Source organism: Esox lucius, chromosome 24 (genome assembly GCF_011004845.1).
Source record: "Esox lucius isolate fEsoLuc1 chromosome 24, fEsoLuc1.pri, whole genome shotgun sequence".
Classification (NCBI taxonomy): Eukaryota; Metazoa; Chordata; class Actinopteri; order Esociformes; family Esocidae; genus Esox; species Esox lucius.
In genome coordinates, this window is record NC_047592.1 from 25,453,684 (window position 1) to 26,030,399 (window position 576,716).

Below are 576,716 nucleotides of genomic sequence, written 5' to 3' on the forward strand. Positions count from 1 at the left end.
GTTCTCCCGGGTCATGCTGCTCCAGTAGAGGTATCAGCATCCCTGGTGGCGATCCTGGAGCCTTCTCAATGGCTGTAGAGATCACTCTCATGGCAAGCCCTCATATGCATGGGATACAACAACACCCAAGTAACCATTATAGCACCAAATGTAGCAAGCGATAAAAGAACAGACATTATCAAACCTTTCCACTGGCCGAACATCGAGGTCAGCCATTCCTCCAGCGGATTATCTACCCCAGAATGCTCGTATGCGATCCCTTGACTTAGTCCAATTCAATCCCCCAAATTTCCTCAAACAGGTGTCCTCAGGTGGGGTCGCAAACCTCTTTGCTGGGGGAATGAAGACCCGATGCCAACCTGGGAAACCTGTAACAACATACAACACACATCATTATTCCACCAATGCCCATGTACCACTTCATTCTATTCTCATCTTCTCAGACCTTTCTCTGTGACCCTGTCATCTTGGTGCGAGTGTTAGGAGCCACTCGGTGTCCTATACCCCCTTTTGTTACAGTATTCCTCAGTTCCATCCCCTAAGAGTCTATTCCCCTGACGCCGTCCTTTGTGTCCTTCACTCGCAGTCCCGCCGTGTCCTGGGGTCCGCTCCTGGCACCGGTCTGGCTGGTGCTGGTCCTCCTTCCGTCCACACTGGGGAAAGCTCCTCCTTCCCGGTTTGGATGAGGTCCGTTAGCGACCTCCCTGGCTCCTGTGCTGGTGTACACTGGCTCCAATGGTACCACGTCTCTCCTTTGTCCCTCAGGCAGAACGCATGACTCGTTCTCTCCACCACCTGATGAGGACCCGTCCACCTTGGCTCCGACCACTTTCGCTTGATGACCTTCAGCAACACCCACTCCGCCTGGGGCAGGTTCTGGTCCAGAGGGTGCAGGTCCCTCAGTTCTCCGACTCTATTGGTGAATTCTGAAACGAGAGCTCGCAATTCATCAAAATATACTTTATGGTCTTTGGGCCACTTTTCCCCTTCCGGGACCGCAGTCCCCGCGGCAGGTCCTGGAAACTGTCTCCCCGTCAGCAGCTCGTATGGGGTGAACCCAGTGGTCTGATTTAACGAGCATCGAATCGTCATGAGTGCCAGTGCATTCACCCAGTTCAATTTAGTCTGTGCACATATCTTAGCCAACTTGTTTTTTAAGTTTTGGTTCATCCTTTCTACCTTTCCCTGGGACTGTGGATGGTACACAGTGCCAAAAGTATGTTTTAGGCCCAATAAGCTCTCTACCTTCTGTAAATCACTGTTCTTAAAGTGAGTCCCATTGTCTGACCTGATTTTCTCTGGGAAGCCGTGTCTGGGAATGTACTGGTTCACTAAACACACAGGGTGGCCAGAAGCCGGCCAGGGTTCTGGCCACCCTGTGAACATGTCCACACACACTAACATGTAGCGGCACCCCCGTACAGTTTCCCCCATGTCCGTGTAGTCTATCACTATCTCTTGTCCAGGTCTCGTCGTCATAGGGGAACGCCCCCATCTCAGGTTTGATCGTCGGTTTTGGATTGTGGTGTGTGCAGATGGTGCATGTCCTAGTGTAGTTACGTACCATGTCTACCATAAACGGGTGCCACCAATGGCACAACGCCACTACATCTGTGCTGGCCCTACATGGCCCAACCCGTGGGCTTCTGCAAATGTATCTCCCCGCATGGCTGGTGAAAGTATTACTCTACCGTCTGGCCCTCTCCAGAGCCCGCTCGTCTCTGTTGCTCCTCTCTGTTGCCAAATTGTTTTCTCTTGTGGGGAAGCCCCCTTTTGATGTCTCACTAGCTCGTCTCTCTCAAGGCCTTCTCCCCCTTTTTTCTGAAACAGGACCCGGTTCATGACTTGACCTGTTTCAGAAACATCTAGAAAAAAAGGGTTGTGTGTAGTCGGGTATGGCCAGATCAGCTGCGGTGGCTAGTTGTTGTTTCAGCAAAATGAAGGCCTGGTCGGCCGGGCAAGTCCAATTGAGAGTGGCTTTAAGTTTACGCATTCCCTGCTCCTTAACTAGCGCTCTAAGTGGCTCTGTGAGCCCTGAATAGTTTGGGATGTAATTGCAGCTGTACCCCGTAAGCCCCAGGAATGATAGCATTTCCTGAACAGTAGTGGGTTTAGGATGGTGGAGGATGGTTGTGCGGTGAGCTGGGGAAAGCCCCACTCCTTTCTGCGATATTACTCTGCCCAGAAAGGAGACCTGCGTCCTTACCAGCTGTAGCTTTTCTTTTGACACCTTGAACCCTTTCTCAGCCAGTCTGGTGAGGACCGTCATTGTAGCTTGGATGCAGGCGGCCACCGTCGGGGCCGCCAGCAGCAGGTCGTCTACGTACTGGACCAAAGTTACCCCCGTCGGCAGGCAGCATAGTCTCGTGTATCGCCATTGCCAACCCCTATGTGTGAAAGAAAAAATATCACGAAGTTCCTCTGCTAGTGGGAGACAGAAAAAACATTAGCCAGGTCAATGCACTACCCGGCAAGTCAGGATTTGCCATCATTGCCTCTTTTATTTTCTCTGGAGGTCCCTCTAAGGCAGCCCTTCTAAACCACTCCTGCTGCAGACCTCCCTTCCCCGGGTGGTGCCCTGTGTGTTTAGCCCATGTTTCTTTGCATTCTTCCAGATTCTAGGGTGTCTAGGGTGTTGATCTTTTTCCCAGGGTAACTTAGGTACCGGGGCCCCAGCCAGCAAGGGTTCCCTCAAGGCTGCGTCTATCCGTCCGACTACCTGACCGAAAGGGGTGTCGTCGGGGTTCCGCCTAGTGTCGGCCCCTTTTTCTATCTCAATCATATCCTGGGCGGACATGGCTCGGGTGGCTACTGCCCTCCAGTCCCCCAGTGCCAACATTTGACCGGCTGTGAGTTTATCAAATTGTGACAACCATAGTCCACCTCCCTCTCCCATCAGGGGTAATTTATCTACCAGTGCCTGTACGTCTCCCAGCCCCAATGGTTTATATTGCGATTCGCCGCCTCCCACTCTAAAGAGAGGCAGCTGAAACCCAGCACAACTAGCTTCCCCTGCTTGTGACCGTGTATACATTTTATTTTGAGTCTTTTGAATTGATTCTACTGCGTCATGGTGTAGTTTATGTTCTGGTGGGGGCGTATGCGGCAGAGGGTATACGTCTGAGTCTCCCTTACTCCCATCTCCACTAATGTCTGCGTCAGGGTCTTCGTCCGAGTCAGTCCATCTCCCTACTGCTTGCCCCGTGAGTAACACCCGTCCTCTATGTGAATTTCCTTTTTTCTGCCTAGTTTTTGTCCTTCTCACTGTGTCACTATCGTCCGACCCCGACCCCGACTTTGAGTCCTCACCTAACCTGCCTTTAGTACGGCCTGACCTTTTCTTTCTGGCCCCTGTAATCTCATCCTGTTTATTCTCTCCTAGTTGTCTCCCCTTCTTGCTCTTCTCCTCGTATATCCCGTACTCTCTCTCTGCCCTTGCCTTGAACGGTTTCACCTCCCCCTCAGTGTCTGTCTCGCTCTCTGACTCCGCCTTCCTACTCAACTTTCTCTTATCTTGCTTTCCTGTGACTTGAGTTACGGGCTTGCTGTTCTGTGTGTCTAAAGACAATAAACCACTCTCTAAACGTAACACTGGATATAATGGTGCACGCTCTGTACCAAGCACCAAGTCATCTTCATATGCTGGGGGTTCTATCTCTCCTCCCTTTTTCTCCTCCTTAATTTTCTGTCCCTTTTTCTCTTTGTTCAAATGGTCTACGCCCTGACACCACACTGCTAATTTACACCATTCTTTTCTGTGCTTTTCTCTATATCTCCCTCTCTTGACCAAATTTGCTGTTTCCTTCTTGTCTCTAACTCTATCTCGATTTTTGGAACAATCTTTCTCCTTATTCCACAAAATAACATGTAATGGTCTCCTTTCCTCCATCCTTAATCCTGCCTCACTCACCAATTTCTCTTCTATCCCTTCTTTTTCTTTCTGAATTGGGTCCATCCTGCCTACAACCGTCATTACAATTGCCACCTGTATCCCCAATTGTTTCCACTTTCCCGTACCTGGACCCCACCCATCGTCATCAACTTCTCTCTCAAACTCTCCGTCCATTTCTCCCTGACTTATGTTACTGTGAGTCCCAGACTCAGAATGATTTACAAATGATTAACGGGTCCCTGACCCAACACTTTTGGGACTTGAACCCAGTACTCTTATAAAACATTCGGGGAGTTCCAAACTCCTCGGGCCTCTTACCCGACTGGTTGCCAAGACTCTAACTCGCAACTCTCCACCGTCCCCGTCGGGAAGTGGCGTAGGGTAGTCAACCCCAGAACCAATACCAATCGCCTCGCCCTCTTGAATTTAAACCAGTCCCACTACATTGTCCACAGGTTCACAATTTAGTTCATAGCCAATATGCAAATTTAAATATAACAGGCTGTGCTTACCTTTTTTATGATGCACCAGTGCTGGAACCTGTGAGTTCCGTATAGGTAAACTGGACCGAGTCGAATTCCTTCTCCTTTTTCCAATCCCGGACGAGCCCCCAAAATTGTTGAAGTTTAACACTTTCCCGAGTTGGTTTGTTGGAAAGGAGAATAAGAGTCAGGTCAATTATCATACCGCATATTCCGTTTATTACAAAAGCTTTTGGAGACAAGTGTCGCCGCACAATGTCTAAGGATCAACAATCAACACATCATTTTATACTTCCACTACGCCCAAAAGATAGAGGCGTTAAGTTACAAAGCAAGTGTGCCATTGGCCCAATCCCAGTTCTATTCCTTATAGGATAACTGCAAGTATCCCCTTGCCCCCCTTGTGGTTTCTGTGTTGTCTGTCCGACTATGTGTGTGTGTCTCTGACCTGTGACCTGTTTCTCACAAGACAGACATACTAAATCTTTCTCTCCCCGGCAACCGCTTGAACAGGGTTTCCTATTCTCCTACTTGCTCCTTCAGTTTCAGCTCATATTACAAACAATTAATATTTTGTTTCATTGGTTACAACAGCTTACAACAGTTCACTATCTTATACAATCAATACATCTACATTGGTTACAACAGCTTACAACAGTTCACTAACTTATACAATCAATACATAGAATGACACGTAACAGTTATTTAACGTTAGCGATATATCTTGTGTCCTAAAGAGTAATGTTACTCACCTTAGCATTTGTTGTAACGTTAGAAGCATTATCTACATATTTATCTGTCATGTGACTGCCATGTAACTCTAAAGTGTACTGCATATCACATCAGCATACTGAAAACTACAGGTGCTGGTCATATAATTAGAATATCATCAAAAAGTTGATTTATGTCAGTAATTCCATTCAAAAAGTGAAACTTGTATATTATATTCATTCATTACACACAGACTGATATATTTCAAATGTTTATTTATTTTAATTGTGATGATCATAACTGACAACTAATGAAAATCCCAAATTCAGTATCTCTGAAAATTAGAATATTACTGAAGACCAATACAAAAAAAGGATTTTCAGAAATGTTGGCCAACTGAAAAGTATAAACATGAAATGTATGAGCATGTACAGCACTCAATACTTAGTTGGGGCTCCTTTTCCCTGAATTACTGCAGCAACGCGGCATGGCATGGAGTCCATCAGTCTGTGGCACTGCTCAGGTGTTATGAGAGCCCAGGTTGCTCTGATAGTGGCCTTCAGCTCTTCTACATTGTTGGGTCTGGCGTATGGCATCTTCCTCTTCACAATACCCCATAGATTTTCTATAGGGTTAAGGTCAGGCGAGTTTGCTGGCCAATTAAGAACAGGGATACCATGGTCCTTAAAACAAGTACTGGTAGCTTCGGCACTGTGTGCAGGTGCCAAATCCTGTTGGAAAATTACATCTGCATCTCCATAAAGTTGGTCAGCAGCAGGAAGCATGAAGTGCTCTAAAACTTCCTGGTAGACGGCTGCGTTGACCTTGGACATCAGAAAACACAGTGGACCAACACCAGCAGATGACATGGCCCCCCAAACCATCACTGACTGTGGAAACTTTACACTAGACTTCAAGCACCGTGGATTCTGTGCCTCACCTCTCTTCCTCCAGACACTGGGACCTTGATTTCCAAAGGAAATGCAATATTTACTTACTTCAGAGAACATAACTCAGCAGCAGTCCAGTCCTTTTTGTCTTTAGCCCAGGCGAGACGCTTCTGACGCTGTGTCTTGTTCAAGAGTGGCTTGACACAAGAAATGCGACAGCTGAAACCCATGTCTTGCATACGTCTGTGCGTGGTGGTTCTTGAAGCACTGACTGCAGCTGCAGTCCACTCTTTGTGAATCTCCCCCACATTTTTGAATGGGTTTTGTTTCACAATCCTCTCCAGGGTGCGGTTATCCCTATTGCTTGTACACTTTTTTCTACCACATCTTTTCCTTCTCTTCGCCTCTCTATTAATGTGCTTGGGACAGAGCTCTGTGAACAGCCAGCCTTTTTAGCTATGACCTTTTGTCTTGCCCTCCTTGTGCAAGGTGTCAATGGTCGTCTTTTGGACAGCTGTGTAGCCTACAGAACTAGACTGAGAGACCATTTAAAGGCCTTTGCAGGTATTTTGAGTTAATTAGCTGATTAGAGTGTGGCATTAGGTGTCTTCAATATTGAACCTTTTCACAATATTCAAATTTTCTGAGATACTTAATTTGGGTTTTCATTAGTTGTCAGTTCTAATAATCAAAATTAAAATAAATAAACAATTTAAATATATCAGTCTGTGTGGAATGAATGTATATATTATACAAGTTTAACTTTTTGAATGGAATTACTGAAATAAATCAACTTTTTGACAATATTCTCATTATATGACCATCACCTGTAGTTGTTTTTAGTGATAATGAACCTTCAGGTCTGTTTACTGACTGATCTACCTGTCTATAGGATGCCTAATGACGGAGGTTTTCGTTTAGGAGTTTCGTTGTGCATGATTTTTTTTAAATATGAAACTGTTACTTGTAGGTGTGTATGGCATTGTTGCTTATCTCTCACTTCTTGGCTAGACAAAGTTGACACAAGTAGCCCCTAAGCCATATAATAAATATCTCCAGAGATGCATTGAAGTCTCTCCTTCACAATTAGGATTCTGAATGCACAGATGAAGGTGGAGTGGTCCCTCAGCAAATATATGATGAATTGCTCCAAGGGTACTATCAATTAAAGAAAAAAAAACAACAACTGTCAGTGGATCTCAGAGATCTTCAACAGAAGTAAGTACTTGGAACCAAAATAGAGTCAGTACAGTAGTAGTTATATAGTGATATTTTTGTTATTTCCAGTGATAATTGTACAAAATATTATAGTTTCCTCATCTCTAGAATTCTGGACATGTAGTTATTGTATTAGTCTTCTTTAGTATTATAGTATAAACTAAAGATGAACACTTATTTTGTCTTTTTTCCATTTTCATGTAACCATAGATATGCAGAATTGGAAAAAGTAAAAAAAGAAATACAAATTGAGCGTGACCGGTACAAAAGCTACCTACGCTCCATCCAGGGCAACGTCTGTACACTGCTCTAAGGGGAGGTGTTAGAGGGTGAGTAAACATTTTAGTTAAGTAATAAAATTGATATAAAACTACCATATTATTGTTAATCTCACTACAACCTTGTTGTTTTTGTAAACTCAACATAGTACACGTTTCACCACACAACATGCATTACCACGTGGGTAAATGTGAAATATTTCTTTTGGTTCAATTGCCTGCACCACAAAAAAAAATCTGACAATTTGACTATAGCTAATTACAACACAAACATTTTAAAAAGTTTACATTTTTTTTCAGTATCGGGCAGTGCACCTTTTCATCCCAGCACCTCACAGGCCAGTCAGGAAACAATCTTTCCCTGCCCAGATGGAAAGGTACATTTTATTATTCTGTAGTTATCAGCTTTGTTCTTCAGTATTATTGTAGGATGTTAATATTCTCTAAATAATTGTGATTGTATGAAGTTATATTGCAAATGGGATAAAGGCAATGACACCGATGTTTTTGCCTTATGTCACCTGTAGTGATGTCACTCATGCTGTTTGGTGAACAAATGATGGAGTGGCTTGGGTTGAGATTGAACTAGTGACTAACAAACAGCCAACCTCCTTAGTAACTGTAGACATGAAAGAAAAATAATGTTTTATCGTTTTGGTAAAAATTACTAGTAGGCTGCACTCAAGGCAAATAGTACTGTTTTACAGATATTTTGGGCACTCTGCTTTGAGTCATGCCAACAGCTCCAGTAGCAGTTGTATATTTGCCTCTCTCGTACGACTGCTTAATTTTCCTAGCAATTTTCCTTTACTCTTGTCTTAGATCCATATCGGGGGTGGAGCATACATATCAGCAGGGATCTGGAGCTGGATCAGAGGAGCCAAAAATGACTCCCGGTTCTGCAAGGACCTTGCTGTAGCCATCTGGGAGTCAGAGGTCCTGCGGAACTGATCCACTGAGAGGAAGGTATGCAACAGGCTCAAAGGCCAAGGAGCTGTTGCCAAACCTCCCCTTACGCCTGAAAAATATCAAGCAGTTAAAGGTTGGTATTTTATTTCTGTGCCCAAACCTTTGTATACAACTCTATTTACCTGTTCAATTTATACATATTGAGTCCAGTGCTACTATGTCCAACTGTCTTATGTGACATTGTTTCTCTATGTTCTGTATCTTTTCAACGACAGACTCATTCAAGAGATGGCTGCAGGAAAAAGGTGTCCCGGAACCAGAGGTGGCTTTTCGCGTTGCTGCAGTAAAATTGGGAAGCAGGTTTCAGAGAAGATCATGGGCATTAACAAGTAAATAAAAAAAAAATCTAATTTAATACATTTACTTGTTGCTTCTATTTCAATATTATGTTACATTTCTATAATGAAGTTGTAGGTTCCAGTATACAAAGATGTGTGGGTCTTAGGTCAGTGTGATGGATAAACAGTTAGAACATAAATCAAATGCAGTTATATTAAACATGTAATCACTATTATTCCACATTCCACAAATTTAAATGAGTGTTTCAGGCACGATTATGAACAAAATAACCAATTTCCCCAGATAAAATTTTCTACTGGATTTCAACTGGAAATTCCACTAGGGAAAGCTTTTCTTGATATCACAGTTGAAAGCTACATATCAGCTCCCTTAACTTCCATTTCTGATACCGTATAGAAAAGCACCGCACAAGTTGGAAAAATGTAACTCATGCGACACACCTGCCGAACCGCATCCAGTTCTGGCAGTGTGCTAGATTAACAGCAGTGGTGTGGATTGCTTTCAATTGAAATGAATGGACTTCTGCCGGAACGTTTGTTGCTAAATACAGGTTGCCTGTCTTCTTGCTACAGTGTGTACTGTATTTCATCATGACAGTAGCTTACTCCAAAAAGGCAATTTTTCCTCACGTAATTGAAGAGGCACTTTCTCCTTGCTGGTCAAAAGCAGTTATATTTTGCCAAATAAATACATACACTGAACAAAATTATAAACGCAACACTTTCGTTTTTGTCCCCATTTATCATGAGCTGAACTCAAAGATCTAAGACTTTCTCTATGTACACAAAAGGCCTATTTCTCATTTTTCACAAATCTGTCTAAATCTGTGTTAGTGAACACTTTTTTTTGCAGAGATAATCCATTCCCCTCACAGGTGAGGCATATAAAGATGCTGATTAGACAGCATGATTATTGCACAGGTGTGCCTTAGGCTGGCCACAATAAAAGGCCACTCTAAAATTGGGGGGGTCAGAAAACCAGTCAGTATCTGGTGTGACCACCATTTGCCTCACGCAGTGCAAAACTTTTGTGAACAATATTTGAGAGAAATAGGCCTTTTGTGTACATAGAGGAAGTCTTAGTTCTTTGAGTTCAGCTCATGATAAATGGAAGCAAAAACAAGTGTTGCGTTTATAATTTTGTTCAATGTAATTATGAACAAACTGATTAGGATATTGAACAGCCTGGGATTTTATTTGAATATTGATATGCTATTGTCTAACTTCGGAATGGGTGAGATACATCCCTCCTCTACTCTAGAAATTGTAGACATTCCATCAAAGTCTGTCATATTAGCAAGTGGTAGATTTATTTTAAATTCGGATCACAATTAGTGAAATTGTTTGATTTATTTAGTCAACATCTGAACTACATCCTCATCTGTGCCAGCAAAGGTTTTACTTTCACTCATCCAGTCTAGCATGCCTGAACACCACTTGGTTACAACCATCGCCTATTCGTGGAGAACATGGTGAGAGACTTAGTCATTTTGTCATTTGTGAAAAGATTGGTATGTACTGTGGCGCAAATGCTCCCACACCCCACTTATCAGGGTCTCTCCAGTGCCCCCAACAGAAACAGCTGGTACTTTCTGGAAGATTCCGGAAGCTACCAGCTGGGCCAGCCCCGCCTGTACACATCTGCATACCCTTGGGATCTCGTCAGAGCAGGCATTTAAGAGCTCCCAGGGAACAGTTAGGGGGGAAGGCCAGTAGCAGAAAAGGAGATGACAAGGCAGAAAGTTGGAGGAAGGAAATGGCCAGCTGATGGAGGGTGCTGGAGTAGCCGCCAAAGCTACAACCCCCAGCACCCATTCCTCCCAAACCACCACCGGGAGGCCGCCCGCAGACCATGCATTCTTAACACATAAACATCATTAGTTTACAATTTTTTTAAAACCCTCTTCTTAGACATTTGTGCTACAGAACATTTTAGTGGATGAGATTAGAAAGAATTGAGGGGAAAATGCTAATTCTAAATTGAACAAAAAGAGGTGGTGAGGCAGTCTCAACCCCCAGATGTATCATAAGATTTTCGCCTAGGGAAATTTATTGTCGTCCGCCTCGTATTGACCTGTGTATGCTGCTGCGATTCCTTTTGTGTTCAGAACACGAACCTGATCCTGGATTATTGAAATCAGAGGAGTAACCACTAGTATCATTCACCTGTCTGTTTTCAATTTCAATAAAATGCAGACTGTCGGCCATGGTTGATATATTAAACTTTAACCATAGCCTGTAGGAAGACACGCCAAAACATCTTATATTCAGAAGAGCATTTATGCAGAGAAGTTGTAATGGCTTTATTGTCTCAATCTTAGGAATAGAGCACAGTTCTTCCAAAACAGAATCCTGTTTTTCCTTTTTTTCTGATATGTTGCAACCTAAGTAGGAATTCAAAAACAGGAAATGTGTTCTATCCAGTAAAAAAATAAAAGTGAAATCATGCTTAGCCCGACTTCGAAAAGCCTGTCAGTGGATTTTTATTTGAAAACTAACATCCAGTAGAAATCTTGCTGAAGAGAATCAGCTGCAACTTCTTTAATAGGCAAGTTTCCAGACATCCAAGGCGGCCAGACAAAAGTACCTACAACCGCGTTTCCAAAAATGTGAGACGATGCATAAAATGCAAATAAAAACTGATTTCAATGATGTGCAAATGATTTATCCCTATAATTAATTGAAAATAGTAAGAAGACTACACATTTCTGAACAAGCACCTGTCACAACTTTTTTTAAATGTGTTGATGGCATCAAATTCAAAATGGGCATGTATTTTTCAAAAAACAATAACATTTCTCAGTTTCAACATTTGGTATAAATGTTGAAACTATATTATAGGGATAGCCTTGAAAAAGATTGATCTCCAGTGGGCCTTCATCATACCAATAGACTTCTCCATGATGCACCTGGCTTTGGAATGATGGTTGTTGTAGTGGGCCTGGACAGGTAGCAAGAGGTTCATGGTTGAGTGTCATGATGCAGATGGAGGCTGTCAGGCAAGGGTACTTTCAATCTTCTAGGATTCACCTGCCCTCAAGTGGGTAGAGCTGCTTTTTGTAGACTACACTGTTGTAATTTGTGGGTTATTTTTGTGGTGGATGAATAACTCTATAAGTCTACAAACTGGAATGGAGACTTATTACTCTAACTGTTTATTCAACCACCTCTAAAACTTTCCTTTCACTTCCACCAATCATAAAAATACCTAAGTGGCTGCTAGGTGAAACTCAATGACTGTTTTCTTCTCCAGAACAACTGATTCCACATTTTGTTACCCAACGGGGAAATCAAAAATAACAGTTCAAATAATATATTCCTATATTCCCCCCATCCCCTTACAGTAATGTCTCTGTTTCAACACTCAATAAGAAAATTAAGTTATTGTGAAGGCCCATAATATGCTCAATACATAACAGTCTTGTAGGCGACTGGGAAGTCTAACTTAATAGCTACCAGGGTGCTCGGAGGAACTATGCTGCAGGACTCCAGGTCAGAGGGCAGACATCTAGACAACAGATGGGTCAGGTGGAACAACGTCCATCAGCTTGGATCAGGCAGAGGAGTTCCGACAAGAGTCGCTTCTGGGGCATCACAAGGTGATCCAGAAGCGACTCTGGTAAATAATGAACCCATGTCTCACTGGAAGGCTTGAACGTTAAAGGCACCGGATAAGGCAGTTAATTTTTTGAGGTGGGTGAAGTGTTCCACCGTCAGGCACAGTTTACATTTATGGTTTCAAACGGTTGTAGTGGATCACTTTTCTTGACAGGTTAACAGGTACCAAATCCTGTTGGTTACGCAAGGAGTCATTTCCGTAGATTTAAGGCACTCCATCACTCCATCACCGCAAAGGGACCCTTCCAGTGACATGACAGATTGTAATGTGCTGTTGTAGGGTCATGTAGGCATACAAGGTCCCCCGGTTTGTAGGTAACATGTTTGACATTGTTATCATTGACCATGTGTCAATATGAATGGGATAAAAACTTTTAAAGTGGGTGCTGCTGTTGTAGGCCAGAGTAACTTAATTAAGACAATCTTCCCACTTGGCTGTTGGAGCAGTATATTGGCCAGGTGATTAATGAGTGTCCTATTAAATTGGTCCACCATCCTATCACCGTAATGCGGTGCAGGAATAAGGGAACCAGGCGCAGGCAGAGGTAGTCGGTGTTGATCTTTTAATGAAACAAACACCGAGCACAAACAAAACACAACGAAAGAAAAGGGCTGACTTTAGCAGCAAAACAAACGTAGGCAACAGGTATAGTGAACTTACATGGGACTGACCATGTAATGTAATAACAACAACATCTCATCTTCATTCACTTATCCGGTATCGGGTCGCGGGGACAGCAGCTCCAGCAGGGGACCCCAAACTTCCCTTTCCCGAGCCACATTTGCCAGCTCTGACTGGGGGATCCAGAGGCGTTCCCAGGCCAGTGTCGAAATATAATCTCTCCACCTAGTCCTGGGCCTACCCTGAGGTCTCTTCCCAGCTGGACGTGCCTGGAACACCTCCCTAGGGAGACGTCCTGGGGGCATCCTTACCAGATGCCCGAACCACCTCAACTGGCTCCTTTGGACACCGTTTCGGCTCTACTCTGAGTTCCTCACGGATGGCTGAGCTTCTCACCCTATCCCTAAGGGAGAAGCCTGCCATCCTTCTAAGAAAACTAATTACAGCCGCTTGTACTGGCGATCTTGTTCTTTCGGTCATGACCCAGCCTTCATGACCATATGTGAGGGTAGGAACGAAAATTGATCGGTATATCGAGAGTTTTGCCTTCCGGCTCAGCTCTCTTTTCGTCACAACGGTGCGGTAAAACTAATGCAATACCGCCCCCGCTGCTCCGATTCTCCGGCCAATCTCCCGCTCCATTGTCCCCTCACTCGCAAACAAGACCCAGAGATACTTGAACTCCTTTACTTGGGGTAACGCCTCATTCCCTACCCGGAGGAGGCACCCCATCGGTTTCCTGCTGAGAACCATGGCCTCAGATTTAGAGGTGCTAATCCTCATCCCAACCGCTTCTCACTCGGTTACGAACTGGTCCAGTGAGTGCTGAAGGTCACAGACCGATGATGCCATCAGGACCACATCATCCGCAAAAAGCAGCGATGAGATCCCCAGCCCACCGAACTGCAACCCCTCCCCACCCTGACTACGCCTCGATATCCTGTCCATAAAAGTTACAAACAAGATTGGTGACAAAGCGCAGCCCTGGCGGAGGCCAACCCCCACCTGGAACGACAACAATAACAACAACAATGATCCACAAATGCGGGGAGCAGAGGGGAAACATTTAAACACTTACAAAGTAGATGATAGGATCCTGGTGTGCATGATAAAAGACATGTGACAGAAAACAAGTCTGGGATGCGTTCACAAGTGATGGGAACTGAGGGTGCACAGAACGGTGGCGCTGCTGCTCACCGTACCATGACAATCACACTGTGGATGGTGGAGACTGGTCCTTCTTAATTGTGGACATTGTAGAACTGTCAAAGATCACAGACAATGTCGGCCTGAAACTGGTGTTCTTGGTTGATGTGCAAAGTCTCTGGGATACCATGTTATGTAACAGAATTCTCAAAGAGCCACTTGGCCACAGTTGTAGAATGCTGATCCTTAATGGCATAGAGGTTGACATACATATGCCACATTTCTACTGTGGCAACTATAGGAGGCCCTGACAAAACATATCTCAAATAGATGAATGCGTTTTGGCATGCCGAGGTCCACTGGAATGGAACATACTTTTCGGTCAGCTCATGTAGCAGAACACCATGGTGTTCAAAGTTCTAGATAAACTTCAGGTAAGATCCACAGAGCTCTCACTTCTGTGGGTGCACACGGCTGAATTCCATCTTAATGTGTCTTAAGAACTGTACATGATGTGCCCTAGGTACAGTACCTGGTCATGGGCGAGACAGCACTCGGCAGGGTTCAGCTTCAGGCCACTGACTTGCAACCTGGAGAGGATGCTCCTCGATGGTGCAGCTGTAGATGAGAACATCATCCAGGTATATCAAGCAGATTTTCCACTGGAGGCCCCACATCACTATCTCCGCTAGCCTCTGAAATGTTGTTTGTGCATTGGTGAATCCCATTGGCATCGCTTTGAAATGATACAGCCTTATTTCGTGAATGCTGTCTTTTTGCGATCCTGCTCCTCCACCTCCTAGATCCATTGTTGAAAACCAAGCAGAACCAGCCAGTGCATCCAAGGCATTGTCGACTCTTGGCAGAGGGTGAGAGTCCTTAATGGTTAGAGCACTGAGTTTCCTGTCATTCTAAAGGAAATGCCAGGATCTGTCCTTCTTGCTGACAAAAACTACTGGTGGGGCACCAAGGACTCAAGTTTTCTTAAATGCTGTTAAGAGTTTGTGAACTTGGTTCTATATTTCCTCCTGTTGATATGGTGTCACTCAGTAGTCACACTGTTTGATGGGCATTGCATCGCCAGTGCAAATACAGTGCAAATACAAATACAATGGCCCTCACGTTCCCCAGAATCCAATTGAGAACATCTGGTGCATTATTTATTGGTGCATCTGATGCCGCCAAGTAGCGCCACAGACTATCCAGGAGCTCGCTGATGCCCTTATCCAGGTCTGGGAGGAGATCCCCCAGGACACCATCCGCATCTCATCAGGAACATGCCCAGACGTTGTCAGGAGGGCATACAGGTACGTGGGGGCCATACACACTATTGAGTCACATGATGAGTTCCCGTGATGAAATTCACACAAATTGGAACAGACTGGGTTTTCAATTGTTTACTTTGATTTCCAATGTGTGTGATTTATGTGTTCCCCAAATTTTTTGGAGCAGTGTAGTTGGAGCACTTCACCTGTACTTTCACAGTGACTTGTGATGAGCAGGGCATCAATAATGTCCACTGATCCAGTTTCACGAATCTATGCCTATAAGACAGGGTCCAACCCAGCCACAAAATGGTGAAACTTCTCTCCCTCATGTGCTTTGCCGTCATAGTCTGGGAAGGCCTCCAGAACCAGATAAGGGATCAATCAATCAAATCAAATGTGCATGTATTTATAAAGCCCTTTTTACATCAGCAGTTGTCACAAAGTGCTTTTACAAAACACTTGGCCTTAAACCCCAAAGGGGCAAACAACAGTAGTGTTGAATTTCAACACTGTACACATCAAAACTCTCATCAGGCAGCCTAAGACGAGCATTCACATGAGTCTGGAAGAACAGAAGAGAGAGCTTGGGGCCAAAGACTTCGTTCAGTTTGGTCTTGACAACAGAGTATGTGTTTAGTACAACCACATCCATGAGGCATGTGGGCAACATTGAGGCTAGCACAGGGTCCAACTCCACTTCCAGCAGTTTGTACAAAGCCTGTACAGCCACTTCAAAGTGACGATATCAGCCAGTAAAGGATTCAGTGTTGTCAGCCCGAAAAGCAGGTGGTAGGTCAATTTTCAGGCACCCCTGAAGAGTTTTATGGGGATACAGAGTCTGTAGGTATGAATTCAGAATCCGACATGTTTGTCCCAGAGAATATTTACTTAAATTTTTAATAGAAAATGTATCAAAACAAACAAGAGCTACAGTAATCTACACATCCTTACAGAAAAAGCAATTAACCAGCTTCACCTGCTGTCCGGAGTAATCCCAATGCTAGTGTAGCACCTCTGATGCTAATTTAGAACAGATTATGGCTAGACATCCAAACCTGGGTTCTAAGCAGTAGAATGAATTGGCTCACTACAAGAGACTTGTATAAGAAAAGGTAAAACAGCTGGCACATTTAATACAAAATTCACCTTACTTAATTTTCACAACTATGAATTGTATTCCAAGAATATTTAAAAGAAAAGTGCTCCTTTTGGGGAAAAATACCAAAATAAAATATTTGTCCTTCAGGTTCTCTCGGCCCGGGTAGTATGAAACAAAACAGTTCAATCTTGTCTGAATCTGTGGTCTTTCATCCAAAAGTTCAGTTGCTCCGTGTTAAAAGGAATCCAAAGCGTTGGCCACACCGCTTCCAAACGTTCCCTCTCTGCAGAGTACTCAGAAGGACTAGCTCGCCATCAAAATCGAGCTCAACCATAGAATAGAATCCCATCTAAAACCAATCTGCACATAGCAATACATAATCAGTACTAATTACTATTATTGCATTATACATATATCTAATTAGTCAGTTTTCCAAAACCAACAATATTTTCCTTTTCACTAGAACCACAAAATGGCGACAGTAGGAAAGAATTGTGTGTTACACATACTTATAACACGTTACATGGGTGTTGGATTTTATCAATGGTTTATCATAGCAAATCAAATACTTACTAATTTACCTTTAGTAATGAAATTATACATATTCATCCTTCTGACAAATAGTTATAAATATTATTTATACTGCCTTCACTTCAGTAATATGAATTGAAACTTTACCTCAACTACCATACAATATCACTCGAGCAATTACCAAAGGACAAATAACAAATTATAAAAATGAATAACATATGCACCAAATGCAAAGAACAAACATTTCAAAATACTTATTTCACTCTGATTGGTTTTATGAACATCATTACACTCTAACTCCATTGTACTGGAATATTCTTATCCTAGCAGCTAACAAGACGCTATGCTAAAAGGCATGCTCGTGCATATAACTTACCAAAGTTCTATGTAGAAAAATAACAAAAGAAAAAAATCTAATGACCCGCTGAAATCGAACTGTAGCTCAAAAGTTAACAAAATGCATACACCAAGTGCATTAATTAAATTCGGAACTCTCCGTCAGCAATTGTACATAGTGGTGATCTTCTTAATCTAGCAAAAGTTGTGGTGCGAAGAACCCATTCAACCCATGTAACCCATGCATTACCCTCCCCATTCTGATAAGTTACTGCAGAAGCTGCACTGATCCGTCTGTCAATCTCCCGTTCCATCCTTCCCTCACTCGTGAACAAGACCCCTAGATACTTAAACTCCTCCACTTGAGGCAAGCACTCTTCACCAACCTGAAGTGGGCAAGCCACCCTTTTCTGACTGAGGACCATGGCCTCGGATTTGGAGGTACTGATTCTCATCCCCACCACTTCACACTCGGCTGCAAACCGTCCCAGCGCATGCTGAAGGTCCTGGTTTGAAGGGGCCAACACGACAACATCATCCGCAAAGAGCAAAGACGAAATCGTGTGGTCCCCAAACCTGACACCCTCCGGCCCCTGGCTGCGCCTAGAAATTCTGTCCATAAAAATTATGAACAGAACCAGTGACAAAAGCAGCCCTGCCGGAGTCCAACATGCACTGGGAACAAGTCTGACTTACTGCCGGCAATGCGGACCATGCTCCTACTTCGGTCGTATAGGGACCTGACAGCCCTTAGCAAAGGACCCAGGACCCCATATTCCCGAAGCACCCTCCACAGGACGCCGCGAGGGGCACAGTCGAATGCCTTCTCCAAATCCACAAAACACATGTGGACTGGTTGGGCAAACTCCCATGAACCCTCCAACACCCCGTAGAGGGTATAGAGCTGGTCCAGTGTTCCACGGCCCGGACGAAAACCACACTGTTCCTCCTGAATCCGAGGTTCTACTATCGGCCGTATTCTCCTCTCCAGAACCCTGGCATAGACTTTCCCGTGACGTGACGTCGCCCGGTATGGCGCAGCCGGGGCCCCACCCTGGAGCCAGGCCCGGGGTTGGGGCTCGTACGCGAGCGCCTGGTGGCCGGGCCTTTCCCCATGGGGCCCGGCCGGGCTCAGCCCGAACGAGCGACGTGGGTCCGCCTTCCCGTGGGCTCACCACCCACAGGAGGGACCATAAGGGGTCGGTGCAGAGAGAGCTATGCCGATGATACTCAAATATATATGGCTCTCAAACTGTATGACAACGGCACAATAGACTCTCTGTGTCACTGTATAGAGCACATAAATACCTGGATGGACCAAAATTGTCTACAATTAAACCAAGATAAAACTGATATTATTTTGTTTGGCAACAAAAATATAAGAACAAGTATTAGTAAAGAGCTGGATTCTCTGGCCCTTATAACCAGGGATCAAGTGTGTAATCTTGGTGTTCTAATAGACTCAGACCTCAAATTTAACAGTCATATCAAAGTGGTCACCAAAACAGCATTCTATCATCTAAAAAATATAGCCAGAATCAAAGGCTTGGTGTCCCAAAAAGACCAAGAGAAGCTCATCCATGCTTTTGTCTCTAGTATCATTGACTACTGTAATGGGCTCTTAACTGGACTCCGTGACAGTTAGGTGGGGTTAAAACATAAAGAGCTCCAATCCAGTGTCGTGCAAGTGTTCTCTCCTTCAGTGTGTAGAAAGTTGAATTGGAATGGTTACTGCTATTTTAATGCAACCTTATACCTACTTAATAGTTTAATCCAGAATATGAACCATCCCACAACAAATATAATTTGACCATAAAGGTTTATTCACTGTTTGTGTTATTATATTTCATCTGTAAAACACAGTGGCCTACAGTCCACATATACTGAGCAGCACTAGTAAATTATTGAAAAAAATATGTCCTAATACTTTACCACCACAGGGGCAGTATGTACTTGCAATAAGTATTACAAGTATGTAAATTGAGAAGGACCTGGGAGGTTTCTGGGAAGGGGCTCCCTAAAAACAGAACATTTTACACAAGGGCAGAACCTTATGTCTTACATCAATGTTCATCAGTATTGCATTTCGAAAGTATTCATTCCCCTTCACTTTTTCCACATTTTGTTACGTGACAGCAAGGATACTCAATACCTACCCAATGAGGTCAGGAGCCTGCTGGTTTTCTGTTCTACCTCATTATTGTTGGCACCATAGACTGTAAAAAAAAATGGACGACGCCCCTTCGCTCTTTTCCATTGGTGAAAACTGAAGCCACCAGTGTCCCGATATGGCGCTGACATCTTGGATTTGCGTCTGTGCAGATAGCGATCTTGGGACCAGTTCTGCACAGTAGTTATGCGCAGTAGCGAGCAGGAAGTAAAGCCGTAAAGCCGCGAAATCAACGGCCCCACCCCTGTGCCCCGCCCTCACTCTCCCTCGCAGAATGCGCATACCGTAATCAATCGCAAGCACACGCTGCACTGTTTTGGAAGTGGAGTCCTGCTCCTGTGAACTCTGTCTGCTCCGTTCCACTCCAACCTCATTAAAATAAGGTAAATACAAGTAGCCTACTAACCACACATTTAAACAGAGTTCAATCAAGTCCAAGTACAGTACAACCTTTGCTTGTTAAACTTAGACAATATGTTATAGCCTAACTTACATCATGTTTAACCTTAATTTAGAATAGGCCTAATACAAAAATAATTGGTAACTTCTAGCTAACAATCACCTGCTAGCTATTGACATGGCTATTAATGAGGCTTGTTGTCTTTTAGCTAACGTTAGCTAGCCCATTACATTTATTTACTAATTAAATAGCTTGTAAATTTAACTTACCGAAAAAAATTCAAAGATCGATTGGAAATGCCAGGTTAGCACAATGTACTGCAGAACAACCCATTATGTCCATGTGAAATTATATCAATTATAGAAATTTAGAGATTCAATTTAAAGCTCCAATCTCCTTAGTCCTCCGAAGATCAAGAAAAAAGCCTGTTGGCGCTTCAGTGGCTCCTCAGCTCAGATAGCTGTCAATCACAGCTGTCAATCACGACGTCACACCACCGTTTTTAGAGCATTAAATAACTAACTAAAAACCAACTTATTTTAAAAACAAACTCTTGAATTTACATTAGCGTGATACAAACTACAGTAAATGACAGAAAAACAGCTTCAGAAAAAAGATATTTGAAGGGTAATTTAATTGTTTAGTTGGTCTCGCGTCCCATTGAATAACATGGGGAGGCTGGGTTTATGACCTATACTAGGACCACTCACCAGGGGGCGATTGAGACGTTTTGGCTTCACTTTTCAGGGCTTGTGCGGCACGCTTGGTTGGCACCCCACTTGGGTCCTAGGTCTAAATCAGTCCCTGAATTGAGTGTTGCAGTAAAATAAATGGAGTGGAACGAACTAGCTTTGAGGTCCAAAGTAGAAATTGCAGACTGTTTGGGGAGTTTCTCCCATTCTTCTCTACAGATTGTCTCAAACGCTGTCACATTGAATCTGGAACATTCACAACTTGCTTAGGGTTGTTGATCTTTTGGACGGTGAACCTTCGCCCCAGTCTGGGGTCTTGAGTTCTCTGGAGATCTGTCTGTTCTTTGCTCTGTTCTATCCCTTGATCCTGACTAGTCTCCCAGCCCCTGCCACTGAGAAATATCCCCACAGCATCATGCTGCCACCATGCTTCACCATTTGAAGCTTTTTACAGTATGTACATTTTCTAGCCAGGCTGGTAAAAATCAAGTAACTGGAAGAACACCTTTACATGAACACACATCAAGCACTGATTAGATTAGATTCAACATTATTGTCATTGAACAGTGCAAGTACAGTACAAAGAAATGCTGTTTGCGTTTAACTACAAGTGCAAATAGAGTGCAGAAAAATTTAGTACAAGAATTAAGTACAAGAATATGTATATACAAGTGGAATGAATAATCAATCAAATTTATTTATAAAACCCTTTTTACCACAGAAGTTACAGAGACACCCGGCCTTAAACCCCAAGGAGCAAACAAAAGTAGTGTTGAATTTCAGTGGCTAGGAAAAACTCCCTAAGAAGGTCGAATTTTAGGAAGAAACCTAGAGAGGACCCAGGCTCACAGGGGTGACCAGTCCTCTTCTGGCTGTGCCGGGTGAGATATTAAGAGTCCAATTGGAATAATAAATACATTTCTCTGGGCTAAATCCAGAGTCTACTAGGTCAGAAGTATGACCAGGTGGACAAGGACAGGGACAGCAATGGGCCCCCCAAACCAGGTAATCCGCAGGTGTGGACCAGGACCTCATCTCCTCCTAAAATTTAAAACTGGAGGAGACTGAGAAAAGTTAGTAGTGCATTCCTCAGTATAAGTGTGCAATTAATGCAAATGCATTAAATATGGCAATTCTAAATGTGCAGTGGAAAGTTCACAAATTTACAGAAACTGTACAGATATTGTAATGAACACTTGGACCAAGGGGTTGAGGTTCCAATTGCGGAACCCAACTGTCGGATTTATTATCATGGCACAAAAGGGCTGAGGCAAGAATCACAATGAGAGGGACGAGCAGGAGTTCAGTAACCGGTTGACAACTAGAGAAGGCGACAGTACAGGTATGGGCAGGCTGGCAGAATAGTCCACAGGGCAGGCAGGTCAGAAGGCAGGCTACTATATACGGAGACAAACGGGAACAGGGCAAGGGAAGAAAACCACAACAGGTAGGGACAAATTGGTTAGCTCGATCAATAGGCACGTTCACAACAAACAATACCTCACAAACGAGTGGTGGTGAAGGACTGGCTTAAATAAGGGGAGACAATGAGATGCAGGTGTTAGTATTCTGGTGATTGTGATCTTGAATGAGAGCTGAGTTCAGGTGGAGCTGGAGTCGGGACGCTGCGAGAACCCAACAGATAAAGTATAATGTATGTACAAGTGAGGTAAATAGTTTCTAAATGGCATTCTGAATTTGTAATCTAGGCAAATTGAAGGAGTAAATTAGCATGTACAACTGAAATGCAGGGATAGCAGCAATGAGCTTCCCGAGGTAGACGTGTAACAATTGAAAATGCAAGTACAGTGGCAGTTCTAAATGTGCAATGTGCAGTGAGGGCAGGGTTAAGGTGCAAGTTTAAGGTGCAAGTCGGCATGTGCAAATGAAATACAGGAATAGCAGCAATGACATGGGAACTGAAAAAATTATTAGCAGACTAGTCCAGTAGTGCAGGGGGTGGGAATAGTTAGTGATGGGAAGTCACAGTTCAACAGGGTTACAGCAGATGGAAAGAAACTTCCTGAGCCTGTTGGTGTGAGAACGGAGAGTCCTGTGCCGAAACCTGTTTTCCCTGGGACAGTCCCTTATTTCAGTCTGTTTTCAGGTGTCCCGACTTATTTAGAAAAAAACATGTTTTGTCCCATATTTTCACTTGGTCCTGTTTTTTGATTGGTCTGACCTACTAACCATTCAACTTTGACAGTTTATCATGATTTTCCATGCCTGTCAGTCTTAAATTAACTTATTTTGTACAGTCTAAAAGTCTTTGTCCCTTGCGGCCATGACACCATTACATTTTTCCATAAGGGATTTTTAGATCCATCTCAAATAAGGTCTGTGTTTCATGTAGGCTTTTATCACCTTGCACAACTGTGTAAATATATATAAAACAAGGTGACTTTTATTAGCCAAAAAACATTGGAAAGCTAATTAGCTGCTGTGGCCATCTTACTGAAATACACTTTACGTTGACGTCATCATCAAGTGCAGTGTGTTGTAGCTGAATTCTTTTTTTTTTTTCTCCAAACAAAATCCAATCAGTAAGTAACATAGCAAGAATAAAGTGTATATTCAGTACCATGCACTGACCTTCAGAGGGGCATGTGCTGAATCTGAAAAAGTGGGCGGAGTTGTCGGCTCACACGGTTGGAGTGGCGTGCGTAAAAAAGATTGATGACGCATGCCCGTCGGTTTGCGCGATGTATGACGCCAGGGCGGACGGGCACATGTCAAATGGAAAGGGCACTAGGTAGCAAAGGGACATGTGCTCTGCACAGGTTGAGCCTTACCTGTGCACATGCCTGTATATATTACATACGTAAGGATAGAATATGATTACTTTTTTCCCAAATGTAGTTTCTCCATTTAATAACTTATAAGCTAATCACAAATGTTTGTTTTATAATTTTCCTACCTCGGTGACAGAGAGGCATAATTGGAGCCATGTGTTGAGGTACAGTACTATAAAACATGTACATGTTAGCTGCAAATAGCATTTTTTATGATTTGTACATAATATTATGTACCATAGATAATGAGATCCCCAAACTCTTTGAAATGTTATGCTGAAAAACTTTGTTCTTAAGTTTTTTGCACTATTTGTCTTTCACAGAGTGGTGAACCCATTCCCCTCCTCACTTCTGACAGACCCATCCTCTCTGGAAGAATATTTTAATACACAATCATGTTACTTACCTGTTGACAATTTACCTAATTTGTTGTGGGTTATTCTGCCAGGTTTAGTTTTTTAGCATTAACCACATTTTCCAGTCTTTTGTTGCCTCTGTCCCAACTTTTTTGAAACGTGTTGCTGGCATCAAATTCGAAGTGAGCATCTATTTATCAAGAGTCTATAAAATGTTTCAGTTTCAACATTTTATATGTTGTCTTTCTAACCATTTTCTACAGATTAACGGATTTGCACATTGAATTCTGTTTTTATTAATATTTGATGCTGCATACCAATATTTTTGAAAACGGGGTTGCATATCAACTTGCCATCCTGAGCACTATTAATCTTCTATCATCATGGTTACCACGCATCATGGTTACAACTCTTTCAAAAGTTTTGGTTTAAAAAAATGTAAGGTAAAGTGGTCTCATACAGTAGCCTACTTTTTATGTTTTTGGCCGTACGCAACGTCCCTTCGGTGCAGCCTTCACCACCATTATTTTAGTTGCTGTGTCTTGTGTAGACCCAACTAATCGAGTGACATTCGTTGCCAGCAATTTTGATTATCGATGTTATCGATTAGTTGATTATTGACGTTTAATCGATTAGTTGTTGTAGCCCTTGTACCAGTTGTTTTGGCTCAGCTTCAAGACGCAAAGTAAACCTGCCTACAGAGTTCATCAACCACTGAAGATCCTCCTCTGTGGGTTCTCTGGACAAAAGGTTATAGTCATCAGCCATGTACATCTCCACAGACTAAACATTGTTAGAGGCTAATGGCATTTTTCACTTCCCACTCCATGTCTGTATCACAGGCTGGGGTGCTCAAAAATAATATGTTGTCCTGTCTGCCTGTTTGTTTACCTTCTGTGTTATCCCCACAACAAAAGAGCGTCCGATTGGAAGGGTCGGCAGGATAGAGTAAGGCCAATGGTGGGACCCCATACTATGTGTGAAACCCTTGATTTTGTTGTGTTTCCCCTTTATGCTTGGTGAAGACTGTACAGTATTGTTTGTGTCATTTGCATGCCTTTTTAGCAGATGGGAGGGTGGCGGTGGGTGGAAATCGCTGAGGTGCCCACATGGACCGGGGAATGTAAAAGGAAGGCAGTTCTGGGAGGTGGAACATTATTAATTCGTTATGAACATTATGAATTCTTGTACATTCTGGTCAGGGACCCTTTGGATTGAACAAATTCTTTTTTTAATGACGTAATCTGTGTGGTGAAGTCAAGGTTCATCCTAAGGGAGCGCTTTTGACATCTGTACCTAAAAAATAGCCAACTAAGCTGCATGGTTACATTAATGAATATGTTAATTTAACACCTGACCTCAGTCTGATGTGGAAATTTCTTTAACCAATGTATTCTCGCTGATTAAAGGTACCCTTGTTCAAATTAGAAAAGGAATGTGGGGGGATCTGGTATTTGCCTAGGGGGCATCATTAGACTGGTGAAATGGTAACTAGGGGGCATCAGCAGATGAAATGGTTGCTCTTTATCTGCGCATCTGTATGACTCATCAGGGCATCTATTGTCTGTCCAGATGCTGTAAGAGCTCTTTAGAGTTCAATAGGATACCCATTTGGGGGGAGGACAGCTTGCCCCTTGTGTGAAGACTAGGTAGTAATAGAACAAAGGGAATGTGTTCTGTTGAGTTAAGACAGCATCTTGCCACACCCCTTTTTCCTCTATAAATACAAACTGTTCATATATTAAGTTAGAGACTTCTGGGATGATTATGTTTGTAAGCATGTGACGCGTCTCTCTATTTGCAAATAAATAAATGGTTAAATTGTGCCAAGAGAATTGTGTCTCTGTACTTCCTCCTTTATGAGTTCTGATTGATGGAATTGGCATCACAAATCAAATAAGGGTCAAAGTCAAGACTGAATACCTACAACTAATACAATCTGGTCATACATATATTATCCAGGATACTACCTTGGACACCGTTATAATTTCTAATGATTTCATTAAAAATGTATTTACATTCTGAATATTATTAGCTAGATTTTTAAACAGAAAATAAATGTAAATACATTTTTAATGAAATCATTAGAAATTATAATGGTGTCCAAGGTAGTATCCTGGATAATATATGTATTGATTATACCGTATATCAATTCTATGGATGATTCCTTATGCAAATCTAATCTTGCCATCTACACACAACACAGGATAAACCTCTATCCTTCATGCTGGCCCTAACCAAACTGGTAAGTTGACCCTCACTATTGCTGCACTACTGCACATGGTCACACTTGTGGTCTTCTCCCCTTTTAATTCTCATCCATAAAAATGTCATATTGTTTGAAATTTACACTAATGTTTACGTACTGTAGAAACTAAGCTATTTGTGACAAGTAAAACAAAAAAATGTATTCGTTACTGCACTACTAACTCACTTGCTCAAGGAACTGATTAGCTAAGACAGAGAAAGAGGATGGGCGAAATGCAACAATATTCAATTAATTTCAACACAACAGCACATGGATTCAAATGACCATGCTGGTCAATGTTAGCTTCTTTGTGTCGGTTAGAATTATGTTGGGAAGTATTATTGTAGTCTTAAATGAGGTATTCTATGTTGCTAATTAGCATGTACACTATTATAGAGTTAATTGAAGCAAATATGCTGACATTTGTCAACTTGTTCTGGGGAGACTTAAACGATTATCAAAATGGTGAGGTTGTGTAAACCTACACGAAACACAGACCTTATTTGAAGCGATTCTAAAATCCCTTAAGGCAAAAATGAATGGTGAAATGCGTAACAAACCAGTATCGCATTTCGCTGCTAGGTTTTTGGGGATTATGACACGTTGACTATTTCACTCAATTACAATGTAAGTCGGGTGAAATGCTATGTTTTTATGGAGCCCTCTGTGGCTCCCAAAAATATCACATACTAGCTGAAGGGGTGTCTAAAAAGATTGTTACAAAAAAAAATACATTCAAGTAAACACAGCTCATAACCACAAACTACAACACATTTTTGACCTTATGCAAAAATAATGAGAGCATAGATTATACTTAACCAATATAAACGCAGAATAGAACAATGCCCAGGGGAAAAACTCATATGTTACATCTGTATTTCAGTGTAGATTTATCAAGTCCCACGTGTGGTCTTTGACAGAGGAGTTTTGGGATCCAGACTGTTGCTTGAGTGCATTCACTGGCAGTCCAGAGTCCATGCGTCACCCAAAAATTATTTTAAATTTGTAAACAACCACAATCAGTTAGGCAGAAATAGTAGAGAAAGCAGCACAGTAATTCCAAATCCTTGTATATATAAGGTCAAGTGTTCACAAGTGTTTTGCTCCTGGGGTTTTGATTGTGCTTTTGTTAGAATTTGCTTTGATGTCCAACAAGAACCATTGTACATTACATTGTATAAGAAATTTTTTTTTCTTACAAGCTACATAATGTTAGCCTCACATGGAGATTGAGTTTTCCAGACGGTTTTCATCAAACCAGGTATGGTTAAAACACTGAACCTTTTGTAATTACTATGAAAAGAAAACGACTCCTCACATACAATATGGCAGTCTGTCTATTGGAATATTAGAAAAAAAAATCATTTAATATGGAGTATTTTTAGGAATGCAAAGTGTAGCATTTTAAGAATGTAACTTGATAGATAAAAGTACTATCTTGGAGTTACAAAGATTGCCATAGATATGGAGCAAGTATGGTAGATATATCCAAGATGAAGACTCAATCTGTTTACCACTGTGGATAGCTCTCAAATAGATACGTGATAGAAGCTATGAATAGGAGTCTACCTGGAAAAGGAATTGGGACTTATGTCTTCCATCTCTTGACGTGCTGTACGCTCACTGCTGTTACATACCTGGCTACCTGCCAAACTTTAATCTAATTTACTCTATATAAACTAATTGGTCAAATTCTACTTTAGGAGTTTACCAACGCCATATTTTTCATCTGTTGACCTCTTACCCAGCTTTACTACACCGGGACTCTTTTTGGACATAATTAACGGAACTACTCACCCCTGAACACCCAACGCTAAGTATCATTAAAATCCCTTATCACTGTAAATGTTGTAGCTACAACATGGAGGAGAACTATCGTCTTCAGATAAAAATAGCAGAGTTAGAGGCTTGGCTTCTGACGCAAATGTCAGGCAAGGAATATGCTAATGTAGAAATAGAAAAAACTGCGTCAGTGCCACCAGGAAGAAAAGATAGTCTTGTTAGCCCCCCGGCACAGCTCCTGCAGCCGGGCAAGAACTTTCTCTTGGTCACTGGGAAGAAATGCCGTCGACCAGTTAAACCTGAGTCGTTGCTAAATCCAAATGAGACTTTCAACAGGTTTTCCCTACTGGAGTCAGAGTCAAGGCCCGAGCCGTCTTCGAAGGGGAATGATCGGCAGGCATGTTCTATCGGTGGCCTTGAAAAACTAATAACTTTAGTCATCGGCGATTCCATTACACGCAGTATTCGACTAAAGAATCAGCCGGTGATCGTACACTGTTTACCGAGGGGCAGAGCCACAGACTTGGCCGCAAATCTGGGGCTGGTGCTAGCGAAATCTAAAACTGGCAAGTATAGAGAGTACAGAGATATTGTTATTCACGTTGGCACCAACGACGTTAGGATGAAACAGTCAGAGGTTACGAAGCAGAACATATCATCAGCGTGTAAACTAGCTAGAAAGATGTGTCGGCATCGAGTAATTGTCTCTGGCCCCCTCCCAGCTAGGGGTGATGATGAGCTCTACAGCAGACTTGCGCAACTCAATCGCTGGCTGAAAACTGAGTTCTGCCTGTCACAGGAGGTAGAGTTTGTAGATAACTGGCTCTCTTTTTGGGATTCTCCCAGAAATAGGGCCAGGCCTGATCTGCTGAGGAGCGACGGACTCCATCCCAGCTGGAGTGGTGTCTTCTTTTATCTTGGAACATTGACAGGAGTCTCACTCCTATATCACCTCGCATCTCAAAATGGGAATTGTTGGTGCCAGACGGGCCGGTCTGAATATTTCACAATCTGCTCAGTTACTGGGATTTTCACACACAACCATTTCTAGGGTTTACAAAGAATGGTGTGAAAGGGGAAAAACATCCAGTATGCGGCAGTCCTGTGGGCGAAAATGCCTTGTTGATGCTAGAGGTATTCAAGCTGACAGAAGAGCAACTTTGACTGAAATAATCACTCGTTACAACCGAGGTATGCAGCAAAGCATTTGTGAAGCCACAACACGCACAACCTTGAGGTGGTTGGGCTACAACAGCAGAAGACCCCACCAGGTACCACTCGTCTCCACTACAAATAGGAAAAAGAGGCTACAATTTGCACGACCTCACCAAAATTGGACAGTTGAAGACTGGAAGAATGTTGCCTGGTCTGATGAGTCACGATTTCTGTTGAGACATTCAGATGGTAGAGTCAGAATTTGGCGTAAACAGAATGAGAACATGGATCCATCATGCCTTGTTACCACTGTGCAGGCTGGTGGTGGTGGTGTAATGGTGTGGGGGATGTTTTCTTGGCACACTTTAGGCCCCTTAGTGCCAATTGGGCATGGTTTAAATGCCACGGCCTACCTGAGCATTGTTTCTGACCATGTCCATCCCTTTATGACCACCATGTACCCATCCTCTGATTGCTACTTCCAGCAGGATAATGCACCATGTCGCAAAGCTCAAATCATTTCAAATTGGTTTCTTGAACATGACAATGAGTTCACTGTACTTAAATGGCCCCCACAGTCACCAGATCTCAACCCAATAGAGCATCTTTGGGATGTGGTGGAACAGGAGCTTCGTGCCCTGGATGTGCATCCCACAAATCTCCATCAACTGCAAGATGCTATCCTATCAATATGGGCCAACATTTCTAAAGAATGCTTTCAGCACCTTGTTGAATCAATGCCACGTAGAATTAAGGCAGTTCTGAAGGCGAAAGGGGGTCAAACACAGTATTAGTATGGTGTTCCTAATAATCCTTTAGGTTAGTGTATAATTCTGTATTGTAAATCTTTTTATTCTAATATTTTGAGATACTGGATTTTTTATTTCCATGAGCTGTAAGCCGTTATCATCAAGATTGAAACAAAAAAAGCTTGAAATATTTCACTTTGTGTAATGAATCTAGAATATATGAAGTTGTAGTTTTTTATTTGAATTATGGAAAAAATGAACTTTTCCTAGACATTTTCAAGTATGAGACAGGCGCTTTTAATTATAAAAAATCATCAATGATCAGTATCTATTTAAAATGGTTTAAACTAATTTAATTGAAAATATTTCATTTAAAATAATATATTGTAATTTATTAGGTTATTTTATACATCTCAACATTGAGACCACTGTTGTGGGACATGAACAAAAGTGTTTGGACCCATAAAATGCTTCATAAATGTTATTAAATCACATTGTCATAATTATTATTGTCATGGTACGGTGAGCAGCAGCGCCACCGTGCCATACATCTTCAGTTTCCCATCACTCACGAACACATCCCGGACTGTCAGGTTTTCAGTCTTTCACACCAGGTCCCAATTGATATCGTTTGTATGTGTTTAAATGTTTCCCCTCTGCTCCCCACATTGTGGATCATTGTTATTGTTGTGTTTGGATGTGCTGGTATATGTAAGTACTTTATACCCATTGCCTGCTTTTGTTTTTGCTGTGTTATTCAGCCCATTTCTTTCATTGTGTTTTTTGTGCTCTGTGTTACTTTTGTTTATTAAAAGAAACCACACCGACTACTCCTGCCTGCACCTGGTTCCTTGCTCTTGCAACACCACACCACCATTTGTTACAGTTACGTCAAGATATATTAAACAAGCATCAAATCGCAAATGTTAACATAAATCCAAAATTTCACTGCTGATATTTAAAAATGTAGAAACACAGACCTACAAAAAACCTCTCCCTATCCTACAGTCTCATGTTCATCATCTTTATTCGTCCCTAATTGTTCATCCCTCTCCTCCCTAAATGGCAAATCTTGAAGCCTTCTATGGGACACTGGATTTTTCATATTTTCTTAAAATACATTTTACTTGCCATTTATGGATATTCTCAAGCAAGCAGCTAGATTCCCTGGAGCCTGTTCCTCATGTTGGTTTTCACCTGCAAAAAAATCACATTATTAGAAATATTTGGGAGGGACAGGTATATATGATATAATGACTTGAGGTCCAGCTCACAGTTAACACTATCGTTATTGTGCTGGGGGATATGAGGAATGCACTACTAACTTTTCTCAGTCTCCTCCAGTTTTAAATTTTAGGAGGAGATGAGGTCCTGGTCCACACCTGCGGATTACCTGGTTTGGGGGGCCCATTGCTGTCCCTGTCCTTGTCCACCTGGTCATACTTCTGACCTAGTCTAAAATCAAATAGACTCTGGATTTAGCCCAGAGAAATGTATTTATTATTCCAATTGGACTCTTAATATCTCACCTGGCACAGCCAGAAGAGGACTGGTCACCCCTCTGAGCCTGGGTCCTCTCTAGGTTTCTTCCTAAAATTCGACCTTCTTAGGGAGTTTTTCCTAGCCAATGAAATTCAACACTACTTTTGTTTGCTCCTTGGGGTTTAAGGCTGGGTATCTCTGTAAAGCACTTTGTGACAACTGCTGTTGTAAAAAGGGCTTTATAAATAAATTTGATTGATTTGATTGATTGATTGATCATTAACTGGTATTGGTGGCCAGTAGCAAAGTCAACCCCGCTGGTGACCGAGATAACCCCCGACTCGTTTCCCTCTCTGGACCTTTATGTTGAAAACGTGGTAATGCAGTGGGCCGTCTGGAAGCCATTTTGCTCCACTTTGGAAGTGTTGAGAGAGTCTATGCGGGTCAAGAAAAGGTCCAAAAGGGGGGAGCAGTACACACTAGATCCGTAATCTCTGTTGGCCCGGCAGGTGTTTGCAGCGGCTAAGACCAAAGAAGACTGCAGACCCGGGGTTGAGGAAGAGACTATGGTAACTGCTACGTTTAAAGTTATGAAGCTACCACTAGACATTTGACTGGACATTGGATTTGGGAAGATACCTGTGGGAATCAAGAAAACGGCTGTTTAGATTTAGTGTTCCCACAAAAATAGAGACAGTTCTGGCTGCCTAAACGGGAGCGTGCAGGAATGCTAAACCGCCCAAGGGAGGGGTGTTTTCCGTGTCCTCTGATGGTCCAGGGCGCATCAATCCCTAACATAACCCTGATTTTTCTCTGACGTATTTAGAGTATACAGGATTTATACCTTTTCATAGGGTTTAGTAAACTAAGTGGTTGGTTTCCGAAAGTTTTAGAGTAAGTGTGGTTTTAAGATAGTGACAGTGATTTTTGGACGGGTGAATGTATACTGGTCTTCAGAAGGTTTTTGTGCATGGTCTGTGCGAAATGTGAGAGTGGTGTCTCGGTTTTTCGAAGTGGAGGGGTTAGACCCCCATGTCTCCCCCGCTAAACCTGTGTTTGATACGTGGGGTAATGCTTGGGTCCTTGTGTGTGTGTGAGGTGCTATGAAGTAGTGGACTGGGTCCCTTGTCATATGGTGGGAGTGGAATTTTCCAAAGCAGCTCAAGCCAAAATTTGGGTGCACCGTTTTGGGTAAACGGGAAGTACATCTTATGCCACATGACGACTGGGTCCATCAGGTCTGTGCAGTCCAGGTGGCTGCTAGAAATCCTAGGTTAGCGAAAGTTCCACTCTCCCTGTGGTCACAGCATAACTATGATGTTGGGCTAATAAACAATGCACAGAAAAACTAACAGGTCTGTGAGAGATGGAATTCTTACTGGTTGGTAGGTGATCAAATACTTATGTCATGCAATAAAATGCTAATTAATTACTTAAAAATCATACAATGTGATTTTCTGGATGTTTGTTTTAGATTCCGTCACTCAGTTGAAGTGTACCTATGATAAATTACAGACTTCTACATGCTTTGTAAGTGTGAAAACCTGCAAAATCGGCAGTGTATCAAATACTTGTTCTCCCTACTGTATATGGTTTTGAAACACACTTGTAGTGGGGGTAGTTTGGCCATTGCCTGTGACAATGCTAATTTTGGTTACGGTTCCTATGCAAATTGAAGGGTTGTTTAAGACAACTTTGTCTATGGGTTTTATGGTTTATAATTCCCTCACACTAGCAAACATGTTACCTATTTCTTGTTTTTTTTATTTTGTTTGTGAATATTGTGTTTTTGTCATTTACAATTTAGTTTTTGATGGATATTCAGTTTACGAGTCTTTACTGAATGCATGTTAGATTAATCCCTAATATCGATTTTTTTCTTTTTTCATGTCCGTCCTGTAATGGATCTGCTTTCGCGCATGGAATCGTTTTCCGTTGACTCTGTAGTGAAAGCAAGGGGGGAATCTATGAAATTAACTTAAAAAGTTACATGAAGAATTCAGTTTTCCTGTTTGCATAGTTATAACAGGAAATTGGCATCTGTTAAAATCAGCATCCCTTATTGTCCGTTCACAGTGTTTGTCTAAATTTTGAAATCTAACATAGTTATGGTTGAGTAGAATACATCGTACCATTTGGTTTAGCGAAGAAATAACTAATTTGATGGGATGAATAGTGACTGAGATTGGAATGTGTTCCTAATTGATAATGGATCTACTCTTCAAGACAAGGGTTCGTTATCCTTAGGTCAGTAAACCAGCCCCCATACTCCAGGGTGAGCTCTGGGGAGATAAGAGGGGGGGGGGTCATCATTTATGACAGGATTAGAGTGTATCATATTTTTGATTGTGTACTGTGCAGTTGCAACTAATCTTCTCAAGGAGAATTCACTGACATGTACTTGAAAGCGATTCAGCGATAGAGGACTGGTTAGAGCCCAGAAAGACAGAGTTGGCTAAAAGGACGATTGTGAGGTGAGCTGAGATAAGATGGATCTCACACTCCCACAGCTACAAGCAGATTCTACTCCCTGGGGCGCCGCACATCTACATTAATGCCTGGTTCCTGACAGCTGGACTAATTCTAGTCCTGATGATTCTGCCATGAGATGAAGAAGGCAACCTCCAAACGACGGGGGGAGGCGAAGGAAAGCTCCGGTTCTGCACAACATCATGCCATGCTGGTTGGGTCCATACCAGGTACATCTCATCTGGTGTCCAGGTAGCTGAGAGAGGAACCAGGGGACGACAACACGCTACAGGAGGGCTTCAGTGTTTAAAGATTAGGCACAGTGAATTGAAGTCACTGAGGGTTTTTTGGTACTAGTAACCATCACTTCAGAGCGGGCCTGTAGCTATAGAGATCTTAGATAAAACTGATCATCTTGGCATTCACAAAGGAGAGCACACCCCTGACCTGGCTGATAAAGCAGCTAGAATGGATACAACTAGAGCTGTGTCATGATAACCTGCATTTGAGCTATGAAGGACAACATCTTGGAATATACATTTGACTTTTGCATTCTGTTACAATGGTCTGCCAAGAAATGGTTCACAACTGACTGTTGGACGTTTGGAGGAGCAGAACATTTGTGATGATGGAAGTACATCTTATTGGAACCACGAGAGAACTTTTCAGTGATTGGTGTACCAGTGATCAACTGAAGGATGTATTCAGTGATAGGTGTTTACACACCCACGTGTCAATGCAACTTGCCCCATACTGTCAGTATATGTGTCACGTGAATTCCTTTCCTTTAACCAGTGATTTTAACATTAAAGGTTTTGCTGTACTATGATATAGTTCTGTGTAATGAAAATGTGTGGTCTTGGAGTTAATACGCATGTAAATGAGGATGCAGACATTTTAGATTTGTTCCGTTCTCTAAGTATTAGTGTAATGATATCGACAGGGTCATTTTGTAAAGAGTACTGTTTTGTTGCAGTCTACATCCTAATGAGTAAACTGTTTAAGGATTGATACCAAGGGTTCATTTGGTATCAAGAGGATGGACTGTTATGGAAATTTGGAACTAAGGTACAAATCTGGTACTCTGACCATGTTTTATCTGCTTAAACCAAGAAGGGTATCAGTCCTTTGTTCCTTAGAAATGTGTTCCTAGGGAGGAAGTAAGGTCAGTTGGCCTGTTTAGTTAAACACAACAGTAAACATTACGGCATTTTCTCCTCGTCCTTGTTGGTCATTGTTGTATTGTGGCGTTTTATGTTTCAGTGTTTAGGTTATCTTGTATCTGTAGTGCACTTGACTCAGTTTTGTTTTCCCTTTTGTTCAGATTAAAAGCTCCTTATTCGACCCTGCATTTGTCTATGTCTCCGTGAAACGTTACATAGGGCGGTAATCAGAGATGGGGACAAGTCACACATGGTCAAGTCCAAGCAAGTCTCAAGTCTTAACCATCAAGTCTCGAGTCAAGTCTCAAGTCACAGTTCAGATAAATCAAGCAAGTCAAGTCAAGTCAAGGGTTCACCCTAAGCAAGTCAAGTCGAGTCCTTATAAGTTTCAAGTCAAGTCAAGTCACAGTACTAAAGAGATGAACACACACACACACTGTCCTCTGTTTCTGAGGTGCGCTCGGTGCGAAGCTCAATTTCAAAATCAAATATTTTTGGGGGGGACGAAGCAGAGGGATCTTGAATCAGCCTGAAGGGGTTGTATTCGCTATAACAACCGCCTCGCTATACCTTATCCCGCTTATTACATGGCTACCTACCAAATAAATCTATAATTTGACACAAAATATTGATTTCAAAAGGAATTTATTGATTTCAAAACGATTGTATTGATTCCTCTAAAGAAAATAGTCCGTTCCGTCTCTGGTAAGAATCCTGCTGCGTCCATAGCAACGCGCTGTTTTTCATGGCAATGGTCTTTTATCAAGAAATAACACGCATTCTGCACTGGAATTCAGCCAATCCATGTAATTAGGGCTAATAATAACAACCTTATAAACTAATTATTGTGACTGAAAGACTGCCAAATATGTAATTACGCTGTAATTATTCTTGTCTGTATGAGTAAAAAAAATAACTATTCGAAATGTTTAGGTGCTAGTAATCACATCGGCACCTCCATGTTAGCCTTTCATGCAGTAAAGTTAACTGTTATGGTGTAAGCACAATGCTTTTTAGTTTCCACACGCAGTCCACAAACACTTGAAAATGCCCACATTTAATACAGACATTATAGCCTACGTGTAATAATATACATGGCCGCTCATTTTAAGATGCCCATCAACATTAAAATTCAGGCTATGCCACTGTTATAGTCAAATTCCCTTACATCTATTTACCAGACGTATTCAGTAATGATAATGGTCACATTTCTAACAAGAAAAAAAACCCAAACATAATATGTAACATAAGGCCAAATTATGACAAACAAAAGTTTAATTCATTACATTAGTAACTTAATCGTTATAGATCTTATGAAACTGAATATAAAGAGATTACTTTCTTACCTTTCCTTGTGGTTCTTAAAATAACGAATGAAATTGACGTTGTTGCATATTTTGCATCTGGCAAATCTTTTTTTATTCACACGGTCCGGTTCAAAGTTACGTTACTGTCTGCCATATTTGGCGCGGTTTGAATTGTGCTGATGTCACAACATATAAAATTGTATTGCTGTTTGTTTATTTTAAGTTCAAGTCATTGTCGAGTCTTCCACTTCAAGTCAAGTCAAGTCTCAAGTAAATTGTTCTTAAGTCAAAGTCAAGTCAAGTCATTTTCATACTTTAATCAAGCAAGTCACAAGTCCTGAAAATTGTAACTCGAGTCAAGTCATGTGACCTAGCAGCAATTGACAGAGTTATTGAAATACAACTACATAGTAAGAATTAAGAAGAAAATGTGCACACAGCTTTAAATATATTAAGAGGATAATGCGATCGTATACATAACACTGTACATAGCAGCAGTTTAACAAGAAACCAGGCAAGCCCAGTTCAGCTGGCCTGCAATAAAAACAGTCATAGTATTTTTGCTGCCCTCCCTGGATTCAAACCCAGGTCTCCCACATCAGAGTCTGTCTTTAAACACTACACCACAGAGCTATATGGTTGAATGTGTCGCTAGACACCATTAAGCATTGTGTTAAACTGAGTAACGTTTCTCAAGTTTACCTCCGCCACACATAGCATCTATGAACGGTATGGCTTTTGCCACTGGCCATTTTAACAGCTTATTAGCCATTCATGAATGACATTGCTACTGTATCTGTCAATAGGTGACGATTACTGACTTTTTCGTCAAGTGAAAAGACCAGAATCATGTAGCCAGTGAAGTGTTTGTCTATCCTGAACAAATCCTAATACATAATTCGAAAATCTACCAGAAATAGTCACAACATAGCAGTAAACAGTTTTGTTTTAGGCTTCCTATAACATAGCTACTGAAAAATTTTATTAAAGGCCCTTTTGTGAAGGCCTGCCAAAATCTAACTATTAGTAAAATTTATGAATAATAATTTATTTGTAAATAAAATGAACCACATAATGACCTTTCACCTGACGACCTCATCCAGACCGGGACGATTTGCCGCACGTGCGTATTTCAATATCGCGCACGCGCACTACTACCAGAAGGAGAGGAACTTCAGTACCGCGGCTGCTGGTAAGTGCTGTTCTCAGCGAAGCGGTGTGTGTACTGTATGAAACGGGCCACGTTGATTTTGAATAATGACGATGTCCTAGACAGAGTTTACTATAACAGCTATTCTTTACTATTCTGTATAACAGAGAAGAAAAAGCCTTCAGATTGGGACAACTTAAGACACTTTTGTAATTAGTTATTAATAGGTGTAATTCCAGTTTGTAATTCCAGAGTTATTAATAGGTGCAAAGAAAATAGTTTTTTAAACTTTTGACCTTAAAATGGTCTTTTCTATTCTGATTCTTTTTCAAAACTGCATAACAACATTTGCTGCCATATTAATACAGAAGCATCCGTATCGATACACGTATCAGAAAGGAATGTGTCACAATATATTGATGTATTGATATTTTGAGCAAAGCCCTATTTAAAGCCTTGTTCCAAGTGCCCCTTTTATACTTTGAGCACTGCCCCTCCAAAGGTCTCTGCATGGCCCTGTTCTGCAGTGACCGGCGTGGAGGTCTGTATGACCTCGCAGACTTTGCGCTATCGACGCGAAGGTATGTTCGTGTAGGAACTTGGATGTCTGTCATTTTAGATTCGGTGCTGGATGTTGTTGTAATGACTGACATTAGTTTAATTAGTGGCCGAGTCATGCTCCATAGTTTTTGCATTTGGATACATGTGTAATTGGTGTGCTTTTAGTGATTTAGCGTTAATGGTAAATTATTAATGCTTTTATTTTCAGTTGTTCTGCAGGCATTCTGTATTACCTTACTGTTAATGTACGGTACTAGCATTCTGGGGTGCTGTATGTTATGTACATTCTGGTTATCTGTTCATGCACTGGGTTGCTGTCTGCAGATTGTCCTGCTACTGGCCTGAAGTCTGTTGATGTGGGATCAGTGGGCCCCGAACACCCTGGTTACTCCAAAGAAACCTAACCTAACGCCCAGACATCGTACAGTACAGGCCAAAAGATTGGACACACCTTCTCATTCAGTGCATTTCCTTTATTTTCATGACTATTTACATTGTAGATTCTCACTGAAGGTATCAAAACTGTGATTGAACACATGTGAAATTATGTACTTAACAAAAAAGTGTGAAATAACTGAAAACATGTCTTATATTCTAGTTTCTTCAAAGTAGCCACCCTTTGCTCTGATTACTGCTTTGCACACTCTTGGCATTCTCTTGATGAGCTTCAAGAGGTAGTCACCTGAAATGGTTTTCCAGCAGTCTTGAAGGAGTTCCCAGAGATGCTTAGCACTTGTTGGCCCTTTTGCATTCACTCTGCGGTCCAGCTTACGCCAAACCATCTCAATTGGGTTCAGGTCCGGTGACTGTGGAGGTCAGGTCATGTGGTGCAGCACTCCATCACTCTCCTTCTTGGTCAGATATCCCTTACACAGCCTGGAGGTGTGTTTGGGGTCATTTTCCTTGTGAAAAATAAATGATGGTCCAACTAAACGCAAACCGGATGGGATGGCATGTCGCTGCAGGATGCTGTGGTAGCCATGCTGGTTCAGTATGCCTTCAATTTTGAATAAATCCCCAACAGTGTCACCAGCAAAGCACCCCCACATCATCACACCTCCTCCTCCATGCTTTCTTTCTTTCTTTTATTTTGGATAGCCCCTTGAGATGTACCATCTCATTTTAAAAGGGGTCCTTTCAATCACTGATTGAAAATAACAACCAGAGCCACACATGCTCAAAACATGACATCACACAATAATAAAAAAATAAATAAACATATACCAGTGATGCCTTCTTCTTTCTTTAGGTTGGAGCCAGTCCAATTTTTCATAGAGCGTACAGAGATGTGTCAAATGGATACCTTAAAACAAATCTACATATGGAATTAAATAAAAGATCTAAAGCTTTAAGAGAAGTAACACTTGATGTGTGATTAACAATATCTGCATAATCAATTAGCAATAATAGAAGTTGCTGTGCAATACGCTTTCTTGTATCAAATGTAAAGCAATCAATTGAACGGTACAACTGACACAAACATTGTTTGACTTTCTTGACTGTAACTTCAATATGAGCATTGAATGATAGCTCAGTATCTAACCACAGACCCAGATACTTCAATGCATTTACATTTACAAGAGATCTTCCATCAATCATACAGATTTGTAATTCATTCATGGTAACTTTAGATGGTCTCAACATAGCGCAATTTTTTTTCTCGTTAAGAAAAAGGTTGTGCTCTCTGAGCCACTTTTGTACAATAATAAAATCTGATTGCAATGCATTTTGTACCTGATCCTTCTGGTTATACGATGTATATAGAACTGTATCATCAGCATAAAGATGAACATTACAGGATAAACAAATACTGGGCATATCATTAATATAAACAGAAAAGAGAAGTGGCCCCAGTACAGAGCCTTGGGGCACACCTTTACCTGTAATTAAACTAGTGGAGCATGTATTTTGTAATGCAACATATTGACGCCTACCATGTAAATAGGCATTAAACCATAAAAACAAACTTTGACTTAAGCCAATCGAATACAATTTATCTAGGAGTAAATAATGATCAACTGTATCAAACACTTTCGAAAAATCAATAAAAATGGCTCCAGTATATTTTCCTTCATCAAATGCTGTATATACATCATTTGTAAAGTTGAGAAGAGCTGTGGTAGTAGAGTGATTAGGTCGGAATCCAGATTGTGCTGATGATAAGATACCATGTTCTTCAATAAATTCACATAATTGCATGAAAATTAATATTTCAAATATTTTTTGGACTGTACATATAATAGAAATAGGTCTGTAGTTATTCAAGTCATCTGGTTTTCCACCTTTGAAAACAGGCAATACCCTAGCCATCTTACAAATAGGTGGGAGTGAGTTTGTATTTATAGATAAATTATATCATTTTGCCAGGGGACACATTTTGCTTCACGGTGTACACAAAAGGCCTATTTCACTCAAATATTCTTCACAAATCTGTCTAAATCTGTTTTAGTGAGCACTTCTCTTTTGCTGAGATAATCCATCCACCTCACAAGTGTGGCATATCAAGATGCTGACTAGACAGTATGATAATTGCACAGGTGTGCCTTAGGCTGACCACAATAAAAGGCCACTCTAAAATGTGCAGTTTCACTGTATTGGGTCCGAAAACCAGTCAGTATCTGGTGTGACCACCATTTGCCTCACGCAGTGCAACACATCTCCTTCGCATAGAGTTGATCAGGTTGTTGATTGTGGCCTCTTCAATGGCTGTGCGAAGTTGCTGGATATTGGCAGGACCTGGAACACGATGTCGTAGGCCTTTTGTGTACATAGAGAAAATCTTAGATCTTTGAGTTCAGCTCATGATAAATGGTGGCAAAAACTAAAGTGTTGCGTTTATAATTTTGTTCAGTGTATAAACTATGGACATTGCTTGATTTTAAATTAAATAAGTGCAGGAGATGTCTTTTTCCTAATTGGTCCAATAGAATAGGATATGTGACCCTTAAATGTCTCCCCTCAAATGATCATAATGACTGTCAGTATCTATTGGTATCCCATGTTAATCTAAATGTTAATCTATGATCCACTAGTTCTACCATCTTCTACCATTGTGGTCTTTATCAAGGCCCCAAGTTCAATAACCATTGTTAGGATTCTGTTTAAAACACTCAATAGCCCTTCTCCCTGGAAATCTGCAGGCATGTTATCCAACACTGAATCACACCAATGCTTTTTGAGGTATTGTACTTTGATTATTAGGCTAAAATGTGGTTAGAATGGGGTTCAGGTCAGGGCCTGCAAACAAGTATATTTTTTTATAGGCCTCAGCCAAATACGTGTCTTTATTAAATGATTTCCAAAGGCCATAAGGTAGAAAACTTAAATAGGCAAAGGCATAAGGTAGGCAAGGTAGCCAGATATGTTTATCCACAAACATTAATCAGAACCAGATATGTAATTTATTTATGGTCAGCATAGAAGTTGTTAGTTATGTGATTATGTTTTAGTGGAAATGCGACTGGTGATGAAATGTATGTCTTGTTTAGGCTAGCTACAAACATAAAATAATGCTTAAAGCAAGGTTAGCAGGTGTATTCGTGCACACAAATCTTCTAGGGATCAGTTTCAGAAAAGGGCCAAAGAGGCACAACTTTTTATCTTCAACTTATTTTCTACTTGGAACAGTACAGACTGTGTTCTGATGTATGAGTAGCCTACTAACCTGCCGTTACACCCCGTTCACACAAAAGGCATGTCCTAGTTGAAAGCGTATGCGTTCCATTTGATAGCACAGTTCACAGACAAGTGGCAAGTATATATGATTCATGACATTAATGTGTAGGCTACTCTGCATTGTTATACCACTCCAGCACAAGTCAAGTGACAAATACCTGTATACTGTTGCCAATAAAGAAGTGACAGCTCCCGCTCCCGCTCCCGCTCAAATCAAGCAGTGACTATGGTTCTGAGGCTCAAAAAAAGAAAAAAGCGTTAATGGCGACAAACATTTTTACGGCATTAAGCATTTTTTATCATATTCGTTTATGCTTTTATTTTTAACAGCCCTAATAATAAATACATGTTTTTTCATAAACATGATCAAACCAACATAATCTCAGCCTTTTTAAACTGCACCAAACCAAATGAAATGCATTCAGGCAGCAGGAAACCTAGCGGCTATGACATCTATCTGGTATCTAGTATCCACATTGAATCCCAAGTTAGCAATGGGGTACATTTGTTTTTTGTCCCTGAACATAGTTGGTACCTATAATGACTACATCTCTATGACTGAGACGGTCTTATAAATGTTTAAAATATTCATGTAAAAGATGATATATTTAAGCAAATTATACAACTTTGCATAGCTAGCTGCATATTAGCTGCCTATTTTAGGGTTAATGTTAGGGTTATGGTCACACGTTTTGTATTTTAATTCATGATGCAGAAGAGTTAGTTAGGCAGCAGTGTCTTCCAGAGGCAAATATGAGGGTACCTTTGTCATGTGGGCAAAACAAACAAAAACACACACATTCCCATGTATTCCAGTTATACGCTGTGATTCATATAAGCGTGTGTGTGTGTGTGTGTGTGTGTGCTTTGACATACATCATTCAAAGTTAAATATAGTCTGGTGGTACTATTTGACAGGAATTGCTCTTCCATAGATTCATACACAATAGCCACTGCAGAGGCACTGCACTGCTGAAAGGCATGTGATTCAGGTAGAGAGGATCTCTATTCAGGTAAAAATAGGGAGGGGAGGAGAGTGAGCACTCAGGAGGGAATGGACAGGAGTGGAAAAAAGGAGAGGGGGATGACAGAGCAATGTGTGGGCCGAGGAATTTCCTGCACGAACGTTGTGATGTAATTGTGTTCATGAGAGTGAGCAAGCAAGAGTTATATATGAGGGACCATAGTTATTGCATCCTCATAAGCCTTGACAAGACACAGACCTTAATAGTCAAGAATCTCGCCATGGTTACCTATGCAGTTAATATACAACTAATTAATCATTGCCCAGTAACTAATGCAATATTTCAAAGAAGGACAATTAAAACCATTTGAATACTTAGCTATCACATGGATTAATATCCTTTTCATAGAATACATTATATGCATATACAATGAATGGAGGGGTTATAACATTTGTAAATTAGTGGGGATTCTTGGGATATGAAGACCAATATTTAAATGAGTCTCTCTCACACACACACACACACACACACACACACACAAATGCACCTTTCATATTATATCTGTCATATTACAAAAATAGTGCAAAATAGTTCACTATATATTATAAGGTAGTAAATTGCAGGCAGAAATTATGGGTTTGTAAATGATGCAGTATGCGGGATTTTTGCACGAGCTGCTGGAGAGGGATTGCGTGACACCAACCACAAAGTGCCGACTCTTAATGACAGAGAAAATGCAGAAATAGGATGCAGCATCGTTTTGACGTTTTTCTTGACGTAGATACGTTTTTGATAGCAATTAAACAGGATACTGTTTACAAATTCATGTTTTTATTTTTTGTAATTTAGAGATCTTTTCAATGGATTGGTGTCTTTGTGGCTGTTTTCAGCACGGTTGCGCACTTGATCATGACTGCGTTGGTATGAGAGAAATAGAAAAAGCAGGCCTATGCAGCGCAGTAAAAGTCTGTCTGTCTGTTTGACTGTCTGCACATCCGAACGCACCACATCGACCTTGAAGTGTGCGTGTGTCTGTTTGTGTGAGCTTAAGTGAGTGTGTGTTTGTGTGCGCGCCCCCTGTATGCGTGCGTACCAAAGCCGGAGATCGAAGGACGATTTCGCAGTGATATCCCCACGTTCTATCCCCCTACCTGGCACCGTTCTACCCATCTTAGGGAGTCGTGTTGTTTATTGAAATAGGAGAAACCGGATTTCATTATCAATATTTTTTCCGTGATTCACAGAACCCAGCGACACAGCATGATCGTATAGTGGGCTTCTGACGTCAACAGGGGAGAATCATCGAATTGTCAGAGCGACCAATGAGCGGTGCGCATAGGCTTTGGCCGGAGGAGAGCGGCAAGCGGCAGAGGCGGTGAAACTGCCGACAGTGTTGAAGGCATGCTAAAGAAGGAATAGCGGCTGAGGACCCCACCGCACTCCTCAAGGACTATTCTACAAAAAAAATAATACAGATTTGTATTTCTTAGTCCAGCTGCGTAAAAGAAGGATAAGGACACAAGTATCAGGTAATTACTTTTTAAAATTTCTCTCGTCTATCTCTGTCTTTGACGTTGCCTTTCGCTCCTCTCTCCACCCCCCCCCTCCCCACCTCTTGCTCGCTCTACAGTCACGGACTGCGCTGGGGAAAAGGCGATGCAGTCTAATGAAACTGGGATATTGTTTGTTGTGGGTAGGTGCGCCAATGGGCTGATGCAGTGTCTTTAGCGTATCGATGCGTTTGTTGTTGTGTTGACTGATTGTTGGCAACAAACAGCAACAAAAAACTATAGACTTGAATGGAAACCATCAAAAAGAAATTGCTTGCGGGTTTAATGACCTTCTCAGTCCTTTACAGTGTGTTTGTGTGTGTGTCGTGTGTGTGTGTCGTGTGTGTGTCTGCGCGCGTGTGCATGCGTGCGTGCATGGGAGACTGGGAGGGGAAGGAGGGAGGGAGGAGAGGATAAATTTGTGAATGGAGCTTGCTGGCTTGGCGCGCGCTGGCGGAGTTAAAATTAGCTCGGTGATTTCTGTCTGCGCAGCGCGTCAGACTCTAGAATCAGAACGATCTCGCGGATTTTAAGCGCTGCACGCCGGTCCATCTTTTGGATATTTTGAGATGATAACCATTGTGCAGATTTTGCATTGACTGGAAACAAAAATAATAATAATAAAAATGAGCGTTCTTTCTAAAAATAAAAACTGCAAGGTGATGGCACCAAGCCTAAGAGGACTACTCTTATTCTGTCACATATTTCTGGTAAAAATATAATATATATTTTTCCATTTCATATGCAGTTTTCATGCTTACAATTTTGTATTTGGGTTATGCTATTTATTGTAGTGAGTTGGAAAAAAAGAAGCAATTTCAAGGTGATTCAATGCAGTATGAAGAAATGCCATACGTGTTTGTGTCTTGCCTCAATACATTAAACTAGCAGTTAACATTGTGTTATTCTCGACATATTGTTTTCTGCATTGTAACCTATCCATATTGTGGTTGTATTGGGTCTTTACATTGTCAAATGAAACCAATGAGTGTGAATAATGTATAGACCTACAGATTGAGCAAATAGGATATGTATGCAGGCTACATGAAGGAGACATTACAAGAGAGTTAACCTACATTTTGTTTGCTTCTCCAGCATTTATGGTATGGAAATAAAAATGTTGACAGGTTTCCATCTAAATAAGACCAGTAAGTAATACAAATGTTTTCCATTACCATGTTATAGGGGATATCGGCCAGGACCCAAACCACCCAGTTTATAAAACTGTTTTGCATCTGTATTACGGCTTCATGATGGTTCCCAAACAGGGAAAACCTGGTTGCCAAAAGCTGCATTTTCAATAAGGGTGTGTAGACTTTCCATATCTATGGTAGATATAAGTATGACAGTATGTACATAGTATTACAAAATATACATGTATTATAATTACTGAATGTATTACAGTACAGGTGCTGGTCATAAAATTAGAATATAATCAAAAAGTTGATTTATTTCAGTAATTCCATTCAAAAGGTGAAACTTGTATATTACATTAATTCATTACACACATATTGATATATTTCAAATGTTTATTCCTTTTAATTGTGATGATTATAACTGACAACTAATGAAAATCCCAAATTCAGTATCTCTGAAAATTTGAATAATACTTAAGACAAATATAAAAAAAAGATTTTTTGAAAAGGTTGGCCAACTGAAAAGTATGAACATGAAAAGTATGAGCATGTACAGCAGTGGCTCCCAACCTTTTTCAGTTACTGTACCCCCAAAAATAATTTGTACTGCTTGGAGTACCCCTGAAGTACCCCCTCATGTTCATTTCACTAGTAAGTCTATGGTGTCATGAGTGTTTTCAAGTACCCCCTGTGGAAAGGCCAAGTACCCCCAGGGGTCCTAGTACCCCTGGTTGGGAACCACAGCACTCAATACTTAGTTGGGGATCTTTTTGCCTGAAGTACTGCAGCAATGTGGCGTGGCATGGAGTCAATCAGTCTGTGGCACTGCTCAGGTGTTATGAGAGCCCAGGTTGCTCTGATTGTGGCCTTCAGCTCTTCTGCATTGTTGGGTCTGGCATATCGCATCTTCCTCTTCACAATACCCCATAGATTTTCTATAGGTTTAAGGTCAGGCGAGTTTGCTGGCCAATTAAGAACAGGGATACCATGGTCCTTAAACCAGGTATTGGTAGCTTTGGCACTGTGTGCAGGTGCCAAGTCCTGTTGGAAAATGAAATCTGCATCTCCATAAAGTTGGTCAGCAGCAGGAAGCATGAAGTGCTCTAAAACTTCCTGGTAGATGGCTGCGTTGACCTTGGACCTCAGAAAACACAGTGGACCAACACCAGAAGATTACTTGGCACCCCAAACCATCACTGGAAATTTACACTGGACTTCAAGCAACGTGGATTCTGTGCCTCACCTCTCTTCCTCAAGACTCTGGGACCTTGATTTCCAAAGGAAATGCAACATTTACTTTCATCAGAGAACATAACTCAGCAGCAGTCCAGTCCTTTTTGTCTTTAGCCCAGGCGAGACGCTTCTGGCACTGTGTCTTGTTCAAGAGTGGCTTGACACAAGGCATGCGACAGCTGAAACCCATGTCTTGCATACGTCTGTGCGTGGTGGTTCTTGAAGCACTGACTCCAGCTGCTGTCCACTTGTGAATCTCCCCCACATTTTTGAATGGGTTTTGTTTCACAATCCTCTCCAGGGTGCGGTTATCCCTATTGCTTGTACACTCTTTTCTACCACATCTTTTACTTCCCTTCGCCTCTCTATTAATGTGCTTGGACACCCAGCTATGACTTTTGTGTCTTGCCCTCCTTGTGCAAGGTGTCAGTGGTCATCTTTTGGACAGCTGTCAAGTCAGCAGTCTTCCCCATGATTGTGTTGCCTACATAACTACATTGAGAGACTATTTAAAGGCCTTTGCAGGTGTTTTGGGTTAATTAGAGTGTGGCACCAGGTGTCTTCAATATCGAACCTTTTCACAATATTCTAATTTTCTGAGATATTGAATTTGGGTTTTTAATTAGTTGTCAGTTATAATCATCAAAATTAAAAGAAATAAACACTTGAAATATATCAGTATGTGTGGAATGAATGGATTCATTATTCAAGTTTCACTTTTTGAATGGAATTACTGAAATAAATCAACTTTTTTATGATATTCTAATTTTATGACCAGCACCTGTATATACACTACCGTTCAAATGTTTGGGGTCACTTAGAAATGTCCTTGTTTTTGAAAAAGAAAAGCACATTTTTGTCCATTAAAAATAACATGAAATTCATTGTTAGTGTTCTTAATGGCTATGGTAGCTGGAAACGGCAGATATTTTATGGAATATCTACATAGGACCCATTAGTACTACATTTACTAATGGGTGAGACCCATTATCAGCAACCATCAGTCCTGTGTTCCAATGGCACGTTGTGTTTGCTAATCCAAGTTTATCATTTTAAAAGGCTAATTCAACATTAGATAACCTTTTTACAATTATGTTTGCTCAGTGGAAAACCGTTGTGCTGATTAAATCAGCAATAAAATGGTCCTTCTTTAGACTAGTTGAGTATCCGGAACATCAGCAATTGTGGGTTTGATTACAGGCTCAAAATGGCCAGAAACAAATAACTTTTTTTAAACTCTGTCTATTCTTTTTCTGAGAAATTAAGGCTATTCCATGGGAGAAATTGCCCAAAAAACTGATCCTGTACAACTCTGTATACTACTCCCTTCACAGAACAGTGCAAACTGTCTCACTAGAACAGGAAGAGGAGCAGGAGGCCCTGGTGCTCAACTGATCTAGAGGATACATTACTAGACACATTAGTGTCTAGTTTGAGAAACAGACGCCTCACAGGTCCTCAACTGGCAGGTTCATTAAATAGTACCCGCAAAACACCAGTCTCAATGTCAACAGTGAAGAGGCAACTCTTAAGATAGATTAAGATGGTCAAAGAACACAGACCCTGGAAAGGGGAAGATTGTCCATAACACTTTGGATCACAAAGAAGAACTTTAGTGAGATGCTGACCAAATGAAAATATTCTGGAGGAGTGCTGGATGCCATCTGTCAAGCATTGTGGAGGCAATGTGATGTCTGGGGTTGCTTTGGTGATGTTGAAGTGGGAGATTTGTACAGGGTAAAAGGGATCTTGAAAGAGGAAGTCTATCACTCCATTTTGCAACACCATGCCATGTCCTGTGAAAGGCACTTGATTGGAGCCAATTCCCTCCTACAACAGGATAATGACCCAAAGCACAGCTCCAAACTATACAATAGCTATTTAGGGAAGAAACAGTCAGCTGACATTCTGTATATAATGAAGTGGCCAGCACTTTCACCGGATCTCAACACTATTGAGCTGTTGTGGGAGCAGCCTGACCATATTATGGTGCGTAAGAAGTGCCCATCAAGCCAATCCAATTTGTGGGAGGTGCTTCAGGAAGCATGGGGTGAAATCTCTAGAATGCCAAAGTCTGCAAGGCTGTAATTGCTGCAAATGGAAGATTCTTTGACGAAAGCAGTTTGAAGGACACTATTATTTCAATTAAAAATCATGATTTCCAACTTTGTCAATTACTAATTCCTATTGATTTTGCTATATTTCCTATTTAAACTAAAAATGTTATGTATATTTTCATTGAAAACTAAGATGTCTAAGTGACCCCAAACTTTTGAATGGTAATGTATTTGTATTATTATTATTACAGAATTGACTGTTGTTAGTACAGAACATACGTGTTAGTATTACAGAATATATTTGTATTAGTGTTATAGAATATACAGGTATTGCACTAGAATATTTGCTACTGTTTGGATCAGTTGGTAGAGCATGGTGCTAGCAGCGTTCAAGGATTGTGGATTTGTATCCTGCTATAACCACCCATAGAATTAATGAATGCATGGCAGATGCTTTGGATAAAAGCATCTAAATGCAAAGGCATATTATTTTCTGCTATCTTGATTGGATGGATGCTGTATTCTAATTAATATGTGAAAAGTTAATTCAAATAGCCATCATACTCAACCTATATCCCTACACCCTGCCTTTGTTTTCCCCTTGCCTGCAACTCTATACTCACCTTTATCTCACCCCCCGATTTTAGGAATGCTTGAGATCCTCAAAGAACCTCAGGGTTTTTTTTCTCAAAGAGCCACTGCAAGTCTATATTTCTTATTTACACTTTTGGTTAGTTGAGGGTTCCCTGGAGGACTCTTTAGTAGCCTAATGTAGAAACAGGTTCCTGGAGGAACTCTGGAGTGAAGACATGGCTTATTAGGGCCACCTGTTAGAATACATTAAAATCCTCTTCATTTATGTTGTGTTGTTATATCATGCTGAGGTTGGACACTGACACCTACAGTATGTAGCTCCATTGAGCCAAACAGAGGTGTGCCTAACTAGTAGCTTCTATGGAACAATATTAACATTTTCATTTTAGAATATACTTTGTGTCCTAGTTTGGTCTAGGCCGCTGCTTGTGGTGCACATATAGCATACTCCTGAACAGTGGAGGCCTTTGAACCTTTAAGTGTGGGGAATGGGTTCATATTAATGTCTGGACTGGAGTTAATGGAATGGAGTTTAACTCAATAAACCCAGTGACATAGCATTCCATTTCATCCATTAATATAAGCCCATTATACTCAACTAAGTTTCACCAGCCCCCACTGCTGCTGCAGGATAGGTTCAAATCCAGCCCACTCCTCTTTCAACAAATACATTATCCTGTATCGTTCTGCGCTATCAAATACAACAACAAAAATTACCTTCTCTAAAGATATCAATACATATCATATACTATTTGTATAAATATTGTAGCAACATTTTAATTTGCAGTGTACAAAATACTTAATGAACAGGAACTACATTTACACTAACAAGTGGTCAAAAAGTAGTCTGTTAAAGCCATGCCTCCAATCTGAAAAATTGCAGCATCTCCAGTGTAGTATTAAATAGGTTGAAATTGTGCAGGGCTTCAATGAGGTGTTACTCAAGAAACCGTATTGAAAGGTTCTGCCAATATGGAACATTTTAAAATCTCCAGTTGTTCTTCCAGAAGTCTTTACTTTAAAGCGTTTAGCATTATGTACTAAATTACCTATATTTCTCGGTTTGGTATCTAGTTTAATTTCACTAAAAACTTTTCTGCAATGGTGTCCCAACGTCTTATGAATACAGCCAACTCTTTCCCTTTTCCTTTTTCCTCCTACTTTTCCTTCTCCTTTTTCTCCTACTTTTCCTTCTCCGGATTCTTTTTTCCCCAAACATCCTTCCATTCAGATATGATCCTCTCCCTAGCTGCAACCATGAGCGGTGGTGGCATCCCCCAGAACACTACTTCCACTGCAACCTTTGGCCCTTCATCCCTGGACCCCTGGCTTGACCCTTACCCTGACCTGCCAGGGGTCAACTCCTCCTCCTCCTCCTCAGTTGTCCCCGACCTCACCTCCGCATCCAACCTTGACCTACGACCTTTGAACTTACCACAGGTTAGTCATGAAATCATTCATTTTTCTGCAGTTTTATATTGTTGATTTCGTATTTTTTTCTCTCTGTAATTTAGTGAAATATGTGGTATTTTTTTACTTTAGGCTTTTTGTTTTCTTATTGTTGTCATCAACAGGACGTCAGTCCATGGGATGTGGCCTTGTGTGTCACTGGGACCGTCATTTCCTGTGAGAATGCGCTGGTCATTGCTGTCCTCTTTTACACCCCCACACTCCGAGCTCCTATGTTCATTCTGATTGGTTCGCTGGCGTTTGCTGATCTCCTGGCAGGCCTCGGACTCATCTTGAACTTCATCTTCACCTATCTGATTGAGGGGGAGGCTGTGACCTTGGTTTCCACAGGGATACTCATTGTGGCGTTTTCAGCATCCATTTTCAATATCCTGGCAATTACTGTGGACCGGTACGGTAACACTATCTCCTTTTGCTGTATTTCTTATTATTAGAATTTTAAGTTGACCTTGGTGACTGATCTTGGATCAGTTTTACATTGTCCCTGCTTATGGTACAGGTTAAGATCAGGGGATAGCAACCAAGCAAGTTTATGTATATAGCACATTTCATACATAGAAGCAAGTCAATGTGCTTTACTAAGATTTTTTTTTTATACAATAGAATAAAAACAAGTACTAGAATAAAACAATATTCAATATTCTACCAAAGATAAACAACTATAAAACATCAAATAATAAAATAGAAATAGAATAAAAAACAAAAGATAACTGGTAGATTCTGTAATAGATTCCATTAGGATGCTATAAAAGCTGTAATGCTAAACTGTGTGGTTAAGTTTAATTGCTCAGTCATTGGTGTGTGAAGAGGGTTTTTATTTTTATCTTCTGGTAGTTTATTCCAGTTGTGTGCAGCATATAGTATAGTTTGGAATCTGGGCTCTAATAGCAAACTGATCTCTGGGAAAAGTAGCCAAAAAGGATTGGCTATACAGTAAAACTCCCACTTATCTCCAGATGGACTACAATACTGAATCTAAAGTCATCAGAAAAAGTAAACCATAAAATGGAATAGGGAATGTATCAGTCAGCAGCATATTGAAAACATGGACTGGACTAACGTTCGTATTTACTACATTGCAGGTACCTGTCGCTGTACAATGCATTGACCTATCACACAGAGCGGACAGTCCTCTTCACGTACCTGATGGTTGGACTCATCTGGCTTTTGTGTCTGATTCTCGGAGTCCTTCCCGCACTTGGGTGGAACTGTCTAAATGATGAGACTACCTGTAGCGTGTGCCGACCGGTCACGAAATCCAACGCTGTGGCCCTTGCTGTCCTATTCCTGTTGGTGTTCGCGCTGATGATGCAACTCTACCTTCAAATCTGTCGAATTGCGTTCCGCCACGCCCAACAGATCGCAGTGCAACATCAGTTCCTTGCCATTTCCACCACCAAAGGAGTCCAGACACTCTCTGTAATTCTCTGTGCGTTCGCCATGTGTTGGTTGCCATTTGCCATGTATTCCATCGTGGCCGATTCCTCATATCCTGTCATTTATACATATGCCACAATTCTTCCGGCAGCATGTAATTCAGTTATCAATCCAATCATATACGCGTTCAGGAACCCGGATATACAGAAAGGCTTGTGGTTGGCCTGCTGTGGATGTGTGCCGTCAAATCTCTGGCTACGGCCACGGGCCAGGACCTCCAGTGATGTGTAGGAAGCATGGACATACAGCAAGCTTGATTAACTGGTCCGGAGAACGTTGCCAACCCAGGCCATTGGGCAGATACAAATGTCAAGCCCTGGAGAAGGATTTTGGGTGCCTCCAACTAGACATCCACTGATGTGGGGGTGTTTAGGTTGTCAGAGAAAAGGGAATCCCTCCCCACCACCTTCCACTCTCCAGGGGTTTGGTGACATCAAGAGTCAAGGCAAGATAGTCCTTTTGGACCTCCGACTACGTATGGGTTTGAGGTGAGGTTCTAAGGTTACCACCAATATAGGTTCTATTTGCTTCTAAGCCCTCCAAACAACCAACATTGTTCAGGTTTGGGATATGTTGAGGTCAAGAATTAAAGGGGACAGTCACAGCAAGATCTACGCCCTCTTATGACGTCCAAACAACAATGTACAGGTTCGGGGTAGAGGCCTGCATCGGGGCGGTTGCCCGTTGTTCTCCATGGGGGAACTGCAAATAAATAACAAATTTTTGTAACCCATGAGTCAGCTTGCGGTTCAGAACTATTATTTTGCGTATCAAAAACATTATTTGTTTGAGAGATCGGATAGATAATCAGCTACAACGCAGTAAGGAAATGGATCAGAAACGGCCCCCTCCCACACGGGAATAGCATCCATTGCTAAGTAGCCGAACTAGCAACGCTACTTTTCTAGCAAATTGTTTAGCTCATGCAAAAATGGGTAGTTAACATAACTAGAACAGAAAAATTGAAAGTTTGTCATAAGTTCATGAATCACCATGCACAAGTGAAATCCTTGTTTTGGAATTGTGTGGTGTTTCGTCAACAAGAACAACATCCCGGTTAATTGTGGACGGACAGCCTACAAAAAGTGGAAGCATGTAGGCGTGTGGTATTCGTTTGCATGAGTGTCCTGTAAATAGCGTTGTAAGTTACATTAAATCAAGATATTGAAGTTAAGAATATGATAACATTAATTATATCTGGAGGCATTTGTGTTTTTTTGCACTTTATGCGGGTGGTACGGGTTGGCTAAAACAAAATCTGTCCATGTGTTGGCTGTCTGGTGATTCTCAGAACAAATGTAGCCAACACGGTCAAAAAAACTGACCCGTGCAGGAATCTAGTTCAGAGTGTGGTGAGGTCAAGGTTTGAAGGTTACCACTGAGATCTACGTCCTTATATGATCTCCAAGCAAACAACAATGTACAGGTTTCCAGTCGTGAGGCAAGAGTGTGGTTCAGAAGTAATCATCAAGGCCCACCTTTTACTCGGACAACCAACAATGTGCAGGTTAGGGGATTGTTTAGATCTAGGTTCAAAAGTCACCACCAAGGCACTTGAAACTTCAACCAACCAACAATGTACAGTTGGTCAGGTCAAGGTTGAAAAGTGACTATCAAAGCAAGATCAACCATTTCACAACACCTCCAGTGATGTAGGTTAGGGGTGTAGTGATGCCATAGCAAGGTGCCAAGGAGAAATGTAACCAAGCCACACCAGGGACTTGACCAGTTTTGGGTGGTGTTGGATGTTGTCCCCTGAGAATTAAGCTGAAAAATGTCTGACATGTAGTCACCTGATTCTAGCCTTACTGGTTAGAGCCGTTGTAGGTTGCAGGAGTCTGACAGTCAGAAGCTAGTTAAACACATACTGGCCTCTACAATGCTTGTAGCTCAGAAGGTGAGCATGAGTAGTTGTGGGGTTGTGTAAGAGTTCAATGGAAAGTCACAAAGACTAGCGGCTAAGTACGCTGTCGTGTTGGGTTAGGCTACTACAACCTTCTATACTAAGTATGCTGTCGTGTTGGGTTAGGCTACTACAACCTTCTATACTAAGTATGCTGTCGTGTTGGGTTAGGCTATTATAACCTTAAAGTTTTCAGTCTGAGTTGTTTTTGAGTTGTCTTTGATTTTTTGGGGGGGGAGAACTGGTTTTTAGTTAGAATCCTTAATTGTTACATACATTTTCGGGGACTTACTACTGCTACAGACATTTCTACCCAATCAGAAGCCAAAATAAACCCTTGGTTTAAATGTTAAAAAGCACTGTATAGCCTTAAAAACCTTTGAAAACTATGATTTTGGTATTGTGGATGGACACTTCTGACATCCACTCTGTTTTGACAGTTGTTACCAAAATTGTGGAGGGTGATCCCTTTGTTTTTCTTTTCAATGAAGGATTCTAGCTTTAAACTACAGTGCCAAAATGACCTTGTTGCTAATTATGACTGTATAGAACACCAATATCAGATTTACAAAGTCAAACAATCATTATTTTTCCTGGTTATTTGTAAACCAGGTGGGGGGGGGGGGTATACTCAATCAACAAAACAAGCCCTATTATTAAGAAATGTGTGGTTTGTAGGCCTACATAAGGTGGGTGTAAAATTACAGTACATTTAAGTCATTTAGCAGACTAACCCATTTTTCTTTAAATTCCTGCATTAAGACTGAACCCTGAATTCAGGTTTCAAAGGCCATGCTCTACCACCAGAGCCTAAAATTCCTAGTTGGTTTTAATGATCATGGTATAAGGTTACAGTTTCAGAAATAGTACATCTGAAATATTACAAAGAAAACTGTGACTGTCCAAAATACCAGTTTGTTGAGAAAAAACAGATCTACTAGATGCAGATGTATGGTTAGATTTGCATTTTGTCCCTAGCTGGTTAAAGTGGAATGCAGGAGTGAGGTGATTACTCCAGCAGGCCAGTGATCATTCTACTCTTGGATAATTTATTGTCAGTTTTAATCATTAATAAAAAGATCTGGCATTGATAGAACGAGAAAATCTGTGTGAACACGATCTTGCCAGACACTGTCAGAGTGGGGACAATATGTATTAGATGATGGCTTTGGGTTTTCAAAGGCTTTGGTAGCATTCCATCATGGCAATATTCTACCGAAGATAGACATGGAGCCAGATAGCCCACCAAATGGATAAATGTGAAGCATCAGGTCATACATTCCGAGTGCCAATATGGTGATCAAGCCAAGTGGCTCAGCAGTAGAATGGTGCGAGATGGAACTAGCCCAACGTTTTAAAGTTTTTCCCTAGGAATGAAACATCTGATATCAGTGCAGTTTTGAAAAACACACCAGAAAGAGAGACTTTTACACACATCAATATTATCTAATAGAATTTAGAAAAAAAACACTCTAGAACCAGCCAATATTGGTGGACGGATTGATGGATGATGCAGAGGAGAGGAAATTAACAGAACAGCGTGACACGAAACCAACAGTACACTGAATATACTATCCATATGTAAGACCTATAGCATACCAATCATTTTCTGTATGATACCTTGCTCCAAACCACATGCTGCTCTCTGGGTCTGTATCTATGCTTATGTGCAATAAAGAAGCTGGCATGTCTTGGCCTCTGCACAGATCAACAGTTTGACAGGGTTAATTAGGTTTTTGCTACAGGAGGTGAGACGAAGCGGAGGGAAAGGAGACACCAGGCGTGAATGAATGAGGCTCAGGTGTTTAGTAGGAGAAGGAGAGGATGCAATTAGGACTATTAGGGTTTATTAGGAGAAGGAGAGGATGCAATTAGGACTATTAGGGTTTATTAGGAGAAGGAGAGGACGCAATTAGGACTATTAGGGTTTATTAGGAGAAGGAGAGGACGCAATTAGGACTATTAGGGTTTAGTAGGAGGAGAGGATGCAATTAGGACTATTAGGGTTTAGTAGGAGGAGAGGATGCAATTAGGACTATTAGGGTTTAGTAGGAGAAGGAGAGGACGCAATTAGGACTATTAGGATTTAGCCCCGCAGAAATCTATATGTCACCTTCTTAAAATAATCTCTGTATGGATTTTGTGACTTTATTTACTGTATGCGTAATATAAAAACAAAAACTGTAAAGACTCCCATGGCCTGTGTGCTATGTGACATTTGATAGGTCAAATGAAAGCTGGCTGTTTTATGAGGAAAGAGTTACATAATGTATAGAACTGAGCTAGAGATTGTATTTTTAAAGTCGTGGGCTAGTAAAAAAAATAAAAAAAGGTTAATGGTTTGATTCACAGAGCTAACAAGACAATGAGCTGCTAAATGACTAAAATGTTAAGACATTATTATAAAGAAAGGAAATGCAAATTGTACAGAAATATTGGCATTATTGATGTGTCGCTGTCACCATTCATTGACTAAACGCTTCTACCAAAAATAAATACATTTGAAAGTGAAAAACCGAAATATTACAAACTCCTTTCAAAACGGCGCATGCAGGGAGATAAACTTCATAGGACAATTACGTATGAAAAAATGTAATTAGTGTTTTGTTTCCATGGTTTTTCTACTCAGAGTACTTGCAGTTGCGAACAATCACTCTCGTCATTAGTCCAAGTCGCAAATGGCTTTCTACCCAGTGCACTATTTTTATCAGAGCTGAATGGGTCCTGCAAAGTAGTACACTGTATGCATTTTTTCTTTTATAGGTTCTTAGTCAAGCTAGACAATGAATGCAAACCCAATTCCTACAATCCCTTGAAAATTCTGATTTTGCAACATATTAACCTTTGTCCTTATTGCATATTCAACTATGATGAGCTATGTCCCTGCAATAATGTTCAATGTATTAGTAGTGGATAAAATGGCTCTTACAGAGAAATCACTGTCAATCTCTAAAAGACTGTATGAAAAATATAATCCCTTCAAAACAAACTCACCAAGTTCAACAATCAAATACAACAGAAGGAACTTTCAAGGTGTCCTGCCACATGTCAGCAGAAACTATCATTTAGGAGAACCACATAACCAGTTACAGATCAGGATATCACTAAGATTACGACAATATTGTGTTGCTGCAGAAGACAGCAGTTTTCATTTGCTGTCAACCCCATCCCTTTTCTCTTAAGTTGTATTCACTAGGAACCAAATGTTTTCTTATAATATTTCCTCAAATGTCATTTAATCCCATTTGTGAATACACCACTCATGCCTAATGTACGGCGGGGTAATGACCTAGCACTGTGTGTGTTTGTGTGTGTCTACCCTTGGTTCATATTGACAATAATGTATTTTAACAGGATGTAACGAAGAGGCAAACTTACTTTAAACAGAAGAGATTCAGGCTCTTTTCTCAATGGGCTGTAGCATGTCTGAGACCTGTTCATTTGGAGCTGCAATGGAAAACATTCAAAAAAAAAATTGCTAAAGAAAATGTAAGCATTTCTTGTTGGGAAAGTCTAGGCTGTATACTTTAGTTTCAGACGGTTTGGACCTAATGATGATAACCGGGTAATGATGGCCAAACTAGGCTTCATTTGCATTATTTTAGCAGCAGGATATTATGCTGGCAGCACTCAGATTTTCTTTATCACAATAAAAGCCAGCATTGAAATGTATTCGGTGATATAGTTAACAATAAAGTCTGTAAAAAATAACAGACACAAGCAATATTGGAACGGACATTAAACATAAAATGTACAGACTAGATTGTTAACTATACTGCCATATATATTTCAAAGATGGCTTTTATTTTTATTAAAAAGAAAGTCTGAGTTAGCGCTGCTAGCATAATATCCTGCTGCTAGAAGAACAGTAATGAAGCCTCGTATGGCCATCACTACAACCAGGTGATTCTTATCAATGTGACATTCAGTGAGTACCTTGACTGGAAAACAATCAGTTACTTCAATTGGATAATTGTTAGATTAACACAGAACAGAAAACTACTACAGACAGTTTGGCTCTCTGGGATTAAAGCTTGACTCTCTGATGTATAATCATGCAGCAAGATGGGCCATACATACTCTGGCAGGCCTACCTATAGAAATACATTCCATTTGTTGTATTTCTATGGGCTCACCACTGTCTCTTGAGGAGTGTGACTATTTTTCTTATGCAACGCTGTACAGAAACCTCTATTTTTATATTCGTCATCAGGGCATGAGTTTAAACAAACGTGGTTGTTACAAATTGTGTGTGTGTGTGTGTGTGCGCATGTGTTGTTATTATCTATGGGAAAATATTTTCTTGAATCAATGTGTGATGGATTATTCTAAAAAGTGCCATATTTCTTACCTATTTCTAGTGTCTTAATTTTGGTTGATGTATTACCTGTAATTAACATGTGTATGTCTCACATACTTAAAGGTAAAGGCATGTCCAAGCTATCAAAAAAAGGCCTAGAAAAAAACACGATAGCCTATTACAAGCTTAGAAAAAAAATAAAAACCTATCACGTCTGCTCGTGTAGAGATGATATGTGAAAAACACTTGTAAAGAAGACCAGGACGGAAGAGTACTGAAATTCTGTCTAAAATATTAACTAAATATGAGCGGAATAACTGCAATCAGGGACCTTTGTGGCCACAAAAGTGTACCCATAATGTTGTTCTGTGAATAATATTAGGGAATACAGAAGTAACCTAAACGCCTAGGCAATATTCACCAGAGTAGAGCCAAAATAAATGTGCCATTCTAAGAGCACTTTGCCAAAAACAGAGCTAGGTGTAATTTATACCAATAAATGTCTATACATATGTAGTGTATCTAACTTAAAAGCCAGATAGAATATGATATGTATCAAACCATTATACAGAGACCAGACAAAGCAAGCTGGACTAACAGAAAAAAAACTGACATAAAAACAAAGGTAGAAGAGTCACATTGAACGTCAAACTGTGTACTTGGTTACAGATGATGTCACTGCTGAGAAGAGAAGACAAAAAAAGGTAATTTCAAAGACCCTTCCTGCTTGCGTTACAAATGGCACCCTATTCCTTATAAAGTGCACTACTTATAACCAGGGTCTGGTTAGGGCTCTGGTCCAACGTCGTGCACTATTAGGGAATAGGGTGCCATTTCAGACTAATCCCCTTTCTCTGTAACATTTCACAAATCCTACCCCAAAAAAAATCTGTCTCCAAACTATAAATAGCCAGCTGAAAGTGAGGGAGGGAAGGAGCTAGAGAGCGAGCAAGGAAGGGAGGGGGGAGCAACTTGATAATCCTTTTCCTTGCAACATTAGACAAGCCTCTGTCTCTTCATCTCTCTACTCCTCTCACCGTCTCCTTATCTCTCCTTATCTGCCCTAGTCTTACTACCTTTCTGTTCCTCTCCCTCTATTTTTCATTCTCTCCTCTCCGGCAGATTTGAGGTCTGTGTAAAGCTGGATTCGGTTTGGAAGGTTTTTGCCGCGTTACAAACAAACCCTTCAAAATCAAAGCCACCTGCACTTAAAATAAAATGTGTGTGCGTGTATCTAAAGAGTCTCAACTCTTTAGCCTAGTCCACTACGCAAAGCGCTTTTGGCACTTGGAAAAGCACTAAGCTATTTATATCCCATTCATGAAATGTTGTAAAATGTTTCAAATGACCTGTCTGACCTTTTTTTTCTCCTGCCACTATCCTCACGTGCAATAGAAAATATTTATCGGTACCTGAGAGCTAAATTGACCTGGGACCATCTATGAGATTTCAGTGTTTTTGGTGCATTGTTGTTATATTTGGGGCAAATAAACCTAACTTCAACCTAAGCCATGATCTTTTATTGAGGCATTGGTGCTGGAGACTATGGGCAAATTCCCCTACTCAAACAGTGCATGCATTAATCAAATGGGTTTGCCCTGTGCCATTGACTAACAGGTCTCTAGATGATATGAACTGATTTCCAGACAGGTGAAATAATTAACCAGATATAGTTCTGTCAGGCATCTGCAACGGGAAGACAACGGAACGTTCATGGAAATTGGGATCTGTCCCTGTATAATAAGGAAGTCAAGCCCTGACCAAGGGATGTTGATTATACTGTGATGTAACAGCTAAGATGTTGTCAATGTTTTTATTGGCTATGTTGTAAATGACATCCCATTTCCAATCAAGTGCACTACTTTGAAAATATGAGTAGACTGTGCAAGGATTCGGTGAATATTTGTGATGCTGTCTGAATCATGTTTTTATTTTTGTGGTGTGAAAAATAAATGTAATGATGACAAAGTACAATGCACTTTATGGTTGAGTTCTAAATGGCACCCCATTCCCCATATAGTGCACTACTTTTGAACTGAGCCTTATGGGCTCTTGTCAAAAGTGATGTCCCACACAGGGAACAGTGTGTAATTTAGAAGACACTTTACAAGCGGGACAGGTTATAAACGTTGCACTGGAAGAGTCGAATGTATAATCATATTATCAAATTATTTATTTTTACTATTGTAAACACAAAAAGACTGAAATGATGAAACAAAAAGAGGATCATTTGCCAAATAAACGGATTTAAAAAAAAAAATTTGGGGTGTGCATGTTGTGGTTGCTAACTGGCACATTGCATAACAATGTTATGTTGATTATGTTTATGTGCTGATATTGTACACTATCTGATGTGTTCCTGTATGTGTGTGTGTGTGCGTGTGTGTGTGTATGTGATGGTTTGTCACTGAGAATGTGCCACGTATAAAGATGATGTTGAAAGTATAACATCGGAGCCCTGAGGTAGCCAATCATTTTCACAGGGGGGCCACATATGTTGATATATTTTCACAGAGGGGGCCACATATGTTGATATATTTTCCCAGAGGGGGCCACATATGTTGATATATTTTCACAGGGGAGCCACATATGTTGATATATTTTCCCAGAGGGGGCCACATATGTTGATATATTTTCACAGGGGAGCCACATATGTTGATATATTTTCACAGGGGAGCCACATATGTTGATATATTTTCCCAGGGGGGGCCACATATGTTGATATATTTTCACAGGGGAGCCACATATGTTGATATATTTTCCCAGGGGGGGCCACATATGTTGATATATTTTCACAGGGGTCCACATATGTTGATATATTTTCACAGGGGGGCCACATATGTTGATATATTTTCACAGGGGGGCCACATATGTTGATAAATTTTTTTGTTTGCTTACACAAAATGGCCAACTTGGTTAACTGGCATTTACATTGACATGTATTTATTAGAAACAGTATAACTACGCATATGTTATGTTTTGGATGATAATGGTAAGAATGAACAGATGATCACAGACGCAAGCACGGTTTCATACTATAATTTTAACACAATAGAAAGAGCTTCCCCCAAATAAGTATCACGCATAATCACCCATAATCTGCGTTCATAACAAAGAATCCAGATCAGATTTTCAAACCTCTAATCGGCCCAGATTAACTGGCCAAGGTGATCAATTGGTTAACTCTACTGTTGACATAAAAATATAGGCCATCAGGCGCTGCCTCTGGTCCCCAATGGTACCCTGTTCTCTGCACTACCTAGGGTCCCTGGTCATGTGCACTATAAAGGGAACAAAAAAAATCACACCTCGTCACTGAATGTTCCTGCAAGATGGGTGACAGAGCGAAGGTATAAGAGTGGGAAGGAGGAGTAGGGGAGAGGGAAGGAGGAGTAGGGGAGTGGGAAGGAGGAGTAGGGGAGAAGTAGACAGAGGATGGGGAAAGACCTCACAGGAGTATGATCCTCGTCACGATCTGCTCATCTTCATCCTTTTCCCCTCCCCTCATGTCAGTGTCTACACATTCTGTCTGTTTCTCATTATTCTGAAGACAAGGGGGTGAATTACACAGATACACACGTTTTAATATCCTTGTGAGGACACCTAATATTATCTCCATTCAAAATCTCTATTTTCTCTGGCTGTAACTCCAGAAACCTTACTAAACCAAAATGAAAATATGGCTTTATCTCATATCATGTTTTCCTTGTTTAAATATGCTGGTGGGGATTTTTGGTCCCACACATATAGTCAAATATGTACACAAACACACAGATTTTGAAATAAGAAATGTGACAGCTAGTTATAAAAGGATGCAGCTCTCTATTACAATGTTATGATGCAATGTTTACCACCTGAGACCTGAGCTTTGGTGCTGGAAGCCTAAAATGTCCACATATGTGGACACTGGGTTTCAGGAGGTTAACCCAGGTGATCGTGGGAGAGAGCAGCGTCGGTATAAATAGCTCATATGCATGTATACATAAACTGAAACACACACTTACAGGCTAAAAGTGAGACAGAGCGAGAGTAGAAGAGAATTCCACTGCTGGCCAGACTGAGTGACCTCAGCAGAGGTTTCTTATGGAGTGAAAGAGCGCCACTGTGTGCCCAAATAAAGAAAGTGCAAGTGCCATAAGAAAATATGCAGGCAGAGATCAATGTTCCCTCTCATTTTTGTGTTACTGATCAAATGGTTGGTCCCTTGAGCAGAAATGTTAAGAGTTGGATACATATAGGTACTTTCTTTATGCTCAGATCAAATAGCACCTCTTCCCAATTGCATCTGTCACGTTCACAATGACTAGTTCTCAGCAGGGAACGCCGTAGAGTAAACAATCAGTTTTGAGCACATGCAAAACATCTCATCTTCTCACACTCATTGACTTTAACTAACAACGTCTTCTCCCGTTTTCTGATTGACTCAGAGCTGGCATTTAGCTACTAGCGACTCAACAAGACAATATGAGGCGTTACAGCAGTGGCACAATGCAGTGATTGTAAACTTTCTGACCTCTTCTTTACAATTAACTCCCTTCATGCCGTGTTTTGAGGACCACCCACAGCTAGCAGCTACAGTAGCATTTTGTACTTTTTGATTCGATAGCCGCTTGACACCAGCTCAGAGCAAATCAGAAAACGGGGAAAAAATTGTTAGTAAAAGTCAATGAGAGTGAGGAGAAGACTGTTTTTATTGCAAATGTGCAAAACTGATCAACTACACTGCGGTCCCTGCTAAGAGGTTGACGCAAGATTATGTGGAGGTCCTGGGCTGGTGTGGTTACTCGTGGCCTGCGGTTGTGAGACCTGTTTAATGTACTGCCAAATTCTCTGAAACGCCATTGGAGACGGCTTATGGTAGAGAAATGAACATTAAATTCACAGGCAACAGCTCTGGTGGACATTCCTGCAGTCAGCATGCCAATTGCACATTCCCTCAAAACTTGCGACATCTGTGGCATTGTGCTGTGTGATGGAACTGCACATTTTTGAGTGGCTTTTTATTGTGGCCAGCCTAAGGCACACCTGTGCAATAATCATGCTGTCTAATCAGCATCTTGATATGCCATACCTGTAGATGTAGATGGATTATCTCGGCAAAGAGAAGTGCTCACTAACACAGATTTAGACAAATTAGTGAACGATATATGAGAGAAATAGGTATTTTGTGTACATAGAGCAAGTCTTAGATCTTTGAGTTCAGCACACGACAAATGGGGGCAAAAACATAGCTTTTTAAAAATGAAAACATTGCTTTTATAATTTTGTTCAGTGTATGTGTATATACTGTGATGTCCTTCCCACTCTGCCTATGACTGTCCTTTGTTTTCTCCTAGCAGCAGCTACAAAATAAGATAATTGTATTGGCTTATTGTAGTGGTCCCTTCAGACTGATCTTCCTTGACAATACCTGTTAATTATCTTTCCTCCATCACCTTTTCCATGTCTTTACTGTGTCACTTGCCTTCCCAAAGTTTGAGTAAATCTTTTCAATAGTCAACGCATTCAATTATTTGATTGAGTCTCAATGAAAATACAAACTGACAGGTGACAAATTAAACGAAAACTTTATGGAGCAACAAATGCATAACAAAAGCTTATGCTTCCATTCAGGTGTAATGCATTACACAATTAAGCAACATCTATCATGCTCTGTGGCATGTATAAAAACGAAGGAAATCTAAGAAGAATTTGAAAGAGGGTTCATTATAGGGTATCTTCCATGATGACAACGCCCTCTTCCACAGGGCACGAGGGGTGAGTATGAAAATGTGAATCATTGGCTGTGGCCTTCGCAGTCTCCACATCTCCACTCATTTGAACACCTATGGGAGATTTTGGACCAATGTTTTAGACAGATCTCTCCACTACCTGTCATGGAAATTCTTGAACTGATGTATACTTAGTCCTATACATGTATAAATGTGTTACAAATTAAAGGTATGGAGTCCCCATGTTTAGGTAAGAAAAGGAATGTAGGAGAGGGGGATCTGGTGTTTAGGGTCATTATTGACTGGTATCGGCAGATTATAGGGTTACTCATTAATAAACCCATCTGTATAAAGCATCTGTTGTCTGTCTGGAGGCTGTAAGACCTCTCCCAAAGTTGAAGAGGTTACCTGTGTGGGGAAGGACAGCCTGCCCATCGTGTAAAGCCTAGGTAGTAATAGAATGTGTTCTATTGAGTTAGGTCAGCTGTGCAGCAAATTACAACAACCCTTTTAACTGTAATAAATGTTTGTAATTTAGACACTCCTCAGATTATTATTCTGTAAGCTTTTGACGCGTCTCTCTATTTGCAAATAAACTGTTAATTGTGCCAAGAGAATTTTGTCTCTTTACGGAATTACCATCACATACCATAACCATCATCTTTTGTAAGAATGGAGTTACATCCCTGGCCTGGTCCAGTGCTCAAATCCTGGTCAAAGTGCTCAAGTGCGAGTTACTGAGACCAGAGTGAAATAAACTATAGTTTAATGTTGAAGAGGAATTTTGTCATCACAGAGTTTGCTGTCTATTTTTCAATTTTTTAACTAAATATTTCCATATAAGTTTCTAGACGTGGTTAAATTATCAAGGGTGTATTCATTTTGATGGACAAAACTTTAGTTGCAAAACGTTTTGTCAAATTGAATGAAATTGGAAGGGACCTATTTGAATTTGTCCAATAGGAGAAAAAAAAGTAAACTGATTCTATATTTAGCAGATTAAATAGAACCCAAACATGGCTGTAATGAGAAAACAAGCCATGAACCTCAAACCAAGCTGCACCCCCAGCTCCCCTACATCCCATGGTTACGGATTCAAAATCTACCTGCCATTCATGTTGTCAGGCAACAAAAAAAGAAGCAAATATGCTGTGTAATTATTCCACAAGAATGAAAGCACAGTGAGGGAAAAAAGTATTTGATCCCCTGCTGATTTTGTACATTTGCCCAGTGACAAAGAAATAATCAATCTATAATTTTAATAATCAATTTATAACATTTTTGACATGCATTTTTCTGGATTTCTTGGTTGTTATTCTTTCTCTCACTGTTCAAAAAAACCTACCATTAAAATTATAGACTGATCATTTCTTGGTCAATGGGCAAACGTACAAAATTAGCAGGGGATCAAATACTTTATTCCTTCACTGTAGCTTGTTAGATAGAAAGTCAGCTAATGTAGCTAGACAGTTAAAATTGACATTATATGTCATACATGTAGGTAGGAAGGAGCCAGTAGTAGGGAATTCGAACAAAAACTGTTTTATTAGCTCAGGGAACAGCACACACTGCGTGTAAAGGAACTGCATACCACACAGTGTATAGGACATAATCAAAAGCTACTGTGTACAATTCAGCCCATAGCAATCAACACACGTAACATGAATTCATTAAGCACAAGGACAAGGGAGCAGAGGGAACAGATATACACACAATCATAACGGAATAGGAAACAGGTGTAATGACAAGACAATAACAGTCCGGGGTTGGATTATGGAAAAGGGGGCGGTGGACCAGTGACGTCGAACGCTGGAGTCACAAGGGGCCAGAAGGGGGAGCTGGTACAGAAGGAGGGTGAAACCCACCAGAAGAACCAGCTATTTTGGCCATCTGCCTCCACGCTGCATTTCTTTTGTTGGCATGTCTGTATGAAAATAGTGTGCAGTACAGTGCAATCTTACAGCTCAGGGAATCCCATCTCTGCTACTATTATTTTCATCCACCTTTTCAAAAAGGGTGTGGGATACCTGGCAGTGTGAAGCTGGCATAAGAAGCACAGGAAAATAGAGCTCCCCATTATAATATGCAAATTTCGCAAGACGGAGTGATAGCCAACCAGAAAATGTTTGTCTGTTCCTCCTGTCCGCTGTATTGGGGAACATAGGGGGGGAAAATAATCATTGGGGTGTCTGGATTTGTATGATGTTCAAAAATAAAGAAAGTGGTCAATGGTAAAGGTTGTTGGTGTACCTGGTCGGTTTAATGAAGACGATCAATGCACATTTATTTAATAGGCTACATCATGATGAAATTCATAAACCGTAGCCACTTTCCCTGCTTATAGAAAACTTTGAATTAGGATTAATTAGGTTGTTTGTCATTAACCTAATTATCATACATGCTTACTTACGTGCTCAAATAAGAGGATGGCCATCATAATACTGCTAGCTACATAAGCTAGTCAAGGTAAACCTCTTTTGTAGATATCAAAACCACAAACGTTTTTGAACAGACATACATGCCACGCGAAAAGCCCAAATGCCTAGTGAACACCACCTATTACACACTGTCCAAAAGGGGGGGGGGGGGGGGGGGCGGCTCAATTCATTCAATGAATGGAAATGTGGCGAGCGCGTGGTAATATGTTGTGGAGCTCTGCCCCAAAGAGGGGTTCACTCCTAGTGGTTTACATGCTAAAATGCACTGAGCTCAGCTAATCAGGGCACACCTGAGTGATGGGCACACTATATAAGTGAACTGTGCCCATCACTCAGTCCTCCCCCGGAGTGTCTGAGTTGTGCCCTCCATCCATGTTGGTGAGGAGAGAAGCGCTCCTCTTACTTCAGACAGGAGGTGGTCCATTCCTCGGCATCTGCTTCTGCGGGCTCATTGGGGGAGGACCTATCTGAATATAAGCCTGGGGATAAGGAGAAGACCTGACTTCAAGACCTGACTCCTTTGATCCAGACTTGGCCCCCTCTTCCACTTCGGAGGTGGGGAGAGACGGACGACGCTGACTCAGACTCTCTTGGTCATCTCTTAGGTCTGAGGTTTTCAGCCTCATCGAGAGAGTGACCTCTTCCTCCACAACTTCATGGCCGGGGGTCCGTGGGCGGAGCGGGTGAGCGAGGTGGAGCTGGCACCCCCGTCCCTGCCTGGAAGGTTCCTGGCAGGCACCTCTGTTGGTGAACGCCCCTGCAAAATCGTACCTCCCTTTCACCAAGATGGTGGGGAGAAAGGAGGCGATCAGTCAGGCAACTCTTAGTCCGGAGCAGGCCCTGGATGTGCATTTCCTTCCCGAAGTGGGCAAGTGGCAGTTAAAGAAGCCCGTCCTGCCCACTCAGAAGGATCGCTTCACAGCCAGCAACCAACAACAACAACAATAAAAGCCAACAACGTAGCACAATTAGCTGCGGTTGAGTCCAAGATGACTACAGGAGCACTGAACCTCTCAGCCTCTGAGACTGGGGAAGTCTCCCATATGATGGGGATGATCTGTTGCAATTATATGGTTTGAGGTTCAAATTGTGACGCGCAGATGAAAACATATGAGATGTTTCCTTTTCAGCACCTACCAAATGTGGACAGCGGCAGACATGATTAACCTCCAATCAGGCTGCTATTATATATGGATGAGACACACCTCTTTTTGCTCTTGTTCTTGCGACGGTGTTTGTTTGTGGCTCTTCTCACAAAGTTTGATTGTTTGTTCGTTTCATCTTCCCCTTCCCCAGTTATTAGTATGTAAGATAATAGGGATTAAAACCCAAATGTATTCTACTTAAAAGTGACTCAACCTCTTGACATGTTTGTACACCACATGATCCTCCATCTCAACCAAGCACACGCTAATTACGTCGGGCGGGCGGGACCCAGCTGCACCTATGGCTCTCCCTTACCTCCGTTGAGAAGAGGCAGAGGGCCTCTCTCTTGAACGCGCCGTTGGTTCCAACTGGTCTCTTCGGCGACGCAGTGTGTACAGTGATGGAGACCTTCAGGCATGTGAATGAGGACAAGGAGCTTTCCTGGCACCTCCTGCTGGCCAAGCCTAGCTGGGTGCCTCTGCAAGACGTCAACACAGATGCCAGGTGGTGGCGTCAGCGGTGACTTCTCTGGTATCTTCTCACACTGCGGCGCCAACCCTAAGCCATTCCCAGCACCCAGGATGGGCGTTCTGTGGCCGAGCTGCACTAAATGAAGACGAACCTGACGGGGTGTCGGCAGAGTCCACTGGAATAATGAGAGTGTGTCTGTCGGACCTGCGGTCTCCTCTCTGCTCTACGACTGTCAATTCGCATGTGAGGTCAGTACGATTGAACATGTCCCTTCTCTGGCTCATTTCGGCCACCCACGCTGTGGTCTCTCTATGGCTGCTACACATGCGCGCCCTGCGTCCTGCCAACGGCGGATGTGATGCACCATCGGCATCACCAATTACTAGTTCCTCGCGCCCTGGCGGGGGACTTGGACTATTGGAGGAACCTGGCCATGTTGAGACAGTGTGTTCCTATGGGCAGGACCACTCTTTCTTGACTGGTTGGAGAGGCTTGTGCCAAGGACAGGCTATGAGGGGTGTGTGGCCACCGAGCAACTGCCACATGGACATGCTAGAACTTGAAATGGTTCTCCTGGTTCTGACTGGTTTCACTTCCATGCTCCGCGGCCGGGATGTGCTGATTTGACGGGAAAATCAGCAATCGTCAGGTCGGAGTCTGATCTCCTGCACTCCACCAGTCAGACGCTGCCGTATCTCATGTCACGAGGGGCCCCGCAAGACTCCCTCATTTGGAGGATATTTTGTGGAAGCACAGGTGGACTTTTTCGCATTGCGAGAGAATGCGTACTGTCACGTTCTCTCGCTGAAACCTTTCAGAGAGATGCGGCTGCCAGAGAAGCTAAGTATTTATGTCTTGACTGGCGGTGCATAACTTATTTCTACATCACCTTCTATTGGGTATTCGATCAGTCCCTCTTTGTGCTTGGCGTATCCAAATTGTGGATGTAACGCAATATATAGTGGAAAAACTTCTTGAAAAAGCTACAAAACAGCAACCTTCATGGTGTCGCAGAAATACAAAAGGATCGTACTCATGAAGTTTTTTACTAAAGAATTTAAGAGTTTCTCTGCAGTCTATGTTTGCTGTAGATCGGCTTGAAATGTTCAATGGACTCTCAGAGTCGAAGGGAGATGTTCTGCTGGGGGAAAAAGTGAGTGAAACGAATCGTGTGTTGGAGGAGTTGCTGCTACCGAATGTAGTGAACAGTCCAATGTAGATTGTTAGACTATGCCTAGAATGTCTATGCCTAGTATGTCTATGCCTAGAATGTCTATGCCTAGTATGTCTATGCCTAGTATGTCTACAATAAATAACATGTAATGACGGGACATAAAATAGTATGAAATTATTCAAAATCGTTTTGGGATATTAACAGCACTCCTAAACATACATTTTCATTACAAAGCTGCAACTTACCTAGTATAAAACTAAAATGGTACATAAGACTGAAAAAAATAACATAAAAAACAGCTTATTCAATGCCATATCAGCAACACTTGTTAGAAATATTGTCATTCTCTAAGGTATGGTAAAAAATCACTTGTCACTTTTAAGTCAATTGTATGTACGTTATTCTCCCAAGACTACTCATAACTCACCCAGAGCTATATTCCCCATAGATGTACGGTAGATTTCCTATAGTTCCAGGAGATGGTGTATTACACATTTCATGCAGGAATTTAATAGAAATTTATGTAAATCCTGTTAATCATGACTCAACTCCTGTACTACAATACTGGTGAATAGAGTGCATTTCAGATGCAAGAAATAATCAAATGCTATGAGTGTTAACAGCTGAGATTATTACGGATCCTCCGGTAGGAGAAACCCTATTGTTATTGTTACAAACCCGATTCCAAAAAAGTTGGGAAACTGTACAATTGTGAATAAAAACAGAATGCAATGATGTGGAAGTTTCAAATTTCAATATTTTGTTCAGAATACAACATAGATGACATATCAAATGTTTAAACTGAGAAAATGTATATGATTTTAAATTTCATGGCATCAACACATCTCAAAAATGTTGGGACAAGGTCATGTTTACCACTGTGTGGCATCCCCTCTTCTTTTTATAACAGACTGCAAACGTCTGGGGACTGAGGAGACAAGTTGCTCAAATGATCTTCAAATTTTGATTCGTCTGACCACAGAACACTTTTCCACTTTGCCACAGTCCATTTTAAATGATCCTTGGCCCAGAGAAAACACCTGCACTTCTGGATCCTGTTTAGATACAGCTTCTTTTTTTACCTATGGCACGGTGGATTGTGTTCACCGACAATGTTTTCTGGAAGTATTCCTGAGCCCATGTTGTGATTTCCATTACAGTATCATTCCTGTATGTGATGCAGTGCCGTCTGAGGGCCCGAAGATCACGGGCATCCAGTATGGTTTTCCAGCCTTGACCCTTACGCACAGAGATTGTTCCAGATTCTCTGAATCTTTGGATGATATTATGCACTGTAGATGATGATAACTTCAAACTCTTTGCAGTTTTTCTCTGAGAAACTCCTTTCTGATATTGCTCCACTATTTTTCGCCGCAGCATTGGGGGAATTGGTGATCCTCTGCCCATCTTGACTTCTGAGAGACACTGCCACTCTGAGAGGCTCTTTTTATACCTAATCATGTTGCCAATTGACATAATAAGTTGCAAATTGGTCCTCCAGCTGTTCCTTATCTGTACATTTTACTTTTCCGGCCTCTGTCCCAACTATTTTGGAATGTGTAGTTCTCATGAAATCCAAAATGAGCCAATATTTGGCATGACATAACAAAGAGCCTAACTTTCAACATTCGATATGTTATCTATATTCTATTGTGAATTAAATATAATTTTCTGAGATTTGTAAATTATTCCATTCCTTTTTTACTCACAATTTGTACAGTGTCCCAACTTCTTTGGAATCAGGTTTGTAGTATTATTATTCTTTATCATCCAAATGATGCCAGTTCCACCCTGTGGAACCTACAGTGCAGATTTTTTTTGTATTTGCCTTTTAGTATGTATATATTTTTTAACCTTTTTCATGATGAATAAAACAGCCTCAAGAACCCATAAAGTCCGCCATGATGGATTTTTCTGTACAAATAAAATGTGTCCAAAACTACAAAAATCTTCTTCTCATGAACCATAAATCCAGCTGACTTGTCCTTTGGCATACAGGTGTCTTATACATGCTTCCCTTAAATATTTTCAGGAATGTTCAGACTCTAGGCCATACTTCTGAACAGGGCTGATAATGATAACTAGTTGCTGTAGAAATGTTCTTTCTAAAGTCAACTGAACAATGACTTCACAAAGCCCTTTATGGTAACTCAAATGACCACTTTAAAAATCAACTGTTAGTGTACAGGTGTCTCATATATGCCTCCCTATAGGGTTGTAAGGGCTAAGAGGTGTATTACAAGATGGCAGAAAAATGGCTGACCAGTGTAATACTTATGGATGCATACACTTCAAGTATGCATTACATTATGGCACAATGAAAATACAGACCAGGTATATTATCCACACAGATACCTGACCGGAATCCTCCACAAGGGGCGCCATGCCACACCTTAATGCATTTTTCCCATAAATATGCCATTTCCACCCTGATTGAATGCTGATTCTTTGTGTACACGTCTCATTCCCCAGATTGTACAAAATTGTATCAAGAACATATGTCTGCCATCTTGGATATTTTTTACAGTGAACATTTTATGAAACCTATAAAAATCTACATAAAATCAACAATACCTCAGTTTGACCAGGCCAGCGGCATGTGTCTAATTGATGACACCCTACAGGGAGTTTAAAAATAAGAGAAATAATACAAGATGGCAGAAAATATGGCTGACCACAGTAAAACATGTATGAAAGTGCTTACCATGTGATTATTTCTGCTGCTGTAATGCCATTATGCTTACAGTGTTGTTATGACTGCTTCCCTATGCTCACCATGTCACAGGAGAACCCTGTCCCATGGTTGCTTGCAACTATGTTTACATTTAAGTTTGATTAATGTATTTGATGTGTAATTAAAATTAACTTATAATGTGATAATTACATACATACAATTTCACACTTCTAGTTACATCATGAATCATGAAGCCATCAATGTGTTAGAACTGGACAATAAAAAGTATATTTTGTGTCATATGCATTTCACAAAGACATTTACAAAGATGCCTTCATACATTTACATATTTATTCTATGCATTAACAATAAATATAAATACAGTCAGTTGTCAGTCCCAGGTGATCTAAACTATTCAGTAATCTGTAATGTTATACTATGCCGTAGTAACATATCACCATTTTTTATATATATATATATATATATATATATATATATATATATATATATATATATATATATATATATATATATATACATACATACATACATACATACATACATACATACATACATACATACATACATACATACATACATACATACATACATACATACATACATACATACACATATATATATATATATATACACACACAGTGGGGAGAACAAGTATTTGATACACTGCTGATTTTGCAGGTTTTCCTACTTACAAAGCTTGTAGAGGTCTGTAATTTTTATCATAGGTACACTTGAACTGTGAGAGACGGAATATAAAACAAAAATCCAGAAAATCACATTGTATGATTTAAAATAATTTATTTGCATTTTATTGCATGACATAAGTATTTGATCACCTACCAACCAGTGAGAATTCCGGCTCTCACAGACCTGTTAGTTTGTTTTTAAGAAGCCCTCCTATTCTCCGCTCAATATCTGTATTAACTACACCTGTTTGAACTCGTTACCTGTATAAAAGACACCTGTCCACACAGTCAATCAAACAGACTCCAACCTTTCCACAATGGCCAAGACCAGAGAGCTGTGAAAGGACATCAGGGATAAAATTGTAAACCTGCACAAGGCTGGGATGGGCTACAGGACAATTGGCAAGCAGCTTGGTGAGAAGGCAACAACTGTTGTCGCAATTATTAGAAAAGGGAAGAGGTTCAAGAGGACGGTCAATCTCCCTCGGTCTGGGGCTCCATGCAAGATTTCACCTCATGGGGCATCAATGATCATGAGGAAGGTGAGGGATCAGCCCAGAACTACACGGCATGACCTGAAGAGAGCTTGGACCACAGTCTCAAAGAAAACCATTAGTAACACACTACGCAGTCATGGAATAAAACCCTGCAGCGCACGCAAGGTCCCCCTGCTCAAGCCAGCGCATGTCCAGGCCTGTCTGAAGTTTGCCAATGACCATCTGGATGATCCAGAGGAGGAATGGGAGAAGGTCATGTGGTCTGATGAGACAAAAATAGAGCTTTTTGGTCTAAACTCCACTCGCCATGTTTGTAGGAAGAATAAGGATGAGTACAACCCCAAGAACACCATCCCAACCGTGAAGCATGGAGGTGGAAACATCATTCTTTGGGGATGCTTTTCTGCAAAGGGGACAGGACGACTGCACCGTATTGAGGGGAGGATGGATGGGGCCATGTATCGCGAGATCTTGGCCAACAACCTCCTTCCTTCAGTAAGAGCATTGAAGATGGGTAGTGGATGGGTCTTCCAGCATGAGAACGACCCGAAACACATAGCCAGGGCAACTAAGGAGTGGCTCCGTAAGAAGCATCTCAAGGTCCTGGAGTGGAGGTCCTGGAGTCTCCAGACCTGAACCCAATAGAAAATCTTTGGAGGGAGTTGAAAGTCTGATGGTGACCTGTCCGTTAGGTGGTGGGAGGCTGTTGGTTTGATCATGTCAGAGGATGGCACCACAACCAGGACAAAAACAACATCATGTTCCTCACCTACGAAGAAATGATCAAGGTAAGTAGATATGACAGACGACTCCACGGACCCAAAGGCCACTCTAATAATACTACACTTTTCACTGGGATTTGCCCCAGTATTTTACACGAAAGGCTCAGTCTTTCCATTTAAGGTGGTCAGTACCCGTGTCCCGCTGGGCCTTGGCTACGCCCACTGGTGCTTTCCAGCCAGCAACATGCATCATTACTAACATTGATCTAAACACCTCACAGAGCCACTGTTTTGACTCCTCTGTGTTGTCCCCGGCAACGGAAACGTCACGTTCCGAATTTGACATCAACGTACTTACACAGTTGTTAACCAGAGTTTGTCTCCTGTGTGCTGACTGGCTTAAGTGCTTGAGTCTTAAATATTGATTGGCTGAGAGATGGGTTGTATGACTTTACAACTGGTATGTTTTTTTTACTATTCCGTTGATGGTGCTCGGTTTATAATGGCAATAAGGCCCTTAGGAGGAATGTTTGATATGGCCATTATAATGTCTCTCTGTATCAAGGCACTATTTTGGTCACAGTGCTAATAAGTCAGAGTATCACTGGTTTCATCAGGGTCAAAATCATGCACTTCTGCCTGCAGTAATCCAGTTTCACACGGCTAAGCTCTTTCACATTTCACGTTACTATTGAATGTTTCCTCCTGAAACAGGACGTGAGGTCGGTGGTAGTTTTTCTGGCAGAGTTCCTGGGGAAGAATCTATCTGGCGCAGAGATTGACAGCATAGTGAAACTGGTCACCTTCAACAACATGGAGAAAGATGACAAGGTCAACTACGGGTTCCTCCCTGAAGACGTTGTGGACAAAAACAAGGGGAAGTTCCTCCGCAAAGGTAACGATCAGAGAGGAGTGGAGAGGAGCAGAGGGGAGGAGAGTGGAGAGAAGAGATGAAAAAGAGAATAAAAGAGGAGAGGATTAGAGAGAGAAGAGAGGAAAGAAGAGAGGAGGACGTTCTCCATGGACAAACACCAGAGGGTTGTTTGTTCATGCTGTTGCAGTCACCTAATTGCTACAGATTGGACGGTGGTACATTCATGCTGTGATCAGAACCCGAAGCTGCTCCTTAATGACACGAATCTCTAACTCCCTCTCTTTTCCTCTCCAATGTTTTCTCTATCTCTGCTTCTCTGTCTGTCTGTCACTCGCTCCTCCCTTCATCTCTCTCTCCTTTCTGTTCTTTCCCTCCATCTCTCTCTCTCTCAGGGACAATAGGAGACTGGAAGAACACATTGAAGGTGGCCCAGAGAGAACGTTTTGACTGTTTCTACCAGGAGAGGATGAAGGACTTACCTCTCAGCTTTATCTGGGACATCACTGAGCTGCAGGGCTGATACAGATATACACACACATACACACTCACACTTGCACACAAATAAAGACATGCCATAGACACTGACTGACAGACACACATTTTCCCAAATGCACACAAACACATACACAATATTATATTCAATATAAATATCAAACAGACATTTGTTTAGTAATGTGAATGATATTAACCAGGTAGCAAGCATTAAAAAAGGGTTACTTACGTACCAACATGCAGCCAACACTAGCAGTTATATTTTCTACAATAAACATAATAAACAAAAATGAATGATATTTGGGGGTCCCGTTGCTGTCCCTGTCCTTGTCCACCTGGTCATACATCTGACCTAGTCTAAAATCAAATAGACTCTGGATTTAGCCCAGAGAAATGTATTTATTATTCCAATTGGTCTCTTAATATCTCACCCGGCACAGCCAGAAGAGGACTGGTCACCCCTCTGAGCCTGGGTCCTCTCTAGGTTTCTTCCTAAAATTCGACCTTCTTCGGGAGTTTTTCCTAGCCACTGAAATTCAACACTACTGTTGTTTGCTCCTTGCTGTTGTAAAAAGGGCTTTATAAATAAATTTGATTGATTGATTGATTAGCGACTACAATAGAGCATGCTACCATTTCCTGAAAGAGCTGACAAACTGCAAAATCATTGTGTAAAAACTTTCTAGAAGTTACGTTACCCGTTGTGGGCGCCGCTATGCTTTTTTATCAACCAAAGATAAAGAAAGGTGAGTAACTCTAAGACCTGATGGTCATTTACATTTGCCAGTCTTTCGGACAGATTTGCCATCCCGGGAAAACTATGATCTTCATTTTTGCTGCACTGCATTACAGGTCACACTTTGTTAGCTAGCGGTTAGCTGATGTTTGCTAGCTAGCTACAGTTACACATAAACCAGCTTTTGCAGCTCTTTGAATTTGAGTCAAAGAGAGAAGCTTGCAATGAAATGTACAGTATGTAGTATTCCTTACCTGGCTGGCAAAGTGACTGTTCATGTCAACCATCTGAACACCACCACGCATGTAGCTAACGTGGGGTTAATCCAGTCAGTTTGTTTTGGTACGGTTCACACACAATAGCTCAATTCGCAGATCTAGTAGCCGAATGGCGCAAAATAAAACAGTATTAAAGCAATACTTTTGTTGAGAAAAAAGCTCAACGTAATCTTAAAAAATCTACCTTTTTACTCATCGCATTTGTCCATTACTAAATGCAAGAATTGGAATTCCAAATTTTTTGAGAGCTTCTGAATAATTAAGTAAATAAATTATTTACACAACCTTTGATATTGATATTTGATCTTTCGCGCTGCAATCTTTAGAATAAGGACAGCATTTTTCATAATTATTCAATATACATTTTTAACAGTTACTACCAGTAGATGTTTGCTAATGTAATTGAAATAAAAAATTTGATGCATAACTAGTAAGCAGTGTGGTGTTTTTGGGAAGCTGCAGATTAAATGTATTGTGACGTCACAATCAAATTCTGGAACTCTGAGTACTGAAATCACACGCTAAAAAACTCTTGGGGTCCGTTAAGGCATATTTGAAACTCACGCGTGAAAATGTTAACCCTGCAGTATCCACAGAAGTCAGCTGTTGTTTCAAGCGCGGAGTATATAGTTTCTGTTGTAAGTACAAGTTATTTTATTTGAAGGAATTGATTTGAATTGTGTTGTAATTACAAACGCTAACAAACGAGACATTTGAACTTTTTAAGAATGTGTAAATCAATTTTACGATTGCGCAATCCATGCATTTTTAGCTGTCAATGTTGAATTACGACAGTTGAAAAATTTACAAAATAGTGGTGAAGTTGGTGATTTTGGCACATTCTATGCAAGTATTATGGCGGGCTTGGATACTTTGATTGTTTGAGCTTCAGACTTTGTACACGGGCCTGGGGATTGTCTGCAGATTGAGTTGACCGGTGAATCTCTGATAGACCCCGTACATGTGACCATGAGAGCGGATGAATATAATGAACGCATGTTTGGTAATTTACTTAAAAGTGTTATGCAGAGTAATGCTGAGATTATGATTGATTAATCATCAGAGCTGGTGGTACATATTGTCAAAAACCACGAGGGTGGTGCCCCGCAACGTAAAGCTCAAACACTGTTGATAGAGCAGATTATCAATAAAAAAGAAGGCATTTATATGTGGCTGTGAATAATGATTCTACATGTTTTTCCATTTGTTTGATGGGTATGTTGAACCCGCAGTTACACATATGCAGAGGCCCTGGTTAGTGGTTGTGAGTTACATACGGGCACTGGTTTAGAGTTAAACGATTGTGTGGCATTCACAGATATTGTTCGATTTGAAGAAATGACAGGGTGTAAAATTGTTGTCTTTCACCGAACACGGGATGGTCACTTTACCAAGTTTCAAAACAGCGAGGACACCCACCCTAGAACCATCTTTATGTACTTACACGATAACCATTTCTATGGCATCATGAATCTGAAGGGTTTTCTGGGTGTGTCTTATGTCTGTGACTGGTGCTATACCGGTTTCAACACCCGTGGTTATCATGGTTGTAAACGTAGCTGTAGTGTCTGTCTTCATGAAGACTGTCATACCCAACCCTGTAACACAAAGTAGTGCCCTGACTGTAAACGGATGTTATTCTGATATTTGTTATAGCCAGCATAAACGCTTGAAGCACCACAAAAGTGTGGATCGTTGAGTTAGCAGGTGTGACCAGAAGAAATACTGTGTCGATTGCAACCGTCATTACAAGGTTAGTATGACCAACTATAAAGCGCACAGGTGCACGGCTAACATGTGTCCCAATTGTAACGTGGATCTGGCGGTTGAAATGAATCATCAGTGTTTTATAAAACCATCCAGCCCAAGGACCCCAGTGAGCGCTACATATTTTATGGTTTCGAGACAATTGCCAATCCGGTGAATGGTGTACGCACTGCAAATTGTGTGCACAATAAGCTTTGATAACGAGGCGTGGTGTTCAGCCGGAGATGGTTGTGTCGCTGCTTTTTTTTTTTTTCAAAAAGTGTAGGCAACAGAAATATAATGACTAGACATTTATAGCACACAACTCTAAAGTTTTCAATGGTTACATCTTGTAACATCTTGCACGACACTTACTGCTAATGGTAGCAAGCTCAAAGATTCAGTACGGGTTGATGCACCAGCAATGGCTGACAAAGCTAGAGGCTTTAAAAGAACAACACAACGTACATGTTCAATACATATGGGAGTGTGAGTATAATCATCTTAAAAACACATCCGCAGATGTCAAAGCTTTCTTGAAGACCTTTGATGCTACAGAGCGACTTGACCCTCGGGGTACCCTTTTTGGTGGACGTACTAATGCAATTAATCTGAAGTTTACGGCAAGAGAAGGGGAGACTATTCAGTATAACGATGTCTGTAGTCTTTACCCATTCTGTAACAAGACAAAGACATATCTGATTGGGCATCCAGATATAATCTTTTGAGATTTCAAACCACTAGACACCTACTTTGGTATTGTTAAGGCTACGGTGTGTCCACCGAAAGGCCTTTATCACCCCGTTTTACCACACAGGGTTGGTGGTAAGCTGTTCTTTCCCTTGTGTAGATTATGTGCTGAGTCTGAAAACTAGGTAACTGATTGTTCATATACTGATTCAGAAAGATCTTTAACCAGTACCTGGGTTTCTATTGAGCTGGTTAAGGCTGTTGAGAAAGGTTATCGCATAGTGAAAATATCTGAAGTCTGGGATTTCACCAGGACATCAGATGATCTTTTTGCAGATTACATGAGAACATTCCTGAAGCACAAGCAGGAAGCTAGCGGCTTCCCGCCACCTGTGGTTTACGATGAGGCTAAAGACCAGTGGGTGTGTAGCTTAACAAGGAAAACATTGTTGTAAACAGTGCTAGGCAATCTTTGGCTAAATTGGTAATGAATAGTCTTTGGGGTAAGATGGGTGAGTGGTCTAACCTTAAGAACACAATGCTAATTACAGATCCGGAGGAGTTTAGCCACTACCTTTTTTCCTGTGAAATAGAAGTTGGTTATTTCTCTTTCATCTCAGATGGTACAGTGGCATTACACAAAACAAACACCAATCAAACCACGTAACGTCAACATTTGTATTGCCGCGTTCACAACCGCTTATGCTAGACTTGAGTTGTATTCACTCTTGGAGAAGTTGGACAGATGTGTACTCTACACAGACACTGATTCAGTGATTTTTGTCACACGCCATGGGGATTGGGTGCCCCCATTTGGTTACCGGATGGTGACAGCATTGCTCAATTTGTTAGTGGCGGGCCAAAGACATACGGTTCCAAAACCGTTAAAGGTCTGACCTGTCTCAAAGCAAAGGGTATTACGCTCAACAGCTACAACACAACCATTGTTAACTTGGAGACACTAACAGGACTGGTTGATAACTTTGTACGATGCAAGGGTGGTGATGATGATCACTTCCTTGCTAATGCAGACACAATTGCTAGAGATAAAAGAACATTCACATTGAAAAACTGAGTAGTGTCTAAGGGCAATTCCACGCAAATGTCAACCTTGCTGTGAAAAATTAAAGTTATCATAAAAAAATCAAAACCCTTTCTAAGTTGTCCATTTGGATCTGTATTTTATTGTATTGATGTGCTGTCATGTAAATTTTAAGGACATTTCTGTTTATTCACCTCAGATAAGGTGTGCACAGATACTAAAATTGCTTTTTTTATACAAACCTATTTCATGCTTTAAATAGAGGGATCAAAGACTCCTTTAATTATACTTTAGGTTGATAGTAAGGATTTTGCAGAAAGACGGGGGCATGACTGAGATATAAATACACTCACTTTGTTATAACTGCATTTCCCTTTAAATTTATGAAGGCTATATTTAGGAAGTCATGACGCTTAAGTGCTGTGTCACGTCCGTAACGATTTAAAGAATAAGTTTAGATTGTATAATCATTATTATTACAATTAATTTGAAACTTTATGTACAAAGCCAAAATATGTCCATTCTAGTTATGATTGACAAATCATCTCACTTAATTGCTCTAAACAACCTAATTATGCGTTACGGACGTGACCGTTACGGACGCTTCTCATTAAATCATGCATGATTTGACCAGCGCATATTTGTTTAATTAATTAATTTATTTATTTCAAGCAATATAATGACACATAACAAAGGCAATCAAGAAGCATTCTGATTAAATCAATACGAAAAGATAAATTCATCAACTTTACAATATAAATCGATCTATTGCTTGAAATGGAGTGGAAAGAAGTCAAACTTATTTAAACTCACCTTGGTCTTTCATCATTTTACTGTTAAAAAAACCCCACACATATATTAAATTGATCTCTATTACTGTACATCAGAACTTTTTAGAAATCAATTAATACTAGTACCATGGAGTGTGCGTGCGCGTGTGTGAGAGAGAGAGACTCACTTTCTTTCCCGCGCACGCCCTCTGTGGTCAAAGGCAGTTATTTCTGTGGTGATTGTAGATCTGCGATTTCTGGACAAAATCTCTACTCTATTTGCAGTAATTGGTAAGTAATTTGATATCTAAATAACAAATACAATTTATATACATTTCATCCTACAGCGCAATGGCAAAAACTAATACTGAAAGACAATGTACATTCAGAGAGAAAAAGAGGAACAATGAAAATTTCAAGGAAAAGGAAAGGATAAGGAAAAAAGCAGAAAGACAAAGAAAGAAAGAAACACAATCAAACCAAGAGGCAGAAAGAGTCAGGGAGCTTGCTAGACAAAGACAGAGGAAAAGGCGTCTTCTAAAGAAGTCACAGGTTCCTGCTTTGCAGGAGTCTCCACAAAATTCACCTTTTAAAACAAGACAGTCACTAGGCAAGGCTGTAAAACGAGCACTCCAAGCTTTACCTAGCAGCCCTCGTAAAAAATGTATAGTTATAAAAAAAATTGCAACATCACTGTGCCTTCTTCAGGAGAAAAAGAATAATACCACAACTACTACATATGGTCAAGTCAAGGAGTTCTATGAGAGAGATGACATCTCAAGGCAAGCACCAGGGATGAGGGATGTGCTCACAGTCAGAGAGGGAGGAGTAAAAAAGAAAATCCAGAAACGACATTTAACAATGTCTATTCTAGAGGCCTACCGCAGCTTCAAGAGTGAACATCCAGAGTTTATAATTGGGAAATCTAAATTTGCTGAGCTTCGACCATCTCATGTACTCCGGTGTTCAGATACTCCGAGAAATGTTTGCCTGTGCCGTTACCATGAGAATCTTAAATTAGCCCTGGACTGTGTGCAACGTGTCATCCCAAGGCAAGCATTCCAGAGCACACAGGATTTTATAAAAGCTGTGGCCTGCAATCCAGATAGTCCTCACTGCATGTTAGGCCGGTGTGCTGAATGCAGGAGTGGAAAGCTGCTGGAAACCAGTGTTCTTAGTCACATTCCAGAGGAAGACAAACAAATTAAGGTGACCTGGTACACATGGGAAGCTACCGGAGGGCTGCCAAATAAGGTCCAGAAGAGTGGCACACTAGGTGATGTCCTAGATTCCGTAAAGACAGCAGCTACACAATTTCTGAATCACTGTTTTGTGAACAGAAATCAAAGCAAATTTTTTCAGGCCAAAAGAAAGCAGTCAAAAAACTGACAAGGAAACTGTGGTGCTGCAGGTAGATTTTGCAGAAAACTATACGGCTGCTTACCAAGATCAGATTAAGTCAGCATACGGGCATCAGAAACAGATCACTGTGTTTCCCTCTGTTCTGTGGTCTGATGGAGATCCAGTGTCATATGCCATAGTTAGCGACAGCTTGGAACATGACAAGAGGTCCGTGGCAACGTTCCTCACCAAGATTGTCCTGGACGTTCAAGAAAAACATCCTGCAATGAGAGTGATGCACATTTTTAGCGATGGAGCTGCCTCTCAGTTCAAAAACAAATTCATCTGGTGTTTCATGTCAACCACCTTCAAGGAGTTGTTTCCAACTTTAAAAGTGCAGTGGCACTTCTTTGCCACAAGCCATGGCAAAGGTGCAGTGGATGGTGTGGGAGCAACAGTGCAGTGTGCGGTTAACACTGATGTCCTCAGCAGACAGGCTATCTTTGTGACAGATGCTGCTTCGTTTGCAGATTCTGCAAAGAAGAGTTGCCCAAACATTAAAATCAAGATGATTACATCCACCGAAATCTCTGATTTTATAGAGCATCATAGGCTGGCTGATAGATGGGCCATTACCACAGCTCTTTCAGGCACTGAGTCAGTTCATCATTTTGAGCCAGTCACCTGGGGAGAAGTGCGTCAAAAAATCTACTATGAGGCAGAACAGTCAAGTGTCCATAGATTTCTGCCCTCAGAAATCACATCTGCTGGAAGTCCCGCACAGCAGTCCTCTGAGCTCCACCCAGCAGCTACAAGACTGTGTCTTGGTCCAATTCAGGGCAAACAAATCTGTCAGACAGTTTGTTGGACTTGTCAACAACCAAGACCAGATGGCACTGGAAATAAGGTTTTTAAGAAGAAATGACAGTACTGGATTTGTCTACATCTTACCTGTGATGGAAGATAAGGCTTGGGTGACACCTGACCAAGTGATTGAGACTTTCAACCCAAAAATAGACAACAGAGGGAGGTATCACTTTGGAGAGGCAGTCGTTGCAGAATAGAAAAAGAAAAGTAATCTTATTAATCAACATTTGTCCTCATTTGGGACATATTTTTCAATGTTTGTTGTTTTCCCTTGATTGATGCTTTAAATGATTTTAAATTAGATGATTAGAACATATTTTCAATATTTAATGAGATGTAAAAAGTTAAGATTCTGTCTGGAATTAAATTATTTATTTTATTATCTTAAATTTATAATGATTCATGTTCATAAGGGATCAATACTGTATTCTTACCTCTTGAATGTTTATCCTTACAGAATGTTTAGCAATAATCAGTTAGATGTTGACCTGTAAAAAAAAAAAAGCAATTATTTATGTTCACAGTTAACAACAATAAATAAAAATACTGTATATTCACTTTAAATGCTTACCTTTTTGGGCGTCTCTTTCACACAGATCGTCTTGATCCTCCTGACATTCAAACCAATATAAACGTGGCAAAAACCCATCGGGCCTAATGAAATGAAGTAATCATTGTGATTTTGACTTAAGACAATAACATTTCAATTATTATTTCAATGCATTGGCTAATTTTGCAATAATGTGGCTATTTTAAAGCACGATTGCGCATTCAACAATGCAAAACGGGTATAAACATTGCGATTAGTTTGACACAAAACATAATATTGCGATCATTGTGACATGATTGCTTTTTTGCATGCAAAAAAAAATAATAAAAAAAACGCTCTCCAGACTGTTTGTTCTATATAGACACAGGCCAACACACTGTTACAATCAGACAGCGTTTCAATTCACTGACGGGACTGAGGGGAAACCGGTGTTCTTAACTCCGGAGAATATCGAAATGATAAACTGCATATATAATGATTATGTTTCTTAGCATTATCAATTCCGTATCTTTCGGGGTCTACAGTAAACACCTTGATGATAAAAACACTTTATCAAGCAAGCAATATTATGCCCGAATTGAGTTTTGAACATGCTCACGTGCCGGTTACAGTTTAGCAGCATGATAGATATGCGTGAACTAATCTATAACACGGTGATTTCAGTTTAAATTTGATTAATTGTGCAGACTTACCTTACTGATGTCTCAGATGTTTGTTGTTTCAAATAAAAAGAGACACACAAAAAGGTCTCTGTTCAAGTTTTCCAGCGTCAGCCAAGCGATGATTTCGGAACGGAAAGACCTCACGTCCGTAACGTCCGTTTTTCCTCATAAATTGATTTTTTTTTAACTAAAATAAAATAAATAATGTATGTTCTATAGAGAGCCGACACTCATCCATTCGGCTGGTATTATTTATTTTGGCTTGTGCATTTTAATTCACAGAATTTCAACAAAGTATATTGTCTCCCACAAACTCGCATCTTTTTTTTGTCACGTCCATAACGCATGTGTATTTCCCTCATATTAAATATAAAGCGCATGTGTAGATTGATATTTTTCTAATGTCTGTACTCCTTTATTAAGGGAGTATGGACATATAAACAGACATTTAAATATATTGGTATTAAATGCATTTTCTGAGAATTTATATTTTATGTTTTTACTGCAAATGTCACGTCCATAACGCTGGAATTGCCCCTAAGCGTTTCAGAGTTGTGTACAACAAGCGTGTACTGCTCCCTGATTACAGCACAAGGCCTTACGGGTACTAATCCACATTCTCGGATGGATAGCGGTTTTGACCCGTGACTTCAACACCCGTTCAGCTGTGTCATAAGAGGCCCCAGTAACTCAGTGTTGAAGTCTAACACTTCCCCGAGTTGGTTTCATGGAAAGGAGAACAAACACACCAGGAGTCAGGTCAACTACCAATTCCGTATCATCCGTTTATTACAAAAGCTTTTGGAGACAGAGTGTCGCCCCACAATGTCTGAATATCAGCAGTAACACAAGTACTATTTATACTACGAATACACCTAGAAAGCGGAGGGCGGAGCAGCCAAGCATGTGTCCTTCGACCTGTTAGGTTCTGTGTCTCCTGTGTGTACGTGCAGCCCAACCATCATCTTGCCCTTTGTGGTTTCTGTCTTGTGTCTATTATTAATCCAGCCCTGCCCAGACTATGTGTATGTGTTATTAATCTGTCCCCCTCCGTTTCCTGTTAGTCTGACACACAGGCTTAGTCTGCTCTTCGGCCCCAGCAACAGTCTAAATAAGATTTCCTGTTTTCTACTTGCAACTTTCAGTTTCAGCTTATGCCACATACATTCAATATCTTGCTTTAATGCTCACAACAGCTTATACATTCAGTGTATCCACATCGGGTAAAACACATTTTGTGAAGATGTTGTTGGATAATGCTGATGTTGTTTTCTCCAAAGAAATTCTAAATATCGTGTGGGTTTATTCATGTTGGCAACCGCTGTATGATGAAATTTTAAAAGTGAGGGAGATTACTTTTATAAAAGGTCTATCAACATTGCTGTGTGATGACAATCTGCTACCGATTCAGAAAAACAACCTTTTAATTATTGAGGATTTAATGAAAAATGCATCAGAGAGTTTGGAGATGGAGAGAGTTTTCACACAATATTCACACCACCATAATCTGAGTGCAGTTTACCTTGTCCAAAACATGTTTGTTAAAGGCAAATCTAGTAGAACTTTTAACTTGAACACAAACTACCTCATCTTGTTTAAAACCACTGCGATCATCAGCAGATTAGCATTTTAGGCAGACAGATATACCCTGGTCTTTCTCGATTCTTCATGGAGAGTTTTCAAGATGAAACACATCCGCCTTTTGGTTATTTACTTATTGACTTTAAAGCTACAACACCAGAAGACTACCGTCTGAGAACAGGGTTATTTTCAGGAGATTGGCCTATCGTGTACATTCCTAAGAAAGTTTGATCATGTCTATACGCATTCGAAGAAATGTACCACTTTTGAAGATGATATTTAAGGCACCAGCAAGTCAACGAAAAGTTATTTTAGAATCAGCCTCCACCGACCTCATTCTATCACTCAGTAAAATAGCGCTTAATCTAAGGCGCAGAAATATACCCTTAACAGAATCGCAGCTCCAAAAAGTAAAGAGACAAAAAGCCAAAATGATATACATGTCTTGAAAGAACACTTCAGTCACAAGGAAAAGAAAAACCATCAACCAATCTGGAGGTTTTCTACTGCCATTACTAAGCGTTGCAGTTCCATTCCTAACCAGTATAATTGCATCAAGACAGGGTTAAACAACATGGATCATGCTCAGAAAATGTTTCTGGTGCCACAACATCAGTTAAAAAAACTGCAAGAATCCAAAACGACTAGCAACGATGTAAGACAGTTGAAAATGATTTGGACTCATCGATTCGCAATATACTGTTGAAGCCGATATGGATTTACATGAGAAAGCTAAAATATACTCTGCCATTTTACAAAGACTTTTGACTGTTGTGCGACAGGGGAAGCTTGATACAAATACACTGACTTTAAATCTACCAGGGTCTGAGACTGGGGCTGATGTAGTAAACGTGACTGAGACTAAGCAAACTGTTGACCGAAATATTAACCTTGTTGATGAAATTTCGGATAATGCGCCTGCGAGGCGTAGAAAGAAGGTTGAATATATTTTTTATAGAATGCACAGGTCTAAAGATTTGACTTCATGGAATTCAAATGGGGAATTTGTTATCAAAAGAGAGAAAATCAAGGGCTCACAACTGTTGGATCTTGTTAAAAGTGTGAAAGCAACCAATATAATTGCTGACGATAGAAGGCCATTGGGGTGCAGGGTGTTTTTAGAGGCCATGGCATGTCTCAACGTGCCTTTTACAACTATTCCAAATGCACTTGTAAGACGTAAAATCCATTCGTATAAACAAACGTCCGGCGACGCAATGGATGATTTAGTCACTCCCCCAGAAACTGGTTTTCAACCAACCAAAGCTTTTTTTAAAACCAATACCACGGACCCCACAAAATGGCTTCCATTTTAATGTGTTTTATTTCATGCTTTTTTTATCATTTTTTTATCATTTCTGATTCACTGTATGTTTTACCTTGAATAAATGTTGTATGAAAAATACTATGTAAACATTGATTTGGTTTTACAAATGGTTTTATTTTTGAATAATAAAGTTGACATACACATGATTTGCTTTTCTATTTCTTCAACAACCATGGCACAAATTAAAACGATTCACAAGAGTGAGCATGTTTTATGCAATTAAACATTTGCTTATCACGCTTACTCTGGTCCATCTTAGCTACAAACTTTGAGACTAGGTCAACATAAAAAGACATAGCATCTTTATAACTCAGACCTTTTGTCATTTGATAGAAAGAACACACAATGTTGTCCACAAGTGGTTGAAACCATGTGCTGTACTTGTTTTGAACTGTATTCCACATTCTCACAGGTTTGCAGAAAGGCATTGATTGACTTGGGAAAATATGTAAAATCCGGGGGTTTCCAAAACTGTCATAAAACCTCCTAATGCCATCGTCCGTTATGTAAGTAGCCAGCCAGTGCTCCCCGGGGTAATTGCTTGGGTGTGTATTAACAATCGTCATTGGTATTAACAATCATCATTGATGCAATATCGACCCTATCAGCAATATCAGACGCAGCCCCTCTGGAGTTATTTATTGCCGGGAATGGCGAAGACTATGTTGATCTAAACAATACTTTGTTGTACCTACATGTAAAACCCGGATCACTAAACCCGGACGGAACTAATATTGATGCCGGAGCACGTGTTGGGGTTATCAACTATCCGATAGACACTATTTTCACAACTGGATGTCTCCTTGGGTGATCTATTTTTCTTAATAGATGTCTGTGTGAAGGGAACAGGGAATAAATCCAACTCTTTTTTTCATACATTCGCCAGACATACGGTGTAGGAGTGCCATCTCTCTAAAATATATTCTTAATCAGATTTGTCGTGTTCCCTTTGAGTGTCCTCCGGGGTGTATGTCCTCTTTTAACCGTGGCCCTTTTTTTTGTCTCATTCTTGCGTTTTTTACTCTTGGGTAGGCTCCTCCTACCAGGTGGTCTCTTTCTAACACCTCGGGTCATAACCATCAATCCAGAACCATCCTGCTGTTTTGTTTGTCGTGACATAACACTGTTGACAACATCGCCGACTATATTCCTAGCCATATTCTTCAGATGTGGTTTTGCTATTGAGAACCCACGTTTCAAAAAAGGTATTGCCATCCGGAAAAGACCCCAGAAAAGAGCCTCTAGACCAGCTCCATACATTGCAGCGCTACCATGATACCCTGGTAAACCATTACATGCCTGTGTTGTATAGTATTCAACATACCTTTGAGGATCATTGTAGAGTTTCTGAGGCTGCATCTTCAATTCTACAAGATTGTTTGACGGGTCTGAAGTGTAATTTTGCAATCACCTTCCCCACTACGAATGAAACCAGCTGGTTTTGATCAGATTTTACTTCAATACAGATCTCATCAAACTGACTCTTACTAAGAGGTACGTAGTGTGGTTTGTCTTACGTCACTGTGACAACTTCGTTTTTTTCCCTGTGGTTTTATATAACTGTTGAGCTCTGTCACTAGTTTTAATTTGCCACTGTAATAACAGTTGTTAGATTTCATATTTCCAAGTTTTGTCGTTATTTGAGTCATGCAGTTCAAATGCGTTTTCACCGCATGTAAAAGTCTTCCACATGCGGGTATTGGAACTATCAAAGATACTTTCCAATAACCTTTCAAATCTATACCTTTGACACATTTTGTGGTATAGCTCGAACTTTTATAACTTGGATAGACATGTCTCGATGAGTTACTTTGCAGCGTTATGTAGAAGCCACCGTCACCCATGCTGATCACAGTCAATGTAAATGATGTGATCCTGAAAATCCTGGAGTTTTATCCTGTTTCTAGGTCAAGCACTTGTTCCGATGGTATACAACTGTTGAATTTCTCAGGCCAACCAAGCCATTTCACAAGACTCTTTTTCCCTTTCTGTACTCTCATCCAAAACTGCTTCCACAAACTGTCCTAAAAGATTATTTTCAGTAATTCCTGTTCATAAAAGGTCCCAACTATCACATCACCATCGTAATATTTTATTCTTATACAGGAGGTACCCGCGGAATGCATTCTGTTATTGTAAAATATTCATCTGTGTACCCTTTTTCATAGCCTTTTGTAAACGCACCTTTCAGCTTTGAGAGTCTCACAGTATCCCCAACCTGGAACTTGTAGCTTTGATTACCATTTTTCCTTATTGCTGTACCATACAGATTCTTGAAAACTTATCTAAATTTTTCTTCACAAACGTCAGCAGGCTTCATCTTAAAATAGACAGATGGTAGCTATGGTTGTATCCATTAACTAAATCTTGAATAACCTCAACATAGTGATGAGTGTTGGCAGCTCTGAAATTCCTTCACATTCGTGATTTAATTGTTTTATTAAATCTCTCAACGATACTCGCTTTGACATAATTTCCTCTAGCAACATGTTTTATGTTGTACTTCATTAACATTTCAAAATGTGAATTAGAAAACTCCTTCCCCTTGTCCGTTTGAACTTTTTGTGGTGATCTTCCTTCTTTTAATGTCTTCAAATGCTCGCATTACCTCGATAGCGCTTTTATTTCTCAGCACGCGAATCCATGCATATTTGCTTAATACATCTATGCATGTTAACATAACTTTCATGTTATCGTTTTCAACACTGTAAGCACTCATGTCAACCAAATCCAGCTGAAATTGTGAATTTATTTCATGAACAATAACTCTTTCATTGAAAATGTATAGCTACAGGCCTGTGTAGCGTGTATGTATTCTGGGCGAGCAGCTAGTCATCGGCCACGTAATTTTTGAGAATCTCCCCGGTTTTCTCCAAGTATGCTCTTTTCAAACCCTCTCTACCCACATAAGCACCAGGGTTTGCCAGGTCGTAGTAAATACTTTTCATAACCTGTTCAGACATCGTATAGCATTCGAGCAATAATGAGAATTAATACGTTTAACATCGTTTTGAGTTTTCGAAATTACACAAGATGTTCAGAAAAGTTACAAAAACATTCAGATTTCTCATAGTGTTTGTTTATATACATGTTAACATGAGAACTGAAGTTACCCGGCCTTAGACAACAGACTCTTTGCTTTCATCACACTATGACACCGCTGCGTCGCATACAGCATCCTCATTAAATTTGTCCATGAATACATCCTTGTTCTCACTCAGTCTCTGTGTGATGTTCGGCTCCAACTTGAGCTCATGCAGAAAGTTCTCAGCGTCCTTGTGAATATCAGTCATCGGTGCGTGAAAACCTGATGCGTTCAAAGCCTTGACCAACACGTTTCAGTCGTGGTGTTAAAACTGCCTCCACAATGTCATCATAATGGGTCTCAAATAAAAAATCAGGCGGTTCAAGACAAGAATGTCTTGTCTGGCTTGGGTGGTTCACTTCACATCCGATGCATGCTTTGTGTAGAATAGCCCCAACAACGTTTTCCAGAATCATACCCACTGTTGCTTTGATGATCTTTAAAAATTTTCATGCAAGGTGTTTGTCCATTTTGTGATAACGCATTTTAAAGGTATGACAAATTAAGAGGACCTAGCTGACCACCAATCAGTGGTAGTTTCTTGCTGGGTATGCCGGTGGAATCGAGCTGTCGGGCTTAGGGGTATCGACAACTTTAAACAGTACATCTACCGTATTATGTGGGCCTTGTTTTGGCCCCAATTAAAACACTTTTCGAAAGGTGCCCTGTAATCTGTTATTAAAAACCATTTGATCATTCACACCAGCCTTAAACTCATGGCCTTCAGGTAATTCATGAAATGCCACCTCCGGTAGCTAAAGGTTGAAGATGTATCCACTGATCCGACCATCGTCCAAGTTCCATTCCTGTGTCAACATCTCCTGGTGTAGTTGATGGATTCTGCATCGGTTTCTTCGGGGCTGGCATGTTGATTGCATCTCTGCCATCCATTTGTAATTTTCTCTCCCAAAACATTGATCGCCGCACAATCCTCCACGTTTTGTATTGTGTAGGTAAGTTTGCTCAGGCAAGACTGAATGACCATAACTTATTTACTGCCTGGGAATATAACATTCCGGAACCCTAAGTCCCGTTTGTTAATCATCAAACATAACCCACCTGTTATAACACTAATCTGTTTTGCTCTTTAGGCCTTGTAAAACATCAAACATGGATAATCAATGTAATCATAAATTACAAATTCACTGGACATGCACATACGTCACTCCTGAAGTCCCGCCCGAACACACGTCAGACAGAAAGTCCCACCCTAACACATGTCACAACGGAAGTCCCACCCTACAAACCGGATGTCCCACCCACCTGTCACATCAATATGGTGATTTATGGCCGATGACACATTATAGCCTACATTTACTACTTGTGTGTGTGTTTGGGATGGTAGGCAATATGTTTTAGGAATTCCCTGGCATATGCATATGGTACAGTAATCAACATGTAATATATTGCAGGTATTCCGACCATACAGCTGTTTCCTCAGCATTTTCTTCCGCAAGTAAAAAGCTTTTGGACTGTGACTGTAACGGTCCCAGCCTGAGGGGACCGTTCCGCTCCGTGTTTTCTGTTTGTCCTTGGCTTGTCTTGTCCTTCTATGGTCTTTCCTGTTCTTGTTTCAGTTAATCGGTCTATTCCTTTCACCTGTGTTTAGCCTCCACCTGTTTATTTTCTCCTTGTTAGTCTTTGTATTTAGTTCAGCCATTTTCTCCCTGTCCTCGTTGGTCATTGTGTGCGCGCATCATGTTTCCATGTTCCTGACTTCTGAGTATTTCGTAGTGCCCGGCCCTCCGTTTTGTTTAGCTGCTTTTGTGTTCATTAAAAGACGCCTCAAATCTCTGCACCTGCCTCCATCTCCCTCCTTTGAAACGTGACAGAATGACCGACTGAACCCAAAGGAGGCAGCAGAGTTGGACGGTAGTGGAACTCCTCGGATGGCCAAATTCCGAGGAGTTCCACTACCGTCACCCATTAGAACGCTGGATACCTCAGTGGCCGTCCCAGAGCCCAAGCCAGCGACGACAGAGGCAACGCCAGCGTCGGCAACGGGCTGCCCCGGGGCATTCTTGGCCCGCTCCAGGCCCTGTTCCTCAGCCTCCCCTACCCAATGCGGGCTGGCCGGGCTGTAGGCTGGCCTACCGGCATGCCCCACTCCCTGCAGCCGCCCCTGTTCCGCGGCCTGCCCCAGTCCCTTCTCCTGTTCCGCGCCCTGCCCCAGTCCCTTCTCCTGTTCCGCGCCCTGCCCCAGTCCCTTCTCCTGTTCCGTGGCCTGCCCCAGTCCCTTCTCCTGTTCCGCGGCCTGCCCCAGTCCCTTCTCCTGTTCCGCGGCCTGCCCCAGTCCCTGCCCCTGTTCCGCGGCCTGCTCCATCTCCTGCCGTGGAAACCTGCATACCCGACAGGTATGACGGCACGCCTGAACCGTTTCTCAACTTCTTGGAGTAAATATACCGGTATGTGCGGGGCTGCAGCACCATTGTCTCCGCCGACCTTGAGCCTTTCATGCTCTCCCTGCTCACCGACCGGGCTCTCGAGTAGGCAGAGGAACTATGGGAGAGAGGGGACCTCCCTTGTGGTTCCACGGAGGTGTTCCTCAGGCTTCTGCAAGAGGAATTTGGCCTGACTGCGCCCCCTGCCACCCTAGAGCCACTGCCTGCGCCCCCTGCCGCCGGGGCCGGCGCCCCCTGCAGCCCAGGAGCCACCCATCAGCACCGCCCTCTCCAGGAACGGCCGCTCCGCCACCCCGACCCTCCGTGGCTTTCTTGTGCATCATCTTTAGAAGAGGCTCCCTTCTGGGACGACAGCCATGCAGACCAATTTGATGCAGTGTGCAGCGTATGGTCTGAGCACTGACAGGCTGACCCCCCACCCCTTCAACATTAGCTAAAATGAGTGGAACCTGTCCTGTTAAACTGCTGTATGGTCTTGGCCACTGTGCTGCAGCTCCGTTTCAGGGTCTTGGCAATCTTCTTATAGCTTAGGCCATCTTTTTATAGCTTAGGCCATCTTTATGTAGAGCAACAATTCTTTTTTTCAGATCCTCAGAGAGTTCTTTGCCATGAAGTGCCATGTTGAACTTCCAGTGACCAGTATGAGGTAGTGTGAAAGCAATAACACCAAATTGAACACATTTGCTCCCCATTCACACCTGGGTCCTCGTAACACTAACGAATCACATGACACCGGGGTGGGAAAATGGCTAATTGGGCCCAATTTGGACATTTTCACCTAGGGGTGTACTCACTTTTGTTGCCAGCGGTTTAGACATTAATGGCTGTTATTTTGAGGGGACAGCAAATTTACACGGTTATACAAGCAGCACACACTACTTTACATTGTAGCAAAGTGTCATTTCTTCAGTGTTGTCACATGAAAAGATATAATCAAACTAATTTCTGTGAGATACTGTATATACAAATAAAATATACACTCACCTAAAGGATTATTAGGAACACCATACTAATACTGTGTTTGACCCCCTTTCGCCTTCAGAACTGCCTTAATTCTACTTGGCATTGATTCAACAAGGTGCTGAAAGCCTTCTTCAGAAATGTTGGCTCATATTGATAGGATAGCATCTTGCAGCTGATGGAGATTTGTGGGATGCACATCCAGGGCACGAAGCTCCCGTTCCACCACATCCCAAATATGCTGTATTGGGTTGAGATCTGGTGACTGTGGGGGCCATTTCAGTACAGTGAACTCATTGTCATGTTCAAGAAACCAATATGAAATGATTCGAGCTTTGTGACATGGTGCATTATCCTGCTGGAAGTAGCCATCAGAGGATGGGTACATGGTGGTCATAAAGGGATGGACATGGTCAGAAACAATGCTCAGGTAGGCCGTGGCATTTAAACCATGCCCAATTGGCACTAAGGGGCCTAAAGTATGCCAAGAAAACATCCCCCACACCATTACACCACCACCACCAGCCTGCACAGTAGTAACAAGGCATGATGGATCCATGTTCTCATTCTGTTTACGCCAAATTCTGACTCTACCATCTGAATGTCTCAACAGAAATCGAGACTCATCAGACCAGGCAACATTCCTCCTGTCTTCAACTGTCCAATTTTGGTGAGCTCGTGCAAATTGTAGCCTCTTTTTCCTATTTGTAGTGGAGATGAGTGGTACCCGGTGGGGTCTTCTGCTGTTGTAGCCCATCCGCCTCAAGGTTGTGCGTGTTGTGGCTTCACAAATGCTTTGCTGCATACCTCTGTTGTAACAAGTGGTTATTTCAGTCAAAGTTGCTCTTCTATCAGCTTGAATCAGTCGGCCCATTCTCCTCTGACCTCTAGCATCAACAAGGCATTTTCGCCCACAAGACTGCCGCATACTGGATGGTTTTCCCTTTTCACACCATTCTTTGTAAACCCTAGAAATGGTTGTGCGTGAAAATCCCAGTAACTGACCAGATTGTGAAATATTCAGACCGGCCCGTCTGGCACCAACAACCATGCCACGCTCAAAAATGGCTTAAATCACCTTTCTTTCCCATTCTGACATTCAATTTGAAGTTCAGGAGATTGTCTTGACCAGGACCACACCCCTAAATGCATTGAAGCAACTGCCATGTGATTGGTTGATTAGATAATTGCATTACTGAGAAATTGAACAGGTCCATCCATCATCTTCCGCTTATACGGGGCCGGGTCGCGGGGGCAGCAGTCTAAGCAGGGATTGAACAGGTGTTCCTAATAATCCTTCAGGTGACTGTATAATATCTATATGAAGAGGAAGAGCACAATGTCTTGAGAGAAACAATTGTGATACAATGAATCAAATGTTGACCCCTAGTTGCGTCGACAAAAAAGAGAACTGACAGCCCTCACAGAGCTAAGAATTAAGAGCAAGAGTCAGTTTGATTCAGAGAGAGACGAAGGCCCTTCCAGAAAACGGCAGGAAAAAAAGAAAGCAGGCCACTGCCAAGAGGATTTCTCTGGTGCCCCTAGGAGTAGCTAGTGCCCGGTCAACAGTCTACCTGAAGGAGGAGAGTGATGAAAACAGGCGGTTGACATAAACTAGGTCTTCAGACAGAAGGAAACTGATGGAAACCAGGGCTTCAACCGGAAGGAAACTGACACAGGCATGCCGGTCTGTCCAGAGTTCCAAGAGAAAGAGGGACACCTCTTCCCGAGACTCGGACACAGAGGATCTCAGCGTGGCCAAGAAGAGCTGTGGCAAGCCAAACTCTGGGAAATATGCCGCCACGTTTTGGGGCGTTTGCAGGCACAATTTTTTTTCATTACTTGCCATATGTTTCAATGATCAGACACCACACAGTGTTGGATTCCTGGGCCTGGTGAGATATCTTGGGATTTGGGCCAGTCATAAACAATTTGTGAATGCTTGATCTCCTTTTGCAGCCAGGTTCTGCTCGCTCTACGATGTAGGCAAGATGGGGGACAAGGAGGCTTTGGGACTGTCTATGAGGGGACACGGAAGCAGGATGGAAAAAATATAATCCTTATCATTTCCTATCTTTACTCCCTCTTCTCAATCTACTGTCCTTTCCTCTATCCACTCTTCACAGTCCACTTTCTTTCCTCTTGCTTTTTTCCATTCATCACTGCTCTGTCCCTCTTCCCTTGTTCCCCTTGCTTTCCTATCTCTTCCCTTTCTTGTACCTTTCCTCTGTCTTTCCTCAATTGTCGTCTGTTCTTTTGCACTATGACACATTATAGCACACTTAGGTTAATTATTCACAGCAGTGTTCTTCCTTCCCAGGTGGCCCTGAAGTTCATCCCTAAAGCTGATGATGATGATGAATACTTAACATTAGTAAGTCACTGTCTTAGTAAGCTGGTCAGCCTAGCTGGTCGGATGGATTGGAATCAGAGTGTTAGTCTATCTAGCAATAGCAAGCACATTCAGACCAATGCAGTGTGCTAATCAACTTCTCTTGAGCCTAGAACATTTTGCATGTGTGTTGACCAACCTGCCTTAGCCTGGAACATCATGACTCTGTGTTAACCGACCTCCCCTCTTTAGCTCCACAGACTGCCCCTGGAGGTGGCCCTGCATTTTCTAGTGTCCCAGCCCCCAGCATGTGACCACGTCGTGGCGCTTTTGGATTGGTTCGACCAGCTGGACCGCATCGTCCTGGTCATGGAGCATCTCGCGCCCTGCACAGTCGTGTACGACTACCCGTGTACAACTACAGGGCCTTCAGTAAAGACATGGCGAGGGGCATCATGTGACAGGCGGTGCTGGCGTGCCGACACAGCAGAGACCGCGGCATCCTGCATCCGGGACGTCAAAGGGGAGAATCTGCTGCTGCAAACGGACACTCTAGGTGAAGCTGATCGACTTCGGCTGCAGCGACCTGCTGAAGGAGGAGCCGTACCACGAGCATTCTGGTGAGCCGGGCTTCAGACCGATGGGGGCCTTCTGACGTTCCGTCGCTGTGGTGAACTAGCGCCCCAAAGGACACACCCCTCTCTCTCTGTCTCAGGCTCCGCTGAGTCCTGCCCGCCGGAATGTTTCACCAAAGGGATGTACAACGGGTGCAAGGCCACCATCTGGTCTCTCGAAGTGCTGCTGTTTACCCTGGTCAGCAGGAAGCTGCCCTACAAGGATGAACACAGAATCTGCAGAGGACACAGGCTGTGTTTTAAAACAGGCGTTTCTAAAGGCATGCACAAAGGGAGAGAATGGTACGGTTTCTTACCTTGCATGGGATTTGAACCAACAACCTTTCGTTTACTGGTCCAACAGTTTTGACCACTAGGCTATCATTCGATGGGATGGGGATTCTGTCTCAAAACAATTCTGAAAACAGCATAGCCAGGACTATTATTAAATGTCATTAAATGGCCTATTCCTCTAAAGGCAAAAGTCCATGTAAGAATTTCACCCAGCTGTCTCTTCTAAAAATCTCTACATTTGTGACATTTCCTAATTATTCAAGTTGTTTCTGTTTCCTTTTCCTCATGGAACAAGGCTGCAGTTTGTGACTCCACTGTTCTTGCTAATTCAGTTTTTCCATAGAATGCAGGGATCTGATTCACTGGTGCCTGAGACGAAATGCTAAAGCTAGGCCAACACTCAAGGAAGTCCTGCAAAACGATTGGCTGTTGAACAGGGATGTCCACATATATAAGATGTCCTATGTCCACATATCTAAGGTCAGTGTATTTTGTAGGTGTCCCTATCAAATAATATTCTGTATGATTAGAAACCTACCAGATATGTTGATACTGTATGATGTCATACCTGTCAGGTCTTAGAAACCGTAGTGTCACATCTATCAGATTTCATGTTTTACGAAATATTATGTTATAGCTACCTATCAAATTTTATGTCCCTGCTTTATGTAACACCTAGCAGATATTTGTCTTTTTAATTTTTGCATCTGATAAATAAATACAGCTCCGGAAAAAAACTAGACCCCTGCACCTTTTTCTTTCCTTTCCAAAAAAGTCAAAAAGGTTTTGAGTGACGAACAAACGGGTTAAAATTTAGAGACAACTGCAAATTGAACCCTTCAGTTACCCACTCAAAACTTTCCTTTTCAACTTTTTTGGAAAGAAAAGGGTGCAGTGGTCTCTTAATTATTCCAGATCAGTCTGTCTGTTTGTCTGCCTTTGAGATGATACAGACAAATTGAGGGTGCCGACCTTTGCTGTACTGGATAGATGAGCCTTTTCCACAATTGAAAGACACCTCCAGTGTCACATCCTGATTGTGTTCACCTGTGTTGTCTTGTCTCACCCCCACCAGGTGTCTCCCTTCCCCTTGTTATCCCTGCCTCAACCTGTCTTCTGTTTGTTCCAGTTGCCAGTTCGTCGTGTGTGTACAGAGTGTTCCCGCAATAACCCTGTTACTAGTTCTGTCCCTGCACCCTGCCTCGACCTCTGCCTGCTCCCTACCTGCACCTTCACGCCAGCCAGTGTACCAATCTCCCGCCTTCCCTCGACTCCTCTCTGCCTGCTCCCTAGCTGTACCTTCGCCGCCAGCCCGTGTATAGACCTCCTGCCTGCCCTCGACTCCTCTCTGCCTGCTCCCTACCTGTACCTTCACCGCCAGCCTGTGTACCGACCTCCGGCCTATCCTCAACTCCTCTCTGCCTGCTGCTTGCCTGTCCCTCTGCTGCCAGGCCAGTATCGACCCTGCCTTCTCCACTACTCTTCTCCATAATAAACCATTGTTACTTGGAAACGAGCCAACCTGTGTCTGTGTCTGCATCTGGGTCCACCTCTGAGCATGAAGCCTGATATCAAGAGAAGATGTGACTGAAATAAAATCAGAAGATGGGCCATTGGAGATTCTGCCTTTTCAGGAAGGAAACTGCAGCATAACAAACAGCAGAACAGTTTGCTGCTCAAAGATTTTAAGTGGTGCTCTATAAGGAAAAGAACAAACAATAAAGTGTCCTAAATCATTTAGCATATGTTAAGATTGTACATTTTTATAGATATAATGATAAATACTTTGACAGAAAAATTGACATTGACTATTATTATGGGTTCTCCGGTAGTAGAAACCATATAGATATTGTTAGTATTATTATTATTGGTGCCTAAAATGATTAATAACTCAAAACATCCATGGTGGAAAAATGCTACAAACTTGCATTCTATTAAAATAGTCTATGTGTAACAACCATACAGACCCCTGTATTCCTCCACCAGGGGCGCTATAGTACATGATTCAATTAGCTAACTTCAAAATAATGCGTTTGTCCTACAGTTACACCCATAAAGTCCACCATGATGGATTTTTCTGTACAATGAAAATTTGTCCAAAACTACAAAAATCTTCTCATGAACCAGTAATCCAATTGACTAGTCCTTTGGCATACAGGTGTCTTCTACATGCCTCTCTTAAATCGTTTCAGGAATAAGAGAACTTGCAAAATGGTGGATAAAATGGCTGACTACTGTACAATATATGTATGCACAATGTGCATGTGTGCAATTCTTTATTGGAACCATAACCTATGCACTTAATATCAATTGTACATCCAGATACCACCCCCATATAAGACCATGTGCATTTGTGGGTTGATATCACAAAAGACGTCAAAATGGCACCAAGCTAATGCTAATGCTAATAAATGCCATTAAAACTATTTTTCTCCTGAACCGTATATCGGATTTACTGGCCAATATATTTCCAGTCTCTAGGTCATACTTTTCAACAGGGCTAACAATGAAACTAGTTGCTATGTCAAAATAAGTAAGTTAATTAGCATAATTAGTGTTCATTAACTACTAGGCTGTATCTTTTGAACAGGCCTGTACTGGTAATCTGGCATACTGGGCAAAGAGGCACTTTTGGGGCCGGTATAACTTGAAAACCAATTTTTTTGCCAATGATTAGCCCATAAAGCAGAGACAGTGGCCCACTGGTTTGTTTTCTATACTGACACTGGGCTGGCCCAATCACATATCTTACTAGCAAGCAAGCAAGTTTATTTATATAGCACAATTCATACATTGAAGCAATTCAATGTGCTTTACAAAGAAAAATATAAGAACGTAAAATAACAAAAACAAATACTCAAATAAAAACATTAAAGCAAATGAATACATCAAACATATAAAGATTAAAAATGATATAAAAACACAGAAAGTTATAAGGCTAAAACAGTGTGATTAAGTTTAAGTGCTCAGTCATAGGCACGTGAGAAGAGAAGTGTTTTTAACCTGGATATAAAAATTGATTGAAGTTTGGGGCATGTCTAAGATCTTCTGGTAGTTTATTCCAGTTTTGTACAGCATAAGTGCTAAACGCAGCTTCTCCACGTTTGGTTTGGGCTCTGGCCTCTACTAGCTGACCTGTGTTCATGGATCTAAGAGCCCTGCTTGGTATATATTCTGCAAACATATCAGAAATGTATTCGGGTCCTAAACCATTCAGAGATTTATAAACTAAAAGCCCACTTTGAAATCTGTTCTGTAACTGACTGGAAGCCAATGAAAAGATTTAAGAACCAGAGTGATGTGCTCTGTTCTCTTGGTCCTGGTTAACATCCTAGGCCCCACCCTCCCTTACTGTCAACTGTTTCGGATGCGGTGGCTCATAGCAAAAAATCTGTGGATGATGGTGTCGAAATGGCCTCACAAAAGCGCCATTGCAAGGGGGTGCAGAGAAGTTGCAGGCCAAAAGAATTAAAACTCTAGAGGGAACTCATCGCTGTGATAAAGTAAAACTACTGCTTGTGGTCACACAGTCAATGTCAAATAGCGCAGCATAAACTATTTGCATTGCTTTTGTAGCTAGCACAGTTCCCTCACGCAGTCACAACAGGAACCTTTTAATTTCAAAATACTAATTCCAATGGTTTTATTCTTATTATCGCTGCTGTCAAATCACATTTTAAATCTGAAAACTGACAAAGACTAAACAACATTAGCTATGAACTGAAATAGTTAATTAGGTCATAATTCTTGTTTTATTGTGCGTATTAACATATTTCAGTCACTAAGAATATAAATATATGAATGTGAAGAAGACTTTTGTTCAGCAACAGCAGCAGAGCCTATTACAGATGAAGGAGGTCGAGAGAGGGAGATTAACGATATGGCGTCAAGGCAAGGATGGAGGAAAAAAAATTACATGACACGGCTGTAATATATACAGTTCTGTCTAGTTTTTATGCAAGTCTATATTAACCAGAATACAGCATAACGAAAATAGACAATAATATTGGCTGCTAGATAGCTGATAAGTGATTTCATATTTCGTTTTAAATAACATGTTAATAGGTCTATGTTAAGAATAAATACATTGCTTATATATTTTGGTTGATATTAGGGAGGACATTGCAGCATGCATTAGCTGCTTACGTGGACATGGACAACAGGGCAGATTTAACACAAGGCCGATTTAATAGTTTTTCAAGTGTGTGGCCACATATTATATAAAGTATTTCGGTAGAGTGCGAGGGTTGGGGTACCACCTTTGCCTAATTCTGAGCCAGGAAAACCTGTGTGTGTGTGTGTGTGTGTATTATATATGTATATATACCTACACATTTTTATGAAATGTAGTGTCATTGCAATAAGAGAGACATTACAACCTACGTCCATACAACTCCCAAGAGCACTGCCTACATACAGTGTTTGATTCTGGTCCATTTGTGTTAGGCCTATTGCACGCCAGTGACCAACAGTATGAACTAGACAGGCTACGATGTAGCATTGATAAACAAATAAAACAATTTCCCAACAACAAAATGGTGGCTAGTGAAAAATTGTCAATTGCTGCACCTGAATATATAATTAACTGATTTATCATGTGTACTCACTCACTCACTCAGGGTGTTCAGAGGGCCATGCAGCCTTTTCCACTAAATAAGTATACAATACATGCAACTCTCTCTCTCTACACTGTTCTAGATTAAGGATACCAGTACTGACATTATGTAACTCAAAACATTTTTTGTCTCCCCCTCTCACTCTTTTAAAGGTTGCCTTCATTGAGGGGATATTTGGAGTAGTTTATTCAGGGTATATTCTGTAACTTTGGTGATTTATGACCCAAGGGGCTTGCAGATTTATTTGACAGGTGGGCGGGACATCCGGTTGCTGGGTGGGACTTCCTGTATGACGTGTTAGGGCAGGACTTCCAGAATGACGTATGCATGTCCGGTGAATAAGTAATTTAGGATTGCATTGATGTGTCCATGTTTGATGTTTTACAACAATTGATAAACACCCCGGACAAGTGTTATATCAGTGGCAAGATGTTTGGTGTTTAACAAAAGGGCGCCAGGGTTCAGCAATGCTATATCCCCCTGCATTTTATGTTCCGATAAGTGCTACAACAGATGTCCTAGAACCGGTGGGTGTTAACCATCCATGTTTTACATTGTGCGTGAATTATATGTGGGAAACTAGCTTTTTTGTATAAGATAAAGGAGGGACTTATGATTTCGGAGAGTTTCTGCCCATTTTCTATTTTAACAAGAGATGGGCCTAAAGATCAGATCTGCCCATAGTAATGGCATCTAAACCCTAACCACTAGTACAAACTGTAGTATATGCAGGTTGAAAAACATTAATAGCCATGTTAATAGCTAGCAGTTGATCGTTAGCTAGAAGTTACCAAATAATCTACTTTTTATTATCAGTCCCTTTTTCAGATGCAATTGCTTTTAATGATTAGATGTACGGTGATAAAATCTTTTTTTTATTGCATGTGTTACGTAAATACCCTGCTGTGTACTTATGTTTTTACGTTTGTTAACCTAATTGTACACAGTTAAGCATTTGATTGGGCATTTTTATTGTACATTTGAAGAATATTTAAAATTGCATTTGACATCCTCATTTGATAGTAGACATCATTTTTGTCAACATTTTTATGTAAATAAACAAGTGAAGTAATTTTAGTAACAATCAAAATAAACAGAAATGAACTGATCCATGTCCTTTCTTAAAATTACATTAACATATAATATAACATTCATATGAGACTGAGAACACGTTTCAATGGCATCTAGAGTAGTATGGTTCAACAAACATAATTATATTTGAATCTTTTTATGTATTTTCTTATCTTCATTATTTTGGTTCTTTAGGGAAATCTTCGCCTTAAGAGCACAGCAGTCCCAACCATCTTCACAACTCATCTAGTGAGGTCCAAGGGTAAGAGTGTAAGACGCAAGATTTTAGGCAGTAATAATAAGTGCCCCTTTGTTGTCCAAAATGTCAGGGGACAAAAAGGAGGATTCCCCAGTTGACAACTGCCACTTTAGTGTGAAATCTGCTGCCAATTACAGCCATGCCACCTCGACTGAAAATGCCAATGGGAACATCCTGCTTGGCAATGACATCTTTCAAGCTGACACTGCTGTAACAGTGGATATAAATACAGAGGATCACAGTTATGCAGCTTCAACTGCTAAATATGCAAAACACAACAACTTTCAGGAAGATCACAGCTACAACCTAGAGTCTCCAAGGACTTTGAAACGGAAAAATCAGGCCACAGAGCAAATTCTTGAAAAATACAGGAAAAAGCTCAGAAGACAATGCCAAAAGTCCAGACGTTTAAAAAAAAAAGTCTGCACCTTAAAGGGGGTCACAAAATAACTCAGGAAGAAGATGTTAAAATCAAATCAATGTGCCTCTTTGCTTGAGTCCATTAATGAAGTGCCGAAACACATCTTGCGGACAATACAGCAGGGGAAAAAGTCAGCAAAGTACTCAGAGGAGCTTAAGCAGTTTGCCACCACACTGCACTTTTACTCCCCAAAGGCATATGAGTATGTCCGTGACAATTTTCAAAAAACTCTGCCACATAGTCACACCATCCGCAATTGGTACAGCAGCATCTCAGCCGATCCTGGATTTACTGTGGCGTCTTTCACAGCGCTACAAAGTCATGTACGGGCAAACGAAGAGTTAGGAAAAGAAACTGTCTGTGCCCTAATGATGGATGAAATGTACATTCACAAGATGACTGAATTTGCAGGGGACCAGTTCCATGGCTATGTGGACATTGGGACTGGAGAAATTGAGAACACAATGGCCACCCAGGCATTGGTACTCATGGTTGTTGCTGTCAACGAGTCATGAAAAATTCCTATAGCATACTTCCTCATCACAGGTATGGATGGAAAAGAGAAGGCAAATGTCGTAAGGGAGAGCCTTAGCAGGCTTCATGAGGTTGGTGTTAAAGTTGTCTCACTTACATGTGATGCCCCCACAAGCAACTTGAGCATGATAAGGGAACTTGGCGCTGACCTAAACATCAACAACATGAAGCCCTACTTCTTGCATCCTGAGGACCCTGCACATAAAGTACATGTGTTCTTGGATGAATGCCACATGCTAAAGCTTCTTCGGAATGCCTTTGCATCTTCACTAGAATTTGAGACAGAAGATGGAAGTAAGATTAAATGGAAGTACTTTGAAGCCCTCAATGAACTTCAGGAGAAAGAAGGTCTGCGACTTGGAAACAAGCTAAAGATGGCTCATATAAAGTGGAGGAAGCAAAAAATGAAAGTTCATCTGGCAGCACAGCTCTTCAGCAGCAGTGTGGCAGATGCTATGGAGTTCTGTGAGCAAGGCTTGAAGTTAGAGGAGTTCAAGGGTTGTGCTGCAACTGTGCAGTTTGTGCGCACTGTAGATGCAGCTTTTGATGTACAAAACCGCCGTAATCCTCTCGGAAAAGGTTTCAAAGCCCCAATCAAGCCCACAACTAAAGACCGGGTTGAGACCATTTTGAAGCAGGCAGAAACTCTGCTCCGTGGGTTGAAGGTTCAGCAGTACAACAAGATGGTGCCACTTCACACAACAAAAAAGAAGACTGCCATATATGGCTTTATTGCTAATGGCAAAAGTGCACTAAACATCTACCATGATCTTGTTGAGAGGGCCGATGCACCATGCAGATATCTTCTGACCTACAAACTTAGTCAGGACCACTTGGAGCTCTTCTTTTCAGCCATAAGAGCAAGGGGTGGGCACAATGACAACCCCAATGCCAGGCAGTTCAGGGGAGCATACAAACGCCTACTTGTGAGGCACCAAGTGAAAACAGGCACAGGCAACTGTTTGCTTCGAGACAACACTTACATTCTCAACTCAACACCTGCAGCTGTAAATGTTGCCCGAAGATTGGAAGTGCAGTTGGTGGAATTGGGTGTGCCTGAAGATGACACCATTACTGACCTCCCAGATGTATGCAGCCTTTCTGAATACAAAGAGGCAGCGATCAGCTACATCACAGGATTTGTGGTAAAGAAGATGGAAGAGAAAATCACCTGCTTGCCTTGCTCACATGCATTGACAACTGATGGTGCTGCACATGACTTCATTAATCTAAAAGACAGAGGTGGTCTGCAGAAACCATCACCAGGCATGGTGTCTGTGTGTCTGGCCACAGAGAAATGCATTCAGAGGAGGATCAATACAAACGGAGGTGAGCTTCCCAGTGGACGTGGAGTCACATTGACCATTGTCAATCAGGTTCTTGCAGATTGCGCAGATAAAGATCTTTTTCCACATCTCCACAACCATATGTTTGATACATGTGTTGAAGTGAACCACATTCATGTTCTGGTGAAGATGGTGTTCTTGTGGTATTGCAAAGTCAGATTTAATCACTTTGCAAGAAGGAAAACTGAAATAGCAAAATCTGGCAAGATGGTTCGCAGACAGCTGACTAAATTGATCCATTTTTATGGCGAGTAATTTCAGAATATTTTTCGCTGTTACCACCTACCAAATTCATCCTCTGCTAGTGATGATTTCAGCCCCATTCACACCATGAGCATGCAATCATGGTAATGATGCCAAGTTAGTTATTTATGTATTAAAATATACATATGTTTTCACATAGGTTATTATTAATAATGCAATTAAATCAATAATAAGTAAATAATAAATTAAGTATATTACAAATATATGATATATATTATAATATATAAATAATTTAAATAATAGTTATTATGCATACTATACAGCAATATATTTGTTAGAATCCCACTAGTGACACATAGCCATTATAAAAGCATCATTGTTGCTTGTGGTGTGAAGGGGGTTCACATCCTCCTGAAGTTCTGTTGTTGCTGGTAATGATTTACAGTCCGCTAAACAGGACTGAATCATTGAGAGAAGAAGCATCGACTCGATTGATCCTCCTGAAGTTCTGTTGTTGCTGGTAATGATTTACAGTCCGCTAAACAGGACTGAATCATTGAGAGAAGAAGCATCGACTCGATTGATCCTCCTGAAGTTCTGTTGTTGCTGGTAATGATTTACAGTCCGCTAAACAGGACTGAATCATTGAGAGAAGAAGCATCGACTCGATTGATCCTCCTGAAGTTCTGTTGCTGCTGGTAATGATTTACAGTCCGCTAAACAGGACTAAATCATTGAGAGAAGAAGCCTCGACTCGATTGATCCTCCTGAAGTTCTGTTGCTGCTGGTAATGATTTACAGTCCGCTAAACAGGACTGAATCATTGAGAGAAGAAGCATCGACTCGATTGATCCTCCTGAAGTTCTGTTGCTGCTGGTAATGATTTACAGTCCGCTAAACAGGACTGAATCATTGACTAGATTACTCATATGCACTTATTCCTCATTGGATCACATGAAGCACTTGTGAATAAATTAATGTTTTTACTGCACTTCCGTAAATACGTTTAATGCAATTATATACTATTCTAAAGTAAAAATTTATGGTTTGACAGTATATTTCTAAATACAGTTTGTACTCAAGAGTTACAAGTTTAAGAGTACATTATGAGGTTTGTAACCACCAGTTCCTACAGTTTATACTTGGCTATGTTCATAAATAAAAGTTATACCAAAAAACATTTAAGCGTTCCTTTCATTTGAGTTTGATAAAAAAACCACTCTGATTTATGCTTCTCAGATTCATGCAACCTCTCCAGTTGGTAACACACCTAAGACTACAAGCCCGTGACAACATGGAGGACTTTATACTCTATATTGGAGTATCTGTTTGTAAATGGGAAAAAAAATAAAACATATTCTAAAAGGCCACACAATGTATTGTCATTTAAACCTGCAATATGTGTAGTAAGAAAGTAATAAGTTACACATAGATAAGATGGACAGGTTGATACTGACTAAATAATTATAAAAATGTCATCAACTTATCTTATTTTTCCTTATCCTATAGTTAATCTGAGACAAGAACATCTTGTCTTCATCCCAGGAGTATGAGAAATAGATTTTAGTACTAGTAACGTATGCAGGGGTGATAGTAGAAAAAAATCCTGAGCCTGAACTTTTTTTCCCTGGGAGGTAAGCGGGCCTCTAAGCCAAGATATATGCCCTGATCAACATAATTGTCAAGCGGGATCCAGGGGTGTGCTCCCCTGGAAGAACATTTTGATAAATAGTGCCTTAAATTATTATTAAATATTATAGATTCTGGTGACTTTTGTGGATATAAATGGACATCATTCAGACATGAGATGAACAAACCCAATACAAGCCTATATTACAGTAGCATCTTTTTGTAGAGCACCAGAGCTCCTGGGACCCTGGGCCTGTTCATTAATCCATCCCTGCTTTTACTTATCTTACTTATTTATAGTCACTTACCTGCATACTTATTGCTTGTATAGCATACTGAGACTACAGATACTACAGCCATATTAAGAAAGGTCAGTGGGTGGCAATTATAATACTCCAAAGTAAACTATTGATTAGTAACCCAACCACTGACTTAAGGGCATGAACAAGGAGATATACATTTTTCTGAAAAATGCACCATTTATTTTAAATATATTTTTTAAACAGTTACAGTGCAACAAAACCGTTTGTAATACAACACTCAATGTGTTTATTCAAAACCATTTGCTATTAAGAACACAATAATTGGCAATAATTTAAAGTGATTTCTCTATATCATAATAAAGATCAGAGCAAAAATCTTCTACATCTGAGCCAAACGGTCTCATGAGGGCCTTAGCAGTATTGGACACCATGTGAACAGTGTCTCCTGATATATCTAGGAGATTAGGGTTCTCCTTCCTTGCTAACGTTTCAAGCCCAGATTTCTTTCCCCTCATCACAGCACAATTGTCCAGAAGAATGCTAGTGACTTGTCTCCACTCCAGCCTATATGATTGCAGGACATCTTTTAGTTGCAGCATCAGTGCTGAGGCATTTGCAACATTAACCTTTTTGCTGGCAAGATGCTGTGTTTTCACACTGCCTGCATCCTCGTCATAAAATCGGACCAGTACATTTAGAATCTTATCCATGCTTTTGTCCGTGGCCTCATCAATGTTAAGTGAAAACATGTTATTCTTAAGCTTGTCGGACAGATTTCTTTTAAATTCTGGCGAGATGCCGTGTGTAATAAGATAGCCCGCATGCTGCCTCGAGACAGACAGATGCGTGAGAGCGAGTTTATCCTCCGCTAATGTCTGACAGAAAGTGACGAGTGGACGAGCGATTGTAAACGACAGATCAAACTCTGCAATGAAGGAGCACAAGCAAATTTTTAAATCAGCCACGCGATCGGTCATCGAGGCTCGGATATCTGCTGTGGCTGTTGCCCCCGGCAAACGTGAGGTGTGTTGAATTGCTCGGACAGCTGCTTGATGACTAGGGTCTAACTCGTGCCGTGGCAGCACTTTTTTCCCGCTAGTACCATATAATATTTTCCTTGCGCACAAAGTGCAGAAACATGCTCCTGCTTGCCGGAGTTTTTGACACCAGCTTCCAAAGGGCTTTTCGTCTCTACCCACCTCCTCTATCCAAGACCAGCGCCATTTATTCTTTATGCCTTTATCGACGAGTTTGGTGTCTTCCCCTGGCTTCATAAAGTTGCGCTCCATGACTTTTCGCGTTTCGCGCTGCCAGTGTGGGAAACAAAACAAATTCGCACGTGGAGTGACAGCTGAATCAATCTGATTGGCCAAAACCCAAGACCAGCCCCTACCCTATTACCGATTGGCTGAAGTAGGCTTACTGGTGTGGTTTAGTGAAAGCGCCACTCAGATCTTGGGAATTGTCAGATCACGCGAACGCGAAACTGATATATTTTTTTTCGCAGACACATCTGTACGCCGGAAATCCGGCGTGGCGCCGGAGCGCTATCAGCCATGCGTATGCTTTCTTTGACAGACAGAAGACAATAAAACCTCATGTGGAGGTATTTATGTTGAGCCAATACATTTACTCTGGAATAAAAAATAAAGAGACTTAAAAGTTTAAATATACACAGTATTTATAAAAAAAATAAAATAATCACAATTCATTGCATTTTGCAGTGCATTACATAGAAATTCCTGACTACATTCACCGTGGGGAAACAATTGAGAAAATCAAGTATCAGGTGGAATGGCTGGGGTAAAGCAAGGGGTTTAGAGGAGGAAAAGGAAGGGAGAGAAAGAGCTGTGACAGAACAGTGTGTTGCCTTCCTTTGTACATGTAGAAAATAGTGCAAATTAATCATCACATAAAGTATAAAAATCCTGGACTACTTTTGATACCAAAACTTTTGGTGGGAAATCCAAATCCAGCATAACCCTACTGGATTTGGTCTTCCAGACACTGGGCAATATTTTTAAAAAATATATAATTTCCCAAAGGGGTGAAATGAACTCCATCATGCAAAAATTGTCCAGGATCTCTATGCTTTATCTGAGGATGATGTACAATCTTTCCTCCAAGAGTACAAACAAAAGAAGACATCACACTGTTAACATAGCACCGGGATTTGTCAATTTTTTTGGGTTGAGAAGACCTCCAGCGGCATCTCTGGGTGATGGCAGAGAAGATGATTTTCATCTGAGGGAACTGCCGATGGAGGTCTTGCAAGTCCTGCTTGATCCTGGCAACAAGCTTCACGCTCTTGGTGGTCCCAAGGTCGTTGCCGCCACAGTGGACCAACAGGACATCTGGCACAGCTCTTCCTCGAAGGCACTGATTGAAGAAGGAGAGGACATTTCTCCAAACCATGCCACCCCAGCCAAACCACCGGACCTGGGCATTCAGGCCAAGGTTGGTCCCGATGGTCTCCCTCGCATGTTTTTCCCCACGGCGAATGTAGCTGTCCCCAATAATGTATATTTTGGGACCTGTTTATTGTAAAACAAAAAGTAAACAACATTACCTTTTAAAAAATGGATCTGGAGTAATATTAAATGTAACTTAAATTATATTTAATTTTTCAATATTTAACCAAATATACAGTAATTATTTTATTTAAATTATTTTAACTGGATTTAAATTACTGTGTATTTAGATCATTCTCATATTACAAATCTCATGGTGAAATCACAATACAATATTTTTAAAATAAAGTTTTACTTACTCTTGGCCTCTGTGGAGATTAATGATTGTGAGGAGGATGTTGTGTCGCTTCTTAATGCCATTTATGTCTAAAATGTGGATACCAAAAAAATTAAATAAGACAATGACTAACAATCCAATAAAATATTGCTTCTGTATGAAAAAGCAGAAGTTGCATTAATAAACTAGTTGCTAACATATTGAATGCATGTTAGCAATAAATTATAGGATGCTAACCTAGCAAAAACAAACTTAATGAGCTAAATATGACGCTGATTAAGCTGTCCGCTAAATTGAGATTAATTGTTTATAATAGTTTAATTGTAGTAATACAAGTACTCGTATTTTACAGTATATTCATGTTTAACTTTTTTAAATATGACCTATTTAAATGTGTGGTTAGTAGGCTACTTGTATTTACCTTATTTTAATGAGGTTGGAGCATAGACTGTAAGTGGAGTGGGAACGCAGCAGACAGAGTTCACAGGAGCAGGTATGCGCATTCTGTGAGGGAGAGTGAGGGCGGGGCACAGGGGTGGGGCCGTTGATTTCGCGGCTTTACGGCTTTACGGCTTTACTTCCTGCTCGCTACTGCGCATAACTACTGCGCAGAACTGGACCCAAGATCGCTATCTGCGCAGGCGCAAGTCCAAGATGTCAGCGCCGTATCGGGACACTGGTGGCTTCAGTTTTCACCAATGGAAAAGAGCGAAAGGGCGTCGTCCATTTTATATACAGTCTATGATTTGTACAATGACTTGCTAATATAAGCAAATGTTTAGTGGAATGCATGATTATTTCATAAAATATAAAATGCATTAAGAGTCTCAATCTAAACTAGCATTAATTCACCTTAAATCATTCTGGTGACATGAACATTATAACCAATGATTCAGCTATTAAAAATGTGCCTCAGTAGTTTAGTAATTTCTCTGTTTTCATAGGTTTCTACAGCTCCACTTCTAACGGAGGGCTAGCCTATATGCCCATGCCCTACCAAAGTCAACATTTACCAAAGATTACAGTAAAAATAGGGAGGGCATTTTCCAAATAAATGTAAATCTGGAAAGGTATTGGTTTTATTGTTGCCACCTGTAATATTATTTTGATCATTGAAATTAAACAATTCTAAAAGAAAATGTTTGCTCATTCATTGATGTCAATATACATACAAATCTGAATCCCCTTTATTAACTAAGGACATTTCCAGTTTGTAAGTGGACTGACGTGACCAAAAGTCATATTAGTCTTTGTGAGACAGATGGCCGATTACCGAGGGTCACAGCACAGGGAATGAAAGAGTGGCTTGCTTGTTGGGTCATGATTGCTCTGTTAACCTCGCCTGCCCCATGCCTGCGGGATAAGAGTTTCCATGCCCTGGAGTCATTGATGTCCTCGATTGAGGGCAGGTGGCAGCTGCTGACCCTTTCTGCAAACAAGGGATTGCAGTTTACCCCAGCGTGTAAAAGTCAATCATGACCGAAAAACCCTGTCATCTGAACAGTTTCTTTCCATGTGCAGTGACCCTCGGCAACTTGCCATTTGTTCCACAGTGAAAAACAAGACTCGACCCTCACCACATCAAGCCACCTCCAAACTTAACTATTAACACAAAATATCCCTCATCTTCCTGTTTCTAGATCGATGCACATACCAGATGTAGATCAATTGTCATTTAATATATGACAACTAATGTTACAGCAAATAATATTTGTGCATGATTTGTAATTTGACTGGTTAACCCTTTGACGCGTACGATCACACTAGTGTGATCAGGCTAGAGTGGCCCTGAAGCGTACGATCACACATACCACACGGTTTGCTTAACATTCTGTCCCCGGTTGAGGACAACTTTGAAGTTTGTAATGCAAAAAAAAGCATTAGAACTGCACACACACGTACTGTTAGGAGTTGTCATACCTGTAACATTCTGACTATGTCCCTAAAGGGACACCATAGCCCCTGGGCAATATCCCTGTACTCACGCGAGAGTCAGTGGGTGATCTAGGATGGTGGAATAAATAACACGTTAATAATGTCCAGTGTCCATTCCAGTTAATTATATACGCTAGTTTAGCCAGTGTGCAAACCAGCAAATATTACAATACCACTTTAACATTTTAGTTGAATCAGGTGTTTGAAGTAGGTGTGAAGTCTTTAAAAGTATTTCCAAGGGATCCTCCAGTCATTTGATTTATAATGTTAAACAAGTACCTGTAGAGTTTGGTGGGACACATTGCTCACAGGTCTGAAAACAAGGTCTTGGAGGTAGAAGAGACAAGGACAGGGCTGAGTAACATTTAAAGTATAACAAGACTGTTGTTTTGTGTTATACTCATTCAACCTACTTCCAAGAGTGTTACTTTGTTCCATTTGACTTGAAATTGTAGGTTGGACCTCCACTCCTGGCCTCAACTCACTTTTGGGACACAAATAGAAGACATGAAAATAGTGGTCAAGCTGTGTCACGGTCAATGTGAAATGCTCTGGTTTCCAAGCAGCCCTGGATCATGGCATGTGTATGTTCACTGTGCGCACCTGTGTTTTGGTAGGTTAATCACCATGTCTATTTAAGTTAATTCCTTTCAGATGCTGGTCTGGTCTGGCCTGGAACTTGGATCTGGATGGCTAGTGACATAAAGAATAAACATCAAAATTAGTATGATGTTACTTCATCTGACCCTGTTGAACCTTGTGTCACTTGCCACAACTAATGCCATTCTGATGGTTTGTCTTTGCTCTCACAACCAACGAAGGAGCGGTTTTAGGAGGAGCCTCCTTGCCTTTTTAGTGGAGAGGTTGAGATGTGTTGGAAGGAAGATGATCTTCCTCCTCCTGAGGCTGTTGAGGAGGGTGATGACCGGATACTTTTTGATTTATATATGAAAGAACAACATATTTGGCTTTTTTGAATTTTTTTAAAGTTTTTTTTTTAAAACAGATTGTTTTAGTCAAGATATTTTACTAGAGTAATTGTCTATTTGGATATATTTTACTCACTTGATACTTTCCAAAATCAGGCTAAAGTAATAAAACTAAAAACTAATATTTTCTCACTTGATATGCTGTCCGCCTCTTTGGCATTCTTGCTCCTAGTCAGTGTTGAGGTCTGATGTCACACATGACTTCTCCCACTGCTCTGCAATCTTGTGAAACTATTCTGTAACAGATGACAAGGACCATGCACAGTTAATGATGGTAATAAGAGGATTAGTACCAAGCAATAATAAAAAAATAAAACCATCTCGACATTAAAGTCATTATTATGCGAGATTAAACTCGTTACATTTCGAGAAAAAAAGTCGAAATACAATCTTGAGAATAAACTCATTAAATATCGAGAATAAAAGTCTAAATTAAATGTAGAGAATAACGCATTCGATCAGTGTGCATTGCATAGCCTACTGATAGAGGACATGGCAGAGTTGGATCAATTAGACTATTATAGACTTTCTTTCAGTAACAAAGAAATACTATCAACTTTAGCTAATTATGACAGAATTATAATTAGCATACAAACTTTAAAGAGAATTTGCAAGCGGCTAGGTCTTTTTAGAAGAAAGAAAATCAGTCCAATTTGCGCGATGTACTCGCTTTTGTCCAAAATGAATTGACAACCAGTGCACAAATGCAAGGTTATCGCTGGCTTCACCTACGCGCGATTCATCGAGGTTTCCCAGGATACCATAAGATGGATTATTAAACTTTATTCTCGATATTTAATGAGTTATTCTCAATATTGTATTTCGACTTTTTAGACATTATAATGCGAGTTTAACCTCGCATTATAATGACTTTAATCTCGAGATGGTTTTATTTATTTTATTATAACTTGGCACTAATCCTCTTCCGTAGAACAGCGCACCCTCTGAAGTGAAAACGGGGATAAGAGCCACATCGACGTTACAAGCCAAAATCTCGATTTTCCCTGCAAACACTGAAAACGGAGTTTCTGAAAATATTCACCTTGAAAAGTGTTTTTCAAAAGATCTGTTTTCAGTTACCAAAAACGGAGTTTGCGTTTGGACGAAAGGCTAAAACGCATAGAAAGCCCCAGTTTAAAAACATACACGCAGTGTGCTTAGTTAGCTAACTAGCTACGCACATTGTTGTAGTTCACATTATTAGATACAATTTGCTTACCTACGCATGTAACTAAGCTAGCTAATTTGATTTCGAGATAGAGTTTGTGTACTCACCTTATGTCCTATGAAAAATATTTTGTCGCCGGATAAGGTCCGAATAGGACCTAGGTCAGGAAATAAATGGCCACGAAAAAGACCGCGCAGGATTGTACAAAGTAAACCCATATAACAGCCCATATAATTGTTCACACGTAAAGCCGACCTCCACTCGACACTCTAAACCGCTCTCGATCTTCCGATCTAATGCCGACATCGGCAAGACGTATGTGACCTATCTGGGTAGTTATAGTTATATATATTTTTAAATAAACATAATACACAAAAACGAATGATATTAGCGACTACTGTAGCGCATTACCATTTCCTGGAAGAGCTGACAAGCGGTGAAAATCATCGTGTAAAAACTTTCTAGAAGTTACTTTACCAGTATGTGGTCACCTCAATGCCTTTTCTTTTTATAAAGATAAGAAAGGTGAGTAACTCTGAGACCTGATGGTCATTTACATTTGCCAGTCTTTCGGGCAGATTTGCCATCCTGGGAAAACTATGATTTGTCCCTCCTCAATATATTACGGTAAAAATAACTATGTAATTTCAATAATATTTATAACATGCAATGAAAGCACTTGTGCTGGATATAGACACTTAATAGCATTTTTAAGTTTAAAATGATCGCGACACACCACCTTTTACCTCACAATAGTTTGATCCAGTGCTCAGCAGTGATGCATCATGGGAATCTGAAAGAGTCTGTTGGTGGCTGACTTTCAGTCACTAGGTTTACTTCTACCGCTCCATACACTCACCTACAGGATTATTAGGAACACCATACTAATACTGTGTTTGACCCCCTTTTGCCTTCAGAACTGCCTTAATTCTACGTGGCATTGATTCAACAAGGTGCTGAAAGCATTCTTCAGAAATGTTGGCCTATATTGATAGGATAGCATCTTGCAGTTGATGGAGATTTGTGGGATGCACATCCAGGGCACGAAGCTCCCGTTCCACCACATCCCAAAGATGCTCTATTGGGTTGAGATCTGGTGAATGTGGGGGCCATTTCAGTACAGTGAACTCATTGTCATGTTCAAGAAACCATTTTGAAATGATTCAAGCTCTGTGACATGGTGCATTATCCTGCTGGAAGTAGCCATCAGAGGATGGGTACATGGTGGTCATAAAGGGATGGACATGGTCAGAAACAATGCTCAGGTAGGCTGTGGCATTTAACCCTTTGACGCGTACGATCACACCGGTGTGATTAGAACGTGTTGTTTAGAACGCACCATTAGAACGCCTAGGTACGAGTGACGTAACAATGGCTGGTCAGACCGCGCTGTTATTTACTCACATTTAGCTCAACCAGCGTTTATAACTTTATTTCCTGATTGTAATTGTTTCAAGACCACACTATGATATTAACCAGGTAGCAAGCATTAAAAAAAGGTTAATTATGTACCAACAGGCAGCCAACACTAGCAGTTATATTTTCTACAATAAACATAACACACAAAAACGAATGATATTAGCGACTTCTATAGAGCATCTAACCATTTCCTGAAAGAGCTGACAAGTTGTCAAAATAATTTTGTAAAACCTTACTAGAAGTTACGTTACCCGTTGAGGGCGCTGCTATGCTTTTTATCAACCGAAGATAAAGAAAGGTGAGTAACTCTTAAGACCTGATGGTCATTTACATTTGCCAGTCTTTCGGACAGATTTGCCATCCTGGGAAAACTATGATGTTCATTTTCGCTGTCACACTTTGTTAGCTAGCGGTTAACTGGCGTTTGCTAGCTAGCTACAGTTAGCTACACATCAACCAGCTTTTGCAGCTTTGAATTCGAGTCAAAGAGAGAAGCTTGCAATGCACTGTATGTCGTGTTCCTTATCTGGCAAAGTGACTGTTCATGTCAACCGTCTGAATGCCACTCAATGCATGTAGCTAACGTGGGGTTAATCCAGTCAGTTTGTTTGGGTTCACTAACAATAGCTCAATTGGCAGATCTAGTAGCGAACCGATGGCGCAAACTAAAACAGTATTACAGCACTACTTTTGTACTGCATTGCCTGCATTGCACATGTATACATCCCACTTGTAAAGTTTCTGACCTCTTTTTTGCACTGCTGGTTAGACACTAACTGCATTTCTTAGTATTGTACTTGTTCAGTGACAAAGATTAATCTAAAAAAATCAAAACTCATAATACGCCTCACACTAAAACGAATGATGTTAGCAACAACTTACCATATCCCGGTGAGCTGACGCCTGGTCAAAATCATTGGGCAAATAAATCCAAAGAATTAGTAACCCGAAAGTAGCTAACGTTTGTTGGCGCTGCTATGTTCGTTTATGCGAATCAACCATATATAATGGTAAGCGGAAGAGTATGTATGTAGATTGGTTATCCTAATTGAACGGACGGTCAGCCCCAGTCATTTCCATTTGCTTGCCTTCTGGACATATTGGTGAATCAGCTCCTTTTTGATTGTCTTAGGTTGGGTTGACCTTACGACTCCCATACTGCATTGCAATGTAAACAGAAATGGCCACGCACTCAGACCGTATTTATCTAAAATAGCTCAAACTCATCACTATAACCTTGAAACAAACTATTTACACCGACCTCTTAAGTATGCAAGAATCGGAATTAATTATTTGTCATATGCACTTAAAGCATGAGTATAATAACATAAATAAAGAAATTATTACCACACAAATCATTATGAGATAGTAAGCTTGTTTTATTGATACAAGTGACGCGTGCCAGTACTTTTCGCGCCGGTACTCATTCATGAAAATAACATCACCGCTGACAGTCGCTCATTAGTTATTCTCTAATCTAATTTACCTAGCTACTAAATTTTTTGGGGGAAATACAATGTCTTTCAAACGGAGACAGCTAACAAATGAAGACATAGTTTAGTTGTTTTTTAATTCTGACAATGAGTCAGAATATCAGAGTGAGGCGTCAGACTCTGACAGTGACCAGGAGCTACCCCCTAATCTTGTGGCTATGGAGAACCCTGAGGTAACCACCCAAATCCTCATGGAAAATGGTGATGAGGATGGAGGCAGGCCACTTGTGGGTGATGTGATGGAAGTCAGCAGCAGCCACTGGAAGGACAACAGTCATTTTACCCCCCCTGTCCCTGCCATTGCCTTTGATGAGGGCCAGTCAGGAGTGCAAACCAGTTTGCCATCTCCCACTGAGGCAGAGTGCTTCAAGCTCTTTATGACAGAGCAGCTGGTTGGAGACATAGTGGAGGAGACCAACCGCTATGCACTGGAGCTGCAGGAGAAGACAGAGCCAGGAGTAAGGGGAAAGCTTGTCAAGTGGGTGTCAACATCTGTTAATGAAATGTATACCTTCTTGGTGGCTGTCCTTCTCATGGGAATAGTGAGGAAGAACTCCCTGAGGGAATATTGGAGTTCAGATCCCATGTTAGCGACACCCTTCTTTGCAACACTCTTTTCCCAAGACCGCTTCTTAGTCCTCCTACGATGCCTGCACTTTGCCAACAACGCCACAGCAAACCTCCAAGATCCCTTGCACAAAATAAGGAGAGTTCTATCAGGACTGACAGAAGCATTTGGTCAGGTCTTTGTCCCCTACAAAGATCTGTGCATCGACGAATCCCTAATGCTGTGGAAGGGTAGGTTGTCCTTTCGACAATATATTCCCTCCAAAAGGCACAGGTTCGGGGTCAAATTCTTTCTTCTGTGTGATGTCAAGACAGGATTTGTTCAAGACATTATAATATACACAGGGTCCACTACTGACATCCAGAATTATGAGGGTCTTGGTGTGTCTGGATCAGTGGTAATGACCATGTTGGCTCCTCACCTTGGCAAGGGCCACACACTTTATGTTGACAACTGGTACAGCAGTCCAACTCTGTTTCAACATCTCTTGTCTAACAACACTGGGGCCTGTGGCACAGTCAGGAGTAACAGGAAGGGGATGCCAAGATTCAGCAGCAGGAAGATTCAGAAAGGGGAGGTTGAATTCTTGGGCAATGGGAAACAGCAAGCTGTGAAGTGGCATGACAAGAGGGATGTTCATGTCCTCTCCACTGTCCATACGGCCACCATGTCAGAAACCGGAAGGGTCGACCACCTGACAGGAGAGAGGAAGGTGAAACCTGACTGTGTGCAGGAGTACAATAAAAAGATGGGAGCTGTTGATAGGGTTGACATGGTCAACAGCTTTGTGGAGTGTGCCCGCAAAACCACCAAGTGGTACAAGAAGATATTTTTCCATCTTGTGGACACTGCACTCTTCAACAGCCATATTGTACATCGCCATCTGACCGGTAAGATAACAACTGAACAAGTTGTTTCTTTGTAATTGGGTATACACAAATGTCAATATAATTGCATAATGTAACTCTCACTCATTATCTTCAACTCTGTCACACGTATAGGTGAGGTTATCACATACCAGAAATATCGGGAGAACCTCATGAGAGAGCTGCTGGAGGAGCATCACATCCCTCGCCGTCCACCCACAGGAGGCCGGCCTTCTGGCGACAACCCCCTGCGCCTCACTGCACGACATTTCCCAGCTGAAATGCCTCAGACAGATGCCCAAGGCAGCCGAACAAGGAGGCACTGCAAAGTATGTCTGTCCGGGACCAGGAGCAGGAAGCTGAGGAAGTTAACAAAGTACATGTGTGTACCTTGTGACACACCCCTATGTGTTACACCATGCTTTGGGGAGTACCACACTCTCAAGCACTATTGAGCAATTATATTCCTTTTTCTGTTTTGTGTGGTCTTTTTTACTGCTGTGCATGTTTTGTCTTCTAGTAAGTGTCTTAGTACCCAAATAAATTGTTATTGTAAAATGTATTTAGTTAGTCTTTCGGGGGCATAAGACTTTTTCACAGTACTGTATTTCTAACTTTGTGCGTTATTTATATTCCAGTTAGAGGAATTGTAAATAAAGTTTTTTTTCAGTGGAATACTCGTATGCAGTGTCCTCAATACAGTTAACGCCTTTTCTTACTGTTTTTAATTCCAAGAAAACTATGCACAAGGACACTGAATTCAGACCGCCCAAATCCGCTATACATACATCGACATGAAGACCATAACGAAAACCAACACATTTCTGTTTACAGTTTATGCAATTATACAATACTCACCATTGTGTCGGAAAAAGATCCGTAGTCACGAATGCATAGCCAGGTCCGGAAGACGTTCAGCAAATTCTCGTGTCCCAAATAATCTTAACGATTTCATAAAAGTTGACAGACCATAAGGTTAACCTTACCTATACCCAACCTAGCTAAAGTCAATGCATCGGCTAAGTACTTCAGCTCTAACCTACCAACATCAACTGAAAAGTTTTTTAGAAAAATATTTTCTCTGCATATTGCACTGGGGTAGGCTAAATGAAATCGGCTACTGTGTTAAATGGGCTAAGCAATGTTTAACATAATATTACAATTTATACGAGTGCCATGCTTTGCAGATAATGTGCTTTTAGCCACTACAGTAGTACATTAGTTGATGCATTGAAAGAAACACGCTGGCTAATGGCTAGCTCAAGTAAATTCTACACTGCAGAAGTTGTATTGTCAATGTATTATTTAGTTAGTGTTTTTAAAATGATTTACCTATGTTATTGCTGGTTGTCATATAGAAATATAATTTTAAATTGACTGGTCAAAATAAAAAAAAGAACGAAATATATAGCAAACAGCGTGGTTCTGGTAAACTGCAGCGAATGGAGCTGCAGGTCAATCCTGTGACGTCATAATCACATTCTAGAACTCAGAGCTAACACTGAAAAAAAAACTCACGCTGGGGTGCCTGGAAGAGATATTTGGAACTTACGTGTGAAAAGGTTAAACCATGCCCAATTGGCACTAAGGGGCCTAAAGTGTGCCAAGAAAACATCCCCCACACCATTACACCACCACCACCAGCCTGCACAGTGGTAACAAGGCATGATGGATCCATGTTCTCATTCTGTTTACGCCAAATTCTGACTCTACCATATGAATGTCTCAACAGAAATCGAGACTCATCAGACCAGGCAACATTCTTCCAGTCTTCAACTGTCCAATTTTGGTGAGCTCGTGCAAATTGTAGCCTCTTTTTCCTATTTGTAGTGGAGATGAGTGGTACCCTGGGGGGTCTTCTGCTGTTGTAGCCCATCCGCCTCAAGGTTGTGCGTGTTGTGGCTTCACAAATGCTTTGCTGTATACCTCGGTTGTAACAAGTGGTTATTTCAGTCAAAGTTGCTCTTCTATCAGCTTGAATCAGTCTGGCCATTCTCCTCTGACCTCTAGCATCAACAAGGCATTTTCACCCACAGGACTGCCGCATACTGGATGTTTTTCCCTTTTCACACCATTCTTTGTAAACCCTAGAAATGGTTGTGCGTGAAAATCACAGTAACTGAGCAGATTGTGAAATACTCAGACCGGCCCGTCTGGCACCAACAACCATGCCACGCTCAAAATTGCTTAAATCACCTTTCTTTCCCATTCTGACATTCAGTTTGGAGTTCAGGAGATTGTCTTGACCAGGACCACACCCCTAAATGCATTGAAGCAACTGCCATGTGATTGGTTGATTTGATAATTGCATTAATGAGAAATTGAACAGGTGTTCCTAATAATCCTCAAGGTGAGTGTAGTTCACTATAAACAAATACATTACCATACAACACACCCTTAACACGCACATATCCCACAGTATACAAACCTGTATTACTGAACACAATCACGTTTTGCATGCCAACATATTAAACACAACCACAAACACACTCCAGCACAAACTTACAATCGGAAATCAAGACCCTCCTGTCCAACCTCCGGTCCAAGTCCCGAAACCTCCTGAAAACAATTCCACAATTTAAACTCATATTCAGCCCTAAGGTGCACTGAAACTATTCCCCAAACAAAAACATAGCAAACAAACACTTCAACACACACTTTCCCCTCACCTGACTGGAGTACCAGGGTCCCATCACAAACATTTCTAGACAGATAACACCCTCAACTTCACAAACACTAGTCATCTAACAAGGACATTAACGTCATCAAGCAAGAACATATAGAAACATCTTGTAAGACAGTCTCCATCATTGTGCAAAAGGGACAATTCTCACAGACTCCTAGGCAACCAGCTGGCAACCAGTTAGTAGTTAACCCTAACTCTCGGCTGGTGATCCCCTGACCTTTCAGGCACTGGAAGTTTGTACAGCACCTTCCCCCTGTACCCGGCCATACTGTCAGTCTCCAGAACTGTTTACCACTGGTGACCTCTAACACCTGCTAACGCCCTTAGGTGCCTGACTACTACACAGAGGATGTTTAATGCCTTACTCCCAACCTCCACAAAATTCCCCAAGCGTGGAGTGCTAAAGGACAGTGTTGGCACACATTTAAGTTGTTTCGCACGCGTGTTTTCGACGTGCTGCTTCCTCTTGGCTTAAATAATAAAATTAAAAAAAATAAACTAAAAATAAACTTTCAAAAGTCTGAACTTAAAGTGGGATATGCCAATCCATTTATTATCCATAAAAAAATTCTAAAAATAAACTTAACTTTCAGTGTCCATGATTTGCCTACACGCCGTGTCTCACGCTAAAAAACCATGCACCTCGCTGGGCGCCACACCTGCACTAATTAGCCCCCGTCTTAAGAAGACTTGTGGCAGATCACAGCGCCAACCCATCCCAATACACGGAATGGCTCCAACAGACAGTATGCCCTCCTGACCCTCCCACCAGTCCCCAGACTCTGCTATCATTTGCAGTGGTGGAAACATAGGTGTCAGCCCAAAGACAGCCCTCACTGGTTCTGGCAGTGCTTTCTGGATGTGCTATGAACCGCTCCTGCAGCAGTTGAGAAAAACGACCCGACTGGAGTGCCAGTTGTTCAGGGGTTTTCAATCCTCCACCCCCTGGTCACCGCAGGTCTGCTAGCGGCATGATGCCTGCTAACATCAAGCACCATTGCAGTCACACAATGAACAGAAACCAAAAGAATCAGTAAGTTTAAGAGAGTAGATTCGTCCCACAGCCACGGTCAAGGCAACACACCCTCCCATGTGAGCCTCAGCTGCTGCCAGGCTGCAACATATAAAGCAAAGACCCCACCATGTTCAGGCTCAGTGGGTTCATCAGAGAGTTTCCGGTTTAACCCTAGACCACCAGCCCTCCTCAGCAGAGCGCACGCCGGTTTCTACCATCCATATGATAAAGTAGTCGCTGTACCGCTTCAAGATGGAAAGCCACACCCCTGCTCTCCAGGTCCACCGGGCTCAGTCCTCCCTCATGGACCGGTAAAAACAGTACCGCCACCCTCAGCCTATGATGACCCGATCAGAAAAAGTCCACCAGTTGCCATTGTAGGTCAGCCAGCAGCACGGCAGGGGTGTTAACAAAAGCCAGTTTATGCCACAGGGAGAACGTCACCAAATTAATTATCAGCATCCTGATCAGTCATCCTGCACAATGAAATTCTTACGTGCCCAGTGGACAACTACATAGTGAGAGTTATGAAGAAGAGTACATAAGCAAAAATATTGCTAGACAGAAAATAAGAAAAAAATAAAGCAACAGTATAAAGTGAGGTAATTTTAATGGTAGGTTTATTTGAACAGTGAGAGACAGAATAACAACAACATCTTTTCAGAAATGTTATAAATTGATTTGCATTTTAATGAGTGAAATAAGTATTTGATCCCAGAAAGATTTCTGGCTCTCAGGTGTCTTTTATACAGGTAACGAGCTAAGATTAGGAGCACATTCTTAAAGGGAGTGCTCCTAATCTCAGTTTATTACCTGTATTAAAGACACCTGTCCACAGAATCAATCAATCAATCCGATTCCAAACTCACACCATGGCCAAGACCAGCTCTTTAGCTGTCCAAAGATGTCAGGGACAAGTTTGTAGATCTACACAAGACCATCACCAAGCAACTTGGTGAGAACGTGCCAACAGTTGGTGCGATTTTTCACAAATGGAAGAAACACAAAATAACTGGTACATTTGGTCTGGGGCTCCATGCAAGATCTCAACTCGTGGAGTTGCAATGATCATGAAAACGGTGAGGAATCAGCCCAAAACTATATGGGAGGATCTTGTCAATGATTTTAAGGCAGCTGGGACCTCAGTCACCAAGAAAACAATGGGTAACACTACGCCGTGAAGGACTGAAATCTTGCAGTGCCCGCAAGGTCCCCCTGCTCAAGAAAGCACATGTACAGGCCCGTTTGAAGTTTGCCAATGAACATCTGAATGATTCAGATAACTGGCTGAAAGTGTTGTGGTCAAATGTGTGCAAACCTGGTGGCCAACTACAAGAAATGTCTGACCTCTGTGATTGCCAACAAGGGTTTTGCCACCAAGTACTAAGTCATGTTTTGCAGAGGGGTCGAATACTTATTTCACTTATTAAAATGCAAATCAATGTATAACATTTTTGACATAGGGTTTTTTGGCAGGATTTTGTTGTTATTCTGTCTCTCAGTTTGGAATCTGATTGATTGATTGCTTCTGTGGACAGGTGCCTTTTATAAAGGTAACAAGATCTCAGCTCGTTACCTGTATAAAAGACACCTGGGAGCCAGAAATCTTTCTGATTTAGAGGGGATAAAATACTTATTTCACTCATTAAAATACAAATCAATTTATAAACTTTTTGAAATTTTCTCACTGTTCAAATAAACATACCATTAAAATTATAGACAGATAATTTATTTGCCATTGTAAATGTACAAAATCAGCAGGGGAGGTTAGGAGAAAGAGAAGGATACCAGATTCATGACAGTACCCCCCCCTCAACGAGCACCTCCTGGCACTCCCAAGGGAGGGGCCTGGTGGGTACGGAGGAAATCGTCATTGAGCGAGCGGTCCAGGACGTCCCGGGAATCCAGCTCCTCTCCTCAGGACCATACCCCTCCCAGACCCCTCCCCGACCGCACATATCAAGGAGCCTACGAACTCTGTAAACCGGAGCTCCCACGACACGAACAGGAGGAGGGGGGGGGCGAAGAGGAGCGCGCACGACAGGTTTGATGCACGAAACGTGGAAGACGGGGTGGATGCGACGGAGGTTAGAAGAAAGCTTGAGCCTGACAGTAACCGGGCTGATGATCTTAGAAATCCGAAAAGGACCAATAAACCGGGGAGCCAATTTACGGGAAACAGACTGGAGTGGCAAGTTGAGGGTGGAAAGCCACACTCTGACCACAAAGATATCTTGGAATCTTGACACGACGTTTGTTAGTGGCTTTTTGGGTACGAACCTTCGAACGACAGAGAGCTGATCTCACCCTTCTCCAACTGCGCTTGCAACGCTGGATAAAAGCCTGTACCAACGGGACATTAGATTCCGAATCCTGAAACGAAAACAGGGGAGGTTGGTACCCCAGGCAACAATGAAATGGCGACAGACCGGTGGCGGACATAGGCAGAGAATTATGGGCATATTCGGCCCAGGGGAGTTGCTCTGCCCAGGACACAGGGTTGCGAAAAGCCAGGCTACGCAAGATACGACCAATACTCTGATTGGCTCATTTGATTGGCTCATTTGGCCTGCCCATTGGTCTGAGGATGAAAGCCCGATGAGAGGCTGACGGAAGCCCCGATTAAATTGCAGAACTCCCTCCAGAATTGGGATCCGATTTGAGGTCCCCTATCGGAAACGACGTCAGAGGGAAGACCGTGAAGCTTGAAAACGTGACTGACCATAATCTGGGCTGTCTCTTTGGCAGAGGGGAGTTTATTGAGTGGGATAAAATGAGCAGCCTTAGAAAAACGATCTACGACTGTAAGTATCACGGCATTGCCCGCCGACGGAGGAAGCCCGGTAATGAAATCAAGGGCAATGTGCGAGACCGGCCAGAGGGGAAGTACTCGATTTGGTCTGGGCACACATGTCACAAGAAGCAATAAAACGACGTGTATCTTGTTCGCGAGTGGGCCACCAAAAACTTTGGCGAATGGCAGCGAGAGTGCCCCTAACGCCAGGGTGAGCAGTCAACTTGGACGAGTGACCCCACTGAAGGACCGCTGAATGCGCAGAAACGGGAACAAAGAGGAGGTCCTTAGGACAGTTGCGTGGGGTGATGGAATGAGAAAGAGCACGCTCAACCAGTCTTTCGATTTAATGAGAAAGAGCATGATGATGGAATGAGAAAGAGCACGCTTAACCAGTCTTTCGACTCTGCGTTCACGTTCCTTAGCGGAGATGCAAAGACCCCCCTGCTGCATTGGTTCGGGTTCAGAACTGGCGGAGGAAGGTGCTGCGGCGGCGGAGGGAGCTGAAAGTAGAGTGGTCTACTCAGACACCTGGGCGGCCAGGGTCTCTACAGTGTGTCTGGTAGCAGTCAGTTCCTCATCATGCCTACCAAGCATAGCCCCCACATTGTATGATTTTTAAGTAAATAATTTGCATTTTATTGCATGACATAAGTATTTGATACATCAGAAAAGCAGAAGTGAATATTTGGTACAGAAACCTTTGTCTGCAATTACAGAGATTCCTGTAGTTCCTGTATTTCTTGACCAGGTTTGCCACTCCAGGAGTTCTTGACCAGTGGCTAGGCCACTCCAGGACCTTGAGATTCTTCTTATGGAGCCACTCCTTAGTTGCCCTGGCTGTTTGTTTTGGGGTCGTTGTCATGCTGGAAGACACAGCCACGACCCATCTTCAATGCTCTTACTGAGGGAAGGAAGTTGTTGGCCAAGATCTCGCGATACATGGCCCCATCCATCCTCCCCTCAATGCGGTGCAGTCGTCCTGTCCCCTTTGCAGAAAAGCATCCCCAAAGAATGATGTTTCCACCTCCATGCTTCACGGTTGGGATGGTGTTCTTGTGGCTGTACTCATCCTTCTTCTTCCTCCAAACACAGTGAGTGGAGTTTAGACCAAAAAGCTCTATTTTTGTCTCATCAGACCACATGGCCTTCTGCCATTCCTCTTCTGGATCATCCAGATGATCATTGGCAAACTTCAGACAGGCCTGGACATGCACTGGCTTGAGCAGGGGGACCTTGCGTGCGCTACAGGATTTTAATCCATGACGGCATAGTGTGTTACTAATGGTTTTCTTTGAGTCTGTGGTCCCAGCTCTCTTCAGGTCATTGACCAGGTCCTGCCATGTAGTTCTGGGCTGATCCCTCACCTTCCTCATGATCATTGATGCCCCACAAGGTGAGATCTTGCATGGAGCCCCAGACCGAGGGAGATTGACCGTCATCTTGAACTTCTTCCCTTTTCTAATAATTGTGCCAATAGTTGTTGCCTTCTCACCAAACCGCTTGCCTATTGTCCTGTAGCCCATCCCAGCCTTGTGCAGGTTTACAATTTTATCCCTGATGTCCTTACACAGCTCTCTGGTCTTGGCCATTGTGGAGAGGTTGGAGTCTGTTTGATTGAGTGTGTGGACATGTGTCTTTTACACAGGTAACAAGTTCAAACAGGTGCAGTTAATACAGGTAATGAGCGGAGAACAGGAGGGTTTCTTAAAGAAAAACTAACAGGTCTGTGAGAGCCGGAATTCTTACTGGTTGGTAGGTGATCAAATACTTATGTCATGCAATAAAATGCAAATACATTATTTACATACATCTTTCACATTTGAAGTGTACCTATGATAAAAATTACAGACCTCTACATGCTTTGTAAGTAGGAAAACCTGCAAAATCAGTAGTGTATCAAATACTTGTTCTCCCCACTGTAGATGGTCAGCTTTAATAGTATTTAACAATTGGCTTCACAGCTGTATCTTATTAGGCAGTTTTTTTTTGTTTGCAACAAAGAGACAATAACCAATGAGGTGCTGGTCAAAACAGGTGAGGGTGTGATGGGTACGCTTCTGCTATCTGCTCCAGCTGTTGGTTAGTACACGGGTGAGGTGGAGTGCCGAAGAGGGAGAGAGAGCATGCAGCACAACGGGGAGCAGCCCTCACAGAAATATCACAAAACAAATTATGCATAAGGATTTTTTCAGGATAATCAGCAACTCTTTTCACTTGACAAAAAAGTCAGTTATCGTCACTTATATTGATAGTTATTGTATCAATGTCATTCACAAACGTTGTTGTGCCATGAAATGAAACAGCTTTGGCAGTGTAAAGTTTGTCTTCAGTCTTGCTAGCAATTGCTTATGAATATTCCAAGTAGTAAGTTCGTAGATACTAGTAAGCATGTTACTGGCTAATAAGCTGTTGAAATGGCCAGTTGCAAAAGCCATGCAGTTCATAGATGCTATTTGTGGTGGAGGAAAACTTAATAAGAAACGTTAGTCAGTTTAACACAATACTTAATGGTGTCTAGCGAAATATTCAAACTTGACGTTATGTTTTTCCTTCTTGTAAAGAATGCCCAAACATTTTCTGCTCACTGACCTGACTCAATAAACAAGCTACACAATCTGTATTTTCTTAAGGTTTATTATTAGCTTTTCATACATGCATGCTTTGCCTACAATTATTTGCGTGTTATACACAGACGGTTGGCCTTTTTACCTAGATACACATTCTTTACAAACAGATTCTTAACAAAATGCTATACAACAGTTTTCATTTAAAACAAAATGTTACTTTATAAACCACAGATTTTCCACAGATTTACAGATTTCAATTCACTTGGATTAAGATAAATGGAGTTGTTTTAGTTAAATTGACACATTTTGAGTTAAATGGATCTGTTTAAGTTAAATTAACCCAGTTTAAGTTAAATTAACTTGGTGTGAGTTATATTGACTTCAACTACGTCAAAACTGACACCCTATTCTCCATGCTTGTGCACAATCTAGTGAAGTAGCAATTTGTGCATTATGTAGTGCAGTATTTATTTTGTCCACTATCTAATATACTACATGAAGTGCATGGTATAAGTTGACAATATGTCTATTTATCATGTTAGCACCAACCGTTCCAAGACATTCAAGAAAGTTAGAACGTTGTTGTCATATAACTGATATTTTTGATGCTAAAATATATTTTGACTTTTCTTTTTGCCCAGGGGCCACATTATATTTCAGCCCTCTGCCCTACAACCACTTAGCAAATACAAACAGACAAATTAAAAACCAAAGCCTAGCCATTTAAAAACTTTCAAACATTGCTGAATAACAATAGATGATGGATTTAGGCATCTGTGTGCAGCTGTACAGCGCTACTTATGGTAAAGGCAGAGTATAGGATAAAACGTACATGACCAATTACTGAAATGTAATGTGTGTGTGTGTGTGTGTGTGTAAAAACCTGCCCTTGAGAATATATCAACCCACTGCATACTCTAACTGTACTCCAGTCCATTCTATCCCATACAGAATAATAACTGCAAAGCTATATGCAAACCTATACAGCTAGTGTGTTGATTCATTCCATTGAAGCAAATATTAAAAATTTTCTGTCACTAAGCTGGAAAGACATAAAAAAAGCACTGCACACTGGTGTTTGCTTTTTTGAGAGGGGTTTTCTTATTTTTTTGGAGTTTGGTTTTCTTGTATCGGTGAATAAGTTTGTTTTGAGGGATCATATTTGTTAGTTTGTGTGCATATGCATGTGTGCGTGCATAGGATAATCTCATGTGCTGCCCCGTGATGAGCCTATGCTATTCCTCACACTTTGACATCCCAGCATGCCTCACACCCCCACATCCCCAACACTCCTCTGTAGTGAGAATCCACTGAAACCTTGTGTATTAGTATTAGTGTTGGCCAAGGCAACTCCAGCGAACCGTCATAGGATTTGCATCTCACAGGATTATTTGTTGTTTTGGGTATACGTTTTTAAACTCTCTTCTGTCACAGTTGATATAGACTATGACCCAAATGCAACCCCATTCCCTATATAGTGCACCACTTCTGTCCATATGGGCCCAGTTCAAACGTTGTGCACTAAATAGGTAATAGGGTGACATTGGGGAGCTGTCCTTTCTATGTATGAGCCATATAAAATAACAATAAATAATTGAATAAATAAGAGAATACAAATGTTTCAGTCACCGAACTTAATCTAACTCCACTCATTCCAGACTTCCAGACCTCTATATATATTTACAATGAAAAATTATATTATGTTGGAACTTTTAACCAGTTGAGTCATATCCATAGTGTAATCTAGTGTTGCACTGTACACTGGCATTCACTGTAGCAAAGAGGTGATTTATTTGGTTTGTTGATTGGTTGGTTTATTGATTAGTTAATTGAGTGATTGCTTGATGTTTAATTGACTGACTGATTCTGTTATATTAACCATGTTTTTGAAGTCATGTGACATGGTGCTACTGAAACACACCTCAATATGCTACCTAAAGGGCATATGTAGTGTGGGGCTGAGGGCCTGCTCTATCCTTTTAAATGAACAAGGGGGTATATTTTATGGCCTAATTTTACTCCAATGTCTATAGATCTGAAACAACTAAAAATGTGAAATATAGAAATATGAATGAATAGAGTGGTCTTTGAATGTCTAACCCTGACAATAAAACGTATGGGTACACAATAGCTGCCTGGTACTGTGATTCAATAATCCCTGTGGTAATGTAAAATTTTTCAAAAGATGCAAACTGATGTGCCTAATGTCAGTTAAGTTTATTCTGCTACTTCCTGGCTTCACTTTCTGCTTTGCTCTTATGGGTTGAAATGGCTGCCCTTCAACACATGATGACATGATTGACTTGAATGGGGATGCCTGTTCTATTAATTTCTTTTCTATAGATATTGCTGTCAACTGTGGAGTGGTATGAGTGGCAATAGGAATAGAATCTGAACTCAATCATTTTGAATACAATTTCATTTTGTTGGCACATATATTGCTCCATAAACTCCCACCCTTCTAGGCTTAACTAGACCCTCTGTTACCTCACATGCCCTATCCCCAACCTCTGACCCCTCTCAGTCAGACCACTCCCCATTGTCCTCTCCGCCAGAGTCGGAATCTGATTCGCTGTATTCAACGGCGATGCGTCGTGATAGAATGGTGGCCACGTCGTTCCCCACAGGCTCTCTCTTTGCTTCTTGTTCTCTCTGCTCCTGAACCTTCCTTAGCTGGATACCTGGAAGTTTGGAAAGAGCAAGAGAGAGAAAGAAAGGGGTTAGATCCAAAAACACACACCTTCATAAAATTCACATTTGTCACAGGAGCTTATTGTGCCGACAAAACCTGGCAACAGGTGAAACATGCTTGCGTAGTAGTGCCTTCACCTCAAAAAAATATGATCTACAGAGATTAGAATTTTAATCTCAGCACCCTTGTTTGCCATGAAAAAAAACATGGCACCTGACTGTCTTCCAATCAATGGTCCACAAGAATGTTTGTCACTCAAATTAATTATTGCAAGCAGAATAAAAATAAATTATGTATTTGGATTTTGTTGATTTGCTATATAATATTTAGGTTAGAGAATACTTACATTGGCATTGAAGTGATAAACATCTGCCTTTGTTTTATCATTCCATAATGCATGTTTTTAATCCACCAATCTGTGACTGCTGAGTCATAATGTCAGATCTTGCCAACTAGTCAGCTAAGCTAGCTAACATTAGGTAAGCTATCGAAAGGAGAATAGGAAACATACCTTTGCATTTCTTGTGTGTAAATAATCTTTCCCATATGTATGTTTAATAAAACATATTTGAAACACAAAAAGGGAACAACATGAGTCTAAGGGGACTCATCTACTGCTGGGTATTAGAGCTTTTGGTACAGTTTCATAAAGCAGTGGATATCAAACCTCTTCTGGGGACTCACAGCCGTTCAGTTTGTCAGATGTATTCCAGAGCTAATGATCAAGCCCTTAACTGCTTCATTCAGGGGAGCCAGTTCAGGGCTACAACGAAATGATGTAATGAACAGGGGGTCCCCAGGAGTGGTTGGAGAACTACAATCATGGAGTGAAGCTGTTAACACAGCACTAACTAGCTAGGGATTTCACATAGGTTACTCATTCACAAGTAAATACACTCACACACATACACACTCTCTCTCTCACGCATACACACACTATCCTCTATCTGCCTCACCTCTGCGTATGGCTGCCAGCAGTTCACTGCGAGCTTCGCTCATCGGAAGCACACCTAAGTGTGCATACGCACACGCGCAGCCACGCACACACATAGAAAAAAACATGCAAGTAAACAAACTTAAAACAAGAAAAAATTAACAGACATATGGAGAAAAAAAAGAAACACACACATCAAAACAGCCACCCAACGAACACACAAACACCCTCTGAGCACCGAATCCCCCTCTTTCATACCTCTACGTATGGCGGCCAGCAGGTCGCTGCGGGCGTCGCTTATCGGAATCATCGGCATCTGGCCCTTCCTGCTGGCAGGAGCGTCTCCACCAATGGCTCGAGCTGGAGACATAGTGTGGGAGGGGGGCAAGCCGGGTGGGGGCGGAGGCGGGGCAGCGGGCGGGACTCCGGAAGGGGGGTGCGAGGGGGAGGGGACATAGTTGATGGGTGGGGCGGGGGTTGGAGGGGAGGGGCTGTAGGGTCGGGACATGACCGCCACAGCCCCGGGGGGTAAGGAGGGGGGAGGGAGGGGAGAGGAGGAGGTGGAGTCAAAGGCGGTCTGGGCGGAAGGGATGAGGGGTGGAGGAGGGGGAGGGGCGGGTGGGATGAAGTACTCCGGGATGGTGGTCGGCTGGCCGCTGAGGAAGTAAGGAAGGACAGAGATGTAAAAATAAAAAGCAGCACACCAAGCCTCTTCCGCTGAAACCAAATGAATGCTATTCGTTAAACGATGGAGAAACTGATTCTAGTCCTGTGGTCTTTTTACCCATGTGCCCGGTAGTCCTTGACCGACTGCTGCCGGGGTCCATTGAGGGCCCCTCCCTCGGAGGGGGCGGGTACGGCGTGGGGGAGCTGGGTGCGCCCAAGAGAGGCGATGTGACGTCCTGCTGCGGCCGCACCGGTTGGCGGGTTGGCTCGGGGGTAACCGCCCCTGTCCAGAGACTGGGTCTGGGGGGTCTGGGTAAGGTGGGGGGTGCCCTCGATGGGGTGGGGGGCGGATGGGGGTTGGGAGGGGTGGTTTGGGCTGCCCGGGTAGGAGTGCTCTCCGATGTCTGATGCCACCGACCTTGTTGGGGAGGAATACAAATGTTCAAAGAAACTTTTAAGGGAAACAAGTTGTTGGAGTGTCTCTCTAAGCCTAACCCTCTCACTCATGGAGAGCAGGGTCAAAAGAGAGAGTTATATTGCTACATTTCACCAAAGCCCACAACCTTTCTGTGTAGGAGATTTAAAATCTATGACTGACGTACACTGATGAGCCAAAACATTCTGACCCCCTGCGTAATATGCTGCTGGTCCTCCGCGTGCCACCGAAAGAGGCATGGACTCTACAGGACCTCTGAAGATGTGCTGTAGTACCTGGCACCAAGACATTTGCAGCAAATCCTTCAAGTCCTGTAAGATGCGAGGTGGAGCTGACGTGGATCAGACTTGTTGTCCAGCACATCCCACAGATGCTCAATCAGATTTAGATCTGGGGAATTTGTAGGCCAGGGAAACACTTTGAACTGGTCATTATGTTCCTCAAACCATTCCTGAATAATGGCCTCATTCATGAAACGTGTGTACGATCAAATTTGATCTTAAAACTATCATACGATAATTTCCATGACAGAGCTGTTGTTTATCAATATTACCTTTTTGTCCTTATGATCAAACTCATGACTGATCGGAGATCGTGTACATTATTATGACAAATGGTTAATTAGTGGATTTAGGCTATAATTTATGCCGAAAGCTGTCAATTAATAGGTTGATGATCACCACACCTGCAAAAATTACAGCTGTGTCATATGTAAATAAGGACAGGCGCAGCACAAGAATGTGTTTTGCCACAAGCATAATGTTTTGGCTCATCAGTGTATATCACATAAAATGTATAAGGTATCTACCACAATCGATTGGAGTTCCCCAATTTTGTGTTTTCGTTGTGACAGGACAATTTTTTTCACGCAGATAATCATTCTTTTCACAAAGTTCTATCAAATAGTTTTATTGGGAAAAGAGCAATATAACCATCTGACGCTGCTCTCTCTAAACCCTGCTTTCCCTGAGTGAGAGTGCTGCATGCTTCAGGAGACAGTACAAAGAATTACTTCAAGCAATTTATTAACTAAGACACCGTTGATATTTATTGTTGTTCCCCTTTAAAGTTATTTTCATACAAACTCCATACAGTTTTTCTCATTAAAATGGGCTGGTTCATGCTGCTTCCAATGCCAGCGTTGTTGGTTTCATTCCCACATGGGTCTAGTACCATAATTCTGAAAATGTATGCACTCACTATTATAAGTTACTCTGGAAAATATGTTTGGCTAAAAGGACTAAAAGGTGTACAGAAATACTGTTGAATCAAATTTTATTAGTTTACGTTTGAGTCAGCAGGGGGCAGAATTGAGCTACATTGTGCTGTAATACACCCTGAAGACTGACCACAGTAAGAATTGTACTTCATTGTGCTGTAGTACACCCTGAAGACTGACCACAGTAAGAATTGTACTTCATTGTGCTGTAATACACCCTGAAGACTGACCACAGTAAAAATTGTACGTCTTGGAGGTAGATTTGCCATGAAAGCCGAAACTAATGTGATTAGTTGACTCAATGGAGTTAAACAGGCTGATTGCTCTGAGAGGACATTTGACCAGGGTTAGTGCTTGTCCATACCTTAAACCCTAACCTATCCCTAACTTATACTTAACTCTAACCATATCCCTTCCCCTAGACTTTTTAAATGTAAAGTCAACCAGATCTGCCTCCAGTACGTTTTTCAGTAAACCAAACTCCCAATGGGACAACTGAGTAACTGTCGGACTGACCAATCCCACGGCTCACCTGTTATCGGGAGACAGCGACCCTTCGGAAGACATTCCGTGATACGGTGATGGCGTGAGTCTGGTGTCGGGGCGGAATTCCTTGTCATAAGCCATCATATTCCATTCCTGTCTGCGATTCCTCGCCTTCCGAACCTTCTTCACCTCTCTGCTCGGGTCCTCCACCTGTTTCTGCTGCTCCTGATGTAGGGGAGAAAGGAGAGAAAACGGTAGAGAGAGAAGGGATGTGGTGAGAGGAAGAGGGTGAGGATGAGGGAGGGACGAAAAAGATGACGGGAGAGGTTGAGGGGAAAGGAGAGAGGGGCAGGAAGGGATGACAGACAAACAAACACAAAGCGCTTTATTCATTGAGTTGTCTCCTTTCACACAGAGAAAAGCCCTTCCTTGAATCCACCCAGGGGCACTAAAAAACTAACTTCCAAGCAACATTACGCAACACTAAACACAATGAGCACAACATAAAAGTGACCCAAACGCAGACAGACAGGTTGAAGAGTTAACGCGGAACCATTAAGCTGTGTTAAGTGGCACAGAAGAACCAACACATCAGGGAACAGTCCCGAACATAAATAAAACTAGATAAGGGACACATTTTCAAGAAGGGGTACAGAGAGACAGGGTAGGTAACACTCAGGGGACACCAGACACAAGGCGTTGGATGGTTGGGCGTGGGGGGGGCACCCAGGGGGCCCGGGGAAAGAGACAGGGACGAGGAGACAGCGGTTGGGGGGAGCATTCTTACTGAGCTGGGCAGGGGGCTGCGAGGCGGAGCTTGTCTGCTGTGGGGTCGCCTACCCTGGCCTGAATGGGCTGGACAGCTGGTCTGGATGGAGAGACGGGGGGAGAGAGCCTGGCTGGGTTAGACAGGTAGTCCGGAACGGTAGTCAATACGTGGGGGGGGGGGAGGTGTAGCTCGTAGCCATTGAACGTCTAGTGCGCCCAAAACAAAAAAAACAGGTAGGTAGGTCGATCTCCGGCGAGCGGGTGTAAGAGGGGAGTGAGGGACAAGAAAGTGTGGAGAAAAGTGGGTCGAGGGGTGTGAGGAGAGAATTTTTGGAAAAAAGGAGGAGATGGGCCCAGTACAGCGGTAGGGCTGGAGGCTTTAAAGCTTAAACATCGGGGCTCTCAGTGAAGACGGTAATGAAAGACAACCTACCAGAAAGGGCTCAGGTAGATTTAGGTTAAGAGAGGGATTAGAAGGCAGGCCAAAGAGCAGAGTGGTGCACACCAGAGCAGACAGTTGTGAAAGGAACCCAGCGAAGCAAATGAGAAGGAGAGGAAGCGGTGGAAAGAAAGAACAGAGCGGACAATAGGAATCTCTTCCTGACTCCAAAAGGGACAGTTTACCTCACGCTCCTTGACTAAAACCGAGGAGCAGATCTAGTGAAGCGGGTTAACTTGACACACAGTCAGTGGCAGCAAGACAACATCCACAGACTCACAGTGAGAAAGACAGAGAGTAAGAGAGAGTTAGAGGGAGTGAGACAGATGTTGAGGGAGAGGGTTAGAGGGAGTAAAAGAGAAATGGAGCGAGAGAGGGCGTAAGAGATTGAGAGGAAAGGAGTGACAAAAGCAAAAAAAAGGCAATGTGCACACAGACATACCTTCTGTCGTCTCTTCTCCTTCCTCTTATCCTCTGTGGCCTGAAGCATTTTCTCTTTCCACAACATGAAGAAATAAGATGGGTCTGTGTAAAACTTTAACGCATCCCTCTTATCATCCCTAGATTAACGAAGGGAGGGTTGGAGAGAGTCAGGATGGATGGAGGGAGTCAGGATGGATGGAAAGAGTCAGGATGGATGGAGAGAGTCGGGATGGATGGAGAGAGTCGGGATGGTTGGAGAGAGTCGGGATGGATGGAGAGAGTCGGGATGGATGGAGAGAGTCAGGATGGATGGAGAGAGTCAGGATGGTTGGAGAGAGTCAGGATGGATGGAGAGAGTCAGGATGGATGGAGAGAGTCAGGATGGTTGGAGAGAGTCAGGATGGATGGAGAGAGTCGGGATGGTTGGAGAGAGTCGGGATGGATGGAGAGAGTCGGGATGGATGGAGAGAGTCAGGATGGATGGAGAGAGTCAGGATGGTTGGAGAGAGTCAGGATGGATGGAGAGAGTCAGGATGGATGGAGAGAGTCAGGATGGATGGAGAGAGTCAGGATGGATGGAGGGAGTCAGGATGGATGGAGAGAGTCAGGATGGTTGGAGAGAGTCAGGATGGATGGAGAGAGTCGGGATGGATGGAGAGAGTCGGGATGGATGGGGCAGAGCAGAAAAGCAAGGGAGAGGGAAAAGAGAGAAATGGGTCAGGTGCATTGCCTCTAGTGCATCGGTCAGTCAGTTTGATTGACAACAACCTGTGAGGAGGATCTTACCTGTACGTTTTCAGAGAGGCCGTGGGTAAACCTGACCAATACCGACAGGTCAAAATATACCGACCTTTAATGTCAGAGTGTGTTCAGCAGTGGCCATGGAGATGATTAGAGGACTTAAATGGGAAAAGCAAGGTCACTTCCAGAGAATGATCCAGTCTCTCCCTAAAGATCAACTTTGAAATGGTTGTCGTTCCAGGATCGTATGCACTGCGTGCAACATGTTTACCATGGCAGTGGCCCTATTGACTCTCCCCATGCAGGAACAGTTGATATATTCACAACTTTTCAAGTGCTGACCCTTGATGACCCAGTTGGAGTCATGTCAAACTAGGTCATTAAAAAGAATGGAGTTGGAGGACTACATTAAAATAGCAGCTGCTTTAAAGACTCCATAATGGAGCATTCATGAGATGGGGGCTCTAACCTTCTCTTAGATCATATCAAAGGTTATTCTGAGATGACCAACCAACAGAGTCGATTTCTGAGGTGAAATATACTGACCAATAGGGGCTCAGTATACTGAGGTACTGACCGATAGGGGCTGAGGATGTTGAGAGGTGGAGGTTTGTCACAGCGATGGTACATCTCAACCACGGGGTTTGGGACTGAGGTCCTGGACACCACCTGCTGGTCCTGGATGGTACTGCTCTTAAAAGCCTTGCGCATGTTAATGTCCTGCAGAGACACTGAAAAATACAGAGGCGTGCACAAAAATGTCAACAAGTTTCCGTACTAAATTGTTTGCAATTAATGGTTAATGTTCCAAATAGTTGTATCGTTTCATAGTGTATGTAACAATTCCTTGGATCATTTATAGTGCCTGGTTGAAAACTACTTCAATGAAGAACGCCTTTTCGTCAGTCCTAGTCTTTGTCTGGGAAACTGATTTCAAACTCACACTAGCAACCTTAAGGTGCGGCCTTTCATCCTTTCTGACTGAACTATGGAAAGATCAAAATGACAGACTCACACTGCCCTCTCAATTTGAATGAGTCATGCCCAGTACAGGGAGGGCTCCCTTGGCTACATTGTAGCCAGTGGGCACCCCCCAGGTCCTGGAAGAATGGGGAACCAGGAAAACAAGATGTAAAATTAAAGTAGATAAAGGGATTCAGCCACCATTTCCAAATGTCATATGTTTGTATCCAGTCCTCATGTTTCTGCAATACATAGTTTATATGTCTGTCTTTGTGTCTGTGTTCTAATCCATATTTTATTTCTGTAGCTCCAAAGTAAAGCAGTGATTGTAGCAGATGTTACAGTGATACAGACACAGTGTTGTCTTCCACACACATCCACACTCTCACACACCCACACAGAAACAACCTCCTGCCGCAGACATGTTTCTGTCTCTCGTGCGTGTGTGGAAGACAACTTGCACTATAAAATGTACCTTCATATTAAGAAGGGAAAAGCCTACAGTTACAAAAACAACCCTTGGAAAAGCCGATGAGCGGCAAGGTGTGATATCCAATTGAATGTCGATAGTGTTTGGTCGATTTGCTTGATACTTCCAGAAAGCCCACTGGGTGAATGAATTATGGAGCCGTAGTCAATGTTACTTTAATCTAAAGCACATCTTCAAGCCCCCCTCTCGCTCCTCCTTCCACTCTCTTTACCCCTTTCCCCCTCCCATCTCTCTTTCTGCCCGTCTCCTGTCTGCACTCTTTCCGTCTTCTCTCTCGCTTACACTCTCTCCATTTCCTGTAACTCCAACTACCTCCTCTCTTTCTGTCTCAGTCTATCACCTAGTACCCCCCTCCCCCGTCTCTCTCTCTCACTATTGGCAGAAGACCAATAGAAATTGGCTGAGCTTTGCATCTCATAAAGTATTCATAATCCCCCCCCCCCCAGCCCGTCCAGGGACTGTGTTTCTCTTTGAAGAGGGGAGGACAAGGAACGGGGATGGATGTCGAGAAAACGAGAGTTAGGAAGCAAAGGGCGGACACGGGTGAGTGATGGAGGGAGAGAGCGCAAGGAGGAGAGGTGTAGTAGCTGCCTCTTTCCATCCTTCGCTCGGTTTCCCTTCGCCAGTGCAGGGCGTGTTGATAGGGCAATATCCTGACTGCAAACAGGCATGAACAGACACTGACTATCAAATCCCCAGGGCCACTGTAGCCATTTCTGAAATCCTCTTTCAAGCCATGTCTGCCTGTCTCTCTGCCACCCTACCTTTCTGTCTGTCTGTCTGCCACTAGAACCCAGACACAAATACAAGCGTAGACAAACACACAAAGATATGAAAACACAGCAGGAGGTTCATCTATAAGTAATCATCCGTTACATAGATGGCAGGGCTATTTTGGAGCAGGAAAGCTGCTTACACATGTGCGCGCAAAAACACACACACATACACACAATACAATACACATACAATAAAAAAACAAAAACATACACAGGGGCAACACAAATAGCCATGAGGGCAAGCTGTCACACACACAAACACGCACACACTTTAAAAAGCCTCTCTCCTGTCCCTTTGGCCTAACAACTTGACAGGTCAGCAACCACACACGCAATCGGATGCACACACAGACACGCGCATACAAGGCTGGGTCGTCCTTGGGTCAGGCGGTATTGCACTCATAACGCACTCCGACGTTTGCGCGCAGCACACACACAAACACAAAAGGCTGGGTCATCCGAGGGTCAGACAGTTGTGTTCATAAAGCACGCTGACACACACACACACACACACGAGTAATTCCTTATTGTTATTATTCCCATTCCAAACCTCATTTACCCAAACCCCAAAATACTGATATTAGCCCTAAACCTGACCTATAACCTCAAACCCTAATTCAAAATCTTATCATAAACCCAGTTTTAGCTTTTACACAAAATCTAACCCTCTAATCTAACCCTGAACTAACAACCTCTTTTAAAAGGGACAGGGAAAATTAACCCATTAGTCAGATTTTTCTTGTTAAACCACACAGGTTGGGGAAATGTTTACCCTGTACTTTAAACATAACCTCTAAGCCCACTGAGACCAGTGACATATATCCACAAGGTAACAATTTGCTTGTTTTACAGGTCCCCAGCAGGTTAGTAAAAAGCCCCACAGAGCTCTGACATCTGACCGACAGCTCCCGGTGCTTAGCCAATACAATGGAACAATGGTCCCAAAACGGATTAAACCAAGAACATTTGATTCATGTTGACATTTTCCCTGTCCCCATTTTTTTAAACTGCTATTATTTGGTGATAAGTGATAAAAGATACAATTGCGCTTTGGGATTACAGTTTAGGTTTACTAGTTTAGTGCTAGTTTAGCCTCTTAACCAGGCCTAGATTGTCGCTAGGCCTGGGGAATACCTATAGAATTTTAGTTGCAAAGGGGTGGGAAATTTCTTTTTTTCTGTAACGTCTCAACATGTTAACCCAATCAAATGAATTGCTTGGGAGAGGCATATACAAGTGCTCAAGAGAATAATGCATTCAGTGCAACAGTAGCTAGCTAAGTGTAGATGCCAGCAAAATCGCTCAATAAAACCCCATTGAAATCTGTGGATGTATGTTGCGTTTGTGGTAAACCATATCAGTCTTGGAGAAACAAACCCTTTTCTAGGTAAATCGTTGCCATTGCTACTGGACTACATACTCGCTTTAGAAAATATAATAGGACCAGTATATTCACAGCACCCTATTATTGGACCCCTTCATAAGGATGAGCAAATAAAGCCATGAAAGAATGGCATTGCTGTATATCAGATGTATCTTACACAAAAAAATATGTCAAATATTCAACTGAGGTAAACATTTTCTAAATAAAAAAATCTTTATGAAATAATTGGCACCCCTAGGAATTCGTATGAACCAATATTTCCATATGTATTTATTTTGAGTGCATGATCACACTGATAAATGAAAATGACATTATTTCATAGCCTTTATCTTTACTCATCTTCTGAAAGCCATAACAATTTTTTTCTGTCAAATGTCAACATGAGATCATGACACCTCACTGCAAGATAAAAAAAGAGGCATTTACTCAGAGAAGGTAGGTGATGTGTTGCAACAAGGCTTTATACCATGAGCCCATATTCTTTGGTAGTTGATAAAGTAAGACGAATGCGTGCACACACACACACCTTCTTCAACAGTGGAGTCTAGCTGTGTGACCTTGACAGCCAATAGGTCCACTCTCTCTTGAAGATTGTTCATTCTCATATAGAAACTGTTAGCTTCGTTGAACAGCTCTCCAAATATGTCCTCCGCATGACGACCTGCAATGGGTAGAGACAGAAACACATGCACACTGGTTAATAATAAAGCATGAAAGAAGGAAAGAAAGGAAGACACAAAAATGTGATCATCAAGCACTCAGACGGAGCTTCATCAATGGGCAGGGATTCTCTATTGGCTGTCTGCATCCTGTGGAGAACATAAGGTGTGCCTGCCCCACTTAGTGTGTTTCTGTATTCTGTATCCTTGACTTATCCCCAGTGGAATACATCCACGTAGAGGAGAACAACTGCATCTCCCGTAACACTGTTTGGTGCTATGTCAGGGCATCTTTATTGGTTAGATATAAGGACTTTTCATTGTTATAGCCCTGATACATAAAGACATGTTGTACCACACATCAATAATGATTCGGCACAAAGGTGGTTTTTAAAGTGCACCTCAGGTCCCTGATGTGATAAGGATTCGTAGTTCTGAGTTGGCTAATGAAGCTTGTTTATCCCCCAAGGAATATAGACCACAATAACATTATGCACTCCACCTAGGGAAAGGGTTTTTACACTTGACAGTTCACGCAAGCAATCTCAGCGAGTGTGAACAGTCAGGGTCAAACTGAATTTACGAAGTGATTCAATAAACGGTAAATCACAACAAAATTATTGAGAAAATGTGAATTGATTAAATTAGGTGAAAAGTAAAAGCTATTTGTTTCTGTGTTTTACTTAACTTGATTAATTGATCTTAATTTCAAATTGATCCCAACACTGGTCTAAAGGCTTCTATGATAAATGTCACTGTTATCTCCAGTCTGACTAATACTACAATGCATCAAAGACATGACACATTCTTACATAATAAGTCCTTCATTTGTGCTGGGTGAAAAAGTGCATCCCACATAGGGTACATTTAAACCAGGCTCCTGTCATGCTATGCTTCACACACAAAACCCCTCTGGAAACACACCACTTACTGAGGCTTCCTAGTTGTTTTATGATGGCCGCGAGGGTACTATTGGTAACACACTCCAGCTCGCTGGTAACCCCATCGGGCACCGCGCCCCGGCACAGGTGGCGTGGCTCGATACTGCGCTTAACCAGCGGCATGGTTTACCTACGTGAGGAGAGGGATGGATAGATTAATTCAGGAAGAAAGGAGAGAAAAAGACACAGAGAAAAAGAGAGAAAAGAAGGAAAGTAGGCATCACAGAAGCCAAGCCACGCATTAACACTAATCAACACAATCCAAAAGCCTGATATCCGTTGATTAATATAAACTGACCTCTGATCAGTTTCCATGCCAAAGAAATACCTATCCTCCCTGACTTGACCACAGTGATCTAATCTTTGTTCAGTAGTGCAACTGACATGAGCTAAGTAGCATTGGCTGGTGTCGGCCCCGCGGGGCCCAGTCCCCTGTCAAGCTGCTTGCATTGATGCGACTGGGATGAATGCGGAGCCCACATGAGCCGGAATGGTTGGCACAGTGCTTACTGTTAACAGCAACAGCTAGTGCTGAAAAGCTACTGCTGGGATGCTTCCTACTGCCGGATGCTTCTGCAGTGGGCTCCAATTCCATACAGTGTACCACCCTGATCAAAATAAGTGCCATTTAAGAAAACACCAATATCACATGATGAGTGAGCAGGATGTCATTATACTGTAGAATGAGACCGAAAAACATAACCCTTTTGTTCTCTCCCTCTTCCAGCTCCAACCCTCTCTCAAGAAGCTACATGGAACAGAAACGCTATGTGATGTGTGTCAGACCAGTCTGAGTGTGTGTGTTCACCCGAGCTATCTATGTGATATCTAATTGTGATGGTGAATGTATTGGAAGGGTGGGACTGAGTGTGGGAATGGCTCTGGACCAGAGCGCTGACTGAGAAAATGCTGTGTGATGTGTGTCCCAACTGAGCAGTGCCTGTCATACTAACAGATAATGACCTGTCCTCACTCACTCACTCAATTTGTCTGTCTGTCTCTCTCTCAATGCATCTTTCTCTCCCTCTCGTCCTTTAATCAGACCTGGCACTCTAATACAAAATGCACCTTAATGTAGCTGACACCCAGAGCGCTGACCTGAGGAAACACTGTGTGTGTGTGTGTGTGTGTAGTGAGAGAGTAGTGTCAGCACATCAGGCCTCAACGGTTAGCATGTCAGTAAGCACTGAGTCTCCCTTTAAATAAAACATTCACACACTTATCTCATCTCCCCTCTCTCTGATTCTGCCCTTTAATAAACCAGTACAGCTGAATAACCAAACCACTTGTAGTATCTCCCCACTTCCACTCCCACCAAACACACTCTAGCCCCTGAGTGGGTATTCCTCTATATCCCTGTAGGTCTGTGTGTCGGTGGTGTGTTTGTGACTAGGAGTGTGAGTGTATGAGGCGTGTGTGTGTTTGTGTTTGCAAGGTCACCGAAAGTACATGTCTGGTCCCATTTTGACCCAGACACACAGCCCCTCCTTTCCCCTCGTCCTTTGAACCTGGAGGCCTGTCTGGCTGTCTGTCCACTTTAGGGTCCACAGATCACTCCATGGCATTCCCTTCATATCTCTACATCTGGTCTCTCTGATTCTCTATCTTCCTGTCTCCCTCCTCTGCCTTTATTCTCTCTCTCTCCTACTCTCTTCACTCCTTTCTCTCCATATCTGAACTCTGTACCGGAGAGGGAGCTGTCGTAAGTCTTCTTCTGCCTTTCTGTTTTTCTCTCCTCCTCCCCAGGAGTCGTATTCCATCCGTCGCTCGATCTAGCCACTGTTATCACGGCCTGTGCTCCACCAGAAGTGGTTGTTGGTTTTTGCTTGTAGGAATAACAGCGGGTGAACGAGTGCAAGAGACGAAAAGGAGTGGAGAGACGAGACGAGAGGAGAAAAAGTGTGTCGTTTGCGCCAAGGGGCCGTTACTATAGCAACACCCTGAGGAGCCTACCCTGTGACGTGCGCCACAAAACCCAAAAGCGACGTCGCAAACTCTATGAAAGTCTGCACCATTGCGCTTTGTTTTGAAAACGCTGTCACATGATATCACCCCCAAAAATATTGGCACCCATAGAGTTTTTCCACAACTGCTAAAACACATTTCCTGGATGTGTGCTACATTTAGGAACTGACAAACACTCATATCTCAAAACTCACACCATACTGGCCAAACCCCAGACTCATACAAAATGTAATAGTATACTCCAAACCATATGATCTGTTATATAAATGAAACTTTGCCCTCTAAAGCCAAAAAAATTATAAAATACAATGACCCTACTGAATACACGCATTGTAAGATGCTGAGAGGAATTTAAAACACTATTTAAGAAATTACAATATGAATATTGCATTATATTATACACTGTACATTATATCAGAGGGTATATGCTGAAATGTACAGACAATACCCCAATACCACAATTGTTCCTTTTTTTTTTTAGGGGTTCAAGCAGGAAGTGCTGAAACCCTATTGTTATTGTACAGATTTTTATTATTATTCTTCTGCCGTAAAACGCATCGTGCAGCCCAAACCGTAAGAGCTGGAGCTTTGAAACTTTGGCATATGGTAGTACAAAAATCGAGGAGAGGTTATCAAAATATGAGCCCGATTGGCCCATAGGTGGCGCTATAGCGACCTAAAGCGCAAAAGTGGTCATAACTCCTAGACCGTATGTCGTAGACTCAAGTGTCTTATATCCCTGTAATCCTTGGCTCAAGACGAACAAAACGTATATCTCCGATTTCATTTCCGCCATGATAGATTTTCCGCCATTTTGAATTTTGTCAAAAACCTACTTTTGCGAACTAGTCCCTGGATTTTCGCCCGATCGGAACCAAACCAGTGTAGAAATGTTCTATGGAGTCTGAAAATCAATAATTATCAAAAAAAAGTTTAAATTTCGATTCATGGTCGCTAGGGGGCGCAAAATTTAAGTTGTGGGAGGAGCCTATTTTACTAAAAAGGCTATAACTCAAGAAGTAGTTAAGTAAACTTCACCAACCTTGGTATACATGTGTTAGAAGTCAGTCTGAGGTCACAGTAAAAAAAACTGCATCGATTGGCCACATGGTGGCGCTATAATACGAAAAATAATACGAAAAACGTATAGACACCTGACCGTTTGTCCAAATTACTTGAAATTTGGTATGCAGTGTCTTTGCCCAAGGGGCCATGTATGCCTAAGAGGATATTGGCGTATCTCAAAAAACATGGCCGCCATTGGCCAATGAGATTTGAGCACCTATTAAACCAGGTTGACATACTCTGATCAGAACGAAACTTGGTGGGAATGTTTGGCACAAGGTCCTAGAGGTCTGTAAGAATTTTGAAAGAAATCGGCCACTATTTGGCGCTAACGAGTTTTAAGGCTCTCTAATCACGTGTTGTTACAAATTTCGTCAAAAAATGCATATCACTTGATAGATCTCCTCATGCTGAAAAACTTTGCCTCAAGAACCACTACTGTCAATCAAACTGTTCATTTAATATTCGCGAATATGTTAAAAACCTACTTTCGCAAACTAGTACCTGGACTTTCGGCCTTTCGGAACCAATTCGGTCTACGATGAATCTCTGGACTCTCTAGATCAATAATTTTTCCATTTGCCTGGCTGTAACAGGATAATTTATTCAAGTGGCAGGACAAAATACACTCAAAAGCCAATAAATCCCATAGAAAAACCCCAAACTTCACAAAAATAGATGAGCATATGTGTCATAACATAGTGAAGAAGCATGCAGAGTTTTGTGGAGATCAGACAATAGGTGCAACTATAACTGTCAAAAAGCTATGAAAAACGTACATTTCCAATGCTACAATGCCTGTATTGGCTGTGAATGGACTTTTCCATTTATTATTTCAGTGGTTAAATGCTTGCTAAATAAAACGTAATGTCTTTTGATGTTTGGGTGCTTAAAGGCCTTAACAGCTTGAACCCCGATAAATGCTGCTTGCAGCTTTAATTTTTATTTGTAATTCACCAACTTGAAATTAACCAAAAATGTATTTGTGCTAAGGAGATATAGCCCAAAAAAAACAAGGAAGGAAAAGTAAGACAACTTTCACAAAGGCAAAGGGTTACAGTAATAAAAATAAAAGGATGTTCTGCCTCAGGCTCAGCATCCAGTCCTGGGTCAGGCCTGAGATTTCCATCTAGATCGCAGGCTATGTTTTCTCTAGCCAGGCTGCGGGGCAAATATGCCCTGGAATGCCTGACCCATCCCTGACAGGACTCCACAATGATGCCCCCACAAGCTAACTCCATGACTGGAAGATGGTTTTCCTGTATAGGGATCTCTCCAGTAGACTTACCCCTTCCATACTCAGAAGAACCTGTCTATGGGTTTGAGAAAAAGTGAGTATGGTGGGAGGTACAGATCTGTAAATCACGGATCATTGATTAACCATTTCTGGACCAGAACAGCTTAGTGAAAACAATGTCCCAAACGGCAACATAACAGGGCCGCTTCGAATACACTTCTCCTTTCTGCCCATGTTGAAAAAGAGCTTCTCGACCACCATCTCTGAACGTCAGCTGTTTACTGATGTTACATGGCTCTAGAGTACCATGGTGGTAAAAGATGATGTAACATAACCAGGGATATCCACATGAGAATGGTGGTCAGCATGTTCGCCGTTGCTTTGTAAGGATGAACCCTACCTCATTCACAAAGATTAACTCATGTAAGGTGTCACTGGCATCAGGCCAGAATGTTCTCTAAATAATATGTGATTACATTAGATTTCAATGGATCCAATTCAGTATTGTGAATTCAGCAAACCACATGAACAAGCAGGTCATCATGTAGTCTAAACTATATGCAACAACAATTTTTTTTGTTGATAAAACCTGACATAATTTCCTTGGATTTGTGTTTCAGGAAATTGTAGAGGTCGGCACTTCTGTAGTTACCGTTTTTTGCAGTTTCAAGCACTTTATGACCAGGTATGATGGTGCATTGAAGAGTGTGTAGACAGGGGTGTGTAGACTTTTTATATCCACTGTATATGTGATGGTGCGAGTGCAATGTGTGCGCACATTTTTTTTTCTCTAAAATTCAAGAGCACCTCACAAACGTACAATGGGAAAACAATCATCCGTGCTGAACTGTGTCTAACAGAACCAATATATACTGAACTAATGACAAAGTGAAAACAGGTGCGTCCGCAGGGTGCGCTGCTGCCATCACTCTCCAGCTGGTGGTTAGCACACTGGCGAGGTGGAACGCCGGTTAGGAAGAGGAGCTGCGGTGCCACGGAAGCAGACGTCACACTATATACCATAAAAGCCTTCAGGATGCCTTCAGCCAACATTCAGGTTGCACTTTGGTAAACATTCTCATATGACATGGCTTTCAGCATACGTACACACATGAACTACAACAATGTTTAGCATTGGCTGGCAACGTTTGGTAAAAACGGTAAAATTAGTCTAAAGGACTGTGACAAATAAACACTGAAAATAAAATTCATACACTAATATGAATATCGTTTTTCTACATCTTGTACAATCACACTTTCATTTCATAAAATATTTGAATCACTGGACCACGCTAGGCCCACAGACAAAGCTACTGATGCACCAATGCAGCATATGTGCTTTACCTAAGTTTATGTGTTGCAGCATGCTTTAACATATGTGAACACTCACTCACATCCAATCTACTAACAGGTGAGACAGCGGCTTGGCGATCCTGCACTGGGTTACTCCCAGACAAGGTCTGTGTGATTGTTACCTGGCTGGTCAATAGTGTTACCTACCGCCCCGTAGGTGGCACTCCTCTACACACCCTGTGTGAATGAACTAAGTGCTGTCATCGTCCTTTTTCAATTTAGTTTGACACTGCACACACTCTTTGGCCAAAAGGGTGTGGGGGGAGGGTATGTTTAACAGAGACAGGGTAGGGTGAAGTGACAGTAAAGGATAAGGGGCAGGCCGTAAGGAAAGATAGAGGGGGAGCGGGGATTAAGGGAGGTGAACAGAAGGATGACTAAGAGGTATTAACTGCGTTCCCTCCCTCCCTTCCTTCATCCTGTTGGTGCCTCCCTGTAGGAATGTGTAAAAGACCCATAGTTTATGCTATCAACATCATCCTCTCCTAACCACCCACTGTGACAACAGCCTGTTCAAGTCTTGAGTTCACTAGACTAATTTTTTGGTTAATTAGCTAGCTAGCCTCTGAATTAATAAAGATGGATGAGTACAGTTGGGTCAGATGGGTACGCGTATAGGGAGAGACAGGGCTTGTAAGTCTGTTAAACCCTAAGATCAGAATCTGAGAGAAAAGGGCTTGTAGTCTGCTACTTTCGAGATGTCGCCAGGCTAACTCTAGCTTAGCTACTAGCTAATTAGCTAGCTAGCCTATGCAGCTACAGTAGCTGCTTATTCAGTCAGCTTACTATACACTAACCACCCACTGTGTGACACCTGTCTGCATAGTCTAGGCTAATGCAAGCTGAATGGCATGCTAATCATCTAGCTAGCCTCACTGATTATAGCCATTATTACAGGAGGAGACATGGCAGGAGTCTGTTAATGTACTCCCTCCTGCTGAGAGAATCATGACTAACAATCAGGGGTGTAGCCACGGCTAAGCTAACACAGGGGTTGATGAATCAGACAGCTTAATATGAATATGCACATTTTTAGATTGGAAGAGTGTACAACTTTGAATGAAAAGGACATTATAATACTTGAATATGCAAAATACCTTTATATCAAAAAGGGGATTCTGTCATTTCAACTGCTACCACAAGTCTGAACCGACAACAGTTTAGCAGAGAGTTTGCATTTGCAATCGACAGCACTGATTCCACAATTCTGAAAATCCCCTCCCCCTCCTATCCCCGTCCCCCTCTAAATTCTTTGATGTGTATGTGAATGTTGACGCTTTGGGGACTCCATTGTACCATTGTCATTACACAGAAATGGAATTACGACTGCACTTCAAGGTGCTAATCCTAAAACCAAATTATGCAAAATACTAACCTGACTTGAGGGAATGACAGGGAACGAAAAACAACTAGCATTTCTGTCTCTTCTTAGGGGAGGGGAGGCATCTCCATGGTTTCCTTTGAAGTCTTCACATTTTGGCTTGATATAAATAGGAAGGGGCAACAGAGAGAAAGGGAAGATACAGTACAAAATGACACAAAAGGGGAGAGAGAGAAGGGAATAGAGGAAAAAAAGAGGGGAAGAAAAACAGATAGAAGAGAGAAGAGGGAGCGAGAGAGAAAAGGGGAAAGAAACAGAAAGACAGAGAGAGAAAGGCACAGAAAGAGAAAAAGAGCGCAACAAAAAGGGAGAGGGAAGCAGTGTGAGCATGAAAGAGCTTGCGTGAGACATGGGAGGAGGACAGCAAGGCTTTGTGTTAGGAACAGAGGGGTAAACAGGTCAGGTGAACGATTACCAAACAGTCAATCTAAAAAAACTGGGAACAACTTGGTAAACCATAGGAAAACAAGGCATCAGTTGTCATGTTGTTCCCACTTTGGCTGTTTCAGCCATAGTACAAGCCTAAACATTGATCTCAATCAGTTTCACGGGGGTTAATGGATTATTTACGTCTATGCTAGTGCCGATTAATACCATTTTGAAAATGCCGACTCTCAACAGCAAGACACATAATTCACCCATGTTTTGTGACAATGTACAACATTACATAACCTAATTTAATAGCTTAATAGCATAACAAAAAACATCACTGCATTCAATTATAATGATAATTCTCCAGAGCAGACAAGTAACCATTTCCTCCCAATCAGATTCCTGGGGAAATGCATTTACATCTTGAGTTATACAGAGTTGTTTAGAAGTAAATCAACTACAGTCTTGTTTGGAATGACTAGGCACATTTTGTCAATTACCACTAATTAACAAGCTTCCTATAAACAATCTTCATTATCATGAACTAATTTATTACTTTTATTATGCTATGATAAAAAGTAAGGGTACTATGTGCATTATTATTCATTTCAGAGAGAAAGAGAGAATTGAATGACAGCGTGATAGAGACAGAAAGAGTGTGTGTGCACGCGCGTTAGTGGGTGAACCCACTCCTACTTTCCTTCTCTGACCTCGTCCGTCGGAGACAATTAAACATGTTGCACTCAGCACAATCGCAACAAGTCATCCATGCACACCAGCCACATGATAGGTTGGGCTAGAACGTTTAGGGCTGAGCACAAGCAGACTCTATCTAGAACCAGAACCCTCCTGGTTGGACTATAATATGGCCCCAGTCTTTGGGTATGGTGCTGGGTGAATTGGCTGGACTGGACTGTAAGCAAGCTTTAGGCATGGGAATGGGGAATTGGAACAGGGAGGCAAAAGGAGCTAAAGCTAGAGCTATAATTATTATTGTGCTGCTCGTCGTTCACTGATATTTCAAATCAACAGAGAATAAACAGCAAATAAAACGGGTTTGTAGCAGGAGAGGTTTGGGCAGAGAGGAAGAAAAGGCTCAAAGCTCTACAGGAAAAAAAGATATCCCTGGTAACTCTGCCCTTCGACGGACGCGCCACAGACTGTTAAGGCAATCAGATACTATTCAGATTGAGCAGGATGTAGAAAGAAGCAGAACATTGCAGGGATCTTGCGGTCTCTTTCTCTATCACTCTCTCTCTCTGTCCCAGTAACTCTGCTCCCCTCTCTTGCTTCCTCAGTCGTTCTCTCTAGTCTCTCTAGTCTCTCTGTCAGTTATATTTAGTTATCTTCTCTAAGGAGTACATTGAGAAGGCAGGGACAAGGACGAAAGAAGGCAGGAAGGAAGGCAGTTAAGGAGCTAGGAAATCTCAACCAATCCCCCAACATTCACAGTCCTCTCACAGGAACATGCACTACGTGCTCCCACTCAGAGGTAACACACTCCCACTCACAAACACTACGACCTCCCACTCACAAATACTATGCCCTCCCACTCACAAACACCACGCACTCCCTAAAATATACTATGCACTCCCTCACAAACACTAAGCGCTCCCACACACAAAGACTATAATGCTCCCACTCTTAAACAACAGCACACAGCCCTGATAGTGATAAAGAATATGACAAAGGTCAAAGGTGCTACAGATTGAGATATCTTACATTTGCCATATTGACACTAAATATGCACTCAGATAAATATGGCCTTAATTGGATTCCTATTCCATATGGTTGGGTAATAACTCAAGGTGGGTATTCTGATCTCATGTCACTCATGTAACCTTATTTCAGACACTTTCTGGTGTCACAGTTATTTGTGGCTTCAACCATCTGCCAGCTTTATGCTAGCACACAAGCACCTTCTTAGCTTTACGCTAGCACACAAGCACCTTCTCAGCTTTACGCTAGCACACAAGCACCTTCTCAGCTTTATGCTAGCACACAAGCACCTTCTCAGCTTTATGCTAGCACACAAGCACCTTCTCAGCTTTATGCTAGCACACAAGCACCTTCTCAGCTTTATGCTAGCACACAAGCACCTTCTCAGCTTCATGCTAGCACACAAGCACCTTCTCAGCTTTATGCTAGCACACAAACACCTTCTCAGCTTTATGCTAGCACACAAGCACCTTCTCAGCTTTATGCTAGCACACAGTACCTTCTCAGCTTTACGCTAGCACACAGTACCTTCTCAGCTTTACGCTAGCACACAGTACCTTCTCAGCTTTATTCTAGCACACAAGCACCTTCTCAGCTTTATGCTGGCACACAAGCACCTTCTCAGCTTTATGCTAGCACACAGTACCTTCTCAGCTTTACGCTAGCACACATACACCTTCTCAGCTTTATGCTAGCACACAAGTACCTACTCAACTTTATGCTAGCACACAAGTACCTTCTGAGCTTTATGCTAGCACACAAGTACCTTCTCAACTTTATGCTAGCACACAAGTACCTCCTCACGTCCTCTTTGTATTTGGAGTCATGCATCACAGCCATGTGAATCAACAAAAGAAATGTACTCAAAATTAAATGATAAATACTTCACTCATTAACATCTCTCCAACAGAATCCTATGATCACTCTCACTATGGATAACACTGAATTGTTGATATCCCACATGAAAATACACTGTCCATAACAACTTCGGGACAGTCTGAGGCATGGAAATACATTGTATGACAAATTCATTCTTAGAGACAGTTTATACACATAATAGAAAAAGTCAAGGTTGGAGGTAGACCGGGTGAACAGGTTCTTTTCTGTCTGAGGCCTGAGATTGACAGCAGGGGTTCTGCAGCGGATCAATGACTCAGACGGATCAATATATAATCCCACCAGAGATCCCACATGCAAATATTAACACATCCCTAGTCAACTGCGAAACGGCCGACTTTATCGATCCTCGCCACGGTAACGTGAGCGTGAATATTGCTGAGTATGAGTGAATGCCTCAGCCGTTATGTGTATGTAAGGCCAGGTGTGTGTGAGACGGGAGACAGCTCGTGTGTGTGTGCCGGAACAGTCTGCACCAGAGAAATGTCAATCAAAACCTTTTTTTCCCACATTTTAGTCATTTAGTTGTGCGACTTACAGTTAACCTGCCTGTCTCCACCCAATCCAGGAAAACTCTCTCTTTCCCCTTCCATATTGAGCTTTCTAAAAAATGTGTGTTGAATGGTATTAACTGCCTTTTGTTGGGACATTCTTTGTCAGTCGAGGGATGAAAAAGTGCAAACCGAGCCACTCTATTGAATAGTGGCCTTAGTGTAGTGGCCGAGCCATGCTATAATATCTCAATAACATCAGCTAGCAACATACCAGCCCCGGTGAGATGCTAATACAATCACTAAGATCGCATGTCTCATTCTACAGCTTCTGACTACAGTGGCATCTGGGAATGAATGAGTTCTAATGCACTCTGACAGTCTGTAGTGAATTGTTGCATACACAAATACCATGCTATGCATGCCACATAGTTTCTAATAGTGTATTATTTCACAAGCTGGTTACCTTATTCAACAGGAAAGGAGACCAACTGGACATGTTTCATTCAAATTAAGTCTTTAAAAAAATATGGTTACATCTGACAGATCAGATCTGACTTCCCAAATTGTCCTCAAAGTTGTGCGGAGAATCGACTAGTGTAGGAAATGTGTAGTAAAAAGGTCTGCAATTCAGATCCCTGGGCAGACAATTTGAAGAATGCATTTTATAAAGACATTTCAACCTAATTGATCCTTCAAGTTGTTCTGGATAACAACGTCTGCTAAATTACTAAAATGTACAAAATTAATTTCAGCTTTTCTGCTAGGAACAATTCTTTAGAATCAGTATGATTATGTTTCTGGCCCTGTCTTACTATCTGTTCAGACTAAAATTATTTAATGGCTGATTCTCTTCAGTTTTCCCTGACGTAGACATTCTCATTAACAGTCTGGGCCTGGGACCGCAACACACAAGCTAAACATTCTCTCTCCTACTGCTAAGTACTGCAGGACCACAATAGAATGGGTCATTCACAAAGCAATCTACTCAACAATGCACAGAGTCTGCTTAGAGAAAAGCTGATGATGTAGCCTATCATACTGTGCAGTGAATTAACCTGACTCACTGTTGAGATATGCATTTGTGAAATTCTAAGATGGGGTGTCCTTCCAACACAAGATAATCTGAACAGACAGTGAGTCGGCAGAATATCTAAAAATAGGTAGAGAGAGAGTGAGAGAGAATAGAGAGAACGGGTAGTCTGTCACAGATTGATGAGCTCAGATAAATACAATCAATGTATTTACTTATTATTTAAAATGGTATTCAGTTGATAACATGAGGAAAAAGCTTAAATGAAAATGAGATAGTTGAGCAGTGGTCACCATGGCAACTTAAATGAAAGGTAGGATGCCCAAAAATTCTATTTTAGAAAGCCTAGATTTTTTTTATGAGGATTACACCACATGAAGTGTCAAAGACACTAGTTATCCAGGTGTTTCATACATACTGTACTGTACCATATCCAATAATTCATACAGGAATACCATGTGACAACTATATTATATGTTTGAAGTGGTGGTCGCTTAATAGTTTGCAAAGATGAATACCTAGTTATGGACAATCCTGTGGTCATAATCTCTTTCCTAGACACTTCTGCCCAAACGTGTTGATGTAATCAAATCAAATGTATTTATTTGCAAATAAATATTTTCACTAACAATAATTCCTCAGCATTTTTTATCGAATAGGCGGGGTCATGTCAAAAAGAGAGGTAGGCCTAATAGAAAAATATATATAATTGTAATATGTTATGCAATAAATTATACGTTTTATTAAAAATATTTAGTTAACAACCTCAATAACGTTTTAGTATAAACAATTAGGCTATATATACTTTTACTCGTTCAGATTCAGAAATGTGATAACAGCAGCAAAAAACCTAATGCATAGGCCTGTCAAGTCGTTAGTATATTATTACAAAGCAGGGGTCGATCTTAAGGATTTTTGGCACTAGCCAGCCGGGCTAGTAGGCAAAAATGTCCACTAGCCCAGCTAAAACTTTACTAGCCCTGTTTGTAACTATTTACAGAGTAAGGAACAGAGATAGTAGTTTATAAATGGATGTTTTCTATATATTTTTCCAGTATTCATGTTAAATTAGTCTTTGCACAATATTATATTATCACTTAGAATGAGAGAACAGTTTTATAACGGCAAGTCACCCAAAAATATCCAAGTTTGTATTCACTAAAACCTAGGCTGCATTCAGGATAATGTAATGTTTACTTTACATTCAATGAACGTTAACGGCAGCTGGTTAGCTAATGAACGTGATATTACTAGGCTATTGGTGGTATTTAATAGTGATCATGACAAATATGTATAAAACACCCTAACAGGTTGCAAACGTTCAGTCTACTGAATGGACCCTTACTGTTTTGGCGCTAAACTAATTATAAAATGATTGACGTGTTTTGGGCTTGTACAGAGACAAGGATATTAGAATAGTATACAGTTGTAGCTACAGTAACCAAGGGGGTGAGGCTTTGCAAAGATTCCGACTCTTTATTTTTAAGGCGAGTCTGTCTGACTGATTATGAGCCTCAATACGAGGGCTGATGACTCATAATCTTCAGTCACCGCATTTAAAACTCCGAAATGTAAACTTAATTTCCAGCCCTGATGTATTTCAAATTATTGTTACAAGCTCCATTAATTACAATTGCAAATGAACTATAAACGTGCATTTTCTCCCATTAATTAGCGCAGAGATATGCTTGAATTGCCTCACATTAGCTAACGTTTTTGAGTCATTGTTTTCTAGCCATAACAACAAAATACAAAATGTATTAGACCCTCTAACCCATGCATGGGCAACTAGCGGCCCACGGGCCACATGCGGCCCCCACCCCTCTTTGTGTGGCCCTCAGATGAATTTAGAAAACAGTAAAAGGATATATACACAGAAAAATGTTTAACCTTAAAGTTGTTGGAACCTAAATCTATGCTGGAAACAAAACATGAAATACACTTAAAATAATTATTTGCCTGTTTACAGTGGGGAAAACAAGTATTTGATAACCTGCAAAATCGGCAGTGTTTCCCACTTACAAAGCATGTAGAAGTCGGTAATTTTTATCATAGGTACTCTTCAACTGTGAGTGACGGAATCTAAAACAAAAATCCAGAAAATCACATTGTATGATTTTTAAGTAATTAATTTGCATTTTATTGCATGACATAAGTATTTCTTATATCAGAAAAGCAGAACTTAATATTTGCTACAGAAACCTTTGTTTGCTATTACAGAGATCATACGTTTCCTGTAGTTCTTGGCCAGTTTTGCACACACTGCAGCAGGGATTTTGGCCCACTCCTCCATACAGACCTTCCTGAGATCCTTCAGGTTTCGGGACTGTTGCTGGGCAATACGGACTTTCAGCTCCCTCCAATGCTGGAAGACCCAGCCACGACCCATCTTCAATGCTCTTACTGAGGGAAGGAGGTTGTTGGCCAAGATCTCGCAATACATGGCCCCATCCAACCTCCCCTCAATATGGTGCAGTCGTCCTGTCCCCTTTGCAGAAAAGCATCCCCAAAGAATGATGTTTCCACCTCCATGCTTCACGGTTGGGATGGTGTTCTTGGGGTTGTACTCATCCTTCTTCTTCCTCCAAACACGGCAAGTGGAGTTTAGACCAAAAAGCTCAATTTATGTCTCATCAGACCACATGACCTTCTCCCATTCCTCCTCTGAATCATCCAGATGATCATTGGCAAACTTCAGACAGGCCTGGACATGCACTGTCTTGAGCAGGGGTTTTAATCCATGACGGTATAGTGTGTTACTAATGGTTTTCTTTGAGTCTGTGGTCCCAGCTCTCTTCAGGTCATTGACCAGGTCCTGCCGTGTAGTTCTGGGCTGATCCCTCACCTTCCTCATGATCATTGATGCCCCACGAGGTGAGATCTTGCATGGAGCCCCAGACCGAGGGAGATTGACCATCATCTTGAACTTCTTCCATTTTATAATAATTGCGCCAAGTTGTTGCCTTCTCACCAAGCTGTTTGCCTATTGTCCTGTAGCCCATCCCAGCCTTGTGCAGGTCTACAATTTTATCCCTGATGTCCTTACACAGCTCTCTGGTCTTGGCCATTGTGGAGAGGTTGAAGTCTGTTTGATTGAGTGTGTGGACAGGTGTCTTTTATACAGGTAACGAGTTCAAACAGGTGCAATTAATACAGGTAATGAGTGGAGAACAGGAGGGCTTCTTAAAGAAAAACTAACAGGTCTGTGAGAGCCGGAATTCTTACTGGTTGGTAGGTGATCAAATACTTATGTCATGCAATAAAATGCATATTAATTATTTAAAAATCATACAATGTGATTTTCTGGATTTTTGTTTTAGATTCCATCTCTCACAGTTAATTTAAATTAAATAACATTTCTGGCCTTTCAAAAATATTCAGTGACCGATATAGCCACCCTTCTTTTCAATAACTGCCATGAGCTATCAATCCATGCAGTCTGTCAGTTTCTTGATCTGTTTACAATCAACTTTTGCTGAAGCAGCAACCACAGCCTGTTCAAAGAGGTGTATTGTCTTCCCTGACTGTAAATCTCACATTTGAGAAGGGTGCAGAAGTTCAGTCAGGTAAGGAATGGGGTCAGGTCATTATTTGGGCATCTTTGAGGCCCTTGTTTGTTAGCCAAGCAGTGGAGTACTTGGATGCATGTGATGGAGCATTGTCCTCCATAAAGAACATGGCCTTCTTGAATGCTGAGGACATCTTCCTGTACCACTGCTTGAAGAAAGTATCTTCCAGAAACTGGCAGTAGGTATGGGAGTTGAGTTTCAGTCCATCTTCAACCCAAAAAGGTCCAACTACCTCATCCTTAATGATAGCAGCCCATATCAGTACCCCTCCTCTACCTTGCTGATGCCTGACTTGAAGTGGTGCCCTGTGTCCATCAGTGATTACCACAGGCCCATCCATCGGGTCCATCAAGAGTCACTCTCATTTCATCTGTACATAAAACCTTTGAAAATATGTATTTGGGTATTTCTTTGCCCAATCTATATGCTTCAACATGTGAATCTTAATCAGTGGTGTTCTTCTTTCAGCCTTTTGACCTTGGCCATGTCTCTGAGCACTTGACACCTTGTACTTCTGGACACTCCAAGTAGGTTGCAGTTCTGGGATATGGTGGCACTGAAGGATAATGTGTTCCTAGAAACTTCACCTTTAATTCTTCTCAAGTATTTTAGAGTTAATTTGTGTCTTTTCTTCTCCAAGCATTTGTTGCACCCCAGTTGACTATTCACAACAAAACGTTTGAGTGTCCTGTGGTCATGCCTCAATAGTTTAGCTATTTCAAGAGTGTTTCAGACATCAGTTTCAGTGTCAGTGAAATCTATTTTTTGGCCCATTTTACCTGAGGCCATGAAGGTGCCTAATAATTATGCACACCTTGATATAAGGTGTTATTCACTGTTGCCACACCCTCCCTCATTACACAATTACATATCACCTGAAAATGATTCAATCCAATGAGCATTTGTATGGTTTGGAGTTGGAAAATGTGCATTGAAATAATAATACGATCAGAATACACGATCAGTATTAAATCACGCTGTGTTTTGAGTGAGCGAGATCTGAAAAACAAATACAGTCATGTTTAGTTTCATTTTGCTAAGACTAAGTAAATGTTGTACCAATTACGCATCAATCGAATGTCTTTTATCAGCAGATATATTAATGAGTGTACAAAGTGTCGGCATCTTTCCTTTTTCTAAAACACTGCAACTCTACAAGCGATTACTCCCTGCTGTGCCATAGTTACTCCCCCATACTCAGTGGATTCTTTCAAAGTTCATCCTGTAATAGACTGGATACTGTATTCTGGATACTGCTAGCTATCTAACTTTACAATGAGCAACACAATGGCTTGTCATCATGATTAGAAGGATTTGTTATTGGAAGGGATCTTACATTGGGATATTAAACCATACATGTTTGAACCAGAGTCAGCTGGATTTGAGAGACAGTGGTAACTGGATATAATTGGGATTTTCCTGTCACTAAAATGCAATAAAATAAGGCTTAAAGAATGTATTTAGTAATTGCATTTGGACCACAACATTTTAACAGGTCAAAAGCAGCAAATGAGTAAGTAAATTCTATAGATTTGTGCATTGCTTCTTGATAAACAAGCAGTGGGAATTTACTGCTCATTTTGGCAAGGTTTAAAAAAGGAACTACTGTGATCCGTGGCTAGTAACATTTATAGCCGGCACTTTTTACATGTGGGTATTTATTGCTATAACGGCTAATGATGTAAGCCATGCTTACTGAAAACGTTATTTGTGAAATCAACTATTGAGAGCTGTGTTCAGCATTCTACTGTATAATGTATTAACAAACAAGAATGCAGATACTTGCTGTCTGAACATTTGGTACAACAAAGGAAAGAGTGCCCACCTTCATATAACAACTAGATATAGTGGAGAGTTATGAAAGCATGGGCAAATGTGTTTTAATGTTCGTATTGTGGCCAACTATATCTGGATATGACGCAAAGGTATTGCCTAGTCTTTTTAGATATGGCTAGTTAAAATTTCCATTGATTTGAGTCTCACTTATTGAAAAAGATTTGCTATGGAAATTTGGGATCATTTGACCTAGACTCATATTTGGCTGAAATTCTTGTAATGATTTGTTCTTGAAAGGCCATAGAGTCATTTCCGCAACTAGCCATTACTCACTTCTGTCCCAGTCTGAAATTAGCATTATTAGCATTGTCCATATTCATGAATTGAAACTGCGTCCTGAGCCACAAAAGCTGCATTGCAAGCAGAAACAAACTTAAAAACAATTTCAAAAGGAGATAATTAATGACACAAATGTATAATTTCAACATTAGTAACTGGTACATTAAGTTTATGCTATAGTGAAATGCCCTTTAAGAGGGAAAACCAGGGTCAAAAATGGTCAGAAAACGGAACATGCGCCCTAGAGGCAAAAACAAAATGCAAGGCACCAAGGCAGGAGCTATATGAACCAGCTACACCAGGCCAAAGAGCTGATATGGCAGATAGTCAGGCTGGATACTGATGCCCCCGTCCTGACTGGACACTCCTTCCACCGCCCCTGGTTAACCCCCATAAGACTCACTCAAGTGAGCCAGGCTACTCCTCATCCACTACCTCTCATCCCTTCTTTGCTCCCTCGCCCCTCAAGTGCCTCTTACGCCCCTCCAGAGGGAGGCTCCCCAGCAATTAGCCACTTAGCTGCTGATTCTTTGGCCGGGCCTCCTCCTGCTCCCCCCACCCCACCAACTTCAGAAGAAATAGTTTCCATGCCAATAAAGCCTTTTAAATTGAATGGGAGAGAGAATGAAATATAGGCCTCACCCTGCTGGGCTTGGAAATTGTTTACTGTTTTCTGCTGATCTGGTTCTGTCCCCAAACATTTGTCAAGGATCTGAAATGCAACATGTTCAGGTCAAGGTGCAACGTCTCTAGGAGCAGAAGTTGTTTTCAGACCCCACATGAAATTTGAAATGTAGCCAAACAACAATATAAAACACCCTATGTGTCTATAATCTGAGCTGAATTTTCTCCAGGCACAGAGTGCAAAGAGTTTGTTTTGCTTTGGAATTTTTTTCTGTGTCAAAGTGACCTCAAACACCACAAGTACGACAGAAAGAATGCCATCCAACAGCTCTGTTCAGTTGTTTTCAATTTACTTTAGCTGGAAAAGTCAGTCATCAGTTTTGACAGGACTTTTATCCTAATTGTACCATATTAATTGAGAACATATTCTCATGTACAGCAACAACCCGTGGTTCAATTAGAGTCTACTCCCTGGCTCAGGGATAGAACAACATATTTTTTCACCTTGCCAGATCAGGATTTGATTTAGCAAACTTGTTCAAATGCTCTAACAGCCAGCCTACTTGCTATGTCCATGGGCCCCCTTGGTCATCTGTTCACAGAGTGCTAACACATTTACCCCCTATTGAAAACGCATTTCAATCTTCCTCTGAAAATGCATTGACTTCCTCCATTTAAAATGCATTGGGCATTGTTATCTATCTGAGCTCTTGTCTCTTTTACCCAGGGCACTCCCCTTTGTCTTTGCTTGTACTGTGCCAAATGAGGTACTGTATGTGTGTGTGTGTGTGAGAGAGAGTGTTTGTGAAATCCACGTGTTTTCATGGGCTCATCATTATTTCAAATTAACAGGAAGACTGCCTCTAAACCCGTGTTGCCTTGTTGACTGTCTTTTTATGTAGCCTAATTATGTTTTACCAGTCAAACTTCCCCTCTCACAAAAACATGAGATTGTAGCTTATGATAGTGAAACAACAAAGAGATCCTTTGAAAATTCTAAATCACAATTAGTCCAATATGAAAAGAACATTTTATCCTTTAAAAAGGACACATTGTTGAAGCTATGTCTTGAAATGTTCAACCTGGTCTCAGGACACTATGTAGACTATTTTACGTAGATCCATGGCACCTGATTTCATATGATACGTGACGTTACGTTATGTTACATTACAATTCACCACCAAAACGTATGATACATAACAAAATTATTAAAACTTAACATATCTTACGAACGCTTTTACAACATATCAAATGTTACGAATGCTATTAAAATGTAAAATAACATACGAATGCCAGACAAACGTATGATATTTACGAATGCTATGAAAGATAAATATTTCACAAAAGGTTTTACCTGTGGCTCAAACCGGCAACATCTGGATGAGAAGGCTGTCACCCTACCCATTACCCCACACTGGATACGTGGCTTTAAGATGAGTAACAGCAACACCAAGGTCACTAGTATATGTTATAAAAGCATTTTATCGTAAAAGTTCGGTTAATGTAAGGCATCATAGCACTGAGGTTAGGGTTAAGGTTAGATATCACTGGGGTTAAGGTTAGGGTTAAGGTTTGGGCTACAGTTAGGAAACAAAAAAGGTTAGGTTAAAGTTTGGTAAGGTTGCACAGCTCCGGGGTTCAGGTTATGGTTTGGGTTAAGGTTAGGTATCACAGCACTAGGTTCAGGTCGGAGTTATGGTTTGGGTTAGGATTACAAAGAAAATCACTTCAAACATTTTTATGTTGTGACAACACCACTCGCCCTTATGGTTGGGAGGTTCCACTCTGGAGCAGTGGGTAGCACACTTGCCTCGAGTGCTGAAGGTTGCAGTTTCAAAACAAGGTTTTCAAATCTTTGCTCCATTCTGACTCTAACGTTATTTTACTGAACGTAGTATATCTTACGAAATCCCCTGGCTAAAACGTATGTAACACGAATGAAATGATTAATCTAGTACAAATACTTCATCTCCTTTAGCATTTGGACGCGTTATTCAAGCAGCACTCTGAGGTTTTACAGAAGACAAGCCACCAGCGAAACATAAGCTAAACGTTACAATGCATTAACACTAGCCAGCCTACACAACAAAGACACTACTGTCACAAAATTTAACAACTGAATGCTAGATTGTGAAATTTCAACCTGGTCTCAGAATGATGATGCAGACTATTTTACGTACATTTTAGGCAGGGGATTTCGTAAGATATATTACGTGCAGTAAAATAATGTTATAGTCAGAAGGAAAAAAAAACACAGTTGGAACCGTCAACCTTCTGCATCATGCACATTAGCTCTACCCACTGCTTCACTGGGGAAACTGTCAATGGACCTGGCGAGTGGTGTGGTCACAACATAAGTTTGAAGTGATTTTCTTTGTAATCTTAACCTAAACCATAACTCTAAACTTAACCCCAGTACTGTGATAGCTAACCTTAACCCAAGCCCAAAACTTAGCCCTGGTGCTGTGAGATCTAACCTTAAGCCCAGTGCTGTGATGCCTAACGTCAACGTAACGTTGACGATAAAATGCTTTTATAACATATACTAGCGACCTTGGTATTGCTGTTACTCATCCTTAATCCCCATGTCTAGTGTGGGGCAGTGGGTAAGGCAGCTGTCATGTAATCCAAGTTTTGCAGGTTCAAAACACAGGTCTGACATTTTGTCAAAAAATGGTCTCTCATAGCGTTCGTAAAATATAATTTGTTTGTCTGGTGTTTGTATTCTATTTTAAGTTTTAAAAGAGCTTGTAACATTTAAAATGTTGTAATAGCGTTCGTAAGATATGTTACGTTTGAATAATTTCGTAATGTATCATACGTTCTGGTGGCGCATTGTAATGTAACCTAACGTAACGTCACATATCATATACGAAATCGGATGCCATGGATTTTCGTAAAATAGTGTACGTAGGTTCCTGAGACCAGGTTGGAAATTTGGCATGGACAACGGGAGATAACAGCAGCAGCCGGTAACGGTTGTTGACAGTGTGTCCGGCTCTCCCGAGAATAATCCTCGACACTAAACCCAAGAACCCAACTGGTAATACACGTCTAGTTTTGTTGTGTCCTAAGTGGCACCCTATACCATTCACAATACACTACATCAGACAACAGCACTATGCAGCTTGGTGAAAGTAGTGCTTGTTGGAAATAGGGTGTCAGCCAGTTCTGGATTTCTGCGATGGCCACTTGTTTTGGACATGCGTGCGATAAGGCTGTCAAATCCACGAGCCGATCCTTCAGACAACGTAACACTGTGTAGCCACGCTCAATACGTTAGTTTAGAATCGAGATGAATAACCTAAACAGAGAAAAATAACCCGGACAGAGCGTGAACTTTAACTTTAAACAATCAATTGACTAAATTAAACAGAACGTGTGTCAATCGAAATATTATCGGCGGATCGCATGACATCTAAATACAATCTGTAACAAATGTCCCCATTTTGACACGGATAGATACTCTCGCAGCGCTGCTGTGTAAGGTAGGCTGTGATAGATGTTTCCGTGCTTACTAATGCATAACGACAATGACATACATGATATTTCCCAACAGTGGCTCCAGTTAGCCCAGTGCTACACCGTACGCTAAATTGACAAGCAAAACGGATTTAAAATACCCAGGTTGCCTACCTGCCTATGCGCCGATATTACCGGTGCTCTCTTTTCTTTATATATGTCCCTCTTTTTCAGCCTTGTCTGCAATTCCAGGGGTCCATAACAGCGGACGCAAAGACGCCCAGTTGGCTGTTGGTGAGAAACAGGGATGGAGAAATGGATGGAGGGATAAGAGGAAGAAGCCTTTGAAGTGGGGAAATATGGGTCCCCAGCTCGTGCCCCGCATGTGTCGTTACCAAGGCAGCGTCGCCTCTTCAGCCCTCTAGTGCTAGCTGCAGCAGATTCCAGAGACCGTCTAGTGAGCATGCGCATCACCGAAAAGCCCTGCTCGAGAACCGGAGACCAGACCCACCACCACCCACCCGCTAAGTAACGGAGATGTGCACGCACTCCCTCCCACTTTCCTGTTACTGTAAACGCAGGAACAATAAAGTTGTTTCCTCCGTTCGGATTTAGGTCTATTTAGACATAAAGCCGCATGCACACATGCACAAACTGAACAATGGAATACCAAAATGAATCAGTTTGCTTCAGTGTGCAGTTATAGGGCGTTTTACCATTACGTCGCCACAGAATGCCAGATTTTTGGACCGTAGGCCTGGATTTAGAATTGAAGCGACGCTGCTCTCTTCTGGATCCACCGGCGAAGTGCAACTGATCCTCAACGAATACAAACCCATTGTCACGCGACACGCCGATAATAAGGCATTGCGTGAACAATTTACACGCATTGCCAACCTATGTTATGGAACCCACATACGATTTAAATAAAATAAAATATCAATGATAGACGCAAATCGTTCCTTCCGGCCTCCAATCAAACCACAGTGCGTCTTTCCGTCCCGCTGTCCATGGTGCTGAAATCAGCCCAAGGCACCTAATCATACAACGTAAAAGTTAAACACAGCAGTCGTCAACCATAACCAATCTATCAATTAAGCAAAAAATAAAATAAACAATCATTCGATCAATTACTCTATAAACTGCACAGTGAGGACTCCAACCTTTGAGTCATGAGAGCTACTTGAAAAAATTACATGTCACAATCTACTCTTTCAAGCATACAAATAGGTACATTATTCTCGTGCCTTTATTTTCCCCCCTGAAGTAAACCTATTTTTCAGTTTTAATAAGGACTTTGGGAAATTAAAAAAGGTCCAGTTATCACTATTAGCAACTGAGTGATCAAACTAGGGCACCAGATACACACCGGCAACTTGCCTGAAATGAATTGCTAAATATAATGTAATACGACTTTTGCAATTGCCAACCTTTTGGATGTGTCATTATAAATGTGTTTTATAAGTGTGTAATCCATCTGGCCACTTTACCACAAAGGCTTGATTGTGGTACAGAGATTGTTGTCCTTGTAGAAGGTTCTACCATCTCCACACAGGAACTTTGGAGCTCTATCAGAGTGGCCATCGGGTTCTTAGTCACCTACCTAACAATGGACCTTCTCCCATGATTGCTGAGATTGGCCAGGTGCCAGCTCTAAGAAGAGTATTGATGGTTCCAAATGTTTTCCTTTTAAGAAAGAATGAGGCCACTTAGGTTTTTGGGACCTTCAATGCTTCAGAAATGTTCTTTTGACCTAATGCTGGGTTTTTGCTCTGTGCACTGTCAACTGTTGGACCTTACATACAGTGGATATAAAAAGTCTACACACCCCTGTTAAAATGCCAGGTTCTTGTGATGTAAATGAAATGAATGAGACAAAGATAAATCATGTCAGAACTTTTTCCACCTTTAATTTGACCTATAACGTGAACAATTTAATTGAAAAGCAAACTGAAATATTTTAGGGGGAAAAATAAAAAACTCACAATAATCTGGTTGTATAAGCGTGCACACCCTTAAACTAATAATTTGTTGAAACACCTTTTGATTTTATTACAGCACTCAGTCTTTTTGGGTAGGAGTCTATTAGCATGGCAATATTTGCCCACTCTTCTTTGCCAAAGCACTCCAAATCTGTCAGATTGTGATCAGATCTCCTGTGCACGGCCCTCTTCAGATCACCCCACATATGTTCAGTTGGATTCAGGTCTGGGCTCTGGCTGGGCAATTCCAAAACGTTAATCTTCTTCTGGTGTAGCCATGCTTTTGTGGATTTGGATGTGTGCTTTGGGTCGTTGTCGTGCTGAAAGATGAACTTCATCTTCATCTTTCTAATGGATGCCTGAAGGTTTTGTGCCAAAATTGCCTGATATTTGGAACTGTTCATAATTCCCTCCACCCTAAAACAGGCCCAAAGCATGATGTTGCTGCCACAGGGCTTCACTGTGGGTATGGTGTTCTTTGGGTAATGCGCAGTTTTGTTTTTGCACCAAACGTACCTTTTGGAATTATGGCCAAAAAGTACAACCTTGGTTTCATCAGACCATAACACATTTTCCCACATGCTTTTGGGGGACTTGATGTTTGTTTTTGCTAACTTCAGCCAGGCTTGGATGTTTTTCTTTATAAGAAAAGGCTTCTGTCTTGCCACCCAACCCCATAGCCCATTCATATGAATAATACGGGAGATTGTTGTCACATGTAGGACACAGCTAGTACTTGCCAGAAATTCCTGCAGTTCTTTTAATGTTGCTGTAGGCCTTTTGGAAGCCTCCCTGACCAGTTTTCTTCTCGTCTTTTCATCAATTTTGGAGGGATGTCCAGTTCATGGTAATGTCTCTGTTGTGCCATATTTTCTCCACTTCATGATGTCTGTCTTCACTGTGTCCCATGGTATATCTAATGTTTTGGAAATTATTTTGTACCCTTCTCCTGACTGATATTTTCAACATTGAAATCCCTCTGACGCTTTGGAAGCTCACTGCGGACCGTGGCTTTTGCTCTGAGATGCAACTAAGAAAATGTCAGGAAAATCCTACTAGAACAGCTGAACTTTATTTGTGATTAATCAGAGTCACTTTAAATGATGTCAGGTGTGTAATTAATTCTATTTAACATGAGTTTGAATGTGATTGGTTATTTCTGAACACAGCCACATCCCCAGTTATAATTCAATTGAATTGTTGTTCAATTGAATTTTTCACATTATAGGTCAAATAAAAAGTTTTGACATGATTTATCTTTGTCTCGTATTTTACATCACAAAAACCTGGCATTTTCACAGGGGTGTGTAGACTTTTTATATCCACTGTAGACAAGAGTGCCTTTCCAAATCATGTCAGATTAATTAAATTCACCGCAGGTGGGGTCCAATCAAATCAACAGAAATAAGATACATCTGAGCTCAATTTGGAGTATTACAGAAAATAATAATTTAAATCTTAATTTTATCTTTTTTTAATAATTTTATCTTTTTTCAAAAAAAGTCTTTGTCATTATGGGGTATTTGGTATAGAGTGATGAGGAACAAAGTGTAGTTTTAGAATAATACTATAAAGTTAAAACAAGTGGAGGGGTCTGAATACTTTAACAAGTGCAATACTCCGAATGAATGTATGAATGTATGTTTTTTATGTTTGGATTACAGCAGAACATCTGTTTTTCCGTGAACAGGAAGTCACGTTCAGTCAAACCGCGACAGTAATCAGCAAATGGGCTTACAGTACTTTGGCGTGTATTCTGGGTTGCAATGTTTATAAGGTAGGACAACCAGAAGTTATTTGAGATGAGATCGAATCTGTAACACCATGAACAATAGACTATCAAATGCAGCAATTAATTATTGAATTACTTTCTCCCTTGACGACTGGGTACGTGATCATTATTTCAACCACTGTACAAAACGGCTGATTTGTAACAGCATGTAGCTGCGACAAGATGGATAATCTTATTGATTCTACTGAAGACCTACTGTTTCATCTGAACTTCTGAGCTACGATAATGAGAGTCCACACTAGTTGAGTAGCGTGCAGAAGTTTAAAATTGTTATACCTGCGAGATCATAATGCAATAGTATTTTCAGTGATCATACAGTGACTTGTACATGTAAAATATAATGCCATCCAGTTGTACAAATCGAACAGGAGGACTGCGGGCTTTGATGCACATGCGTTCATGTTTAAATATCATGGCGCGAATAGGACACCAAGAACAAAAGGGATAATTAAAAACGATGCCTGGAATCTAAATGGACAGAAAGAAAGATAACGTTTCCTGGCTAAACAAGATGGATTCTGAGGAAGTCGTGAATGGGTACAGACAAAGTCGGAACAAAGGAAAGTCAAGATGGCTGAGAGAGGTAAAGCGTCATAAGGTGGGAAAGGAACAAAGGAGACAGTCAAAATGGACGAAGATGCATTTAGTTTGTCCACCTGGCTGAACGTTAGCAGCCACAAGATGGAGTCTCTGACAATATGGGTAGGCCATTACCAGGCCCACTGTATGGTAATTTGTGGCTGCATGCTGAGCTGATAGCTAGTACACGTTTTAAACTGAGTGATAAATTAGACAGTGTTACAATGATGATTTTCTAATCTGGTAAAATATAATCTCATGTTTTTCTAACAAAAGTTAAAATATAGTTTTCTTATTTATTACAAATTGATACGTGGTAGAATGAAAGGTTCACATAGTGATAGTCTATAATGTTAAGAAAATGTGCTGTTTCCCATGAGGACTGAATATTAATCTATATATAGTCATAGCCTACTAAAGAGGGTAAAACAGCCAAAGTGAGTTTGTTCTCCACAATAAAATCTTAAATGCTGAACTGAGTTTAGTTAAATAATATATATTTTGTCTTTGTTTGTGTTTATCAATGATAACTTGAGATAATACTTGTGTTTTAAAATCAACGCCCAGGGGCGCCATATAGGTGTGAAAAGTTAGGACAATTCCACAAAAAATTGGTAACAGCTCCGCAGAGGGGGCCCAATTACATTTTTTGTCATGGGGCCCAAAATTCCTGGCGGCGCCCCTGCCAATGCCTGATACTCGTTGATGGAGTTTAAATTCTAAAATGGTCAATTGACAAATGAACAAATAGAGTAGATTAATGTTAAGTGTTTAAGGTCTAAACTGAATTACTCATTATTGTACCTTGATTTTTATGACATCATGCACCTCTGTGTTCTGTCAATATCATCATTCTTATGAGTTTTCTTATTTTCCACCCTAATGTTGATTTGCTGGGTAGATATGATAAGTAAATTTTTATGAACCGCAAAAATATTAGATGAGTAGGACAATAAATCCGAAACCTCAGTTAACGAAGGATATTGGCTAGTTGAAAGAATAACATATCTTACTACAGACAATCTGAGGACAATGTCAGATATGTAATGTGTGGAATCTTAAATTTCATATACATTAAACAATGCATTTTGTTTTTATTTCTGGCTCTTATTCTGGCTTTTATTTCATAACTGTTTAAAGCCATGGGCTCCAGGAAGGGGGGCAGACCCCCTAAAATAACCCCAACATTTCCCATTAAATCTGGGTAGCCTATTACTATGGGTTAAATTTGAAATTTGGGTTTGGGTGAATGCCAATATTAGGATTAAAAATGAATCAAAGTTGGCAAATTTCCCCAAAATATAGAAGGCTAATCAAGTCGTTGTTTTTCACAAGGTAGTTTGGCCATTGCCAACATGAACATGCTAAATTTGGGTGCTGTATACACTCACCTAAAGGATTATTAGGAACACCTGTTCAATTTCTCATTAATGCAATTATCTAATCAACCAATCACATGGCAGTTGCTTCAATGCATTTAGGGGTGTGGCCCTGGTCAAAACAATCTCCTGAACTCCAAACTGAATGTCAGAATGTGAAAGAAAGGTGATTTAAGCAATTCTGAGCGTGGCATGGTTGTTGGTGCCAGACAGGCCGGTCTGAGTATTTCACAATCTGCTCAGTTACTGGGATTTTCACGCACAACCATTTCTAGGGTTTTCAACAGAAAAGGGAAAAACATCCATTATGCAGCAGTCCTGTGGGCCAAAATGCCTGGTTGATGCTAGAGGTAAGAGGAGAATGGGCCGACTGATTCAAGCTGATAGAAGAGCAACTTTGACTGAAATAACCACTTGTTACAACCGAGGTATGCAGCAAAGCATTTGTGAAGCCACAACACGCACAACCTTGAGGCGGATGGGCTACAACAGCAGAAGACCCCACCGGGTACCACTCATCTCCTCTACAAAGCTCACCAAAAGTGGACAATTAAAAACTGGAAGAATGTTGCCTGGTCTGATGAGTCTTGATTTCTGTTGAGACATTCAGATGGAAGAGTCAGAATTTGGCGTAAACAGAATGAGAACATGGATCCATCATGCCTTGTTACCACTGTGCAGGCTGGTGGTGGTGATGTAATGGTGTGGGGGATGTTGTCTTGGCACACTTTAGGCCCCTTAGTGCCAATTGGGCATCGTTTAAATGCCACGGCCTACCTGAGCATTGTTTCTGACCATGTCCATCCCTTTATGACCACCATGTACCCATCCTCTGATGGCTACTTCCAGCAGGATAATGCACCATGTCACAAAGCTCAAATCATTTCAAATTGGTTTCTTAAACATGACAATGAGTTCACTGTACTGAAATGGCCCCCACAGTCACCAGATCTCAACCCAATAGAGCATCTTTGGGATGTGGTGGAACGGGAGCTTCGTGCCCTAGATGTGCATCCCACAAATCTCCACCAACTGCAAGATGCTATCCTATCAATATGGGCCAACATTTATAAAGAATGCTTTCAGCACCTTGTTGAATCAATGCCATGTAGAATTAAGGCAGTTCTAAAGGCGAAAGGGGGTCAAACACAGTATTAGTATGGTGTTCCTAATAATCCTTTAGGTGAGTGTATATGCTAATACAATCGCCCTGGTAGTTGCAGTAAGTAAATCACTGTTTTTTTTTTCAAAATTTTACTTGAGAAGTGTATCCCACTGGGGGGGAAACCAATGTAATAACGCATGTGCAAAGAAAATACAGGACTTTTATGAATGCATGATAGCCAATTTCGCAGACCTGTGGGAAGATACTGTGGTATAGTCACATTTTAGAGCTATTTAGCTAAGTAAGAAGAATTAGATTAGATTAGATTCAACTTTATTGTCATTGAACAATACAAGTAATACAGTACAACGAAATGCAGTTAGCATCTAACCAGAAGTGCAAATAGAGGGCAGAAAATGCTAAAGTATTAAGTATATTTATATTACATGTGGAAAGTGCAGATGTGCAAGGCAAATGTAGTGCAAATGGTATAGTTTAGGTATAGTGTATGTTACAAGTGGGATAATAGTTGTTTGGGTACAAATGGCAATTTCTAAATGGCATTCTAGATGTGCAATGAGGCAAATAAAGGGATAATGTAGGAGGGTAGCATGAGCAATAGGGATGCAGAGATAGCAGCACTAATGTCCCCAAGTTAGACATGTGTGTAAAAATGTCTTTGTTTCCAAAAGCATTATCTTTAGTCTACGGAGCCCCCTTGGGGTCAGCTGAGAAAAAAAATACTAAACCGTGGCCAGAGAATAAGAATCCATTCCCTCGGTTTTATAATTTGTTTAAATGGATTCATAATCCGTGCCCTCAGTTTTATAAACTGTTCGCACGGTTTTCCAATCCTTGCCCTTGTTTTTCTAATCTGTGCGAACTGTTTTGCAATCTGTTTGGATGGTTTTGCAATCTGTGCCCACGGTTTTACAATATATGCGCACGGTTTTGCAATCTGTGCGCATGGTTTTGCAATCTGTGCACAAATTTGTAAACGAGCCCAGGTAAAAGCGCGAAAAAGTGTGTAACATTCCAGAGAAGACGGCACAGGGTAGCCTACTTTCAGCAGCGTCTGCTTCTGACAAGTAAGTCATATCTAGATTTAAGGCTAGATGTAATGCTATATTGATGAATTGAATTGTTCGTTTTACTGCTTAGATTTCTTAACTTGCATTTATTGAGTTTTTCACTCACTCCAAAACCTCAGCAGCAGTTGGTAGTTGAGTTACCTGAAAATATATTATTGTTAGGCGACTACACAGCTCTGTGATATGTCACTGTATCGGCAGGAGTTGGTTGTTCAGTTTACCCGATATAGGGTTACTTTAAACTAGGTACAGGGCCCGCAAGCTGCTGGTCATTTCGGCTGACATTACAGTTATGTTAAGGCAAAAAAAAAAACACCCATCCACCCAGACCTAGCTGTAAACAGCAGCCGTTACTTTGGTGCTCACAGAACACCAGCCTAGCTAACTGTAAGGTTTTGGAGTGAGTGAAAAGCTCCATAAATGCAACGTAAGTTAAGAAAGCAGTAAAATGATCAATGCAATACACAATATAGCATTACATCTAGCCTCAAATCTAGATAAATATGACTTGCATGTCGGATGCAGACACTGCTTAAAGTAGGCTACCCCGTGCCGTCTTCTTCTCTGGAATGTTACACACTTTTTCGTGCGTTTACCTGGGCACGTTTACAAATTTGTGCGCACAGATTGCAAAACCGTACGCACAGATTGCAAAACCGTGCGAACAGTTTATAAAACTGAGGGCATGGATTATGAATCCGTGCGAACAGATTATAAAACCGAGGGAATGGATTATTATTCATTATTTTTTTTCTCAGCTGACCCCAGGGGGGCTCCATATTAGTCTGATGCATAACAGGCCTAAACAGTGCATTTTGGATGTACAATCACATATTGAAACTTTGAAACATAGTTGGCCAAAATACCTTCATCAGATAAATGCCTGCCTGATCGGCAATGTCCAGCAAAATGTAGCAACCTAGATTACTGCTTGAATCAAAACAGAAAGATAGCACTTTTGCCTATAAACAGATCGCCTGATCAAAAGACACTGGGTATGGATTTGACAATTTAAAAAAAATACGAACATCGACAAGAGAGATTCTAAAACGTCCGTTTCGGTTGGCATAAGATTGCACAATCCACAGCTACACCACCATCCTGACATTCTGAGCAAGGGTTGGGGATTAACTGGTTCACCATCTCCCTGTCAGCTGCTGTTCAAGACTCTAGTTTGGTCACTTCTCTGTGTATTTTGTTCCAACAAGTAAGGTTCTATCCCTCTGAAAAAGTCTTCTTCCTGGTCGTATTTATGTATTGTCCTTTGTCTCTCAAGCAAGTCAACAAACTGTCCTTTGGTGAATATCAACGACAAAATAGGTAACTTGCTTCCAAGCTGGCGAATGCTAACTTTTGTTTACTGTGACGTACACACCTTCTCTTCTGAAAGAATGTGCGGATTGATGCCATTGTGAACAAAACTGACTGGTAAGTTTTATTTAAAAAATAAATAGAAAAACACGTTTTTGGAAATGACAAATATATTGCGAAACGTACAACTTTTTCAGAGGAATACAACATCATCATGTTCTTTGAGCTAAACAACACCACTAGTCTTAGTTTGGAGTGTTTTGGAGTAGGTTTCCGCTTGCAATGCAGCTTTGCTGTTGTGGGACGATTTAGTTTCCATTCATGAATTTGGACGATGCTAAGAATGCTAATTACAGCCTGGGACAGAGCTGAATAATGGATGGTTGGGAAAAAAATTATAATGTCCATTCTGGACTAACTTATGGTAAGTTAATTTTTAGATAAATATGTTTTTGTAGCCGAACCATCACAGGGTGTAAGCTTCACTCTAATGATGGAACGTCTGAGATCCATACGTTTTCAGGACTGATCTATTGTCTTCGTTGGTGGAAGTTGACAGAAAATTACCCAGTGGATGAAAGTCTGATGGACTGTTGAACCACACTAATCGTTGTTTTGCAGTTATACGTTTAACAGATCGGGACATCATAACCCCTTTTCTGATAATACATCACAAAGCTCACTACTCCACTACACACCTACACTGACTTGTTAGGACAACCAGGCAATTTGCCGGTTCCACATCACACTGACTGCATTAACTGATATTGGAACTTTACATCACTGAATTAAAGGACACTTGATTGGAAACTACGATTTTCCTTAATAAACTGATATGGTGATTTCATATATGTAAAGGTTTGTTTCTTGCAAGACAGGTGGGAAACTATGATGACAATCCCAATTTTGGACTTATTTTGTGATGATGCCTAATGATTGACATTATGACGGCTATCATGGTATGTTTGTACAGTGAATCCTTCCCTATTAAAGGTAGAATTGTTCCCTATTAAAGATGGAATCTTTCCCTATCTAAAAGTAGAATGTTTCACAGGTACAACAGGATATGCATAAGTCTTTTGTATGATATTGTTGCATGGATCATGATACGGACAAGGGGGGTTTTGATTGTTCAATGGACTTTGGGGATTGTTTACTCATTATGTTATTTTGGGTCAAATTTTCTGCTGAACACTGTTAACACAGATAGTAGCCTGTTAATATCAATATGTTTCTCGACCCTTATAATCTGAGGTGGGGACGGGATTGATGACTGTCATACGTTGAATTATGTGTCAGAGTGGGGTGTGTCAATTGTCTTGTTTATATTCATTTTCATTTGAGGGACAATAAGACCTCATAGGTCAGATACAATTATTTTGTTGTTTTGTCTTAGTCATTTGTAACATAAGTGTATGAGCCTTTTCTTTCATTAGAGATTGAATTGTAATGTTTTTTCTTAGATGTGTGATAGCGGGGAGTGCTGAAGTGTGTGAATGTATGCTTGTCATGTTTGGATTACAACAGAACATCTGTTCATCCGTACACAGGAATCATGTTCAGTTCAAGCGTGACAGTAATCAGCCAATAGGCTTACAGTCCTCTGACGTGGATTCTGAGTTGCAATAAAGTAGAGGACAGCTGGAAGTTCTTTGAGATGAGAACGAGTTTGTACGTCAGAGTGGTATCCAGTTTGTAACATCATATACAATGGACTACAAAAAATAATTGAATGTCTCTCTCCCTTGACGTCCGGGTACGCGATCATTAATTCGACCACTATACGAAACGGCTGATTTCTAACACACTGTATATATGTAAAAATATATAATTAGCTATTTTTAAAACAAATTATATTTATTGATTTGAAACCCTATACCGATAACTGCATTTCTAAGTCACACAATAGTTGTCAATGTTCAGATATAGAAAAACAGTAATGTCACAATAACATGTAGAGTATATAAAATAATTTCTCTGTTTGATGAAACTGTACAACATTAAAACCTGTAGTGGACTGTCCCTCTCAAACACAAATGCATCTTTATTGCCTGCCTTGATCACTGGATCTTATTCAACCACTTAAAACCTACTACATGTTTTGTGGGGGCATTTCATGCATTCTTGACAAAGACAGTGAGGAAAGTTAGAGGAGTTTTTGCCAAAAGAAATCATGCTGCAGCAGTACCTGTGAACTGGAAGCTGTGGTAAAGAACACCGGACCATCTAAGCCTCAAACTGGTGTTTCATAAAAATACGTCAAAACAAAATGTATTGCTAAAGATTAAAATTCTACTTCGTCTCATGGCAATCTTTGGAAGTGGAGTACAATCCACCCTGTTTAAATTCTGCCTGTTTCAGCCACTAGAATGATGCTGTCATCTCATTTGCATAAATCTGGGGTTATCAGTGATACTATTACACAGTTTACTGTGGATACAATTACTAGTCTTCACCATGTTACATTACAATTACTAGTGTTCCCCATGTTAGATTCGAATTACTAGGGTTCACCATGTTAGATTACAATTACTAGTGTTCACCAATGTGTGCCATGTTAGATTACAATTACTAGTGTTCCCCATGTTAGATTACAATTACTAGGGTTCACCATGTTAGATTACAATTACTAGTGTTCCCCATGTTAGATTACAATTACTAGGGTTCACCATGTTAGATTACAATTACTAGGGTTCACCAATGTATGCCATGTTAGATTATAATGCATTATTCTTTAGCTTGGTCATTTGCTCCAACTAACAGGTTTAACTGCATGCTTATTACCTAACATTTTCCAGCTGGTTTGCTAAGTAGCTTTCTTGCTATCTATTTTCGTGGGTGGTAATGGGCTGGAACTCTTATCTCCTCTATGCATGGGGCTACAACCAAATGGGAAAATGCACACAATATATTGCATTGCTTGAGAGCCCAAGTATGGTCAGATATTGTCAGCTGGCATTCTAAGTTACAAGTTTACATGTGTTAATTAATAGATTAGTAAACAGTGTAGGGTTACTGTGCAGTCAAATGATTCAACAACAATTATGCAAAACAGATTATGATGCATTTACTGCAATAAAACACGTTTTTGGATTAAATAAAGCTCAAGTCTCAACCATTTCAAGTTTAGTCATATAAGATTAACTAAATCGATTTGCAAGGTAAAACTCTGTAGAAATGTCAGTAACCTGATAATTTCTGCTAGCACACCAAGTACCTGCCAAACAAATATTTTGCAAGTGGGATTATGCCTTAAGATTTGCTTAAAGACATAAATATATTTCAAAGCCTGCTGTCTAGAATTAAAGAGGCAATCTGGAATTGGTGTTAACAAAGTATAATTTTGATCTAACTGTTGATCAGTCATTGCATTACATTTCACCATCTGCAGCTCATAGCTCTTGACCAGAAAAAGTGTTGCTTTGCACAGATTCCTACGTTACACCTTTTGTCATATCACATCAGACAACATGGGGTAACTTCTATAATACATTTCTCAATGCTTTCACTGTCAATTTCCTAAAAAATAAATCTTGTTAAAAATTCAAAATACATTTTCAGATTTTAAGACATTAGATGTTACTTTAATGTTATTCATAATGACCCCTCTAAAGTAGACTGATGTCAGCACGTTCTGTAATATATATTTTTGTGTCTGTATAGATAGGGACCTCTGGTTGTTTTCATAATGTTTATCCCACCCTTCTATACCAGCCAGTATGAGCCATTTGCATGTTGTATTCTATAATATAATTGGCTGGGGTATGCAGTGTTTTATTAGTAGTAAAAGGTCCTAGAAAAGACAACTGTCATAAAAAAAACATCTGAGCTGAAAATGTGTAAGCAAAAGTGGGAGTCTGCGCACAGAATAAAATGACTGTTTAATAATAAATAAATAGCAGCATTAAACCGAATACAAATAAGAAAAAAATACATTTTAATGTGGATGCTTAAAAGAGTAAAAATATGACAAGTGTCATTGACAGACATTCACAAGTAAATGGTATAAAAAACAGCGATTGATTGATTGTAACACATAACAGATCTCTAGCTCTGGACCAAGGCTTAAGCTGCGTTCATGACAAAACTTGGAAAATATTATTTGTAACGTTCCCTCGAATGTAAACAAGTATATCTGTTATGCTTGTTAACTATTTATAGTTATTTATAACTTTAATTATTTTTATATAAATATTTTATTGTTGCATTTAACAGCTGAAAAAACTATAATAGAGTTCCGCATGTGGGAGAAGTCGTTGGGACTAGGATGACAGACTAGTTTCTCACTGGTAAATATGAATTGGAGGGGGATTCAAGCAGATTTAATGTTGTATGAACGTAACATTAGAGTTAACAAGCTACACTAACGCCCTGGACCAGAGCTAGCTACATCCTACAAAACACTGTTACGGCAAACATATACAGCTTAAAATACATTGTTTACGCTACCTATTCACTCCGCTGATCAATCGGTTTGCAAATCAATATTGAATCAAGCCACAACCGACTCTTAACAGTTTTCGGTGCCGTCCCCTCTGCACTTGTCATTCTTTTAGCAGAATGTTTTTTCCCGACTTTCTGTCAAACATGGCAATTGGCCTGTAGCGACCCAGTGAGCACAAGCTGTTGAAAGAGGACTTACAACGTCCTGTGCTTATAGGGTAAACCTCTGCCATTTGTCTGGTAAAACGTCCAACATTCCAAGCATTGGTCAGGACTTATGTTCCACCTTCCTTACAAGAGAGCACTTGACCGAGTGAATTGATACTTTTTTGACCTGTGTAGAGGGGTCAGATGTTGTCATAGATACATTCATTCAGGTGCTCTGGTGTGGCGGTTGCGGCAGCGTCGGGGATGGGTTGTAGGAATAACGTTGTTGGTCAGACAGGATTATAATGTATAGGCCTATAGAGTTACTAATGTATTAAGGATTTAGCTGTGGTGGCAGTTGCGATGTAGACAGTGGTCATTGGTAGTGGAGGTGGGTTTATGTTCTGCTCAAGACTGGAAAACACTGAGACCTAATTAGGCTAAACGTGCGTAACAAATGTTTGCACACGCCGAAGCCGTGCAGAACCCCAATACATGAAGCATCATAGAGAACCAGGTTAAATATCCCTAGTTCTGATCTGATCTCATCATAAAGAGTGTTGTGTAAATCTGCTTGAGGTAACTCATTATGATGCGTGGGAGAGATCCTGTACTCAGACCAGTGTTTCCAACCCCTTCATCCACAGGCCCTCCGGAAAATGATTTGTCATGCATTCATAACAGGCACCACAAGGTGGCACTGTGACACTGTCATTGGAGCTTTAGTGGGTTCACGTTGTTCAGTTACATTCCTTCATAGTTCAACATTACTAGTCTATCTAGTTACTATTATTCACCATGCCCACAAAAAATTCTGATTAGTTTTGTTATGTAATGCCATACCCAGTTGTAACCCCTTATAATATATAAACAACTGTTACTAAGAATAATATTACAGTTCGGTTTAGCCTTGTTCATGGTTTCTTTTCTTCCTTCTTGATGCCTTCACAGCGTGGGTAGAAACCCAGACGTTTTCGGTTTTCAGGGATAAAGCTTGTTCAACTTTGCTTCCTACAACCCTGAAAACCGTAAGTGGGAACCTCGCTCAGGCTTTTCTTTGACATCTGCTACGTTAGATTAGTTTAAAACGATAGTGGTCAGTTTGAACTTTTAGGTCTAGGTGAATCCATAGAGATGAATAGAGAGCTCTTGTGCCACAACGCCTGCTTTAGAAGGGCTTTCCAAGTGTATAGAAGAAAGGCTCCCTAAAATCTCTATGGTCTTGATCGGGCCTTTTATATTTGTCCACTACTAAACCATAAAACAAATCCAGTATTGTCCCCTGATCTCACACACATCAAAATAGACAATCCTCTGTCCATCCATCATCAACCACAGAGACTGAGCTGATGACATCCAATTAACCAATCAGACGCTGCTGGTGCGCTCCAGGTGACCATGGCGGAAGCTGTTGACGGACAACTTTAACTCAGACATTCTGGGTTCCAATTCTGACATTATTCTGGGGCATTCCATCTCTATTGCCATTCCGTCGTCTGTGGTATCTTCAGGCTCTACCACTATGATAATCCCATTCCCATCCGCCCCGCCCCTTCCATTTCGACAGTTACTATTCCGGTCTACACCTCCCATCTTCCCGTTCCCACCGGGATGTCCAAGTATGGGCGTAACTGCATACGATGGACAATGTATTGTGGGAATGGCCAACGACTTATTACTGATCGCTGCATTCGGACCCGTGTTGTACTGACAACGTATGTAGCTAGAAAATGCCCGTCTGTATGTCTTGTTGAACAGCGTGTAAACTAAAGGGTTGACGCCGGAAGATACGTATCCCACCCATACGAAGACGTTGAGGAGCTCGGCCAGAAGGGGCTCATTACACGAACCCTGGCAGAGGACGTAAGTGACGTTGGTGATGAAGAACGGGCACCACATGATCAGAAACAGGAAGAAGACGATCCCCAGCACCTGAAACATATAGAACAGAGAACACAGGACACATCTGAACAGAGTGGACTTGAGAGAGATGACAAGTGAAGAAGAAAATAGATGTTTTGAAAACAAAAGAGCAGTAGAGAACAAAAGAGGAAAGTGCACACACTGCAATGTCAGACTTTGGTCTGTTGTGTTTTTGACATATGTCTCTCGAAATGATGTGCCCTTGTTTTACTGTCAGCGGATATAGATGTGCTGCCTGCCAAAGTATCTATGCGGTTGCCAAGTTTGTTCAGCCTAAGGTCTGCCTTGTCTTTTAATCCCTGCCCACCTCACCAAAGGAAGACGTTTGCCTCTTTCCATTGTAAACAAGCCTTTGTTCATAACTGACTAGCCTGGTCAAATGTATGGGAAAATGACAACAAACAAAATGCCAGGATTTATCACAGAGATGGGCCTTTTGTGAATTAAATCAGGTAACAAATGATCAGTTGTTGTAGTTGAGAGTGGAGGGCTACTATAAAGTTACCTTGGATGCCCGCCTCTCATTCTTAATGGCCTGCATCATCCCCCGTCTCCCGTGACTATCTCTCGGATCACGCCCCGAAGGTGAGCTCAGCTGGGATGGCATCTCGGAACCCGGCATTAGGCTGATGCTATCTGAGGGTGAGGTGCTTAAGAGGCCAGTCTGCTGCTCAGGCACTACACCTTTCAGGCAGGTCAGACTGCCTTGTCTGCTGGGGGGAGGAGCCTCAATGTTTATGGGAGGGACTTGCAAGTTTGAAGGCGGGGGTCGCTGGTATAAGGGTGTAGTGGGAGGCTGCAGTGGCTGCTGGGAGGACGTCTTCCCCTCGTAGAGGAAGACGGTCTCCTGGCGTTGGAGGACCTGGGGGAAGAAATACATGACATCAAGTCCAGGGTTTCCATTAGCTGGCAGTTGAAAGGCATTTGGCAGATATGATGAGCTATTGCCAGCCAAATTACCAGAGAGAAGTGTGAAAAACTGGACACACACATTTGCAATACTTAAGTCACATTCAATATTCTTTTCCTTACAGTAAATCTAGCTTAGTATGCTATTACTCTTCTCCTAAATGTTCTTTACATTTGCTAAATTGTTCTTAAAAAAGTATGATCAGAATTTCACAAGGAAGTCATGTGTTGAAGAAAGGTTTGGTTCAATTCGCAGTGCTCATTTCAGTTTCATATCTAAAAACACACCCTAGACTCCACACAGCCTAGACTCCACACAGCCTAGACTCCATATAGCCTAGACTCCACACAGCCTAGACTTCATATAGCCTAGACTCCACACAGCCTAGACTCCACACAGCCTAGACTCCACACAGCCTAGACTCCACACAGCCTAGACTCCATATAGCCTAGACTCCACACAGCCTAGACTCCATATAGCCTAGACTCCATATAGCTTAGACCCCATACAGCCTAGACTCCACACAGCCTAGACTCCACACAGCCTAGACTCCACACAGCCTAGACTTGCAATACTGACAGGAAAGACATTTGTGTAGTATGTATTATTATTATGTAGTATGTATTATTATTGTGTAGTATGTACATTGGTAAGGTGGAGTATGTATTATTATTGTGTTGTATGTATTATATTGTGTAGTATGTATTATATTGTGTAGTATGTATATTGGTATTGTGGAGTATGTATTATTATTATGTAGTATGTATTATTATTGTGTAGTATGTATATTGGTATTGTGGAGTATGTATTATTATTGTGTATGATGTATTATTATTGTGTAGCAAGGCCGTAATTACAGTATATATTGGAGGGGACACATCCCCGCAATATTCAAATATGTTCAAAATGTCCCCCCCAATATATTGATATAAAACGTTGGGGAGTAACCGATTACAAGTAATCCGTTACATGTAACAACAACAATAATATTGTAATGGGATGACAGATTCCTTTGAAAAAAATGTATGATTACTTTTGGATTACTTAATTAATTGAAAAATAATAGGTGCGTGAAATAATTATGAGACGTTGTATGTTTGACTTTATTATTTAATGTTATAAAAACATCATTATTTGAACCGAAATATGAATTGTGCGCCTCAATTGTGTGTGTGATGCGTGCAAAGGTGGACGTGCATAACCAGTTTAGTGACAGAGAAAGTGCTAGTTATTACCTTCGATAATATTAGCTGAGTCATATAAAATGTTATTAAGTTATCTACTCAACGCATAATTCTCAGAACAAAGATAGGCAATACACAGTGAGCAATCGATGGCGGCCCGCCAGCGTTTTGCTGCTGGCGGGCCGCAGGAGGCTATAATGTCCCACAGCCAGCGGGCCACCTTTTGCCGCTTTTCTCCTGATCTCAATTTGCTGTATCTCAGGCGGCTTTCCACCAGCGGCTCAACTGCTTTACACTGGCAGCTAGCCGCAGAAGAGAGGGCGTGTGCTGTGATTTGCTGTATCTGCTTGTGTTGCCATTTTCTTCCAGCAGAGATGCTATTGTACCCCTTTTATTCTTGTACTAATTATTTGTATTAACTTTATTTTAATATTGTAAATCTTAGTGTACAGAATTTTGGTCAACATTGGTAGTTTATAAATAAAATAGACTTTGAGTATTGCACTATTGCTTGTGTAAAGGACCTTTGTTTAGACATGTACAGTAAACACATAGAAACAGCCGTCTCTCAACATTGCTTACCATCACTTTTCCCCCAAACTAATGGCCATTTTCCGCATAGTCCCGGCTCAACTACTCGCCCTATAGCCTTGACTGTAATCGCTTCAAGGGGGACAGTTCTTTACTGTGTTTAAACACCGCCGTGTCCGTAGATGGCGCTGTAGCTAATGTGAATTGCACGTGAGGCAAGACAATCGCCATTTTTGCAAGCTAGGAATACCACATTCTAGTAAGGTGAAAACTGGATAATTTAAGTTCTTTAAGTCTCGTTCAGGAAAAGGAACAACTCTTTTTCAAAGGGTGTAAGGTATGAGCTATATGCTCTGAATTGGACAATACAACATGTGGATTATGACATTGATTTACTACAATTTGATTAACTCTCGAAACAAACGAAGATCAAGATTTATTTTGGACAGCGGACTGAAAATTATAGAACGCCGAGTCACATACATAGGTGGGTTCTGTTCTGCGTTATTATGAATAACTGAGTGTTGTTAGGTTACTGAGTAAGAACATAATGACTGTTTTGTATTAAACAATGACTGTTTGCAATATTCTATTAACATCTTTAGTCAAAGTCACTGGTAGCTGAATGCAAGTTCATGGGCGGGAAAACAAGTTATAGAAACTGAGCTTGAAAAAAAACAGCATTGGACTGAGATGAAATACTTACAGTAACCCTTGTGTTCCTTCGTGTGTCCAAAAGTTGGGTTGCTTACAATTTTTTGTTTCTTTGTTTATCCTCAAGTTCTGATGTTTTGTGCTTCTTCGCATATCAGCAGTTGAACAGGAATAGTAACATTGTTAGCTAACTTGTCTAAATCGTGTTTCTTAGAGTATTAACAAGTTAGAATGTTATAATATATGTGCTTATTCCTTGTAACTTTAATTAACTGATACGTAACATTATCTAAATTGTGTTTCTTTGTGTAACGTTATCCACATCATGTGGATAACATTACTCTTGGCAGTAACATTTAGCTAGACTAGATAAACCTGCATTTGTTACAATTCCGTTACTGATGTGTCGTGTGTCCATATTGTTCTTAGCTAGGCTGTGTGTGTCTTCTTAGCTAGCCTGTGTGTGTCTTATGCTGACGGTTACCCAACTTTTATGTTTATTTTTCTGGAGCAAGCACAGAACTCCAAGGCACCAGAGAGGTACTCCACGCCAACATGTGGAGGACTGCTACATAGGTATGCCTGGGTTCATTCACTTAAGCCAGATGCTTAACTTGTTATTAAAGAATGTTCAATTTAATTTTAAGGGCAAGAAGGCAGAGGTTGGGGGAAGTTTTAGCTCTGCACATTTTGGTGGACAAATGTTTTTGGTGGACACATTTTGGTGAGTTCTGATTGTAAAATAACCAGATATTTAGGAATGCATAATTAACTGTTTGTCTTTACTTTCAGAACATTTGGAGAAGATCAAGCAGCTGAGAGAAGAGAAAGTCAAGCTGAGGGCAAAGCTGGCGGTACAATCAGGTAAAAACAAGACTATAGTTACGCTAGCATCCTGTCTTCATGAAAGGGCAGGTGCATTTGTCTGAAAGTGTGCCCTTTACTAAAATGCAATACTGTACAACCTTTCAGAAATTACATGGCAGTTTTGTTTATTTCACTATTAATTTCACTATTATTTCATTGTGCTTTTTAGCTTCTCAATAAACGTCGGACTGAAGAGAATGTCAAGCTGAGGGCACAGCTGGTCCTACAATCAGGTAAAAACAAGACTATAGTTTTTTTTATATATACAGTGGGGAGAACAAGTATTTGATAAACTGCCGATTTTGCAGGTTTTCCCACTTACAAAGCATGTAGAAGTCTGTAATTTTTATCATAGGTACTGAGCTTGATTGTGTGCTGAAACTATGGCCTCTAAGTTGAAGTCTGAGCTGACCACTCTGTACCGCCACACTGAGCTTCACACTGGTAAGACGGCCCTGTCTCTGTTAAGATCCATCCATGAGAACAACCTAGAGGAGGCTTTTGCTGAGACCGTCACTCTGCTGAAAATTAACATAACAACACCTATGATGACATCCGAGTCAGAGAGGAACTTTTCCACCTTGAAGAGGGTAAAAACCTTCACTTGCAATACCATGGGACAGCCACGACTCAACGCAATGGCCATGTTGTCCATCCAAAGCCAGCTGATTCATCGAAAAGTTTGCCTAGAAGAAGAACTGCCGTGCCACCATTCTCTTCAAGTGAACCCTCAGCCTTGGTGAGTGAAAGCATATTTTATCATCCTGCCTTTGTGGTGCTGGTCTGTGCATTGGTCATATTTTTGTGCTGGATCGATTGATATAGATGGTGACGAGTGTCAGTGTGTCCATGCTTATCTATAAATGTTGTTGTCATAGAATGGATCTGTATCCCTAAAACGTTGTCTTTCCGCTTCGTTGTGGCCTTCAGTGGTGTTGAGCTCATTGCTGTTTGCGTATGGCCCTGTAGGCACATTGGTTCTGAGCTTAGTTGCATTCCTAATTTTGGTTTGTAAATGTGACAGTGGTAATTTTACATGTGTGTGAGAGAGGAGAGCAATTACACAAGAAGGCCTCTCTCTCTCTGTCCAGTATGTACTGCTCTGTCGTTAAAAGTGTTTTGTGGAGCCATGCTGTTTGTTGATGTGTTAAATAAAAACATCAGTAGCAAGAGTTTTGGAGCTGTACTGTTATGTATCCTATATTTTGAAATGGTTTGTGCCCCACAAATTTTTTACATATATAAACGCCACTGCTGGTAGCCATAATAATCGCAGGTTACGTTCGCGCGGGTAAATCTTATTTCTATGCGGGTGGTCACGATTGCAAACGATTGTGCCAGGGGTTTCTGTAACAGTTTGACAATGTTGGTTGTAGAGCAAATCATCAGACCACTGTAGATTTAGTTTATGCCTGAAAAGCTACGGATATCTTAATTTTTATATATGACTTATCATCCCTTTTCGAATTATTGCCATTTATTTTTCAGCAATATTTTGAAGCAATTAAAAACATTAATAAAACACAAATAACAGAACAGGCTTAAGCATCATTAGATTTTGGGTTATGTTCAGATAAAAAGTCAGATTCTGGAAGATCGAAGTTAATTGGATTAATTGGAATGACTGAATATCTGACAGACATTTAGCTAATGTAGAGATGTAGCCCAATCATATTCATTAGCCTACTACTTTCAAATGTTTTTAAAAAGTGGAAAACTAGAATGTAATATGAGTGTTACGTAGGCTATCTTCCTGTCAATTGCAAGTCATTTTTTGCTGGAACTGTAATTGTGGAAATTTATAATAATATGCTAAAAAGTGTCAGTAATTTCATGGAGTGTAAACAATGGTTTTTGGTGAAAACGGATCGATTTGCGCGTGCTAATCGATCAAGCACTAACGTTATCTATCTTAGCTAAGTTACCTGGAAAGCTAATTAGCCACACATTCACCCAGCGACCAACAATGGTGCTCATGTGCGTATTCAACTAACGTTAATTTATTACGTTAATGATGTCGTTAGATACGTCAGAAAGCCCACATGAAGTCTGAGTAAAGTGTAAATAACGTGTAATTTATGAACGACTACAGTCGACAGTAGTCGTTTTCATTGATTGTATATTCGTATAGTATACTGTATAGCTGTATTTGTTTATAGCATTATTAGTGTTTGATTAAAGTACTAGCAGTTTTATTAGTCAGCTTTCATTCACAGTGAGTGTCATCATGAGCAAGAGGAAGGGTGGCAGTGACATTCCTCAAATCTTTGGGCAGCCTCAGAAAATAAAAGTAATCTGAAAGCAGTGAGAAAATGAATACCAGTCAGATAAAAAACTAAGTATAAAGTAGCACAAGAGGTGAGTCAATGTTTATTGATATAATAATCATTGCCATTCAGATCAGAAATGGATAGTAATCCATTCCTGAACTTCATGAGAAGAAACGCCACTTGTTTACTGATAGTATTTATTTCATGTTCACTCTGGTGCGTTCAGAGTAGAGAGAGAGAGGGAGAGAGAGAGTGAGAGCATGAGAATGCCAACAGGGCAGGACAAGCAGGTGACATGGTGAATGAGAAAAGGAGCAAATATTGATGACCAATCTGATATTGCCATGTTGGTGTTGTTCCGACGACATTCTAATTAATGTTGGCACAACTGACGTTAGGCTTAGGCACAGGTACTAGTGAGGTTAGGTTTAGGTCAAGGGGTGGGGGAATACTCTGTCTTTGGACTGGGGTAACCAACTACAGGTCAGTTGCAATGATGGTCCTAGAGCAACATTTAATATGATGTTGTAGGAACAACAACACTGCAATATCAGATTTTGTAAATATTTATGTTATAAATATTTTCAACATTTTTGAATGTTTTTCTGGGGGGACCCCGAGACCCCCGGCTGATTATGTCCCCCCCAATGCTGACTCCATGGCTACAGCCTTGTTGTGTAGTATGTATTATTATTGCGTAGTGTATATTATAATTGTGTAGCATGTATTATTATTGTGTAATATGTATTATATTGAATGTTTCTTTGTTAGTATTTCACACAAGTTTTGCAGCACTTGTCTGTCATGCACAAATATTTGTTGTTGCACGTAGTCCAACTATTACAACATGTATTACGATTTTTAAAGGGGTTACCTTTCAGACTAGGCCAGAAATCATTAAAATCGTTAAATGGGATATGTTAAATATTTAAATAATGAAGATGCAATAACTTAATTCAGTTCCATGGGTTCCAAAATACGGCAATAGGTCGGTGAGTAATGGTTTGGTAATAGATAAACCACAATACCCACATCCCATGACCGTCCTCCTTCAAGCCAGCCGGCTCAGCCCCCCACAGCGCCATTGACACAAAGTGACACAAAGGGAATTCACAGAAGAGGGCTGCGGGTAGCTTACTGCAAAATCGAGGAAAACTAAATTTCCGGATGACTTATCATCCTTTCACTCCCTCCTTGCTATCTGCTGGTATCAGTTCTTCCTCTATCCCTGGGAAATGATTTGTCACCTTTCTTCTCAATCCTTGTACTCCCGCCCTCCATCTTCCCTTTCTGCGGATGACTTTGTTAACCACTTTGAGAAGAAGGTTGATTAAATCCGTACCTCACTCACTCAGCCTATTGGGTCCACTGGTCCCTCACACACCAAACCTATATATGCAATATCCTCTTTTCCTTCTCTCTCTCCAGATGAAATGGTGCGACTAGTGATGTCCAATAACCTGCCCCCTTGACCCCAATCCCCCAAACCATCTCTAGAGACTTTCTTCCATTTCTCACTTCTCTCACAAACTCATTCCAGACCATTGGCTGCATAACCTACTCAAGAATTCCCTGCAAAAGTTTAGAATGCTGTAGACATTTTTAGATGGCATCCAACCTAGTGGTCTGCTCTTCTGAGGTGTCATGGAGAGAATCTGAGGCTGCTTCACAGCCTCTCACTACAGTTGTCCCCCAAGGCTTGGTTCTAGGTTCTGTCCTCTTCTCTCTATATACCAAGTCACTAGGCTCTGTCATATTCTCACGTGGTCTATCACTAATATGACAACTGTCCCTCAAACAATGCAGCTGTTAAGTTACTCCAGTTTGAGATGCCACCCTTCTGTCTCATCGCAGACGCTGTTGAGTCCATGTATCATGGAGAGGTCGACTGGCTGCTGTACTGGTGCACTCATAATAACTTAACACAGACAAAACCTCAAGGCAACCTTCTGAAAACTCCCATCACCCCCTCTGACTCTGGAGATTGAGTGTCCAGCTGCTAGTCCAGCTGAATCATTCACATTTTTTCTGAAAATCATCTCCCAGCACCTCAGGTGGGAGGACAACATCTGACCGGCTAATAGGAAAGCACACCAGCCGATGCACAACTTGCGGCAGCGGAAAAAGCAGCAAAATCTTCCAGTTATTCCTGATCCGGGTTTCTGCATCAATTTTAGAGTCCATTCTCAATTCCTCCGTCCAAGCAGCCCAATTACATGAAGCAGAATTGTGAGTGTGATTCAGTCAGAGGTCGGTGGGATGTAAAGATTTGTTAGCCAATCAAAAGACAGAATATGGCAACTGTGAACCAATGAAACAGTCTGCGACAGACCTGTATGGTGAGGCAGTAGGACACCACCATAATCACCAATGGGATGAAGAAGGCCACGAAGGAGCCAATCAGCATGAAGTGCTGCTCGTTGAGGACACAACTACCGTTGACAAACACCTTGTCCTTGTTGTGAAGGCCGATGACCGGGATCGGCGTTGACACTCCTGAGGTAGAAGGATAAGAACAGAGAAAGAATGTGATTAGAGAAAAAAGGAGAAAGGGATAAACACACTTTGTCTTATGAAGACTGATGACCTGGATCGGCATCAACACTGCTGTGGGATGAGAACAGAACGACTGCAATTGGGGAGGGAGAGAAGGAAGGAGGGATAAACACTTTGTCTTTACCAGGCCCGATGACACGGATCAACATTGACACTCCTAGGTTGGACGGAAGAGGAGAGGCATAACGTGATTAGGGGGAGAGGGAGCAACAGATCAGCACTCCGTCTGACGACCGGAATAGGCGCTGCCACTCCTAGTCGGAGACAGAGGAGAAGGATGAGAGAGAAGAGAGGCCCCCTGTCCTTGTAATCGAGGCCGATTATTACAATAGGCATGGGCACAACCAGGATAGATGGATGAAAAGGGAGAGAAAATGATTAGTAAGGGAGCGAGACACATGAAGACCTTGTCCTTGTTGTGGAGGCCGATGACAATTCTCGGATACTAAGACAGAGCTATAAGTTAGAGAGGGGAGAGATGAAGAATGGAAGAGGGAGGGTAAAGAGACAAAGATAGTTTTTTCATCGTGAAGACCAATCATTGTTGTATGCAAACTCCAGAGAGCACGCAAGAGAGATTATTATTATCTCCGGTCTACGTTTGGCAATATGTTCGCTGTTACGTCACGCCAATAACAAATGTGGAATTGAATTGTGAGAAGGAGAGGGATGAGAGAAGCAGAGAGCGATGAAGAAATTGTCCTTGTTGTGGAGGATAATGATGACGAGGACATGGATGAATATCGGTGACAGAAAAATAGGTGGAAGAGAGGTGAAGTTGAGAGGAGGAAATGGAGGGAGGGAGGAGGGAGGGGCAAAAGAGAGATTAAGACCTTCCTATGGTGGCTGACCGGTCATTAATTTACCTCGGGAGAAAACGATGGATATAAGAACAATACAAAGATTAGTCTAACAGAGAGAGAGAGACTGACAGTCTAAAAATCTGTGTCTGAGAGACACAGTGTCGGACAGAGGGAGAGACAGAGTCTGATAAAGAGAAAAAGAGAGGTAGCGAGAGAGAACGAGGGACTGACAGAGGTGCAGATGGAGAGTAACTGAGAGACAGACAGGAAAATAAGACAAAGACTGTGTAATTCCACACGTTCACTCTAATCTGATGTGATCAGATCCTCTGATTGTCCTGAAATCTCAACCTGACCTATCATGCTGTCATCTCTCACTCTCTCTCACACACACACACACACACAGACACACACACACACACACACACTGCTGTGTTATTCTGAACCCAGGAAACCACTAGAGACTGTCGGTTCTGAATTTAACTTGTGTGCTTCAACCATGCCTTCTAAGGTTAAACAGGTGTGGGGCCGTGGTATAAACCCGGGTCACACCTAACATTGTTCCTTCATGTCCGCCCTTCACTCCGGGTCAGGTTGTGTTGGGCCCTCAGTGTGTTGTACGTGGTTCCCTTCCTCGGTCCGCTCCTCATTCTTTTCCTCAGTGAACCAAGGTTATATTCATAGCCAAACTTTCCTTTACGCCACAGTACACCACGCCACAGGAATAACATAATTGCGGAGCTGAATGCGACAGCCAAGGGCTGTCCACTCAAGGGAGCATCTGAGCAATTGTCTCCTAGAGAAAAAAGAAATAAGTCCTCATAGAGGGAGTACTGACTGAGTAGTTGCATTAACGTTCAAAGGCATGCCTCTTTCTGAGGGCATAGTCCACTCTGAGGCCAGTCTAATCTCATAGAGTCGTGGGTCCTGGACACATCAGAGCATCTGGTACAGTAAGTAATTGTGCCACGGCAGTCACATACGTCCTCTCAACAGATGGATGACATCCAGGAAGCAACGCTGACAGACCATCCAGGCATACTTAGTATACCGTGTGTGTGTATAGTTCTGTGGTGGCCCTGCTGAACCTCTTTCAGATCAGAGGTCAGAAATGTTGAAGCCTCCATTCTAAAGAAAGAAAATATGCACCTAGGTTGAGGAGTGGTTGGTTGAGAAAAATAGCATGTTGTTACTGGAAGTGCGCATAGCTCCATGATCCATGGTCCCCTCCAACGTCTGTTGATATACACTGCTATCATCACAATGTTGATGCTAACCAGAACATATTTCTGCTTAAAGACTAAGATGTAAATGTATTGTGATTGAAGGTACATACTCCAGGTAACAAATTGGCTTTCTTCTCCAGGATGCCAGACTGATAACCTTCCTCCTTCGCCCTTCAAGAACAGGCAGAGAAATTAATGTTGGCTTTCAACCTTTGCAGTCACTCAGCCTGCTGGATGTGTGTAAATCCTTCACATACGTTCTTGGTCCTATTTGTTTCCTCACTGAGAGTGGACCAGTAAACTTAGCATCTGCTTTGTGTACATGCATCGGTTTCCTTATGTGAACTATGTCACCACATTCAAAATGTGGAGGTTTGTCATAACTTTTACAGTCTGAATGCTTCTTCATCTTACACTGTTGTTGGTAGACGGTACTTCAGTTAGCATTGCTGGGAAGTAGTTTAACTGGTGACATGCCTGTCATTGCATGTGGCGTAGCTCTGTAGATGTGTAGGGAACTTGTCAACTCCGGTTAACGAGGCATTTGAAGTTTCTCTGCATTCTGAATACATTCTTTAAGTACTTTATTAAATCTTTCCACTGCCCCATTTGCTTGTGAATCTGGATTGTACATCCCTACAGGGACAGAATTACATGATTTTAGTTGCAAGGCCACTTGGTCTTAAGGGGGTGCCAAATTGGCCAGTGTACCAAGACCAATCAAGCAAAATAGCCAATTACATTGCTCCAAAACAAAAAAAACACTTCTGTTAGGAAAAACATAAGCAATTACTGTAGAGAAGTGCTGTAATAAAGCTTGTGTGTGGCCCCATGCGTTAGTGACTAAGATGGCCCATGATGGCCCATCTGTATTCTGACTCTCTTCACCTACACATTGTTTGTGGGTGTGTCCTCAAACTAACCAGCCACTGTTGCACGTAGATAACAATAACTCAAATCTACATGGCACTTCATATTTTGTATCAGAGAAGAACAATTTCCCCCAATTACACCATCAAACATTACACGTTACAAATTATTTGTAAAATAATACATGTATTGCTGGTAAGAAGTAATTTGGTGTATCGCTCAATTTAGACATACATGTTCCGCAGCTTCTTTAAGGGAAGAAGGTGACCGTTGAGACTAAGCTACAGTACTATTTGGACTGATAGCTAAGACAAATGACACTTTGTAAGCTTGTTACTTAAACAAACTTACATTCAAAATCACGAAAGATAAGTTAAAAAATATATAAAATGCCAAGAACCATGAAAACTAAGTCTTAGTTAAGGAAGTTCTCAGATACAAATTCTCTACCATAGGACTTCTACAAATGAAGCTATTTATGTTCAACATAACAGCAGGCTTCAGTGTGCAGCCTGACTGTGCGCGCGTTGTTAAATGAAATTATAAGGGATTTGGAGTCAGGCTACAAAACGAAAAGGCAGAAATATTATGAAAACAGCAATGGATTGTAATCATACTTCATACTTTTGTTGCAAATGTAATGAACGCTTACACCATAGGGTCCTATATTCATGTGACTGCCAGTCAACAGACTTGTGACTTTTACATCCAACCGGAGAGCACAACATCCCTTTTGACTGAAAATAATAAATTTTTTGGGGGGGGGCATCACGTTCACACAATGGGGCATAGATGACCATGGATGGCCATTACCGCCGTGAAACTTCTTTCCTCCAGAAACTGATCAAATGCAGTAAAACACATTTGCAGACTTTTATCACTAACCAGACAAAATGTGTAGCCATCACTAGCAAACACAGTAGACAAGAATGATAATATATCTGTCCATTTGCTATAATAGTCCACTAAGTTAACTGCACAACGGAAGTCAGAAGGATCCACAATGTGAATAGCAACTTCTGGAAAGCTGCAGTTTGACTGGTTTTAACAAAACAGGACAGATTTCAGCTGTTCTGTCAGTGTTTTGACACGGAACACAGGAAGTGATCCCTGAATGAACATCGAGAAGTATTGTTTAGTGCACACAATCCTTTTGTGTCCTTCAGGTGCCAAATAATTCTCAGAGAAACTCACAGAACCACCCAAGATCCTCTCATCACATGCACATTGTTGCTGTCAATTTGATAGGAGGTTGCAAGTTCAATATAACGGACTTTCTTTGTTTTGGCCCACACTTGGGACAACACTGGGTATGACTCCCAAGCAGTTGTGAGCACTGTGGCAGGTATAGCTGTGGTATTTTTTACTTATTCTTTATCCTCACTGTGTGAAATGTTCACAGATATGCCCAAGCAGTTGTGAGCACTGTGGCAGGTATAGCTGTGGTATTTTTTACTTATTCTTTATCCTCACTGTGTGAAATGTTCACAGATATGCCCAAGCAGTTGTGAGCACTGTGGCAGGTATAGCTGTGGTATTTTTTACTTATTCTTTATCCTCACTGTGTGAAATGTTCACAGATATGCCCAAGCAGTTGTGAGCACTGTGGCAGGTATAGCTGTGGTATTTTTTACTTATTCTTTATCCTCACTGTGTGAAATGTTCACAGATATGCCCAAGCAGTTGTGAGCACTGTGGCAGGTATAGCTGTGGTATTTTTTACTTATTCTTTATCCTCACTGTGTGAAATGTTCACAGATATGCCCAAGCAGTTGTGAGCACTGTGGCAGGTATAGCTGTGGTATTTTTTACTTATTCTTTATCCTCACTGTGTGAAATGTTCACAGATATGCCCAAGCAGTTGTGAGCACTGTGGCAGGTATAGCTGTGGTATTTTTTACTTATTCTTTATCCTCACTGTGTGAAATGTTCACAGATATGCCCAATCAGTTTTTCCAATCAGTTTTTCTAACCATGTCAGTATGCCATATTGTATTGGAAGCTCAGGAGCCTTGCTGACCAATGGGCTCTTCTCAATCCAGCTCTGTTAGTTTATTTTGTGGCCAGGAAAGTTGTCATTCCCTGGTGGTGCATTCTCAGGATGAAGCGGCATCCCCAGAGGAAAGTTCTCCATCTCTCGATTTCCCAAACTTATCCCAAGGCCTCCTTTTTAACTGCACTACGCTTTCTTTCTGCAGAAGAATGAGTACAACCCAATTTTCATGTTGGCTATAATTGCCACCATTTTTTTTAAGGATTCAAGATTGTGGAACAACAGATATTTATTCAAATATGTTCAAAAACATGTAGTGGCATTTGTGGAAGACTACAGCAGTCTAGAATGGGGAAGGGGATAAGTAATGGACAAAGAAATTACTGCAGACTCCCTCATCAACTCTTCACATTGGCTGTGTCCCAGTGGACTTCAACATGCCCTTTGATAAAAATTGGACCCCACTGATGTGAAAAACTATAGGACATATCCCCCCAGTATTTCCTTTCCAAGATACTTAAGCACACTGTCTCCAGCCAACTCTACTTCACTCAGAACAATCTCCTCGACCCTAATTAGTCAGGATGAAAATATTGGCCACTACACCTAGACTGCTCTCCTCTATGTAAAATTAGCTCTTTCCACTGCCCAAGCTATCTATCCGCTACCGATGACACTGTGAACCATAACATCTTACTTTCCACTGTCTCTGATTTGGCATCTCAGGCTCTGATCCCTCTTGGATTTCTTCCTACCTGGTAGGCCACTCCTACAAGGTTACCTGCCTGACATCTCTGCTTGGACGTTGGAATTATTTTGCAGAAAGACCTGTCCACGACATGCCCATCAAGGTTGATAAATGCACCCAGAGTGCAAAGAACCTTGGTGTGACCCTTTACGACACGGTGGTTCTCTGCTAACATCAAGGCAATTAGTCTGAGTTTAGCTAGTTGGTGTTAGCTAGCATCAGCTAGCTTTAGCTAACCAAGCTAACATTTGATAACTTAGCTAGCTAGTGTTAGCTGGGGTTTGCTAGCTTAAGCTTTTCTACCATCACCCTAGATACACTTGCTTTGCAAAGTTTACAACTACTTTTCTTTTATTCCAGAATGTAGATATTATTGTGGTTGTTTTGTTCACGTACCATAGACTGCATATTTCCGGTGTGCCCACATCAACAACTTATAACGTGTTTACGGCAGATTGTTAGGATAATGTTTATCATGGCTTTGGCTCGTTACATAGCCTTGCTATCGCAAATATCCATTCCTTTGTTTTTGCCCTGTATTTGACACATTTCTGATGCCAGTATTGGACAGGTTCATCCATAAAATGTACTGAAATGTAGATAGCTATGAAGCAAGTCCAAATGGAACTGTGGTGTATATATAATGTTCCTCATGTGTAACCAATGTTGTCAGATTTCTACTGCCTTTTTGTACTGGAAATTGTTGTCACGCAATCTATCTGGGAAAACACAGTGCGTACTATCAAATTTGTTCTTAAAATAATCATACTATCATTTCACTGACAGACCTGGTATCTATCAATATTATATTTTTCATATCCTTATGATCAAACTTGCATATGGTTGGAGTCAACATACAAAAGTCTACATAAAATAATGCTTAATTCGCAATACCACCATCATTATCACAAAAAAAACCAACAATCACAATTACAGTATAATAATAATAACTAATGTAAAATAAGAAATAGAGCACATACAAACATACCACATATCTCTTATTTCTGTTGTACATGAGTTTGTAAGATTTGAATTGCGTTTGTGTATGTAATGAGCTAGACAAATAAATGTGCTTTGCCTTGCTTTTCCTAAGTCACCCATGCCTATAGTATCAACATACTTGGAGATCATAAATGGTCATTATAATTTCGGCGGCCAGCATTTTGATTAGCTAACAGGCCTTAAATTAACTAGTGAGAGGATAAATTAACCACTGGTTGTGGGTCAAGCAGTTATCCTAATAATGGCAGAGCTTGCTGTTCTAAACGACCTTGGCTCTGGGCTGAGATGCAAAAGAGTGTTCCGTGGTGATTTTTTCCTGGAGAATGACGAATGGCAAAAAGGCATTTTAAGCCTAGAATTTATTCTGAAATCTGTCAATTTATAGGTTGAGGATTGCCACACCTGCATAAATTAAGGTGTGTCATAAGTAAATGAGGACAAGTGCAGTGTGTTCTCGCATCCACCACTTTATCTGATATATCAACATGCGATCACATCCACGCTCATTTGGAAGAGGTGCGACAGTTTGTGAAACACACTTGGAACTGATCATACATCTCTCCTTATGCTTAAATCTGAGATCTTTTCTGAGAAGGTTTCACGAATGTGGGCCAATGTCTTTTTTATGTTGTCTTTGGTAGGGTGTACAAACTTGATCCTGTATCAATGATTAGATCCACACTGCATGTATTACAGATGGGTGTTTCAATGTCTATTGTGCAGGGGAGGTTATCAGCTGTCTGAACATTTTTTATGTAAAGGACTGTTAAAACAGGTGTGATTATCTCTGTTACTTCCTTGGTTGTAGTACATTTATTGACTTCAGATTTCTTTTTTTGCACACAAACAACACACGGGCACAGCAGCGCTGTCTTCCATATGTGGATGATGAACTCTGCGTAGTTGTTTGCCTCTAATTATTTTCTCTGTCAGTGGCTTGAACTGGAGAAGCAGGCGTAGCAGTGTAGGAACTATCCTAAAGCAGTGAAGCATTCTTCTAAAATCCCAAAGTCACACCATCAGCTACATCTCGAAATGCTGCAACAAACAGCATCATGCTGGCATCAGCTCTTTGTGCACGTTATCTTAACTTAGTGTGGACAGCAATATCCACAGGCCACAATCAGCAACCTGATCAACTCTATGCGAAGGAGATGTGTTGTACTGCGTGTGGCAAATTGTGGTCAAACCAGATTCTGACTGGTTTTCGGACCCCCTCAATACAGTGAAACTGCACATTTTAGAGTGGCCTTTTATTGTGGCCAGCCTAAGGCACACCTGTGCAATAATCATGCTGTCTAATCAGCATCTTGATATCCCACACCTGTGAGGTGGATAGATTATCTCGGCAAAGGAGAAGTGCTGACTAACAAAGATTTAGATAGATTTGTGAACAATATTTGAGAGAAATAGGCCTTTTGTGAACATCAGATCTTTGAGTTCAGCTCATGATAAATGGGGGCAAAAACAAACGTGTTGCGTTTATAATTTTGTTCAGTGTACATACACTTCTGGGAATAAATAATTGAGGACAGCCATAGCAAGTGAAATGCAGTACATCCATGTGAAAGTGCATTCAAAAAGCGCTGTCCCTCAGTCCATAAACAGTAAAGTAAAACAGCCTGTAGCCTAGAATCAGGGCATGTCTTTCTGTCACCATTGATGACTTCTCAAAGATTTTCCGACATTCCCATTTTCAGAGTAAAATATTTTAATATGTACACACAACTGATTGGAATAGTTTACATTTAGAAAGCAGGGTACATCACAATGGAAATGAAGAAGCCCCCTTTCAAGCCCTTTTTAAGAATAAACTGTTTGTGTTTTATTTCATGGAAATGTGGAGATATTTGTAAATAGTGTAGATTATGTATTTATGTATACGTTATCATTTATTTGATGAAATGGTTGTTGAACAGCTGTAGTAGTTTTTAATAATTATAGACCTATTTTTTGTTCTTATTTTGTTCTTGTTGTTGAACACTTTTGTTTGTATAACATAATTTGACTTGCATTATTAACTTTGTTAACTTTGTTATAGGAAGATAGTTGAATACCTACAACCTAACTTGCCGCAGAAAGACTAAGCCGCAGAAAGAGACGTGCATATGTTGGCTTTTAACCCAACCTCCTCCTTGAGTGTAACTAAGTGCAGTCAAGGATAATAATCACAAAAACTGAGACAGACAAGGACACCAGAAAAATGACCAAAGCCAAAATACCCAGGTGATTCTCATGAGTGAGCAGAGGAAAGTGACTGTCAAAGCCACATGACACGAAAAAAAGACAATTTCCCAGAATGCAAGCCCAGCATGGAAGCTTTGTTGGGTTTTTCTTGCTAGACCTTTTTCTCATTTAGGTACCAAGGACCAAACCCTACAGTGACAGCTCACAACATGAGATCCATTCAGTCCATTCAGTGTGAGTGAAGAGTGGAGAATCAATAATGTCGGGGTCGAGCCAGGCTTTAATCACCTGACTCAATACCTGTTTGGCCTAAAAGGCCATTCTAAAGTTAATACTCAGGTAGTGCCGGAGTGTGAAGGCACGTTCCCTGAGGCGTGTCATACCAAGTGAACGAAAGGGAACTCAAAATACATCGACTTTTCAAATCAATCGGAATCTGTCAAGAAACTACAGAATTTTTTATACTCTCTTGATGTCTTGTTTTTTTGTGGTTGTTCTCAAAGTTGATCTTATAAAAAAATATATCTCTCTTGTATTTTCAAGGTACATCAGAAATTGTTTAAGTGATTCAAGTTTACACTCAAAAAGATTGACCATCCTGAAATGTATGTATTTGTAAATGAATTTTTTATGTGATTTTTTTCATGGTCCTGGAGTTAAATTGGTTGTGCTCTAAATGATTCCTGTATGTATGTGTGTGTTTTTTTGTTGTCCATGTATGTCTATATGCATGTAATTTACATAGCCTACCTATAGATATGGTCCATACAGCTGCTATCTTCATCATGGCCTTGGTTCTGGAGTTGAAGCGACTGTGCTCTATAGGGTTCCGTATAGCCACGTATCGATCCAGAGAGATAGCACACAGATGCATTATACTGGCCGTGGAGAAAAGGACATCCAGGTAGATCCAGATAGGACAAAGAGCACTGGGCAGAGGCCATGCGTAGTCTGGGGGTAGAGAGAGGGATGGGGGTAAAAGGTTGGTTGCAGAAAAGTTCTTTACATTCTGATTTGGCAAAGAGAGAAAGAGAGAGAGAAAGGAAAAGGAGAAACAGAAACAGAGAGGGTGTTATTGTGCCTTCTTGTAGTTTTTAACTGTTCTTACTAGGTCTAGACACAACCCTGTGCAATTGGATATTAGAAATCCTGACGGGCATGACATCAATTGTTATCAAGTACTGTAGAGAAAATATTGGTCATTAAAATTTTAAATTAAAAAAATATATATTTCTCTATAATATCTACCCAAAAATTGTTAACTGTTTTAATATAGTGATAACATGGTCCATCAAGCAATATTATTTTTGGTTAAATTTTATTAACACAGTAAATATTAGGATCTCTAGATGCTCTACAGATATTAATACTATTAACAGACTTTCAAAAAATAAAGAATATCTAGTGTGAAGCAGCTATGGATTGACTATCCAAATGAAGGGTTACCTCATTTTTTATTTTAAGGTACATTATTTGAAACAGTTATGTGATTGAATAAAAAAGTTTACTTGGCATTTATATTAATTCACATCAGCAGTTGTCACTAAGTGCTTTTATGGATACAGTGAGGGAAAATACTATTTGATCTGCTGCTGATTTTGTACGTTTGCCCACTGACAAAGAAATGATCACTCTATAATTTTAATAATGGTTTATTTGAACAGTGAGAGACAGAATAACAACAAAAAAATCCAGAAAAACGCATGTCAAAAACGTTATAAATTCATTTGCATTTTAATGAGTGAAATAAGTATTCTTGGTGGCAAAACCCTTGTTGGCAATCACAGAGGTCAGACGTTTCTTGTAGGTGGCCACCAGGTTTGCACACATCTCAGGAGGGATTTTGTCCCACTCCTCTTTGCAGATCTTCTCCAAGTAATTAAGGTTTTGAGGCTGATGTTTGGCAACTCAAACCTTCAGCTCCCTCCACAGATTTTCTATGAGGTTATGGTCTGGAGACTGGCTAGGCCACTCCAGGACCTTAATGTGCTTCTTCTTGAGCCACTCCCTTGTTGCCTTGGTCGTGTGTTTTGGGTCATTGTCATGCTGGATTACCCATCCATGACCCATTTTCAATGCCCTGGCTGAGGGGAAGGAGGTTCCCACCCAAGATTTGACGGTACGGGGCCCGTCCATCGTCCCTTTAATGCAGTGAAGTTGTCCTGTCCCCTTGGCAGAAACTCCCACCCCCAAAGCATAATGTTTCCACCTCCATGTTTGACGGTGGGGATGGTGTTCTTGGGGTCATAGGCAGCATTCCTCCTCCTCCAAACATGGTGAGTTGAGTTGATGCCAAAGAGCTCAATTTTGGTCTCATCTGACCACAACACTCACTCAGTTCTCCTCTGAATCATTCAGATGTTCATTGGCAAACTTCAGACAGGCATGTGTTTTCTTGAGCAGGGGGACCTTGCGGGCTCTTTAAGAGTGTGCTCCTAATCTCAGCTCGTTACCTGAATAAAAGACACCTTGGATTCAGAAATCTTTCTGATTGAGAGGGGTCTAATACTTAAAAATTCACTCATTAAAATGCAAATCAATGTATAACATTTTTGACATGTGTTTTTCTGAATTTCTTTGTTGTCATTCTGTCTCTCACTCTTCAAATAAACCTACCATTAAAATGATTGACTGATCATTTCTTTGTCAGTGGGCAAACTAACAAAAATCAAATACTTCTTTCCCTCACTGTACCTAGCCCAAAACCCCAAAGAGCAAGGAAAACAAGATATTGATGCACAGTAGCTAGAAAAAGTATAGTATGGTTGGAATCTAATAAACAAACCTAAAAAACTAACTCTTTCATTAAGGTATGAATGCCCATATCAATAAATTGATATCTGAATAATTATATGGATTGCAGTTATTGAAATGCATCAATATTATTGGGAAGTTAATATATATTATAGTACAAATGTATATGTAGTATATAAATACATATATATATAAATTATAGGGAAGTTATAGTTAATATAAATGTCAGGAAATATCATCAAGTAATTATTGTGTGTAGGCAAGAAAACATCCATTGCTTTAATTCCAATTTCGCCTCAGTCCTTTGTAACATGTCCTACAAAGATAGCGAGCATCCTAGAGGAAAACAGATAACACATACAGTGAGTCCTGGAAATAATTGAACACAGGTTTTGGACACAAGTTTTGATATTTTGGCTGTTTACCAAAATATATTCAAGTTAAAGTTAAATAATGAATATGGGCTTAAAGTGCAATATTTTACTTTGAGGTTATTCACATCCAAATTGGAAATTTGGAATTACAGCTCTTTAATATGCTATTTTTCACAGGACCAAACGTAATTGGACAATTGACTCAAAAGCTGTTTCATGGACAGGTGTGGGCTATTTCTTCGTTATTTCTTCATCAATTAAGCAGGTAAACGGTCTTATTCCAGATGTAGCATTTGCATTTGGAAGATGTTGCTGTGAACCCACAACATGCGGTCAAATGAGCTCTCAATGCAAGTGAAACAGGCCATCCTTAGGCAGCAAAAACATTCCATCAGAGAGATAGCAGGAACATTAAGAGTGGCCAAATCAACAGTTTGGTACATTCTGAGAAAAAAAGAATGCACTGGTGAGCTCTGCAACACAAAAAAACCTGGACGCCCACGGAAGACAACAGTGGGGAATGATTGTAGGGTCCTTTCCATGGTAGAGAAAAAAAACCTTCACAACATCCAGCCAAGTGAAGTACACTCTCCAGGAGGAAAGCATATCATTATCCAGGTCTACCATAAAGAGAAGACTTCATGAGGAAAAATAAAGAGGATTCACCGCAAGATGCAAACCATTCAAAAGCCTCAAGAATAGAAAGGCCAGATTAGACAAATATTTCTGGAACAAAATTATTTGGACAGATGAAACTAAGATCAGCCTTTACCAGAATGATGGGAAGAAAAAGGCTTGGAACGGCTCATGATCCGAAGCATGGGGATGAGCATGCATGGCTTCCAGTGGCACTGGGTCACTAGTGTTTATTGATGATGTGACAGAAGACAGAAGCAGCCAGATGAATTCTGAAGTTTATAGGGATATATTGTTTGCTCAGATTCAGACAAATTCAGCGAAGTTGATGAGACGGTGCTTCACTTTACAGATGGACAATGACCCAATACATACTGTTTTGGCCAGGTGTTTTAAAGGTAAAAAAGGTGGAATATTCTGAAATGGCCAAGCCAATCACCTGATCTGAACCCGATTGAGCATGCATTTCACTTGCTGTAGACAAAATGTAAGGCAGAAAGACCCACGAACAAACAACAACTGAAGACTGCTGCAGTAAAGGCCTGGCAAAGCATTGCAAAAAGAGCGTTGGGTGATGTCCATGTGATGTCCATTCCAGACTTCAAGCAGTCATTGCCTGCAAAGGATTCTCGACAAAGTATTAAAAATGTGACATTTGACATGCCATCCTTGGTCTTTGCTGCACCATCATGTTAAAAACTACATTATGGAGCCATCCAGGAAAGGGTTGCATTAACAACTACAAGAGGGTAGATCTCCAGCAACAGGGTAGAAGTTAAAACCTACAGGCGGGTAGCTGTCTAGGAACTGGATTGAAGTTACTGTAACACCTACAGGATGGTAGCTGTCTAAGAACTGGGTTGAAGTTACTGTAACACCTACAGGAGGGTAGCTGTCTGGGAACTGGGTGGGAGTTAGTGTAACATTTACAGGAGGGTAGCTGTCTAGGAACTGGGTGGGAGTTACTGTAACACCTACAGGAGGGTAGCTATCTGGGAACTGGGTGGGAGTTACTGTAACACCTAGAGAAGGGTAGCTATCTGTGAACTGGGTGGGAGTTACTGTAACACCTAGAGGAGGGTAGCTATCTGGGAACTGGGTGGGAGTTACTGTAACACCTACAGGAGGGTAGCTATCTGGGAACTGGGTGGGAGTTACTGTAACACCTAGAGGAGGGTAGCTATATGGGAACTGGGTGGGAGTTACTGTAACACCTACAGGAGGGTAGCTATCTGGGAACTGGGTGGGAGTTACTGTAACACCTAGAGGAGGGTAGCTATCTGGGAACTGGGTGGGAGTTACTGTAACACCTAGAGGAGGGTAGCTATCTGGGAACTGGGTGGGAGTTACTGTAACACCTAGAGGAGGGTAGCTGTCTGGGAACAGGATTGGAGTTCAAATCTACGGGGGGGCGGGTAGTTTTCCAGGAAAAAGTCAGGGTTGCCCTGCTCTACAACGATTCAAGGAGAGCTGAGAACACGGTTACCAAACTAACATTCGTATTAAATTTGCCACAGATGGCTGCAAGGGATTTTCTCATTTTCCTCTCTCACTCTCCTCTCTGCATCGCTCTGTCTTTTATTCATGTTTTTCCGAGCCCAGGCATTCCGCTCAATTCAGTCTTCACCGCTAAATGGGACTCAAGGGAAGCCTGAGGGCGCTATGAGTGAGTGCATATCTGTGTGTTTGAGAGGGAGAGGGGGAGGGAGAGAAGTGAGTATGGATATGTGGAATTACAGAGACAAAGGGAGGTGATGATCTTCTATTCTCTGGTCTAGGTTATAATCCACATCTAATCCACATCTGTTGCTTGAGAAAAACCCAAAAGTGTGGGTGTTTGTGTGTTTCATGTGTGTGTGTATTTGGTGACACAGTAACATGGGCATTGGCCAGAGTGTGCTAGAGGAGACCAGGGACAAGCAGTCTCTCCGTAGAATGAGAACAAGCACACACATACAAATGAATATGCGTAGTAGAGTAGATGCTATAAGATTTAAATGTACACCATTCTATTTTGTGCGCTTTCCAGTCTCACAGTTTTTGGTTAAAGGCTGCATGATGCAATATCTTACTTGTTCATTCAATAGTTGATTTCTTTGTTTCCCTCCCTCCATCACACTCATTTACAGATATTCTCCCGGCACCATTAATCTCACTCACTTTCTTCTGTCTCTTTCTCTCTCGTCTGCACACCTTGCTTGTTTTTTCCCTGTCCTCACTCCTCGACTGTTTTCTTCTCTCCCCGTCTGTGTTCCTTGCACGTTTGTCTCTTGTTTTTTCTCTCTGTCTGCATTTGTCACTTGTTTTTCTCTCTTACTGTCTGCATTCCTAACTTGTTTTCTCTGTCTCACACACGTCGGTCTTCTTTCCCGGTACATTTTCTCTGTGTGTGTGTGTCTCTGTCTGCTTTCCTCACTTGTTCTCTCTTGTTTTGTCTATCTCTCTAAATATCCATTGTCCCTTCCTTGGATATGTACATCATTGAGGCGGATCAGGATTCACTCTGAGAACAACAGGAACCAGGCGGAGAAATGTGTCTGATATTCGTCCTTTGTTAAGAGGGATGAAATGGAGCACGGGAGCGTGGAGGAAGGATGTGATAACCAGTATTTGCACATGCACACAAACACATGCACAAAAACATGCAGGGCTAATAGGAAAACCAGGTCTGTGTGTTTTACTGATACTGGAGTGACTAGACTAAACTGTGTACATACGTGTTGTAATGCTGTAAGCATAATGTACTGTGATATAATTTTGTACACTTCCCTGACGACAGGTGAGACGACGTTTTTGTTTGTTCATAGGCTTTGTCAATGCTCAGTAAGTGTGTATTTTCAGAGTGTGTGTGACATATTTAACACCCCATAGAATGCTGAAGCGAACACAAAATGAGGTGCAAATGTAATTTCCTACATTTCTACAAGCAGGTCTGTTCAACCACGTTCCTGGAAAGCAACCCTCCTATAAGTAACCCTCTCTGGGAACAGGGTGGAAGTTAAAACCTATAGGAGGGTAGTTCTCCACCCACTGTGTTCCAGGTCATCTCCTCTTGAGTAGATGACCTGGAACACAGTGGGAAAATAAAGCCTTCAGGAGGGTAGATCTCCAGGAACACAGTGGCAAAATAAAACCTACAGGAGGGTAGATCTCCAGGATCACAGTGGGAAAATAAAACCTACAGGAGGGTAGATCTCCAGGAACACAGTGGGAAAATAAATCCTACAGGAGGGTAGATCTCCAGGAACACAGTGGGAAAATAAATCCTACAGGAGGGTAGATCTCTAGAGACACGGTTAAATGAAAACCTGCAAAGATGGTTGTTCTCCAATAATCAAGTTGGAGTTAAAACCTATAGGCTTTTGCTCATTAGAATCAGGATGGGAAAGCCTTAGTCTAAAAAATCCTATGTTGTGTTTGTGTGGTTGACATTAAAAAAACATCTGGAATCTTACACACAATAATATCTCTCATAAGTACAAGAATTTACATAGTTAACATTTCTCAATCCTCAACCAGGAGAGACTAGCTTGCAACTTGTTGATGTTATTTCTGTACATGCAGTTCATGGCAAGTCTTGCTGCTCTGTGTTGAGCAAGCTGCAGCCTCATTGGGTCTTTTGTTGTTGCACGAGGCCATACTGCTGCTCAGTGGATGAGACAAGACAGCCATACATCTCCCTGTCTTCACAACTGCCGATCCAATGTTAGATCTAGGGGTTTAACCTCTTCAACTTGCTCAACGGCCACACCCTTTGTGCACATCCTTTACTCCAGTTAGATATGTCATGCCTGTTCAATACTGAGCATTGCAGTGAGTTTGGGAACTGAAAAGAGGGCATGTCTAGTTGTCTCAGCTATATGTTATTTTCTGTACAAGGCTAGGGGTACAACTGAACATAAACACAACAAATGGTATAAAAGAAATGCCGACCAGTACTACTCTTTTCTTCCTTTATATGGAATGTTTTTCTTTACTTGCACATCAAGAGCACTTGTTCTTAAACACACACTGGGTTTATAGATCCAACAGGAATACTCCACAAAGATGGAAATAAAGTTATTGAACCTGAATAATGGACAAATGAGATAATAAAGAATCAGAGCTTACGTGGATTGTGAAGAGGTGACAGTATTCTCTGACAGCCCACTACAACTGGAGTGCCTACATTAAGTTTCAAACTCTGAGCTAAATTAAAGGAACAATCATTGAAGTCTGATGATCAGGGGGGAATATTGGCTTCCCCTTGGCTTGGTCATCCTCTCCTCCTGCTTACCAAAGCTCCTTATAATACAAAGGTTATCACTGATCGCTCTCAAACAGGCCTCTTACAAAATGTCTTCCGCAATTCAGCTCAGCCCCTGAATCCCCAGAGCCCAGCCCAGTTTTCAGGGATGAGAAGCTGTAATTTAGCTCTGCCAGTACTCACCATTCAGGTTGTCCTGCAGTCACAAGGCAGCCCAAATGTTCACATTATGTAGACAATTTGGACTTTACTGTGATATCTTTAGAGGTTTTTAAAAATAAACTAAAGACCTACTTATTTTCTATTGCATTTTCTTAATATAATTTTGTTTTTGACTGTTCTTATGTTTTAGTGTTTTTATCTGTGCACCTGTAGCACTTTGAGATGTGTCCTTCATGTGTAAAGTGCAATACAAATAAAACTTATTATTATTATTTATTTTGCATAAAAACTAGAAGAGAAGCGGTCAATATCTTGCAAACTAAAAAACCAAGAGAAGCGTGCATGTTGTCACTGATAGTGAGGTTAACAATTTGTTCAGCTTTGCTAGTTCCTTCTTTGCCACACAGACCATACTTAGCATTATGTGACATATGAGCTAAATGGCTTTTTCCTGAGACGAACTGCATTGTGGGATTGTTGACGTGCTGTACCCTGCCTGCTGTTACCTACCTGGCTACCTGCCAAACTTTTTCGAATTTACTCGATATAAACTAATTGGTCAAAATTCTATTTTAGAGTTTTACCAACGCAATATTTATCTGTTGACCTCTTACCCAACTTTTCTACACCGGGACTCTTTTTGGACATAATTAACAGAACTACTCACCCCTGAAAACCCGAGGCTAAGTATCATTACAATGCCTTTTCACTGTAATTGTTGTAGCAACAACACGGAGGAGAATGTTCGTCTTAAGTTAAAGATAGCAGAGTTAGAGGCTCGGCTTCTGACGCAAATGCCAGGCAAGGATTATGCTAGTGTAGAAATAGAAAAATCTGCGTCAGTGCCACCAGGTAGAAACGATAGTTTTGTTAGCCCCCCGGCACAGCTCCTGCAGCCGGGCAATAACTTTATCTTGGTCACTGGGAAGAAATGCCGTCGTCCAGTTAAACCTGAATCGTTGCTAAAACCAACTGAGACTTTGAACAGGTTTTCCCCACTGGAGTCGGAGTCAAGACCCGAGCCGTCTTCGGAGGGGAATGGTCGGCAGGCATGTTCTACCGGTGGACTTGAAAAACTGAAAACTTTAGTCATTGGCGATTCCATCACACGCAGTATTAGACTAAAGAATCAGCCGGCGATCGTACATTGTTTACCGGGGGGCAGAGCCACCGACGTAGCCGCAAATCTGGGGTTGGTGCTAGCGAAGTCTAAAACTGGCAAGTATAGAGAGTACAGAGATATTGTTATCCACGTTGGCACCAACGATGTTAGGATGAAACAGTCAGAGGTTACGAAGCAGAACATAGCATCAGCGTGTAAATTAGCTAGAAAGATGTGTCGGCATCGAGTAATTGTCTCTGGCCCCCTCCCAGCTAGGGGTGGTGACGGTAAATGAATTAATCTCTGATCATAAACTAGATGCTATTGGTTTATGTGAAACGTGGCTAAAGCCTAAAGAATTCACTGCCTTAAATGAGGCCTCTCCTCCTGGCTATACTAGTGATCATATCCCTCGTGCATCCCGAAAAGGAGGGGGTGTTGCAAATATTTATGACAGTAAATATAAACTTACTCTCAAACATATCACAGAGTTTCATTCTTTCGAAGTTTTACTCATGAAAGTTAACCAGGCCGATAAATCATTTTACATAGCTACTATTTATAGGCCCCCCGGGCCATACACATTGTTCCTCAATGAGTTTCCAGAATTCTTGTCTAACCTTGTAGTCATGGCAGATAGTATTCTAATTTTGGGCGATTTCAATATCCATATGGAAAACCCCCATGATCCTCTTCAAAAAGCCTTTCAAGCCATAATCGACTCAATGGGTTTCATCCAACATGTCTCAGGTCCAACACATTGCCACAATCATACCTTAGATTTAGTCCTGTCACGAGAAATAGATATTGTAGATCTAATAATTTACCCCCAAAATCCTGGATTATCGGATCACTGTCTTATTACATTTACCGTTAAAACAAGAAATTCACTTGCCCCCCAAACAATGAGTTTCAAAAGCCGTACTATAAATTCTCGGATTACAAATAAATTCCTTGATATTCTTACTAGTTCGCTCTTAAATGACAGAGTAAATAAATCTGTAAACGATCAAATCGAGGATCTAAACTCAATACTGCGAAATACATTAGACATAGTTGCACTACTAAAAACTAAAGAAATACGCAACAAGAAACTTGCTCCTTGGTACACCGACAATACTAGAGCACTTAAGCAAGCCTCCAGAAAATTGGAGCAAAAGTGGCGCTCCACCAAGTTGGAAGTATTTAGACTAGCCTGGATAGACAGTACAGTACAATACCGAAAATCACTCACGTCTGCTCGATCAGCTTATTTCTCCAACCTGATTGAGGCGAACAAAAACAATCCAAAATTTCTCTTTGATACAGTTGCAAAGTTAACAAAAAAGCAAAGCTTAGCATGTGAAGTGGGTCTTCACTTTAGTTGTAATGAATACATGAACTACTTTGATGAAAAGATCGTCACCATTAGAAAACAAATAACTGAATCCCTAAATAGTTATGGTCCTAAAAATCTCGGTTGTCCGGAAAATTTCCGGAGCCTCCCTGATCAGGTGTCAATGGGGACACTTGAGTTTTTTGATACCGTATCGCTCGACACATTTACAAAATTTGTAATGAGTTCTAAACCCACAAACTCTCAGCTAGACCCGATTCCTACAAAATTACTTAAGGAGTTATTTCCTGTGCTAGGTCAGCCAATGCTGAACATAATAAATTGCTCCCTTTCCTCCGGATGCGTACCAAACTCACTAAAAATTGCGGAAATTAAGCCTCTTCTAAAAAAATCTAATCTAGATCCCGACATATTAAACAATTATAGGCCAATATCGAACCTCCCGTTCCTCTCAAAAATCTTAGAAAAATGTGTTTCCCAACAACTGAATGCCTTCCTAAAGACAAAAAACATTTATGAAATATTCCAGTCTGGTTTTAGATCCGATCATAGTACTGAGACTGCACTCGTGAAGGTAACAAATTACCTTCTAATGGCCTCAGACAAAGGTTCCGCATCCGTCCTGTTGCTTCTTGATCTTAGTGCTGCTTTTGACACTATTGATCACTCCCTTCTCTTAGAGAGACTGGAAACCAATATTGGGCTACGTGGACATGTTCTAGCCTGGTTTAAATCTTATTTATCTGAAAGATATCAGTTCGTTAGTGTGGATGGCATATCCTCTGACAAGTCAAAGGTATGCTTTGGAGTTCCTCAAGGCTCGGTTCTGGGCCCATTACTTTTCTCACTATACATGCTCCCTCTGGGCGATGTAATCCGAAATCACAATATTAACTTTCACTGTTATGCTGATGACACACAGTTATATATTTCAATGAAGCATGGAGAAGCCCCTAAATTAGCTATTTTGGAAGCATGCGTTTCAGATATTAGGAAGTGGATGACAGAGAATTTCTTGCTCTTAAACTCAAATAAAACAGAAATGCTCCTTTTAGGACCCAAAAAAATAACAAATAGCGTTGTTAGCAGATCTCACTGTGAACCTCGACGGCTGCATGGTCGTATCCCAAAAAACTGTAAAAAACCTTGGCGTTACCCTTGACCCTGACCTCTCCTTTGAAGAACATATAAAATATGTCTCAAGAGTTGCTTATTTTCATCTTCGAAACATCGCAAAAATTAGAAACTTCCTATCAAAAACTGATGCAGAAAAATTAATCCATGCTTTCGTTACTTCTAGATTAGATTACTGCAATGCTCTTATCTCTGGTTATCCAGACAAATTAATAAATAAACTTCAATTAGTGCTGCACACAGCTGCTAGAATCCTAACTAGAACAAAAAAATTTGAACACATTACTCCTGTCCTGGCATGCTTACATTGGCTGCCTGTTAGGGTTAGGGCTGATTTTAAGGTTTTACTCTTAACCTATAAATCAATACATGGACTTGCTCCTACTTACCTTGCTGAAATGATCCAGCCATATATACCTACACGTAACCTTAGATCGCAAGACGCAGGCCTTTTAATTGTACCTAGAATTTCTAAACAAACAATTGGCGGCAGGGCCTTTTCTCATAGAGCTCCACTCCTGTGGAATGATCTGCCAATTAAGGTTAGAAATGCAAACTCAGTGCAAACTTTCAAGTGTCTACTAAAAACTCATCTCTACAGCACGGTTTATAATTAGGTGTAGCCTGGCCCGGGGGCGTGAAGGTGACCAGTAGGCTTGATACTGTCCACCCTTGCTGTCTTGCCAGGTGGGCTCTCGTCGCCACTGGGATGCCCTCCCTCCAATGCCCTTCGGGGGAAGAGTCACTGGCTTGTTGTTGATTCTCTATTGCGCACTTGTGCAGTTGGGCTGTACGCTACTAGCAATACTCGGCCTCATTCAGGGGGGTTGCGGTTGGTGGGTGTCCCTTTGGTTGATGCCTGGCAATGTGGTTGGATTGATTTCCTGCCTGTTGGGCCCTGTCCGGGGCCTCCCCCGGGTAGGGCCACAGTGTCACCGGACCCCCCCGTCTCAGTTTCCAAGGTGTTACGCTGCTATATTATTGTGCTGGGGGACATGAGGGATGTACTACTAACTTTTCTCAGTTTCCTCCAATTTTAAATTTTAGAAGGAGATGAGGTCCTGGTCCACACCTGCGGATTACCTGGTTTGGGGGGACCGTTGCTGTTCCTCGTCCACCTGGTCATACTTCTGACCTAGTCTAAAATCAAATATACTCTGGATTTAGCCAAGAGAAATTTATTTATTATTCCAATTGGACTCTTAATATCTCACCCGGCACAGCCAGAAGAGGACTGGTCACCCCTCTGAGCCTGGGTCCTCTCTAGGTTTCTTCCTAAAATTCGACCTTCTTAGGGAGTTTTTCCTAGCCACTGAAATTCAACACTACTGTTGTTTGCTCCTTGGGGTTTAAGGCCGGGTGTCTCTGTAAAGCACTTTGTGACAACTGCTGTTGTAAAAAGCGCTTTATAAATAAATTTTGATTGATTGATTGATTGATATGAATCTTATAGATGCGGTAAAGAGGTAGTTGGAATGCAGGACGAGGGAATGAAAGATGGACGCTGTCATGGGTGCACAGTCAAAAACATGAATAAAATGAATATGCGTCAAGCCTGTCATGATTAATTTATTGTGACAGACCCAGAAAGATGTTAACCATGAACTCATTTCAATATATTGTGACAGTTCCTCTATGTGGAGCTTGGATCCAACAGCAGCATGTGACTAACAGGCAGTAAGTACAACCTGAGGGGATAATTATCTCTCTCCCTGTCCCCTATAAAACAGGTCCCTATAAAACAGGTGGTTGAGGAGGACAATGCTGATTAACTGGCTCAACACTCCATTATAAAAGGAGCTATGGGGACAGGAGTGGGAGAACTTTCGCATGGGGAAGATTGCAGCTCTGCCATGCTACCTGATCATTATTCCTGCTTGTTCCTTTAGTATAGTTTTGAATTTGTAGCATAGGCACCTAGTACAGCACACCTGACTACATGGAGTGTACTTAATCCATACGAGTCTATCATGAATCTACATGTCCCTAGTGACTCATTGTTTTAGCCCTGGGTTTCCCCCTGGATCACATATTATTTATTATTATATTACATATTATTTGTAACTGTGTGAGATATTGAACCTGAGACACACACATCTGTTTCCTCTCATTTTTAAAAGGTATTGGCTGACAGAGAAAGAGACAATGGCTGCTAGGACAGTCTAACTCAATGTGTTAACACAGACATCATGATATAAATTCTCATATGATTCTCAAATTCCCACATTTGTGACTAGTAAATTATTAAGACACCCAAACAAACAACTTACTCCAAAAGCTATCAATAAGCTGTTCCGTAAAATAATTATACATTGTCTGACACAACAAACTGGTTTGTTGTTTGTTTTTGCACAGAAACTTTCTCGACTGTTGGTCTTAAGGTGCGTCATGTATACTTAGTTTAGATGAATAAACAACCTAATTAGCTAGTCTAGCAGTTAGCCTTGCTTAGTACCTTGCTTTCTCAGTATAACGTCAATGGCTACAGTTGATGTAACAAGCTAGCTTGACTACAGTGCCTGTATAAAATGAGCAGGACAGCATTTGTGTTGAGTAACATTTGTAACTAGTTATTGCTAGCTTTGCTTTTTGCAAACAAGAATTATTACAGCCTCGTTGTAGCATTGGATCAAGCCCACCACTAGTTAAAGCTACATGCTACCACATTTTGTATCATTGCAATATTTTTGGTATTCATGTCATGGTTTATTTGAGGGATAAGATTGTCATTCAAGGGTAAACCAACTTAGAACCCAGGCATGTATACAGTCTCAGGCAAATTCCTATTAAGTGAAAACAGCTGAAGTAGTACCTCTGTCCACCAATGTTTTGTAGCTGTCATCACATGGGAAAACAGTAGAATTGTAAGGCAAACATGGAGATGGATGCAGGCAGATGATTTTTTATGACACAAAATGACAGGACAAAACGTGGCTATGGACTAAACAGACTAGATGTAGGTTAACGTTTCGAGAAGAATTGAGTGGCAGCGCTCCACCATGGTCGATGTATCTGACAATGGCGGACATGCATAGGGTAGGTGATGAGCTGATGGAGACAGGCTGTGCATGACCAGGTGCAAGTGGATGAGAGGTAAGGGAGTGTTTGGTCGAGGGCAGCTAGAAGGCCAGTTGAGGTGGAGCACAAAGGGGAAATATGGGACCAATAACATCAAAGGCAGCACTGAAAGCTAACAATACAGTTCCAACTATAGGGATTTCATTAGTCATTTCTTTTAGCCAGTAAATCAGTCTTCTGATTAAGTGCAGTGCAAGCTGAATGACCCTTCTACTCTATATATTCATGCTGACAGTCAGTAGTTAACTGAAAAATGGCATTGTATGTACTCAGACACAATTCTCTCCATCATTTTAGCAGGAGTTAGTAGCACACTGATTGTGTGGCTGTTACTGCCAGTTTTGTTTTCAAAAGTGGAGTTACTTCAGCCTCCTTCCTTGCCTATGGATATGCTTATTTAGGTTTTCATTAAAAGTATAGCAAATTGGGATGGCAATGCAGTCTGCTACTATACTCATTAGTTTTCCATCAATGTTGGCTATACCTTGTGGCTGATCATTTTGATGGACAGTAACTGCTGTCCCAAGTTCAAAACAGCATTCTACATAATTATTATTTTATAATCACTAGTCAATGTCTTAATTTCACATCTAAGTTTTTCCAATTTGCGAGTGAAATAGTCTTTCACATGATTGGTAATGTTATGTGATGTTTCAACTTCACTGAAAGATGGAACGATTAAATGGGCTTTGTTCTTAGTATGATAATATCATTCCTTTTGTCTCTGTGTACAGCAAGTCAGCCAATCATCGAGCAGTCTGACCTGTCAGCCATCTTTCTTTGCATAAACACTTTGAACAAACTGGGAAAAAAAGTAATGGGAACTAGCAACCTAGTGCCATTGATCCACATTCAGATCTCCCAACATATATATTTCTCTGTTTTTAACCAGTAGCTTAACCAAAATTCCATAGATAACACTGAGATATTTCCCATCAGCTCGTAGAGCTCTACTGTACCAACAGCAAACTATAGATTTCAAATGGGGCGAAGAAGACCTGTATGACAACCTGTTCCGAGGTCACACCTTTCATGCACAACTCTTGAGGTTTAGTTTTTAGAGAAATAATTCTGAACCAAATCCAATTCTGGGAGTTTCATTTGAACAGAAGACACATTCATAGTTACTCACCAATTTCTTCACGTAATGTAAACCCCCATTAAGAGTCTCAGTGAACTCTGACATGTAGAGTAAGACTAACAATAAATGTATTGCAGAAATAGAGATAAGCGTGAAGAGTTTGATTATGTACTGTGGTGGTATTAGTTCAGCAGGTTAAACAAGAGAGTACAAGGCCATATTTTGAGTGAATCATAAATGTGTGCTTGTATGTATGTGTGTGTGTGCACTGTTACTTAACAAAAGCAGAGGTCAAGTGGAATTGAGGTCATCCACATGACATGACACATCTGTTCTCCATATTCAACGCCCAACCCCCACACATACACACCAAAATACCAACACACAGAAACAGTTTGGATAATGCAATCTCCTATTCAGTCTATGGCAAAAGCAACAGATTTGTCTTCCTTGCTTTCTCATGACTATAAATAACAGTTACACTAGCTGCAATACAGTGAAAGGTTAGGAGAGATGTATGTGTGTGTGTGTGTGTGTGTCTGTCTTCAAGGCAGGTTTCTTGTATTTCAGAGTGTATATAGCATGGCAATAGTGTTGATTTAGTCTGCCTTCAAGGTTATACTGCTTCATGGTGTGTGTGGAGTGTGTGTGTCCAAGGCGGGTTTTGGTGTTTTGCAGCGGTGATAGCCGGCTGATAGCATTGATTGTGATGGCCTTCAAGGTCACTTTGTTTGATGCTGTGTAGATGTGTGTGATTGTGATCCTCCATATTTGTCAGTGTCTTTCCCTCATTCTTTAACACATCATATTTTCCTCACTGTCTCTCCCCTGAATTCAACTCAGTTAGGTGCTTTATAGGCATGGGAGACATTTGTTTACGTAGGATAACGAATAATACCAAAAGTGAATTACAGAATGAGAAATTCAAAACAAACACTACATACTTCTTTCGTAAGGATAAATACACATTTGAATAAATACATAAATGTTACACAAGTTAGTTATGTTCCGTGTTGTGATAATGTATGAATGGAAAGCGAACATAAATAAACAAAGTAATATAGTGATACCAATTTTGCTGCTTCTTCTGCCACCTCCCACTCAGCCCAGCCCAGTCAAAGCACGTCTCTGTCCTGACATCCCAACGGTAGAACCTGATTCCTCTTGAAGCTAAAGAACTCCACAGTAATTGTAAACTTACATAGCCTGTTAACATAAAGTAACAGCTTGTAATAGTCTCTATAGTGTACTCTTTAGTCAGTGTACTCTTTGACTCTTTGATTAGGGCAAGGTTTCAGTCAAATTTAGCATTTTATTTGGTTGATTCTTTCAAGCGTGTCATTTTCTTTGATTGTGTGTCGATTCTTTCAAGCATGTTTTATTTATTTTTTAAATTTGTGTTAGGATTTTATTTCATGCTTCAGACTGTGTTTGGCGATTCAAGTTCTTAGTAGTAGGCCATAGGCTAAGCGTGAATGTGGGGCTAGCCCCTCTCTCACAATGCAATGTACATTGTACGTGTGAAAATATTAATACACACGCTCAGAATTTTTGTGTAATCAATGTAGATCACACAAATTTTATGCCAAGTGGGGCTGACAGCCGATAGCCCCACTACCGCTGACTGTCTGTCTGGCACCAACATTAGTCGGCAAGAAGAGCAAGGAGAGTAGATTGTCTTAGCTAGCTTGTTAGCTTCACAAACGCCAGATAACTGGAGAAAATGAATAAAGTGGATTTCATACTCGAGCACCGGTTTGAAATCCTTAATTTGGAGGAGAAACTTGAAGTAAAGCAACTTGGTGCCCATCGGCCAGGGGATATTGTCATCACTCAAACTGCTGGTAAAAATAACCACAGGTTTAACATGGAGTGGTTTTTGAAAAAAAACTTTTCCATGTCTGCTATTTAGTGGAGATGGTACTTGGTCAAGGACGGGTTACAAAGATTTGAAACATCTTTCTGAGAGGATTGCAAAACATGAGAGCAGCAAGAGTCATCTGGACAATGCTGTGAAGTTGGGCTTACTTGGAAATGTAGCAGCCCAAGTTGACAGTGCATACAGGCGCTCCATTGAGCAGCATAACAAACAGGTGGAGGAAAACCGGTATGTTCTTGGTCGTATCATTACATGTATTAAACTGTGCGGAAAATGTGAAACCGCACTGCAGGGGCACGACGATTCGGTGGACTCCCTGAATCCTGGAATATTCAGATGCATTTTCAAGACTGTGTAATGGCGACTCGAGACTTCAGAGGTACTATGACGCTCAGCCCATTTTCAAAGGGACGTCTAGCACTGTACAAAACAAACTATTAGACTGTATGTATGAAGTGTACAGGGAGGAGATAGCCAAGCAAGTGGACGAGACATCATTTGTTGCCATACAGGCAGATGAGAAAACTGATGTCTCCTGTAAATCACAAATGGTGGTTGTGTTGCAATACATGTTGCCTGTCAATACAGTGACAGAGAGGTTTTTGGAGTTTTTGGAAGTCAGAGATAAAACTGGACTTGGTCTCTCTAATACCAACAAGGGTGTGCTGGAACCACTGAAGCTGGGAGAAAAGCTGATCGCTCAGACTTATGATGGTGTGGCTGTAATGAGTGGAAACGTCCGAGGGGTACAGACGCAAATGAAAGAGACATACCCACATGCCCATTTTGTTCACTGCTATGCTCACCAGCTGAACCTGACCTTGCAGCAAAGATGAGCATCCTGATTATTATTTTTTTGGGTTTAACTGCTTTTGTTACCTCCAAAACGTGTTGCGGCACTTGCTGAGGCAACATAGAGACACATTCCAAGGCCACCCACTTTACGATGGAACTTTAAAAGTAGAACTGTCAATGCAGTTTGGGAAAACCGTGCTGCGTTCCTGTGTATGGAGGACATACACACACAACCAGGATGGGATGAGGCCACCATAAGTGAGGCATACAGCCTGTCAGAAAATCTCCGGGACCGAGCCTTTCTGCAGCTGCTGGAATTGTTTTCTTCCTTATTCCAGGAGTTGATGTTTTATACAGCAAAAACAGAGCATCAATGCATCTGGGATTAGCAGTGCGCTAAAGGAGAATGTCCAGAATATGCGGAAGCAAACTGATGTTGTTCTGTTGATGGAGGCATGCGACACAGTCATCTCCCAAGTGGAGCAGAGGTTTGCAAAAAGTGACCACCTGATTGCTGCCAAGCTGGTTGACAGCTCGCTCTTCCCACAATTTGTCCTGTCATCGGAGCTTGACTGTGCGGTGAAACTATGGCCTCTAGGAAACGAGGAAAAGTTGAAGTCTGAGCTGACCACTCTGTACCACCACACTGAGCTTCACACTGGTAAGACGGCCCTGTCTCTGTTAAGATCCATCCATGAGAACAACCTAGAGGAGGCTTTTGCTGAGACCGTCACTCTGCTGAAAATTATCATAACAACACCTATGATGACATCCGAGTCAGAGAGGAACCTTCCCCCCTTGAAGAGGGTAAAAACCTTCACTCGCAATACCATGGGACAGCCACGACTCAGCGCATTGACCATGTTGTCCATCGAAAGCCAGCAGATTCAGCAGCTACATGACTTAATTCCCAAAGTCTTCGAAAAGTTTGCCCAGAGGAAGAACCGCCGTACCACCTTTCTCTTCAAGTGAGCCCTCAGCCTTGGTGAGTGAAAGCATATTTTATCATCCTGCCTTTGTGGTGCTGGTCTGTGCATTGGTCATATTTTTGTGCTGGATCGATTGATATAGATGGTGACGAGTGTCAGTGTGTCCATGCTTATCTATAAATGTTGTTGTCATAGAATGGATCTGTATCCCTAAAAAGTTGTCTTTCCGCTTCGTTGTGGCCTACAGTGGTGTTGAGCTCATTGCTGTTCGCATATGGCCCTATAGGCACATTGGTTCTGAGCTTGGTTGCATTCCTAATTTAGGTTTGTAAATGTGACAGTGGTAATTTTACATGTGTGTGAGAGAGGAGAGGCCTCTCTTTCTCTCTCTCTCTCTCTCCAGTATGTGTACTATAACAGCTGGTAGAAGCAAGCCGCTCTATCGTCAAAAGTGTTTCGTGGAGCCACGCAGTTTGTTGATGTGTTAAATAAACACATCAGTAGCAAGAGGGAGTTTTGTAGCTTTACTGGTATGTATCCTATATTTTGAAATGGTTTGTGCCCCACCAATTATTTACATATAAAAACGCCACTGACCATGTTGGTTGTAGAGCAAATCATCAGACCACTGCAGATATAGTTTACGTGTGAAAAGCAACGGATATCTTCATTTTTATATACAACAATGTCAATATCCTTTTCGAGTAATTGACATTTATTTTTCAACAATGTTTTAAAGCAATTAAAAACATGAATTACATTTCAGGGGGCCAAGCGGGGCACAGGAAGGATATTACTGCATGCTCTCACAAGAGAAATGTTTTGCTATTTAAAAATGCCCAATGCCGCTAGTAATCAGGATGTCCAATCGAAGGAGAGGAAATCAAAACAAAACAAGTCCTTGAAACCAGAAATTCTCCTAAACATATGAGAATCATGGTATTACAGAGGGGATATATATATTGTTGTGTGAAGGCTGAAAAGTACAGAGTGGCTATACATTTCTGAAATACAATACTTGGAACATCTCAAAGGGGAATCGAACCAGGGTCAGAATTTTAAAGAACAGGGATGTCCCCACTACACCACAGGGGCTACTGGTGGTACTGGCAGCTCTCTATCCTCTCCAAATGTATATATTACTCCAGCCATTCCAATTGTGCTAAGATAAAGTGGGCAACAAAACGTTTGTAACGGAACTAAAGTGTACTGTTATAAGATTATTATAGATGGCTAGCTATACATCCTACTTATAACGAAATCAATGACTCCAATCACTCCATGGCTGGTTCCTTTCTTTGGAAAACAATAACAGCATAAAAGTGTCACGTAATACAATTATTCTCGCAAATAAATGAAAATCATGGTATTTCACATATGTATTGTTGAAAAGCATTTATGAGATACAGAATTTGTAACGTCTGAGAAGGGAATCAAACTAGGGTCACAAAGGACCGGGATGCTCCCACTGTACCACAGGGCTGGCTGACAGAATTAATAGTCTCACCGGGTTGTGATCTATAACAACCGAAATTGCACAGAGATGCATATTTAGAAAATCCACCAGAAACATTTACAATAATATAATTTTTAAAGACAATGGTCCAGTCGTACTTTACACCAATTGTCATCCAAATCCATTCAGCTGTTTTGGAGGAAATGTCGTTTAAATGTGTTTTGATCAATGGCAAAATCGTGAGGAACATTTTTATTTTTATAGCGCCCCCAAGCAGTATTTCTGTATGGGAGTTTTCCTGTCCATTCCTAGCAGACACATTTACGAGTATGATTCGTTTCGTAGCTGTTTGATGTTCTATTTGGGTTTAATGGACGTCTAAAGTCATAGACCCGCCCAGCTCAATTTCATTCGCTGATTTTGGCCATATTGTTTGAGATATCAACTTTCCTTATATAACTTTTAAAAATAATGGTTCAAAGGTCCTTCACACAAAACGGCATGCAAATCCGTTCAGCAGTCTCTTAGAAAATGTTGTTATCGAGTTTTTCACAGAAGTCAATATGGAGGCCATATTGTTTGAGATATCAACTTTTCTTATATATATTTTAAAGACAATGGTCCAGTGGTCCTTTATACCAATTGTCAACCAAATTTGTTGAGTGGTTTCAGAGGAGATGTCGTTTAAGTGTGTTTTTATTAACAGCAAAATCGTGAGAAACATCTGTGATGTTTATAGCGCCCCCAAGAGGTATTTCTGTATGAGACTTTTTCTGTCCATTCTTGAGAGACATATGTACTAGTATGTTTCGTTTCATAGCTGTTTGATGTTCCATTTGGGATTAATGGACTTCTAAATTCATAGACCCGCCCAGCTCTGTTTCATTCGCTGATTTCGGCCATACTATTTGAGATATCAACTTTCCTTATATAAGTTTTAAAGATAATGGTTCAAAGGTCATTCACACCAAACGGCATGCAAATTCAGCGGTCTCGGAGGAGATGTCGTTAACGTGTTTTTCACCAAATTCAAAATGGAGGAAAATCCAAGGGGCAAATTTGAAAGACCCCAGAGACTTAATTGGTCAACATGAGCAGGGGCATGTATGGAACTTGGCTGCATGACTCTACGACATTCGGTTCATGAGATATGCATGCTCAAACCTTCAACATTTGACTAAGTGCTTCAGCGCCACCATGGGGTGTATAGGTATAGTAATGGCCGAGGCCCTTTGGGCCTCTTATGGCAACAAGTATGCAAAGATTCATGCAAAGTTACAGGCCTCTGAAAATGGGCCCGGAGAAAAAGAATAATAATAATTATAATAATAATTATAATAAAACCAACAAAAACAATACCGTACCTACGGTACTTGGTCCCCTAATAATAAAACGTACAAACATAAAAGGGATCCAGCAACTTCATTGCTTGGCCCCCTAATAAAACACAAATAACAGAACAGGCTTAAGCATCATTAGATTTTGGGTTATGTTCAGATAGAAAGTCAGATTCTGGAAGATCGAAGTTAATTGGATTAATTGGAATGACTGAATATCTGACAGACGTTTAGTGTGTAATGTAGAGATGTAGCCCAATCATATTGAAGTAAAAAGCAATGGTTTAGAATCCCATACCCAAAGGTGCTGAAGCCTACACAACCCATAAGGTAAAATGCAAATTCCGTTTTTGGCCAGCTATGTAAACTCTAACATTGATTGATCCTGCAAAAGGTGTTCAGTTGGTTATAGGCTATTCCTATTTGTTTTCAAGTGCCTATTAATATCAAAGTAATCTAAAAGTAGTTCAAAGTAATCAGATTACTTACTGAGCTTAAGTAATCAAAAAGTTACGTTACTGATTACAAATGTGGACAGGTAACTTAATTAATTTAAAAAGTAACCTACCCAACCCTGTATATAAATTATAAATAAAATAAAAATGCTTTATGCTACGACAGGCAACCATGAACCGGCGTCCATAAATAATGATTAGCAAATGAAAACAATCATAACTAAACTTAACAAATTGCCGTTATTATTACTACCGGTTCTAGTTTTACGGTTTACTGCAGTTCTGCTTGTGGTGTTGTTGCCGTACCCCAGTTGGTCGACTGTTGTTGGTGGGTGCAAATGTCAAACATTGTACTGTCTCTCCATTTCATTAGCCTACAACTTTCAAAAAAAAAAATTAAAGTGGAAAACTAGAATGTAATATGAGTGTTACGTAGGCTATCTTCCTGTCAATTGTGATAGTTTTAACATCAACAATAAATTTTTTGCTGGAACTGTAATTGTGGAAATTAATAATAATTTGCTAAAAAAGTGTCAGTAATTGCATGGAGTGTAAACAAAGGTTTTTGGTGAAAACGGATCGATTTGCGTGTGCTAATCAATCAATCACTAACGTTATCTATCATAGCTAAGTTACCTAGAAAGCTAATTAGCCACACATTCACCCAGCGATCAACAATGGTGCTCATGTGCGTATTATTAGTCAGCTTTCATTCACTGTGAGTGTCATCATGAGCAAGAGGAAGGGTGGCAGTGACATTCCTCAAACCTTTGGGCAGAAAATAAACATAATCTGAAAGCAGTGAGAAAATGAGTACCAGTCAGATAAAAAACTAAGTATAAAGTAGCACAAGAGGTGAGTCAATGTTTATTGATATAATAATCATTGCCATTCAGATCAGAAATGGATTGTAATCCATTCCAGAACTTCATGGGAAGAAACACCACTTGTTCACTCTGGTGCGTTCAGAGTAAAGAGAGAGAAAGTGAGAGCATGAGAATGCCAACAGGGCAGGGACAACCGGTGACATGGTGAGTGAGAAAAGGAGCAAATATTGATGACCAATTTGATATTGCCATGTTGGTGTTGTTCTGACGACATTCTAATTAATGTTGGCACAACTGACGTTAGGCTTAGGCACAGGTACCAGTGAGGTTAGGTTTAGGCACAGATGTCTCTGAGGTTAGGGTTAGGTCAAATGGTGCGGGGCAGGAGAATATTCTGGTGACAACTGCACCTATTTCTTTCCTTTCCAAAAAAGTTGAAAAGGAAGGTTTTGAGTAAGGAATAAAACGGTTCAATTTACATTGGTCTCTTAATTTTAACCATTCTATTCCTCACTCAAAACCTTCCTATCCAACTCTTTTGGACAGGAAAGAAGAAGGTGCAGTGGTCTCTTAATTGTTCCTGGGCTGTATATTACCAATTCTCCAAGGGGTATGCAAACTTTTGAGCACAACTGTATATTGCTCCCAAGCGTTGACCAGACTCTTTGTGGGCTACAATCTGCATTCAATACACTTCAGATATTTATTTTTGATTTTAATTTGGTGTTACATTCAGAAACAAATATATGTTATTTTCTAAATCTAAAAAGGTGCCCTTTAAATCTGGGTTTGTTTACTCTTGATGATGCTCATATTGAATGTTTCCCTCTATACAAATACCTGTGCAAATGGGTAGCTGAAAATCTTTCCTTAAAAAAGTGAGGATGAAAATTGGCTTTCTGTGTAGAAATAGGTCATACCTTGTATTATCTAGCAGAAAGGAAAATGTTCAGTTTACTTTCATGCCAGTTATTGACTATGGCAATGTTATTTATAGGAATAGTTCTACCTTTGTTTAATAACCTTTCAACACAGTTGATCATAATGCTTTACACTTTGTTACAGGATATTCTTACAGTACACATCATTGCTGTTGATATCAGAGAGTCGGTTGACTCTTTGAAGTCACAGATTCATGCATTTAATACATTTTATTTTAAAACTCTCATGCATAAACACAGTCTCAGGGATGATTAACTTTAGAGACACTTTCAATCTCCACTGAGCATTTAGTTTATCTGCACCTCACATTTGGAAAAATGTCCAAGATCATTTTATGAATTAATTGGTGCCTTAAGGGGAATTCAAAAGGATGATAGAGGAATATTTCCATTAACGTTTTTGTGTTTGTTTTATTTTGTTTGTTATTGATTTTGGGTTATGCTCCCCATACCTTCAATTGTCTATAACTTGTGTAGAAGCAGGGCTAATTCGCAAATAAGAATTTGTTCTCAGCATGACCTCCCCTGCTAAAGCATGACCTCCCCTGCTAAAGCATGACCTCCCCTGCTAAAGCATGACCTCCCCTGCTAAAGCATGACCTCCCCTGCTAAAGCATGACCTCCCCTGCTAAAGCATGACCTCCCCTGCTAAAGCATGACCTCCCCTGCTAAAGCATGACCTCCCCTGCTAAAGCATGACCTCCCCTGCTAAAGCATGACATTCCCCTGCTAAAGCATGACCTCCCCTGCTAAAGCATGACCTCCCCTGCTAAAGCATGACCTCCCCTGCTAAAGCATGACCTCCCCTGCTAAAGCATGACATTCCCCTGCTAAAGCATGACCTCCCCTGCTAAAGCATGACCTCCCCTGCTAAAGCATGACCTCCCCTGCTAAAGCATGACCTCCCCTGCTAAAGCATGACCTCCCCTGCTAAAGCATGACATTCCCCTGCTAAAGCATGACATTCCCCTGCTAAAGCATGACCTCCCCTGGCTTCTTAGCAAAGGAAATGTCTTAATTTTCCCCTCCCCAATACACCACATATGTCGCTCCGCTACAGCCGTTTGGAATGGATTTAGGCCATGAATACATATAGCTTGATTACTTATCAGAAGCATATAATATATCAGGCAATGAATTATACTACTACTTAGGCATCAATGAAACTGTTATATGCAACCAATTGGGTGGAATTCAGCCAATCAAAATCATATCTCCGGAAATCAACCACGTGACATCAGCTCCTCCTATTGCTATATAGAATATATGTTACCTGAGTCAAATAGCAATCAACACATGATTGGTTGTGAATATGAGCGGAGTGGGAAAAATCCATTCTAATTATTTGGAATACAAATGGAACGCAAGAGAAAACAAGCATTCAAAGCTGAAGAAATCATTGTTCTTCTTGATGAGGTAGAAGCACCTATCCAACAAAGACGGTACCAGTACAATGCAGGGTTTCAGACTTGTGAATGGTTAGTTCTTTTTAATTTGCATATTTCTTGTTTTAAGGATGTATTTCCTCAGCTGACCAGTTGCATTCACATAGGCTACATTTACATCCACTCAGGCACTTATTATATAATTTGTCTAAATAAATTGTTCCAAATCAAAAGTGTTTTGCTAAATTGTATTAGTTATATTGCCTTAATATTAACTGTTTGTGATCACTCCTTGCATGTTGAGGGAGGCGCTATTTCACACAAACAGTAAAGTCCCTGTTATGATGGACTAACGAGTGGTACGGAACATTCGTTAATTAACGAACAATTTTATATGCTACTTAAGTAATGATACTGTCGAGAAACACACTGATAAGATATCAAGGCACTTATGTGCATATCATGATCATCTTATTGCTTTGGGAAACTGTGCCCTGGTCTATTAAGGCTTGAAATAATTAATTTCTTGCTACAATCCAGTATGGATAAATTCCAACCTGTTTTGTATGACGTGTCATTGTTAATTTTGAGAAGAGAAATATTGTCAAAAATATTTATTAAACACCTATTCGTCAGTGAAAATTGACAAAACGATAACATTTAATAATAATTAATAGGTCCAGAAAAATCAATCGAAAAAGGGTGGCTTGCCCACTTCAGGTTGGTGGAGAGTGCCTGCCTCAAGTGGAGGAGTTTAAGTATCTAGGGGTCTTGTTCACAAGTGAGGGAAGGATGGAACGGGAGATTGACAGACGGATCGGTGCAGCTTCTGCAGTAATGCGGTTGATGTATCGGTCTGTCGTGGTGAATTAAGAGCTGAGCCGCAAGGCGAAGCTCTCGATTTACCTGTCAATCTACGTTCCTACTCTCACCTATGGTCATGAGCTTTGGGTCATGATCGAAAAGACAAGATCCCGGATACAGGCGGCCGAAATGAGCTTTCTCCGCAGGGTGGCTGGGCGATCCCTTAGAAATAGGGTGAGAAGCTTGGTCACCCGGGAGGAGCTCAGAGTAGAGCCGCTGCTCCTCCACATCGAGAGGGGTCAGCTGAGGTGGCTTGGGCATCTGTATTAGATGCCTCCGGAACGCCTTCCCGGGAAGGTGTTCCGGTCCCGTCCCACCGGGAGGAGACCCCGGGGAAGACCTAGGACACGCTGGAGGGACTATGTCTCCCGGCTGGCCTGGGAACGCCTCGGTGTCCCCCCGGAAGAGCTAGAGGAAGTGTCTGGGGAGAGGGAATTCTGGGCATCTCTGCTTAGACTGCTGCCCCCGCGACCCGGCCCCGGATAAGCGGAAGAGGATGATGATGATGATGAGGTCCAGAAAAAGATAATTACTAAACAAAACTGATTTTTTATTTGTAAGACAAGGCAAAATTATTTCTGTGACTCAAGTCTTGACTAACGATTTTTGGAAAGAGAGAGACTTTATTATTATGTAATTACATGATATACACACATGTCATTTAGTGTATGACTACAGACACTTTCTTGATTAAAGCTGTGCTATTGATTCCTCTGTGGCAATTAGAAGCTGTGCAACAGCGATGCCTGGCCCATTCTCAAGGTTCTGTCGGGTTATTTGAAATTAACATAATAACTACATATGTTATTATGTACTCTCGTTCAGCAAGTGTCTCTCTTCTTTCAAATGCTCTCATATGATCATTGGCTACCTGTCAAAGTGGTCGGTAAATGTCACCCAGCAATAGCAAACTTTTTCCGTATTGTGTTATGGGAATTTTGATGACCTGGGGCCGTAGTCACAAAACATTTCATCTTACCACTAGGACCCCTAAACAGCACTAAAGGTTCCTAGATAAGAGTTTCCTCTTAAAACCTATTTATGAAAGGTCTTAAGCTAAAAGAAAGGGCGGGGTTGACCCCGTTGCAATGGATGATGTGGTGTTCCACGAACAAGCTTACTTACAATGCCCACAGTAATTGGCCGGAAAGGAACGGGTCTGTCAAGGAATTCGTGTGTCATGTTGCCATATTGAAATAAGATATAAAAATAAAAATGCAGGGTGTCACTGATTGAAACCAAGAGTGACATACTGACTAGTCAATGTGTCGATATGTTCAGCTAATTATCAGCCTCTAACATGTCTGGCAGCGCATGAAGAAATGCGTGTTCATCTTTTGATGGTGCAATAATCTGTGCAATTATGTGACCTGTCTATAGCACCAACTACATTCGGGGGTCCAGCTGTGGCCATTAAGTTGGCTTTGTATTTGGCGAATTTCTCAGACGATATGGGGTCTGGAGAGGGCACATATTGTTTGATGTAATATTCAAATGACAGATGAGTGAGATATACGTAGCTTGTCTGTGCTGCATAGCTGCATTTTCCCTGTGGCCAAGTAGCGTAGAGTTGCCACAACCTTGATCTCTGGTTTTATTGGGTTGTTTCTGTTTTTTGGTTGAGTGACTGCATCAATGACTATAGCTCTACTATGATCATAAAACCTTCGCAATTAAGCCGATACCTTTTTATAAGCTCGGTGTCATTAAGTGTTTCTAGAATGTTGACCAGATTACAAGGCGGGTTGACGGCAGCAGCCTTTAGGATTGTTTGTGATTTGGTCTTAGTGACTTAGGAGTCCTCTTGACTACTCTTGACTTTTCCCAGATTTAGGAGCTGGTTTTAGAGGTAAAACACATTGTAAAATACTCATAGGCCAAACATTTAGAAGTCCTAAAGGTAGGACTGACAACGCCCATTTCAAAAAAGAGTTTCTCTAAAATAAGCAGGTTAGGAGCTACTTTTAGCCTTAAGATGTTTTGTGAATATGGCCCCCGATGTATTAATGAATTCTACAAATGTATGGCAATTTGCCCTTTTGGATAACACTCAGGCAGGGAACATGTATTGTTAACATATGACAGCTGACATACGACCTCTTTTACTGTATAAGTACTGACATGAACGACTAGTTGTCCTGCTAGTAGTTGTCCTGTGCTCCTTTGGAGTGTTGTCACTGCTCACTTTACAACCATGATGTTCAACTTTGAATCCTCTTTCCTAGCAAATACAAAAATGTCATTGTGCCAAGACAATTTTTTCCCTATATCTATTTCAAGAATTACTAGAGTATTTGGAATTCCTATAAAAATTGTTACAGAAATGTGACTAAAACATAAGGGCATTTGTTGACTGAAATGGCTCACTGTTTTTTATTATTTTAACAGTAACTAGACTAAATCATTATTCATATGACAAACAAAACTTAAAACTTCAAAATAAACTTCATTAAAATGGCTAAGACTAAAAGGGTGCCAAAATTAACTCTGGTGTGTGTAAAATCAGACATATACACACATACCTTATGAACTTATTTTGTTCCGGCTTTGTTCAGGCAGACAAACTAAATTTCCTAATTAAAGTAATTACTTATTTAATTCATCAAGGCTTTGGCTGAGTGGAGCGAGGAGCACACACACTCACACACAAACACACATGAAAACACACACAGAGCCCATTATAATAATCAGCCATGTGAGACCATTTAATATGGATGATGGGATAACACACATCTGCCTGAGTCATTGCAGGACAATGTGTTTCGGTGTGTCTGTCTGTTTGCATGTGTGTGCGTGTGTGTGTGATGCATTTCTACAGGGCATAATACAATGTTTTTTTGTCAATATGCTATAAAGCCCTATGGCTAAGTGGTTGTTCGATTAAAGTAGTACCAGGTGGATTACAATGCTGTGTGTGTTTTCCAATTGTGTGTAAGTATGTGTGTGTGTTTACGTCTGTGTGTGTGAGAGAGAGAATCAATGCAGATAAATGCCAGCAGTCAGTGATATTGATGAACACAGAGAGTAATCAACAGGAGTGGTGAGCCTACAGATATATAGAAGCAGTTTAGACAGACCCCATTATTTAACAGATCCTCAATACATTCCCAATCTTAAAACAATATACACATACCACTATGTTATACTAGTAAGCACTCAAAATACTGTACATTATCAGTCCTAAATTGTCTACAATTAAACCAAGATAAAACAGGGATTTTTGTGTTTGGCAACAAAAATGTAATACATTGTATTGGTAAAGAGCTGGATTCTCAGGCCCTAAAAAACAGGGACCAAGTGTGTAATGTTGGTATTATGATAGACTCAGACCTAACATTTAACAGTCAACAAAACAGCATTCTTTCTTCTTAGAAATATAGCCAGAATCAAGGGCTTGGTATCCCAAAAAGACCAAGAGATGCTCATCCATGCTTTTATCTCTAGTAAGGTTGACTATTATAATGTCCTCTTAACTGGACTTCCCAAAAAGACTGTAAAACAGCTGCAGCTCATTAAGAATGCTGCTGTTAGAATGTTAACCAGGATCAAGAGAACAGAGCACATCACTCCGGTTCTTAAATCTTTACATAGGCTTCCAGTCAGTTACAGAATAGATTTCAAAGTGGTGCTTTTAGTTTATAAATCACTGTATGATTTCAGCCCCAAATACATTTCTGATATGTTTGAAGAATATAAACCGAGCAGGACCGTTAGATCCATAAACACAGGTCAGCTAGTAGAGCCCAGAGTTCAAACTAAACATGGTCAAGCTGCGTTTAGCAGTTATGCTGCACACAACTGGAATAAACTACCAGAAGATATTAGATGTGCCCCTAACGTATACATTTTTGAATCCAGCTTAAAATCTCTTCTCTTTTCACGCACCTATGACTGAGCGCTTAAACTTAACCGCACTGTTTAGCCTATGTTTTTATCCCATTTTTATACTATATCTATTTTCTTATTCTGTGTTTTATTATTATGATGTTGTTTTGATGTTTTCATTTGAGTATTTTACATTTTTTATTTTTCTTTGTAAAGCACATTGAATTGCTCAAAAGTTTGCATACCCTTGGAGAATTGTTAATATATGTACCATTTGTAAAGAAAAGTAGACAAAACACATGTCTTTTATTTCTTATGGGATTTAAATTCAACTGTAGGTCATAACAGAATGGCACAATCATAAAACAAAACATGGCAACAAAGAAAAAAACAGAACCCTGTCTCTACACCCTTAGTTCTTAATACTGTGTTTTGCTCTCTTTAGCATCAATGACAGCGTGCAGTCTTTTTTAGTAGTTGTCTATGAGGCCCCGAATTCCTGCAGGTAGTATAGTTGCCCATTCGTCTTGGCAAAATGCCTCCAGGTCATGCAAAGTCTTTGGTCATCTAGCATGAATCGCATGTTTGAGATCTCCCCAGAGTGGCTCAATGATATTAAGGTCAGGCGACTGTGATGGCCACTCCAGAACCTTCACCTTTTTCTGCTGTAACCACTGGAGGGTCAACTTGGCCTTGTGCTTAGGGTCATTGTCGTGATGGAAAGTCCAAGAGCGTCCTATGCGCAGCTTTCATGCAGAAGAATACAAATTGTCTAGCAGTATTTTCTGATAACATGCTGCATTCATCTTGCCATCAGTATTCACAAGATTCCCCTTGAGTAGTAAATGTAGGGTATAATGTGTCAGAATGGGGGGCGGGAATTCCATATTGATGTGACATCCGGTTTGTAGGGTGGGACTTCCTGTATGACATGTGTTTGGGCGGGACTTCAGGAGTGACATAAACCTGTCTGGTGACTTTGTAATTTATGATTAAATTGATGTGCCCATGTTTGATGTTTTACAATGCCTGATGAGCAAACCAGACAAGTGTTATAACAGGTGCTTATGTTTGATGATTAACAAATTGGGCTTAGGGTTCCGGAATGTTAAGTTCCCAGGCAATAAATAAGTGTTGTGTCAGTGGTGTTTGATGTTTGGTGTTCAACAAAAGGGTGTTCAACAAAAACCATGTTTCATGGTTTGTAGTCCAACACAGCACTACAGTAAACAAAAATCGCATGAGCAATGCTATTACTTTAAAGGAACAGTCATGGCCTGGGCCAACCACACATTACGCATAGGTCATGGTTTGGGACTTAAAATATTGTTAAAAATAAAAACAAACATTTTGGTACATGTGTATATATGAGCAATAGTGAGTTTCGTAATAAAAATGATTGTTTTAAGTCAGCATTAACTTTTAAGTTGGATTATATGGCAAAACGTTACAAAATTACCTTCATGGTGGCGTATAAATTTGCATGAACAACGGCGAATCGTTGACAGGTAATTAAAACATTCGTAAAGGTGTCTTTTGAAATTGTACAACGGGGATCAACGCGAGATTGTTTTCCACACATTGGTAGAAATGTTTAATAATAGGCAACGTTGGTTAATGATGTGATGTCACGGCTGAGCAGCGATAACTAACGAGAACGGCGTTTCTACCAGACAGGAAGTATCAATATATTGGTTGTCAAACGTCAACAATCATCAGAACTAAATAGTACCCGCAGTACATATATGCTGAGGCCCTGGTTAGTGGTCGTGAATTACATACGGGCACTGGTTTAGCGTTAGATGAGTGACAGATATTGTTCGGTTTGAAGAAATTACAGGGTGTAAAATGGTTGTCTTTCACCGAACACGGGATGGTCACTAAACAGCGAGAACACCCACCCTAGAACCGTCTTTATGTACTTACATGATAACCATTTCTATGGCATCATGAATCTGAAGGGTTTTCTGGGTGTGTCTTATGTCTGTGACTGGTGCTATACCGGTTTCAACACCCATTGTGATCATGGTTGTAAACATATCTGTAGTGTCTGTCTTCATGAAGATTGTCATACCCAACCCCGTAACACAAACCAGTGCCCTGACTATAAACGGATGTTATTCTGATATTTGTTATAGACAGCATAAATGCTTGAAGCAACACAAAAGTGTGGATCGTTGGTCGCAGGTGTGACCAGAAGAAATACTGTGTCGATTGTGGCCATTATTACAATTTTGGTATTACCAACTATAAAGCGCACAGGTGCACGGCTAACATGTGTCCCAATTATTACATGGATCTGGCGGTTGAAATGAATCATCAGTGTTTTATAAAACCCTCCAAGCCCGAGGACCCCAGTGAGCGCCACATATTTTATGATTTTGAGACAATTGCCAATCTGGTGAATCTGGTGTGTGCAATAAGCTTTGATAACGAGACATGGTTTTCAGCCGGAGATGGTCATGTCGCTGCTTTTTTCCAAATGTTTAGGCAACCGAAATATAATGACTACACATTTATAGCACTCAACTCTAAAGGTTTCGATGGTTACATCGTGATGCAGTACCTTGCTAATAATGGTATTGGCACGACACTTATTGCTAATGGTAGCAAGCTCATGATTTTTAAAGACAGCACATTCAATCAGAGATACATTGATAGTCATTGCTTCCTACCGATGAAGCCGTCGGCCTTGCCACGTGCTATGGGTTTTAAGGATTCAAAAAAAGGCGACTTTCCTTACAAGTTTAACATCAAGGAGAATGAGAACTATGTTGGCCCCCATCCGGAACTGCATTACTACGGTGTGAATAACATGATGGCTAAAGAAAAAGATGAGTTTTTGCAATGGTATGCAACTGTTTCCGCAGACCCCTTTGTCATGCAGGATGATGTGGTCATCTTGAGAGAGGGTTGTATGCGCTACAGACTCGAGTTCCTGGAGTGTGGTGGTGTTGACCCATTCCGGTCAATTCCGATTGCTTCGGCTTGCATGAAAGTCTTTTGCAACAGGTTCCTCACCAAGGACACCATTGCATTGGTCCCCTCAGACAACTACAACCGTTGTCAGAAGACATTCTCAAACAGCTCAAACCAGTGGCTTGAATATGTGGTCTCCGATGAGAATATATCAATACAGCACGCCCTGAACAAGAGTGAAGTGAAAATCGGTGCCTATTACGTTGATGGATATGCTGAACACGATGGATTGAGCACGGCCTATGAATTTCTATGTTGTTTCTGGCACGGTCACACAAAGTGTCATTGTTCAGCAAGCATCAATCCAGTGACAAAGATACAGTACGGATTGATGCACCAGCAATGGCTGACAAAGCTAGAGGCTTTAAAAGAACAACACAACGTACATGTTCAATACATATGGGAGTGAGAGTGGAATCAGCTTAAAAACACATCCGCAGATGTCAAAGCTTTCTTGAATACCTTTATGCTCCACAGCACCTTGATCCTCGGGATGCCCTTTTTGGTGGTCATACCAATGCAATTCATTTGAAGTTTACGGCTCGAGAAGGGGAGACTATTCAGTATAACGTCTTTAGTCTTTACCCATTCTGCAACAAGACAAAGACTTATCCGATTGGGCATCCAGACATAATCTTTCGAGATTTCAAACCACTAGACACCTACTTTGGTATTGTTAAGGCTACGGTGTGTCCAGCAAAAGGCCTTTATCACCCTGTTTTACCACACAGGGTCGGCAGTAAGCTGTTCTTTCCCTTGTGTATATTATGTGCTGTCTGAAAACCACATAACTGATAGTTCACATACTGATTCAGAAAGATCTTTAACCGGTACCTGGGTTTCTATTGAGCTGGTTAAGGCTGTTGAGAAAGGTTATCGCATTGTGAAAATATTTGAAGACTGGGATTTCACCAGGACATCAGATTATATTTTTGCAGATTACATGAGAACATTCCTGAAGCACAAACAGGAAGCTAGCAGTTTCCCGCCATCTGTGGTTGACGATGATGCTAAAGACCTGTATATCCGTGAATATCATGAAAAGGAGGGTGTGTAGCTTAACAAGGAAAACATTGTTGTAAACAGTGCGAAGCAATCTTTGGCTAAATTGGCAATGAATAGTCTTTGGGGTAAGATGGGTGAGCGGACTAACCTTATGAACACAATGCTAATTACAGATCCGGAGGAGTTTAGCCACTACCTTTTTTCCAGTGAAATAGAACAGTGGTTCCCAACCTTTTTTCTTGGGGCCCCCCCTATGTACATATTCAACAATCCTTGGACCCCCCCCCCCCCAGCTATATATATATATATATATATATATATATATATATATATATATATATATATATAATTATTTTTATGCTATGCACATAAAACACACACACACACACTGTATATTTTATAAGTTTATGTTTTAATGACATTTTACATGAATACAGAGGAAATGTTTCTTCAATTTCAAATGTTTCCTTTTAGCCTAATATTTTAATTTTTACACAAAGTAAAACACAGTTGTTTCTTTTTTTCCAATATTTTGTGTATAAACATGGAATACTGAATGTTATGAACGTAATGTTAAATATGAACGGTAGAATGCTGTACTTACATGCATGCATGCACAGATTCTTTTTTTACAAGGCTAATCATAACGTCAGCTCAAATACAGTTTCATCCAGCTGTATAGCAAATTGGACTTCTCTGAGCTTTTCATGCAACTGTTTTTTGCAGTTTTCTGCCATTTTATCAATTCTGTCTTTAACAGTGTTGTTAGAAAGTGGGACAGATTTAACCTTTTCAGCTGCTTGCTGGCCACATAGTTCCTCCACTATTTTAATGCAGGCGGGTTTGATTAACTCCTCTCCGATATTATGCGGCTTTTTTGCCTTGGCAATCATCAGCGCACACTCAAAGGAAACTTTAGTGGCCTTCTGTAAATCACTACCTGCTCTTTCGAATACTTTTCTGATGTCTGTCGACCTTTTTGACAGAGCCATCTCTTTTTTTCTCACTAGGAATTCCTTATCTTTGCCGATTGTCTCTGGATGCTTCGTTTCCTGATGTCTTTTCATTTTGCTTGGTTTCATGCTGTCGTTTGCGAGTTTTTCACCACAGAAGACACATTCTGGTCGTGACTTGTCTTGGCCTTCAATAAAACCAAAATTTATATAGGTTTCGTCATAGTGTCTAAACTTTTTCTTTGCCTCTGATGAAGAATCACCGCATTTACGTTTCTCTGCCATTTTTCTTCAGTTTTTGCCGTTACGATGACAAGCACATTGAGCAAGTGACGGTGGGTGCGTAAAATTAAAACAATTATTTTTTATTTGAGATACTTTTTTAACTGCCTTTTCTTGGCAATGTAAACATATGATTTTTAAAAAAAATATTTTTTATATAAAATTATTAGTGGGACATTTTATGCATATTTATTCACCTCAAAGCAGATACACTCCCGCGCACCCCCTGTGAACTCTGGCGCCCCCCGAGGGGGGCGCGGACCCCAGGTTGGGAACCAGTGAAATAGAAGTTGGTTATTTCTCTTTCATTTCAGACACAGTTGCGATGGTACAGTGGCGTTACACAAAACAGACACCAATCAAACCACTTAATGGCAACATTTTTATTGCAGAGTTCACAACAGCTGTTGCTAGACTTGAGTTGTATTCACTCTTGGAAAAGTTGGATAGATGTGTACTCTACAAAGACACTGATTCAGTGATCTTTGTCACACGCCATGGGGATTGGGTGCCCCCACTGTGGCCATTCTTGGGTGACTTGACCGATGAGTTACCGGATGGTGACAGCATCGCTCAATTTGAGCCAAAGACATACGGTTACAAAACTGTTAAAGGTCTGACCTGTCGCAAAGCAAACGGCATTACGCTCAACAGCTACAACACAACCATTGTTAACATGGAGACGCTAACAGGACTGGTTGATAACTTTGTACAGGGCGAGGGTGGTGGTGATTATGTCCTTGCTAATGCAGACACAATTGCTAGAGATAAAAGAACATTCACATTGAAAAACTGAGTAGTGTCTAAGCTTTTCAGAGTTGTGTACAACACGCGTGTACTGCTCCCTGATTACAGCACAAGGCCTTACGGGTACTAAACAAGGCCTTACGGGTACTAAACCACATAGGATGGATAGCGGTTTTGACCCGCTTTGTCATTAGTGGCCCCAGTAACTCAGGTAAAACATATTTTGTGAAGATGTTGTTGGATAATGCTGATGTTGTTTTCTCCAAAGAAATTCTAGATATCGTGTGGGTTTATTCATGTTGGCAACCACTGTATGACAAAATGTTGAAGGTGAGGGAGATTACTTTTATAGAAGGTTTACCAACATTGCTGTGTGATGACAATCTGCTACCGATTCAGAAAAACAACCTTTTAATTATTGACGATTTAATGAAATCGTCAATAAGAGAGTTTGGAGATGGAGAGAATTTTCACACAATATTCACACCACCGTAACCTGAGTGCAATTTACCTTGTCCAAAACATGTTTGTTAAAGGCAAATCTAGTAGAACTATTAACTTGAACACAAACTACCTCATCTTGTTTGAAAAACCTGCGACAATCAGCAGATTAGTATTTTAGGCAGACAGATATACCCCGCTCTTTCTCGATTCTTCATGGAGAGCTTTAAAGATGCAACACATCCGCCTTTTGGTTATTTACTTATTGACTTTAAAGCTACAACACCAGAAGACTACCGTCTGAGAACAGGGTTATTTTCAGGAGATTGGCCTGTCGTGTACATTCCTAAGAAAGTTTGATCATGTCTAAACGCATTCGTAGAAATGTACCACTTTTGAAGATGATATTTAAGACACCGGCAAGTCAACGAAAAGTTATTTTAGAATCAGCCTCCACTTACCTCATTCTATCCCTCTGTGAAATAGCGCTTAATCTAAGGCGCGGAAATATACCCTTAACAGAATCGCAGCTTCGAAAAGTAAAGAGACAAAAAGCCAAAATTATATGTCTTGAAAGAACACTTCAGTCACAAGGAAAAGAAAAACCATCAACCAATCTGGAGGTTTTCTACTGCCATTACTAAGCGTTGCAGTTCCATTCCTAACCAGTATAATTGCATCGAGACAGGGTTAAACAACATGGATCATGCTCAGAAAATGTTTCTGGTGCCACAACATCAGTTAGAAAAACGAAAATGACTAGCAACGACGTGAGACTATCTGTTGATAATGATTTGGACTTATTGATTCGCAATATACTGTTGAAGCCTGATATGGATTTACATGAGAAAGCTAAAAGATACTCATTTTACAAATACTTTTGACTGTTGTGCGACATGGGGAGTTTGACACAAATACACTGACTTTAAATCTACCAGGGTCTGAGACTGGGGCTGATGTAGTAATCATGACTGAGACTGAGCAAACTGTTGACTGAAATGTTAACATTGCTGTTAAAATTTTTAATAATGTGCCTGCGAGGCGTAGAAAGAAGGTTGAATATATTCTTAATAGAATGCACCGGTCTAAAGATTTGACTTCATGGAATTCAAATGGTGAATTCATTTTCAATGGAGAGATAATCAAGGGCTTGCACCTGTTGGATCTGGTTAAAAGTGTGACAGCAACCAATAAAATTGCTGATGATAGAAGGCTGTTGGGGTGGGGGGTGTTTTTAGAGGCCATGGCATGTCTCAACATGCCTTTTACAACTATTCCAAATGCGCTTGTAACGCGTAAAATCTATTTGTATAAACAAACGTCTGGCGACACAATGGATGATTTAGCCACTCCTTCAGCAACTGGTTTTCAACCAACCAAAGCTTTCTTTGAAACCCCTACCACGGACTCCACAAAATGGCTTCCAATTTAATGTGTTTTTATTTTATGCTTTTTTATCATTTGTGATTCATTGTCAAAGTGTATGTTTTACCTTGAATAAATGTTGTATGAAAAATACTATGTAAACATTGATGTGGTTTTACAAATGGTTTTATTTTTGAATAATAAAGTTGACATACACTTGATTTGCTTTTCTATTTCTTCAACAACCATGACACAAATTAAATGATTCACAAGTTTGAGCATGTTTTATGCAATTAAACATTTGCTTATCACGCTTACTCTGGTACATCTTAGCTACAAACTTTGAGACTAGGGCATCATTTTCTCGTAAATCAGCAACATAAAAAGACATAGCATCTTTAAAACTCAGACCTTTTGTCATTTGATAGAGAAAGAACACACAATGTTGTCCACACGTGGTTGAAACCATGTCCTGTACTCGTTTTGAACAGTATTCCACATTCTCACAGGTTTGCAGAAAGGCATTGATTGACTTGGGAAAATATGTAAAATCCGGGGGGTTTCCAAAACTGTCATAAATGCCATTATGTAAATAGCCAGCCAGTGCTCCCCGGGGTGATTTCTCGTGTGTGCATTAACAATCATCATTGATGCAACATCTCGGACTGGTCCCCTGGATAGCTGGTCACATGCCAGCACACCATAGAAATGGGTCCTAGATGAAAATTGGTTCACCACACCGGTCAACTCTGCGGTATTCATTTCCACACCGTTTTCCTAATAGTAGTCAACCATGTTTGAAAGCCGGTTTGAAACTTCGTCAAAGATTGAATAAACAACCAAATTAATTGTGTGGGGTAGTGGTTGTCTGAACCTCATCTCAAGTCGTACATTCCCTGACTTGATCAAGGATAGGTGCTGACCACATTCCTTGTCTGGCGCACAGTTGAATGCATAAAGGGCATAGCCGTGTAAGAAGTCCGACCTGTCAATAGCCAAGGCTTGGTCCTTCAGGTGTTTTCCTGAAGCTAAAATTCACGCACTGCTGACCCTGTTGTGCAATTTGGTTGAAATGGTTTGCCAGGAAATTGCTGACCATCTACATACATAGCCATGAACTCCAAATTATAATGTTTGAAATTAGATTTTTTGTGTAACTTCCTGTAAAACTGTCATTGTCCACCAATCCGATGACAGTACGTTTTGGCAGAGGTCCTAAAAATAGGTTTTCCTGGTTGCAAACGTGACCCCCAGCCAGTAAACTAAATGTCTTCATACACATTCTTTCAATTGGGTACTTGGCAGTGGTTGAGAGTAGCGCTTGAGCGTGTCCAAGTTTCACGGCTGGTAAAACAGACACTTTCTTGACAAATAGTGACGCTGATAATATATCCAAACGATAACGCACATCCCCGGCCCCAATAAGGCAGAAATCATCTTTACCGCGGACCATCCTAACCTTAATGTCAACGCCGTTTAACTAAGTAGACTGTGGGGATGTTGGCCGGATTTCACTACTGGGACATTTTGGGTCCTAGATTCATTTCTGTAACAGATACCACCTATTATGATGTATCCTGGTAATAACAACCCCTCTGGCTACAATAAAAACACATAAAAACAGACTTCTGGGTCACTATTTATGAAACTCATCTGTTTGAAAGGCAAAAAAAATGTTTTCTGAAAACATTTCTGCCATTCAGCATAAAGATTTTTTTTTGAAAGCATTATGAAGTTTTGTGTCAATGGTATTTCCTCATACTTTCATGCCTTTACTATCAAATTACACTGTAATTGGGTTGAAAATAATGAAATAATAGAAGGTAAAAAATATAGGCACCCCAAAAATTTGGTTCTTCAACCTAGAAATAAAACACAAGAAAATGAAAGATAATTATCTTATCTCACTTTTTTCCCATGTAATGACGCAAAACTAGATCGCTAGTTACGTTTGGATATATTTTATAAACTCAGAAAAATTATCAACTTCTTCCCAAAAACTCAAGAACTACTATGTGGACTAAATATTTATTTTTATATCATATTTATAATACAAACGATGTATTATGGTTCAAAACATCATATATAGTGATGTACACCCTTGTAATCCCTATTCTTGTCTACACATTAGCCTTTCTAAGATGCATGGTCAATGTTGTTGCCTGGTGAAAAGTTCCCATAGCAACCCAAACAATACACAGACAACCCAAATTATACACGGACAACCCAAATTATACACGGAACGCTTCACGAAAGTGGCTACAAATAATATACCATTGGAATCGGACGATTATGGCGATTCTATTTTTCTAAATATTTATGCAAATGAGCACTGTCCGCGGATTCGCGCATGTCGACTATGTAAGGTTAAAATGAGTTTCTCTTGAAAGAAGATATCGCTATGAACAGGGTCAATCATTTCAAATGCTGTAATATCCACTGAGTAGACAGCCCTTTTCGTAAGTCCAACGTTCTCACTGTGTTGAGGGCGGTGTTAGTTTAAGACTGGGCTTCATGGTCGTACATCAGTCGAACAGTCCGTAGTCGCAGTCACAATCTAATCCGCTGACAATTTCCGGAAATAGTTCTAATAGAGTCATACTCTTTCAGCCCCTCGGCAACTTTAAACAGTACATCTACCGTATTATGTGGGCCTTGTTTTGGCCCCAAATAAAACACTTTTCGAAAGGTTCCCCATAATCTGGCATTAAAAACCATTTGATCAGTCAAACCAGCCTTAAACTCATTGCCTTCGGGTAATTCATAAAATGCCACCTCTGGTAGCTCTGGGTTGAAGATGTATCCACCGATCCGACCATCGTCCAACTTCTATTCCTGTGCCAACATATCCTGGTGTAGTTGATGGATTCGGGTTAAACTCTGCATCGGTTTCTTCGGGGCAGGCATGTTGATTGCATCTCTGCGGTCCATTTGCAATTTCTTACCAAATCGCTGAGCTGCGTTTAAGATGTTAGTTTTCAACCATGTTTCACCCAAAACATTGATCGCTGCACAATCCTCCATGTTTTGTAATGTGTAGGTAAATTTGCTCAGGCAAGACTGAATGACCATCACCGATGTCAGCATGGTTTAAATACACAGACCACGCCAATCATCCCATAAAACATGAAAGATTAACAACCACCGGTTGTAGGCCATCTGTTGCACCACTTGTCAGAAGATAAAACACTGGGGTTATAGATTTGCCGAACACCATTTGTTAAACACCAAACACCTTACCGATGACACAACACCTATTTATTGCCTGGGAATTTAACATTCCGGAACCCTAAGGCCCATTTGTTATTCATCAAACATAACCCGCCTGTTATAACACTAGTCTGGTTTGCTCATCAGGCGTTATAAAACATCAAACACGGACACATCAATGTAATCATGTAAAGTCACTGGACATGCATACTTCACTCCTGAAGTCCTGCCCGAAAACACGTCATACAGGAAGTCCCAGCCTTACACACGTCACAACGGAAGTCCCACCCTACAAACCGGATGTCCCACCCACCTGTCACATCAATCTGGAAGTCCCGCCCTCCAATGCCATAAATCACCATTCTGACACATTATACCCTACATTTACTACTCCCATGCCTTTAGAGCAAAAATATCAGTGAGCTACCACCATGCTTCACAGTGGGGATGGTACTCACTATAGGCCTTTTTGACCCCTCACCAAACATAAAGCTCTATTTTGGTCTCGTCACTCCAAATTACAGTGTGCCAGAAGCTGTGAGGCGTGTCAAGGTGTTATCAGGCATATTGTAACTGGGCTTTTTTGTGGCATTAGCATAGTAAAGGCTTCTTTCTGGCAACTCATGGCAAAGAACTCTCTGAGGATCTGAAAAAAAGAATTGTTGCTCTACATAAAGATGGCCTAAGCTATAAGAAGATTGCCAAGTCCTTGAATAATTTTTTTCAGATCCTCAGAGAGTTCTTTGCCATGAGGTGCCATATTGAACTTCCAGTGACCAGTATGAACATTGCTTATGCCATTTTTCATTGTGAAATTAGAACCCTGTTTCCAAAAAAGTTGGAACGCTGCCTTAAAAACAGAATGCAATGATGTGCAAACCATTCATCCCTGTATTTAATAGAAAATATTACCAAGACAAAATATCAAATGTTGAAACAGAAAAATTATTCTATTTTGAATTTGATGCTGGCAACACATATCAAAAATTGGACAGGGGCAGGTTTACCACTCTTCTTTTAACCCTCTTCTTTTTAGCATACATTAGCATAAATATATATAAATATTTTTGTATATCTAGAAATATTCATGAGGCGTTCCGTTTGTGTTCCTATGGGAATCAGGCGACGGGAGAGGCGCACCCAAACTAACTGAGCACACAGCACACATTTCCATAAAACGTTATTACTAGAATCATACAGCTGAATTTAGCTCATATGTAGGTATTCTAATGAAGCGATTAGTACATATATTGTGTTTTATGGGGATAACAGCCTGCGTGAGAGAAATAGTAGATTGTAATCAACTGGGCACCTCTCACTGACCTCATAGGTGTACACGTCTATAAATATCACTACCAGGCAACGCGCAATGACCATTCAGCTCATAAGCAAGGCCTTCACTGAAAAATGTATTGTCTTGCTGGCAGCATATGTTTCTCCAAAACCTGTATGTATTGTTCAGCATTAATGTTGCCTTCACAGATGTGCACGTCACCCATGCCATATGGACTAATGCACCCCCATACCATCATGGATGCTGGCTTTTGAACTGTGCGCTGATAAGCCGGATGGTCCCTCTCCTCTTTAGTCTGGAGAACGCAGCGTCTATGATTCCCAAATAGAATTTATAATTTTGATTTGTCAGATGACAGGACAGTTTTCCACTTTGCCTCAGTCCATCTTAAATGAGCTTGGGCCCAACAGAAGGCGGACGCATTTCTGGATCTTGTTTATGTATGGTTTCATTTTTGCATGGTGGGGTTTTAACTTGCATGTGTGGATGCAGCGACGTATTGTGTTCACAGATAATGGTTTTCTGAAGTGTTCCTGAGCCCATGCAGTGATTTCCACTACAGAATCGTGTCCGTTTTTGATGCAGTGCTGCCTGAGGGCACAAAGATCACGGCCATCCAATATTGGTTTTCGATCTTGTCTCTTGCATCCAGAGGTTTTTTAATGATATTATGTACCGTAGATGATGAGATCCCCAATCTCTTTCCAATTTTATGTTGAGAAACGTTATTTTTCAATTCTGGCACCATTTTTCAGTCTTTCACAAAGTGGTGAACCCCTCCCCGTCCTCACTTCTGACAGGCCCATCCTCTCTGGAATGATGTTTTAACACCCAATCCTGTTACTGGCTGGTTGCCAATTGACCTAATTACTTATGTGATATTCCACCAGGTTTAGTTTTTCAGCAATACACAACTTTTCTAGTGTTTTGTTGCCTCTGTCTCAACTTTTTTGAAATGTGTTGCTGGCATGAAATTCAAAGTGGGTGTATCTTTTTCAAGAAACAATAAATGTCTCAGTTTTAATATTTGATATGTTGTCTTAGTACTATTTACTATTTCTTTGTCCATTGCACCTTGGTGAGGGTTTCTTCTGATGTGGCTGAATGAACTATTGTTTTATCTTCTTCCATTTCCGGTGTGTTGGGTATCTGGCTTTCCATAGCAACTTGCATACTATCATGTATGGTGTTTTCATTCTACCAAACAAATATGTTTTAGCTGCTAAATATTTAGTCAAATAAAGTTAACCTAGTATTGGCCAAATTGAGGTAGGTCACTTCCTGTGTCATTGTGTTTGATGAAACAAATAGCAACTAAAATGTTTTGTGTGGCAGAATTAATGCACCCCTTCACTGAGTTGCAATGCTATCTGTGGCCGTGAAGCATTCATATTTTGCAGAGGCCTTTTGGTGATGATATAACATCACCAAATACATTAATACATTTTCATTTCCTTGGATTTTCTTTGCCTTTGTTGTGCTTTTCAGCAGTTTCATAGTAAAAAAAAAGTCTATGTTGAATATGTTTTTAATCCTGCCTTTTACTTTACATTTTAATTAGCTTCTAGTGCCTTGATTGCTTGCACAAAACCAGATGAACTGATAGTACTGTAGGTCTGTTTGCCTACTTTTAACCACCACCGAAGCTGCTTCATGAACTCATTTGCCATGATTTTTTTGGATGAGACAGATCTTGGTTTTAACCTGTTTCTAGTTACAATGTAACCCACTTCTAGTAAGACAATACCTATGGTACAACTTACATTTTTTAGCAAACATTAGTGTGTCACAAAATGACTAGTCTCATCCAGTTACGCTGTTTCATTAAAAAGGTTGGGAACCACTGCATTATATCACTCACCATCCTAGACACAATGACCACCCAAAAGCTTACATAGATCATAGAGCACTACCAAAATTCACCCAGCCTCTTAGACATGCTCACTTTCTAAAACAGCTTACCTAGACAATAGAGCACTCACCATCCAAGATACACTCACTATGCCACATTTCCACTGGTGCTTTACCCCGGCACTAGGGCTACACTGGTGATTAATGCTAAAGTTGGATCTAGACTTTCCGTTTTCTACTATACATTTGGTACCAAGGACTTAAGGAGGGGCTCAGGTGAGGAGGGAGGAGAAAACTATTAATCCGATTTGGTTCCGAAAAATAAAAGGCAGTATTTTTCTGGTAGTAAAATAAAATAAACTTTAATGCCATGCTCAGTTTGTTTATAATATGGCGTTTGAACTTGAGTAATAAAACTAATGTCTTCCTCAAACGCCTGTGACCGACTCCTTCTCCACCTACACTTGTGACACTGCAACAATAAGCCAGTGTTTTCATTATTTGGTTCAATAAGTATTTTGTCAAAACTGTCTACTTTTAATAGAAGGATTTCTATTAAATCTGTACTGTCGTTTTATTTTATCAGGGATCTGTTTGTTAGATCAGATGAAGACCATTACGAGAAGCCTAAAGCAAACAATACACACCGGAATTCCAATAGCACAACATGTCGCAATTTCACAGCCCGTAACACTTAATCCCACAAACCCAGCCCTAAGTCCTAAAGTCTGGGGCTTGACACATGTCAGTGGAAACAAACATTTCTGGACTTTAAGGTAAAACACCAGTGGAAACAAGGCATAGGAGTCAAGTCAATAGAGGACTACCATGTGGCACTCACCATGCCAGAGAGGTTACAAAGAACATAAAGCACACACCACCAGAGAGACATTCACTAAGACATGTTACATAGACCATAAAGCACACATCATCAGGGAGAGATTCACAAAGACAGTTTCCAAAGGCCATAGAACAAATCACCATCTGAAATACACTCACTCTCTTAAACAGTTTCCAAAGACCATTAATTCCTCACCATTAGAGTGACACCTGCTAGGAATGTTTCCACAGACCATAGACCACTGACCATCCTAGGGAACACTAGCATGATACACTTAGACAGTGAGTATATGAAACCACAATGTACTAAATCCTTAGGTACACACACCTTATCGTTTATTTAGCAAGGCCAATGCAGGTAACCTCAATAGACTGGAAGGTTTCACATTCTGTAGTACTGTACTCTCTAGTACTAGCACACTAGTTTAATAGAAACAGAAACAACAAATGAAGTTGTCAAACTCCCATATCTGTTAGCCTCTGTAATCACAGCAGTAAGACCATGACAAATGGACAACCAGAAATAGGGAGCGTGATTCCTCATTTGACAAATTTGGAGCATCACATCAAGAATGGTCTTTTACACAGTGGTAACATAACGAGATAACCATCTGCTGCCTGTATCCTGAATGTAATCAAGACATCAAGACTTGTAATCATGTAGTGTGGTATGATTTGGGATGTACAATGAAAGCTATTCCAGTGATGTCCTATGTATGACAAGTCACTGAACATTTGTTGTTGGTCATAGAAGTAAGACACAGGATGCATTTTATCTGTGTGTGTACTCTAATTGTGTTAAGAATAGATAATAATTAAACAATGCGCGGGTGTGTTGCTGTGGACTGGGAGCAGTTTGGGCTGCTATTATGACTATCCGATAGAATGTATATATCTATATGTATCTATACAACAACACAGAGTTGTTTTATTTTAATTATATAATTTTTTTTAAACATTCACTGTACATTCACTTAACAAAAAATTCATTTTACATTCACTTTACAAAACATTCACTTTACAATCCAAAAAGGCACCTGATGCTGATGGCATCTTAAATTGAATTGTGCATAATAAAGGATTATTAAACACAAACCACAAATTGAAATTGTATCATAACTGCAGGTATGGTATTTTCCCAGATACCTGGAGCCTAGAAAAGAATCACACCATTGATCATCACTGACTAATTTAAATGTACAAAGGAATTTGCTTAAACAGCAACTTGGTGAACATTCTGTGCATGATCACAAATACCAAACTATCCACTAATTTTGAGTTTGTTACACGACTACAATGTAAAATAGTAGACTATTTCATTTCCTTGAGGACTACAATGTTCTGAGCAGAAGCCAGGTCGGATTTCCAACGTATAACCGCTGCATATAAATATCCCCCAATAAATGTGTGAACATCAGCATCACAAAGACATGGCAGGTAGCCGATGGTCTAGATCATCGGACCATCTTAACTGAGAGGTTGCTAGATTGAAACCTTGGGCCAAAAAAAGATGTGCTTCTGTCTTTGACCAAGACAGTTAAATCAAACTGCTCCAGGGTCGCCCTCTAAAATGGCAGCTGTCCTGGCTGAGGGCCCACTCTCCAGGCTGCCTCAAGGGGAAAATGGGATAGATTAACAACACACTGTTTAATTCATACATGTACAATTAACTTTCTATATGTGTGAAATATAAGCAAATATAATAATTATTTATTCTATTACTTAATTATTATTACTTTCTATTGGGATGCAGGTCAACTTGAACACAACATAAGCTACATGTATTTAGGTTTAGAAAAGAGATACAGGTACAGAGACGAAAAGAGAGAGACAGACAGGTAGAGAGAAAGAGAGAGACAGGTACAGATACAGTCAACGCAGTCCACACTGCACCACCAAATGTAACATTTAGCCAGGCCATTTAGAAGGATAATCCTCAAACAGACAGATATGTTCGGTCAAGGCCAAAGGATCACATCCTAATGTAGCCAAAAGCTTTCGACTGAGATTATGGGTTATGCTGTACTGTAAGCTTAGTCTAGTAGAGTTTACTCATCCATGCTTGACATTTGGTGCATTCAAGTGCTGGAAATACAGGTTTCAATCCACAGGATATTGCCTCCAACACAATGACAGACAGGCAACTACAAGGCAAATTACTTATCATTATTAGTGTTGTTCGTAATCTTGGCCTAAAAAATATACAAGCAGCATACTGGTACCATATTTCATAAGAAATTCATTAATTTGGGCTAATTCATTGATTTCATTTGATGGAATATATGAACTGCAACACAATACAATCTTTGAAAATGTTGCATAAAGCATTTATATTTCTGTTTCATAACCCAGAAACCATGAAAACATGTATCACACTGAAAGACACTGAAACTAATAAAATATGTCATTAACCTCAATGTTTAACCAACACACAGTGATAAACATTATGCTAGTTTGAATTATTAGACTTGCTCAGGGCATCATAAGAAAACAATATACAAATAGACAAATTACCACTAAAACAGTTTGGAAAAACATACACTACAGTTCAAAAGTTTGGGGTAACTTAGAAATGTCCTTGTTTTTGAAAGAAAAGCAAATGTTCTGTTTATTAAAATAACATCAAATTGATCAGAAATACAGTGTGGACATTGTTAATGTTGCAAATGATTATTGTAGCTGAAAATGGCTGATTTTCAATGGAATGTCTACATAGCCATACCCAATATCAGCAACAATCAGTCTTGTGTTCCAGTGGCACATTGTGTTTGCTAATCCAAGTATAAAAGGCTAATTAATCAATTGACAACCCTTTTGCGATTATGGTAGAACCGCTTAAAACTGTTTGATTAAAGAAGCCATTAAACCAGCCTTCTTTAGACTAGTTCAGTATCTTCAGCATCAGCGTTTGTGGGTTCAATTACAGGCTCAAAATGGCCAGAAACAAAGAACTTTCTTCTGAAACTTGTTAGTCTTTTCTTGTTCTGACAAATGAAAGCTATTCAATGCAAGAAACTGCCAAGAAACTGAAGATCTCATAAAACGCTGTGTACTACTCCCTTTACAGAAGAGCACAAACTGGTTCTAACCAGAAGAAAAAGAGGAGTGGGAGGCTTCGGTGCACAACTGAGGAAGAGGAAAAATACATTACAGTGTCATTAACTGGCAGCTTCATTAAATATTACCCGGAAAACACCAGTCTCAGCGTCAACAGTGAAGAGAAGACTCTGGGATGCTGTGAGTAAAGAAAAAGCAATATCTCACACTGACCAAGAAAAGAAAAGATAGGCAGAAGAACACAGACATTGGACAGAGGAAAAACTCTGCCTAGAAGGCCAACATCCTGGAGTAATTTCTTCATTGTTGACCAGTACAACCAGATTGATTGCCTTTGACACATTTGAAGAAACAAACACCCAGATGCGCAAATAAAAATAACAGACTGAATCTGTTTTAGTGTCCCCTTAAAAAAATTAATCAGTGGCGGACGACTAGACTTCATATACCACTCATTCCAATATGCAAGATTTTGTCAGCCCTCCCTGCCGTGGGAGTGCTATTATCACAGCAGTCTATATACCCCCGCAGACAGATGAAACGCATGCACTAGAAGTCTTATATGGAGTAATAAATGGACTAGAGGACACCCACCCTGAGGCAGCTGCTATTGTTGTTTTACCTAAATACCACCAGCACATTACCACCATTGTGAACAGTGGGAGCCCATTCATCAGTTTGCTTCTGCATATTCTGGACATTCTCCTTGAAACGGGTGAGCACACTGCTAATCCCAGATGCATTGATGCTCTGATTTTGCAGAGTGTTGTATAAAACATCAACTTCTGGCATAAGGAAGAATTCCAGCAGCTGCAGAAAGGCTCAGGCCCAGAGTTGTTTTGACAGCCCATATGCCTCACTTATGGTGGCCTCATCCCATCCTGGTTGTGTGCGTATGTTCTCCATACACAGGAGAAACGCAGCACGGTTTTCCCAAAATGCATTGACAGTTCTACTTTTAAAGTTCCATGGTAAAGTGGGTGGCCTTGGAATGTGTCTCTGTGTTGCCTCAGCAAGTGCCGCAACACGTTTTGGAGCGCCAGAGAAAAAGGTGGCAAAAAACACCTTTGGGGTTCTCATCCTTGCTGAACAAAGTTGCTGCAAGGTCAGGTTCAACTGGTGAGCATAGCAGTGAACAAACCGGGCATGTGGGTATGTCTCTTGAATTTGCGTCTGTACCCCTCGGACGTTTCCACTCATTACAGCTGCACCATCATAAGTCTGAGCGATCAGCTTTTCTCCCAGCTTCAGTGGTTCCAGCACACCCTTGTTGGTATTAGAGAGGCAGAGTCCAGTTTTATATTTGACTTCCACAAACTCCAAAAGCCTCTCTGTCACTGTATTGTCAGGCAAAATGTATCGCAACACAACCACCATTTGTGATTTACAGGAGACATCAGTTGTCTCATCTGCCTGTATGGCAACAAATGATGTCTCGTCCACTTGCTTGGCTATCTCCTCCCTGTACACTTCATACATACAGTCTAACAGTTTGTTTTGAACAGTGCTAGATGTCCCTTTGAAGATGGGCTGAGCGTCATAGTGCCTCTAAAGTCTCTAATCGCCGTTACACTCGAAAATGCATCTGAATATTCCTGGATTCAGGGAGTCCACTGACTCGTCGTGACCCTGCAATGCGGTTTCACATTTTCCACACAGTTTAATATGTTATGATCCAACTGAGAACGCACCTGTTTTTCTCCACCTGTTTGTTATGCTGATCAATGGGGTGCCTGTATGCACTGTCAACTTGGGCTGCCACATTTACCCTTCCAAGTAAGCCCAATTTCACAGCATTGTCCAGGTGACTCCCGCTGCTCTCATGTTTTTTCAATCCTCTCAGAAAGATGTTTCAAATATTTGTAACCAGTCCTCGACCAAGTACCATCTCCACCAAATAGCAGACATGGAAAACAGAAGAGTCCCTTCTTTTGTATGCTAACCATTAGCCACATTTTCCTCAAAAATAATTCCACGATAAACCAACAGTTACTTTTACCAGCAGTTTGAGTGATGACAATATTCCGTGGCAAATTTGTGAGATCTACATTGATCACACTAACATTCTGAGCATGCATATTAATATTTTCACACGTACAATGTACATTGCATTGTGTGAGAGGGGCTAGCCCCACATTCACGCTTAGCCTATGGCCTACTACTGCGAATTTGAATCGGCAGAACGCAGTCTGAAGCAGCAAGGCAGGGACCAATGAACATGAAATAAAATCCTAACACAAATGATATGCAATTTAGGAAGATGTTTTTGTCCTGGCACCATGCTATATTCATAGATATACAATTATAAGAAGTAATCTTTGAGAAATAAAAATAACAATTTTGTTGCAGTCCTTTCTGTTCACAACAGGTGGGGCTGTGCTCCACTTGCCCCTAATGACCAGTCGCCCCTGCCTCTACCGAAGAAACCTTCCATCACCTGCCTGAATGACTACCGCCCTGTAGCAGTGACCTCCACCATCACGAAGTACTTAGATCGGCTTGTCAGAACCCATATCTGCTCCAACCCTCCTGACACCTTGGACCCCATTCAATTTCCATACCAACCTAATAGATCCATGGATGATGCCATCACCCTGACGACACACACCGGGAAGAAGGCAACACATACATGAAAATGCTGTTCGTGGACTACAGCCCAGCATTCAACACTATTGGGCCCGCCAAGCTTGTTCCTAAGCTCAGGACCCTGGGACTTAATACCTCCCTCTGCAATTGGATCCTGGACTTCCTGACGGGCAGACCCCAGGTGGTGAGAATGGGTAACCTCACCTCCTCTACACTGACCCTGAGCACTGGAGCCCCACAAGGCTGCATACTCAGTCTCCTCCTGTACTCCCTGTTCATGCATAACTGAGTGGCCACACACAGATCCAAAATCACTCTCAAATTTGTGGATGACACTACCAACAATGATGAGACCGCTATCTGAAAAGAGGTACAGAACCTGGCTACATGGTGCCAGGACAAAAACCTGTCTCTCTATGTCTGCAAGACTAGAGAACTTTCCAGATGCTCTAATCTCCTTGCAGGTACTTCTAATGGGCATTAGAATATTCCTTTGCATGTACTATTCAGAAGCATATTACATATTATTTCTACCATACTGTTCATATCTTCTACCATACCATCCTACTCTTTCATACATTGATGCTAGTTTACATTTTTATGTTTATTACTCCATACTTGCCATATCTCGTTGTGGAATATCAAAATCAAAAAGAAAGTATGCGATATAGCATTTATTTTGTGGAGAGATTAGTCCGTTTGCTGTGTTGTGCTTGATTTAGAGGCCGCTTGAAACCACTATAAAATGATCATGTTTCATTGGCCAGTTGCCCTGTCACATGCAGATGTCAGCGTAAATGGATCCACTACACGAACGTGTGTGCATACTTCCACAGCGTGTGAGTGAAGAGAAAGATAGAGACAGCGAAACGAGTCAGAGGAGCGAAAGAAAAGAGAGGACAGAAAGAGAGAGAGCGAAGTGAGTCTGAGGAATGAAAGAAAAGAAAGAACAGAAAAGTATGGGCTGGGATGAGTGTGGCTCAGGGAGACAACAAAAACTTTTAGTGGCCAAAAAGTTACGTGATAGACTGTAATTTTTATCCAAGTCACAAAAAGCATTATAAAAGTATGTTCCAAAATAAATATAAACATCTTGGCATTAAATGGAGTCGGGAGTTTAGAACAGTGCGCGATAAAGAATGAATGAGTGTCCGATATTAGCTATCCCAGATAGCAAAAAATATCCGCAAGGCTTCTTTTTGCCGCCGGCCCTTAGCTGTCGGCTATAGGTGCGTCCTGCTGGCGGGGATGAAACGTTTGCCGCCGAATACGTCACTCCCATTTCTTGCGAGATTTTTTGACTGCTTAATTTTCTCTGGCGGTTGCCTGGGTCTAAAAACCGCGGTCCTTCGGCGGCAAGACGCTTTTAAATAGGCTACTCTCAAAACCGGCCATGTTGGTTTGGACACATTCGCATCAGTTCATCGCTCAATCGCGAGTTACTGCTAGCTGTCTGCTAGCTAGCGAAGTCATCGACTACCATCGTTTAAGTAAGTACATGTTTCCTTTTTGTGTAACGCAATATTATGTTGACATTGTTTTTAGTTTATATATTTAAAATGTGTAGTCATCTTTGTTCTGGCCTAACTAGCTAAAGTAGCCTTGTTAACGCAATGTTGTTAGTACATGTTGAATTTTAACGAGCTATAATAGGTAGCAAAAGCTTTACATCTAGAAAACACTAAAATTTAAACTTAGTCTTTCTTACAAAAATAACGATGTATATATGTTGTTTAAATTATTTTGTTTGCCTGAACAAGTATGCTGCGAGTCCAGTAGCTAGAGTAAGTGTTAGCTAGCACATGCTGTTTTGCCTTTGTTACAGTACACACTGTGGCTAGCATGTTTTGTGCTGTGTTGTTACTGTACTGGATTTAAGGCGATTGTGATTTCTAATTCTCTGAACTGCTGTACGTTTTATGTTTGAGGAACATTCTGTGTTCACTTGAATCACAACACCCAATGAATACATTTTATTTTTAACAATTTCACTGTTCCACATTTGGCTGATAATGTTTCCCCCCCACAGCATAGCTACTGTATATTCCTAACGTTAACAATCCGGTTTTGTTGCAGATACTTTGGCCAGAGCATAACCAATTATCTTCACCCAAGAGACCTACTGTTGGTCAATCGTTTTGGTTTTAAAGGTAAAAACATTGTTAGTCAGATTCCAGAAAACCAGGAAAATGTTGAGCCATCTGTAGACTTCAGAGTTGGTATGTAAAATGTATTGCTGTGATGCTTAATTTGTGATCCTGTAACTAAACTGTACACTTTGTTAGATTTTCAAATTTCTGTTCCCTCTTTCTCTGAACCAGGTTTCTCCCTAGTAATCCAGACTCCACTTCAGAGCCAAGAGTTTGAGTACAAGTAAGTGATGTTATTTGTGATGTTTTTTGTCTTGGAAGCTATTGCTTCTATTTAAGATTAGGAATCCTTTTATCCATAATCTGTTTTTCTTTAGGGCACTTGACTTTCTGGATAAAAGGTGTGGAGGTGTGTTGTACATATCATTAGCTTTGCACAGTTCAATTATTGTTTCATTACTGAATATGCAATCTCTGCAGTGAAATTAAAGCTGTTATGTTTTTTCCCCCAGTTCAAGTACTAAACTTTACACCCCCAGCAGAAAATGTACCTTGGCAGCAAATGGGTGAAAAGGCTGGAGGTATGTAATACGTTGCGCTAAACTGTTACATTTAAGTCCAATTCATTACATGTATGCAATAACTTCAAACATATTTTTACGTCAATGATTATCAATAGGAGAAAGTCATCGCTCCGTTATTGGCCCTTGGACTCCCCTGGCATCGCATGTACAGCATGAAGTTTTCAGCAATGAAGGTATATTCTAGGCCTATGTCCTAATGTCCAGTTTTTTAACAGTTTTGAAAATAACTGTGCCTTTAGTTTTCCAGAACGAGAACCAAGCCCTGAGGGAGGAGAACCAAGCCCTGAGGGAGGAGAACCAAGCCCTGAGGGAGGAGAACCAAGCCCTGAGGGAGGAGAACCAAGCCCTGAGGGAGGAGAACCATGCCCTGAGGGAGGGGAGCCATGCACGAGCAGGTGAGAACATGCACTCTTTCTTTAATTTTACTTTTTTGTGTGTAATGTAGGTTCAGAATGACCATATGCCTTTCATTTTGTAGCTTCGGGTGACAGCGGCTCACTTCAAGAGCAGGTGAAGCTATTTGGGACAATGCTGAAGATGTTTGCTCGCACTGGGCAATCAGGTACAACTTGCAAACAACACCTATTGTTGTTGATTTAATTCCCACTGGGTCCACATGTACGTGTATTAGACCTAGGTATAAATGTCATTGTTTAGTAATTGAGGGACCAGGACTGACTACTTTATTCTTTTATTCTGGGAACCCCTGTAGGTGCAGATCAGACCCTAGTGCTGCGACGTCTTGGAGAGTTTGGCGATGTTGTGCGTAGCATGGAAAACAAAATGGACACTATGCTGCAACATTTCAGTGCCAATGTGTCTGTTGGAGAGCTATCCCTGCCAGGGGATGTTACTCCCCCTAGACACCCAGGAAGATTTGGTGTTTCTTGACAGCATTTTGAGGGAGGATAAAGAGCTCCAGGAACGATTTGTAAGTGTGTTGCTTTCGTTTATAAGGCCGTAGGGTAATCTAAAAAGTCAAATTAAGTTTGTACACTGTATATTCTACAGTCTAAATCCACAGCCTGTCACATTTTATATTTATGTATGAGAAGCTTGCGAGAAATGTAATTTAAAACATTTTCAGCTTCGGTTTTTGGCTATCAAATGTGGGAGGGACCTGAAGACAACAGTGTGGAGAATGCTTCAGAGTATTTTCTCTAATAACCTTGCCGTTAATACAACCTGGACTGGTATAGGGGATAAAACCTGTTTTAGAGACCTGTTCCTGAAGACCATTGTTCAAAGTAATTTTTTTAAGTAGATGCCCTTATGCCTTATGCCATTCAAATGTAATGACAGATCTGTATTTTCTACAGGGGCCCTCCGGAAGAACCCGGCAACCCAGGATGCCACTGATGAGGCGGTCCAGGTTAACGTTACACGTTACCTGAAAGGAGCATCAGACTGTGAAGGAGGAAAAAGCCGCCCAGCTGAGAAGGACCCACAGCCAACCCCTTAAACCTAGGCTGACTACTGACACCCCAGCATCCCTGAACTGGAACACTTTCTTTATCCTGCAGTCAGTAACATCAAGAAGCCAGAAGTGCCAGACTCACCAAACCCACCCTGTTTTTTTTGTATTAACTTTAGTATTGGCTTATTTCATTCCATCTTAACGATTCTATTATAGTTTGTAAATCCTATTTCATACCTGTTACTTGATATTGCGCATTAACTAGTACCAACATTCTACTTTCATTTCATCACTATGCTTAACTGTTATTCAATTAATAATAGCTTGGAAATACTATTTCGTACCTCTGATACTTGATATTGCACAGTACCTGGTACCAAATATTCTACTTACTCTGTTTTTAACATCAGCATTTTTCATTCCATCACAGTGCTTAACTGTTATTCAATTGTTAAATATAGCTTGTAAATCCTTGTGCCACAGGTCAGCATTGCAGTTATAATGGTCTGTTCTACTACTGTTTTTACCTCTGTATTTTTATATATGTATATCAAGTTTTGTTTATCACAGATACAAGAGACATCTTAATGCAGCATGGTGTAAATATTGTGCTCCAGGTCAGCAATGCCATTATAATGGAATATTCTACTCTAGAGCTTTACTCAATGGCTTGAAAATGTGATGTTCTACCTCGTTTTATTTGGTATCCTGCACATTCTTTGGTACCAAATATCCTCATTACTTGTTATGTTTACTGGTAATTATTTTCATCCCAGAGCTGACCTCTATATTATTAACAATGATTGTGTTTGTGTTATAATTTGCTTGTATGGCTGTTCTTTTTTTTTTAACCAACATTTTATTGGAAACCTGCATGTTCTGTGTGTATTTGTTTATTTTTTTCTGCCGATTATTTATTTCAGTGATCCTGACACATCTTGTTTGAATGACAGTTACTGTACTTTGAAATGTGGAATTAAAACACCAAATGGAAATTTGTCTGGTTTGATCAATCATTATTCTCGATAAACTGCATGCTATAAATATTAAATATATATATATATATAAAAGCGGCAGATCGCTCGAAAACCTTTTGTATAACGGCGGTGGAAAGGCGGTTGGACCACGGGCCGGCCGCAGAACACAGGCGGTAGGAGTGCGACTGCCGCTTTTAAAAAGCGTCTGCCGCCGGCGGAAAGCTGGCAAACGTGTTTGCGATTTAGACATTCTGACGCTTCTACTGTCTTTGGAGGACCGCCTCCGGTCCGCCGACTCATTGCTATCTGGGATAGAGGCAATGCTTCTAAGATGCCTTTGCACTAGATTTGAGATTGAATCAATTAAAAAAATCTCAAATGATGAATGCGCTGCCAAGAAATACAATAGGCACCTTTACATAGGCTGAAACACCGTACTCTTCTTACGAACAGCGTTCAGATTCCCTTTGTGGTAGCCTACAAAGCTTTGTGTAGCTAGTTTGCAGTCTCTGTCTCTGCAATAATTTTGTTTTTATGTTTTCAAAAAATATTTTGCTTTAAGTGTTGATTAAGTACCGTGTCTAAAAAGCCAAGTTGTACCAGTCCAATATGACTGTCAGTTGAAATAAACCCTTGTGTTGTAAGAACATGTTGTTTTCATCTGATATTAATCTATTTGATGGGTTTTCCCATAACATTTATGTTTTTACATATGTATAAGAATATTGAAATCAATATCGATATTGCAATATTCATGATCAATATTGCAACATCAAATTTTGTCAATATTGTGCAACCCAATTATGTATAATACTGCCAGACTTGCTATATTTAAATGTTCAATAATACTACCCAGATATCTGCTAGTTTACAGTAGACTTTTCTTTAAACTGCTGCTTGTGTACAGTGTAATGCATATTTTTGCTTTATTTATTATTATTTTGAACTCTCACAACATAGTTGTCGGGTGCCATGTCACAAGAATTTCATTGTGCAGGATGACACTGTGTTGTTCGGTGCATTTGCCTTTTGATAATTAAACCTTGAAACTTGTAACCGCAGGGAGTATCTGTTGGAAAGGTGTCCCACATTACCTTGGAAGAAGACACGCAGCAATTGTCTTTTTCATCCATCCGTTATTTTAATCTCTGACGCAAAACCGGCAAAAAAATGTGTTCAGCTAAGTAAAATGATTGAAGTGCAAAATGGTCGATCTACATTCCCACAAATGATGGCCAGGGGGAGTACTGAATGGAGTAGTTGGATTATGCTTATGATACATGGGTATCGTTGTCTTACTCACCATAGAGGATATTGATAAGTGATATGGGCATCACGAGGATTCCCACTAGCATGTCGGCCACAGCCAGTGACCTCAGGAAGAAGTTGGTAGCGTTCTGAAGCTTCTTCTCCAATGAGACGGCAAGGATCACCAAGATGTTACCACCCACAGTCAGTGCTATGATGACCAGGATGAGGAGCGCCGGCCAGTTCTTCTCCTTCAAAACAAATCAAGCCAAATTCTCATTGGATAGCATCATCAACATAGAATCAATAGAAAAGCCTGAACCGATAACAGGTGAACTTGTGTGCATTTTGAATTGCTAACACTGTTTTGTATTGATTGTGTTTCCTATGTACAGCACAATTCACATCTTTGTGTGTGTTGGATATCGGTTAACTGATATCAAAGCTGATATTGAGCTACCCTTGGGCATGATACTTAATGCTAATTGCTCAAAGATGTGTATAAAAATAAGTATAAGTAGCAAACACTCACCTTCATGGCCGCTGCTCGTGACACCACCTCTGCCTGCGACGATCCCGATGTCAGGTTACTGTCTGCTCCCCAGGGTAGACTCTGGTTGAGTCCAAGGTAAGTGGATTTATTTCCCCCTGGCCAAACCATCCAGCCCCCTACCTCTAAAGAAGCTGTGGTGGAGGATCCGAAACCCCCGAGTAGGGCTACACCTCCTGGGGCTCCCATCCTAGGAAGGTCCTGTCTGGACCTACACAAATTTCTCTCACCACCAGAGGGAGGCAATGTGCATACTCGGAGGCCCACAATGCATTGGGAGACTTGAGGTTGGCTTGGCTGAGGTAAAAAAAAAAAAGGGTTTTATGGAAAGTCAAAAAGGTTGTCCAGTTAGAAAGTCCTAGAGAGACATCCAGAGGGTTAGGGTTTGCTTGGGCTGAACTGAACGGTTAAGGTCACAGTTGGGGTGTTAAGGTCACAGCAAGGTTACTTCAGGTTAGGTCCACTGAAAGGTATTGAGTCCACTTCGGTTGTTGTTATCCCTTAAAGAGGAGATCAAGAGGAAAGGATGTCGCTCTAAGACGTGAATGTGTTTTTTGATGGGCAGGCTTAAACTGGCTGGTAGGGCTGGAAACCAGACTGTGTGTTTTCCAGGAGATATTCCAGTATGGTCGTCTTTAGAAGTTGAACGTTGAGGAGGCACTGAGAAGTTCAATGTTGTCCATTAATGAAGTGTTCTGTTATTATATTCCATTTTGAATTAAAACCCCAGATCCTAGCTGTCATTTTTCAGAATGCTCTAGAAAAAAGAAGGAAAAAACAGTACATTTGACTGGATGTGTGTGCTTGTGTGTGTGAGATTGTATCTTTGTGTGTATCTGCAAACTGGAGATATTGCTCTTGGGCCTTAACCCGAATGGCTGTTATCCAACCTGTTAAAAACCATTGCAGTTTGTGTGGCTTGAGTAATGACAAGGCTACAATAATGCATACTTTGTTTGTACAGGGTTGTTCAGACAGTACATCTCAGACTAGGAGGCAAAGGGCTATAAAACTGCACTACGGAATGCATCAAATAAATAAGAAAGGAATAAAAACAGTACGAGACAACAGAAAAAGGCCAGCCAGAGAAAGATACACTGTTCAAAAGTTTGGGGTCACTTAGAAATGTCCTTGTTTTCATTGAGAAATGGACAGAGGAAGTTTAGAAAAAGGTGTTATGGACAGACAAATCTAAGTTAGAGGAGTTCGGCTCACAAAAAATGTGTCAGATGCAGAACAAATGAAAACATCCTCAAGGAGGGCTTGACGCTTTTAGTCAAGCATGGTGGAGGCATGGTGGAGGCAAAGTCATTATATCTTAACTGGGGAATTTCTATATACCCTATTGATTTTACTATATTTCCTATTCAAACTCATTTTATGAATGTTTTCATGGAAAACAAGAACATTTCTAAGTGACCTCAAACTTCTGTACGGAAGTGTATCTCTCTCTTTCTCTCAACTATATATATGAAAAGAGAGAGAGAGAATGGGGGGGGGTAAACAGTTCGACGGAGACAGGCAGTGCCAACCTAAGGATGACCACGATTCATCACACTGTTTTAGAACCATTAAACACTGCATATTCATTCCAGTGTCCATTACTCTCGTTCTCTCAACTGCGGGCTACTGCGTCACACACGGATAATCTGATGTCTCTATCAACTCTAAGTCGGCGTGGTAATGACGGATACTCATTAATCCCGTCTCAGTGACACCCAGTCATTGTAGGGATCTAATCAGCCGGCGGATTCTAACTGCCGTCATTAACTTACGGTGGAACCTCAGAGAAGACCTCCAGAATGGGCATTGTAATGACGCAGGTTGGTGGTGAAACACTGCGTCCCAAAGAGACGCCTGAACATGCCTGTCCCAGATTCACTCCCATTAAGCAATTTTACTGTATACATCTTCAGCTATGGTCTTTTATATATCTGGCTATTTTCCTTCTACAGGGTAACTTCAAACCCTTGTACACTCACTTGAATGACAATGATTGATAAGTCCATCTACATATAAAGTAGTACGAGGGAAGGGAAGTTAATCTGAGATTTAAGTTGTCCCCTTCAATCAATTCAACAATTTTATAGAATACATGTATTCCATCAAGTCCTTTTTAAATAAGCAGTTCTCACAAAGTGTTTAACAGATACTGAGCATAAAAATGCTAATTAAAAACAATGCAAATTTGGAAGCGTGGGGGGTGTGGGGGGGGGGGGTGTACAGAAGACACTCCTGTCTTTCTCTTTTGCTAATTCTCTCTGTCTGTTCATGAAAAAAAAAACATTACAAAAATTGAAGTGAGGCAAGAAAACGGCCATTAGAAAAGTAGTAACAGGAAAAAAACACGAGTGGGACCAGGCACCAAGGGCCAGTCCTCTTCTGGCTGTTCTGAGAATCAAGATATAACCACTGAAGCCAAATGGTTTGATCAAGATGCATTTTCTATCCTTGTTATCAAGGTTTAATGGAGTGTCAGCAAACCTGATCCTGGATAATTGGTTAAAGGTGATAATAAAAAGCCACCTACATTGTTTCCATATCGGAATCACTGGCACACAGGAGGGCGCGCACGCACGCCGTATCCATCAACCCCCAAGCGATGATGTGCCAACCTCCACTCTCGTCCCTTTTACGGCTAGTGCTGACCTGTCCTCCACCGGTATCGCTCTCCACTTCCACCTCACTCGTTCATTCACTGCCGCTCCACATTTCCGGAGAGACGGATCAACATCCATCTGCTTTAAGAGAGGAAGGGAGGGGGGTTAGGTGGGAGGGAGAGAAACAGAGGACGCGGAAAGACAAAGCATGAAATAGAGGTTGATGTAGAGAGAAAAATCCATTCCATCAGTTCAGGGAGAAAGACATCAGTAGTACAAAATGCCCCTTTTATCAGGTCAAACCATTATCATACCAGCAAAAGTCTTAGCCTACAGTAGCCAGGACAATCACACACAAGCACAAAGACGCACAATAATACAGATACAAAGTATTATAATTCTGGCCATTTTGCTTTCTTTTATGGTAACATCAAACCCTGTACACTGACTTACAAACATACACAGATTTCTTTATTGTGTTGATAGCATTCTACATTGTATTTTTCAGGTCTTGTTCATCAGTGTTCTGTTCCCAGGATGTTTTGGCCCCAGGAAGAGAAGCTGCTCCTCTGGAAAAAAAACTAAATAAAAATAAACACACACACTCACTCACTCACAGCGTTTTTCTAATACTATATTTGAAACTGGACATAATGTGCCCATCTACACACTAGGCTTATGTTGGCTAGCACAGATGGCTTTCACCATTACAGGAATGAAGTTGATGGAGTGATGGAGACAGAGAGAGAGAGACAGAGTGACTAAGTGGGGTGTGTGGAGAGATGGGCTGGGTGAAGTTAGATTTAGTTAAAACAAGTGCGGTCCCTTACAATAGAGACCAAATAGAAAAAGGAGTGACAGACCGTAGAGAATAGAGAAAGAGACTGAAAGTCAGGCAGAGAGACAGAGGGAGAATAGAAAGAGAGACTGAAAGTCAGACAGAGAGACAGAGGGAGAATAGAGAAAGAGACTGAAAGTCAGACAGAGAGACAGATAGAGAATAGAAAACGAGACTGAAAGTCAGACAGAGAGACAGAGGGAGAATAGAGAAAGAGACTGAAAGTCAGACAGAGAGACAGAGGGAGAATAGAGAAAGAGACTGAAAGTCTGACAGAGAGACAGAGGGAGAATAGAGAAAGAGACTGAAAGTCAGACAGAGAGACAGAGGGAGAATAGAGAAAGAGACTGAAAGTCAGACAGAGAGACAGATAGAGAATAGAGAAAGAGACTGAAAGTCAGACAGAGAGACAGAGGGAGAATAGAGAAAGAGACTGAAAGTCAGACAGAGAGACAGAGGGAGAATAGAAAGAGAGACTGAAAGTCAGACAGAGAGACAGAGGGAGAATAGAGAAAGAGACTGAAAGTCAGGCAGAGAGACAGAGGGAGAATAGATTGAGAGACTGAAAGTCAGGCAGAGAGAGAGAGAAATAGAGCTAGAGAGAGAACAGATGCCCTACAGGAAAAAGAAAAGGAACCAGGCAAGCCTAGTTCAGCCAGATCACAATTAAAAGGGATGAATGTTGTTGTCTCCTATGTGACAGTCTGTCTTTAACCACTACACCACTAAGCTATACGGTATACTTCTGCATTCATAAGAGAATTCATCGAAACTCCACAGTCCTCGAAACTAGTTCCTTACATTAGCTGACATCCAAACGAACAGGTATAACAGGGTTTCTACACTACATTCAACACGTTAAATTATAAACAGATGACTGTAGATGGCTAGCTGTACAGGAATGAAAACCATGACTCCCTTCACTCCATTGCTGGTTCCACTCTGCTATGTGAACTACGCTTTGTAAATCACAATCGAGAGTAAATCACAAACTGTTCGTTGCCAGTGCAGTTTGTCCATCGCTATATAACCATAAAGTTTGACTTTAGGCTTACTCTAATGTAGCTACTGAAGCTTGTAGCCAGTGACGATTTAGTCTGGCTTTACAGTACCTATAAGGAAAGCAATGACTCAAATCACTCCATGGCTGGTTCGTTTCTTTAGAAAACAATGACAGTTAAATAGCCAAACACTATGCTATGTGAATTACTATGTAAATCGAAAGCAATGTTTAAATCTCAAAGCATATTCCATACAAGGTACTATAAGTACTCATGGATGATGGTGATGTACGTACTGTTTTGTATACTGTATATTAAGCTAGTATGCCAGTCTTGGGACCAATTGGGACATACTACCTCGTCATATTTTGCGTCTCGACATTAGATCATTTTGTCACGTATTAACATCACACCAAATTTGAATATTTAGCAGGACACCATTAAGCATCGTGTTGAACTGACTAATGTTTCTTAGGTTTAATTCCACCACAAATAGCATGAACTGTAACTGTATGGCTTTTGCCACTGGCTGTTTTAACTGCTTATTAGCCAGTAATAGGCTTACTAGTATCTACTAACTTACTTCTTGGAATAGTCATAAGAACTGAGCAATTGCTAGCAAGACTGAAGAGGAACTTTACACTGCCAAAGCTGTTTCATTTCATGACAGAACAAAATTAGTTTTTCTTTCATTTGTGAATGACATTGGTACGATAACTATCAATATGGGTGACGATAACTGACTCTTTGGTCAAGTGAAAAGACGAGAGAATCATACAAACCCCTCCTCATTTACTGCGCAAGGGGTGGTGGTCTCTATTACTGCAAAAAGCATGCACGGATACGTACTTCAAACATCCAGCAGAAATAGTGCCAATATAACCGGTCAGTCAGTCACTCAGTCACTCAGTCACTCAGTCACTCAGTCACTCATTAAGAGACATTTGCTCTTCTTGGCCGGCTTTGCTTACGCAGTCTGGCAAAAATAAAGCCACAGAAGATTTACTCTCGATTGTGATTTACAAAGCGTAGTTCACATAGCAGAGTGGAACCAGCAATGGAGTGAAGGGAGTCATGGTTTTCATTCCTGTACAGCTAGCCATCTACAGTCATCTGTTTATAATTTAACGTGTTGAATGTAGTGTAGAATCCCTGTTATACCTGTTCGTTTGGATGTGCAGGACTGGCTCAAAAATTCATGCCTCATGTTGAACACCAGAAAAACTGTGTGCATGTACTTCTCAAAACGCTTTGTCGAAGTAAGCAGATAAAATGACTTCTTGAATGGAGAGGAACTTCACCTGGTCTCAGAATTTAAATACCTTGGGGTAGTCCTTGATTCAACACTCTGCTTCAAAAGTCATGTAAAAAAAGTAGCAAAGGTTGTCAAATTGAATCTTCTAAATGTTTGGCACATTCGAAATAATTTAACTATGGGTGCTGCTAAAACATATTTTTATTCAATGATTATTTCTCATTTTGATTACTGTTTGACTACCTGGTCTCTTGCCTGCCCCACAACACTTAAAACTATAGAAAGCCTAAATAAAAAGGCATTAAAAACATTAGATAAAAAACCGCTATCCCACCACCACTGTCAAGTTTTAAAAAAACATAGACTATTGAATTTTCAAAATATGATTAATTTAAAAATGGCCTGTTTGATATACAAGGTCCTTCACTCCCTCGCTCCGCCACCTCTGAAGGACTTTATTACATCTAAAGAAAATTATTTGAGGATCACGCAAGCCTCTACCAGAGGAGACTTGATAATACCTCACAGGCGCACCACCTTCGGTCAGACGGTCCTGTCTGTCTGGGGTGGGAACCTGTAGAATAGTCTTCCTCTAAAAGAATGTACTACATATAGCTCTTTTAAAGTCCAGTTGAAGAAATGGCTATGGGAAAATCAAAGTTGCACACATTAGTATATGTTTTATCCTTTTTTAAATTGTTTTACTTTGTAATGTGTATATGGATTAGTGTTTGTGAAGTTGAATGTAGTTTTGTGTGAATATTGTATATAGGATTTAGCAAATTTATGAACTGACTGTAGATGTACATTTTATTTTGCAATGTTTTTGTGAGCTGTGTGATCTTAGCTCGTGGGACTACGGATGGAAATTAGCTCTTGGCTATAATCCGGCATTTTTACATGCATGTACTCCATGTTTTGTTCATTAACATGCACTGTCCCAATCAAATAAAAGTTAAAAAAAAAAATCAATGAGGGTAAATGGGAAAAGAGGGAAAAAGAAAGAGAGAGTGAGTGAATGGGGAAGATGGAGAGAGCATTTGTGTTGGTGACCTCAGGAGTATGTTATCTGGTACACTGTCTTGTATATCAGAAAAGGGTTAGGGTAGTATTGGCTTTTTATTCAAATAATGAACTATTTCATCTAGAAAACTGATGAACTTGACAACAAAATCATTTGACCACATATCCACATTGACTTTTCTTTGGTTTGCAATTGAACAAAACCAAAATATCTAAATGATTTACTATATCTTATTCAAAAGATATTCCACACCACCTACTATAGAAGTAGTTAGAAATAATTAGATTTCAAGCAGGTTATTCCCCATTACTTTGGAACAGAACATCTGTGACATGAATATCACTCAAACAACCATTCTCATTAGACAAGAACACTCATCCTCCAGTTTTGGTCAATGTGTGAACATGGTGACAAAAAAAACAGACAACTGTCTGAGGCCAGACTCAAGGCAAACCTAAGGCAACGATGTTATCAGCAAGTGTAAGGCCTGTGCTGTGGATGTGGCCGCAAGAGAACATTTGGTTTGATGATCGTAGCTGAAGATGAATAACTGTGGCAGTTCCACAGTCCCGCAGAACCTACAGTAAGACCCAGCGGGAGCCCTGCTTGATGGGTGAGTACAGGTGTTTGTTTAGGTGTTTGCTTAAGCATTCCCATGGCGTCACCCCTTGAGTCCAATCGGTAAGATGGTGTAACCTACACGTTTCTTGATGTACTAAGTTGGCCTGTTTACCTTTTCATGTAGGACACGGATCATATCCTGCTCATGGGACTTATGTTCAATATTTTAATTTTCTCTGTTTGTAATACAATCCTGATTTGATGTTTGGATTATATTTTGGACTCTGTAGAAAAAAAGAAAATAACTGCTGTCATTTTATACCACCAGTCCCATCTGCATTTTGTGCAGTTCAAACCCTCCAGATGTTCATATAACAATAATAATAGACTAAATAGGCTTTTCAAGGACCCAATGTTTCTATACAAAGTAGCAAGTACACAAAATAAAAGGCTGGAGTCAAAACTAAATCTGCACAACACAAAATTAGCAAATCAAAAGAGAGAGGGAAAAGGGTTGAAGTGTATGCCTATTTGAGCAGATTATCGGGCTTAAACCAGTCCTGAGAAATGACTGACTGAAACTCATGAGTATTCCTGAAGAAAGTATTTTCGACAAAGCTCTGGAGCTTGGACCTAGGATGGTGTGGTGGCTTGCAGTAGTGGACTGGAGTGAGCGTGTGGGTTGGTAGTGAAGAAAGTGATATGGAGAAACAGTGTGGTGGAGGGCTTTATAAGTCAGTAGAAAGTTTGGAGTGATAGAGGATCTGATTAAGGAGAGGGATGTAGATGGTGAAGAACAGGGGGTCCAGAACAGAGATCTGAGGGACAGCATGTGTAACAGCAATTGAATGAGAGGTGTGGCCTTTGAGGGAGATGTAGTGGTACGGTTAGTGAGATATTGATGCAGCCAGCCCTCACCACCCAGATCTCCTAGTCTGGATTGATCCCTTGATCATCTGCCACACACATTCAAGCTGACATTCGGACACATGTTACCACAATTAACTCACACCATACTGTCGCTGACTTAATGAAAGGGGTTTGTATGGTAGGAGACCCAAGTGGGCCGCATTGCTGAGCGAGAGACAAAAAAAGCCAGACTGCAATTTGCCAAAACACATCTGAACATGCCACAATCCTCCTGTGGGCAGATTAATTGAAATTAGAGCTTATTGTTAAGCAAACGTTCTTGATGTTTACATAAAATAAAATAAAGCTTTTAAAGAAAAGACAGCTTCTCCAGAGTTAAACCTTTACTCAGTTTTGGGTTTCTCTGCAGTCTCTGGCACTGAGTGCCTCAAATGAATGGCATCATTTAATCATGAGAATACCAAGGCATTTGGGTGAGGGATGTCAAACCCAGATACAGAAAGCTGATCACCATCAAAGGTTAATGGGACAATGACCTGAAGCCCAATATAAAGAGCACAAAAATACAGCAGCCAGTAATGAGTCCAGTTGTAAATCCTACTTGGAAACCTGTGGATGGATCTGAGAAAAACAGTTGGAAGGCATTCTTCAAATCTGGGAGAACTTCTAAAGTTTGAGCAAGAGTGGGTAAAACTGCAATTGATTACAGCGATTTTGGCCAAAGGCTGTGCTATCAAATACTGAGTCCAGAGTGTCAATCCTTTTGTCAACGACATTTCTGTTCATTTTCTGATTTTAAAAGATGTATAACATTCTAAATTAAACATATATGTTCTGTAATATTTATAATGAAACCACAACGATCAAATACTTTGTCAATAGTAATATATTTTCAGATAGAAAGGTTAGAAGATTCACATTTTCCTTACATTTATGTAATTTAGCAGAGCCTCTTATCCAGACACCCGTGATCTTCAAATTGAGCTACACAGGACAATAAAATGTTCATCATTTTACAACTTTACCTACCATGACATATCTCTTCTTGTTTTATAACTATGCTGCACATAGACATTTTTCTTTCTCTATTTCTCTCTTTTTCATTCCAATGTACCTCATTAAATACACTTTTCTCCTAACTGCTTTTCTGTAAGAGTGATTCACAGCACACACACACGTATTATCCAAAAACATTGCAACAGTCCCAGGTCCACTGACTGTATCTGACATCTGACCACCCTGTACACAATTTCAAGACGTTTCTCCCATAACTTTTCATTTGGTTTCACAAACACGTATTGACTTTGTCTTAGATAAGAACAGGAGAGGATATCTAAATACAAAGCCATTACAGAGTGTGTGTGCGCGTGAGTTCAGAAGAACAAATTGAAAGGAAAGTGAGGCCTGAGGTCAATGGTCGGGGACAGAATCCTCATGGGAGAAGGAGAGCTGCCTCCCCTAATTAACTTCAGTAGGGTCAGGGAGGAGAATGGGGAGGGGAAGGGGAACAGTATGAGTGGCAGGGTGGAGAGGGGAGGACCATGAGAAGAGAAAAATAGGATGACAGGGAGAGAAGGAGGGAGGATGACAGGGAGAGGTGAATGGATGACAGGTAGGGGAGGAGAGGGGATGACAGGGAGAGGAAGGGAATGGATGATAGGGAGGATGAAGGGATGAGAGGTTGATATGGTGAGGGTGTAGAGAGGATGACAGGGAGGGAGAGGGGATAGTGAGAAGAGGAAGAGAATGGATGGCAGGGAGAGGAGGAGAGAGGATGACAAGGAGAGGAGGAGAGGGGATGACAAGGAGATGAGGAGAGAGGATGGCAGGGAGAGGAGGAGAGAGGATGACAAGGAGAGGAGAGAGGATGACAAGGAGAGGAGGAGAGAGGATGGCAGGGAGAGGAGGAGAGAGAATGGCAGGGAGAGGAGGAGAGAAGATGGCAGGGAGAGGAGGAGAGAAGATGGCAGGGAGAGGAGGAGAGAGGATGACAGAGTGAGGAGGAGAGAGGATGGCAAGGAGAGGAGGTGAGAGGATGGCAGGGAGAGGAGGAGAGAGGATGACAGAGTGAAGAGAAGAGAGGATGGCAGGGAGAGGAGGAGAGAGGATGACAAGGAGAGGAGGAGAGAGGATGCCAGGGAGAGGAGGAGAGAGGACGGCAGAGTGAGGAGGAGAGAGGATGACAGAGTGAGGAGGAGAGAGGATGGCAGGGAGAGGAGGTGAGAGGATGGCAGGGAGAGGAGGAGAGAGGATGACAGAGTGAGGAGGAGAGAGGATGGCAGGGAGAGGAGGTGAGAGGATGGCAGGGAGAGGAGGAGAGAGGATGGCAGAGTGAGGAGGAGAGGAGGAGAGAGGATGCCAGAAGAAGTGGGCATAATGGGTAGATGAGAAGGGATAACACAGAGAGAAGATGGGATGTCAGAGAATGGAGAGGGGATGACAGGGAGTGAAGAATGGATGACAGGGATGAAGGAGAGTAGAGCGAAAGAACTGCATAGGAGAGATGGGACGGGGTGACGAATGTTAATAAGAAGAATCTGATCTTCCAGCTCTCTCTCTTCCAAGTCTCTCTCTCAATTTATCTCTCTCTCCCCCGTCTCTCGATCCCTCTCTGTCTCTCTATCGTTGTCTCCCTCTCTCTATGTTACTTTCTATGGATCCCATTATACCTCCATATGGTTTCATTAAGCTTTCCTGTGAACACAGCGGCATATCCGCACTGACTTTTCAAGTGCCGGTTTTGAGACAAGTGTACCTAAGAATACAATTTTTACCAAAGCCATCCACACCTACAGTACAAAGGCCTGTGTTCCAAAATGCAGGAGTAGTGCGTTTTATAGGAACATGCCATTTAGGATGAGGACGAATCTATAGATTTTTACTCACCAGTCATATAGCAGAGTGAATAGCGTGGGCTTTCTTATATGCGGCCTCTATTCGGTTATATTTGGTGTGTGTGTGCATCTGTATTGCCTGTCAGAACTTCCATTAGAAAGGAACCGGTGTTGCCGATGCAATTCCATTCCGCAGAGACACCCACCCACACACACACAATAATGGCAAGCAAAGGAAACCCTGTGCCATACAGCACCAGCAACACTATGGAACCTGGGGGGGGGGTCATAACATGAAAAAGACTCATTGAAACTTTCCCCATGCGCATAAAATGAAAGAGAAAGAACAAACAAACCTTGGGTGTTGGGTGTTAATACTCTGAATACATTTCCCCAGAGATGGAGACAACACACGTTCTACAGTACCTTAGTAATATAACTATGAATTTACATTACTCCCATTCATCGATGGGGCATGCTAACTGTCTTCTTATTCATCAGACAATATATTGGTGTAGCTTGATGATGTCAAAGATATATTGGTGTGGATGGATTCACAAAGACCTAGAGCAACACAAACCCCCTCAGATAAAACCAATACAATTACGTCCTGTGTGACATTATACAGTTCTCTACAGAGAGATGCAATCTCTTCAGTACTGCAAATTTAACAACTTTCTCATCTGTATTCTCTCCAGGCGCTGAGCTTATCTGCTCCTTTTCCCTACATAATGCCCTACAAGCCTAAAAGTAGAGCAATATGAAAGGAATATGTGAAAGAACACAAAAAAGCAAGCAAATTACAGTACACACAAAATCTCCTAAACAGTACCCAAACAACCCAACAGTACCTGAAACAACTGCCAGGCCTGTACTGCAGCCAAGTTCAGTTGTGTTTGTTTGGGTATATGTACACTCACCTAAAGGATTATTAGGAACACCATACTAATACTGTGTTTGACCCCCTTTCGTCTTCAGAACTGCCTTAATTCTACGTGGCATTGATTCAACAAGGTGCGGAAAGCATTCTTTAGAAATGTTGGCCCATATTGATAGGATAGCATCTTGCAGTTGATGGAGATTTGTGGGATGCACATCCAGGGAACGAAGCTCCCGTTCCACCACATCCCAAAGATACTCTATTGGGTTGAGATCTGGTGACTGTGGGGGCCATTTCAGTACAGTGAACTCATTGTCATGTTCAAGAAACCAATTTGAAATGATTCGAGCTTTGTGACATGGTGCATTATCCTGCTGGAAGTAGCCATCAGAGGATGGGTACAGGGTGGTCATAAAGGGATGGACATGGTCAGAAACAATGCTCAGGTAGGCCGTGGCATTGAAACAATGCCCAATTGGCACTAAGGGGCCTAAAGTGTGCCAAGAAAACATCCCCCACACCATTACACCACCACCACCAGCCTGCACAGTGGTAACAAGGCATGATGGATCCATGTTCTCATTCTGTTTATGCCAAATTCTGACTCTACCATCTGAATGTCTCAACAGAAATCGAGACTTATCAGACCAGGCAACATTCTTCCAGTCTTCAACTGTCCAATTTCGCTGAGCTCGTGCAAATTGTAGCCTCTTTTTTTGTAGTGGAGATGTGTGGTACTCGATGGGGTCTTCTGCTGTTGTAGCCCATCCGCCTCAAGGTTGTGCGTGTTGTGGCTTCACAAATGCTTTGCTGCATACCTCGGTTGTAACGAGTGGTTATTTCAGTCAAAGTTGCTCTTCTATCAGCTTGAATCAGTCGGCCCATTCTCCTCTGACCTCTAGCATCAACAAGGCATTTTCGCCCACAGGACTGCCGCATACTGGATGGTTTTCCCTTTTCACACCATTCTTTGTAAACCCTAGAAATGGTTGTGCGTGAAAATTCCAGTAACTGAGCAGATTGTGAAATACTCAGAACGGCCCGTCTGGCACCAACAACCATGCCACGCTCAAAATTGCTTAAATCACCTTTCTTTCCCATTCTGATATTCAGTTTGGAGTTCAGGAGATTGTCTTGACCAGGACCACACCCCTAAATGCTTTGAAGCACCTGCCATGTGATCGGTTGATTAGATAATTGCATTCATGAGAAATTGAACAGGTGTTCCTAATAATGCTTTAGGTGAGTGTATGTCTTCAGTCTTGTTTTCAGCAAGTGAAATGTATGCCTAAAAGCAAACGCATGCCTTGTAAAAAAGACCAGTAAAAAACATGACCCTTTTTAGCCATTAAAAAATTCCCTGGATGCTTAAGTAGCATCTCGGGAACCGTCTTGCTGCAAATGGCTTTCTGATGATTTTTGAGCCGTGGTCAAATCTGAGGAGATTTTTCTGTACACTCCAGAATTCATCCTACTGCTGCTCTTAGAAGACATATCAATGACAAGTGTGCCCGTTCCAGTGGGAGCCATACATGGCCAAAATGTAACACCATTTCCATCATACTTCACAAATAAGTGAATACGCCAGGTCCTTTTTATCTTTCCTCAGTCCACAATATATATTTCCGGAACTCTTTTATGTATTTCTGGGCCATCTTATATTTGAAGCTACCTACTGTTTTTGCACCTCACAATCCAGTCTCTGGAGGTCGCGTGGTGAATGGAAAGTCTTCTGTGAATGGAATTGGCTGACATCCCCGTCTACTTCCTCAAGAGTCTTTTTGATCTGTTGGACAGTTCTGTTGGTTTTTAATTCATTATGGTGACCTTTCTTTGGTCATCCACTGTAGATGTCTTCCTTGGTCTACCAGGTCATTTGCAATTGCTGAGCTGAGAAGTGATTCATGTCGTTACAGCGTACCGACCAGTTGATTTTGTTACGTCCAATGTCTTGACTATGTGTCCCTGATACATTCTGATACAAAGTATTCTGATACAAAGTATACCACGGGCGATGACAAAACATTTCAATTTTACTGTTCTTATCATATTGGTAACCAATTATAATAGTAATGAGGCAACTGCGTTGGTGTTATATGGCCAATATACCACGCTAAGCACCCTACTTATCTCTGGCTCTATAACGTACTTCTTCATACATTGAAGTAATTTAGCAGACCCTCTTATGCAGAGCTACTTAGAGTAGTGATAATACATGGATAGTAGTAATGATTCCCGGCACTTATGAGTCCATGGGTGGATAAATAACCTGCAAATTACGACTCACAAGAAGTCTTCTAAATCAGCTCCTCTAAACCGCTGCCATGATTCTCTACTCACCAGAGATGTTTTATATATGTTCTTACCTCCTTCACATGATAATCTGTATTGTACAACCCTCTTATTAAAGACTATTCCCTGTCACCGTTCTTTATTTCGAAAGATGTATTTCAGCCCTCCCCTCATGGAATGATGGGGCTATTGGTAAAAAAACACTGTTGCTATCCTATAGTATTTGGATTGTGTCCTGCCCGTCCTAACACACACACAAACACGCACGTAGAAACACACAGCAATGCACACACACATCATTTCATTTATTCCAACAAGATTGTATTTTTTATGAACTATAATTACATATAATATAATATACATATAATTACATGTTTAGGTTAATGGCTGACATTGTGTAAGAAAATCCACAGGATAGAAAATGACAGCCTAGCAATAGGACTGGACCAGCAACCTTCTGAGCAGGCGCTTGTTGTCCCATTTGCTACTCCCTTACCACTCCCAACTCTGTAGCAATGTGCGACTACTCTAAGGCAGGTCCCAGGTAGCCGGTAGTGGTTTCAGACCTTTTTTCATGGCACATATCGACGTCCTGGGGATTTGGACAAACGTTTCATTTTCACGTCAATCTTGAGCGATCCATCAGCACCTTTTCCTCTAGACAGAGTAATGGTCCGTGTTAGATGCTTCACCTCGTCGTCGCCTGCCGTCCTCAGGAGGCATTAAGACGGATTATTGTTCACGGCTGTCTCCTTTTCCTTCCGCCGTTCACCAGAGGTGCCACCGAGCCTTCTACACCTTGCACACACACGCACCCAACAACCCAAACGACTATAGTAATAATAATAATAATAATTTAGTTGATTTATATTGCGCGTATCAGCCAAATGAAGAACTCTCAGTGCATATTAAGGGGGGAACTAACCTCACCTACTACAAACAAGCGTTAAAACACAACACCAATGTGTTAAGTGGTTAATTGACATCCCGTTTGTTGTTTATTTCTTTCCCTCTGCCCTCTCTCCTTTTCCATCATTCACTGACTGCAATTATTGATTTGTTTTTGGATTGTTTTTGTTGTCATCGGGGACTAGGGGCCAGCATTGTCAGGGAGTCATGAGCCAGAAATGAGGAACCCCTTTCCTACTCGATTCCTACCAGCTTCTATGTTTTTGTTGCTTTGTTTTTTTAGTAAGTCTTGTGGTCAGCACTTAAGAACGTCTAAAATAAATGGACAAGAATCTTCATATTTTAGAAATAGAAAGTCAGAAAAAGGACAAAAGAAAAAGAAAACATTTGAAATGACTCATCGTTGTGCTACAAGAGAGGGTGAGCTAAAGAATAAAGTGAATAAGAAAAGATTCTCTCAGAGGCTTTCAAGGTGCTCTTTCTACTTGAGTAAGCAGAGGTACTTTCTCACTCATTCTCTTTTTCTTCCTCCCTCTATTCTCTCTCACCCTCACTTTTTACCCCCCCCCCTTCACACCCTCCATATTTTCCTTTCATTCTCTACCTCAATTTTTATTTTTTTATTTCCCTATCTTCAGACATTGTAAAGGGAGAGAGAAAATATAAGGGTGAGTTTTGTTGACTTAGTGTACGTGTAATGAATGAGAAAATGCTCAAGAATGAGAGCTAAGTATGGCACCTACTGAAGGATGGTTAAGATTAGTGCTATGGTTACACATCCATTTTGATTGGTTGTGGGACAATTTGCTTAAAGCAAAATATGGCTTTTATCTCTAAGTGGATCTAACGCAGTATCTTTGCAATTAGAGGATGGGGATGAAACACTCACCATTGCCCCTAGCGGCTGGTTTTCAAGCAAAATATGTCTTACATGAAACAACATCTAATATAGATGTGGATATGGTGTGAACCATGTGCACACCAGTTCGTTCCCATTAGAGCTGAAGCCTGAATTTGTTTGGCTGGATATGATTTCAACCTATTCCTCAGATTTCTGTTAAAAATTCACCACTGTTTAGCAACAAAAACAAATCGCCCCCTATAACAAATAGTTTCTGCTGGCCTTCCCAAAAGAGTGGCTGTACTGATTTAGAAAATGTTTTCTTTCCAACCAGGATGGCTTACTCAATTTTTTTCCATTTGTAACCCACTGGGAGCTGTAATACAATATTGACCTTGTGTAGGTGTGATATTGCGATGAATGTAGCAGAGTGTGTTATTATTCTCAGTGGGACTAAGGAGTGTATGATTCATATATGTCTCTTAATAAAGGTACGCTAAACCAGTGCACAAAACTCTTGGTTGATGAACAGGTTTCACACCATAATGTGTGGTGTGTCAGTTCACATTTAAGAGGCAGATTAAGGTGTGCCTGTTTCTTCATCTGCCTTGCTCATCATCTGCCTTGCTCTGAGGTTGACAGAGGAGACTGTCCACTAAGGATTTACAATACAAAACTACTTTGGTGTCTGTCAAACTACACTCTCTCCCTTCTCTAATAAATTTTCACATTCTCATCTGTCATTTTCTCAATTTCATTTTTGTTCACTAAATTCCTTAATCTCCTTTTGTCGGTGTGGTGACTGTGTCTTCTTGTCTCTCTCTCCTTCCATCTCTTTCTTCCTCTACTTATCTTCTTCTCACTCTCCTTCGACTTAATGTCTCCCTCTTCATTTATGGTGACAGTGTATCTCCTCTTTATTGTCTCATAGCGATCAGTTTTCCTACTGTGGCAAACAGACAATACAAGGAAGGCTGCTGAGCTGCCTAATTACATAGTGGTCTAAGAAGGTCAGATCGTTTGACATCTCCCAGTGGAGAAAAAGAAGGATGGAAGGAAAGAGAGCAATGATGAGGAAAAGAGAAAAAGAGTATGATGTTGAGAGGTTGAGAGTGATGAGCAGAGAGTTAAAGGTGAAGGATTAACCAAAGTCCAAATAGAACATATGTGCATCAGAGAAGTAAAGCACAAGGTTAGGAGTTACGACCACTTATGTTCTTATGCTACTTATCACCATCCATCACAAAGGTGGAGCAGGTGTTCATTTGTACATACATGCATAAGCTTGCATGACATCCATTAACTTGACCTCTGCTCAAGGAGTCTCTTAATAAAAAGGTCAGCCCCCTGGGAGTTGAACGTTTTGTAGAAGACAGTAGGTCGGCTTATGGCGCAAATCTCCCAAGCCAATTCCATTGAATATACAGTATTCCAGTGCAATTTTATCTCAAGTGATCCATAATTAGTCTCTCTAAGGCAGCTAGAGTACTTTGTGACCAGTGATCAATCCAATCAATGGACTGTGACCAGAGAAAAATCTACGGGATCCATAATGGATCTATAATGGGGGGGATGAATAGAAGTAAATCAGAGAGAAGGGAGAGGATGACGCACATAACGTAAAACTGGACGATCAATCGGTCAGTTGGGCAAACACACACAGAAAGGCACAGGGGTGCACATCCAAACACACACAGACAGGCTCAGCCGTGCACATCCAAACACACACAGAAAGGCACAGGCGTGCACGTCCAAACACACACAGACAGGCACAGCAGTGCACATCCAAACACACACAGACAGGCTCAGCCGTGCACATCCAAACACACTCAGAAAGGCACAGGGGTGCACATCCAAACACACACAGACAGGCACAGGCGTGCACGTCCAAACACACACAGACAGGCACAGCAGTGCACATCCAAACACACACAGACAGGCTCAGCCGTGCACATCCAAACACACACAGACAGGCACATGTGTGCACATCCAAACACACATAGACAGGCACATGTGTGCACATCCAAACACACACAGACAGGCACATGTGTGCACATCCAAACACACATAGACAGGCACATGTGTGCACATCCAAACACACACAGACAGGCACATGTGTGCACATCCAAACACACACAGACAGGCACATGTGTGCACATCCAAACACACATAGACAGGCACATGTGTGCACAACCAAACACACACAGACAGGCACATGTGTGCACATCCAAACACACACAGACAGGCACATGTGTGCACATCCAAACACACATAGACAGGCACATGTGTGCACATCCAAACACACATAGACAGGCACATGTGTGCACATCCAAACACACACAGACAGGCACATGTGTGCACATCCAAACACACATAGACAGGCACATGTGTGCACATCCAAACACACACAGACAGGCACAGGGGTGCACAAACACACTTGGGTAAGGAACCATGAAATGAGTAACCGGCCGCATGTTCAAGGTGAAATAAGTCAGTCACGATTAATTCTGCTGCAACTCAGTCCAAATTGAAAGTCAATTGAAATTCCGCTCAGGAGCACTCTCAGATACAGTGGTGCAGCAGCCTGAACCTGCTCATTCACTGAGCACTAGTTCCCTGCAAGGAGCAGATTGCAATAAAATGGAAGCACATACTGTAGATAATTAATGTACAATGGCCTACAGTTTTCAAGCCACCTGATAGGCGTGATCTCTATTTTTTTCTATCCATCCATCTTTACTTCCCTCTTTCTTTCTTCCTTCTTTTCTTTTGTTCTTTCTATCTTTCTTCATTTGTCTTTTCAATCCTTCTTATAAAATGTATTTCAATCAAATGTATTCATTTTTCTTTCTATCTTCATTTTTCTTCATTTATTCTATCCATTCATTAATTCATTGAATCAATCATGATTTTATTTAACCAAGCACATTTGTTTGTCCACAGAATTAGAATAATTCACAGTGACCTTCTATGGACTAAGGTCAAATGATACGTTCTGTAAAATCTAATTCTGTCTGGTGGGCAGAATGCGTTCTGTAATGAGCCTAATGGGGAACACCTTTAAATAAACATACAGTACTTTACAAAGGTATTATATGCAATCAGGAAGCATCACACCACATAGGCACTGCCAAGATAAGACTGGCCCTCAAATCTCAGTCCTCCATCAAGAAAAACAGCTACAGAGTTCAGTGGCTGGGAGTTTTGTATTGGTGCACTGTTCAACCAGCTCTACAGTACATATAGTTGTGCTCATAAGTTTGATTACCGTGGCAGAAATTGTCATATCTTTGCGCTGAATTTGACAATATGCCTGATCATGCAATAACAAACTATTTTATTTAAGGATAGTGATCATATGAAGTGATCTATTATCACATAGTTGTTTGGCTCCTTTTTTAATCATATTGATAACAGAAATCACCCAAATGGCCCTGATCAAAAGTTTACATATCATTGAATGTTTGGCCTTGTTACAGACACACAAAGTGACACACACAGGTGAAAATGGCAATTAGAGGTGAATTTCCCACACCTGTGGCTTTTTAAATTGCCATTAGTGTCTGTGCATAAATAGTCAATGACTTTGTTAGCTCTTATGTGGATGCACTAAGTAGGCTAGATACTGAGCCATGGGGAGCAGAAAAGAACTGTCAAAAGAGCTGCGTAACAAGGTCATGGAACTTATAGATGGAAAAGGATATAAAAAGATATACAAAGCCTTGGAAATGCCAGTCATTACTGTTCAATCACTTATTAAGAAGTGGAAAATTCAGGGATTTCTTGATACCAAGCCAAGGTCAGGTAGACCAAGAAAGATTTCAGCCAAAACTGCCAGAAGAATAGTTCGGGATACAAAGAAAAATCCACAGGTAACCTCAGGAGAAATACAGGCTGCTCTGGAAAAAGATGGTGTGGTTGTTTCAAGGAGCACAATCTAACAATACGTGAACAAAAATGAGCTGCATGGTCGAGTTGCCAGAAAGAAGCCTTTACTGCATCAATGGCACAAAAAAGTCCAGTTACAATATGCCCGACAACCTCCTTACATGCCTCACAGCATCTGGCACACTGTAATTTGGAGTGATGAAACCAAAATAGAGCTTTATGGTCACAACCTTAAGCGCTATATTTGGAGAGGGGTCAAAAAGGCCTATAGTGAACAGAATACCATCCCCACTGTGAAGCATGGTGGTGGCTCACTGATATTGTGTGTGAGCTCTAAAGGCATGGGGAATCTTGGGGAAATTGATGGCAAGATGAATGCAGCATTTTTTCAGAAAATACTGGCAGACAATTTCCATTCTTCTGCATGAATACTGTGTCTAGGACTTTCCAGCACGACAATGACCCTTAGCACAAGGCCAAGTTGACCCTCCAGTGGTTACAGCAGTTCTGGAGTGGTTATCACAGTCTCCTGACCTTAATATCAAAAGTTTGCATGACCTGGAGGCATTTTGCCAAGACGAATGGGCAGCTATACCACCTGCAAGTATTTGGGGCCTCATAGAGAACTATTAAAAATGACTGCACGCTGTCATTGATGCTAAAGAGGGCAATACACAGTATTAAGAACAAAGGGTATGCAGATTTTTGAACAGGGGTTAGTTAATTTTCTTAATGTTTTGTTTTATGATTGTGCCATTCTGTTATGAATTACAGTTGCATGTGAATCCCATAAGAAATAAAAGACATGTGTTTTGCCTGCTCACTCATGTTTTCTTTACAAATGGTAGATATATTATCAGTTCTCCAAGGGTATGCAAAACTTTAAGCACAACTGTAAAGACTATATGGAGGATGGCGAGAAAAAAATATTGAGACCCAGCTGCAATGTGGGAAAAGTCAGATGACACTAAGATCAATAACGTTTTGGTCGAAACTCAATATGTGGAGAAAACCTAACACTGCCCATGTCTCAATACATACTATCCCTAGAGTGAGATATGGTGGCGGCAGCAGCATTCCATGGGAATGCTTCTCAACAGTAGGGATAGGATATCTTGTTAAAATAAAAGAAATAATTGACGGAACAAAATCAGGAAAATACTGTAAAAAACTATGTATGCTAAAAAACTGAAGCTTGGGAGGAAATTCACCTTTCAGTGGGACAATAATCCCAAGAACAAGGCCTATTGTAGTAGCTCAAGCACAAAAAGGTCCTACATTAGCCCAGTCAAAGTCCTCATCTCAATCCCAAATCAGAATCTGTGGCACTATTTGAAAAATATACGCAAGCATTGCCTCACCAACCTGAACAACCTGGAGCATGCCAAAATCACTCCAACATGAGTACAAGGCTGCTACATACCTATCAAAAGCCTTAACTGTGTAATTGCAGAGAAGGTTGGCTCATGTGAAAGTTGGCTCATACTCATATGAAGTGATTGTATACTAATGCAGTTTTCTATACATATTTCTTCCAAATATAACAAAAAATATAGATTTTCAATGTCAGTGTTTAAAAAGTATTTAAGTGTTTGCAACCGAGCAAAATTTGTGAATTGGTCCAGGTTTTGAATACTTTTAGGAATGCTCTGTATACACTCACCTAAAGGATTATTAGGAACACCTTACAAATACTGTGTTTGACCCCCTTTCACCTTCAAAAAGTGAACTCATTGTCATGTTCAAGAAACCAATTTAAAATGATTCAAGCTTTGTTACATGGTGCATTATCCTGCTGGAAGTAGCCATCAGAGGATGGGTACATGGTGGTCATAAAGGGATGGACATGGTCAGAAACAATGCTCAGGTAGGCTGTGGCATTTAAACGATGCCCAATTGGAACTAAGGGGCCTAAAGTGTGCCAAGAAAACATCCCCCACACCATTACACCACCACCACCAGCCTGCACAGTGGTAACAAGGCATGATGGATCCATGTTCTCATTCTGTTTACGCCAAATTCTGACTCTACCATCTGAATGTCTCAACAGAAATCAAGACTCATCAGACCAGGCAACATTCATTCAGTCTTCAACTGTCCAATTTTGGTGAGGTCGTGCAAATTGTAGCCTCTTTTTCCTATTTGTAGTGGAGATGAGTGGTACTCTGTGGGGTCTTCTGCTGTTGTAGCCCATCTGCCTCAAGGTTGTGCGTGTTGTGGCTTCACAAATGCTTTGCTGCATACCTCGGTTGTAACGAGTGGTTATTTCAATCAAAGTTGCTCTTCTATGAGCTTGAATCAGTCGGCCCATTCTCCTCTGACCTCTACAGGTCAACAAGGCATTTTGCATATTGGATGTTTTTCCCTTTTCACACCATTCTTTGTAAACCCTAGAAATGGTTGTGCGTGAAAATCCCAGTAACTGAGCAGATTGTGAAATACTCAGACCGGCCTGTCTGGCACCAACAACCATGCCACGCTCAAAATTGCTTAAATCACCTTTCTTTCCCATTCTGATATTCAGTTTGGAGTTCAGGAGATTGTCTTGACCAGGACCACACCCCTAAATGCATTGAAGCAACTGCCATGTGATTGGTTGATTAGATAATTGCATTAATGAGAAATTGAACAGGTGTTCCTAATAATCTTTTAGGTGAGTGTATAGGTCCTTTCCAGGAAATAAAATGCTCTAATGGGAGGCAATAGATATGTCCAACTTCTTTCTCTTCACTCGTTCAATATAACCTTCCTCCTTTTCAATCCTTGTCTCTCTCCAGCTCTGTTAATTAATTGTTAAGATGAATCCACATCGTCTTGTGATACACTGTAAGAGACTGACATACTGAGACACTGACACAAAAGAGGAAAAAAAGGAGGGCGAAAATCTGAATCCCCTTTATTAACTAAGGACATTTCCAGTTTGTAGGTGGAATGACATGACCAAAAGTTGTATTAGTCTTTGTGAGGCAGATGGCTGATTACCGAGGGTCACAGCACAGGGAATGAAAGTGTTCAGGTGGCTGGCTTGTTGGGGTCATGATTGCCCTGTTCATCTTGCCTGCCCCATGCCTGCGGGATGAGACAGAGCTTCCATGCCCTGGAGTCATTGAGGTTCTCGATTGAGGGCAGGTGGCAGCTGATGACCCTTTCTGCGTACAAGGGCTTGGAGTTTACCCCAGCGTGTAAAGGTCAATCATGACTGAAAAAGCCTGTCATCTGAACAGTTTCTTTTCATGTGCAGTGACCCTCGGCAACTTGCCATTTGTTCCACAGTGAAAAACAAGACTCGACACTCACCACATCAAGCCACCTCAAAACTGTTAACAATTAACACAAAATGACCCTCATCTTCCTGCTTCTAGATTGATGCACGTACCAGAACTGCACGTTGGTTAAAATGTACATCAATTCTCATGTAATGTATATGACAACTAATGTAATAGCAAATAATGTTTATGCATGATTTGGAATGTGACTGGTTCAATTAAAAGCCCCATTATACTGGAATTACACATATTTTTATATTTTATTTTCAAGAAATGACACATTCTTCTGTCAAATATTGTACTCTGAAGTTCTTCTTCCTAAACCTGCCTGTTTGTTTTTGTTCACCCTTAGCCACTTCCTTGTTCCTGCTCCCACCTTCTGTTTCCTAGTCTGCCTATTTTTGGGTCTTGAATATAGCTTCTGTCCAGTTCATTATTAGTCACACCTGTTTGTGTTAGTCCTGAGTGTTTGCATGTGCTCCTCTTTAGTCCTACCCTTTATGTGTCAGTGTATTCCCTTAAGTCCTTCTGGAAGCATTTCTATTCTGTCATGTGTTAAAGGTCATAGTCTACAAGTTACTTAGTCTGTTTGCTACCTTCCCGTGTTCCTTTTATTTAGGAGTTCAGTTAGCCTGCCTTAGTTAGATCCTATCTGCCGTTTTGTTATTTTGCTCCTTGCTTGGTTTTTTGTTTGATTATGGGAAAGAAAAACTAAAGAAAATGTGCATGAATCCTTGTACTACCATGAAGTTACAAAATCCTATTAAAGTTGAAAAAAGGTCAATAAACAAAAGCTACATTTTCAATAAGCGTGTGTAAACTTCATCTGCACTGTCATTGTATATTTACATGCTTTTGGTGTATAATGTCCCTATACGCTGACTTTGCAGCTAGCAACGCCCTTACACCTTACACAGCATGTGTAAATGTACTAAGCAAACAAAAGTGATTCTGATTGCCAACAGTACAATGTGTTGCACCTTACCCCTATGGTGGGCAGACAGAGACCTAAACCTGGTGATGGAGGAGGTGACGATGGACTCAACGCCTGATGCGTTAAACCACTTCAAGATTGACTTGGAGATTTTATTATTATTCATCAGCTACCACAAGTAGTACAGTTGCTGTTGCACCCTTTTGGCAATCACTGTGATGTTTTCCTCCCCCCTGAGATTACGGGAGAGGTCTGTCCCTAGGAATTTGATTCAGCCGAACAGCTGAGCCCTCAGTCTCAAGGGGGAGAGGCGGGGGTCGAGAGAAAGAGATGGCGGGAGGGACAGAAGAGTGAGACAAATTTAAAGAGAATACATAATCCACAGTCCCTGCATTTGTAGTTTGAATGTTGAGTGAGTATTAAAGCAAGCTGTAAGTGTATTTGTGTGAGAGATATGATGGAATGTGGATGAGTTTTTGGACAACATCAATATGAAAACTGTTTTTATGACAATTTGTTCTGATAACTTTAAGAGAGTTTTGGAACATTTCATTACTTGCTTTATGTGACGTTTCATAAAGGGAGACAGAGGCAAGTGCAGAATGTTGAGGTGTTTCCTTTTTAATAAACAAAAGCAAAACGGAGTGCCAGGCACTACGAAACACTTTCAGGAGTTCAGGAGTTCATAAAACTTGACAAGCACACAAGCCCAATGATCAACAGCGAGAAAATGGCCGAACTAAATACACAGACTAACAAGGAGAACAGAAACAGGTGGGGGCTAAACACAGGTGAAACAAATATACTGATTAACTGAAACAAGAACATGAAAGACCATACAAGGACAAGACAAGGTCTAACAGAAAACATGGAGTGGAACAGTCCCCTCAGGCTGGGACCCTTACACTTTATTTTTTGGTCTCAGATATCCCTCGTTGTTTCTGTTGTTGACAAAAGCGTCTGCTAAATGACTCCAATGTAATTTAAAAAGTACAACATCTTTAAATTCAAGAGCATAGTATACAGACTGGCTGGGTTAGCAGTGATATGTGATATTGTAGCTTTGATTGAAGGATTGCTAAATAAATTGCCAATGGTTTAATGATCATGATCTCATTCTGCCACGTAGTTCACATGTGAATCAGATTATAATAATATACACTTTTTCTGAAAGAAGCGCAATTTGAGAAAGATAGAGGGAGGTTTTTGTGCACACGTCACAAACGTTGTTCAAATTTAGTTTTTTTCAAATTGCATACATTTCATTTTGCGGTAAAAGTGTGACATTTGTTGTTCTCTAGACAGGTCACATTGGTCGTACCTTCGCCAATCAAAATGTGGTCTTCGGGCGAAATAAAAACATATCCCCTTATTTAGAGAGGTGTAAAAATCAAATCTGACACTTTGAACTGGATGACATGTGCTTTAAGTGTAAATGTCTCTTCTTTCTCTCTCTCTCTATCGTTCGACTTAGCGAATGTGATATTCTTTATGATGAACACCTTGAAGGTCACCCATCAGTAAATTCTTAACTCCCCCCCCTTTCTTTCCATTCATCCTCTCCATATCTCAGTGTGAAAGGGCAGAGAGTGCGATGGAGACAGGGCTTCAATGAAGGCCTTGCCTGTCACCATCATCACAGATCTTTAACTTCTGTCAACTAATGTACTGTAACGGCTGTAAGTGGAGTATGAGAAATAGAGAGAAAAGCAAAGATAGTCAAAGGGAGAGACATTTAATAAGACATTTTTGTCACACTAAGAAACCCCCAACTACGCAACACCCTCAATACATGTGCACCCCACCCCCTTAAAAAACGCAACCAAAAACACACTCCAGCACAAACTTACAATTGGAAATCAAGACACACCATCACCAACATTTCCAGACAGAAAACACCCTCAACTTCACAAACACTAGTCAGCTAACAAGGACATTAACGTCATCAAGCAGGAACACAGAACAATCTTGTAAGACAGTCTCCATCATTGTGCAAAAGGGACAATTCTCATCGACTCCTAGGCAACCAGCTGGCAACCAGCCTTTAGTAGTTAACCCTAACTCTCCGCTGGTGATCCCCTGACCTTTTAGGCACTGAAAGTTTGTACAGCACCTTCCCCCTGTACCCGGCCATACTGTCAGTCTCCAGAACTGCTTACCACTGGTGACCTCTAACACCTGCTAACGCCCTTAGGTGCCTGACTACTACACAGAGGATGTTTAATGCCTTACTGCTGACTTCCACAAAATACCCCAAGCGTGGAGTGCTAAAGGACAGTATGCCCTCCTGACCCTCCCACCAGTCCCCAGTCTCTGCTATCATTTGCAGTGGTGGAAACGTAGGTGTCAGCCCAAAGACAGCCCTCACTGGTTCTGGCAGTGCTTTCTGGATGTGCTATGAACCGCTCCTGCAGCAGTTGAGAAGAATGACCCGACTGGAGTGTCAGTTGTTCAGGGGTTTTCCAACCTCCACCCCCTGGTCATCGCAGGTTTGCTAGCGTCATCGAGCACCAATGCAGGGTCACACAATGAACAGAAACCAAAGGAATCAGTAAGTTTTAGAGAGTAGATTCGTCCCACAGCCACAGACAAGGCAACACACTCTCCGGTGTGAGCCTCAGCTGCTGCCAGGCTGCAACATATAAAGCAAAGACCCCACCATGTTCAGGCTCAGTGGGTTCATCAGAGAGTTTCCGGTTTAACCCTAGACCACCAGCCCTCCTCAGCAGAGCGCACGCCAGTTTCTACCATCCATATGATAAAGTAGTCGCTGCGCCGCTTCAAGATGGAAAGCCACACCCCTGCTCTCCAGGTCCACTGGGCTCAGTCCTCCCTCATGGACCAGTAAAAAAAGTACCGCCGCCCTCAGTCTATGATGACCCGATCAGAAAAAGTCCACCAGTTGCCATTGTAGGTCAGCCAGCAGCACGGCAGGGGTGTTAACAAAAGCCAGTTTATGCCACAGGGAGAACGTCACCAAGTTACTGATCAGCATCCTCCCAATTGGTTTAAGTTTCAAGGTTTATTTGTCAAATGCACCAAACAACACAACATCATCCTGCACACTGAACTTCTTGTGACATGGTGCCGGACAACTATGTAGTGAGAGTTAATAAGAACAGTATATAAGAAAAAATATTGCTAGACAGAAAATAAGAAAAAAATAAAGCAACAGTATACATAACACAGTACTCTAGCAGAAGTTTAAAAGAAAGAGTACTGCAACCTAACAGCAATCTATTTGATTATTGATACTGAGGTGTTCTGGGTAGTATTACTGAACAATCAAATATGGCATGTATTGGTAGAGTTACTGGATATTATAGATACATATGAGTGTAATAAGCTTATTAATGGTGGCATAGCACACTACAACTATGTAGTGAGAAATAGAGAAAAATGTACACACAGCAGAAATACAGCAAGAGGATAAAGCAATAGTATATATATAACACTGTACATCGCAGCAGTTTAAAAAGAGTACTGTAAACTAGTACCAATATTGGAAGTTGTATTGAATATTATAGATATGGCAAGTATGGCAGTAATATACATGAACCAGAAAAGCCTAGTTCAGCCAGCCCGCGATTAGAAGTTATGAATGTTTTTGCCCTCACTGGATTCCAACCTGGGTCTCCCACATAGACAGGCTAGTGTCTTTAACCACAGTGCCTCAGAGCTACACCTATGCCAAATGTTGGTATAGTGTCTCGACATTTTGTCACACATTAATATCATGCCAATTTTGAATACTTCGGTAGACACCATTAACCATTGTATTAAACTGACTAAAGTTTCTTATTAAGTTCACCTCCACCACAAATAGCGTCTATGAACTACATGACCTTTGCCACTGACCGTTTTAACAGCTTATTTAACAGTCTAACTAGTATCTAATAACGTACTACTTGAAATAGTCATAACAATTGAGCAATTGCTAGCAAGACTGAAGATTAAGTTTACACTGCCAAAGCTGTTTCCTTTCATGGCACAACAACACGTTTTTCTTTCACTTGTGAATGACATTGATACAATAACTATCAATATAGGTAAAGATAACTGAAAAACTTGTCAAGTGAAAAGAGCAGAGAATCGTGGAAACCACTACTCTTTTGTGACCCAGCCTATATTACCCCAAAAAGCATGCACGGATGCGTACTTCGAAAATCCACCAGAATAATTCGTAATACAACTATAAACAGTTGTTTTAAGCTTACTATAACGTAGCTACTGATGGTTGCAGCCAGCAAAGTTTTTGTCCACCTGGAACAATTCCAAATGTATAATTTGTTTTAATTGTGACAAGATTCTAACACGAGACCTGTTGTTTGGCAGTTCGCGCCTCTAACCACTACGCTATTTAAGAAGGGGTAGTCACTCATTCAGTCAGTCAGTCACTCACTCAGTAAGAGACATTCACTCTTCTTGACCAGCTCCGCTTACGCGGTCTGACAAAAATGTAAACTAGCATGAACAGTATGGTAGAATCACTGAGTATTATAGATACATAAGAGTGTAATATGCTTATGAATGGTCCTTTACATGCAAATGAATATTCTAATGCCCATTAAAAGTACCTGAAAGGGCATCTGGAAAGTTCATGTGTGATCAGTTTGATCATGGATTAATGTTGCTTGTTGAGGAGCCTTATGGCCTGAGGGAAAAAGTTGTTTTTGAGTCTGGAAGTGCGTGCTCTGATGCTCCGGCAGCATCTACCAGGCGGCAGCAGTGTGAACAGACCATAGCCTGGATGGCTGTGATCTTTGATGATGTTCAGTGCTTTCCCCAGGCATCATGTAAGGGGACAATGGTGGTCTGTTTGAAGCAGGAGGGGACTACAGACAGAGACAGGGAGAGGTTGAATATGGAGGTGAAAACCTCCACTAGTTGGTCAGCACATCCATCCCCTGAGGACACAGCCTAGAATGGCATCTGGTCCTGTTGACTTCTGAGGGTTCACATTTAAAAAAAACTCTCCTCATGTCAGCCGTGGTTAGGACAGATTGTAGTTGTCCTGGTCCTCAGCAAGCCTCACTGAAGGAATGGTGTTGGTCACCTCAAACCATGTATAGAAGGTGTTGAGCTCATCAGGGAGCGAGGTGGCGGGACGAGCATCATCATGCTATTCCTACCTTTGTATTCTGTGATGTGTTGGAGTCCTCCCCACATGTGTGGGTCAGAGCGGTGGTAGTTAGACTCCAACTGATCCCTGTATTCTCTTACTCAATCCCCGATTCCCTCCGTGGGTGTACTGGTAAACAGATCGGCATATCGGCCACCTACATTTGGTTAGCCTTAACACTACTGCTATTGACAATCTCTCCCAGCTCTATCTTACCCCCACCCCTACCATTAAACTGTATCCCAGGGCCTGTATGTCTAGCTCACCCTGCACTACAACAGAGACATCATCACCTTAGGCCCACACCGCTAACCTAACTCTCACCCTAATGCCTGTCAAGGCTATCCTCCTGTGCAAAAGACCCAAAAGGGGCTCAACAGAAAGGGTGTACAGCAGCCCGGAAGAAGGATATCCCTGCCGAATGCCCTGCTACACTCGGACTGACCCTAATGAACCCTCCGCCACCATAACCATACAAGAAGCCTCAGCATACAGCATCTTGACCCAAGACACAAAGTGATCCCCACAACTAAACCGCATAAAATAGATAGTCAAGGTCCACTCTGAAACCAGCCCCAAAACATCTCAAACAACTGAAAGCTTTGACAGGACCAACAATTCGAGGATAAAAAAATTGATTGTCAGTGAGAGACATGGTACACAGTACATTTGGTCCATATGCAGTATTTAGTCCAAGTGGGTTTTCAGTCTGTTAGCAAGGACCTTGCCAAAGATCTTGTAGTGCGCACAGAGCAATTGCACAGGCTGCCAATTTTTTAGATCACTCTAATCCTCTTTTTAGGCAGGAGAGTCAAACCTGCCCTCTGGCAGCACAACGGTAACTCCTCAGCCCTGACAAACTCATGCAACAAGCAACAGTAATCCTGCCCATAAAGACCGCAGAACCTTTTATAAAATTCCACTGGCAGTCCAGTCCACTGGGGTGTGAATGGGAAGAACATCCATTTCTGTCCTCTGTTACATCGATCATTTTGGAAGGTCAGTAAACAAAACCTGAGAACATGCAGGATCACAGATTTCAGCCCTAAACAAATCAGAAAATACCTCCTGCATCTCAACAGAAGATGCCCTCCCATAAACAGAGCATTGCCTATGTTTTCCAAACCAAAAAAGAAGAATGTGGGCACATCCTTCTCTATCTCCTTCTGCAAACACCCAAAAAAGATCAGCCGACATGAGCATGAAAACAAACACAATGTCACCAATTTCTGCTCTAATTACCAGCAACCCGCCACAACACATTTCTTATGAGGAGATAATGTTAACGCCCAGCCAGTGGGAAAAAGCACTGCCACCCCTGCACTAGTATTAGTCTTGTGACTCAGCACCTGTTCCCCCTTCCACCAGAGACACCAATCCACTTAATTTGCCACATCAGAAAAAAACATCACATCCATTTCTGTTCCATTTCTGTTAAATATATTTCCCTATCAGAGCCCTCTTCCCCTGTTTTTGGCACTGTTTATATTAAGAGAGGCCACCTGCAGAGTTGCCATGACAAGTGCGAGGAAAAGATGCTAAAACCCTGTAGTCAGAAACAATAAATGTGTGTGTCGGAAGAGAAACAACCATAAGCTGTGCCAGAAGGCAAACTTTTTTGCACTGCAGTGACCCATTTCTTCAACCTGAAGCGTTTCTTAAGCAAGAAGGACACTCAGCCCCTGAGTTCTCATTGCCCTTTTCACCGATCTTTCAGAGTCAGGAAAGTGGTTCTCCAGAACGACCTTCCTCTTACCTTTGGTATCAGTCAGAAACGTAGACAGCTCTCTCAAGGGGGAGTAGGGCCCTCCACCTGAATGAATGCCAGCACTGAACTCAAAGAGACGTCAGAATGGGAAGTCTCTTCACACTCTTCCCCTCTTGAGTCCCACACCTCCTCTTCTACCTCTTCCTGCACTATACCATCCTGCACCCCACCCCTACATGGGTTCGGCCACCCAACAACAGATTCAACTCCCAGGGACACCAGCCAAAACTTCACCACTCCATCCAAACTTTTTTCCTGCTTTTTGTGTCTTAGGCACGACCCACTCCTCTACCGCACCGTCGCACCTCCCCCTTATTCCAAACCTCCACTACCGGAGCATCTGTGATCCGGCTGGTCCCAGTGTTCGCACCTCTCCTCCCTGCAGTATACTCCCACACACCCCCATGTCCTTTCCCAGCATTTTTCTGACAACATTCCCTACAGCCACCGTGCTTTCCCCCACCACACCAACTGACCCAACAACACTCCCTGGTTCACTTTAACGGCCCCGGTCACAGCGCCTCCCGCACCACTGGGCTGGTCTGTCCTGCAGTCGCTAGAAGTTGAGCCCCATGACCGTGGTACCTGTGCGGGCATGCAAACTTCTTGTGCACAAGGTGACCACATACAAAAACCTCAGACTGTCCGTTACTTTCCCTGTTTCCCCTCCGAAAACGACCTGCTCACCAGGTGGGACCAGCACAGTTCTTTTCGGAAACGTGTTTTCAGAAAAGAAAAAGAAAAAACTAGAAACCATGCATAAATAAGGTGACGGCCTAAAAAGAAAAAATACAGAAGTCCCCTCACCAACCACGTCCAACACTCTCACACACCTAACTCACAGCATGCAACAGAGAGAGAGAAGGGAGATACAGACTGACAGGAATATTCTGTGTGAGGTCTTTTATCCTTCCTCTTAAGGGGTTTTGTATGCATAAGGGAGATCAAGGACTGTCGGGTGTGCGCGCACACACACACATACACACACAGACTTTTGCACTTTACAGCACTTACCTCAGCCTTATTAAACCCATCACACATGACTATCAAATCCTTCTGTTGTTTTCTCCCTTGGGACATAATGGCTTTGACGAAATAATCCATTAGCCTTTCTTCAAATGATATGCTAATAAAAAGTACCACCACCACCCACACACACACACACACACACAACATTTTCTGGGTCTGCTTTCTGTTACATCAATCTGCCTGTTTTGAAAGAGGAGAGCCTTGACATGCCCCGGTGGAAACACACATATACAGAGATGCCAAAGAACGACAGAGAAAGAATGGAATTGTGAATGAGTTCCCGTGGCCCCGGAGGGACAGAACTTCCCTGACAGCACGGCCGCTCCCGTCTCCTCCTGTCAAACCGCTGTGAAGAAAATGATGTCCCGTGAATATGTCTTGTCCTTGTACATTATCATAAAAGAGAAGAGGACTCCCATTCTGTCGGTCACACGTCGTTCTTTTTCCCTCCCCTTCTCTCGCTCTCCCTTCTCTCGCTCTCCCACTCTTTTCTCCCTCCGCGAACATTTTCATACATTATTGTATGAGAGAATGAGGCCTTGGTATGTTGCTGAATTGTACGTTTTTACATTATTGTCACAATTCATGTGCCACATTTGAGTAGAAAAAAAAACCCAGCACAGAGAGCCTGATTGTGTCTATGACAAGACATCAGGTCAGATGTTCAGCATGATCCTAATGCCAGACAAGCTGCATGGAAATGGTTTGCAGCAAAACTAGTTAATTAGGTGTTTTAGCTTCCTAAACGTCTCACTGTAGGTTAATGAAAAATGTTCAGCAGTCTAGTTGGCATACCATTCATAAAGTGAAAATGTACTCTAAATATCATCAAAATATCCCTTTATTTTATATTTATTTATTTTCCTTAAGAGCCAATCAATGTTGAATTTGTGCCTGGTGTTGTCAGTGTGCCTGTTGCTATCCCATAAACACAAAGCTGAAACCCAAACATCGGCATCTTTTTCAGTGGGTGATCTACTCCTGTGTCTGATTCCGCATGGCCAATTAACCTTCAAGTTGGAAAAAATACACCCCGCCAAGCTCCGCAACTCTACTGGAGTGAATGGACTTCCGTCGCAACTCATATGGCTTGACACATTCTGTCTGCATGAAGCCAGAGGGACAGAGCAGAGAGATGAGGTGGGGGGAGAGAGAGACTGAGACAGAGATAAAGGGAGAGAGTATCAATCATATAGTTCAACTGTTAAAAGAAGGAAGAGTTCAGTCAGTCAGGCGTCGGAGCATGGAGAGATCAGAGAAGGGGATCTAATGAAACACCTGTCTGTGTTTCTGTTTACCTCAGAGAACAGACTGATATTTCCCCTGATAAGCTAGGCCATGGATGGGGGGATATGTGCACAAATCCAAATCTAATCTTTGCCTTTACTCTCAGGGATGGGTAATGCACACACGACCACATGTGCGCACACACACACGCGCACACACACACACGGGTACACTAGGGTTATGTACCTTCTGAAAATACAGGCTTTTAACGAGGAGTACTCTCGTTCCACTGAAATAGACATGGTTGATTTCATCTGTTCCCCAAACTACTCGGTCAAACATGCCCCATCCCTCCATATATGACTAATAGAATCAAAACACTACAGACTTCTCCTGTCTTTCATTTTCTCTAGGGCTGCTGTTATTGCCAGAGTTCCATTGTGTGTGCACGTGTGTGTGTAGAAAAGTTTGACTAAACCAGGAAAATGTAATGAATGGGGTCATTTGGATTTGTTTGGCTGAAGTGTTCATGGCAATATTTCCAATAGGGGTTTTGGTGTTAGGTGTTAGGGTTAGATGTTTAAGGGAAATGTATCTACATTTATACTAATAATATACTAATAATTGATATAACTAAGTTAGGTGTTGGTTTGTGTGTGTGGGTTAGTGTGTCTGTGTGAGACAGTGACAAGGTAGAGTGAAGAGGGATTGGAGAGCACTTAACAGGGTGTGCAAAACTAACATTTCTCCAGGCAACACAGAGATTTAAACAGATCACATGAATAAATCAACACTAATGTGACAGTCTGCTGTGTGTTTGTGTCTGTGTGTTGTTTGTGATAGTGACTTCAAGAAAAGTTAAGTTGTATAAGTACAGATTCAAGGATGTTTTCTTCTCATCAATACTGGGTGGTGAATTCAACTCTTGGACTTCATTTAACAGAAACAGTGTCATTGTATAAGGACGATCTGAACACATGCACTGTTGTGTTTTCAGTAAACACAAAACCTAATGCAGCGTTGAGTGAATCTGCATGGGGCCCAACACATACTCAACTACATATTAAAATTTCACACATGCCAGGTATGAAGAAGTAATGTTTTTCTCACTCCACACAGCACAGTTTCTGAGAAATCTAATGTTTCGCCAACTTTCACTGTATTAAAGATTTGTACTGAATTAAGAAGTCTGATGACGGCATACAAATAGATGCGCACACGCACACCCACGTACATGTACACACACACACTGAGGTGGCTAATGGCTCTATTGAAACCAATGAAGTGTGTTGTAATCAGATTGAGACTGAACCATCTATAATCCTGCAGTCATGTGATGAATAACCCAGACAGAGGAAAGACAGGGAGAGTGGTTAAGGGGGAGGGTTAAAGGGAGACAGAGTGAAAAAAAGCAAAGAGTGAGGAGAGAGACAAAGAGAGAGGCAAGAGAGAGACAGGCAGAGAAGGAGAGAAAGAGAGAATTAGAGGGGAGAGAGAGACAGGCAGAGAAAGAAGGAATTAGAGGGGAGAGAGAGACAGGGAGAGAGGGAAAGAAAGAGAGAATTTGAGGGGAGAGAGAGACAGGCAGAGAGGGAGAGAAAGAGAGAATTAGAGGGGATAGAGAGACAGGCAGAGAGGGAGAGAAAGAGAGAATTAGAGGGGAGAGAGACAGGCATAGAGGGAGAGAAAGAGATAATTAGAGGGGAGAGAACGACAGGCAGAGAGGGAGAGAAAGAGAGAATTAGAGGGCAGAGAGTAATACCAAAAAAAGGGGGAAGGGAGACACAAACGGAGAGAAAGGAACTGTAAGAAAAATCTGAGAGGAAAGAGAGATGATCACTACAGATTTTGGGAACCAGTGGTCGCCTCATTCATCTGAAATCTCCTTTCCTTCGTTCCACCTTGCAAATGAATTAAACAAACAAAATAGAATGAAATGGATGCTCTTACTGGTGTACATCACTCTGGATAAATATGCTAAGTGACTTAAAATTTATGTAAAATGCCAAATATACAATTTTATAAACAGTTACAAACAAATACATATGCAAGTGAATCTACATTTCTGGAGAGAATCTAAAACTGCATTGGGACAACCAAACAGTTGAACATTTCTGGAAGTCAAAGAGACAGACAGATTGAGGAAGTCTGAAGACAAACATTACAATATGGCCACTTTCACATAGATCTATTCACAGCCCTTATCTTAATCCCCTTCTTGTCCCCTCAACCGATGAGGTAGTTGCTAGCAGAAGGATGGTGTGGACTGAAATGGAACCATGCACAACTTATTTAATTTTTTACTTGAATTGACATCCAATTCATGATTAAGACCCTACTTCATCAGAACTCCCAACAGACATGGGTCCATACCGGAATCCTTATGTGAAGGAAGGCAAGCTTTGGCCTTCTACTTTAATTATGCTCACAACTGCCTAAGGCGCCAAATTCGATTCCAAACACTCCAAACTCGGACGGTACTGGCCAATTGCACTGTCCTTTGCGGGACCTCTGGGCTAACCTGCGAGCAAGATTCAAACCCTGCCCTCGCAATAACGAGGCTCAGCCCAGCTTTTTACTAAATGGATATTTTGAACTTGTGGGTTTATTGGGCGCCAGTGTAAGAGTGAGAAACAAGCTGAAGGGGGGTGGGCAATAAGGAGAGGGAGAGCATGGAAGATTGGATTGTGTCCCATACAGCATGTTCCCTGTTCAGCATGAATAGTGGGGGGAACAGAAGGAGAAAGGGGAGAGAGAGAAAGAGGGAAGAGAAAATGTGGGTAAGAGAGGGAAAAAGAGGGAAATGAGGGGAATACATTGGGGATTTATGAGAGAGAGAAGAAGTCAGGACAGAGCAAGAAGGAAGAGAGTGGGAGACAGAGGAAAGGAAGACACAGTGAGGGAGAGAGATAGGGCAACCAGTCCCATATTTCAGTCCGTGTTATTTAGAAAAAAGTATGTTTTGTCGCATATTTTTACTTGATCATGTGTTTTTATTGGTCCGACCTACTGCCCATTCGAATGTGACAGGTTGTCATGATTTCATGGTGCGCAAAATCCCACTGTAACAACCATCCATGAAGGCACTGTTATTTGTTCAAGTTACTTTTGCATTGAAGGGCACAGTTTTCTATGATAAAGTCATTAAAGACAAGTGGACTCATGCGAAAAGCACAACAGGCCACCGAACTCCACATCCCCAAAATAAAATTAGAAAAAGTGAGTAGACATAATTCTGTAACGTTATTACAGTTGTTGCTGTGTACACCTGAAACGTAGGCTGTGTTCATTTTTCAGAGCATAGTGTGTTCATGCTATCTGGAGTGCAAACATTCTTTTGTTGTTGTTTCAATCCAATTCATTAATTTGTCACAAACGCAATATTTTGTTATTGTATAGCTTTTACAGTTGAAGCTGTTCCTCTGTGCCAGAGAGACGCACAGTGTGTTGTTCTGAGTGAAATGCTCTTTTGTTGCTTCAATCAAATTAATTCAGTACATACACAATCAACTGTATTTGTGTATTTGATAATACAATTTGATGCACAGTAAAATATTAAGCCCTACTTTCTTATCCATTGTGTGTAGGTGGTGGGTGTGTGTGCTGGTGTGCCTAGTTGGGCACTAGTTGGGCACTATGAAGGCTGATTGGGGACTGTGAAGCCTAGTTTTAAACAATCTCAGGAAACTAAAGAAATTTGGCATGTCCCAAAGGAGCAATTCCATTCCTCATATTCACTATCCTTCCTTACATAAACATAATTGATCAATTTACTTTACAGCTTGATCATCATCACAGGATCATAAACTGTCTTGTGATGTTGAAATTTACTTTTAACTGGCCACACAATGAACATCTTGATAAATGTAGAAGGGCATCTGCTACTCAAGTTGTCTGACGCATCTGTTCAATAAGAACAGGACCAAATATTATACCACTTGTGCGTGTCAAAAGAAATGAGTATGGTGCTTACTTTACTAAGGCCTTTGGACAAACTAATGATCTCCAAACACGAGAGAATTATCTTTGTTTAACTATTCAACAATCAAGGCACTATTTTACAAACTAAAAATAATACTGCTTGAACCACTACAGCTATATAAAATGGCAATGGGCAAACGCCTGCATGCAAATGTCGTTTAAATATAATCATTCAAATATATTTTAAAGAGCCCTTTTTATATCAGCAGATGTTACAAAATGCTTAACTTATACAGATACATAGCTTTTGTAGCAAAATCAGTTTAAAATAGAATGGACACTACATAGGCTGCCATCAGTATAATACCATCGCCTTTTCTACTTTTTTACTTCATCTGTCTTCTTTAGCTAAAATTACATAACATGATTCACTCAATTGTAATTATTTGCCTAACAAAATTCAAGTATCTTTATTTTTACTTAATTCTTTCATCTGTATTATTTTATGTTATTACAGGTTCTCAAAGCTAATACTGAAATGCGAAGCTAGCTAACAAATATTTTAATGCATCTGCAACACCTAAACATTTTCATGCGTAAGTTTCAAATATCACTAAATGTTTTTTTTTGTGTGTGATTTCTGCGTGTGATTTCTGTAATTAATCAGAGTTCCTGAATGTGATTATGATGTCAAAATGAATTATGAATACCAATTCTTGCATATTTAGTAATGGAGATATATTTTTTTTAAGATTACATTGAGCTTCTGTAGCTCATTTATATATGCGCAGCCATAGTAATTTACAACGAGGGACATTGCAGATTTTTTGAGAAAGACAGAGAAGTGGCAAATGTGAACTTGTGAACGTTGAGTAAATGAGTTTTTTTTTTTGATTAGTTTGACCTCTGCAAGAGTTCCATCATTGAAAATACTACTCTAAAAACATAGACACCACCCCATCACCACCACCTACAACACACACCCCATCTCCAGTTCATCTTGACCTTAAAGAAGTGTTTGTAATTGCTTGACCTGTGTGTGTGTATTTGTGTTTGTGTATGTGCCTCTGTGTGTGTTTAGGAGTGTGCAAGTGTGCAGGTTTGTATTGACTGTTGGGGGCGTCAGGATCAATGAATCCCTGTATTTTCACTAATTTCGGTGAAAATACATAGATGTGTGTGTGTGTGTGTCGTATTTGTGTGTGTGTAGAATTTTTATATGGCGTGTTCTGACAACAGTCTCATGTCAGCATTTTAAAATAAAGGAGATACATCTATGTAAAAAGTTAAGGAGACACACATCCATGTAAAAAGTTAAGGAGACACACATCCATGTAAAAAGTTAAGGAGACACACATCTATGTAAAAAGTTAAGGAGACACACATCTATGTAAAAAGTTAAGGAGACACACATCCATGTAAAAAGTTAAGGAGACACACATCTATGTAAAAAGTTAAGGAGACACACATCTATGTAAAAAGTTAAGGAGATACATTGGGTATAGAAATTCACCACACCCTTTCGAAACGTTCACCTTTTGTTGCCTTAGAGCCTGATTTGAAAACACATAAAATCTGACTTCTTCCAGCAGTATTCACACACAGTAACACACAATATTGTGACAACTGCTGTTGTAAAAAGGGCTTTATAAATAAATGTCAGTGAAATTTGATTGAATATCCAAGTTAATCTTATTTTCTAAACAAATATATATATATTTGGATAATGACCCCCCCCCCCCCAATTGCAAACTTGCTGAGGTATAACTAACCACCTCCCAGATCACAAATCAAGCTAATTAGCTTCCGCCTGTGATCCACTGTAGTGACTTTGATTAGTTCAAAATAAAGCAGCTTGTCATAGGAGTTGTGGAAAGGCCCAAGTCAGGGGATGGATAAAAAACAATATCAATGGCGGTGTGGTAATAAGGCACTGTATCAAATCGTATCGTACAATATCGTAGCAACATTAGCTGAAAGGCACTACATTGAACCAGTGCTCAGTGTATCGATACGATAGTATCGTATCGCTGCCATGCTTAAGGTTAACACCCCTAATAGATGTGCTACAGATATTCTTACTATTAACAGACTATCAAAAACAAAGTAAAGGCTTGCTAAGGTACATTTTCAGGTTAGGTTTAGAATAAGTGTAAGTGTAGGGTTAAAGAAAGGATGAAGGTTAGAGATGAGGTTTAAGGTTATGGTTAGTGCTACTAGATTGTTAATTGAAAAGCTGTTGATAGTTTGCAGGTAGCCTGTAAAGCATCTACAGATTGACTATCCATATACAGTAGGGCCGGTTTTGCAGACACAGATTAAGCCATGTCTTGGACTAAAACATCAAGTTTAACAGAAAACTCCATTGAGCTTGCTTTTATACTCCTAGACTAAGCTTAATCTGTGTCAGCAAAACCGGCCCATAAAGTGCTCTCCATCTTCATGTATTCTTTTACAAAATCCTGTGTATTACAAACACAATCGGCAACATGTGGCCAACTGTATGTTGGTCCAGTGGTCTTAGCTGCTGCCACTGTTACACCTGCAGAGCTGCAACACGGGTTCAAATCCAGCACACTGCTCCTTTCGCAAGAACTCTGTTCTTTGGTTAAGAAAGATTTAATAGCCGTTAACCCCAGGCCCCTGTTTTCACATGATATATAGATGATTTACCCACCTGTAAAAAAAAACTGATATAGAAATCTATCTGCTGTGATTGTCCTCAGGGACACACTCTTCATTAGGCTAGAAGCAGCAGAACACAGAGACAACAGTGGAGTGACTCTGTAGTGACGACAGAGAGCACAGCCTGGTCACACAGAGCGATCATTGCAGGTCAACCTGGCTGAGGACAGGCTGTGCTCACTCTGTTTCCGGCTAGAGGTGGAGACTGAGTTTAATTTCCTATTACACTGTGACAATTACACCATGACCTAAGAGAAGCTTTTTTCCCCAAAAGGATCAGTCTTTACAAAGTTGAAAACATCAAAGAAGAATAAAAATCATCTAATTTGTATTGGCTAAAATGTTTACTGGCCGGCCTCCTGCCAGAATCTGAAGGGCAGTCATAAAAATGTAAATATAACAATGGTTAACCTGTTATTTCGTTTTGATTTCCATGCCTTGTGGTTTTAGAAATGTTTATTATGTCATTTATATTTTAGTTATTTAAAGACTCAATTCAAATTGTCATCCTAAATTGCATTGAACTGAGAAAGAGATTAAGACAGAGAGAAACCAAGAGAGAGACCCAGATAGAGAGACAAGGGCGAGAGACAGATGAAATGGACTGAGAGTGAGATTATATTAACATAGCAGGCACTGCATTATCATGGATGGAGGAAAACATTGGCTTGCATGAGACAGGAGGATGTGGTGTGAACACACACACACACACACACACACACACACACCTAGAGGCAGACTGAGCTGATTAGAGACTAATGAACTAGAGAGACAGATTTGACCTTTTCTCCTTCGTTGTGTGTATGTATGTCTGTGTGTCTACATGAGTGTGTACGAGCAAACTATACATCCTGCTTATAACTTCCATTAACAACCCTGGAGCCCCAGAAGAGTTTCTATCTAAAAAGAGTCAGACTGAACCTTGGAATTGTGTGAGTAGTTTATTAGATGATGGGTGGCCAAATGGATGGGTAGGTGGAGGGGGGTTAAGTGGGTGAATGAATGGATTGGTAGATGGATGGATGGATACATGGGTGAGTGGGTGGATAGATGGATGGATGAATGGAAGGATGAATGGATGGAAGAAAGGAAGGATGAATGGATGGATAAATGGAGGGATGAATGGATGGAAGAAAGGAAGGATTATTGGATGGATAAATGGAAGGATGAATGGAGCGATGAATGGAAGGGAGAAAAGAAGGATGAATGGATGGATAAATGGAGGGATAGATGAATGGATGGATGGTATGGATGGATGGTACGGATGGGAGAAATATTAATACAGTAAATCCGACTGTGTGGTTATGGGTGGATTACTCTGTGAATGTAGGTCTATTAAAAACAATCTATAAAAACAGTTTTATGCAAGTCATCGACATTATGTTATTGTAGTATTTAATATTCCTTTCAGAAAATTGCCTTTGGAAGTATAATTGAACTGTTTTAGTAAATCACTATATCAAAAGATATTGTATCTGCATTTAGTGTTAATGTTTATCAAGTTCCCGTGCAATTCCCAGCCCCAGTGTCTTCAACCAATTTCATGTTGATTGCTAACTTAGAACTATGCAATGGCCAAACAATTTGAAAGTGAATATACTTGTATAGCCAACTCCTCAGAAACTGGCTATCAAAAGTCTTAGTCCCACACCTCCCTTTAAGCATTCATGAGACCATGTGCTCAACAGTGAATGTCTGTCATGTAAACAATAGTAGATTTCATGATTTAGGGTTAGATGTTTTATGTTATTTGCTACCACACACCACTTTATCCAGTGGGCGGCACCGAACCCATCAGAGTATGGCCAACTGGCCACAGGCTCAGGACCCTGGAGAGGGAGCCCCGGGAGAAGGCTGGAAGCGTACATGGAGAACGACGAGGTATGGGAATGTTTGAGGCAGCTGGGAGGGCCGGGTCCACCGCTCCACACCTGCCTCATGAAGACTGATCAGGGCAGCTATAAAGACGGGAACAGCTGTCACCCTGGGGTTGGTATATTCCAGTGCTTATTAACCACCTATTTGTGTCTGTCTCATCCACAGACTCTGCCAAGGACTATTAGAACACTCAAGCTGCAGAAGGAGACCTGACGTGAGCCAGTGAGCTGCTATGGAGTGCTCCTTCAGCCACCTTCACACCTCCTGTCTCTGTGTCCTTTGCTTTGCCCTGCTACACTATTTGTTGGCATACATGCATGGAGAAAGAAATAATGTCGATGCCAGTTGATAAACAACCATAATATTGTATTCTTATCATGTCATAATAATATCATATTGTGAGGTCCCTTGCAAGTCCAATCCCTAATGGATGGATGGGTAAACAGATGGACCGTTAACTCCTTTGACACCAAATGGCATGACGACACGCAATTAATGGGTGGATGAGTAGAAGAACGTGTACACTTTAATAGTCTTATATCCCATTCACACACATCCTTAATGTTCACCATGCCGTGTATTACAACGCAGACTTTTGTATGTATGAAAGGGAATTGAGGGAACAAAGCCCATACCTTGCTTTTCTGCAATGGACCTAGTCATCATTAGCAAGTTCTTAGTAATGCTTAATAAAAACAGAGCAGCAATGCGTCAACATTTTATGCACTATGCTCTATGTGCTGTGACTCTAAGTTCTGAGCAGGGCACTCACTGAGGTGAACCAATCACAAAGGCTTAATTTGCAACACCAAGCTTGTTGAAGTTCCCTGAATGGTGAAAGCCGAAAATAAACTCTCAACATTATTAGCCGCATGGACAGACTGTTTACTGGCAGTACTCACTGTTTCTCGTTCTTCGTTCAAAAAGAATAGTTACAGAATTGTTTACTAGTTAATAAGCGACTGTTCTGTTAGCTACTGCAGGACACCAGAAGATTCCCAAAAAGCAGCAAGGCTTTAAATGTAATGTTAAACATTTCTGCAATCGCAAAATTTGATCAGTGTTTCTCATCTCATCAAATACAAACAACACCAAAAGATATAGAAATACATGTACTAGGCCAAGAAATTATTGCCTACACTATAATGCTGTGGTAGCTGGGTCGTCCATGGACTGCCGTAACTAACTAGAAAAGTTAAAACAAAAATGTGTAATAATAAATGTTTAACTCAAGGCCAGATTATTATTACTAGTTATTAAGCCAGTGCTTCGTTCGCTAAAAGGTATCCATTTTAGCCCTTTGGAAGACACTATTACCCAGAGCGACTTAGCGTAAGTGCAGTACACAGAGCCAGGTGAAACAACCACACATTTTAGCAGTAAGAGCATTCTAATCAATGACTTACTTATCAGAAAAGGTCAGTGCTGGAAAAAATACCATACAAATAGTAAGCATAAAACATAAAAAGTTAACAAAAGACAGGAGTGTGGTGGGAGTGGAACTGTTTAAAGTACTCTATAAAAAGTAGGGTATTGAAGATACGTAGAGACTCAGCGATCCTCGCCTCCAAGGGAAGCTGGTTCCAGGTTATAGTGCATGAACCGCAGGAGCTAGTCAATGCCTTGATGTTAGCAGAGAACAGCGTGTTGTCTAGGGTCACGCCAAGATTCTTTACACTCTGGGAGGAAGACACTTTGCAGTAGGGCTGCACAATTAATCGAAATATAATTGAAACTGAGATATTGACATGTGCAATATCAAAATCACAATCTTACGTGCTTTTCAGCTCCAAAAAAAGTGAATGATATGCGCTTTACACGAGGCAACGGGCATGCATCATACGTCCGTAATTGTTTTTCTTAAGGGTGCTGAAGGTATTTTTATAGATTACTTAAATAACTGGACTCATTTTGGTTAAATAGTTGATGCAGTCTACTAGAGAAGACTGCTTCAAGTTAGCACGTGGCACCAGGATATATTGTCCCACATTCATAACAGCATGGTTATTAAGGTTTGGCTTCAATGTCAGTGCCTACAAACAAACTTAATATGGGAAGAAATATGCCTTAAGGGTTGAGAAATGGTGCCTAACAATCTATGGTAATGGCACAAACATAGCAAATGCTGCAAACGGCATCGCATTAAATGAGAAGTTAAACTAATAGTTTGACACAGGCTGCAAATTCTAATTGGTAGTAAGTGTAAAATACCAACTTGATTTGAATTCAGTTTAATAACACATTATGTAGGCTATTATCTCTATTTTTAAATGAGATGATCAACCCTGTTTACACCCATGTTTGAAAATCACAAATCATAACCCATAATTGCAAATTAACGGGAGGTGGTGAGGAGGCATTCCAACTTTTATGGGGAGGTGGCTTCATCTCTGTGGTGGCATCACGGACATGGTTTGGGAGGAATGGTTGCTAGTCTGGTGGTTGTAACTTTGATCTCTTTTCCTCCCCCTCTGTAGCACAGCCTTGCATGATTCCACATTTTCTGTTCTGCTACTGGCCTCTGTCCTGAGCTGCTCCCTGGGAGCCCTCAAATACCTCCCCAGACAAGGTCTCAATAGGAGGCAGGTGGGTAGGAGCGGGACTGATGTAGCTAGTAGCTTCCGGAATCAAAGCTAGTAGCTTTCGGATTTGTGGGGTGCAGGCTTGTTTGTGCAACACTCAATAAACCCAGCCTTGACTTAAAAGCTTTGTATTTCCTCTGTTATCAGATATCTCAGTTCAACCTGAACACATATGCCCCCTGTGTATGCATGTATTGTGTCTCCAGTGTGTGCTTCTGTGTGTGTGTTCTGCGTTTTCACTGTGTTTCTGATTCTGTGTGTTCGGTATGTTTCTGTGTTGGCTTCTGCCTTATGTCAGGGCTGAAGTGAGTTCAATCTATAGTCAGGGCTGACAGCAAGTCTCCCAAAGATGATGGAAGCTGTCACACAAACTGCCCACACAGACAGTCTTGAAAACAAATTAGTCGAAAGAGATTTAGAGAGATGAAGATGAATGGAGTAAGAGACAAACAACCATTCTATATTTAGCTATAGAACATTAGCATACCTCAACCTGCAGCATTTACCAGCACCATCTGCCCTGTAAATAGTATGACTGACTGACTAAATTACTCACTGGCTGGCTGACTGAAAGACACACTGAGAGCATTTTTGACTGGATGGTTGGCTGAATGACTGAGCAACTAGATGGCTAGCTAGGTGACTGAATTAATGTATGGCTCACAGAATGAATGACTGCCTGACAGACCGGCTGGCTGACTGACTGAGTGATTGGCTTGCTAACTGGCTAAATGATTTGCTAGCTGACTGGTTTATGCACTGGCAATCTCATTAGCTGGGTTGACTGGCTAGTCCCCTTTCTGTCTTCCTAATTGTATTTCTACTTTGTCTCTGTTGCTTGCTCAGTCTCTCACATTTGCAGACAATGAAATAAAAACTTTCTTCATAGAGCACATTCACAGAATGGGTTTCAAAGTAATAAAAGACGAGAAAGATAACAGTGAAACAAATAAAAAAGGTCTGATCCATAGCAGTTAAGTGTCTTGATAAACAGCACAACAAAGTATTTTATTACCTTGTGAAATGCTCTTGACCACTATCTGCTGACCCTATAAACATAGGATACTTACTCTGGAAAAAATTAAGAGACCACTGCACCTTTTTCTTTCCTTTCCAAAAAAGTTGAAAAGGAAGGTATTGAGTGAGGAACAGAAGTGTTTAATTTGCAGTGGTCTTTTAATTTTAACCTTTCTGTTCCTCACTCAAAACAACCTTTTCAACTTTTTTGGAAAGGAAAGAAAAAGTTGCAGTGGTCTCTTCATTTTTTCCTAGAGCTGTAAGATGTGCATCTAAAACATGATTCTCCAACAGGTTGATGAAGGCTACCGATTTATTTGTAGCTGTGAAACAATTCTGATGGTTTATGCAGTCTAAACACAAAGAGATTAATATCAAACACCAGAAAAAAAACTTAATTTTAAATGAATCTGTCGCAGCCACATTATTAACTGTTTGGCTGTTTGGCCATTAACGAGCAGCGTACTTAATAAAGTGGCAGGTGAGTGTCAGTGGTACAGTATATGCTGATCATTTGGCCAGCATATTCTGGCTATACTGACATAGCTGTGTATTATCTGCAGTTAATATATTCTGGCTATACTGATATAGCTGTGTATTATCTGCAGTTAATATATTCTGGCTATACTGATATAGCTGTGTATTATCTGCAGTTAATATATTCTGGCTATACTGATATAGCTGTGTATTATCTGCAGTTAATATATTCTGGCTATACTGATATAGCTGTGTATTATCTGCAGTTAATATATTCTGGCTATACTGACATAGCTGTGTATTATCTGCAGTTAATATATTCTGGCTATACTGATATAGCTGCGTATTATCTGCAGTTAACATATTGTTTCCCAATAAGAATAAGAACAAGCGGAAATATTTAAAGTCTAAACAGTGTAAGACCCAAATAAATTGCCTTGAGGGACACCAATATGTCAATTGTTTTCACCTAGGGCAAAAGCATATTCTCTGTGAGTTAAATAGGTCTGAGTAAATATCAAGTGTTAAAGGCATCCTCAATTGAAATATAATAATGGTATGATGTCTGGCCTGGCGTATTCAACTCATACCTTGGTCCAGAGTTGAGTTTGACGGGTCAAAGAAATAAAACGCTTAAGTCCAGGATTACAATGCTATTTATTAGTGTTCATCCAGAAGTCTTTCACTACCTTGACCTGTGCTCTCGCTCACTTGATAACTCACCCACCCACTCACTCCATCATACTATACTGACTTAAATAACATCCTTGCAGTTCAGGAATGAGACACCAGGCAATTGAATCATGAACAGCCATCGTAGAGCAACAACTTTATGATTTCAAACTTTCAAAAAGAAAACCTTCAAGCCGGGAGTCAGCCAACTTGACAGCCATTGCCTTTTCCATCTAACCCATTCAAGAGCCCCCTGAGGGACGGGAGAGTCTGAGAGTGGAATATATTCTATTCGGAGGAACTTTGGCCCTTCTGCCCCTAGTTGGTGTGTGATGTGTAAAAGGTAGAACTAGTATGGATTGGAATGCTCGCCAGATATAAGAGAGATATAAAGACTGTTTGAGTGGCACTGGGAAGAAGAAAGATTCTCACGTGATAAAAGTGTTCTATCTACCTGGGAGAACGAGTGTTTCTTGCCTTAGGGCAGTGATGTAGGTTTGTGCACACACAACCACACATACACCCACAAAGAACCTGTCTACTTTAGAAAGAGATTTTCACTTTACAGTAGGATTAAGTGCAGTGTGCCTAGTTAAATACATAATTAATGTAGAGGAGGGCGGGGGGGTGGCGACTGAAAGGGCGAGAGGGAGGGTTAGAGAGCGAGTTTCGGGTGGGGTGAAAACTGAAGTGTGTCCTAACAGGTAGATTCAAATTAAATTAAAGAAAAATATAAGTAGAGGACAGACAACAAGGAAAGGGAGAGGAGAAAGACAACAGAAGGAGAAGCAAAGAGACAAAGGACACAGGGAGAAAGATAAAACAATGTGAGAGAGCCATAGAGACATGAGGGGGGGTGAGAATAAGAGAGAAGTAGAGAAGGTATTAAAGTATTAGGTACACACAGAACAATAAGATAGAAAGACAAGGAATGGCTAGAGAGACGTATACAAATAACAGAACAACAGAACTAAACATGACAGATCACTTACTCCTAAAAAATTGATAAAAAGGGAAGCAGGTGCAACAGGGTATGAGTGAAACAAACATGGTCCCAGAATTCCTCCGACGCTTTATTGTCTCATTTAAATTGCTTAATAATAATCCCCAATATGGAAATGTCATTATGCTGTTCCCCATTGACACATGTTAACAGTCAGAAAATAACTCAAAACTCTGATGACTCAACCTTGAAAGTATGAGGATGATTTATATCACAACTTTATAAACCATCAATGTGGGGAATTTCATTAAATTCCACAGACCACTCACAAGATCACTCAGTTGCGTAGGTAAAACGTTTAGCCGAAAGCAGCATGCCGAATGAAACTGAAGCTCAAGGGGATTCATCTTATGTTAGTGACCAAATCCATTAGATTCACTGCCTTCTAAAGGGTCTATCTCCCATTCAGCTTCCCTGATAGTACCCTATTAACCCTATATAGTACACTACTTCTCACCAAAATGTAGTGGTGCAGAGTATGTAGTGGACACTACCATTTTAGACATGGCCCTAATGACTAAAGCCATTACTTCACATTGATAGCTATCTGTCCTATAAAGGCTTTATATTTCAATTACCCTCTACACTCAAAGGTAAATGGCAGAAGTGATCAGTATCACACTGACACATACAGTACACACGTCATACATACATGTCCTAGATGGACACTGCACGTCAGTTAGGTTGTAGCACCTCCACTAATTGTGAGCAATGTCCTTAAGTTGTCCTTCAGGCTGAGTAGCATCACTACTGCCCAGATGAGGCTGTTCTGCATGCTAGCTTACAATGTTTTTCATTATTTTTCTTTAGTTGGTGAATGATTTTCTTCCACCCTTCATGCATTTATTTTGCTACCTCCTAAGGTGTGCTTACTGTTACTGGGTTGAACGGTTTTCCCACCAAGCTATCTTGGTGAATGGTGAGTGGTTTTAATGCAAGTCAGTCTGGATAATAAGGGTTGCTAAATTACTAAAATAGAATATACATAGAACAAAACAACATTTATTTTAACCTATAATGGCAAAATGTGTAGGATTAGCATTTTTTGCACCTCATTAAAAATAGGTAATAATGTATTCTGTCTTTATATGACAAAACGTGAATTTGAAGTGAATCAAATAATCTCACGCTGATGTCAATTTGTGAAACCTTGTTGGCTGTTACCCCCACTGATCACCTAATGGAAAACACACTGCGGATTAGACAGAGGCTGTGTGTAACATGAAGAGATACTGCGAGTGTGCGTGGGCGCGCATGTGTGTACAACAATGGTAATGTGTGTGTTCTGTATGTGCCTGTGCGCGCGTTATCATGTGTGCTCTCGGCATGGTTATTTGATTAAAAGAAACAGAGGCACATTGAAATTCATGTCGACTACCTTCATGTTCAGACCTGTTTTGTGTCTCAAATGGCAACCTACCTGTATGCAGTGCACTGCTTATGAACACTGAGCCCATGGGGCTCTGGTCAAAAGTAGCACAATATAAAGGGCAAAGTGTGCCATTTGTGGCAAATCCCAGGAAGAATTCTGTGTTCAGCAGCAGGCTAAAAATGTATTTCCCTTCTGCTTCACAGTAAAGGAGGAAGAGAAAAGAGAACAGATTAAGAGAGGAGAGGAAAAAGCTACGGTATGAAATGTCAAGCATGAGAACTAAAAGCGTGTAATCAATAGATACTGCCTGTATTTTGGGTGGGTAAAATATGAAAAATTGAGATCACAAAGCAGAGGTAGAGAGAGAGGAGAAAGAGGATTGTCGACAGGCTCCCAGAGACATAGTGGAGAAATGGCAGACGACGGCATTTTGGGAGAAGAAAACTGACCAGACAAATGGACTGACCAGGAAGGGTATGGATTGGGGAGATGAGAGAGACAGAGACAGGAAGACAGATATAGAGACACAGAGAAAGTCAAAGGGAGGGATACAAAAAGAGAGACCAAGAGGAATGAGATAGACATACAGAGACAATGAGTGTAAGAAAAGGAGATATAGAGAGGTACAAAAAGCCAAAAAGAGTGCGCAGGGGAGGAGAGAGAGGTCTAGACAGTGGACAAAGTTAATCAGATTACTGCAACCACAACTCCACAATTCTCTCCTCCATTTTCCTCTTCCAACTCACATACCCTCCTTTCCTGCATTTCCTCCCTTAACATTTATCCCATTTATTTTCTTCTTTCTTTCTCTTCTTGGTTTTGGCTCTCTCTTCTTGCCTCTCCCTCTGTAACTCCCCCACATTCCTCCCCGTTCCCTTCCTCTCTCCCTCTCTCCACCCGTGGACATATATCTACCTCCTGTGAGGCTGAGCTCTCACTTTCCCTCCTTCCCTCACAGCCACCATGGCACGTCATCACTCATTGTAATGAAAATGCTGTACAATTCCAGTATGATTTGATGTGATCGATATCTCCTCTTTATTGAGTAAGGGGTACTTACGCACGCTGAGCTGCGTGATTGTCCCACTAGCTATCTTAAAATGCCTGCCGCTCTCCCCTTTCTTCCGCATCGTCCCTCCCTCTCCATCGCTACATCACACCTCTGTCCCAGTGTCCATTCTTCCCCCTTCCATCTACATCAGCTTTCTCCTCTGCCTGATTGCTTTCTTTGTCACCTGACACAGGAGTGAGGGACCCACCTTCAACTTGGCAACAAGGATGGAAGACCTTTGAGCATATATTAACGTAAAGAATGGCTTGATACACCTAATCTTAATTCAAAATGTTTTTTAAGAAATGTTATGACTATTACGATACTGTTCATCTTAATGATTTACTAAATCTAAGTGTATGGCACAAAGTAATCCAAAAATGGCACAGACAATATTATTGATATCTTCCAGATGTTTTTAGAAATAATTAGATTACTTGTTTAATGAGTTGCAGGTCTCTTCAAAACAAAAATCACACACTGAACCAGCTGAATCATTCTCCTGTTTTGTGTCACTGTATGGACTGCAACGAGCATGGGAAAAAGAGAGCCAGACAATGGTTTGAAGAGGTCAGACAAGATAATACCTAAGCATGAGCTATCAAGGCTATAAGGCTATCTCTAGAGACCTTGGGGTTTCTTTTCCATCATACGTAATGTTATCAAGAGTTTAACCTAATGGAAGATTGCAGCAAAGGATTGTTCAAGTGGTGGAGAAAGTCCCTTGACAAACTGTACTGCAGACACAAGGTACAACGGTTTTAACTTACACCATCCGTCACCAACTCAGTGAATGGGGGTTGTATGGTAGGAAACCTACTGCTGAGAGAGACATATAAGAAAGCCCAACTGCAATTTCCAACATAAAACTGAAAACATGACACAATCCTTCTGAGACATTATGGACAGATGAGACCAAATTACAGCTTTTTGGTAAAGCACACCATCTCTGTTTCAAAAAATAAAAAGCATTCAAAGAAAAGAACACATTCCCCACAGTCAAACATCCAGGAGGTTCAGTGATGTCTTGGGGTTGCTTCGCTTCCTCTACCACTAGGTGCCTTGAATGGAGTCATGAAATCAGAAGAATACCAAGGCATTTTGGAGAGCAATGTTGTCAGTAGTAGCAGAAAGCTGAATCTCCGTCAAAGGTCATCCTTCTCCAGCACAATGCATAATTGCAGGAATTATGTAACTATTTTGGAAAACACGATTACATTCAGAATGAATCAGTTATTTTTATGTTCAATATATGCATATCCCAGTCTTATTTTTTTGAATACAATTTAGTTTCCAATCTCCCATTTTGCTAACGTTATTTCAAGAGTGTCTCATTCTGGGGCTGTAGTTACAAACCATGTTATCTTACCACTAGGACTCCTAAACAGCACTAAAGGTTACTAGTTAAGAGTTTCCTCTTAAAACCTATTCACAAAGCTGCTAACATCAACATTTACTAAGGAATGGGGAGAGGTCTTAAGCTAAGAGAGAGGGTGGGGTTGACCCCATTGTATGGATGATACCGTGTTCCACGAACAAGCCTACTTACTATGCCCGCAGTGATTGGCTGATAAGGGAGGTGTCTCTTTCAGTGAATTCATCATAGAAATACTGTAGAACGATGTGTCATGTTACAATATGGAAATAAAGATATTAAAAATAAAAATGTGGGGGGTCACTGACTAAACATGAAACCAAGAATGACATAATGACTAGTCAAGATATGTTCAGCTAATTGTCAGCCTCTTACATGTCTGGCAGCACGTAAAGTAGTGTGCATTAATCTTTTGATGGTGTAATAATTCATGCAATTAGGCCTATGTGACACATCTATACCAACTACACTGGGTGGTCCAGCTATGCCCATGAAGTCAGCGTTGCTTCTTTGTATTTGGCGAATGAGGAAACCAAATGATTTGTCGTACGATATGGAGAGGGCATATATTGTTTGATGTAATATTCAAATGACAGATGAGTGAGATATACGTAGCTTGTCTGTGCTGCATAGCTGCATTTTCCCTGTGGCCAAGTAGCGTAGAGTTGTCACAACCTTGATCTCTGGTTTTATTGGGTTGTTTCTGTTTGTTGGTGGAGTGACTGCATCAATGACTAGCTCTACAATGATCATAAAATTAAGCCAATACCTTTTTAAAAGCTTAGTGTGATTAAGTGTTTCTAAAATGTTAACTGGATTATGAGGTGGATTGTTTGTGATTTGGTCTTAGTGACTTAGGGGTCCTCTTAACTACTCCAAACCCTGATTTAGGAGCTGGTTTTAGCACTAAAACGCTTAGGACCGACATGCCCATTTCTTTTAAGAGTTATTCCTAAATCAGAAAGTTAGGAGCTACTTTTTGCCTTAAGATGTTTTGTGAATACGGCCCCTGACATTAACACACTAGCCAGATACATACAGTAATAATTTCAGGAGTGTCACAAAGTTAGTTTTGCATACTGCTGTCATTTTCCTCTTCATCTCGACATAGTCCTCGAATCCAAATGTTACTATTTTCAGAACTCATCCAGATGCCCTCAATGCTAGCTCTCAATCATGTCCGAATGGACGACCTGACGTTGACAGCAGAACACAACGCCTAGTTTTAGTGACATTGAGAAAAGTGAAACTAGAGTGAGGTACTGTTGTGTTGTCCCGCCCACCCTCACCCAGTGGATGCATGTTGAGAACATTGAACACTAGGTCTTTGAGCGTCGGGCAGTGCGAGCAGACAGATGAGGATCAGAGGAAGGTCCTGGGAATATCTTCCAGCTCAAGTCCAAGTTAGCTCACAAGTCGCAGGCATCAAGTCAAAGTCAAGTTGCAAGTGTTTTCTCTTTTTACTAAGTCTGAAGTCACAAAATATGTGACTCAAGTCGCACCCGAGTCCAAGTCATATGACACAAGTCCACATCTCTGCTTTCCATACCTCTTAACTCCTCTGTATCCTCTCTTTGGAATCTACTATATCCTTTAATCTTGATTAAGCTGTGTTCACTGGTCCCGTGACTGAAACAGCTGCTACTATGTGCATTCATTGGCGTGGGTGCACTTCCTATAGTATTATAACCTGGATGATGATTACACGCCCACATTACAAATTCCATGGTCAGGGAGCACATTTCCAACTTATGTAACAAGCACACAGATACACACACATTCTATGCGGCTATAGTGTTTATGTAAGTTATGGTCAGCTTGTGCAGTGGCCCCTCTAGGGACATTACACATCCATGTCCAGGCAACTGGAAGATTCATAGTCAACTGAGTTAATGTCCAAGCAATACAGTCTAATGCACAAGGAAAGAAAGTGGTAGAGAAAAGAAGGTGAAGTGTGGAATACAGAGAACATATACAGAGATGCAGAGGGGAAAACAGAGAATGAGAGAGAATGACAGAAAGAGAATGGGACAGAAGGAAACAGGGAGGTAGTGTAAATTGAAAGAGAGAGGGTGCAATGCAGAGTGACAGAGAAAGGCAGTGAGAGGAAAATACACATCTTAACCAAACTCCATAAAAGCATCATGCATGCCACTGTATCCTCCCTGCAGTCACATCACACAGTACCCAAAGCCATATAAAATCCAGCACCACTGTACATATTGTACAACCAACCCTTCTACTCCCAGCCATACACATAGCCCCCCATGTCCCCATACCTCCTAAAAAATCTCCACACTGTTAATCATTAAGAGGGAGAGAAACAAAAAGACAGAGCCTGACAGAGAGAGAGAGAGAGTGAGAGAAAGGGGAGATTGGGAGTCATTCGAGCGAGAAACTAAGCCAATTGGAATGCTTCCTTGACCTAAACACAAAGTACACCGTGGCAAAATACCTGACCCCCGTGACTGACCTCAAATTAAGTGGAACCTTCACTCGCTGAACATGGCCTTGTTATTAAGTGAGGTCGACATTGGCAGACCTGGCTCAGAAGAGAAGACAGATACATGGCTCATAAAAAGAAAAAAAGAATACCAAGTGAGCTAGAGAGATTGATTAAAAAAGAGAGACAAAAAATGACAGGGGGGGAGAGATAGGGCCGAGGCGGTTACTAGATCTTGAATGACCTGGAAGACGGAGACATTGTGTTACGTCCATGTAGTTTTTACTAAATCTGCTATAAAGCGAAACCAGCACCATTATACTGTAGTACTGCACACTTAGAAAATGCAGAGCCATGCAAAGCGGCAATGCAAGGGTCTCCAACAGGTCAACTGCATTTGTAAGTTACTGGTAGTTGCCCATTTATCAGTTGTTTGGGTACATGCAGTTTCCATTTGTTTCACTTCAAACTGCCACCAACAAGTATCAAAAACTGAAAGCTACCAGCTACTATCTAAACAATGCAACATTGACATTACCCCTTTTTTAGCCATTATAGGTTTAAAGATCCAAACCTAACACAATATATGGGAATTCATTTTGAGTCTGTTGTCCCTGTCTGTCTATCTGGTATGTTTGATTGCATAGTTGCAAGTAATGAAAGGACTTGTGGGTAGACATAGATTAATAATATATATCAAATTGTATATATATATATCATATATCAAAGTGCAAGATGCAAAGTGCACTACTAAAGCGGAATTACACAAAAACATTTCTTCCATCAAAAATGTTCTTCTGATTTATACATGTGCACGGACTAGTAACATCCAATTAGGTTTTCATCTACAAAAAATTTAATGCCTTGTAGCAGCCTGTGTGGAGTCTAAGTTCCAGACTCCACACATGCCCAATGACGACAGGGTTGAAGCACTGTCATCTGTCAAAGACCATCACCAATCTAACAGATTTCCAAGAGCCATTTGTATAGTTATTTATTAACAATTTTTATCACTTATATTAACAGACATCGCAGTATTTTCTCTTCTACTCTAAGCACCTAGGAAAATGTAACAGGGGAAGACAACAATGTGCCCAACTAGAAAGTAGAAAGACAAAGAGTAGCTTGCTATAAGAGAAGCTCTACAACCCTCAATAGTGTAAAACAAAGCTTATGTGCAAAATACATGCCCCCTGTCTTACAAATGGGTACCGATTATGTTCCCATTTAACACAAGGGTCCATTTTCAGATTCCCTCCTGCTACCCAAAACGTACAGCTCCGGAAAAAATTAAGAACACAGAGAAGATATTAGAAGACCTCACTCAAAACATTCCTTTTCAACTTTTTTGGAAAGGAAAGAAAAAGGTGCAGTGGACTCTTAATTTTTTCCAGAGCTGTAATCTTTTTTTATTAGATTGTCATAAGCAATGTCTTTCAAAGCTGCAAAATTATGGTAAGGTTAGTAACTTAACGATTTGGTATAAACTGCTGAAGTCTATTGGTACAAATATTACAAAACTATTGAAAATATTATCTCTGATTTAAATACTATTCAACAAAACTTTTGAACAAAGGGCTTGAAACTCCTGGAATGTGTAGGCATCTGATTCCTGGCAAGCGAGTGTGCACTGGCAGTGGAGGTTCAGGACCCTGGATGGCTGGAAGATGCCAGGACGGAGTAAGAACGTGCTCGGCAAGATTGGCAAGGAATGGAAACATTTGTGCAGTGGCTGGAAGGGACAGCTCCACCCTTCCACACCTCCATCAGGCTGGCCATACAGAGGGGAATAGGTGTCGCCCTGAGGGTGGTAAGAAACAATGCTGTTTGTCTCCCCAAAAGACTGTGTGGACGACTGAGATACGTGTACTGCCAAAAGGAGGTCTGCTGTGAGCCAGTGAACCACCAGGGACCTATTAGCCTTTTTTTAGTTTTGCCTTTATTTCCATTAAACTAATTTTGCCACATTCTCACCACCATTTCCAATGGTTTGCCCAGCTGAAAAATATTGGTATAAAATTGTTGCAATTGCTCACAATTATGTAACATTTTCTTAATATTTTTGTCATGTTTGGACCTAGGCGTAAACATAAAGAGCTGTACACTTTCATTACAACACAATCCTTTCTCAAACACAAACTATTTATTGAGTAGTACAATTTCTTCTGCAAAATATTTGTTTCAAATATATTTTGTGAACCTTCCCCTGGAGTGGATTATAGAACAAAGCCTCTTCCTGTAAAGTCTGACAAAGTTGGCACACACTTTTGGAGGGATCTTGGACCATGGAGGTGAAGCACATTTCAAGATGCTTGATAATCTTAGGTTTGGGCTTGTGGACTCCACTCTTCAATTCAAACCACAATTGGATTCAAGTATAGAGACTGAGAAGGTCATTATAACCATTTCTGTGTTGATTTTGATGTTTGGAGTTATTGTCTTGTGAACAGTCCAGTCACGGCCAAGTCTCAATCTTCTGGCAGAGGCAAACAGGTTTTGGTACTTTTCAGAATTCATTATGCCATCGATTTTAAGAAGTGCCCCAAAGCATCAATGATCCACCATCATATTTTACTGTGGGTATCAGGTGCCTTTCCTTGTATATTATCCCCTTTTGTTGCCAAAAACGCGTATGGTGTGCATCTTACTCATCTGACCAAAACACACAATTCCAATTGACATTCCAATAACACATGGCAAAGTACAGATGATGCAATTTGTGGGTTGGATACAGTAAGGTCTTCCTGCATGCAACCCTTCCAAAGAGCATGTTGACATGGAGCTAGCGTCTAACACTTGTTGAGACTTGATTACCCCAAGATTCAACCAGTCTGAAACAATGATCCTTTGATTCTTCAGTGAAGAGGCGACTCTAATCAGTGTCTGTGTTCTTTTGCCCATCTTAATCTATCATTTTATTGGCCAGTCTGAGATATGGCTTTTTCTTTGCAACTCTGCCTAGAAGTCCAGCATCCTGGAGACGACTCTTCACTGTTGACGCTGACACAGGTGTTTTGTGGGTACTATTTAATGAAGCTGCCAGTTGAGGAACTATGAGGCATCTGTATCTCAGACACTGTAATGTATTTGTCCTCTTGCTCAGTTGTGCACCAAGGCCTCCCACTCCTCTTTCTATACTTGTTAGAGACAGTTTGCTTTGTTCTGTGAAGGGAGTAGTACACAGTGTTGGAAGAGATCTTCAGTTTCTCGCATGGAATAAGCTTCATTTCTCATAACAAGAATAAACTGACAAGTTGCAGAAAAAAGTTGTTGCCATTTTGTAAACTCACAATTGCTGATGCTCCGGATACTGAATTAGTTTGAAGAAGGCTAGTTTTGGTTTCCTGGAAGACAGGAGTGATGAAAACGGGCCTATGCAGATATTGCATTGAAAATGTACTTCAATGTCTACACTGTATTTCTGTGTATCTTCCATACACGACTCTTACTGCGGGGTTTTCTCGATGTGTTGAGGTAGAGCTGCAGCTGCTCTTGCCACCGTCTTTTACGTGTTGGATCCTGGTACCTACGGTACTGTACAGAAACGAGTACGGTCATGTTTTCAAAATGTTGGCATCAACATTTTGCAAAGTGTCATTTCTTCAGTGTTGTCACATGAAAAGATATAATCAAATATTTGCAAAAATGTGAGAGGTGTACTCACTTATGTGAGATAATGTGTGTATATATATATGTATATATATATATATATATATATATATTCATACTACTGTTCAAACGTTTTAGAACACCTCAATTGATTTAGTTTTTACCATAATTCATACAATTTAATGTCTCAGTGTACTGAAATAAAAGCATAGAACAAACAAATTGAGGCAAAAAAAATAAATAAATTGAATACAGTTTGGAAAGTTCTTCCAAAAACTGTTACAGAAGTTCTCACAAATGTGTTGCACTTGTAGGTTGCTTTGGTTTCACCCTTCTGCCCAGTTCATCCCAAACACGCTCGTTGGGGTTTAAGAATTGCTGGCAATTCCATGATTTGAACTCTACTGTATTGTGCTTTTCTTGAGGTAGTTCTGACAAATCTTGGAGGGATGTTTTAGATCATTATCTTACTGTAGGATAAACCCCTCGCCAACTAGGCATTCACCAGAGGTTATTGCATGACTCAAAATGCTGTGGTAGATGTTTTGGTTCAGGTTGCCACTCACTCTGCAAGTCGACAAATCTGGATCCAGCAAAAGAACCCCAGATCGTCATGCTTCCTCCTTTATGTTTGACAGTTGCCTTCCTATAATATACTACTTCCTGTCATATTGTCCAAATAATGTTTAAGAGGGTGTAGTAACACAGTTTGTTCCAAAACTGCTATTTTACAGACAGAGTGTTTGCAAGTAATCAACAAAGGTTGGGACACCTGTAGGAATTGTTAGCATCAACTTTCAAGGCTAAGGTTACTTGTATTGCTGCTAAGGAGCTGTTAGTTTTAACCCGTTACTTGTTCCTTGAAAAATGCCTTTTATATAACTCTGAAATGTACATTATTTTTCAGTTTTTGAAAACCTACTTGAAAACCTTTTTTAAATGTTTACCTCTGCCAATTTCCCATTTCAGGCTATTCATTGGAACTGCTTAAATTACAAAAATAAAAAAATGGGGGTGTTCTAAAACTTTTGACTGGTATTGGATATATAGTAACAATCAAAGTATACTACACTAACTATAAGATACTTGTGATTCATGACAGATACTTTTCTGCTCAACATCCTGTCGGCAACACAGACACCATTCAAATGTGAAAACTCCATACAACACTTTGAGAGAGTATTCAAACCTTCTGTGACCAAGAGAAAGTCACCTAGCTTCAATTCTGCTAAATTATTCTGAATTTTTAAAATGTTTAGTTATTAATCCACCTAGGAAGATACCAAAAAGATGAAACCAGTGTTGCATTTGCTAAACTCTCCTGCATCGTTTGTAAAATGAAATACGGAAGTCTACTAAAGTCTCCATGGATCTTAGCCAGTGCAAATCAGTTCTACAAGCTGATAGGCCAGAAAATGTGAGCTGGGACTCCCAATGCAAGTGAGGTCTCTGATTTCGCATAGTGCATCCCAGCTCCACACAGGCAGTGCAATGTGAAATGGGAAAAGTGACAGAATAAAATGTTGGTATGCAACTGGTCCTGAACCAACGCGTCTTAACCACTGCAAGGTCACCTTTCTGTACAAGTGGTATGCTGCAGAAAAAACATCTACATATTTCTCAAAGAAACTACTGCATGATATTCATTCAACCCAAAAAGTCTGCAGAATGAGGTAGAGATTCAGTGATATGGAAATAGGCTTGTCAGAACTTATCAGTGAAATTTCAGATTTTTCTTGTGTGTGTGTGTGTCTGTACAGTATGTTGGTGTGTGTGTCAGCCAGCACCTCTAAGGGATACCCCACGCACCGTCTGTCTCAGATGGAGAAACAGTGCCTAGAAGTGGAGGAGGAAGAGTGGAAAAACAGAAAGAAAGGAGCCTAACTAGGAAAGAAAAAAGCTGAAGATCCATAAAATGGGTCCTCCCGAGTGGCTCAGTCATAGATAGACATGGAGCAAGATGGCCCACTGGATTTATAAATTTTAAGCAACCTTTTGCAATTTGCACCCCCATGTGGTTAGGAAGCCAGACATTCTTTCTATTTTCCTATTGAAAAAACACCTCATCTCAGTTTTCTATAGAGGCATCACCAGACCTGGGCTTTCGGGGCTCTATCCCTGGACATTCTTTGGTCCACACAAGTGTTTTGCGAGCTGATATTAATGCAGTTGTGTTGGTGTCATGATACTGTACATGCGCAGAGAGAAAATAAGTTTGTCGTTTTTATTGCACTTGCTTCGTTTCAATCGATCGGGATTGCATGACATATCAGCTAAGGTCAGGTACCTGCAAGTTAGCAGGTGAATTATTCTACAGGTACAGCTAATTTCCTGATTTATCAAGCAATGTTACAAAAGCAGCATGGCTTGGCAGGATTAGATTTAAAGGACACATTTCCTGATCTTTGACATTCTTAAGCTTACTGGAAATTGCTGCAATTGAGCCATAGTAATAAATACCATGAAAATAGGGAGAATAAATATGTTTTTGCAGGGGACCTATTCAGACATCTCAACATTAAAATATTCTTAGTTAAACTGCCACTCTTAATATAACTCAACAACAAAATGTATTTTCATTCACTCTCCTCCTCCTTTAACTCTGTTCGAATAATTAAAAGTTATAATTGTGAAAGAAGTGAGAATGTAAACTTCAAATAATGGCAGAAAGGAAAAATATATAACAGGGATAGGAAAGTAGAAAAACAACAACCAAAAATAATGGCCTGTTTTTCCTTTTTACCCTAAATACAAATAATCGGCATGCCTGTGCCCCTCTGTCCTGGAAGCATAATATTCATGTTTGAATTGGTCGTCAATCAAAATGACGTAGGCTATACCTGCCACAGATTGATAGAAGCAATGTGCGACTCGTCAGAATGGCAGAGAAGTAATTAGGCTTAGTTATGTAGAATAGTCAATAAAGTAAATAAAATATCATCAATCATGCAAGAACAGCTAGCCAGCAGACACAGTACTGGAAGCAAACATACATCTAGTATTGCTTTCTGTGGTCAAACACAACAATGTGTCTGTTATTAATCACATTTATTTCATAAAGCCCTTATATCCCATATCTGCAGTTGTTGCAGATACATAGAGGGGAAAGCGGAAGAAACCAAGAGAGGAACCAAGGCTGGCCAGTCCTCTAATGGCTGTGCCGGGTGGAGATTATACGAGTACATTACAGAGTACAAGGACAAATCCTGCATCAATATATTCAAAGAAACAAATGTAATTATCAGGTCATGTAAATGTCAGTTTTATTTTTCTAACCAACCATTCAAAGAAGTCCAACAGCAGAATGCAGAATCTAGATCAGAAGCACATCAAAAACAAGTGGACAGACAAACAGGTGGGCTGGGGGCAGTGACAGCAGGTGTTGTCAGTCATGACGCAGATCAAAAGGTGGTGTTAAGCTAAAATGTACAATAGACTACTTTTGATTTCAGATTATTTTAAGAAAACAACAGGGAAGAACATTGAGCAAGCCAACTCACAAAACAGATGTCGTTGGGGTAATGTTGTATTAGTGAGGAATCATGCAATGATCAGTTGTCATTCTATTTTGAAATGTTAAAATAACAGGCAAAGCCTAATCCAATCAATCTATTATACATTGATGAGCCAAAACATGACCACATGTTTTGAACCAACAGAAGGTCTACTGTGGCACAGAAAATGTTAATTTGCAACATACAGGACTTCAAGGACTTGCTGCTAATTTCTTGTTGCCAGATACCACAGGACAACTTCAGGGGTCTCGCAGAGTCCATGCCTCAGCGAGTTGGTGCTGTTATGGCGGCACACAGAGGACCAACAGCATATTAGGCAGGTGGTCATAATGTTTTGGCTCATCAGTTTATTAACAGCATATAAAAAAAACATGAGGTTCCACACATTAACCCACAAAAACAAATCCAACACATCTTCAAGTGTCACAGATCTCAATTTCAAATGCGATATACTTTGTTTTGTTTTGTATATTATTATTATTATTGTATATTTTTTTCACTATGATATGGTAAAACATTTTAGGATTTTTCTCCTAAATTAACAAAGAAGGCAATTCCTCACATACAGCCATAATCAACCACTCCATCAGAGCAGTGGCGGTACCCAGGACAGGGATCCCTCAAGGGGTTTTAGCAACAGTGACAGCTGGAAATTGCTTTGTAAAATAAACAACACCAGCACAGATTGTCAGTTCTAATGAAATCATGTAATGCACTGTATTACAGTATAATACAGTACATACATTCTGCTTTGTTCTAGATAGTTAAAGATTATATTTTTTTTGGATCATACATCAATGCAAATTGTCCAGGCCCATGAAGATAAAACACAGATTGGACAATTTTTGTATATGTATCTGTATATTTGGCTACTAAACATACCATGCATGTGCCTCTAGGCATCTCTATGTGCCTGGAGGACACAGTCGCGGCTTGACTTGCAGAGGTGCCTCTTGGCATCTCTGTGCTCATGTTTCATTATCCCAAATCAGAGGCAGCTGATCCCTATTGCCTCTGGTTGGGGATCCTATTTAAGTTGCTTCAGTTTAGCTTTCAGTTGTCAGTCATTGTTTGTGTTGTATGCCGCATCAGTTCACGGTTATTGGTATTTGTATCAGAAGGAAGTCAATTAAAGCAATGTAGATCCCTCACCGCTCTACGCCTCACTTCCTTCGCCTCGACCATGACATTGTAGCAGACTGAATTATGTTTGCAAGTTAGGCTAGTTAAAAAAACATTGAGTTTTTATTTTGTTAAATGTAGAGAAAAAACGTACATACCAGCATTGACTGTAATAAGAGGATTTAGGGCTTACAAATAAACAACTTGTATTGTCGATAAGAAAAAAAAACATGCATGACATATAAACATATACATTGTTCACGTTTTAATATCATATTTTGAATAATACCTTATTATAACTGATATGTTTTTTCCACATAAAGTTTAATTATGTTTTAATTATTCAAATGACATGTACTCCTCCCTGAAAATGTTTAAAGATTCTGCAATGTTTCATTTCAGAAGTTTTAGTTGGGAGCGTTCTCATGTTGACAACAAACAGGCTACGGTATTGACAGTTAAGTAACGTTAAGTCTAGCTAGCCAGAAGGAAAACATTACCTCAGTTTCCCAAAAGTATCCTTTAAAATCATAATCACCTGCGCTAAAGAGTACGACCTAAATAAACAAATATAGTGACTTATTTGTGAGTGGAGCAATATTATTATTTTTTCAATCTTTCACCACAAACGCTGCCATGTGGAGTGATGTCAAACCTAAAGTTACTTCTCGGAGCTTTCAAAAAGTGTTCAGGTGTATTCTCCCACTCGAGGTCGGAATTTTCCCACCTCCTAGTTGCTCATGAACGCACCTTCCAAAACAGAGAGGTTTGATTCAGGGAAGCACTAAATAAGACAGCTATTTATCGATAACTAGCTAGCTTGCTTACCTGTTTTCTAGTCCGTTCTTGTGGTTGTTCTCAGTTGCGAACTACAAATGAACTTATGAACAAACTGCTGACTGTGAGATGGCCATCTTGGCCGTCCTGAAATTCCTACGCTGCATACTAGAACATTTAAATAATCTCTAGACCAGTGTCTCCCAACCTTTTTCAGTTACTGTACTCCCAAAATGTTTTTGCACTGCTTTTAGTACCCCCTCATGTTAATTTCACTAGTAAGTCTATGGTGTCATGAGTGTTTTCAAGTACCCCCTGTGGAGAGGCCAAGTACCCCCAGGGGTCCTAGTACCCCTGGTTGGGAACCACTGCTCTAGACTATCCCTAAATAGTGGCTCAATTTCATCTTCAGTCTGGCTGACTGATAGTGATATTGTACCAATTATTTTACAGTCACACTGGTTCTGCAATCCTTAGAGAGGCATTCAGGGTAAAAAGCTTGTTACATCTAAGACACTTTGCTAGCTTAAAGATACAGTCTGGGACTTTTGCATATAACTCTTTTTTAAGACCTCCCCTTATGACCTGGATTTGTAATATGTTGTAGAATCACTATCATACATCAGTTAGCCATCAAATTCAAATGTTTTGATTTGATCACATGGGACACATATTGGCAAATATGCTACAGGGCATACACAAATAGATTTATTGAAAGGATTCATTGTAAAATATTTAATCATTTTCAGCATTGAATTAGGTATGATTAGTTGGTCTTCTACATGCTTGTATGTTACATTTAGTAGCTTTTCAATTTCATATTGACATGTCAGTCAAAATAGGCGTAGCTTAAGTAGATAGTTTATCCAAAATTGCTGCTAGTTTACACATATATATATATATATATATTATTGCTATATTTTTTGCTATATTTCTGCTTTACATTTTTCTTAATTCTTACTATGTAGATATCGTACATAGAAATTCATTGTGCAGGATAATGTTGTGTTATTTGCTGCATTTGATAAATAAACACTGAACTTCTAAACAACACCACTAATCTTCATTTGGAGTGTTTTAGAGTAGTTTTTCACTTGCAGTGCAGCTTTGTGATAGGGGTACATACAGTGGGGAGAACAAGTACTTGATACACTGCCGGTTTTGCAGGTTTTCCTACTTACAAAGCATGTAGAGGTCTGTCATTTTTATCATAGGTAAACTTCAACTGTGAGAATCTAAAACAATAATCCAGAAAATCACATTGTATGATTTTTAAATAATTTGTTTGCATTTTATTGCATGACTTAAGTATTTGATCATCTACCAGCAAGAATTCTGGCTCTCACAGACCTGTTAGTTTATCTTTAAGAAGCCCTCCTGTTATCCACTCATTACCTGTAATAACTGCACCTGTTTGAACTCGTTACCTTTATAAAGACACCTGTCCACACACTCAATCAAAAAGACTCCAACCTTTCCACAATGGCCAAGACCAGAGAGCTGTGTAAGGACATCAGGGATAAAATTGTAGACCTGCACAAGGCTGGGATGGGCTAATGGACAATAGGCAAGCAGCTTGGTGAGAAGGCAACAACTGTTGGTGCAATTATTAGAAAATGGAAGAAGTTCAAGATGACGGTCAATCTCCTTCGGTCTGGGGCTCCATGCAAGATCTCACCTCGTGGGGCATCAATGATCATGAGGAAGGTGAGGGATCAGCCCAGAACTACACGGCAGGACCTGGTCAATGACCTGAAAAAGAAAACCATTAGTAACACACTATGCCGTCATGCATTAAAATCCTGCAGCGCACCCAAGGTCCACCCGCTCAAGCCAGCACATGTCAAGGCCCGTCTGAAGTTTGCCAAAAACCATCTGGATGATCCAGAGGAGGAATGGGAGAAGGTCATGTGGTCTGATGAGACAAAAATAGAGCTTTTTGGTCCGACCCGAAACACACAGCCAGGGCAACTAACGAGTGGCTCCGTAAGAAGCATCTCAAGGTCCTGGTGTGGCCTAGCCAGTCTCCAGACCTGAACCCAATAGAGAATCTTTGGAGGGAGCTGAAAGTCTGTTTTGCCCAGCGACAGCCCCGAAACCTGAAGGATCTGGAGAAGGTCTGTATGGAGGAGTGGGCCAAAATCCCTGCTGCAGTGTGTGCAAACCTGGTTCTGCTTTTCTGATGTATCAAATACATATGTCATGCAATAAAATGCACATTAATTACTTAAAAATCGTGTGATTTTCTGGATTTTTTTTTTTATTCCGTCACTCACAGTTGAAGAGTACCTATGATAAAAATTACAGACTTCTACATGCTTTGTAAGTGGGAAAACCTGCAAAATCGTCTGTGTATCAAATACTTGTTCTCCCCGCTGTCCATTCAGGCATTTATACGATGCTAATACTGCTAATTAATGACTGAGACAGCGCTGAATAATGGATTGTTTTAAAAAATGACTATGAGCTTGAAGGACATATGTGTAGTAAGGAGAATGTCACCGAAATATGATTTTTGGATGAACTATCCCTTTAAGCAATTATGGTAACGCCCAACAACCTGTAACTAGGTGTCTCAGAATCCGAAAGCTAGACAGAGGTAGAAACAAAGAACTTAAGAGAGATGATGAAAGTGTATGACAAAAGAAGGAGAGACCAGAGAGGGGATTAAACCATGCACATTTTTTAATTGAGTTAAGCAATAAAAAAATACCTAATATGCCTAATTTGTTGTCTTCCAACATATTAGGCAATATCATGTACTTATGAGAGAAGGATTGCCAATGAGTTATGTACTGGAAAGAGGAGACCACGCTGACCGAGATGCATGCAGGCCATTTCAAAGGTGCATGTTTGCCAAAAACAACCTACGCTTCTTCTGGTCTGGCATTTATCACAGCGGAAATCTGGGCAAGTTAAATAAACCTTTAGTTAATCAATCACTTTGTTATAATCTAAATATCACGCCTTCAATTAATGAAATGGCAGAAAGCAAAACATTTTTAAATGATCCACTTTGTACTTCAAAGATTAAACTGGGATTTATTTTTAAATCTGTTTCAGGGGGAAGAAATATGTTTTCTAAGATAACCATCAAGGACATGGTAAGGATATTAGGCTATATTTTCAAAAATACCTCTCAGACATCTCACCCACATTCCAGTGTGGTACAATTTTCATCCTCTTTGTTAGATAGTATCTCTACAATAATATAAATTAAATTATTATTATTATTACTAATCCAGCCACCAGCATGGCACCGTGGACCTCTGATTGAATACCCCTGCTAAAAAGGTTGGTCAAGTAATTAATTTTTAATGTTTCCTTGCCGTCAACAAACATTTTGGAGGACCAAAGGGGTCAAAACTAAATATTTAAATATTTAAATAATAAAAAATATATATTTTAAGTAGCACATTAGTATAAAATATTTTTTGTAATGCCCCATTTTTAAATAATGGTATGATATTTCCTAATAATACATTGTATTTCCCAATCATTTTTTGTCAACTTATAAGATGTATTTGATGATATCATTGCCTTTTTCATAATATTGTGACCAATTTCATGGTGTGTTTCATAATTTAATGGTGTATTTCATCATTCCATGGTGTATTTCATTATTCAATGGCATATTTAAACATTTAATGAGATTTAAAAATGTAACGCTGTATTTCATTGCATATTTTAAGATCGTAAGGGTTATGTCAATAAATGCAAATGGGTGGTCTGATAGGCTAATCCAGCGACACTAGCTTCACCAACAGTTGTACACTTGTGGGAATTCAAACAGAATTTTGCTGCATTAGTTACGCTTGATTTATCTGCTAGTATGCAAATGTATAAGTAATGTTGTCTACCTGGCAACAACCGTTCAAAACTGCTACAAAAGTCAGGTTTAATTCAATGGGTGAGTAACAACTACGAATTTTGACATTCCTATTAGCCAACATGAATGCAAATACATAACCATATTAGACAAAATGGTGGGAACCATCTGGATGAGTTTGTCTTTTACTCCTGCTTGTGTTAGCACTATACGTTAGTGTAGTGAATATCACATTAACTAAAGCACTGTGTAATATTTTTATTGTTATTCTTCAATAATTTGATTCCTTCACTTCATGACAAAACAGGTGCGCTATGTTGCTGAAACACGCTGGATAATCTGTTCAGTAAGTAACAACCTTGCAAAATTGAACCAAAGCATTTGCTATGAAAACATCTGCTCTCTTAGCATTTGTTTCTTAGCCCCATTCCAGCTGCCTTAATGCCTGCTCAAAAACAAGAAAACATAATTTAATGTTTTGGAATTGGGTCAAAAGATCTAGGGCTATTTCAAAAAGTCTCATAGCTCAATAGCCCCAGAAGGCCAGGCCAAAAACCACACTGGCAGTGATGAACTGCATTCTCATTTGTTTTAGCATTGCTAATACTAGGATATGTACATAATAATAGTGATTTTGCCAGAACTTTCTTCATACAAACTTGATAAATTGCTATAACTCAGTACAACCACTAATGCAGCAAAATCCTTTTTAAACTGCCACAAATTATCAACTGTTGGTGAAGCTAGTGTCGCTGTGAGCCTATCAGTGGCTAAAGACCACCCACTTGCATTGATTGACATATCTTTTGTGATCATGAAATATGCTTTGAAATACAGCATTACATATAGAAATATGCCATGTAATTATGAAATAGGTCAAAATATTATGAAAAAGGCCATGATTTTATGAAATACATGTTATGATGAAAAAAGACTGAGAAATTATTTGAAATATCATACCACTATACTCAAAAGGGGCATTATAAATATTTCCTATTAATATGCCACTTAAAATAATGTATTTAATTAATTATTTATATATTTTATTATTTCATTTTGACCCCTTTTGTCCTCCATAAAGCAGATGCCCTCTCTTTAATTTCTGCCATTAACATTGTTGCACTGCTAATTGAAACGTAAAACATGGAAATTGAGAAGCTAACTTGAAATAGCTGAGGCCGGTTCCAAACCCATTCTGAGCCGGCTAAGACCACCATTAACTGCAGATATAAGAGGTTCTGCCTAATACCCAGATGTGGATCCCACTTTTCATTACACCTTTCACAGCCAACACACTTAAATAAACAAACCGTCAACCACAATTAATTTATTAGTGGAGATTAGATGCATGTCAGTGTGATGCTTGGTGTGTAATACTGGGCACAATACGTGTGAAATACACAGATGCACTTAAAACATGGCAAGCACACAAAGAGAGCAGCAGCGCATGAATTTCGCATTCAAACCTCTCTGAGCCTGTCTTCCCCGGCTGGCTTCCTGTTGATAACAAATGACGGGTAGAAGCACCCATCCTCATCCATCTCCTCTCAATACAACACAGGATAATCTAGCATTTCTATCTATGTGAGTGCATTGCAAATATGTGAAACTAAAAGAATCACACAACCAAACCAAAGAGAATGCTCAAGTTCATACAGTTAGATCTAGAATATTCCCAAGTTATTTCCACAGCAGTACCAAACACTGTTTATTTCAGCTAATTATAAATTATCTCTGTGGCCTTGGGGGATCCAGTGGTCTGAATGGAGAAAAAAAAAAAAACTTTATAATAAAGCATTTTCAAGCAAGAAATGTAATACTAAACACCTAGTAGTCTAAGCCCAGGGTAAAATATAGTAATAATAATCAATGCAGCACAGGGTTTTCTTGAAACAATGTGGCACACTTGAGCTCATTACAGGCCTAGACAAAATAATGCCTATGAAAAGAACCATATAATGATGAGTGCTCCAACCACTTATTTCCTTGAATTTTCATTTTTGGAATTTTTTCTTGATAAGGCTTTACCTTCTAAACTATAAAGATTTGTACTCAGGCTTCAGACTCTGGTTTTGTACCATCTTGATTACTGTCCAGTATAGACAGAGCTGCAACTAGTTATATATATTAACAAAAGGTAAAAACAAAAGAAAAAAGATAAGTATCATGTTTGTTACATTTTACATACGTAAAATGCTCTCTTAGAAGCACATTGTGGAGGTTTATGTTCAGTTCAGTAGTAAATATATATATTGTGTCATGTCGATCCAGTTCACGTCTTGTTCCCACCAAGTGAGGGTGCACCAGCCACGGAGGTGCAGGACCTTGAAAAGCTCGCTCCTGGAGAGGGCCAGAACATTCCAGATGTGCATATCAGATGAACTAAAGCATATCTAACTGATAAGATATTCAAACAAAACTATAGACATTCAACATTCTATGCCAAATTATCAAGACAGCTTTATCAGGGAAATGCATGTTCTGACCGTGAGTGTGCTGCTGTCTGCGGTTCAGGACCATGGAGAGCGCACCCAGAAAAAGGCCAGGACTGATAGGAGTGGCCTTAAAGATGGGAACACGAGTGCCCTGGGGGTACGCTCAGTTCCATGAGCTAATGGCCTGTCTGTGTGTGTGTGTGTTCCCTACAGACATAGGCAATGAGCATTGCACCCATCATCTGCCTCAGTGTTCTTGCTCTGGCTCGCTACACTATTTTAGTTTTTAGGCAAACTTCTATGCCTTTCTGGAATAGTATACAATCCCTCCTAAACCTAGGAAGCTGAGTGGATATATGTCCAATGGATGTCGGAGTGTTGAGTGGGTGGATTCAGTGACACCTGCTATCGCAATAGGTGTGCCATAAGTCCTCAATATCAATGTTTACTGTTCACTTCCACTAATTCCACTATTAATGGGAGTTGAAGGGTACAGAACACAGCAATACAAAGCAAAACGGATCCCTGTTCAACCATTGGTTACCCTGCATTTGGTACATCTTATCGGCTTGTGTTTGACTTCTGAGCTTCAACTAAGTAAGAACCCGTTCTCTCACTTTTCAACCCGCTCTCTCTTCTATTTGTCTTCATCAATCCTGCATTAAATGCCCCCACAGACCACACAGACCACAGTAAACTGCAGCAAAGAGCACAAACGCAACTGGTACAATCACAGACAAACTGAGAAAAAAACATAGCAATTTAAATAGGGTCCCAATTAGAGGCAACGTGGGACAACTGCATCTAATTGAGGACAACCAAAACTGCAGCGCAAAGATGCCTAGAGCTAGGACCTGAAAGACTGCAACAAAAAGAATCACCTCTTTGAGGGCAATTATTTACAAGAGTGAATTTCAACAATAACATAACGTGTTCACTTGTCCAGGGTGGTTTATGGTGGGGGGAATAGTACTGCAAGTGTCTAAAGTGAGTATGAGGAGATTACAAGTCAATGCAAGTTTATAGATTCACTGATAATTTTTTTTTAAATGGGGAATATCTCAGGCACTCTGAACAATTTTACTAAAATAAATATTTGAAACATTAACTTAAAAAATTTACTGAAGATAACGTTTAACGTTTGTATTTATGCAAGTAGTCCAGTGAAAATCTTAGATATGGTCCATTTAAAGAAACATCATAGAGATAAAACCGTTTGAAACAAAGGTGGTTAATCTCATATGTGCATATTGCTATTTGCTTGGCTAATTGCTTGATACTGACTCTGTTCATCAAGTTATGAATCAGCTAGTACCACATTTGCTATGCTAGGTTATGCGTGTTAACATCACTGCTAATAGTTTGGGCAGTTTTAGCAAATTAGCATTATGGATGGCTAGTGGTTTCAGTGTCAAAGGGTTAGAGACATATTGGTAGTGCTATAGCCTATGCTAGTTCGCTCCAATGGCTTGCAAGGAGTGCTAAACTTCTGTACATTCTGTGGCAGAAAAATATAAACATTTCTTCCACTGTCTTCCTTCTAGTATTATGCTAACCACCTACTTGGAAGATATGGAGAAGAAAACTTAAGTGCATTGTAAAGACATGATGCAAGCTAGTAGTGCTACAGGCCAGGTAACAAGATAAAGATGATTTTGCTGACACATTGCAAGCTGCAGGGCAGGAATGCAGATGAGGGAAACTTGAGTAGAGGAAAGAATATAACAGCTCACTGTATTGGCAAGAAATAACAGGTAATAACTGGTGCTCCCGAAGCAGGAAATAATCGTTTTTTGTAGTTAAAGGGACAGATTTTCCAGATTTCTATATCTGAAAAATCACAGAGATGGGGAATAACGGATTACAAGAAATCTGTTACATGTAACGGTAATCCGTTACGTTACATAAAAACAGTAACTTTAATCTGTTACATTACCAACAAAAATATTGTAATCGGATTACAGATACTTTTTAAATAACATTGGATTGGATTACTTCAATTGAAAAAGAATAGGTGCTGCATGTTTTTATTTTTTATTTAATGTTTTAAAAACATTATTATTTGAACCAAAATAACAACTGACTGCCTGATGTGATCATCATGCGCAAAAATGTGGACACACATAAGCACTTTAGTGACTGATGAAACGCTAGTTTAAGTGGTAAAACAGTGTGTATCTATATTAGCCGACTCATTTAAAGGGGATTTAGTTATGCTTGACGCAATAGGCCTTATATATTTGTTCAAGTGTTATTTATTATATAGTTTCAAGGTTTATTTGTCAAATGCACCGAACAACACAGTTGTAACCTCCCTGGCTACACCTCGTCTTTTCACATGAAGGAAAAGTCAGTTATCGTTGCCTATATTGATAGTTATTCTATCAATGTCATTCACAAAAGGCTAATAAGCTGATGAAATAGCCAGTGGCAAAAGCCATAGATGCTATTTGTGGTGGAGGTAAACTTAATAAGAAGTCAGTTTAACACAAAGCTTAATGGTATATAGTGATATTCAAACTCAGCATGATATCAATGCGTGACAAAATAATCTAATGTTGAAACACTATACCAACGCTTGAGAGAAGTATATTTTTATTGCGGGCCGGCAGAACTAGGCTTGCCTGGTTTCTTGTTTTTTTTATCTATAGCTTGCTTTTTGTTGCTATCTCATTCATATCATTTTTAAAACAATGTGTAAAATATTATTTCAACTTTAGATGACTGGTTGTGTTGTGGTAAAAACAAAGGTTACGACGTTGCTGTAACAAGTACAGGGTACATGATATTTCTTGTTGTGTTGCATGTTTTTATTGTTGCATGCTGGACATGTAATACAGCGCAACCTTTCTCTGACAGCATATTTTGTCCGTGGTCTTGAAACAATTTGAGTAGTTGTGTGACTGAATTTATTCCGCCACTATTTGAGTGACTGTTTTGGCAAATGTTTCTTTGAAACGACATAACCGTATTTTCTTCTAACGTGGTTCCTGCCATCGATATTTGTAATCATTGCGTACGTTTGCTGCTTTTGTGAGCCACAGCTGAGGCGTGGCTTAAGACTGTTTGACTCAGTAATCAAAAAATTGCTTCTCCTACATAGGTCTGCAAAAGAAAGATCTCAAGTCATGCTCTGTATACACAGGCATCAGAGTTCTCTATCTATATGTATGACGTCAGATTTTTCTCCGCTAGGGCCTAGCTCCATTAATAATAATTGAAGACAAATATGAATTTGCTACGTAAAGTTTGGCATTTAAATCAGAAGGCGGGTGGGAAGTGCAGAAAATGGTAAGTTAAGCAAATAGCATTCAGCTGACTGGCTTAGGTAACTAGCGTCTCTGGACTTCTACATTTTGTCTTCCATCTGTGCGCTCAGGACAAGGCTGGAATATTCTAAAACGAGGAGAGTGCGGGGTCCTGGAATATTCGTGAGAGCACACAAGGGTAAGGAAGAACGGCTACACTAACGGTCTGTGTTATTTCTTACAGATTGTGTGACGGAATAGCAGAGCTGTACAACCTGCTGCATCACATCCTACGAGCCCTAAAAGCCCCCATTTAGATCTCCTAAGCTTCCTCCTGAGTGACTGAGTTGAATGTTCTCTTCTGTTCATTCTGGGGCAGAAAAAGGATGTAAATTGTCCTTACTTGTACCCACACTACAATGTACAGTATACAAAGGGTATTTACAGTACCAGTCAAAAGTTTAGACACACCAACTCAAGGTTTTTCTTTAGTTTGACCACTTTCCAAATTTGAAATAAATAGTGATGATGTCAAAACTACGAAAGAACACACTGGAATCATGTAGTGTTAAACAGATCAAAATACATTTCATATTGTATTCTTCAAAGCAGCCACATTTGGCCTTGATGAAAGCTTTGCACACTCATTAAATACTCTCAACCAGCTTCATGAGTTAACTGCATCTCAGATTGTAGCCCAAATATTGTAAATGCTTCAAAGAGTGTAAGTAACAGACCCATCTCAACATCAACAGTTCAGAGGAGACTGAATGAATCAGGCCTTTATGGTCCAATTGCTACAAAGGACACTAATAAGAAGAAGAGACTTGCTTGGGCCTTGATCTGGCCTCCACAATCACCTGACCACAACCCAATCAAGATGGTTTGGGATGGTTTGGCTGCTCAGCATAAGTGGTAACTCTTTCAAGACTGTTGGAAAAGCTTTCCAGATGACAACCTCATGAACCTGGTTGAGAGAATGCCAAGTGTTTGCTAAGCTGTCATCAAAGAAAAGGGTGGCTACTTTGAAGAATGTAATATATAAAAGTATTTTGATTTGTTAAAGACTATTTTGGTTACTACATGAATTCATGTGTTATTTATTTGATTTTATGTCTACAATGTGAAAAAAATACCCATAAATGAGTCAGGGTATCCAAACCTCTGACTGGTACTATATATTTGGCAAGCCCAATGGGCAATGCTAGTTGAAGAAGGGAGAAAAGGTAGATGACTGTTCGTCTGGTTAAGGGGGTGGATTTTCAACCATCCTATCCACTAATCTGGGATAAGTATGTAAATATTTTCAAATAGTTTTCCAGACATGCACATAAGAGGTGAATATTTCAAGGGCTAAAGGAGGCTCAGGGAAATAAACTATAAAAATATATATTGGAGTTATTTTCATTAAAGTAACAGTGATTTATTACAGTGATGATTTGAAAGATGAAGACTGCATGGGGGCTTTGAGACATGCAGGCTAACTGCTGCTCCAGGGTCGATAACACAAACTGCAGAAAGGATAGGAGACAGAAGAGAAGAAAAGGAGACTGGTGTACACTAAAGTTATGCTTCACACAGCAGAAATGAGAAAATGAGTCACTCAACCAGAGGACTGTGATGCCAGTGCGGCTGGAAACCCTTCAACAGGGAGAGCCTTTAGAGAGGAGAGGATAATCACTTGCAGAAGAGGAGAGGATTTTTAAAAGACGGCAGGATTCATTGTAGAGGAAAGGAGAGTTCAATGTGCACGTGTCGTTGGGAATACAAGTGTTTCAGAGCAGAGAGATCTAAAGGACTCAGCGTCTTTCTTATTTCTAAGATGAGTGCATGGTTTGTAGTGTGTGTAGTTGGGAATAACTTGTTCTTCTGAGTAAAGACATCTACAGTATGTTCTTTATTGACTTTAACAAGCACTTTGGCTTTTAGGGGTTCTATGTCTATACGGGAAAACATATTTAAACAAGAGTGGATTTTGACATGAAGACAGGTAAACTAAAAAAGTGGAGATAGTTTGACATGTGTGTCATTGATAATACATACACTACACTTCAAAAGGTCGGGGTCACTTAGAATTATCCTTGTTTTTGAAAGAAAAGCAACATTTGTATCCATTAAAATAACATCAAATTGATCAGAAATAGTGTTGACATTGTAAATGTTGTAAATGACTAATGTAGCTGGAAACAGATGATTTTCAATGGAATATCTACACAGGCATACAGAGGCACATTATCAGCAACCATCAGTCCAGTATAATGTTATGTTTGCAAATCAAAATATATAATTTTAAAAGGCAAATTGATCATTAGAAATGTTGCGATTATGTTATCACTGAAAATTGATGTGCTGATCAGTCTTTAGACAAATTCAGTATCTTTAGCATCAGGGTTTGTGTGTTAGGTAATAGGCTCAAAATGTCCGGAAACAAATAACTTTCTTCTGAAACTCATCAGTCTATACTTGTTCTGAAGGCAATCCTTCATTTTACTAAGAAGCTGAGGATCTCATCCAAAGTTGTGTACTACTTCCTTCACATAACAGTGCAAACTGGCTTTAACCAGAATAGAAAGAGGAGTGGGAGGCCCCGGTGCACAACTCATATATTAAAGTGTCTAGTTTGAGAAACAGACGCCTCACAGGTCCTCAACTGTCAGCTTCATTAAATAGTACCCACAAAACACCAGTCTCGATGTCAACAGTGAAGAGCCAACTCCAGGATGCTGGCCTCCTAGGCAGAGTAGTGTTTTGTGGGTACTATTTAATGAAGCTGCAAGTTTAGAACCTGTGAGGCATCTGTTTCTCAAATTTCTACAAATCTTGAATCTTTCAAAATTCTTTGTCATGGCTAATAACCATCTCAAAGTATGCCAGGAAATGCAACTCTTTCTCCACAGCAAAGTGAGTCCATTCTGGGCAACCAAGTTTGCCTGTGATAACATTGCCTCTATCCAGACTGTGCACACTGAACTCACATCTCTGTCGGTCTGTCTGCTTGTCTGTCTGTTTTACTCTGACTTCTGTTCAACTATGAACAGGTAACTGACATTTACTTACAAGATGTAAACTCTGCTTGAGGTTTTACAAGACAATGTGCTTATACATCTGCATTGCTTGCTCTTAGGGGCAAAGACTGGTTATTTATATAAGCACTACATAGAAAGTGCCAATGTAAAAAGGGCTTTGTACAAATCTGATAGTTCATTGACTGATTAAGAGTAGTTTCTATATTAATGTGTATATTATAGCATTGTTCCAAAGACCCATCTACTGGTTTACCCAGAACCTTAAATAGTTTCTGGAGGTTATGCAGAACTTTGAATAGTACAGAATGTCTGTCTTCCTTGTCTCTCACCGGGTTGGGCAGAAGCTTAAATAGTTCCTGTAGGCATTTCTCAGAACCTTGACTAGTTCCAAGGGCCGTGTTCAGAGTCTTTGTGAGGGTTGTGCAGATGAAGAAACAGCAACCTGACAAACCCTGAAGAAGTCCAAAAGCCAAATCGTGTTGTTAATTGCAACAATGAAGAATATTTCGTATTTACTTTCATTGTCCTCCAGAGACTGTCTGAATCAACTCTCTCTTGTGCAGAACCATGATAACTGACCTGAAGTAGTTGCACTTTTGGCTTTTCAAACTTACATTAAATACCTACATCCAACCTTCCCAATGTGCTCCACCTCCATGTTGCAGTCAGTTTCAGTCTAGTAAATTCAGAAACTACAACAAAGTTTGAATTCCAATTCTCTTCAATGGTTTTCAATGAGGAATATTTTGAATTAGAATTTGGTTTGCTTTTGGGAATGGACCGGAACTGAAATGACCCCAACCTTGCTTACCTTTCAGTTGATCACCCCTTTTAATCGCATCTGTTTAAAAAAAAGCCTAAAACGTGTTAAAATGAAGGATGGCTCTAGGCATCTCAGCCTCCACATTGCAGGCGCTGTGTGAACCAATCAGAAACACACACAGCATGCACAATGAGGACGCCAAGAAACCCAATAATGAAGCAGCCCTTTGGCCGGTTATCAGGTTAATCTGTAGTTTATTGGTTGACAGAAAAGATTTTCGTTCTTTAACTTTTTTTTAATGATTCATGGTAAAACATTCCATGAAGTGGTCCTTGATAATAACCGTAGTAATAGAACGACTAATCTTTCAGGCTTTGCAGCCCTACAGCAAGCATTTCCAGTAGCATACTTAGAAGATTAGGCTTTTAAGTATTCTAATTACGTAGAAGCTGAATCTATTGCATGCTGTATGGGCACAGAAGTAATTTGAGTGACACTTCTTAATCATGGTCAAATATATATTTTTGTTCTTTGGAATACTTTGCACTACATAAAGGTGGAGATGTGTACCTACTGGCCAGCTAAATTAATGAATATAACGAGATGGCTTTGATAGCTGGCTGAACCGTATGCTGCTTGTGCGAAAATATCTAAGGGTATTTATTTAGCTAGACAAGGTTTTTCTGAGGTTTATCAGACAGAATGTCACATAGAACGTAAGTTTGATAGCATTTTGTTCAACTTAATTTTACAGCTAAATGCAACAAATTGATATTTTTTTTTGCCTGCAAGTATTGCGCTGCACAAGACATATAAACAAATAGGCAAAAGCATTGCTTAGCTAAACATCTTGTAAGAAGACAGTACTGCTGGACAAGCTGACATGAGACCGACCAGAAAAATACCACAGCCTTGTATGACATACTTTTTAGGAGCTCTGCATTATATAATTTCATATCTTACTAGGGACATAATTGAGCCAATGACCCATTTAATTGACTAGATGTTTGTTTAGTCGGTCATCTGTAGCTCAACTAAGGTTTAGTAAGATTTCTTTAGATGAGTAGTAACATGGCCATGCAACCTGATTCAGTTGACTACTCTATTGCAGTGGTTCTTCGCTGTGTAGTCACATGGTCATGTCAGTCATGCCAGATGACTTAGTCCATCACTCAAACAATGAAGTTATGTGCCCTCAGGACATTAATAAAAAAAAAAAACACTAATTTATAACACGTTTTACAAATTGTTATTGTAATAAGGCCTAGTCCAAAGCCAAACATTGTAAAGTTGCTTGTAGGAGGCAGGACACAGGCACAGAGAGAACAGAGGAATTCTAATAAGAAGAACTACAACGTAATGAAACACAAACATGACATGAATAGAACAACATTACATTAACATTGGAATAGAATCCCAAACAATGACCGAAAAGATGCACTACAGAAGAATAACTAAAACAGAGACAGTGACCAGGAACACTGGTGAGGGCAATGAAAAGGAACAGTATGTGCTTCGAATGATGGAGAGAGGGCATTGGATTTCACTGGCAGGCCTGCTATGCCAGAATGTGACAGACATCTCCAAATTAACTTGAGCAAAAAGAGCATATTGATATTTTCTTTTCAATGTTAAGTTAGGAATATTGTTACTTTACTGTTTAATGTTGATTGAATAGGCAAGTATGCAGTATAGGCAATTTAACAGCTCTTGTTTTTAGGTTATTTATTCTAATTAAGTGCACTTCAATTGTTCATTATTCAATTGATTATGTTCTTAATGACAAAAGTCAAACAGTTAAGACCATTTGTTGTTTTTTAAAGCCTATAACAGAACAACATTACATAAACATTGGAATTGAATCCAAGCTTTTAGTTTTTAAATCTCTGAATGGTTTAGGACCCAAATACATTTCTGATATGTTTGAAAAATATAAACCGAGCAGGGCTCTTAAATCCATGAACACAGGTCAGCTAGTATCCATGAGCCCAGAGTCCAAACTAAAAATGGAGAAGCTGCGTTTAGCAGTTATGCTGTACACAACTAGAATAAACTACCAGAAGATCTTAGACGTGCCCCCGACATATCAATTTTTAAATCCAGGTTAAAAGCACTTCTCTTCTCATGTGCCTATGACTGAGCACTTAAACTTAACCACACTGTTTAGCCTTATAGCTCCCTATGTTTTTATCCCATTTTTAATCTTTATATGTTTTCTTATTGTATTTTATATTATTATGATGTATTCATTTGTTTTGATGTTTTCATTTGAGTATTTGTTTTTATGTTATTGTACTTTCATGTTTCTTTGTAAAGCACATTGAATTGTTTCTATGTATGAATTGTGCTATATAAATAAACTTGCTTGCTATAAGGATTTTTACATTTTTATGTATGAATTTTAAGTTTCAATGATTTGGTACTGAACCAATTTCTTTGGCCAAAACTGAAACATTTAAATCGGTACCCATCCCAACATAAATGAAATATATTGAAATTAACTGATGAAAGTAAATGTATTTGTTTCACATTATTTCACTGAAACATTATCATTATTTTTGATGATCGCTGGAAAATATAAATTCTTAATATATTGAAATAATTTACAACATACAATGTACACAACCCAATACAGGATGAGAATGGAACAAAATCAGTGCTCACAATGTACAGCCAAATATATGACTTGTTTCAAACAAAGTAAATTCTTTAACTTGGGATTATTCTTTTACAAATACACTTTCTCAGACTGGACAAAATCATTCCACATTGCCATACAAAATGTAATAATTGCCTTACTTCCAAGAGGGCACATTGTATGGACTGGAGACATGTCGATTCGATACAGCAGGGCACATATACTGTATGTAACAGTAATATTCAAACAACATCTCTTCCAGCTTTGTCCTTTGAGAGTTTTATCTGGAAACATATGTAAGAAGTACAGTAGTATTTATGAATACTTTTCACATTCATTAGCTGCTGGGTAATTTTTTCATGCAGACAGTATTTCCAGATGCCTTTCCACTGAGGCAGCTACTTCTCTCTCCCAGATGGCTGTTACAGCTCAGGGTCGGCAGTTATTATTTAAGAGGTTGCCATAAAGATTAGACATGGATCACACGGTTGGTGACGCCAACAGTATTTGGAACAGAGGATGTAAATTATTAGGCCGTTCCGGGGAACTCCATATGCCATCATGGCTGAGTCAAGCCTAAGAAAATAAGATGAGCCTAGTAGGGAAAAAAGCTTTCTGAAAAACCTGGCTGAAACAGATGCCCTGATCATTCAAAATGTCATTCAGTACATGAGTGTTCTTACTTGTGAAGGGAATAACTAATTCCACATTGGGCTCCATGCCTTTCTTCACTTACTATATTCCCATATACGAAGGGTGTTGCTAATAATGTGGTTTTGAACTAACTATGGAGACAATTTTAAGACATCCATTCTAAATGATGCAGCATGATCAGGAACTTTTCACTCAACAACTAAGGTCAGATGCAGACTGTCCCATTGCAGAGGGTTTATACCCACAAGTAATTTGCCTGCTGAACAGCTGAACACTACATGGACTCTACATGCAGAAAAATGTATGTACACACCCTCCTACCCAAACAGAAACACACTGTTAGACTTTAAATGGGTATTTTACACAAAAATAGAACACAGCAGTAAAGGCAAATGTAAACATATTTTTATTGTCCCAAACTCAAAAATTGAACTGCTGAATGATTCATGGTATGAACATATTAAAACAATTCCATATGTTAGCTTAGTAGAGACTATTGAAATTAAAGGCAAACAATTAAAAAGACAACTTAAGATGGGTTCCTCTTCACTTCACTTTATAAAGTCGAAGGTCTGTAATTAAGATAAATATGCTCAAGCCTTTTTGTCTGCACTGCCACTGAAGGGATAAATCCACACAAAAATCATGAAACTCCTTTTAGTTTTGTGAAACATCATGTTCTGTATGAAAAGCATTAAACAACACAAACGTAACATTGCTAAACATTCACATCTTTATAATAGGCTCTGTGCACAAGCATATGGACGAACTTCCGCTTTAGCCAGATGTCGGCATATCATTTTCCGGTTTACTTAAGGCGATCACCCGCTTCGCCAAAAATTTCAGTTTTTAGTAGATGTCTCCAAGACCTGCCTAAAATAAGCATTAGTGATGTCCATCGAATTGTTGATGCCTGGTCCCCTCCAACAAGCTAGCGGAACAAGGGATTCAAACTCTACGTATCGAGTTATCTGCACAACTACGAGGTTAAGTAGTTTACTGTGGTGTGCCGGCCGGCTATCGGCTAAGCTAGTTAGCGACGTGTTCCTTTTTAGTGTAGTATTAGGCAGGACAACAGAACGCAAAAAAATTGACCCTAGCCTTAAAAGCGGCAAAAGAACGCTGGCTGAGCTGGAACGCTAGCGCGTCCCCATAGCAAGTGAATTGAAACGAACCTTCGTTCAGCCTCTTCTAACTTGAATGAAGCTTAAAATTCCACAGCCTCAAAAAAGCACCAAAACAGGTCTCCTCTTTTATTTTACTACTGTAACCTCATTTCACAACGAAACTGAAAAATAACAACTGGCATAGGAAGTAAACATCTGGTCCTATATGGCATTAATTGCGCTTAAACCTGCGTTACGTGGAAGTATATAAAAAATCGCCATTTCTGACTATTTCTAGTCTAGCGTTTGAAGTCATTGAACGGCGCTAGCCATATTTTATTAAAAAGAGGACAATCTCCTGATTAAAATGATGCCCCACTTGTACCTTGAAACTTAAATGAGTCACGTACATTATATTTCTTTTTTTTCCGTACAACAGCATCACTCATCTTGTTGTGAGTTTAGGTGTTTACTAATGCGGATGAGTATTAGTAAGTAAACCGGAAACTGCAATACCGACTTCTAGACAAAAGCAGAAGTTTGTCACTACGCTGGTGCACAGAGTCTATTTGTGTGGTGTAAAACGGTCAAAATTGTTCTAATCCAGGGAGTCTGAGGTCATGTCACAAATTGTGTCTTCATTACAATATATATCAACCACATTATTACCATTTGAACTCTCACAGAGTAAATGATAACAGGACATGATTACAATAATGGGAAATCAAACAATGAAAGAACATCCTTGCTTGAGGACTTAACAACATCTCGCCTTTCCAGCCAAGTAACTGGTTAGACGCTATAATCACTAGGTTACCCTGCCAGCCCTAAAATTACAGACTACTGAGATGTACAAAAGTTATTTGCATTACTCAGATTTGTACTCAGCAGACACCCTTGAGAAGATCCCCCCCAATCCCTGTTGTATGTGCAACTGTGGCGTGATAGAACGACCTGTTGTTTTACAAGCTGGAAGGTGCAATACACATTGAAAAATATGAATATTTCGATATCCAAAGCCTTCTAACACTGCCCACAAGTTTGCCCACTTTAAATTATGGACTTTTTGTGCAACCCAAAAAAAGCTGAAGTAATGATTTTTGAACATCAAACACGGACACATCAATGTAATCATAAATTACAAAGTCACCGGACATGCATATGTCACTCCTATAGTCCCGCCCGAACACACGTCATACAGGAAGTCCCACCCTACAAAACGGATGTCCCGCCCACCTGTCACATCAATCTGGAAGTCCCACCCTCCAGGGCCATAAATCACCATTCTGACACATTATACCATACATTTAAGGATCTGGAGAAGGTCTGTATGGAGGAGTGGGCCAAAATCCCTGCTGCAGTGTGTGCAAACCTGGTAAAGAACTACAGGAAACGTATGATCCCTGTAATTGCAAATAAAGGTTTCTGTACCAAATATTAAGTTCTGCTTTTCTGATGTATCAAATACTTGCAATAAAATGCAAATTAATTACTTAAAAATCATACAATGTGATTTTCTGGATTTCTGTTTTAGATTCCGTCACTCACAGTTGAAGAGTACCTATAATAAAAATTATAGACTTATACATGCTTTGTAAGTTGGAAAACCTGCAAAATCGGGAGGGTATCAAATAATTGTTCTCCCCACTGTATATAGTCTAAAACCATTCTGCCTTTTAAGAAAACACATTGGTTTGTAGGCTGGGAATGTTTTTTTGTCATTCTAAATGTCAATCCAGACAAAAATCTAAGTATCAGAATTCATCAATGACCACAGCCTTTAGCTACAGAGTCCTAGGGGGTCCTTTGCTTTTCGTGATGGGAGATAAGGGCAGTGTTCTGTTCATGAAAGGTCCCAACTTACAGAGAATAATGTATGGAGTTTGTTGTTTGTTGTTTATGAAAGTTGGAAATGCCCCATATATAGCATCTGGGCCTGGTTTCCCAAAGCACTATGATGATCGTAAACTGCAAATAAGTTATTTTTTAGTATGTTTCTCGAAAGCATCATCACTTAAGTGGCATGTAACATCAGTTGTTAATTAATGAGTGTTCCAGACCACTCGTTAGTCCATCTTAACCGATCTTAACAGGCATTTTACAGTTTTTGTGGATGTAATTGTAAATTAATGCAATTTGTCAACTGAGGATAAAGAAAAGCGTATGTAAAACAAGAAATAATTAAGAAAAAGTGTTCAAAACTAACCGTTCACGAGTCTGAAACCCTACATTGTACTGGTACTGTCTTTGATATGTGCTGGTGCCTCTCAACCTCATCAAGAAGAACATTTATTTCTTCAGCCATGAATGCTTATTTTCTCATGCGTTGCATTTTTATTCTAAACAATTAACATTTATTTTTCCCACTATGCTTTATATTCCCAGTTAACCAATCATGTGTTGATTGCTATGTGACATAATAGTAACATAAAAGTAACAGAAACATAAATTCTATATATCTATCGGACGAACTGATAAATGGATTGTCATGTGATCGATTTCCAGAGATATGATTTAGATTTTCTGAAGTCCACCCCATTGGTTAGATATAATAGTTCCGTCCACCCTAAATTTCACAATTTCTTCAAGTTTTATACATTGCTATTGATGCCTAAGTAGTAGTAGAATACATCTCTAGCGATATAATATGCTTCTGATTATGGGCATAAAAAGTAACGGAATTAAGCTTGACACAATGTATGAGAGTACTAACTATCTCTGTAAGAAGGACACTAGGTAGGAAATATGATGCCCCATTACTGATGGGTCCTACACACCCTGTCCATACCACCTGCTATGAACTGTGTATGTGACTGTCATAGGACTATCTGAATAGACACTTGGGCCATAGGCTGGAAAATATACAAGGGTATTTTGTAGGATAAACCTTTCTTATAATAGACTATATAATGGTTGGCTATGACCACTGACCGCCTCCTATGTGTTCTGGCATAAAAGACAGTGTTAACTTTGTAATTATTGGAGAACATGTAAGAGCTATGGAAGATCAACATCTTGGACTTTTACTAAATAAAGAATCTCCCCTGACTTCGGTTTAATCAATGACTCTGTTCATGGATCAAAAGTGGACAGAAGCTAACACCTCTGATAAGTAATTCATGCTCTGTTGAAATGCAATAGACTATACTGTATTTGAAAACGTATTCATGGTTTAGTTCCATACCAAGTCCCAAAGATGGCCTAATTCCATTCCAAACGGCCGGAACGTGGCACTTACAACGCACTTCATGAAGAGAGACATACATAGTGATTTGGGAATATTGCTTTAACATAGTAGTGTTTTCCAAAAACACTTTTGCAAAAAAAAATATTAGATGAAAATAGGAGGACATCTTAAACCTTTATATTCAATTACATCTTAATAAAAGTGACCATACTACAGTACATCTTTCTGATGGTAATAGCTGTTTTCATTCCATGATCTAAGACACATTTTAAAGACCACTTTAGAACAATATCAAAAAACCCATCCAGAACTTTTAGATATTGAATCTTTAGACACCAATTAGTATCAGTTACAAAAAGAAATGGATGGTTGCCTAGGAATTACCTTTCCTGCATGGTTAATAATGTGTTTCTTGCTCTAATGTTGACACTGGCTAGACTAGGTAGGTAAATAGCAATTTCACTAGCTGTGTTGGAATGAGATTAGGAATAGTGGCCACAGTTATGGTCCCAAAAGGTGCCATGGTCTTAACCATTCCTGAAAACATTAAATTATCTTCATATCGGATAAGACTTTACAGATAAATTACTGATTATGGTGCCTAAAATGAAGAAGCATTTCATTATGCCCTGCATGCTATTGAAAATGAGCAGAGAATTAGAGGAGCTAATGCTTTTAATGTGCCACCCAAACCCAAAACTGACAAGCAGGTCAAAACCCCAGGCCACAATTCCAGCTGAGCAAAAGGCCCCTTTCCTAAAAAAAACTAATTTTAATAAACAACAAAAGATCTATTAGTTTTGGAAATGTTCTTCCATTCAAGTTTCTTACCCCCAAGCTTGGCCATCACCACATACAGTGGATATAAAAAGTCTACACACCCCTGTTAAAATGCCAGCTTCTTGTGATGTAAAAGAATGAGACAAATATGAATCATGTCAGATCTTTTTCCACCTTTAATGTGACATATGACATGAACAATTCTATTGAAAAACAAACTGAAATCTTTGATTGAAAAAACAAAAAAACAATAACCTGGCTGCATAAGTGTGCACGGCCTTAAACTAATATTTTGTTGAAGCACCTTTTGATTTTATTGCAGCACTCAGTCTTTTTGGGTAGGAGTCTATTAGCATGGCAAATCTTGACGTGGCAATATTTGCCCACTCTTCTTTGCAAAACCCTCCAAATCTGTCAGATTGAGAGGACATCACCTGTGCACAGGCCTCTTCAGATCACCCCACAGATGTTCAATTGGAATCAGGTCTGGGCTCTGGCTGGGCCATTCCAAAACGTTAATCTTCTTCTGGTGAAGCAACGCTTTTGTGGATTTGGATGTGTGCTTAGGGTTGTTGTCATGCTGAAAGGTGAACTTCCTCATCATCTTCAGTTTCTTAATGGACGCCTGAAGGTTTTGTGCCAAAATTGCCTGTTATTTGGAACTGTTCATAATTCCCTCCACCCTGACTAAGGCCCCGGTTCCAGCTGAAGAAAAACAGCCCCAAAGCATGATGTTGCCACCACCATGCTTCACTGTGGGAATGGTGTTCTTTGAGTGATGTGCAGTGTTGTTTTTGCGCCAAACATATATTTTGGAATTATGGCCAAGAAGTTCAACCTTGATTTCATCTGGCCATAACACATTTTCTCACAGGCTTTTGGGAGACTTTGTGTTTGTTTTTGCAAACTTCAGCCAGGCTTGAATGTTTTTCTTTGTAAGAAAAGGCTTCCATCTTACCACCCTGCCCCAAAGCCCATTCATATGAAGAATACGGGAGATTGTTGTCACATGCAATGCACAGCCAGTACTTGCCTGCAGTTCCTTTAATGTTGCTGTAGGCCTCTTGGAAGCCTCCCTGAGTTTTCTTCTCGTCCATTTTGTGAGGGATGACCAGTTCTGTTGTGCCTTATTTTCTCCACTTGATGAAGACTGTCTTCACTGTGTTCCATGGTACATCTAATTCTTTGGAAATTATTTTGTACCCTTCTCCTGACTGATATCTTTCAACAATGAGATCCCTCTGAAGCTTTGGAAGCGCTCTGCGGACCATGGCTTTTGCTCTGAGATGCAACTAAGAAAATGTCAGAATCCTCCTGGAACAGCTGAACTTTATTTGTGATTTATCAGAGTCACTTTAAATTATGTCAGATGTGTAATGATTTTTATTTAATATGAGTTTGAATGTGATTGGTTCATTCTGAACACAGCCACATCCCCAGTTATAAGAGGGTGTGCACACTTATGCAACCAGGTTATTGTAAGGTTATTATTTTTATTTTTTTCCCTCAAACATTTCAGTTTGTTTTTCAATTGAATTGTTCACATTATAGGTCACATTAGAAGTGGAAAATGTTCTGATATGAATTCTTTGTTTCATTCTTTTACATCACAAGAACCTGTGGTGTGTAGACTTTTTATATCCACTGTACACGTTTTTTTCCAAACCTTTTTTGCCAGCCATTAGACATAATATATGGTGTATTCAGAAGCACTACAATATCTTATAGACAGCTCATGACTTTCCATGGTTGAAAATATTTATGAAACTTTTGACATTTTAATCTGCCTGGAATACCAGATGGAAAAGTTTAGGGACCATTCTCAATCAACTTTTATCAATTGTGCCAGGCAAGTTCCTTCAAGCGCCAATGGAGTATTTGTATGTGACAGAATGACTGCAAACTGCATTTTAACCCAGGCGTGATAGCCAGAGCAAGTGAAGTAGAAGTATTTGAATCAAGACCTGTGAACTGCATTGGATTCCTGTATTTGTTCATGGTCATCTTTATGCATGAAATAAGGTTGAAGATAGCGGTGGCATTGAAGTGCAATGGACTTTTAATGCTTTGGTTGGAAAAGCTGTCTAAGCAATTTGAACTTTCCTGTGGCCCTGAAGGTACAGATCAAAGTACAGCACAATGTGCGTGTGTGTGTGTGTGTTTCCCACATATGAAGAAATAACATAATGGTATATAGACTAGGGACAGCAAGGGACTGATCTCTGACAAGGTGTAGTGAGAAACCAATTACTTTGAGAACAAAAAGGAGTGGATGCAGGATAGTAAACAACACTGAAAAAGCCTTGGTTCCAGCCAAGTAATCAAGGCTCTCTCATGTAAAGGAAGAATTAATAGGGCTTTATTTTTTATGGCTCATGCATAACAATAGAAAATAAGTGCACCTGTGGACCTACAATTGCTTGGAGTGATTTCCAATATGAGGAGTTGAAATACAGCATGATGTGGGATCAATTCTCTTTCAATTAAACTCAGATAAGTACACTGCAATTTTAATATCCATTTGAAAAGTATGTATGTGTGTATATGTTTTACTATAATATTTCATAAGCCCTAATTTGTATGTAACATTTCTACTGAAGAGATAGGGGTTAGGGAAAATAGGGTGTATAATGGGAATTTGTATCTGCAAACAGGTGCGATGCCAGGGATTTGGGTTACATGAAAATATATCACATGGGGCCACGGGGGTGGGGGGGGGGGGGGGCATTGGTGGAGGGTGGATTGCGTGAGGCATACAGTGGAATTCACTATTTCATGCAAGACTGATAACCTATATAAGACATGTGCTAAAGGCCATCTTTTACACTCTAAATGTAATTTTTATGTATTTAAAATTCTCAACATTATTGAATAATTACTGTCACTTATACAGACTGAGTCACTCAATGCCTCAAACTGTCCAACATCCAATACAGATTTTAGGTTGTTTTTGTTTCATATAATGAACATTATGTGGAAAAATGATTAATGTTTGATTTCGTATCATTGAAAATAATTTCATAATTTTTATTTTTTTCATAATAATAAAAATAAATCCCACAGACCCCCTGCAACCGTCTACAGTTGCCAGATTGAAACATCCTACATTTGAGAGTAGGGCTGGTTCAGGGGTATGGGGATGGGTAGACAGGGAGTAGAGCTGGTTCAGGGGTATGGGGATGGGTAGACAGGGAGTAGAGCTGGTTCAGGGGTATGGGGATGGGTAGACAGGGAGTAGGGCTGGTTCAGGGGTATGGGGATGGGTAGACAGGGAGTAGAGCTGGTTCAGGGGTATGGGGATGGGTAGACAGGGAGTAGAGCTGGTTCAGGGGTATGGGGATGGGTAGACAGGGAGTAGGGCTGGTTCAGGGGGATGGGGATGGGTAGACAGGGAGTAGGGCTGGTTCAGGGGTATGGGGATGGGTAGACAGGGAGTAGGGCTGGTTCAGGGGTATGGGGATGGGTAGACAGGGAGTAGGGCTGGTTCAGGGGTATGGGGATGGGTAGACAGGGAGTAGGGCTGGTTCAGGGGTATGGGGATGGGCAGACAGGTCTGCTGAGCCTGAACCTGCATATGTTGGGCCTGGCACCAGGCAGGAGCAGGGACAACATTTTTTACTATATTGATTAAATGTTGGATAAAAGAGGAACGTAATGTACTAAACACTCAGAATTTTCTGTGAAGACATTAAATAACTAATGTGAGGGGAGCAAATGTAGCCTATTTCACAAAGCTAACAGGGAAATTTCCACCACTCACGGACTATACCCACCTTGCTTTCTGAAGTTTTGGGTAACATACAGTCACCCTTTCTATTCTCTCTCCCATCTTTCTTTTTGTTTTAGGAAACTTTTTGTTTTTAGGAAATTTTTCTTTAGTAAGCAGAGACATCTTTCATGCTCCACCGGCAGTCCTCACTCAAATTCACTGCTAGCAAGTACCGATGTGCCTTATCTGGAGACAGGACTGAACCATTTCATGTGGAATGGGGGTATGTGCAATAAAGAGGCTCTCTGGATGCATGCAAAAAACAAGAAAAGAAAATAGGATGGGTGGATAGGTTAATAATTTATTGTTGATAATTGTTTTGCCTAATGTTCTAAATTTTTATGGCCCCTGTCAGTCACAGGCCCTTAGAATCGTTCAAACTCCTACCCCCATGTGGCACCCCTGACTGCAAGCGATTGTTCACTATAATTACCACAATGGCTTCTTCAGGAAATACTAATAATCGCTAATAAGAAATTGTACAAAATATAGATATCAGCCATTCATCAGAGGAATGGGATGTTGAATCTACAGGGAAGGAAAAAGCATCACTACTGGTTTTCAATAGAGTTGTAATCACAGACTGTCAAGAAAGAAAACAGGCAGATGAAGATGTGCCCTTAGCAAAGTGTTTGCTACGGGGGGCCAATAAAGTTACATCGAAAAAAGCTATTCCATTGTGAACATAACTGACCGGTAAATTTAGGAAGCATTAGCTGAGTTGAAAATGAAAATGACATGGCAAAAATAAAAACATTATTTTGAGGAATACAACATTGCCAGGTTCTTTGAGATAAACAATACCACTAGTCTTAATTGGTAGTGTTTTGGAGATTTCTGTGTGAAATGCAGCTTCTGTTGATTGGGACGCACAGTTTCAAGTCATGATTTGGACACTGTCAATAACACTAATTCCAGGCTGGGACAGAGTTGAATACTGGCTTGTTGTGAAAAATTACTCCATGGCTGGTCTGCAGCTATGCAGCCCCATACACCAGAGGTGGGGGACTCGAGTCACATGACTTGACTCGAGTCTGACTCGAGTCACCATTTTCAGGACTTGTGACTTGCTTGATTAAAGTATGAAAATGACTTGACTTGACTTTGACTTGAGAACAAGTTACTTGAGACTTGACTTGACTTGAAGTGGAAGACTCGATAATGACTTGAACTTATAATAAACATAAAATAAAATTATTTTATATGTTGTGACATCAGCACCACTAATCAGCGTATGTGCCTTTAACGCTGCACAATTCAAACCGCGCCAAACATGGCAGACAGTAACGTTAGTCGAGCTCCACATATAGTATCGTTTGGATACAAGGACTTTGACCTGGACCGTGTGAATAAAAAAAGATTTGCCAGATGCAAAATATGCAACAACGTCAAATTTCATTCGTTATTTTAAGAACCACAAGGAAAGGTAAGACAGTAATCTCTTTATATTCAGTTTCACTAAGATCTATAACGATTAAGTTGCTAATGGTTTTTTTTCTTGTTAGAAATGTGACCATTATCATTACCGAATACGTCTGGTAAATAGATGTAAGGGAATTTGACTATAACAGTGGCATAGCCTGAACTGTAATGTTGATGGGCATCTTAAAATTAGCGGGCATGTATATTATTACACGTAGGCTATAATGTCTGTATTAAATGTGGGCATTTTCAAGTGTTTGTGGACTGCGTGTGGAAACTAAAAAGCATTGTGCTTACACCATAACAGTTAACTTTACTGCATGAAAGGCTAACATGGAGGCGCCGATGTGATTACTAGCACCGAAATCAATAAATTCCTTTTGAAATCAATATTTTGTGTCAAATTATAGATTTATTTGGTAGGTAGCCATGTAATAAGCGGGATAAGGTATAGCGAGGCGGTTGTTATAGCGAATACAACCCCTTCAGGCTGATTCAAGATCACTCCGCTTCGTCCCCCCAAAAAATTGTACCGCGGAGGAGAAAAATATTTTATTTTGAAATCGAGCTTCGCACCGAGCGCACGTCAGAAACCGAGGACAGTGTGTGTGTGTGTGTTCATCTCTTTAGTACTGTGACTTGACTTGAAACTTATAAGGACTTGACTTGCTTAGGGTGAACCCTTGACTTGACTTGACTTGACTTGCTTGATTTATCTGAACTGTGACTTGAGACTTGACTCGAGACTTGATGGTTTAGACTTGAGACTTGCTTGGACTTGACCATGTGTGACTTGTCCCCATCTCTGCCATACACAACAAACAGCAATGCGCTGTGTGTTCTGACATATTTCTATCAGTACCAGCATTAACCTTTTCAGCAATTTGAGCTAAAGTAGCTTGTCTGTTGGATTGAACCACACGATCCAACCACATTATATGACTTCTGATAGTGAGGATATTTTGGTGAATTTTAGTCTTCAAAAGGCTAGACAACATGTACAAAAGCACACAAACAGACAGAAATTGTTATCATTCTAATCTCGCAAACCAAAGCTCATGCTTTGCACCGGTGAGTGTCTCCAGAGATTAATTAATCACTGTGAAAGATTTCTTAATTAAAACAGAAGTGTGATACACACACACATACACACAGACACTCACCTTTGTCATTTGCTTAGTCTTAGGCATCACGTGATGGGTTTCACTCGATATAACAAATAGATCTTTGATAAAATAAAGGAAATAAAGCAACAGTACAGGGAAGCAAAGACTCACTATGAAATGAGTTGGAACGACTGAAAGTTGCACGATGCCATTGACAAAATGGAAGTACTGTAACGAGGACGCGCGTGGAGGACGCGCGCCATCCCCCCTGACGTGGTATTCGGCGCGCGTCGTCGCCGGTCTTCTAGCCACGCCGCTCCTCCTCCCACGGCACTGTCATGTCTTGTTATTGCACACACCTGGTGTCCATTCCCTCATTAGGTTGCCTATATTAATTCCTGTGTTTCTGGGTGTCTTTGTGTGGTATTGTTCTATGTCTTTCTATTGTGGAGAGAGGCACGTTCGTTTGAGCGTTTTTGATCGCCGTGTAATAGCGTGCCTTGTGTTTCATTTACTTGAGAATACAGTTTCGTTATCGCCTCCCTGCGTTTGGCTCCAAGTTCTTTCTACACACTCCACTACACCTGCTGCGTGACAGAATACCACACCAGAATGGAGTCAGCGGGGAGTGACTGGGCCGGAGTTGGCCCATTACGGGGCGTTCGTCGGCCTCTTCCGGGCCGTGTTCGATCACCCGCCCGACGGCAGGGAGGTCGGCGAGCGTCTCGTGCACCTGAGGCAGGGGACAAGGAGCGTACAGGCCATCGCCCTGGAGTTCAGGACCCTGGCGGCGGGGTCGGGCTGGAACGACAGGGCACTTATTGATCATTTCCGGTGCCACTTACGGTCCGACGTCCGTAGGGAGCTGGCATGCCGGGACGCCATGTTGACATTCGACCAGCTCGTCGACATGGCGATCCGGCTGGACAATCTGCTAGCCACCCGCGGACGCACCGGGAATGATCAGCCCCCTCCGGTACACCCCGTTGCCGGACCTGAACCCATGGAAGTGGGAGGCGCCGCACGAAGGGAGACGGTGCGGCCTAGGGAGTGTTCCTTTTGTGGGAGGAAGGGACACTCTGCCTCCCACTGTTTCCAGCGAGAGAGGGTCGAGCGGAGTAAGTCTGACACCCCTACACCGAGTCAGGTGAGTAGACCACACACACTGTCAGGGCTCTCTGCGAAGCACATGACACTTTCAGTGGCCTTCATTGACTTTCCTGCTAACTCTCAGTGTAAGGCGCTCGTAGACTCAGGCGCAGCTGGGAATTTTATGGACAACGGTTACGCACAGAAAATGCGCATTCCGCTGGTGCCATTGTCTCAACCTAGGTCCATTACGGGCTTAGACAGCAAACCACTAGACACTGGTCTCGTTGAGCACGTCACGGTCCCTATCACGATGACCGTACAGCACGCCCATACCAAACAGATTGAGTTTCATGTTATTCACTCTCCTGCTTTCCCTGTGGTGCTGGGTCTTCCGTGGATGGAGACCTATGTGGCCGGATCCCTGCGGCAGGGGCAGATCCGCCGTTCCACCTCGCCTGCCTCCTCGAGTTTCTTTTTTCTGAAGAAGAAGGATGGGGGTTTGCGTCCGTGCATTGACTACAGGGTGTTAAACAAACTGACGATCCGGTACTCATATCCTATCCCCCTGATTTCCCAATATATTGAGTCAATGCATGGGGCGCGCTTCTTCACGAAACTGGACCTCCGGAGTGCGTACAATTTGGTGAGAATCCGAGAGGGAGACGAGTGGAAAACCGCCTTCAGCACCACCACGGGTCACTACGAATACCTGGTGATGCCGTATGGGTTGATGAATGCCCCGGCAGTGTTTCAGTCCTTTGTGAACGATGTGTTTAGGGACATGCTGGGGCGCGGAGTTGTGGTTTACATTGACGACATCCTTGTGTATTCAACTACGTGTGCTGAGCATGTGTCTCTCGTTCGCAGGGTGCTGAAGCGGCTGTTGGAGCATGGCCTGTACGTTAAAGCAGAGAAGTGCGCGTTCGTCCAGCGAACCGTCTCTTTCCTCGGGTTTCGGATTTCCGCCGGTGGGGTGGAAATGGAGGTCGATCGCGTGTCAGTCGTGCGTAATCGGCCCGTTCCCACCACGGTTAAGGCGGTGCAGCGATTTATTGGGTTTGCCAATTTCTACCGTAGGTTTATACGGGGCTTCGGCAAGGTGGCAGCTCCTATTACTTCCTTGTTGAAGGGTGGGCCGAGCCGGATCACCTGGACGACCGAGGCAGACGTCGCAATTCGCACCACCTCTGCCCCGGTTCTGGCTCACCCCGATCCGTCACTGCCGTTCATAGTGGAGGTGGATGCCTCGGAGGTGGGGATAGGTGCTGTATTGTCCCAACTGTCGGGTACCCCTCCTAAGCGTCGCCCCTGTGCTTTTTACTCGCAAAAGCTCAGTGGGGCAGAGCGCAACTATGGCGTCGGAGACAGGGAGCTGTTGGCTGTGTTTAACGCCTTGACTGTTTGGAGACATTGGCTCGAGGGAGCGAGACACCCATTTGTAATCTGGACCGACCACCGTAACCTGGAGTACATCCGGGCGGCGAGGAGACTGAACCCTCTCCAGGCCAGGTGGGTGTTTTTTTTTGCCCGGTTCGATTTCACGCTTTCATACGTTCCGGGTACGAAAAACGCCAAGGCAGACGCGCTGTCTCGGTTGTGCGACGCGGTTGAAAGGCGGGTAGATGATACACCGATTCTGCCCGCCTCGTGCATTGTGGCGCCGGTTGTGTGGGACGTGGACGCGGACATTCAGCGAGCGTTACGCAGCGATCCTGGGCCACCTCAGTGTCCTGCGGATCGTCAGTACGTCCCGCTGGATGTTCATGACCGTCTCATTTACTGGGCCCACACGTCCCCTTCCACGGGTCACCCGGGCATAGACCGTACTGTGCGCTGCTTTACCGATAAGTACTGGTGGCCTGGTCTGGCTAAGGATGTGAAGGCGTATGTATCCTCCTGTTCGGTGTGCGCTCAGTGTAAGGCACCTAGACACCTTCCGAGTGCGTGACAAGTACGGAGCGGTGGGATTCATCTCATCTTCATCCGCTTATCGGGTCACGGGGGCAGCAGCTCCAGCAGGGGACCCCAAACGTCCCTTTCCTGAGCCACATTTGCCATCTCTGACTGGGGGATCCCGAGGCGTTCCCAGGCTAGTGTCGAAATTTTTTCTCTCCACCTAGTCCTGGGCCTACCCCGAGATCTTCTCCCAGCTGGACGTGCCTGGAACACCTCCCTAGGGAGACATCCTGGGGGCATCCTTACCAGATGCCCGAACCACCTCAACTAGCTCCTTTCGATGCAAAGGAGCAGTGGCTCTACTCCGAGTTCCTCACAGATGACTGAGCTTCTCAAGGGAGAAGCCAGCCACCCTTCTTAGAAAACCCATTTCAGCCACTTGTACTCGCAATCTAGTTCTTTCGGTCATGACCCAGACTTCATGACCATAGGTGAGGGTAGGAACGAAAATTGGCCGGTATATCGAGAGCTTTGCCTTCTGGCTCAGCTCTCTTTTCGTCATAACGGTGCGGTAAAGCGAATGCAATACCGCCCCCGCTGCTCTGATTCTCCGGCCAATCTCCCGCTCCATTGTCTCCTCACTCGCGAAAAAGACCCAGAGATACTTGAACTCCTTTACTTGGGGTAATGCCTCATTCCCTACCCGGAGGAGGCACTCCATTGGTTTCCTGCTTAGAACCATGACCTCAGATTTAGAGGTGCTAATCCTCATCCCAACCGCTTCGCATTCGGCTGCGAACCGGTCCAATGAGTGCTGAAGGTCACAGACTGATGTTGCCATCAGGACCACATCATCCGCAAAAAGCAGCGATGAATTCCCCAGCCCACTGAACTGCAACCCCTCCCCAACCCGACTAGGCCAACCCCCAACTGGAACAAGTCCAACTTACTACAGAGAACCCGAAGCTCTCAGCTCTCACTTTGGACGTACAGGGATTAGGATATCCCTCAGAAGGGACCTCCTCACCCCATACTCCCGCAGCACCTCCCACAATATCTCCCGGGGGACCCGGTCATACGCCTTCTCCAGATCCACAAAACACATGTAGACTGGATGGGCATATTCCCAGGCCCCCTCCAGGATCCTTGCAAGAGTAAAGAGCTGGTCGGTTGGTCTGCGACCAGGACGGAATCCGCATTGTTCCTCTTCAATCTGAGGTTTGACTATCTGCCGAACCCTCCTTTCCAGTACCTTTGAGTAGACCTTCCCAGGGAGGATGAGAAAAGTGTGATACCCCTGTAATTGGCACACACCCACTGGTCCCCCTTTTTGAACAGGGGAACCACCACCCGGTCTGCCACTCCTTTGGCACTGTCCCCAACTCCCACACAATGTTGAAGAGGCGTGTCATCCAAGACATCCCCTCCACACCCAAAGTTTTCTGGAAGGATCTCGTCAATCCCCGGAGCTTTGCCACTGCAGAGTTGTTTGACTACCTCAGTCATTTCTGCCATAGAGACTGATGGTGGGCTCCATTTTGTAAACAAACTGAACATGGTGTTATTGCTATTTTACTACCAGAATGTCACCTTTTACTTTTCTTAATCGGAAAGCAAAATCACGTTGTTAGTTTCCTCTTCCCTGAAGTCCCCATCTTAAGTCCTTGGTACCAAACGTATAGTTGAAAAAGTCTAGAGCCAACATTAGCATAAATCACCAGTGTTGCCTTGGTACCGGGGTAAAGCACCAGTGGAATTACGGCTTTAGTGTACGCCTAGTTGGTCAGGGGTTCATCCTTCAGCAAGATAATGTCCTAAAACAGTGTTTAGGGTCGTTCAGAGGACGACTAGGGGCGCTGGAAGCAATATTTTGGAAAGGGGGACGTTGAAGTGCCCGTGGGGGGGGGGTGCTTGTTTTAATATGGGTTTACACCAAAGATTCGCAACATTATGAATTATAAGTTTCAATTACTTTCAAAACCCTGTGGTCTGCAACATTAAAACCTGCCAGTTTACGCCACTGCAACTGGATGAGACAAAGTATCGTAACTCACCTCTCTTCAGTGTTTCAGCTTCTTGTGACGCAGCTCCATGCCCCTTCACGGGAACGGGACATCAGAGTATCATTTATAAAATGTCACCCTCATGGCATTTACTGTGTAAATTCTGGAAAATGGACGTTCTCTTTCCTGGCATTACCAGTGGAAGAATGTATTTATCTTAAAAGCGTTCATTTCTCTGGGATACACCATGAACAGCTTGTTATTACAGTGGTTACACATTTACAAGAGGGATATTCCGCTGTCAGACTTCCCCTGAAAGCAACTTAGCGTTGAGCATCCAAACGCACATTAAAACACTGTTCAATACAAGTGGCTTTGTTTACATGACTGCAGTACAAATAGGCGCAGGGCTCATTAACTTTCAAAGGTTTTTAACTTATTTCATTTGAAAGTTAATTCTTCTGCCTTTACCCCTTGAGAAGTGCCAGCTTGTTTTCCATTGGAACAATTCCAAAGAATGATTATTGTTTGGCATTTTTGATTAGCTGTTGTTTAATTCAGATTTTAATGTTAAATTGCTAGCTGTTTCTGATTGGCTGCTGTTTTTTTCTCTGGGAAACTAACAACTCTGTTGTTAGTCATTCAATTATGTCCTTTTTTGATGATTTTTGATTATAACAATAGAAAAAACAATAATAATAACACTTTATGACCTAAAACGTACATTCAGGCTATGTCAGAACTACCTTAGAAGAAAAGAACAAAACAGTAGGCTTCAAATCATGGAATGGCCATCACAGTCTCCAGACAAACCACATCAAGCTGGTTTAAGATGAACTGGGCAGAAGGATGAAAGCAACACTTGTAGGTTACAAGTGCAACACACCCACCTACTGAAACCTTGCCACATTTCTTTTACGTTGGTTATCAATTCCATGTTATGATATTAATTACCCCAAAACATTTTGTCTTTGTTGTTTTGTTTTTTTGAGTATTGGCTTCTCTGTAAATGACCTCTCCTGAATCACTATGACAGAAATCTGCAAAACTGCAGAAATCTGTTTTACTATCCTTGTGGGGGGTTTGGTCAGCATTTGTACTATATATTAAAATACACACAGTCTCTCATACACACACACACAGACACACACAGGTAGATACAGAAGTAAATACCGCCTTGAAAGTATCCATTTATTTCCACCGCCCCAGAAATTATTGATCAGAACCCGTAGGGAAGAGTTTTACAATAAATCTCTTCACTGCAGTCAGTCTTTTTATGGAACACATGCAGTTCCCTGTTTGTTTCCTGTTCCTATAGATATTGTACAATACCCGAGGACAAAGACGGGCAGCTATTTGTTTTTATTCATTATGTATTTTGGTCAGTGAGCAGCTTGGGCTCTATTGCTAATCAATTCAGCTGATAGTCCTGGGGTCTGTGTTTGTCCTTTAGGTTTTGTTCCTATATTGATGCTAGCATACTGTTTAAAACACATGCCCAGTTAGTGTTCTTCACTGTAAATGGAATGCAAGCATATCAGCCTTGTCTCAAACAGCTTCCTGTTCACTCTCTGGTCTGAGGCAGTGTGCTGTAAAGTGTTGTGTGATCCAGGATGTGAGTCTTTGTGGTTTGACAACATGTTATTGTATTGACATATTGAAGCCAACAGAGCACTTAGAATGCATTCCTGAATTTGCATCAACTATGCCTGTTATTATCCGCATCCCACGAGGCCATTTCTGAGGCAGAAGCGGCCTTTGCATTTTTCAGGTCAAGAAATAAGGCCTTGTTTCGATATCAATGCAAGCTGAACCACTCAGGATACATGGCCAAATCACAGCTTCACTGAAAGCAAAACCATATGAAAGGGGATAATCAAAAGTAGCCACAGGCAGGGAATTTAATGATGTCACGTGACACCTGGAGTTAATTAAGTGTGGTGTGGTCGCACTCGTCATTCACATTGATGATGGGGTTAGTACTACTATAAAGCTAAAAAGACTTTTGAGCTTTTTTCCCTTTTTATTACTGCACTTTTACCAAAAGTACAATATTTGGGCCTAACAAAGTTTAAAGAAACAATGGTTGTGCTTTACCGCCACTTTTTGATGTTGTCCTAGTTGTTGATGTTGTGATTGTGTCCATCTCAAAGTACTCAGTGACACCGGCAGCTCAGGTCAGTGCCAGGGACAGACAGAAACCAACCATGGTTGGTCTGATGGTCTGTTGCCTGTGGCTGGACCAGCGGCTCTGTCTGTGTGTGCGCGTGTCTGTTTGCAGTAAATGGAGAGATGTGCCAATTTTCTTGGTGATCTAGAGTGCTTTCATCATGAACTTGTGAACGGACACAGACAGACACACAAACACATATGGTGTGATTAAATGGGGAAGGTATCCCTTGGGTGCTTTTATGCACTTATAAACTCACCTACGCTGCCTGGCGTGACTGACACATAGACAAAACACAAATACTGGCAAACACACACACACACACCCACACTGCAACCAAGCCTATTTCAGGAGCTACATTTGCACCACCAAGGCCATAGGACCAGATGAGTAAAAAAAAAAAACATTGGGGATAACTGCCATCTATTTAGTGTCCCATTAAATTATTCTATATTGTGAGCCTTTTACCTTCAGGTCTCACTATTAGCGGGACAGGTAAAGCAAAAGATGAGAGCGGACAACGACAGTGGTGTAAAAAAAAGGAACTGAAAAGATACGCTTTTCATGCTACAGGGCATGTGGCCTGGTTCGCCTAAGAAAATAAAGATCTAGTTCACCTCATTGCCAAACAAACCACTACTCCCAAAATAAAAAGTCTGATATTTTGCACATTGCATGGTCAGCACCAGCCTACATTCGTCATAATTTTCCCCTCTCTGACATATTCTCTGTATCATCAGCAAAATGAAGGAATTTGGCCGATAACCCTTAACAGTATCAGACAGAGATAATGTAAAGCTAGGCTATTTAAAAATAAATACATTTTATCTGTGCTTTCCCCACTACTATTCCATTCTGATCATTAGCTAAATAACAAGCCTAACTGTTTGACGCAGTAGCCTGTCCTTTACTTCTTTCATTCACTTTCTTCTTATAACTTTAAATATCACATTACCACATTACATATCTTATTCTACATAAATTTAGTAGGTTTGATGACTTGTGATAACTTTTAGTTAGCGGTCAGATGCTTAAACTGCAATGATCCGTACCACTGCACATTTCCAAATATATGTAGAATTTTAGGGAAGACATGTTTGATGTTAAAAAAAGGAAGTTAAACATTTGTTACACAAAGACACACACACCCACACACAGTGGATTCCCCGGTGATGTCATGGTTGTCTGGTAAACGTGACATCAACTATGTTCTCAGTCTGACACGTTGCGACCAGTCCATCATTCTTATCTTCTCTGCTCCATCCTCTGTTTTGTTGACATTCTAATCCTCCATCATCCCGCCCACCCCACTCAACGTTACGGGGCAAGTGTGACAAACTATGGTTCTATGTTTCCTCCATCCTCCTCTCACTCATCCCTCCATTCCCCTCTCTTTATAAATAAACCTCATGACCATCTCATGATCAACAAAAGATGACTCGGGAGGACTAGGTGTAAGCATTCCTACTTTCATTTGAACATACAGTACACCCACTCAGGCAACATGTCCTCCAGACAGGTGGGCAGGTATCCTCGCACCATTTTGCTGGGGGAAGCCCAGAAGGCCTACCATGTCCTGGCACCAATCAGTAACTGAAAACTTAAACATTAGCCAGAGCTGGGGTTACTCCTGCTATAAGGGTGCAAAAACACTGCTCCTGGTCATATACTCCCAGAGTTGCGCCACGCTCACAAATGTTTGATTTAATTGACCTTGCCAGGAGATGGCTAAAGCTAGATGTCAACACATCCGAAAGTACTGGATATGTGGTAACACGGGGCATGTGTCATGGAAGACAAAATGGACTGTAATCTGGGTGATAAATTCTGTGGCGGTATTTCTGTATCAAAACAACCAAATGGGTCCTAACCATACCTCATACCTGTGTTTGTAAATGGTAAATGCACTGAGGCTCTCGCAGATTCCAGGAGTGCATTTACCTTGGTCGCGCCTGAATTGCTGGCAGACTAAGAACTGATTCTGGGCTGCAACACAGGAATTATGTGTATCCACAGGGATGTTAACCATTACCCAACTGTAGTTATCACTATTACAACTGGTTCTCAGAGGTGAGACCTGCAAGTTGGGGTGGTTCCCCGCTTGCCCCACCAATTGATTCTTGGCAGGAATTTACCTGATTTAGCAAAACTAGTCCATGTCATTGAGAAACTGAAAAAGATTAAATCGGAAGAAAGTCTCAGGAGTATATTCCCATTCACGGATGAGGACCTGTTTGGTGTAATGGGGAAAATATTTAAAGAAAGAAAATCACGATAGGATAGGAACAGGAGTCCAAGTAGGTGTGTCGGGTACACAACCCAGTGTAATGAAGAGGTTATTTAAAGAAGAAACGGGAGGAATTGCCTTGGAGACCAGGAGTCCTGGAAGTGTCCTGGAAGTGACAGAGATTGGGGGGTCAGTTAAAATCTCTAGCAAAGGTGTTGCCTGAGAACAGGAACAGGATCCCACCCTGGTTAACGTCAGAGAAAAGGCGGTCTCAGTGAATTGTGTAGCAATAGAAAATGCGGTAGTTAACCCAGAGGATCATTTTATTGTTAAAAATTACTTGTATTGGTGCACCCAAATCAATGAACAGGCAGCATAGCAATTGCTTATGCCTTGGGAGTATCAAAATCAGGTTTCATACCACACCTTTTTTGCTGGACACTTGCTGAGAAAACTCTGAAGCCATACCCGGCGCAAAATTTATTCCAAGGCTATTGTGAAGGAGCTAGTGCTATTCCTAAGGAAGTACTGACCGACTAAGGAACCCTGTTTGTTAGCAAAGTTATGTCAGATTTGTGCATTGCCCTGAAAGTTAAACCCAACTAGATATACGTGTATCACATACACACATGGACTGGTGGAAAGGTTCAATAAGACCTTGAAGTCCATGTTGTGACAGGTGGAAGGGATGGACAAGATTGGGATCTCCTACTCCCTTACCTTATGTTCGCTCCCTTACCAGTTTCTCACCATTTGAATTGTTATTCTGAAGACAACCACAGGGTATTTTGGACATAGCCAAGGAAACCTGGGAGACGCAAACATCATCTGGGCGAAACATCGTACACTGTCATCCAAATCAGGGACCACTTTGAGGGATCTTTCTTGTCCCAATGTCAAATTCTAGACTGTTCAATTTGAACGTATGGCTATCTGAGCCCCTTTTTCCCTCTTATTGATGATGGAGTAACCTAAACAACATCCTGTTGTGAATCCGTGAAAGCAGAAAAAGATGCCAGACAACAACAAAAACCAAGCAAGAAGAGCCCCTAATGAATTTAAACATATAATATTACTGAAGAGGAGATGCCATTTACAAAGCTCAAATCAGAAATTGTTCAATAAAAGAAAAAACTAATCTCAATCTGGAGTTCTATACCATATTCCCTGAAACCCCGGCCAATCAAGATTCCAAGCTCATCCTGCTTCACAGCTTTGTCCTGTGAAACGTCTGGCTGATCTTGGAATATTCAATAGAACTGGAGCCCCAGCTAAATATCTTGGTAGTCTCTGAGAATCTGTGAATCTCTGGAACATGGTCTATTTTTGTATAGAATTTTGTTGTTGAGTTTTTTTCTTTTGTTGTAATTTCCTTTTTTTGTGTCACCTTGTTTATTCTGAACCATTCCATCTCCATGTATATTAAAACATTTTGAAGGAATAACAACAGGCTGTATTGTACATTCATTTACCCGAGGCTATCATGAGACATGAACAAAATGCATCAAGACTTTGAAGTTTCCTTAATCTTTCTAAAGTGGCTGTGCCTTAGGGCAGTCTAATAGTCTAAACTCTCCCTCTGGTGCACATACCACTGGACCATGGGTTTAAATCCATCCCACAGCTATTTCAGCACTCTCCTCTCCCTATCCCCTGTGTATTCTCTAGCCTACAATGCATAAAATGTCGTAGAGCACCTTAAACAAATTAAGTTTTCTGGAGAAGCAATGCAGGAATGGATTTTTTGTGTGAGTGTGTTTACTTAAGGCTAAATTCCAAATCCCATTTCCCTCAGCCTATTACTTCATCCAGCATGACAAGTTTGGTGGTGTGTCAGTGATGGGTAACACAGACCTCCACGTATTAGCCAACGGTACCCTGACTGCTGTTAGATACTGGGATGATATCCTCAGACCTTACACTGGTGCAGAACAATACCCTGCCTCATGTGGCCAGAGTGTGTAAGCAGTTCCTGGATGACAAAGGCATTGATGCTATTGATTGGCCCTCACGTTCCCTAGACCTGAATCCAATTGAGAACCTCAGGGAGGTTATGTATCAGTGAATCTGATGCTGCCAAGTAGCATCACAGACTGTCCAGGACCTCACTGATGCCCTGATCCAGGTCTGGGAGGAGATCCCAGAGGACACCATCCACCGTCTCATCAGGAGCACGCCCAGACGTTGTCAGGATTGCATACAGGCACGGGGGCCATACACACTACTGAGTCACATTATGAGATGCCATGATTAAATTCACACGTTGAATTTAATTTGGAACAGCCTGTGATTTATTTACTTAGATTTTCCATGTGAGTTTGAATCCAGCCCTCAGTTGGTTGATGATTTTGGTTTCCATTGACCACTGTTATGTTATTTTGATCTCAATGAATTACACAATGTACAGTAAAGAATTTGATCCTTAATATATTTTGTTAATTGAGACCCGATGTGTAATTTAAGTGTTCCCTTAATTAGTTTGAGCAGTGTATATTGAGAAAAAGTACTGCAAAACTATTATTATGAGATTCATGGGAATTCCCAGGACTAGTGACAAGCAATTCTGGTAATACCTTCTTTCCTACCTTCCTCTCACTCGCTCCTCTAACAACCTTACCTGGCATTGACAGTGAGGGCACTGTTGGTATGTGATCAAAGGACATGAAAGAAAGGAAAAAAGAAAGACATAGAAACAAGTGAGTAAGGATATTGAAGAGAGGAAAAAGGAAGGATGGGCAAGAGGAGATCACACATGTTGAATAACATTTTACAAATTGAGTAATTTTCTATATTTCTTTTGTTCAATTAAATAATAAAAAATGTTTGAACAAGCCTAACTATAACCTAACCTTAACATCAAAAACGTAAATTATGGCAGGGACACACTCGCACCCCCATCAAAAACAGCTGATACCACCCAGAAGATTCTGGAAGGGCGGCCAGCCCAGCCCCTACACACCTGCCTCCCATTGGGACCTTGCCGGAGGAGGAATTTAAGGGCTCCCAGGGAGGAATTCATGGTCGGTTGCAGAACAGGAGATGATTGGGGGTGGAGTGTGCCACAAAAGAGTTCGCACCCAACATATCAGCGTAGCAACAACACCCCTACCAGAACCTTTAAAAGAACAAAAGAGGAAGCAGATGAGGCTGCACAACAGAGGAGGAAGATGGCCAGGATATGGAGGGTGCTGGAGCAGCCACCAAAGCTATAAACCCCAGCACCCATTCCTCCCAAACCACCACCAAGAGGCCAACCAAGAAACAAAGGTGCATCCCCATAAAAGGGTTTGGTCATATAGTTTGTATTTCTCCGACACCTCCTTCCATCACCTTTCCAGTTTTGTTAATAAAACACTGAACACACCTGTGTCTGTTACCTTTCTTCTTGTTACAAACCTTAACCCTAAACGTACCTAAGACTAACTTACCCCAATTGTAAAATTCAACCAAAATCTATCATTCTGAAAAAAGTAATTGGTTTGACCTCAGTCTGGAGAAATTTTTGTCACCAGATATATAGTGAAACAATACACACACACAAACAGTCTGTTTGCTTTCTGAAATTGTTGCCCTTGGAAAACCGTTCTTCAGATTAATGTAATTACCATTACTCCCCTAAATGTATTGCTGGAGGGAAAAGAACAGATATTCCATCTGTCAACCTGTCCTTCCATCGAAAAAGGAACAGGATACAAACTGAGACTGGGAGAGAAACGAATCAGAGAGAGGGAAGGAGAGGAGGCAGGAAGAGAGACAGAAACAGGGCATGGAGGGCAATATGATCAAAAACCGGCATGGATGAAATACAATTTTATTGTAAAGAATTCTGAAACCTGTCCGGTCTAGGAGTAATGTAATTAGAATATAGAGGAAGGCAAACAAAATAATAAAGGTATTTTGAATACAAAGAGACATATGGGGGGGGTGTGAGAGAAAGATAAAAGATAGTGACAGAAGACAGGCAGAGACCAAGAGAGAGAAAGTGATAGACAGAGATGGGGGAATCAGCGGCAGTCCCCATGAAGTCAACATGGTCATTTGAATAAAGACAGTATTGTAAATGGCTAAAGGCTTTCTCTTTACCCCCCCATCTGTACTTCTCTCTGCATCTTTCTGCATTTTCGGGAAATGGGAATGAGATGTGTCACACCCCAGAGAGATGGAGAGAAAGATATTGAGGAAGAAACACAAAGAGAGAAATAGAGGAAGAGAGAGAGATGGAGAGTAAGGAAAATAGGGAGGGAGAGAATGACAGCAATAACCTCAAGTAGAGAACGGAGAAAGAGGAAAAAACGAGAGAGGGAAGGGGAGAGGATAGAGGGATGTTTTCGGGGCAGTCATGCGGTTCAGATCACCATCAAGACCTCGTTCTCTTCCGAAAAAACATCATGACTGAAGCAGCCGCGGGTTGTTTCTACATGCGTGCACACACACACAGAAACACATCTCAGCCTAACCTGAGCCGCCCTCAATCTCTGTTTCACACTGTGTGTGGCGCATCAGATTAAAGCAAAATCACAGTGAATAATTAGCTCCTCCTCACTTCGAAAACCAGTCCTAATGCTTCATAATGGGACCCTTAGGGTGTGTGGTATCACTATTTTTACACAATACCAGTCAGAGGTAATGTGGCGAGGAAATAGAATACGAAGCAGAATTCTTTTATTTAGGAAAACCTTAATATAAGCCTCAATATTGACATGGAATTATTTTTTATTATTCGGTCACATTTATTTCTTTTCAAAGCAATGGCACATCATACAGCTCCGAATTTGATTTCCAAAAAAGTTCCAAAAAGTCAAAAAGGAAGGTTTTAACTGAGGAACAGAAGGGTTAAAATGAAGAGACCACTGCAAATTGAATGCTTCTGTTCCTCACTCAAAACTTGTTCCTTTTTTCTTTTTTTCTGGAGCTGTATTTACACTCTTTGGTCTATTTGGACAAAGACATGGGCCTAGTTATATCTGTTTTCTGGTATTCATGTTTATGCTCTAAGAGGAAAGAGTTTTATGGTGACCCATGCTGCAGCATTACATGTGATCTGGGAGCAGCAGCTTAAGACCCAGTCAAATCCTGTCTTCTGTTCTAGAGAAAAAAATAGGTCCACACCACATTACCCGGATCCCTAAACGAACAATGTCATAATAATGATGTCTACTGATGCCTCATGCCAATACAGAAATGTAGGTTCCAATAACCGAAGTCAGCCATGGCAATGAAAAGCTGTGTACAACTCAGATCTCACAAGGGGTTTCCATCAGGGGTTTGCAAAAGATGGCTGGGGACTGTTGTTGGTCTGTCCCTGAGCAAGGCAAGTTAACACTCTTTGTCACAGTTGGTAGATATTAAAAAGTATTTTATGGGATGGGAAATGGGATTCAGGAAAGTTTCACTACCTGTTTTGCAAGAGAAAAAAATAACACTGATGCTGGCCAATCTAAGAGATGCTTGTAGCCAACAGTTAAAGGTTTCATACATACTGTTACCAAGAGGAGTGAAAGTTAACTAATCAAATGAAAGGCGGAATAAAAATGCAGAATGACAAGTTACAATTTCTCAACCAGTAGGTGCTGATTAACAAACAGATACTGTGGACCATTTCGTCTGATAGTAGTTGGGAAGATTGTACAGCATAAAATGTTAGCCAATTAGCCTAGCAAGCTGGCATGGCAACTGTTAGTGCATATCACCCACTCTTTCTTTCTGTCTGCCAGTTCCATCTCAAACAAAGAGGCAGAGTAGAAAGTGCCTATGTACCAGAAACAGCATCTTCAACCATTAGACCACCCTAGGATATTGAAAAAGTCAAGTGAAAATCAGTTATCGTCACCAATATTGATAGTTATTCTATCAATGTCCTTCACAAACGTTGTAGTGCCATGAAATGAAATAGCTTGGGCCGTGTAAAGTTCATCTTCAGTCTGGCTAGCAATTTCTCAATTCTTACTATTTCAAGCAGTAAGTTCAAGTAGTAAGCAGATATTAGTAAGCCTCTTCCTGAATAATATGCTGTTAGTCAGTGGCAAAAGCCATATAGTTCATATATGCTATTTGTGGTGGAAGTAAACTTAATTAGAAACATCAGTCAGTTTAACACAATGCTTATTGGTGTCCTGCTAAATATTCAAATTTGTTGTGATGTTAACACGTGACAAAATGATCTAATGTCGAGACGCAATATTTTGACGAGGTGGTATAGCGTGTGGGCAGCGTTCCAAACGTACTCCACACGCCGGAACCATTCATCCATCGCCGGAGCCTCTGTCTGGCTTGGATGCCAGGGTGAGGCCAGTGGAGGAGTGATGGAGGGAGTTCTGGGCATACTCAGCCCACAGCAGAAAGTCTGCCCACTCCCCTGGCCAGTCCCGACAGTAACACCTCAGGAATCTGCCGCCGTATGCAGGGCCGATGGAAGCCCAGACAGAGGGAGGAGGTGACAAGCTTTGGAGAACCAATCCACGATGAAGGACAGTGATGCATCCCCTGGAAGGGGGACGAAGTCCACCGAGAGATGAGACCAGGGTCGTTGTGGAACCGGCAAGGGCAGGAGTTTTCCATGCGGGAGGTGTCTGGTTGTCTTAGACTGGACACAGATGGAACAGGAAGAGACATAAGGTGGCCAACGTGGGCCACTAGTACTTTCGCTGCAGACAGGCGATGGTCTGGCCGATCCCTGGGTGCCCTGACACCGGTGCCCTGTGAGCCCAGGCGAGAAGACGATCCCACACCACCAGAGGCACGTAGGCGCAACCCTCAGGATATTGTGCAGGTGTTGGTTCCACCTGCAGAGCCTGCCGGATGTCAGCATCCACATCCCACAGCACCGGAGCGACGATGCAGGACGGTGGGATGATTGGAGTCACCTTGAATACTTATTTCACTCATTAAAATGCAAATACATTTTCAGTTTTGCTGGATTTTCTTGTTGTTATTCTGTCTCTCACCGTTGAAATAAACCTACCTTTAAAATTATAGACGGATAATTTCTTTGTCAGTGGGCAAACGTACAAAATCAGCAGAGGATCAAAAACTTTTTTTCCCTCACTGTAGTACTGGACGAATTGTACCAGCAATGAACAGATTCCTCTCGATTGTGATCTACAAAGCGTAGGTTACATTGCGTTGTGGAACCAGCCATGGAGTGAAGGGTGTCGTTGTTTCATTCCTGTATTGCTAGCCATCTACAGTCATCTCTTTCTAATATAATGCGTTGAATGTAGTGTAGCAACCGTTATACCTGTTGTTGGTTTGGATGTTAACTAATGTAGTGAACTTCCAAAATGATGCCATTTCCTCCCTGATTGACCTAGAATGCTAATTTGTTATGAACATGCCTCATTCCACAGGAGGTTTCAACACCTATCATAACAAGCACCTATCATGTTCACCATCTTGGATGTTTTTGTACAGTGAAAGTTTCATGAAACCTATAAAAATGTACTTAAAACCAACAATGTGTCTTATACACATCTCCCTATAGTGTGTTAAAAACTAAGAGATATAATACAAGATGGCGGATAAAACGACTGACCAGTGTAAAAAGTATGGATGCATAAACATAATGTGTGCATAACATCATGGCACAATGAGCTATGCAGTTTATATTGAATGAAGACATAGATGGCACCCTCATGTCTCACATTAGCTTAATTTTAATTAATCTAATGCTAATGCAAATAAATGTATTTAACAATCTTCTCATGAACCAGATTATGATGAATCAGATTTTGTCACATAGAGACTCCAGAAAATTTGTCTCACAAACGTCAACATAGAGACTCCTGGAAATGCGTCTCACAAAGGGTGATCATATCAAAATTGCTGAATTGTGACTTAATAGAGTGAGCTCCTCATGCAAACTCCAGCGAACACTTAACAAAGATATCATGAATTCAACCATAAGTCCCATTGACTTGCCTGATGGTATACAAGTGTTTCATATATGCTTCCGTACAGGGTATTAAGGATAAGGGATACAGTGCTGGAAAATGACATGAGTAAGGGGGTGGTTACCGTGAATGTAACCACCCTCTCTTACACCCACTGCTGTTTCCTCCTGTGTGTACCTCCCTCTATATCCCTCTCAGGTGTGCTGCGTCTGTGCTGATGAGCTGAATTGAAGGGCCACTTCCTTTGGGAGTAGAAGAGAGAAGACTGAACGTGCCTGCGCGCACTTTGTATATATGTTACAACCTATTAGTTTTGTACTGTCCTTGGAGAACGGCTAGGTAAGACACCCTAGGGTTTACACACTTCCGTAGATAACCAGTTGTTATATACACTAGGTTAGAAGCGAGTGGCTGTCCCTTTGTTTATTGTAGCAGTCAGGTTAGTTATACAGTGTTTAGCTTGTGTCAGGCAGGGTAGAGGTGTAGAGAAGACTAGGGCTCTTCTTCTTATTTATTTACTTTGGCAGCACTCACCCGGCCGTTCTCCTAACCCTAATTGGTAAGCCTCTATTGTGTTTTTCCCCTTGTTGTCATTTATTTCTACGTGTTACAGTAATACAAACAAATGGGTCACTGTTTTTACGATATGGTCTGAGTTGTACTTGGTTGGCTGTTTGGTCGTTGTCTGTTAGTGCTAACTCCAGCATATGTTTTCCTGCCTCAGTGTGTTCACGTGCGGGCAGTTGCGTTCCTCTCCACTAACGAGCCATAGGGCGGACGTAACAGTTTTCTTATGCCATTACTATGTTCCAGCACGTGTTAAAGTGCTTACCATGGGAATATTACTGCTGCCATATGCTTACAAAGTTGTTATGGCTGCTTCCCCATGGTCACCATGTCACAGGAGGACCCCATTCCATGGTTTCTTGCAACAATATTTCTGATTGGGATTGGTAGTGATAGGTCTGAAACAGTGAGGTTACTTTTAGACAAGATTACATCACATTCTGAGAAAAGCTTTTTGAGGATCTTGGCTATTTCAACGTGGTGATTGTGTGACCACAGGGCACTTTTAAATATTAATTTTGGCTTTTCGCTTGGCCACACAAACACAACAACACACACATACACACACACACACACAACACACACAACACACACAAACACACACAGCCAGCAGTCTGATATATAGTATATTCATACTGTTAGCTATTGTATTCTCTAAATCGGTCCTGTTAAGTACTCATGGTGAAGGTGATATGGAATACATGCTGACATTACTGCTTTCACTCAACAAAAAGGCATAACACTTTCCCTCAATTTGACACTTATTACTATGTAACAGCTATGAAAATTACATTTTAAAATCTGTATTAACAACAATGTAATACCCTACACTGCAATGACAATTGAATAATGATTTATCGGTATAGATAATTACACTTGTGGAAAAACAAGAGGTAATTGCAAAACATAATGTAAATGCCCTGCTGCACCATATGAATAACTAGACCAACATTGTTTAAAACATAAACAATGTGTGTTCAATTATAGTATTTGTTAATGTTCACCATGAAATCTTTATTTAATCACAACCAGTCGTTTTTATCGGACATAACATGTTTATAGGTTCAAATTTCATATGTTGATTCAGAGGAAAAATAAGTGAACCGCAATTTGCATTGGTTAAGTAGGTATATAGAATCAGTATACGCAAATATTTGGATACCAAATGAACCAATCAAAGGAAGGATCTTTAGGAATGAGTTTGGGTGTGGCTCTGATAGAGACAAGAAAAAACACAGTGTCATCCTGCACAGTGAAATTCTTGTGACATGGCACTCGACAACTACGTAGTGAGAAAAATATAACTAAACAGAAAATAATAATATAATAAAGCAACAATATACATAACACTGTACACTTGCAGCAGTTTAAAAAGGAGTACTGGAAACTAGCAGCAATCTAGGTAGTATTATTGAACATTTAAATATGGCAAGTGAGGCAGAAATATAACAGTGTGAAATAGCAGCAATTGGTAGAGTTATTGAATGTTACAGATAAATATGAGTGGCAGAGCACACTGCAACTACGTAGTGAGATTTAAGAATAAAAATGTACACACAGTAGAAATACTGCATAGCAAGAGGATAAAGCAATAATAAACATAACATTGCAGAGGTTTTGACAAATAAACAAGTAAACTAGCAGCTATATTGGTAGTAGTATTGAGTTGTGTAGATATGGCAAGTATGGCAGTAATATACATAAACAATTTAAACTAGCATTAATTTTGAGTAGGATCGGGGAGAATGAACAGTATGGTAGAAGCATTGAGTATAATATATATATATATATAATATAAGTATAATATGCTTATGAATGGTACATGCAAAGGAATATTCTAATGCCCATTAGAAGTACCTGGAAGGACATCAGAGCATCTGGAATGTTGTTGTATGATCAGTATGATCATGGTTCAGTGTTTCTGGTTAAGAAGCCTTATGGCCTGAGGGAAAAAACTGTTTTTGAGTCTGGAAGTGCGTGCCCTGATGCTCCGATAACGTCTACCAGACGGCAGCAGTGTGAACAGACCATTGCCTAGTTGGCTGTGATCTATGAAGATGTTCTGTGCTTTCCTCAGTCATCGTGTGTGGTAGATGCCTTGCACGGAGTAGAGATGGCAGCCGATGAGGCGCTCCAATGACTTTACCATCCTTTACCATCCATTTAATTGCTCTCTTTTTATAAATGAATTTAATCAATTTTAAATTAATTTATGAAATTAATAGTATGTTCTTCGACATCATTGGTTGAACAAGCATGAAGTATAATCTACAAAATCTATGTTTTAATGTTTTGTAGCAATTACCGTTTTCCTTGTTGAAGCCATTGGACCTTGCAGCAATGTTCCTGTCAGCCACTAAATTGCAAGTTGACAAATTTTTTCTGGCATTGTAAAGACTAAAGCATAATGGGAGCCCTACTGCTTTCAAATATTAGAACTATAAAAAGGTGAACTAAGACTTTGGACGAAAGAGGAAGGCAAAACTGATCTGAAAAAAATCTCCAACCAGTAGAAATCAAATCAGCAGTATTTCTGACATTGTTCTTGGAATATTTTAATTAATAAATATCTAGACTTGCTATAAGCACGCATTTTGTGTGGAAAAAACACCATAATGTCTACCTTATGTCTCTTCGCTGATTTCATCTTGAAACATAGAAACAAATAGTTTTGCAGCTAGTTGGCTACCTCGCCAATTTCAACATAGTTAGCTGTCATAGGCAGTCTCACTACAGCAGTTCTGAGGTAAACAGACAGTTAGCAAACTTAGAGAAGTGCCTCCGTTTGAGACTGATGACCCAAAACAACATTAATATATAATTATATAGAAATTAGGGCTGCACGATATACCGTTTCAGCATCAATATTGCGATGTACGCATCCGCAATAGTCACATGGCAGAATGTGCGATTTAGTAAAGTAAACATATATCAGTCTACAATTTATATATTTTCTAATGGAAAACCAGCATTATATCTGTCTGATATAATGTCATTTACTCTGATTTATTGGTTATTGGATACACAGTTTATTATTTTAAACCCGGTTCTTTGCTGCACTTAGTTAACACGCAGGCTCTGCTTGCATGTGACGAAATGATGAGCAAGGAACAGGCAAAAAAGACAAATGGAGAATTTGGTTACAAAAAGAAATGCATCGTCAATAACATGGAAATATTTCGGCTACAGACAGGATGATGTTGACCAAAAACAGGTACTTTGTCAAGAATGCCTTGCAATTGTTGCCACAACATGACCAATTTGTTCGATCATTTAAGGCGGCGCACAACAAATCTTCGTATGACAAGTGCAAAGCATCTCAATGCCGTCCAAAGCAAACATCTATTTCAGATGCCTTTGCCAGTATTACACCATACGAGAACGGTTCCAAATGGCAGAGAGAAATCACAGGTTCGCCAAAGACATGGTACCAATTAACACGGTTACCAAGGGTTTTAAAAACATTATCCGTTTGCTTAACAAGCAGTATGTAATGCCATCACACAACAATTTTTCTCAAGTTGCCATCCCAGAGCTGAACAAGTGGAATATTATACAGCAACAACAGACTTGTGGTCCAGCCAGACAACAGAGCCCTACATAAGTCTTTATTAATGAGGACTTCCACCTCAAAGTCGCTGTTAGCAAACTGTATTTTCCCAGAGGATCATACAAGTGAGAACATCGCAACAGGGATGAGAGAAGCTTTAGCTGATTGAGGCCTAGATAAGAGTCGTCTAGTCTGTATAACGAACATGGTGAAGGCTGCCGTCCTGAACAAGTGGACCAGATTCCAGTGCTTTGGCCACAGACTGCATCTTGCAGTTATGCCCAGTTGCGCATTCTATTTTACTACTGTTGCTATTGCAATACTATTACTGTTACATATTATTACCTAGCAACCTGTTCTGAAATATTAAAATGTTCATGAGTGCCATACATTTTTATTGTAGAGGATGGGGCTGGGGAAGAATGACGGATACATACTGTCAGGTTGATAGCCAAAACTCTTTCTGAAGACATCCTGTATTTTTTCATATCGCAATATATATCGCAGAAAAACAAAACATCGCAATGTCAGTTATTTCCAGTATCGTGCAACCCTAATAGAAATGTAATATAATTACATAACAATAGTAATAATCATAATAATAAGTGATTATAAGAAGCCCACCTTGCTGCTGACAATGACAGCATGTAGTGACCTTTTGCTATCTTGACATTTCTTCTTGTTACCTAGCTAGCTATCCATCTGAGTGGAAGACATGTACAGTACATGTTTCAATTGCAAAACCAGTTGCAGAAATATCTATCATACACATTCTTCAGGGAAAATTATTTATGGCTTGAAGACATCCCACTTTCTTTCTATATGCTTAGCCCATGTTCCACAATATCAGAGTGAGTGCATGCTAGCTAGACCAGAGCAGTGGTTCTAAAACAGTGTGCCGTCACACAGTGGTGTGCCTTAAGAGCTGGCCAGTGCCTTGGAAATAGTTTTATTTACATATCCTCGCTTGTGCATCCTTGCCATCATGATCAGTTTTCTTTTCAAGCTTCTTATATCCATAGCCACCCTTCAATTCAAGTCTTGCCTTAGTGAATTAGCTACCACCAGATGCCAACAATGACAAGCCCTGTAACCTGTCCGCATTGTCTCTCTTTCTCTCTCTTTCCCCCTCACAGAAAATGCATTAGTGCCAAGTAGTGTGAAGGAGATCTGCTGCTTGATTGACACAGAGGATCACAAAACATACTTGCGTTTTTGATCGGTAATATCATATTATTTTAGAGGGCTTTATTATTATTTATGATTTTTGTAAAACAAAAACAAAAAAATATGAGATCCGGGGCTATTCATAATCATTCAAGGCTTTAGCCCCCGGCGCCCTGTCCTGAGGACACTGCTCTGCCCCCGATGGCTTTGATATTTTCATTGTAACCTACAGAACCGCAGTCAGAAAACTTTAACGACTGAACTGTCAATTGGCGCAAATCACTGGACACACCCACGGTCCACACCTGACACCGCCCTCCCTCACCGTCTCCCAAGTCATCATTATCACCTTGCTTATAACAAATAAACAAGAAACCAGGCAAGCCTAGTTCAGCCGGCCCGCAATAGAATGTGTTGCCATCTTGAGACTCGAACCTGGGTCACCCACGTGAAAGGCTGTGTCGTTAAACACTACACCACAGAGCTGTATATATCCTAAAAATATAATAAGAAAACATTTAAAGATTAAAAGTGGGAAGCTATAAGGCTAACGATTAAATGTAGGAAGCTATAAGGCTGACCTTTGTTCATGGATCTAAGAGCCATGCTCGGTCTAAATTCTTCAAACATATCAGAAATGTTTTGGGGTCCTAAACCAGAGATTCAGAGATTTATAAACTAAAAGCACCACTTTGAAATCTATTCTGTAACTGACTGGAAGCCAATGCAAAGATTTAAGTGATGTGCTCTGTTCTCTTGGTCCTGGTTAACATTCTAGCAGCAGCATTCTGAATGAGTTGCAGCTGTTTTACAGTCTTTTTGGGGAGTCCTGTTAAGAGGCCATTACAGCAGTCAAGCCTACTAAAGATAAAAGTAGGATGAGCTTCTCTTGGTCTTTGTGGGACACCAAGCCTTTGATTCTGGCTATATTTTTTAGATGATAGAATGCTGTTTTGGTGACCGCTTTGATATGACTGTTAAATGTGAGGTCTGAGTCAATCAAAACATCAAGATTACGCACTTGTTCCCTGGTTTTAAGGGCAAGAAAATCCAGCTCTTTACTAACACTTGTTCTTTTATTTTTGGTGCCAAACACAATAATCTCAATTTTGGTTCATCCAGGAATTTATGTGCTCTATACAGTGACACAGAGAGTATATTGAGCTGTTGTCATATGGTTCCAGAGCCATATATATTTGAGTATCATCGGCATAGCTGTGGTAGTTAATATTGTTGTTCTGTAGAATTTGGCCCAGAGGTAGCATATAGAGATTGAACGGAAGCGGTCCGAGAACTGATCCCTGTGGAACTCCGCATGTCATAGCCACCCTATCAGATTCATGATTACCAATGGTGACAAAGTAACTCCGGCCATCTAGATAAGATCTGAACCAATCGAGGACTGTCCCGGAGAGTCCTACCCAATTTTCCAGCCTATCTATAAGTGTTCTATGATCTACGGTGTCAAATGCTGCCCTGAGATCTAATAGAACCAGAACTGTTATTTTATCTGAATCAGTATTCAGCCGTACATCATTTAAAACTTTAATCAGGGCCATTTCAGTACTGTTGTGAGGTCGGAAACCTGACTGAAATTTGTCTAAGAGACCGCTTGAGGTCATAAAATTGCTGAGTTGATTGAAAACAACCTTCTCCATGATATTGGCTATAAAAGGGAGATTTGATACAGGTCTATAGTTGTTCATTATAGATGCATCCAGTGTACTCTTTTTTAATAGGGGCTTAATGGCAGCTGTTTTTAGAGACGTTGGGAAAATGCCTCATTGCAGAGAGCTGTTAAGTATTTGCTGTAGGTCCATTGTTGTAGAGTAAGAAATTGCCTTAAAAAAGTCTGATGGCAGTGTGTCGAGACAGCAAGTGCAAGCTTTAAGATGTCGAACTGTTTCTTCTAGGGATTTTTGATCAATTGTATTAAAATGCGACATAACCAAATTATGTCTTGGTGGTCGTGGAGATGGTACAGAGTCCTTGTTAGACTGTGTAATTCTGATGTTTCATCTAATACTTTACTAATAATATTTTCACTAAAGAAACAGGCAAATTCATTACATTTCACAATGGACATGAGTTCTGATGCTATGTCGACCATGACAAATATAGTGCGGGTATTGTTGATATTTCTGTTTATCATTCCCGATAAATGTTGCTGTCTGGCCCTGCGTGACCAATTGTTGAAGCTACCAAGGTTTTGTTTATAGATGTCATAGTGAATATGAAGTTTAGTTTTCCTCCACTTACGTTCCAATTTCCTACATTCTCTTTTCAGGGCGCTTACCGTCATGGTGGTTCTCCATGGTGTTTTCTGTTTGCTCATAGTTTTCTTTACCTTTACCTCCACCACAAATAACATCTATGTATGGCATTGGCCACTGGCCATTTTAACAGCGTATTAGTCAGTAATAAGCTTTACCGATATCTACTAACTTACTGGAATAGTCAATAACAATTGAGCAATTGCTAGCGAGTCTGCCAAAGCTATTTAATTTCATGGCATAAGAATTTTTTTTTTCTTTCATGGTAAAACAACATACTTTTTCCATTCATTCATGAATGACATTTGTACAATAACTATCAATAAAGACGACGATAACTAACTTTTTCATCAAGTGAAGAGGCGAGAGAATCGTGGAATCTACCAAAAATAATTAATAAATTTTGTTGCTCTCAATAGATTCGAACTCGGGTCTTCCACATGAGAGGCACTGTCTTTAACCACTAACCACTTTACGTCTCTGCAGTCGCTATTGTGTTAAAATGACTAACGTATTTTATTTACCTCCACCATAGCGTCTATGAACTCAGTCAGTCACTCACTCACTCACTCAGTAAGAGACATTTGCTCTTCTTGGTCGGCTCCGCTTACACGGTCCGGCAAAAAGTCTTGACTTAATGTGTTATTCAATTTATTTTTATAATAATTCAAACTACATCAAAGGCATCATCATTCCATAGTATATTCACCTGGAAATATTCCATCACCTCTGAACAGAATACAACATTTTAAATATAACAATCTAAATGTCTGTGTATATTAAGGAACAACAGCAGCAATTACAAAAGCTAAGCATACTGTACATGGTTGGATTACCATTGTTTGAAGATAAAGGCCACACTGACTGGAATATTTTACTTGCAGGCATCAAGCAATAAAATCACACAGTGAATTTATAAAAGACCTTTTTAAAATATTAAGAAAATATATTTTTAAAATTTTGTAACGGTCCCAGCCTGATGGGACTGTTCCGCTTCGTATTTTCTGTTTGTCCTTGACTTGTCTTGTCCTTGTATGGTCTTTCCTGTTCTTGTTTCAGTTTATCAGTATATTCCTTTCACCTGTGTTTAGCCCCCACCTGTTTCTGTTTTCCTCGTTAGCCTGTGTATTTAGTTCAGCCATGTCTCCCTGTCTCTGTTTACGTTGCATGTCAGTTGTGAGTGTCGTTTTGTTCAAACCTTTGCGTTACATTCAGTTTGTTTAATGGTGCTCAGTGTTTATTTTCCTTATTAAATATTACATCGCCTGCCACTCCGCCTGCGCCTGGTTCCTCCTCTCCATCACTACATCAAACCGTGACACATTTGTCATTTAGCATATTCCATTATCCAGAGAGAGTGCATACAGTTTCCTCCTAGCCCCCTGCTCTACAAACTGAGCTACAACTAATGGAACAATACCTGTGTGCCATGTGCAACCAAGATGTATTTGTTATTGGATGCATCAATATATTTCTATGTGTAAAATATACAAAAAAGTAATAACCACTGTGCTAAGGTTTCCTGGGTATTTTTTCTTTTTAGTAATCTGGGTTGGAAGATTTCTGCAATCAGAAAATCTGTGAGGCATCCAACTAGAAATTCTGGAAGATCAAGGGATGTTGCAACCCTCGCCTGTTCATAAAAATGTTTTGTGCTTCAATGCAGGTCCCTCCAATAGAATATTGGATACATAGTGAATATCTGATTTTAACCATGTGTAAAAACAATCCATTGATCATTCACACTAGAGACACAGTTCTTCCTGTGAAACACATTCAAAGTTCGAAGTGTCAGTCATTCACTGAGATACAAATCAAACTGCAAAAAACACGCTGCCTAAAAAATATGGCCAAACCCTTTCGTCCAATATTTATAATTTACTGTCAGTGCGGAAGAGGCTCCTTCTAAAATCTAATATCAGCATAAAATTTTGTTTAACTGCCATGTCATATCACCTATAGATTGGCTGGTAAATTTTCATTTTGTACCTTTGTAGGGCCTAAACTAATGAAAATACTATAGCCTGTGTTCTTAGAAATAATCATTCTTAGTTTTCTTTTCTTAATTGTTTTTTTTTTGTATGATAAGACCTTCAATACAAACACATTCTTGTATTCTTCAAATTCTTTAGCCATTTTAAACAAACAAAATCTATAATTCATAATTGTTTTGACTTCTATATAGTATGATAATGATGCTCAGATCACATCCTGCTCCCGCACAACCTTCACTCACACACCTACAACCTCCCTCTCCTGAACGTCACACACTAGGGTTAGACGATATTGGAAATAACTGACCATGCACTATTTTGTATATATTGCGATATGAAAAAACAGAGGATGTATCCAGAAAGAGCTTTGGCTATCAACCTGACAATCTGTATCCTTCATTCTTCCCCAGCCCCATCCTCTACAATTAAAATGTATGAAACTTTGCTAGGTAATACGTAACAGTAATAGTATAGCAATAGCAACAGTAGTAAAATAGAATGCACAATTGGGCATAACTTACCAACTTCAAGATGCAGTCTATGGCCAAAGCACTGCAATCTGGTCCACTTGTTCAGGGAGGCAGCCTTCACAATGTTCATGGCCTTGTCTGTTGTTATACAGACTAGACGACTCTCATCTAGGCCCCAATCAGCTAAAGCTTCTCTCATCCCTGTTGCGGTGTTCTCACTTGTATGATCCTCTGGGAAAAATGCAGTTTGCAAACAGCGAATTTCAGGTGGAAGTCCTCATTAATAAAGTGTACGGTCAGACTTATGTAGGGCTCCGTTGTCCGGCTGGACCACAAGTCTGCTGTTGCTGTATAATATTCCACTTGAGACAGCTCTGTTTCAACTTGTCTTGCATTTCTCGTACAGCTCTGGGATGGCAACTTGAGAAAAATAGTTGCATGATGGCATTACTTACCGCTTGTCAAGCGACCGGATCATGTTTTTAAAACCCTCTTTGGTCACTGTGTTAATTGGTACTATGTCTTTGGCTACGCAAAATTATTGAATCTGTGATTTTTCTCTGCCGTTTGGAACCTTTCTTGTATAGTGTTTTTGCTTTGGACGGGATTGAGAAGCTTTGCATTCGTCATATGAGGATTTGTGGTGCCGCCTTAAATGATCAAACAAATTGGTCGTGTTGTGGCAACAATTGCAAGGGACTCTCGACAAAGTACCTGTTGTTGGTCAACATCATCCTGTCTGTAGCCCAAATATTTCCATATAATTGACACTGCAAATTCTCCAATTCGGCCTTTTTTGTCTGTTCCTCGCTCATAATTTCACTACGTGCAGCAACGAACACTGTGTTTAAAATAAGAATTATTATTATTATAATAAACTGTGTATCCAATAAACCATAAATAAGATTAAATTACCAGACAGATATATCAGACAGTTTTCCATTTGAAAAAAAAAAAAATTGTAGACTGATATATGTTTACCTTACTAAATCGCACGTTCTGCAATGTGACTATTGCAATGTCAATGCTGAAACGACATATTGTGCAGCCCTAACTCACAAACCATATCACATCCTGCTCCCGCACAACCTTCCCTCACACACCTACAACCTCCCTCCCTCTCCTGAACGTCCCTCACACCCCAGATCATGTCCTGCTCCCGCATAACCTTCCCTCACACACCTACAACCTCCCTCCCTCTCCTGAACGTCCCTCACACACCTACAACCTCCCTCCCTCTCCTGAACGTCCCTCACACCCCAGATCATGTCCTGCTCCCGCACAACCTTCCCTCACACCTACAACCTCCCTCCCTCTCCTGAATGTCCCTCACACCCAAGATCATGTCCTGCTCCCGCACAACCTTCACTCACACACCTACAACCTCCCTCCCTCTCCTGAACGTCCCTCACACCCCAAATCACAATCACCAGAATTCTAGACACCTGGTCCTCATCCAAACTCACTTATATAGTCAACCTCGGCCACTTCCTTTGTGTGAGGTATTGTTTACTTTTCATGACATACTGAGCCTGTTATCAGCCCAGCGTTAGTGTCTTCTCTGCCTACCTGTGTTTGACCAGTTTCCGCTTGGTCCCGTGAGTTTGTGATTTCAGATTAGCCCTCCTGTACCATTGCCTGGATTCTGTTAATGACCTTCTGCCTGCTCTGACATCAACACCTGTGCCAAGCCCTTCTGTTTTTCTGCCTGTATATTTTGGAACACCTGTGTATGAACACTGCCTGCCTTCTGACCTAGTCCTCATTTAGTTGTCCTTGTTGGCGCTGAATAAACCTACCAGCTTGCTCTGTGTGTCAATCCATAACCCTGCTCTAACTGTATTCATTACAGTTGCTGTGGAGGAGAATGTTTGTGCTAATAGGGACGATTCGTATGCCAATGACGCCTAACAGCGTTCGGCTCCGGCAGATACTGGGAGTCTGAAAGGCCTGGCGGTTCTAGTGTTAAGTGACTGCTGACCATGACAGACTGGTTATTGGCCTGAAGCCAATAACCAGTCTATTATTTTTGTACAAAAGAGCATAAGAAACTTTCTTTACTATAGTATTTAGTGCCTAATTCAGTCTGGACCAGTGAGCTGTGATCCACCACCTGAAACGCCAGAACTGCCATCATGAGAAAAGATTGTGTTAGTCAGTCACCCCTGTTCTGTTCTGCAACATCAGTTTGGCCCACTATATGTGTGTGTGTGTCATTGGCAATACTAGTCAAACAGCTGCCCAGTGTCTGTCTGTTTCTGTCAATGCCCTGTGGAGACGGGGAGTTAGAGACATGCTACACTGCACTGACACACACACACACACATTTGCTTGGGTATTACCTGTCAGACTCAGTCTGTCAACTGTGCAGGATGTTGCTTCACAGGGGGTTTGGACTGTTTATTTGTTTATGTGTATGTGTGTGTGTATATATATACACTGCTAAAAAAATTAAGGGAATACATAATCATCACAGTATAACACCAAATCAATTAAACATCAGGGATATCAATCTGTCCAGTAAGGAAGCATAAGCATCATCTGTTTTGATTCAAATGAAAGTGACAACAGGTGCACTGCAGAGGCAACAGCAAGACAACACCCAAAAAGGGAATGGTTTTGCAGGTGGTGCCCACAGACAATTGCTCTCTCCTCATCCATCCTGACTGATTCTTCTCTAGTTTTGCGTTTTGCTAGTGTCCTTGTCATTACTGGTAGCATGAGGTGGTACCTGCAGCCCATCAGGTTATACAGGCAGTCCATGTTCTCCAGGATGGCATCCATATTGCGGTGTCTCCCAGTACAGTCTCAAGTGCATGGAGGAGATACCAGGAGACAGGCTGTTACACGGGGATAGCTGGACAGGGCCAGCAGCAGGACCAGTATCTGCTCCTTTGTGCGAGGAGGAAAAGGAGGAGCACTGCCAGAGCCCTACAATATTACCTCCAGCGGGCTACTGTTGTACATGCAATAACTTTATATATACAGCTCTGGAAGAAATCTTTCTTAAATTTCAAATAAGGTCAAAAGGAATGTTTTGAGTGAGGAACAGAAGTGGTAAGGTTAAGAAACGACTGACTTTTTCCAAAAAATGTATTTATTTGAATGCTAATAAAACACAAAGGTGACTGTAAATAAATTAAATATTGCATTTGGCTGCTAAGTTAGTATTCCTCTGACATGAGCTAATGTGTGTGTCCTCTGGCATTAGCTACCTACCATAAGGTGCCTGCAAGGCATGCTGGGCAATGTGAGGCCACATCAGATGAAGCATTGTTTAACATTTCTTTTATCATGGGTAGGCTTAATGATGCTGAGTGAGAGTTTGTGTTTGTCAGTGCATTGTGAAAATCATCATATCATAACCTGGTTTTAAATCATACTGTGTCCAGTGACACCGAGGTCATGTCCTCTTTTTTTCAAGATTACAAAAAATCCAAAAGCAAACATTTTGTAGCAGTCAAGATCACCACCAGCTTGCGTGATTAGACATTGTGATGACAGTATCATGTGAAATGAATCCAGGCAGACAGGCAGTGATCCTGGATTCATAAAATCTGTTCTTTTGCAAAGACGTTTGCTTGTGTAAGTCCAGTGTTGCTCTGTGAGATGAAGAGTCATTCCTTTTTTTTGCGGGAGAAGTTGTTTAAAACTTGCTGGTAAATAAGACAACAATGATACATACCTAGAGAAATATAGGATTTTCTGTAATTTGACAATACCTATTGTGTAACCAGGAAAATATATAATCTAAACTGGTAATATGTGTTGTATTGTCGAAGTTAACTGGCTTGGCTGGCAGTTTTTTTTATTTTTATTGAATTGCATTGTTAACAAGATTTTGCACTTATTTTTTTTAATTCATGGAACCTGCTAGGATTAAAATGAATAATTTCAGTGAAAGATAAATTAACAAAGGAAAGTGTTACATTCCACAGCTTTACTAAGGCCAGCACGTTATTATGGGCGTTAGATAATTTGGGTAGATTAGAAAAATGTGCATAATCATATTTGCAATAAAGGGTGATCAAAAAAATATATACTGAATGAAGGAGCCATTTTAAATGAACTAGTACAAATGAGCCGGTGTAACGAGGACGCGCATGGAGGACGCGCGCCACCCCTCCCGATGTGGTGTTCGGTGCGCGTCATCGCCGGCCTTCTAGCCACGCCGCTCCTCCTCCCACGGCACTGTCCTGTCTTGTTATTGCACACACCTGATGTCCATTCCCTCATTAGGTTGCCTATATTAGTTCCCTTGTTTCTGGGCGTCTTTGTGTGGTATTGTTCTATGTTCAGTGTTCTGTCCTTGTTTTTCTTCAGAACGCAATACATATACCTTGACTGCATCCCTGCATTCGACTCCTTTTTTCAACATGCCTCTAGACACACTGTTACAGCCGGATCACTAAAAATACATGAAATTCCCATTACTATATTTGCACTAATGGCCAATGATAGCTCATGCACATTGTATTGATCCCGGGCTTTTAAATTAGCCAATCAACGACATTGTAACAAGAAGAAGACGTGATTAAACAATAAGTCTACCAATCATATGTGAGGTACCATGTACTGTTTCGTGATTGGAAACACATGTGTCAAGTGAGAGCAGGGGGGATTCGAGAAGGCACACTTGAATTTTGAGAAGTTGCAGAGAAATTCCACTCAACGATATCTCTCCCCTCACAATGTTTATACTCTCGTGCGCTGGTCCTTCGCTCACGTGGGTTGTGTTTATGCTCTCTCAACGTCACATTCTGCTCTCTTAACTGAATTAACTGAAGCTCTGACTTCCTGTTTCACTTGGGTATAAATATGAGGTGACTCACTGGCCAAATTCCCATTGTCATCCATCACTATGGGAAAGACTCTTGTCGTCAATACAGTGATAATGTGCAACAAACGGTTGTTGTGCTGTACAAATAAGGATATGACTATAACAAAATTGCTCAATGATTGAAAATGCCCATTGCCACTATCAGGGCAATATTAAGAAGTTTTGTGTGTCTATACTGACCCCAAGCGCAGGGACTAGGATGGTACGATTGGACAAAGAATCTCCAAGGATCAAAGGAGAATTGCAGACATTAGTAGAGTTTTGGGGTCAGAAAGTCTCCAAAACTAAGATGCAATCAGATGCCACCTACTTAACCAGAAAGTGTTTGGGAGGGTTACCATAAAACCCACTTTCTGTCATGAAACAACAAACTCAAGTGCGTACAGTTTGCCAAATGTTAATGTGACTTTCAATGACACCGGGTTGTATGGTCAGATCAGACCAAAATAGAGCTTTTTCAACAAAAAAAACACCAGAGGTAGGATTGGCATAGACAGAAAGAAAGCAATGCCCATCTGTGACGTATGGTGATGCATTAAGTTGTTGGTATATATGTTATCATGGACTCAATCAAGTACCAGCAAATATAAAATCAAAACCTGACTGTGGTTGGATTTTCCCAGACAATAATCCAAAGCACACCTCAAAATCAACACAAAAATGGTTTCCAGACCACAGAATCAACCTAAACCCCATAGAAAACCTGTGGGATGAGCTGAAGAATAGAGTGCAGAAGCGTGGATCTAAGAATTTGAAAGATCTTTAGAGAATCTGTATGGATGAATGGTCTCAGATTACTTGCCATGTGTTGTCCAGCCTCATTACAGATTATAGGAGAAGATTCAGAGCTGTTACCCTGTCAAAGGGAGGTTGCACAAACAATTAAATGAAATGAAGTGCCAATAATTGTGGTACATACACTACAGTTCAAATGTATATGGCAAGTTAGAAATGTCCTTGTTTTTGAAAGAAAATGTTGAAAAATTCCATCAAAATAACATCAAATAGATAAGAAATATAGTGTAGACACTTAATGTTGTATATGATTTTCAATGGAATATCTTCATAGGCCCATTATCAGCAACCATCACTCCTGTGTGCCAATGGTACATTGTGTTTGCTAATCCAAGTTTATCATTTTAAAAGGACAAGACAATGAACCATAGTAGAGCTCAAAGCTATTCAAGAACTACTTAGGGAAGAAGTATTTAACTGGTATTCTATCTATAAAGGAGTGGCAAGCACAGTCACCGGATTTGGAGGTGGTAAAGTGGGAGATTTGTACAGGTTAAAATGTATCATGGAGAAGGAAGGCTATCATTCCATTTTGCAACGCCATGCCATGCCCTGTGGAGGGTGCTTGATTGGAGCCAATTTCCTCCTACAACAGGAAAATGACCCAAAGCACAGCTCCAAACTACACAAGAACAATTTAGGGATAAAGCAGTCAGCTGGTATTCTGTCAATAATGGCTTGGCCAGCACAGTCAACGGATCTCAACCCTACTGAGCTGTTGTGTAAAATGTGCCCATCAAACCAATCCAACTTGTGGGAGGTGTTTCAGGAGGTATGGGATGAAATCTCTTCAGATTTCCTAAACAAATTGACAACTAAAATAGTTTGCAGGACACAATTATTTGTTAATTAAAAATCATAATTTTTAACCTTGTCAATTTCCTATTCATTTTGCTAAATTTCCTAATCAATCTCATTTCATATATACCGATCAGCCTTAACATTATGACCACTGACAGGTGAAGTGAATAACACTGATAATCTCGTTATCATGGCACCTGTCAGTGGGTGGGATTTATTAGGCAGCAAGCGAACATTCTGTCCTCAAAAGTCGATGTGTTAGAAGCAGGTAAAATGGGCAAGTGCAAGGGTCTGAGCGATTTTGACAAGGGCCAAATGGCTAGATGACTGGGTCAGAGCATCGCCAAAACTGCAGCCCTTGTGGGATGTTCCCAGTATGCAGTGGTCTGTACCTATAAAAAGTGGTCCAAGGAAGGAAGAACAGTGAACGACACACTGGGTCATGGGCGACAAAGCAAAAATGGCTCAGGAATGGAAACAACAAGGTGTTGACCTGGCCTCCAAATTCCCCAGATCTCAGTCCAATCGAGCATCTGTGGGATGTACGGGACAAACAATTCCAAACCATGGAGGCCCCACCTTGCAACTTACAGGACTTAAAGGATCTGCTTCTAACGTCTTGCTGCCAGATACCACTGCACACCTTCAGAGATCTAGTGGAGTCCATGCCTCGACAGGTCTGGGCTATTTTGGTGGAAAAAGGGGGACCTACACAATATTAGGCAGGTGGTCATAATGTTATGGCTGATGGTGTATGTTTTCATGAAAAATAAGGACATTTGTAAGTGACACCAAACTATTTAAGTGTATATATTTTTTTATATATATTTGAGAGGTTTTATGATAAGAATTAATTTTTGCTTTAATTAAAGGTTAGATTTGATAATAGTTTGAATGAAAGATCAAGAGGATAAACTGTAGAGATTTTTTTTTCACAGACCGTTTTGCTCATATTTTCCAAATATGCAATATTAGTGGGGGGGGGGCACTGTACCTCATGAAGTTGGTTGAGAGAATGCAAATAGCATGCAAAGCTGTCATCAAGGTAGTGGCATTTTTGAAGAATCTACAATATGAAATGTATTTAGATCCGTTTTTCTGTTTTTTGTTTGCAACATTAATGTATATAGTTTTAATGTCTTCACTATTATTCTACAATGTGAAAAATTGTAAAACTAAAGAAATACCATTGAATGAGTGGGTGGTTCCAAACTTTTGACTGGTACTTTATTCACATTTAAATAGTCTTATTCCTATCCCAATAACATAACTATTACAAAACATTTATGTATGGGATGTATTGTAGAAGTATATTCTAATCATGTTTGTACAATGAAAACTATTGTAATGGCAAGTTACTGTTCATGTCATGTGTTTCAGAGAAGGCAGGTTTGTCACAGAATTAACCAGTCAGAGAGCTTAATCATCCTATGAGATAACGTAATTTAATCTGAATATAATGTATTATGCTAATGAATGGACAGTACTGTAATGACATCAGTGTAATGTAACTTGGATTTTCTTTGTGTACAAAAAATATATAGGATGGTCCTAAACCAATCCATTTTCTAGAGAGTTTTTCACATTTTCTTTATTCCCCCCTGCCACTGCTGCTGAAAATATTTATTTTGAAAACACTATTCACATTGTCTTTTACATCTCCTTCATGTCCTAAGGGGCCTAAAGTTTAAAAATATATAAATCATATATAAGTGATCACAAAATGATAGAATATTTAGATATTTCATATTTCTTCTGAGTTAAATGAACGACCACTCCTCTAGGCAATCATGCACATAATACACAACAAAAACATAGACACACTGTTTATCCTGCAGCTACATTCACAAAATTGCTCATAACAGAACTATGTTTTGTATATTTTTAGAGAGAGACCATGTCATACTTGCAGCAGCCCTGCCAATCTCTCATGAGCAGACTAGTCAACAAAAATGATATTGTAGATCTGTCAAGATATATTGGGTTGTGGGAGATAACGAGTGCCATTAGTTCCGGTGCTTTGGATAAATCATGATTTCGCAGTAGGGCATCCTCTGAATTTCAAAATGGGCATTTGGCTAGACCCGCCCATAACTTGCAAAGAGAAAGGGTGGAGCTTGTTTTTCCAATTCCAAACCTTTGCCTATACACTGATGAGCCAAAACATTATGACCACGCACAGATTGGATGGAAAGTGAACAATCAGTTCTCGTAATCAACATGTTGGACGCAGGAGAAATGGACAGGAGTACAGACCTGAGTGAATCTGACACAGGAAACTGTTATGGCCAGATGACTGCTTCAGAGCATCTGGTGTGCTGGTGTGCTCCTAGACAGCAAGGGTGAATACCTACTGACAGTGGTACGAGGAGGGACAAACCACAATCTGGCAACAGGGTGTTGGGCGCCCAAGGCTCTTCAATGCACGAGGACAACAACGGCTATCCTGTCTGGTCCGAACCGATGGTCTGCTGTGGCAGAAATCACAGAAAATGTTAATGATGGTTACAGGAGGAATGTGTCACAAAACACAGTGCATCACACCCTGCTGCGTATGGGGCTGCATAGCAGATCGGTCGGAGTGCCCATGATGACCCCTGTCCACCCTCGAAGTGCCTATAAACGGCAAGCAAGTGTCAGAACTGGACCTTGGAGAAGTGGAAGAAGGTCGTCTGGTCCAATAAGTCTTGTTTCCGTTTACACCATGTGGACGGCCGTGTATGTGTGCCTCATTTAACTTGGGAAGTGATGGCACCAGGATGCACCGTGGGAAGACGACAAGCCTGTGTAGGGAATGTGATGCTCAGGGCAATGTTCTGCTGAGAAACCCTGGGTTCGGGCGTTCATGGGGAAGTCAGTTTAACTCGTGCCTCCTACCTAAATATCGTTGCAGACCAGGTACAACCCCTTTATGGCAATCGTATTCCCTGATAGCAAGAAAATGCGCCCTGCTACACTGCACACATTGTTCAGGAATGGTTTGAGGAAAAGGATGAATAGTTCAAAGTGTTGCACTGAGGGCAAATTCCCCAGTTCTCAATCTGATTGAGCATCTGTGGGATGTGTTGGACCAACAAGTCCGATCCACGGCGGCTCCACCTCACAACTTACTGGACTTGAAGGATCTGCGGCTAATGTCTTGGTGCCAGATACCACAGGACACCTTCAGGGGTCCTGTAGAGTCCATACTTCGGTGGGTCGTGCAGTTTTGGTGGCATGCAGAGGACCAACAGCATATTAGGAAGGTGGTCATTAAGTTTTATCTCATCAGTGTATTTTTACACTTAACAAACATGGACTCTTTAACTGAAAAAAATTGCCCTGCAGCAAAAACTACTGAAGCATCATTAGATAATTTTAAAAAGACAGTGCAGTCAAAAACATGACTTTCCTGTTTTCTGGATGATAGTTCTACACTCTGAAATAGATGTAACGCTGCAAAGAGTGAATATAATGATAATGCACTTTTTTGTAAGAACAGTGCTTTTTCAGTCATTTCGTTTAAAACCAAACCCTGGAAGAATAACATATTCAGATGGGATTCAACATGTGAAATGTCTGGTAAAGTCATGTGGTGAATTGGTTAAATGATAAATAATAATGACAGTACCTATACAGAGTTCATTACCACCGCATTTTTGGGGATTAGCATTAGATAGAAGATAGGTTTGAACATCAGAACAAAATTGGGAGGGGAGACAATTTGGTAAAGTTTAATAAAAAAAGAAGAAAGAGACCACTCTAACAATAACAGCAACAGTTAACAATAACTGTTTTTACAGACCACTCCCAGACAGTCCAAGAAAGTGTTCTTTGCTAAGAAGTTGTTTCATTGTTAATCTGAAACAATTTCATATTTTAAATAGAAATTGTTAGAATATATACAGACTAGGCAGTGTGAGAGAGAAGCCTTTCATAAAGGACAACCCCCCAAATAGTTATTTCTCATTGTGAGGAAGCTAGTGCCCTTTGTCAAAAAATGGCAACACTTGGAAAGCCATATTGGTATATGAGGTAGTAGAACATTTACTGAGCCTGATACTAAGGAATCATTTCCTATTTTTCTAAAATAAGAAGAAGTGTTTTTAGATGGCAAAGTTCCTAATCGCGGACAACCAGCAATTGCAATAAGCATTGATATCCTACTCAACAAAGTCTCTCAATATTCATGCAACTATATAAAAATGGTATTCATCAGTTCATCTAATTCTGGGTAAGTAGTAACACATGTAAAATCTGGAAACAAACAATCCCTTTAAATTACCCCTAACATAAAAAACCTTCCCCTAACATCAAACCCTAACCACTAACCACTGAAACTTAGCTTAACAACTAAACGAGAATTGCCCTTATCTTCATGGGAATCACTGAAACATTCCAACATCAAATACATCGCTTGTGGGGATACTTGGTTCCCACCGGGTAAGAACATTTTGAAAACAAACACACAACTGACAATTTTTCACACATGACATACTGCTAATAGTTTTTATCAGATTGTTGCCTAATCTCATTTAGCTACACTGAACATAAATATAAAAAAACATGAAAAGTTTTGATCAAGAGATGAAATAAATGATTCATATGTACACAGATGGTCATTGTGCAAAGAAAGCAAATGTCAACTAAATCTTGTGCACAAATTTGATTTGTGAATCTGTGTGTCTGTGCCTCTGTAATCCCTATTCAGAACAGATACGCTTTCCAACAGTAAGAGCCCCAGACCATGTAGAGAAATTCCACTGGCCCTTGGCCATATGCCTACAGCCAGTAGTCCAAACGTAGTGCACTACATTGGTGACATAGTCTTTGAGTAGGGAACAGCGACAGTGATGAAGAACATCCATAATAAGTCTTAAGAATGTTCCAGACTGGTATTCTGGAATGATGCAGAAGGGTAAAAGGGATAAGGAACAGAAAGAAAGAAAAAGGGAGACGGAAGGATCAAACCAATGAGGTTATTTGCAGAATAGAAACTAAAAAGACAAGCTGACAGAGAGAGAAGGAGAGAGAGATGGATTTAGAGAGATACCCTTCTCTGCGTCATCAGACATTATCCATTTCAAACCTAGACAGTTATTGAACCACCCGTTGGGAGCTAAATCTCTCCGAGCATGTTTTGTCCTTCACACTACCTGTCTCAAACTAATTCTTTAATCTAGCCCTTCCAGAGGTCAAACCGCAGGTCATAGAGTGGAGTGGGGAAATGTATAATATGAGGCCAGGACTATTTGAGCATGTAGTGATATAACCAGGTAAAACTCTGCCCCTACAAGTGATTCATCAGCTATAAAAAGGTTGGAATTTGAGACCAGTTTTCACTAAATAAGTCACATTGAAAAATGAGTTATATTTTATTGATTATTTCCAGTTACGAATGTAAGATGTCTAAGTAGACTAGTTAGCCCAAGTTTGAACATGGATATGCACTGCTCCAAACTCACACAACAATCAAAGTAAACAACTGAAATCACAGGCTGTTCTCTGTGAATTTCATCACGGCAACTCATAATGTGACTCTAAAGTGTGCATGGCCCCCGGATGCCTGTATACACTCCTGACTATGTTTGGGCATGCTCCTGATCTCAAGGACAGTCTGTGTGGATTTGCTGCTGCCGCTGATCCAGCATCTTCACTTTCATATATTTAAATCATCGTTAGTGATTTAAATATGTTAATTGTATATTTTGTACACTATATATTGCATATACACTCACCTAAAGGATTATTAGGAACACCATACTAATACTGTGTTTGACCCCCTTTCACCTTCAGAACTGCCTTAATTCTACGTGGCATTGATTCAACAAGGTGCTGAAAGGATTCTTTAGAAATGATTCTTTAGAAACGATGCCCAATTGGCACTAAGGGCCTTAAAGTGTGCCAAGAAAACATCCCCCACACCATTACACCACCACCACCAGCCTGCACAGTGGTAACAAGGCACGATGGATCTATGTTCTCATTCTGTTTACGCCAAATTCTGACTCTACCATCTGAATGTCTCAACAGAAATCGAGACTCATCAGACCAGGCAACATTCTTCCAGTTTTCAACTGTCCAATTTTGGTGAGCTCGTGCAAATTGTAGCCTCTTTTTCCTATTTGTAGTGGACATGAGTGGTACCCGGTGGGGTCTTCTGCTGTTGTAGCCCATCCGCCTCAAGGTTGTGCGTGTTGTGGCTTCACAAATGCTTTGCTGCATACCTCGGTTGTAACGAGTGGTTATTTCAGTCAAAGTTGCTCTTCTATCAGCTTGAATCAGTCGGCCCATTCTCCTCTGACCTCTAGCATCAACAAGGCATTTTCGCCCACAGGACTGCCGCATATTGGATATTGGATGTTTTTCCCTTTTCACACCATTCTTTGTAAACCCTAGAAATGGTTCTGCGTGAAAATCCCAGTAACTGAGCAGATTGTGAAATATTCAGACCAGCCTGTCTGGCACCAACAACCATGCCACGCTCAAAATTGCTTAAATCACCTTTCTTTCCCATTCTGACATTCAATTTGAAGTTCAGGAGATTGTCTTGACCAGGACCACACCCCTAAATGCATTGAAGCAACTGCCATGTGATTGTTTGATTAGATAATTGCATTAATGAGAAATTGAACAGGTGCTCCTAATAATCCTTTAGGTGAGTGTATAATGTTTTTGGTGACAGTACATTCCGTAATCTGATCGTCTTTTCACCAGTCATTTTTGTTTAATTGACTGTAAAAATCTATTCTCCCGTGAACTCCAGAAAAATTGTCCCTGCTAAATCCACTAAAAATAGTCCAATTGTATAGGAAATACCCCACCTGGCAACACTGCCAAAATGGAAAATAATTTCTCCCACCATCACATTAGCTGCAGTGTTTCGTAGGTATTTTACTTATTTAAAACCATGCCGACATAGAGGGGATGTGAGATTTTGGGAAGGCAGACACTTTTGTGTTTTGAATGCAGGAAAATCCCTGGTAATTTAGCAAAAGCTCTAAACCCTAAGACACTTACAATAGTGAGTGGAATGATATTCATTCTTTTTGTATTGGCCCCATTGGGAATCAAACCTTACAAGCAACATGCTTGGTGGTATGTCGTAATTTACTATATACCAATACGAATACTCAGATTGGTTTAGGTTTTAACTGTCTATAACTGTCTCAAATCGCAAAATATGTGACTTGAGTCCACATCACTGTGAAAGGGACACATTTGCTATTAATGGGCAATTACAATGATATAAAATCTAGACCTTTATTCTGATTCGATGGAATCATTAAAATCTAAAAGATGTTATAGGCCCCTCTTGAGAGTATTTCATTCATCTTGATTTGATTGGGTATACTGACAGAAAACATAGTGCAGTACTTTCTTGTACAATAAAGAACAAGGAAAGATGTAGCGGAGATGAAAATGTACCTACTTGAAAGACATACACCACCATTCGAAAGAACATCACCAATTTTTCCAGTTTTAATTGAAATTCACATAGTTTAATGTCTTAATGTACTCTGAAATTAAAGCATTCAACAAATAAACAACTGGAGACAAAAATGTATCATGGAACTATTGTGTTTAACAAAACTGAATCAAAATAGATGGTAGAGTTAACATCTACTTGACAGCGTATACAAATCCTGTGTTATGAATAGGTCCAGAAGACCTTCTTCCAGTCTTCAGAATTCCACTGGCAGTGCTTCATGGCGCAGGCAAACCAATTTTTCCTATTTCGCCATATTAACAATGGCTTTCTTACTGCCATTCAACCTGTCAAACCTGCTGCTCGAAGTCTTGTCTGCACATTTGAAACTTAGACTTGCTTACTACGACCAGTGTTAAGCTCTGCTTGAAGCTGGTGTCCTGTGAGCTGTCTATCACACAAGCGGTTGACTCTAGCCCTTAATTGCCCTTTTCTAGCCAATATGATAGCAATATACTACTTCCTGTAGTACCATACTGTCCAAATAATGCTTAACACTAGAACCACCAAGCCTTTGTGATGAACATTAATAGCCAGAGCTGAATGATGTTTGTCATCATTAGCATACAAATCGGCCCTATTAGCATACACATTCTCCTCTGTGGGATTACCATCCAACCAGAGCATTAGTTCATCTACTGAGTCATCATCAAACTATATAGAATACTCTAAAAGATAATTGATTACAGGATTTGTTTGTTTTAAAAGGTTAATGAATTTGAAAAAAAACAAGAATGTGTTTGCAATGAAGGTCTTACAAAAAACGACTAAATCATTATACATAGAACAAATATTTCTAAGAACACAAGCTATAGTATTTTCATTCGTTAATTAGGCCCTACAAATGTACAAAATGAAAATTACAGTAAATCCATTAAAATGTTGTTTTCACTTTGATCTCATTTTGATGATGTACAAGGTATAATAACAGGCATCAATAACATAGGCCTAAAGCATGGTTGTTTGATTAATATGATACATTTGACAAATAAATAAAGGAAAGGATGATTTACAGTAGCCTTCACTGTCACAGTGCCTCCTGTGATCCCGCCAGCCTCTGGCTGCTAGCTCCGCAAGCACGGAGCACCCCAGAATCTCCACTATCACTCAGACCTGTTCCTCAACACATCACCCCGGACTTCCCATTACGCACACCAGATCCATGGCCTTCTCTTCAAAAAAAACATTGCAGTGCATTTGTCGATTGTATTGATGAAAAACTGTAACGTGTAATAATTTTGTTGAATTGGAATTTGTGATCATTGGTATTTCTTTTTGTGAATAATTATTTACCCTAATACATTTGTTGAATTGAAATTTGTGATCATTGGTATTTGTTTTTGTAAATAATTATTTACCCTAATACATTTGTAGAATCTTACTCTTCAAATAAATATGCAGAGAAAATTCCCAAGAGGGATGATAGGATATGTATGTGATTTTGTTTTCCTCTCCTAATAAAACGAGTAACAGTGTAATATGTTTGTTGAATAGGTGATTGCCAAAGGATGTCTGGTATTTTGTTTCATGAATAATTATTTAGATTAAAATTTTAGATTTAAATTTGATGAATTAGCCTTCACAAGAATGCTGATTCGCCTATTGAAAAATTTTAGTGTTCAGGCCTACATACATTGAATTGTCAAGTAGCCTATATTTATGTATTATGTTTCAATATTAGCCTAATTCAATAGTTGAATGGTCATGGACATCTTGTATTTCATTTTTAAGTTAATTCAAATTCAACCAAGATTCTATCAATTACCTGGGAGTATCACGCATTCATCCATTGACGTCATGTATTCAGTGAGGGGTGATTAGCACCTGGGTACCATTTGGGTTATTGGCGATTAAGTCGGAAAACTGTAAAAAAAAAAAACAACAACTGGTAAATAGTGTATACATAGCTTTCCGTTTGTGAGTTTAGAATTCTGACAACGGAACAATGTAATATATGCCTTTTTAGGAAAAGTAATGGGTGGGTGTAGCTTTAAAAATGGCCGTTATATTTACACACTCAAACGCCAATTGGCGTAGGCATTTGGCAGTCCTAGTGTTAAGAGTGTGTAAAAAAAAGTCTATTATAAGTCTATTCCAAAACTGAAATGTACATTATTTAAAAAAAAATAGTAACTTTTTTTTTTTACCTCTGGCAGGTTAGAAATGGTACAGCTTACCTTTGTACAGTTTTAGGTTATTCACTGCTTAGATTTCAATAAAAACTGGAAAAATGGGGGTGTTCTAAAACTTCTGACCGGTAGTGTGTATTTGCTTGCTTTCATATAAATCCACACACATTCTATGTATAATTACACTGTGTAGGATTGTGTATCCTCAAACTTTGTAGAACTACAGTACTACAAAATGTATAAATATCAAAGCTATATATTATTTCATGTTTCTAGATTTGAGAAGTTTGGGAACTTTGTAATCATCAAAGTATAACACCAAGTCAGTTAAACTGGGATATCAATTTGTCCAGTTAGAAAGCATAAGCGATTGTGAATCAATGTCAACTGTTTTGATGCAAATGAAAGTGACAATAGATGCACTGGAAAGGCAACACCAAGAAAACCCCCAAAAAGGGAATGGGTTTGCAGGTGGTGGCCACAGAAAATCACTCTCTCTTTATCCTTCCTGACTGATTATTTTCTAGTTTTGCCTTTTGCTAGTTTTGTGTTTTGTCACTACTGGTACCATCAAGTGGACTGCTTGTGCAACCTATTCAGGTTGCACAGGCAGTCCAGCTCCTCCAGGATGACACATTCAAAAGAAGGTTTGCTGTGTCTCCCAGTACAGTCTCAAGAGAATGGAGGAGATAAAAGGAGACAGGCTGTTACGCAAGGAGAGTTAGACAGGGCCATAGAAGGGCATCAACCCAGCAGCAGGATCACTATCTCTGTGATCTCATGGAGTTATGTCACATTGTGGCACAATGGCATGTGGTTAATGTGTCGGATATCCAATGCCCAAGTAAATTCATTTAATTCCGTTTGCTGGACATTTTCGTAGTTATTCTGACTAAATTAGGATTTCGTCCTCTTGATTATATAGGCCTACAGTGTTATTTAACGCATTTATTAAAAAGCACAATCATTTTTTTGTCATACTTAGTGAGGATAAATGATTTAGAACACAGTAGATGTACACTGCTATAACCACCTCAATATGGAAGTTCTATTTTTCAAACATAACATGTCACGTAAACAAAAGAGTGAATTTTGGTCAGGGTCGAGGGAAAATATGTAAAAAGCTGGGGTCAAGGGTCTCGCTTAGTTCCACGCCAGCTGCCCCCCTCTCCAGGTTCAGGCTAGCATCGTCAAAATGTGTAGACTTTTGCGTTCACGTAATGACACGTAGGTAGTATGCATTTGCATGCATATGGGAAGCAGATCTTAAGAGACCTGGGTATCTGCCCCTTAATGTGAGGAGCAACAGGAGGTGCACTGCCAGAGCCCTACAAAATGACTTGCAGCGGGCTACTGGTGTGCATGTTTCTGACCAAACTGGCACACCAGTAGCCCGCTGGGAGTTTGAATCCAGGCTGATTCAGTTTTCAACAAATTTGATATTTGTTACGTCATTTTATCTTCAATGAATTACACAATGTGCAGTAAAGATTTTGATCTTTAATATATTTCCTTAATTTCTGTGATTTACTCATGAAAGTTAACCAGGCTGAATAATCGTTTTACATAGCTACTATTTACAGGCCCCCGGGCCATACACAATGTTCCTCAATGAGTTTCCAGAATTCTTGTCTAACCTTGTAGTCATGGCAGATAGTATTCAAATTTTTAGTGATTTCAATATTCATATGGAAAAGTCCAATAACCCTCTTCAAAAAGCCTTTGAAGCCATAATTGACTCAGTGGGTTTTATCCAACATGTCTCAGGTCCAGCACACTGACACAATCACACCTTAGATTTAGTCCTGTCACGAGAAATAGATATTGTAGATCTAATAATTTCCCCCAAAATCCTGGATAATCAGATCACGCTCTTATTACATTTACCGTTAAAACACGAAATCCACTTGCTCTGCAAACAAATGAGTTTCAAAAGCCGTACTATAAATTATCAGACTACAAATAAATTCCTTGATATTCTTACAAGTTCGCTCATCAACGACAGAGTAAACAAATCCACAAACGATCAAATCGAGGATCTAAACCCAACACTGTGAAATACTTTAGATACGGTTGCACCACTAAAAACTAAAGAAATACGCAACAAGAAACTCGCTCCCTGGAACACAGACAATACTAGAGCACTTAAGCAAGCCTCCAGAAAATTGGAGCGAAAGTGGCGCTCCACCAAGTCGGAAGTATTCAGACTAGCCTGGATAGACAGTACACTACAATACCGAAGATTACTCACATTTGCTCAATCAGCTTATTTCTCCAACTTGATTGAGGCAAACAAAAACAATCCAAAATATCTCTTCGATACAGTTGCAAAAAAACAAACGCTCAACAAGTGAAGTGGGTCTTCACTTTAGCTGTTATGAATAGATGAACTACTTCGATGAAAAGATCATCACCACTAGAAACCAAATAACTGACTCCTCCATAAATAGTTATATTCCCCAAAATGTCAGTTGTCCTAAAAATGGCCGGAACCTCCCTGACCAGGTGTCAATGGGGACACTTAAATTTTTTGATACTGTATCACTTGACACATTCACTAAATTTGTAATGAATTCTAAACCCACAAATTGTCAGCTAGACCCGATTCCAACAAAATTACTTAAGAAGCTATTTCCTGTGCTAGGTTTGCCAATTTTGAACATAATAAATTGCCCCCTTTCCTCCGGATGTGTACCAAACTCACAAAAATTGCGGAAATTGAGCCTTTACGAATCTGTATCCCGACATATTAAACAATTACAGGTGCTGGTAATTGTGATGATTATAACTGACAACTAATGAAAATCACAAATTCAGTATCTCTGAAAATTAGAATATTACTTAAGACCAATACAAGAAAAATATTTTTAGAAATGTTGGCCAACTGAAAAGTATGAACATGAAAAGTATGAGCATGTACAGCACTTAGTTGGGGCTCCTTTCGCCCAAATTACTGTAGCAATGCGGTGTGGCATGGAGTCGATCAGTCTGTGGCACTGCTCAGGTGTTATGAGAGCCCAGGTTGCTCTGATTGTGGCCTTCAGCTCTTCTGCATGGTTGGGTCTGGCGTATCGCATCTTCCTCTTCACAATACCCCATAGATTTTCTATAGAGTTAAGGTCAGGCGAGTTTGCTGGCCAATTAAGAACCGGGATACCATGGTCCTTAAACCAGGTATTGGTAGCTTTGGCACTGTGTGCAGGTGCCAAGTCCTGTTGGAAAATGAAATCTGCATCTCCATAAAGTTGGTAAGCAGCAGGAAGCAAGAAGTACTCTAAAACTTTCTGGTAGACGGCTGCGTTGACCTTGGACTTCAGAAATCACAGTGGACCAATACCAGCAAATGACATGGCACCCCAAACCATCCCTGACTGTGGAAACTTTACACTGGACTTAAGCAATGTGGATTATGTGCCTCTCCTCTCTTCCTCCAGACTCTGGGACCTTAATTTCCAAAGGAAATGCAAAATGTACTTTCATCAGAGAACATATCTTTGGACCACTCAGCAGTAGTCCAGTCCATGTTTGTCTTTAGCCCAGACGAGACGCTTCTGACGCTGTGTCTTGTTCAAGAGTGGCTTGACACAAGGAATGCGACAGGTGAAACCCATGTCTTGCATACGTCTGTGCATGGTGGTTCTTGAATCACTGACTCCAGCTGCAGTCCACTCTTTGTGAATCTCCCCCACATTTTTGAATGGGTTTTGTTTCACAATCCTCTCCAGGGTACATATTTTCCTTCCCTTCGCCTTTTTATTAATGTGCTTGGACACAGGGCTCTGTGAACAGCCAGCCTCTTTAGCTATGACCTTTTGTGTCTTGCCCTCCTTGTGCAAGGTGTCAATGGTCGTCTTTTGGACAGCTGTCAAGTCAGCAGTCTTTCCCATGATTGTGTTGCCTACAGAACTAGACTGAGAGACCATTTAAAGGCCTTTGCAGGTGTTTTGGGTTAATTAGCTGATTAGAGTGTGGCACCAGGTGTCTTCAATATTGAACCTTTTCACAATATTCTAATTTTCTGAGATACTGAATTTGGGGTTTTCATTAGTTGTCAGTTATAATCATCAAACTTAAAGGAAATAAACACTTGAAATATATCAGTCTGTGTGGAATGAATGTATACATTATACAAGTTTCACTTATTGAATGGAATTACTGAAATAAATCAACTTTTTGATGATATTCTAATTTAATGACCAGCACCTGTATATACACATATATATAACACAAATAACAGCTAATGTATACATAAATATATAAATAATCTCCTGTACACAACAGATTAAGCCAGGATCCATGTTTGTGTGTGTATAAGTCAAACAATACAGAAGGTGTATTACAGATGGGGTTGGTTACATGTCCTGCTATTGTATTATCTAATTTAAATAATGACTTTACAACATCTCAGGGGAAGCTATGGAGATGTGTGTTTGTGTATGCTATGTGTGTGCTTAGGCTTTTGCATGCCTGCCAACGTGCAATGTTGTGCATATTTGTGTATATCAGCCCAAGTGTTTGTGTGTTTGGCAATAAAACTGTTGAAATGTTAAAGGGTCGCTGAGAGGATGATAAACTACACTGGGGAATTGTCTGCGGCTTGCTCCTATTCTGAGACAACACACATACTTTGCTCGGGGGTGACTCATCTATCTCGCCAACAGGGATTATTTTTCTGTGTGTGTGTGTTTGTGTGTTCTGAGCTGCTCAAAGTGAATGAATGAATGAATGAATGAGGTGGGTGAGTGAGTGCTGGCTGCTGTCAGTTGTGAGATAGAAAGTGGTAGACTGGATTGTGTAAAGTCCTCCTGTACCTCAGTTAAGTTCTGGGGCTCAAAGCAGGATTGATAATCCTTTGATTCCTAGAGTAATCCACACAGATTACCCATTCAGACTCTTAAGTGTCAATATAAAAACTCAACATTTGACTTCACTGCTCTGACAGCAAATGGCCCAGTTGGAATAAGGACACACACGAAGCATGCTGGGTCTAAGAAGCTTTGAAACCCTGTGTGTCTGGGTTGTGGCCCTTATTTTAATCTGGTTGAAGATGTCATAAGACTAAGTTCTCTATTTCTCTAATGTCCCCTATCCCTCTCTCTTGCATCACTCCGTTCAACTCTCTTTCTCCATCTTCCTTGTATCAGAAGATAACGTTTCCTTTATGTTATCAGCACAGACCATTTTAACAGCTCCCCACAACATGTACGCACACACACTAACACGCAACACATTTCAACTATTGACTTCTATGGCTTTCACACACAAACAAAGATGTGCTGTTTCATTGTGTTATTGTGTGTGTGTTCCTGACCATATGTGCACACATGCTGTCAACATTTACTTTACTTACTAGCATTAGTTAATATGGAGATGGGAAACTGTCTAAGTGCCAGCGTCAATTAGGTACTATAACTACGAAGCAACCCACTTAGTGAGTGTGTGTTCCCGGCTTGTCAAGTAAGTATATGCTTGATATTTTACCAACCACCCACAAGCTCACCCAGAGTAATATTGGAGGTAGATCATTGGATGACAGTCACGGTGACTTGTGTCCCTTTGTAGGTGGCCATTACAACAGTATCATTCTGGTAACTTTCCACTGAATAGTTTTCCTGATAACTGTTTTCATAATGCCTGAAATCCAAACAGATTTTCTGGAAAACTGGGGATTTTGGAGAAAGGCTGCTGACCAATCAACACATAGACAGCACACAGGCTTTATTCCTGCCTCTCTCTTTTTCATCACTCTCTCTTACACTCAGAGTCCCCCACATGACTCTCTCTTCCCCTCCCGGTCCTTCATTGCATCAATCTTTGACTCATGTTTGACAGATTTAATCCTTAGCCATGCAGTAAGAAGGTGACCGCTGGGAGATGAGATGTGGTTGTAAATACAAATTGGATACCAAAACAATGTATAGAAAATACCACTGAGTAGGTTTGTGTCTATATATACAACTACCGTAAAAAGTATAAGGTCCCATACATGTCCTTGTTTTGAATGGAAAGCATATTTTTTGTCCATTCAAATAATATCAAATTGATCAGAAAAACAGTGCAGACATTGTAAATGTTGTAAATGACTAATGTAGCTGGAAACAGATTTGTTTATGGAATATCTACATAGGCATACAGAGGCCCATTATCAGCAACCATCAGTCCTGTGTTCCAATGGCAAGTTGTGTTTGCTGATAAAAAGGCTAATTTATCATTACAAACCCCTTTTGCGATTATGTTAGCACAGCTGAAAACTCATGCTGATTAAAGAAGCAATAAAACTGGCCTTTACACACATTGAGTATCTGAAGCATCAGAAATTGTGGGTTTGATTACATGCCAAAATGGCCAGATACAAAGAACTTTCTTCTGAAACTCGTCAGTCTATTCTTGTCCTAAGAAAGGAAGGCTATTCTATGCGAGAGACTGCCAAGAAACTGAAGATCTCATATAACTCTGTGTACTACTCCCTTCACAGAACAGAGCAAACTAGCTTTAACCAGAAAAGAAAGAGGAGTGGGAGGCCCTGGTGTACAACAGAGCAAGAGGATAAAGACATTAGAGTGTCTAGTTTGAGAAACAGACACCTCACAGGTCCTCAAGTGGCAGCATCATTAAATTGAGCCCACAAAACACCAGTTTCAATGTCAACAGTGAAGAGCCAACTCTGGGATGGTCTGGGGTTTGGTGGTGGTGAAGTGAGAGATTTGTACAGGGTAAAAGGGATCATGAAAAAGGAAAGATATCACTCAATTTTGCAACGCCATGCTATACCCTGTGCATGGTGCTTCAGTGGAGCCAATTTCCTACAACAAGACAATCACCCAAAGCACAGCTCCAAACTATGCAAGAACTGTTTAGGGAAGAGGAATTCAGCTGGTACTCTGTCTATAATGTGGCCAGGGCAATCACCGGATCTCAACCCTACTGAGCTGCTGTGGGAGCAGCTTGACCCCCATAAGCAAATCCAACTTGTGGGAGGGGCTTTTAGGAAATATGGGGTGAAATCTCGTCAGATTACCTGAACAAAGAGACAACTAGAATGCCAAAATTCTGCAAGGCTATAATTGCTGCAAATGGATGATTCTTTCACAGAAGCAAAGTTTGAAGGACTCAATTTTTATTTCAATTAAAAATCATTATTTCTAACCTTGTCAATGGCAATATATCAACGTGTTGGATTTGGGAGAAATTGGGAGGAGTTAAGACCTGAGCGACTTTGACAAGGGCCAAATTGTTATGGCCAGATGACTGAGTCAGAGCATCTCTGAAACGTCAAGGCTTGTCAGGTGCTCCCGATCAGCAGTGATGAGTACCTACCAACAGTGGTCTGAAACCAGGGCGCCCAACACACCTGGTTTCAATTCACCCCATTTATTATTACATCACATGGACGGCCATGCTCCAGGGGTAGTGATGGCACCAAGATGCACCATAGGAAGACGACAAGCCGGTGAAGGGAGTGTGATGCTCTGGGTAATGTCTGGGCATTCATGTGGACATTAATCTGACGGGTGCCATCTACCTTAACATCATAGCAGACCAGGTACACCCCTTCATGGCATTGATATTCCCTGATGGCAAAGGGCTCCTTCAGCAGGATAATGCTTCCTGCCACACTGCACACACTGTTCGGGAATGGTATAAGGAACATGATGAACAGTTCAAAGTGTTGACCTGGTCTTCAAATTCCAGAGATCTTAATTTGATTGAGCATCTATGGGATGTGCGAGACCAAACAGTCCACCTCGCAACTTAAGATCTGCTGCTAATGACTTGTTTCCATATACCACAGGACACATTCAGGAGTCTTGTAGAGTCCATGCCACGGCAACGACGCAGTTTTGGTTGCAAGCAGAGGACCAACAGCAAATTAGGCAGGTGGTGATAAAGTGATCCGACCCTTTGACATGACACTCCAAATTGTTTCAAGACATAGATCTGGGGAAGGTTATAAAAAATAGTTAAAAACATTTAATGTTCCCAGGAGCAAAGTGGGCACCATCATTGTGAAGTGGAAGAAGTCTGGAACACCTATACTCTTCCTAGAGCTGGCTGTCCTGCCAAACTTGGTAACTGGGCAAGATGGACCTTGGCCAAAAGGACAACCATCCCTGCAGCAATCCAGCAATCAGGCATTCATGATAGTAGTATCCCTACGTTGGGAGCATCATATTACAGTGGATATAAAAAAAGTCTACACACCCCTGTTAAAATGACAGGTTTTTGTTGTATAAAAGAATGAGATAAAGATAAATCATGTCAGAACTTTTTCCACTTTTAATGTGACCTATAATGTGAACAATTCAATTGAAGAACAAACTGAAATCTTCGAAAATTCCAAAAGGTATGTTTGGCGCAAAAACAACACTCCACATCACCCAAAGAACACCATACCCACAGTGAAGCATGATGGTGGCAGCATTACGCTTTGGAGCTGTTTTTCTTCAGCTGGGTGGAGGGAATTATGAACAGTTTCAAATACTAGGCAATTTTGGCACAAAACCTTCCGGTGTCCGTTAGAAAGATGAAGATGAAGTTCACCTTTCAGCATGACAATGACCCAAAGCACACATCCATACCACAAAGCATGGCTTCACCAGAAGAACATTAACATTTTGTAATGGCCCAGCCAGAGCCCAGACTTGAATCCAATCTGTGGGGTGATCTGAAGAGGGCTGTGCACAGGAGATGTCCTCACAATCTGACAGATTTGGAGCACTTTTGCAAAGAAGAGTAGGCAAATATTGCCACCTCAAGATGTGCCATGCTAATAGACTCCTACCCAAAGACTGACGTATGTAATAAAATCAAAAGGTGCTTCAACAAAGTATTAGTTTAATGGTGTGCACACTTATGCAACCGGGTTATTGTGAGTTCTTTTTTTTTTTTTATTCCAGTTTGTTTTTCAATTGAATTGTTTTTGTTATAGGTCACATTAAAGGTGGAAAAAGTTCTGACATTATTTATCTTTGTCTCATTGTTTTACATCATAAGAACCTGGCATTTTAACAGGGGTGTGTATACTTTTTATATCCACTGTATGTCTTTGGATTAAGGGAAGCATGAACGGAGAAAAATACAGAGATGTCCAGATCCAGAGCGCACAGGGCTTCAGAAAGGGGAGAAGATTCATCTTTCAACAAAGCCAGTATTCAAACCCAATTAAACATCTGTGGGAAGACCTTAAGATTGCAGTTTACCAACACTCCCCATCCAATCTGACAGAGCCTGAGAGGATTTACGAGGATAGTCAAAAAAACATGCGTGCTAAGTTGGTAGCAGTTTACCCACATAGACACTCAGCTGTGACTGCTTCCAAAGGCACGTATGCAAAGTACAAAGTTCAGCAAAACTAATTTACATGAGATATATATTTTTTTATATCCAATACATTTTCTTTCAGTTTCTAAAAATGTGTTTTCGCTTTTTCATTATTGTGTAGCTAGTGTACATTGAAAGCAAAAAAAAAGATGTCATCAATTATAAGTGAAGTTCATAACATAACAACATTTGAAGAAAGTGAAGGAATACTTTCTGAATGCACTGTATATATACACTTAACCACCAAAAAACTGTTGCAAAAATAAATAAATCTAGTCCACTGCATCTACCTCCTAGACTGGATCACACGTATTGCTATATTTACAATTCCATGCTATTTAACAATATCATCTCTGATGCTTGTGTCCAAGTTGCCAGGCATTTAACAGAACGTTATTCTACTTGAGATGCTTGACAGGCTGCAAGTCCCACCTCTCACTGGTTTTCACAAGCTTTCAATGTCCCCTTTTATATATTTACTAATCTTCAGAGTAGACAGACCCATGATTTCTGTATCGGGACAGAATTCGTCAAAGATCCATCAAAAGGACATGACTATAGGAAGGCAAATTAGCAAACAACAGCAATCTATCATAATGTCATTGAATGATTCATGCATGTTTAAACTCCAAATCTCCAAATTAATGAAGTTGGTTGACGTTTGGTTTTGGTATATTACTCCTTAATCCCTTAGCCAGCGATAGCAAAATCAATCAAAGGCAAAACATTTCCCTATTGGTCACTTTCTGGTCACTTTCAGGTCACTGAACTGTCCATTCAATGTGAATGTTTAGGTTTGTGCAAAAAACTATCCGATCTCTGAAGAACTCCTGCCCCACACCCACATCATTACGTCAATCTCTGACTCATGTCCAACATATTTAATCCTTAACATGCTCTGATAAGGTGACCTGACTACACTTACTAGTCTCCTTGCTGCAACACACATGAACATCTCAAATCTCAGCAAATGTTCAAATATCTGATGCTCTCAAAATCATTTGAGATAAAAAAAAATGTATAATGTGAGAGCCGAAGCCTATATTGCCTGAACACATATTGAATCTATGATTGACATTCAAAGCCTGGGACAAATCATTAGGGTGGGTAGCGAGAAGGTTAATTCTCTACCTGACGTTAGTTGCAATGCACAAACAGACACTGTGAAGAAAATGACAAATTAAATTCAAGAAAATGTGATTTCTTCATTTAGGGCTATACATTTCTCACCTACTGTATGCACCTATATATTTTTCTGCGCGAGCACTAAACCTAAAAAAAATAAGCACTCAAGCTTTAATAGTTCCAATATTTTTCAAGTTGCACTTACATTTCTTTGTGTGCACCAAAACGTTTAGCATTTCCTCTTTGTTAAATTATAACACTCAAAAGCTCTTCACAGCTTTCCTTATATTAGATTTGTATTAGTCTGTTTTTATGGAACAGAGTTTGTGTATAGAACGGTGTGTGTGCATGCGTGGGTGGGTGGACGGGTGTTTATCTCTGGCTTTATGTAAATGGGATTAAACCAAAGGTATTACTAGGGCATCATGACCCAGCAATATTGGTTATTTTCAACAGAACAAAACCGACCTGAGAGTTATTCAAATATATAACATCTCAATTCCATGCAACCATACAGTAGTGCTGAGAAGAACATCTCATGTCAGACTGATACCTCTAGAATGATATTGACATAAGTATCTACACTTGACACTACAGCCATTCGAAAATATTTTTGGTGTAATGTAAGCTCTTAAACCATAACATTAATGCAAGCTATACCCATGTCAGACAAATTATACTGCATTATGCGTCTGCACATACACAGAAAAAAAAAACTGTCATTAATAGTGTCAAGTATAGTTTCACTATTTTTATGCAATATAAAAATATATTGTATTCAAGATAGTTCGACTTACAGTACTATTATTATGAAATAATGCTCTTTGTTCAAAGTTAAACAAAAACTAGTCAGATGAGACCAACTGCCAACATCAACATTGATAAACGAACTGTAACAGGTTCTACAACTTGAAGCATGTTCCGTTTCTCATTGAGTCCACACCCTGATTCCTTATTCATATTTTCATTTCATACCATCAACAGTCCCTATAGGAGCTATGCGTAAAATGGCAATTACGCACACATGGACAGAAGTGCAGCACTGCAGACAAAAAAGATTCGCTGATATGTGTTTCAACTTTCCTTTCGATCTTCCTGTCCTATCATATAGGTCTAGGATATAATCAGCAGTACAGCCAGTCTGCTGGACTAATACTTGTAGAACAAATCTTGAGATTAAATTCCATTGTAATTGTAACAAAACCAGTGTGTCGGGCACAGCTACAAGTGTTGTAGTCCCAAGGCCACCCACGGTTTGTAAAAATAATATCATTAAAATATCACTTCATCATTTTTAGCTAAAGAACACGCACTTACTCACAAGGTGCTCATTTCTCTCAATCGATGTAGTTTTAAACGTTTTGTTCTTTCTTCAAACGCTATTCCTTCTTGTGCTCTTCTGACAGACGTTCTGTTTCTCTGTAGTTATGTCCTTGTACACCGTTGGTTCATAACTCCACTTTCTTCCTATCGTTCTCAGAGCGCCAGATGCATTTTCCTTTCTCTGTCCTGTCTCAAGCGTAGAATAAAGAGAGAAGGAAATTGAACCGCTGTCCGGATAAAGCACACCCCTCTCCTTCGCCACCACCAGTAAGTAATGTGTCACACTGTCCGAGACGCAGCCGCCTAACCTGCTCGGAATGAGTTGGGTTTCGAGGTACTACGGCAGTGGCACGGGTCCAGCACTGGCGCTAGAGCGAAACGGTCTTAGACATATCTCCCAAAACCTACAGATAGATTGCATGCTTAAAGCGATACGTCTATTAAACCAATAATATGATAAGACTGTCGTATAACGACCAAAATGGAAAGTTTACCGGGAGGAGAGAGAACGGTCTCGCAAAGCGTTGTTTCTCACCAGTACATACTGGCGCACGGAAGGGGAGAGAGACGTCGCGCGCTTAGCCAACCACGAGTTGAATTACCGCCTTGCGCTGGTTGAGGTCCCACGCGCTGACAGTGTCAGTTTCGTGTTCAAAACATATCTTTCATTCGCACATTTCTATCAATTAATTGTTTTACTTCAGTGCAAATTGTGTCGCCAATTCTACGTTAGCTTTTTTTGTAGTAACGATATGATATTTTTATCATTTTTGTAACTCTTGATAGCCCACGTTGTACCTATTAAAAGCAGGCGCATTATCTGTATTTTTCTCATGAAGGTCAGCTGCAATGCATGCCGGATTCCAGTCATTCCCAGCCAGGAGTAATAGGCCTTGGACTATTCACAGGGGCAAATTTCAGTTGGTGGTACTGTAGGGCTGACTGAAAAAGGGGAAGGATTGCCCTATTCTCTTCCTTTGCCATCACTGCTGCATCTGAAGCATTAGTTTTTGATTAGGTGTCTTCAGTGACTGTGCAAAGGGTCCTTGGATTGAAAGCCAGATTTGGGCATGGAGAGGAACAAAAGTAATACAGTTACATCCCATGGCCAAGATACCTCAGTTGGGGTCTGCTGAGGTGTAGATGTTTCTGTTACGAAATAGAGTGAAAAGGGACTGAGTGTAATTGATGTGAAATAGCTCACTAGTTAACGGTGCAAGCTATTAGCATAATGTTGACATTATTCACTCTGAAATACTGAATTAGGCTACTAGTTTCTCTTTGGTACCTATTTCCTTTTATGGAAAAGGCCACTCCTTTATTCGAAAATAGTTACAGTTACTATGCTGCAGCTGTTACAGAAGGCCTCTGGTTTAATCTTAGGTTGATTCAAGCAGAGGGACAGTGTTTGCTTGCCAATTTATCCAAGTATGGAATTACATTTTTTGCCCAATCCAAAAAAACACTTTTAAATGTATCCTTGTGGTCACAGAGCAGACACACACACACATAATAATGCCCACACACACAAATGACAGATTGGAGTAGTTATGAAATCGGATTTGAGCTATGGGATGGACAGTCGTTATCTCTGTTCTGGGCTGAAGGCCCATCCAGTGAGGTGCAACGGTTACAAATAGAAATGCAATGTACAGAACTGAAAATTCCTAATAATATGGTACTGAGTGCTTTATAATACATTCTATATCAAAATCTCCTGCTCCTGTTTCACACATAATATGTCAAAATAATGTGTGGGCTATTTTGTGACCTCTCTTAGGTCCTTGACCATGTGGCTACATGCGTCAGAGGCACAAACACACTCACACACACACATACCTACCAGATTATAGCTTTGCTTGACTTCAAACGACCAGCCAAGTTTTAGATTTACTTTTGATCAATATATGTATGTTCCCACAGGAGGAGCTTATCCTATAGCCTAATTACAACAGAATTATACTAGAAACAGTCTAGATACTTATCCACAGTGTGTGTGCATTTGTGTGTGGGGCTATAATACATGTGGCCATACTCAAGAACCCAATAGCAGGACTTTAAACAATACAGGATTGTACTGAAATCAGTCTAGATGCCAGGCTAAGCTTCACCACCAGTCCGGTGTTTTCCAGTTAATCATCAAGCAATTACTAAAATCGGTAGTGAAAACTAAACAAAAAATGAGTACCCCTTTCGGTACCCAGGACCAATGTTCCCAGATATAGCATTGAGATTAGGTTTCTACTTGGGTTTACATTTTATGTAATATCTGCCAAATACATTAAGGGTTTGTCAACTTGTTTTACGAGTAGGATGGGTGGGATTTTGAGACTTCTGCCCAGTTCTTTTGGTCCACAAAGGCAGACAAGCTCAATTAAGCACATATAAAGTCCCTGCAGTTATTTCAGTACATTAACCTGTTAAGCATATCCACCTGTCATTACACTGATTTAAAATAACCCAACATTAGCATGAGGTTAAACATGAAATATGTAAGGAAGTAGCTGTCCTGTCATGTGTGGCTAATGTGGCAGTAAGATATGAGGCCTAACATACCCTCACACACACACAGACAAACTGGCACACAAAAATACACACAGGGATAACACACACACATGCAAACGCACACACTCTCAGCTGTCCTACTTTTTATCAACTCATGTTTTTCTTCTGCTTAAATGGATAACAACTAATACAGGCGTAACTTCAGGGCTATTTCACAACTTTTTGGTGATCTTCAGCTGAGGTCAATCACACAGTGTTATATAATCAAGTCTCTGATCATGAAGTTAACAGAGTAGCAAGTAAGACAAGAAATATACACGTACATACAGTGCAGTCCATAAGTATTTGGACAGTTACACAAGTTTTGTTGTTTTGCCTCTTTACTCCAGCAGTTTGGATTTGGTCTGATACAGTGACGACGGGGTTAAAATACAGACAATCAGCTATTATTTCTGAGTATTTTCATCCAAAGTATTTGAACAATTGGCTTCACAGCCGTCTCCTGCTAGGCAGGTGTGTTTGTTTGCGTCATTAGTGCAAGAGAGCTGTCACAGTCTGGACTTTATTGTAGATATTGCATTTGCATTTAGAGTTGGTTGCTGGTGTCTGAGAACACACGGACCAAAGTGTCAACTCAAGTGAAGCTGGCCCACACAATGGAGATAAATCAAAATAAATCAATCGGAGAATGCCAAAACACTAGCTGTGCCAAAATCAATTGTTTGGTACATTAACAAGAAGAAAGAAAGCACTTGTTAGCTCAGCAGTTGCAAATGACCTGGTAAACCAAGAAAGACCTCTACAGTGGATGACCAAATAATGCTAACCCCAATGAAGCCCAAAAACATTGATGAACTGTTTGACAGATCTCCAGCAGGTAGGCATGGATGTAAACCATTACAATTTGCAGAGGACGACAGAAGTTGGACTGTAAGGGGTAAAAACCCTAGTTAGACTGAAGAGACAAATATTAACATGTACCACAGTGATGTCAGTAGAAAATAGTGTAGAACAGAACAGGCATAGTAATTTAGCTGTGAAATAAGGTGGAGTGGTATAATATGTTGGGCATGTATATCTGCTACTGGACATGGCTGTCTTGTCTTCATTGATGATGTAGCTGGTGACTGCAGCAGTATGATGGATTCTGGAGGGAACAGAAACATATTGTCTGCTCAAATGCAACCAATATCTTAACATTCATCGGACGGCACTTCATCGTGCAGCAGGATAATGACCTCAAACAAAAACCGCTAAAGCAAACAGTTTTTCAAGGCCAGAAAGAAAATGTGGGGCAAATATATTTCATACTATTTTTATTAATCCAATTACCTTTAAAACCCTATAATGGGAGGAGTATGCATAAAACAGGGCAGTTATTTCTAAACGTTTCATGTGAAATGGATGATAACACTCATTTTAAAGCTGACAGTCTGCACTTTAACCTCTTAGTCATTGTTCCATTTCAAATTCAATGTGTTGGAGTAGAGTATCAGAGAGTTAGAGCGACCTAAAGATAAGGGGAGAAGGGGACAGTGAGAGGGAGAGGGTTTAGAGACACATTCAGAAATACTGTACAAAGAGTGATGTAATATATCAGTATATACAGTGATCAGTATATTTGTTGTTTATGTTATCATGTGACTAATCAGAAATGCTAAAAAATGCAGAGGACGCTCCTGGGATAAAGTTTATAACATTTACATGATACAATGAGGACAATAGACCATTCTTTCGTATTGAGGAATTTTGATCCCTTCAAAGTGGTTCTTGATATTGATATGCTATGTGCAAAATAGGACATACTGCAATACTACGTGGTTATAGGGAAAAAGGGACACTGATTCAAGTGAGCTCTTTTATTCATACCCCCGTGATATGTATAATGACTTCCTGTTTTCATGCTTGAATGCCTATAGCCCACAGCAGCATTTGCTCATTCAAATTGAGCTATTCATTTTTTATAACCACCATAAGGCCTTAAGAGATTTATATTGTGTGTGGCATTTTTCATATGGAAAAAGTGCACACTTTTGGGCTTGTAAAAACACTTTGAAGTTTGTGCATACTCCAGAGCTGAGTTGCTATATAACGATGCAATTCACAGACCAAGGCTCTTAAAGCACCCATTGTGCACTGCTTGCACTGTAGATAAAATGGATACAAAGTATACAAACCCTTATTGAAAATGCAGCTTTTGTTTATCTAATGGCTGAAACCATAACATATTGTAACTAACAATATTAAAATGACGTTAAATAACTTGTTGCTTAAGGACAATAGGCAAGCAGCTTGGTGAGAATTCAAGATGACAGTCAATCTCCCTCCGTCTGGGGCATCAATGATCATGAGGAAGGTGAGGGATCAGCCCAGAACTACAAGGCAGAACCTGGTCAATGACCTGATGAGAGCTGGGACCACATTCTCAAAGAAAACCATTAGTAACACACTACACCATCATGGATTAAAATCCTGCAGCGCACGCAAGGTCCCCCTGCCCAAGCCAGCGCATGTCCAGGCCCTTCTGAAGTTTGCCAGTAACAGTAGGATGTCAAAAACTGAAAATGTTTCTTAATGCTCAAACAAGCATCACAATGATGACAGAAACATATATATATATATACAAATTAAAAGATGCTGGAAGAATGCTTGACACCAAAGGTCAAGCATGGTGGAGGCAATGTGATGGTCTGAGGGCGCTTTGGTGGTGGTAAAGTAGGAGATTTGTACAGTACAGGGTAAAATGGATCTTGTAGAAGAATGGCTATCACTCCATTTTCCAATGCCATGCCATACCCTGTGGACGACGCTTGACTGGAGCAAATATCCTCCTACAACAGAGCAATGGCCCAAAGCACAGCTCCAGACTGTGCAAGAACTATTTAGGGAAGAAGCAGTCAGCTGGCATTCTGTCTATAATGGAGTGGCCAGCACAGTCACCACATCTCAACCCTATTGAGCAGTTGTGGGAGTAGCTTGACTGTATGGTAAGTAAAAATCGGCCATCGAGCCTATCTAACTGGGAAGTGCTTCAGGAAGCATGGGGTGAAATCTCTTCAGATTACCTGAAAAAAATGACAGTTTGAAGTTTGAAGGACAAGATGTGAGCACAGGTGGGTCCACCTGCTGGGCATTTCTGCCTGACGCATCTCCAACGGTGCCATTGTGCCAGCTGCAGCGTCCTCAGCTGGGAGCCACCCTTCACTGATGTTTGCTCCTTTAATCCCGGAACATCTCGAGGTGGTGGAGAAGTAGCAGGGACGTCTACTTATCACCCCCTGCAGCCAGCTAGGATCCTTGTTTTCCTGATACCTTGGCCTTTCTTCTTAGCCAGAGCCAGAAGCTACCTTGTCCTACCACAACCACCAGGTCTTTAAGAGTCTTCTTTAATTTGGAGCCTCTGATCCCAAGACACTTCAGGAACCGTTGGGTGTATGTTCCACTTCAGCCTCCGCACCCAACTTCCTCTGAATAGATGAAATCCCTCCATACTGCTTGTGAGCACTCTGCTGTCAGCTCTGCGTACTTCTCCTTCGTCTGCTCAAAGGCTGCCTCCATTTGTTCTTCCCATGGGACAGTCAATTCGGTCATTATCACTGTCCTGGTAAGTGAGGACCAGAGCACGATATCTGGCCATAGGGAGGTTGTGGTGATCTCTTGAGGAAACTTCAACTGTCAGTCAAGGTCCACTTTAATGCTCCACTCACCTCCGGGTGACAGGAAGGACCACTCCCTTTTGCTGAAGCTCTGGGCCTCACCCCCTTGCCTGACAAACAGGATCAGCCGCTGTGATGTTACCAGACTGGCCCCGTTTCCTTCCAGCTTTGAGGTTTTCGGCTAGTTTTCACAGGACCCGGTCATGGTGCCATCCATACTGACAGGTCTCCTCTGAGGCATACCAGAGGTGCAGGTTCTGGAGACTGGGAAGGGTATCATAGGTCTTTCCTTTCCTTCTTTGTGGCTTTGGACCACGTCTTGGGTGCTGTTCCCCATCCAAGACCGGTCCTTCCTTGCTGCAGCAATCCGACCAGCTCTTGGTGCCACTGTTGATTTATTGCCTGGTCTAATGTCTGCTTTGCATTCCACTAGCGTCCTGTGCAAACCAGGGCCTTGATCACAGATCAGGTGAGTCTTTCAGCTCGAACACAAGCCCCATCTTCTCCTATTTATAGCCCAGGCAGATGGATTACAGTGGAAGCTTCAGGGTGGTTTTCCCCAACAGTGTTGCCATTTGCGGATGTAGTTGTTGGCTTTTGAATCCATCTTCAGAGTTTTTGTTGAGGTGATGTCGCACAGCTTCAGGGGCTACCTCAGGCATTGGTATAAGGTGAACTGGTAACACCAGTCCTTGAATTTCCCTGTTAGGATGCTTTGGTGGATCTTGCTCACACCCTCTGAAAGCTGAGATGTAACAGCGGCAGCCATGTGCTTGTCGGACAGATCGGCCATGTAGAGCCGTCCGAGGCTTCGCATAGGTTGGTCCACCAAAAGCAGGATTTTCTCACCATCGACTGAAAAGGAGATGTTGTTGTTCCTGACTCCTTTCCTAATCTAGAGACTGCAAGATTTCGCTGGTTTTATTTTCATCCGGGCCCATGTTAGTAGCTCCTCAAACCTTTTCAGGAGTCAAGAGGTGCATGCTGCTGTCTTTAAGAGGGTGGTGACGTCATTCATGTAGCTTCGTAGGGCCGAGAATCGCTGACCTGACTGGTATCTGACTCCTCTGACCATTTGTCTTTCACCAATTGAGATAATCTCAAATGCTGCTGTGAAAAGAATAGGAGAGATGGAGCAACCCATTGCTATCCCTTTCTCAAGCCAACCAGTTCAGATCTCCTGGGTTGTGTAGAAGACATGGACGTTTTTAAAATTATTTTCTACTAGGCTCTGGATGCACGGTGGTATATAGAAGAAAAATAGAGCGAAATTGATGAGCTGATGGGGAACAGACCCATAGGCATTTGCAAGATCCAGCCAAACTACATGGAGATCTAATCTATTGCACTTGGCGGTCTGGATTGGTTCCCAAATCACTGGGTTTCCGGGAAACCCTTTGCCACCACCAAAAATGATATTTTCCCTTCCACATTTAGCAGGGCAATGCCTCTAAATTGGCTGATGTTGTGGGATTCTTTCTCTTTTGGGATGAAGGTGGTGACCGCTCTGCTCCACACTGGGATGGATTGGGTAAACATTCTCTTACACTAGCCTCGAATGGCCATCACTACAGAAAACTGCTTAGACACCTCTGCGGTCAGGTCCTGACTGTGGCCCCCAGGCGCATGGAGATGCCTAGAGGCACCCAGCCAGGACCTGACAGCTACCCATTATTCATTCCTGTTATTTAATAGATCAACAACTTATTTTTCAATTATGTTTGGTCCATCATTTGAACAATTCTATGATAAATCACATGATCATTTTTTGAAAATATGTTGGGGCCTCCCTTAAAAATAAAGAATTGCTTTGTGTTTTTGGAAAAACACATTTCACCTGCATATTTTGTGACTTTTTTGCTACATATTCTTTTTATATTTTAACATGTAACCAATTATTTCTGTAAAATACCCTCTCAGTTGAAAGAAAAACAAATAGTTGGCATGACTTTTAATTATTATTTAAAAAGATGTAAGAATTTTGGTAACAGGACTGAAAAAAATGCAGCCATCTTCCATTAAGAAACCTTGTAAAAAATGAATACAGTGGATTTAAAAAGTCTACACATCCATGTTAAAATGCCAGGTTCTTGTGATGTTAAAGAATGAGACAAAGATAAATCATGTCAGAACTTTTTCCACTTTTAATGTGACCTATAATGTGAACAATTCAATTGAAAAACAAACTGAAATCTTCGAGGGGGAAAAATGTAAAATAAAAACCTTGCAATAACCTGGTTGCATAAGTGTGCACATCCTCTTATAACTGGGAATGAACCAATCACATTCAAACTCATAAAGTTCAGCGTTTCTAGTAGGATTTTCCTGACATTTTCTTTGTTGCATTTCAGAGAAAAAGCCATGGTCCGCAGAGAGCTTCCAAAGCATCAGAGGAATCTCATTGTTGAAACATATCAGTCAGGAGAAGGGTACAAAATAATTTACAAAGCATTAGATATACCATGGAACACAGTGAAGACAGTCATCATCAAGTGGAGAAAATATGGCACAACAGAGACATTGCCAAGCAATGGACGTCCCTCCAAAATGTATGAAAAGATGAAAAGAAAACTGGTCAGGGAGGCTTCCATGAGGCCTACAGCAACATTAAAGGAACTGCAGGAATTTCTGGCAAGTACTGGCTGTGTGCTACATGTGACAATCTCCCGTATTCTTCATATGAATGGCTTATGGGGTAGGGTGGCAAGACAGAAGACTTTTCTTACAAAGAAAAACATCCAAGCTCAGCTGAAGTTTGCAAAAACAAACATCAATTCCCCCAAAAGAACGTGGGAAAATGTGTTATGGTCTGATGAAACCAAGGTTGACATTTTTAGCCATAATTCCAAAAGGTATGTTTGGCACAAAAACAACACCGCACATCACCCAAAGTTGGGGCTGTTTTTCTTCAGCTGGATCCGTGGAGGGAATTATAAACAGTTCCAAATAACAGGCAATTTTGGCACAAAACCTTCAGGCATCCGTTAGAAAGCAGAAGATGATGAGAAAGTTCACCTTTCAGCATGACAACGACCCAAAATACACATCCAAATCCACAAAAGCATAGCTTCACCAGAAGAAGATTAACATTTTGGAATAGCTCAGCCAGAGGCCAGACCTGAATCCAATTGAACATCTGTGGGGTGATCTGAAGAGGGCTGTGCACAGGAGATGTCCTCGCAATCTGAAAGATTTGGAGCGCTTTTGCAAAGAAGAGTGTGCAAATATTGCCACGTCAAGATTTTTTATATCCACTGTAGCCTGAGATCGATCTGAACCCATTGTGAATTTAAACATGTATTATTACATACAGTTCTGAAAAAAGATAAAGAATTACATTTAATTTTGAAAAGTTAAAACAAATGGCACCAATTCAGCGGAATGGCCAATATGATGATTGATATCTGTTAGTGCACCCGAGTGGTGTTCAGTTATTGGACTTCTGTGCTAGTCACAGTTTGTCCATAACGAACACCATGTTCATGCATAAGGGTGTCCATCAGTGCACATGGCACCAGGACACCCTAGGCCGCAGGTCGATGATCGACTTTGTTGTCGTCTCATCTGACCTGCGGCCATATGTCTTGGACACTCGGGTGAAGAGAGGGGCGGAGCTGTCAACTGATCACCACCTAGTGGTGAGTTGGATCCGATGGCGGGGGAGGAAGCTGGACAGACTCGGCAGGCCCAAGCGTACTGTAAGGGTCTGCTGAGAACGTCTGGCCGAGTCTCCTGTCAGAGAGATCTTTAACTCCCACCTCCGGCAGAGCTTCGACTGGATCCCGAGGGAGGCTGGAGATATTGAGTCCGAGTGGACCATGTTCTCCGCCGCCATTGTCGAAGCGGCAGCTCGGAGCTGTGGCCCTAAGGTCTCCGGTGCCTGTCGAGGCGGCAATCCCCTAAGCCGGTGGTGGACACCGGAAGTAAGGGATGCCGTCAAGCTGAAGAATGAGTCCTATCAGGCCTGGTTGGCTTGTGGGACTCCTGAGGCAGCTGACGGGTACCGACAGGCCAAGCGGGCTGCAGCCCGGGTGGTTGTGACGGCAAAAACTCGGGCCTGGGAGGAGTTCGGTGAGTCCATGGAGGAGGACTATCGGCTGGCCTCGAAGAGATTCTGGCAAACCATCCGGCGCCTCAGGAGAGGGAAACAGTGCCCTACCAACGCTGTTTACAGTAGAGGTGGGCAGCTGTTGACCTCAACTGAGGATGTCGTCGGGCGGTGGAAGGAGTACTTTGAGGATCTCCTCAATCCCGCTGTCATGTCTTCCATTGAGGAAGCAGAGGATGAGGGCTCAGAGGTGGACTCGTCCATCACCCGGGCTGAAGTCACAGAGGTGGTCAAGAAACTCCTCGGTGGCAAGGCACTGGGGGTGGATGAGATCCGCCCTGAGTACCTCAAGTCTCTGGATGTTGTGGGGCTGTCTTGGTTGACACGCCTGTGCAACATCGCGTGGCGGTCGGGGACAGTGCCTCTGGGATGGCAGACCGGGGTGGTGGTCCCTCTTTTTAAGAAGGGGGACCGGAGGGTGTGTTCCAACTATAGGGGGATCACACTTCTCAGCCTGCCCGGGAAAGTCTATGCCAGGGTTCTGGAGAGGAGAATACGGCCGATAGTAGAACCTCGGATTCAGGAGGTACAGTGTGGTTTTCGTCCGGGCCGTGGAACACTGGACCAGCTCTATACCCTCTACGGGGTGTTGGAGGGTTCATGGGAGTTTGCCCAACCAATCCACATGTGTTTTGTGGATTTGGAGAAGGCATTCGACTGTGTACCTCGCGGCATCTTGTGGAGGGTGCTTGGGGAATATGGGGTCCTGGGTCCTTTGCTAAGGGCTGTCAGGTCCCTATACAACCGAAGCAGGAGCTTGGTCCGCATTGCCGGCAGTAAGTCAGACTTGTTCCCAGTGCATGTTGGACTCCGGCAGGGCTGCCCTTTGTCACCGGTTCTGTTCGTAATTTTTATGGACAGAATTTCTAGGCGCAGCCAGGGGTCGGAGGGTGTCAGGTTTGGGGACCACACAATTTCATCTCTGCTCTTTGCAGATGATGTTGTTGTGTTGGCCCCTTCTAACCAGGATCTTCAGCATGCACTGGGACGGTTTGCAGCCGAGTGTGAAGCGGTGGGGATGAGAATCAGCACCACCAAATCCGAGGCCATGGTCCTCAGTCGGAAAAGGGTGGCTTGCCCACCACAGGTTGGTGGAGAGTGCCTGCCTCAAGTGGAGGAGTTTAAGTATCTAGGGGTCTTGTTCACGAGTGAGGGAAGGATGGAACGGGAGATTGACAGACGGATCGGTGCAGCTTCTGCAGTAATGCAGTCGATGTATCGGCCTGTCGTGGTGAAGAAAGAGCTGAGCCGCAAGGCGAAGCTCTCAATTTACCAGTCAATCTACATTCCTACTCTCACCTATGGTCATGAGCTTTGGGTCATGACCGAAAGGACAAGATCCCGGATACAGGCGGCCAAAATGAGCTTCCCTTGGAGATAGGGTGAGAAGCTCGGTCACCTGGGAGGAGCTCAGAGTAGAGCCGCTGCTCCTCCACATCGAGAGGGGTCAGCTGAGGCATCTGTTTCGGATGCCTCCGGAACGCCTTCCTGGGAAGGTGTTCCAGTCCCGTCCCACCGGGAGGAGACCCCGGGGAAGACCTAGGACACGCTGGAGGGACTATGTCTCCCGGCTGGCCTGGGAACGCCTCGGTGTCCCCCCGGAAGAGCTAGAGGAAGTGTCTGGGGAGAGGGAAGTCTGGGCATCCCTGCTTAGACTGCTGCCCCCGCGACCTGGCCCTGGATAAGCGGAAGAAGATGGATGTTAGTGTTAGTGCCAATTTTAGTGCCAATTTTATTTAAAAGAAAATCTACTATGTACAGTGGTGAGAACAAGTATTTGATACACTGCCGATTTTGCAGGTTTTCCCACTTACAAAGCATGTAGAAATCTATAATTTTTGAGTGACGGAATCGAAAACAAAAATCCAGAAAATCACATTGTATGATTTTTAAGAAATTCATTAGCATTTTATTGCATGACAAGTATTTGATAGATCAGAAAAAAAATATTTGGTACAGAGACCTTTGTTTGCAATTACAGAGATTGTACACACTGCAGCAGGGATTTTGGCCCAGTCCTCCATACAAACCTTCTCCAGATCCTTCAGGTTTCGGGGCTGTCGCTGGACAAAACTGACTTTCTGCTCCCTCCAAAGATTTTCTATTGGGTTCAGGTCTGGAGACTGGCTAGGCCACTCCAGGACCTTGAGATGCTTCTTACGGAGCCACTCGTTAGTTGTGTTTCGGGTCGTTGCCATGCTGGAAGACCCAGCAACGACCCATCTTCAATGCTCTTACTGAGCGAAGGAGGTTGTTGGCCAAGATCTCGCGATACATGGCCCCATCCATCCTCCCCTCAATATGGTGCAGTCGTCCTGTCCCCTTTGCAGAACAGCATCCACAAAGAATTGTTTCTACCTTTATGCTTCACGGTTGGGATGGGGGTTGGATTGGGGTTGTACTCATCCCTTCTTCTTCCTGCAAACACGGCAAGTGGAGTTTAGAACAAAAAGCTAACTTTTTTTCTCATCAGATCACATGACCACATGACCTTCTCCCATTCCTCCTCTGGATCCAGATTATCATTAGCAAACTTCAGACGGGTCTGGTGTGGCTTGGGCAGGGGGATCTTGCATGCGCTGCAGGATTTTAATCCATGGCGGCATAGTGTGTTACTAATGGTTTTCTTTGAGACTGTGGTCCCAGCTCTCTTCAGGTCATTGACCAGATTCTGCCGTGTAGTCCTGGGCTGATCCCTCACCTTCCTCATGATCATTGATGCCCCACAAAGTGAGATCTTGCATGGAGCCCCAGACCGAGGGAGACTGACTGCCATCTTGAACTCTCACCAAGCTGCTTGCCTATTGTCCTGTAGCCTATCCCAGCCTTGTGCAGGTCTACAATTTTATCCCTGATGTCCTTACACATCTCTCTGGTCTTGGCCATTGTGGAGAGGTTGGAGTCTGTTTGATTGAGTGTGTAGACAGGTGTCTTTTATACAGGTAACGAGTTCAAACTGGTGCAGTTAATACAGGTAATGAGTGGAGAACAGGAGGGCTTCTTAAAGAAAAACTAACAGGTCTGTGAGAGCCGGAATTCTTACTGGTTGGTAGGTGATCAAATACTTATGTCATTCAATAAAATGCAAATTAATTATTAAAAAATCATACAATGTGATTTTCTGGATTTTTGTTTTAGATTCCGTCTCTCACAGTTAAAGTGTACATATGATACCTCTACATGCTTTGTAAGTAGGAAAACCTGCAAAATCGGCAGTGTATCAAATACTTGTTCTCCCCACTGTATATCATTTTGTGACCTTTTTGTAACTTCAGGTATCTCATGTTAGTTTAAACTTTAATATGTTTAAAACTTAAAGCCAAATTAAACAAGTAATGGCTTGCAAAATTCAGGATGAATGTCCAAAAATATCCCTGACAATAGACTGACCTAAAGAGAGAGGTGCACAAAAGATCTGCATACATGTTGACCGAACTTCAACTCTTCTACATAGATGAGTGGGATAAAATAAAAGTCTATTAGGTTGATAGATCCCTGTCCCTGCTGATTTACTGAGGTAATCCAAGCAAAAAGTGCTTCCACAAAATATTATTTGAGGGATATGCACACTTACGCATTAAACACATTAGCAGTTTTGGATTTTATATAATTTATTCATTCAAATTAACCATAGGGTTTTTCACTTAAGAAAGGTTCCCCAAGTTTTCACTTAAGAAATCTAAAATCCTGGTTATTGACGATCTGCTATTTAACAGTAAGGGTGAGCAATACTGTTTGCTTTAAGCATTTGGTAAGTTTAAATGAATTGACAGACTCAGCTGGTTTTCTTCCTTTAATAGCTGTCTAGTCAACTAGACAGCTATTGGGGGCCGGATAATTCTAGGTTGGGGGCCGGATAATTTATTGTAATGTTTTATATGTTTATTTAGTAGCTAAGAACCTAGCCAGTATTTGTCAACTTCACCTTATACACTGAACAAAAATATAAACTTTTCTTTTTGCCCCCATTTATCATGAGCTTAACTCAAAGATCTTTCTCTATGTACACAAAACGCCTATTTCTCTCAAATATTGTTCACAAATCTGTCTAAATCTGTGTTAGTGAGCACTTCTCCTTCCATCCACCTCACAGGTGTGGCATATCAAGATGCTGATTAGACAGCATGATTATTGCACAGGTGTGCCTTAGGCTGGCCACAATAAAAGGCCACTCTAAAATGTGCAGTTCCATCACACAGATGTTGCAAGTTTTGAGGGAGCGTGCAATTGGCATGCTGACTGCAGGAATGTCCACCAGAGCTGTTGCCCGTGACTTCAATGTTCATTGCTCTACCACAAGCCATCTCCAAAAGAGTTTCAGAGAATTTGGCAGTACATCCAACTGGCCTCACGATCGCAGCCCAGGACCTCCACATCCAGCATCTTCACCTCGAAGATCGTCTGAGACCAGCCACCCAGACAGCTGCTGCAACAATCGGTTTACATAACCAAAGAATGTCTGCACAAACTGTCAGAAACCATCTCAGGGAAGCTCATCTGCATGCTTGTCATCCTCATAGGGTTCTCAACCTGACGCATTCGATAGCGTCTGGCACTTTGGAGAGGTGTTCTCTTCACGGATGAATCCCGGTTTTCACTGTACAGGGCAGATGGCAGACAGCGTTTATGGCGTTGTGTGGGTGAGCGGTTTGCTGATGTCAGCGTTATGGATCGAGTGGCCCATGGTGGCGGTAGGGTTGTGGTATGGGCAGGCGTGTGTTATGGACAACGAACACAGGTGCATTTTATTGATGGCATTTTCAATGCACAGAGATACCATGACGAGATCCTGAGGCCCATTGATGTGCCATCCATCCACAACCATCACCTCATGTTGCAGCATGATAATGCACGGCCCTATGTTGCAAGGATCTGTACACAGTTCCTGGAAGCTGAAAACATCCCAGTTCTTGCATGGCCAGCATACTCACCGGACATATCACACATTGAGCATGTTTGGGATGCTCTGGATCGGCACATACGACAGCCTTAACCAAAAGGGACAAGCTATGTTGAGGAGCACAAGCAAAAAACTAAACAGAACAAAACAGAACCTTACATCATGTCATTAGGCATGCCTATCCACTATTTTGTCTAAAATTTCTAAAAAATTACATGATGCCTTATGGTATTTAATTTAGTTCATTAAGCCTTCTCTGGAAGGAGCCACTGGAAGGTCTAATTAGCCCCTACACATAATTGTCAGTGCATCTGCCTTGCAAAGAGGAAGGGTAAGTGGATCATCAGGGATTCAAACATAGACTACATAAGTCAGACTGTTATTGGGAGTCTCTGTGTGTTTGGACTAGTTGCAATGTGTAAATGTCACACCCCTGCTGCCTCCCTCCCTTTTGTGACTTTCACTTTCCCCCGCTATCCCTTTCTCTCTTTTTCTGTCCCAGTGTGCTTCTCTACTGGAGGCTAATATACTTGGCCAACCTGTCTTGTTTTTCAATGGAGTCTAAAACATCTCTTTCGCGAGTGGGCAATAGAAAAAGCTAAGAATTAGAGGGCAGGACAAGGCACCGTAGAGAGGTGAGCACATCTTTGTTGGTCTTCATCATGACCTTACATCAGAGTACATCTCTCTCTGCGAGTCATTCAGTACGTACTTCCATCTCATTCAGATGAGTCATCGATTCAAAATTGCTGGTGTGTTCATTGGTTAAAAAAAAAAGAGAGGGTGCTTTGGACAAGTGACAGACATGGTGACACACAAAGTATCTCTGTTAGTCTAATAGCTGGGATGCCTGTGAGATGTCCAATTAGGAGAAGTGTTGCAGTGTTCCAGTTCCCCTACTATGGAATGCTAAAGGGGGTTATAAAAATTGACAAATAAAAAGCACCATAATTGTCTTGTTCATTACGGCCCCTTTTGATGGCAAGTTCAAAAGTTAACATCCCCAGACATGTTGTCTGCCATGGCAATGTAAAAGCGCCATAATTGTCTTGTTCATTCCACCGTTTTTGGTGGACGCTGTTGTAGAAGTGTATGAATGGATGCTTGTTAAGTTTAGATTACAATAGAACATCTGTTTATCTGTATACAGGAAGTCACGTTCATTCAAAGCGTGACAGTAATTAGCCAATGGGCTTACAGTACTGTGCTGTGTATTCTGGACTGGGATGTCTGTAAGTAGAGGACAAACAGAAGTTTCTTTAAAATTGAGTTTGTAATGTTGAGTTTGTATGGCAGGGTATAGAGCCTGTAACATCATGAACAACAGACTAACAATAGACTAACAATAGAATGCTGCAATAAAACATTTGATTACTTTCTCCCTTGATGACTAGAAACACGATTATTATTTTACCACTATACAAATGGCTGTTTTCTAACAGCATGTGGCCACAACTGGATGGATAATCTTATTGATTCTACTGAAGATCTACTGTTTCATCAGAACATCTGACCTAACTGCTAACTGGCTAACCTAATCTTGATTTTGGATACAGTTGGACTGAGTCGTAAAGTTACACCATATTACGGACCGTTTGTCAAGATATCAAGAGCATTTGGTAGTAAAACAAGACCTAGTTACTCCCTGACTAGGCCACGATTAATATTGTGCAACTATTTAGGGGTGGATACATTTGAGAGAAGCAAGTAAAATAATTTATTTGGGTGCTGTCTTTCAGTTGGAAAAGTACTGAGAAGGGGAACTGCAGCCTCTGACTTACATGTGCTCTTGTTTAAATATGATGGCACAAATAGGACACCATCAAGAACAAAAAGGATCATAACCATCAATGCCTGATATCGAAATGGACAAAATAAAACCAAGTTTTCAGGCTATGCAAGATGGATTCATTGGAAGTTGTGTATGGACCGGTGGAGAATATGGTACATAGGATGAGCAAAGAAAAGATGGACAAGTGAGGACAAGGGTTGTAAGGCAGGAAAGGACACAAAGGAGACAATCAAAATGGAAGGACTTTTTTTTGTCCAACTGGCCGAATGACAGCAGTCACAAGATGGAATCTATTTCATGGAACCCCGGAATCCTGGACAATTCTAGCAACTGACATGAGCTTTCATAAACAGTGAGTTCTTAAATGTTTATTTGCAAAAATGTATTGTACCTGAACATTCAAGGAAGCTAGAACTTATCAAGGGAACTTGATCCCTTTCCTCGTTAATTACCATGCTTATCCAATTGAACATTTATTTGAAAAGCACCTTGATGGTAAATATAATTTTTTAATAGGCATTCAAGAAATAGCCTTTACCAGGCCCACCGCATGGTAATTTGCTGCTGCATGCTGTTAGCTAGTACCAAGCGTGCCGCACAAGCCCTGAAAAGTGAAGCCAAAACGTCTCGATCGCCCCCTGGTGAGTGGTCCCAGTATAGGTCATAAACCCCGCCCTCCCAGTGTTATTCAATGGGACGCGAGACCAACTAAACAATTAAATTACCCTTCAAATATATTTTTTCCGAAGCTGGTTTCTGTCATTTACTGTAGTTTGTATCACGCTAATGTAAATTCAAGAGTTTGTTTTTAAAATAAGTTGGTTTTTAGTTATTTAATGCTCTAAAAACGGTGGTGTGACGTCGTGATTCACAGCTGTGATTGACAGCTATCTGAGCCGAGGAGCCACTGAATCTTCGGAGGACTGAGGAGATTGGAACTTTACATTTAATCTCTAAATTTCTATAATTGATATAAAAGGACATAATGGGTTGTTCTGCAGTACATTGTGCTAACCGATCTGGCATTTCCAATCGATCTTTTAATTTTTTTCGGTAAGTTCAATTTATAAGCTATTTAATTAGTAAATAAATGTAATGGGCTAGCTAACGTTAGCTAAAAGACAACAAGCCGCGTTAATAGCCATGTTAATAGCTAGCAGGTGATCGTTAGCTAGAAGTTACTAATTATTTTTGTATTATGCCTATTCTAAATTAAGGTTAAACATGATGTAAATTAGGCTATAACATATCGTCTAGGTTTAACAAGCAAAGGTTGTACTGTACTTGGACTTGCGAATGATTACGGTATGCGCATTCTGCGAGGGAGAGTGAGGGCGGGGCACAGGGGTGGGGCCGTTGATTTCGCGGCTTTATGGCTTTACTTCCTGCTCGCTACTGCGCATAACTACTGCGCAGAACTGGTCCCAAGATCGCTATCTGCGCAGACGCAAGTCCAAGATGTCAGCGCCGTATCGGGACACTGGCGGCTTCAGTTTTCACCAATGGAAAAGAGCGAAAGGGCGTCGTCCATTTTTTTTACAGTCTATGGCTAGTACATGTAGGGAAATCTAAACCGAGTGATAATAAGAAATCTGTGCCATGATGATTTTCTAATCTGGTAAAATATAATCTCATGGTTTTCTTAAAAAGGAAAAAAAAAAGTTCTCTCTTTCCTTGTATGGTAGAATGAGTACACTGCATGGTAATAGTCTTTAACATTAAGAAAAACGTGCTGTGTCCCATGAGGACTGAATTTGATTCCAATATAGTCATACCCTATGAATAGGGTAAAACAGCAAAAACAAGTTTATTCCCCACAATACGATTAAATATCACAAATGTTGAACTGAGTTTGGTTAAATAATATAGTATCTTTGTTTGTGTTAACCAATGATAACAGATAATACTTGTGTATTTTAAAACCAACATCTGATACTCATTGAAGGAGTTTAAATTCAAAAATGGTCTATTGACAAATGAACAAATAGAGCAGATTGATGTAAAAGTGTTTAAGGTCCAAACTGAATTACTCATTGTTGTACCTTGATTTTGGTGACTTCATACACCTCTGTTTTCTGTCAAGATCACCATTCTTAAGAGTTTTCTTAATTTCCAACCATATGGTCAGTTGCTGTGTAGATATGACAAGCACATTTTAACAAACTCCAACAATGTTAGATGGGTAGGACAATAAATCTGAACCTTCAGTTAACTAAGGATATCGGCTAAGTTGAAAGAATAACATATCTTGCTACAGAATATCAGATTTGAATGTGTGGAAACTAAAATTTCATATACATTAAACAATGCATTTTGTCTTTATTTCTGGCTCATCATAACTGGGTAAAACCACGGGCTCCAGGAAGACGGGCACACCCCCTAGGATGACCCCAACCAGTGTTTCCCATAAAATCAGGGTGGCTATTGCTAAGGGTTAAATTTGAGTGTTCAGACTGATCTCACCTGTGGTAATTTCCCCAATATGAGCATATTCAGTTTAGGGCAGGGGTGACTGGTCATTAAGGGCAGTGTTGTCAACAGAAAGGACTGCAACAAAATGATGTTATTTTAATTTCTCGAAGATTACTTCCTATAATTTATTATCAGTGATTATAGCATCTTCCTAAGTGGATTTTATACTTGAGCACCGGTTTGAAACCCTTAATTTGGAGGAGAAACTTGAAGTAAAGCGACTTGGTGCCCATCGGCCAGGGGATATTGTCATCACTCATACTGATGGTAAAAGTAACCGTGGATTTTACATGGAGTGGTTTTTGAAGAAAAAGTGGCTAACGGTTAACATACAAAAGAAGGCACTCTTCTGCTTTCCATGTCTGCTATTTGGTGGAGATGGTACTTGGTCGAGGACAGGTTAAAAAGATTGGAAACATCGTTCTGAAAGTGCATTTTCGAGTGTGAGGGCGAATCGAGACATCAGAGGCAGTATGACGCTCAGCCCATCTTCAAAGGGACATCTAGCACTGTTCAAAATGAACTGTTAGACTGTATGTATGAAGTGTACAGGGAGGAGATGGCAAAGCAAGTGGATGAGACATTAAATGTTTCCATACAGACAGATGAGACAACGGATGTCTCCTGAAAATCACAAATGGTGGTTGTGTTGCGACACAGTGACAGAGAGGTTTTTGGAGTTTGTGGAAGTCAAAGATAAAACTGGACTCGGCCTCTCTAATAGCATCAAGGTTGTGCTGGAACCAATGAAGCTGGGAGAAAAGCTGATTGCTAAGACTTATGATGGTGTGGCTGTAATGTGTGGAAATGTCCGAGGGGTACAGGCGCTTATGAAAGAGAAATACCTACATTCCAGGGTTTGTTCACTGCTATGCTCACCAGCTGAACCTGACCTTGCAGCAACTTTGTTCAGCAAAGATGAGCATCCTGAAGGTGTTTTTTTCAGATGTAACTGCTTTTGCCACCTTTTTCTCTGGCGCTCCAAAACGTGTTGCGGCACTTTTTGAAGCAACACAGAGACACATTCCAAGGCCACCCGCTGTACGGTGGAACTTTAAAAGTAGAACTGTCAATGCAGTTTGGGAAAACCGCGCTGCGTTGCTCCTGTGTATGGAGGACATACGCACACAACTAGGATGGGATGAGGCCACCATAATTGAGGCATACAGCCTGTCAAAAAAAACTCAGTGACCGAGCCTTTCTGCAGTTGCTTCCTTATGTCAGAAGTTGATGTTTTATACAACACTCTGCAAAAACAGAGCATCTACGCATCTGGGATTAGCAGTGCGCTCACCCATTTCAAGGAGAATGTCCAGAATATGTGGGAGCAAACCAATGAATGGGCTGCCACTATTCACAATGGAACAGATGAGACAGGCGGACGAGTAACCAACACACCGGTGATGAAGGAGGCATGTGACAGTCATATCCCAGGTGGAGCAGAGGTTTTCACAAATTGACCACCTGATCGCTGCCAAGCTGGTTGACAGCTCGCTCTTCCCACAATTTGTCCTGTCATTCCCTACATCTGAGCTTGACTGTGCGGTGAAACTATGGCCTCTAGGAAACAAGGAAAGTTGAAGTCTGAGCTGACCACTCTGTACCACCACACTGAGCTTCACACTGGTAAGACGGTCCTGTCTCTGTTAAGATCCATCTATGAGAACAACCTAGAGGAGGCTTTTGCCCAATGGCATCAAAAAGTTTGCCCAGAGGAAGAACCGCTGTGAAACCTTTCTCTTCAAGTTAGCCCTCAGCCTTGGTGAGTGAAAGCGTATTTTATCATCCTGCCTTTGTGATGCTGGTCTGTGCATTGGTCATATTTTTGTGCTGGATCGATTGATATAGATGATGACAAGTGTCAGTGTGTCCATGCTTATCTATTAATGTTGTTGTCATAGAATGGATCTGTATCCCTAAAAAGTTGTCTTTCTGCTTTGTTGTGGCCTTCAGTGGTGTTGAGCTCATTGCTGTTTGCGTATGGCCCTGTAGGCACATTGGTTCTGAGCTTAGTTGCATTCCTAATTTAGGTTTGTAAATGTGACAGTGGTAATTTTACATGTGTGTGAGAGAGAAGGAGAGCAATTACACAAGAAGGTCTCTCTCTCTCTCTCCAGTATGTGTACTAAAACACATGGTAGAAGCAAGCCGCTCTGTCGTTAAAAGTGTTTTGTTAAACACATCAGTAGCAAGAGGGAGTTTTGTAGCTTTACTGGTATGTATCCTATATTTTGAAATGGTTTGTGCCCCACTTATTTATTATGTATAAAAACGCCACTGCGCCAGTGGGCGGTTCCTTTCAGACAGGATGCACTGTCCCAAGTGGAGGGCCCCATTCTACACCCTCCATCGCTGTCAGGAACCCTTGTGGTCTGGCCCCTGAACAGGACCAGCTTTTGAACAGGGTCCTGTCCGCTGCGGTGGTCCGCACCATCCAGGGTGCGGGGGCAGCATCTATGTCCAAAATGTATGACGTGGTGCATGTAGAGGTCTTCTGACCCTTCAAGTTGCCCGGTGGAGGAGATCTCTGTGCGCCCAGACTATCTGGCAAACAGAGAGGACTTAAGCTGCGCTACACTGAGACCTAACCCATCCTTCATACCTAAGGTTATCACTAGCTCTTTTCAATCTAGTGTTATTGATTTACAGGCCTTCTTCCCTCCCCCCTTCTTCCTTCCCCCGCAGGTGCGTAAGGAGGACGAGAGGCTCCACCGTCTGTGCCCTGTACGCGCTCTGGCTCTGTACTTGGAGCTCACCAGGTCTATCAGACTGACTCCCCAGATGTTTATCTGTTATTCAGATTCCCCGATGGGTCGTCCACTTTCTAAGCAGCATCTCTCCCACTGGCTTTGTGACTGCATCACTTTGGCCTACAAGACGTCTGGCACAATCATGCCCTTAGGGAGGATGTTCAACATTAATGCATTCAATCATCCCTTCTCTGACTTCGTCAGCTATCGGGGTTGTTTCGTCAAGGGGTTTTAGGGGACGGTTTCTTAACTGAACACTGCGAGTCGTGCTGGTTGGGTCCGGCAGGGAGTACATCCTTGGCTTGCTCGATCCACCGTAAACCACTAGGAGCTAAAACCCCTGTAGGGGGCGGAGCTCCACGACATAACGTTAAGAATGTCACTCCGGTTATATGAGTGGAGCGGAGCCCCCTAGATCTGTTGCCCGGCCTGTTCTCTGGGCTCACGGGTCCTATATAGGGGCAAGCATGCCCTGATTGGCTGTCGGATCTTGCATAATGAGTTTTCAGTACGCTGACGCGGCCAGGGTAAACCACTAGGAGCTAAAGCCCTTCTAGGGGGCGGAGCTCCACTCATATAACCGGAGTTACATTCCCGGTAACTAATGGTTGTGAAAGTTAACTAGCTAGCTTCTTACCTTGAGCTGTCACTCAGACAATGGCTACCTTTATATGAATGTGACAGCCACTTACTGATAGTCCAACACAAATGTGTGCGTACACAGACACAGCCAGTTACATTTCTCTTACCTCATTAGTTGGTTTGATTCTCTGAATGTGCAGGACATTGTTTCTCAATTCTGATGCTCGTGCAATAGTTTATGCTCTGCCTTTTTTATGTTTTTCTGCTCGCGGGCTGTCTCTGGACATTTTATTTTGCATCTCCAGTGTTGGAGTTAGCTGTAGTTATGGTTTTGCACTGCTAGCATTAGCGAACTCTGGGCTGTGTTGTGTCTAACGATGTTTGAAAATGATTGTGTTAGTGTTTTTCCTTTCCTCCTCTTAACAGAGCATGCACCTCTTAACAGTTTAGCAGAGCATGCACTCTACTTGTGTCATTGCTGAAATCTCCGTAGTCCCGCGCTACCTTTTCTGAGTTCTATATTCTGTACTTATGCGCCCAGAGGCAACACAACCATCTAGTTTTACTAAATGTTTCCATGATGGGTTTATCGGCGCATGGTATCCAGCCTATTTCTATGAGTGCGAGTACAAGTACATGAGCCCAGTATCGGGCCGATACTGGCATCACAATCCACAGTATACCTACCCGAAATACATGTATACAGAACAAAGAAACAGGATCTGTGCTGAACAAATAGCACAATGATTACACCAAGAACATGTGGTGTTTTCCAGGTCCAGTGAGGTTGTCGAGTGTCAGTCAGACAAATGCACTGGATTCCCAACTGCACACATTGTTACAGTCTCACTGTAGACTGGTGCACCAACCCATGTACCGATTCTTTTTTTTGTGGTTTTCCTGGAGTGCACCAGTTACATAATATTCTGTTTGTCAGCCTCTATTTTGTGGCTTTTTTGTGTGAGTGTGTGATTGAGTGTGAAATTATGCATTAGAAAAAAAAAAAAGGGAAAAAGGGGGGGTGCAGAAATTATGCTAATGAGGACAGTATTTACCATTGTCTTGGTTGACATTAATGACTAATCTGCACAAAATATATATATACCAGTTTGGAAGAAAAAGCCAAACTCCATCCCTTTTAATGCCATTACTTGGAAATACCTTGTAAATGCTGCTGAACCAATGTTTATTCTTGTTTTCGCACTTGCTTAATCCAGCTCTTTTGCCAATAGTGCTATTCTACGAAATCGTCCTTCACTCAGCAGTTTTTGATGAGTACACTGTTGTAGGCAATGGAGGAATAGTTATTTTTTGTAATCTGTAGGTGCTAGGGGTATAACAGTACGCAAAAGTCACGGTTTGGTACATACCAAAAATGTTAAGTCACAGTTCGGTACGATTTCAGTACAGTAGAAAATATTGACTTTAATTAATTATGAAGATGTAAACTTTGCCCATTGTCACTGTAGCTAAAACTGCACTAGGTAGGATTTTTCCTGTAAAAAAGACCAAACAATTACAGCTCCAAAAATGTCTAAATAACTCTTAGCTAAACAACTCAGCTTACATAACATGTTTATATGGGATGTTTAAAAACCAGAAAACCAAATTTTCTCAAACGGGAGACCTGAAAGATATGGGTAGGACCAAAAGCTCTGGCTTGTCGTTCGTGGTCTCCATATTTAGGGTGTTTTTTAGGTTGTTTTAGGCTATTTCAAGTGCTAAGTTATGGCTCCAAGATCCATCTCCTGGCGAAAACTGACTTTGAAATGTTAGTTTTGCACACAAAAAAGTAACGTGTGTAGTTAAAACTAAACTAGATTCATTCTAATCACAATGCGTACCAAACCGAACGGTTACCTGTACCGTTACAGCCCTACTAGCTGCCATTGCTGCTATCTAATGTAAAATATGAAACATTTCTGGGGGCACTGCTGTGCATTTTGTTGAATTTGGGAATCATTTAATAAAAACACATGTATTTGGTTGTGGCCAAACACCTATTAGAAAAGCTACTTGTTTGCAGGCCCTGACCTGAAACCCATTTTAACCACATTTCAGCCTAAAAGTCACAATGTATGTAATGTAATTCAGTGTTGGATAATATGCCTGCAGCTTTCCAGATGAAGGGGCTGATATACATCTCCGGAAGACATTGAGACCACTGCACCTTATTCTTTCCTTTCCAAAAAAGTTGAAAATGAAGGTTTTAACTGAGGAACAGAAGGGTTCAAATTAAGAGAACACTGCAAATTGAACGCTACTGTTCCTCACTCAAAACTTTACTTTTCAACTTTTTTGGAAAGGAAAGAAAAAAAGTGCAGTGGTCCCTTAAATTCTTTCCAGAGCTGTTTGTTATATAAAGAATCCTAACATAGCTGTTATTGTACAGTACATTTTGCTCTAATCAAGAGCACAATGGTAGGAGATGGTATTGAGTCAGAGACTTTTTAAACTGGATTTATTTTATTCATTTTAATACATTCTAAAATTGAGATTAGAATTAACTAGTGAAGTTTATGCAATTAATCACAACTAATTATTTGAATTGTTTGAATCCACATTATTTTTATTTTGAAACCATTCATGCAATTAAAATAAACAGACTTGCAGTTTCCTTATGAGGAAAAAGTTACCATCACATAAAATAAATATTTGAATCAGGTGCACCAAAATGAATCAAAATGATTAGAAAATCATAACAGAGTTACTTGGGAAGGTCCAGCCTTCTGTAAGGATTAGAAGCCTTGTTTGGTCTTAAGCATAGAGTGTATGGTAACATATCATGCCAATATCAAAAGGCAAGGGCCTCAGAAGGAAGTCTGTAAATGCCTATCAGCCTTGGAAGCTTTACAAAGCCATTTCCAAGCAATTTGAAATACATCATTCCAAATTCAGTTCAAGAGCTGGCCAAAAGATTCTCATAGATGTCTAAGAAACACAGAGTAACATCAATGGATCTACAGACCTCCCTTCCCACAATCAATGTTAAAGTGCATGAGTCAACCTTCAGAAAGTGACTTCACAAACTTGGCTTACATGGGAGGTCAGGAAGGAAGAAGCCTCTGTTCTCAAAAAAGAATATCAAGACATGACTGGTGTTTGGCAGATCAAAACTACTTCAACAAGGTACAATGGACAATCAAGTTAAATGTGAAGTTGTTTGGTCACAATACCAGATCTATTGACAGATTTGAATCCTATCGAAATGCTTTAGGGGGACTTGAAGTGGGTCATTCAAGAAAGCTCTCAAACAGGACATAGTTGAAGAAGTACTGTAAAGAGGAATGGGCAGAAATTCCTCCCATTTGATGTAAAAGACTGAGACAGTTATTAGAAATGGTTAAATAAAGCAAAATAATGGGTCACACCAGCAATTAATGCTAGGGGTGAACTTACCTTTTCTGCAATATGAAATTTCATTTCTGTAGATTATTTTCTGTAGATTTTATGAATGACTGATTATATATTATCTTTCAGTGTCATTCATTAAATTAAGTTACCTTTATCTGTCAACAGTGTTGAAGTGAAGATTAGATATGCATCTGTCCAAAAACGTAAAAACTTTCAAGAGGGTGTATTTACTTTTTAGATATGACTGTAATAGCGTATGAATAATTGTTCTGTGGGTGCTTTGTGTTTGTCTGTTTATGGTGCAATAGGTATCACACATTCCAATCAGGCCCGTGAGCACAAAACTTCACACGTTGCTTTGATATCTGCTGGCAAGTTGTATTGACATCAGAACGTTCCCTCCTATCACTTGATCTGTCTGTTGAGCAGAGACATGCTCAAGGGCAGAATAAAAGAGAGAAAGCAAAATCGAGAGTAAGTCTGCAGATCTGAGGAGATTTGCAAAATCTACAAGCAACTACAAGGAAAATTAGAGACAGAGAGAGTAAAACAAATCTACAGAGGATGAAACAAATGAAGGGAGAGCTACAAAGTGTGCTGGGCTGCGTACAGATAAATAATCCATCAAGGTAAAAGTAAACATCATCCTCCACAAGTGAGGCAGTATCCCCTTTAGTCCAATTAGTTTGACTTATGTTGCATGGATTAGGGACAGAGAGAAAAAAACAATCAAGTAGTGTATTTCCTCGCTGGAAATCAAAACTGAGTTAGTTGACAATGTATAAGTTGATTACTATAGCTTCCCCCTTAGGCCAAACCGTATACTTGTGTATATTCTAGATCTCTACGGATACTACTTCCCCCATGTTTTTTTCCAAATTTGTTGAGTCAGTACTAACCAACAAATGGACAGATACTGATCCATAGTCCCCTTTGCATCATGGGGAACAAATCATTACAGTATGTATAATCTAGACTATATGGTAATAATAAACCTACCTAGAACACTGGAATTAACATAATAGGCAATTTCACATTTGGTCTGTGGGATAATATCCTTCGATAATTTATAATTTATTACTGACAAGAGAAGAATAAGAGATTGTGGCTTTTAAGAATTGAAAAACGAATAATTATTATAGAAGGTTGATAGATCATCAGTTGTTTCAAATGAAATTTAGTAGAGAATGTCCATTAGAATTCTAAACTGTGATTATTTTGACAGGGCAGCACATTAGTATTCTCTCTCATCATTGGTATTAATGAATGCTGGCAAATAACATCGCTACTTTGTTTGATATGAGTGGATTCAGCATGTGCTTGTGATGGTATTAAAATGTTAGGTTGTGTCTCCAAAGGATAGTATTGTTAAATAACCCTCTTTCATTTACATTGCAGCTCCCTGGCATCTCCAAAAATATTTGAAGGGTGAATTATTAATGAGAATTCAAAAGAGAGCAAAATTTAGGAGTTTCAAAAAGTGACTGCACTGGGAAAAGGACAAAAGTATTTGAAACACTGAGGACACTTTGAAGCAATTAATGCTAGAATGCACACACACACACGCACACACTATAAGATCTGGGATAAGCTGGCAATGTGAAGAGACCAAACAAATGGATCATTTGTATCAACTTGTAAGTTTCCATTACGCTTCAAGTTCGACTCCTTTCAGATCACAGATGCAAGTTCTTGAGCCATATCAATATGCCACTCTTCCGAACTAATGTAAAGTAAGTTAAGTAAACAGGAACACAGGAAGCAACCCATTTAATCTTCTTCAATTTCTCAATTGCTTATCAAAACAAGGCCATGCAGCCAGCAACTGGGACAAGCACCATATCTGGACTGGATCACTTCCTCTGGGCGGCATATGGGAAGCGAAATACATTTAAAAGGAACAAAAATCAGCCAATTATCAATTGGCATTGCTAGCATGGTGAACATTTTTCACACATGACACTAAAATGCATTCACAAGTTCCGTTTGGAAACATCATGACAGTGGTACTCAGAGAAACTGAAATATAATTATGGTTAAATAGATTTGATCTTCTTATCATAATGAGCTTGTTTCGGTCTAATTTTAAAAGCTTCCTTTCATACTGGCTGTACTCAACACATATCAGATGATTATACTGTGACCCAAATGATTATAACACAAATAGATCAAAGTGTCTGTTACCATGGACTACATGCTATCTGATATGATTCAAACAGCCTAGCCCTATTCAGTAGCTGATCTGATTGTTTACCAGCCAAATTGGAAAAACAATATTTCAGAGTTCTTAAATATAAATAAATTAGAACAATTTAATATATATTTAGTGATTTGAATTAACATTTAATAGTGCTATCAGCATTTAAGCCTATTACATAAATTCTTAATTGTGTCAGTGCACGAAACAAAATATTTTCTCTTAAATTACCTGTATTTAACATTGTTTCAATTAAGCATATTGAAAGGTAATTGCTTCGGATGTTTTGAGACAGACAATAGTTTTCCATCAAAATTGTCATGCTGTTTCCAAATTACTGCACTAGCATATTTTAATCAAGGCCCGCATGTTAAGGGCCTTAATGCCAAATCGTAAAAACACTTCTTGTCCTCCTCCTATATCAGAGACTATTCATACCTGAGAGACCAGGTAAGTGCAATTGAATAGAAAAAAACAGAAGTGTTTCAGCCCTCCAAAATCAGAGTAATCCTCATACAGAGTAAAGGGTCATTTGGTGCCTTTGTCTCCAAATAAGTCATGATGAATTGGTTCCACAGTGAACAAACTGAGAGAAAGTGAAAGGATTGAAGGGAGCTTTTTGTAACTATATACAGCTCTGGAAAAAATTAAGACACCACTTCTAATTTTTCTTGAATCAGCATCTCTACATGTATGGCAGCCATTCCATTCCATGTCTGTTAAATTCCAACACAGGCACACCTCATTTTACTTAATGAGGTACTGATTAGGTGATTACCTGAACCAAATCTAATTTAACGAGGAAGTATGAAAACCACTGCTGAGGTCATCACAATCCTCTTGCAATAAAACCAGCTGGATGGAAAAACCATTGCAAGTAGTACCTCAAATGTAATTTGAATTTTAAAAAAAGAATCTGCATGACAAAAGTTCAAAAGAAAAGCTTTGAGTGAGGAAAAGAAGGGTTCAATTCTGGCTTTACAACACCTGGTCATGTAATGGTTAGACTGAGACCTGGAGAGGCCTACAAGCTACAGTGTCTCGCACCCACTGTGAAATTTGTGTGAAAAATGAATATGAATTTGTTTTCTTTGCATTATTTGAGGTATGAAAACAATGCATCTTTTTTGGTTATTTTGTAAGTTGTTGTTTTCTACATCTAAATACTCTAAATGATAATATTTTTATTTGGACTTGGGTGTAATGTTGTCAGTAGTTTATAGAATAAAACAAAACCGTTCATTTTACTCACATACAGTGGGGAGAACAAATATTTGATACACTTGTAGGGATAAAATTGTAGACATCCACAAGGCTGGGATGGGCTACAGGACAATAAGCAAGCAGCTTGATGAGAAGGCAACAACTGTTGGTGCAATTATTAGAAAATGGAAAAAGTTCAAGATGACGGTCAATCTCCCTCGGTCTGGGGCTCCATGCAAGATCTCACCTCGTAGGGCATCAATGATCATGAGGAAGGTGAGGGATCAGCCCAGAACTAAACGGCAGGACCTGGTCAATGACCTGAAGAGTGCTGGGACCACAGTCTCAAAGAAAATCATTAGTAACACACTACGCCGTCATGGATTAAAATCCTGCTAGGTCCCCGTGCTCAAACCAGCAACCCCAAGAACACCATCTTAACCGTGAAGCATGGAGGTGGAAACATCATTCTTTCGGGATGCTTTTCTGCAAAGGGGACAGGACGACTGCACCGTATTGAGGGGAGGATGGATGGGGGCATGTATTGTGAGATCTTGGCCAACAACCTCCTTCCCTCAGTAAGAGCATTGAAGATGGGTCGTGGCTGGGTCTACCAGCATGACAACAACCTGAAACACCCGAAACACTGCAGTGTGTGCAAACCTGGTCAAGAACTACAAACCCGATTCCAAAAAAGTTGGGACACTTGTGAATAAAAACAGAATGCAATGATGTGGAAGTTTCAAATTTCTGTATTTTATTCAGAATACAACATAGATGACATATCAAATGTTTAAACTGAGAAAATGTATCACTTTAAGGGAAAAAATAAGTTGAATTCAAATTTCATGGCATCAACACATCTCAAAAAAGTTGGGACAAGGCCATGTTTACCACTGTGTGGCATCCCTTCTTCTTTTTATAACAGACTGCAAACGTCTGGGGACTGAGGAGACAAGTTGCACAAGCTTATGAATAGGAATGTTGTCCCATTCTTGTTTAATACAGGCTTCTAGTTGCTCAACTGTCTAAGGTCTTCTTTGTCGAACCTTTCTCTTCATGATGCACCAAATGTTTTCAATGGGTGAAAGACCTGGACTGCAGGCTGGCCATTTCAGTACTTCTATGCAGCCATGACATTGTAATTGATGCAGTATGTGGTCTGGCATTGTTATGTTGGAAAATGCAAGGTCAACCCTGAAAGAGACGACGTCTGGATGGGAGCATATGTTGTTCTAGAACTTGGATATAACTGTCAGCATTGATGGTGCCTTTCCAGATGTGTAGTCTGCCCATGCCACACGCACTCATGCAACCCCATACCATCAGAGATGCAGGCTTCTGAACTGAGCGCTGATCATTTTGATTTGTCTGACCACAGAACACTTTTCCACTTTGCCACAGTCCATTTTAAATGATCCTTGGCCCAGAGAAAATGCCTGCGCTTCTGGATCCTGTTTAGATACGGCTTCTTTTTTGACCTATAGAGTTTTAGCCGGCAACGGCGAATGGCACAGTGGATTGTGTTCACCGACAATGTTTTCTGGAAGTATTCCTGAGCCCATGTTGTGATTTCCATTACAGTATCATTCCTGTATGTTATGCAGTGCCGTCTGAGGGCCCGAAGATCACTGGCATCCAGTATGGTTTTCCGCCCTTGACCCTTACGCACAGAGATTGTTCCAGATTCTCTGAATCTTTGGATGATATTATGCACTGTACATGATGATAACTTCAAACTCTTTGCAATTTCTCTCTGAGAAACTCCTTTCTGATATTGCTCCACTATTTTCCGCCGCAGCATTGGGGGAATTGGTGATCCTCTGCCCATCTTGACTTCTGAGAGACACTGCCACTCTGAGAGGCTCTTTTTATACCCAATCATGTTGCCAATTGACATAATAATTTGCAAATTGGTCCTCCAGCTGTTCCTTATCTGTACATTTAACTTTTCTGGCCTCTTATTGCTACCTGTCCCAACTTTTTTGGAATGTGTAGCTCTCATGAAATCTAAAATGAGCCAATATTTGGCATGACATTAGAAAATGTCTCACTTTCAACATTCAATATGTTATCTATATTCTGTTGTGAATTAAATATATGTTTATGAGATCTGTAAATTATTCCATTCCTTTATTACCCACAATTTGTACAGTGTCCCAACTTTTTTGGAATCGGGTTTGTACAGGAAATGTATGATCTCTCTAATTGCAAACAATTGTACCAAATATTAAGTTCTGCATTTCTGATGTATCAAATACTTATGCCATGCAATAAAATGCAAATTAATTACAGAAAAATCATACAATGTGATTTTCTGGACTTTATTTTTAGATTTCGTCACTCACAGTTGAAGAGTACCTATGATAAAAGTCTAGTCAAACCCATAAATGATAAAGGTATATTATTGCTCAATGAGTTCAGCAGAAATTCTGTACATTTCATAAAGGCCATGTCAACATATAGAAACTTTTGTTTGCATTCTCTGACTACACAAGCTGAACTCTAGATTGCTTGCAAAGTGGAGTGAGTGAATATTGATTCATGTCTACTTGAGTAATGTAAGTTGCTACAGTTTGAGAGGGTCTGTATGACTTCAGAAGATAAATAATGTAGGATATCTTTGCTTTCTCTGAGTCTTGATTTTAGGTATCTACTGAAAAGGAATTGCATCTATCCTTTATATATAGAGAGAGAATTAATTAGTATGTGATTTCAGACAGTCTGTGCTGTGGAATGACTACGCATTCAGAGGTAATATTGCTGGGAAAACTAGGTCCTCTCCTTTTTTTATAGTAATAAGAGGTATTGAAATCCATTCTTCTCGTTTCTTTTTATTAATCTTTGTGTGTGGTTTATGTGTCTCTTTTGCATTTTCTAGGTTTTGATCACATTGTTATGTTATGTACGGTTTGATACTGTACACAGTGTGCGCTGCAACCCCAGACGTATTGTCATCACTTCTAGTTATTTCATTGTTATTACTGTTTTTTACAATTGCTAACATCCTTTTGTCCAATCTGTAGTCACATTTTCAAAACACTAAACACAGTTAGCCCAACATCTGTCTGTTCAGGCCATACCATTAACACAATTCTTGTTGTTTTCACAGAATATACAGTCAATTAACACGTTTCTAACATGCTTAAATTATCTTTACATACAAGCTTATCCAATACCAAAACGATGGATATTTCTTGTCTTATTTCCAAATGCTCTCACACAGCATGCCAGAAATGAAGACCTAACGTTCAAAACCATAAATATATTAGAAAGCTTTAACTTCTGCAAAAATAGCAGCTCAAAAGCGATATTAAACAGCTGATAAGCATTTTAGAATGAACAGATCACTGAAACATTGAGAAATAGCTGATTTACTGTAGGTTGTGTAAAATAAACCACCCCGGCCGATTCCACTCTCGATCGGAGATGTGATGTGGATGAGAACATGTGGCTAAATGCTGAAGATTGTATAGATTAGAAAAGGACTGTGCATTTTAGATATTTCGTTTTTTTGTGCCTTTATTTACCGTAATTGGTTTTTATTTTTACACATTTGGAACCAAGGTCCATGTATGTTGGATTTTTTTATTAATGGCAGCAATTTCATGTTGCTAATAGAGCTTTTTTTTGCAGCAATTCTTCACTAATAATCTTTTTCTACTCTACATAGATGACTCCCTTTTAGATTGTATGTTGCCACAAATGCACACATATCCAAAAAATGTAGAGTGGTTTACAGTAAAAGGAAACTGAATTATAAGAAACAATGGATTTCAAATTGTATGCAGGTCGAACTGACACATGAAAAGTAATGCCATACCTGTAATGCAATCAATTGTTAGTGTTTTGAAAGTCATTGTGCTATGATTGAATATGTTCCTCTTGGACAGAAAATGTGCTAGTGTTTTGACAGAATTATTAGATTTTGAGTCAGTGTATGTGGAGAAAGTATTTTTGCATTTTGAAATATAGAGTTAGTATTTAATTAACATAATGTGGTTTTGAGCAGAAAATTATCAATTTGGTAAATTGTGTGATTTGGTGTGTTACTGTGTTCAGAGTTTAGAAAAAGTATCTTAACATCCTGAGACCCTATGTCTCCATATGTTTTAGGCTTCCTGCAGCATGTACTTCATTCTGCTTAATTTAAACCTATTGTCCTTATTAGAGGACATTTGTCTGCGCCATGCTTAGATAATATACTTATCAGGTCCTACTAATCCCAAATAGCTAAGAGAAATAAAAATGCATACCTTTTTTAAGCTAAAGTCTTAGGAGATTAGGTATAGGTAAACGCTTGTTAGCAATTGAAAAAAAAAAAAATTGTTAGTTGATGTGTCAATTGATCCCGTACGGGAAGGCCACAGAAACAAATGTTTGTTCATTCATTCATCTATCAAAGGACTAAATGAGTTACATCATTACAGTGAATCTCTGTCTGAGACTATGCACGTTTGTCTTGTTGGCAGTTACAGTAAGTGTTTTTGGCTTAACTCTTCAGTGGATTTAAGTCAAGTCATTATCAACAACAACTGTCAGCATTTAATTTCCCGTAGAACGTTCTCAGTGTTTCTCTCTATACCGCAAAGCTAGCAATCACTCAGATAATCACTCAGATAATCACTTAGGCTAAATAATCTAAACTTAAATGTAAAGTGCTGAATGCACTGAAGCATCAGGCAGGAGAGAGTTTGAACCTGTTAGTGAAACACACACACACAAACACACACTGTGTGTTTTTATAAGAAAAACATTTACTCTCCTCTCCCCTCCTTTTGCACAGAAACACACACTCAAAATAATTGAGAAAGATAAGGTCAGTCTTTAGTAATCTATCCACAGAATATTAATTGGTACTGTTCACTAAATGAGACCAAAATGTAGCAAAACATCCTCTCCTCCGTAAAAGGAGAACCAGTCTCAAGAACTACAAAAAATTGTACTCCCTTACACTGACACGTAGATTGTGATTCTCCATCTTTATGTGGATTCATTTTCCTTTCAATGTTGTCTGTGGTTGAGTGTTGTCTTTTTAAATGTTGATGAGTTCAACAAATGTTTTTGAAGAACTTATTTGTTATTCCATGTGCATGGTGTGAACGTACCTTGCTAACCAGCTGACCTTTTTTTCTCTGGTCTGTGTTTCACTTGTGAATCAAGCTTCTATCCACTTTTGATAGATATTTGATGTAATACCACCTGTTTTCAATTGCATTCACCTGTCCTCCTATACACTGATGAGCCAAAATATTATGACCACTTGCCTAATATGAGATTCGGTGCCTACACAATGCCACCAAAACAGTGCCGACCGGCTGAGGCATGGACTCTACAAGACCCCAGAAGGTGTCCTGTGGGATCTGGTACCAAGACATTAGCAGCAGATCCTTCAAGTCCTGTAAGTTGTGAGGTGGATTGGACTTGTTGGTCCAGCACATCCCACAAATGCACAATCAGATTGAGATCTGCAGAATTTGGCGGCCACGGCAACATCTTGAACTGGTCATTATATTCCTCAAACCATTCCCAAACAATCTGTGCAGTGTGGCAGGACACATCCTGATGAAAGATGCCACTGGGTTAAGGTTAGGGTTAGGGTTATTCATCGAACCAGGCAACCTTCCACTGCTCCCAGGTCCAATTACGACACTTGTGTGCCCATTGCAGATGCTTGATGGTGGACAGTGGTCATCATGGGCACTTTTACCTGTCTGCGGCTGTGCAGCAGGTTGCGATGCAATGTGTGTTGTGACACATTCCTCCAGTAACCACCATTCAAGTTTTCTGTGACTTTCTGTTACTCTGTGACCAGACGGTATAGCCTTCGTTGCCCTCACGCATCAATGAGCCTTGGCCACCCAACACCCTGTCATGGTTTGTCCCTCCTTGAACCACTAGTAGGTACTCACCAAAACTGCCCGGGAGCACCCCACAAGCCTTGCCGTTTCAGAGATGCTCTGACCCTGTCATCTGGCCATAACAATTTGGCCCTTGTCAAAGTCGCTCAGTTCTTTACACCTGCCCATTTTTCCTACATCCAACACGTTGACTATGAGAACTGATTGCTCGCTTACCATCTAATCTACCCAGACCGTGACATGTGCCCTTGTTAGGAGAAGATCAATGTTATTTGCTTCACCTGTGAGTGGTCATAACGTTTTGGCTTATCTGTGTATTTGGTCGTCATTTAATAAAGTAAAAGGTTTGTTTTCCAAGATCTTTAACAACTATTTTTTTTTTTTTAGTTTTTTCTCTTAAAATGCCAAACACAGACCAATACAAATGTAAAATAAGTATAACAATGAAGAAAACAAGTATTTAAAAAAAAGTATAAAAATGAAGAAAAAAAGAATAACACTTGTTTTTTTTGCCAACTAGGTCTATGTGCAAATCAAACAAATTCATAATATCACTTGCCAGGCTGTCATTGAGGTACATAAAATATTTCAGTGATAATGAAAAAATGCAGGGCAGATGCATTTTGGACACGTGTTTGTTACAAACATATTACAGATTCCTGCTTTACGTGTACAGTATATGTGCACATTTTTACGGTATGTACCACCGCTATGGGCAATAGAACATACATGTATAGCTTTAAGTAAAGTTTTGCTATGGAGTTGTGGTTCTGAATTGTGGCTGGGGCTAAAGGCCACCAAACCTAATGAGTGGAGGTTCAAATCACAAGTTAGATTACACTTGTTAACTGTTTTTGTTGTCTAACCTTATTCCTAGCCAAAATTCTGACTGTTAAGCACCCTGGAAGAATTATCTGACCTTAACCGTTTCTTGTCTAACCTTTTCCCTAACCTTAATCCTATCCTTAATCTCACTAGAGTATCTGCAGTGCTTCCCTCAATGTACATCTGCATTTGGTAGTCGACACCACCATCACCGACAGACTCTCCATACAGCAATTATGAGTGAACCAGAACACAATTGGCAGTCCATATTAAAGTGCATCAGTGCATGTTCACGTTTGGGAGACTGTTTAAAAAATACCTCATATCTCTGAAGAAAAAGGTTTTGTAAATCTGTAGTAAAACATAAACACACAATCAAACAACAATTTGATGCTGTTTTTCAGTTCAAATTATCTTGCTTTCAACACCATTGTTTTAGAACTATGGGCAATAAATAGTAATCCTAGGACTGGATGGCGTATGTTCGAAACAATCTTCTTGACTTTTTCTGCTCTTGTAAGTTTCTGGAGAGGAACACAAGTCTGTCTAGAGATTCTGACTTGAGGCATGCCCTCTGGCATGTTACGATGTTACCACCTGTGCTAAAGGCCCTCTCGGAAAGGATCACTTGTAGTAGGAATGCAAAGGTACTTCTTTGCAAGATTGTTCAGCCCTGGGAAGTTGACCTTATGGAGCTTTCACCACTCAAGGGTCTGGGTCTATGTCAGGGGACATCAAGTACCTTGACATCTCAGTTTTGATTATGTCCTCCTTTAGGGCAGCAGATGGCACTGGCTTCTTTAAGATGCATGCAAGTGTTTTCTTGCCCTTCTTAGCTACAGGTTCAGCAGTTTCTGACACTTCTTAGTGCATGGACAGAGCAGTGCCAAGCTGAGGCATGATATTATTACCTAGCAGATGTTGTTCTGAACTGGGGACCCATTAGTGAGACCATATCCAGGAGGTCATATTTCTCAGGGTTATCGTACTTGTCACTGAGAATAAACGGTGGTCAACTTGATGTTCTTTGTGAGTTCAATATCATCTTTGAGCTGCAGCAAGCTAGTGTTAATCAAATGTTGCACAGGCATAAGGTAGTGCTAGCATGTAGGGTCCACTACACAGAGACTTTACAAGACGTCATCATTTAAACATTAACTTCAAATTGGAACGGAATCCTGCAATACAAAATATGTAATGTGATAGCACCTTTTTTGGAATTTGAATCTTTTACTTTGACCCAAATTTTTATCACAAATTTCTAATTAAAGTCTTCCTTAATTGCAGCAACTCCCATTTGACTCTAAAACAGTCAATGTCAAAATGTGTCTTCTGAATTACATTTGATGCTGACTTTGGTTTATATCACGATCCTCACTCAACCCAATGCTATGTATCCTTTACCAATTTCATGAAATCCCACCTTTTCTCATTATTTTAATTATTAACATAGTGTTTGTCTGAAATGTTCCATGCAAATAGATGGGTACTAGAAGTAATATAATTTGTAATATTCAGAAAAGAGACAAATCAACATCCCACTTGTGCTCCGGAAGGTTTAATTTTTATGAGGATGCTACTGAAATAATAAAAATAATAGTCTAAACAGAATAAGAACACTGCACTCTCTCTAGCTTTAAGGTGTGGTCATTTCCTCTTTAAGCCCAAAGAACAATGTCAGAGTGGGACCAGATGTACTTGGTAAAAAATGCATGTTGTCAATTACGAATTAAGTCCATGACAAAACAATATGTGGAGAAATGTGGTTAATGAGGTTCAGATTAATGTTAGGTTAAGCTAGGGGTTTGGATTATAGGTTTAAGGTTATTGGTTAGGAAAACAGATTTCTGAATTGCAGGAATCTGCAGGAATCTGTTTTGCAGGTCCCCACAAGGATAGGAAAACAAATGTGTGTGTGTGTGTGTAAGTATGTATGTGCATGTTGTTTCAACAGCCACAGAACCTAGAAGAAAGTGAACAACAATGACAGGATGATTGATGTATTTGATTGACACCTTTCTGCAGGCAAAAAAATGTGTTTGACATTGGATCTAGCTACTCTGCTAAGGGTAGCGACACACAGACACACAGATACACACATAGAGACACACAGAGACACACATAGAGACACACGGAGACACACATAGAGACACACGGAGACACACATAGTCACATACTTTCCCTTCATACATACTCCATCTTATCAATGTCAATAGGCCACACACAGGCCTACATGCTCTTCTCCATTCCCACAACCTTTCTATCATACTCTCATACATCTCCTTTCACATGCACACACGCACACACACCTTTTCTATGCTCGAAACAGACAACCAGAAACCCGTATTCCCTATCCCTTAACCCTAAACCATATCTTAACCTTTACCTCAATAACCTAACTGCATGCCTAAATGTAACCTAGCCCTAATTAGCCCTAGCTAATCCATTGTGGGTCCTTCCTTTGCCCTTCAGATGTGTGCATTGCCTAGTTACCATACGTTTTGGGAATTAACTTTATATTGTTTTTGGTTAAAGGCATGGTTTTGAGTGATGTTAAGTTGCACCAATTGACTGCCTGTACCCATTTGTGATTTCGGCTCTTGAGAGGGTGTGATGGCATATGGAAGGAGGTGCACTTACGTTTGCTTACGGTGAAGAACTGGATATCTGATTAACAGGGCGAAGAAATGTATGACATGCATTAATGTGATGACTTTGACAGCCCTAATTAAAACCCAATATCTATGACTGAATGGTGATGTGAAGACCGTGAGAAAGACAAGCAGATAAAAAGAGAGAGGAAGAAAGAAAAAAAGAGGGAGGCAGAGAGAGAGGAGCAAGGAACAGAGAAGCAGCTAGCAGAGATAGCCTATGAAACCAGCCAAGCTTGACAAAGATAGACTCTGACAAGCCCCACAGACTGGCACCCTGGTGTGTATGTATATGTGTGTGTGTGCACCCTTGTGCTCACGTGTGGGTGTGTCTGGCCGTTGTATGTGTGTATAGACATGTTGGCAGCTCTTTCTCAGCCTGGCTGGCTGGTGTGTGACAGACTCAGAGAGAGACTGGAATGTCAACTGTCCACACACTCCCACACATGCGTGCACACAGACTTACAAACACACAGATAGATATACATGGCTGCTGGCAAAATAAAGTGATAGGAAAAGCATTTCCTCCAGACTGAGGACAGAGGGACAAACTTTTACAAATCTCCCACACCACGACAGGTCAGAGGAGGATCCTCAGGTAGGATGAACAAAACAACAACCGTGACAGCAGCTGTCAGTGAGTTCCTAGAATTTACATGTTGAATATTTACATATTGTTGAGAACTAATAACCAAGTTAAAACTCAATGGCAGAATGTAGAACTTCTGGAATTGTTGATAGTTGGAAGGTACCCCTGCAATATGGAAATGAAATGGAACTCTCTTTTTTCTAATGAATATAAATTAGACATTTCCACCCAGAAGAAAACCCCTTAAGCATTAACCTCAGCATAAGCCTAGCTCAAATCTTAGTCATTCACATATTGCGCATGTGGGTGTAAGGAGAACATTCAACAATGTAAATGTATACAGTAAAAAAAAAAATAATCCTCTCACCCCCCCCTCCAAAAAATAGTTTTAGCAAAAGTGAAATTCATGAGGCTTTCTAAGTAAAATATTTCTCTATTTTCTTTTGCCTCTGTCTACCAACGGAAACTGTAGAAACACAAAAGGATTCCAGCAGAGGTGAGAAACACACACAGATGAGGCACCTACGCACTCAGACTTTAAAGACATATCATGGTTTCACATGTGGACCCCAGGAAGTATATCTGCTGCTTCAGCAAGGATGAAAGTAAATAAGCAACCATGGAAGTCTGTGAAAGGATAACATTTATAGCCAAAGTGACAATTACAAGCGTCAACCTCTGTCCTTTGTTCATCACCTCCACGTAATTGACTGTTCTGGGTCTCTCTGTGTAATCAAAAGACCTCATCACAAGATACTGTATCTATTATTACATAGAGAGCTCTCAACCGTTCCTGATTGCCATCCATTGTTGGAGTATACACCTATGGTTATTACATTATCTTTGGAGCCATTATCTCTTTGAAACTTCTAAGTAGGTTATTCTCTGCATTAAAGGGTTAAAAAAAGATATTGTCTTGGTGGAAAAACCCAAATCAAAAATGCTGTAAAATAAATGTTTGTAAAAGATTGAAAAAAAATGTAATGTCAACGGAATTAGTGTTTTATTGTCTTTTAGTATATTCAAACACCCAACAATGTGGTTACAGAAGTCTAAATTGGAAATGTTTTAATATTTTCTTTCCCGACAAAAATAACTTTTGTTTAAATAATGAATTGCTAAATGCTACCTCCAATTTCTTTACCTTCTAGCAGAGTTAACACAGAGTCAGTGGCAGACAGAGACCATCAGACGGTTAAATGTTTATCCTGAGGTCACTGATTTAGATATAGTGTATGCAAGAATTATGTGAAAATCCAGTACATAGTTTAACCAAAGAGCAAATGATGACCTCATCATGTAATTACTGACATTGGTCTAAGTGTTTTTCTTTTTTTTTTTACACTCAAATAGACTGGAATGCCAACAAACAAAAATATCCCTCCCAGTACAGACTATTAGGCTATAGTTCTTGTCTCACCACAATGCGATTACATAAAATGACTATCTGGATTAGCAGAGCTGAGCGGTTGTTTATCCCTTTTTTGCTAATGGAGTGTCTTTGTGGTCATCACACTCCACTGCAACCAATCAACATACATTTTCTGCTAAAACAATTGTTCCATGCTCAAAGGATTTTTTGTATTTTCTATTGTGTTTTAATACATATTGTCTTGCTTTAATATATGTTTTCACTTATAAATGCTTTATAATGCCTTCACAAGCACTAAACTACAGTGCATTTGTAACCTTATGTCACGCTTTACAAAGACTTATTTGGATATGATCCACCGAGCATTAATTCATGAGTACTTATATCGCCCTTTATAAAGTATAAAGTACAGGTTTATGTCATATTCCACATAGAGAGTTGTCTTATTTGACATTAAGGATAATGTCATGATATATGATTATAAATGATTCGTAACACATTCATGTAATCTTATGAAGGCATTCTAAAGGTTTTACATGATGAAAATGTTGAAGCCAAAGGACCATTCAATCAAAGTTAGTAGCATATCTTAAACACAAAAACACATCACATTTTTCATTGCGTAAAACATTGACTATTAAAACCATAGCTGGCATATAGGATTATGTTTAAACAATGCAGGCGATAAAATAAATTGACATGGAGTGAAGTGAGAGAGAGGCAGCTGTGCAATCACAGCCTCAACCTATTATGATTCTATAATCATATAGCCGTCTCTCTCCCCTTCAATCTTCTTATATCAATTTGTTTGATAGGACATTGCCCAAGCACGTTATAGCTCAGGGTAATGAAAAGAAGATAGACACAGATTGTACAATATGATAGGGAAATATATATTGACTACAGCAGTGGTTCCCAACTACAGTCCTCAAGTACCCCCAACAGTACACATTTTCATTGTAGCCCCAGCCAAGCACAGTTGATTCAACTTGTCAGCTAATTATCAGGCTCTCATTGAGTTGAATTGGGTCTGCTTGTCCAGGGCTACAACAAAAATGTGTGCTGTTGGGGGTACTCGAGGACCGGAGTTGGAAACCACTGGACTACAGCAATGGCAACTTGATATGAATATGCATACCATTAGAGGGTTACCAGATTCACTTGAGAGTATACTACATAATGACCCACAGACTCCACAAAAAACATGAATTTTTTGTATAAAATCTAGCTGTAAATCCCAAGTAAATTTTTATCTACACACTTTCATTACAAATAACCCAATTGTGAAGGAAACAAACCCATCTGGCAACACTGACCAATAGGTTGTACAAACCACACTAAGAAAAAAAGTGTTTTTTATTTGATTCAAATGCGTTGGTTCCACACAAATGAAATACATATGATTAACAATTTTCTTAATTAAGTTCATGTAAATTATTTTTGTCAAGCACATATAATGAAATCAGGTAAATTCAACAAAATGTTTTACAATTAAGTTAACATAATATGTTTAAGCTACTTAAATATAAATTACTTTTGTAGCTTCAAAGTGATTTTATCATGTATCCTATAACTGATTAACTACTTCATATTTAAATAGTTATTTTGGTGATTAGATTACTAAAATATATCTACAAGTTACTACTCAATCTATTCATGTCAGGACAACATGAAATTCAGGATCCTTCTACCTTAATGTATGTATACAAATAAGAGAAAGAAATGTATATAGCATTGTCACTAGTGGATCTTTCTCATGATAACAGCAAGACATTGCGCTGGAGAAACCAATTTCTTCCAATGGAGGACGTATATGCGCTATCCTAACCTTTTGGAGTGCAGCTATAGACAAGTACTACTCATCATTTAAGCTTAATGATAGTAGAAATGCGTGCAGAAAATCACAAAATAAGCTCTCTTACTTTCTTGTCTTTGGTGTTCCAGTTTGTGCATGATTATGTCACCAAATCCATCCCAACCTTCCAAATTTCTATTTGTTATCAAAGTTTTAAAATGTGGGTCTGTAAGTTCGCTTCAGACAACTGGCCATGATCCCATAACACATTTCAAATGCATTTCATATCAATATTGATTACAATTTCATTTATTGTAACATTTAACAGTTTTATAGAAAATAATGTTTCAGGGGGAGGGACACAAAAGTACATTCAGGGTGTGTTAAGTACATAAAAGTGTGTCAAAAAACAAAAATCCATGTTGTTTTAAAAGCTGTTTCAGCTCTAATCCTGTTAATTGGTGATGATGGATTGAAAATATATTAGGGATGAAGTCCATACAAGGTTTTTTTTACCTCAAAATAATGTGAAATACAATGTAGGCATATTTTGCTGAGGGGACAATGAGAAGATTCAGGATTGTTCCCCCAAAGGATTTTCCCTCTGTGTTTCCTCTTCAATTTCATTGTTTTGTTAAATTTCATAAACCTCTTTTCCACATTAGTTGGACGGAGTTCAACTGACTGATCAGAGAAATGCTGTATGTTTCTTAATTCCACTTTTACAATGTATTCCCTTTGTTCTACTATAATTACAAGCAATAATCTGCACAATTGACTCCATAAGAATATCAAGTGTACATACAATAGGTTATAAAACCCACACACAGATACTGTACACTACCTTGGGGTCACTTTGAAATGTCCTTGTTTTCCATGAAAACATGCATGAAATGAGTTTGAATAGGAAATATATCTAAATGAACAGGAAATATAGTCGATGACATGGTTAGAAATAATGATTTTTAATTGAAATTTGTCCTTCAAACATTGCTTTTGTCAAAGAAGCATCCATTTGCAGTAATACAGCCTTGCAGACCTTAGGCAATGTAGCTGTCCATTTGTTGTGGTAATCTGAAAAGATTTAACCCCATGCTTCCTGAAGCACCACCCACAAATTGGATTGGCCTGATGGGCACTTCTTACACACCATAATATGGTCAAGCTGCTCCCACAACAGCTCAATAGGGCTGAGATCCAGAGACTGTGCTAGCCACTTCATTATAGACAGAATACCAGCAGACTGCTTCTTCGCATAAAGCACTGTTCGAGCATCATCTTTCTAGCATCTTTTCTCACAAATGTTCTCCTTTGTGATCCGAACACCTCAAACGTACAGTAAATGTGTCTGTCCATAACAGACAAATCAGTTGTTACATGTACACATCTACCTCAGGAACCTAATTGCTGCTATCCCTGTATTTCAGTTGCACATGTGTAACCGAATAATATCTTAGATTAATTTATAAAAACAAATGACAGTTTTTATATGAGATACCTGCATTTAATATCCTCATTTTTGGTCCAAGATAGTATTTTGATTTCAAAAGAAAAATACACTTTTATGATGGCATCATTTCGAATAAAAAATAAATAAGAATGGTACATATATATTTTATTACAAAAACTTGCAATAGTATTACCGGATGTACATTAACATTTGATATATTACAAACCCGATTCCAAAAAAGTTGGGATACTGTACATTGCATTGCATTGCATTGCATCATCTTCCGCTTATCCGGGGCCGGGTCGCGGGGGCAGCAGTCTAAGCAGGGATGCCCAGACTTCCCTCTCCCCAGACACTTCCTCCAGCTCTTCCGGGGGGACACCGAGGCGTTCCCAGGCCAGCCGGGAGACATAGTCCCTCCAGCGTGTCCTAGGTCTTCCCCGGGGTCTCTTCCCGGTGGGACGGGACCGGAACACCTTCCCAGGAAGGCGTTCTGGAGGCATCCGAAACAGATGCCCAAGCCACCTCAGCTGACCCCTCTCGATGTGGAGGAGCAGCGGCTCTACTCTGAGCTCCTCCCGGGTGACCGAGCTTCTCACCCTATCTCTAAGGGATCGCCCAGCCACCCTGCGGAGAAAGCTCATTTCGGCCGCCTGTATCCGGGATCTTGTCCTTTCGGTCATGACCCAAAGCTCATGACCATAGGTGAGAGTAGGAACGTAGATTGACCGGTAAATCGAGAGCTTCACCTTGCGGCTCAGCTCTTTCTTCACCACGACAGGCCGATACATCGACCGCATTACTGCAGAAGCTGCACCGATCCGTCTGTCAATCTCCCGTTCCATCCTTCCCTCACTCGTGAACAGGACCCCTAGATACTTAAACTCCTCCACTTGAGGCAGGCACTCTCCACCAACCTGAAGTGGGCAAGCCACCCTTTTCCGACTGAGGACCATGGCCTCGGATTTGGAGGTACTGATTTTCATCCCCACCGCTTCACACTCGGCTGCAAACCGTCCAAGTGCATCCTGAAGGTCCTGGCTTGAAGGGGCCAACAAGACAACATCATCCGCAAAGAGCAGAGACGAAATCGTGTGGTCCCCAAACCTGACACCCTCCGGCCCCTGGCTGCGCCTAGAAATTCTGTCCATAAAAATTACGAACAGAACCGGTGACAAAGGGCAGCCCTGCCGGAGTCCAACATGCACAGGGAACAAGTCTGACTTACTGCCGGCAATGCGGACCAAGCTCCTGCTTCGGTCGTACAGGGACCTGACAGCCCTTAGCAAAGGACCCAGGACCCCATATTCCCGAAGCACTCTCCACAGGATGCCGCGAGGGACACAGTCGAATGCCTTCTCCAAATCCACAAAACACATGTGGACTGGTTGGGCAAACTCCCATGAACCCTCCATCACCCTGTAGAGGGTATAGAGCTGGTCCAGTGTTCCACGGCCTGGACGAAAACCACACTGTTCCTCCTGAATCCGAGGTTCTACTATCGGCCGTATTCTCCTCTCCAGAACCCTGGCATAGACTTTCCCGGGGAGGCTGAGAAGTGTGATCCCCCTATAGTTGGAACACACCCTCCGGTCCCCCTTCTTATAAAGAGGGACCACCACCCCGGTCTGCCATCCCAGAGGCACTGTCCCCGACTGCCACGCGATGTTGCACAGGCGTGTCAGCCAAGACAGCCCCACAACATCCAGAGACTTGAGGTACTCAGGGCGGATCTCATCCACCCCCGGTGCCTTGCCACCGAGGAGTTTCTTAACCACCTCGGTGACTTCAGCCCGGGTGATGGACGAGTCCACCTCTGAGCCCTCATCCTCTGCTTCCTCAATGGAAGACGTGACGGCGGGATTGAGGAGATCCTCGAAGTACTCCTTCCACCGCCCGACGACATCCCCAGTTGAGGTCAACAGCTGCCCACCTCTACTGTAAACAGCGTTGGTAGGGCACTGTTTCCCTCTCCTGAGGCGCCGGATGGTTTGCCAGAATCTCTTCGAGGCCAGCCGATAGTCCTTCTCCATGGCCTCACCGAACTCCTCCCAGGCCCGAGTTTTTGCCTCCACAACCACCCGGGCTGCAGTCCGCTTGGCCTGTCGGTACCCGTCAGCTGCCTCTGGAGTCCCACAAGCCAACCAGGCCTGATAGGACTCCTTCTTCAGCTTGACAGCATCCCTTACTTCCGGTGTCCACCACCGGGTTCGGGGATTGCCGCCTTGACAGGCACCGGAGACCTTACGGCCACAGCTCCGAGCGGCCGCTTCAACAATGGCGGTGGAGAACATGGTCCACTCGGACTCAATATCTCCAACCTCCCTCGGGATCCAGTCAAAGCTCTGCCGGAGGTGGGAGTTAAAGATCTCTCTGACAGGAGACTCGGCCAGACGTTCCCAGCAGACCCTTACAGTACGCTTGGGCCTGCCGAGTCTGTCCAGCTTCCTCCCCCGCCATCGGATCCAACTCACAACCAGGTGGTGATCAGTTGACAGCTCCGCCCCTCTCTTCACCCGAGTGTCCAAGACATATGGCCGCAGGTCAGATGAAACGACAACAAAGTCGATCATCGACCTGCGGCCTAGGGTGTCCTGGTGCCACGTGCACTGATGGACACCCTTATGCTTGAACATGGTGTTCGTTATGGACAAACTGTGACTAGCACAGAAGTCCAATAACTGAACACCGCTCGGGTTCAGATCAGGGGGGCCGTTCCTCCCAATCACGCCCCTCCAGGTGTCACTGTCGTTGCCCACGTGGGCGTTGAAGTCCCCCAGTAGAACGATAGAGTCCCCAGTCGGAGCACTTTCCAGCACCCCTCCCAGAGACTCCAAGAAGGTCGGGTACTCTGCACTGCCGTTCGGCCCGTAGGCACAAACAACAGTGAGAGACCTATCCCCGACCCGTAGGCGCAGGGAAACGACCCTCTCGTTCACCGGGGTAAACTCCAACACATGGCGGCAGAGCTGGGGAGCTATAAGCAAACCCACACCAGCCCGCCGCCTCTCACCATGGGCAACTCCAGAGTGGTGAAGAGTCCATCCTCTCTCAAGGAGTGTGGTTCCAGAGCCCAAGCCGTGCGTAGAGCTGATCCCGACTACCTCTAGTCGGAACCTCTCAACCTCACGCACCATCTCAGGCTCCTTCCCCGCCAGCGAGGTGACATTCCACGTCCCTAGAGCTAGTTTCCGTGTCCAGGGATCGGGTTGTCTAGGCCCCCGCCTTCGACTGCCGCCCGATCCTCTCTGCACCGGCCCCTTATGGTCCCTCCTGTGGGTGGTGAGCCCACGGGAGGGCGGCCCCATGTCGCTCGTTCGGGCTTGGCCCGGCCGGGCCCCATGGGGAAAGGCCCGGCCACCAGGCGCTCGCGAACGAGCCCCAACCCCGGGCCTGGCTCCAGGGTGGGGCCCCGGCTGCGCCATGCCGGGCGACGTCACAGGACACACAATTTTCTTCTTCATTAAGGGGTTTTTGAACCGCTCTTAGTCTGACCCATCGCCTAGGACCTGTTTGCCTTGGGAGACCCTACCAGGGGCATATAGCCCCAGACAACATAGCTCCTAGGGTCACTCGGGTACTCAAACCCCTCCACCACGTTAAGGTGGCAGTTCAAGGAGAGGGGATACTGTACAAATTGTGAATAAAAAAGGAATGGAATAATTTACAAATCTCATAAAGGTATATGTAATTCAAAATAGAATATAGATAACATATCAAATGTTGAAAGTGAGACATTTTGTAATGCAAATATTGGCTCATTTCGGATTCCATCAGCTACACATTCCAAAAAAGTTGGGACAGGTAGCAATGAGAGGCCGGAAAAGTTAAATATACAGATAAGGAACAGCTGGAGAACCAATTTGCAACTTATTATGTCAATTGGCAACATGATTGGGTATAAAAAGAGCCTCTCAGAGTGGCAGTGCCTCTCAGAAGTCAAGATGGGCAGAGGATCACCAATTCCCCCAATGTTGCGGCGAAAAATAGTGGAGCAATATCAGAAAGGAGTTTCTCAGAGAAAAATTGCAAAGAGTTTGAAGTTATCATCATGTACAGTGCATAATATCATCCAAAGATTCAGAGAATCTGGAACAATCTCTGTGCGTAAGGGTCAAGGGCGGAAAACCATACTGCATGCCAGTGATCTTCAGGCCCTCAGACGGCACTGCATAACATACAGGAATGATACTGTAATGGAAATCACAACATGGGCTCAGGAATACTTCCAGAAAACATTGTCGGTGAACACAATCCACCGTGCCATTCGCCGTTGCCGGCTAAAACTCTATAGGTCAAAAAAGAAGCTGTATCTAAACAGGATCCAGAAGCGCAGGCGTTTTCTCTGGGCCAAGGATCATTTAAAATGGACTGTGGCAAAGTGGAAATGTGTTCTGTGGTCAGACAAATCAAAATTTGAAGATCATTTTGGAAAACTGGGACGCAATGTCATCCGGACTAAAGAGGACAAGGACAACCCAAGTTGTTATCAGCGCTCAGTTCAGAAGCCTGCATCTCTGATGGTATGGGGTTGCATGAGTGCGTGTGGCATGGGCAGCCTACACATCTGGAAAGGCACCATCAATGCTGACAGTTATATCCAAGTTCTAGAACAACATATGCTCCCATCCAGACGTCGTCTCTTTCAGGGTTGACCTTGCATTTTCCAACATGACATTGCAAGACCACATACTGCATCAATTACAATGTCATGGCTGCATAGAAGAAAGTTCCGGGTACTGAAATGGCCAGCCTGCAGTCTAGAAGTTTCACCCATAGAAAACATTTGGCGCATCATAAAGAGGAAGGTGCGACAAATAAGACCTAAGACAGTTGAGCAACTAGAAGCCTGTATTAGACAAGAATGGGACAACATTCCTATTAATAAACTTGAGCAACTTGTCTCCTCAGTCCCCAGACGTTTGCAGTCTGTTATAAAAAGAAAAGGGGATGTCACACAGAGGTAAACATGGCCTTGTCCCAACTTTTTTGAGATGTGTTGATGCCATGAAATTTAAAATCAACCTATTTTTCCCTTGAAGTGATACATTTTCTCAGTTTAAACATTTGATATGTCATCTATGTTGTATTCTGAATAAAATATTGAAATTTTAAACTTCCACATCATTGCATTCTGTTTTTATTCACAATTGTACAGTGTCCCAACTTTTTTGGAATCGGATTTGTATATAAAACCTTAATGGTTGTGTACAACCTAATTACTGATACCCTAGGTAGAATAAAAAAAACAATTCTAATGAACCCTTAGAGTTCTAACCCGGCTGAACAGGTGTTATGGATCCAATGCAGTATCTGGCAAAAGTAAAGGCAATGCATAAGCTAAATCTGCATCTTGTGAAATTAAACTGCAATGTGACAAGCTGCACAGCGGTGTCTACTTGCAGAGGTTACAATATGGCCTACAGCTAATACATTCAAAATCAGACTGAAACAACATACCACTGCCGAAAAGTGTCACTGTGAATATATTACCAATTGCCTGAAATCTAATTGTAAAGATATATACCAGTTTTTTTTTTCATAAAGAATTTCTATATGTGGGTTACACATGCACCATTGTCTTCATTGCACACATACATCCCACTTGTAACATATATTATACTTAATACTTGTAAATTTTCTGCCTTCTTCTTTTTGCACTTCTGGTTAGATGCTAACTGCATTTCAATGTACTGTACTTGCACTGTTCAATAACAATAAAGTTGAATCTAATCTAATAACACTTTTCTTTCAGACTTCACCTGTCTTGTATGGGGAGAACAAGTATTTGATACACTGCCAATTTTGCAGGTTTTCCTACTTACAAAGCATGTCGAGGTCTGTCATTTTTATCAAAGGGACGCTTCAACTGTGAGAGACTTCATTACCTGTAATAACTGCACCTGCTTGAACTCGTTACCTGTATAAAAGACACCTGTCCACACACTCAATCAAACAGACTCCAACCTCTCCACAATGGCCAAGACCAGAGAGCTGTGTAAGGACATCAGGGATACAATTGCAGACCTGCACAAGGCTGGCATGGGCTACAGGACAATAGGCAAGCAGCTTGGTGAGAAGGCAACAACTGTTGGCGCAATTATTAGAAAATGGAAGAAGTTCAAGATGACGGTAAATCTCCCTCGGTCTGGGGCTCCATGCAAGATCTCACCTCGTGGGGCATCAATGATCATGAGGAAGGGGAGGGATCAGCCCAGAACTACACGGCAGGACCTGGTCAATGACCTGAAGAGAGCTGGGAACACAGTCTCAAAGAAAACCATTAGTAACACACTACGCCGTCATGGATTAAAATCCTGCAGCGCACGCAAGGTCCCCCTGTCCAGGCCCGTCTGAAGTTTGCCAATGACCATCTGGATTATCCAGAGGAGGAATGGGAGAAGGTCATGTTTTTTGGTCTAAACTCCACTCGCCGTGTTTGGAGGAAGAAGAAGGATGAGTACAACCCCAAGAACACCATCCCAACCGGGAAGCATGGAGGTGGAAAAATCATTCTTTGGGGATGTTTTTCTGCAAAGGGGACAGGAAGACTGCACCATATTGAGGGGAGGATGGATGGGACCATTTAGATCTTGGCCAACCACCTCCTTCCCTCAGTAAGAGCATTGAAGATGGGTCGTGGCTGGGTCTTCCAGGATGACAACGACCTGAAACACAGCCAGGGCTGTGGAGTGGCTCCGTAAGAAGCATCTCAAGATCCTGGAGTGACCTAGCCAGTCTCCAGACCTGAACCCAATAGAAAACTTATGTCATGCAACAAAATGCAAATTAATTATAAAAAAACCATACAATGGGATTTTCTGGTGTATTTTTTTTTATTCCGTCACTCACAGTTGATAAAAAATGTAACATTTATCCAATCAGATTTTCCCCTGTATTGTCTCTGGGGAAACTGGAGGCCTTCAGAATTTTTAGTAAATCCCCTCTGCTGTTGAAGCAAATTGATCGTCATATAAATTAACCAATCAGATTTTGAGTTTGCCATGTTGGGTGTATTATTTGACACACCAGTGCTTTCTAGCTGGCCTAACCTTAAGTCAGCATTTTTTGTGGTGCTGATAGGAGTGGCAGTTAGCTAACTGAATGAAAACTAGCTCACATCTGACCTAGCATTATTTTCCGGTTGTTTGAAACTTCTAGATTTTTAGCTGTAGTTTAGATGTTTTGGCAGAATGACAGATGGAGGAGAAGAAATTGATTTGGTGGCAAGTAGTAGGATGGAATTGGTCTTCGAATAATAAGCAGCTTTGGTAAGTTTGATGGATTTTCATGGAGGACCAGCACCATGAGGAGTCTTAAGAGGGCTTAGTGTTTTTGTATTCAGTTGTATTTAGGACTGAAACACAGCAGGAGGAGATCGATAAACAGACAAACTACATCCTGGCACCGGGCCTATTAACAGTTATTTATTATTATTGCTTGCTTTAGATCTTTGCTGCTCGTATGAAACATGTTCAGATTCAGTGGCCTACCTGGCTGTGCCTTTGAGTGTGCGTGGTGGCATAAATGTGTGTTTAGGCCTAGCAGCTTGGCTGGAATCTTTAGGGAAGCCTGTTGAATCCTAATTGTGTTGTTCCTCCCAGCAGTTGTACTTGCTTTGTGGTCATATGAGTAAATGTGACTGGTTGTTGTGAGTTTGGGTTTATTTGGTAAGGACATTGATTTGGGCTATGCAATGGCTATGTGTGATGCAGCATCCTGTCATACTGTGTTATAGTAGTACATTCTTGATGGTTTCAGTCACCATGTATTCATGTTGTATCAATTAATGTAATGTACTTCTCATAGGTGTTGAGCCTAGTGTTAAATCAGTTTATTCCACTCAATAAATGTTATCGTCACTGGGAATATGGGGTGGTTACGTTGAGTGAGTCCTATAGTGTCATGGTGAGGTTATTAGAATGCGGTTTAATTATGGGAAGATAGTGCTGAAGGCCTTGGTGTAAAATGCACGGCCCATCACTGTGTTTTGGGGTACTATTTAATGAAGCTGCCAGTTGAGGACAATCTGGAACAATATAACATATAGGCATCTATTTCTCAAACTAGACACTAATGTATTGTCCTCTAGCTCAGTTGTGCACCAGGGCATCCCACTCCCTTTTCTATTCTGGTTAGAGCCAGTATACACTGTTCTGTGAAGGGTGTAGTGCGTTGTACAAGATCTTCAGTTTCTGGGTAATTTCTTGCATGGAATAGCCTTTCTTTCTCAGATCAAGAATAGATTGATGAGTTTCAGATTATTTTTTTTTTTTTCTGGTCATTTTGAGACTATAATTGATCCCACAATTGCTAATGCTGCAGATACTCAACTAGTCTAAAGACAGGGAGTTTTATTGATTCTTTAATCAGCAAAACAGTTTTCAGCTGTGCTAAAATAATTGCAAAAGGGTTTTCTAAAGATCAATTAGACTTTAGAAAATGATAAACATGGATTAACAAACACAGCGTGGCATTGGAACACAGAAGTGATGATTGCTGATAATGAGCCCCTGTTACACCTATAGAGATATTCTATTAGAAATCTGCTGTTTCCAGCTACAACAGTAATTTCCAACATTATCAGTGTCTACACAAGTTTTTTTAATAGATACAAATTTGCTTTACTTTCAGAAACAGTTACCCCAGACTTTTGAACAAAAGTGAATATGTACTCACATATGTATGCACACACATCCTTTCCTGCTCTTCCTAGCAGGGTGTATTGCAGCACTGAAAAACATGAAATAGTATAGGATGTACACTAAGGCTCACAGTTCCAATCTGAAGTATCGACTGAATGGCCAGGAACTTTTAAAGCTGTCAGACACATGCATACGCACACGCTGGGCTGAACTACTCACACAAGTGAGCCTACACAGAGTCCTGAGCACACACACACACCTCAAATACTTCATTCAAATCCAGAAATGGATTCAAACATGTTAGTCCACAGATTTCTGGAAACCTAAAAAAACATATAGTGCTTCCTTCTCCATGACTGAAGGAACAGTGCAGTATCTTTTTTGAAACATCTGCCTTGACATAATATGTGGGACTGCTATCTGAAGGACACCTACTGTTAACATGTGAACATGGCCAAGACTTATGGCTATGAGTGTTGCAGTCTTGCACTGATAACTCAGGCAGTTCACATGCCCATGCAAATTCATATGTAAAATCTTGTTGCAGTAATTATTTAAACTTCTGGAGAATGATGTGATAGTGAATGAAAGAGGGAATGAAAGAAATTGGAATGAGGTCAGGGATGTGATTTGTACTCCTGGGACGAAGCAATGGATTTTCTCTTCATTCTGAGGACAGTTAGGGTAATTCGGGGGAAAACGCCCCCCTTAATGGAAATGTGTGTTTTCTGAGACAATAAAAGCAATGTTTGTTAACATTTTTATATGAACATATTGCCAATAGTCAGTCAGATACATTTAGAAAAAAATATTGGGCAGATTGATTCTATCAATATTGCAGATTCCAATATCCAAAGACAAAAATCTGTGTATAACATTTACTTCAATTTCAAATAACTGTTGTTGATTCTTTTAAAATATGTTTTGTTAACTGTGCAAAAGTCTTAACATTAAATTAATAATGTTGAGAAATTCATTCAATATCAGTGCCAATTGATAGGCCTATTATATTTGATGTTAAAATATGCTCAATGAACCAGCAATTAAACTAAGAACTACTTATATTAAGCTATATCTTGAATTTTTGTTATATTTCAGCAATTTTTTGTTATAATTTTGTTATATTTTACCAGTATATTCTCAGGGGTAAAATACCCCCCAGGGCATTTTGCCACAAAGGAGAGGGGGCATTTAGCCCCAAACATTATCACGACAAAAAACAGTTGCTATTAAAAGTACTAAAAGTATTATCATTTTGGTCTCTGAACAAGTGGATAACCTAAAGCCTTCCTATTGACATATCCGAGGTCTAACTTCATCACATCACATGACAATGATCTTGACATGAGATCAACTTATGTCAAGAGCGTTTTTGTGGAATGACTTGTTCAGCTGAGATGATTTAACAACATTTTCTAGATGAACAAGAATAGTGGCAACCAAGGAATGTGAGGAAACAAAATGTGCTGTCATTTGGTGGTTGGTGGAGAATTACAGGGGGGGGGGGGGTGTTTAACCCAAGGAGGCGTTTAACCCCAAGCCACCTTATGGGTCCGCATCTCTAGGTCATAAATGCCATTGCATTCAGTTCTGCTGGCCCCTTGGGAGCACATTATGGGCCTTTCAATGCCCTAACGTAGAAGGTTAGTCCTGTGGTCGATATTTCTAGTTAAATAAATAAATCCCAGTGTCTCCGAGTCATTAATGATTTTGTTCTGAGCTCAGGGTTAAAACAGAGTTAAGCAGCGCAATGCAACATCGCTGAAATCCCCCTTTTTGGGACATGCAGCTCCGGAAAAAATTAAGAGACTACTGCACCTTTTTCTTTCCTTTCCAAAAAAGTTGAGGAACAGAAGCTTTCAATTTGCAGTGGTCTCTTAATTTTAACCCTTCTGTTCTTCACTCAAAACCTTCCTTTTTAACTTTTTTGGATAGGAAAGAAAAAGGTGCAGTGGTCTCTTAATGTTTTCTGGAGATTTATTGCTGATGTAGACTACTGCTCAAAAGTTTGGGGTCACTTAGAAATGTCCTTGTTTTTAAAAGAAAAGCAATTAAAATAACATGAAATTGATCAGAAATTCAGTGTAAACATTGTTAATGTTGTAAATGACTAATGTAGCTGGAAACAGCAGATTTTTTATGGAATATCTACATAGGCATACAGAGGCACATTATCAGCAACCATTGGTCCTGTGTTCCAATGGCACGATTGCTAATCCAAGTTCATCATTTTAAAAGGCGTTAGAAAACCCTTTTGCAATTATGTTAGCACAGCTGAAAACTGTTGTTGTGTTGGTGTGTGTAGATAGACCCTAAAGCAGAAAAGAGGGACAATCCCTTCTCACACTAAGAAACAAAAAACATAACTTTTGTAGGGGACAAGCAAAATGGCACACACCAGAGGCATGAAAACTTAAGACTAGGCACAGATCAGACATCATTAACCAACTTAAATACTAAGCCACCCGAAGTGCAACAGATGAAATAATAATAATCAAAATAAGCAATGAAACACAGGTGAATGCAATAACCAAATCAAAAACAATCACAGAGGCAAATTTCATGGGTGTCCTAACTTTCATTGAGTACAGTTAGCAACCCCCAGTGGTGGGGACAGATGTCCTCCTTAATGTTGTGCTGGTTAAAGAAGCAATAAAACTGGCCTTCTTTAGACTAGTTGAGTATCTGGAGCTCAAAAGGGACAGAAACAGAGAACATTTTTCAAAAACCCATTCTTGTGTTGAGATATGAAAGCAATTCCATGCAAGATATTGCCAAGAAACTGAAGATCTCCTAGAATTATGTGTACTACAGAACAATGCAAACTGGCTCTAACCAGAATAGAAAGAGGAGTGGGAGGCCCTTGTGCACAATTGAGCAAGAGGACAAATACATTAGTGTCTAGTTTGAGAAACAGACACCTCAAAGGTCCTCAACTGGCAATTTCATTAAATAGTACCTGCAAAACAGGAGTCTCAACATCAACAGTGAGGAAAAATACATATCTCAGACTGGCCAATAAAAAGAAAAGAGGGAGCTGGGCAAAAGAAAACAGACACTGGACAGAGGAAGATTGAAAAGAAGTGTTATGGGCAGGTGAAGCTATGTTTAAGGTGTTCAGATCATTCTTCAGACTCAGACCAAATGAAACAATGATGGGGGGTGCTTGACGCTATCAAGCATGGTGGAGGCAATGTGATGGTCTGGGGGTGCTTTGGTGGTTGTAAAGTGGGAGATTTGTGCGGGGTAAAGGGGATTTTGTAGAAGACAGACTCTTTTGCAATGCCATGCCATACCCTGAGGACTACGCTGATTGGAACCGATTTCCTCCTACAAAAGACATTGACCAAACTCACAGCTCCAAACTATGCAAGAACTATTTAGGAAAGAAGCAGTCCGCTGGTATTCTGTCCATAATGGGTTGGCCAGCAAAGTCACCGGATCTCAACCCTATTGAGCTTTTGTGGGTGCAGCTTGACCGTATGGTAGGTATGAAGTGTCCATCAAGCCAATCCAACTTGTGGGAGGTGCTTTAGGAAGCATGGGGTGAAATCAGATTACCTCAACAAATTGACAACTAGAATTCCAAAGGTCTGCAATGCTGTACATTCTGCAAATGCCAGATTATTTGACAAATGCAATTTGTCACAATTATTACTTCAATTAAAAATCATTATTTCTAACCTTGTCAATTACTCTATTTCCTATTAATTTGCTATATTTCCTATTTGAACTCATTTCATGTACACCGATCAGCCATAATCTTATTACCACCTGCCAAATATTGTGTAGGTCCCCCTTTTGGCGCCAAAACAACCCTGACCCGTTGATGCATGGACTCTACTAGACCTCTGAAGGTGTGCAGTGTTATCTGGCACCAAGACATTAGCAGCATATCCTTTAAGTTCTGTAAGTTGCGAAGTGGGGACTCCATGGATCAGACCTTGATTATTGAGATCTGGGGAATTTGTCACAACTTTAACATACATTATACTTATTACTTGTAAATGTCTGCCCTCTTCTACAGCCCTGGAAAAATGTATAAGACCACTGCACTTTTTTCTTTCCTTTCCAAAAAAGTTGAAAAAGAAGGTTTTGAGTGGGGAACAGAAGTGTTTAATTTGCAGTGGTCTCCATGTCACAATAATTTAATTGTGCAGGATGACACGGTGTACATTTAATTAAGACTTTTGAACTTTAACATAATGTACATACTGTAGGTCTCTGTGCTGATGAAAGAGACCTCCCATGTTAGTTGCATACGAAGTTGGCCTTGTTAATGTTTGCCTATGACTTTAACTTGTCTGTAAAATCTGATTTGCTCGATGACACACACAAACTTCAGAGGAGGTGTTTGACAGTAGGTATGTCCATTTGTTTTTGCAGTGGTTCCGTTACTGATAAAAGCATGGAAATAGGAACATGATTATTCAAGAGAAGTACATAGGAATGCCCCTTCTCAAACTTGTTCATTTATGATACATTTTCTTTTTCATTATCTAGTTTTCAATTTACAAATGCTTTATAAAATCAAAATGTATAGGATTTAGAATGAAAGGCATTCAGAAATTAAGAGAAATATCTTGTGAGGTAAAGAAAATGTCTGCTATGAAAATACACAAATTGTATTCTATTTTTTTAAATTGTGTAATTATTATTTTGTTATTGTAAAAATACATGCTTAAAGACAATGGCTACAGTACCTGTGATGTTGTACAATGATTTATGTGAATAGGGCATCATTTGAGTAAATACATGATATACCTATTTGGCCTTGAAGTGGATCTTTCTGTGTCCATGCTGTGGCTTTTCCTATTAGATGATGAGCCACATATATGTAAAGCATTGGTTTTGCTAGCTTACTGAAATTATAAAAGATAGAAAAAAGAACAGGCTATTCAATCATTTCAGTGTGCATTTCTGAATATCAATCTTGCAGTCCTGGAATCCAACACACGAATTAACAAATGGCATGAGTCAGACTAAGGGTAATCTTATACACATCCATCCACATGTAGGTAGCCTACTATTGTCTCTTTCTAAAACACCTATTTTCACTTGACTAACAGTATGCCTGTTGGGAGGAAACTAAAGCAGAAACATGGTGGGATAAAATACATTTAGAATAACGACAGTGAGAGTCAAAGGGAGGCAGAGAGAAACACAAAGATGGAAGAGGAGAACTGGAATTAAATGAAGAGGAAAAAATCTTGTAAGTGAAGAAAAATGTCCCTCTGTGTGTCCTAGAAGTCTGTGTGGTGTAAATCTGCGCCCGGGTTTGTGTAGGAGAGTGCGTAGTAGGCGGATGGAGCCCAGAGGAGCACGGGTCATGTTGAAGAGTTTTTGGCATAAAAATTTGAGGAATACATACAGTATACCTGCAAGGGTGCACCAGTTCCTAGTCAAAATGTAACGTTGGTTCAAATCTCAGGAATATGTAAGGAATTGCCTTGAAAACCTGCTAAGAGTGAGTGTTGAATCCTTTGAGTAGGCTTATGGTTTGCTGAGGTGTTGTAGACAGAAATAGAATTGCTTGTTCAATCTGCCATTGTTTGGTTGCGCTTGAGGTAAAGTGGATGGAGGAGAGGAAGGGTGCCGCATTTCCATTTACAAGGCCAGCGAGGCTTCTGTTGAGCAATAAGAATTTGGCAATTTAGGGTATGCTTTTGTATACACCCAAAATTATTTCTGGGGAATAAATAAACCATTCCACTATTATTGCAAATATTTATTGGATATTTTCTTGTTTAACAAAGTCAAAAATTCAAACAAATTGCCCCTTTTAGCATTAGTAAAAAACAAGGAAACACAGAACCACAAATAATTAATACAAATACACGTTTATATTATGATTATGGGAATTTGTTTATATTATATTAAGAGAAATATAAATATAATCATCCAATTCCACTACAATCTACAGCCACACCTATCCTACAGTGGGGAGAACAAGAATTTAATACACTGCCGATTTTGCAGGTTTTCCTACGTACAAAGCATGTAGAGGTCTGTCATTTTTATCATAGGTACACTTCAACTGTTAGAGACGGAATCTAAAACAAAAATCCAGAAGATCACATTGTATGATTTTTAAATAATTAATTAGCATTTTATTGCATGAGAAAAGTATTTGATCACCTACCAACCAGTAAGAATTCCGGCTCTCACAGACCTGTTAGTTTTTCTTTAAGAAGCCCTCCTGTTCTCCACTTATTACCTGTATTAACTGGTTACCTGAATAAAAGACACCTGTCCACACATTCAATCAAACAGACTCCAACCTCTCCACAATGGCCAAGACCAGAGAGCTGTGTAAGGACATCAGGGATAACATTGTAGACCTGCACAAGGCTGGGATGGGCGACAGGACAATAGGCAAGCAGCTTGGTGAGAAGGCAACAACTGTTGGCGCAATTATTAGAAAATGGAAAAAGTTCAAGATGACGGTCAATCTCCCTCTGTCTGGGGCTCCATGCAGGATCTCACCTCGTGATCATGATCATGAGGAAGGTGAGGGATCAGCCCAGAACTACACGGCAGGACCTGATCACTGACCTGAAGAGAGCTGGGACCACAGCCTCAAAGAAAACCATTAGTAACACACTACGCCGTCATGGATTAAAATCCTGCAGCGTACGCAAGGTCCCCCTGCTCGAGCCAGCGCATGTCCAGGCCCGTCTGAAGTTTGCCAATGACCATCTGGATGACCCAGAGGAGGAATAGGAGAAGGTCATGTGGTCTGATGAGACAAAAATAGAGCTTTTTAGTCTAAACTCCACTTGCCATGTTTGGATGAAGAAGAAGGATAAGTACAACCCCAAGAACAGCATGGAGGTGGAAACATCATTCTTTCGGGATGCTTTTCTGCAAAGGGGACAGGACAACTGCACCGTATTGAGGGGAGGATGGATGGGGCGATGTATCGGGAGATCTTGGCCAACAACCTCCTTCCCTCAGTAAGAGCATTGAAGATGGGTCGTGGCTGGGCCCAGTGACAGCCCAGAAACCTGAAGGATCTGGAGAAGGTCTGTATGGAGGAGTGGGCCAAAATCCCTGCTGCAGTGTGTGCAAACCTGGTCAAGAACTACAGGAAACGTATGATCTCTGTAATCGCAAACAAAGGTTTCTGTACCAAATATTAACTTCTGCTTTTCTGATGTATCAAATACTTATGTAATGCAATACAATTCAAATGAATTACTTAAAAATCATACAATGTGATTTTCTGGATTTTTGTTTTCGATTCCGTCACTCACAGTTGAAGAGTACCTATGATAAAAAATGTGCATTCTACATGCTTTGTAAGTGGCAAAAACTGCAAAATCATTAGTGTATCAAATACTTGTTCTCCCCACTGTATACACAGATTGAGCAGATGATTCAGCAGCATGTTTAGTTGGTTTTGAGTGAGGTGTGATGAAAGTGTCTGCTGGTCACATTTCCCACTCCTCAGGCAAACACCTGGGGCTAATTAGCTTCTTTACACCTGCAGATTGTTGCCTAATTGGGTAGGGCCCTAGATAAGCTGCCTGAAAACACTCTCAAAGGGGAGAGATAGGTGTAAGCATGTCAGTGTTGCTTATAAAGTGTTGATTTACGTTTGTGAGAAACCTTGTTTGTTTTTGGACACATTTTGTTAACTACCCCATAAGGCCGTTTTGTGTTACATCTTGACAATTTGTTTAATTTCTTTAAGTTCCAGGGCCCTGTCGTCTGACACAAAGAGAGTGGTGGGCCACAGCCACCAAGGCATGTGACCAACTACTGAGTAAATTCGAAAGCCATCAAATCACTGCAGCCATGCTAAGGGGCCCCAGAGGGCCAGGGCCTGTGGAGGAGAGAAATGTGACGGTAGCAAAGCACCAATCCTCTGTGTTGTGTTCTCTAACAAGAGTATAGAGCTAAAGCACACATACATTATCAGGAAATGGTATGTTTTCTCACACTAGCATAGCCTTGATTCATTTTCCATCAACCTGGACTGAAATCATTAAGGCCATGTTGACATCTCCTCCAAAGCAGTGTGTCAGCAGATCGCAAGGTTTGTTTCCCCAAGAGTCTGTACCCTCCGCTGGCATGCCCTCTCAAACTGGGGACAGGTGTCCTACTTCATGTAAGCGGAAACAGGGTCACCTCTGGATGTGGGGGAGACCCTGTGGTGGCTCAGGTTTCTGGAACCGCTCCCTAGGGAACATTTCAGGTGGGTGGCTATTCCTACCTATGTGCTATCTGAGATACCGTATAGCAAACCTCTGGCATCTGTTATTTGAAGGGCCCCATTAAACCTGATATGTGTATGTGTGTGGAGCCAAAAACTCAAGAAGAGATGCTATACCAGATCATACAAGGTTACGATATAGAATACACATTGTCCAGACAGTGGAGGGGAAAGGAGGATGTATTGGAGTTTTAGTTCAATATAAATATGCTGTTTAAGACCGAGAAATTTGGGAAAGCACAAGAACATTTGGAAAGAACAAGAAGACAGAGAGAGAAACAAGAAACCAGGCAAGGCTAGTTCAGCTGGCCCGTCCATTGTTATTCTGCAAAAGAGACAGAATCTGACACTAGCCACAGACAGCATGATCAAGCTAGCCTGCCCATATGGTGAATTGGGATGGGACGATAAACGATTTTAGTGCTAATCGCGATGGAAAATACTTATGAATATGAAACCGTGTAGAACGTCCGGGAAATCGTAAACCGTGTAGAAATTCGGGATAATTGTAAATCGGGATAATCATCAAGAGTGACATGAAAAAGTTCTGCCAGTCGCTTAAGTTTCCCTAACTGCTAGTTTTATTTTACAAGTGGCGCACACATCTCATCTCATGTTGTACTACGACCACTAAACATCCTCTGTAGTGTATGGTCAATAAAGCCAGATGGCTCTGCTAGCTTAAATAGAAGAATATTGTCAATTACCAAAATAATAATCGAAATTGTATTCTTACATGTCGTAATGAGTTGGGATTGTATTGCAATGATATAAAGATTAAACTATTTTCCAATTCCTTTACAACAGTACTAACCACTACACTTAGTAGTCTAAAAATAAAGCTTCTGATCACGTCTCCACTTTCCGCTATATGCAAATACCTGTCCATTCCATTACCATGGAAAATAAACAGTTGAAACAATGAGCTCAAACAAACCAATGATATCCTAGAAGAGATGCAGCTAAAAGAGATGCATGCAGAGAAAACCTGTTAATGAACTGCAAATTGTAGAATATATGAATAGGGTATATATTATTATACATATCTCTTTCATCTTATAGTTTTGTTTATATTGTATGCTAATTGTCAACGCTTTCCTACTGAAAATGACAAAAGAAGACAATAGAACATCATTTCCACGGGGCAAAATAACATTGTCAATCTGCAAGATATGCACAATACATGATGCACACAACATAACGGGGAGCTGTTATAATGATTTATAAATGTATTATAAAGAATCGACACATCAAATAGGCCTAGGTCAGTACCGCTAAGAAATTTAATCTATTTTCACCCTGATCCTCAGATAAGTGACTTGAAAGATCTCGTCACCGAGGTGTCCCTAACAACTTGTTTTATTTAACTGCTGGAGCATATCTCCATTTTTTTTTTATTAGATTCAACTTTGTCATTGAACAAGTACAGTACAACGAAATGCAGTTAGCATCCGATGGGAATACCAGGAATATCCCATTGCTGAATTGACACTCCACTGAGAATGAACAATGTCAGATGTGAGTGGGCCCAGTACCAAACCTGCCCATTTCCCCCTCTCACAGTGGGACTGTCTCCTCATTACAGCCTCTGGGTGTGAAGCTACACCTGCCCCAAGGAAACAGGTCATGACATTGGTAATAGACATAGATATAGACATGTAAAAAAAAGTGCACCTTGACCCTGTCTGGTTGTTACAGGCAAGTATAGCATTACACATGCAATCAGCCAGTGACTGATGACGAGGGAGACCCTGAGAGGCAAGATGGCCAGACACCAGGATGTCCTGAGCCGAGAGAGAAAATACCAGGAGAAGGCAACCTGGCTTATCCGCCAGGAGAACTGGTATCTGAACTCCCTACTGAAGATGATTGCTGGTGTCAATGCAGGAGCACCTGCCAACGAGAGAACAGTTTGGGACTGCCCTGCTTTGACAACCTAATCTCACAAAAGCATGGGCCAGTACCCTGACGCTTGAAGGTAATCCTGGTTCTCTTGACCTACCCCCACTTTGCAGTAAAAAAGCCTCTCCGGGACAGTCCTTGATTGGTTCAGATCTTATCTAGATGGCCGGAGTTACTTTGTCACCATTGGTAATCATGGATCTGATAGGGTTACTTTGACATGCAGAATTCCCCAGGGATCAGTTCTCGGACCTCTTCTGTTCAATCTCTGTATGCTACCTCTGGGCCAAATTCTACAGAACAACAACATTAACTACCATAGCTGTACCGATGAGACTCAAATATATATGGCCCTCGAACCATATGACAACAGTTCAATAGGCTCACTTTGTCACTGTATAGAGCACATAATTACCAGACCAAAATTGTCTACAATTAAACCAAGATAAAACAGATTATTGTGTTTGGCAACAAAAATAAACTAACTAGTATAGGTAAAGAGCTAGATTCTCAGGCCCTAAAAACCAGGGATCAAGTACGTAATTGTCACGGCTTCGGTGGGTGGAACAAGGAGGAGCAGGAGAATGGCGTGGTAGAAGGATATTTATTTCTATCCAGTGTAAACACGTATATATGTATCTAATTACACGAAGCGTCGCACAGCTCTTTCTACATAGACAGAGACAATCACACACAAAGACAGGGGGAGCAGAGGGAACATATATACCGGGGGGAAACAGCGATGATGAGGAACGGGTGCACTAAACGGGACACAGGTGAAATGTATGATGAGACGGTGGTGTCAGAAGGCCGGTGACGTCGACCGCTGGGGCCCGCCCACTGCAGGGGGAGGTGAACCAGCAGAGGTCGCAGTTGTCACAGTACCCCCCCCCTGACGCGCGGCCCCAGCCGCGCGACGACGCCGGCCTCGGGGCCGACCCGGGGGGGCGCGGAGCAGGGCGGTCCGGCCGACGCCGATGGAAGTCGCGGACAAGGACGGGAGCCAGGACGTCCTTCACCGGAACCCAGCTCCGCTCCTCCGGGCCGTACCCCTCCCACTCCACGAGGTACTGGAGGCCCCCCGCCCGGCGCCTCGAGTCAATGATGGAGCGGACAGAGTACGCCGGGGCCCCCTCGATGTCCAGAGGGGGAGGGGGCACCTCCCGCACCTCACACCCCTGGAGGGGACCATCCACCACCGGCCTGAGGAGAGACACATGAAACGAGGGGTTAATACGGTAGTCGGGGGGAAGGCGTAACCGATATGTTACCTCGTTGACTCTCCTCAGGACTTTAAAAGGCCCCACAAACCGCGGGGCCAGCTTCCGGCAGGGCAGGCGGAGGGGCAGGTCCCTGGACGAGAGCCAGACCCGGTCGCCCGGCCGATACACCGGGGCCTCCCCGCGGTGGCGGTCTGCATTGGTCTTTTGACGGCGGACAGCGAGCCGGAGGCGGGACTGCACTGCCTCCCATGTGCCCGCTGCCCGCCGGAACCAGTCGTCCACCGCAGGGGTACCGGTCTGGCTCGGCGTCCACGGCGCCAGGACCGGCTGGTAGCCCAGGACGCACTGGAAAGGCGTCACGCCCGTGGAGGAGTGGTGCAGAGAATTCAGTGCGTATTCTGCCCACGGCAGAAACTCTGCCCACTCCCCCGGCCGGTCCTGGCAGTAGGACCGGAGGAACCTACCCACTTCTTGATTGACCCGTTCCACCTGCCCGTTGGACTGGGGATGGTAGCCCGAGGTCAGGCTGACCGAGATCCCCAGGTGCTGCATAAATGCCTTCCACACCCTAGACGTGAATTGGGGACCCCGGTCAGACACGATGTCCTCGGGCACCCCATAGTGCCGGAAGACGTGTGTGAACAGGGCCTCCGCGGTCTGCAGGGCAGTAGGAAGGCCGGGCAGAGGCAAGAGGCGGCAGGACTTCGAGAACCGATCCACAACGACCAGGATGGTGGTATGGCCCTGGGAAGGGGGGAGATCTGTCAAGAAATCAACAGAAATGTGGGACCATGGTCGTTGTGGAATGGGCAAGGGGTGCAACTTGCCCACAGGTAGGTGCCGGGGTGCCTTACTCTGGGCACACACCGAGCAGGAAGAGACGTATACCCTCACGTCCTTGGCTAAAGTGGGCCACCAGTACTTACCGGCCAGGGCACGCACTGTTGGCCCAATGCCAGGATGACCGGAGGAGGGAGATGTATGCGCCCAGTAGATGAGGCGGTCGCGGACAGACGCCGGCACATACGTACGGCCCTCAGGGCATGTGGGCGGAGAGGGCTCGTCGCGCTGCGCTCCGGCGATGTCCGCGTCCAGTTCCCATACCACCGGTGCCACGATGCATGACTCCGGGAGCACGGGAGCATCATCCACTGGCCTCTCCTCCGTGTCATGCTGGCGGGACAGCGCGTCAGCCCCGACGTTCTTACTCCCCGGCCTGTAGGTGAGAGTAAACACAAACCGGGTGAAGAACATAGCCCACCTTGCCTGGCGAGGGGTCAGCCTCCTCGCTGCCCGCATGTACTCCAGGTTCCGGTGGTCAGTCCAGACGAGGAAAGGGTGTTTAGCCCCCTCTAACCAGTGCCTCCACGCCGACAGAGCTCGAACCACGGCCAGCAGCTCACGATCACCAATGTCGTAGTTCCGCTCCGCCGCACTGAGCTTCTGGGAGAAGAAGGCACAGGGACGGAGCGTGTTACGACACCCCGTCCGTTGGGAGAGGATGGCACCGAGCCCACAATCGGACGCGTCCACCTCCACGATGAACTGGAGCGACGGGTCGGGATGGGCCAGGACCGGAGCGGTGGTGAAACGGTGTTTCAGTTCCACAAACGCCCGCTCCGCGTCCACGGTCCACCGCAACCGGGTCGCCCCCCCCTTCAGAAGGGAGATGATCGGAGCCGCTACCTGGCTAAAGCCCCGGATAAACCTCCTATAGTAATTAGAGAAGCCTAAGAAACGTTGCACGTCCTTAACCGTGGTTGGGGTCGGCCAATTACGCACGGCGTCAATGTGAGGCTCCTCCATAGCCACACCTGTGCTGGAAAAGCGATAACCCAGGAAGGACACAGACGACTGGAAAAACAGACACTTCTCGGCTTTCACGTACAGGTCATGCTCCAGCAGTCGAGCCAGCACTCTGCGCACTAACGAGACATGTTTGGCGCGGGTGGCAGTGAATATCAAGATGTCATCAATATACACTACCACTCCTTCGCACAACAAGTCCCGGAATACGTCGTTGACGAAGGACTGGAAGACTGAAGGAGCATTCATCAACCCGTACGGCATCACTAAATACTCGTAATGGCCAGACGTGGTACTAAAAGCGGTTTTCCACTCGTCTCCTTCCCGGATACGCACCAGGTTATAGGCACTCCTGAGGTCTAATTTAGTGAAAAAGCGGGCCCCGTGCATCCTCTCCACCTCCGCAGAGATCAAAGGGAGAGGGTAGCGGAACGGAATGGTGATCTTGTTCAGCGCCCGGTAATCGATGCACGGGCGCAAACCACCGTCCTTCTTTTTCACAAAAAAGAAACTCGAGGAGACCTGTGACTTGGAGGGCCTGATGTAGCCCTGTTCCAACGCTTCCGTAACGTAGGCGTTCATAGTCTCCGTTTCGGTGCGGGACAGTGGATACACGTGACCCTTCGGGAGTGCGGCTCCGTCAACGAGGTCTATCGCACAATCCCCCAGCCGGTGTGGTGGCAACACAGCAGCCTTGGCTTTGGAGAAAACCGTAGCCAAGTCCCTGTATTCGGGGGGAATGGGCACGGCGGGCGCACTGTCTGGACTTTCTACCGAGGTCGAGCCAACGGAAACACCCAAACACCTACCCTGGCACTTCCGCGACCACCCCAACAGACGTCGACTAGACCAGGAGATGAAGGGGTCGTGTAGGGACAACCAGGGGAAACCTAAAACGACTGGGAACGTGGGAGAGTCGATGATGTGGAACGTAATGGTTTCGCTGTGTCGGCTGTCGGTAATCAGGAGGAGGGGAACAGTGCAACTCGTGACCAGACCTGACCCTAGTGGCCGGCTGTCTAAAGCTCTCACGGGCAGGGGGGTGTCGAGGTCCTGGAGGGGTATGTGCGACCGTAGGGCAAAAGACCTATCCATGAAATTCCCGGCTGCGCCTGAGTCTACCAGCGCCTTACACCGGGCAAGCAGCGGAAATCCGGGGAACCTAACAGGGACAGTGCACATAGAGAGGGAAGAGGTTAGTGGCGAATGTGCATGTGCTACCTGGGGTGATGCGGAAGTGCCCTGCCTGTCGCCTCTTGACTCAGGGAGGGAGGTGCGGTGTGGTGCAGTATTACGGCCTCGTTGCCCCCTGGAGGCACTCCGCACCTGCCCTCCCCGACGTCTGCCCGGCAGTGCAGCCGCCCCCAATTCCACGGGGACGGCGGTGACGGGTTGGCAGGGTGGAACGGGCGGGCCTCTACCGGGACGTCCTCGGGCAGCTAGCAGGTTGTCGAGACGGATGGAGATGTCCGCCAGTTGGTCAAAGGAGAGGGACACGTCTCGACAAGCCAGCTCCCTCCGGACGTCCTCGCGTAGGCTACACCGGTAGTGGTCGATCAGAGCCCGCTCGTTCCACCCCGATCCCGCTGCCAGGGTCCGGAACTCCAGAGCGAACTCCTGCGCCGATCTCGTCTCCTGCCGTAGGTGGAACAGTCGTTCACCCGCCTCTCTCCCTTCGTGCGGATGGTCAAACACGACTCGGAAGCGGCGGGTGAACTCAGCGTAGCTGCCCTGGGTGGGCTGCTCGAAGTTCCAAACGGCGGTGGCCCACTCCAGGGCTTTCCCGGACAGGCAGGAGACGAGTGAAGAGATCTTCTGGGCTTCGGTCGGCGCAGGATACATTGCCTGGAGCGCGATGTCCAGTTGCAGCAGGAAACCCTGGCAGCGGTCCGCCGCCCCGTCGTAGGCCCTGGGTAGCGGAATGGCCATCGCTCCCGTGCTGGGCGGCGTGGCTTGGGAAGGCGTAGAGACGGCCGGTGCTGCGGGGTTCCGCTGGCTCAGCTCTAGGCGCTGCACCGCTTTCAGTACGCTGTCCATTGCAGCACCTAGGCTGGCCAGCATTGTTGAGTGTACTTGGACTGCCTCCGCAACACCGACCTCGCCTGTGGCTCCTTCAGGCTCCATATCCTTGTTGTAGTTAAGGTGTGTGATTCTGTCACGGCTTCGGTGGGTGGAACAAGGAGGAGCAGGAGAATGGCGTGGTAGAAGGATATTTATTTCTATCCAGTGTAAACACGTATATATGTATCTAATTACACGAAGCGTCGCACAGCTCTTTCTACATAGACAGAGACAATCACACACAAAGACAGGGGGAGCAGAGGGAACATATATACCGGGGGGAAACAGCGATGATGAGGAACAGGTGCACTAAACGGGACACAGGTGAAATGTATGATGAGACGGTGGTGTCAGAAGGCCGGTGACGTCGACCGCTGGGGCCCGCCCACTGCAGGGGGAGGTGAACCAGCAGAGGTCGCAGTTGTCACAGTAATCTTGGTGTTCTGATAAACTCAGACCTCACATTTAACAATCATATCAAAGCTGTCACCAAAACAGCATTCTATCATCTTAAAAATTTAGCCAGAATCAAGAGCTTGGTGTCCCAAAAAACCAAGCGAAGCTCATCCATGCTTTTATCTCAAGTAGAGTTGACTACTGTAATGGCTTATTAACTGGACTCCCCCAAAAAACAGCTGCAGCTAGAATGTTAACCAGGACCAAAAGAACAGAGCACAACACTTCGGTTTTTTAATCTTTGCACTGGCTTCCAGTCAGTTACAGAATAGATTTTAAAGTGGTGCTTTTAGTTTATAAATCACTGAATGGTTTAGGCCCCGAATACATTTCTGATATTTTTGAAGAATATAAACTGAGCAGGGCTCTTAGATCCATGACCAAAGGTCAGCTAATAGAGCCCAGAGTCCAAACTAAACATGGACATGCTGGGTTTAGCAGTAATGCTACACACAACTGGAATAAACTACCAGAAGATCTTAGATGTGCCCCAAAGGTATCAATTTTAAAATCTCTTTTCACGCACTTATGACTGAGCACTTAACCGTACTGTTTAGCCTTACCACTTTTATAGCTTCCTATGTTTTTATCCCGTTTCTATTCTATTTCTATTTTCTTATTCTATGTTTTGTTATTATGATGTTGTTTTGAAGTTTTCATTTGAGTATTTGTTTTTATGCTATTGTATTTTTATAAAGAAATACAATGTAAAGCATATTGAATTGTTTGTATGTATGAATTGTGCTATATAAATATACTTGCTTGCTTGCTAGCAAGCTTCCTTGCACTATAGCAGATTATGCTAGAGCGGAAAGTTTTGAAACAGTTGTTGGTGCCTAGGGATCTCATCACTGTGCTACACCTGGCCCATACACATGTGATTGTGGCCCAACTTGCCATTGAATAAATTAAAGAAAAATTACTGAGGAGGTGATACAAAAGGTAGGACCAGTAAATTACCAAGTAAATCAGCTGGGGCAAAATAAATGGCATGACAGGGAAGGCCTGGGTAGTTTTGTACACCAACCCACAGAGAACAAGGAAGCCTCACAGGATCGTGTACTGCTGGGACCAGAACTCCAGGGCAGACCTCTGCATCTGCAATGCCAACATGTTCTACATGTTCCCAAGGAACGCCACCTTGGTAGAACACGAAATACACACCGTTTCATGGAAAGTTATCAACCAGAAACACTATCAGATACCTGAGCCTCAAAGCCAAATGATAGATGACAAGCTAAGTCTACAATGTTACAATGTTCTACAATGTTAAGACTAGACATTGTAGAAGAATCCCACAGTGCCTGGTAAAGTCCAAAAGTCTTGGAACCAAAGCCAGACTTGGTACGCTTCTATAAAGGCCCAGAATTTAGCAAATGATTGACCAATTAGGGAAAGCGAACTATATCTCCACCTCACCAAGTGATACTGGCAGGTACACCATGTCCCAGCAACTAAAGAAATGAATGCTTGCGCCACTCCAAGGGACCTGTACCAATACCGCGTCCTTCCATTCTGGTGGAATGGCACTCTGCTGATGCATTAGAGAGTAATGGACAGGGAACTCCACCCACACCGCACCTACTCTGCTTCCTACCTGGATTATGTGGTGATTCATAGCGACAACTGGGCGACCCATCTATACACAGTACAGGCAGCGTTGGACGCATTCCGAGATGCAGGGTTAACCACAAATACAAATGAATGCATACTGGGCTGGAGAGAGATTGAGTACTTTAGATAAACGATTAGGCGGGGCAATATGGAGCCCAATTTGAAGATACAAGCAATACAGAATAGGCCCCAGCCTGCCACCAAAAAGCAGTTTAAACCCATTGGGTTTATATATATTATGGGAGATTCATGCCTAACTTTGCCACAATAGCCTGTTGACTTACAGACATGACCAGAAAACACAACTTGCACCAAGTACATTAGAATCAGAGACCATGTTTGTGGGCTTGAGGACCATACTCTGTTCACAACCAGTGCTAGTCACCCCAGTCTTACCAAGGATTTGCTGGTCCAGACGGACGGCTCAGAGAGAGGTTTGGAGGCTGACCTATCACAGGTCATAACAGGTGAAGAACACCCAGTCACATTTTTTTTAAAGAATTTTTAAGAATTTTTTTAAGAATCAAGGAAACTAAGGCCACAGGAACACTAACATTCAACAACCAATCAATCAATAAAACAAATATTTATTAAGTCCTTTTTACCTCAGAAGTTGTCACAAAGTGTCACAATTAGATGGTCATTTGTTAGCTTCAAAAGTGCAAGCTCAGTGCTATGATGGGGTCTGACACTGGACTGGAGCATTTCATAAATGTTATGTGTCTTCAGGAAGGCATTCAATTGTTGGGAAACACATTTTTCTATGATTTTTGAGAGGAACGTGAGGTTTGATATTGGCCTATAATTGTTTGATATATCTGGATCCAGAATAGATTTTTTCAGAAGAGGCTTTGTTCAAGAGCCTTTATACACAACACTGGAAAAAGCGTGTTTAACCGCAAAATGGTCCCCCGAGAGCTTTAGATACTACCTATCTGGGAGAATTACTGGGTTTACTGGGTGGTTTTTGACACTGTGTTTTTTCATTCTGCTTTTCTGTTGTTCAGGCCAGGTTCCGAACACTAGAATGCTGATACCCTCTCGTGACGAGAGGCCTTCAGGTATGTATGTGCCCCGAACCAGAAATCAAAGCTGAGGGGAAGATGTGAAATATGGAGCCAATTCCACCAAATTCAACCAAAATGTCTCCTGCCCCACCAGAGGAGACAACACACTAGACCACATGTATATAAACTTTCCAGAGGCCCACAAAGAAATTCACCTGCCCCACCTGGGACTGTCTGATCACCTTTCACTGTTCCTTCTCTCCAAGTATTTACCCCTTATTAAACATGTGAAACAATCAGTGAGGACTGTCAAAGTGTGGCCAGAAGGGTCAGACTCACCTCTACAACACCAGTTTCAACACACAGACTGGAGATTGTTTGCCACTCAGTCCACACTTGACTCCCATATGGACATTGTAGATTACATCAACATCTGGACCAACAACAATGTCAACATCAATGTCACCTCCTAAAAATGTATTAAGGCCTTCCCCAACCAGAAGCCTTGGATGAGCAGAGGTCTGTCAACTGCTAAAGGCACGCAACGCTGCTTTCAGATCCAGTGATGCAGAGGCCTTCAGTTCATCGAGGGCCAAACTGAAAAGGGGCATCAAGATGGCTGAACATGACCACAAACTGCGTATTGACGAGCACTTCAACAACAATTCCAAACCCTGATGCATGTGTCAGGGCATCCAACCCACCAGAGATTACCAGCCAAAGAACCCTACCTCCAATGCCAGCAACACCTCAATCACTGATGAGTTAAACAGGTTCTACGCTCACTTGAACAGGGACAACAAGATGTGGCCATTAAAGCTGAGCTCCCCCAGACAACCTCCCCCTCAGACAATCCACCCCAGATTGGTCATCTCCACTGAGCAGGGTGAATGCACGTAAGGCTGCTGGCCCTGATGGCTTCTCCAGGTGTGTGCTCAGAGCATGTGCTGAGCAGCTAGCTGAGGTCTTTACTGATATTTTCAACCTGTCACTGGTCCAAGCAGTTGTCCCAATGTGCTTCAAGACTGAAACTATTCTGCCAGTTCCGAAGCAGTCGACTGTGTCTAGCCTGAATGACTTCCAACCTGTCACACTCACCCCTACAATCATGAAGTTCTTCGAAAGACTGGTCCTGGCCCACCTAATGTTCTGTCTCCCCCCAACAGTGGATCCCTACCAGTTTGCCTACCAATGGAACAGATTTACAGATGACGCCATCTCCACAGCTTTAAACTGTGCCCTGACACACGTGGACAAAACCAACACCTATGTGAGAATGCTGTTCATAGACTTTAGCTCAGCATTCAACATGGTCATCCCCTCTAGGCTGGTCAACAAACTCCAAGCCCTAGGGATAAACTACTCTCTCTGCAACTGGACTGGACTTCCTAACTAACAGACCACAATCTGTCAGGTTAGACAACTATGCCTCCACCACCATGATCCATGACCCTCAACACCTCAACCTTGGTCAAAAAAGTGCAGCAGTGCCTGCTCTTTCTGATGAGGCTGAAGAAGGCCCCTTTTGTCTTCTAAGATCCTTTTGAACATTTACCACTGCACAATCGACAGCATTCTGACTAACTGTGCCACAGTGTGGTTTGGCGGATGCTCCGTGGCAGACCAGAAGGCCCTGCAATGGGTGATGAAAACCGCCCAGCACATCACTAGTGTAAATGGTGTCTGCATAGGGCACACGGCACCATCAGGGTTCCTTTACATCCATGCCACAAACTGTTTGCCCACCTACCATCAGGCAGGCAATATAGGTCTCTTTGTTCCCAAATCAGCAGGCTCAGGAAAATGTTCTTCCCCTACTCCTGCAACCTTGCTAAACTCTATACCCAACAATAACCATACCCACTCGCCCACTGCTTAGTACTGCCTCTCAGGGACCTTGATGCACTACTCTCCTTGTACTACTGGACATCTCTGTAGACTGCTTTACTAAGTCTGATAAGGAGGTTTTTCAGTTGCTACATGTACATGTCTACCTCGGGAACCTCACTGCTGCTATCCCTGCATTTCAGTTGCACATGCTACCTTCAATTTGACTTCATTGCAAATCTAGAATTGCCATTTGTACTTGTAATTGCCTTCATTGCACATCTATACATCCCACTTGTAACATGCATTATACTTAATACTTGTAAATACTTCGATTCCCTCTTCTATTTGCACTTCTGGTTAGATGCTAACTGCATTTTATTATACTGTACTTGTACTGTTCAATGACAATAAAGTTTAATCGAATCTAATGTTACAGTGTAGGGTGCTACATGGCCACCAGATTGAGGAAAAGCCCAGATCTGCTAGCCACCTTTCCCCCTCCCCAAACACCAGGGGCTGATCAACCTCTGTACATTTGCAGGACATTGCCAGATATTTGCCATTGGCCAGGGCCCTAGATAAGCCATCTGTAGACACTCTCAAATGGGAGAGAAAAGAGAACCGCTCAGCATGTCAGTGTTGCAGTTAGAGGGTTGACTTAATAGAATTTTTTTTTACAAGTTTTGTCACCCACCCTTTGCAGATGTTTTCAGTTACATCTCAAAGGCTTGTTTTGTTTGCTGTGGTCCCAGAAGAAAGACCCCTTTTGTTTTTTCCACTAAAACGTTTTTCCTTAGCATATCCCCGGATATTGGACCGACATTTTTTTAACTGTACTGCAACAAACATCTACACACACAGTGAATTTGTTACAAAATGTAACAAATTATACACGGGTTGCTTGGAATTCTGAATACAATGTGCTAAGAGAAGAATGTACAAATTGAATGTACAGATAACATGTAGTTTATATTTACACTTTTTTGTGAACAAGTCACTGACCTTTTGTGTTAGAAAGTCAAATTTTTACTGCTTCCTTTTCAAAGATAAGGAAGTTAAAATTAGATTTTTGTTGAAACTGTATGTTGGTTTTTTGTATTTCAAGGAAATACAGCATATAACTTGCTCTCTCTCTCTGTTTCTCTCTGTTTTCCCTGTCTATCTCTCTCTCTGAGATGATGTTTGTTCCTGAGCTTTGGAAGTGCGAGGGTGGGTCTTCCAATGAAATACTTTTGTTCTGATGTGAGATGTGCTATTTTGTTGTGTGAGGGTGGGTGGGTAGGGGAAACAATGTGTGTGTGTTATGTGTTATGGTTTTGTCACAACAAAGTAGACTCCACCTTCTCCTGGACTGTGGCTACACACACAGCTGAATGAGATAGGAGGTGTGGTAAGCTACTGCACAATGGCATTCACACACAAAGTAGTCACTGCTGTGTAAATGATGTAACTGACAGTCCCTAGTAAACAGGCGACCACTCCTTCCAGATGTCACATTCCTCATGTCTCCTATTTATCTTTCTGTTCTGTCTTTCCTGTTCTCCCTCCCACACTCCATCTCTCAGTCCACCCTTTCTCATGCACTTTTCTTTCTACCTTTTTTCTCAAATAAAGGCTCCTTTGATGTCATCGGAAAACAATGTGTAATTCTTCCAAACAAATCACAATGGAATTCTGGGATCTTTTTTTCCTACTCACGATACATGGAATCATCACATGTTGCGTTTATATTTCTCGTTATTGTAGGCATAATTGCTCATAATGCTCACGCCATCAAGTTTTACAGTTGGTATGAGGCAACTCTAATCTTGACTCATCTATTTTTCCTAAAGATATTCCTTGATTCTGTGCCAGTTGGTTAGTGACCCTTCTTTCAAAGTCACCTAATCCTTTCCTCTTGCTGTCTTGATCCAAACTCAAGGTCAATTGGGCCATAGAAAATATATGAACATAGGAAATACATGGATCAGGTTATAGTCCTTTTCTTTTTCAAGTAGTGTTGCACAGCAATACCTCAGATAAATGACTACATTAAAAAGAGTTACAACGCAAAGATTACAATAGAGTAGCTGTACGTCGCACAGTATTTATATTTTGATAAATCACCAGGGACAGGTGGTCTGACTGCAAATACAGACATTTCTAGGAGTGTTTAAGATAACTTTTATTTAATACTGAGTGTAGCTACCAGAAATATGGGGTTCACAATCTCAGTGAAGCAAGGGCTAATCAGTCTTTTTCTAAAGCCTAGGAATGATGCCAAGATTTTAAATAATCTTCATCCTAAAACCTTGCTAATAAATGATTACAAGCTGTTCACTCATATTTAAAGCAACCCTATTAAGACAGATTTGAATAAAATTATTTGTGAAAAGCAGACTGGATTCATAAGTTATATAAAAATCTATACAAAATAAAATACCTTTGGAATTGGTTGAGTACAAATATACAGCTCCGGATAAAATTAAGAGACCACTGCAAATTGAATTATTCTGTTCCTCACTCAAAATGTTCCTTTTCAACTTTTTTGGAAAGGAAAGAAAAAGGTGCAGTGGTTTCTTAATTTTTCCCGGGGCTGTATATTGATGGTTTAAATATTTGATTACTAAAAGGCATTTGATATTATAGAATATCCTTTCACTTTTTTGTAACTTGGAATTAGATGTTTTTCGAGAAAAGTATGTAGGACTAAATTAGTCTTTCTTCAAATATAGAAAAAACTTTCAAGTCAGTTTAACAGATGGTACTACGTTTTGAAGCGAAAGGTGAAAAATTATTTTTGTTATGAGATGCTAGCTATTTTTATCAAGCGCTGATGATGTCCTTTAATTGGAGGTTTTTGATCAACATATTGTTATAAGCAGGGAGATTAACTGATTACATCAAAGCCTAACAAATTGCCAAAATATTACTACAATTACAGTGGGTCGAACAAGTATTTGATGCACAGACGATTTTGCAGGTTTTCCCCACTTACAAAGCATGATGAAGTCTGTAATTTTTATCATAAGTAGTTTGTAACTGTGAGTGACGGAATCAAAAATCCAGAAAATCACTTTGTATGATTTTTAAGTAATTAATTAGAATTTTATTGCATGACATGAGTATTTGATAAATCAGAAAAGCAGAAGTTAATATTTGGTACAGAAACCTTTGTTTGCAGTAACAGAGATCATACGTTTCCTGTAGTTCTTAACCAGGTTTGCACACACTGCAGCAGGGATATTGGTACACTCCTCCATACACACCATCTCCAGATCCGGACTTTCAGCTCCCTCCAAAGATTGTTTTATTGGGTTCAGGTCTGGAGACTAGCAAGGCCACTCCAGGCCCTTGAGATGCTTCTTATGGAGCTACTCCTTAGTTGCCCTGGCTGTGTGTTTCGGGTCATTGGCATGCTGGAAGACCCAGCCACGACCCATCTTCAATGCTCTTACTGAGGGAAGGAGGTTCTTGGCCAAGATCTCGCAATACATGGCCCCATCCATCCTCCCCTCAGTACGATGCAGTCATCCTGTCCCCTTTGCAAAAAAGCATCCCCAAAGAATGATGTTTCCACCTCCATGCTTCACGGTTAGGATTGTGTTCTTGGGGTTGTATTCATCAATCTTCTTCCTCCAAACACAGTGAGTGGAGTTTAGACCAAAAAGCTCTAGTTTTGTCTCATCAGACCACATGACTTTCTCCCATTCCTCCTCTGGATCATCCAGATGGTCATTGGCCAATTTCAGACAGGCCTGGACATGCGCTGGCTTGAGCAGGGGAACCTTGCGTACGCTGCAGGATTTTAATTCATGATGGCGTAATGTGTTACTAATTGTTTTCTTTGAGACTGTGGTCCCAGTTCTCTTCAGATCATTGACCATGTCCTGCCGTGTAGTTCTGGGCTGATCCCTCACCTTCCTCATGATCATTGATGCCCCACAAGGTGAGATATTGCATGGAGCCCCAGACCGAGAGAGATTGACCGTCATCCTAAACTTCTTCCATTTTATAATAATTGCGCAGTTGTTGCCTTCTCACCAAGCTGCTTGCCTATTGTCCTGTAGCCCATCCCAGCATTGTGCAGGTCTACAATTTTATCCCTGATGTCCTTACACAGCTCTCTGGTCTTGGCCATTGTGGAGAGGTTGGAGTCTGTTTGATTGAGTGTGTGGACAGGTGTCTTTTATACATGTAACAAGTTCAAACAGGTGCAGTTAATACAGGTAATGAGTGGAGAACAGGAGGGCTTCTTAAAGAAAAACTAACAGGTCTGTGAGAGCCAGAATTCTTACTGGTTGGTAGGTGATCAAATACTTATGTCATGCAATAAAACGCACATTTATTATTTAAAAATCATACAATGTTATTTCCCCTCCTTGAACTGCCACCTTAATGTGGTGGAGGGGTTTGAGTACCCGAGTGACCCTAGGAGCTATGTTGTCTGGGGCTATATGCCCCTGGTAGGGTCTCCCAAGGCAAACAGGTCTTAGGCGACGGGTCAGACTAAGAGCGGTTCAAAAACCCCTTAATGATGAAAAAGAATATGTGTCCTGTGACGTCGCCCGGCATGGCGCAGCCGGGACCCCACCCTGGAGCCAGGCCTGGGGTTGGGGCTCGTTCGCGAGTGCCTGGTGGCCGGGCCTTTCCCCATGGGGCCCAGCCCGAACGAGCGACATGGGGCCGCCCTCCCGTGGGCTCACCACCCACAGGAGGGACCATAAGGGGCCGGTGCAGAGAGGATCGGGCGGCAGTCGAAGGTGGGGGCCTAGACAACCCGATCCCTGGACACGGAAACTAGCTCTAGGGACGTGGAACGTCACCTCGCTGGCGGGGAAGGAGCCTGAGGGATAGGTCTCTCACTGTTATTTGTGCCTACGGGCCGAACGGCAGTGCAGAGTACCCGACCTTCTTGGAGTCTCTGGGAGGGGTGCTGGAAAGTGCTCCGACTGGGGACTCTATCGTTCTACTGGGGGACTTCAACGCCCACGTGGGCAACGACAGTGACACCTGGAGGGGCGTGATTGGGAGGAACGGCCCCCCTGATCTGAACCCGAGCGGTGTTCAGTTATTGGACTTCTGTGCTAGTCACAGTTTGTCCATAACGAACACCATGTTCAAGCATAAGGGTGTCCATCAGTGCACATGGCACCAGGACACCCTAGGCCGCAGGTCGATGATCGACTTTGTTGTCGTTTCATCTGACCTGCGGCCGTATGTCTTGGACACTCGGGTGAAGAGAGGGGCGGAGCTGTCAACTGATCACCACTTGGTTGTGAGTTGGATCCGATGGCGGGGGAGGAAGCTGGACAGACTCGGCAGGCCCAAGCATACTGTAAGGGTCTGCTGGGAACGTCTGGCCGAGTCTCCTTTCAGAGAGATCTTTAACTCACACCTCCGGCAGAGCTTCGACTGGATCCCGAGGGAGGCTGGAGATATTGAGTCCGAGTGGACCATGTTCTCCACCTCCATTGTCGAAGTGGCCGCTCGGAGCTGTGGCCGTAAGGTCTCCGGTGCCTATGGGGGCAGCAATCCCCGAACCCGGTGGTGGACACCGGAAGTAAGGGATGCCATCAAGCTGAAGATGGAATCCTATCAGGCCTGGTTGGCTTGTGGGACTCCTGACGCAGCTGACGGGTACCGACAGGCCAAGCGGACTGCAGCCCGGGTGGTTGTGGAGGCAAAAACTCGGGCCTGGGAGGAGTTCGGTGAGGCCATGGAGAAGGACTGTCGGCTGGCCTCGAAGAGATTCTGGCAAACCATCCGGCGCCTCAGGAGAGGGAAACAGTGCCCTACCAACGCTGTTTACAGTAGAGGTGGGCAGCTGTTGACCTCAACTGGGGATGTCGTCGGGCGGTGGAAGGAGTACTTCGAGGATCTCCTCAATCCCGCCGTCACGTCTTCCATTGAGGAAGCAGAGGATGAGGGCTCAGAGGTGGACTCGTCCATCACCCGGGCTGAAGTCACAGAGGTGGTTAAGAAACTCCTCGGTGGCAAGGCACCGGGGGTGGATGAGATCCGCCCTGAGTACCTCAAGTCTCTGGATGTTGTGGGGCTGTCTTGGCTGACACGCCTGTGCAACATCGCGTGGCAGTCGGGGACAGTGCCTCTGGGTTGGCAGACCGGGGTGGTGGTCCCTCTTTTTAAGAAGGGGGACCGGAGGGTGTGTTCCAACTATAGGGGGATCACACTTCTCAGCCTCCCCGGGAAAGTCTATGCCAGGGTTCTGGAGAGGAGAATACGGCCGATAGTTGAACCTCGGATTCAGGAGGAACAGTGTGGTTTTAGTCCAGGCCGTGGAACACTGGACCAGCTCTATACCCTCTACAGGGTGATGGAGGGTTCATGGGAATTTGCCCAACCAATCCACATGTGTTTTGTGGATTTGGAGAAGGCATTCGACTGTGTCCCTCGCGGCATCCTGTGGAGGGTGCTTCGGGAATATGGGGTCCTGGGTCCCTTGCTAAGGGCTGTCAGGTCCCTGTACGACCGAAGCAGGAGCTTGGTCCGCATTGCCGGCAATAAGTCAGACTTGTTCCCTGTGCATGTTGGACTCCGGCAGGGCCGCCTTTTGTCACCGGTTCTGTTCGTAATTTTTATGGACAGAATTTCTAGGCGCAGCCAGGGGCCGGAGGGTGTCAGGTTTGGGGACCACACGATTTCGTCTCTGCTCTTTGCGGATGATGTTGTCGTGTTGGCCCCTTCAAGCCAGGACCTTCAGCATGCACTTGGACGGTTTGCAGCCGAGTGTGAAGCGGTGGGGATGAAAATCAGTACCTCCAAATCCGAGGCCATGGTCCTTAGTCGGAAAAGGGTGGCTTGCCCACTTCAGGTTGGTGGAGAGTGCCTGCCTCAAGTGGAGGAGTTTCAGTATCTAGGGGTCCTGTTCACGAGTGAGGGAAGGAAGGAACGGGAGATTGACAGACGGATCGGTGCAGCTTCTGCAGTAATGCGGTTGATGTATCGGTCTGTCGTTGTGAAGAAAGTGCTGAGCCGCAAGGCGAAGCTCTCGATTTACCGGTCAATCTACGTTCCTACTCTCACCTATTGTCATGAGCTTTGGGTCATGACCGAAAGGACAAGATCCCGGATACAGGCGGCCCAAATGAGCTTTCTCCGCAGGGTGGCTGGGCGATCCCTTAGAGATAGGGTGAGAAGCTTGGTCACCCGGGAGGAGCTCAGAGTAGAGCCGCTGCTCCTCCACATCGAGAGGGGTCAGCTGAGGTGGCTTGGGCATCTGTTTCGGATGCCTCCGGAACGCCTTCCTGGGAAGGTGTTCAGGTCCCGTCCCACCGGGAGGAGACCCCGGGGAAGACCTAGGACACGCTGGAGGGACTATGTCTCCCGGCTGGCCTGGGAACGCCTCAGTGTCCCCCCGGAAGAGCTGGAGGAAGTGTCTGGGGAGAGGGAAGTCTGGGCATGCGGAAGAAGATGCTATGCTACAATGTGATTTTCTGGATTATTGTTTTAGATTCCTCTACATGCTTTGTAAGTAGGGAAACCTGCAAAATTGGCAGTGTATCAAATACTTGTTCTGCCCACTGTATGTATAATGTTTGGTGATCAGCATACATAGGAAGTAATTTGTGTCTGGGCAGAGTTAATTAATTAAGGCCCAATTTATCTTTGAAACAACGTCATATGTGGGTCAACACTATTTTTTCCCAGAGTTTGCTAAGCACTATTAGCAAAATGACCATTAAAGGTTGTTTTGCTATAGTAGTGGAATTACTTTGGCATTCCACAAGGACTTGGGGCATTCCACAAGGGCAGATGCATTCCTCTAAGCTTAGACGAATAAAAGGATTGCCAATATTGTCTGCAACTAACCCCAGTAATTTACAATATGAGATCACTTTACTCTGGAATTGGGAACATCTGTAGGCCCAAAGTATTTTATTTTTATTTTTTTACAATTTGCAGTTTTTGGTAAATGTATGTCCTACACTTTGAGCCTCCATGGAGGCTGGGAGCGTTCTGATTCTCCCCTGACATGCAGCAAATAGTGGCCACACCTGTGAGTCAAAAGACACTCAACAGGAAAAATAATTTGTCCATACTATGTCCTTTTCTGTCCATGAAGGAATGTATTGTTGTGTTTTTGTATTGTTGCCTGTCTTTTTTGCCTCCTGGAAAAAAAAAGAGAAATTGGGGGGGTTCTGGAACAATGGAACAAATTAATAGCACTGAACCTACATAAACAGCACTATATATAGGCTTAATCTAATACTGGGAAACCAGCCCTTGGAGTTTCATGGGATAAGATTCTCTTTCTCTTAGCAAATTGAGAAAATGGTGTCAGAAGGGAAAAGCTGATTACTCTGTAACAGCTACAGGCTGATAATGTTTACATTATTACCATTAATGACCTGCCCTAAATTATTCACACACAGCCAAACAAAGTACATAGGAATGGCTAATTTGCTTTTTAAATTGCGTATACTAGAGACGTAGTGTGATCAGATGTGTTCAGACCTCAGACGCATGGACGCAAACCTGGAATCGAATTATCTTTAATTTAAAATTCCTTGGGTTTGCTTGAGACAGGTGCAATGGAATTCATAGAATTGTCCCAGAACTGCAAACACAGAACATCTGGATGAGGGAGAGTGGGCGTTGGATCTCATGGTCATGCCATGACGTAACATAAATGGTATTTGAACTGCAAACATATGGTCCTAGTATAGTAATATGAAATACATTATGCAACCCTTCAAAAAATGTGTGACGTTGCATAAAATGTAAATAAAAACAGAATGCAATGATGTGCAAATTATTTAAACCCTCTTCAATAGAAAATTGTACAAAGGCAACATATCAAATGTTGAAAATGATGTTACTGTTTTTTGAAAAATATGTTATTGTTTTCTGAAAAATATATACCCACTTTAAATATGATGCCAGCAACATGTTTAAAAACAAGTTGGGACAGAGGCAACAAAACACTGGAAAGTTGTGTAATGCTAAAAAACTAAACTTGCCGTAATATCACACAACTAATTAGTTCAATTGGCAACAGGGCAGTAACATGATTGGGTTATAAAAATCATTCCAGAGAGGATGGGTCAGAAGTGAGAATGGGGAGGGGTTCACCACTCTGTGAAAGTCTGCATGAGCAAATAGTGCAACAATTTAAATATAATGTTTCTCAATGTAAAATTGGAAAGAGTTTTGGGATCACATCATCCACAGTTCATAGTATCATTAAAAGATTAAGAGAATCTGAAGAAATCTCTGTTTCCAAGGGACAAGGCTGCAAATCAATATTGGATGGCTGTGATCTTCAGGCCCTCAGACAGCACTGCATTAAGAACAAACATGATTCTGTAGTGGAAATCACTGCATGGGCTCAGGAACACTTCTGAAATCCATTGTCTGAGAACACAGTTATGTTGCTGCATCCACAAATGCAAGTTAAAACTCTACCATGCAAAGAAGAAAACAAACATAACAAGATTCAGATACACTGCCGTTTTCACTGGGCCCAAGCTTATTTAAGATGGACTGAGGCAAAGTGGAAAACTGTGGTCTGACAAATCAAAATGTGAAATTATTTTTGGGAATCATGGACGCCACGTCCTCCAGGCTAAAGAGGAGAGGGACCCCCTTGTCATAAGCGCACAGTTCAAAAGCCAGCATGGTATGGGGGTGGATTGCAAAGAAATAATTAAATACATAAATGAATGAATAAATACAGATTGCATACACTTATGCATCCTCCACATGACATTTCATTTAGATGATGTGAAGTTGTGCATCATTCAAACACAACAGGGCGGGTCATTAACCATTTGATAGAGCTGTTCACATTGGACTGTGTGTTTTATGCTTGGAACACCGTGATTGGACACTTGATAGCAAACCATCAGATGAAATCTGTCAATCAAGTAGCACACAAACAAGTTTCAATGTTGCTTGATCATGTGGAGGCGCATGATCATGTGGAGGATTGGAGAAGTGTGTGTCTTGGTTGTGCTCCCATAACCCAATGCTAATTTGTTTAGAATAATGTGTTTTGGAAAACTGCCTTGCACGTTTTATGGAGAATATAATATCAATCAAAATCATCATGGCATAATATTAAGTAGGTTGAAATTTACCAGTGTTTAATATATTTGTGGTGCCTACATATTGTACCTAAAACTTAATCAAGACCTGTATCTGTTAATGATTCATTGGTTTTTCAAAATCACAAAGCACATCTTGCTCTTTTTCTAAAAAGAATTAACGTTATATATTGGGCGAGTTTTGGGAATTGAAAGAAAACATTTGCAGTATTTAGCCCATTCAAAAGTGTGATTTGTAGGAGGTTACACAATTAGAGAAGGGGTGCATATGAACCTAATACAGTAGGCTTAAGAATGCATGTTGCTCATCCATTAGGCAGCTTGTCTTGTCTTCCAACATTGACCTCTGACCAACAGTAGCAACATATGGCAATAAATGTTAGCAATCTTTCTGTTTCACATCGCACTTATTCTGGCAACCCTGCGTGCTTGTTTTGCTTGCATAATGGCAAATAAAACAAAAACCCATAGCCCAACTCGCGACGAATAGAAAGGAAATGTCACGACTTTTCAGAGGGAAGTCCTCATTAATAAAGTGTACGGTCAGACTTATGTAGGGCTTCGTTGTCCGGCTGGACCACAAGTCCGTTGTTGCTGTATAATATTCCACTTGAGACAGCTCTGTTTCAACTTGTGCCTTGCATTTCTCGTACAGCTCTGGGATGGCAACTTGAGAAAAATAGTTGCATCATGGCATTACATACTGCTTGTCAAGCGTCCGGAAACTGTTTTTAGAACCCTCTTTGGTAACCGTATTAATTGGTACCAACTCTTTGACGACGTGAAATTATTGAATGTGTGATTTCTCTCTGCCGTTTGGAAACTTTCTCGTATGGTGTAATACTGGCAAAGGCATCCGAAATAGATATTTGCTATGGACGGCACTGAGATGCTTTGCACTTGTCATATGAATTTTTGTGGTGTCACCTTAAATGATAGACATTGGTTGTGTTGTGGCCATTGCAAGGCACTCTCGACAAAGTATCTGTTTTTGCTCAATATTTGCATTATAATTGACGATGCATTTCTTTTAGCAACCAAATTCTCCATTTCGGTCTTTTTTGCCTTTTCCTCGCTAATTATTTCGTCACGCGCAAGCAGAGCCTGCATGTCAACCAAGTGCAGCAACGACCCAGATAGCAAAAAATATCCGCACGGCTTCTTTTTGCCGCCAGCCATAGGTGAGTCCTGCTGGCGGGGATGGAAAGTTTGCCGCCGAATACGTCAGACCCATTTCTTGCGAGATGCCGCCCGCAATCAGCCGACGGTCTGACTGCTTCATTTTCTCTGGCGGTTGCCTCGGTGGCAAGCCGCTTTTAAATATAAGGCTACTGTCAAAATCGACCAGCCATGTTAGTTTGAACACACATTCGCATCAGTTCGTCGCTCAATCGCGAGTTACTACAGCCTGCAGTTTGCTAGGTAGCAAAGTCATCGACTACCATCGTTTAAGTAAGTTCATGTTTCCTTTTTGTGCAACGCAATAGTATGTTTACATTGTTTTTAGTTTATATATTTAAAATGTGTAGTCATCTTTGTTCTTGCCTAAAGTCATCGCTTTGTTATTGGCCCTTGGACACCCCTGGCATCGCGTGTACAGCACAAAGTTTTCAGCTATGAAGGTATATTCTAGGCCTATGTCTTATTGTCCAGTGTTTTAACAGTATTGAAAATATTGCCTTTAGTAGTTGTTATTTTTTTTTTATGTAGATTTCCAGAGACTCCAGAATGAAAACCAAGCTCTGAGGGAGGAGAACCAAGCCCTGAGGAAATGCAATGCACAAGCAGGTGAGAACGTGCACTCATTCTTAAATGTTACTTTTTTGTGTGTAATGTAGGTTCAGAATTACCATATGCCTTTCATTTTGTAGCTTCGGATGACAGCGGCTCACTTCAAGAGCAGGTGAAGCAAGTAGGGACAATATTGAAGACGTTTGCTCTCACTGGGCAATCAGGTACAACTTGCAAACAACACCTGTGGTTGTTAGTTTAATACCTGTACATGTAGTAGACCTAGATATAAATGTCGTAGTTTAGTATTTGAGGGACCAGGACTGACTACTTTATTCTTTTATTCTGGGAACCCCTGTAGGTGCGTTACCTGAAAGGAGCATCTGACCGTGAAGGCAGAAAAAGGCGCCGCACAGCTGAGAGGGACCCAAAGCCGACCCCTTAAACCTAGACTACTGACACCCCAGCATCACTGAACTGGAACACTTTCTTTATCCTGCAGTCAGTAACATCAAGAAGCCAGAAGTGCCAGACTACACTCACCAAATCCACCTTGTTTTTTTTTGTATTTTAACTTTAGCATTGGCTTATTTCATTCCGTCTTAACGATTCTATTATAGTTTGTAAATCCTGTTTCATACCTGTTACTTGATATTGCACATTAACTAGTACCAAAATTCTACTTTCATTCCATCAGTGTGCTTAACTGTTATTCTATTAATAATAGCTTGGAAATACTATTTCATACCTCTGATACTTGATATACCACATTACCAAATATTCTACTTACTGTTTTTAACATCAGCATTTTTCATTCCGTCACAGTGCTTAACTGTTATTCTATTGTTAAATATAGCTTGTAAATCCTTGTGCCACAGGTCAGCATTGCAGTTATAATAGTCTGTTCTACTACTATTTTTACCTCCGTATCTTTATAAAAATATAAATGTCAAGTTTTGTTTATCACAGATACACGATACACAGATCTTATTGCAGCACGGTGTAAATCCTGTGCTCCAGGTGAGCAATGCCATAATAATGGTCTATTCTACTCTAGAGCTTTACTCTAAATTATTACCACTTTTCCTATTGTTAGAAATGGCTTGAAAATGTGATGTAATACCTCGATTTACTTGTTATGTTTACTGGTAATTACTTTCATCCCAGAGCTGACCTCTTTATATTATTAACAATTATTGTGTTTGTGTTATAATTTGCTTGTATGGCTGTTTTTTTAACCAAAATTTAATTGGAAACCTGCATGTTTTGTTGTGTGTATTTATATGTATATTTTTTTCTGCCTGTTATTTATTTCAGTGATCTGACACATCTTTTTTGATTGACAGTTACTGTTCTTTGAAATGTGGAATTAAAACACCAAATGGAAATTTGTCTGGTTTGATGAATCATTATTCTTGATAAACTGCATGCTATTAATATTAAATGTATATATAAAAGCAGCAGATCGCTCTAAAATAGCGTTTGCTGCGGATGGTCCGCCTTCTGTATAACGGCGGTTGGCCCACGGGCCGGCCGCAGAACAAAGGCGGTAGGAAGGCGGCTGCCACTTTTAAAAAGCGGCTGCCGCTGGTGGTGAGCTGGCAAACGTAGTTGCGATTAAGACATTCTGACGCTTCTACTGTCTCTGGAGGACCGCCGCTAGTCCGCCGACTCATTGCTAACTGGGGAACTCCATGTTTAAAATAATAATACACTGTGTATCCAAAAACAAATAAATCAGAGTAAATTACCTTATATCTAACAGATATAATGCTGGTTTTCCATTTGAAAAAAATATATATGGCAGACTACTTTACTATTTCGCACGTTCTGTGATGTGACTATTGCGGATGCGTACATCACAGTGTCGATGCTGAAATGATATATCGTGCAGCCCTAATCCGCGCGATCGTGCCATGCACTCCCAGTTCCCTTCACTCCACAAACTCACCGCGGACTCATTCATTGTCTTGTTTCCCATCATCACGCACACCAGGTCCCAATTATGTCATCACTATGTGTTTAAATGTTTCTCATCTTCTCCCCTCACTTGTCGATTATTGTTTCTATGTCACACGCTTTACTTTCATTCAGTTTGTTTTGTACTCTGTGTTTGTTTCAATTAAAAGTCTAGATCGACTGCAATTCTGCCTGCGCCTGGTTCCTCCTCTCCACCACACTGCCATGACAGAATGATAAACATACGGACCCGCAGGTTCAGAAAAAAAATCCACCAGATCACATGGACACCCACCTGTGCTAGTGGGAGAAGCCGAAGATGCCAGAGGAGGAGCAGCGGTGTCTCCAAGTTTATTTAAGCTACTCCCCTCCGATGTCGCCGACGAGAGGAGAGGACACCAGCCAGGGGGACTGGTTCTCCGAACCCATCGTGTTGGATGAGTCCGAGGCAGACGACGCAGAGACGGACTATGACTCTCTGGACGAGGACGCAACGGAGGGGGTGCTCATGTGGGACCCCATTCTGTGCCAGCTGGTCCCAGCCTTCCCAGAGATTGGGGGGGGTAACCACGCGCTGGCGGGATCCCCAAACTGGGGTCCACGTGACGCTCCTGTACCTCAGTCTGTTGCCCCCAGAGACCTCCCCCCAAAGATTTTAGGGGGGGGGCTAACGGGTACCCAGAGGGGGCTTCTTCTGATCCCCATGGGGGGTCCCTGCGTACCAGGTTCATCCACCCGGTCACCAGGAGGTGTGAGGACTGGTACGGCTTCCATGACCCGCCGTATCAGTTCTCACAGGGGACTAAGGAGACAACACCCACCCGGGTCCCCGTGGCACCAGTTGTGGACACTCCGACCAGCCTGGAGCAGCTGGTGCCAGATCCAAGGAGCCGCAGCCAATGCCGCCGCCTGAGCCCGTGTCGCCCTCTCGGCTGGTTTATGCCGGTGGGTGTTCTGCTCTTCCCCGCAGCGCTGCCCCACCCCCCCTCCCTGGCAGCCGGGCCTTTGGGGGGGGGGGGGTGTTGGTACTGTCACGGTATGGTCTACTCCCAATCCACAAACTCACAAGCTTCTGATGGGAACGAATAGCGGAAACACACAAACCATGTGACATTGTCTACCTGAGCCAAAAGGTCAGGGTTTTGGTGTTCAGAATTTTTAGTGGACTTTTGAGTGGTACCAGACTGACTCGCTTGTTGAACATGCTAAACAATGACAATGCAGCTTCTAGGGAATTAGCCAGAGCCTCAATCCCACTGGCCACGGACACTGACGACTTCTGGTGCCACACTCGAATCAGCTAATTAACCCAAAACACCTGCAAAAGCCTTTAAATGATCTCTCAGTCTAGTTCTGTAGGCTACACAATCATGGGGAAGACTGCTGACTTGACAGCTGTCCAAAAGATGACCATTGACACCTTGCACAAGGAGGGCAAGACACAAAAGGTCATTGCTAAAGAGGCTGGCTGTTCACAGAGCTCTGTGTCCAAGCACATTAATAGAGAGGCGAAGGGAAAGAAAATATGTGGTAGAAAAAAGCATTAGGGAGAGGATTGTGAAACAAAACCCATTCAAAAATGTGGGGGAGATTCACAAAGAGTGGACTGCAGCTGGAGTCAGTGCTTCAAGAACCATCACGCACAGACGTATGCAAGACATGGGTTTCAGCTGTCGCATTCCTTGTGTTAAGCCACTCCTGAACAAGACAAAGCGTCAGAAGCATCTCGCCTGGGCTAAAGACAAAAAGGACTGGACTGCTGCTGAGTGGTCCAAAGTTATGTTCCCTGATGAAAGTAAATTTTGCATTTCCTTTGGAAATCAAGGTCCCAGAATCTGGAGTGTTAGAAATCGTCCGTTTCATATAGTGGTTGTAATAATTAGCATACCCGTTTGTCAAGGGAGAGAAATTATATTATTTATTGCAGCATTAGAGTCTTGTTCATGAGGTTACGGACCTGGTCTTCCTTACACAACCTCAATCTCATCTCAGTCAGGCTCTTCTCACTGTAATGTTGGTTACAAGCTGATATATATATACATTGAAGAGTGTGTCTACCTAGCAAAGATCAGGTTTCAAAGACAGTAACCCCCATGCCAAATGGCCATTGTAAACATTCCTTTGGTCATTAGAACACAACCTACAGAGAGATAATCTAAACAGAGAGGTTTCTGTTGTTCTCGTTATCTAGGCACATTCACCTACAATGAAACGTACATTCACATTATAATTGTTAATCCTCAGATTCCACAGGAGGAAGAGAAGAGAGGCACAGAATCCACGTTGCTTGAAGTCCAGTGTAAAGGTTCCACAGTCAGTGATGGTTTGGGGTGCCATGGCATCTGCTGGTGTTGGTCCACTGTGTTTTCTGATGTCCAAGGTCAACGCAGCCGTCTACCAGGAAGTTTTAGAGCATTTCATGCTTCCTGCTGCTGACCAACTTTACGGAGATGCAGATTTCATTTTCCAACAGGACATGGCACCTGTTTAAGGACCATGGTATCCCTGTTCTTAATTGGCCAGCAAACTCACCTGACCTTAACTCTATAGAAAATCTATGGGGTATGGTGAAGAGGAAGATGCGATACGCCAGACCAAACAATGCTGAAGAGCTGAAGGCCACTATCAGAGCAACCTGGGCTCTCATAACACCTGAGCAGACTGATCGACTCCATGCCACACCGCATTGCTGCAGTAATTCAGGCAAAAGGAGCCCCAACTAAGTATTGAGTGCTGTACATGCTCATACTTTTCATGTTCATACTTTTCAGTTGGCCAACATTTCTAAAAATCCTTTTTTTGTATTGGTCTTAAGTAATATTCTAATATTTTCAGAGATACTGAATTTGGGATTTCCATTAGTTGTCAGTTATAATCATCACAATTAAATGAAATAAACATTTGAAATAGATCCTGTGTCTAATGAATGCATTTAATATACAAGTTTCACTTTTTTAATGGAATTACTGAAATAAATCAACTTTTTGATGATTTTCTAATTTCATGACCAGCACCTGTATATTGTTACGTTGAGGGGATCACTGTATTTATTCTATAGGTTGCTCATGTTGCCAACATTTCTAAAAATCCTTTTTTTAATTATTTTACTAAAGATGAGTAATGCAGTGACCAATGCAGAATGTTACTGAAGAACATGACCATCCAGACCCAAAAGGCTTTACAGTATTTTCCATGTTTCCATTATGTCCTTACAAATCAATGTATTTTAGATGTAATATTGTTCTCTATACAGTGTGGTATAGCAATGTAACTTACCTATTGTCATTCTAGAATATTCTTACTATTGATGCCTCATTAGATTTTCTGAAATTGGGCTGGATCTGTGCCCAGCCTCTCTCAAGGAAAGCCAATGATTGACAACATGATCAATAATTGTTGCACACATTTAATCTAAACCATATTTTCTTGTAACTGACTTTGAGCGACTCCACCACCACACATCTAAACCCTTCTTCCCTCCCCTTACTTGGTCCAATCTCACAAATAGCAACTTATAGGTGACCTCTTTTGTGAACGAATAATGACTTATTGCTTATTAAACAATTGTGCAAAGAAGTTTTCTATACTTGTAGAGCAGGTTCACATTTAAGTGAGAAGTTTGTATCAGCTGTTTAGACAATGTTTAAATTTTATTAGAACAGATTTACCCAACTGAGTATTGCATGTTTTGTAATGAGTTGTTTTTACTGTAAGAGCCAAAAATCTGCATAGCACTGAGTGTGAAAGTGAAATTACTGTTTTGCTAAAAAAAATACAGCTGTTGTAATGGTTCTCCAAAGGTAGGGTAGCAGAACACAGGCGCAAAGGTACATAAACAAAAGGTTCCAAAACTTGCAACAGAAATGTAACACCTGGCATGGCACAGGCCATGACGGGCTGTTACAGCTGTGCTCATTAGGTTATAATGGAGATCAGCTGGCAACCAATTTCATTAAAAGTTTCTTAGCAATCAAGAATCTTTCCCCCCTCATGAACAGGTTGCTGATTTAATCCAGTTTTTCATAAAAGATTTAAGGATTCATAGAGAGATATTCAGGAATAGGTAGGGTAGTTGTCACGGGTACTGAGAGGGTTCTCAAAATATGTTATGTTTGATTTGACCTAATCTGCATAAATTTTGTCATCTGCCATGTTGTATCCACCCATCCTGCTTCATGGGACCATAAGGTATCAGCAAAGGTCTTAAAAAAAAGAACAACAAATTAGTTATTGTAACATTTTCTTTGGAAATACTGTATACTATGAAATGGCAGGCCAATTAAGCACATTTATTTGAAAATGAGCAGAGGGGAAAAAGAGTAAATGTGAGAAATGTTGAGTTAAAAAGAGAGAGGAACAGAGAATGAGTTATATTTCGTAGGTGGAAGGATATGTACAGACAGGTGTCAACTCTAGTTATTCTCATTACACGTTCATCATTCAACTTATATATTAATCTCTTACTGACCCTCTGTTATCCTGCCACCACCCAACTAATGTGTGGCTGTGTATAGTGTGCCTTTGTGTGTATTTAACCAACCACTACCACATTACCACAGAGTTTAATATTAGTCCCTCCCTCCAGACCTGGGCCAAATACATATTGTATGTCAGCCACCACACACAAGCACAAACACAGATTCACACAAACCTCTTGTGTCCACTGCCTAAGATAAGGCTGAGTGCAGGGTCTTATCTGTTTTCACCGTAGACACAAATTACAGTTGGCTATAGTTAACCTTTTTAACATCATCCTCAGCTCGGTCATATGCCCCAATATTTGGAACCAACCCCTGGTCATCCCAATTTACAAAAATGGAGACAAATTTTATACGAATAACTACTGTGGGAAATGAGTGAACCACAACTGCACAAAAATCCCTGTCATAATCATTATGCAGACTCCTGTTGTGAGTAAATGCGAAATAGCTTTTTTTTATGGCACCATAAACAATACCTAATATTCTCCCTAACTGACAAATTAACAAAATGAAAGCAACATTTCACCTGCTTTGTTGAATACTAAAAAGGTTTTGAAGTATTTTGGCAGTTATTGTGTCTTTTTAGAATATAATTTTCATGGTGAAAACAGAAATACAAATAAATACAAATAAATAATACTTTGAGGTCTTTGTAATATTAAACATAACTCTTTTGTCACTAACTTTTTAAACTCAGCAATTACATTTGTGACAACAAAAGCACCTTGCGTAGGTGCTCATTGTCAAAAAAGGAAAGGATTCTCATTCCATTCTGTGCAGGATAGTATCAAAAAAGCACCAAGAACTGAATACATTCCCCAAAGTTCCCACCATGGCTTGCTGATAACAATATCTAGTAAGTTCATGAAATGTGTGGCTAAAGTATGGGTGAAATGACATGAGTAGGAGAAGACAATAATTACAAAAAATATGTCCATGAAAGGAGAGCAGGCTAATTTTAGCTGCAAGAAGGTGTCTCTGTCATTCAAAGAATGTGAAGCAGTGCTTGCTTTGACCAGCGCTTCTGCTTTCTGCCTGTAGCTGAAACACAGTGACAAGTGCACATAAAGACAGCCACCCCGAAATGAGAGCCACACATACAAACATTGAACCCACATTTATTTGAGCACACATTTGTTACTGCAGTTTGATCAGAACAATCTCTGAATACACTAAACTTGGAGGCAGTCAATTACTGTGTCAACACTAAATGCATTGTGAGCGATTCCTTCCAGCATTGTATAATTTTTTCTTTGAGAGATTTGAGTCACATAAATGAAGTGTAACATTGTTGCACTCAGAACACTTTACCCTCCCCCCTCCCTGATAGGGCTGCACAATATGGACAAAAAATCGTATTGTGATTTATTTGCTAGACTTTGCAATTGCGATTTGCAATATGCGATATCAACAAAAATGTACATGTCATTTTGATCTGGTTTAGAGCAAGTCTTTGGCTAAATACAGTGGGGAGAACAAGTATTTGATACACTGCCGATTTTGCAGGTTTTCCTACTTACAAAGCATGTAGAAGTCTGTAATTTTTATCATAGGTACTCTTCAATTGTGAGTGACGGAATCTAAAACAAAAATCAAGAAAATCACATTGTATGATTTTTAAGTAATTAATTTACATTTTATTGCATGACATAAGTATTTGATCACCTACCAACCAGTAAGAATTCCAGCTCTCACAGACCTGTTAGTTTTTCTTTAAAAAGCTCTACTGTTCTCCACTCATTACCTGTATTAACTGCACCTGTTTGAACTTGTTACCTGTATAAAAGACACCTGTCCACACACTCAGTTTCTGTGACTTCCATGGCTTCCAACAACCCAGCAGCTGAGTCAATTGTTGCTGCAGCGCTAGAGAAGGCCGGCCTGTATCCCAGCAACGCATCTAAACGGTCAAACCACTTGCTCCGCCGGTCAGAGACGCTTCTGTTATTGTGATCCTCAATCTTCTTGTAATCTTGTTTTCATTTTGTAATCTTTTTTTCATCCCGGCACTGTTTCCCGCTTTGAAAAATGTTCAGCTCATTTAACTTGCAGGGTATTTTCACAAACACTTCATTATTACGGATTGTCATTTACAATTCCCGCTGTATTTGGTCCTCAACTGTCCTCAACAGTTCCATCTGTTGTTCGATTACTTCTCCATAAAAACGTTATTCTGTTTTTAAGCACAATTAACACCTTGACTACGCTGCAGGCATTTAAAAATGGCTATTGAAAACGTATGCAAGTAAAGTCTACTAATACTCAGCCAATCAGAAATGATCAGCACTGCGAGCCCCCCCCAAAAGTTCTGGTACTCTGAAAGTCTGAAAGTCCTACCTCTCGAGCAGGGACTGTTTTGGTGGTAAAATGTAGTTCCTGGTTCCTGGTTTTAGACCCTGGTTCCTGTGGTGGAAACGCAGCGAGTTCCTGGAAAGGTTCCTACTTCCTGGGTATAGTTCCTGCGGTGGAAACGCAGCTAAAGGTTCCGCATATGTTCTGCTGTTTCTTGATCTTTGTGCTGCCTATGGTTCCGCATCCGTTCTGTTGCTTCTTGATCTTTGTGCTGCCTACACTGTTAATCACTCCCTTCTCGTAGAGAGACTGGAAACCCATATTGGGCTATGTGGACATGTTCTAGCCTGGTTTAAATCTTATTTATCTGAAAGATATCAGTTCGTATGTGTGGATGGCATGTCCTCTGACAAATCAAAGGTATGTTTTGGAGTTCCTCAAGGCTCAGTTTTGGGCCCATTATTGTTTTCACTATATATGCTGTCTCTGGGTGATGTCATCCAGAATAATAAGGTATATTTTCACTGTTATGCTGATGACACACAATTTTATATTTTGATGAAACATGGAGAAGCCCCAAAATTAGCTACTTTGGAAGCATGCGCTTCAGGTATGAGGAAGTGGATGAAGGAGAACTTCTTGTTTTTAAACTCAAGAAACAAAGAGTTTTGTTGGCAGACTTTACAGTGAACCTCGACGGTTGTATGGTCGTATCCCAAAAAACAGTGAGAAACCTCAGCGTTACCCTTGCTCCTATTTACCTCGCTGAAATGATCCAGCTATACATACCTGCACTTAACGTAAAATCGCAAGATGCAGGCCTTCTAATTGTACCTAGAATTTCGAAACTAACAGCTGGAGGCAGGGCTTTCTCTCTTAGAGCTCCACTACTTTGGAATGATCTGCCAATTAAGGTTAGAAATGCAAACCCAGTGCAAACTTTCAAGTGTCTACTAAAGACAAATCTCTACAGCATGGTCTATGTGTAGTCTGGCCCAGGGTTGTGAAAGTGAATGAAAAGGCTTGATACTGTCCACCCTTGCTGTCTTGCCAGATGGGCTCTCATCGCCACTGTGATGCACTCTCTTCAATGCCATTTGAGGCTGAGTCACTGGCTTGTTGTTGTGTCTCCACTGCGCCCATTGTGCAATTGGGGTGAACTCTGCTGGCAATACTCGGCCCTCATTTCAGGGTGGTTGCGGTTGGTTGGTGTCCCTGTGGTTAATGCTTGGCAATGTGGTCGGAGTGACTTCCTGCCTGTTGGGCTCGGTCCGGGACCTCCCCCGAATAGGGTCATAGTGTCACAGGACCCCCCTACCTCAGCCCCAAGCTTTTACACTGTTATATGAATGTGCTGGGGGGAGTGAGGGTCAGTTCTCCTTCTCCACTGTAAATCTTTGTAAATCTAAGGAATGCACTTTCTAAATTGTCTTGTCTCTGTGTCCGTTCAAACTAGGAGGACATGAGGTCTTGGCCCAGACCTCCCAAGTACCAGGCTTTAATGACTTGTTGCTGCCACTGTCCAAAGTCCTCCTGACTGTGTTGCAGATCAAGACCATACCTGACGATTCCAGCTGCCAGTCTGATAACCCCCGCCACCTGCCCCCCCTCCCCACGGTTGTCCCTATCCTTGTCTATCTGGTCATGCTTCTGAACTGGATTTGATTTTATAGACTCTATTACAACTTGTACTCTTGACACAGCCAGAAGAGGACTGATCACCCTTCAGAGCTTGGTTCCTCTCTAGGTTTTTTCCTAGCCACTGTGCTTCAACATTGTTGTTGCTTGTTCCTTAGGGTTTTCAGGCTGGGTGTTTTGTAAAAAGCACAACTGCTGATGTAAAAAGGGATTTATAAGAAAATTTGATTGATTGATTCAACTGATGCCACAGCATACACTTTATCATTAACATGCACAACACTTTGATGTCACACAAAAAACAAAAGCATATGGCAGCTGTAAAAACCACAGTCACCACAGTTACCACAGTTACCAACAGAAGGGAGTCCACATGTAGTGCACAAGGTAAAGTAGCCTTTTGCTCATAGCAGAGCTGTACTTGTAATTGTATTTTCATCCAGCAAATGTAGTACCTTATTGTATATGCAAGCTAATGTTATTTGGTGCATTGTTGATAATAGCACTAATTTGAATGAGCTAGCTCTTATTTCAGTGTGGGTTACTAGTTAGCTATGCAAAAAGACAGACTTTTATTGAACGTTACTGAACATTGAGATTAGCGCCAACTACTTTCATGTACAATCAGGTTCTGCTGACCAGCGGATCTTGTTGCTGAGGTAGTTAGATGGAGAGTCACTACATCGCAAACAACTACGTTCAGTCTGGCCAATCCAGTGGTTATCTGGTGGAAATTTGTAAAACGGTCGAGAGAGACATGGTTGCTGCCCACCCGGTTCCTCGCAGAAACGTTTTTGCATGCTTGCCTTGAATCTGTCACGCCCTCCACATCCACCTCCTCATAGTCCATGCCAGGCTCTTCCTCTCTGCTGTTTGTGTATGTTTGGACGCTGGATCCAGTCTCCTGCAATCCAGTTCCTGCTTTCCTCCACTTTACTTCAAGTTTCCACACCTGCGGTTCATTCCCTCATCAGCTTGCCGTCAAATACCCTGGTTTTTCGGGGTCATCGATCCACCTCATCCTGCCTTTAAACCTGTCCACCTGCCAGCCTACCTGCTCTGTCTACCCTGCTGCCGTCTGCGCCCCCTGCCTACCTACCAGCCAAGCTCTCACCCCTCCGGCCCAGCCTCAGTCCTTCCACTCCAACCTACATTACAACACCCCTTGAGTTTCATTGCTTGTGTCTGGTGTTGTGCGCTTGGGTCCACTAGCGGCTGCACCCGTAAAAGAATCTCTCAAAATCAATTTCTTCCAGAGTTTTGGGAAGCTGAATAAAGATTAATTGATATAGTTCCGCAGTGCCAAATGTAACAACAGCGATAAATTGGATGTCAACTGAATTTGTTGCAGGATCCATAAGAAGATGAGTTGCATTGGGTGGAGTGTTCAGTGAGCAAAACTGATCCCCATAAAATGTATATGTTTTGAGTCCAACTACAAAATCACCAAAATTGAAAAGGAGAAAAGCTTGGAGCAACATTTTTAAATCACCAATACAAATGTATCATAAACCTGAGGATGAGTATTATCCCTAATAAATTACTGAAATAGCAGATTATTCGAAAAATGTGGTTAACCACCCTAATACTACCAATAAGAATAAATGTTTCTAGGTTTTTGCGGGCCCATTATGCTAGCTAGCGTAGCTGCAGTTGGTAGATTGTGGCTATTTCTCAGATTCATTATAATTTATCTTTGCAACATGATAAGCAGCTTGATTTGTAATGACACTTATTTGGTGTTGTCAGATAACATCAACCAACTCAAATGCAAAGCCTAGAATCATGCCTAAACATAACACTTACACCGATCAGCCATAACATTATGACCAGCTGCTTAAAATTGTGTAGGTCCCCTTTTTGCCACCAAAACTGCAATGACCCGTCGAGGCATGGACTCCACGAGACCTCTGAAGGTGTGCTGTAGTATCTGGCACCAAGACGGCACCAAGCAGATCCTTTAAGTCCTATAAGTTGCGAGGTGGGGCCTCCATGGATCACACCTGTTTGTCCAGCACATCCCACAGGTGCTTGATTGGATTGAGATCTGGGGAATTTGTAGGCTAAATCAACACCTTGAACTCATTGTTGTGTTCCTCAAACCATTCCTGAACCATTTTTGCTTTGTGGCAGGGCGCATTATTCTGTTGAAAGAAGCCAATGCCATCAGGGAATACTGTTGCCATGAAAGGGTGCACATGGTCTGGAACAATGCTTAGGTAGGTGGTACATGTAAAGTAACATGAACATGAATGGCAGGACCCAAGGTTTCCCAGCAGAACATTGCCCAAAGCATCACACTGCCTCCGCTGGCTTAACTCTTTCCCATAGTGCATCCTGGTGCCATGTGTTCTCCAGGTAAGCGACGCACACACACCTGGCCATCCACGTGATGTAAAAGGAAATTTGATTCATCAGACCAGGCCACCTTCTTCCATTGCTTCGTGATCCAGTTCTGATGCTCACATGGCAGTGGTACAGGGTTCAATATGGGCACCCTGACTGGTCTGCGGCTTATGCTTGCTCATTTTTCCTGCTTCTGACACATCAACTTTGAGGACAGAATGTTCACTTGCTGCCTAAAATACCCCACCCACTGATAGGTGCCATCATAACGAAATGATCAGTGTTATTCACTTCACCTGTCAGTGGTCATAATGTTATGGCTGATTGATACACTAAAGATGCAAAAAAATGCTATGCAGTTACTGCCTAGGTTTGCATTATCTGGTTCCTATTAACTTGACATATGAAATGAAACTATATTTTTTTCACAAAATTTTGATTGCCGGACATTTCTGTATTACAGAAATACAGAAATTCAGTGCCTCAAAGGAGAGGTTAGAAATAATTTCATTGTGGCCTAATGAAGAAATTGCTTTTGGTTTCTCAATATCTACAACAGATTTGGAATCAGTCCATAATGATTCCAAATGATGATGCGCTTCGCTACATTAAAAACATTGCAGATCTCTTCATCATTACAAGAGGTCTACCATGGTGAAATCTCTTTTATCAAAAGTTTAAATAATAATATTCAATATTTTTTGTTTAAAATAATGCTATTTATGATGCAGGGCATGCCTTAGGATGTCTGTATAAACTGGACATTTCTTATAGACATTTTGCTTCCTGTAAAATATTATTTATGGGTATAACAAGGTCTCTGCCTCTCCGTTTGATTGCTGTCCCTGCTATATGTTTTACTGTTTCATACAGCCACCACAGATTATACAATAAGACATTGATAAGATGGAGAGGGTATACTGTGAGGTCAAAGAAAGACAGAGCTTAGATTCCTGGCCTATAAAGAACCATAGTGAAGAGATTGTATTTAGTCGACCGGAGAATACTAGTCAGGTCCAGTGGAACCCAGTAGATGTGGACTGCTGGCAGCTGTTCCAGAACCCTCAACAGATGATCCGGTGCTGACACAAGCCCATGGAGGAGAAGGTCAAACGAGATTACAGGTCATTCTATGGATATTTTATCTGCAGAAATATCGAAGCTGTTCCTATGATTTATCTGGTTTATTTTATGCTTTTATCAACATGTAATTTCACAAAGGATATTGGCCACAATCTGTCTAAATATAACTCTGTGCATTGCTCCATTGATCGGGAGATGATTTGGCAAAATGTAATATCCAAGCACTTATGCAAAAATGTAGTACTCTCTCCTCTTGCACGTAAATATCCTTACAGGCTGCTGGCTAACGTTTCAGGACCCCAGCCAAAGCACTTTATCTCCCTGTCTATTGGCATCTCTCTGCAATAGCCACAAGCACACCAGCCAGGCAAACCACTCACGGGGTTGATAAGGTCAGGTGCTGCTGGCCGCAGGTCTGTCATTAAGAAGCACGCCCAGGACGTTTTTCCACTACTCTGCTGACCACAACTCCATACTCCTCAACGGTCAGATAATTTAGTTTGTCCTACAGGGGTAATAATAAATCATCTGTGATCAAGACTTCAGTCTTTGCATGAATCCTGATACATGGAGACTGCATTTAGGAATAAAGAATGACCTGTTTACATTTCTACATCATACATTTGTAGCAGTGATAATGAAATTGTCTGCAAGCAAAATTGAATCATTGCTGTAATGTTTGGTATGTACTTGTGGAATCTGCGCATTAACAATTACAACGTTTCATTGGAAGTGGATGTGCCTAGATAATGAGAACAACAGAAACTTCTCTGTTTAGAATATCTCTCTGTAGGTTGTGCTCTGATAACCACAGGAATGTTTACGTTGACCATTTGGCATGGGGGTTACTGTCTTGGAAAACTGATCTTTGCTAGGTAGACACACCCTTCAATGTATATATCAGCTTGTAACTGGCATTACAGTGAGAAGAGAAGAGATTGAGCCTGTAACAGCATGAGTGAATAGACTATCAAATGCTGCAATTAATAATTGAATTACTCTCCCCCTTGACAACCGGGTATTCGATAATTATTTCTACTACTATACGAAATGGCCGATTTCTAACATACCGTAACTAATGATGAGAAATTTCTCAATATGAACAATTTTGAATGTGGCGGCTATAACAAACGCTTTTGAGCTAAATATTTACTGGCAGTGTGCTATTGCTACTGCCATTAAACATAGTTCAGTAACTGAAATGGAGCGTGTGGCAAATGGCATATTTACATACAGCCCTACATACAGTCTGATTGGCTAAGGCACATTGAGTTTAATACTTAGATGTTTATATTGATGTGCTCTTCTCTGCCTCCAACAAAATCCCAGACCTATCTTGCAAAGTTAGATGGGGTGTGATGGTTTGTTGAATTGAAAAATGTACTCAGCAACCTATGGCATACTGCCATGAGTGGCACGAGAGAGTATTTGCCTTGGCTCGCCAAGGCTTTGCACAAAAAATAATGCTATTTTAAATAAAAAATATTAATTTCATAATTCCTTAGCTTGTCGAGTTTGTTATTTGTTATAACTGCTATATACAGCTCTGGAAAAATTAAGATACCACTGCAAAAGTATCAGTTTTACTATTCATAGGTATGTGTTTGAGTAAAATGTATAAACTACTGACAAAACTCCCAAATACAAAAAATAAATATTGTCATTTAGAGTAATTTTTTATAAAAAATAACAACTGGTCAAAATAACCAAAATATAAGATGCATTGTTTTCAGACCTCAAATAATGCAAAGAAAACAAAATCTTATTCATTTTTCAACAACAAAATATTAATGTTTTAACTTAGGAAGAGTTCAGAAATCAATATTTGGTGGAATAACCCTGATTTGTCTTGGCATGCTCTCCACCAATTTGTCACATTGCTGTTGGGTGACTTTATGCCACTCCTGGCAAGTACGGCAACGAAATGCTTGGTTTTCCTACTCCCGACAATGCAGTTAGAAGTTAAATGGTAACTTAAAAGGTAACAGTAATTATAATAAAAAAAATAAGATAACACAATCAGTGCGTAATAACACCATAATCACACATCAACACACATCAATAATAATAACTAAACAACTATATAACAGTAGTGCAATGTAGAAGTGACAGGTGTGCATGGACTATGGATGGAAGGGAAGAGGGGTTCCTGAGTTGAGCAGCCTTACAGTCTGTAGAAAGAAGCTGTCCCGTAGACTGTTTGTTTTGGACTGAATACTCCCGTACCTTCTGCCTGATGACAGCTTGGTAAACAGTCCATGGCATGGGTGGCTGGGATCTGTAATGATCCGTTTGCTCCTCCTCCTACACCTCTCTGTGTGGAGATCCGGCAGGGATGGCAGGTCAGACCTTGTGATGCGCACTGCTGTTTTAATCACCCTCTGAAGTGCTTTGCGGTCGAGGACGGTGCAGCTGCCATACCAGGCGGTGACACAGCCGGTCAGGATACTCTCGATAGTGCATCTGTAGAAGTTGGTGAGTATCCTGGAATCCATGCCAAATTGCCTTAATCGGCGTAGGAAGAAGAGCCGTTTCCTGGCCTCCTTCACCAAGATGTTAGAGTGATGAGACCAGGTCAAGTCATCACTGATGTTGACCCCGATGAACCTGATGTTATTAACTCTCTCTACTGCAGACCCATTGATGTGTACGGGGGCGTGGTCTCCCCGCAACTGCTTCCTGTGATCAACAATCATCTCCTTTGCTTTGCTGATATTGAGCTGGAGGTTGTTAACTAGCCACTCAAAGCACTTCATGATGATTGGTGTGAGTGCTACAGGGCGGTAGTCATTTATGCAGAGGACTTTTTACTTTTTTGGCACAGGAACAATGACAGACTTTTTGAAGCAGGTGGGGACCACTGGCTGACGTAGCGATAGGTTGAAGATATCAGTAAAGACATCAGCCAGTTGGTCAGCACAGACCTTGAGAACACGACCTGAGATGTTATCTGGTCGAGGAGCCTTGCGGGTGTTAATCCTTTTTAGGGCTTTACAGACGTCTGACCTGGTCATTTGGAAAGGGCAGCCGTCCTGGTCCATTTGAGTATCCATGCCAGGGATGAAGTTCTCAAAGCAAGCATAGAAAGAGTTCAGTTCCTCTGGAAAAGAAGCTGACACTTCCCCCACACTACCTGTATTGCCTTTATAGTCAGTGCTGGTTCTCAGACCCCTCCACATGTTCCTGGTATTGGAGCCCTGGTATAGAGTGTCAGCTTCTCACCAACTACTTTGACTCTGTATTGACATTTTGCAGTTTTTATTGCCTTCCTGAGGTCATACTGGGATTTCTTATAATTGCCGGAGTTGAATGCTGCAGTCCGTGCCTTTAACATGGCACGGATACCACTGTTGACCCACGGTTTTTGATTAGGAAATGATTTTGTAGTTGTATATGGTACAACGTTGTCAATACATTTAATAAATAAAACCAGTCACTGACTCTGTGTATTCATTGATATTGCCTCCAGAGGCCTCTCGGAACATTTCCCAGTCTGTGGTGAAGAAACAGTCATATAAGTCAGCGTCCGATTGGTCTGTCCATCGTTGAATGGACCTCGTCACTGGGTTCTCTTTATAGGTCACTTGATTTCATCCCACTGTTGTTGAGTGACATTCGAATAAGTTGACATTCATCTCGGTCAGTTGACAGTCGTTTTCGCCCTTTGCCAGTCTGTAGCTTTGTTGTCCCCAATGCAACCTGACGCTCACTGTATCCCTGCCAGTAAAGCCAGAATTGAACCCTTCTTTTCCTCACTCAAAGCTTTTCTTTTCATCTCTTTTGTCATGCTGAATAGTAATTTTTTAAAATTCAAATTACCTTTGAGGTACTGCTTGCTCTGTTTTTGCCATCCAGCTGGTCCTATTGCAAAGATAGTGATGATTTTATACTTCCTCGTTAAATTAGATTTTGTTCAGGTAATCACCTAATCAGTACCTCATTAAGTAAAATGAGGTGTGCCTGTGTTGGAATTTAACAGACACTGGAATGGAATGGCTGCATGAAGAGATGCTGATTTAAGAAAGATTAGGAATGGTCTCTAAAATCTTTCCAGAGCTGTATATATTTATATAGAAGTATATTTTTTATTTTTATTTACATCATATATTTTATTTTATATATTTATTAGCAATTTGTTATAACCGTTGATGTAAAAAGGGCTTAATAAATACATTTGACTGTGTCATGGTACGGTGAGCAGCAGCGCCATCGTTCCATACACCCTCTTTTCCCATCACTTACGAACACATCCCAGACTTTTTTTGTCACGTCTTAATCGTGCACACCAGGCCCCAATCTACTCATTTGTAAGTGTTTACATGTTTCCCCTCTGCTCCCCACAGTGTGGATCATTGTTGTTGTCCTTATGTGTGTTGCCTTTGAATGTAAGTTTCTTTAGAGTTTTATGTACTGCTTTAGTCAGCCATTTGCTTTCGTTGTGCTCTGTGTTTGTTTGTTTCTATCATTAAAGATTCTACACCGAATACTCCTGCCTGCACCTGGTTCCTCATTATAGAATGATCCACCAAAACCTGAACCAGCAGGCTACTAAAGAGGAGGCCAATATATGGAACTGCCGCCTCCTCGAATGTTTGCTCGGCTCGGTGCGCTACCAACAACTGGAGCGGGAAGCACCCTTCAGGAGCGCATCGAGCGAACGCTAGTGGAGCCGTGCAAACTATGGGCCATCACCGAGACCAAGGAGCTGCTGGCCCGGTACCCGGTATTATTAATATAATTTTATGTACGATTTGAGCAGACGAAACATGTCTTATTTCTTTTGGGATTCACATTCAACGGTAGGTCATAAAAGAATGGCGCAATCATAAAACAAAACATGGCAATATTTTTTTTTTACTGACCCCTGTTCAAAAATCTGCATACCCTTATTTCTTAATACTGTGTATTGCCCCCTTTAGCATCAATGGGGGCAACTCAACCACCCAGCTAATTTGTTTTCAATTATCATCGTATTGTGCTCCTTGAAATGACCACACTGTATTTTTCCAGAGCCGCCTGTATTTCTCCTGAGGTTACCTGTGGGTTTTTTGTTGTATTCCGAACATTTCTTCTGGCAGTTTTGACTGAAATCTTTCTTGGTCTACTGGACCTTGGCTTGGTATCAAGAGATCCCCGAATGGTCCACTTCTTAAGTGATTGAACAGTAATGACTGGCATTTGCAAGGATTTGGATATCTCTTTATATCCTTTTCCCTCTTTATAAAGTTTCATTACCTTACGCATGTCTTTTGACAGTTTGTTTTCTGCTCCCCATGGCTCATTATCTAGCCTGCTCAATGCATCCATGTGAGGGCTAACAAACTAATTGACTAATTGCAATTTAAAAAGCCACAGGTGTGGGAAATTCACCTTTAATTGCCATTTTCATTTGTGTGTGTCAACTTTTGTCTGTAACAAGGCCAAACATTCAAGGGTATGTATCCTTTTGATCAGGGCCATTTGGGTGATTTCTGTTATCATTATGATTTAAAAAGGCACCAAACAACAATAATGAATGGCTTCATATGATCACTAACCTTTGCATGATCAGTCATATTTTAAAAATCAATGCCAAAATGTTACAATTTCTACCAGGGTATGCAAATGTATCTCAGCTTTTACACTGGATTAGCAGTTATAGAATGGTTTCATATTCTGACTCGTAGAACCTTTAAAGTAATGGAAAACCCTTTGTTCTAGGTGCTGTAATGATCATGGCGTGTTAATCAATTGCCAAGGGCATTGTAGTTAGTTGCACACAATGGACAAAAAACATTACTGTAAAACAAAATATTTGACTCCTATTGAAATGAAAGAGCATGGTTTGGATTCAAGCCCATATGAAAAAACATGAGTGCCATTGTATTGTTCTAGTCCACTTTGCCCAATGTCAAAAACTAGAGTGGGAATGTTTATTGCAAACTTTAAAGATGATTCTGTTTATTTTTGCAAAACTGAAACCGGGGCACTTAAGACTTCTAGACTTCAACATCTGAAATGCAGATTATGGTGATTGTTTTTCAAATGCAAATTATTCCTTTTCAGTAGTGCTCAAGGCTTGCAATTCCATGGGAGATGCATTTTTTCAATGATGATTTGAAAAAAGAAATGATTTAAGGCAATAGGCCCACCCTTGCATGACAGAGAAACAGGTTATTCCTTTTTTGGGTCTTGAGTTTTTTCTGAATGAAAAAGAGATTCTATATTTCCTAGTACATTTCTGGAAGATTGATGCGCTATGTAATCTAAAAGGCCTTTTTTTTTAATGTAAACACATAGTTTACTATTATTATTTATAATCATTAATACTGTCTGTTCAAAAGTAGAAAGTGATGGTTTAAAAATTGTTTTCCAAACCCATAAGGAAAAATGCAACATCAATTCATTGCCAGTTTTGATTAATCCTGTGAAAGATATTCAATTGATAATATTCAATTTTGTGAAGAGAAAACAAAAATTATTTTCTTAACAGTCATGAAGGGTATGCCTTACTTCACTGGTAGCAATTAGTAAACAACCATAAGCTTTCCAGTTTCCAATGATTTTCCTTTAGATTTATAGATTTTCTTTTTTAGTTCCAGTCCTCATATTCCTCTTGCAGCTGCTCAGGCTTGGCTCCACAGGCAGTCTGTATGTCTCCTGAGGAGTATGCCAGAGAAACAAGTGCAGCATAGTATATTTGCCCAAATCAACACCATGACAGAGCCACCTATCTCTGCAACCAGAAAAAAGGCCAGCGCTGTGAGTTCAATGCTATGGACAGTGACACTGTCAGCGGCACAACCAGATGAACTGTTGAAAGCTGGCAAGCTTCCAGCCCCAGGCTAAGCAGAAGACCACTCTGCTCATTCGGCACACCTGTGAGGGTTTACTAATCAACATGCTTGCGAGACATTCCCTAGTCAAGCCTCTGGCAGAAAAGGCTGGGCTGAACGTCACTTAGCTGCGGCAGTGAAAAGCCGCTGACTGCGTGATCACTTTTCCACTAACAGTATATATTTGTATTGAGTGCATTGGCTGTGAATTATTGCCATACCCATTATAACTGTCCCCTCGCATTCTTTCTTCTTAAAATGCTTAATGAGATCTGGAAAGCAGTTGGGGTTTTTATCAGCGCACAGATCTAAATCCTTTTGTGAAATGTTCCACAATGATAGGTGTGATGGCAATTCCATCGATCAACACTCTTAAAGGAGTAAGAACAGAGACAAAATTATCTTGGCACAATTGAACAGCTTTATTAATTATTTGCAAATAAGAGAGACGCGTCAAACGCTTACAAACATATTCGTCCGGGGAGATCTCTACCTTAATACATAAACAGTCCGTATTTATTACAGTTAAAAGGGGTGTGGTAAGTTGCTGTCCTAACTCAACAGAACACATTCCCTTTGTTCTATTACTACCTAGGCTTCACCCAAGGGGCAAGCTGAGAAGACAAACAACAGAGACACTGATGGGTTATACAGATTTACCGATTTACGAGTTACCCTATAATCTGCTGATACCAGTCAATAATGACCCTAAACACCAGATCCCCCTCTCCTACATTCCTTTTCTCATCCAAACATGGGTACTCAGTACTTTAACTAGTAACTCATTCATACATGTATAGGACCAAGCATACATCAGTTCAAGAATTTCCACAACATAGGCCAACAAAGCTAAAAGGGCTCCGTTCTAGTATTGAGAATGTGTTGTATTATGCTAATAGTGTTACTTTAAAATGAAGTATCTATGCACTTTCTATTGTAAATCGTAAGTGTCTGCTAAAATTACTAAAATATAGTGGCTGCTGCCCAATTTGCCTCCTTTTTAAGATCCCCAAATAAGAGGTAAATGCTGCTCATTTCTGACTACACACCAGAAAAAAGGGAAAACTTGTTGGACAAGCTCTCAGAGTTAAATTACAATTATGGCAAATATGTGCACAGCAATGATTCACCTACAAATGGGACTCATTCACCCTCAGCCACACAGGCTGATTTAAGTTCACTGATCTAATTACCCGCATGTCCACCAATGTTGCTTACATGGTGAAAGGTCCCACTGGTCTATTCTACATTTGAAAAACCTGCAGAAGCCTTAAGACCAGGAAGAGTATGCACTGACACCAGGTTGCTGTTCATTTTGCACAAGCTGGACATACTATTAGCTTTCTGAGATACAGAGGGATGGATAGGATCAAGATATAACTGCAGGGAGAGGACATCCAAAGGAAAATACTCCAATGAGAATCTTAAGGAATACATTAACTCAACACGCTGTCTCCTCTTAGCCTTAATGAGGAACTGGACATAAAAGCTTTTTCTACAGCCCTAATTAGCTGGACTACAGTTTTTTACCCTGATTGAAAATGTTTTACAGTATATACAGTGCCTTGTAAAAGTATTTATACGCCTGACCAATTCACTCAAACTGTATTACAGAAATACAAATGTAACATTGTATCGGGGAGAGAAAGGGAACAGACACAATTCCTGTGTTGTGGCCATTGAGGGCACAACGTATTGGCAGAGGGAAGAATTAAACAAAACTGAAACTACAAACCGCTGGGCTGGATCATGCACTTTTTATCTTCCTCTCCTTCCCAGCCCATATATCCTCCACAATGAAGAATGATTTGAGGCATGTGTGTGGAAATATGTTGCTTGCGTATGTATACAACCCCTGTGCTGTGGAAGCTCCCTATTTACACAGATGAAAGATATTTCTCAAAATAGCACATAGTTACCATACCATTGGCATTCACCATTGAAGTTGCTGTCACTTTGTCTGGATAAAAAACATTCTGTTGAAGGATCATTGGTCAGGCTATGAATGTGAAGGAAAATGAAGACCAAAGAGCATTTTGCAGAATTCAGACATAAAGGAATGCAAATGTACAGATATGAAAAAGGGTTCAACATAATAGTCAATTGTTCATTCTCAATGAAGCACCCTTAGATAATAATAATCAGGAAGTAGAAGCTGAGTCACAGCATCCAGGCTTGGACAAGAAAAGGCAATTGCTCAAAATTCAGGGCTTGTGATAGAAGCGAATAACAGGCTAAGCAGAACCCATAACTGACCTACAATCACGTTGAAGTACTTATAGAGTTCCGTGACTGGAAGTGAAGTAATGGTACACCAGTATACCATATTAAGATGTCCGCATTACGCTTGCTTATATGGGAGAGTGTCAAAACCATCTGAAAGTATGTCCACAGCTTGAGTGACCAACTGTGGTCAGAAGAGACCGATATTGAGGTTTTAGGCAAAAACTCCAAGTATGGAAGTTGCAGTATCGTACAATGCTGTCATCAAGGCAAAGGGAGGCTATTTTGAAGAATCTCAAATATAAATGTGTTTTGAACACTTTTTTGCTTACTGTATGATTCCATGTGTTATTTTATAGTTTGAATGTCTTCACTATTATTCTACAATGTTAAGTTAAAAAATATAGAAATACACTTGAATGAGTAGGGGTATCCAAACTTTTGATTGATATTGCATGTTTTTTCACATTCATTATGCATGATCATACATTATGTCTCCATGCCCCAGTTGATAGTCTTTGGGAAAATTTATTGATTTGTTTTATTACGACAATCATTAATTATATATATAAATCAATCAAATGTATTTATAAAGCCCTTTTCACAACAGCAGTTGTCACAAAGTGCTTTACAGAGACACCCGGCCTTAAAACCCAAGGAGCAAACAACAGTAGTGTTGAATTTCAGTGGCTAGGAAAAACTCCCTAAGAAGGTCGAATTTTAGGAAGAAACCTAGAGAGGACCCAGGCTCAGAGGGGTGACCAGTCCTCTTCTGGCTGTGCCGGGTGAGATATTTAAGAGTCCAATTGGAATAATAAATAAATTTCTCTGGGCAAAATCCAGAGTCTATTTGATTCTAGATTAGGTCAAAAGTATGACCAGGTGGACAAGGACAGGGACAGCAACGGGCCCCCCAAACCAGGTACTCCGCAGGTGTGGACCAGGACCTCATCTCCTTCTAAAATGTAAAATTGGAGGAGACTGAGAAAAGTTAGAAAGTGCATTCCTCATATCCCCCTGCACAATAATATAGCAGCATAACACCATGGAACTGAGACGGGGGTTCCAGCGACACTGTGGCCCTACCTGGGGGAGGCCCCGGACAGGGCCCAACAGGCCGGAAATCAATCCACCCACATTGCCAGGCATCAACCAAAGGGAAACCCACCAACCACCACCCCCCTGAAAAATGGATTTATAGAACACACAAATCCATTTAACACCTAACATAATTTATTGACTTTCTAAGGGAATAGAATACTGACCATAACACAGATACAGGTGATAATGAAGAAATTAAGTGTTGATTGTCTAGGCAAACACACAGATAATCCTACAGACTATTTTGTATCTCGTGACCAGACTGTTTGCAAAAAACCCTTCCACTAGGAGGGTTGTACCTACAGCGTGGACAATTGTACCTACAGTAGGAACAACCTACAAAGATACTGTAGCAACCAAAAAAGGCAATACCACTATTTCCTGTATAGGTACCACTGTTAAGTTTATGGTATGCCATAGCAAAAGTGACATGCTTTTAATTTAAAATAATATCAATTCCAGTTTGGTGTGGGATAGAAAATATTAATGATTATTTTAAACAAAAGTATTCATTGGTATTTCAGTTTAAAACAATGAGCACTGTGGGTTATGAGTGAATGCAAGGAGAACAAACTTTTTTTTTGTCAAGGTCATTTAGACTTTGATGTGATTTGATTGTGAAACCCTACTGATCTTTTTTTTTATGGGGGTGAGCTCATCTCAAAGCTGTTTATTTTTGTACTTTTTTTAGAAAGGAATGCTAAACACATCTTGGAGTCAATCAAGTGAGCATACTCTTTTTAACCAGACGGCATGAAATACATGGCCTACATTTTCTGTCACAGAGTGGTGGTCGCTTCTCAGGTAGAGATTCATCCACTTGCGAAATTGAAGAAAACAGAAACCAAATCAAAGACTTAGTCTTAAATATTTTTTTGTTAATTTTGGTCTCATGTTTGGGGAAGCCAAGGGACATACTACTCTGTCCTGCTACAGGTAAAGATAATTCCTGCTATCGATAAAAGATTGTTCTTCTTTACAAAACTGTTCAAGCTCTGTCAAGTTCTTTAGGGAGCATCAATGGGCAGTCATTTTCATGTCATACCAAACATATTCAACTGGATTATGGTCATGCTCTGTCTGGGCCACTCAAGGACGTTTCCCCTTATTAATCTTTTACTCCTTCATTACTTTAGTTTTGTAGAATGCTTTGGATCATTGTCATGCTAAAAGGTTAACTACATACCAGTTTCAATTTTCTTGTAGAGGGCTGCTCATTACCCCAATCATTTGTCCTAATATCCTGACAGTCCCAGGCAGTGAGAAATGTCCCTGTAACCCAGGTCAAAATTGAGCTGATCCAAAAAAATATATATAATTCATAATAATTATATTCTCACTCAAAATGCTTAAATAATTAACATGATGTGTTGCCAAAGTTGTTCTGCTGTGTCATGAACATTAAAATAATTAATTTAACTATAATTATTATAGCGTTACGTTTGTCGTATGACGTCACTGAAATGAGATGCATAACTGAAGAGAGAGCACGAGATTCAAATAGCGCGAGTGAAATCTAACTGGATAAAAAGGCAAATATAACATGCATCCTTGCTCAATATATATAAATACTCATCTGTATGATGTTGTAACCCTTACATTAACCTTATTTGGTTCATTAAAGTGTGATAAATGATCGATTTTGGAGTGGATGATAGCCAATCACGAGCCCTGTAGAATCCAATGCGACTGATTAATTGTGTATTGAAATCCCCGGATTTGGTGAGTTTCATGATAATATCATATTAGATTATCTGAAATTAAGTGTTAATGAGTATATTCACGTTCTGAAATGTTTTGTACAGGTTTATGTGCTTTATTGTTCAGATTGTATGTGTAATGTGTAGTAACTGTATGTATTGTATTTCTGAAGATTTCACAAATGCTAAATAATTTCAGTAATATCATTTATGAAAATGATTTGTTATGCACTAAGTAATAAAAGTGGTCAGATTGTATTTTTCACCTAGTTAAGTTAATATATGAAAGATATATTAAATGTAAAAGTCATATTAATTGATATGATGTTTATGGCACTGTTGTATAAACAGGCCAGGTTTTCTTTTAAGATTCAAGAATGAGCTGTTATCCTGAGATGGCGAGCCTCCAAGTTGAAGAGTCCTAAACAAGACAAGAAATCCTGTGATTCGTTGAGTGATCAGTGCCTTATCTGATGTCACAAGTGGGTCATCCTAAGTGGTATTTCTCAGCAATTACCTCAACACTGAGTATCGTACAGAGCTGATGGTTGCACTACAGACATTTTGCACTACACCATACCAAGAGACTGTTCTATTTTTGTGATTCATCGTTGGATTCAATGGACTATTTGTTTTGCACACAACATTCCATTGACTGAGAACTGTTATCTACTGTGAATTATTGTCAAGATTTATATTATTTTCTGTTACATTTTTATTTTCCTGAAGAAATCTGTTTTTGGATTTTATTTCCTTTTCCTTTTGGGTTAAAGGTTCTAATTCAACCAAACTAATAAGAAACAAAGCTCCACAAAGAAAAAAACTAATAAATTAGAATGTGAGAATTTATACAGAATTAAAATAGAATTTAAATCTCTTAAAAAAAAAATTTATGTACAAGACGATATGAATACCAAAGTAAATAAATATATAATAAGACATAGGACATAATTAGATCAAATGACTACCAAGGAGCTCAAAACCTACTTTTTTAAAGGGTAAAAGAAATTAAGACAATTTTATTGTTTTACATTTTTATTGTTTATTGTTATTTCATTCTACATTTATTTTCAAATTTTCTGCAAAGAAAAAAATACAGCTTGGTAAAAGTCATTCTCCTGGTCTGTCTTTATTTTGCCCTCTGTAGCGAGTTCTGGTCCGTAGTGTGTATCCTGACATACTGATGGTGCACACAGAAAGGGAGTAGCTACGGTGCACTATATAGCATTACCGGTTACATACCCATAACGGAATCCTTCACATGTTGATCTTTAGGTGATGTGGAAAGTAGAGTGTTCATCAAACATAATTTGCATTTAAGCCGAAAATGTTAGCTTGACCAGACATCTAAATTTTTTGACATATGTCTACAGAATTTCCTGGTCATTTTTTTACATACTTCAAACAGGATTGAAAGTATGCTTGTCACCCTATTAAACAGGCCAAATATGTGCAGTTGGCCATAAAACCTGTAAACCGAAATCCTGTAGGATAAAACTATGCATCCAAAATGCATAGTTGACTAGCTCTTACATTCTACCTCTAACGTTCCCTTATCTGCTTCATTTCATTTCCAAAGCTTTATGGGCCATGACAAGAACATTTTCAAGTGTTACCAAAATAATACAACAATACAGATAAAAAAAAACAATAACCACAATAACGATACTGATTGTAATAATAATTTTATGAATGAAAATAAATTAAATATATCTTATCAATGTGATGGTGCGAGTGGAACAAATGGATAAAGTTGAGGCAAAAAAGGAAGGAAAACAAAAACGAGTAATAATGATCAATAAGTCTTTAACTTTTCTTGATATCAGGTAAAAACAGCAACTCACATAAGCAACATGCAAACAATAGTCTATGGGGTGCAGGGGCAACACAAACACATATACAGGCAACTAATTAGTGATGGGGTTGTATGGGGTGTGTTCTCGGAGAGCGCTGCTGCCATCAGTCTCCAGCCGGTGGTTAGAACACCGCCGTGGTGGAGCATCGGGGAGGAGGGAGAGCTGCCGTGCCACATGGTGCAGACGTTAGGTTTATCAGAGTTACAGGGTAAACCCATACATGTACCTTAATTTCTTTTTTTTTTATTCAGTCTTCCACTGGTTGTCCTTTTTTTTTACTTCATTGTGCTGCAGAATTATGGAAGTAATACAATCGTGAACTACAAGCCCATTTCCAAAAATGGAGCTGTGTAAAATGCCAATGAAAACCAAATGCAATGATCTGCAATCATTTATGGCATATTTACAACTGTGTTACATCACCTCTTCTTTTAACAGTACTCTGTAAGTGTTTAGTAACTGAGGGGACTAATTGCTGTAGTTTTGAAAGTGAAATGTTTTCCCATTCTTGCTTGATATTGGCTTTCAGCTGCTGAATAGTTCGGGATCTCCTTTGTCATATGTTTTATGTCGCCAATGTTTGTCACATGTATTTTTCTATGTTTTCAAAGGGTGACTGGTCTGGACTGCAGGCAGGCCAGTTTAGCACCCAGAGACTTTTACTACAGAGTCATGCTGTTGTTGTAACACCACGACAGAGGAAACACTCAGGAGTCATGGAGTCTGTGATCAGCTCACTGTTTTTCCCATGGCTACCATTTGTTTTTTATCATTCCCTTCTTTTCTTAATAAAAAAGAAAAGAAGGGAATGATAAAAAACAAATGGTAGCCATGGGAAAAACAGTGAGCTGATCACAGAAGTGTTATTTAACAAAATAAAACAAGCCATTTAATGCGACCTAGCTACCGATTTTGTTAAATAGGATACCTAATTAGTACAATGGGTAACAGGTGAGTTTAGTAAGCAGGCGACTGGGAATGGAGGAGCCTCGAAACAGGTAAGGACTGAGGGGAACTGAAAACTGGTAATTGGGAATGTGCAGGCGTGACAGTTGTAAACATGTAGAATGTGGTTTGGTATTGTCTTGCTTAAAAAAGCAAAGCCTTCCCTGAAAAATATGTTGTCTGGATGGCAGCATATATTGCTCCAAAACCTGTATATATTGTTGAGCATTAATTGTGCTTTCACAGATGTGCAAGTCACCCATGCCATGCTATTGAACACTGTGCTGATAAGAACCTGGATTGTCCCTCTCCTCTTTAGTCTGGAGGACGCAGCGTCCATGATTCCCAAAAATAATTTAAAATTATGATTTGTCAGACCACAGGACAGTTTTCCACTTCGCCTCAGTCCATCTTAAATGAGCTCAGGCCCAGAAATGGCAGCGGCGGTTCTGGATCTTGTTTATATATGGTTTCTTCTTTACATGGTAGAGTTTTAACATGCATTTGTGGACGCAGCAATGTACTGTGTTCACAAACAAGGGTTTTCTGAAGTGTTCCTGAGCCCATGCAGTGATTTCCACTACAGAATTGTGTCTGTTGTTAATACAGTGCCGCCTGAGAGCTGGAAGATTACAGTCATCCAATATAGTGTTTTGGCCTTGTCCCTTGTGTACAAACATTTCTCCAGGTTTTCTGAATCTTTTAATGATATTATGTACTGTAGAAGATGAGATCCCAAAACTCTTTGCAATTCTATGTTGAGAAACATTATTCGTAAATTGTTGCACTATTGTAATGCTTCCGTTGTGGTGTAGTGTTTGTTAAGTAACCAGGCGCAGGCATTTCTCTCGTTCGTGGAGTTTAATCAAAAACAAACAAAACCAAACACGAACGGAAAACGATAACTAATATACTGATGAAAAGAAAGGTGCGCGACAACGCGTCTTAACTAGCAAACTTCAACAGTACAAACAAGCAACACTCACCAAGACATGAACAAACGTAACAGCAACAATGATCCACAATGTGGGGAGCAGAGGGGAAACATTTAAACACATACAAACGATACGGTTCAAAACCCCCTTAATGAAGAATAACATTTTGAGTTCCGTGACGTCACCCGGTTTGGCGCAACCGGGGCCCCACCCTGGAGCCAGGCCCGGGGTTGGGGCTCGTACGCGAGTGCCTGGTGGCCGGGCCTTTCCCCATGGGGCCCGGCTGGAATCAGCCCGAAGGAGCGACGTGGTGCCGCCTTCCCGTGGGCTCACCACCCACAGGAGGGACCATAAGGGGCCGGTGTGGAGAGGATCGGGTGGCAGTCGAAGGCCGGGGCCTCAACAACCGGATCCCTGGACACGGAAACTAGTTCTAGGGACGTGGAATGTCACCTCGCTGGCGGGGAAGGAGCCTGAGATCGTGCGTGAGGTTGAGAGGTTCCGACTAGAGGTAGTTGAGATCACCTCTACGCACGGCTTGGGCTCTGGAACCACACTCCTTGAGAGAGGATGGACTCTTCACCACTCTGGAGTTGCCCATGGTGAGAGGCGGCGGGCTGGTGTGGGTTTGCTTATAGCTCCCCAGCTCTGCCGCCATGTGTTGGAGTTTACTCCGGTGAACGAGAGGGTCGTTTCCCTGCGCCTACGGGTCGGAGATAGGTCTCTCACTGTTGTTTGTGCCTACGGGCCGAACAGCAGTGCAGAGTACCCGATGTTCTTGGAGTCTCTGGGAGGGGTGCTGGAAAGTGCTCCGACTGGGGACTCTATCGTTCTACTGGGGGACTTCAACGCCCAAGTGGGCAACGACAGTGACACCTGGAGGGGCATGATTGGGAGGAACGGCCCCCCTGATCTGAACCCGAGTAGTGTTCAGTTATTGGACTTCTGTGCTAGTCACAGTTTGTCCATAACGAACACCATGTTCAAGCATAAGGGTGTCCATCAGTGCACGTGGTACCAGGACACCCTAGGCCGCAGGTCGATGATCGACTTTGTTGTTGTTTCATCTGACCTGCGGCCGTATGTCTTGGACACTCACGTGAAGAGAGGGGTGGAGCTGTCAACTGATCACCACCTGGTGGTGAGTTGGATCCGATGGCGGGGGAGGAAGCTGGACAGACTCGGCAGGCCCAAGCGTACTGTAAGGGTCTGCTGGGTACGTCTGGCCGAGTCTCCTGTCAGAGAGATCTTTAACTCCCACCTCCGCCAGAGCTTCGACTGGATCCCGAGGGAGGCTGGAGATATTGAGTCCGGGTGGACCATGTTCTCCACCGCCATTGTCGAAGCGGCCGCTCGGAGCTGTGGCCGTAAGGTCTCCGGTGCCTGTTGAGGCGGCAATCCCCGAACCCGGTGGTGGACACCGGAAGTAAGGGATGCCGTCAAGCTGAAGAAGGAGTCCTATCAGGCCTGGTTGGCTTGTGGGACTCCTGAGGCAGCTGAAGGGTACCGACAGGCCAAGCGGACTGCAGCCCGGGTGGTTGTGGCAAACCATCCGGCGCCTCAGGAGAGGGAAACAGTTCCCTACCACCGCTGTTTACAGTAGAGGTGGGCAGCTGTTGACCTCAACTGGGGATGTCGTCGGGCGGTGGAAGGAGTACTTCGAGGATCTCCTCAATCCCGCCGTCACGTCTTCCATTGAGGAAGCAGAGGATGAGGGCTCAGAGGTGGACTCGTCCATCACCCGGGCTGAACTCACAGAGGTGGTCAAGAAACTCCTCGGTGGCAAGGCACCGGGGGTGGATGAGATCCGCCCTGAGTACCTCAAGTCTCTGGATGTTGTGGGGCTGTCTTGGTTGACACGCCTGTGCAACATCGCGTGGCGGTCGGGGACAGTGCCTCTGGGATGGCAGACCGGGGTGGTGGTCCCTCTTTTTAAGAAGGGGGACCGGAGGGTGTGTTCCAACTATATGGGGATCACACTTCTCAGCCTCCCCGGGAAAGTCTGTGCCAGGGTGCTGGAGAGGAGAATACGGCCGATAGTAGAACCTCGGATTCAGGAGGAACAGTGTGGTTTTCGTCCGGGCCGTGGAACACTGGACCAGCTCTATACCCTGTACGGGTTGGAGGGTTCATGGGAGTTTGCCCAACCAATCCACATGTGTTTTGTGGATTTGGAGAAGGCATTCGACTGTGTCCCTTGCGGCATCCTGTGGAGAGTGCTTCGGGAATATGGGGTCCTGGGTCCTTTGCTAAGGGCTGTCAGGTCCCTGTACGACCGAAGCAGGAGCTTGGTCCGCATTGCCGGCAGTAAGTCAGACTTGTTCCCAGTGCATGTTGGACTCCGGCAGGGCTGCCCTTTGTCGCCGGTTCTGTTCTAATTTTTATGGACAGAATTTCTAGGCGCAGCCAGGGGCCGGAGGGTGTCAGGTTAGGGGATCACATGATTTCGTCTCTGCTCTTTGCGGATGATGTTGTCGTGTTGGCCCCTTCAAACCAGGACCTTCAGCATGCGCTGGGACGGTTTGCAGCCGAGTGTGAAGCAGTGGGGATGAAAATCAGTACCTCCAAATCCGAGGCCATGGTCGGAAAAGGGTGGCTTGCCCACTTCAGGTTGGTGGAGAGTGCCTGCCTCAAGTGGAGGAGTTTCAGTATCTAGGGGTCTTGTTCACGAGTGAGGGAAGGATGGAATGGGAGATTGACAGACGGATCGGTGCAGCTTCTGCAGTAATGCGGTTGATGTATCGGTCTGTCGTGGTGAAGAAAGAGCTGAGCCACAAGGCAAAGCTCTTGATTTACCGGTCAATCTACGTTCCTACTCTCACCTATGGTCATGAGCTTTGGGTCATGACCGAAAGGACAAGATCCCGGATACAGGCGGCCGAAATGAGCTTTCTCCGCAGGGTGGCTGGGCGATCCCTTAGAGATAGGGTGAGAAGCTCGGTCACCCGGGAGGAGCTCAGAGTAGAGCCACTGCTCCTCCGCATCGAGAGGGGTCAGCTGAGGTGGCTTGGGCATCTGTTTCGGATGCCTCCGGAACGCCTTCCTGGGAAGGTGTTCCGGTCCCGTCCCACCGGGAGGAGACCCCGGGGAAGACCTAGGACACGCTGGAGGGACTATGTCTCCCGGCTGGCCTGGGAACGCCTCGGTGTCCCCCCGGAAGAGCTGGAGGAAGTGTCTGGGGAGAGGGAAGTCTGGGCATCCCTGCTTAGACTGCTGCCCCCGCGACCCGGCCCCGGATAAAGCGGAAGATGATTGATGGATGGATGGACGAACGATACAAATTGGGACCTGGTGTGAAAGATTGAAAACATGTGACAGTCCGGGATGTGTTCGTGTGATATGGGAACTTGAGAATATATGGCACGGTGGCGCTGCTGCTCACTGCACCATGACAACTATTTGAATTCGCAGTCTTTCACAGAGTGGTGAAACCCTTGCCATCCTTACTTCTGAAAGACTCATCCTTACTGCGGTACTCTTTTTACACCCAGTCATGTTACTAACCTGTTGCCAATTAGTTGTGGGATGTTCACAGATGTTGATGCCTAATTAGTTGTGAGATGTTCCACTAGGTAAGCAAGCAGGGCAAGAAGAGTGAATGTCTCTTACTGAGTGAGTGAGTGACTGACTACACCATGTTAAACAGCCTAGTGGTTAGAGATGCGGACTCCCACACGGGACCGGTGTTCGAGCCTCACTGCAGTCCAAGCTAATTATGCATTAAGATTTGTTCAGGGTAGACAAAAACTTTACTGGCCATAACCTTCAGAAGCTATGTTATAGTAAGCCTAAAATAAAATTGTTTACAGTTACAGGATATTTTAAGTACAAATCGGTGCATGCTTTTTTGGGTAATATACAATAGATCACAACCCCTTGCGCAGTAAAAGAGGAGGGGTTTCCACGATTTTCTCATCTTTTCATCAGGTATATTGATAGTTATTGTATCAATGTGATTCAAGAATGAAAGAAAAACTAGCATTGTTGCGCCTTGAATTTTCAGTCTCGCTAACAATTGTTCAATTCTCATGACTATTCCAAGTAACAAGTTAGACTGCTAATAAGCAGTTAAAATGGCCAGTAGCCAAAGCCATACAGTTCATAGATGCTATTTGTGGTGGAAGTTAACTTAATAAGAAACGTTAGTCTGTTTAATACAATGCTTAATTGTGTCTAGCGAAATATAAAAAATTAACTAATGTTGAGATGCTATACCGACACTAAGCATACGTATAGCTTTGTGGTGTAGTGGTTAAAGACACAGCCTCTCACAAGGGAGACCCAGCTTTTAATCCAGTGAGGGCAACAACATTCATCCCTTTTAATCATGGGCTGGCTGAACTAGGCTTGTCTGGTTCCTTTTCTTGTTTTTAGCATTACACATTTCTAGTCTTTTCTTGCCCCTGTCCCAGTATTTTGAAAAGTGTTGCGGGCATCACATTTTTCAAGGAACAATAGCAATTTTCAGTTTCAACATTTGATATGTTATCTTTGTACTATTTCCTACTGAATATTGGGTTTAAATTATTCAATTACATTTTACACAGTGTACCAACTGTTTTTGGAAATGGGGTTGAATGATTGAAAACAACAAAAATTTTAACTATGTTCTAGGTGGTATGGTGAATTGGACAGATCTTTTTATGGCATAAAAAGCCCTCCTAGCCTTGTCCCTCAGATCAATCACAGCCATATTGAAATTACCTGTGGAACTTATTTTGTGACCAAGGTGCAGGTCTTACACTGGTATATTATTGTGCCGGGGGAGAAGGGTCAGTTCTCCTTCTCCACTGTAAATCCTTGTAGATCTAAGAAATGCACTTTCTAAATTTTCCCTGTCTCCTGCCCTGTTTAAACTTAGGAGGACATGAGGTCTTGGCCCACACCTCTGGAGTACCAGGCTTGAAAGACTTGTTGCTGTCCCTGTCCAAAGTCCTCCTGGTTGTGTTGCAGATCAAGACGATAACTGACGATTTCAGCTGCCACTCTGCTGACCCCCCCCTCCAGAGTTGTCCCTGTCCTGGTCCATCTGGACATGCTTCTTCCCTGGACTAGGTTTAATAGACTCTGGACTCAGCCCACATGCATTTATTAGTCATTACAACATGTAATGTTCACCCGGCACAGCCAGAAGAGGAATGGTCACCCCTCTGAGCCTGGTTCCTCTCTAGGTTTCTTCCTACATTTTGGGCCTTCTTAGGCAGTTTTTCCTAGCCACTGAAATTCAACACTGTTGTTGTTTTCTCCTTAGGGTTTCAGACTGGGTGTTTTGTAAAATCACTTTGTGACAACTGCTGTTGTAAAAGGGGTTTTATAAATAAATGTGATTGATTGTAGGTATGTGTATGTTCTATGTTAGTGTGTCCCAAGGTAAAGGTTTAACTGTATTCCTGACATCAGGACCCTTTTTGGAATATCATAAGTTTTGTCTTATTTATATTAACTGTCAGGGCCCTTATCTCTCTTTACTGCCTGTTGCTCTTCTTCTACATCTCTCTCACTTTGGACTGTAAATTTGTACAATCTTTAATATATAACATCATGCACATACATCATTAATTACATTACTCGTGGAATATTAAGTGAATTCGACCTATGTTGACATGGTTAGGGTTGTGTTTATTGGTGCAGATGTACACACACACACACACACACACACACACACTCGATTTAAGTAGTTCAGTCATTGAGTTTTCTTAAGTGTTGTGGCATTGAATATGTTGGTAAGGATTAGAACCTTGCTCAATCAAACACACTGAGGTTTAATACATCTTTAATACAGGTTTTGTTACATATCAAAAGGAAGATGTATGACAGCGTACTACCTTGATATTTTTATTTCAACACAAATTCAGAAATTGTCACTATTTAAAAAATGTATATATTAAACATTACAAACATTCCTTTTCACATTGGGATCCTCTCGTTTAGAATGAAAACATTTTATTTATGTTAGCGTATAGAATATTCTATTTAATTCTCTCTATAAAATGTGTCTTCACTTTGGTAAGGGCTGTGCCAAAAATTGTCATTTTCTATTTAATTAACAAACAAGGTTATGCCATTGTTGCATAGCAATAATCACCGGTTCATTAAAGCAGTGCCTGCACCAAGAGCTGGGTGTCCTTAAGGGGGATATTACATGGAGCCCTTCAAGGGGGGTTAGTGAAAGACATAATAAAATAAGCAAAATAAATGGTAAAACCTTTTTTTGAGACTCGCAATGTCCATATGTAGGTGTTCTATACATAGTATTACTATCAATAATAATAACATAAGGAACCGCTTGTTTAGGTTAGGGTTAGGCTTAGGGTTAATGATGTTCAGGTTGAGGGTTAGGGTTACAATAAAAGTTAGGGTAAGGGTTAGAAGATGTTACTTATAGTCAGTAGAGGATCTACAGTACAAAAACACATTTGGGACTCTCAAAATAGTGTTACCAAATAAATAAATTCAGCTAAGCTGTAAAGAGTTAAATAAATGTTTCCGTTTAGTGTTAATTAAATTTTTGTCTTCGGCTATCTGTGATCGTCTTGTTTTGTCTGTTCTCTGTTATTTATTTATTTTGTTTTTAATCATTGTACCTAAACTGTATGTGTAAACATGTACACGCCGGGCTGTAAAATAGACCTTAATCTCAGTCTGTGTTCCCTGTTGAAATATATGTGTAATAAAAACAGTTGAGAAATAATTTATTCGAAAGGGGCTTCATCAAGCCTTGGGCCCTATACAAGCTGCCAGTATATCCTTTGTATTCAAGTAGCTCTCCAGATTTATCCTCATTGTGACTAAAATGGCTTAGCTATAAGGATTTTTTTTTAATACAGGTTTTCATTTGAAATCTAGATCAAGTCTTATTATAGAAATGAGGCTACCACCTGCCACTTAATGACCATGGTCCAATGGTACAAGGTTAGAAAAGCATTTTCCTGGGGACAGATAAATACACACGCACACGCAATGATGTAATGACACAGAGAGCTACACTTCCAAGGTTGTCAGAGGAAGGGCCAGTAGAATACAAAATTAGTTTATGGATATGTTGACCGTAAAACCGTGGTCAAGATCAAGGTGACCATGTATGGTTTTCAATCTAAGCTGTGTCCCTCTGCTAACATATGACTGATTTGATCACGTGCATACAGTGCATGTGGACGACTCTCTCCTCCTCTCTCTTTTCCACTCTCTCATTTCCTGCATCTCTCCTTATACAACTTCTCTCTCTTCTACTCCCTCTCTCCCTTTCTCAAGCCTACCTTGCTCACATTCCCCTCTCTCTTTCCTTCTACCTCTCACATCTGTAGCTCTCATCCTTCTTTATCCCTCGCTCTTTCTCTACTTTCTGTCTTCTTCTACCTCTCTTCCTCTGCCCCCTTTCTCTTCTTCCTTCTCTTCTTTATCTCTCTCCTACTTCTCTCCCTCCATTCCTGCTCTTCTCTAATTCTCTTCTTCTACCTCTCACAATTATCCCTTCCTCTGTCTCCTTCTACTCTCTCTCTGCCCCACCTCTCTCTACTTCCACTCTCTGTCTTCCTGTCTCCCTTTCTTCCCTGTCTATCTTTTCTTGCTCTCTTTCTCTCCTTCCCCTCTATTTATTTTTTATTGAACTCTGGGCTATGTTCTTGGGCAGAAGAGCCCCCCCCCCCTTCCTCAAAGTTCATGCAAGAAGAAAAAATGAAAAATGAATGTCTTGTAATCTAAGTGCTGGAAAAAGAGGTCACAGAGGCCTCACTCATATCTTCAGTGTGTGTGTATGTGTGTGGTCTTCAAAACTGATGACTAAAAGCAGCCACATATGAACTTTTGCTCATATGGTAGACACATTCCATTTTCCCCCTAATAATTTCTTTCTTTACCCATTGTTCCTGTCTGACTCGTTCCCCTTCTGGCAGTGGTCATGAATATCAATGCCAGATTAGTAAAGCTGCTGTGGTTACCAATGGCAGGGAAGCAGGAGGCCTATTTGATAAGATGGTTTGACCATTAACCAATGGGGTTTTGATATTATCCAAGAAAGGTGAAAATAATCCATCATTCAGCTCTTGAGCAAGATGGAATTCCTCCAGGGTTGTCATCAATAATGGACAATCACATTGCTGTCTCATAGAAAATGTTATTGCAAAAACAATCTATTCAAATTCACAAATTTGAATACCATACACTTTGTAAATGTAATGAATAGGACAAATAGAATCATATTATAACTAGTCGACATCCCAAATGGAAAATACTGGTTCCTTCTACATTATGAAGGAACCAGTTCAGACATGTTCAGACATGACCAGAAGCTTGAGTGTGGTGTGACTCTTCGTTCCCCCCACTGTCTGTGCAATCCTGGTCGTTTTGATCTTAGAAGGCAATATAGTTATCCTAACGCAGCACTTCTACTTCTGTGTACAAATTGGGCCTGTTTTACTTACACTACTTCAGTAGAGACTCAATCACTTGCAAACAACAGATCAAGTTGCTAAGCTCCTGTTTGTGCCTGGCAAATATCACTTTCTAAAGTGTGCTGAATAACAAAACGTGAATAATGTTGATAAGATTCTAGTCCTGAAACTCTACAAACAGTAAAATCTGTTTTATTTCTCTCTTGCCAAGCTCTGGATCTACAGTTTATTATATTGATTTAGCGTTACTTACAAAAAGTAAGCTAAACAATGAATAGAGGATGAGAGGAGAATTGGAGGAGAAAATGAGGAAGAGCCAGTACAGTGTGGTGTTAAATTAATGAGAGTGAATTGGAGGAGAGAATGAGGAAGAGCCAGTACAGTGTGGTGTTAAATTAATGAGAGTGAGAAAGATAGACAGAGAGAGCAAGAAAGAAAGAAGTATTTAACTAAACAAACAACTAGCCTAATGATTTGGCTGCATTTGGGATGTCTAGAGCTATTTGTCTGGCTATTTGTTTGGTTTTGTCTGGCTATTTGTCTCATAACTTCAATTCACGTGTGCATTTGGGAGAGCTTGGCACTCAGCCAGATCTGGAAGGCATGAACACAGGAGACAGCCACCATACCTTAGACCCAGAGCTCTCTCTAATGTATATCATACCATAGGTGTGGAAATGGTTCTGTAACACACCATATTAGTCTGTGGCAGCGACACAAAATAAATGTATACATAGAAATCACACCAAAAGCAAACCCCTCTAAAAGATTCAAAACCCAAATCGAAAAGTCATCACAGCCACCAAACGAACATCCTCCCAGTTCTCCAACCTGGCACTCTGAATGATGAGCATGTTAATTGGCGATAGCTGAGAAATTATCATGGATTTGTGGCAGAGCCCAGCCCTGGACTCGGTGGGTGATGCCACCTGGGAACGGAGTATGGAAGGGTTTCTGTTTCTTGATAATGGGTTGCCCACGTGGGTCCTAACACAAGAATGCAAGGAGCTTAAGGGAGTAGAGCGAACTGCAGAGTTCGTCAGCAGGGACATGCCTCCCAGGACTAATACAGCAGCCAGTTTCCGATCAAGGTTTTAAAAATAGCCTGACACCAGCCACCCAACTCATTGACTGTTCTTTATGATAACATTGCCTAATATGGCTTCTACCACAAGATCACTCAATTGCCATCCGGATGTGGGAGAAATTTACTACATACTTACTCAGAATAGTACATCTTCATGTGTGATAGTACCTATGCTTAATGGTTGTACTTGCACCATTAACTGCATTCTTATGTTAGTATTTTCTCTTCCTCTCTGATAGTGATCTTAGGTTAAATATAATATAGTGGCCAGGGCTGGTGTAGCTGTTAGGTTCTTTACAATGTTAAGGATCTTTATGACTTGATTAGGTCAGAAGTGTTCTCCTGTTAACCTTTTGGTCCATAGGGGGGTCATTTAAGTACCCTGTCTGCCTGAATTAAATGATTATTCATGATGTCTGTGTGGCCTTTTCTCAGCACAGCCATTCATAGGTAGTTCCTTTTGTTGTCCTTTCTGATATAAAGGACTGTCTCTCTCAATAATGGTTAGAGAAGCTCATCTAGCAACTGTCTGTCCTCCACATGCATGTAAAACTATTTAATAATAACTCAGCTTTACTTTATCCTCAGTGTCTGAAGTCCCCTCTTTCCATCTTTCTACATTTCTAGTTGTTTTTTTTCAATACGTTTTAGCTGTTTTCCTCAGTTTTGACAATATTTGTAGAGACCTTTCTTCTCTTACACCATATCTCTCTTAATATACCTATCTGTTTTGATTAGCATTTCCCTCTTTCTCTCGCTCTCTCACTTTTGCACTTTTGGCCTCTCTTTCTCTCTAGCTTTTGATGGAAATCGCTCCCTTTGAAGAAATGCTAGCCAACGTTCTGATGTTCTGAAATGGGAATGTGGAAACGGGAGTCATGCTTCCATCCTCCCACCCAAGTTCCTCATGGTAGAAATCCAATTGTAATGGGGTAGAAATGGTGTGTGTGTATTTCTGTGTGTACATGTGTGTGTTTGTGTACAGGTCAGTCTGTGTGTGTGTGTGTGTGTATGCTAGTGCCTGCAACTGTAAGTCAAATTCAATTCCATTGCCTGAGCAGCCAAGGCAAATGGAAAAAAGCAACATGGAAGAGAGTAACATGCCTCAAGTGCTTATGCAAACAATAAGATAGCAGAAACCAACAGCACCATAGCACAGCTTCATTCCAAAGAAGTGTTTTGAATGTGTGTGTGTCTGTGTGTTTCTGTCTGGACATTTTGTACTATCCTGTTAGGACTGAAATATCCCCGCAAGGATAGTAATATTAGGAACATTTGACCTTGTGTAGACATTCTACTAAATTCAGCATAGATGTTTGGTTAAATGGTAAAAGGTTTTGGCATCCCAGATTAGCCCAGGCATCCCGTGGAATGTGTCCAATTAGTCAGCATGGTCCAGGTTTGGGGTTTAGTAATCGGAGATGGCTGCCTTTCCTTGTCTAGCTCTGGGCACTTCTTGTGGCGACTTGGGCTTCTGTAAGCTCAATCAAGGTAGAAGGCTGGAAATTGCTTCCTTGAAAATAAATGTTTTCATTTAAATTGTAAAAACATTAAAGTCAGTTTTACAATCAGAGTAAGGAGTTAGGGTTAGGTTTAGGGTTAAATACTTTGTTAGTACATCCCCACAAAAAAAACACTATTCACAAGTCTATTCACAGCTTAATTGGTTTTTGTGACCATTTACTGTGATCAGACATGGCATTCATCAAGCTCGATGTACTGCTATTGCTATGTATGTAAAATATGTATGTGTGTAGATAATTGCAAGACAACTGTTTTGGATCCATATCTGGGAATTCCTGACCAAATGAACTAGACCAGTGAGACTGTCATGTAATTAGACAACATATTAGTGTGAATGGGGCTCCAGTGTTGCATTGTATCACATCTCAAATAACAGACATATTGCATTCCTTTCAATGGGACCACAGTTAAAGTAGAGTGTACTTGGAAGGGAATAGTCTGCCTTTTGGGATTCAAAGCTGGTTTTACATTGTCAATGAGTCTTATGTACGTTATTAACAGGATTACAGATCAGTAGTACTACTTAGCATCGTTGCTAATTATCCATAAGCGCATGCACGTGTATGCCCATCATGTGATTGGTCCTTCAATATATGTCTCTCAATGTCAGAATATCTTCATATTTCACTGTCAGATTGGTCATATTACTTTATTTCTGTCAGTGATGTCAAATTATTGTAATTTGAGTTAATATTTGTTACGTTGCTGTTATGAGGCAGGACACATGCAAAGGTAGAACCTAGGACTTTTAATAAAAATAACTAAGTCGTAACAAAACTTAAAAGAGAAAAAATCTAAACAACAACACTACAAAAAGGAACCATATCCAAAACAAAGAACTTAAATAGGGAAAGTGATATGGAACAGGTGAGGGCAATAACAAACAGGTGTCCGTGATCCAAATGAGGAAGAGGGGTATTGGATCTCACCGTGTCAGGATGTGACAATAGTGATCATAGTTCCTTTTTCAATTTTTTTTTGTTAAATCACTGCTTTTGGTTTGATTAATCAGGTTTGATTGACTGGGACAAAAAATCAGCCCTGGCACTGTAGCCACACCAGCCCACATTACCACACCTGCAAATCCCCACTCATGGACAAACGCCTTCGCTACTTACGTTTATGTACATATGGTAGAGCTACTAAAATAATATAAAAGCAGTACAGTACATCACATTTATTTAAACCTGTAAGTGACTGGCAGACATTGCTCACTACATTTTAAAGAGCACATGTTTATACCAAATGCACATACAGTACAACATGTAAAAAGACAATGGCTGTGCATCTGAGTCTGTTGTATTGCTTATAGGTTTCCAATGTATGAAGCCTTAGCTTGATGCTCTAAAGATTCCCCTCGTCCAGATCCACGTCAATAAATCCACAGGATCACTCGTTGAACTTCAACTATTTACTTTGACATTAGTAATTAATACACACATATGGGCAATTTCTTATTAATTAATATTAGGGAGAATCACGAGAGAGGTCAAAAAACTGTGTGGCTCCACTCTCTTCTTGCCAGACAGCCCGCACATCACCCCCAAAACCTCTCCTTGCGAGAGTATCAAAGAAACTTAAAGGTGAGCTCAGTACTAGGACACAACAATAACAATATCCTATTCCCAGAAATTACAAATGTAAGATAAATGAGATTATAGGCATTCTAAACAATACACATATTTTAGTGTGAGGAATAAAATTAAGTTACTACATACTGTAAACATGAACTGTAAATACATTAACCTGTAAATACTGTAAATATTCCTTCTGATTCTGAATAAACAAATTAACAGTGAAGTTACTATTGCTTGCATATTAACTTACATAATTGAATCACAATTCACATTCAAATTGGAATTCGACTTGCACGACAGTCATGTAATATCAAAGTGATCAGTCTTTTTTTTCTTTACTGGAAGGCAAGAAATCTAGCTACAACTTTCTAGTAGACACTTCAGAGAAGACTAAGATCTGTCATTTGTAATACAAATGAAAATGTAGCATCATCTTCCGCTTATCCGGAGCCGGGTCGCGGGGGCATGCCCAGACTTCCCTCTCCCCAGACACTTCCTCCAGCTCTTCCGGGGGGACACCGAGGCGTTCCCAGGCCAGCCGGGAGACATAGTCCCTCCAGCGTGTCCTAGGTCTTCCCCGGGGTCTCTTCCCGGTGGGACGGGACCTGAACACCTTCCCAGGAAGGCGTTCCGGAGGCATCCGAAACAGATGCCCAAGCCACCTCAGCTGACCCCTCTCGATGTGGAGGAGCAGCGGCTCTACTCTGAGCTCCTCCCGGGTGACCGAGCTTCTCACCCTATCTCTAAGGGATCGCCCAGCCACCCTGCGGAGAAAGCTCATTTCGGCCGCCTGTATCCGGGATCTTGTCCTTTCGGTCATGACCCAAAGCTCATGACCATAGGTGAGAGTAGGAACGTAGATTGACCGGTAAATCGAGAGCTTCGCCTTGCGGCTCAGCTCTTTCTTCACCACGACAGACCGATACATCGACCGCATTACTGCAGAAGCTGCACCGATCCGTCTGTCAATCTCCCGTTCCATCCTGTTCAAATAAAAATGTATTATAATGTAATTCAACAAAATAGTAAGGTGGCCAATAGTTGGAGACGGTGGCCGAAAATAGGTGCTTTTTAGCGACAATATTAATTTCCCATTAATGACATGCTAGCTAACATTTCTATGTCACTAAAAATTTTCAGGAACTTATTATGTTCAGAGGAAGGGTTGTTTCTTTTTTTAATCATGATAATTTTTTTTATGACTTTATTCCGAGATGAATGACTAAATCTGTTTTTGCCTGGAAATGATTCAGAATGATTCAGAGAAATCTCGCTTGGAAACAGAATATACTGTATGTTCATTTACTATAAATTATAGTTAACAAAATACTTTTGGCTACATAGTACAGCCATTTTTTTACTTTTGTTGATGTTGGATGGATGAAGACAGATATTTAGATAGAATTTAAGTCATATAAGATCAGTGTCTAACAAACTATGAGACAGGTATAATTTTTGCCAACCTTGACCAAAAATAACCGTATTTTGATAGATTTGACACCCATTGTTACTCTAAAAATATATGATAAAAATATGTTTTGGGGAGTGTGCCCATACCCACAAAAACGAGGCTTAGCCCCCCATCCATGATTTTCTAGGGACGTCCCTGGTGCCTGCTATGTTTCTACTGACCAATAACACTGTTAAGTAATTTAGCAACAAATGGCTGTAAAGGTCTATATATCACATGCCCAGAGTATAGGATGTAAACGTTGCAGCGAAATGCTTTCTCACATACTGCTCTCAACACTGGAATAAACATGAATACAAACAAGTAATCATAACAGTATGAAAGGCAATAGGAATATATACATAGACAATAGGAATATGCAGAATAATATAAAAAAGCATATTAATTTCACGACGGCCACGACGGACATGGCTGTCGTAGGCCTTTGCTCTGGCTGTGATGCCCAGAAAATCATTGTACACCCCATGGCCTTTGTACCCCTGCTACTGTCAAAATCTTGCCGTGAGCAGTTTTTCCCAAGTTTGTTTGTAGTTCGCAATTGAGAACAACCACACGAGCAGACTACATGCAGGTAAGCAATCTAGCTAGTTAGCGATAGATAGCTGACTTATTTAGTGATTACCTGATTCAAACCTCTCTGTTTTGGAAGCTGTGTTCATGAGCAACTGGGAGGTAGGAAAGTTCTGACCTCCGAGTGGGAGAATGCACCTGAACGCTTTTTGAAAGCACTGAGTAGTAACGTTAGGTTTGACATCACTCGACATGGCCGCGTTTGTGGTGAAGGATTGTGTCAGAATGGGTGTCGTTGTGGTGTGCGTAGAATGAAGGAGTCAAACGCAGGGAGGCAGTTAACGTAACTTAATATATTAATGCTTAAATGGCATGCAGAAAATCAAACGCTAAAGCGCAACAGCAAGCGTGCAAAGTTTCTTGTACAACACCAGACATAGCACAAGACGCCCAGAAACACAGGAACTAATATTGGCAACCTAATGAAGGAATGGATACCAGGTGTGTGCAATAACAAGACATGACTAGAAGGCCGGCGATGACGCACGGCGAATACCGTGTCGGGAGGGATGGCACGTGTCTTCCACGCGCGTCCTCGTTACAGATTGGAAATCAAGAACTACTTGCTCACAAAAAAGGTTGCTGTATTTGTATAGGGTGTACTCATTAGTGCAAACATATCAGTTATAATAAGTTATTATTCAAAATATGATGTAAAAAAGTGAATAATGTATGTTTATTTCTTATCAGCAATTTAAGTTGTTCATTTGTATGCTCCAAATCCTCTTATTTCACTCAATGGCCTTTAATACACGACTAGCTACTTTTGTTCAGTTTTAAGTTCTGTGCAAATGTTTAAAGCAGTAGAATATAAATATTACATTTTTAACATGTTAAACTATATTGCAAGTAGCCTAATACGTTTATCCCAAATCCATGCGATTCTGTAACAGGCTAGCTAAAGCTGCTTACACACCGAAACCGGCAACTGCCGGCTGAAATTCCTTGTTTTTATTCATCACTGGCGGAAATTAGGGCGGCATGCAATGAGGCAGAAATGTTGAGTGTTTTTCTGGGGATCGGTTCGGTACATGTTGTTATCTGAATGAATATAGTCCAGTTTAACAGCGCACATAATGTTTTTGTGTGTGGAACTAAAATAATAAATTGCTCCCTTTCCCCCAGATGTGTACCAAACTCACTTAAAATCAGTTTTCAGACCCCATCATAGCACTGCGACTGCCCTTGTGAAGGTAACAAATGACCTTGTAATGGCCTTCGTAATAAATATGGCGAATGCAAACAACAAGCCAAACCTTTACGTGCCTTGCTACGTTCAGGGAATTATGGCCAATTTGTTGTGTTACTGTCTTTATAAATCTCGGACGTTGTGTAATTTAACTCTGGGTACTCTGACACCAGCATTATTAAATCCTCCATTGTTGTGATAGCGACAAAAACACGATCTTGGATTAGCTACCATCCAGTGGCAATAGATAGAAGTTGAACATGGGGATTGTCATTATGATCAAAATGATGATATTCATCATAATTTTACCATTAATCACCAATACGGAGAACAACTGGGAAACATTAGAGCGACAATGACATTTACTTAACATTCCCTGAACAGTTTCAAGTGGAATGGAATGGAATTGGAATGTCAGGAATCATTCTCCCATTCCATTTGAAGGTATGAATGGGATTGAGACTTGCCAGAGAGCAGTAAAGGGCACAGACGTGAAAAGATTCCCACTACTTCTCCACTCTTCTTCTCTCCTCTTCTCTTTCTGCCCTATTTTTACTCTCCTCCCATACTCTTTTATCCTTTACTCTGTCCTTTACTTGTGACGCCTCACGTCCCTTCTACGATTGACATCTGAACAGGTAAAATCCTAGCAGCTTGCCTCTAAGGCTAAGAAGGTCCTGTTCACTCCATAAAATGCATTACTTACTAGATGATTGTTTTAGTGCTGATTGTTTGGTAATTGCTATTATTATTAATATTACATCGTCATGACAGAATTCCTGAAAAGGGGCGCATGTCGCATGTCACTACATTTCAGGACAGCCGTTTTTAAGAAGAAAAGCATGTGAACTAGATGTGAACTTTCATGTGACTTAATAACAAACTAGTATGCAAAATGTAAATACAAATACATTTTTAAACTAAAACCCTTGTTTAACCAGTGGAAAATACAGGAACTTTCCTTCCATTGGCTGAGATAATGAAGGGGCTGGACATACTGATATACTGAGTTCTGATTGGTCAATCAAGTAACAGGCTTTTGTCATAAAGTGACTGCTTGGTCAGTAAATGATTGTGGATGTCTGGCAGCGAAGGAGGGATGTGGAGCCTAAGGGGCGTCATTTATATGCCCTGCAGAGGAAGGTAGGTGGGCAGAGATTTAAAGACCAGGATAGAAGGGAAGAGGTGATGTTTGCCAGGCTGCGTATTGGCCACTGTATGCTAAATTCATCGTTGAGGTTGGTGGGCAAGCATGCTACTGCTTTATGTCAGTACTGTCTGGTTGAGGAAACGGTTGAGCATGTGTTGCTTCATTGTAGGATGTATGAGGGCTTGAGTTGGGGAGGGAATGGGGTGGTTTAGGAGGGATTTTGGGGTTGGGGGATGGCCTAATGGAAGTTAGTAGGGCCCTTTTCTGTTTTCTTAGTGGATCCGGGTTAGGTAGGAGGATTTAGGTTCAGATGGGAAGGGTTATGATGTGTGTAGAGCTATACGATGTGATAGAGAACAAAACCCAGTGCAGTAGGTTGCGGCATGGTCCTAAAGGTTAGTTTGCGGTCCGCCATGATACCAGAGAAGTCAATTATTGTGATCCCGGGATTGACAACTGCGATTTCATTGCTACAGCTGTGAATCACATCGCTTCCCTGAATTTTGCTGGTGTCATCAACAAATCTGAAGTTGTGAGATACTACTTTCTGGAGTACATTGATGCCATGACTCAGAAGATGAATCCCAGACTTTGATACTGTACGATATTGCATTTCATTGCAGTTCCAATGATCGAAAGAAAATGCTAGCTCCTCTTATATAAAACAACTGTCCACGGATTACATTTACAAGGAAAGGACAACCAAGGCAGTTATGATAGCGACAATGAAAGGTGCATAGATTCTTTGAGTATTGAACCCCTTGACTGTGAACGATAGCGAAAAGGTCAACAGACTAAACGCAAACAACAAAGGACTTAGCATGTAATCAGAGGATACATAATTTTTTCAGTCTGCTGTGAAACATTCCTACATGTATTCCTACATCAAAAAGTTGTCGAAGTCATTTGTATTGCTAGGTTATCTTCATGCTTAACTCGATGTTACCCAACATAAGCACCACACTTCCTCCCGCAAAAAGGCAGGCACATTTGTAAGAGCCAATCAACATTGTTGCACAGATTCTGAGAAGCCTAGTCCGCAGGGGGAGGTTGTTTAGAGGCCGTGTAACTCGTTTTCCCCGATGATTCTCTAATAAAGATATCAATACTCATCTGACGGAATTCCATATATTTATAGGGCCAGGCGTCTCCAATGCCACTTGCTGGAGTAATGGGCTCATGTTGATCAGTGTGTTGTGCTTTGTGATATTTTGCCACAAGACATTTCATGTATTCCATTGGTGATGCTGAACATTTGAGCAAGATTACTGTAGGCTATGCCGTGCAGTTTGCAAGGTGGTAGCTCTTACTAAACTGCTTGATGCATTTGTTGTGTTCCCTGGCCATTTAAGATCAACAGGGTTCCCGCTGGTAATGGAATTTCTGGAATATCATGAATTTTTAAAAGTATATTCCAGACATGGAAAGTTAGGGGATTTTTTAATTTTTTCGTCCAAGTCATGGAATATCAGGGAATTCTGTAGCATGTTTAAGCTTTAGTTGCCATTGATCAAAATGTATTTTCTACGCACTGTTCTTCTTTCACGCATTTCCCATATTGTTATGGTTAGGCTGGTTAATTTCAGCGTCTATTCATCCCCTTCTCGCTCATCAACTGGCAATCACTTGAGTAAAGATATGCAGTCTCCTGTACCTGCTAACAAAGGCAAACATGGTAGAATAATTTACATTTCAAGAGCTTTGTCTACATAATGATCACTTCAAAGACTGGGTGTTAAAAGTAGATGACAGAAAAGTGAACTGTAAAGTTTGTAATAAACTACTATTGATGTAAAGAACTACTATCGATCTATCAAATATGGGAGAGGGAGCACTTCGCAGCCACGCAAACAGTAAGAAGCATGTTACCCACGTGAAGCTGACAGGAGCATCATCTTAATTGTGCATTACACCAACCGGCCATAACATTATGACCACCTGCCTAATGTTGTCTTATTCCCTCTTTTGCCACCAAAACAGCCCTGACCCGTAAAGGCATGGAATCCATTAGACCTCTGAAGGTGTGCTGTGGTATCTGGTACCAAGATGTTAGCAGCAGTTCCTTTAAGTCATGTAAGTTGTGAGATGGGGCCTCCGTGGATAGTTTGAGATCAGGGGAATATGGAAGCCAAGTCAACACCTTGAACTCGTTGTTGTGTTCCTCAAACCATTCCTGAACCATTTTTGCTTTGTGGCAGGGTGCATTATCCTGCTTAAAGAGGCCAGTGCCATCAGGGAATACTGTTGCCATGAAAGGGTGCACATGGTCTGGAACAATGCTTAGGTAGGTGGTACATGTAAAGTAACATGAACATGAATGGCAGGACCCAAGGTTTCCCAGCAGAACATTGCCCAAAGCATCACACTGCCTCCACCGGCTTGCCTTCTTCCCATAGTGCATCCTGGTGCCATGTGTTTTCCAGGTAAGCAACACATACTCACCTGGCCATCCACGTGATGTGAAAGAAAACGTGATTTATCAGACTAGACAAACTTCTTCCATTGCTCCGTGGTCCAGGTCTGATGCTCACATGCCCATTGTAAGCACATACGCAACATACTACGATGCACTGTGTGTTCTGACACCTTTCTATCAGTACCAGCATGAACTTTTTCAGCAATAAGAGTAGCTCGTCTGTTGGATCGGAACCCACAGGCCGGCCTTCGCTCCCCACGTGCATCAATGAGCTTTGGTTGCCCATCACCCTGTTGCCGGTTTACCGCTTTCTTTCCTTGGGCCACTTTTGATAGGTATTGACCACTGCAGACCGGGAACACAATACAAGGGCAGCAGTTTGGGAGATGCTCTGACGCAGTTGTCAAGCCATCACAATTTGGCTCCTTACAATTTGCCCAATTTTCTTGCTTATAACACATCAACTTTGAGGACAGAATGTTCACTTGCTGCCTAAAATATTCCACCCACTGACATGATAACAAGATTATCAGTGGGATTCACTGTCAGTGGTCATAATGTTATGGCTGATGGGTGTCAATCAATCAATATGTATTTTTTATAAAGCCTTTTTTACATCAGCAGTTGTCACAAAGTGCTTTTGCAAAGGTTCTGGATGCGGAACCTTTGTCTGAGGCCATTACAAGGTTATTTGTTACCTTCACGAGTGCAGTCTCAGTGCTATGATGGGGTCTGAAAACGGACTTTAAGAGAGTTTGGTACACATCCGGAGGAAAGGGAGCAATTAATTAATTGGCTAATGTAGCACCGGAAATAGCTCCTTAAGTAATTTGGTTGGAATCTGTTCTAGTTGGGTTTAGAAGTCATTACTAATTTAGTGAATGTGTCGAGCGATACAGGATCAAAAAATTCAAGTGTCCCCATTAACACCAGGTCAGGATATTCTCAGGACAACTGAGATTTGGGGGATTACCACTACACTGCATGCACAATTATTAGGCAAGTGAGTATTCTAATTGTATCATTATTTTTATGCACATTTTCCAACTCCAAACCATATTAACTTGAATACTCATTGGATGGAAGCATTTTCAGGTAAAATTCATTGGTGTAATGAGGGAGGGTGTGGCAACAGTGAATAACACCTAATATTAAGGTGTGCATAATTTTTAGGCAGCTTCATAAGGTGTCAAGTGCTCAGAGACATGGCCAAGCTCAAGAAGGCTGAAACAAAACCACCACTGAATACAATTTGAAATGTACTGTATAGCTTGGGCAAAGAAATACCTAGACAGATGTTTCAAAGGACTAAGACTAAGTTCAAAAACCCTTTATGATGGAAAACATTTTGAGGACCGTGACGTCGCCCGGTATGGCGCAGCCAGGGCCCCACCCTGGAGACAGGCCCGGGGTTGGGGCTTGTATGCGAGCGCCTAGTGGCCGGGCCTTTCCCCACGGGGTTCGGCCGGGCTCAGCCCGAAGGAGCGACGTGGGGCCGCCTTCCCGTGGGCACACCACCTGCAGGAGGGACCATAAGGGGTCGGTGCGTAGAGGATCGGGCGGCAGACTAGAGATAGTCGGGATCACCTCCACGCACGGCTTGGGCTCTGGAATCACACTCCTTGAGAGAGGATGGACTCTTCACCACTCTGGAGTTAACCATGGTGAGAGGCGGCGGGCTGGTGTGGGTTTGCTTATAGCCCCCCAGCTCTCCGCTATGTGTTGGAGTTTACCCCGGTGAACGAGGGGGTCGTTTCCCTGCGCCTACGGGTCAGGGATAGGTCTCTCACTGTTGTTTGTGCCTACGGGCCGAACGGCAGTGCAGAGTACCCGACCTTCTTGGAGTCTCTGGGAGGGGTGCTGGAAAGTGCTCCGACTGGGGACTCCATCGTTCTACTGAGGGACTTCAACGCCCACATGGGCAATGACAGTGACACCTGGAGGGCTGTGATTGGGAGGAACGGCCCCCCTGATCAGAACCCGAGTAGTGTTCAGTTATTGGACTTCTGTGCTAGTCACAGTTTGTCCATAACCAACACCATGTTCAAGCATAAGGGTGTCCATCAGTGCACGTGGCACCAGGACACCCTAGGCCGTAGGTCGATGATCGACTTTGTTGTCATTTCAACTGACCTGCGGCCGTATGTCTTGGAAACTCGGGTAAAGAGAGGGGCGGAGCTGTCAACTGATCACCACCTGGTGGTGAGTTAGATCCGATGGCGGGGGAGGAAGCTGGACAGACTCGGCAGACCCAAGCGTACTGTAAGTGTCTGCTGGGAACATTTGGCCGGGTCTCCTGTCAGAGTGGACCATGTTCTCCACCTCCATTGTCGAAGTGGCAGCTCGGAGCTGTGGCCGTAAGGTCTCCGGTGCCTATCGAGGCAGCAATCCCCGAACCCGGTGGTGGACACCGGAAGTAAGGGATGCCATCAAGCTGAAGAAGGAATCCTATCAGGCCTGGTTGGCTTGTGGGACTCCTGAGCCAGCTGACGGGTACTGGCAGGCCAAGTGGACTGCAGCCCAGGTGGTTGTGGAGGCAAAAACTCGGGCCTGGGAGGAGTTCGGTGAGACCATGGAGAAGGACTATCGGCTGGCCTCGAAGAGATTCTGGCAAACCATCCGGCGCCTCAGGAGAGGGAAACAGTGCCCTACCAACGCTGTTTACAGTAGAGGTGGGCAGCTGTTGACCTCAACTGGGGATGTCGTCGGGCGGTGGAAGGAGTACTTCGAGGATCTCCTCAATCCCGCCGTCACATCTTCCATTGAGGAAGCAGAGGATGAGGGCTCAGAGGTGGACTCGTCCATCACCCGGGCTGAAGTCACTGAGGTGGTCAAGAAACTCCTCGGTGGCAAGGCACCGGGGGTGGATGAGATCCGCCCTGAGTACCTCAAGTCTCTGGATGTTGTGGGGCTGTCTTGGTTGACACGCCTGTGCAACATCGCGTGGCAGTCGGGGACAGTGCCTCTGGGATGGCAGACCGGGGTGGTGGTCTCTCTTTTTAAGAAGGGGGACCGGAGGGAGGGTGTTCTAACTACAGGGGGATCACACTTCTCTGCCTCCCCGGTAAAGTCTATGCCAGGGTACTGGAGAGGAGAATACGGCCGAAAGTAGAACCTTGGATTCAGGAGGAACAGTGTGGTTTTCGTCTGGGCCGTGGAACACTGGACCAGCTCTATACCCTGTACAGGGTGATGGAGGGTTCATGGGAGTTTGCCCAACCAATCCACATGTGTTTTGTGGATTTGGAGAAGGCATTCGACTGTGTCCCTCACGGCATCCTGTGGAGGGTGCTTCGAGAGTATGGGGTCCTGGGTCCTTTGCTAAGGGCTGTCAGGTCTCTGTACGACCGAAGCAGGAGCTTGGTTCGCATTACCGGCAGTAAGTCAATCTTGTTCCCAGTGCATGTTAGACTCCGGCAGAGTTCAGAAGCTCGGTCACCCGGGAGGAGCTCAGAGTAGAGCCGCTGCTCCTCCACATCGAGAGGGGTCAGCTGAGGTGGCTTGGGCATCTGTTCCGGATGCCTCCTGAACGCCTGTTCTGGGCCCGTCCCACCGGGAGGAGACCCCGGGGAAGACCTAGGACACGCTGGAAGGACTATGTCTCCCAGCTGGCCTGGGAACACCTCTGTGTCCCCCCGGAAGAGCTAGAGGAAGTGTCTAGGGAGAGGGAAGTCGTAGAGCCGCTGCTCCTCCACATCGAGAGGGGTCCACTGAGGTGGCTTGGGCATCTGATCCGGATGCCTCCTGAACGCCTTCTTGGGAAAGTGTTCTGGGCCCGTCCCACCAGGAGGAGACCCCGGGGAAGACCTAGGACACTCTGGAGGGACTATGTCTCCCGGCTGGTCTGGGAACGCCTCGGTGTCCCCCCGGAAGAGCTAGAGGAAGTGTCTAGGGAGAGGGAAGTCTGGGCATCTCTGCTTAGACTGCTGCCCCTGCGACCCGGCCCGGGATAAGCGGAAGAAGATGGATGGATGGATGTTTTATGGACAGATGAAATGAAAGTTACTCTTGATGGACCAGATGAATGGGCCTATGGCTGGATCACTAATGGACACACTGCACCACTTCAGTCAGGCGCCAGCCAGGTGGAGGAGGGGAACTGGTATGGGCTACTATCATTAAGGATGAGGTAGTTGTACCTTTTCGTGTTGAAGATGGATTGAAATTCAACTCCCAAATCTACTGCCAGTATCTAGAAGATACTTTGTTAAGACAGTGGTACAGGCAGAAGTCCTCAGCAGTCAAGAAGGCCTTGATCCTCATGTAGGACAATGCTCCATCACATGCATCCACGTACTCTACTGCTTGGCTAGCCAGCAAGGGCCACAAAGATGCTCGAATAATGACCTGGCCCCCTTTCTCTCCTGATTTAAATTATATTGAGAATTTGTGGGGCCTTCTCAAATGTGAGATTTACAGTCAGGGAAGACAATACACCTCTTTGAACAGCATTTGGGAGGCTGTGGTTGCTGCTTCAGCGAAAGTTGATTGTGAACAGATCAAGAAACTGACAGACTCCATGGAAGGAAAGCTCATGGCAGTTATTGAACAGAAGGGTGGTAATATTGGTCACTGAATATTTTAAAAAGGATATTTTTTTTTATTATTTGTCATTTTGTGTTACTTATTTGTTACACTTACTTTAAAAATTGAGAATAAACACGTGAGTTGGGAGATTCTTTTTTTTTATTAGTTGCCTAATAATTCTGCACACCAATTGTTGCCTAATAATTTTGCATTCTTATGTATTCCCCTGAGAAAGATCCAAACTGACTTTTCCTTAGCATTCAGGTTTGAGGTTGAGTAATATTTTGGATTGACATAAAGCATTGTGTTTGTTCAACAATAAAATAAATCTTGAGAAATACGATTTGCCTAATAATTGTGCACACAGTGTATTTAAGGAGGAGTCAGTTATTTGTTTCCTAATGGTGATGATCTTTTCAGCAAAGAAGACCGCCACACGAAGAAGACCCACTGCACTTGTTGAGCATTGTTTTTTCGTTAACTTTGCAACTGTATCAGAGAGAAATTTGTGATTGTTTTTGTTCACTGCAGTGTGTTGGACCTGAGACTTGTTGGACAAAACCTATTGAGTCAATTATGGCTTCAAAGGCTTTTTGAAAAGGGTCATTGGACTTTTCCATATGAATATTGAAATCACAAAAAATGTAACACTATCTGCAATGACAACAAGGTTAGACAAGAATTCTGAAAACTCATTGAGGAACATGGTCCGGGGGGCCTGTAGAAAGTAACTATGTAAAATGATTTATCAGCCTGGTTAACTTTCATGAGTAAAAAATCAGTGATGTGTTTAAGGGTGAATTTATATGTACTGTCATAAATATTAGCAACACCCCCTCCTTTTCGGCATGCACAGGGGATATGATCAATAGTATAGCCAGGAGGAGAGGCCTCTTTTAGGGAAGTAAATTCATCAGGCTTCAGCCAATGTTTCTCACAAGCCAATAACATATAGTTTATGATCAGTGATTAATTAATTTATGGCAACTGCCTTTGGAGTAAGGGATCTAACTTTGGTTTAACATTTGGTGTATGTTTAAGCAGTGAAAACTTAGTTTTGTACTGAAATCGTCCGAGAACTAGTAAATAAAGCTTGCAAAGTGATGGGTTTAAAATATGGGCTGGTTTTTGTCTGCTCATTGCTCTGCACAAAGCTTGCTTGTTTTTCCGTTTATTATACTGTAGGTAATGGAAATTAATTAGTGAAAGTCAAGGAAAAGTCTTAGTGTGGGAACCCTGAACCAAGTATTATTTTTAGGTGATCGCAAGTAATTAGCAAAGAAATACTTGGTCTATTTTTAATATGCCTAGGCTGGACAAACCCATTTTTTTAAAACAGGAATCCCGAGGGTGATTGGTGCGATTGATCGTACGCATATCCCCATTAGAGAACCCCAGGGAGAACATAAGGAGGGTTAGGCCTATGCGAATAGGAAGTTATGTATGTTCAGATCTTAATTAATAAATAATGAATTAATAATTAGCCATAACTGAATTATCTTAAATGTTTTCAAATATTGAGATACAATTAAGATACAATTTTACTTGTCATTACGTCTCAGTCATACTAGAAATAAGTGTCTGTTAGCCAAAATTGAGAACATATGAAAACGACTCTCACACATTTACTCTCTGCATTACGTTGCCAACAAGCCTCCCTGTTTTTGTTCACCGCCACAGTGTTAGATTTTAGCGTTAACCTTTCTTTAAACTCCTCATATCCTCTCTATATAAATGTGCATTCTTCCAGGAAAGAATACGGAGCACGAGCCATTGTGCAAAAACTCGGCTTGCGAACGCACATAGTCTTCACAAAGCTGAGCAAGTCACTTAGTTTGAAAATAAGCTAACTGATTCATCCAGGTGTGTGTGATTATTCCTATTCTACAGGTGCTGGTCATAAAATGAGAATATCATCAAAAAGTTGATTTATTTCAGTAATTTCAGTACATTTTGCATTTCCTTTGGGAAATCAAGGTCCCAGAGACTGGAGGAAGAGAGGAGAGGCACATAATCCACATTGCTTGAAGTCCAGTGTAAAGTTTCCACAGTCAGTGATGGTTTGGGGTGCCATGTCATCTGCTGGTGTTGGTCCACTGTGTTTTCTGAGGTCCAAGGTCTACCAGGAAGTTTTAGAGCACTTCATGCTTCCTGCTGCTGACCAACTTTATGGAGATGCAGATTTCATTTTCCAACAGGACTCGGCACCTGTACACAGTGCCAAAGCTACCAGTACCTGGTTTAAGGACTTAATTGGCCAGCAAACTCGCCTGACCTTAACCCTATAGAAACTCTATGGGGTATTGTGAAGAGGAAGATGCGATACGCCAGACCCAACAATGCAGAAGAGCTGAAGGCCACTATCAGAACAACCTGGGCTCTCATAACACCTGAGCAGTGCCACAGACCGATCGACTCCATGCCACGCCTGCAATAATTCAGGCAAAAGGAGCCCCAACTAAGTATTGAGTGCTGTACATGCTCATACTTTTCATGTTCATACTTTTCAGTTGGCCAACATTTCAAAATGTTGGCCAACTGAAATATTACTTAAGACAATTTTTTTGTATTTGTCTTAAGTAATATTCTAATTTTCAGAGATACTGAATTTGGGATTTTCATTAGTTGTCAGTTATAATCATCACAATTAAAAGAAATAAACTTTTGAAAGATATCAGTCTGTGTGTAATGAGTGAATATAATATACAAGTCTCACTTTTTGAATGGAATTACTGAAATAAATCAACTTTTTGATGATATTCTAATTTTATAACCAGCACCTGTATAACCCTGTAATGACTCAGTGGCTGTCCACCTGCACTCTAACTATCTGCATTGATGCTACTATTTATTATGAATCCTGCTGCTAAGCTACTTTACCTTTCACCATACAGTTTACACCTGATATATCAAGCCCATGTGCAAAAACTTTAATTTAATTTGGTTTGATATAGTATGTGTTTATTAGAGACCAACCAGACCTGTTTAGCACACGGCCAGAGTGTCCCCATTTGAATACTTAAATAGCTGGGTGGGGTTAAGGTCTAAGAGGGTGTGAACTACGCTGAATGGGCATAAACAAAGACCAGCTCTCTGGCAAGTGTGAATCTTTCATGTCTCTTTTCTCAGAAAAAAGTAGAGCAGATCAACAACTTTTAAAGCAGCATATCCTTCCCATAACTTTATCAAACAGTATTGTATTACATACAATCAATCAATCAATCAAAATGTATTTATAAAGCGCTTTTTACAACAGCAGTTGTCACAAAGTGCTTTACAGAGACACCCGGCCTTAAACCCCAAGGAGCAAACAACAGTAGTGTTGAATTTTAGTGGCTAGGAAAAACTCCCTAAGAAGGTCGAATTTTAGGAAGAAACCTAGAGAGGACCCAGGCTCAGAGGGGTGACCAGTCCTCTTCTGGCTGTGCCGGGTGAGATATTAAGAGTCCAATTGGAATAATAAATACATTTCTCTGGGCTAAATCCAGAGTATATTTGATTTTACACTAGGTCAGAAGTATGACCAGGTGGACAAGGACAGCAACAGCAACGGTCCCCCCAAACCAGGTAATCCGCAGGTGTGGACCAGGACCTCATCTCCTTCTAAAATTTAAAATTGGAGGAAACTGAGAAAAGTTAGTAGTACATCCCTCATGTCCCCCAGCACAATAATATAGCAGCGTAACACCTTGGAAACTGAGACGGGGGAGTCCGGTGACACTGTGGCCCTACCCGGGGGAGGCCCCGGACAGGGCCCAACAGGCAGGAAATCAATCCAACCACATTGCCAGGCATCAACCAAAGGGACACCCACCAACCGCAACCCCCCTGAATGAGGGCCGAGTATTGCTAGCAGCGTACAGCCCAATTGCACAAGTGCGCAATAGAGAGTCAACAACAAGCCAGTGACTCTTCCCCCGAAGGGCATTGGAGGGAGGGCATCCCAGTGGCGACGAGAGCCCACCTGGCAAGACAGCAAGGGTGGACAGTATCAAGCCTACTGATCACCTTCACGCCCCCGGGCCAGGCTACACCTAATTATAAACCGTGCTGTAGAGATGAGTTTTTAGTAGACACTTGAGTTTGCATTTCTAACCTTAATTGGCAGATCATTCCACAGGAGTGGAGCTCTATGAGAAAAGGCCCTGCCGCCAACTGTTTGTTTAGAAATTCTAGGTACAATTAAAAGGCCTGCATCTTGCGATCTAAGGTTACGTGTAGGTATGTATGGCTGGATCACTTCAGCCAGATAAGTAGGAGCAAGTCCATGTATTGATTTATAGGTTAAGAGTAAAACCTTAAAATCAGCCCTAACCCTAACAGGCAGCCAATGTAAGGACGCCAGGACAGGAGGAATGTGTTCAAATTTTTTTGTTCTAGTTAGGATTCTAGCAGCTGTGTGCAGCACTAATTGAAGTTTATTTATTAATTTGTCTGGATAACCAGAGAGAAGAGCATTGCAGTAATCTAATCTAGAAGTAACGAAAGCATGGATTAATTTTTCTGCATCAGTTTTTGATAGAAAGTTTCTAATTTTTGCGATGTTTCGAAGATGAAAATAAGCAACTCTTGAGACATATTTTATATGTTCTTCAAAGGAGAGGTCAGGGTCAAGGGTAACGCCAAGGTTTTTTACAGTTTTTTGGGATACGACCATGCAGCCGTCGAGGTTCACAGTGAGATCTGCTAACAACGCTCTTTGTTTTTTGGGTCCTAAAAGGAGCATTTCTGTTTTATTTGAGTTTAAGAGCAAGAAATTCTCTGTCATCCACTTCCTAATATCTGAAACGCATGCTTCCAAAATAGCTAATTTAGGGGCTTCTCCATGCTTCATTGAAATATATAACTGTGTGTCATCAGCATAACAGTGAAAGTTAATATTGTGATTTCGGATTACATCGCCCAGAGGGAGCATGTATAGTGAGAAAAGTAATGGGCCCAGAATCGAGCCTTGAGGAACTCCAAAGCATACCTTTGACTTGTCAAAGGATATGCCATCCACACTAACGAACTGATATCTTTCAGATAAATAAGATTTAAACCAGGCTAGAACATGTCCACGTAGCCCAATATTGGTTTCCAGTCTCTCTAAGAGAAGGGAGTGATCAATAGTGTCAAAAGCAGCACTAAGATCAAGAAGCAACAGGACGGATGCGGAACCTTTGTCTGAGGCCATTAGAAGGTCATTTGTTACCTTCACGAGTGCAGTCTCAGTACTATGATGGGATCTAAAACCGGACTGGAATATTTCATAAATGTTTTTTGTCTTTAGGAAGGCATTCAGTTGTTGGGAAACACATTTTTCTAAGTTTTTTGAGAGGAACGGGAGGTTCGATATTGGCCTATAATTGTTTAATATGTCGGGATCTAGATTAGATTTTTTTGGAAGAGGCTTAATTTCCGCAATTTTTAGTGAGTTTGGTACGCATCCGGAGGAAAGGGAGCAATTTATTATGTTCAGCATTGGCTGACCTAGCACAGGAAATAACTCCTTAAGTAATTTTGTAGGAATCGGGTCTAGCTGAGAGTTTGTGGGTTTAGAACTCATTACAAATTTTGTAAATGTGTCGAGCGATACGGTATCAAAAAACTCAAGTACCATTACACAGCTCTGAATCTGGACCTTTATTAAATAAAAAAACAAACTCACATTTGGCAATAGGACCTTGTTCAGGAATTCTGTCACTTATTATTCTCCTGTAATTATTATGTCAATATAAACATGTAATATTTTTTTTTTTATTTCCCCCTAAATCATTATATTTGGAAAAAATATATTAATTGACAGAATATCTTTGGGATGTGAGCTCAGATAGGATTTCTGACTCTGTGTTAAAGGCATGTATTGAAATAGGGGTGTTCACCACCAGTGTCCTTGCCATAGCAACACTGTTTCCTACACATCCCGAACTTCCAGTTGGCTCATTCATCCCCTCTCCACAACCGTAGCGATTCATCAGTGTTCACAGTTCAAATTCCTGTTCTTCTACTATCCTAGTCTAATGTTATTACCTGTAGCAGGGAAAAAATGTTCGGTGCACTAGGTGGTGGTTCTAATGTCCTGGATTTACGCTTCTGTAGCTTATCAACCAGGTACTTAACTGTGTAATTATTCAAAAGACCACTGCATTAGACAATGCTGGATCTTCCCTCCAGTCTTTTGATTGACACAAGTTTGTGTAATCTCATTTTGGTACACCAGAAATGGGCAACATCAGATCTTGCATTCTTGATTCACACTTTTCTCCAAATCCAAGCTAGCACACCTTGATAAAACTTATTAGCCATCCTTAAATATGGTCAACATGATCACATTACATAAATAATACATTTTCAAACTGAAGCTACAGACACACAAAATTATTAAACCAAGTAATGCTCCCACATGAAACCTTAATGATTCCAAAGCTTGTTAAAAATGAAATAATAATTGAAGTATAGCCAATGATTTTAGAATTTAATAATCTCTAGATATGGAGAGGAGAGGTAGAGAGTGACATTTTTCTAGATGGAAATGTTTCTTAATCCTTGACCTGGAGACTCAAAGTAGAGTACTATTCTGTACTGAATATTCCCTAAATCTATATTCTTTGCCCTACAACTACACCAACTCATAATTTTGGGCTTGTTTACATTACAAGGGAGAGAATAAAACGCTAGATAGACTTTTGGTTTGCTGAATCACTTCCGTAGCATTTGAATTTACAACGGCACGTCCGAGACAACCACGCTGCATTGTGGCCAGCGGTTGCTTGGATAATCAGACAATATGCCCTGCATGCACTGCTGAATGCACAGAAATTTCAGTTCAGACAGAATTGTCTTCATACTTGAAAAACAACTGGGGGTTCTATCGAAAATGTGCTGTACACTACCTAGGATGCTGCTATCTCAAGCTAGCAAAGGTGCCGTCTCAAGCTAGCGATGTCTGCACGTTTACACAACAAAATAAACTGGCATCTCAAGCTTTTTTTGGTACGTCTTGGAAAATGTAGTGTAATGTAAACAAAGTCTTAGTTAACCATAAATTGTCTTTTCTATGTGACCCGGCAGCGAATAAATCGCAGAGTGGTCAAGAAGATATCAATTTGTTAGTGGGCTTGTGGGTGTGTTCTCAACGTCTTTGATTGCCTACTATCATTGAGGATGCCCATGTTTATCCTACCTTGCCCAACTAACTTCATTAGTTTTGGGCATCCAGCCCTGTAAATGTAATTTGCTTTAGTGAAGAATGCTGGAGACAAACTGTCTCAGGCCAGACAAGGGCATTTTCATGCACATTCACTCTACTTGCTGCATGTCCTTGATTACATTTTAACCTATTCAAAAAGGAGTCCGGAGAGAAATGGAGAGGATACAGTAGAGGATTAAACTAATCTGTTTTTTGAAGCCCATTAGAGGATACTCATCTGTACCTGTTGAGGGTATGGAATGCCGAAGGGGTCACAATCATCAGCCTAAGATAGTGTTAGAAATCAGCTGTTCGTATAGTGGTGAAGTAAAGATTGCGTACCTGGTCATGTTGTTACAGACTGGATACTTGTATGGAGTTAGATGTGTCTCAATATTTGTAAATATATATAGAAAATCTGTGCGTATATTCATCACAACTCACAAATAAAAATAGGATTTGTAAATGTGAAAATATATTTTGTAAATAAAAACATTCTGTAAATATGTAAACTTGTTTTAAAAATATAAATAACATTTGTGAAAATGTAAAAACATATTTCCCAAATTAAACACAAATCTGTAAAACATTTACAACTGTTGCTTAACATTTACAAGTGTTGACTTACATTTACAAATCTTAATTTTATTTATGGATCTGAATTTTATATTTACAAATTTTTGAGACACATTTTCCTTCTGTTGACAAGTTCTTGTGTGCTTGGTTTCAGAGGGTTCACTTAGTGGGACTTATGGGAAATCCGGACTGGATCTTGGTAGATTGATGTCTATAGGTAGCTTTTACTGAAATATGAGTATAACGTTTATTTGTATAACAATATTTTCAGCAAATTACTGCATAACCAATGGGTAATACAACGCTGAATGTGTTTTCGACTTCAGGCAACTAACTTAAGCACAGTTAGTTATGTTAGCCTACATCTGGTTGAATAGCTAGCCAGCTAGTAGGCTAATGTTGCTTAACTAAAGTAATGAAGCCAGGTATCTAACCCCGCCGCGCGACTGACTAGATAATGGTATGTTATTGACTTGCACAGGTGCATGATTTTCATTTAGTATGACTCTTGCACATTGTGCAAACTTTAGTTGTTATAAAAGGAAAACTGTATTCATGTCGTGTTAGTCCTCATAATGGCCCTCATTTATCAAAAGTGCGTACACCAAATTTACAGCGTACACCTGGCGTACACCCAAAACCACGGTGACTTTGAGATTTATCAATATGGACGATGGCGTACGGCACTCTCAAATCCTACGCCAGCTCAGGAGGTGGTGTACGCACGTTTTGAGTTAGTGCGGAAATGCGCAGAAAAAAAAATCCTAACGCACTGACAAACTAAAAGATATGATATATTATGACCCACTGTAAAAAAAATTTTAACATAATTACAAACTTCAGTGTTTATTTTTGTGCAAAATGGACTTCAAGGTTTAATTTGTTTGACTTTACCAAAGCATTTGATTTATATGTATTCCTTCAGATGCGAGCCTGTGCGCTTTACATGACGTTTCAGGGTTAGGCCCGGCAGTTGCGCACGGACTGGGTTCAGTAATAAAAGGCTTTTAATGACCAAAATATAATTCAGACTGACAAAATAATAAAAATGGCATTCTTCTTCTTTTAAATAATAATATAAATAAATAACGACATTCTTCTTCTAAATAACAATAAACTTCATTAATAATAAATATCATGAAATAATAAGACGAATATTACAAATTGTCATGCAATTATTAATGTGAATGAATGGTACTCCACATCACATCATCATCTTTTATTCCGCTTTTTAAACTGCCAAATGAAACAATTTTATTTCTTTCTACCTCCCTGATGATCGTCTCAATCTCCACGTCAGAGAAGTTTCTCTTTTTTGCCGTCTTCTGTGTGTCCATGGCGTAAAATGAGGGCGTGGGGGAAGCGGAGACTTGAAAATATAGCGGCGTGTTATTCTAATGACGATCGTTTTCAGCCGCGGAGTGGCCCTCATTTATCAATCTTGCGTAGAAACGGGCGTATATGTTGGCCTAAGATTTTGCTTACACTCCTCTCATCGCCTGATTTATGAAACTGTGCGTACCTTTAAAATCCAGGTGTACGCAATACCTGCCCTTGATAAATGCCGCGGCTGAAAACGATCGTCATTAGAATAACACGCCCCTATATATTCAAGTCTCCGCTTCCCCCACGCCCTCATTTTACGCCATGGACACACGGAAGATGGCAAAAAAGAGAAACTTCTCTCACGTGGAGATTGAGACGATCACCAGGGAGGTAGAAAGAAATAATATTGTTTTATTTGGCAGTCTAAAAAGTGGAATAAAAGGCGCCCACAAAAACAAAATATGGACCCAAATTACGAGTGCTGTTAATAGTGTGGGGGTTGAGAAGCGCACTCCAGCAGAGGTAAGAATGTTTTTCTTTATTGCTTAATATAGACCGATCAAGTTAAGCATGAGTTTTGTTTATTGTAGGTGAAAAAAAAGTGGTCCGATTTAAAGATCGCCGCAAAGAGGCGCGTCTCGGCACTAAAGAGGAGCCAGAGTCAGACTGGGGGAGGCCCACCGGATCCAAGTCTCCAGCTGACACCGAACGAGGAGCGGGTGGCAGCCCTCATCGGAATGGTGTCTTTGGAAGGTATCACCGGTGGGGGAGATACCGACGACATTCATGGCAAGTAAACTTAAATTTGATAGACCAATAAAAAAAACACAAGTCCATAGTTAACTCGTTTTATTTAAATTGTGCTCTATTGTTTTGCAGATAATGGCACTGCAGGCCCCAGCGCCCTCGAGGCATCTCCCCCTCAGCCCATCCAGGAGCCTGAGCCTATCCTTGCGCCAGAGCCTGAGCAGGTGCAAGCGGGGGAAGCCGAGTCCCGTCCACCAGCCTCCCGTGCGCCACGGCCAAGAAAATGTGTAGACTACTGGTCGAAATGAACCATTCATTAGTGTCAATAAATACGACATTAAAGCAAATAAATGAGAACTTAAAAAAATAAAACAATGAAAACGAAGTCTGTTTTATTTTAAATTACCATTAAAACCGCCGAACAAGGTCCCGTCTGAGCTGAATAGCTCCTAAAGCCGGTGGTGCTGCCCACTGCTCCACTGGCACTTCTGGGTCTGGGGCCAACGTGTCAAATGGCACACGGTTTACCTCAGCCATGTTGTGCAAGACGGCACATGCCAAAATGGTGTTGCACACCTTACTTGGCGAATAGAGCAACGTGCCCCCCGCATGTGCCAGGCAGAGCCATCTACCTTTTAGGAGCCCCACGCAGCGCTCCACAGTGGCTCGTGTTTGTGCGTGCGCGTGGTTGAAGTTGCGCTCCTGATGCGTCACGGGATTTGGCACAGGGGTGATCAAAGAGTTTAAAAGAGGATAACCCCTGTCACCTAAAGGGGAAAAGAGGGGTTAGGAAACGAATATATTTAGCAAAATAAATTTGCTCTTAGTACTCACCTAAAAGATAACCATGACCCCTCAATGCGCCCTCCTGCAGCCGTCTGCGCACGCTGCTGTGCTCAAAAATGAAGGCATCGTGGGTGCCTCCAGGCCATCGTGCCACAACATTTAATAGGCAGAGTCTGGCATCACAAATAATTTGCACATTGACTGAATGATCATTTTTGCGGTTGATGTATGCGTAATCATTAACCGATGGTGGTTTCAGACGCACGTGGGTACAGTCAATTGCACCTATGACATTTGGAATCCCAGCAATCTCATAAAACCCTCTTTTAATCATTGTTTGCTGGGCATTGTCGTATGGGAATTGTATGTAGTATGGGATGAGAGTCCTGATGGCAGCCAGCACGGATGACAGCACGCGGCTCATGGTGGGTTGGGATATACCAGACCGGTCAGCAATCTCCCGTTGAAAGGTTCCAGTGGCCAAGAACCCCAGTGTGGAGAGAACCTGGACTGGAACAGGTAAGGCCCTTGACCGCCGGGTCTCACGTTGGAGGAAGGGCTCCAGGTTATTGCACAGCTCCAGGAGAAGATGCCTTGGAAGACGGAATCTGCTCATCAGCCATTCATCCGATTCATTCAGAAGATCTCGCCTATCTTGAAATACTCTTTCCCTTCTCAAGGGCGCATATGCGTCTTCTAAAAGCGCCAGATCAGACATCATTGAGAATTGTTGTACGGTGGAAATCCAGTTTATAAAGCTGTTTGGATGAGCAAATGACCTATCACAAAGCATTTTACAGCACGTGTTTGAAACAATTAGCATTTCATTTCGTATCACGTCACATGTATTGGGGTGTTCAATAGTGATGATGATGATGTGATGTGGAGTACCATTCATTCACATTAATAATTGCATGACAATTAGTAATATTCATCTTATTATTTTATGATTTTTATTATTAATGACGTTTTTTGTTATTTAGAAGAATGTCGTTATTATTTCTATTATTATTATTTAAAAGAAGAAGAATGTCATTTTTATTATTTTGTCAGTCATTAAAATTAATTTTTTGGTCATTAAAAGCCTTTTATTACTGAACCCAGTCCGTGCGCAACTGCCGGGCCTAACCCTGAAACGTCATGTAAAGCGCACAGGCTCGCATCTGAAGGAATACATATAAATCAAATGCTTTTGTAAAGTCACACAAATTAAACATTGAAGTCCATGTTGCACAAAAATGAACACTGAAGTTCATAATTGTTATGTTTTTTTTTTTTTTGACAGTGGGTCATAATATATCATATCTTTTAGTTTGTCAGTGCGTTAGGATTTTTTTTCTGCGCATTTCTGCACTAACTCAAAACGTGCGTACACCACCTCCTGAGCTGGCGTAGGATTTGAGAGTGCCGTACGCCAACGTTCATATTGATAAATCTCAAAGTCACCGTGGTTTTGGGTGTACGCCAGGTGTACGCTGGAAATTTGGTGTACGCACTTTTGATAAATGAGGGCCAATGTGTGTAAGTACAGAGTGATAGTTCACCAACATCATGGTTCACCTACATTTTTAGTTTGTTAGAAGGGTATGTACTTTAATTTGGCAAGTATTGGTGACCACATGTCCACCTTTCATCACACATCCTATTAGAGATAGAATTATATCTACTGCACAACACTCAGTGCACTTCTGTCTTTGACAGGTTATTTGAGAAGGGATCCCAAGATGCTTTAAGTTTAAAACAAACTGGAATATTGGATATTTTTATCAGTTCCTTTACAGTATTTTTTAGAATAACATTCCCTAATATTCAAAGTGATAAATTTACTAAATGCATGAACTATACTGTATTGATCTTTGCTGACTACACTACCTGCATTTGTGTTCTTACCATTGATTTGATATTGTTACTTTATTGCACAAAAAAAGATCCATTAATCATGTGACATTACCCTGCTTATTATTATTTCTAAGAGAGGAGACCATAACATAACAACATAAAATGTACTGTATAGTTATTAGTATTTCTTTTATTTTTATAACAATATTTCTAAATTATAAAAATAAAGTAAAATTGTTTGACATCACATTGTCAGTATGATTGTACACAATAGTATTTACTAAATCCCCATGAATTCAAATTAGTAATTACATACTGGAGTATCCTTGTAATAAAAATATAAACTTTGCTTTGAGAATGCCTGATGTCATCCTCCATTCACTTCTGTCAATGAGCAATTACAGTTCAAAAGTTTGCCTACCTTTGGTAATATACAGTGGATATAAAAAGTCTACACACCCCTGATAAAAATGCCAGGTACTTGTGATGTAAAAGAATGAGACAAAGATAAATCATGTCAGAACTTTTTCCACTTTTAATGTGACCTGTAATGTGAACAATTCAATTGAAAAACAAACTGAAATCTTCAAGGGAGAAAAATGTAAAGCTTACAATAACCTGGTTCCATAAGTGTGCACACCCTCTTATCATTGGGGATTTGGCTGTGTTCAGAATGAACCAATCACATTCAAACTCATGTTAAATAAAAGTAATTACACACCTGCCATCATTTAAAGTGACTCTGATTAATCACAAATAAAGTTCTCCTGACATTTTCTTAGTTGCATCACAGAGCAAAAGCCATGGTCCGCAGAGAGCTTTGAAAGCATCAGAGGGATCTCATTGTTGAAAGATATCAGTCAGGAGAAGGGTACAAAATAATTACCAAAGCATTAGATTTGCCATGGAGCACAGTGAACACAGTCATCATTAAGTGTAGAAAATATGGCACAACAGAGACATTACTAAGAACTGGACGTACCTCCAACATTTATGAAGAGACGAGAAGAAAACTGGTCAGGGAGGCTTCCAAGAGGCCTACAGCAACAATTTCTGGCAAGTACTGGCTGTGTGATAATGTAAGACAATCTCCCGTATTCTTTATACAGATGTCGCTCATTTAATTCCAGACCCAAGGCAGCGATCAGCGACGAGGCATGCCGTGGCGGACCGCGACCAAAAACATAAAATAAAAAATAAGAATGGCCACCAGGAGGCATCTGTGAGAACGTCGACACCCACCTAAAACTGCTGTAATTCAAGCCTGCTTCTGTATTTAAATGGCCAGAAAAAAACATAAAAAATCTGATGAATATTGTCTACTATAATCCTATTCATGGATTGCTATGTTGCTGTGTTTGATTCCATGTTATAGGTCTACACACGTGAATCTCTTGCTTTTCGTTAATTGTAATTATTTAAACTGAAATACAATTATTTGACTGAAAATATAGTGATTACAACAATTAACATTTATGTAGGCTAATTGCAGACTTTTACCAAGTACATTACTTATTGCGTCATTAATGCCACTTCTCTGCACAAATATTTCCTGTATATTAAGTTTAGAATAGTTTTGCAATGCTGCAATGTAGCCTAATTTCGCATCATTATTATTTAATATTATTTAATTTGTCTTATCAAAACGGCCAATATGGCGTTAGAATTTGGGAATTCTGGCCATACAGATGAGCTACCGGACATATGTTTAAATAGCCGTACTGTATACACTCACCTGAAGGATTATTAGGAACACCTGTTAAATTTCTCATTAATGCAATGATCTAATCAATCAATCACATGGCAGTTGCTTCAATGCATTTAGGTCCTGGTCAAGACAATCTCCTGAACTCCAAACTGAATGTCAGAATGGGAAAGAAAGGTGATTTAAGCTATTTTGAGCGTGGCATGGTTGTTGGTGCCAGACGGGCCAGTCTGAGTATTTCACAATCTGCTCAGTTACTGGGATTTTCACGCACAACCATTTCTAGGGTTTACAAAGAATGGTGTGAAAAGGGAAAAACATCCAGTATGCGGCAGTCCTGTGGGCGAAAATGCCTTGTTGATGCTAGAGGTCAGAGGAGAATTGATTCAAGCTGATAGAAGAGCAACTTTGACTGAAATAACCACTCGTTACAACCGAGGTATGCAGCAAAGCATTTGTGAAGCCACAACACGCACAACCTTGAGGCGGATGGGCTACAACAGCAGAAGACCCCACCGGGTACCACTCATCTCCACTACAAATAGGAAAAAGAGGCTACAATTTGCATGAGCTTACCAAAATTGGACAGTTGAAGACTGGAAGAATGTTGCCTGGTCTGATGAGTCTCGATTTCTGTTGAGACATTCAGATGGTAGAGTCAGAATTTGGCGTAAAAACAGAATGAGAACATGGATCCATCATGCCTTGTTACCACTGTGCAGGCTGGTGGTGGTGGTGTAATGGTGTGGGGGATGTTTTCTTGGCACACTTTAGGCCCCTTAGTGCCAATTGGGCATCGTTTAAATGCCATGGCCTACCTGAGCATTGTTTCTGACCATGTCCATCCCTTTATGACCACCATGTACCCATCCTCTGATGGCTACTTCCAGCAGGATAATGCACCATGTCACAAAGCTCGAATCATTTCAAATTGGTTTCTTGAACATGACAATGAGTTCACTGTACTGAAATGGCCCCCACAGTCACCAGATCTCAACCCAATAGAGCATCTTTGGGATGTGGTGGAACAGGAGCTTCGTGCCCTGGATGTGCATCCCACAAATCTCCATCAACTGCAAGATGCAATCCTATCAATATGGGCCAACATTTCTAAAGAATGCTTTCAGCACCTTGTTGAATCAATGCCACGTAGAATTAAGGCAGTTCTGAAGGCGAAAGGGGGTCAAACACAGTATTAGTATGGTGTTCCTAATAATCCTTTAGGTGAGTGTAATAGCCGACACTTAAACAGCAATAAAACACAAAATATTTCTATGTAAATTAGTCAACAGAATGAGCCCTTTGCAATCTTTGTGAGCTGAGCATATACTCAGTTTAACTACTGCATACCAACTGTAGGGCTGTTGCAGATATTAGCTACATAATTGCCTTATCTAAACAATTTGAGCCAGATTGCAATTATGTTTATAGACAACAATCTTTTTGCACAATAGTTTGATTCCAAAGTCATTTTTCCAATCTGACTAAGGGATTTTGAGGTCAATGTTTGAAACTTCTCTAAAAATAGGTTGCATGCGAATGATGTCGGATTCAAGCCCACGCGTGCAAAAAACATTTGGAAAGTTATACTATAGGCGCAGATAATTTACTGAACCTCATTTTCTGGCCTCAGTTGGACCATCACAATTTTTTTTTGAAAACCAGCCCAGTAATGTCTGCTTCGCCTTCGGCATTTCTGAGTCTTATGCTTGAGCTGTTGCCGGAGTGTACTGCTTTTGAATTGAAGCATGGTGGTGGCAGCATCATGCTTTGGGGCTGTTTTTCTTCAGCTGGAACCTGGACCTTAGTCAGGCTGGAGGGAATTATGAACAATTCCAAATACCAGGCAATTTTGGCACAAACCCCTTCAGGCATCCGTAAGAAAGCTGAAGATGTAGAGGAACTTTCACCACAACAACGACACAAAGCACACATCCAAATTCACAAAAGCATGGCTTCACCAGAAGAAGATTAATGTTTTGGAATGGCCCAGTCAGAGCCCAGTCCTGAATCCAATTGAACATCTGTGGGGTGATCTGAAGAGGGCTGTGCACAGGAGATGTCCTCGCAATCTTGGATTGGACAGATTTGGAGCGTTTTGCAAACAAGAGTGGGCATATATTGCCACGCCAAGATGTGCCATGCTAATAGACTCTTACTCCTACCCCAAAAAACTGAGTGCTGTAATAAAATTAAAAAGGTGCTTCAACAAAGTATTAGTTGAAGCATGTGCAAACTTATGCAACCAGGTTATTGTGATTTTTATTTATTTTTTTCCTCAAAGATCTCAGTTTGTTTTTCAATTGAATTGTTCACGTTATAGGTCACAGGACACAGGACTTTTTTTTAATCCACTGTATGTACCATTTTTAAAGAACCTGGGTGAGCAGGCAAAACACATTTATTTTATAACTGTTATGACTGTAGGTTATAACAGAATGGCACAATCATAAAACAAAACATGGCAACAAAGAAAAAAATTAACTTACCCCTTGTTCAAAAGTCTGCATACCCTTAATACTGTGTATTGCCCCCTTTAGCATCAATGACAGTGTGCAGTCATTTGTAATAGTTATTCATGAGGCCCGGAATTCTTGCAGGTGCTATAGCTGCCCATTCATCTTGGCAAAATACCTCCAGGTCATGTAAAGTCAATGGTCGTTTTGCATGAACCGCACGTTTGAGATCTCCTTTAATTGCCATTTTCACCTGTGAGGCCAAACATTCAAGGGTGTGTAAACTTTTGATCAGGGCCATTTGGGTGATTTCTGTTATCATTATGATTTAAAAAGGAGCCAAACAACTATGTGATGATGAATGGCTTCATATTATCACTATCCTTAAATAAAAGACAGTTTTTTTGCATGATCAGTCATATTTTCAAAATCAATGCCAAAATGTCACAATTTCTGCCAGGGTATTCAAATTATGAATACAACTGTATGAAATTACCATATCAATTAATTTAGGAAAATTGTTGATTGTAAGAAATGAAGTTAGTTCCTAATCAAATGTCCTGTAGTGCTTGTCTTTAGTCTTCTCTGTTTTGTATCAGTGATGTTATTGTAGTCAGTGTGATGTGGACCAAGCAAATTGCCTGGTTGTCTTAACAAGTCAGTGTAAGTGCGTAGTGGAATAGTGAATTTCCAACACTTCACTAATTCAGATTAACACCACAACAATGTCTTCCACTGTGTTGGGAACATGTGACCTTTCCAGTCAACTGGCCCGTGGTGCTCTGACCCGTAATATGTGGAGCCCTTCAGGACTCTCCTCTCATCTCGCTGTCAATGATTCACCTTGAAACGGAGTGTGAAGCCAAGTGATCTAACCCTGGCATTGTTCTGCCATGTGAGTGTTCAGGAAGATTGGGAACAGATTCGACCAGTGTGATTGTAGAAATCCTCCTTGAACATGTTGCTGGTACTCACATTCAGTTGTCTGTATCCAGTTGGTAACATGATGTATCATCAGAAAAGGGGTTGTGATGACCTGATCTGTTAAACGTATAACTACAAAACAACAGTTAGTATTGTTCAAAGTCCATCAGAATTTCATCCACTGGGTATTGTTCCATCAACTCCCAATGAAGACAATAGATCAGTACTGAAAACTTCTGGATCTCAGAAGTTCCATCATTAGAGTCAAGCCTACACCCTATTAAGACAAGTTTCCATAATAGTCCATGCCAAATTTCATTTTCCATCCAGAAATGGCTTGGTTGATGTTTGATTTCTTGTGTTATATGTATGCCCAATAGCAACTAGCAGTGGAATAAGACTTGGAATAAGACTTTGCTTAGCCAAATCAGAAATGGTTTGATCAATTCTATTCAACCATTAACATGTTGTACCTTACATCAAACAAAACAATTTCCAAATAAACAAATTAGGAACAAATCCTGTGAATGGAAGATGTGAAACATAACAGATGCCAATGTTCCTTTATATCTATGCAAACAGGAAAAAAACATATTAACCCTTAAGTACCAATTTTATTTCCTTAGATCTCTTATTTCAGCGCTTTCCAATCATAATCAATAATAAAATCATACATCCCCCCTGCCTTCACTTCATTAAGTCAATGGAAAGTGACACCATGAGTGAATGCAGAACAATGACAAATATGGCCACAGGAGGCACCTTTCTGATCCTGCACTGGCCATAATTTCAGAACTGATATTGTAAAAAATAGAGATTTGGTAATAGGGATGGATCTAGGATCCATTCAATAAGGAGGTGAATACTATACAGTGGGGCAAAAAAGTATTTAGTCTGCCACCAATTGTGCAAGTTCTCCCACTTAAAAAGATGAGAGAGGCCTGTAATTTTCATCATAGGTACACTTCAACTATGAGAGACAAAATGAGAAAAAATTATGAATTTATTGGTAAATTATGGTGGAAAATAAGTATTTGGTCAATAACAAAAGTTAATCTCAATACTTTGTTATATACCCTTTGTTGGCAATGACAGAGGTCAAACGTTTTCTGTAAGTCTTCACAGGTTTTTCACACACTGTTGCTGGTATTTTGGCCCATTCCTCCATGCAGATCTCCTCTAGAGCAGTGATGTTTTGGGGCTGTCACTGGGTAACACGGACTTTCAACTCCCTCCAAAGATTTTCTATGGGGTTGAGATCTGGTGACTGGCTAGGCCACTCCAGGACTTTGAAATACTTCTTACGAAGCCACTCCTTCGTTGCCCGGGCAGTGTGTTTGGGATCATTGTCATGCTGAAAGACACAGCCACGTTTTATCTTCAATGCCCTTGCTGATGGAAGGAGGTTTTCACTCAAAATCTCACGATACATGGCCCCATTCATTCTTTCTTTTACACGGATCAGTCGTCCTGGTCTCTTTGCAGAAAAACAACCCCAAAGCATGATGTTTCCACCCCCATGCTTCACAGTAGGTATGGTGTTCTTTGCAGGGGGCCCTGCAGGATTTGAGTCCCTGGCGGTGTAGTGTGTTACTGATGGTAGCCTTTGTTACTTTGGTCCCAGCTCTCTGCAGGTCATTGACTAGGTCCCCCTGTGTGGTTCTGGGATTTTTGCGCACCGTTCTTGTGATCATTTTGAGCCCACGGGGTGAGATCTTGCGTGGAGCCCCGGATCGAGGGAGATTATCAGTGGTCTTGTATGTCTTCCAATTGCTCCCACAGTTGATTTCTTCACACCAATCTGCTTACCTATTGCAGATTCAGTCTTCCCATTCTGGTGCAGGTCTACAATTTTATTTCTGGTGTCCTTTGACAGCTCTTTGGTCTTGGCCATAGTGGAGTTTGTAGTATGACTGTTTGAGGTTGTGGACAGGTGTCTTTTATACTGATAACAAGTTCAGACAGGTGCTATTAATACAGGTAACGAGTGGAGGACAGAGGAGCCTCTTAAAGAAGAAGTTACAGGTCTGTGAGAGCCAGAAATCTTGCTTGTTTGTAGGTGACCAAATACTTATTTTACAGAGGAATTTACCAATGAATTCATTAAAAATCTTACAATGTGATTTTCTGGATTTACTCTCATAGTTGAAGTGTACCTATGATGAAAATTACAGGTCTCACTTATCTTTTTAAGTGGGAGAACTTGCACAATTGATGGCTGACTAAATACTTTTTTGCCCCAATGTACATTGGGGAAAACAAGTATTTGATACACTGCTGATTTTGCAGGTTTACCCACTTACAAAGCATGTAGAAATCTGTAATTTTTATCATAGGTACTCTTCAACTGAGTGATGGAATCTAAAAAAAAAATCCAGAAAATCACATTGTATGATTTTTAAGTAATTAATTTATTGCATGACATAAGTTTTTATACATCAGAAAAGCAGAACTTAATATTTGGTACAGAAACCTTTGTTTGCAATTACAGAGATCATACGTTTCCTGTAGTTCTTCGCCAGGTTTGCACACACTGCAGCATGGATTTTGGCCCCCTCCTCTATACAGACCTTCTCCAGATCCTTCAGGTTTCGGGACTGTTGCTGGGCAATAGGGACTTTCAGCTCCCTCCAAAGATTTTCTATTGAGTTCAGATCTGAAGACTGGCTAGGCCACTCCAGGACCTTGAGATGCTTCTTACGGAGCCACTCCTTAGTTGCCCTGGCTGTGTGTTTTGCGTCGTTGTCATGCTGGAAGCATGTGATTTTCTGGATTTTTGTTTTAGATTCCGTCTCTCACAGTTGAAGTGTACCTATGATAAAAATGACAGGCCCCTACATGCTTTGTAAGTAGGAAAACCTTCAAAAATGGCAGTGTATCAAATACTTGTTCTCCCCACTGTACCAAACTAAATAATCGATATGCCCTCTAGGGGATAAGCTGCTCAACTAAATTGTAGGGGAGACAAACTCCTGCCCATGTTGCAGTGGTTTAGCTGCTGCATCCACCGGGGCAATTGTATTAGCATATCTACAGGACCCAAATTTAGCCAAACTACTGTGATGGCAGTTTCAAAAGTCCAAACAGTTTACGGAAATGGTAGGTAAGAGAGAGGAAAACTCAGTTGCACAATTAACAATTTATTCTTGCAAGGAGAGAGTACACAAAGTAACAGTGAATAATCTCTAAGGCATTTGGAAGTACATTCAATACTTATAGAGGATTGGGTGGCGGTAAGAATCTGCATGGTCGTACCATAAAAACAACATATGTTCCTTATTCTTACTATCTTCTGTTGTGTGTTTTCCTCTATTCTGTCCTAAATCTCAATGATCTGCATCTACCCCCATCCTGACAGAAGGTTTACGTTTACCTCAACACCTTATTCTTCCTTTCCCAAAGTTATAGCACAACCGACATTACTTTTCTTATCTTAACTTGGGGACTCAATACTTTAATCAGTAATAATACATCAGTTCAAGACATTTCCCTGGCAATCCGCCCTATATCATGAAATGTCATGTAATGGTAACTCTTAAGCAATTTTAATCACAGATCATCAACTCATCAGGCTTTTGGCTACAACTAACAATCCTCTTAAACAACATGATCTTTTATGACATCATCACCACAATAATTAGGGAACGGGAACAAATCTGAAATGTCTGGATACTTATTTACATGCTTCTGGACCAGTACCTGGGTTGTAAACTTAAAAACACATATTTTTATTAAACAGGACAAAAATATACCACAAGCAAACAAAAGGGCAATAGCAGCTACTTTACACTTGTATATTATCATCCCCTAGGGTCCAACCATAGACGATAGCCCTGAGAATGGGTCCCACCCATGAACTATATGAAGCTCTTTATGTTCCTTTATTAGTTTATTGGACTAAATGTATTACCTTTTGTGACACGTCAGAGATTAATGTACAACACACAGATCCCACCACCTTACAGACACCGCCCTGGGAAGCCAAAATCATATTTAGTGTCATTCTATTCTATTCAACTGAACGGGTTTCACTCAGTTCCATGCCTATCGCTGCAATTGTGTCAGAGGTTAAATTCATGTGTTTCTCCAACACTGTGGACAGGGCCATTATCTATTCTTGTGAGGTGTGTGCCATTTGGACATTTTCACTTAGGGGTGTACTCACTTTTGCTGCAAGCGGTTTAGACATTAATGGCTAGAAGTTGAGTTATTTTGAGGGGACAGCTAATTTACACTGTTATACAAGCTGTACACATACTACTTTACGCCCTTAGACAACTTAAATGTACCTCTTCTTTCACCGTATCTTCTAGGGCTGGAGCCTTCTTACAGTGTGTAGCATGGACCCAGGTTCCTCGTTCAGCAACCTTGACAGCAGACAGAGTGACCATTTGGACTTGGTATGGACCCAACCATAGGCGCCGATACCGTGGGTGCTCCGGTGCTCGAGCACCCACGGAAAATAGCGAGCACCCACGGAAAATAGCGAGCACCCACGAAAATACCGAGCAAGAGCACCCACGTGTGCCAGACCGCCAGTCGCCAGTAGGCTACATTCATTTAAAATTAAACTTGCCGTTGGTGATATGCAAAGCGTCTGTCACACTGTGATTGGTTATGTCGATGTTAGTGACAGCGACATAACCAGTCGCCTAATCCGGGTGCTCCCTATCCATCAATCACAGCGTTTCTCAGATGAAAAAATGCCACTATCAAAAACTTGTAGCAGAAATTAGGGAGAAACTCCCAGAAACAATATGTGTCATTTTTTTTCTCGATATTTAGATAATAGCGCAAAACATTAATTTCCCACGAACTGATCGCGGTTAGGCTTACGTGTCAGTTAAACTTTTCATCTCCAATCCTGTATTTGTGATAAGTGGTAAATTTTGAAAGATCTACTTTACGGCTTTATTAATAAGTAAATGAATAGGTGTGCGTAGTGCGTTTATATATGTATATATAGGTGTATATATAGGTATATATAGGTGTGTATATATATATAAATGGCGTGCGCCTATGAGCACCCACGGAAGAAAACATAAATCGGCGCCTATGGACCCAACCAGCATGGCTTGCTCCAGTGCTTTCTCTTGCAGTCCTTGATGTCTACCCAGTCTCCAGGCTTGCTGTCGTGCAGCGGGCCTTCAATGGGAGTTGGTAGAGTAGTTCTCACACTCCTGTGGATGTTGTTCAGAACCTTTGACAGATTAGGGCAGTATGTTAACACTAAATCATGTCATGTCTGAGGGGGGGCACCTAGGCCATTGTTCATTGGTCTTCCAGTGATGACCTCATGAGGGGAGAAGCCTGTTTTCGCCTTGGGCCTTCCTCTCATATGTGAAAGCACAAGGGGAAGTGCTTTAACCCATTTCAGAGAGTTTCATTTTAATAGTTCAATTGTTTCTCTCTACTGCTCCTCCACTCTGTGGGTGGTAGGCGCAGTGAGTCTTCAGATTAACTCCTAGGTACTCAGACATCTTCCGAATGGCTCTGTTCACAAAATGTGATCCACTGTCACTTGAATTCCCCATCTGGGTATGATTTCAGTCAATAATGCCTTAGCAACTGCTGTTGCATCAGCCTTCCCAGCTGGGAAAGCCTCAACCCATTTAGAAAACATCAACAAACACAACACAATATTTCTTTCACTCGCAGGGGTTCAACTCAATAAAATCCATCATCAGATGGTCAAAGGGACCATCAGGGGGAGGATTGCTAGACTGGGGAACTGCTTGTCTCTGCCCTGCATTAAACTAGGCACTTTGAACAAAAATGTTGAGCATAATTCGTAAAGCCCTGTGTGTACCAGTACTAATTTACTATATTTACCATCCCCCATTTTGAAGCGTGATCTTTTCCATGCGAAAGCACTGCATAGAAATTAAACAGACATTTTGGTAAACAAGGGTTACCATTAGGGCCTATCCAAACCGTATTCACATAGGATGCCCCTGCTTTTTTAGGTGAAGCCTGAGATTGCGCTTCAACAAGGTCAGAGAGGGAGTCTGTAGGGGTCAGATGGGTCATCTGCAGAGCAGAACGAGGGGGGCGGGAGGGGGCTTGAGTAGCAGCTTTGGCAGCTGCATCTGCTCTGCGATTACCAAGGGAAACAGCATCTCTGCCTGTAGCTTCTAACAGGTTACGAAAAGTTGGCCATGTTGGATCTGTGTACCAGAAGAAGTAATGCACCCATGCATTTTCCACAATGTACCAAAGTCATGCACAACAACAAAAGCGAATCTACTGTCTGTGTAAATGGTAACACTTTGACTCTCATCACAGATTCACGCTCAAGTAAGAGCAAACAGCTCCGCAGCCTGAGCGGAGAGATGGTGTGGCAGTCTGTGTCCCTCAACCACATCCTGATCAGTGACAATGGCATAACCTACATTATTGACAGTGAAAGTAGGAGATTTGCTAGCAGACCATCAACATAAAAAACAAGATCACTATTCGGTAGAGGTTCATCAGACAAGTCATCACGAGGGGTACACTGTTGGTTAATAACAGAAAGGCAGTCATGCGGCTCACCATCTACCTCTGTAGGAAACTGGCTGGATTCAAAACAGGACTTTGTTCAACAGTGATGTGGGGTAATGACAGTACGTTATGTTAATGCAGAAACCTAGCACCTAACAGTTGACTAGTCTTGTGTTCTAACAAAATAGAGGCAACAGAGTGAGGGACTCATAACTTGAGTGGCTGGTAACACACCAGAGACTGTGATCGCAAAACAGCATCTGCTGCCACTGCCACAGCCTTCAGACAATAGAGAAGACCTTGTGCCACAGCCTTCAGACAATAGGGAAGACCTTGTGTTACTGCCTTCAGACAATAGGGAAGACCTTGTGCTACAGCATCCAGTTTAGAAGAGAAGTATGCAATTGGCCTCAACTTGTCACCATGTTTCTGCATTAATACAGGGGACAGATTTCCATCCTTTTCACACACTGCTTGAATAAACATATTTTTAGGATCAGGGAGACCCAAAGTAGGAGAGGCAGGGCCTGTTTCAAAGAAGTAAAGGAAGCATCTCCCTCAGTAGTCCACACTACTCTATCATGCAATGCAAGCTTCTGGCCATAGGCCATGTCCTGCAAGGGCTGTACCAAACGAGCACATTCAAGAACCCATTGCCTACAGAAACCTTTCATGCCCAGAAAGGACAGAAGTTGAGTTTTAGTGAGAGGTTTTGGGATTCTAATAATGGCTTCTATCCTGTCTGCACTGAGACTTCTACCCTTTGGTGTTACAAACCTGATTCCAAAAAAGTTGGGACACTGTACAATTGTGAATAAAAACAGAATGCAATGATGTGGAAGTTTCAAATTTCAATATTTTATTCAAAATACAACATAGATGACCTATCAAATGTTTAAACTGAGAAAATGTATCACTTTAAGGGAAAAATAAGTTTTACATTTTACATTTCATGGCATCAACACATCTCAAAAAAGTTGGGACAAGGCCATGTTTACCACTATGTGGCATCCTCTCTTCTTTTTATAACAGACTGCAAACGTCTGGGGACTGAGGAGACAAGTTGCACAAGTTTATGAATAGGAATGTTGTCCCATTCTTGTTTAATACAGGCTTCTAGTTGCTCAACTGTCTAAGGTCTTCTTTGTCGCACCTTCCTCTTTATGATGCGCCAAATGTTTTCTATGGGTGAAAGATCTGGACTGCAGGCTGGCCATTTCAGTACCCGGATCCTTCTTCTATGCAGCCATGACATTGTAATTGATGCAGTATGTGGTCTGGCATTGTCATGTTGGAAAATGCAAGGTCTTCCCTGAAAGAGATGACATCTGGATGGGAGCATATGTTGTTCTAGAACTTGGATATAACTGTCAGCGTTGATGGTGCCTTTCCAGATGTGTAGGCTGCCCATGCCACACGCACTCATGCAACCCCATACCATCAGAGATGCAGGCTTCTGAACTGAGCGCTGATAACAACTTGGGTTGTCCTTGTCCTCTTTAGTTCCGATGACATGGCGTCCTAGTTTTCCAAAATGAACTTCAAATTTAGATTTCTCTGACCACAGAACACTTTTCCACTTTGCCACAGTCCATTATAAATGATCCTTGGCCCAGAGAAAACGCCTGCGCTTCTGGATCCTGTTTAGATACAGCTTCTTTTTTGACTTATAGAGTTTTAGCCGGCAACGGCGAATGGCACGATGGATTGTGTTCACCAACATTGTTTTCTGGAAGTATTCCTGAGCCCATGTTGTGATTTCCATTACAGTATCATTCCTGTATGTGATGCAGTGCCGTCTGATGGCCCGAAGATCACGGGCATCCAGTATGGTTTTCCGGCCTTGACCCTTACGCACAGAGATTGTTCCAGATTCTCTGAATCTTTGGATGATATTATGCAATGTAGATGATGATAACTTCAAACTCTTTGCAATTTTTCTCTGAGAAACTCCTTTCTGATATTGCTCCACTATTATCGCCCCAGCATTGGGGGAATTGGTGATCCTCTGCCCATCTTGACTTCTGAGAGACACTGCCACTCTGAGAGGCTCTTTGTATACCCAATCATGTTGCCAATTGACATAATAAGTTGCAAATTGGTCCTCCAGCGGTTCCTTATCCATACATTTAACTTTTCCGGCCTCTTATTGCTACCTGTCCCAACTTTTTTGGAATGTGTAGCTCTCATGAAAACAGCACAGTGTCTTTTTCACACGTATCTTTATCGGAACAGACAAAAAGATCATCAACATATTAGATAAGGGTGCTGCCATGTTTAAATTGGAACCATTCCAAGTTATCTTTTAGCACCGATGCAAACACCGCAGGAGATTCACAATAACCTTGAGGTTATCTTTTCCACGTATATAATTGGCCGAATAATTTTCAAATGGAAACCAATATTGTGAATCCTTGTATTACTAAAAAATGCATTAGCTAGGTTGACCACAGAAAAATACTGGGAATTGGGTATAGATTGTATATGGATCAGGTACAATCGGTGCAAGTGCATATACTGCTTGATTAACTGACAATACCTCATAGAAAACACAAACATTGTCTTGATTATCCTGACATTTTTGGAAAATTCTCAAATTTTGATTAATTTCAATTACATTTTCATTTCAAATAGTTGCGGTCTGCCAAACCCAAAATCACAACTTTTATGCATATCTTGACAACATATACAGGTGCTGGTCATAAAATTAGAATATTATAAAAAAGTTGATTTATTTCATTAATTCTATTCAAAAAGTGAAACTTGTATAATGTATACATTCATTCCACACATACTGATATATTTCAAGTGTTTATTTCTTTTAATTTTGATGATTATAACTGACAACTAACGGAAAATTGAAGACACCTGGTGCCACACTCTAATCAGCTAATTAACCCAAAACACCTGCAAAGGCCTTTAAATAGTCTCTCAATGTAGTTCTGTAGGCAACACAATCATGGGGAAGACTGCTGACTTGACAGCTGTCCAAAAGACGACCATTGACACCTTGCACAAGGAGGGCAAGACAAAAGGTCATAGCTAAAGAGGCTGGCTGTTCACAGAGCTCTGTGTCCAAGCACATTAAAAGAGAGGCGAAGGGAAGGAAAAGATGTGGTAGAAAAAAGTGTACAAGCAATAGGGATAACCGCACCCTGGAGAGGATTGTGAAACAAAACCCATTCAAAAATGTGGGGGAGATTCACAAAGAGTGGACTGCAGCTGTAGTCAGTGCTTCAAGAACCACCACGCACAGACGTATGCAAGACATGGGTTTCAGCTGTCGCATTCCTTGTGTCAAGCCACTCTTGAACAAGACACAGCGTCAGAAGCGTCTCGCCTGGGCTAAAGACAAAAAGGACTGGACTGCTGCTGAGTTATGTTCTCTGATGAAAGTAAATTTTGCATTTCCTTTGGAAATCAAGGTCCCAGAGTCTGGAGAAAGAGAGGAGAGGCACAGAATCCACGTTGCTTGAAGTCCAGTGTAAATTTCCACTGATGGTTTGGGGTGCCATGTAACCTTCTGGTGTTGGTCCACTGTGTTTTCTGAGGTCCAAGGTCAACGCAGCCGTCTACCAGGATGTTTTAGAGCACTTCATGCTTCCTGCTGCTGACCAACTTTATGGAGATGCAGATTTCATTTTCCAATAGGACTTGGCACCTGTACACAGTGCCAAAACTACCAGTACCTGGTTTAAGGACCATGGTATCCCTGTTCTTAATTGGCCAGCAAACTCGCCTGACCTTAACCTTATAGAAAATCTATGGGGTATTGTGAAGAGGAAGATGCGATACGCCAGACCCAACAATGCAGAAGAGCTGAAGGCCACTGTCAGAGCAACCTGGGCTCTCATAACACCTAAGCAGTGCCACAGACTGATGGACTCCATGCCATGCCGCATTGCTGCAGTAATTCAGGCAAAAAGATCCCCAACTAAGTATTGAGTTCTGTACATGCTCATACTTTTCATGTTCATACTTTTCAGTTAGCCAACATTTCTAAAAATCCTTTTTTTGTATTTGTCTTAAGTAATATTCAAATTTTTAGAGCTACGGAATTTGGGATTTTCATTAGTTGTCAGTTATAATCATCAAAATTAAAAGAAATAAACATTTGAAATATATCAGTCTGTGTGTAATAAATGAATATAATATACAAGTTAAACTTTTTGAATGGAATTACTGAAATAAATCAACTTTTTGATGATATTCAAATGTTATGACCAGCACCTGTATATATATATATATATATGTATATATATATATATATATTTAGCTTTCACTTAATGTTTGATTATCCCTAAACCACTGGCTTTTTTATATGCAAAACATTGGTGGGGCACAAACCATTTCAAAATATAGGATACATACCAGTAAAGATACAAAACTCCATCTTGCTACTGATGTGTTCATTTAAAACATCAACAAACAGCGTGGCTCCACAAAACACTATTAATGACAGAGGCTTGCTTCTACCAAGTGTTGTAGTACACATGTAAAATTACAACTGTCACATTTACAAACCAAAAATTAAGAATGCAACCAAGCTCAGAACCAATGTGCCTACAGGGCCATATGGAAACAGCAATGAGCTCAACACCACTGAAGGCCACAACAAAGCGGAAAGACAACTTTTTAGGGATACAGATCCATTCTATGACAACAACCTTATTAGATAAGCATGGACACCCTGACACTCGTCACCATTTATATCAATCGATCCAGCACAAAAATACGACCAATGCGCCGACCTTCACCACAAAGGCAGGATGATAAATATGCTTTCACTCACCAAAGCTGAGGGCTCACTTGAAGAGAAAGGTGGTATGGCGGTTCTTCCTCTGGTTAAACTTTTCAATGACTTTGGGAATTAAGTCATGTAGCTGCTGAATCAGCAGGCTTTCGGTGGACAATATGGCCAATGCATTGAGTCGCGGGTGTCCCATGGTATTGCAAGTGAAGGTTTTTACCCTCTTCAAGGTGGAAAAGTTATTTTCTGACTCAGATGTAGTCATAGGTGTTGTTATGATCATTTTCTCAGCAAAAGCCTACTCTAGGATGTTCTCATGGATGGATCTTAACAGAGACAGGGCCGTCTTACCAGTGTGAAGCTCAGTGTGGTGGTACAGAGTGGTCAGCTCAGACTTCAACTTTTCCTCGTTTCCTAGAGGCCATAGTTTCACCGCACAGTCAAGCTCAGATGTAGGGAAAGACAGGACAAACTGTGGGAAGACCGAGCTGTCAACCAGCTTGGCAGTGATCAGGTGGCCACTTTTTGCAAACCTCTGCTCCACCTGGGAGATGAACAGTGGCAGCCCATTCATCAGTTTGCTTCCGCATATTCTGGACATTCTCCTTGAAACGGGTGAGCGAATTGCTAATCCCAGATGCAACAATGCTCCGTTTTTGCAGAATGTTGTATAAAATATCAACTTCTGGCATAAGGAATAATAACATTTCTACATATATGTACTACAACAGGGTAATTTAATTTCTGAAGTTAATTATGGCTTTTGGTTTTTGTGTGCCACCCCAAGATTTTCAGTGGCCCCACCTGGCCACCCATATGAAATATTTCTGGGGGCGCCACTGCGTATGTAAATATTCAAATTCCTGACAACTTGTAACAGCACAGTCTGTTCTAACTGAACAGAATTGTAAACCCGATTCACAACATTAATTCGTAAGCTACCTCTCCATGTTGTATTGAAAAAAGTTGATGTGAAGAGCTCTAGACAACTCCAGCCCAAGTCAAGTGCCAATAAAGTTACCCGCACTCTGTTGCCTATCAATAAGTGACAGCTCCTGTTAAAGTCAAGTGCTAACTATGAATGGTTCTCAGGCTCACAAAAGAACAATGCATTAACAATGGCACAACGATTTGCAAGTTAAACATTTTTAATTAAAAGCATGTGTTAACGCATTTAAGGATACTGAGTTGATTTGAATAGTTTAATCTTTTTAAATCATGTGGAGGGCCGTGCATGGCATTTACCTGGGGAACTGATGGCACCAGGATGCATGGAGGGAAGACGACTAGCCAGTGGAGGGAGTGTGATGCTGCGGGAACACCCTAGGTCCAGGCATATGTGTAGTCGTCAATCTGACATCTACCACCTACCTAAACATTGTTGCAGACCAGGTACACCTGTACCGGGCAATTGTATTACCAGATAGCAGTGGCCTCTTTCAGCAGGATAATGCTTCCTGCCACACTGCACACATGATTTGAGGAACATGATAAAGAGTACAAGGTGTTGCCCTGGCCTTCAAACACCCAGATCTCACTACTATCGGTCCATGGCGGGTCCACTCAGCAACTTACAAGACTTGAAAGATCTGCTGCTAATGTCTTGGTGCCAGATACCACAGGACACTTTCAGGGGTCTTGCGGAGTCCATGCCTCGACAGGTTGGTACGGTTTTGGTGACACGTGGAGGACCAACAGCATATTAAGCAGGTTCTCATAATGTTTTGGCTCATCAGTGTGTATTACACCTATAGCTCCGGAAAAAATTAAGAGACCATTGCACCTTTTTCTTTCCTTTCCAAAAAAGTCGAAAAGGAAGGTTTTGAGTGAGGAACAGAAGGGTTCAAATTAAGAGCTTGAGACAGAAGTTCTCCCAAGAAACCTACATTGCTGCCCAATATAATTATAAGCTATTTGTGAAGCCATACCAAACATATCGTATTGTTGCCAAGCGAAAATGAAATAGTTCTCACTTTTTCAGGTAAGAAAGAATACATAGATTTACATGATGCATTGCAGCCTAGTTTATTATCTCTGTCTAGTAGCCTAAAGATTTCTAATATAACTTTTCTTATAATACAACACAACCAGTGATGATGATCGCAATCTGAATGCTAATCACTTCATGAAACGCTCTTATGGGCTACTTGCGCTTGTTTCACCATTTAAATAATTCTAGCATGCAGACAGTACACCACTAGGGACCCACAAATTGGTCAATAGAAAAAAATTTGGTAGCAAGGCTATCATTTGGCCCACTATACATGTAGCCTAATCATGCTGAATGCTTGATTAGGCTACATCGCATATAACTGATTCTATAAGGTGACAATAGAGTTCTGTGGGAGCAACCGATAAGTAACGTATTGATCATTTAATGTTAGCAAATATTTTCAAAATCAGTCAACATTCTAGATTTGCAGAGGACTTATATAAATGCTGTTTCCAAAAACGTTGGGACACTGTAAAATGTGCAAATCATTTATCACTATTTTTTATTGAAAATAGTAAAAATATATAATATCAGATGTTGAATTCAGAAAAGTTATTGTTTTTGGAAAAATACATGCCCATTTTGAATTTGCTTCCAGCAACATGTTTCAAAAAAGTTGTGACAGGGCCGTGTTTACCACTGTGTTGCATCACCCCCTTTTTTTTTTATCAACACAAATGTTTGCATTTGGGAACAGAGAAGAACAATTGCTGTAGTTTTGAAAGTGGAATGCTGTCCCATTCTTGTTTGATATGGGATTATAGCTGTTCAACAGTTGTATTTGTCATTTCATATTGTGCCAAATGTTTTCAATAGGGGACAGGACAGGACAGCAAGTAGGTAATTTTAGCACCTGGGCTCTTTTACTACATAGCTATGCTGTTGTGATAGGTGCAGAATGTGGTTTGGCATTGCCCTGCTGTAAAGGGGGCGAGGCTGTCCCTGAAAAAGACAGCATTTGTATGGCAGCATATGTTGCTCGTAAAACTGTATTGTTCAGCATTTATTCGTCAGACAACAAGACAGTTTTCTACTTCGCTTTAGTCCATCTAAAATGAGCTTGGGCGCTGGTGTTTCTGGATCTTGTTTACGTATGGTTTCTTCTTTGCATGGTGGTGTTTTAACTTGCATTTGTGAATGCTGTGACACACTGGCCCTCATTTATCATCATTGCGTAGAAACGGGCGTATATGTTGGCGTAAGATTTTGCTTACACTCCTCTCATCGCCTGATTTATGAAACTGTCCGTACCTTTAAAATCCAGGTGTACGCAATACCTTCCCTTGATAAATGCCGCGGCTGAAAACGATCGTCATTAGAATAACACGCCCCCATATATTCAAGTCTCCGCTTCCCCCACGCCCTCATTTTACGCCATGGACACACGGAAGACGGCAAAAAAGAGAAACTTCTCTGACGTGGAGATTGAGACGATCACCAGGGAGGTAGAAAGAAATAAAGTTGTTTCATTTGGCAGTTTAAATAGCGGAATAAAAGATGATGATGTGATGTGGAGTACCATTCATTCACATTAATAACTGCATGACAATTTGTAATATTCGTCTTATTATTTTATGATATTTATCAATGACGTTTATTGTTATTTAGAAGAAGAATGTCGTTACTATTATTATTTCTATTATTGTCTAAAAGAAGAAGAATGTCATTTTTATTATTTTGTCAGTCTGAATTATATTTTGGTAATTTAAAGCCTTTTATTACTGAACCCAGTCCATGCGCAACTGCCGGGCCTAACCCTGAAACGTCATGTAAAGCGCACAGGCTCGCATCTGAAGGAATACATATAAGTCAAATCCTTTGGTAAAGTCACACAAATGAAACCTTGAAGTCCATGTTGCACAAAAATAAACAGTGAAGTTTGTAATTATGTTTTTTTTTTTTTTTTACAGTAGGTCATAATATATCACATCTTTTAGTTTGTCAGTGCGTTAGGATTTTCTTTTCTGCGCTATTAAGGTTTCATTTCTCTCCGCCATGTCCATGTGCAATATGTTGTTGTCATCCATCCACCAAAGATCACTCCAAATATAACTATTAATACTGTTTTATTTTCAGTTTACATCTCAATGCACTGGCATAACATCAGTGCACGAGGGAACAGAAGCAGGGGCTGAGTATACGGCTACACATTTTTTACTTGAGACAGGTCAAAATAAAAGTCCCGTCTCTTCACACATGCGCACAATTAACTCTTGCACAATTTTGGGTATACAACAGTCAGTATCATAATTAAACAACATAATATAACATAAATGATGAGAACATATAACTCAACATGCGCATTTCCGCACTAACTCAAAACGTGCGTACACCACCTCCTGAGCTGGCGTAGGATTTGAGAGTGCTGTACGCCAACGTCCATATTGATAAATCTCAAAGTCACCGTGGTTTTGGGTGTACGCTGGAAATTTGGTGTACGTACTTTTGATAAATGAGGGCCACTGTGTTCATGAGTTCACACTGCAAAAAAGATATGGCTTATCAAGTATATTTATCTTATTTTTGGGTTAAAAACATCCTTAAAATGTGGTATATTTTTCTTAATAAACTAGATTATACCACTTGTTTTTAGAAAAGATGCCTTGAATATCGTGTAATTTTTCTTGTTCCTTTGCCAGATTATTTCACTTATTTCAAGCAAATATCTCCTCAAATATAGTAACATTTTCTTGTTCCATTGGCACCATTTTTTGCAGTGCATGCAGTGATTTCCACTACAGAATTGTGTCTGTTTTCAATGCAGTTCCACCTGAGGGTCCGAAGATCCAATATTCGGTTTTTTTTGTATACAGAGATTACACCCAAACTCTTTGTAATTTAATGTTGTGATACGTTAATTTTGAATTGTGGCACTATTTGCCTGCGCAATATTCACAGAGTGGTGAATCCCTCCCCATCCTCACTTCTGACAGGCCCATCATCTCTGGAATTATGTTTTAATATCCAATCATGCTACTGACCTGTTGCCAATTTACCTAATTAGTTGTGTGATAGTCTACCAGGTTTAGCGTTACACGTTTCCAGTCTTTTGTTGCCTCTGTCCCAGCTTTTCTTCAAATGTTTTGATGGCATCTATATTCTCAAAGTGAGTATGTACTTAAAGTGATACTGAAAGGATGTACAGTATTTTTCAAGAAACAATAACATTTCACTGTTTCAACATTTTATCTGTTGTCTTGGTACTATTTTCTATTGAAAATAGGGATCTCCTATAGGGATTGCATTGTTTTTATTTGCATTTCACGCAGCGTCCCAACTTTTTTAGAAATGGGGTTGTAAAACATTCCCTAAAGATATACTAAAATCTAAGGAAAGTTAAATTAAAAATATTTCTCTTTTCAGCTCAAAACACTAATGCTCAGCATGGATGATGAACTAAATTATCTCTAGGAAGAACCCTTCGTCTTCCAAAGAATACTTCAAGTCTTCCAAACAATCATCTGAGAGCAGATTATTTCATAGGCAGATTCTTTCTTTGAATACTAGAGGCTTTACATATAACTTTTCACCTAAAAGAGAAACCTTGACCTCGGAAAAGCATTCTCCAGTTTTCTTAGTAGCATCCCATCCCTTTGTCACTCATTGAGGTTAATCTGTTTTGTGAATTAATTACATAAGCCTAATCATTCATTGTTATTTAACCAGAACCAAAGAGCCTACAATAGCGACACAGTTTGTTAATGGTTTATTAGGTAGGCCTAACCTGGCATTTGAGATAATTTTAAATAGAAAATTATGTGTGGGTGTCAGCATAAGTTGGCACTTAGAGAGAAAAATATTGTTTTATATTACATTTTCTCATTATATTTATTTTAAGTAACTTATGTTTTTATGACATTTTATACACTAACTTGCGCGGTCAAAGCCATATTGTGGACCTACCTTTATAAGAGACTGAGATAAAACAATTAGAGAAGGTTATGTAGGAAGATCTGCATTTCCCAGGGAGAACATGTTCTAGGACCGTAGGGACTTTTTCACTAAAGGTACAGATTGGCTGCAGATGTCGTTTCAGCAGATATAATTTCCCTAAACCATTTTTATTGGAATTATACAATGACTTGCAACCTTATTTGGAAAAGAAAACAAATAGGATGCATGCCATCCAATTGCGTAATCCACCTTTCGGTTTTTGTGGTGGTAATTTGGCCTGGTGGAACACAACTTGTTCATCCTGGAGAACCGCACTGTTGGTCTTCGCCTACAGGAGGGAGCTGTTAGAGATGGGTGGCTTGTAGGTGAGTAGTGTCAAGGAATTTTCTCAAACCGATGTATTCTTACTGATTAAAGTATTGAGTCCCCATGTTTAAATTAGAAAAGGATTGTGGGAGTGGGGGGTCTGATATTTGCCTAGGAGGCATCATCCTAGCCTACTTTTTCCTAGCCACTGAAATTCAACACTACTGTTGTTTGCTCCTTGGGGTTTAAGGCCGGGTGTCTCTGTAAAGCATTTTGTGACTGCTGTTGTAACTGCTGTTGTAAAAAGGGCTTTATAAATAAATTTGATTGATTTGATTGATTGATTGATCATTGACTGGTATTGGCAGATTAAAGGGTTACTCGTAAATCTGTCCATCTGTATAACCCATCAGAGCATCTATTGTTTGTCCACATGCTGTAACTCCTCTTCAGAGTTGAAAGGGTTAGCCATGTGGGGGAGGATAAACCTAGGTTGTGATAGAACAAAGTGTTCTATTGAGTAAGGACAGATGTGCAGCATCTTACCACACCCCTTTTTCCCCTTTAAATACTGACAATTTTCCTGTATTAATTTAGAGATTATTCACCATTGAACCTGTGTACTCTCTCCTTGCAAAAATAAACTGTTTGTATTGTGCAACTGAGTTTTCCTCTGTCTTACCTCCCATTTGCATAAACTGTTTGGACTTTATAACTTGCCATCACAGTAGCTTAATCATGTTCTATTGGTGAAGTACCATACATTGTCCTATTGGTCAATTCTTATTGTGAGAGACTGGGGTTATCCACTGAAAGCCTAGCTGATGAGCGGAACTATAATGCTGCTCATGCACTTGCAAGGTCGGCCGTGTTGAGCACAGTAGGCACGCTCAAAGGTCGGTGGCTGTGCTTGTCTTCTGCTGGGGGTGCATTGCAATATGAACCTAAAGAGGTTAGCCGTATTGTAATGGCTTGCAGTGTGCTCCACAACATGGCCATCAGATATGGCATTAAGCCACAGCAGGAGAACCAGCCAGCCGAGCCCAGGCCTGACGTACAACCACTCCCACCTCACCGCGCAGTGGCGCTTCAGAGGAGCATTGACATTACAACGGTTTTAAGTACACTTTACACACCATTACCATATTATGGAATTTTACAATCAAAGTAATTTGTACATATGATTGTCGTGACACAATACATTTGTTTGCTGATCATCGTATTCACACCGATTAACACTTCCTTTACCGATCATTGATGTTGTTCAGTGCAATGCTAATCTCACTCAATGTATTTTTTATCTAGATGATGGAGTTGTTGGCTTGTTTTTTTCAGGACTGTTTCCGTCAGCACTCTTGGCCTTGGCTGGAATGGACACCCCCTGGGTGGGGTCATGGTCACCCTTTACAAAGGACATTAAATGTTGTTTAGCCTATGAATGTCGTGTCATGTAATTGATGAATTTCAAAATGTTATCCTACACATTGCTTTACGAAAGAGGGACACTTAAGATGTTAGTCTTAAGGAATACATATTTCATGAAAGGAATAATTTTTTCTTGTGATGGAATTCTTCATCTTGTTCTTGTATTGGCTTTGAGCCTTGGCATGGGTCACTGTCACCCCCAGGAAAAGAAGCATTCCTTTCACAACCAGTTGGTAGAGCTGTGTGGTCTATTATTTCCGGAAATTCGCATTTCAATAGATGAGAGACTCATTACAGTTTGCCCCCCTCCAATTGCACTGATGTCCCATTTGTGATGTACACTTTTTTCCATTTAGCTTGGGGTTACAACACAGAGAGAAATTTTTTATACAGAGAGACATTCTGAAGATGCAGTTTATAGCCTTTGAAATCTACTCCCATGTTCTTTTTTATACTGGTCAAACTGCTACCGAGCGACCTGAATAAAAGGTTGTGTAATGACACAGCACTGATCAATTATGAATTCATATCGGTGGTTGTAAAACGGTCATAGGATTGTTTGAAAAATCTGTGCATTCTCAAATCCATTTGTAGGTACAAATCTAGGATTGTTTCTACACCCACTGAGGCCCCTGGACTGTTTCAGCATCCGATTTAAAAAATCTGGACTCTATCATGTCTATCATGCAGCCTAATGTTTATTACTGATGCAAGCTTTGGTAGACAACATTGTCGTTTATAAACTATTGTTTGCTGACATTCCCTGTCTTTCCAATGGGACAGACATTGGTTAATGTTTGTTTATGTGGCCATCGTGCCAACATTTCCTATTTGTTTATATACAGTTGTGCTCAAATGTTTGCATACCCTTGGATAATTGGTAACATATGAACCATTTGTAAAAAAACATGAGTGAGCAGGCAAAACATGTCTTTTATTTCTTATGGAATTCACATTTAACTGTAGATCATAACAGAATGGCACAATCATAAAACAAAACATGGCAACAAAGATATTTTTTTACTGACCACTGTTAGAAAGTCTGCATACCCTTTGTTCTTAATACTGTGTATTGCCCCCTTTAGCATCAATGACAGCTTGCAGTCTTTTGTAATAGTTGTCTATGAGACCCCAAATTCTTGCAGGTGGTACAGCTGTCCATTCATCTTGTCCAAATGCCTCCAGGTAATGCAAAGTCTTTGGTCATCTTGCATGAACCGCATGTTTGAGATCTCCACAGAGTGGCTTGATGATATTAAAGTCAAAAGACCGTGATGTCCACTCCAGAACCTTTTTTCTGCTGTAACCACTGGAGGGTAAACTTGGCCTCGTGCTTAGGGTCATTGTCGGAAGAATGCAAATTGTCTGTCAGTATTTTCTGATAACCTGCTGCACAAGATTCCCCATGCCTTTATAGCTCACACCACCCCCAAAACAGTCACAACCATGCTTCACAGTGGGGATGGTATTCTGTTCACTATATTGTCCCCTCTCCAAACATAGTGCTTATGGTTGTGACCATAAAGCTCTATTTTGGTCTTGTCACTCTAAATTACAGTGTGCCAGAAGCTGTGAGGCGTATCAAGGTGTTGTCGGGCATATTGTAACCATGCTTTTTTGTGGCATTGGCGCAGTAAAGGCTTCTTTCACGCAGCTCATTTATCGACGTATTGTGCTCCTTTAAACAACAAGAGACGGTGTTCTCTTCCCAGAGCAGCCTGTATTTCTCCTGAGGTTATCTGTGGGTTTTTCATTGTATCCCGAACAATTCTTCTGGCAATTTTGGCTGAAATCTTTCTTGGTCTACTTGACTTTGGCTTGGTATCAAGAGATCCCCTAATTTTCCACTTCTTAATAAGTGATTGAACAGTACTGACTGGCATTTGCAAGGCTTTGGATATCTTTTTATATCCTTTTCCATCTTTATTACCTTGTTACGCAGGTCTTTTGACAGTTCTTTTTTGTTACCTATGGTTCAGTATTTTGCCTACTCAGTGCATCCATGTGAGAGCTAACAAAATCATTGACTATTTATACAGAAACACTAATTGCAATTTAAAAAGCCACAGGTGTGGGAAATTCACCTTTAATTGCCATTTTTACCAGTGTGTGTAAAAGGCCACTCTCCTCTGAGGTCATCAGACTTGGACTGGGTCAATGAGCTGTGCAAGGTGGAGCAGTGTATGGTAGCGTGGGAGCAAAGTAATGGGTGTTAATGCTCACCAAGTCTTCCTTTGGATTGTTGAACCCATTAAGATAATGAAGGAGAAAATGGCACAGACATTATGACCCTCTAGAAGACTGAAGTCGTCTGTGTGACGCCAGCCAAGCACATCTTTAGCCCTGAGGCCTTATCCGGTCAACTTCGGGGTAATATGATGTCATGCAGTCACGTCGCAGGGGAATAAACTGCCTAAACTAATACAACTGTGTAGTAATTCACTGGAGACTGGAATAACTTGTTGTTGTTTTAATGCTGGGTATTTGCACAATCACAGTTTGATAGACAGATTTGTACAGTGAGAAGAAGGCCATTGGTTGGGCATGGAATACCTGTTACCCCAAGGGTCCCATGGTAGGTGGTCCAGTTAACCAGCAATGTCTGGATTTTAGGGATGTAATCGAATACGGTTGCTTTGCCTCATCGCACTCTATCAAGTACTTGTGGCGGCATGGCAGCCTGTTAGCTAAATTGAGGTAGAAGGATTTCGATCTATACTTCTTGGTTGAGCGAGCAGAGTGATAAGAGCCAGATCAACATCATATATGCTTTGGAAGACATACATCTGGACATTGACTGTCCCTGGTCTCCAGGGACTTGCTGCGATGTAACAGGGCCATAAATTGGATATCATGACATTGGGGAGGAAACCACAGTAAAAGAAAAAAAAATACACT

General features: G+C 41.2%; 3 protein-coding genes and 4 long non-coding RNA genes across 16 annotated transcripts; 3 read left to right on the plus strand and 4 right to left on the minus strand.

Annotated features, from left to right (window-relative positions):
• Positions 1-7,036: 7,036 nt before the first annotated feature.
• Positions 7,037-8,739, plus strand: LOC117593867. The gene is made up of 5 exons (XR_004575330.1): positions 7,037-7,193; positions 7,404-7,522; positions 7,772-7,848; positions 8,294-8,513; positions 8,656-8,739. It is a non-coding gene; the product is annotated as an uncharacterized LOC117593867 (long non-coding RNA).
• Positions 8,740-43,364: 34,625 nt separating this feature from the next.
• On the plus strand, positions 43,365-60,351 carry gpr185b (G protein-coupled receptor 185 b). Of its 3 annotated transcripts, XR_002196248.2 has the most exons (6): positions 43,365-44,004; positions 45,211-45,331; positions 50,277-50,485; positions 50,620-50,906; positions 51,598-52,440; positions 58,825-60,351. XR_002196248.2 is itself a non-coding variant. In XM_010866684.4 (4 exons), exons 2-4 carry the CDS (start codon positions 50,279-50,281, stop codon positions 52,181-52,183), a joined length of 1,080 nt encoding a protein of 359 aa, XP_010864986.2. In that variant the 5' UTR covers positions 43,365-44,004; positions 50,277-50,278; the 3' UTR covers positions 52,184-57,613. The 3 variants fall into 3 exon arrangements, 1 of the variants encoding a protein (XP_010864986.2); XR_002196247.2 differs by lacking the exon at positions 45,211-45,331; XM_010866684.4 differs by lacking the exons at positions 45,211-45,331; positions 58,825-60,351 and having other exon boundaries at positions 51,598-57,613.
• Positions 60,352-96,205: 35,854 nt separating this feature from the next.
• On the minus strand, positions 96,206-111,829 carry LOC114830398. Of its 2 annotated transcripts, none has more exons than XR_004575305.1 (4): positions 111,350-111,829; positions 97,861-97,925; positions 96,362-96,462; positions 96,206-96,281 (listed from the first exon to the last, which is right to left on the minus strand). It is a non-coding gene; the product is annotated as an uncharacterized LOC114830398 (long non-coding RNA). The 2 variants fall into 2 exon arrangements; XR_004575304.1 differs by lacking the exons at positions 96,206-96,281; positions 96,362-96,462; positions 97,861-97,925 and adding exons at positions 108,411-109,215; positions 109,452-109,518; positions 109,851-109,933.
• Positions 111,830-112,209: 380 nt separating this feature from the next.
• Positions 112,210-116,137, minus strand: LOC109615273. Of its 2 annotated transcripts, none has more exons than XR_004575306.1 (3): positions 115,823-116,137; positions 112,487-112,589; positions 112,210-112,296 (listed from the first exon to the last, which is right to left on the minus strand). It is a non-coding gene; the product is annotated as an uncharacterized LOC109615273 (long non-coding RNA). The 2 variants fall into 2 exon arrangements; XR_003778033.2 differs by lacking the exon at positions 115,823-116,137 and adding an exon at positions 113,629-113,838.
• A 10,844-nt stretch (positions 116,138-126,981) lies between these two features.
• On the minus strand, positions 126,982-162,765 carry zgc:109889 (WH2 domain-containing protein). Of its 3 annotated transcripts, XM_034290834.1 has the most exons (11): positions 162,628-162,765; positions 162,407-162,520; positions 140,940-141,079; positions 139,876-140,010; positions 136,314-136,467; positions 135,015-135,132; positions 134,153-134,233; positions 133,412-133,590; positions 131,343-131,642; positions 130,817-131,214; positions 126,982-129,613 (listed from the first exon to the last, which is right to left on the minus strand). In XM_034290834.1, the coding sequence occupies exons 3-11, from the start codon at positions 141,070-141,072 to the stop codon at positions 129,453-129,455; spliced, it is 1,659 nt and encodes a 552-aa protein (XP_034146725.1). In that variant the 5' UTR covers positions 141,073-141,079; positions 162,407-162,520; positions 162,628-162,765; the 3' UTR covers positions 126,982-129,452. The 3 variants fall into 3 exon arrangements, with proteins under 3 accessions (XP_034146725.1, XP_028973071.1, XP_028973072.1); XM_029117238.2 differs by lacking the exons at positions 162,407-162,520; positions 162,628-162,765 and adding an exon at positions 147,945-148,166; XM_029117239.2 differs by lacking the exon at positions 134,153-134,233 and having other exon boundaries at positions 162,407-162,764.
• A 10,604-nt stretch (positions 162,766-173,369) lies between these two features.
• Positions 173,370-400,083, minus strand: htr2cl1 (5-hydroxytryptamine (serotonin) receptor 2C, G protein-coupled-like 1). Of its 4 annotated transcripts, XM_034290688.1 has the most exons (9): positions 399,867-400,083; positions 399,553-399,744; positions 256,388-256,598; positions 253,840-254,614; positions 253,363-253,558; positions 196,536-196,736; positions 186,733-186,896; positions 178,490-178,846; positions 173,370-177,993 (listed from the first exon to the last, which is right to left on the minus strand). In XM_034290688.1, the coding sequence occupies exons 4-9, from the start codon at positions 254,044-254,046 to the stop codon at positions 177,430-177,432; spliced, it is 1,689 nt and encodes a 562-aa protein (XP_034146579.1). In that variant the 5' UTR covers positions 254,047-254,614; positions 256,388-256,598; positions 399,553-399,744; positions 399,867-400,083; the 3' UTR covers positions 173,370-177,429. The 4 variants fall into 4 exon arrangements, with proteins under 4 accessions (XP_034146579.1, XP_012987999.1, XP_034146578.1 ...); XM_013132545.3 differs by having other exon boundaries at positions 399,557-400,083; XM_034290687.1 differs by having other exon boundaries at positions 399,553-400,083.
• On the plus strand, positions 250,021-251,095 carry LOC117593934. Its single transcript, XR_004575394.1, has 4 exons — positions 250,021-250,060; positions 250,144-250,227; positions 250,378-250,596; positions 250,985-251,095. It is a non-coding gene; the product is annotated as an uncharacterized LOC117593934 (long non-coding RNA).
• Positions 400,084-576,716: the final 176,633 nt, after the last annotated feature.

Excerpts from the sequence above, each read along its gene's own strand:
- gpr185b (XM_010866684.4), top strand. The coding sequence starts at position 50,279 with ATGATCCTCTCCCTAGCTGCAACCATGAGCGGTGGTGGCATCCCCCAG. Across the intron at positions 50,486-50,619 it reads GACCTTTGAACTTACCACAG|GACGTCAGTCCATGGGATGT; the intron begins GTTAGTCATGAA and ends TGTCATCAACAG. Across the intron at positions 50,907-51,597 it reads CTGGCAATTACTGTGGACCG|GTACCTGTCGCTGTACAATG; the intron begins GTACGGTAACAC and ends ACTACATTGCAG.
- zgc:109889 (XM_034290834.1), bottom strand. The coding sequence starts at position 141,072 with ATGCCGCTGGTTAAGCGCAGTATCGAGCCACGCCACCTGTGCCGGGGC. Across the intron at positions 136,468-139,875 it reads AGACTCCACTGTTGAAGAAG|TGTCTCTGCAGGACATTAAC; the intron begins GTGTGTGTGTGT and ends TGTATTTTTCAG. Across the intron at positions 135,133-136,313 it reads AACATCCTCAGCCCCTATCG|GGATGATAAGAGGGATGCGT; the intron begins GTCAGTACCTCA and ends TCGTTAATCTAG.
- htr2cl1 (XM_034290688.1), bottom strand. The coding sequence starts at position 254,046 with ATGGGAGCCCCAGGAGGTGTAGCCCTACTCGGGGGTTTCGGATCCTCC. Across the intron at positions 186,897-196,535 it reads TGTATGGACCATATCTATAG|GAGTGTCAACGCCGATCCCG; the intron begins GTAGGCTATGTA and ends CTTCTACCTCAG. Across the intron at positions 177,994-178,489 it reads ATGAGAGGCGGGCATCCAAG|GTGCTGGGGATCGTCTTCTT; the intron begins GTAACTTTATAG and ends TATATGTTTCAG.